Source organism: Aphis gossypii, chromosome 1 (genome assembly GCF_020184175.1).
Source record: "Aphis gossypii isolate Hap1 chromosome 1, ASM2018417v2, whole genome shotgun sequence".
Taxonomy (NCBI): domain Eukaryota; kingdom Metazoa; phylum Arthropoda; class Insecta; order Hemiptera; family Aphididae; genus Aphis; species Aphis gossypii.
In genome coordinates, this window is record NC_065530.1 from 62,385,241 (window position 1) to 62,955,502 (window position 570,262).

Here is a 570,262-nt window from a genome sequence, read left to right on the forward strand (position 1 = left end):
CAAGGAAATGGTGTTTAGGTTTTAGGGAATCATTAAATAGAAGAACATAATTTTCGTTATGTTCTTTAATTAAACTTTGAAGTGAAACAATGGCATTTTCAGTGAATGTACATGATAATAAAATGTCAATGATTTTTAAAAAAGTAGTAAAAAACTTCCAAACTTCGTCATCGTAAGGTATGAAATCTCCCAACATCAACGAAAAAAAATGTACAAATGTCCACATTTCTTTTGCAGACATTTTCAAACGAAAATGTTGGACGTGAGAATCTAAAATCGGTGGTGAACAGTTGCCTACTTCTAAAGACCCATAGTTAAATGTAGTCTTTCTATTGTTAAGGGTTTCTAAAGAAAATAATTTTACTGTTTCTGTATAATATTTAATTATGTGACACATATTATAATGGCAAACTCCCTCAAACAAATCGTGCATGATATCAACACAATAATTATTGGTCACATGAAAACTTTTTATCCTATTAAGAATAGACTCTTTATATATCCCAGTTTCTTTGAAGTTATTTGTTGAAACATCTACTGAATAATTGTCAATTGTTCGAATTAAATTTCTATCTTCTACAGACATGTGTTTTGTTATTGACTTATGAGCCTTGCAAAAACGACAGAAGTAGTTAGCAGAAAATGACTTACTGAATTCTAAAAGAGTGTTTACTCCTAAATTGTCACCCAACACTAATCCTAAGACAAAATATATTTTTAAATCACCATGTGGAGTTTTTACTATTATACCTTCAGTTTCAAGAAAATTGATTTCATTTATTAGATTTATCAAACATAAGTTATTTCCAAATTCTTTGAAATCTACTGATTTAACTAAAGAAGCAACAAATATATTATATAAAGCAGAATTATTTTCATTTAAAGGAAAGTTGTAATAGATAGCAGTTATTGACTGATAATTTGCATGAGAACCCAAAGGGTTATTAATTTCAATATCATCTGCATAAAGAAAAAATGGAAACACAATTTTATCTTGAAAAGAGTTTACTTTTTGTTTCCAAACATCACATTGAATAAAATTACATATTGTGTTATCATTATTTTGATTGTATTTTATTAAGTTATCGTACATATTTTTAAAATTATCACCAAACTCTAGAAACTTTCGAAATTGAAACCTAAGGGGTAACAAAACTCCTTTAGTTACTGATTCGTCGTACCTAGCATATCCATCATGTTGGACAATATCAATTTGATTATTTATAGTAAATTGTTTAACGTTTTCAATATAATCATTTTGTTTCAACCATTTGATTAAACTATATTCACTACTACAATGTTTAAATGGGTCTGACAAGACAGAAGAAAATTGATTAAATTTACCCTTAACTAAAACATCTTTAATTTCACACTCAACTATTTTTTTATGAATTACAGCCAGTGGTTTTAATAGCTTATCTCTAAGGCCAGTTTGAATTATTAATATGTCTTTAAATGTAAAATTATTATTGCTATGTAAGTTCATAATAAATTCAATAGCTGATTTATAAAGATGATTAATAGATTTATTTAAATCAAAATTAATATCTACCGGGGTATCCACTACATTGATATTTTTTAAATGAGTATCATCAGTATAATTATCATTTTTTGTATAATTAATCGATTTATTAAATGTACATGTACTTGTGGAGGGTATAGCGGTTTGATCGGGACATAAAATTTGGGAATTTTCTCCATGTTTATTAGTAATATGTCTTTTAAACTTTGCTAGTGAAGAAAAGGTTTGAGAGCACGTGTTTTCGCAACATACATAAGTACTAAAAGATGTCAACGAGTGAAAAATCTTAAAATGAACAGTTAGAGATGTAAAATTTTCAAAATATTCATGACAAATAAAACAAATCATTTTCTTAAGCGACTGTTACTATTTTATACATCAGAAATATGAGTTAATACAATTCAAACGCTATCAAAATATAATATTATATAGGTAGATAAATAATATAAACTATACTTACCAATATTATAGCTGATTGAATTATTCTTTTTTTTTTAAATAATATAAATAATCATAAATCTTATGATTTTAAAAACAACACCATAAATACAATATGATTAAATAAATTAACGAGGAAATGAAGCACTATGTAAAACTGTTAAACACTGAAAACATTGTAAAGACTAAGGAGCATAAAATTAATATTATACGTCAGTTCATAGTTTCATACACAATACTATGGTTGTGCGGATGGCGGTGATGGAAGACGCCATAGACCAGACGCGCCGATATTATCATTTCTGGAAAATCCATGCGAGCGTGTGTATAAATAAACCATAGTCTATCATAATTTTATTACGATAATACAAAATTGTTTAAATTGATAAATTCTTTGTAGACCCTATATGCAAATCCACTTACTCAATATTTTAATACTTTAATAATAATAACTTTTTTATAAACTCTATTATATAATTTGTTAAGTATTTATAAAAACAATTCTTATGAAAATACTATACACCATTATTAAAACAACATTATAATTTATCAAAATAACTATGTAGTTCATTAATATGAAAATATTTTTTTACATGCAATAATATATTTTATTAAATTTTATAATTATACTTTATCATTTCAATAAATCATTTTTATAATATTTATAAAACCCCATAAAATAAAAATAAATGGAATTATTAATTTCATAAATTTTCAATCGATATAATATTTGTTTCATCATGTAAATAACATCTTTTATCATGTGAATAGAATATATTTATTAACGTTTGATAAAATATATTTATTAAAATTGATCGTTATTTTTGGTTCAGTGTATATTTTAAAATAACTCGTCTTGTTATTATTTGTTTAGGTTTTTGATACTGTAATTTATAAATGTACACCTTCAACATATTAATATATATTAGTGTTTCCCTAGTTTAGGTCATATGTTTTTACTTCAAAACATATTACAATTATTAAGTAGAAATATACTTATAAAATTTACGTAGGTATAATGCACCTTCATTATTTCTCCATATCCATGTGTTACCATTTACCATGACTATTGACTATATTATAGACTACTATGTTAGTACATTTTTTAAAAATATTTAATTGTTTTAAGGTAGGAATTAGGTAATTGTAAATCAATTGACATTGTAATATCAATATTTTCATGGAAATTTAGTGATTTTAGAGCTAAGAAAAAAATATAGTAACTTCTATTTAAAAATCATCAATAAACAGATCGTATCTACCAAATACCTAATGTTTAGTACCTATCCTAAACATTTTTTTATTGTTAAGCTGCATAGGTTTGCTTAAAATCCAAGGACTTTACTTAATTAATTAACAAATTAATAAATATAACGATTCCTTAAACAAATTAAAAATTTTAATATAATAAATAAAATTTATTATGTTTTAGTAATTTTATAATACAAATAAAATCTAATTTACGTAAATATTGTATTTAAAATTAATAATAATAACGTCAACGAATAGACACGATAAATACTTTTATGTATATTATTATATTTTAGTGTTATTGTTTATTATAATCTATAAACGTGTGACGTTGAGTGTTCGTATTAATACGACATACACACAAGATAAATAACTAGGTAGATAACTCGAGATTACCTTTATAAGCAATAGGTAACTATATAGCTAAATAATTTAACCTATAGGTAAGTTCGTATAACACGCCTACACGATGCGTAATACAATACTCAATAATGATTTGTCATGTATTTTTTTTTAGTTTAAATATTATGTATTGACTACTTTCATCACTGCTATTGCTTGGCTGAAATATACTTATTTTATACCACCGTAGTAAGTATTGATGATTTTTTTTTTTTTTTAATTAAAATTTGTGCTATTACAATCATGACAGTTTAACTGTCATGTCCAATAAAATATATAGCAGAAACATTAACAAAAATTATTTTTGTTTTGAGAATGTATATTGTTTGTATTAATAATTTATTTTCGATTAGGTATAAGGATTGAATTGTACATAATGTCAATTTTTAAACGCATACATTATTAATATTTAATTCTGTAATCAGTACATGAATAATAATAATAATATTGCATGAATATTAATTATTTGTAGCATTGCATACATAATATGACACTTATATGTCAATACTGAATACAAATACATAAAATATAAGTTTTATACATTTTTATGTTGGTAATGTCATTATGGTAACGGTGTAGGGAATTTATGTTTTAGTGTTGGTATACATGATCTGAACAAGTTTTTCTTTTTTTTCTCAGCTCTTATCAGTTTTAAGAGAACGGCTACACACTCAAACCCCGATGATGATATTAAATTAAATTGTAACTGGCTCCAGCTGTTAACGCAATGATGTAAAAAGTTGTATATTTTTGTAAAATTGATGTTTTAACTGTCTTACAGTCGCCTTTATAAGTAAATTTTATGAAATAATGAATGAATTTAAGGAAACACTAAATCTTTTTATAAATGTATCTAAAATAGTTGGATTAATTAATTATTGTTGTGTAATGGAATCTGGATTATTGTACCGGAATTTTAAATTAACGTATCTGTTATTTCTTGAATTGATTCGAATGTTTGTGTACTTAATTATTAGTTATCATGTAATTTTCAACGTGGGATTAAGATACCTAATATGTCATTTTAATATTATTAAATATTGGGCTATTGTCATTGCAGCAAGAATATCGGAGAAATGGATGATAAAGTATGAGTTACTAAGATGTATATGTTTATAATATTTTAATTTACAAGTAATATTAATTATGTAATAATGTAATGGATATATATATAACCAGTATAGAGGCACTATATATTTTTTACTAAGAGGGAGAATGAGATACTTGGCGAAACTTTTTTCTAGTGAGACAATTATGTATGGGCTTATGGCTGCTCAATCACCCATTAATTTGATTATACCATATTTTCAGGAAAATATTGCTTAAAATATTTTGGATATAAAATGCTATATTTTTAAATAAATAATCAAAAAATATACCTACTGTATTATTATCATACTTTACTACAGTTAAACTTCAAATTTCGTCTGTTTTCTTTTATTTGTGAACTATAATACATAACTTTATTTTTTAATGTTTATAACATATTCAATTTGAATATCACAGTGAAAGTTAATATTTTATTAATTAATTTAAAAACTCTTTGGAGTAATTAATATTATTATACATGTAAAATATAAGTATTTACAATTTCTTTATTTATTTACATATTTAAAATTATGGAATCCAAAGTAGGTATTTATAAATTATAACCCAAGGTACATATATTATATAACTAATGAATGTGTTATACATTATAATATGCTCATTGCTCATTCATATTTATATTCTTTGCAATTAAATAAATAAAAAAGGGATTATTAGACTTATTAGTTATTGTCAATATAAATAATAATTTCTAACTAGTAGGATAGTATTATAAATAATATTATGATCATTATGATACACGTTTCACATGATCGCCGCTGTAATAAAGTATAACATTTAGATTGAATTTGAATTGAAAAATTATTTTGTACTTAGACAGTTTATCATTATATATTTAAATATTTTAAAGGATATCTTATGTATTTTTATTGATTTAACATTTTAACTACATATATTAAAAATTAATTAGTAATACAGTAGATTGAGCTAATTTTTCATACTAAAAAGTAAACGGAGTATGTTGTGGAATTATACAGTAGTTATTATAATATTATTATAACATTTGTCATATAATATAATGGAGAACGATGTAAATGTATTGGAAGTATAAATATCTTCTATGAAATAACTTGTAAAATTGCACTATATGAATATATTATATAGTAAAAAATACAATGTTATAAAATTGTTTAAATTCTTTAAAAATTAACTTTTGTTATAAGTATAATAGAATAATAAATAGTAATTTAATAAAAATTTGATAAACATTGTATAATTAATGTATTTTAAAATTTTGTAAAAAGTCTCATTAAATATAAAATTAGGTTTTCATTAAATATGGTGTATTAGTTGTTTAATTTTTAAAAATTTTAAATTTTTAGCAACTAAATAGTTTGTAAATTATTTTAATTTGATGAATGTTGTAAAAAAATTAAGTTCAACACTTATAAAGCAAATTTTGATTAAGTATTTTTAATATTTTTTATTTCTAAAAAAACAACTTATTAGAAACTTAAAAAAGTTGTATCACATATTCACATTTTTAAGGTTGTTACTTACAGAAAGTAAAACATATACTTAAATATATTACAATACTTCTAAATCTCAAGAGCAATTATATTCAATTGTACCTATCTACTGTTTTTAATGTCCAACCTAGTAAAACATTAAATAGAACTAAATATTTTGTATTTTCGTAACAATTATAATATAACTTTGAGGAAATTTCTAAAATTTCGATCATAATAAGTATTATAGGCGATAGAAACCATAAGTTATTGTAACTATTTACTTCTTTATGTCTAACAATTAATTATGTATTATACTCTTATAAGGATAATCAGAAATACAAAACAATGAAAGTTACCATGCTATTCATTTAATGGAATTATTTTATAAAATACCTGTAGAATTGATTATAGTTTTGAACTAAAAACAAATTTAATCTTATAATATTTTGTTGGTGATAGTATATAATGAAACTATAGAGATTTTACAAATTTTTTTGTATGTCTGTCATCAGTTGCAATTCTATATATAGTTGTACATATACTACGATTTTCAACATTGAAGATAGTGTCTGGTTGAAAATTATAATTATAGTTAAAGTAAAAGGTTTGAGTAAAGACATTTTACGCAAACCTATTATCGAAAAAAATTATTTTGTAGTTTTGTTATAACTAAAAATTAAAAAACAATGTAGTAAGATTAAATAAAAACTTACTATGTATTAGCTGTAAAAATTCCAATTAATTGTATATAATATAAATTAATGTTATTATATTTTTAATTTCAGGTTTATTAACGGTATTATCGAATTCGACCGCAAACTGTTTTTATTAAATTCATATTATCATGTTAAAGTGTACTCGAAAAGTAAAAAATTTTGGAATATTTGTTGTGCTTCTTTTATCTTGTTTTTTATGTATTGTCAAATTTTTATTTTTAACCTACGTGGCAATGGAAATAAAGACTTTTCTCTGTATACAAAATTCTTGTTTCATTCGCCAGATGTTATTACCTTCGTAGTTATGATTACATCGCTTTATTATCTTAGTAACCTAGGCCACCGGTTTTGTGAATTGAATAGATTATGGAAATGCTTACCTTTCAGGCTAATCGAATTGCCAGGGGTACGGACAACTTCAGAGATGACAATGTTAGTAGAACGTATTCGATTGTTGCATGCTGAACTTTCTGAATTGCTTAGATTGTTTAGTTTGGGTTACGGACCGGTGTTATTAATGCATTTTACATTTACTTTTACCCACGCTTTAATCGATACATTTTTTATTACAATATATTGGGAATTTTTGGGAAATGATTATTTTCCATTTATATTCTACCCAATACATATTTTTGACATGATTTCAATCATCTACGTCACATCGTGGGTCATTCAAGAGGTTTGTATTATTATTAAAATATTTCTCTTTTCAGATTCTGAACGAAGTGATAAATGTATTGATATTACAATGAAGTACTTTTTTTTGCCGAATTAATGCTTCAATTTAAAACTCCAGGGGTGTTTTCCGATAATAAAAAGCAATAATTTTCCAACAGGTATCAAAAAAAAAAAAATGGGAAAAAAGTTTTTTTTGTGTTATTGTAACTCAAAAACTTATCTCAGTAATTACTTGAAATTTTCACCAAATGTTTATATTAGCGTTATCTATACACGGATAAATTAAAAATATTCTACCTATTTTTTTTTAGCTATTTATAGACAATCAAAAAACTTTTGGATCCCAAAAAAACTTAAATATTTAATACATGTTTTCTTATAAGTCGTTATTATAAAATCGTTTATCACAATTTTTTTTTACATACGTTTAAATTTAAACTTTTTATACTAAATATTTCAAAATCATGATAGTTTTCAAGTTACTTTTGTAATTTATAAAAAATGTTGTATAAGTAGCTGAGAGTTGAAAATATTAAATATTTTGTAAAAGATTCATGCGTAAAATAACAATTCAGTATCAAATAATTTTAGATTTTTGTGATTGTTAAAAATTACTAGTCGTAGAAACTTGAAACATATACATCAATTGTTTAAATTAGCATTTTCTGCACAAGATTTAATTTTGGGGTATTTAGGTCATAAAACACAAGCTACCTTTTTCACAACCTGATTTAAAATATAATATATTTTATACATTATATATATATCCTAGGCTGACAAATCATCTTCGTTCAGAATCGTTTTTCGTATACAATGATACCTATCATTGAATTCAAATTGAACATTCCTGTATATAATAACAGTGATCCACGCGGCACCTAATGTATAGCAGAGCGGTACACTAGACATCGTGTTTTTAAATAACTAAACGATTATAATTACTATTTATTGCTAATTTTTTTTTCGAATTGCATCGTGTTACTTTATTTTTTTTAAATACTAAATAAATTTATTTAAATACCTAAAGTAGGTAATACAAAAAAATAATATAATTTATGTTTGGTTTTTTTTATACTATTATATGAAGATTTTAATTTCAAACAAACACGATTTTAAAAATATTATTCAGTATGAATTATTCAACATATTATTATTTTTTCGATTATTAAACATCGCAATAATATGTTTTATTTCATTTTTTTCAGAAAAGAAGAATTATTTCATATTTGCGATTGAATCGGATTTCTGAAACGACTGTTGATATTAAATTACAAGTGAATACTAAAATAAATCTTGCATAAAATTCATAATATTTATTTAAGCTAAAGTTAAATATTTATACTTTTTGGATTAACTAATTTGTTATCACTGTTTGTTTTTTGGCCTCTTTAAACAACCATCGTTAATCAAATAGATTAAAACATTCATGCATCAGATAATAGTTTATGAACCAAACGAATTAACAGCATTTGGATTTTTCAATTTCGATTTAAAATTAACGATGTCGGTAAGTATATAACTGTACTATTAAGAATATATAATTATCGAAATTTTAAACTAAATTTAAACAAATATTATATGCGTTAAGTTTTTTATAGAGATGCCTAATAAATACTCTTGTGTGAACAATATAATATTATAAACGTCTTTTGTTCCATTAAACTAAAAACTTGATTTTGTTTTTTAAAATAGCACGCGTTTTATTTACACGATTATTTCAGGAAATAAAGAAAACTGAATAATAACAGAAAATATTAATAGGTATATCATTTGATTACATTATGCTATTACAGATTATAGTATTACTGATCACTGCCATCTCTACTATGATACAAATGAAAGACCACCCTTGGATATTGTACTTAAAGAATGGAATATTTAAAATTATTAATAGTCGCTGGAAAAATCTTGATATCAAAACACACTACAGAAACTGAGATTGGCAGTAGGTATCATATATAATTTCGTTTCTTAAATACATAAACATTATAGTATATAACTTAAGTATCTATTTTGCCTATTCCTTAAAATTAGTAAACATTATAAAAAATAATTTGATTAGTTATCATACATGTAAATGTGTAATAGCATAATATAGATAAATTAATTTAGTCTTAATGATAATCAATAAGAAAAATTATAAAATAATGATGTACAAAAAATATATTATTTTTCAAGATAATTACTAATTAGTCTATTGTTATTATTAGTTTAGCTTTTTCTTACATTTATATACTATCTGTATGTGTGTGTGTATTTGTCTAGTTTATGTTACCTATTCATTTTATTTCAAAACATATTACATTTAATTAGTAGATACCTAAGTACCTACAAAAATATGTTAAAATCTAAGTGATTAATGATTATGCATTACCTACCATTTACCCTGAATACTAAATTACAATAAATTGTTTTAAATTAGCTTTGCATTTCAAAGAATGTGTAGATGTAGTGATTATATATAGTTCATAATATATACATATACTTGTTGTAATAATTAAATATTTATTTGAAAAAGAAAAAACTAAACTACTTTTATTTTTACTAGAATTACAAAAATTATGTTTTGTTCCGCTAATATTCAAATTGTTTTAAGATAGGAATTAGGTATTTTAGTATTTATAACATAATTGATAGTGCAGTTTTAATGTATTCACGGAAATGTAGTTTAGTGTTAGAAAATAAATTAAACTAACTATAATAGGTACACTACTGATTATCAAATATTGCAGTTAAAAAAAATTGCAGAACATCATTGTACCCACTAAAGAGCTATCTTTAGGTAATATAACAGACTTTTCAAATTTAAAGGCAAGGTGGATGAAGTATTAAAATAAAAATTTATTATTTATACTTTGATTGATGATAATTTAAAATAAAATTTAGTTGCGGTACGCCGGTACTCCTTATGATTTATAAAGTGATTAAATACTAAAAATAATTACTAGTTGAGAACTAATGGCAAATATTAAACAATTTATAAGTAAAACCTACAAGTCAGCGTATCTGCAAAAGTGCAAACACAATTCCTTAACGCAAAGCAACGGTGTTAAAAAATCATTTATAGAATAGGTACGTTATATGATAAAGGTCGTGTCTGAAAATATAACACGGGAAGAAATTTCGGTAAACCATTATTTTTTTTTTTAATTATACCTTTCATCAAATGTATCCATCATTGGGATTCGGGTTCACTATACGCTGGTATAAATATTATGATATGCAAGGTAAAGACGAAAATATTTTAACATCTACGGATAAACTATTAATACTTCAAAAAAAATCACCTTTTAGGTATATTATTCACTTCAACACCTTCGACACTTACATGCCTGTAAGGCTGTAACTCTGGCGGGCTTAATCATTTCGTATCTTCTCATCAGTGCACGCGCACTAGCCATATCAACCACACCGGATTCTGCTAGCGACAACTGGGCGTTTTCTTTTCAATGAAATATATCAGTATTGTATTCATTTGGATTCGAGTATTTTAAGCATTTTACCTAACCCATATTGGCTGTATTGCCTTATTAAAACCATGGCAAAAAACAAATATAGCTGCGAGTAAAGTACCTAAGGTGTATGAGACTAATCTATATTATTTTTTCATAATTTATTCACCAATATTCTATTACTGATCTTTAATGGTGTACTTGATCATATTCTCGATTATAACCTCGAGAGTCCTCTAACGATCAGGAGGAAGGTAATAGCGCAAATGTAATATTATATCTAATAGGTAAGTGATTATATTTTTTATATATTTTTGTTTACAAATCTACATCTCCTTAGAAGTTCATATTCATTTATAACTTTATAAGTAATGATTTCTTATAATTTTTAAAATAAAACAAATTAGACATGGCATTTTTAATGGGTAAACAAAGTGCACCGGGGATAACTAGTTTACTAGTATATTATAATAATATAGCAGTAATCGTTTATATTTTAATTCATTACCTAGAGAATAAACAAAATAATATTTAAATATCTATAAAATTAGCAAATCACTATTAGCAATGCAATGGGTCGGTCGAAAGATGTATTGACTAAATAAGATCTCCAAAATCTAAACCCTATAAAGCCTACCACAGTATGAGGGGCAATTACCGCTGGAGAGTCAGATTAGTAGAAATACATCTTTTTTCACAACATATTTCTTCAGTACGTTTTTTAGAAAAATAATGATTATTTAATATATTTTTTGTCAATTTAATCGGTTTTGATCAATAAGTAATTAAACGTCCGGTTCAATTCCAAGATGATGACAAACATATAATATATATTAATAAATATGATAATATTATTTTTATAAACTTTTAACTTTTCATGTCATTATCGACTATCAAACTTGGAAATATATGAATAATTTAATTTAATATTATTAAAGGTATTTTAAACATTGATAAATATATACAAAATAATAAATTATGAACATTTTTGTTCCGTTAGGTATTTTAAAAAATCGATGGTGTCTTGTATAGCACACAGGCACACCGTTTAAGTGCCTACCCTATATCTTTGATAAGGTAGTTTAAAAAATTTTAAAAACCAAATAACAATATACCACCTGGTCACATTATGCTATTACACATTTTGGTATTATTGATTACTGGGATGTCTACTATGCTACAAATGAAAGACCACCCATGAATGTTGTACTTGAAGAACGCATTATTAAAAAGTCGTAATTATATTAGAGATAATTATTAATACTTAAATACAATAGAGACACTGGGATAGGCAATAGGAACTTACCTATCATAAAAAGGTGCTTGTCTTGAATACTAAATTTCCAAGTATATAACACTATATCATATATTTATATAGTAGGTACCTATTTATCTTGCATATTCCTAAAAATATGTGAGCTTTATAAAAAATAATTTCATAAATTTAAATTTCCCCTAGCATAATATAGATAAATTCATTTAAGCTTAATTAAAACTTATAAAATATCGATAAAATGAATCTGTATAATAAATATACACCTTTAAAGTATTAATATATATTATATAATATGTGTGTTTCCCTAGTTTAGGTTATATTATGTTTTTTACTTCAAAACATATTACAATTATTTAGTAGAAAGGTACCTATACAATTTAGGTTTAATACACCTTTATTATTTTTTCTAATCTAAGTGTTATCATTTCCATGGTTACTATGCTAGTAGTTAGGTACCTACATTTTTAAAAAAAATATTTAATTGTTATAAAGATAGGAATTAGGTAACTATAAATCAATTAACATTGCATTATCAGTATTTCCATGGAAATGTAATGATTTTTAAGTTAAAAAATAAGTATACCCATATAATATTTTATAAGCATCAATCAATAGTAGGTAGGTGGTACCTACCAAATAACTAATATATAACACCTTTTCTAAGCATTTTTAAAACAATTTAAGCTGCATAAGTTTGCATGAAATTCAAGGATATTACTTAATTAATGAAAAACTAAATAAATAAAACAATATCATAAACAAATTTTAAATTTAAATATAATCAAATGTAAAGGTACATATTTTTATTAAAAATTAATTTTAATAGAAATAGGTGTCTAAGGTACATTGTATTTTGTGAACTTTTTTTTAATACCTACAGTAGTGCTAAGTTTTTAAGCTCACACCTAGGTAAGCGAATCGAATATCCATATATCTATATCACATCATGTATGTACAAACAAATGAATGTTTAAAAAATGTTACAATGGAAGTTTTGTATAATTAACATTAATAGTATTATTCAAATCATTAATATAACATTATAAATAGGTAAAAGAGGTGAGGCTAGCCTCCTCACCATATTTATAAGAACTATTTAATGTTAAAAACAAAATTACAAAAAAAAAGAAACATGGATCATTGATTAGGTAATATAGATATGTACATGTACGTATACCAGTCCCAGATATCTATTCTATAATACTATTTATCTATGAAGTATAAATAAGCTACAAGTAATAATATAAAATGGTGTGATACTTAGCCTCTCCTACCGCTAATCAAGTTTTTGGAGTTATCTTTGATTCAATGATACACAGTGTCAGTTAAGTAAATTATAATGAGTTATGTAAATTGTAAATAAATAATAAAACAAAACAAATAGGAATTTTCAATTTATTAAATTATCACACTTTTGCTTATGTGTAAACCATTTTCAATCTTTTTAATTTAACTATGTGTGCTTAATGCTTATAGATAAAAACAATAACATGTTTATTACATTTTATTCATTCTTGTTAATATAAAAACTATTAATCTATTCTTCAGTTAGTGTTCTCTTTGATTTAAATAATTTTGCAATGTAAATGCCTTTATGTTAAAATATGATATGTGCATATAATAGTGAAAACCTGAGAAACATCATACTTAAAAAACCTAAAGTTCATATAAGTAATTTGAGTATTAATTCATGGAAATGTATACATCTAACGTCAACAACAAACTATTACATAATTATTAATAATTTCTACAACAATCATTAAATTAACAATTAACCTAAAATTGGGCTCATTACTGATCACATAATGTAGAAATCAAAATGTTTTAATCCGTCATGTATAAACATCATTCCTGATAAAACAAATCTTTAGTGTTTTTGATTAATTAGAAGGTAATACATATTTTTAGATATTATATAAAAATAATATTTTTCAGGAATAACTTTTTAAGCATACCATTTATTATAAATTTATAAACAATATACTATTTAATGATCAAGCCCAATGGTTTAAGTGTTTAACAGAATACAGCAGAACACAACTTTTTTAGTTTCCTTTATAAACAATTTTAATATAGGCAATAAAGCAAACATCAAAAGTTCATAAAAGATTACACTGTCACATAAACAAAATACAATAATAAAAACAAATATATTTGTTTTGATAACATAAATAATAGTTGTTATACTAAAAACAAGACTATGTTTTACACGCACATAAGATACAGCATTTCTTACTTGACTACTACATCTCCAAACAGTAATATTTATGTTTACTTTTAGTAGACTCTGCACCCATTACATTGGAACCTTTATTTTTGAGTATTACATACAATATACTATCATAAAGTGCGAAAAAAATCTTACAAATCGCACAATTCAAATTATAATTATTTTGGTTTAGTATAATATCATACTACTCAAAATATTGTAGAAATACAATATACAATATTAAAAGTATATATTTTAAGATCACCTTTGATTAACTCGCTTGTAGATGTAGAGAAACTAGTTCTATAAATATTAACTAAGTATAATAATAATGACTTTAATTTTAATAGAATTAACGCCAATAAATAATAATAATAATGGTTAAATTGTCTAACAGACAGCTTATAAATTATAAACTAAAAAAACAAATGCTTAACAAATAAATTATAATTAAATTGTAAATATAAGTATATAAAAAAAGAAAATTAATAGGAAGGCAAATATAAGAGGGACGTGATGAGAAAATAGGCTTATGAAAGAGAAAAAATTGTTGGAATACAATAAATATATCATGTAATAAATAAATGTGGCTCATGCTCTTCAATGACTTATGTGCGCAGAGATTGTTCAATAGTAAATGGAGCAAATTTTCGGTAGTAGGCGACTATGTCAACATAACTAAAATTGCGATACGTTGAGATCTTCAACCTGAAAAAATAAATAAACGGCATATAAAAATATTATATCACATGCGGCCAACTAATAAATTACGTTTGGCCGATCGGTTGACTTTATACAAAAACAATTTTATCAAATGTTTGACGTGCAACGGACGTCATTCAATCGTACCTACCTATTAATAGATTTGCATTCAAGACATTTAAAATTGTTTTGTTACTTCTTATTATATTACCGGATCAATCAAAGGTTATCAAAATGTCGTATTAGAAAATGAATAATTTATATATTGATATAATATTATCAATGTGATAAAGTTATCTAATAATACCTACATATTAAATGATTCCTAATCGATATATTTGTTTCGTTTAATAAATTCTGATATTAAACATATAACTATCAAGTATTGTTTTCCTTTGGAAAGGTTATTGTATGTCATATTTCTCGATTATTATGTATGAATTTTGATATCTATATATAATATTTCACGGATAAAATGTCCTTGTAAAGACATTGTGAGAATGTGAACAAACTAAACGGCAAGGCAGATATTGATTAAAAATACTTAACTATGAAGCAGAAATTTGTTTTAAACACTATGCAGTTTACACATTATCTTATTTATTAAATTTAATATTACATAATTTTGTATACGTATTATTACTGTATATTACAGCAAATTATATAAGTATTTATTAACCGTCTAACAAATAAAATTGAATGGAATAGTGTATTCTGCAAATTAGATAGTTAAATTTTTATAAAAATACTTTTTTCTGTGCAATCAAATACTTTTGATTTTATAAAAACTAAATAGTATTTATTCATAACAAACGAATTATATATTAATAACAATGACTTTAAAAACAGGTTACACAATTTCTTTTAAATAATTTTAGTCGGATTTCGTGTTATAAGCTAAAATTGTTTGTAATAAATAATGTGTATTTTTTGTTTATTGTGTTAAATTTTTATTTTTAATGTTTTATTCTGCTCCATTAAAAAAACAAGGGTAGCACCTGTAAATTTAATAAATTAAAACTCACCATATAATTAACAATGGCAATATATATTATCACTCGTATCGATCATCGGTGTCCTCATAGAACACAGCTTCGTTAGGACTATAATACGTGGTCATCACATAAACAGCAGCCTCATATGTTGCCATCATAATGGCCGTGTTAGGTATTTGTCTGACCAGCTGTGTGGTCAAACCGCGGTATAGCCCCCTTGGGCCCTCCTCGCCGTAAACCGTTAACAAGGTCTGGAAGAAGCTTCGATACTTGGTACCTTCTTCCCGGAGCCTGGTCCTAGCGACCTCTATATAAACACATGAAAAACAAAACTATTAATTATTTAGTACGTTAACAAAGATTATGTAGGTTATAAATTATTTGATTATACTATATTTAATATTTATAGATAAGCAATATTAAGCATTAATCAAATAATTTTCTTGTAATAAAAAAATTGAATAGAATTTATGATTATAATGTATTTTGTACAAAGAAAACAACCATTTAAATATTTATACGTCGTGTATATGTAAATTTTATAAATGATCTAAAATCATTAAACTATGAGTATTTTCTGTTAGTAATAAAATAAAATATATTTAACTTATTTTGGTTCATTTGGTGAACGAAAGTTTACACTAAATTATTTATCTAAACCAGAAGCGACAATTGATTTTTTGTATTATAATAAATTGTATTATTTACATATATTTATTAAGTAAAAACTTGCAAATATCATGAATATTTTTCTTGCATTCCTTTAATAATTTCTTATTATTTTCTTTTCTTTTTTCAAATTCACTTTTATATTTTTTTCACTCATAATTACTAGTTAATATTAATATGAATGTCAATAACTATTCACTATTTACTATCAAGTATTAATCAATAAATATTATTAAAAAAAATACAATAAGACATTAAACGGTCTTTAATGATGCCGGTACATAATGTTGTAAGTTTGTGACTTGATAAGGGATATATCAAAATCAATGCAATCCATGATACAATCAATCACATCAGTTACAGTTTTTCCTTATAAATACAATATTTATAATTTGATAGTGTTTAATTTAAATTTATATTATTTATAATACTAGCTGTAAAAACATTATACCAATGTCCTATGTCCAATTGTACAATATATTATTATCATTTATCATGGAATATCAATTATAGTAACTACCTACTCATTGTCAAATTTAGAAATTGCAGTTCAGGGTTTTAGATGTATAATACCAGAATACCTACTGTAGTCTAATAATAATGGCCTCTTGGGGTTTATTGATGAAGGGCCCCATAACACGATGGCCTGCTGTCCTACAGGACAGTAGGCCAGTGGCGGTCAGTCCACCCCTGCCTATAAGTTAATTAATAGTTGAGAAAATGTGTATTAGTATACTTGGGGTGTTTGTTTTAAAGATAATCATTTTATAGGCGTTTCAAAAGAGATAGGCGCTTCTGAATTGTAAACTATACTATGGTATAGATATAGTTAATACATACCATGAGGATAGGCGATAGACGAAGCAACAGTCTTAGAAATGGCACCAGCCATCATAAATTCGAGGAAATCTTTGGAGGTTTTGGTATTTTCTTCAGACTCATTGAGTCCAACACGGGCGGCTATCAGTCTCGCTTTGATTGCTTCGTAGATGACAAAGTGCACAACAGTTTCGGATATTCCAAAGTACGAAGCTGTAATACCTTTATAGAAACCTTTTATGCCCTGTGCACATACATAATAACAATTTATTTTAATTAATATTAATAATAATAAAAATATTTATTATATTAAAAGAAAGTCATGGGTGACTCACGTCCTCATTTGGTGTCTTAATTTTACTAACATACGGTATTCAATTTGAGCGCAATAGTTTCAATATTTTATAATAACTATATAATCTAATAATAGAAATAAATAATCTATTATCAAACTAGTAGGTAAGAACATTATTTACGTTAACACTTGGGTTTAATACATTAAGTATTTCAATTTTTAATCAAGTTGTAACTATTTTTAAATTGCATAATATTTTACATACGTATTCATAACTTGTTCAAAAATTAACACATCGTAAGAAAAACCCAAGTGAATTAAAATAACAAACTAAAGCACAGATTATGTTCTTACTAAGTATAAGTCATTTATTTCTATAATTCAAGATAACAGAAAATTGAAATTGTTGAACACAAATTTGGTATATTATATGTTAGTAAGATGGAGACAACAGATGCTGGTGTGGAGTCTTTTTAACAGCAAGGGTGGTTTGCGGAATGCTAATATTTACCCCTGTCCTATATATCCTTCTGATACATTGACCGGCGGTGAGTCTTTTCCCATTCTTGTTCAAGTCTAACTGAAGTCTAGTTTTGACCAGCCAAATAGGATTAGTTGCTGAACATGAAGCAAAACCTAAAAATTAGAACCATTTTAAAACCTTAAACTATATTTAATAATTATAATATAGTATTAAAAAAATTAACGTGACTACTTTAACTAATTCTATAAACGACTAACTATATACTCATACTCTATCCAGCGATAGAACAAACCGGAGATAGAAAAAAATCTTTCTTTTATGTATCTCTCCACGCGATATTATCTAGCATATGGAATCGGTCCTGATAGTACTTGAGAGGGAATGCTTATTAGTTATAACTGGCCTCTTATCTTGTTAGACAGAGTATAATATAATATTTTTTAATGTGTATAAATTGAAATAATAAATAATAAATATTAAAATATTATGAAATATAAGGATCTTATTCTTAATGGAATAACAGATACTTGAATACATTTGACATCAAATGATTAACCTCGAATGTCCACACAAAAACGGGATTTTGCATAGTAGCCAAGGAAATGCAATTTCTCAATAACACTTATTTATCTATGGTCATGAGCCAGACAAACGTATAATAAAACAATATTTACTCTCAAGCTTCTATTTTGAAGTATATAAGTATATTTTTATCGTTATACTCAATATTATATGATTAATCGATTACGTAGATAGCTATATTTATTGAAAGCTGAACTTTAAGAATCACAATAACAAAAATAATTCTGTATTAAAGATATCTTCAATACGGTAGCAATACTATAACAGTTTTAATAAAACAATAGGTTTGTGTCTAAATTTTATCTTTATTTTTGGAGGTTAAAACATTATATATTCAAAAGCAATAAAACAAGGCTACGTATTAAATTATAGTGTACCTATATGTAGATTTAGTTTTAAAATATAAACTATTGAATTTTTCAAATATTTAAAAAAAACTATGCAAACGCATGCAACAATCACACATACTATATTTTGATGGGACGTTAAATCGACCAGAACAGGTCAAAGCACTAGTGTCGTCATTAAATCTATTCTGTATTAGTATGACATCAACAATATTAAAAATTATGTAATTTGTTTTTAATGCGTTTTACCTGGATGCACCAAAATGCATAAGTAAGACATAGCTCTAATCTAAAACCGTTTATTTAATTCAAATAAAATGTAATCTTGCAAGTGAAAATAATTAAAAGGAGCTGCGTTTTATATAATAATTCCTATATAAATATTTTTTAAAGACTTGATATTGAATTACTTAATTTAAACCAAAACTAAGATTTGATCATAAACCGTGTTTCCGTCATGTATCGTACTCCACGATTTTTACTTTATCAGCTATATGAGGCGTATCCATTAACGAATTTCGTTGCCTATATAATATATACAATTATATATTATAATTGGCGTTTTTCATCACTACTATATAGTAGTATGGACATCCATTCTGTAGGGACAGATTACGCTACGGAATACGCACGACATTGCGAAACGCATCCGAAAACACCATGTATAGTCCCGGTTATAACCCGTGTTTTCAGTTTGATCCAATAGTCATTATGCCGAAGTAATAAAAACGATAACTCTTAATTACACATTTTTTTAAACTGAGATTGACTATAACAGTGACAAAAAATTTCGCGTTTGTACCTCAATTGCATATATAATTAATTATGCTACGAAATACACAGACGGATACCTACGCTTCGTACAACTAATACAGTAAAAAACGCTGTGTACATAATGCAATAAATAGCCCAGCCTCGGGATCAAAAAATTATAACTTAATAATGGGATACAATTATGTTAAGTTTAATCACTTAACAATGTCTTCAGGATAATTTTGTTATAATTTGAAAAAACCCTTTTTAAAGTTATCTATACAAAATTATTATCACGATAGTCTAAATATTTTAACGATATTTATTGAGTATAATAAAAAAATGTTTAACAGTAATAGAAGATAGTAATTATTTCTGAAGTATTTAGACCATTAAAATCTAATATTCATTAATGACTGTAAAAAAATTATTATTAACCAACTCGTGAAAAAATAAAAATAGTTTCCCCTCTTACAACATTTAAAATTCATATTTGATGTACAAAAAGTATATTTGAATATACATTAATTTATTACAATTTACAATAAACATTATAGAACGTTATAATACTGGCATATATTAACTCCATCTTGGTATAATGCATAACATGCCTAATTTTATGTCAAGAAAAATCTGTTTTACTTCATTAAATAATAAATAGAAGTAAACAGCTTATCATATAATTTAAAGGCAAGACAGAGGTATGATTATTATCTAGCACACCTCGAAAAGTCAGTTTTGATATTTATTTTTGAAGCAAATTATAAGCATTTTAAATTTGTAGTTTGTTTGTAAATTTTAAAAAGTCCATAACACGTTTAAATACTTAGTTATAAGATAATTTTTATTATTGTTTACAACGCTTAAACTGTCTTCAACTTAAAATTATGCAATTGACATCTATCATTATAGAAATTTGTGCCCAACTTAATTTATTATATAATGTATAATATTTTAAGTATTGAGCATTAAATATTGGTTTTATTTTCTGCGCAGTAATATAATATCACATTTCATCATAGTCATGCTTTTATTTAATTTGTTTACTAATAATTTCGTTCTATAAAAGAACATATTTTAACGTGTTACATTAATGATGATGAATAATATATTTTTCAATATTTCAACTATTTAAAGAAAGATAATATGATAATTTTATCATAAAATTTCTCTACATGAAGGTAAATGCCAATAATAAAATCATGATTTCATTTATTATTATTTATTACCTAGAGTAATTAATAAAAATCGCAATACAGTTATCAACAAAACACGAAAGTAAATACAAGTGAACTGTGATACATATTAGATAATACATTATCTTAATTCCTTGACTTATTTAAAAATTTTGATATGAAACTAAAAAATGACTGCTAAGAAGAAAAATAAAAACATTTGACAACAATTTTATTCAATTTTAATAAATACCTAGTTAATTTCAAAAAACACCGATGAAAGTACGGTATATAGTATAAACTATAATATACTATAACAAACATATATTTTTATGTAAGTTTATACTTTTTGTAAGTTTAAAAATTTTAAGGTTATAATTCATTATAATAAATCAGACAATTATAATAACTGGCCAGGAATTATATAAATTAAATTCATTTCGAATTATGTATAAATTGTAAAAAAAAATAAATTAAAAAAAAAAAAACAAAATTTAAATATAAGCACGATGTTTCGAATGTATCTTTTAACAAAAACTATTATAGTAGTCTAAACAAATTATGTCATACGTAAAAGTGTATAACAACCCATTCACATCCATAATTTGACAAAATCCGTAGTTTTTTTATAATAAAAATGAACAGTCATACCAACACAATTCCACAGCGACAAAAGAACATGACTACAATAAATTATTAATACTTATTGTTAGAGTATCGAATTTATTATTATTCATCTTTTATCATTCTCGGTATTATAATTTATAATTAGGTTTTTGACAGGTTGGTAACAACTGCAGTAATCGTTATATTCTTAAAATAATTCAAACAAAAATAATAGATATTTTAATAGTTTATATGAAGCCGTTTTAGCCGCAACACGCTTACAAGTGCTCATTATAATAATTTCATATTATTATATTAATATTATTGTACAAACTATTATATAACTTACGAAAATCTATCTTTTTGTTCAGATTGTATATCACATTTTTTTTACCAATAATAAACGTATTTATGTAATCTAATATTGGAGGAAAATGTCCAGTATTGTGTAGTTATATTAAAATGCACGTATTATAATAAACATTTTTACTACAGGCAGAAAATTACGTAACGATTGAAAACCGATCCAAACCGTATGCAGCATTATAGGACCACAATACACGTTGTAACATGTAAATTAGGCACATTGTACCTAATATTATATTATAATATGCTACCAAAACGGGTTTTAACTGTTTTTAAAATATTTTTTTCAAATAGGCACACGGCTGTTGGAAATCGTACTCTCGCGATGATTCACCGAGTACACTAACATCATTGTAAACGCAGTGATTTTGTTGGCAGTCTGTCAGCCGTACAGACGTATAAATGCAACAAAACGGTGACTAGTGGTCTGCACAAGCAAACGATTTTAAACATCCGACGAGCCGTGCGAAACAAAATAGACACCTTCTATATAATCGTAAATAATTCGCACAACAACCAATATTATTATCATCCACACGCCGTTGTGCAGCGCGCGCAATATAAAGCCGAAAACACGATCGGCACGTGCCCACGAGCTACGTCCCGCGGAACACGTTAAAAATACGTCCATAAAAAATATTGAATAATAGTTAGTAAATAAATAAATAAATAAATAAATGCGTTTATAGTAAAGGAAATCTCGCGAGGCGTTCGACTCGTCCCGCCCGCCGACCGACTGCATCGCCGTCGGTGACCGTCGCGGGCGGCGCGGTGGGGCGGAAATTTCATACCGAAACACCGACAACACGGAGTACGCGACGTGATGCAGTAACTCGCGCGCGGCCTACGTGATAAAAGTAACGTGTACGTTTTTATTTACGCGGAAAAAATTTATTATAAAAATACGATACTCTCTCACCGGTCCGCGGCGCGGGTTCGAGGACGAGGCGGGTAAACGACTTTGCGGCGGCGAGGCGGGACGCGGGGATGACGACCACCGCCGCGGCCGCCCGAAACTACCATACGATAAACGATGCGCGCGCACGCACCGTAACGCGCCGCACGACAATAACAACATTACCACAACAACAACAACACACGGACGGAGGAAACGAGGCCAAACGCCACCGTCGTCGCGTTTGAAAAAAATAAACAAAACATAGAACATATGATTTTTTATTATTTTTTTTTTTTTTTTAATTATTTCGATAGCAGCTCACGCCGCCATCGATCCGTTCGCGTACGGTAAAAACGGATGACGCGCGCGAGACCTGCGACAATATTCGAAAAACCGATCGACCGTCCCGACGGGGGGGCTCTGTTTCGTATAGCGCGCGATTTTTCGTTACGCAACCGTCGCGTCCGTCGATATCATCAAATCGCGACAATAGAAAATAATCGTTTTCGCCGTCGGTAAACGAAAACGCCGCCCGTGGCCAAAAATCTATAGATCTACGCGATCGTGTCGTCGTGATCATCGGACCGCGAAGAGCTCACAAAACAATTACAGACAACGGTTTTTCAACAAATCTACCGAAATCAATCGTGTACCTACGTCGTATGATATCATATACCTACGCCACGAGAGCGACGTGGTCCGTACAATAAAAAAAGCAAACCGACTGGATTAACTTGTTTCACCGGCGATTCTTAACGCGCATATCCACACGGTATTTTTGTCTATTCGGTTGTTGACAAATTGTAATAATAATTATATGGTTCAACGTTCATAACAATTTATAATAATATATCAAATATGTAAACAAGTGTACTTTTATTTGTTCCAAAATGTCTACTAAAAAACAAATCGAATTGTTATTAATTTAATTATAAATATAATCTACAACGCAAATTAAAAAAAACAATATAAATTAATCATCAAAGAAAAGCAGGAATACATTAATGACACGTAAATATTTGATAAATGATTATAGTACCCAATGAACATACATTTAATTTTTTTCTTTATCAGTATTAAACTAAGTTTTCAATTTTTTTTAATTAATTTAATTTAGTTTAAAATGTTCATAGACAATAGAACTCAGCAGTTAAAATAAATAAAAACTATTGATTTTAAAAGATAAAAATATTACCTATATAATGTTATGAATATTTTATAATGTATACGTATTGAAAATTATATATTTTCATATCAATTTATATAATTTTTAATAAAGTATGTTTTTAAACATAAATATTTTGTTAAAATAATCATACAATTATATTATAATAACAAACATTAAAAGTACTACTTTATTTTACTTATTAAAAGTAGAACTAAATATACTATTATTAGTTGTTTTGAAAAAATAAGACACAAAAAAATCTTGCCAATATTTGTATAGAGAATGCATGTTCGCATAAGGAATGTAGACAAGTAGTCACATAGAGTAATGAAAGATTGTATTCCATTTTCAGGTAGATACAAAAATGTATGATATAGCCAATATAGGTATGACAAACAGTGAGTAAACAATAAGCTAGGCTGGGTAGTGGGTTGGGATCATTTTATAAGGTGGTTCCATAATTGTATAATATACTTAATAAAAAAAACAGTAAAAACTGAATAATTTAAATTTATTACTGCGTAAAATATAAAATAATTTATTCCCACATAGTCAAAAGTATAGTTCAGTTATTTTTGTTTAATCCGACAACTGGTTTAAATTGTTATTTATATTTTTTTCCGAACATATTTTTAATACATCACAAACAAAAAAGATTATTACCTGCAAAAGACGCCGATAATACATGTACCATCGGTGTGTCCGGGTTAAGTACGGTGTTGAAAAACTTTTTGGATTGTGCATAGGCCCCGAAATATATGGCTCTGGACGGAGCGACGCCCACGATGTTGGGCACCAGTCCTTTGAACAGAGCCTTGGGGCCTTCGGTTTTTACTATGTGCCTAAAAAAGATAGAAAAATGCCAACTGGATAAATAACGAAGTAAAAACGAATGTATTTTAATGGCGAATAATTAATTGTTGTTTACCATTGGGCACTAAGCAAGTAACTCCGAAACTTGTAAACAAGTCAATAAAAAATATAGGAAAATTTTATTTTTACTATGTACATAGTGCATAGTAGGTACACTTGGGAACAACACCAACAACTAAACACTTAGAACTCTGCTACATGCGCATTTAATTTATTCTTTAATATTTTAATATAATGTATATTATAGTACTTAGAAGTTAATATATAGTATATAGTTAATACTATTATATATTATAATAACTGAAAGATAAGTTTGGATGAAAAATCTAGCACTTCACAGTAGCAAAATTACAGTTAAATTATCGACATTTTGTTTAACTAATGAATTATGCAAACATGCTTATAGAGTTGAGATTAGATATTTAATTAGGCAAACGTGAACTACAAAATTGTATTTTTTTTTATATCTATTAATCATCTAACTATAATATTAAATAATTTGAATCTAAATGTAAAATAAATTATCACTATTTTTGATATGTTTATTTATAGGTGTATATATAAATATATTACACAAACATAATACAAAGATAAAAACATATTATAATTTTAATTTAATTGAATGTATTAGTGCATAGATAATCTGAACTATTATGAAGTTGATTTATTTATTTATCTTGATTATCAATAATAAATTAATTATATGAGAATAAATACATTTTTCACTAACATGTTAATACGCAAATAACAATTTAATTAATTTAAATAAATATACTTTGTTATTCATTTAACACATATTAATAATTGATAATATTTAAAATTTTCAAATAATAATTTAACACATGTATTTTATTATAACTTGAATCTGTGAATTAAGTTACGATGTAGGTATCTATTATCAACATTATTTAGAGTAATAAAACGTGAATTATAATTATGCGTGTTAATACTTAATACTAGTTGTGGATACTTCAATACCATTACATATAATTATGATAATAAAATGTTTAATGATTTAATATTTATTAGTAACTAATAACCAGTGGCTTAGAGCTTTATTTAATTATACAATCTTCCTGCAGAAACAAAATAAGTAGTACGCTACTTAATAATATAATATAATCATAATTAGGAAGGTACATTAAAATGAATTATTTTTTTTTACTTTACTAAATAAATGTTTAATAGACGGAAAATATACTTCGTATATGGAGATAGAACATTAATTACATAAAAGGGATACCTATTTCCAATGAGATATTATGTGTAGAAAATAGAAAAATAAAAATCATTAAGCCATAGGCAATAAAATCGTAGTCTGTAGGTCAGTTAACATTACTGATCACGCAAATAATAATATACTGTAGAGTATAGACTGTAGACGAGTTCTAAATAAAAATATCACACACACGGTGATGTCAATAAACCTTACAAATTCGTTGTGAATCGTGATTTACTACCGGTCAACCAGCCAAATTACAATATTATGTTATTAATTATTATATAAGTCCTTGTATATCAAGAACTTATAGCAGCAGTGGGGCTTTCTCCATTGCAATTTTGGCTTACGTGCTATTCATCGCGTACTAACTTTTGTTTTTGTTTATATTGTTGTGCAGAAACCGAAATCCCATTTACAGGTACAATAATAGGCGGCCAGTCGAAGATAAAAGAAAAAATATATTATCTGCCTATCTAATAAAGGTCACGGCTGATATCCGAAGGACAACCGGTTGTTACTCCGTTGGTATAAATTTATAAAAAATAATAATATATACTATATTATAGTGTTATATAGCAGACATAGGATAGCGTCGTCGTACTACGCAATAAACACATGCTGTAGTGCTGTACGATATTATTTATTATTCCCTCACGTCTGCCGTTTGCACTGGCCACGGAGACTGAGGAACCCGACTACAGGGGCTATCTGACGACTGGCGTACGTGCGAGAAGAGTTTAACCGCTGAAAGTATAATTTAGTATTTACATCGATATTATTTTGTGGGTATATTGTGTTTCTCAATCGTGGTACAAATAAATTAATTTTTGTTGGTGTTAAATTCAACGTTTAGCATAAGAAAAAGTCACGTGTTATTTCGTAAAATAACCAACGTTTACATACAGTTCAACTATGGATTCAACATATTAATTTTCTATTTAATTATTACCTATTATTAATTCAATTATAATCAAACATAACAATGTTATTCTATCAAAATGTACGTCATTCAAAAACAAGAACGTTGAATGTACATTGTTCTAAGAAAAACATATAACTTATAAGATTCAAGTAATCGCCAAAAATTAAAAAAAAAAAGTTTACTCGGAAAAAGTATTAAAATATGTCATTAGTTTTTATTAGAAAAGTATATAATTGTAACTGATACATAACCATTGGTCAAGGCTAATAATTATATAGATTAATAACTACAAGTTTTTTTTTTTTATATTATATTATACTTATATTTTTTATATTGGTCTTTTGAGCTGAAATTTTATATAAATAATATTATTAATTAATTAAATAACCCTAGTTTCAAATCTGTTGATTGTACTTATCCATTTACCTATTTACCTATTAATCAATGAAAGTAAAATCATGTCTGAATGTACTTCGATAAAAATATAAGTTCTGATTTTAAACATTGATAAATACTTTTCATGATTATAAAACTATTATTTTTATTAAATACATCATTACACTAATACACATAGGAACATATTAATTATAATAATATATTATAAGGATTATATACTGATTAGTAGTTTTATCATTGACTAAACCAATAATAATCACACTCGGATAGTATGAATAAGTAACTAAATAATAAGTGTTATCTCTAATATTGGTAAGTATTAAAAGTAATGTCAACCAAGAATGCATGTTGTTTTTTTTTAGATTTGATGAGTTTGGCACTCATAATATGAAATCTATTGGCTCACAGAAGGTAAAGCCATGTTAATTGGACTTGGTCCACAGATAAACGTCAAACAATATTGGAACTTTTTTCAAAATTTGAATGAACAACGACAACTTTTTAAATATGCTCTTCTGTGCAGTATGCAAGTTAAAATTTCTTGTTAGTTCTTGACTTGGAAATGTCACCAACATTTTGTTAAAATAGCATCTAGTATTATAAAATAGTTGATTAATTAAAAACATAATGTTATCATGTTTTGTTAATGTTAACGATATGAATTATGGACAATAATAATTATAATTGAATATCAGATTGAATATAATTGATATATCAAATTATTTTCTTTTTAGACTTATTATTTTGAAACTAAATTTCAAAATGTTTATTAGGAAATATTATGGGTAATAATAATATGTGCATTAGCAATTGCTTATCAGCTTTTATAAAACTTAAAAATTATATTCAGATTGTAAATTTAATTACATACCTACCTACTTATCAGTTACCAATTGTATTTTATTTTAAATAATATTTATTTTCTAAAATGAATAATAAACTAAGTTTACAACTATAGATTGAAATAATATTCATTGTTCAATGTTAATATAAAATAAGACTAAGGAAAAACAAGTTTTGATGACATATGTTAGGAATAGGTATGAAAATCATCCATACTACCTATTACTGTCACTTATGGTCAGTGTTTCTTATTTTTTTTTTTTTTTTAAACACAATTGTAATAAAAAAAGTATTTATTTAGAACTATATTTTATTATATAGTAACATATTATAGTAATATATACTATATTTTTATTTTTATATCACTAGGATTATTTAAAAATTATCAATACTAATAATACTCAATAGTATAGACAAAGTTATAGAGAACTATAGTTTTCATCAAATGTACAAGAATTTGTAGACTTAAGAATTTAAGTTCATAGTTGACATAAATTTAAAATTATTTTAGCCTTCAATGTGTTACGAGTTAAAAAAAAGAAATTTAATTTATTGCATTTTAAAGATTGTAAACAAAACAATTTAAGTTCTTTGTACTCCAATTGTTGAAATTGTATATGAAATTAGTTTTGTAGAATACAAAAATTATGTAGAGCTAACTACCAAGTATAATATAGGTAAAATACTATAGCTAAGTACTTCTAATATATTAATTAAAAAATATATACTGTAGCGAATAGGTACTTTAATTGAGAATAGTTCATTTATCAATACTCCCTATGTTGAAGTTTAAAAAAATGTTATAAACACATATGTACATTGTTTATCATTTGTTCTTATCAGAAAAATAAACAGTAAACTACTAACTACCTACATTATATTATAGGTGCTCAATTTCAAAATTAAATTTATACCTACATGTGGAATTAATTATTCCTTCATTGAGTGAAAGACTACAATGATAAATATGGCTTAAGATTAGGTAATTGAAAAATGATAGCATTGAACAAATAGATTCAAAATTCTTACCTGAGACATTGCAAGAGCCCCATTGATTTAGTTGTCTGGCTGCCTACACCACATTGAGAAAATGTTAGTATTTGTGTGCTGGAGTGTCGGCCACCAGCACTGCTTAAGGTGTTATATCGTCGTCGCTGCAACGACGAGATTGTCTTACATGTCATGCGACTACCGCCACTGTCTTCAGATGCAATTCTAGGCACATAATCATAACGTGTAGCGCCAAAGCTGGAAGATGATTGCAATCGAGTCTTGACCACTTCTAATGGGCATGTAACCACAGCACCAGTCGTACCAGCCAAACTGGAATAATAAATATCGAAATAATAAAAATCACATCACAGTCATTGCATGAATAATGACGACTTGGAAAAGTGGTTTAAAAAGATTTTAATTATTACCCTCCAGATACGAGGTGTATGACCGTGTCACGAGAGTACTGCGTCTGTGACATACTGACTTCACTTAAACCGACATTAAATTTAAACGCATCGGTCACTGACGTTAAAGTAAATCAAAAAGGAGTTAAATTGCATTTAAAATCTACCTAGTCGTTTATTTAGTTGTTTTTACACACGCGGATTTAAATGAAAATAAATCAATGGACGCCGACAATACGATTAACTGAGTACTGCTTCAATAAGCATAGGATCGGCGCACGTTCAGCAGAGCAGATGAGAGACGACTAAAAGCGGAGAAACGACTAACATACTATGTAGACTGTACAGTGTACAGGCGTACAGCATGTCAGCGTGTAATATCCAAGTTTTTAATAATAATAATGTGCGCGGTGCGGCGCTACAGATGCGAGATGCCCTATCAAGTGTCCGTACAGCAAAGACGGACGTTGTCAGCACTCAGCTGTTACGTATGACCAGTATGACCATAAAGAAAAATTTAAAATCTCCTCAATTTCCCATTTTATATCTATTTATTTCCTGTTCGAAATTTGAAAAAATGAATTAATTCATTCTGAAAGATTTTTGGAATCATTTCCTAAAAGTCATAGTACATTATGGTGCGAAATTATTTTGTTTTAAATTTAATCATTATCAGGTCAACGTACTTATCACATTACGGAAAAAACAAAAACAATTGATAATGTAATCTAAGGTTAAAACCACGGTTAAAGATATATAGTGAAGTTATTAAGTTCAAAATGATGCTTTGTCAATTTTGGACACACTTTCAAAAGTGAAGTAGCTTCATTCAAGTACAAATTATAGTAATCACTCCATTTAATGTATTGTTTTGAAGAATTAATCTGTACAAAAAAATAAGGTACTTATAACTTAATATTTATTTTTTAGGAAGTTTATAATATTTTCATTCAGTTAGAACACTTACCCTTAACTGTTTATTTGAATGTAAACGGTTTCTTATAGTTTTCATCAAATGAGGTACATCAGAAAAGACAAAAACTTTACGATCGTTGTCATAAGGATTTTCAAAATAATTTTTAAATCCTTCAATTTCCGGACATACCCCTAATTCTTTCCACATTGATCGGTTTGTACTGGCTCCATCACTTGTCAGTCCAACTACATGGCCACCTGCATCCTCAAGTAACAATATAGCCTTTATGACTAACTTTGCTAAATCAATTCCTATAATAGAATGTTTTTTATGGAATATGATGCATATAGATATAATAGATTTATATAATATTTGGATTAAGAAATGTATTTCACCTTTGACTGGTCCTTTTGATGCAAAAGCTGCTATTGGTTGTGTAAAATTTTCTGCTAAGCTTTGCCACATCAGGACTAGTCCATGATCAGCTTTATCTGTTCCTTTGGTTTTTATGTCTATGTTATCTCCAAAGTCTTCTAAACCAGCATAAGTTAAAGTTCTACTATTAACAGCTATACTCGTTCTTAAGAAAATTTCATCTAAAATTATAATTCCTTTTTTCTGGTACTCTGTTTTCCCAGAAAACTTCTTTTTAAATAGCTTGAAAAAATTTATATCAAAACCACAACCAATTTTCATAGCTAGTAAATGTTTTCTTATTGTATTGATACAAGGAAATGGTAATATGTTTTGATCCTTTAAAAACTTGTATCCACTTGGTGATCTACATTAATAAAATTAATGATAGGGAAAAATGAAAGATCATGAATATTTAACAAATAACTAAAATATGGTAGGTAAATAAAGAAAATTTATTTACCTAATTTGGAATAATAGACACAACATCATCCAGTTTTCACTATATCTTCGCCCTTTTGGATTTTTCACTTTAGCTGCTGCAAATATTTCTTTTATTAAATTGGATTGGTTGGTATTTATACCAGCAGATTCCAATGATTGTTGAATAGTTGTATCTGAACAATTTTTCATTTGATTCTGTACTTCACTTAAAGTATTCTTCAATCGTTTAATTTCTAATTTAACTCTTAAAGTTTTTTTTTTCATATTTTTTTTAATGGATTGCAAATGTTGAATGCGTTTTTGTTTTTTGGGAGAATAAAAACTATTGACACATTTTTCATTTTTTATTCTCAAAAGTTTGGCTTTTATGCTACTATACAGCTTCTTACACCAATTGCATATTTCACTATAGTAGGAATGAATTTGATAAATTTTAATAAAAAAAATAACTATAAATTAAGTATACTTAAAAATTAAAATTTGAAAGATAATATAATAATAGATAGGTACCCAGGTTTTTCTTCAGAAATAATTTTAGCACAATTTGCATGTTGAATGCGTCCAAAAGATTCTACGAATTTATTTGGTCCAAATGTAGTTTTAATCAAATCATATCCATTGTTATTAGGCAGACCTTGACACACTTTTAATTTATCAAATGTATTCAAAATATAATTAATATCATCAACATATTTTGGCACTATTGTGTTCAAAATTTTAGACATATCAAATATCTCTCCATACAAATGATAAACCAAATCAGAATCTGTAATGCAATATTTTGACAGCTATAAATTGGACTTTTATATACTCAATAGTACAAACATTTAAATTTGTAAATTTAAAGTTGTTTTAAGATATAATTGTGCTTTTATACTTTTATGTAGGTATATTATACAACTATATATTTTTTACCTTCAGTAATAACTAATTGTTTTTCAATTGAACGGCTGTAGGTTATTCCATAGGGACAAAGTTTATAAAATGAAAGTATTTGTTTTTTTCCATGTACAGTTATATCAGAACACCAATTATGTGGAATAGTTATTGCTGATAGATTTTCAATAACTTCTTTAAACAATGTCAAAACATTACTGACTTCAACTTCCATCTACATAAATATTATGTTTAATTAATAGGTACCTATCTAGCTTTTATTCCATGTTTAATAATATTTAGTTACCTGAGTCACCTCATGTTCGAATTTAAAATATTCTAGATCAGAAATATCCCGAATGCCTTGATCATCTTCACCTTCATAATTAGTAATGTCAGTCTGTAAAAAGAAAAAACTATTAAAATCATATTTTCTATCTTTAAAAATATACAAATATCTTAAGCATAAATATGAATAAAAAGTCAATAATAAACCTTTTTTGTTTTAACTATATGTGTGTTCTTAGTAATATCATTTTCGTCTGGAGCGTCAGTTAATGTTAATTTAAAATAATTATGATCATGCTTTAGATTATTGTTGTCTAATACTAATTTATCATCAAATGGTGTGCTGAAAGACTTTGTTTGTACAGGTATTGTTCCGGTTTTAAGTTTAGGTCTTTTTAAACAAATCTAAAATATAATTAACATAAAAAAAAATAATTTAAATAAATAAAATTAATTTTTAATTTTAACTAGGTAATTTTTACTTTTACTTTTAAAAAAATATCTGTAAGGTAGATTCTATAAAAAGCTAAAACTTATGACTATTAAACTTTCACTGTTTTTCTAAGTTCATAAATGTAGGTACTTACAGAATATTTACTCAAACCCGTCCCTGATTCCCATGTTGAAATAATATCCTGCGGGTTAAAATGTTTCCTACATACTTTAGATTTTTCTTTTAATTCCATATTTAGGGCTTTTTCCCATTCTCTTTTTAAGTACTTGGGAACACTAAATAAAGACTCATTATATTTTGTATCACATAAATATACACAGCACTTAGGCATTGTCAATTTATTAAGTATCAAAATATTCAAAATACAAAGCTATTTAAGTATTTAAATGCTAGTATAAGGCAAGTACTATACTTTATAAGTTATAAACAAAAAACAAATTTTGCATTACAACTTACAAAGTTACAAATGACAAATGTTTTTAATAATTCCTTTTTTTAGTTTTATACATTTATATTTTATACATATATAATATATTCTATTTATACTCTTATAGTTTTATTATCTATAATCGTAAAATAGTCAATATACAATAATTGATAGTTATTGTAATTCTCCGCTAGAAGCGCTAAACATTATTTCTACATGCATTTAGGAGCCTATACTGAACACAACGGAAGGGGCCACAAATTCGTATTATTTTACATATCAGTTGTGTAACCAGTTTATCTTTAATCGTGGTTAAAACCAGTATAGTCTTTAATGGTTAAAACATGAAGACTAGAGATAAGGAAAAACTCGGTGTTAAAACAAGTTGAAAAATACGCATAAATAAAATTGGCCAATATGTAATATTTTTAAATACGACTTAATATAAAGTGTTTAGGTTTTTTTAGTTGCGCATTTATATTGTGTATTACATTACATATTATATATGTGTGTAGTGTGTACTGAATACTGATTAATAATAATTATTATTTATTATTTAGTTAAAACATGTTTTATATAATTAATGTTATGATTTTATGAACTTATGAATAATACGTCATATAACATATTAAATAACTACTTAATAGTTAATAATATGTATAATTGATAGTAATAAGTGATAACAAAGTAAATCATATACATATTATTATAATGACAACATTAGATGTTTATTTTATTATTTATTGAACAACCAACTACTATTCATAGGTTAGTTAAATAAAATAAATTGGTAATTAATTTATAATTGTTCTCAAATAATAAATATCGTCGGATCCCTAACGGCTACCGTCTATTGTTTGCTTATTTCTAAACAACTCCCGTCAAAAAAGGTCTAAAAATACAAATACGGTAGGTACAAATACGTAAACAGCTCCCGTAGAAAAAAAAAATTAAATTAAAGCTCTGTCATGTCAGTACACTTAAATTTTTAAAAGAACTAAAGTTCATTAGGAGACAAATTTTCATCTAGTAAAATAACACGTATGGATTATATAAAAAAAAATTATTCCTAATGTAGGTATGATTTTTTTTATATTTCTACTTTTACATAAATTTTTTTTTAGCATTAAATTTTTTTTTTTTAACATTTATTTGAATACATACAATCTGTAAACGTAATTACAATAAGCATATTATGAGCTGAAAGGTACAGTTGACAGTGAAAAATCGTGAGGGGAGTAGCTACCCAGCAGTAACACTCGCATTAAAATTTAATATTATTTTAATAAAAGATTCACAATATATGATTTTTCTGTTAAAGGTTTATAATTGACTTAGTTTTCACCAACAATAGTTTAACCACACCTCTTTTGAGACAGTTTTAAGTCTGCTTACAGAAATGAAAATGAACTTGTGATCTAAAACCCAAAGCCGTTTGGAAATTTATCTGTTCGTTAAACCTTTTTGACGGGAGCCGTTTGGAAATTGATCTTTTTGTAAAACGGGAGCCGAATGGGCTACGACCATAAATATAATATGCATGTCTATAAATACATTTATAAATATATTTTATGATAGGTCATATTATGTAAGAAATATTGCAAAAAACCAATAAAACAGTATTATATATAATAGCTTATGGACATTTATTCCAACAATATTTTTTGATACATTTTGTTGTTTACGGATTTTGGTTTCTTAATCTCTAATTTTTATTAAAAAATTAATATAAGATAAATTCTCAATAAAATCTTACATTTTAATCCAATGCTATCAATTGTGATAAAAAGTCATGAAAATAATGATAATATTATTAGGTAGTTATTATTGTAAAATCAGTAAATTCATTGCTCCGTTAAAAACCTAATATTCAATACAATTATGATTATTTTTGTTGTCCATGATTGTCACATTCATGTGAAAAAATAGAATAAATATTGTAAAAAAAGATAACAGTTATAAACGGTAGTAACTAATATGTATTGCAATAGGTAGGTACTAGGTAGGTTCATATTACTTTTACTTTTACGGGAATGTAATTAAGTGAAATAATTATCAATTATAGGTACTTAATTTTACAAATGACCACTCATTATAATTTTAAGCTGATAGCACAATTAACTGTTTGTATAAGTGTGCTCTGGAAGCACGCCAACAATTCAAAAAATACAATTTAACATTCATATTTTTATTTTGTATACCTATTATGTTAAGATCAATTGTATTCAAAATGTTTAATACTATAGCGCATTAGCGCTCCTAAATGATATAAAATATGCTGAATGAATACTATGATACTATTGTTGTATACATTAAAATAATATACTGATTTTTTGTGCGATACATTTTGCACCCGAAATGCGTTGAAATGCAACTAAACATACACATTGCCATAAAAAATTGTAAAAAATAATATTTATTACTTAAATCATTGATTATAAAATATACTATGTAATATGTATGAATGATAGGTGTGTATGAAATACTCTAAAAAACATTTAATTAATTAAAAAACTACTAAACTAGTAGTAGTAATTTGGGGCGTCTGGCTCCATTTTTCAGCGGAGACGAAAAAAGTTTGAGAGGGTATCCCCTTGCAGTGTAAGAAATTCCCGCTGTAAAATGGAGCCAGACGCCCCACGTTGTTTCAGGGAAACCATTATATATGTATAATTTGGTTATGTTTTTGGTAAAAATCAAATGAACCTACAGTAATGCTAATAATAAAAATATCATGAAATGTACTATTGTGATATAAGCTACCAATCTGTCTCTGTACCGAATCGTTTTTCATATATCATGGTACCATATCAATGAATTCAAATTCATTCATAAGGTATGCATGCAGTGAGTTACTGACTCCTACTTGACACATACTGTTCAGCAGAGCTCTACCCACTTGCCTGTTTTTTCGCATTTATATATACTATATTTTTTTTTCATTTTATTACTAGAAAGTATCTGCAACTTATTGAGTCATCAAGATGAACAACATTAACGATCATATCATAAAAATATAATAATTAATAGGTATTTATTATGATAACTGGTAAATAAGGCGTACTTGAGTTAGTTCACAATGGACTTTTTTTCAAAAAGATAATTGGACTACTATATTTTAATAAAGCGCAGGAACATCAAAAATCAAGAAAAGCCCAGATTTTAATTAGTGAAATTTATATCCAATATTAAAAAAAATAATAATAAATATTTGATTAATTGTATATACCTAGTTTTAAATTGTTTATTTATAAACAAACAAAAAAAAATAATATGGGTTCAAAAATTAATACATTTTATATATAAGGTAGCTTATATTTTTGTGCTTTACATTTGTAGCCCAATTTCTAGGTAATAAAATAGTAACAAATATTGTATTCGTATCAGATAAATAAAATATGGTCTAATTACCGACATCCCGTGAAATATTATATCCACCGATTAAACAATAACTTACTTTTTTTGGGGTATAAAAAATAACAATATAAGTATATCGTTTGAAAATATTTGACAGTAATAATTATCATTAATCAATTCAGTCTTCATCATTACATAAATATTTTTTTAATTAATTCTTATTAATTAGTAAATACAATATACCGTTATTATTGATAATTAATGTAATTTTACGGTAGGTATGTTTAGCATATTACACGCGTACAGTTGGTTTGGTAGGTAGCATACCTGCATACAACGCATAAGTACCAAAATATATTATATGTTATTGAATCGTTGTTGTAGATAACATAAAAACGGAGTCGGTACATTGCGTCCCTCAGTAAATATCATAGTAATATTTAATATGTGAATTGTGACTCGTATACTTGTGTATAAATTGCGTCAAGGGTATATTTGAAATATACGTAATTTGCGGCCTGAGGTATTCTGTTTTCCGATCGACTATACAATTTGAAGATAAGTATGAATATTATATTATTATCTTTAATATTTATAGATGCAATGTGTTGCTCAGTTATTATATAAAATGTAAAGTATTTTTTTGAAATTAAATGATAATAATATGTGTATAGATAGCCGATAGGTATATATAGGGCATATAGATATAGCCAATAAATATAGGTACAAAAATATACCTAGGCTGTAAAATATAAAAATTTGAAATGGGACGCAATTTACAGCGACCCCATTAATAACTCACTATTAATACGATCTTAACCAATTTTTTATTTACTACTTTACGCTTGTAAAACAACACTCCCGTATTATGTGTTACAAGATTTAATGAAATTCATTATGATAGAAAAAATATACAATTGATAAATAATTTCTACGCACTAGGAAACGCGTATTTTTGTATAGTATTCCCCAGACCCCAAGTATAACGTCATTGATACTGTAGTATTAATATTATTATTATTAAACCATTCTACAGTTTAAATAATATTTAAAACCATAAATTATAAATAATGAATTTTAACGAAAAAAAAAACAATACTTATTAATAATAAATATTTATGTGTAAAAATTAAGAATTATGGCTTAAATCAATTATGGAAGTGCTTATGTCTCTCACACTTCCCTATTTTTTTTTTTGTAGTTGTGTCTATGAATGCCATTATGTCACTTATAAATAATTATAATTTATAATATATTATGTGACTGTAGGTCACTGTGAACCGTAGTTCCTACTATTTTATTTTTATTCCTTTCTTTGAATATTGTTAAAGATACTTAGCAATGTAGGTACTTAAACATCGTTTTGGAATTAAAAACCTGCATCTTAGCATGTTTTTCTTCACTAATATATTTTGATGGTATAACCCGTTCAGTTCGTCTTGGCAATTGGCAACCGTTACAATTAAAAAAAAAAAAAACAGTGGTCTAAAAACTTTATTATATTCAAACAATTATCATAATCTCACTATCTATCGGACTACGGGATTATGATATTTTGTTCAATTTGTATAGTTTTCTGACCACTGTTTTTTTTAAAAATTGTAACGGTTGCCGAGTGTCAAGATAAACTGGACGGGTTGTACTAGTGTCCGTTATTCGCAATTTTGTAGGTATAACACCAAAATAATTTAACTGAAAATTCCACATTTTGGCATATCGTTTACAACACTAGCTGGCACCCATAATATACATTCAGATATTATTACATAAATATAATGATTACAGATTAGTTATAGCAATATAACGATCGACGAGAACAGAAGACAACAAAGAAACTAAAAAACAGTATTTATTTTACAAGTAAAACATCTTGAAAATTGAATATAAGTTAAAACTTAATTATAATAAATGCTAAAGTAGCTAAAGTTAATGATCGTTACTATAGAAGAAAAATTCTAACACTATATCGTTAAGTTTATTAGAGCGAGATCGAGATGTATAGTATATAGGTACTATATATTCTATATTAACTACATTGTCTATTTGTGCTTATGAGTCAAGGAAGTTTTATTGTATTATATTTTATATTATATTATATTATATATTACTTTTCATGCATTAGATTTGACAATAAAACAAACTAGAAAGTACATTTTATGTATTTATTTCAATTGCCGTGTATTGTACACTATTGTTAAATATTGTCAAAAACTCATATTATATGTGTGTCAGTATATTATTGTTATGCAACTTGAAAACAAAACTTCAATTGTTTAGCTAATTTAATGATATTTTTAAATTAATTAAATTGTACACTTTATGCATACTAAAATATATGAGTCCTTACATACCATTACACAGGTACCTACTGAGATATAAAATGTATAATTAAATGTACGAGTATAATTCACGATTTTTTAGATTATTTAATACTATTTGTAAAAACAAAAACTTCAATATTTTAAACTCATAGGTGTGTAAGTATTATATTAGGCATTAACACAAAATACTAAAGTTTAAAATTTAAAAATTAATATTTTAATAAGTAAGTACTAGTAAAGTAGTAACTATGAATAGTTATTCATCATCTTCTTGTAATATTTTATTTTTTTATTTTTTTCTTGTAATATTTTTTTATTTTACTTAATCATAACAATATATATTAATATATAATATATTTATACAACTACAAATTAATTTATAATATTAACAAAATATAAGTCCGACTTCAGCTGGTGTCTTTCTATATTATAGAAATACATATATAGGTATAATAGGTACCTATTCGCATTTTGTATAAATAATTTATATTATAAACTCGTACAATAATATTGTATTATATAGTTATTAAAGACGTTTATTTTACTTATGGTAGGTTGATATATTTTTTTTTTTGGGGGGGGGGATAATGTAGTATTTTATTATTATAATAATATACCTATACCTTATAATAAAAATGTATAAAACTCGAAATTTAATTTTATCTTTCTGTAAATCCGTGATACAACAAAAATAGATTCATAATATAAAAATATATTATCTTAATTCTTAAGAAACATCTAAGATGTTATTACGTATAGTTAAATTCATAACAATATACAGTACATACAAGTTTAAGTTTCCACTGAACACTTATAAAATTGTTCAAAGTAAATTATTACAAATTACAATAGAAAACATCGTTATTTATCGTGTAAATAAGTAATTTTATCCCAATTTGAACAAAATGTCAACAGAAAATAATTATTGACTTAATATATTTTTTAAATTTTATGTTTTTAGTATGAATTACTTATGAGGAATATTGTACTTATTGAATATTTAAACTTAAATATAAAAAGAAAAGTTTTTATGAATTTCAATAAAATTCTTATATCAAATACATATAATATTTAAAAAAAGGGTCTATATAATTTTATAATTTTTAAACAGATATAAGAATAACTTATGTGAAACTTTATATTACGCTTTCAAGAATTTTGACCCATTAAATAACTTTTTATCGCATTATATAGCAAAAATTTGCCTCTTCTTTAATAGCTCAAAAATAGTTAAAATATTTTGAACATTTTACGATTACTTATCCATAGTCACATAGGTTATGATTAATTAAGTGTTTAGTGAAAATGTCAAGTTTTCTCGGTTATTTGTTTTTAAATTATAACAAAACTAAGAAATCGATTTTGTTGTAAACCAGTTAAGCGCAAAAATTCCTGTTTTTCTTTATTCTTTTATTGTTATTCTCGATTATGATTTTTTTTTTACTTTTGAACTTCTACAAGTGCTAGAAGCAATTTTAGCGCACTTACCTACTGTTCTAAAAGGTAATGACAGACAGAAAAGAAAAATGTATATATTGTAAAATCAATACATTCATCGCTCCGCTCATTACCTAAAACAATATTTTGATAACAAAACGTTACTAGAGAACTGAAATGCCAAAATAATAATAATAACAATTCAAACGCGCAACCGACGGACCGGTCTCAGACGGGCCACCAAACGGGGCGGCGCTACAGCTCGGCGATCGCAGCGAGTCATGTGCGGAGAGACTGCTGGCTGTCGACAGTCGTCCGCCGCGGGTCCACGCGTGTTCGTCTTCCGTGCCGTCGTCGGTCGTTTGTGTTGTTTACTGTTTTCGTGAAGGCACGTGCGCATTCCGTTTCCGAGGACCGTTCGCGATCGCGATTACACGACATCGGGTATTAACGGTCGTGCATGCGAGACCGCGTTCGTTTGTGCGGTTTTTACGTTAATTTCCCGCGCCGACGGGAGCGAGCGCCTCCGGTGCAACAGCCATGGAGGACTCGTGTCCCGTGAGCAATGCCGCGCAACAGGCTGAGGCGCAGCGGTTCCGGAAACAATCGAAGAAAATCGGCCGGAAATTGTCCCGCCGATTGTCGCTTATTACCAAAGTGCCAAACTTATTTAACGTAAAGTTCACCGGCTCTGAAAGTCCGTCGACGCCGCACAAAATCGTCCATGGCGTCTCCGCGGCTGCTACCGACGACGACGTCATGCAGGCGCACGAGATCACTGTTATCGCGCCCGACAAGACTCAACGATTGGTGAGTACTTGTCAACAGTATTACATATTATTATCCTCTCGTTTCTTTCTTCAGCAAATTATTTAGGCGTGCGCAGATTTTAACATATGTATTACAAACAATTAATAGTAATGTGCAAAACCACTCTTATGTTTTGCTTTAGGTTTCATGATGAAATACAATTCATATATTATTATGTGTACCTTACTGCCCCAAGTTATCATGACAACAACCTAATGCCCCTATTAAAAATTGTATAGCATCCTTTTTACTAGGTGTTTAAAATATTTTATGTATTCAATAAAAAAAAATATTAAGTGCATTATACGGTATACGTCAAAATCCAGCGTTTGGTTTGTTTGGTTACAATAACCAAAACCGTGGTCGAATTTGTTTATACTTTCGCCGCCCAAATCTATAATCTATTACCTATACTATCGCGGAAGATTTATAGTATAACCAGAAATGTATAAAAATACCATGGTTAGCTAATATACCAAATATACCTCACCTATATCGTTTACGAATTTCTTTCCAAGAAACGTTCAAAATGTTGACGTTCGTATTCTAAAATGTTTATCACTACCTATCGTATTTCTTTAAAGTTTTAATAACTAATTTATATTATACAATAAAATATTTTACATGTAATTTTGTGTAAATGAATATATTATCAACGCTTCATGATGTGTGTGGAAATGTGTCTATGGAGCTATGATTTATATCGGTGTCTTTAATAATTAGTCAATCGCCCCTGAAAAAATGTTCAGGTTCAGAATTTGAAATACTAACTCTGCATGTGCGCACTATATTGAATTATTATTTCAATATAAGTAATAACCGGATAATTCTTTTAAATATTTCCTTGATAAAGTTGTAGACAATATTCGCAAAAGCTTCATACGTTTAAATAATTATTTATTAAAAAAGTGTTAAACTATACGCAATTGGATTGTTCAAATTATTTTCGTTTGCCAAATTATTGTGTATGGGTATCTGAAAATATGTTGTTAAATTACTGATTTATTCAAACTTTTTTTGTAATATCGATAACTGTATTAATAGATAGTGTTATCGAATCTGTTTTCTGCTCCTAAAAACGAATTAATAACCAATGTAGGTATAATCGCGGTAAATGTTTATAGTTTAGATAGTTTGTTTCAGAATATATCACGTCAAAATGCAGTTAGTTTAATAAAAAGTTTTTTTCACGACTTAGTACAATAGTACGTACCTAAAACGTTTTGAATTAAAAGTTTAAAATTAACATTTTTGGAAATTCATACTAATATTTCTTTTTTTACATCAATATAAGTTTATATATTTACAACCTACAATGTACTTATCTACTAAAAGACTATTTTTGGAGTCTTTGGAGTGATCTAGTAATCACATATTATATACCTAATACTACATTAAAATTAATTTACGTATATCATAAACAATAATAAAATATACTATAAATTAAAATATTAAACTGGTGTATTTATTTATATATCTAGCTATATATTTATTACATATAATATTTTATAATTCTAAAATGTATTGATAACGCAATAAAAAACCTTCATCCTGCTTTTATTTAAAAATATGGCGATGATCTCTTTATTTAATTCACGCAATAATTCCTATTATCACCAAATACGGATTTGTCCCGGTTTTATACAGCTTAATAACACTATAGGCGTGGAGCAATGATTACGCGACATGTGAAGTTTTTTTTTTCAACAGTGAACGGTCCACAATACCATAGTCGTTTATTATAATCATTTTTTTGTATTCAATCAATGTTAAAATATGTATAACAAACAATTATTTAGGAACAATATAATAATATTTTAATAATATTTTATGTATATTATACATATACTTGTATATGTATAAATAATATTACAATAGTGTTTGTATTTATTAGTTTATTGAAAAAAAAATTAATTCTAACGTAGGTACGGTATATACTATATACGATACGTTTTTTTTTTTTAAATGATTAAATAGTTAGAAGAATATAAAAAGTATGGTTATAGATATCTATGTGTATAATAGTTTTATTCTATAAAAACGTACATAATTTAATATAATATTATATATTCCAAACATATTAAATTACATACTTTAATTTTCTTTGGTTCGTATTTTTCGTGGGCGTTCTAAAAAAACAATACAAACTGTATTTAAAATTACTTAGTAATATTAGGCTAGAAATAAATTAATATTAATTTATAAGATTTAATAATATAGTACAGTATAAAACAATATTACAATTAGTCAAACTAATGAAAAAAATTTAAATTTAAGACTATATCCTATAATATGTTATATGCTTTACATTTTATGTACATGACAATCTTTATATTTGGTACTTAAACTACTTAAAAATATGATTAATGGGCATTATAATATAACAAGAAATTTTTTTGTTTAAAAAATACTAGAATAAAAATGTTAACATTTATAATATTTATTAATATTCTAACAGATGAAGTTTATTATGAAACATAAATTATTAAAAAAATGCCAATAATATCTAATATGGTTTAGGAGTATAGGCCGGTACCTCGGCCGGTACACTTTAGAATTATGTGTACGATATGCGTATCTTATGTTATGTAAAATATACATGGAGTTAACGAACACATATAAGTAAACGTACCTACCTATATTTTAAATGTATTCATTACTATGCATGATTTGGGTTAGCTTTCTCCAAAAAAAAAGCAGATGTAACATTGACATCAGTTAAAGACCAGGGGTCTTTAAAATACCATTAGATACAAGGCGAAAGTTTTTGATAGACTATTTATTATCATTAGTTGATACTTTTAACAAATCTTAAACAATTATAAGAAAAATAGAACATTTAAACTTGATACATTAATAAATTAAGTAGGTACCCTCTTTATACATAATAAAATGTAAAACCGAAAAACATGTAATTAATTATTTTGATAGAAAATTTTTATTAAATCTCTTATTTTCGATACAGTATTTCATATATTTTATTCAAATATTTTACTTTTCAGATTTGAATTTGATTTTTTATTTTTTCTTCAAATCAAATTTATACAAATATACTTGGGATATACTTAATTGTTAATTATATTATGTAAATAATATAGTTGTCAATGTAAACGCGAGGTATAGTTGTATAGAAACTATGTGAGATTAAGTTACATAATATAAATTTAAAATGTTTAAATAATTATTTACAATATTTTCCATCTATGTTTGTACATATTATTTAGTAAACACTTTTCTGTATTCAAGTTCGTAACAGTTTTTAAAAATATTTTATCATATAAAATATAATTCTAAAATAAATTTTATTAGGATTTCAGTTCAAGGCGGTTTGATTAAAAAAAAAATTATATCTTATTATCTTTCTTTCTTTTGTTCTGTCATGACTCATCTCATCAGGTGTCTGTGACAAGCTTCTTTTTTATTGCTTACCAACGCTAAATTACTGTGTTAGAATAACTTTTTATTTGTGTTTTCATTCAAATTTTCTTCAAAACAGATCGCCCACCATTCATGTCCTTATCTGAAATAAAATAGATAGAAAAAAAACTAAACATTACATCGTGAGTTTCGTCTAAACTTAAAGTAGCAAGTGTAGGAGTTAGCCGTTATATTTTGGGTTGGCGGATTTTCAATGATCATTGACTATTGCGCGTGGGTTTTAACTATGTCATTTCTCCGAACAATGACCGTTTTTATTTTCATGGCCAATAATATTATTATATTATCTGAAAGAAAAATTAAATACATTGAACTTATTGTACTTTTTTTTTAATTTGTGAAGCATTAAAATATTCACTCAATTTTCTTTTTAATAAAAATAAAAATGTTTAAAATTTAAATATTAAATTATTAAAGAATATTTTATTTTTGATAGATTAACATGTTCATTGTGTAAATAATTTTTTTAGCAAAAATTGAATTTTAGTTCTTTATTTAAAATTAAGATTCTTATTGTTGATTTTTCTTACATTTTTTAGGTTCAATTGATGAAATAAAAAAATAATTAAAATGCCTACCAACTATAGTATATAATATATAAAACACATAATAAATTTAGCTATAACATCTTATATTAATCATACAATAAATACCATTGGAACTTTTGTTATAAGTATGAAAAGTCACGTGTAGTCCCTTATTTATTATTGAATGTTTAAATTTTCATATAAAATAATTTAATTTTAATTGTTTTTAAAAGATTGTCTATCATGGATTTTTTTTAATGTTTTTTATTTTAAATTCTTAACACTGTTTAACTACTCTGATAAATATATGAATTTGACTTTTATTTTTTGGTAAAAATTTTAAAATGAATAACTAAAGCCCTGGTTATAGGAAACCAGGGCTTAACTGTAGATATCTAAAATTGTCATGAAATATTATTTATAAAACGTTTTCTATACACGATTTAATTTCCAAAATATTTCCAGTTTTTATAGCTAGATATATAGAAAATATCAATTTTTTTTTTGTGTTTTTTTTCTTCTATAAATGTAGATAATAACATTGTTTGCTAGTCAAAAAATTTTAAAACTTCTTACGCATTTAATTGCAAAGTCTACGAAATTATAATTTTTTGTTTCTAGATTATTGGATTTATTTATATTGATAAAATGTTTAATTTAATGTAGTTTAAAATTCAGTAAAAATGATCGTATATGATGGGTGTAACACGTATTCTGAAACAACCGCGATTTAATAGATATTGTTGAATATCTTTATTCATACCGATACCTAGCCTGTGGCTATATATACAATATTACACACTCCTCTACATATAAAATGTAAAGTGCAGTGCACATAAACATAAAAGGTATAACAACCATACATAAAACGACGCATGTATTTAAAAGTGAATTTTGTTAAGCTATATTGTTCTTGTTCTATAATATGTCTTCACCGTTAACTTAGAAATTGATTTTAAAAATAATTTAAAGCTACTAGAGAATCTATTGTTATATCTACTAAGTATTTTAGGTTAATATAATATATAGCTAACAATGATGTGTTGATTTTTATTCGTTCTTTATGGAATTGCTAGCCTGAAGACCAGGTTATAGTTTTAACAATATGGTTTTCTAGGCCATGTCTGTGTTTATAAGAGGAGTTGATAGGTAAACTGGTCGGATCAATTGTATACCTATATTAAAAACTAGTGTGCCACGACATAAAAAAGTAGCTTGGAGAAGAGATACTTTCGTCTTTACTGTATGTGTAATACACTATTATTGAACGGAAGCTTAAATATAACCAAACAGCGTATGACTTGAAATCTTAAACGCCACATAGCGTATAGAATATAATATATACCTATACGTATTTGGTATATATGATACTTAAACACTATACTTAAAGTAATCTCATTACTGAGATTTTTTTTCCGAATGCATATCGATTGGTGAATTATTGTTTTCAAATACATAGTAACAGAATATTGGTATAGCCTCTTTTTTTCCATAATATATCGAAATTCATAGCTTTGATGATTTTTGAAGAAGTGGTAGTACCTACGTATTAATAACGTTTTCTCATCACATATTATAGGATAATACAGTGAAATATATTAAAATGAGTAATAGTGGATAAGTAACCAAATATGAATATGTTTTCGACTCAGTCATTGCATGTATAATACGCGCTTAATATTATATTGTGGTAGTGTCATATAAACTGTAAAAACGTTCATTGTGGTTCACATTTTTTATTGATATTTTTTGTAAATAAAACTCTTCGACGACTATATGTTGAATGTGATAGCATTCTTGACATTTTTAAAAACCATGTATGTATTTACTATCTTGAATAATTTTAAATTTATAATGAATAACATGGGGTGTAATATTTAATTTAAATATTTTAAATCTGTCTAGGTATATTATGATATATTAATAATTTTTAATACTAATATGGTTTTTTTTTTTTCTGTTTGAACCGACGACCGGGAGGGAACCGCTTTCTCATTACTTCCTCCAGAAATACTAATATGGTTATAAACTTATAACCTAACCTAACTAATAATCTACATAGGTGATGGAATAGTTAGGTGTAAACTTTTTGAATATTGAATTTAATCTAGAATGATCAGGCACAGTAATACAATAATGATGAATGACGTATAATGTTTACTATACAATCTTTAAATTTTTCAGTAGGCATGTATAAATTCGTATTATTTTGTATTGTAATAACTAATAATATTATATCGGTCATTTGACATTTCATATAACTTTTTGTCTCTTTCTAAAATCAAACTTTACATATTAATTATGCTTAGAGCTACAAAAGAAAATAATGGACTATATTTATTTATCTACAAAATTACAATAGCTTGTTTTCATTGTATGAAAGCTATTGTTTAATCAACTTTAAGTTATTTGGATGTCAATGAGCACGTTTCGGAATAGTATGAATGAATTGTTAAGTGTTAAAGGAAACCGGTGTTTGGATGTGATGGTTTTTTTGTTTTGTATTTATTTTTCCGAAGAAAGTAAACTATAGTATATTAAGTCAAGTAAAATATTATACTAAAGTTATTATGTTAAAAAATGATAAATTTATTACAAAAGTTTATTAACGATCATATAATGTAAATACTATATATACAATATATCATATTATAAATAAATAAAAGATGTAGGTAAATAGGTAATACATCTAAAAAAAACTTAAATTTTTTTTATAATTGAATTAATTTTTTTACTTTTAAATTGAATTCTTAAGTTATAATCAACTTATTTATAATAATTAGGTAATTATACGCTTTTTATGTTGTATATAATATGTTTTATTTTATTTCATAAACATTTGTATTTGAACAAATTAAGTTAACACATATGTTAAATTAACTATTAACTGTTCTTATACTTTAGCCACATACGTTATAGTAATGAATTATATGTTACGCTTTCTGCAACTATAGTTTCAGTGTTTCACTAACAACTAGTAGATGTTTGTAGCTTTATGTAAATATAAGTTTAGTTTGGACAATAGTGCGAAATTTTAACTGTAAATTAATTATTAACTAAAAGTAAAATAATTGCTGATTCATCCGAATCCATTCTTAGGTTCATAGATAAGTTATTACTTCATTAGGACCTATACGCTCTTAAAATTGTTAAAGTTATCCAAATTAAAGAACAAGGTTAGGCACTGTTGAGTGTTGAGTATTAAAAATGAGTTTATCTTTTTCAAATTCGGGTAGAGATATCTACAAATGTACACGTTTTAATTAAATATTTTAAAATTAAATCAATAATATCTATTTCTTTTATTATATTCGTAATTATCTAAATTATGTATTTAATAGTACTCTTTAATAATTCATACATTATACAATACCACAAAGCAGGTAAACATATTAAGCTACTTCTACATTAGTAGAATGTATTATTGTACATTAAATTGATATAAATATAAAATCATATATAAATCGAATTTATAGGTATATCGTTAACTTAAGTTCTTAAAAGTCAAAGAATAATTAAAGTTTAAAATGTATGAATGTGTAGGTAATAAAAATATCTTTTAATGTTTTCTGTAAGTACCTATTTATATTTATATTCATGCATTGTAATACATAAAGAATTATGAATAATTGTTTTTGAAAACTTTTGAGTTTATGATTAGTTTGTAACACAGAATGTCCAAACACTTAATCAGTAAGTTGCTCGTTGATGCTTTAGTTAAACGAATAAAACTAGGTAGTTACAAAATAATAAGTGTATTATTTACTACGAGAAATGCTTGAGGTCTATTGCTCATCTTGTATTATTGTTATATTGATTATTATATGTAATGTAGAATTCAGATTTAATGACTTTTTTTATTTCAAATTATTCTTTTAACATCCACTTCCGACTTTAAAAAAAATATCACTAAAACCGTATTATGTACTCAGCTTATATTCTTATATCTGATAAATAATTTAAATTGTTGTCTTATTTCTAAGTAACACAATCGATTTCTTGAACCAATGACGTCATTGATATTTAATTTGGCAACTTATAAGAAAAATTTAATTGTCTATTCATCTCTTTGGATTGGTCTAATTTACATCCGGCAATGACCTCCAAACCGGACTAAGATTACTTCCATTACGGCATATTATTTAGTACGCTCCATGTGCACATTGTTTAATAGGTAGTGAAATCGGACCCGTTGCAATGAGAACGGATAAAGAATGGGTAAAAGAAAGAATATTTCTCTATCTACTATGCGGATAGCTTTAAGTTCCATAGAACGATAGAAATGCCGATTATAGACATTTCTCATTACGCACGTGGTCAGCATTTATTTTACTGCAATGTTTAAAAATCGTTAAATATCCTCGTGTAAAGTTAGTTATTCATAAAATCTTAATGTATAATATCTTTAATAACCTAACAATAATGAATTAATTTATACTAATTTAAAAAATCGTTTTATTGATGTGTGAAATAAGAAAACAAAAACAAAATTATTTTTGTATAATACATTTTTGGTTAAATCACTAAAATAGTAAAATGTCATAAATTATGATAGTTAATTTATGTTAAAATATAAAAAAAAACAAATATAAACACACACTATCTAAGATAGTCTTAAGATAGTCTATCTTAACTCTGTCCTTAATACTTTATTGCTTTATTTATAATTAATTAATTTCACGTGTTTTAAATTGCAATAAGTATAGATATGTACAATTAATACAACGCATAATATACGTATAGCATTGACTGTGATGAGAAAATTCTGAAATAAATGAAATAAATCGATATGAAAACATGAGTAAACTAAAATTTTTTTTATGTATACAATTTTTCTTACTTAGTTGGAATTTAATTATGTGGTTTTTGAGTTAATTATGTGGTATAAATAATTAAACGTGTGCAATTTTAAACAATAAAATTATAAAAGTGCGTGCTTTCCATGAAACTAAAATTAATGAAGTGTAAAGAATTAAAAGACGCGTTTTAGAGAAAAGAGTAGGTACGTCATTAATTCATAAGTGGGTATACTAGGTAGGTACAAGATAATAATTTAAGAGGGTATCAACGCACCATTTGTAATTCTCTCTATCTCATTTGTATCATAATAACCAATTTGTATTTAGCAGAATCAATCTTTTATTTTTACCTAATATAAAAGCGAATTCAAGTATTATGAAACTAAAAAATATGAACATTGTAATTTTTGGTATTGTGGCTTTTTTTTTTACAATTTTTCATTTGTTGTACAAGATGAGCATTTTTACATACTCTATTTTACTACTTCAGTTTAGAGGACGTTATACCACTCTTTTTCTGAATTAATAATATAACCATGTAAAAATCTTATACATTGCGGTATTTATTTTATTTGTTACCATTAACCATTTATTTCAATATTATATACTATACCAAATAAAAAGATGAATATACACTAAATAATAAATATAGTAATATCATAAAATATAACAAATGTAGACTTTAATATGATATATTATAATTTAGGAAATAATATTTAACCTAATCAAATCTAACTTTTTAGTCTATACCGCCTTACCATGTTTTGAAATTTCATTGTTTATACAAAATATAATACTATAACCAAAAGTTTCAAATTTCAACTAATGATATTTTAAAATCACAATAAAATAAATTCATTATTCTACGTTAAAATATCGAATTTCGTTTAAAATTTTCTTAAAATATCTACAAAAAAAATTATGTTTATATATTTTTAGGCTTTTTTTTATTCATTATATGAATTACTTATGAAGAACTTTGTATTAAATCTTCAAGCATTAATTATAAAACTTAAACATTTTCTAAACTTTCAACAAGGAAATTCCTGTCTTTTTTGGGAGTTTTTCCTAATTTTTAAGAAAAGTTATGGAAGTACTCTTTTAAAGAAATACAAGATTTAGTAAATTGAAGCATTTTTTATTCTAAGACCTTAAAAATATCCCCACAAAAAGTCATTGTAAAATTAATACATTAATCGTTCTATTTGATAAGACAGTATTTTTTGATAATAACTTTAAAAATAACCAAAATACTAAATCGTATAATATAAATACATAAATAAATACTTTATTTTTAAAATTATCTATGTCGATAATAATTATTTATACATTGATCATTACTTCCTTGTATAGGTATATTTTGTAAACAATTATATTAAAATATATGATGATAGGTACTTAAATAATTATTATACATTTACTTTAATGTATTATTATAGTGATTTCATAGTTAACGACTTAGGTACACATTTAAGTTACGATTTAGTGCATTTTTTTTATCAAACTAGGTATTCAATAAAAATATGTATGGTAATCTTAACTTATATAATTTGTCATTTCATTCATATGTAAATAACTACAGTGTACATTATTCTTAACCTGAAGCTATGTAATTATTACAGTACCTTATCAAATTTTGAATGACATGCAATTTTTTTTTTTTAATTAAAAGAAAAATGGGTGACTTATCGTATTTTAGGTGATTGACCTTAATGTAGAAGAAATCAATAATAAAATGATTTAAGGAGTGTCTTAACACATAATACTCGTCATAAAAATAAACACATTATCTACATGGGTTTCACATTTTTTGAATGATTTAATTCACTAATATTTTGTGTTTTATATTGATAATTATAATTTTAATATTTTAGTTTCAGAGGGAAGCGACGAATGTATTGATTTAATAATGATACATAGAATTTTGGATAGTAAATTGAATCTAGTTTGTACTCTAGACATGTCTAATTTAAAAATTCCCAGTATATTTTTTATATAATCAGCAAAAATAAACAAAAATTAAGGAAAAACGGAAATTTTTACGCTAAACTAAATTTTACTAAATTTATTTTTTTATTTTGTTATAATTTAAAAACTAATAACCGAAAAAACTGGACATTTTCACCAAGTATTAATAAACGCATTTTCTGTATATGGTAAAATTTTCAGTTTTTATTTTTTATAAAATTTAAATAAAAAAATAAAAATTATAAAAATTATGAATAAGTAAACATACTTAAATACTTAAATATCAAAATATTTTGAAGATTTGAGGTTATGATATTTTTTTATAAGCATTTGAATGTAAAATTTTGATAAAATTTTCAGAAAATATAAGTTTATTTGTAGTTAGAAATTCATAAAAAAATTATTTATACTTAAGATTTAAAAACGGATTACAAGATTCTTTATAAGTTTTTCAACATATATTAAAATAATTGAATTTTCTTTTCAAGTTGGAGCTATTTTTTCCGATGTAATTTATACTAAAACTTAAACTTAAATAAAATTAAGTTATTTTAATTCAAATAGAAATATTTATTATAAAAAGAAGTTATTTAGTTTTTATTCGAATGGATTTAGGTGTTTGTTTTTTTCCCCACAACATCCAGTTGACATTGACTTGGAGAGTTTTCACTTTGATCACTCTCCGCTGCCAAACCCGTTTGGGCTATATGTACGACCGTCGACCACATGTTTTATACCTACTATATTGAACACCGACGTGACAAAACGTTCATATAGGTTAACGATTTAATAATCTTAATTTATTTATCTAGTTTTATCATAAGAAAAAAATGTTTGTAAATTGTATAGAATACAGATACATACTTACAATAAGTCGATCGTAGTTGTAGATGTACCATGTACATTACAAATTATGAATGAAAATAATTATATTATAATAGTATATATAAGTGTGTAATGTGTAAATAGTAAATACTTTTCTGAACTCTTGAATTTGGAAATTTTATTACACTTTATTTTGTGAATCGTTTTTTTATGACGCATAATATGTAAATATTATATATTAATAAACTAATAATATACAATAATATATTATATAGTGGAAGCGGGGGGCACCCCGATCGTTGACTCCTATGGGGGCATGCAAATTGCTCTTAATATACGTACACACGAGTATTGTAATATATATTATATATATGTGTGTATGTTTATGTGCATATTATATTGTATGCAGTTTATATGTATGTATTTATATATTATATTGAACAGGCGTCATTGTGCTATGAAAATTGGGCAAAGCGTATTGTTTGACCAGTAGCGACAAAAGAGCCGGCGTGCACAATGTCCGTGAAGGCCGAATAAAACGCGGACGTGCAACGTACTGGTTTGTACGTTGGCAAGTGGGGGATCGTGGGGAAACGATAGGAGAAACTACCGACTGACGATATTAAAAAATAAATATATATATATATAAACGAACATGCGTTATCACGTCTACCTATATATGATAATATTTGTATTATTAATACCTCCATTATCTGCATTTGATTTTTGAAAATTATTTTTGTGTCCAAAACTCAGATTTTTATACTGCGAAAGGTGAAACATTAATAATTATAATTTATTGGGTCATTTTGAAAATCTCAATACGTTTATAGTCAGCAACTATATACTATAATACACTTAATATATATTTTTTTTTTTGTATTTTGATATTACATATTTTCCAATAACTATTTGTTATTTTCTACTAAACTAATACACGGTTCAGTGTTTCAGTCTTCAGATAATTGAAATCATGCATAAAATTAAATATTTTTAGTATCTGATTTGTATATTTTGAGATTTAAGGTTTACTTAAAAGAACTTTTTTCAATATTAGTTGTATAATTGTCTATTGGTTGAAAATTAAGTGTTTTTCTTAATTTTTAGTCCGTTGATCGTTTATTATATTTAAATCTAATAATTCACCACGATTAACTGGTAATGTAATAAACAATATTTCAATAATTATTATAATATTTAAGTAGATGCTACACTACTTCTTATATCCATGATCTCAATACCTATTTTTATTTTTTCATATTATACTAATTACATTTAATTTCGAGATAAATTCATTAATTTCTGTTACGTATATATGATGAATTAATAGCGTGTCATAATAATAATTATATTTGGCCTTATCATGATTGTGCAAGTATTTTTTTTTGTTCGTACCTTTATGGATATATTAATATTATTATTATTTATTACAACTGAACAAATTTAATAATTAATGTGTATAATAAAATAATGTTAGAAATATATGGTAGGTATATATATAGAAGTACGTTACAGCTTTTCACACATTTTGGAAATGTTTTAATTTGTAGGTATTATATTACCTTTATGTGTATGTGCTGATAAATATATACAAAAATGTTTGAAAAGAAAACATAAAGTAAAAAAAAAGAGATCTACGATAAACATATTTTTATGTTTAAATTAAAGTTAATGTTATGCTGTAATGCTGTATATTACATATTATGCTCTAACAATATTTTATTCAATAACTCAGTTCAAATGCATTGTTTATAGAACCCTTGCATGAAATGGCTGATGATTGCCGTTCACTTGTATACTATTTTAAGTTCACAAAACTCGTAAGAAATAAAATAAAAATGTTTTGTATGTATGATATAATGTTATAATATGATGACTGATATGCTACAGTTGTAACGAGTATAGTATGATGAATAGTAGGTAGTCGCATACGTAATTTTTCAAATGATATTTTCAGTTGTATTTGTTACACACTAATATTTTTTACTTAGGTACTATAAGTATCTACCTATATTGAGTTGGTATTAGTATTATAGTTAGAATAAATATATATACATAGCCTAGAAGTTTCAACTGTTCTTATCGTCTACTTTTTTTTTCATAGAATATTTGATTAAATGTTAATTATTTAGGTGACCTCAATAATTTAGTGTATATTGTAGATAGGTACATATGTATAATAGCAATTATTTTATCCCCTTATAATAAAGTTTTTCAAAAGACATTATTAATTAATTATGTATCAACAATCTAGAAAATGACCCAGTTTTTTTATAATTTTAAATTTTCATACAATATTGTTAATTATAAAAATGATAAATAAAATAAATGTATAATTATTAATATTATAATACAGTAGACTCTTGTTATGTCGAATCTTAAGGGGACAGAAAAAAGTTCGAGGTATCTAGTTTTATTAAGAAAAATTTTAAAAATTTAAAAATAATAATACGAATAATACGAATGTCAAGGGTTAAAATAGGGGTTAAAATACATTATACTTAAAATATTTAAACAATTGAAATGACTGAATAAATAATTTATTTTCAAAAAATCAGTCATTAATGTTCGCTTAATAGTACTTTTGTCTGACACGATTTCTTCCAAATTAGATAATGCAGAAAAAGCCTTATGTTCAAAAATCTATAGTAATCTCAAATAGATTTTTTAATGTTTTTAAAGCATATTGAACTTGTTGAATTGTAACTTCAAAAATGACTTCCTCAGTTCCTCCTCATTTTGTGTCTCAACATCATTTTCGCTAGAATTAATGATGGTAAAAATATTATTTGTGTACTCGAGATAACGAAAAACAGTTGATTTTATATCGAGTTATCGAGAGCAAAACGTTATTAAATGTAATGGTAGTTTTAAGGGGATTTCATTGCAGTTCGAAATAACGAAAAATTCGAGATAGCGACGTTTGATTTAATACGAATTTACAGTATTAATTATTTAGTTTTATTCTATTAACATAAGTTGTGTAAACATTCAAAATAATGGTTTCAATTTTTATAAATCACATTTTAAAAATATATCTAATAGGTTTTTTTTTATAACGCAATAATTATCTTAAGTTATAAATTTATATAGCATTAAAAATATGTTGACAAAACTAAAAATAAATGTTTATATGAACTCAAGTTATTAAATATGTTCGTTTTAATTTTTTTAGTTTTGAGGTGCTATTAACAGATAACTTTTCTCTGAAGTAAAATACATATGTTGTAATAATGTCCCAATGTGTCATATTTTTTTTTATTGATATTAATTTTTGATTATTAGGCATTTATTTTAAGATATAGCATCAATATATATTTCGAAATTATAAAAATATAATAATAATATATTATAATCATATTGATATACCTTAGGCTATATTTTAATCATAAATAAATAATATATGTATGATTTCATGTATTATCTGATTATCATCAAACATAAATTATATATATTTTAATATAATGAAACATTGTTCTTTGAGCATATATTTTCAATTAGATTTTTATAGACAATAATATTATAGTTTTAAAAATATATATGGCAGATACATTAAAATATCCTAAAATCAAATTATTATTTAATTAACATATTATTGAATTCAATACAATTGTAGTTTATTCTTAGACATTAAAAAAAAGTAGTGCTTCATTTAACTACTGGTTAAAATAATTAATTATTATTTAGATTACATTATTTTATATTGGCAAATAAAAAAAAAATGTTTGAACTAATACTAATCACATTTTACTAAAAATTATGAATAAGTTATATATAGCTATAATTTAGCGTTTAGATTTTTTTTATGTACCAAAAACGGAGTGCGCATATAATTGTGTTGCATATTATTTGTTTGCAATCGTGTAAGTATAATTGGTGGTTCCGGGGACACGAACCGTCCTTGTGCTACAACTATAACGTCTCATAATAATCAAATACCGTATAATATGATACATTATTCTCATGTTTGACCCCCTCACCAAGTGTGTATGACCTCCAGTCATTGCATGGTAGTGGGACATCGTGGTTTATTGGATGTGCAAAATCGAAGATTCTGAGATCAAAGTTCACCGAGTGTTGATTATGTTGCTTAACGTATATACGTTTTTAACTTGAAAGCATCAATGCAACAAAAAAACTTACTATTTCTATAAAATTACTATTATAGACTGATACACGTGCGCATATATAGGTAGCACACACGTGTTTTTACCTGCTATTACGAAATAATTTTTTCTTCTTATTTTTATGTAACAAGTAAATTACGGTATCACCGACATATCCTTCAATTATAAGCTCTAACCCAACGAGTACACGCCCAATAACAGCTTACTTCTCTCGTACTACACACACACGTACAACTATATACAAATATAATACAAGTAAGCCGGTCTCGTTTCTGCAGAAACTGTCAAGACTCGCGGGTTGTTGTTTTATTTCTATTGTTCTCACACTACCGGGTAACACAATATAAAAGGATGTGTCAATACGGTTCGGAAGAGGATCGGCTCTATTGTGGCGGGTTATATTATAATGTAGATAAAAATGCATTTTTAAAAAAAAATTTAAGCCTAGTAATAATAATTGGTTGACCTCAGATAACCCATTTATGTTCATTAAACCCATCCCGTTTGTTCAAGTCTCTTGTTTGGATTGTATATAATTTTATTTATATATTATATATATGTATATATAGATACTTATACTACCTACCTATAACGTTTGCGGTAGGTACTGCGGCCAGGTCACGCATGCCGAAAACTATATATGTTTTATAAAGTCGTATACACATGTATTTTACTCAAATATTATATGAATTATTATATTATATTAGAGTTTAAAAGTAAAAAAAAAAATACTGTGTAGGTATACTATTCTTGTGAATTTAATCACACATCACATTACCGATTTAAATTACCATTTAATATACCAATTATTATATCGTTAATTCCAAGCAGATAGACATTATAAATTATAATGCTTTTATTGTTTTAAATTTGAGTAAAATGGATAATATAGAACTAATTTGATTTTTAATTTATATTTTTGGTAAAAAATTAATTGTGTTTATAAGCCCTTAAACAGATGTCCGTCAAATACTTATACGAGCAATCCGTACAATTCAAAATGTTTAATTACACGTTTACTAAGTACTAATTTAGTTCATATTCGATTAGAAATATTGTATTAGGTAGGTATACAAAATTCGAAATTCATTAGTAATTTATATGAAAAATGCTTTAATATATCATCTAACTATCGGAAATTTCAAACTAATGCTTCTGAATTGTACAGAGCTAAAAAATTTAATTCGTTGGTGTAAATATTATAGATACATTTTTTTTACAATAGTTATGTGTTATAACTTATAGTTACAATTGTTCGTATATTTCGAATATTATATTCACAAAAACTACTTGATATTTTGTTGACAAACTAGTTAGATATAACTACTAAATATAATTTACTAATATGTGATGTTATTTATGGTCACATATTAATATATATATATATTATACATATTATTGATACATCGGATAAAAATATAAAATAAAAGCGCCCTTTCCCCCCATAAAAGCTTTTACAGTTCCAAATCCAAAATTATAATAATACATATAGAAATAACTACTCATTAAAACGTTTAAACGTAAAAATGATGACTGATCTTTACAATATTTGAATTTAAATATTTACCTATATGGCATTATGGCTGTATGTTGATTTAACAATTAATATTAAAACATTAAAATTATTCTATTCCATCATTAGTTTATAGGGATAACAATTCTTAAAAAATGAATGGTTTACAGTTTAAATGGTAAATGCTTTAGAATGCATTAGTGAAAACACATTAATTTCAAATAATTAATAATAAAAATATATATGTTTTAATCCTATAAGTGTAAGATATTTGAAACTATAAAACTACAGTTACTCAAGTTATCACAAAAAATATATAACAATTGTTGATATGTCGGTGATTAGGTTTACTAAAGTTATCGAAAGTAGTATTTCTTTGATCTTATATTTGTATAAAATACAATACTTATACAACGGAAGTATTGAAATGCTTATAAAATGCTATGAAAAATAGGAATTTATAAAATATTTTCTGACTAACTAAAAAAATTATAGAGGTCATAAATTAAGATGTGTGCGTGAAAATATCCAATATTTATTTTCTATATTCATAGAGTATGCGTGACAAGACTAAAACATTTGGTTTCTGAATTGTATTTAGGTTTAGGATGTCACAGCATGTACTTAATGGATGGTTTCCAATTCACAACAATCGTACATAATAAAAACTATAATTATTAAATTATTATAGTTGTAGGATCATAATTCATAATGTATATTATCATATTGAAATGTAATGGATATATTTTCTAGGAAAACAAAACTAAACAAAACTTCTCTGTTTGTATTTAATTTTGTAGTTAATATATTAATTAATTTTCCTTATTTTAATAAGTTTAAAATACATTTTTTTTGTCCGCTAAAAAATCATTATCTAACTGTTTTCTAATAATACTACGTCTACGCATAATTTACAATTACATTTGTTTAGATTCTGTCAGTATTTAACTTTACTATTTTAAGCTTTAATATGAACTAAAAAAAGTTACCACATTACATTTTTCAGTTTTCTTGTTTTAAACCATGAGCTTTTTACACTGAGAATTGGCTACTTCATATATATTATGTATTTTCTAATTTTCTAGGAAGATTTACTTTCTATTTGTCGTAAGTTTTGATGTTACTTTTCAGACTTCAAGGCTATGAATCTTATTGTGTTAGGTATTATCCAGAGTATTATCTACCTGTTAACCGTTTGCCATATTACAATATTATTGTAACAAAAATATGATTTCATCATGATTACAAGGACATCTGAACTCTGTATAAAATCTTTGTCGTTTTTTGGTGCTGTAGGTATATTGTATAAATTGTTTGTTTTTTTACGTGTTTCATACTAGATTTTTCCGTTAAATTCGCGTATTATAGAAATTATAGTTATTAAATTTAGATTCGGAATTTATCAATGAATTTATATTGGTTTAATAAATATAATAATAAATATAATGTACTTTGATGACTATAGATACACTAATCGTAGTGTATAATTGTATGTTATAATGTATCGTGACATAGTTTTTATTTATTTGGCGAAGAGCATTACGTATACGAATAAAGTTTCAAATTCTAGATAGAAAATATTTATAATAATAAATAAACGATACTAATTTAAGGACATACTTTTCATAAATTTTACATAATCAATTGAAGTGAACCAACAAATTAAGCTCATGAACAATTGGTATTTAACTAACAATTTTTATATAATATTATATTTTTTAATAATGTAGCAGAGTATAATATCAAAAACGTGGCTATTGATTATTTACCTTAACATTTTCTGGCATTATATGTAATATAATTGTATTATAAATTGAATTTTGAATATATAAACGTATATCAGATGTTTTATTTATTTTTGAAAAATAAAATGTATTTAAATAAAGATTATTTAAATCGTTTTCTATTAGTATAAACTTATGTTATCATATTTTAAATTTTAATAACAAGTAACAATGATTGTAGTATGTAATACGATTATGTTATTTTAATAGATATATTTTTATTTAATATTTGTAGCTTGAACTATTAAGAGTTTTTATTTTAATACACAGTTGTTGTACATGTGTCACAATATATTTTTTTATTATTATTTTAAAAATGTTAATTTACAAAATATTTTTAATCGGTAATTATTTTTTAACCGTGACTCAAAATTTTTAAATGGGTTTCTAAAAACGGAGAGATGTGATATAAATCAAGAAAAGATTAGAATCGTTTTTTTCAAATGCAATTATTTGTCATTGCATTCAAAAGTGAATCAAAACAGTAATAATGAGAACTTCTTACTATATATATTGTATATATGTATATATTTAGTATCCTAGCAAAGATAAGGACTGGTGAGGGATGTTTGGTATGGACAAATGGCCGTTATCTGTATCTCATTCGATTTTCGTTAGAGCTTTTGTCTGATATTGTTTGGTCTACTGGTATAAAAAGTATTATCGTAAAAATTTTGTAATGTCAGCATTTTTAAAGAACTGTACAAACTCTAGGGAGTCCACCTTGCCATACTGTGTTGATATGTAAATATACAAACAGCATGTGTTGTACACTGCATGTAGATACAGCGTCTTAAACTAACAATAATAATAGGTACTATAACAAAATTGTATTATGAATATGTACGTATTATCCTTAATAAATGCTATTATTTAGCTTATGTAGATGTTTAATTTATAATTATAATATCATTCATTTATAAATTAATCGTTATAAAATTTAATTTACTTAAATACTTTAAAATGTGTATATTTTTAATTGTATAAATAAAAAAATAAAAAAATAAATAGAAAAAGTTATTTGTAACATCTCTTAATAAATAAAATACTGTTTTTGATAAATGTTAATTTATTTATTTAATTCAAATAACCAAGAAAATGAAAATTATAAGTATTTCCCTGTATAATACATTTAGAATAGAAAATGTTAAAAACGGGTATGCAGTGTTTTATATAAAATAAACATGTTCATTAATGTCCATGACTTTATCTATTCATAATAATATAAGTAATGAATGATGAAAAGTATGATATTATTTCTGTTTATAGCTATTAAACTAAGAATTATCTATTACTGTTATTAATACATTACCTAAATTAACTATCAATTTTAGTGTCTGTACAATTTTAATACTGAATATTATTTATGATTTATAAAGAACTGGCTAATAAATATGACAAGTACTTGCTAACTATTTAAATGTTTGAAATCGAAGTGTCCAATGTCGATAAACATTATTCAATGATTAGGTTTTCCAAAATAAAGAATTCTGCAGTCTTTTTTTAGTACTTAAATTTTTATATATTTTTTATTACAATATATATCGTTTGTGATATAACCGAGGTCCATGCTTGGTTTACAAGAGGGATTTTGATGATAATATAATATTATTGCCCTGGAAATCCGTTGAACTATAGTATAGTGAACTTCCCACTAATGATTGTAATTTTGACGTGGATATAGGAAACGATCATCATTACACCAAAACTGGATGACTGTATCGTGGAACGAAATAAATAGGCGAACGATCTAATTACGAGTGTGGTTAGAATATTTTGCATTAGGTAGTTTTTCATTGCGTTTGTGTGACCTACACCGCTCGTAGTAACATCAGAGTACGTCGCGATCATTTTTTCCACTACTTATTATAATATATGCTATTTCACTAGTACTATAATTATTGTTACGTACCTATATGTATTGTATCGTACTATGGTTTACCAGTCATCGTCTGTTCGTGTGCGAGAGAATAACGCGTGCGAGTTCGTCTGCTGCATTAATTCGTAGTTTTCATTTCCAAATGGTAATACGTGCCCAACGTGCTAAATGTGATCCGTGAAATTGATTTTCTCTATAATGTAAACTGACATTAGACAGAATGCACGCGTGTATGTGTAATGAGATCGTTCATTATCCTTTGATTAGATATTTAACAGACGTACAATTGTGCATGTTATTGTGCATTGTTCAATACGAATAAAATTCATTTATTCATTACCAATGGTTGTCATTTTTCAAACTATATTTTATAATACAGCACTGATAACATTTTTATTCATTAGGTGATAGAAGAGAAATTTAACTATTATACATGATATTCCAAACCAGAGGTTCCTAATTTTTTTCATCCTGTAGGCTGTAGACCGCTTACCATTTTTTTTGTTTTTCTCAACCACCAACAAAATATTTGATTTTTACTTATTCATCAACCTGTTTTTGATAGCTAACTTAGAGTTCAGATTTTGAAATTAATTTAGTTAAGGCAGAAATTCCCGGCCAGGGTACCACAAACTTTATTTAGGGTTCCACGAAATTATTTAAAATCTATACTTTCAAGAAAAAACGAATTTATCAAAAATATATCACTATGAGTAATAAAACTGATTATAATATAAAATCTATTGTGTTTCATATAATTTGTAGAAATATTGCGATATTCAATCTATTTTAATGTTCATACCGGTTTGATTGCTATTGATATCTACTTATGCACTGCTAAATAAAACCGAAGTAGTCTATAGGGTGCCTCCGGATTTTTAGAAAATGACTAAGGGTGTCGTAAGCCAATAAAGGTTGGAAGCCTCTGAGTTAAGTAAATGAAATAAACGTATTTTATACTGTTATACCTAGTTAAATTAAACATGTGCATAATGCTAAGTACTAACATAATATTCAGTGTTCATTCATGAAATAATTGATGACACATACTTTAGTAATTCATGTTAACAATTCATTGTACAATTTTATTGATACAAATTATAATATCTACCCACTCGATGATTTTATATGAAACAATTGCATACCATTACCTACACTTTATTACTTGTCAGATTTGCTTGACATCAGAGTTGTTAAAATTGATCGCAAATATTAATTATTAATTTAAGACTCATGCAAATATGTTGATATTTATTGCATAATGAACAAATTTTACTATTTTCTTATATACCATATACATAAACCTCAATATTTTCTCTCATAAAACAAAATATTAAATGGCTAATTTATATATACTATTTATAAATGGTTTAATTATATAGAACTGTTTTATACTTATACAAAATTGATTGTTATAAACAAATTATAAAAAAAAATTATTTAATTATTTTATAATATTACAATAATAGTATCACTTAATCATATTATTTTTGTAACGTATATTTAACATGTTAAATAAAAATCTTGAAAAACAAAATATATTAAATAGTTATTAAAATGAGATTTAAATTGCAGTAAGTATACATAATACATATATAGTGTATACCTACAACTCATTATAGATAGGTAGTAAGTTGTTTATTCAAAAATACATTATATATATGTTATATGGCTATTACCTTTAATATTTTCTATTAATTTTAAGTTAAAATTAATTGATCTTATAATGTTAATAAGTTTTAAATATTAGTACTTAAAATAATCAATCTCACTAATTCGAGAAAATTTTATGCATTCACATTGTGCGCATGAACAACAATAGAAACTTATATTCCATAATTACAATTGGCGAATAATTTAAATTAAAAAAATACAAAAGCATGAAGATTGTATGAATGGTAGTAATTTTTTATGCTCTGTCGATAATAGGCTTTCGTTTATTTTTATAAATATCTCCTTAGTTAACTTGAGAAATTAAAAGTGTGAGCTTTGTAATATATTTATATATATATAATTTACAATTAAAACTTTTTTATCATTAGACTAACCATCAGTCATGACTTCCTAACATCAAACAGTAATTAACATTTTTTCAGTGACTATTAATCAATAGGTCATATTTTAAGGTAATACACCGGGTAATACCAAAGCTTTTTTTACATTTGTTTTATAGACAGTCTACAGTAATTTTTAAAAAATGGCACTTTTGATCTTAAAAGTACCCCTAACTAAACGTATGTGTATAGATACATTGAATGAATGAATGAATGTTTATTTTAGCAGTTTTTAGATAATATGTACATACTTTACTTAATATTTATTATTACACTGCAACGTCTATCACTAAGGATATTTCCTTGTATCGATAGACGTGAGCCTCTAAAAGAATATAATGTAAATGATAAAATAGATAAATAATAAATTAATTAAAATAACTGAATAAATAATAATATTAATTAGGTACCTTGCTGTTACTTATATATATACAAATAACAATCGCGAGTTTTTTACATAGATTTTGAATATAACATAAATGAATAAGACGAGCAAAATAAAGCTAAAAATAAAAGTAATATTATGTGATATGTGTATTGACCTAAGGGTTTACTTCATTTGTCAATAACCATTTCTTAATTAGTAATTTAAAGGTATCAAAGTTAGGATAGTTTTTTATAGAAATGGGTATTTTTTCATAGAGTTTCAACCCAGTTAACAAATAGCTATTATAGTATTTAGTTGTGTTTATTTTGGGGTAAATTAACTTTTCAGTTCTTGTGTTATAAGTATGAACGACCGGTTGTATTAAATTTTTTTTTGACATGTAATAAATAATTTTTTTATAATATAATTGTTTTACTGTTAATATTTTGGCGGCTTCGAAGTATAAATTTATGGATGAGTAAAGCCTGGGTTTGTGATAGATTATTTTTAAGGAGGTGTTTTGAGCTATCTGTAAACAATTTATATGGGTTTGTGCTGCATTGCCCCAAACTACTATACCATATTCTATCAGGGATTGTGTTAAATTATAGTAAGTATTTTTTAGCCAGTGAATATTTAAAAAGTGTTTAGAAATATTGAAAAATGTGTATAATTTGTGCAGTTTCATATTAAGCTCCGATATATGAAAGTTCCATCTACACACATTATGTGTAATGATTACATAATATATATGTACCTATATTAGAGGGTTCTTATATTACACAATAGAAGAAGAAATTTTTTTTTCAATTTTCTTAAGTCAGGATCCCTCCAATATATTTGATGTTATAAAAAATAATATACGTTAATTTGTTAAAGATAACTCATCCCTTCACGTGTCTCAATAGGGTTGAAAATGTATTAAGAAGGGTTTTTTATATTTTATTTTAAAACAGTAGCAAATACAATAAAAAATTAAAAACACAAGAAGCTTTATTCGAGAACATACAATTTCTTATAAATAACTTTTAAATATAATTGCTTCTAAATCCATTATTGTCTATTGAAATATTAAAAAACTAAATGTTTTTATTAATAGAGAAAAATTTTAGTTTTGTGGTTTTTTCAAGCTGCATATTTTACTATTGGTTAACAATAAAACGTTATACATGCAATATAATATATACATTGTATATATTATTATATTATGGCATAAGATTAAATACATAGTAATAAATTAATAATAGTATTTTTATTTTATTACTTTTTTTTCACCTTATAGGGTAAATAGTTTATAGGTACTGTATTAAAGGACCCGCTGCCATAAATTGCTTTCTTTCTTTGTTGGTGTATAAATCACCCGAGTAAATTAACAGAAAAACAAAGTGAAAGCCTTGTGAGACTTGCCATCCGTACTCACATATGCACACAACATTATAGTAACTTCCCCTCCTCTTTGCATAATATAAAGTATCTCAATAACTGGTACTTATGGGCATCAGATATAGCTGTTTAAATGCACACATCTATGTATATATATACTTAATACTTTTAGTTATATATCGTCATATAGTATACAGTATGTACACTATTCTACTAAGTGTAGTGTTGTTATCATGTATATTTACTATCATTATTCATTATATTTAGTCATATATTTAGTACACGAAACAGTGGTGAATACAATTTTTTCTTATAGATTTGTAAAAGCACTAATATTATTTAATAAGTATTCGGTCATATCAATATATCTACATGTAAAAACGATTTATGTAAAAATGCAGTGATGTACTTTTATATATCTGCGGATAAGATGGCTTAGCATCCGCAGATAAGATAGCTTGGAATCTACAGATAAGCGAATTCCGCGGATAATCTGTAAATCATATAATGCTACAAACATTTTTTAAATTTTATAATTGTTGTATACATACCTATATATGAATAAACTGGAAGATTATGGATAATCGAAAGTTGGTACACTGTATGTTGTAATAATTAATTATTATTATTATTATCATATTATTATTTAATTGATAATTATTTAAATTTTGTTTTAATTCCCAAGTACGATTGTTGATCTAAGTGTTTGTTTAAAATATAAACAATACCTATTGCAAAGCATATTTTTCTAACCTCCAATTATTATTGTATTTATTATAAACTATTAGTAATGTATAGTTTAATTGTATTAATAATTATAACAAAGTTGTCACCATAGTGTATTGAAGCAAAATCCAATGAAAAATTATGAGTGTTTCAGTTAGTAAAATAGACACCATTATAAAATCAACGGTATACGAATTTTGTAATTTAAAATACATATTATAATTAACTGGGCATGCAAAATACTTATCCATTTCACAGAATAAACTTGGCAGTCATACAGCGACCAAGTATTAACTACAAAGTAACACAATACTATATGACGTTATGTTGACATTTGCACCAGTCGAAAGAAGTTTTCGTTAATGAAAGTGCTCGGAATGTAGACGTGCCCTACAACCGTTTATGGACTATACCGCACATGAGATAATAATATTATAATGAAATACATGACACTGTGCGTGTACATTTTCTATTAAACGCTTCATACCCCTCTATATTATTATAGACAGTTTCAAAATAAAAATCATTTTACGTACGTGGTCGCGTGCGCCGTTTTAAATACTAAATATTATGATATGGCACAAGCCGTGTGGTCGTATTATACGAGTTGCGCATTATATTATCTATGACTTCAATATGACATAAGAATATGCGTGTATGATATATTATATTCTTACAAGAATTGCATACGAAAAGTTACAGCATAACTCGTGTGTTCTACTAGTTTTTTCCCACACATATGTATATAACTGCGAACTTACGTAGATAACTCAGACGTAACTACTATACAATGGTGCTATTAACTAATCAGAGTGATAATTATAACATTATCTAAAAAAGTATTTACTTTTTTATGGGCAAGTAAAAGATTTCCATGTTTAAAAAAATCCACATTAAGAAAATCTTTTAAAGAATGAATTATTTTTAAGGTAATGAATGTTTATATCTTTTAAAAGAATGGCCTGCAGGCTGCATGACACCTGCGTATAGCGTTCGCCTAATAAAGCCCATATCACTATAAGTGTATGATATCTGTATCGTCGGTATAAGGAGATAATGTTAATTTTTATAGATCCAAATGATTGTCATCAAGTATGACAGGGAGGTGATGTGTTGTTGTTACCTAAAGTATTGTTTAACTTAAAAAGAGGCGATTAGGTAATTGTATAACTGTCAGGCGTAAAAACGAATACTTAGAGTGCATATTATAGAATATATCCAAAATAGCCATTACAATATAGGGGTGGGATTGATATAGCAGCTGTTCGCGCCATTTTGTATATAATATAGTGTTCTTATCTATAGTTCCAATTTTTTATTATTTACTGGATAATAATAATTCATATGGAAAAAAGTGGAATTATAACATAAACATAAACAAGTATAATATAACTAATAACATGTGAGGGTATATCACTATATACTTATAATACCCTTTTTCTCGTGATTATTTTATAGTGATTTAATTTACAACAGAGTAATATAATATTTTTATATTTATTAATATATTTTGGTTATAATATAATACAAATATAGACGGCTTATGCAACTACAGCAGCGGCCTGGCGCCACCGCGTCTTCGTTTTAAACGTTGCACATATAATAAGTATTAATTGTACATATATATAAACCTTCTATATACGCCACACACGAATCCACTCTGGCGAGGCAGTTCGTTATTGTAACGCAAACGACTAGCAGTTGTAATAATAACAATAACAATATAACATTTCATATTATAACGTATACCGAAATTGTTTGTAACAAAACGGTGGGACGCGATCGTCATCGCCGCGGGTAAAATGTGGGGAGTTTGTTATAAACTTATAACTTATAATTAATAATTATAATATGATGTTATATAGCTGAAACAACATCTGAAATAACTCGTCTTAAAATCAATCTTAAAACACAATGCTATAGGTATAAATTCGTTGATAAGTTGTATACCTAGGTACTTATATGAAAAAGCAGCTTCGATTTTTCAGTGAACTAATATTACACGAAAAAAAAATACATGTAACTATTTTTGAAGTTTCAAAAGTTAAAAATTCTTGTAATCCAACTAACACAAAGTTAAAACATAATATTTTCACATAATATTTCAGTAAATATAATTTCAAAATCAATATATTTTAGTATTCTGCATTATTCAGGGAGTCCGATTCGAGTTGATACAAAGAAAAACGTTCCATGTATAGATATTAAAATGAAACAAATATTTTTAATTTTAGAAATACATAGGTATTTTATAACCGTTGACTATCTAATATAGTTATACTGCTATGTAGTTAATCACATTAAAACAACAAGCCAAAAAAAAATTATTAAAATAATATCCACCAGAGTATATTAAGAAATTTTTTGAATTATAATTATTTATTTATAGTATTTTCTTCTATCATTTATGGTTAAAAGTTAGTTTCAAAAATTGTTTTTTTTTTTAAAAAAACAAATAAGAATATTTTTCATTGGCATATCAACGTTCTTGATTAGTTGAAATTTAATCATTTTTGTTAATCTTTTTTTTTTAAAAAATAACTACGTTCAAAATATACTATATTATATTTATACTTCATTGAATATTTAATTAGATAATCATAAATTTTAATTCAAAAGGTGCGTTTAACTTTTAATTGACTTAGTAACTTTTCTAATATAGAATTAACTATTAAATCTATAACTATAATACCCTAAAGGTTATTATTATTTGATTTTATGCGTTTTTTTGTATTATGATAGTTAAGTGTATCTTTTAATAAAAAACAAATTATCGTTATGATCATATTATCATGTTGCATTTACATTATAAAATGCCTTTATTTTTATCTTACTTTGTTGTTATACCATAACTTTCGCAGACGTAAAATACTTATGTAGGTACGCAAACTCATTATATTTATATATATATATATTATATATATATACTATAGTTACTAGTAGATAACCATAGACACTATCTATCTCTATCAGGATTTACTATGATCTACATTACTATGACGTTTCAATGTTAACATTTCAGAGACTATATTAAAGATATATCACAGATTAAACTATTTTTAATTATATAGTCATATAGACAACTGTGATGGATATTACTTGAGGAACGCCTTGCGAATTACGCCCATAAATAAATCATTGATTATGATTTATTTCAATATAAATTTTAAAAATACCATTATCATACATTTCAAACTTTTAATTACTTACATTCAATTGATTCTCAAAGTGCAAAATAAAGATGTGTAAACAATGTAACATTTTAGTATTTTATGTAGAATAAAAATAATTACCCGAAGCAATATGTGGAGAGAGCCGTTTGGAATTATAAAAGTCAGTATAGGTAGTTTCCAGTTTTACTGTATAATGTTATACATTTCGCTGGCATTAGAAATATAGCAGAAACTTATGCACTATAATAAGCTATATAGTTGACTGCAATTTCTCTATAGGCACTTAAATTATTACATCCATTACATTTTAAAGACTTTATACCTTTGCTTTAAACATAGTTAATTTTAATCTCGTTCCAATACGATAATATTGTTAAATATTAAATTGTACACACATTGTCACGTACCTACTTAACTTGCGTGCTTAAATAATATTGTTTAAAAAAATCAATTAAAATTAAAAAGAAAAATTATAAAAACTTAATTGTGAGAAAAAAATTTATATAAAAATAATTATTCACATTAAACTAATATTATTATGTTTATAGAGACATTCTAATTGACTTCACAGGATTACTATACATACCTAAATATAGTGGATAATATAGTAGATTTTTTTTATCGCATAATATATACGTATAAATACTATCATGATAATATATTATGTAATAGAAATTCTGAAATTATATCTTTGGTTTTTTAAATCATTTATTTCAATCACGAAATATGAAATAAAACATTCATTATATAGAATATTATTTATTTAAATGTTGATATTAAATAAATATTTAATATGTTCCTAAATATTATATATATTTTTTTAATTAATAAAACCGTATTATAATCCATTCTTTGTTGAGTATAGCCACATTTCATATGCCATAAATACGTATATTATTATTATACTAGTTTTTATTCATAGCCGAGAAACAATCAATGGTATTATTAAAATAAATTATGAACTGTTCAAACTTCAAATATGTAACACTTATTTAAGCTTCTAAGGAATACAGAATATATAGTAGGATAGTTGGATATTTATTTTTTTAACCAGTTATTAAAGTGTATATAAAATAAATGTATATTATATCACAGAATAATTCATCAGGCATGATAATTTATTTTGATATTTTGAGTAAAGCAATGATGTAGGTAGCAGGTACAATGTTTTTTAATTGTTAACACACTATTTCACAAATATTAAAAATGTATACATACCTATATAAGCAAAACTTTTTGTATTGATTTAAATAATAAAAAAATCAACTTGACACTTCTTGCCATCACGTACTCATATATTATTATTTTCTATAAACAGTGAAAAGTTCAAAGTTATCAGAATAATCTTAAGATGTGTTTATACCATGAACCAATTGTATTCTTCTCTAATGGTACGCAGTATTGACTTATAAATTATTAACAATAATACATTATGATAGTAATTAATGGTATATAATATGCTTTATTTTTTGGACATATCATACTTAATTAAATGAAAAATAAATAACTAATTTTATTATAAATTATAATTATAAAATATTCATAGAGGTTAGGTTAGGCACGTCCTTTTTCAGTTAAGGATAATGGCCCATAGTATTAATTTTAAAGATTTTGAGCTGGCTATGCCAATTTTAAAATTATAGCTATAGATATTAATATTATATATTAGTATTGTTGATATTATCTGAGTATAAGTAGTTTACGATTAATATAATAGATTTTATGTTATATATATTTTATATTTTAAGTTAAACCATTATTTAGAAGTATTATTTCCTGATGTAACGTTTAGCAACTTACTCTATTTTGATTTAGATGTTGACAATTTTCAATTAACGATTTACATTAAAAAAAACGTCCTGATTTGAAAAATAGTACTTTGTATTATTATAAAACACTGCTTAAATGGCTTAAATAAGAATAAAAGGAAATGATTAGCCTTGGTGATCTTTTTGTATATGAGTTGAAAAAAATAGAAGCAATAGCATTTGAATTTGTTAAGGTGCTGCTCTCACTGCTACATGTCGTATAAAGTACACGAGATCTATCCATTCATGTAGAATTTATCCGGTAGCGCACCAATAGTTATTATGTTTGTTATAAAATACTCTGTTTACGTGTTTTGAATATTCGAACAGTTAGTCGACAGATTTGTTTTGGTAGACTGTTGTTATTAGAAAAATTTATCAAAAAGCCGCTGACGCTCCTACTTCCATAATAATGGATTCCATAATGTAACACAAGGTGGTCTCATTAAAATCAGCCACACAATATATCCCCACTTGGATTGTTAACGGAATAATATGTATAGGTACTGTTTTAAAACTTATTCGATTCAGTTGAATACAATACATATAGCTTTATAAATCAAAGCTTTATACCTACGTAAAAAATAAATAATATATTATAATAATTGTTATACCTACTTGAACTTGTGATATCGTTATCGATCGGCGTTTATCTGATTACTTTAATGCGTAAAAATGAAAAACTTAAAAAACAATAAATTATGTAATATAAAATATGAAACGATTAAAATTTAACTCGAACATCATCAACATATTATAATGTGAGTAACTCAAAACGAACGCCATCGTAATATTATATAACATAATTTACTGTGATATCGCCTGTAGGCTGCAGAAGTATAAAAAAACAATTTAATAGAATCGTTTTCGAACCAGTCCATCGTAACAAAACTCGTACACCCTATATATTTAAGTATTAACATTGATAAAATACCACGATAAATATATAGATACTATATATATATCGTCTGGTCTATAAGTATACATTTTTTTTTGTTAAGTACGATTTGATGTTCGCACGACACCCGAAAAACACAACCACATATTTTATTTAGTTGCACGTAATATTTTAATAGGCGCCGGTGCCGCGGCCGTCTAGTCCGTTGTAATCACTTCGCACGCCGACTGTTGCCGCCGTCGCCGTCTCCTCCTCCTCAATCACGCCGTATAGTATGCGCGTATTATATATACACACACGCGTACCTATATAGGCTATAATACGTGATTGTAATATTATTATCCCGGCCGAGTATGTCGGCGTTTATAGCTGCTTTTAATATTATTTTTACTTCGACCTCGGATCGATGATTTGTTTTCCACGCAAGCATAGCATACGCACGTAATGCCGCGACCGGGGCGCACATCGACACAAAGGGGCGGACACGGCGACCGTTCAAACTCGCACATCATTATACACGCCCAAAACTGTCACAGACGCGCGTTATATTATTGTAATATACATATATTTTGTATTATTATTACGACCGAAAGAATAATCACGAAAATACGCGGCACAATACCTGTGCTTGACGGTTTTATATATACATTTTGATGATGCCCCGTGCGGCACGTACACCCCGAAAAATTAATTTATATTATTCCCATCTCGGTCGTGTTATAGGTACGTCTATGTACAATAGACAGATACTCTGTTAAAAAAAAAAATGGGTTTTATTATAATATTATATAGGCCGTCCAAGTAATTCTTTTATATTGCATAATAGCTGACGATACGGCGTTTGATCATTGATTTAGCACTATATTATTATATACGTTAGGCTCGTGTTATTAGGTAACGCAGTAACATAATATTATGTGTGCATTATAATATGTTAATTAGTCTCTTATACATTTTTATCGAATATTCGTTGTGTTTAATATAAAACTCCAAAATTTAGATCAACACCGTTTAAATGTTCCGTTGGTAAAAACGATGTAATATGTATTTTACGATACGCGGTTTGTTTATTTCACCAACCGGTCAGTTACTTGGCAGGTTCAGAACACCCAACACGCAATTAAGATCAACGTGTTTAATGGAAAGTTACATCGTATGCATACGAACCGACAGCACTTATTTTATCTGTCTCTTATATACCTAGTTATACTTCAAACGTGTGATAAATGTCCGATCACCAAATTTCACCATATATTTTCATGTGTATGTCAGCTAGAAGTTAATTTAAGTTTAGTTTTCAAAGTATAAATTCATTTTTTCCTTTATTATTATTATTATTTGTTGACATTTTTATTTGTTTAGTTTTATCACTTTTGTGCATTTCACGCTTTCTAAAATAAATGTTGTGTTTTTACTATAATTATTACAATATATTATCATATTATAATATCTCTTTGTAGAAGTAAACAATATAAAAATATTAAGTACACTCGTACTATGTATAGGCTGTAAATTTTATTATTCATATATTATTCCTATAGTTTATCATACATACATTTAGTGAAATTTATAACTATTCTAGTTAAAGTTAGATACTTAAACTAGGTACTAAGTTATGTACTAAAACAAATTTATAATTTTTACTCAAACAAGCATTATATTTCTGATAGGCGTAAAGAATTGACACGAGTACGGCCCAACCCAGTGAGTGATTTTAACATTGAAAATAAAGATATAGACGCCAAACACATCAGAGGCGCCTCGTCCAAAATGTATTCGTGAATCGTGCCATACCCAACCTTTTAACAAAACCTTTTCGCTGTAATTTAGATGGACCCCAAAATAAAATATAGGTGGAACCTAATCGGAATTTACCAAATGAAAGACCGTTAAGTCTAACACTGAACCACCCTGAATGTAAGTCACTTAGAATGTGAAAATACGACTGCTTATAGGATTTCAATCTACGAATGTATTATACTGTCAAATACTGACATGTTAATCATTATGACTTATAAGCTACCGTTAGGTGATATAAATTAATCATCAAAAATTTGATTTACTCTTGTCTTAATTACCCTATAGTTGTGTACTCGCAGGCCCGTACTGGCCCACCGGGACACCGGGAATTTTCCCGGTGCACCCCATGATCAATTAAGAAATTAGCGCCTCTCTCCCCCCTTTTTTTTATTTCGTTCAAATATATATTTACTATATATTAGAGTGTACCTATTTTATATCTGTGTAGTGTATATTACACTATATTTTGTAATTATTTTACATAGTTATTGACTGTTTATTATACTATTTATGTAAATAATCATTTTGCTATCATTTATGATATTATTAACTATAGAACCATATAATATGTGAGTATGTGACTTGTGAAATCCGAACACGTTATCGCCGTTATCGGTGTAAAATATGTGTATACAAGACAAGTGAACATGATCATTATTTTTATTTCGGTTTTCCACTAGACACCCGTCTAATAAGATATTTATATAATTATATAAATAGAACTATGAAGTACGTTGTAATTTTGTTTTGATAATATTATTTTATTATTTTCATTATTTTAATTTTATCATAATGAAAAATAATACTGTATTACTGTCTCATTTATTCGTGAACTATCGTCTTGTGACAACCACAGTCCATAATCCACGACTGCATACGATATTGCTGATACGATTCACTGCCAGTCAGGTGTAATACGTAAGGTAAGAGTATATTTTAAACAGTTAAAACTATCATTATTATTATTTATAATCATTAGGTCGTCCCAAGTGCATTACACACTAGGAGACTTGAACTCGGATGTCAACGTATTTAAAAAGCTAATTGCTCAGATTTAAACATACGTACATACTAGTATATACTACATAATATGGATGTATATTCACATAGACAAAATGCGAGGACGTTCTGTCGCGTTAAATCGCACTAGTTTAATTTTGGCGAACGCTCTAAAATTAAATCATGTTATTATGCAATGTTATTATTCACACTGGGCGTTTAACGTCGCATTTATTAATTTTTTTCATAAATTTTTAATAGTTTTAACTTTTAAGATTAAATTGTTTTTAAATGTCGAATCTCCTAGTGAGTCGTGTGTAATGCACTCTAATAAAATTTGTTATTTTTGTCGTGTATTAATGCGAAATATATGAAAAAATGAAGAATAAAAAACTGTTTGTATATTATATTATTATATTATTTATATTATTAAAATATTATTAGTTATTATTAACCTAATAATACTGTGGCGGACACCAGCGGCGTGCGGTAGTAACTAGTATTCGAATCTGGGTAAGAGCAAAAAAAAAAACCGTTACCTACTTATAAAGGTAAATTGTTAATTATTTAACTAAATAAAAAAACAGTTTTTTTATAATGTATAGTATTTATTTACTTATTGGCTATTATATATATTTATAAACAAATCCATTCGTGTAACTTGTTTTGTAAATTTGTTGATAACTTTATCGTAAAAATCTAAATCTTTTTTTTCGTTTTTATTAATAAAATGTTATAAAACAATATTAGGATTATTTTATTGTGATTAACAAAAAAACCCAATTATCAAAAGTTTGATATTAAAAAAAGTATTTAAAAGCGCCCGATGTCAGCAGGGGTCTTCAACCTTTTTTTTAGCGGGCCGCATTCGTAGTAAAAACATGTATTTTATATAAAAATGCAGTTTAAGTTAACCAATTGTATCGAAATAGAAAATATACATGCTAAATTTCAAATGTGATCGCGGGCCGCGGGTTGAAGACTCCTGATGTAGAGCTTCCAACTGCTGCGTAAAATTGTGGTTACCTACCATATACCTACTATTTAATATTTATATTATATACCTATATGATCTTAATTTATTAATTTTCTTACCAATTTCTATAAAATTATAATATAGATAATGAAGTATAATAACTGATAAGTATACCTATTATATTTAAAATAAAAAAACTTATATTGCTCACTGATATAATGAATTAAATAAATTTATTTATTTTTCTTCTTTTTTGAGCGGGGCTAAGGCGCTTACCTAGCTTGTCCTGACCACACGCCCCTGGTGGACACGCATATGCACTATGCATTTCATACTCGTATTATAGCTCAATATAAATTTTAGTATTTAAATATATTTAGTTTCTATGGATTCCAAAAAGAAAAAGAAGAGTGGTTACAAATTTCGGGTGGCTAAGAAACTGAAAGAATTACAAAAGTCCGCTAATTCTTCCAAAAAAATAACTCATTTTTATACAAATAACATTGTTGAAGAATCATGTGAAACGTTCTCAGAAAACCCAGAACTAGATGATCGAGATGAAATCAATGAAATTCAGACTGAAAAATTAGAGATCGCAGGACAGGAAAAAGGATATGAAATAACAACAAATGAAATTAAAGTAAAAGAATCAAATGAAGAGTTTCTTAAGTATAGAAATCAAGAAGCGACATTCAATGAAAATTTAAAAAATGTGATGGTTGAAACAATAGAAGTAAGACAAGAACATCAACAAGATATAACAGGAAAAATTGTGCAAAAATTATACGCTAATGAAAAAATCGATGAAGTTCTAAACTATTTTTGTAAGCCAAAAAGTATTGATATAGTCAACTTTTTCATTTTTCATCCAATTCAACCAACTAGTTCTTCGATAATTTCTTTACCATTTAATGAAAAGATATTTTATAATGACCAAGGAGATTGTAAATTTAATCGTAAATGGTTGACATATGATGAAAACAATCAGATGCTCTTTTGTAGTGTATGCTTAGCTTATAGTAATGGAAGTTCTACATTTTGTTCCGGATTCAATGACTGGAAACATACAAATCAACGTATTAAAGAACACGAAATTTCAAAACATCACAATTTATCGGTCAAAGCATACATCAGAGAAAAAAGGGAAAAGACGGTTCAACATTTATTGTGTGGTGAACAATTGAAAAAAAGAAAAATTGAAGTAAACGAAAGACGATGTGTGGTATTGCAAATTATTGAAGTCATAAAACTAATTGGTAAGCAGGGACTACCATTTAGAGGTAACAAAAGTGAAGCAGCTTATAAATTAGACGATTCCTCGATAAACCATGGCAATTTCTTGGAAATAATCTTATTATTGTCGAAATCTGATAATATATTGAAGTCTCACATAGAAAAATCGATAAAATTAAGTAAAGAGCATCATGATAGGGCACAAAATATAATATGAAATTATTGAAGACTACTACTAAAATTGGAAGAGGAAATTTAGTTACATTTCTTAGTGCAACTACAATAACTACAATAATACAATTGATTGGTAATGAAATTAAAAATATAATCTCAAGAGAAGTTAAAAAAGCCAAAATATTTTCTGTTATGATGGACACGACAATGGATTTATCATCATATGATCAATGCTCGATTGTCCTTAGATATGTACCACATAATGAAGTATACGAACGGTTAATAGGGCTAAAACACGTAACTTCGACGTCTGGGAATTCGCTTTTTGAAACTTTAAAGGACACATTGGCCGAACTTGATTTACCACTGAATAATTGTGTGGCGAACGCTTTTGATGGTGCGGCCAACATGAGTGGTCAGTACAACGGTGTGACTGCTAAATTGTCTGAAGTAATCGCCAACCATGTTCATACATGGTGCTACGCCCATGTCTTAAATTTAGTTCTTTCTGATACAACTCAATGTTTGACTCCTTGTATGTCATTTTTTAATCTTATTCAAGAGTCATACGTATTTTTCAAGGAATCCTATAAAAGGTTGGCTGTGTATAATAAAGAAAATCCTTCGCTGAAACTAGCTGCTAGTGTAGCAACTAGGTGGAGAAGCAGAAATGATGCAATTGTTAAAATATTTGGTAGGATTGATTTTTGGATTAAAGGTGATTTAAGTTCAGAAAATGAGTCAAAATTTGTTTACATTCAACTATTAGTAGCTCTATACGAAATATCAATTTCTAACCAATTTAATTCAAAAATAAGAAACGATAGTTTAAGTTTAATGAAAAAGTTTTGCTCTTATGAAACCGTTTTAGTTACAATGATGTTTCTACAGATATTTAAAATAACAACACCATTGTCCGATTACCTTCAAACAAAAAATCTAGATTACATTCAAGCCTGGCGTCATGTTTCTAGTGCCCATAAAAGTTTACAATCGGTTAGAAACCGTTTTTGTGATATAATAAAAGCTGCTAAGACATTTGTTGACTTTGCAATTAAAAAAATTGATGAAAAGGAGCTTCATGATATTGAAATAGAAGAAAAACTTTCGAAGAAACACAAACGCACTGTTAAGCGTATGGACGGTGAATTAACTCGAGATGAAGAAGTTTATCCAGAAGAAATTGATCAATTTCGTATAAAAATATTTAATTATACAATGGACACTATTATAAATAGTTTAGAGGTACGATTTTTAGATCATCAGATTTTATATAGAGATTTAGAATGTTTTGATCCTCAAAGGTTCGATGATATAAGAAAAAATGGTTTATCATCTAGTGCTTTAATTAAAATATGTGAATTATTACCCTCTATTGATCAGCCAAAGCTCAAAGAAGAACTTATTTCTTTTGCTACATCTTGGCCTTTAATTTGTAAAGTTGGTTTACAGAGTACGTATGAAGATTCAGGTCAAATCGATACCGTTGATGATGACGAATTGGATAGTTGGTCTGATTTAAAGTGTAGTGAAGTAAAAGAATGTAATGTCTGTCTATCGTGCGCTTTGCGTGTAATCACTGATTATAACATGTATTCCTTACAATACACGGAATTTTACTAAGCATATAAATATTTACTGACTCTTCCTCTGACACAAGTGACCTGTGAAAGGTCATTTTCAAAACTAAAATTATTAAAAACGCGATTAAGGTCCACTATTGTGCAAGACAATTTAGAATCATTATTCTTAATGCAGTGTGAACGAGACATAGTAAATCAAGTTGATGGAGATAAAATCATAAATGCTCTGTGTTTGAACAGCAAAGAAATGCAACGTCTACTCACATAATACGATATAAGTCAAGTCTCAAGTTTGCTTATTATTATTTTTTTTTTTAGTGTTTGAAAAAGCTGTTACGGTTTATGTTTTTATGTGAAATATAAATTAAATTAAATTTTAAAAATAAGTGTACAGTTTATTTTCCAAGTCATTTTACTATGAAACATATTATTATTTCGATTGATATTTTGTTAAAAATTGCAGAATAAATCATGATCTGTGTTTAACATTTTCAGGTGTCAGTTACAAGTTTGTAAATAAAACTTGGGTAAACACTAGACACCCATTTTTTCTTTTTGAAGTGTATGTATAAAACTATAGTTGGCGCCCTATAAACATATTTTTTCCCGCGCCTCTCAGAGGTAGCCAGTACGGGCCTGTGTACTCGTTTTATGCACATATTTTAATCATAGTATTTTACTCATTATAATATATCTGATTCGTTATACTCCATTCAAAAATTGTTTTTCCCCTGATGCAACGCAACAAATTCGTAAATGCACTCTACATATATAATTATTATAATAAATTATTATTCACGAAAAATATTTGAAATGTTTTGTAACCTTGTAGGGCTGTTTTAAAAAATATATATAACGAGTACACCAATACAACAACCACGCGTATTCCGGGTTCACGATCTTCATTTATTGTATCCAAGTTGAGTTTTTATGTTTTATGTGAATGATATGAATGCCGTTGGTTATATCACGTGATTGTAGATGAATACAGAATAGACCCCCCGAACCGAAATCAAATATTCCGGATAACCTAACGTTGGATATATGCTCTGTAATACGTTCCCTTTCCCTACACTATCCGTGCATTCCGTACATTTCGATTTCTTGTATTGGTATGTTCGTTTTGAAATTTTTATATATTGAAATTAATTAAATATCAATTCCTATTGTTTATGTATAGGATAACATAGAACAAAATTTTACATTCGTCTTTGATTTTTGTAGAATCAAAATATACAGAGCGATTCGTCAAATAAGCTTACCCCACATTTCCCTTATTAATGAATTTATTCAAATTTTGATTATTTAAATCTTAGATTTTGAGCGATTCGTGTATACTTATGATTTTACAAAGATTTTTTTTTATCTATGGTCGCCTTACGGAGCAATAAAATGCTTCAAATTTAAACTTTGAGGGTAGTAGCAAAATGTATTCTGGTAGTAAATTATACATAGTTGGTACTTGGAGGGGGGAAGCAAAATAAAAATTTCCCAGTACTTTTCAAAATACAAATAAGTGTAATGTAGTGTAGTTTTCTATAGTCCCTTGAAATTCAAATTCGGACAAAATTAGATTTTATAACAAAAAATAATGATTTTAGTTATTTTTTTGTAATTCAAAAATACTATTTTTTAAAAAAGTTCAGTGTATATTATATATTATTATATACTATTAAGTTTTATACACACAATGACATTTTTAAATATAATTTACTAATGTTTGTTTTTAGTAAAAATTAATTATGTATTTTACTTTATACTTTTTATAACTTTAATATAACAATATTATATTGCATGCCTATTTAATATTTATAATAAATATATCATAGAATATACTTAGTTATATAATATGCTACAAATAAATAAATGTACAACCCTTGTTCAGAACTATTTTTCTTATGCAATAATTTATCATTGAATTCAATAACTGATAGGTTACTAAACACATTATACAATTGGTTACTCAATTACGAGATACACTCGACACCTACACTTTGTAGTAGAGCTATTACCTACTTTCCTCTCTTTTAAGTATTATATGCATGGGCCTATTATCAACAGGACACAAAGTTAAATAATTCAAAAATTAATCGTTTGAATTTCGATATAGATACACAAACATTTTCTAAAAAGTCTTCTGATTTATAATTTACTTAAAAAACAGAGAAAATGGACGTAATGATGATCCTTTGGAAAAAAGAAGTAATAATCCTATCAACAGCATCTTATACTCCGTAAATGGTTTATACAAATTTGAATAATTGAAAATATGATCCTTAAGTATACCTATTCAAAAATCAAAATTTAAATCCATTTATTATGAAAGGAAAAATGGGGGTATGTATGTTCGGCGAATCACCCTGTATACTCAGATAAATCAATACCATTTCATTATATTATTATGAGATTTGCATTATTTATGTCTATGCATATACGTATGTGATGTATTATGAAGTTTGGTGAATGTAATTATATTAATTATTGTTTGCATTTACGTAGAGTATTTTGTTCGTATACTATATTACTATAATAGTCGATTTTTTTCATATTAAATTATTAATTTGTATACAATGCAGTAGTATTATTTTCACAGAAATTAACTATCGATAAACAATGACATTTATTTCAATTCATAATAAAAATATTGTTATGTTATTCAATACCGTTTAAAATTGTATATTATATACTTCGATAAATTTGCATGTTAATATGCATGAATAATTTGATGAGTAATAAAAAAAAAAATTCATAGTCAAAGCATACTTGATGTGTGAAGAAGTCGCTGGATCCTTTTTTTTATTATCAGTATTTCCTTTTATTTGTCAGATTTTCTTTTTTTCATTTTTGAGTCAGAATAGTACTTTTAATTAATTTTAAATTTAATTGTTTCAAAAGTGCGATATACTAAATAAATAAGAAAAACACGAAGAATAAGTTCATGATGATATTATTATCATGTAGGCAATGATAAACAATTGCATTATAAAATTGTTTATAAAATTAATCTCGCAGGTGTGCAATAATCATGTGGATATTTATATTAGGTATTGTTGAATGTGTAATGTACCAAACCTACCTATAGTCAACTATTTATTATAATATGATCATAGTGCATTGTACGCGTAACAGTTTATTTATACCTTCATAGTGTGAATCGTAAGGTAATTGATTTTTAAAAATATATTGTGTACCTAACACAATATAATATTTTTTGCAGTACGGGAGGTCGAAGTTAACTCACCAAGTTTCATGATGTAAATGATTTTGAAAATAATTCCCGTTATCTTCGATTCTATAATTTTTTAATACGTTTACTTAGATATCTTCTGTATCTATAGCTGCTGATAAAATGAGTAACTACGGATTATAGAGTTGATTAAATTCCGTGTCTATTCGAAATCGTTTATTATTATCTACACAGAATTGCGGTATTCCGGAAGTACAGGTATTATATATTCTTTCACAGAAATAATTGCATGTTTCGTTGAATTATAAATGTGTAATGTGTATGTAGCCATGTAGGAAGGTATATATTAATTGGAAAGAAAGTTAAAAGATAGGCAATAGCTATGTTATCAAAAACTTTTTTTTATTTTTTATTTTTAAACGATTGTTTTATATTTTTATTTTAAGAATTCTCATTTCAAAAGATCATTTCAAAGAAAAATATTTAACAGAAAATTTATTTTATTTAATAAAAGTATAAATGTATTTGAATTCATCAGATTTAACCTATATACAAAACACTCGTCAATAACAATAGACGTAACTGTAAATATATCCTTTTATCTACAACAATTTAAAAATGTTATCTTAAAAAATATGCTCGTTCTAAGAAGTATTGATATAGAATACTGCACAACCTGGAACATAGAATTCTATGCGTAAATCCATAATATTATTGTTTCGTAATTAATTATCAAGATATTTCAGACCAAATGTTATTATTTTTTTTATTGCTTTTGGATATAATACTTGCTAAAATGCAAGTAGGCACTAATGAAAACCAATTTTTTCTTGTATGATTTTAATTATGAAGCCAATAAAATTGTAGATATTTTTTATTATACCATTTTGAATTTTATAATTTTTAGATTTTTTTAGTAAATATAATATAATTTGTATATAAATATAAAAAAAATAATTTTTACCTTCAAATATTGTAAGAATGAAACAATGATATATTGTCTTGAACATTTGTTAAATTTATTTATCAAAAATTGGTGTCTCGTCGATGTATTATATATAACGGTTACGATATTTATAATGAATCATTTTAGTTGCTACTTTCGATTAGTGTGTTATTTTCCATATCAGTGATAGAATATTACGATAATAACACCCAACAAGTTAATGACACACATTTGTCCAAGTTGGAGGTATGGTGTAAGTCGTTTTATTGTGCAATCACAGCAATTGTTAAATAATTTCAAATCGTAATCCTGAATATATATTGTTTACCGCAACTAAAAGATTGAATATGATATGCAGAATTGATTGTATAAATAATCATGACATAACAAACTCAAAGTGTTTGAGTTCCCATTCGTCTAATGTCAAACTAGCAAATATCCATAAATTGGTATCACTTATTAATATTCAACAGTGGACGTATTAATAAAACTTGTTAATAAAATTATTGGTATCTTTACCGTTTTAACTCGATTATTGATTTTTACTAACAGTATTTTGTAGTAATATACTAATTTCCCGAATAATATTCCTATTGGTTAACAGTTATTCGATGTAATGCGCTGTTCGAAAAATAACTATATAGGTATTATAAAATATCATAAATTGTTGCCATCATAATATGTATATATATATTTTAAATCTTTACGAGCGGGTTTCTATGATGTTTGTTTTATCGATCCAGTTTAAAATTTCACATTGATGAACATCTCGGAGAAACTGTATTTTGTATTCGTATTCTATACATAAATCAATTTACGTAGGTATACATTCGCGAAAAAAACACGACATAGACAACTGCAACGAATTATGTTATGCAATATGTCAATAGGGTTTTTATTACTTTTAATTGGAATATTTATTGACTAAATAAGATTATAATTTATAAGGTATCTATACAGATGTATTATATTATATACGCCTTACTTCGGTTACAAAACGTGAAATACACATATTATTATACTATACCTACCACTCAATGTATACTATTTATTTAGGTACAGTCAGGTATTGCAGTCAGTGTTATCACTGGTTACTAATTGATATCGTACGTTTACGGATCGCGAGGAAACTTTTCAGGAAAACCGCTCCGTAAAGAAAATGTTTTTACTCGCCCGACTGCAACCCAACGTAAATATTATAGGTACTTATTATATCGTACTTCGCGTCTGTTGTGCACTGCGCATTTTCGTACAATAACATGCGCCAAGTTATCTATTCCCGGTTTGTGCGAAACGGGTTTACAGAGTATATATATATAATATATATATTATGTATAATAAATATAAAAATAAACGTCTCCACGTAACGGTTTACGGTCGACGATCTGCTCCTGCCGGTGCCGGTACAGTCGTCATCGTCGTCGTCGTCGTCTGCGATGGTCATAGCACGGGTTTGCGTTGCGCCCGGAGGCTGCGATTATACTTACCGTACTCGCGATCTCTAGTTTACGACGACCTTAAATGCAGTAATACGAATTTTATTATCGACCGCGTGTGTGAAAATTTCACCCACGGCCTTACGCAAGGTCACAAACAACCGTTACACGGCGGGTGTAATTTTTTTTCGATTCCACGCGAACCGTTTATACATTACATATTATTATTATATAGGTGTACGCGTGTGTATACTGCACCGGTGGTTTATATACATATTACATGGGTATACGTAAACGGGAAACATCATTATATGATAATTCGATTAATGGCATACGATCGTTTGCGTTCCGCTGTTAGTGTTTAATAATATATTATGAGTTATTATGACGCCATCAAGTGTGGCACACGCATTATGTTATACGTGTGCGAGCATCAGACGACTAAAATGGCGTATAACTGAAATAGGTATACCTCCTATACAACCAAAATCCGAAACCGTGTAAATGTTCGGTAAACTTAATTGTCAAATTAGTTACACGACAATATCCTAGGAAGTTGAAATCATAAACAACACAAAATGCATTTTACGTTTGCCCGTGGCTTATCCAATTGCACGGTCGCGTACGTTTGTAGACTTTCCAACCTCCGTTACATAATATAGGTATTTAAGGGTGCATCATTTTTTATTATTTGCCATAAGACATCTGAAAATTAATAATCCGTTGACCATAATACACGTGCTGGTGTAATATCTTTTTGCACCTAAACTATGCATGCCTAATTAGTAATTTTATTATATAATATAATATTTACTATGCGTAATTGGTACTTACGTATTTTATATGTGCGTATCGTGTCACTCGTTTCGTAAATGTCCCAAATTCGAATTTTAATTCTAAAAAACTGTTGTTTATATCATATCCCTTTGACTTGAATTTAATTTCCATAAAAATAATACCACTGTGATAATTTTATTTCGTTACTATATCGCGAGACTTGTATATTTAAAATTAAATATTAAAATAATGTTTTGGCACTACATAGACATTACCCAGCTGCCAACTGTCGTCTGTCAAATTTATTTTGACAAACAAAACAATCACCGTACCTATGACATAACGAGTGTAGAACTATGATTATTTTCACAGTTAACGAGCATGCAATTACTAAAATTAATAGAAAACTGTATAATTTGACACTTTCATTTTCATAAAGATCGGTTAAAGAGTTAAATAACACGTAACAGATTGTTTTGATAGTAGGTACTTAAAAAGTTAAAAATAAAAACTTAATATTTTAAACACCAATATAGAGGCAAATTATATATTTCTATAAAAACCGTTCCGCGTAAATATACCTATAACATTTTAAAGACACAGAATGGCAGATAATGATTACCTATCGTACACTATCGTTTAGTAAAATATAAAAATCTGTTAATTGATAATGTGATAAAAATCAAGTAGAATTACTTACATATATTTTAACTATATACCTAGATAATAATAATAATAATAATAATAAAGTTTAAAAACTATTTTACATTATTTAGTTACACTATGCAGTTTGTAACTATATACAGTTATCTAACTTTGTTTTCTTCTAAAAATCTGAGTAATTTTACAATAATTCATGTATTTATTCCTAAAAATTTAAAAATTTAAATTTAAAACCTACTTATACCCAAATAATTTTAAATATCTTTTTGGTTTTAAGTTACATAACATATTAAATTGTATATTATGAATAGGTATGCATCGTATTTAACAAATAAAACTAATAAACTTTTTTAAAAAAAAATGTATTTTAATATTAATATATTTATATTATATTATTGTTATGATAAAAATAAATTCTACTTATGATAACAAAAAACACTTATCTTGAAAAATAACCTTTATACTCGGTTAATAAAATTGGTCATCACATAGGTATTATGCTTTTAAAACGAACTAGCTTCAGTTCGATTTCTCACTTACCTAATATTATCATAACTTAATGTATAAATACCATTGTTTTATATGTTTATCACTAGATACTATTGTATTATAATATAGTATACAGTTGGTTAATAAAGTAATAATAAAAACGATATAATACCGGTAAGGCGGTGACTCACCTTTGTTAATTTTGACACTTTTAATGCATTTTAATTGTGTATGGAAGTATTGGCTTAGCGAATAGCTTGTCTCATATATTTTGTATTTATTGAACGTATTGTTACATCCATAGCGTTGACCTTGTTATTGGATGTTAATATTAGAATTGACGCACAATTTATTTAACGGTTAGATCAGTCGCCATGACGTATTGTTTGCCATTTGTCTCCAATACCTATTATTAATTAACTATTCAACAGGAGACGTAAATAAAACGTACAAAACACTAAACAGTTTACCTTTTGTTTGTGTTTCAGATGACGGGATCTAGTGATCAGACGATTAAGCAATTGCTGGCCGGTTTGGTTTTCGAATTCAGTTTGGAGCAGCCCGGCTATTATCTGGGCGGGTCACTAGCTGAAATTGACGAAAACTGCACTATTGATTTCTTAGTAGGAGACATTGTAATCGTGCAAGAAGACCAATTTCGTTCGGATCAAAAGCACGGTAAATAATACATACAATATTAATATCGTCATCGTGTATGTGCGCTCGCCCGTCTGGGTTTGTACCGTCCTACTTGTTTGACGGACGTGCTGTACTAGTTGCCTACGTCAGCCGCCTGTCGTTTTGTCGCGCGAAAAAAATATTTTTTAAGATTTTGTAAGAATCATTCGTTAACCTAACTTAACCTATCTATAATTTAATATCTATACATTTTATTAAATAAACATTCATTATCTATAATCTGATTCTGTAAAACACAATAATAATTTTAAATAGATGTAGTACATTTTATAACTTATAAAAAATAATGCTATACACAATAATGAAAATGATTGCGGATTTTAAATTCCGAGTGGGACGAAAATTAATGTATTGGTTCAACAACATTATATGATCTGTTTTATTTTTCATCTGGAAAAATTGTTATTAGTAAAAAAAAAAACTCCTATTATTGACTTCGAGGAAAGATTTTGATTACGAATTGCATTTAGCTGTTTTGAAAGATCGTAAGTTAAAAATTCTCAATACTATATTTTGTTAAATCTTAATGTCTTAGTATTGACAAATTAAATTAATCAACACAGTCTATATATTTATAGATTATACTATTTATTTCTTAAACTCATTAATCATTATTATTATTATTATTTTATTACAATCAATTGGTTTCATTTTACTGTTATATCGTTTATAAATGTCAGCAAAGTACAATGTCTACGTAATCCTAAGACACGAATAATATTCATACTGATGTATCGAGAAATTGAGAAAATTGACGTGGAATTAATTAATGAGTAAATTTTTTGCTATAAAAATATTATACAAAAACCGGATGAAAATATAAAAGAATTAGAGCAGATGAAACAATCTGTAAAAATCTATGAAGAACAATATTTTGTTTATACATTATTAGCTATTTTAGAATATTATTTCAAGTATTTTTAAATACTTATGTTTTTATAGCATTACCTTAATAAATAATAGGTCAAATATTAATATCTTGAATACACAAATGTGTTGTAATTAATTGTGTATTAATAACTACATTATAAATGCGTTGAATTACATACTATTGATTAATATAGTATATATATAAAGTTTAATTGTAAACTGTAATTGAATAAATTGAAAATTGAATGTACTGTATAATTTTTTTTTTTTTTAGAAAACGATGGAAGATATTGTCTTACCGAGAAATTTATTTACGACGAGATTGCATATATTACATGCCTAAAATCCGCCAAAGAACTATACGGAGAGCCGTTGCGTAGAATGGATATCTTGTCTGTCGAAGAATATGATTTAATATTTGATAAATTATTGAAAATAGCTGAGAAATGTAGTGAAGTCGTTAAAGAAGTAAGTCAATTTTCGTATAGAATTAAAATAATCGTAGTTAACAAAAATTTAATTAAAATAATATTTCTCTCGATAGTATCAGTCTCCGTATGTATTGTATTCATATTTGATATTTTACTGAATAGTTTTTAATATTTATTTTAAATGTTGATTAACTACCAAAGTATTAGTTTTGATTGGGGTCGCTTTTCAAATATTATAATGACGGCATGAATGATGATTAATCATTGCTTTCCCATTAATTATAATAAACCACTATAATATTGTATCATGTCTATGTTATGTTTAGAGATGAATGAAGTGTGACGAGTGCCGGACACACAACAAGTAACTGTGTCTCGTAATAATAATTTTTAACTATTGCTAGCAATTACTTTTTTTCTTATTTAGACTTGTTGGAATTCTTTTTAAATAATTTATACTTATACATATAACAACCTACACTCATTCACTTATTGTAGTATAATTATGTTTACCGCATACCTACATTCATTTAGTATTTAGTTTTAAACTACAATGAATTAAGGTTCATTATAAAATATTAGATTCCATAATGGATAGTCAGCATATTTTTTTATGATCTCATTCATTAATAAATAAATACAAATAAACAAGTATAAAAAAAATTGATCCTTCAAAAAATTAAAATAAAAAATATATTTACAATAATATTATACTTTAATTCGTTTTTATTCAAAATAAAACATGTGCGACACAAATTAATGAACATAATTATATATTTTGTACGCATTATTTTAAAGATTATAGTGTTGATCCGTTCAAAATATATATATATTTTTTCTTTAACTCACATTTGTATATATTATAAAATATGACTTGTATCTTTTTGACTGAACCACGTCGACAACTTGTAAAGAGTGATTAATATTATTTCGTGTTCAAATATCAACGTGTATGTTTAGTAGTCTACACAATGCCCCTAGTACTGTATATTTTGCTAACGCTGTTAATAGAATAATTATTTTGATAGTTGCGAGAAGCCAATTTTTGAAATACCTAATACATTTTAGAATTAATAAAAGTTAAAAAATTTATAATAATAATAAAAATATTTATGTATAATTTCTCTTTATAAATAAAACATATTATTGTATAGTACCTAATAGAATTTTTTTATGGGAAAAAAATGAATTCAATAAAATATTTGAATTTAGTATTTGGTTGGTATTTAAATTGTTTTTAGTTAATTAATAATATTTTTGAATTTATTAAACATTTAAGTAACTTAAAGTTAGTATTGGTGAGAAACAAAATAGTAAAAATACAAGCACATCCTATGTATTTCCGTTCTGTAGTTATGTTTTCGTGAATGAAAAATAGACTTCGTATACCTTTAAGTAATAGGTGAAAGTATGCCGGTGTTGGATCACACAAGTACATGTGTGTAATATTATTACAAGGAATACACCCCCTAGCCGTATACAGCGTGATGTTCAGGTTCTATGGTCATCCAAAAATAAAAACTTATGTCCTAAGGCGACTTGTGACAGACCAGTTTTTAATTATAAAAATATAATTCTTGTTTTTTTATGTGTATGTTATAATGAAACATAATTATTGTGTCTACTAATTCTTATAGTTTTTTGAGAATTGAGCTTACAAATATCTTGAAGATGACTATAATATAAATTCATTGTTCATTTCTCTGAATCGTATAAATTGTAATTTAGGCAATACAATCCATATAGGTAGATGTAATTGTTATTATTATAAATTTTCGAATAATTAAAATTTCTATTATGGGTTTATCATAATGTTGAATATCATGTTAATATGTACCTATATTTTATTATAAAACTGATGGAAATGTTTATTTTTTTTATTTTTTAGTTACAATCTAATATGGAAAATTGGGACCCAGTATTTGTACAAATAGGTAAGTGTAATATTATGAAATAATTATATTATATACTCACAAGTCACAACATAGCTTAAAGTTGATTTTATTTATATTAAATTATGTTTAATTATTGGAGTTTTGAGATAAGGATTAATTGGCTGTAAAGTGAGAAATTAATCATTTTCATAGCCAGATGAAAATTTAAAACAGAAAATGTAATCATTACATAGATTTAATAATATATTTTAAGTTTAAAAGAAAGTATTTAGAAACAATTTTATGACCTCCTGCAGTGGAGAGTTATATTTTAGTATAGAAAAAACTAATTTAAATAACACATAACCATCACAAAAAACATAAATTCAAATATTCTATTTAAATATTAAAAACTATAAAATACGTTGAGTTTTTTTTTGTTGTTGTTTAAAGAAATAAAAACTGAAATGAAAAATAAGTCAAGGTTAATCGTCTAGTAGAGAAACTTTAAATAGTTATAGCTTATATGCATAATTAATAATTATATAAAAATAATATAGGAACCTAATTATCTAAAAACCTTAATTGTTTTTTACAAATTGAGTTGTTCAAAATCGATTGTGTAAATTATTAAATTGTGTAATCTATAATTTAGGTATTCTCCAATTAGGAAAACATAAATGAAAATACGATAACTATTAAAATTAAACATATATTTTACAGTTGAATTCTAACATATGAATGCATCATAATACATTTTATTTTATTATAAGTTATCGTGAATGATTGGAATAAAAATAACTGCATCATACATAATATAATATATATTACTTCTTATAATTTTCAAATGTCACTGTATAAACTTTGAAATAATTTTATAAATTTCATCAATTTATACTTAAATAATTATTATAATTGTTAAGAATATCATAAAAGCCAAATATATGATATCCAAAGTCAGAACATTAATGTTATAATCTTTAAAGACGTGCCAAAATCTAAGCTGTACCTAATCTCTTATTATAATATAATGAGTTTTATATTATAATAATCAATGATTAGTATTACTCATGAAGTTTTAAAGTGATAAGTCATAACATTTAATGCTGTATAACTTTCGCCAATATTCCAATTCGGTTAAACGGAACTAAGACTCAACCGTGTAACTTTTTTTGAAAGGGCCGGGCGTGCGGGTGATTATATTAAAATTTAAGTCATTGCAATGGAATTTTTTCTTGGTATCCGATGTGTATGCGATTTAATTAGTGTTAGTAGATGAAGTGTCTTGCGGCGTGGTGAGTCACACGTGTATGAAATAGATCACTAATCGTGTGCCTTTATTGTATTTGCACAGTTACGTACTAAACCTTTGATTATCGGCATTTTTGTATTTCTCGCTATAAACATGTCCTTATGTCTACGCCAACAATAATAATATTATCGGTCGTTTTACAGGCACTTCTGCAAACACGTGGTAATTAACACAATGATAATTATTATATTACATAAAATTTATAATAGACAATATATTATATAGGTAGTTAATTGTTTATCCTTATGTTTTATGACCACGATGCCATACGGTTAAATGTGTCAATAACACTGCAGGCATCTCTAAGGGTTATACTTAACAATAATAAAAGGTAGATGGTATAAATGATTATTATGTTTCCATCGGATTACCGTAACGTACTTAAAATCGCGGGCCCGTCGTAGTGCGCGTATACGAGAATGATTATGCAATAATTGTGTGCTTGCAGTCCACACGACCCTTTAGAAAGGCAAACCATATAGCTACGGGCCACATTCGCACGCCGAGTCACAAGTTTATTTCCAGTTATTCTGCTTCGATATTTTATTGATATTTATTACTCTTTTTTTTCCCGATTTTTATTATTCGTTATCAGTATTTTACGATTCGTATATAATAGCATTCATAACCGCGGCATATATACACATATACATAATATCTAATATTATTACTATACATCTGTAATGCAATCGCACGGGTAATACGTATACGTGCGTATATTATATGCACATTGTAAACGATAAGGAACTTTCGCCGCCTTCCTCATTACCAGAAACAATGGCTTTCGGGAGCCCCAGGGCTGTGCGGCGGATGGAAAGTGAAATCATCGCGGTTGCGCGAGCGCGGGATTGGGCCAATATATAATATATAATAATATATCGTGAACGGTAAAACCGGTTGTGCACTTTGGATATCGTATGCTTTTTTTTATTTTTATTTTGTATAACGGGATGATGGAAACATCATCTGCCGCCCAAGTCCTGCACGTCATTATAATATAATATATTGTGTAGGTAGGTAGAGATAAATCTGTACTATATGTATAATGTTATTATTGTCGACTATAACACGATTGTAAATTGATACGACTTAATGATATGGTGATACGCTATTTCCGAAAAAAAAAATTATTCGTATCGACTACCGACCATTGTTTGTAAGACGGTCGCGAGTGAAAGCTTCGATATCTAAAATATATATAACGTATATACCTGTAGTCACCGGGGGAGGAAGTATAATATACTGATTTGAAATTATTATTGTATTATTTATTATCGTTATAATATTATACGAGTATATCCGATTAACGTCGTGTATAACACTCGCCTATTATTTAATTTTCCAAACGTTTTTTTACGTCTTTGGATTTATGAGCGCCGTAAACGTCACGCGGCCGTCGAGCCTCCGCAAAATTACGTATTGCCGTGTATATTATACGCGTATGCGCACAAGCGCCGCGGTACAGCTGCAGACCCCGAGGACACGAAAACGCGTTTACCTGTAATTTTTTGGAACGCATTCGCTTTCTTTATTTCTTTAAGGTGTCGCCGCTGCCCATATAACTCCTAGCCTTACGACTTTACGTTTCGACCGCTGTATAATAATAATTATTGGCCACCGGCCGCGGCTTCATTATGATTATATTATTATATTATTATTATTATTATTATTATACATGTCCGTACAGTCATGTGCAGCGCGCCTATGGTCCGGGCGAACGTGCGGAGAAAAGTGCTTTCCAACGAGAGTGTAAAAATTATTATACCAATGGCCAATGCATCTACGTTTTAATGTAATTTCGCATAACGCACCTATACCTATACAGGTGTATACACGTGTAATAATATCATAGAAAACGACGTTCGTGACGGGTTTGGATTATTAATGCCCAGACAGTGATATTATAGAATTTTGCACGAATACTGGACATATATAATAATAATTTCGCGTACATTATTAAAGTTAAACAGTATACATTAATTCTGCGCGTGAATATATGTATATATAATACTCTATAAAATTATATACTATATTATATGCAGCGCATACACGTATATATTATTATATTATACGTATGATACCGTTATTATTGATATTATGTATTATATCGGACGATCGTTATAACATGGTGCTTATTAATAATATAATATGATTGCAATTTATGCGTTATCGAGAGTCCACTGGTCCACCGGCACAGCGTGGTGTTTAAGCTTTAAATAATCAGTCGAGATTCAGGAAATGGACGAATTCACTTTTACTATACTCATTCCATATTTTCGAACGATGTTTTAATCTTTTTTTTTAAATTTGCGCGAAATCTCTATGAGTTCATTAGACCAATGTTATATACACTCAGGGTTGGGCAGTATCTTCGATACAAGTATCTTAGATACCTATCTTAGATACAATTGTATCTTGTATCTAGTATCTCGATACTGCTTTTTTAGTATCTTGTCCTTGGAAATTATTTTTCAGTACCGATAAATCATAAAATATAGTTATATATGTGATAACTGATATATATATATATCTGTAACACACGCACATTGAATTGGATTTTACGTCTGTATCTTATTAGATATCCATAATTTTACATATATAGACATATAGTCTATTATATTATACCTTTCGCGATAAAGTAGGTATTAAACACGATAAAATTAGTAGATTAGATGAAGAAGAAAGTACGGATCAGGCTACATTTGAAAGTATCGAAGTAGATGACATTATGACACAAGGAACTACAATTGTTTTGCCTCGTCATTTACGCTGTGCAAGTCACACATTGAGTCTTATTGCCACTACAGATTTTAACTACATTTTAAAAGGGACTCCAGCATCTAGAATCAACCATTCTGTTATGGGTAAATGTACAACACTCTGGAATTTGTCACGAAGACCAAAATCTTCAGAAATTATTCATAATATATTAAATTGTTCGCTAAAATATCCATGTCCAACTCGGTGGAATTCTCTTTATGACAGTATTACACAGCTTTTGAAATACAAAGACAAATTAAATTTAGTATTAAAAGAATTAAATGTTAAATATACTTTAAAAGAAATAGATTTGGAATATTTAGAGGAATTAGCTGCGTTGTTAAAGCCTATTGCTGGTGCCTTAGACTTTTTGCAGAGTGAAAATCAATGTTACTACGGTCAACTTTTACCCACATTATTTTCACTTAAAACTAGATTAGAAATGTTAAAAGAAAAACATTTTCGTCATTTAGCTAATATGATAACACCGTTGGTTAATTCTTTAGTAAAACGATTTAACGATTTTTTTGAATTATCTCCCAGTATAAATGAAGCTATTTTAGCAACTTGTTTCCATCCATGTTTTAAGTTAAGATGGATCTCAAATGAATATGACCACGAAAAAAATAGAATTCAAAACCTATGTATAAATGCTGCAGAAAATATTTTTAATAATGATGTTGCTAATAACTCAAATTATAGCGATGAAGATGACGAAAATTTTATTATTTTTTCATCGCAACCAGTAGCTAAAACTGTTAAAAAAGCTGACTTGGAAGTAGTTACTTTTTTTAATGATAAAAGTAAATCGTTAAATATCCTTAACAATTATCCTATTGTAAAAAAACTTTTTATTAGATTTAATACTAGCTTGTGCTCTTCGGCACCCGTAGAACGAATGTTTTCCATGGCAGGATTTATTAATAATCCTACCAGAAACAAATTATCCGATTCAACTTTTGAAAAACTTGTATTTTTAAAAGGAAACAAAGATAAATTATCTTTATAATTTATCTTTGTTTCTTAATTATTAAAAAATTAATGACGTTATGACGTACAATGTAGGTACTATTTAAATTTAAATTCAGACTGGCTTATACTGTTATTTATTATAATAAATTAGAATTTAGGACATTATGTTATTACTAAAATTATTTTTATTATGTATTTATGTAATTTTAATTTAGAATTATTATTGATGTAATTATTATTATTTAATTGTTCTGTAATTGTATTGTGGCTATTGCATCGTTGACGACAACAAGATTACGTAATGTCGTAATTGATTTATTTTATTATTACTGAATAAGTGTCAATTTTTATTATTTTATTTGCCATATTTAACGAAGTGGTCATCCTCATAATAATAAACATATTTTTTTTTATAAAACCAGTGACTAATTTTATTAAAATGTATCGAGTATTTTGTATCGAATATATAGTATCGCGATACTCCAAAGCCAAGTATCGAGTATCTAGTATCGCGATACTCTAAAGCCAAGTATCTAGTATCTTGTATCGCGATACTCCAAAGCAAAGTATCTTGTATCTAGTATCTCGATACTGCTTTTTTAGTATCTTGCCCAACCCTGTATACACTTATATATTTTATACACACTTCCATACGTACGATGTTGTTATTATTCACTTATTATTCAGTATTCAATGATATAGTTTACAAAGTTTTGGTTCTTAATCGTTTTGCTTTATGTATACACTTTTCGAATATTTTTTTTTACTTTACTCTATAAAAACTAAAAATCGTCGAATCTTCATCAAATTTGAATTAATTTTTTTCAGTGATGTAAAAAATGAATTTTAAAAATATAAAAATACTGTTTGAGCCTGCGGTGTTATTATAAATGATTAGTTCATATAATTTTCTTACAAAATATTACTTTTTATGGTTGAGTTAGTATATATTATATTTTATAAAGATTTCATCATTTTATTTATATTTATATATTATTCAAAATATTTTATTTTATATTATTTGTAAACTATTTGTTACGTAAATGTTTCCAATAAAATAATGCTATGGCTTGTTGTGCCGAAAGTAATATTTAAAACGCTAAATTATCACCGGGAGCTAGCGAAAATATTTCCCAAGATGTACTATTTACCGTTAGGATAGTAAACGTCAATCAAGCGTTAACTATTAAGTTAAAGTAGGTATAACCAATAACCAAATACAATAAAATATTTTGTCGACTCGATCTATGCGTTTAGTATTGGTATAATAGTAATAATAATAATATATAAAATATTAAATAATAACGTGAAGATTGAGGGAATTATTATATTATTATATTGATAATTTTAGTTTATTGCGGGTCTCAAAAATATTGCGTTCAAACACGTTGTACGAAGTTTTAACATATGCGTGTAAAATACTAAAATCTAATGGAATGGTTCAATAATGTTGTATTAATTGTGGTACAAGGAATATTGTCTTAGGCGATCGTCAGTGCCATGCATTCATTGTACTCTTGTATTCTCGTCGTAGATATTATAGTTATTACGAACAATATACTCGATTATTTATCGCATTGAACTGCATTCGAGTATAAGTTTAAGATTTCATCGTGATCGTTAAAAAAAAAAAAAGTAAGAGTAAGAAAATAAGAACTCACCAACGATCATTTTTGGAATCAAAAGGAATTACGACTTTTGAATATAATATATATTATAAATCATAAGAAAAAAATAATCGCGTCGCGATGTCTCGTCGTGTGATCTATCGTTATTCGTGATCCTACAGGCTACAATATATCTACTCGCGTAATCACATCACCTTCATATAATAATTTATATTGATACTGTGTAACAGCGTCTGTACTTACGATAAAAGCGACAGTATATATTATAATAATAATATCGTGTTTAAAAATATTGGCTTCAATTATTGGGATCGGAATAATTGTCTAGACATTCTAATAGAAATATAATACATAATATTATGTAGATTGTAGGGCTTTCGGTCGCTGTTTATCGACACCGCCGCGCCGATGACACACGTTCGTACATATTATAACTTATAAGTATTATTATAATACACGCACGACCAATACGCGAGTATCATCGCATACTAACACACACAATATGTGTATATATGAGTATTGCTTCTTTCACTTTTCTCTCGTGCCTAGTCATGCGTCTCGGCTCCGAGTCCGAATGTGTGCGAACGGCAACCTCCACTGTCGCCGTGTAAATCGTCGTCTGCTAGTACACATTTTCATAATATTATACACGTGAGATATTTAAAATTATAGCTCATGGGTCTGACCAAAAATATAATATGATTTCTTCAGACGCGTTGGTTGTCCACACCCGTCCGATTTTAGCCGATATATTACATTTTTTTATTATATACTCTAAACATTATTCCGGCCCATATAGCACCCGATGCAGTGTGATAAAAGCTCGCTGCGAAATAGCCATATTAATTCGTCGGTTAATAGGCCAACTGATGTAACCCTCACTTTTTACAAAATCGATGTTTTGATTGAATTCGATTATATATATTATGTATATTATGTAACTCTCAATAACTGCAGTGATGGTTGGTGGAAGGGTGGTGTTTGTAAATTGGATTTAAAAAGTTTAAACGTCATAAGTGACTCAAAGTCTAAGGTTTTAAATCGAACGAGTCATAGTGTTGATTCGACTCAACAACCGCGGTGCAAATAAATCTCAAAACCAATTTTCTAATCGAATTTCTCTAGAGTTTAATGAATAATTGTTTTAAATTGAGTGACGTTGACGGTGCGTTGACAAATTTCAAATTTATCACCCGGAAGTCGTATCGCGTACCATTAGCATATACCATAAATAATCGCGGTGCGCGAAAAGATTTAACTCGGTTCAATTGAATACAAGAACATACTTTTATCTATTTACCGCATTAAACGCATTCATTGACTTGCCAAGACTCGCAAATAATATTTAACCGACGTGGTAATAATAGAGAGCGTAGTTTCCGGTCTGCAGACCGTACTGTGTTAACTTTATACGTACAATTATACGCACGGTTACGACTGCAATTAGGGTTTGTTCACTAAATGTCTAAATATAATATACTCGTATTATGTATCATTCACATATATTAAATACATATTTTTCAAACTATTAACACAAATTACATTACCGTCTATTGGCAAACCTATGCTGGCTCTTATCATAATATTGTCATATAATACGCACTTCCCCTCTCTCGGACTCCGCGCAAGGTTAATGTCGCCGTCATATAATAATATTATAATATGTATATAAAATGAATGGCTTTCACTGGGTGCGGTCGTTCAACTCGAAGTATTAATTTTTTTATCTTTAAAACGCACATTACAGTATAATGGTCTATACATACCGTGTATGTATTTTACGCGGGTCACATTAATTACGCTAACCGTGTGCTGCAGTTCTGCGCCAGTGTGTAATATTGTGTCAACGAGTTGGCCGTTTCGTAATACTTGTAGCAGCCACCTCGCACGCCGGCCGAAGTTTGATCGCGCATCATAAACATAGTATAATCGCATATTTAATTAGCATAATAATAATATTATATTGTGTAGCTGCAGTACGAGTGTGTAAGTTGCGAAGGCTATAGTTGCAAGGCGGTTTTGTATTTTTCTTCGTCTTTCGCTCTCGCCAGTCACCTGCCAAAACACATTCGCGTTTTTTTGATGACACGTGAGATGTCTGCAGTGTCGTCATTTCGTCATACTCATCACACCCACTACCAATTCAACAGTATGTCGTATGGTGGGTAGAAAGTGTACGAATCAGGGGGTGATAATGAACACCGACGATATTAACAAAACGACTTGCATATTATAGTTTTTATTATTTTACGGGTTGTATGAACCGTCTGAAATTATGAGCCTTGTAAAAGTATAAGTTATATTAGTTACCACTTGAGGAAAATGAGCAGAATAAGTAAACCATAATATCTTAAAATCACATCGTAGCTGTTATATAGAGTGATGTATATCTAATGCATATTATATACATATAGGGCCCTTTTGTAATAATAATTTTCATTGTATACCATAAAAAAAAAAGTAAATATCATCGAATTACCAAGACAGCCCACACACTACGCCGTGGTGTGAATATTGTTTTTATAATAATTTTTAATTACTATGAAAAGATAAAAAATTATGGGAAATACTCGTAAATACGATTATGGGCTCCAATTAATTTTACACCATGCCCGCTATTGTTCAATTTTTAGTTATGTTTTTTTGATATCAGTTGTATGGTTGTATAATATTACAATCATAAGAAATAAATTGTGTATAATATTATTTTTGAATAATGAATTAACATTATTTGAAAATATGTTGAGTAACACACGCTTTGAACCGAGTGTTAAAATAAGCCTTATTTATAAAAACTCGTTTAAATGGTAAATTCTCATAGGTATTAAATAGCTAAGACGATTTGAAATGTTGTTTTTTACGATTCATAATATAGCAAAAATAATATTATACATTATAGAACTACACACAATTTTTTTTTTTTGAATTTCATCAGCATTATAACTAAAAACAATAAATAGCGATAAGAAATTTAATGATCGATTACTGTCTTATTGAATAAAAAGCATTTAAGTATAGCATATAAGTATATAGTTAGAAATAATCCTTCTTATGCATTTTAAAATCACATGTACAAGTGTTGATAAAATGATTTCACATAATATTATGGTTGGTTGTTTGAATATTGTATGAAAATAGAAAAGACTGTTTTATCCCTTTGATCACGTGCGATGAACTTTACTTCCGTTACAATAGATTTACAGATTCAAATGGTCACTTTCCGCCCACCATTATGCCTATACGATTTATCTATTTTTTTTTTTTTTTGAGTACACGACAAATGCATTATTACTGTTATCATAATATTATTGTTCACAATAATAAAATATAGTATGTACTTTCACTCGATAGGAGACACTTACGAAAAAAAAAGGGTAGGTATATTTAATTCAATCATCGATCATTATCGAGATATTTGTGTGACTATCTATATCTATATATATCTATGTATGCATTGTGTTGCATTGACTGCACCGACCTTTCCTCCACACTACCATCGGGCGAGGGGGTATGCGTATATATATATTATATGTAATGCGTGTTTGTGTGGTGTCTCTCTTTCTCCACGAGCCGCATAAAAACGTTGGTATAGGGCGGCTCGCGACCTCAAGGTAGTCACCGTGGTTCATGCTTTATTTATGATTAGAAATCACTTTTTATCGTGTAATACGGGATGCCAATCTCCATGCGTATCTGTGTTTGTGTGTGCGTGTGATTATGCGTAAACATATATTTATTATATATATATTTGTGTGTGTGGCAGGCCGCCCTAAACACGTTACGAAACACACTTGATAGATCGGTTCATTGATATTCGTTATCGGCCCCTTATAATGTTTGTAGAAGGAAATCAAGTATGTATTGCTTTCTCGTTATATCAATCCATTACGGTAATGTACGATTTTTTTGGATTGTAAAATTGTTTATTTGTCATGTAGTTCGTGTTGGCGTCCTCCAACAAATTATCAGCAAACGATAATGATATTTGTAATTTTTTACGATTGATTTAGTAATAAAATAAATCAAATATATATAATGTATTTAATTACATTAATGTGAATAAGTTATAGTACAATTATACGTACCTAGTTACTCATAAATTCGGTCGATTGACTATCAAACAGCGTATAGACATGATATATTGCATCGTTTTAATTTCATTACAACATTTTTACTGTTTAAGTTCTGTTATATGTTCTAGAAGACTTAATGTTATATACATTTTCTTTCATTCTGTAATAGTTATAAAAAATTGAAACTGTAGGATATTCTATGACTATTGATGTATACTTATAGTTTTATTTTTATCAATGATGTTATGATTGTGAAACTATGAATTGCGAGCATGTGACATTGCATGGGGTAGTTTAACATTGCAGAACTACAGTTGCGTCCTAGCAAAAAATAAATTGTAGGAAGTGATAAGTATTATTTTATCCCCAAATTCTGCAGAAAATATTTCCAATACTATTTTTATTAAATACATTAAATATCTATTTAGTTATGAATAATATAAGTTATAAAAATTAAAAAATTAAATGTTTGATAAATATTAAATAATAGATAGTTTTGACTCGCCTTAGAGAACATCCTATAACAATAAAAGTTTTAATGGAGTAAGGGGCATGATCACTCAGGGGCTTATAATAAAATATGTTAAATATATGATCCACTTAAATTTCTGTCAATTGCAACCTATACCTAACCTATATCTATATGTGCAATACCTATACCTAAATCTATATGTGCCGGGTGGCAGTAGGCGCAATAGTAGGTGGACGCTTAATTTTAATGTTTAATTCACATACATTTTTTCTTTGATTTTTTTTTGTCTTTGGTAGAATCAAATTTATATTTGAATATTTGATTTATTTTTAGAAGGCATAAAATAATTTTAGTCTAGATGTCAATATTTTTTTGAAATCACTTAAACTCTATAAGAAACTTATTGCCAATCCCGACTCTATATGACGAGCATTACTTAATATTTTAAATACTATTATGAACACAGTTGGATTTTAATTATAAAGTTTTCAAATAGTATGTATGTAGATAATATCATTTTGAGAATATCTTTATGTACCTATAATAAAATTAATGTTAAACAATAGCAATGAAATGAAGTAGTTTTTTTCTTGTTACTTCTAACCGTTCATAAATAAATCTAATAAAAACTAATGCAATAATAACAATAGGCAATTATGTGATAATCGTATCGTGTCATTATCATTAAAATGATAGGTAACTACACCCGCCTTATACAAATGGGATTGTCATACGAAAAATTATCGTTATATTATATACAAACGAACACTGTAGTCTGTATAAGACTGTATACCTAGTTGATGATACGATAAAATTATACTGCACACACGCATTAATATATTACATACTATATACAGGAGTAGTTAGTAGTGGGGTTGCAAAAGTCTGCAAAAGTAAAATAATATTATTATAATAATCCTCTATCTCTATGCAATTATTGTTATGCAAATATATGTACATAACCTATGATCGTGTCCAATCGTCAACCCTGACACACAGAAAGAGTGTTTAATCGTTGAAAAAAAATATTAATGTATAGGTAAAATAGTAAAAAAATGTAAATTCATAATTTGAAATTCCAATAACTTGCTTTAAAATTAAAATAATAAAAAAATGTACGTGGTGCCCTATATAAGATAATATTCTGAACCTTAAATTTGAAAACAATTTACTCTAATATTAAAAAGACAACAGAGTAAATGGATCGTTATAAAAGTGAAATTTACTATATCATACGTTATGTAAGACGAAGACAATATTTTTGAATATACATAAAATACGTCTTGAACGAACAAATAATCAAAATTATAATACCTTTCTAGGTCCCTTAGCAAATATTATCAGCCATCAGTGTGGAAATATAAACATTTAACCATTATAATTTGAATAAGTATAATACTTACTTAACTGCGAGTAATTTAACAAAATATTATTTGAAATGCGCTATAATATGTAGGTACCACATGAATATTGGAATTTATTACTATAACGTATTTTGTTAACCTTTCGCCTACATAGAACATGACGTTTATAAGTGTAATTACTAATCTTTAGATGATAAAGTATATAATATGTAATACTCGTGTGTGTCGTGTCCGCGCGCGGAGACCAAATAAAAAAAACTAATTAACGAGTGTTGGACCCTCTCCCTTGAAAAATTCATGGGCGAGCCACTGACGTAATCCTTTATTGGGTCGATCGGATAATCACACGTAAATCCGGGCGATGTCGTTATATATTTTACGGTTATGAACGCTGTCGGGAGTCGTGTGTACACAATTATACATCCGTATGATACGACTGTAAGGTCTACGACACCGGCGGCAATAACAATAATAATAAAAAATAACAACAATAATAATAATAATCGTAGTATAACGACAACAAATAAGTAATAACTATACAAAGATAATAGCATAATACTATCCGCGTTATTGCACGAGCCGATATCATGCAGTAGTACTCGTACAATAATATTGTAACGCGCGCGCGTGTGAGAATCGACCGAGTTGGGGACCTATCCCAACCGGTGGCACTCATCCGTCGAGAGTGAGAGCGCAAGAATTTTGAGGCGATTTCAATACGGGATAGGATCGGACGGACTGACCGACGACGGACAGGCGCGCGCGAGCTACGCGGCGACCGCACATTTCGAATTTATTATTTTTTTTTTTTAGACACGTTTCGTTCGCCGGTGCACGTGGTCGTGTCTATTATTATTGTGTACACGAGACGCCGCTTCAATACCGCCGTCGCGGTCGCTTGTTAGCGTTCTGTCGTATCAAGTTCGAAACACCGTTGTTGATAATATAGTAAAATATTACGCTTCATATAGAAACGTGCGTGTTCTGCGCTTACCGACGTTGTTACCGCCGCCGTAAGATGTCCGAAACAATATTATAACACATTAACACAATAATTTAATGTATTATATTGCAAAGTTATAACCAATATATGTGTAGTCAGAATTTTTTTAATATTTATGAACTATAGTCGTGTATTATCGTAGTGTTGTGCGTCTTCGCGTCTATATAATATACGAGTGAACATGTCCGGTGATTGATAAAAAATTAAAATTTCGGTGTGTCTGTGTGTGGGTGTGTGTATTGTTCTTATTTCTTACCTCATAAACGTTTCGAGTGCATCAATAATTATTACACTGTCGTTGGCACTTTATTTGCGGATTATGGATTGCATGCCGTTGGGATTTAAACAGAAATCGTTTCTAAAATGTTAGTATACCTATACCATTATCACTTTGTCGCATGATATTTTACCATTATATTTTATTCGGTTTTTGGAATAATTATTACGAGTAAACGCGTACTTTTAAATTATTATACGTATTATAGAGCGATTTAACTGTATTATTATGATTCCACTACAAATTTAAGTGTATGTATAGGCATCTGATATACTGTATAACTATACAAATTATTAACTTAGTGTCTGTAAATAATGCGTTGTGTAGTAATAATTAGTAACCACGAACGTAAACTACAGTGAGATTAACCGTATTTAGTGGACCTATTTTCTAGGTTCAATACTCCTCTAAGTTTTTAATATTATCCATAGGTATATCTATTACTCTATTAGTTGACCATAAAACATTATCTTTATGTTATTCCCTCTCTAACTCTATCGCTTCTAAAATTATGATGATTACTGAGCCATTACAACGGATACATCAATAAATGGGAATCGAAAACGTCGAGCTATACATTTATTTTACTAATTTAATCAAATTTTTAGATTTTTTTAAAAGACTATATTGTATTAATATATAACAAATACCAACATATTAAATACAAACATAACATACAAACTATTATTTTAATTGTGTGCGAATACGTATTGATATTATATACAATGAACTGTATTTTGTTTTATTGTAATATTTTAACAAACCATCTTTTTTTCTTTCTATTAATTATTACATTTTAGTGAATATTATAATATTGAAGTATGATTTTTGTCTAAAAAAGGTATTTTACATACAACTAAATTATTTGCATTATTTTATTTTGAAAGTTAATAAAATATATTAAAATAACACATAATAAAGGTTTTAGTTGCGTACAGAGATACTATGGATAATGAATATTTGTTAAAATATCTACACAAAAAGTGAAATTTTGTAATTTGTTTATACGCATTAGCTACTTTTTACTAGGTACTTAAACATAATTTTCCTGCAGCAGTGGACAATATATGCCTACCTTTAGCTACAGATTGTATGTATTTACAAAACAACAATATTAAATAAATTAAATAACCAATTAAAAACAATTATTTTTGTATTGAGAAATTCTAATGACATATTATTGAATTTGAATTATAGTTTATACTCATAAAACTACGTTGTGGTTAAAGTTTTCAGTTAATTAATGCAGTTGTATTTCATTTAAAATAGAAAGCTTTCATAAACAATCAAATATGATTTACCGTTATCCTAATAGATCGATATTGGCAAATTTCTATTAAATAATGTATTATACTTGGAAAGTCAATTTTGTCTCGTCAGAGTTCAAATCGTGTCAGCTGGAAAGGTAACAGGACCGCCGTCGATTCGAATATGCCCAGTGAACAGCAGGATAAGGATAATGTTACCGATATAGTAGAAAGTGTGTGGACGGTGTGTTATAAGTTAATATATAATGAAGCGAATAGGGTATTAGGGTGCATATAAAATTATTTTACGCTCTTCTTCCATAATCGTTGATAGTATTATTAATACATATTCATGCATATAATATATATATCGGCAGTAGTTATAATTATGTAAATAAGGCTTATATATTGTCCTAGACAATATTTATACGAATTGTCCTTGACCTTATGTTGAAACCTTCCTTATTGTTATAATTGATGTTCGTACGTATAGGATCTAAACTATTTAATTTCATGGAATAACATCCGTTATGTTTTGTCGTAGTACACAATAACCGATACAGATGAGTCACGTATCATAATTTCCAACACGATTAGTATAACCTGCCTACACGACTACTCCTACTAGTGAGATCCACAATACTATATGACCCATTCGCGTGTAATCGTAATCAAAAACACTACTCGTATAACGTGCACAGAGCCCGCGTGTATAATCATCGACGAACTAAAAAATTTCAATACTCGATGCCCAAAGGTTCATTAGTCTCTCTCCGTGTCCCAGTTGAGAATATAAAATGACCGAATTAGGCTTACGAGGGTTATCGAATGTTATCCCTACATCGTCTCGTGACTCGTATTTCGTGTACAAGTTTTAATACGTCTCGCTCTCAACTTTAATGTTTATTTCTTGACTAACTATTGTTTTTAGGTCCTATTTATTAATGAACTTCACAAAGATGTTTGTTCCATAATATTATTTAATATTATAATATATCATATTTATAAATTATAGTATGAAATACGACCATTAAAAAAAAAAAGCAAATTTATAAAAATATTATAATTTTTGAACTTAACTAAGTAAAAACGTTTAAGAAAGTAGAACGTTTTAGTAGTAAAAACACGAAATTTCCAAAAATTAGTCACAAATATCAATATAAATATAATAATATAATGTTGTGACTTATTAATGTGTGTATATATTAGGAATGAGTAGGAGGTGAACAGGTTACACTTTATAACCGACTCTATTAAAAGTTATGTTTCTAAAATGTTTATAAGAAAGTTATCAAAAAAAAAAAGGTTTATTAAACCATTCGGATCGTTGGACTTTATAAACTTCAGTAAGTTTGAGTTGCTCATCCCTAAAATATTTTATTGACTTCTTCACACGTTTAGGTAATATATATATATATTGTAAAATACACTTTTCTAATATATACACCTAGACTATGTCATGTGAGTATGTATCCGTCAGTGGTTATATATTATCGGGCTCATAAGCTTATATTTACGTATTATAAGTAATATACCCTTATATATTTTTACACGTAGGTTCGTTTTCATGATATGTTCATGATTAGTTAGTCGTCATAGTAAGTCGTAGTCATGACGCAGTAGTGGGACTGCATGAGAGCATCATAGACGTATCTCGAGACGTATATATTTTTCGGGTCGCCCGCAAGAAAGAGAAAGCGCAAACCACCGCTGCCGCCGGTGAACGAGAAATAATATTTATTATTACAACGCAAATACACGTTTCGTAGTGGAAGGGGTGATGTACAGTATGATAATAATAATAAAATGTATAACATGATATCACAATATTTGGAAATTCGTGGGTCTTCGCCATGCGGATTTCGGGCAACAACGATGCCGTTAAATCGCGATAGAGGACGTCTCTTGGCTGGAACGGCTGACGCACGCGTGTGTTTAGCAGACAAATAGGCGTCACAGCGACTGCGCTCGATCACGCGGAACGCGCCCTCGCCATCATCTCCCTGACAACCACCACCCAATAGTAGCTAATCTTCTGTGATTATCGAGGGTGGCGTTTATTATTTTAGCGCCAATCGAAATGTGGAAATGGGTGGCAGAAAAAGGCTCTACAAAGCTTTAAACGCTTATTGATACGTTTGTTAAATTGATGACAGTAATTGGTTTAATACAAAAGATTATACTATATTTGTGTAAAAAAATTTAAAAAATCAATATTTTTCAGATTATGAAATATTCAAAAAACCTAAAAATAATAATTTTATATATATATAATGTATATACTATATATATCTTATACTTTTCGAAAACTGAATGTTAAATTTTTACTGTTAAAAAAAGCATCATGCATCTATATAAATAAAAAAAATTGCTGTTCGTTGAGAATTGCATCATTTGAGAACGGCTGCGCCGAAATGGCTAATTTTTTCAAAAAATGTTTGGAATCTCCGAATAAGATTTTATAATCTTTAAACCTTAATTTAGGTTATTTAAATTTCAAGCTATTGAAATTGTAATAACATTATTTTCTTTTTGTAAAATGCTTAAGAACATGAATATTAAATAACTTTTATCGTTAATGACAGTAATGACACTATAATATATAATGTACAGTGAATAATATAAAATATATAACTGCTAATTTTGTGTGTACGGTTAGGTGCCATAAATCGTAAATACTACAGTATAGATCATATTATATTTATTTCTGTGTTTGTAAGAGGTTAATTTATAACCAAAAGATACACGATATGACTATTATATATTTACATATAACAACTATAAGGTACTTTCGTTTTCAATTAATAAGCTTAATGTGATCAGTATCAATATGAATATATATTGTAATTTAATTTTTCGATTCATTAATAGTTTTAGTAGATTAGTTATAAGATACAATTAGATTTCTTAACAGTTTAAGTTCATATAAAAAAAAAACTTATGATTAAGTTGAGAAAGTAAGCTATATTTATTGAATATATGCAACAACGAAGTACCAGCTATATTCATATAATATATGATTAGTTATGCAAGACATTTTGGACCGGAAATTGTACGTATAGGTAGACCGTTTATGATCAATGAAATATTGCTGCAGGCTTGCAAATAGTATTAGGTATACTGGGTGGTTCTTTTACGATAACATAAATTTTTAATTTGATATTCTGAAGCGGAACAGTAAACCCACATTTTGCAGTTTATCTCAGTACTATTTTATTCCGCTTACCGTACTTTGAATACATAAAAAATATATTAGCTTTAAGTATAAAAATAGCGTACAGCTCGACAATTAAAGTACTTAATATAACGTAAATATAGAAATATTTAATACAATTATACAAAATATTCATATTAAAATGAACTGCAGGTGTCGTGATATTAGTAATTATTAAACAAGACGTAATGATAATTAAGTTACCAGATAATGAGGTAGATAATTTGAACTATAGAATATGATGTTTGTGCAGTACGGGAAGAAATTGAAGGGATTCATTTATGTTAAAAGTTTTAAAATAAATTTGAAAAACTGTTTTCTCGTTAATGGAGATATTATAAAAATTGTTATTTTATTTCGATTAAAAATTATGTAAAAAAAAATATTTTTTAGAACTTTAATAGATTTTGAAATAGTTTGTGTCCAGTAAAATGGTTACCCTAGCTATATATTCATGACATGCTGACATGTAAGACTCGACAATTACATTGTTTAATTATTATATCTAAAAATAAAAGCTCATCAATTACTAAAATGTACATTCATTACATGTATTAATATACTTATAATATTTATTAATAATATATATTAAAAAAAAAAAAATAGTATATATTCTTTATATATATATATAAAAGAACAGGCCTTTTTTATGTACACATTTTGTGATGACGCTATTTAACTTTTTTTCCACAAAATTGTTTCAAATACAAATAAATGTAGAGCCTGAACAATGATAGATCGAGGCTTGCAATTTACACGGTATATTCGTGCCACTAATTTAGTGTCCAATAAGAAAGCATTAGATATTCGCATTTTAAAGCTGTGCTTACACATTTTTTTGAGAAAACGGTCAATGAAATGTCTAAGTTTTGAACACCGTTAAACTAAATATTAAATAGCAAAGTAATCAAAGTAATCATATTATAGAATTGGCATTTTTAACTGGAAACGAAGTGCACGGGGTCAGCTAATTATTAATAAATTAAAATATATTTTGTACGTTTATAATACTAAAATTAATGAACATAAAGTTAAACACATTTTTTTTCACTAAGCTGAATATGTAGTAAATATGGACTGTATAGAATATCTATAAAACCATAATCTTTCTAATGATTTTTAACATTTTCTTGTGATTTGTCGCTAAAATTAAATATTGACCGTTTTGATTTCAGGTAGCTTATTTAGTAACAATTTCTGGGATCATTATAATGATTATCAAGACGTCCACCGACATGCTAAAGAGTAAGTACACACAACAGTTTTTATTATAAATAAGTACAAAATAGTATACATAAGTATGTTAAGAGTTAGGTAAAAATCTAATTTCACGATCGAAAAATAAGTTTTGTAAGTAAAGGATGGACTCGTAAAATCTCATAAATCTTGACGCATCATTTGTTATAAATTTTGATACTCTAATCTGGAATTACAATGTATACTATCCACGTAGTGAAGTTAACTAAATATATTTTATAAGTTAAATAATTTATTTGATAATACATATTTAATATTTATGCATGATGTAAATAATAATAAAAATAAATATAGGCTTGTTGTATAATTTCTATTGTATTAAATTTTAAAAATCATTAATTTATTTACAGGTTGCTGCGCGAAAAGTCTGTGTTGGATGAGGATTTCGTAGCGTTTTGCGTGCAACGAAAAGGAGCGGCCAAAAACTCTTTGCGGCACATAATCGATTTTCCGGTAAGTGCTCTTTTATATAAAAAAAATAAAGTTAAAGTTAACAAATAATTTAAGTGTCTACAAAAAATTGTATCATTATAATATATAATAGGTAATGATAATCGAAATATCAAATCAGCGTTACAAATAAATGTATCTGTGTATAATATTATAGCGTAATAACAATGGATTTACCTATATTATATCATGTATTAATAGTATCATATAACATTTATATGCTATTGTTATTATAAATCTAAAGTATAAAAATGTTTTAATGTGAATACCTACTTTAAAAAAGAATATTATTATTATTACCTATTTCATATTTGTTTCAATTTAATAATGGGTAACTAACTGAATGAGTATAAAATTAATTTTATTTTATATTAAAACTGTTTCCCCTATGTTAACACAAAATAAAATCAGTAAAATCGTTAATCTAATTTGCGTTTTCGGTTGTGTAAAAATCGAATAATTTCAATTTCATATAGTTTTGTTATAATGTATAGTATACTACTAAATTATGATAATTATAAAACAGTGACAATATGTATATTTATTTAGTGTGCGTGCGTAGGTATATAATATTAAAATATTAAAGGCATTAGCAATATTATAAGTTATATCACTGTCATTCCGAGCATAATATTTTTGTGGATGACTACGATGGCAACTGCGATCGTCGGATGAATACTATATAGTATAATATAACTAATGGCTATGGCACTATGGCAGTATAGCGTTTAATATTATTAATTATTATTACGCAAACGGTTCTTTGCCTCAACGAGCGTGAAGTTTCCCCTCCCTTCCGCCACGCTAAAACATCTACGTAAAACTTTTGCGTGTAAAACATCCGAGGACTCCAGGACAAACGAGTCCGGCGGCACCTCCTTGCGAGTTGCGACACGTCTAAAATAGGGTCACACCGCTGCAGCTCTCATGGGTTGTTCGCCGATTACATATCATCATACTTATTAATAATAATAACATTTTATTACACACCCGTAATAATTGACTGACGATGTATAATTATAAAGTATATACGTTTAATAGTATTTTATTAAGAAACAGAACAGACATTTTTGTATATTATTTTTATTTAAAACCACGAAGAGTACAGTAATAATGTAGGTAATAATTACAATTTAAAGTATTGTATTTGTATTTTTACAATTGTACCTACTGAGTATAGAACGTGTTCGAATACGTAGATACGTAGTACGTAGATGTAAATTTACAGCAGCAAGTAATCGTCTCTATGATTTAACAGCCACCAACAATGAACTTCAAATAAAAACCGAGGAACTCTCTCATTATTACGTAATAATTATTACTAGGTTTAAAGTGTATCTTGTCTTTGACACTCGATGTGTTAAATTTGAATTTAATAGTAAAATCATTGACCATTGTATACGAAATACAATTCTGAGCGATGCCTGGATGAATCAACATCCAGGATCAACTTGTATTTTATTCATACTATTAATAGTGTTTTCTTCATTGGGCAGGTTGAAGAATTATACTTTTATAACGTACATATAGATAGATAGCAAATTATGTCATGTTCAGCGACTAGATTATTACTTCTATAGACGGCAGAGAGATGGGGTTGTATTAATAAATGTTTTTTTTTGTGTATCTAACTGCGGCGGATTATTATTAATTTTTGGTATTATCATACAGGTGTGTGATTTACCTGTCTACTATAATGAATTACCGATATTATACGTAATATGATACCTCTAACTGCTTTACCGGTTACCAGATGACCAAAATGATTCCTTTTTCCTCGGAGATAAAATGTATGTTATTCAAACAACCATCTAAAAGTTTTATTTTTTGTTTATTTACGTATTACTTTATATGTTCAAAAGAAAAAACTAATATATTATATTAAATATAATCATTTATTATGTTTCTATAAAATAGAAAAATTAGTTAAAAATGAGGTAAAATAATAAAAATAATAATAAATAAATAAATTTTAGGAAAGGGCTTATTTGATCAAATCAATTAAATATGGCCGGGTTAAACAAATTATATTTGTTTGTGACAGGTCAATAGTCCTTTCATAAGATACGTCGTGTCACACGTGTTAACTATATAATTATCAGTTACTCATAATTTTTACGTAATAAACAAAATTGGAAGTCATGATTAATAATATTAGGTATAAAAAGGTGAAGCACATCAATATATAAATATGGAAAATTGACTAATAGGTAATATACACTAATTTAATTTCAAAAATAAGTAAAATTTAGATTAAATGAGATAAATTTAGCAAATTTATAATTGCAAATTTTATCATATAATTATAGATTTTATATATTAAAAAGTAACAAAATCAGTTAAAATAATGTAATTGTTTCTGTTCGCGCACTTAACAACACAATCTAAAAATCCTACAATAACCTCAATAAATACCTAATCATCATACTGTTGATTCATATACATGTATAAATCCCAGAAAACCTCATCCATATCTTCATCATCGTAAGCTAATGATCCGTGTTCTACTTTAGCTATAGAATCAGCATAGGTTGTTGATTGAGGCATATCTGTAATTTTTGTAGTGGTAACAGGTATAGTTGTGATGTCTGAAGATGGTGTAGTAGATGATCTAATTATAGTTGTTGACTGAGGCACATCTGTAATGTTTGTTGTGGTAACAGGTATAGTAGAGATGTTTGTAGATGGCGTAGTAGAAGATCCAATTATAGTTGTTGATTGAGGCACATCTGTAATGTTTTTTGTGGTAACAGGTATAGTAGAGATGTTTGTAGATTGTGTAGTTTTAGAACCAGCAACGGTTGTTGATTGAGGCACATCTGTAATGTTTGTAGTGGTAACTGGTATAGTAGTGATGTCTGCAGATGGCGTAGTAGAAGATCCAACTATAGTTGTTGATTGAGGCACTTCTGTAATGTTTGTTGTGGTAACTGGTATAGTAGAGATGTTTGTAGATGGTGTAGTAGAAGATCCAATTATAGTTGTTGATTGAGGCACTTCTGTAATGTTTGTTGTGGTAACAGGTATAGTAGAGATGTTTGTAGATTGTGTAGTTGTAGAACCAGCAACGGTTGTTGATTGAGGCACATCTGTAATGTTTGTAGTGGTAACTGGTATAGTAGTGATGTCTGCAGATGGCGTAGTAGAAGATCCAACTATAGTTGTTGATTGAGGCACTTCTGTAATGTTTGTTGTGGTAACAGGTATAGTAGAGATGTTTGTAGATGGTGTAGTAGAAGATCCAATTATAATTGTTGATTGAGGCATATCTGTAATGTTTGTTGTGGTAACAGGTATAGTAGAAATTTTTGTAGATTGTGTAGTTGTAGAACCAGCAACGGTTGTTGATTGAGGCACATCTGTAATGTTTGTAGTGGTAACTGGTATAGTAGAGATGTTTGTAAATTGTGTAGTTGTAGAACCAGCAACGGTTGTTGATTGAGGCACATCTGTAACTATAGTTGTGGTCGTGGACGTAGTAGAAATTTCTGCAGATTGTGTAGTTGTAGGACTAGCTACAGTTGTTTTATGTGGCGTACAAGTGCAGTGACAAAAATATTTAGAGAATAAAAAACATATATATTTACTGGCTGCATAATATATTGAGGAAGCTTTTGTAAAAAACACATATTCAACGATGGGTATTACATTCGATAATTTATCAAATATTTGTTTACCCTCTCTAGAATCGTTTATGTATGCTGATAGCGTAGTGTTTGGTACATCATTTGTTACTGACATGAACTCATTGTTTTTTGAACGTTTAATGACATATCCTGATGTCAACGTTATGATAATTAATATGAATGTGAATAAACGGATAATATACATTTCTGTAAAACAACAAAAAAACAAAATAAATATGAAAATTATTTTTTTATTTATTTATTTTTTTTTGCTAAGAAATACATGCAATTCTAAAATAGTTTTTGTGGAAAACTGGAAGATATTAATTTAATATATCATGATAATTGGTAGCTGATAGTTTTTTTTTATTTATCAATAAATATAAAAACTCAATGTTTATTTAAAATAATATCGTCAGAGCAGGTTTGATAATTAATTATTTTTACTTAAATTAAATAAAACACAATGATTAATTATTCACGAGCCGACCAATATTAAACAAATTATGTATTTTATAAAAATTTAACTTACTTGTGAACAAAATATGGATGTTAAAAAAATATTTAGTAAAAGTGTTTGTTGACTTAAATTTCTCCAATTAGTTCACGAACAGAAAGAGCACTAGTTAGAATATTGTATTGTACATTTCTTAAATAGGTACCTATGGTTTATTATTACCTTATCAATCAATATATAATAAAATATTTTCTTAGTTCAAGTAAATTTATTTTTCTTGGTATATGATTTTTTTATAATTGTATGTGTACAAAATAATAGCTATAAATATTTTAAACAATAAATACTTTTACTATACTAATTTAATTTGACCTGTAGCTATAAAACTATAAACCTTATCGTAGATCATGAATTTCATATAATTTATGCAACTCCGTAAAGTACTTATACCATATTTGTGAATGTATTTGTATACGTTTTAATAACTGAACAGTAGTCAATAATGCATACTTTAACATTGCTATTAGAACTTGTCACAACTATACGAACGATTTGAATAAAAATGCTCTACGCACTTTCAAATTATATTTATATATATATTTAATGTCGTATATAGCAATCGAGTTCTTATTTTACTAATGGCTCTAGTCTCTTATATAAACTATACATTGTGTTTGTTAACATAATTATTGTCTCGTACCGAAATGAGAGGTTGTTAAATACTAAATGGTATCTAACGGATGAAATGACGGTGACGTTGAATATTATAATATTATTTATAAAATGGTATCTCCTATCATCTATGTAGTTAACTTGTAACTTCTCATCATATATGAATCTAAAATAATTTAAACTAATGAATATAAATAACAAAACTAAACTCATTTACTATATGTATATATCTATTATTTTTTTATACAAATTACAGATATACAGTAGATAAAATATTATTTTACTACATAAAATCATACACACTGAAGAAAAAAAAATATTATTTAAAAATATTAACACGCATATTATTCTTATATTATTTTAGTTTACCTTTATAATAATATTATGTTACACGGCCACATTTACTCGTAAACCTAATATTATTAAAATAACATTTTTATGCGTATAAAAAAAATTGAAATAAAGAGTTACAATCTCGTGAACGTTAAAAAATATATTGGTAAAATTTACCTTACCTGGTAAAAATTACAGGGTAAATTCACTGAGCTCACATTTCTAGCCTATAAGTAATAATATAAAATAGTTACAAATCTTAAAACTTCAAAGCTACATATACAAGATCCATATATATACCCATATATAACATTCATATGGTAATATTTAAATTCATTGAATTTACTATCGTTAAGACTAATACATAATTGTTATAAGTTATAGCTATCCATTATAAAACCATGTTTCGTAGATTTTTACGTCATCAAATTATCAGAAGTCAGAGCTAATTACAAGACGTGCCACAGTATTTTATTACAGTATTGTAATATTATGTATTTTTCCTATGTATAAATGTGTGTCATTGCAATGGATATAGTAAATTTGGACTTATTGATCAATACTTATACAGTTATACTATATAAATATATAATTATAACTTACGAGTATTATAGTAATCTTTTAATTTTTTTAGTTTTTCTTTGTTTCTCATCAGTGATTTGATAGGTTTCAGTAACGTCATTTTAAATGGTTATTATTCATCTGAACATCCAATTTTTTTCAAAATTAACATACAAAAAATGACAGTATAAAATATAAGCTACAAGTAGTGAACTTGACGTCATTGAACCGTAAATAAATATATTTAGTTGGTAGATATGCATTGTAATTAAATACTGCTCTCCGTCTAAAATCAGCTGTATAATTAAAACGAAAATCAAAAAAGTATTCTATAACATAAAATCTTAAAAATCTTTAGTGTATTATTTAGTGTATAATTTGATATAGGTACATAACTTTGTAGGTATTCACTATATTATACCTGTTATCGGATAAATAATATTATTAAATACCGTGACAGCAGTGGTACGTTTGAATTTTATAATTTATTTGAACCTATATAAACTAAATAATAATAATAATAATAATATGTTCGAGTACGTATTACTATACTATATATAATATGTATATAGGTATAATATATTGAATTCTTCAAGGTCCTTTAGTCGTATTCTCAAAAGTCATTTACCCGTTATCGGTATCGGCGCCATAAATAATGCGTATAATATATATACGGATAAATGCGATTGATATTGGTGAGGCCAATACCAAAGAAATTCGAGAACGCGTAACCGACACTTGGAAATAAATAACAAAACTCGGAACGATGTAAAACATAATAACGTAGTGAAGAAAATAAAATGAAAGAGTGAGGGCTCACAATAAGGCACACACAAACACAATTCGTATTTAATGAGAGTCGACCTGTCCGGTGGGCTAATATAATGTATACATATTATATAATATATATATATTATGCATAGTACCTAATACCTATACACACGGACGCATGTGCCCTATAATTTTCTGATCGTAAAATACGTTGCCGACCGCACGACGAGGATGAAACGCTAGAAACACTGCGTGAAGGAGACGGCGGTGACGACGAATAAGTCTGTTGAAAATGATCCCATCCTCTCGTTTAAGCTGTCCGAATATTTGTGTTATTTCTCTCTCTCGGACCATATTATAACCGTCTCGTAAATCTCGTAAATACGTGATACGCGATAGATTTATCCGACGGCGATGCGCTCTCCCGACATACGATATTCTTGATCGCGTGGACTTTACATGAAATCATTATATGACGGCTTTTTTGACTATTTTTTTTTTTTAACTATCTGGATTTCCCACGTCAATACATCATAGATTCCCCCCCATACTTGCAGTCTATAGAACCGATATTATTATGATACATACACCATCAGATACTTAAAACATTTAATCTCGAACTCTAATCTCAAATGTGTGTAGTATAATTGTAATATATAGGCAACGATGCTATACGCGACGTATACACGATAATATGATGTTAATCGGCTCAAGATAAAAATACTTTTGATTTTTAGAAATATAATTTGAATCTGAAAGTTTAGCAATACTCTGCAGCTAAATCATATTTATATTTAAAATATTTAGGTAGAAATTTAATAATAAATAATTATATACATATAAATCATTATACAAGAGAATTTAAAAAAACAATAATTATAATATGTTGGAATAATTTATAAAAAAGTTATAAATCTACCTCCGCAAACATTTACCCAGTTATGCCCACGGATCGTTGTCCCAAAAGACGAATATGTAAACTATCAGATGAGTGAGGGGTCTACCTCGCTCTATACGGCGTACGTACGCAAGCGAAGTCTAATAAATAATATTGTTATGTCCTCTATATTCATTGTCGTACGTTTGGTTGCGTTTCGTAAGTTCAGAGGCACCGTGCTGTTATATGCTGTATGAATATAATTTTAAATAATAATTAAAATCGCCGAGATTGAATCTCAAACAACTGTATTTTTCTTTAATAAATTGTACTATGCTTACTATAATAATAAATAACCCGCTGCTACGTTCTGTATAAATTTACACTCGTTTCATAAACCGTCCTGCAAATATTGTGTACTAAAGCTGGAACATTTTAATTGTTTTTAGGACTAACAACACGCCAAGTCTCGACCGTCGGTATTATTATTATTATTATATTATTATTATAGCCTCGCTAGAACAACAAATATTTGGACAACGTCGTTTGCAAGGTCGTCCGCTACGACGAAAGACAAATCGGTTTATAACGCCTATTTTATAATTTGTATTTAATATACACTTAATATTAATATACTCGTATTTTATACACGCACAAAAATATGATTTAAGCTCGCGAGAAAACGTATGAAAATAAAAAATAGTATATTATATCTTTAAGAATCTAATTTTCTCTCCCCTTCGCGGTGGAGATGCATTTCAACGCGCGTGTATCTATCGTGTGTGCGGTTAAGTAAAAATGCTCAATAACGCCGTATGCTATACATAAACGTTCACTTCTTAAAACCATAATAATACAAATGTGGGCAAATAAATATATACCTATGTATAGGTAATTGGCCATGTCCAGATATTACAATATATACATAAATAACAGTATTATATATAATATTATAACGCATGTCCTTCACCAAGTCGATGGCAGTGTAATATTATAATATTATATGGATAACATTCTACAAATCTGTAAAATGCTCGATGTCTATTGACTATATCTATCACGCACAGTAACGTCGCATATGCCAAAACGCGTGAAATAAAATGTCTGCGATATAATAAATATAGAGATTTTTAGCCGCGGACAGCGAAAACTGCGTTATCGAATGTAAAATAATAATTAGTCAAATATACAATCGAGACTCCGTCTTCGCCGGCGGTGTCGGGTTTATCTACGTAAATTTGTCCGCGCACCTCGTGTCCCCACACCGGTGTACTTTACTAAAACATAATATTATATTCGCTCGTCGAAAACGGCAAACGGCAGCATAATATATTATATTACATATTATAATATACGCCGTGTACGATGTGTTGTATTATATGGGTTCTGTTTGGAATAGTACGTTATTATTGTTTCAGTGCGTATACATTAGTATATTATATAAATATAATAATAAAATATGCGACGGACAACCGGCGAGTGATATATATATAAATAGTAATAATATGATCGTCAACGGCGAAAATCACGTGTACCTACAATATAGTACGCATATTCGAGAGATACTTATCGTAAGTACACAATAACGCGTAAATGCTGCACGTCCTATATAATTTATATATGTATATATATATAGGTACGCGATATTCATATGATATATTAATGTAGAACGTTAAAAAGATGTGACCCCGCGACGGGCGTGTACCATAACTATATGTTTTTGATTATTATTTAGGGCACGATTTACATTTTTTCCGCAAGTCTGCAACTGCGATAAGAAAATAACCCATCATGAAGTAAACCGAACGCATAATTTTTCAATAAAACACACACACACACACATGTATATGTGCCAGATACTATATATAGGTTTAGTGGTTGGCGACCGCACGTGGGCGTCCTAGAGTTTTGAATCGTTTCGGGGATGCATTGTTGCGGCAACCGTGTCCACCGTAAAACAATCGCATTACGTTCTACATATTTACATATTATCGTGTATTTGTGTGTATACGCTTCGGCGTAATGTAACACGAGTATTGTAAACATAATATTATTATATATATATATGTATAGGTATCGTATCGAGTGTACCAATAATAATTCAATGGCCAAAATATATAACCGTCTCGTCGGGTATGCTATATTATAATAACGTATATACATTATATATACCGCACTTGTTTATGGGTAAATTTGATAACTTTTCGTTTAAAACAATAATTTTCAAAATAAAAAAAAATACCTATTGTCATAATATTACGCTTACGACATGGCGGCAGTGGAGAGTAGAAAAGAAAGAAAACGCACTGTGTGCGCGTGCAGTCACCAACATATTGTTATTTGAGGGTGAAAAAACTGTTAATAGAGCATAAAAACATTTTCTTAGTTTTAAACTTCTATCATTTTTTTTATTTTTTTTTTGGATACATTATAGTATTGTACAAGCGTATAAAACGATACTATAATAATAGGTACGTCTTATTATGCATATTACAACAACAACATGATAATAATTTTAAATTTATGGATTTACGGGATTGTAAATATTTGTTTGCGTCAATAATAACGAAATCAAATTCGTGGTGACCAAACGGGCCATCGTCCAACGGAGCGAATAAAATATTATTGGACGTTTACCGTTATGATAATACCTACGCGCGGCTACAACGCCGTCGCCGCATGTCCACCTACACGCGACCTATCGGGGGCAAAACGGGATGTACCTGATGACGAGTTCGCCTCTCGGAAATCGCGTGACATCGCGGTTCGAGTCGAAATAGATATCATATATTATATTATATATGTATAGGTGTTATAGGTATGTGTAGTTGTGGTGTATATTATATTTTTTTAGTTTTCTCACTTCTAGACCGCAGCGAGACTATATTCTTCAGTTTCATTTACACCGTTATACTTGTTTAATTTCGAATTATTTTACTTCATTTTTTTTTTTTTTTTTACTCACATTTTTCCCCTCTATAATTATTATATTACCATCGTTATTATATGGTCGTGGTCGTCACGTGGTCGTTGCCGTGTTTTGTTTGCAGTCCAGCCGAGAGACAGACGAAATCTCAAATATTTCTCCATTCTTATAAGCTGTTTAATATATTTCATGGGCACCGTGTAATTCGGAAAACGTTATGTGTGTGTATATATAGTAAAAAATAAAAATGTACATTCATATACGTGTTGTGTGTGTGTGTGTGTGTGTTGATATAATTGAAAAGACGTGTGCCGTCCTCCGTATAAAACCGACTGTGACTAAAAAAATGTAAAAATATAATATAAAATACAAACTATCTGCTTTGAAAAATACCGTTGAAACGTTATTATTTTGACACCCAGTCGTCGTCGCCACTCGTCGCGGTCTCCGGAGATTTTTTTTTCTTGTACTTTCGTCTGCCACATATTATTATTGATGTAATAAAAACTGTACATATTATTATATTTTGTAAAACGGTTCGGTTTTTGTAATATATACAATATATTATACTACTATATGTTGTGGTAGTAATATTATACAACATATATAAATAATATGTATCTAAATGACGTCCGGCAGTTGTTTTTTTTATTGAACTACACAATTTTACTTAGCCAAGTATTGAAATGTAACGTAAAAAAAATTATTATACTTTCGGAGCACTACATGAACTTTAATTACCTATACATATGTTCATTTACCTACTGCAGCTTACAATACTCGTAAATACTGCAGGATTACAGTATCCTTTGGATAAAAAAAATACAATCATTTTGAGTTAATGATGCCAAATTAGAATATATCACATTTTACAATAGGTAATAATATTTTTTATTAAGTTATGTAGGTATCTACCCGCGCAAAGATTATGAAAACAATCACAATTAATTTTAATAACAGAAAACATGTGTTTTACTATTATAACCACCGACTGTATGTAGCTATTTATTATTTACCTTCCCGGTTATTTTATTATTAGGCATTATTAATGAAATAATTAAAATATATCTATAAAAAAAATGTTTAAATATAGGTACCATAATAATTCTTTATTATACTTCAGATAATAGCAATTTACTATGGTTCAACTTGATTTAAAGTTTTTACAACAACTGTCAACTAGGTACGCATTACTGTAAATTGTACAACACATTTCCAAAATATTAATACAATGTATATAATTATTAGCGATTGCTTGTATTTGTATTTAAAAATAATGTGCGCAATTACTGTAATAGATAAATGAATACGAGTTTTCGCGTAAATCGAACCGCTAAATCTTACTACACGCGGCACTCGAGTCGCTGACCGACTTTTGACACTTTTTTTCTTCTTTCGCCAGCGCATTATCTAATATATTATATAGCAAGGAAAAAACTGTCAGTGAAACCGAAACGGCACTGCATTATAATACATTATATATGTATGTGTGTTTGTGTGTGCGCGTTTGTGCAACACTCGCCGAGTTTTATTATAATAATAATATTAGTCGAGAGTGAAACATAGACGTATTATGTATAATAGGCATATATATTATAATATAGGTATATAGCAATGACAAAAACGACGAAAACTACGATAATCGCATTATACACGGGTACATACATACATACATACATACATCAAGATTTTAACATATATAATTCTTTATAGATTTTTTTATAAACACATAATAATAGTATTACGAGCACAATGCACTCATATTAGGTTATACCACTTGTCCACCAACTTACAACCAGTACCTACTACCATACCGGATCTAACGAAAATAACCGCAGGACAGTGTTTTGTATATATTTTGGGATTATTTTTTGTATTTGCGATGTACCTTAATACACGACACGCTGTGACCGATGACAGGGTGGTCAAAGTTTGTTGATCGGCGACCGCCGTTTGATCAGACGCGAATCGATTTGCATAACACACACGCATATTAGGTATACTGCTTATATGTTACACCGCATCGCTACACACGCATTCACTAGGCGCTTATTGATCGTGTATATATTACTGTATATTATCGGAGCATTGGTTTTATAATTATAACGGATATGCTTCAACGGTACAGGAGTTATTTTGTAATTAAAATCATGTAAAATATCGCTGTGATTTTATCACGTTTTACCTATTTATAATATTTATGTATTAACATAAAACATACGCGTCGTATAAGTAATGCATTTGAAGGGTTTTTTTCGAATAAATAATAAATAAAAACGATTATCAATAAACAATCCAAATTATTTTGTTAATTTGTTCGGTACATTATTATTCTCGCGTGAACACTATACGTTATGGACTGATAGCTTTATAATAGGGTGCTTGTACTTTGAAGTACCGTCTCCGTATGTTTTATGTATAAGTGTATAACATAAGCTTAGTTTATTAGGCGAACTTCAGTATTAACTAATATTTCATAAAATAATATATATATATATATTGTATTGTCGCAATAAATATTATCTATCCATCTATAAATATATTTCTAACACAAATGTTCAACACATATCGAAGTGATTATTATGATATTACAACTAAATTTGAATTATTATTATTATTATATTATAATATAGGTTTCGTAATTTTGGAAAACGGATATTTTTGAAGTTTCAAGTATAAATAACGCACATGTGTGTAACGCCTGATGGTGTTCCGTACTTAAAATAATTTCATATATTACACTATTTTAGGGTTTGCCAATCAAACTACTTCATAAGTTATGTTTTTTCTCTATTTAAACACCTCGACGCCAAAAAGTGCGGAGGAAGAAAGAACGACACTCAAAGCCACCGCTCGTTCAAAAATGTATCTATTTACATTTTTTTCACATTAAGTAGGAATAATACTATAATATATTCGAATACGATTATTATAATAAACACATTTTATGCACACTATTAAGAAGAATACACGAGTTTGTATACACTAATCGTTTAACCTAGGACAAGCAAGATTATTTTATCAAAATGAAAATGCATGTACCTAATAATAATATATGTATAATATTGTTCGTATGGCAAATGGAATAATATGATTTTAAAAGTAGAACGTTATGATAAGGATAATTTATTCATACCCGTGAACCTTATACGGCTTAACTTAATAGGTAAAGGTAGATTTACTGTTTTTTCTTCTTCTTGTTTTTTACACATTATAATTGAATTATTGAATATACATCATCGGGTTTACACGAAAGCAACATTAACCGCAGGTATATAAACTGAGAGTTTTCGAAAATCTGTTTAAAAATTATTTACTAATCTGTGATAGAAGGTATTGGTTAATATATATAAATTTCGTTTTTTCTTATTTATTTCTCCTAACCTCCATTGCACATAATATGTGTGTAAGCAGTATGACGTGTGTCAATATTCGTAAAATTGAACTGCAAATTGTAATTTATAAACTACAAGTATTAAACTAGGTAGCTACCTAGTATTATATTATATTATAATAGTAAGTTGTTGTAGTTATTATCAGTTCATATAGTTGTATATGTAAATTAAAATATTTAAAAAAATTTCAATTACGAGTATATATTATTACAAAATAAAATTACCAATTTTAAAAATATATTTAAATAGTATCTTCTAAATTTATTACTGTACGGCGCATGTTTATATGAGTACTTGGTACAATATATTATTATCTCGGTTTACAGTAATAATTTATTATATATTTTGTAATATTGTTTTTAGTATTTTGCACAACATACGCATAAGTATTCGTATGTAGACATTAAAATCTGTATAAAATATGAATTGAATATGATTTCACTTTATAAGATATCGTGGTACTGATAAAATAATATAACATATATCTATAAAAGTAATTTGTTTTACGATTGTTTAAAAAAAAAAAACTATAAAATAATTATTCACAATAATGTATTTATAATATTATTTAACTATATACAACCTCAATAATTCTCTACAACGTCTGAGATTTTATAATATAGGTCTACCGTATAATATTATTCACCATACGTACCTCCTAATATAATATTATATAAATTTTAACTCTCAAGTTAAATCATCTCACACACCTTCATACTATTGACACACTTAACATTTCTATAATAAATAAATATTATACAGTATACACAGTTAAGCTTGTAGCCATTATGCCAAATCGGAAACACAAATCGTAAAAACTGTTCACTTTAAACACTAAAGCGCAATAACAAAAATATTATTACTATTATTATCTATTATGATTATTATATGACGGATAAACACTTTCTCTGTAAATACGTATGTGAATAAATTTAAACATAACCCTTTGTTAAGTACCTTCGTTTCAAAATCCATTACTATCGATGATTGATTATCTATTATTCACTTTTAAAAATGTATTTGCTTATGGTATTTTCACTTTTGTTGTACAAACTTCAGTGTAGAACTGTTGAATCATTTTTCCTTAGTTATTTTATTATCCTTAAATATTTTAACAACAAATATACTTAGAAATTGCCTCGCGTCGGATAAAAATTCTAATGTGCAAAATATATTTTTATTTCTTCGTGTAAAAATATAGGATATATTATCATAAAATTTTTTTAATGCTATTCTACTGTCTTTGTATAAATCGTTACTATATTTACGATGTATATGGACACGTGGTAGGATGATAAACAATTTCCGCAAAGAACATTATTATGAGAGAATTCGTATAATTGAAAATTATTACTGTATGATTATATGTTATTATCATTATTTCTTTATGACTCGTTAAAAAATATTAAATGTTTTCTATAATGTCACAAAAGTATATAATATAGTGTCGCTTAATTACACGCTAACAAGTAACAAGTAACAGAAAGTAAAAGACAAATAAGATTTTTTTGTACAATAATCATTATCTTGACATTAAATTTCCATCCTTCTTTTTTCTAAGCCACAGTATCTACTTATAGTTATTTTTACTATTACATATATTTTTTTCAACCAGTATAATAATACGGTTCTTTCGAGAATTACATTTTTTATGTTATAAAAACATTGTTTTAGACAGTTTAAAACGAAATAGAGTGAATAAAAAACGTAGGCAATAATAATTGAGGTCTATATTAATGAACGACTACCGTCGCACACGACTGTACTAATATTGGAACGTTTGCGGTGATGGCGTCATTGCAGACGACAACGCACGTTCGTTATAGGCAATGCCGCAACGGAAACGAAAACTCTCGAAAAACCCGCGAACCCCAAACGCTAATCTAATTATTGTTTGTCAACGTACGTTATGTGGTATTATATACGTATTATAAATAAATGAAATAATACTTGCGTCAGTAAATTTACACGGAGGGGTGAGAAGAAAAACGCGCGTGTCGGACTCGCGTATGACGAATAATAATATATTATCGAGTATAGGTTAAGAAGTACCCGCAGTAGTAAAATATTATATTATATAGTTGCGCAAATAGAAAAAAAATTATGAATATTATATGGAAATATTTTTATGTATATTCAAAATAATAATTATCATAGTTACACGTATATAGTAAAATATAATATATATTATTTTATGACACGATAATGTACAATACGCGAGCGTGTAAACAAAAGCATATTATCTATGGATCATGTATAATAATATTATTGTATTACATTTTCGTGGCGCGTGCAGCAATGGGCACAAATCGCGACTCTGTTTTCTCGGGAAATATTTCCACAACATCACGCGACTGCCGGCCGCCGTCGCACGTACACATACGTATATACGGATAATATATCGTATATTATATATATACCTACCTATATGCGACCATTCGATAGCACGTGCAGAAGTCCACTTTTCCGTGGCTCGCGCGTTCATTGTTGTCGGAAATAGCCCGTCACCTTTATGAATTAGCAATATAGCATACGTACTACATATATAATAAATATAGGAACACACACGTGTGTGTGTTATATTATTTAGGTACATGCAAGTATATGTAGTCGTAAAGAACATATATTCGGACTAACAAATCGCCCGTGTGAACCAAAATATGACGATTAATGTGTATTGTACGTACAGGTACCTACTGTGTATAAGTATCATATTACATGTGAAATTAAAGTTCCGTATTTATACATTATACCGATATAATATGCTGAGTGCTGACATGATGTACATTGAGAAGTGTTACCCGCGTGTGACCAAAGAAGATATCGCTATACGACCTATATATTATAATAATATAATATTTATACTCGGTTTTAAAATTTATCAGAGTAGTTGCCGTTGACCAGACAGAGAAAGAAAGATTATATAATTGGATGAAAAAAAACGCGTGAAGAACGCTAGGGAATGTTGGAAATTATCGTATTTCCAGCAAACACGTGCCTACCTATACCTACAATACCTGCCCACTCTAAATCTAAACTTGTTTGGAAAATATTTTCATTTACAAGATTTTGAAATAACTCCATGTACTTAATATGTTTTCTAAAAAAAAAAAGAAAAAATCAACAACCCAACTACCTACTTATAACTACATACCTAAATACCTCGATGTATAATAGTCTATGCGTTAAAAAGTTAATAATTGTTTCGATTATATGGTGTAAAACATTTACCGTCGTCACCTATCTATCTCAATTACTTATTACACTTTCGATGCATAGCAGTATAATAGTATACTATAATATAATATTATGTGAAAAATGAATAAGAGAATTTTTTTCACCAGCATATCTAATAATTATATTATTATGATGTGTTATATTTATATCTATACGTCACATAATATACATATATAATTAGAATGATCATCTTCTGCCACAATATTATATTATTGTCTATTTAATATAATATAATATTGTGACTAGGTGAAATCAAAATACGTTTCTAATAACATAGCTGATAATAATCAAATGGATTGTATATACCTATATTGAAGATTTAATCGAATCGAAAGTCGAATGGCCGCTGCAGTTCGAAATAAACTAAGAAATCACGATCAATTCGTTTATGTTATCTTTGTATGGAAAACTGGTGGGTTAAATTCATAAAAAAATATAGTTGCAATATTATAAACGCATATAAATACGTAATGTACCAATTAATTAACAATACCTAACGCATTATGCATATAATATCGACGAAGAAGGTTTTTTAACACACGTGCATATTATGTATATTTTATAATTTATGTACCGTCGTGATTCTTGTCGTGGCTAACCTTTTTACAACATTATATACATTTTTTTAGTTCAATGCGAATTAGTTACATATCTAAGTATTCATTATAATACATTCCTATAAAATATGTAGTCGGTGCGAAATCGTCGTTACGAAGAAAAGTTACAAATAAAACTGGTGCAACCATAATATAGAAGAGATTGTTACAGGGTGCGGACTTTCCATTGCCCTTATTGAATGGCTTAATTAAATAGTTTAATATAAACAGTTATGATTTTATGAACAACATAACATTATTATTACCATAAACTCATGATATAATATAAATTTAACTAGAGTCAGATCTCCCTCATCCATTGAATTTGTATAGTTGCTATAGTTGCATTTGTGTTTTACACATATTTTACATACTATGTATGGGTAAACTAAAAATAAAAATTGAATACCATGAATTATTGGAATAAAATGTAGCGTTCAAATATATCGTTTTATCTGCATAATTGTGTACTGCGCACTATATATAGTACATAATAATATGATATACATTGTACTTATATCTATATAAGTAGGTATCTACCTACATATTGTTTATAAAAAAAAATTGGTTTTATACGACTCGGTAACAAAATGAAATTTTAATGATAACAATAATAATAATCATTCACTGCCGATTTTTCTCGGGCCGAAATTTTTCTACACATAGTCACACAATAAGATGAGTATACATATAAATAATTGGCGCGGCGGCGTTGGCGACGATTTTCCGCGGGCACGCGCGCGCCGCCCATCACCACAGACAGTACGTGCGGCCGCGTCATCGACGAAGTATCCGATTTTCGTGTTCTATTGTGTGCGTCGCATACTACCTATATAATATAAATATAAATTAATAATAATAAAGAAAAATTTTCTCCTACGCGGAGTTGAAAAAGAAAAAAAAACCGACAAGATGGACTCTTCTTATATATATTGTCGACGCGAACACTCGTAACTGTAAGATTAATGTATAATTATATACATTGTTGTTATTGTTGTTGCCGTTATTAATACACATTATTATTGTTGTTATATACTCACGTATAACACGCGTTATATGCATATAATGAACAAAATCAAATTATCGCCAATCAAAAATTTTGGATACTCTGTGCAGCATATATTATTATGACCGCGGGCAATGTTCAACACATAATACTATACAAAGGAAAAAACACACTGGTAAGCGACTGTGCTACTATTCATAATATTGTAATATAGTATACAATGAAAACTTTTAGTCGAAACCAGACATAATCGTTAATTTGATGGAAAGGATTGGTCATATAAAGTATTGGCAACCGCGAATATTACGCTTCATATAATACAATATTATATGTATATACCTAGATATTTTAAACCAGAGCAGGATATCAAGTTGTTGTTATGAAAGATATAATTACAATATTATACATACACATTATGTGTTTCTTTTACCTGCATGTGTATATCTATATATAAGTGTAATAACTTTTTTAATATTTATTACAAAAACTTATATCCACGTTACGCAATATTTCTGTATAAACGAATTTCCACATAAAAATCGTACGCCCAGGTAAATAGAGTACTACACAATATTATTATGATAATATGAACACATGTTGCATCCAGTAAATATGCATTGATAAATTGCAATTATATAGGTGATCTGCGTATTTATAACTTGCAGCAGTATACAATTATAGGCTATTACAATGTTCTATAGTACGCCATGAATCCTAAAGAAGCGGCAATATCGAATACCGCAGTCGTTCTATAAGCCGTGCCCGTTTTAGGTTAGGTTTAGGTTTTCTACTAAGTATAGGAGGTCAAAGCAGATTTTGTTCTTGTTAAATATTTTAGTATGGAATATAATGCAGAAAAGAAACAAAACTGCATGGTTCGTATTGGCGGCCATATAAATATATAGGTATAGGAGTCGTAAAAGTGTAAAACCGACGAATCGAAGCCCTACAACTTGTAATGTGACGTGTATTTCGCATTCCGTATTGACGTTTTCAGCATATTCGACGTCAGACACGTTCGTATCCACAAAACTTGTCAAAGGTATTCTATATAGGCATGCTATATAATATATATTGGTGCAGTCTTGGTCGCAACTCGTGGAGGCACATTACCAACCATAATACGTATAAACATATGTAGGTAGAAACGTAGGGTAATAAGTCTATGATAAATACCTATGGTAATACACGAGTACTAAATCGTGTGGCTTTTCTCACGTTTATTATTTATTTTTATACCTTTTTATGGACAATTTCACTCGGAGTTCTGTTGTGTACGGCGAAGTTATATAATAGCATAATATTTATTATTGTGAAACCATTATTCCATACTCTTGATGACATCTCCTTAGCGTAAAAAAATAAGTTATTGTGCCGACGTAGAGTATAGTGGAGGATAGAAACGTGATACCTATATTTGTTTTTTTTATTTTCATTATGCTCATTACACGTTACGCATATTTGACAATTAACGTATTGTGTTAATTTATTTGCTGAACGTTTACTATAGTATAGCCAACGCGCGCGTGTGACTGATTAAGGACACTGCAATACTGTGCACTGCACTGGGGTTGGTCTGTACAGATACGAAGAAATCGTTAAATATTATTCGTTAGCATTTTCAAAAGTTTCGTTAGAACTGTCCATAGATATAGGTATTTATTTTTGTTCAAACCGTTTATTCGTCCACTTCTCCACCACGAAATGTCGCGATCTGCCGAACTATCATCGGCATCACGATATCAATAAAAATAAAATCGTATTGCCCGCTGCCGCCATGTTATTGGTGTGATGGTGTTGACTGATTTTCTTCGTTTCATATTTATATATTTGGTTTCCTTTCCACACCCCTTTTTAACTTGAGTCGAACGTCGTATTGTAAATTTGTAACATAATACACTACATCATACAGACACAAAACACATATTATAATAATATATACAGTTTATTAGCATACATAGCTCTATACCTGCAGTGTGCCAGTACCTATATACATGCATAGCACACGTCGAACACGATGTTCAATGCCAAATCGATTTTAATACATCCAGTCACGGTGTGTGGTTATATACATGGAGAGCTCGCGTTATACTTACGCATACACACACTCGCGCGCTCGCGTTCGGTTATATCTCATAACCATCATAGGTATATACACAACGACGATCGACGAATAGGCATTTTACAACCTGCACGTCCATCGTGGTTTACGTAACCGCATTCGCGATATTACGATTAATATTATAATTTTACGAAAAGAATAAAATAATGTAACGCTATAATATTATAAATGTATGCCTATAAGCATATATTAAATGTAATAATAATATAAAATAATATTAGCACTTATAAAATAATTGCATCTGCAAGTATTATGTTTTTTTAATAATTAGGTACCTATACGTATTCGTGCCAAATTCCTAACATTTTAAACATGATATTCTTTATAGTTTTGTTGTATATTCCTGCAGTCATGCTTAATTATAGGTATAGTACCTATCTTACAATTCTTACACAAAATGATTAATTGATTGCACGTATAATTAGGTATAGTAGGTATGGATACTTTTTTTAATATCTTTATTCTTTTTATTGTATTGATGTATATATATATATGTGTATATTAATATAATATTATGAATAAGTAAATAATAAGCAATGAATTTATTAGGCCATCGGATCTAATTATTTTACCAAAAAACATTGGTTATTAGTGTTATTACTTATATTTGTTGTTGTTATTATGAGATCCTTAGTTTGATTACTTTAATAAATTTTAAAGCATGTAAAAATAATATATTATTTCATCTTGTACTGTGACATTTTTAAGTTTTAATTTATATGATGATGTGAGTCCCTAAAAAACGCGTAGTTTAGGACATAGTATGTACACGCCCGTTCGAGTAATATTTTAAACTGCGTGGGTCGTTGTTTTGTGTCTACGTGAAAATCATTTTTTGGAAATAGTTGATTACATGTATATGTTTTGGCATGACCTTAACACACTATACTCGTACACATATTATTTAGAACCAAAATGTGCAGTGTGTATGTGCAGCTGCAGTAAAGAATTGAATGAAAATACTTATGTATAGGTACGTACCTTTATAATACAATAATCGTGTGCACTGTGCACTATCATTAAGTCATCATCTTGTCCGAACAGCTTAGCAATGTACAATTTTAAATATATGGTAATAATATAATAGTACCTACATATATTATACGTGCACGTAATATTATTCTTGGTCTGATTTTAAACAGAACTCGTTTTCTTTGATAAAGAACATAATAACACTAAAACATTTATGTTATTTTGATTTTGATTTTACATCGTAAACATACTACATATAGGTAAATATTACATATTATTATGTTTTATGCAATTTTTTAATATCCATTTTTAAACATGTGGAAATCGTCCTTAGACCGGAAATGCTATAAAAAAATCTAAATATTTGAAAAGAAGGTTTCTAAGTATATAGGTATTTACAAATTCCAAAAATCAGGATTTGAATGTATTCATTATCAAAGGAAAAATAGGAATGGTTAATCGTTGGTGAATCACCCTGTAAATTACATTATTACACGTTTGGTCGACTCGAAAATCGAAACCTAACCAAACCTATCGGCCGTTTAAACGTTATTAACGTTGTTATTATCGTGAGCAAATTTCAGTAGACGATTTCATTTCGTAGAGCACGCTATTTCACTGATTATATTATTACGATAAATAATAACACTATATTCGGTGGCCGCTGTGGAAGCCTTACTCGACTCAGATTATTATAGATATTAAATATATTATTATATCGACGGCGTAATAATAATCGGCCCCCCCAGGTGCATTATGCATCACACACATACCAACTATTGCATGTATAATTATTTATCATATTATATTATAATGTTACGCTTGACTTTTGGAATAGTATGACGAACGGATGGGGCGATGATAGCCGACTATCTCGCGCTCTGAGGGTCTTGCGTCTCGAACCACCACACCACAACGCAACCTGTAATGTCGCGCTAATAGTGTTTATAACAATAATAATAATAAAGTTGTAGGTATAACAAAGGCGAAACGTAAAACCAGTAACTAATAATAATAATAATAATAATATTTGTAGCGTCCCTAATAATTTATCACTCTGTCGGACTCATGAACAGGAGAGCTGCAGTGTACGCGGGCGGGTAAAGCCAATACACACAATACACACAATCACAACAGTTTGGCCCCATTTATATACATCAGTTATTCGACTACACCGATATGCTTTATTCAGTTTATTCGTATATAATACATATGCTACTCCGGGCCGATGTTATGACTTATGAGATATTTTCGTTATTCCCGAGCGATTGAGCAGTAGGTACTAGGTACCTATATAACACATAATTATAATATTTATTAGGTTTATGTCTAAAATATAGGTATTATACGAACTGCACAAGCTCAATTATATTATTATTATAAATTAATATATGCCGAGGACAGCAACAGGCGCTTTTAAACATTTCTTAGCACACCCCCTCCCACGCTGTCAATATATGTATATTATATGGATTTATAGTATTACGAGTGTTATAAAACGACACGATATACATATGGCGTTATACACGCAGTAAATACACAACAAATATTATCACAATATTATGAGCCCTCGCTATAATTTACGTCTTTATAATAATACAGTATATGTATTATTATATTATACGTTTTTGGTTATACACGACGAGCATAGTTATTTCAAAATATTTACTTTCGTTCAATGTTATTCTAGTGTCCCATGGCGTAGCCCCCTATATGCGCAATATATTTTTATACCTATAAATAATATAATGTACGAGGCTTATACTATGAGTAGAATATCATCATAATATTATATAGTATACCTAGGTATTGGTAGTACTTACTCGTATGGCTATGTTCGGCCATCAATTGCCGAATCAACGGCACTACACGTATATAAAAGTACAGCCCGATGTATAAACTAATAATATAATAAAGTTTTTATCTTTTATAAATATTGTAGTAAATCGGTCCATTTTCCCGACAAAAACTACTTCAATTCAGTAGTGCTCAAACGCTGTGTATAATACGCACGTAATTCGTGATGCCGGGCCATATAGGTGTTATGGGGAAAAAATCCTTCGAATAAAATCTCATATTATAAAACTCGACTGCCCGTTGTTGGACAACGTTACACAAATTAGCATAATTAATCGAATATGTCATAAAAATCATACGACCCGCTGGCGGTCACTGCACACCGGTGTTTAATATTATTACTTTCGCGTATCGAATTCGTTATCATATTATTTATATTTTTTTCTAAACTCATTTTTATAGAACTGGAAACTACTAGTCTTAACTCTTAAGTCAAGGTCAGGTTTTTTTCAAAACTAGAATTTTATATACATATACTCGTATATAATATCTTACATATATTATATTCGAAACGATGCACCACAGGCTGACGTTTTAACTAACATACACGCACGTCATGCTGAACGTGGAAACAAACAACAGTTTTTGTATAAGTTATAAGCACAATAATTATTAACCGATTGAAGTGTTACAAATATAATATAAGTTTAATTGGTAGCGAATATATTTCTTGTATTTTTCTTCTAGTTATATCATATTAACTTGAATTTTCTGCTGCGACTACTATACATAGTCATCCGCCATTGATAAAAATCATATTACCAAACAATTTAAAAAGTTTGCATACGTTATAACTTATACTGCATTTATAATAGATGTATACTTCCTATATATAAATATATACTTAATATGCGTAATGTTTATTATAGAGTCTGTTAGTCAAGAGTCTTGACCAACAGATTCAAGAGAACTTAAGATAGCCATGATCATGTCGTGTATAATACGTATACACTATACACTATACACTACTACTGCAGCAAGTATGAGAACATAATATTCTGTTTACAGATTACATTCAATCATAATATTATATTATACATACATATAATACAAAAATTAAACCACATAGTATTATAAAGGAGATAATAATTATTGTAATAAATAGAATCCTGGCTCTCTTAAGACACGTTGTCTAGACAGAGTGACTGGAACAGCCGCATGGCAAAATAAATATAATTTGTCCACTATCTCCAATGTACACGACGCAACATTTGTTTATTGGATTCATGCATAACTTCAAAAATCAACATGAATTCTAAAAACTCATCAGTAGAATGTGAAAATCGTACAGAAACGCAAAAAAAATATTGGATGATTATCAGTAGAATTATAAGAAAATGTTTACATTTTTAAATATTCGTCTCAACTATAATATGCATTTTTAATAATATTAAGTTCAGATTTTGTTATACATATTGAAAATTTGAAACAATGATTAAAAAAGTGATACGTTTACGACAGTTAATTAAGTGAACTAAACTGCATTTAAGTACCTACTTATTTTCAAAAGTCACATTTTCATGTATAGTTATTTAAAAACAAGTTGAATTATTGAGAAGAAAACTTCTAAGAGACACCCTGTATATACAAATATAAAATAATAAACGTACCAGAATTTTTATGTATATATATATTACCGGAGCGAAAACGAGGCTCATTATTACCAGAAAGGTAATAGGAAAAAAACGAAAATAATAATATATAACAACATGGCCTGTGCTGCAGTGGGTGGATGTGAGCCTACTAAATTACGGGTTACCATCGAGTAGGAATGTCTCGCGTGTTCCTCCTCGACGTGTACATACACATATACACGTATATATATATAATAGGCATACAGTACTATATACACGCGCGCGCGCGCGTAAACCAGCAGGAAGATATAATAAAGTATACTTATAATATACGTTATGTCGCTGTTGTTAAAGTCGCCGTCGTTGTGGTTGTAGTCGTACAAGTACGTATTATGCAGGGACATATTTTCGAAAATTCGTGTATTTCGGTGCTGTATACGTTTAATGTTTATGAGAAGTATCGTGGTAATACACAACGTATATAATATGTATGTTATATTTTTATACTTGTGGTAATAATAGCCGCGTGTTGAGCAGACACTGCAGCATCCGCACTGCAGCAGCCAGACAGTGTCTTATTATACGACGAGTCACTTTTTTAGTAGTATAATCGTGTCAGACGCATTATAATAATGAAAAAAATATAATAATATAGTTATATACTCATTGAATAACATATTATACACTTAATATTATGGTCACCGATGACCGATGTTCGATAACGACACGTGAGGCCGCGGGCTGTGCGGCTTGATATCTATGAAAATGTATTTCGTTTTTTAACATTTTTGTTTACGATGTACAACGCTCCTACGGTTTCTAACAAAATATAACTATATTATATTTTTTTAGACATCGACTAATAATTTTATTTGTGCATGAACTTCTTGTTAGAAAAAAAAAATATATTCGACCGACGATTTAAGAGAAAACGAAAGTTATAAACGTACCTACATAATAATATTATAATATTTCGTAAACACTAAGAATTCTTCAACTCTAAAAACTAACGGGAAACGGATATTAAAGAGTAATGATGAATGATGACGCACTGATGCGGCTTACAATATTTTAATAATCCATTACCAGTGTCTGCAGTTTAAATAGAATCCGATCTATTACCGCTGTTGCAGGTGTATTCTATCATTGTGAGCATTGTGCGTATTGAAGGAAAGCAAGTAAATCAATTTAAAACAAAGTAATTATACGTTCATAACGAAAACTGTAATTTATTGCTTGGTCGCTTATTCGTCCAAATTATAAAATACACCAAGTAATAAAAAAAAAAACCCATATTGCCATATTGTTTTAATTTATTTTACTTTGTTATTCTATATACAGGAATAGAATTTATTAGTGATTTAAATCGATTTAGGTACCTGTTATATAGTTTTCAAGTATATTTTTCTACCGAGTGAATACTTTCAATATTATTAAATTGAGGCTCTATAAAATCTTGTTTTTAAATAATTGTAAAATATCTTAATTATTCTGACAAATTGACAGATTGCTAATAATTATTGTAAATAAGTAACAACGCATATTCAATGAACGTTTCCGCAGTCTTATCGTCGTTATATCGAAGCACAAGAATTGGACAAGTTGTTTACGTATATAATTGTATATTGTCCCATACAATGTATAATATATATTTGCAAAAAGGACGCGAATAATTTCGTAACACTCAACCGGTTTCGGCCAATGGTTTGGGCGGATGGACGGGGCAAAGGGAAGAGAATTAAAAAAAATAAATAAAAGAAGAACAAACCGCATTCCAACCGGTCACTTTGGATACTTTGGATCGTTAGTCAAACATTTTTTTTTCATTTTTTTTCAAGAGAGGGATGTATATTATGATGATGTATGTTAAATGAATTATTAAGTCCCGGATAGGAGTTATAATATTTATATATATATATACTTATTTATATATACTCAATAAAACATAATATTGTATATTATATAAGTATAGAATATAATGGTTGGTCACTATTAAGAAGTTATTAAAAACTACCACAAAAATTTTCAAATTAATACGGCAGGTAATTGTAATTATTATATATCTATATATATTTCAATATTCCCTGTTGTTATAATATTATAATATTAAATATTTTAAGTCAGGTAATAGAAACACCATATGACTACATAAGGGAGAGATTGGCAAGTGGAAAACACTAAGTAGGTGTAATGTAGAAAAGTTATAGATGTAATAATAATAATAATAATAATAATAATAATAATATAATATACACCATACACGTTATACTTGCCGCCTCGGTTCTCAGGTTTAATATTTTTCCACAATTATGATATTAAGAATAATTTTTTTCTGTTTTCGAAAAATATCATTAAATACCATAAATGCATGCAGAAATATTTTGTACGATTCCTGAAATAAAATGTGATAAGATATATAATATAATATTTGACCGATTACTATTAATTATAATAAATGCAATTTATAAATTTGCAATGTAGTATGTACATCACAAATCCAATATACTACTATACTTGTCACTATATGAGTAAAATAATTATATTTTATTATATTATAATATGATAGCATCCTATTCTGTAGGTAAATGCGCGCAGGTCACCAGGGTAACGGAACGCTGTGCATTGGCATAAGCGATTTTTAATTGTCCACCACCGCCGCCCACTACAGTCATATGTAGAAATAATCATAATATATATACATTATACACCTATACCTCGCCCATATGAGCAGACCCATTGGAATGTCCCACAACGAGTGTTGAGTGTGAGTAGTTTAAGTAGTATATATTATTATGGTGTATACAGACGGTCGCCACTGCAGCGGCCGCTCAGTGGTGAGTCATAACATAAGATATGTCGGCGGCAACATCGGTGCATATACACGATTGAGTCGATTCGATAGGAAAGATGATAAAGTTATGTAGACAGGGAGGAGAGTATAATAATATTATAGTCCACATTCAAAAAACCCAATCGATGGTTTCTAAAGACTCGTATTATATGTAAGCGCATATATTCATTTTGACGAGTTATAAAATTATGCAATTTGCATCGAAGGTTCTTAAATGTAAAACATGGTTTTTTAAAAGCTTAGTCAGAAAAAGAATTCCAGCAGAGTCTACACTAAGGAATAATGAATAATTATAAAGCAATGAACATCATGAAAAGACTTTGTTTGATTTAAAATTAAAAATAATTCCAATACTTTAATCGCTTTTAGGCAAATTTACTCTATATGAACGGAGAAAAGAATATACAACTAGAAGGTTACATCAAGGTCACGTATATTATCTACTTTAGAAAAATACCTATCACTGATAAAGTAATCAAACGAAATTTTATTTTTATTCCTGTGAAATGATTTATTTAATCATTTTGAGACATTTTAATTAAAAATCGTAATACAGAACATTATTTACGTTAAATAATGTATAATAGAGTTTAAGATCACCAAAAAAAGTTTAAACTTATAAAATTTAAAAAACTGAAGCTATCAATTCAAAAATATAAGAATAACTATGGAGTTAGATAGTCTTGAGACACATGGAAGTTATACAGGAATTTAAAAATCTGTATTCAATATATTTTAATACTCGTAGACAGTCGTTTGTCAAATACAATCTGAACCAGTTGATGATATAACTAGAGAGACTAATACTTTACAAATATCAATACAAAAATGCTCAGTGCGCTCATGTATTTCGGTTGAGCGTCGGTTCAATTCATTGGAAAGTCAGTGTCGCTTTGTGGACAAAATCCGTTTGGGTATCGTTATAAATCTTTCTAAATTAAAATCTTCCAAAACGATTTTCTTTAATTAAAATTCTAGTATACACAAAACAAATTACTTCGAAAATTCATAATAATTTGTCGAGTCATTTGTTTTTAATAGGTAGTTTGTGGTATTTATATCTATTTCACAGATCATATTTTTTAATTTATTATTTAGTAGAATTTAGGGAAAGTAGATTTGACATTATTAATTTCTAGAATACTTACATTTATTTATGGTTTTATCAGTTTTATGAACTAATTCATACAACATTTATCATCATCAGACATCAGTGGAAATGTTAGGTTATTGATCTAAAAGGATAAAGTTCCACTTAAATAAGCACAAACCGCAAATAATAGTTCCGAGATCGTATAACATAATAATTTCCGCTTTTTAAAGTAGTTATTTAAGAACTAAATGAAAACAATTCATAACATTTAAATTTTTAATGCGATTCGCTGTAGAAAGGACAGTATTGTCACAATATCGTTGTCATATCTAAAAAAAAAGATCCTAGACGTGCATACCCGATCTGCACAAAATTCACTCACCGATTCTGTTAAAAAACAAAAACAAAACAAAGAAAAACTGCAGTAGTAATAATATAGCTGTATAATTGCAGCGTACGTCGTTTCCATTGGGAAACGTGTGTCGGTCGACCGTCGACCGAGAGAGAGTCATTAATAATAGAGCGCTAAACGTGTAATTCCGGTGCTGTGTTTTATACATGTACACATAATATGGTATACGTCTTAATTAAATGTCAACGATGGAAATAGGTTTGATCAGGCCCCTTTTTAATCGGTTTCCTCGACACGTTGTCCGTGTCGAGATATAATATTATTTCATCTCCATGATGTTGTCCGGTATATTTATTACAACTGAATATAACGCAGAATATTTTTAGAAACGAGGCTCTATTCGACCCTCGACAATGAATATCCCACGGGACTACCAGTGTTTACCTAACGACGTGAATACTCGTAAATCCAGTGCGCAATGTAGTTAATATATATATATATTAATATATAAGCGTACAGCAGCGTTTTTATAACTCGTATAATATTGTACGTGCCGCAGCATCACTCTGGGCGACGGATACAATTAAAATCATCAAAAAACCGTTTCACTCCCCACGCCACCGTCTGGGCTAACCTATGGCCTATTACACGTAGGTATAGTACGACAGGTAGATACAGCTAGTAGAGGTAGGTTGGTATTCGGTAGTAAATACGATTTTCGTTTGGCTTTATTATTATTATTATTTTTTTTTTAATTTACTCCTGAGAAACCGGTTGTTTACGCGGGCTGTACGCGTACACGCTATACCTACGTATATCCGACGGGGTTGTACCGCGATGATGATGACGACGACAACGACGGCGATAATAAAATATTAGAATTATTATTAAACCCTCCTCGTCGGGCGGCCTCGCCGTCCAACCACCTGCAGCGGAGGAGATGCGACGCTCGGTCCGAGACAGGTGCTGCGTAGTAAATAGGTACATAATAATATTATTATGTATTATACGTGTATACAGAGAGAAATAGTTCTTCTACCACCAAACACGTGCCGCCGTCCCCTTCACCTTCTCAACACCGCACAACAAACCCGCCCGTCTATACATACGATCCGTCGATCCCTCACTGCGGCACAGTTTCGTTTTACTGTACCGTATTAATTTATCCGTACGTCTTGAGATGCGCGCAAAGGAGGTGAACAGAAAAATAATATCAAAAAAAAAAAAAAAGATATATTATAGTATACATTATGAATTATTATCGTGTAATATATTACAGCCCTTATTACAGCCATCAGCGGAGAGTATATTTGGAATATTTTATACTGCGCAGACAACGAAACGCGTACAGGTATATAATAATATCTGTTACAATCAATAACTCTACATCTGATATCGATACACTGCAGCATGCTCGTTATAATATTTTTTAATATGTTATTTTATTGGGTGTAATAATTAGACGAATATAGTAATTATAACGATTATTATTATACGATAATCGATCGAATAGCGACGCCGTTGAGGGCGGCCATATTGCGGTGTAAACAGAAAAATTACGCGCTTAGACGTGAAGAGAGAATAGTGCATCGTCGTGTATATAGGTACTACAGGTGCCCATCCAACATTATTATTACGTTGTATAGTACAGTGTGAACCATCGTGTTCGTCTCGTTTACTTGTGACGGCTTTATCGGAAAACACAGTATAGATTTCCCTATATATAGGTAGTAGTAGTACAGCGTGAAACTCGCCATATTAATATTGTAATCGCGTATCCGCGCGTGTAGATATAAAGATTAGTCACCCAACAAAAAACTGTTGGTAAATCGCCAAAGAATCCGCGAAACTCAAAATGATTACGAATTGGCAATGTGATCAGATGTTTATTATACGACGGTTATTGTACGCGGAACGGCTTAATTTGCATGAAGTGTTATAAAAAAAAAATGAATTTATAGGTATACTCACTACTCTATAATGATGCGTGTAATTTATGACAACATACAATAATAATAATAATAATAATAATAATGTAATACAATTTGTAATAATATTATATCATGACGCGACTGATTACTCCGTTGCTGTTGGTGCAGTGAATTTGTCTATAACAGATATAACTGAAATGGACGCGCACGAGATAAACAATCAAAAACATAAAAATTTAATGATTAATATATCTTGAATAATAAATATATATTATACTTTATACCTCGGTCAATTAAAAATATACATTATCGCGCGGTGTATGAAATACGAACAAGTATTATTATAAATACGTATAAGAAATATGTTTTTTACGGAATATGTATAGGTAATAACTAATAAGTACATACATATTATATACTATATTTTATAATCGCGTGTAACTGTAATTTTAGAGAAAAATGTTAAAATTATTAGCTTTTTACACAACACGGGCAGGAGCATATTTATTATATTTTATTTTCGTAATCAAGTAAAAATCTTAGTCATGTTCATATGTACACAGTTATTATAGATAAATAAAAATACATTTCTTAATGTAATAATAGGTACCTATATCTATTACAATTGTGCTTCTACGTCCATTATTGTTTATCAAGTTGATAATATCACAAAAATGGTACAAAAAAAAAAAACTCTGTACGCTGCAAACTCCTTGTTAATTATTATATTATGTACCTACTTATTAATTATTTTATCCAACTTTAGTTATAGGTATACTATTGTTATTAACAGTCAGTATATTATAAGAAATATGTACGTGTAATAATTCTAAATAAATATCTAATCAACATAATCACTCACTGTGATGTTATTATTGCTCATATACGGTATTATATGATGTTAAACTGATTAATGCTATTGATGTAAGTTCCTAATAATACAATACAAATTATAAATACGTATAAGGTTAATCAATTTTATCCAAAACGTATTTGTATTCAAAATAGAAATGTTTATGAATTGTAAAATGTTATTAAATTACAAGTTGCAGCTTACTAGGCATAAAATGGGATTAAGAATCGGTATCGTTATAACATACTACACACACACTACAGTACTACGCCATCGCATCCAACTACGTACAACGTTGTTGCTTTGTGTTTGATAATAAAACTTATGAGTTAGATTCGTGCATTAAAAACGAACGAATTAAATAATAATAAATATCAGGATAACTGTACAGTATATATGTATTATACATATGTATACATTGTACACATTGTACACATTATACAATAAACATAGATTTCAAAAGAAGGATTGTCAAAAAATAAAATAAATAAAGGATAAAAAAGAACATTTACTCGAGAGTATATACTTTAGAAAAGAAAAAAAAGACGTTACCTATATATTCATACGCACAGCTTAACATTGAACTATTTCGTTCGTATTAAAAACGAATTCGATGTGAACACTTCAAGGACCTGCAGGAAGTGTTACGACGACGACCGTGACCAAATAAAGCCGACCTTTTAGACTTGGTTGGTGGTAATAATCCTCCTTTTGTTGGCACTGAGGTACCGTGCGGTCGTTAGGTTTGCATACCGTTAACTCGCGTTGTGTGTACCTATATGTTTCCCCGACCACTATGTATGCGTACTCGCGAGTCCCCTTTTTAGCGATTATTTTATTATATTATATGTATACATATTTATGCCACCACTGCAGAACATTACGCCACATTAAATATTCGCCTGTTATGAACTGCAGCCTCGGGGCCTGTAATGATCTCCTCTTCTTCCACATATACGATAGCGGCGAGACGACGACGTTCGTAAAGAATTAATACGAGCGAGAGAGAAAAATCGACTAGCACATGTATATATATATATATATATCATGTACAATGTCTTGGGGAAAGTCGTGCTGGCGCGTCAGCGTGTTTAAATAGGTGTATAATATACATGTATACATATATACTCATAGCTGGAAGCCGAACCGCCGCTGCAGTTGTCAATACGTATTTTATGTGTACATATGTATATGTCCTATAGTATATCTCTATGATTTCACCGTGCGAATCGAAAATGAAAACGGGCTTTTATAAATTGCACGTGACCTCGACCGGTGCGCTAATTACCGTCCTGCCCTCCTCCCGCGGTATTATATAGATATACCTATATAACCTATATATTGTATTATATAAACATAACTGCACTATACCTATATACTGCAACGGTCGTAGATTCGCCTACCCCGCAGAGCGGCGTGGTGTCAAATTTTCACAAGACGACAAAACCCTTTTGGACCAAGGTTGCTTTCTTATTTTACTTTTCGCCCTCGACGGTTGACGGCTGCAGGTGTACACCGGCACGTCATCTACGTATATCCATCGTCAGTATTCGCAGTACACCGCGATATGTAGCATCTGTCGCGCATGTGTCCGTGGCTGACAGCAGCCGCCCGGGGTATATTGTTCAAGTTTTTTTTTACTTTTATACCCGTAATTGTATCCGACGGAATGGCATCGTGCTGCCACGACATAATATTGTAATACAATGTTATCGTGTAACGTATACTACCTATATATAATACTGTATATATAGTACCTCTTGTAATAGTGCTGTTACGCACAGCATATTACGTATGAGTACCTTCCTATATTATATCTACAAATGCGTTTGTTTTGGGATTCTAGTATACTGAATGTCTGCATCATTCACTTAAAAACATTGTGAGTTTTTTCTTTAGCATGATATTCGAATGCGAACCTCGAAATGACTCTGCAGAGGAACTTTAAACTATCAAAATTCAGTATTGAATCTATGTAAACATGTTGTCGGTAATAAAGGAATACATTATACACAGTAATACAGTGTAATATTCAAATCTGTGACAAATGGTGGAGGTGGCGGGTTAATGTGCAGTTGGCAGTTGCATCGTAGCTTTGTAGCTATATCATTGCTGTGTTAAGGGATTCTTGTGTTTACTATGTCACTGAGTAAAGCACTAAAGCTTGCAGCGTATTAATATATTATAATATTGTATGCAGTGTAAATAATGCACTTCCGATGGAAAGTCAACCAATTCACTCTTGCGGAACACAACCACCTTGGGCGTGTCGCGTGCGTTCTTGTAAATTTCTTCTCGTTCCAACACATATTATGATATCAAAACGAATTAATTAGGAAACATTATCCACACGACAAGGATTATGCAATTTTTCGCGAAAACAATCAACACGACCGTACACAATATATTACATGGTAAATTAATATACATGTCGGAGTCAATAAATAAAGATCATTTACGGACGATGTAGTAGATACCTATATAAGATTATATATAGATTATAGGATATAAGTACTATAGGTATTTGATTATTTATTATTTTATATTATTATTATTACATTGACAGCGGATCAATATGATAATTTGACAGCTTGTTGATTTATTATGGTGACTGATTAATATGTATATTGTACACATATTTATAAAGATACGTACATTAATAAAGTAGCGTATGTCCACATTGCTCTCGACGAACAACAGATTAATTATTCATTTTAAAAAATTAAAAATCCTCAAGGTTTCTTATTATACATTCAATATCTGATTCAAAACTTATAAGACATCATGAATATAATATATCAAATTTAATACTTTAAATAAATTTTAAGTACATAAATAAATAATATAATAATAATATATAATATTATACATAATATTTATTTAAATACATTCATACTTAAGAAAATAACAATAACAAAAATGCATTATACTTATTAATAATCAACATTGCTACATTGGTTTTACAAATATATTTGTAAATATAATCCGTTTATATGAAACGATATATAATATGTGTGGAAGTGCATTGTTATAGGATTGTTTTTATGCATTTTAAATAAATTTTAATAAAATATTATATCCTCCATACAAAAATCATTATGTTACTAACAACAATATTTAATACATAACGCATAATATGGATAATCTGGATAATGAACTTCCGTCAAATTGGTTCTTTGAAGCTAGTGAAAAAATTGAAGCATTAATTTCCACTAGTAACTAAGTATCAACAATATAGTAACTAGGCAATACTGAATACTGAATAAGTGATTTTCAACAGTTCGATTTTTAAAATTGATGTTATATTTCTCTATACAGGATAGCGAATTTTTCAATTTAGTAATACTTGGTGAGCTTAAACCTGTTGTGTGTAATTAGCGTAGATATATGTACCTAAGGAAATGGGCTTAAACCCGTTTGGCTTTGTATTCGTAAAATATTGATTCTAAAAGTCGTACAGTTAAAAATCAATTACGCTGCACTATTATAGTATACATATTATTACACATATTATTAGGTATTGATACATAGTTATATTATATAGTGGAAATCAAAGTACTCGAAATTTCTCCGATAATTTCGCGGACCTAATTGTATCGCAGTAATGCATATAACATGTATGAAATGTAGGTCTTATTAAAACAACGCCCTTGTGGCCTCGTTAATAATTTGTCATCATGATCATGCCGATTACGGTTCATTTAAATAAAATTATTCTTTATCGGCACATAGTGTATCGCGTCAGGAAGGTTGTATCTCATGCAGTCATGCTTATGCTCATACAAGTTGTACATATTTTCCACGTGGTCGTTTTGCACTGTCATCACAATAATCTTGTAGTATACTTACTACTTACCACACTTCCACCTATATACTAGCGTACAATATTATTATATGTATTATGTACAAAACTACAAGTGGTTCGTTTAACGACCGCAATCGAGATAATAATATTATAGTCTATTAAAATGGTTGCAAACCATCGTAATGGGCTTTTAGTTTGTAGTAGGTTTTAATTGAATCGCGGTTGGTTAATGAACCTATTACAATGCGTATTGAAATATAGTTATAGGTAACTGCGCGCAGCTTGTTCACGGAAGATAATAGACACCGCATAACAATAAATGTGTTAATAAATGCAATAATGTTGTTCCGGCCACAGATCACAATTATTGGTCGTTTAATTACAAAATAAATTGAAGGAATGAAGTGTGATTGAATTGATCGGAATAATTATTGCAGTTCCGTGTTTTGGAATTCGGCAATTCGATCAATTTCGCCAGGTATTACAAACTTATACGTCATAATAATACACTTATACAATTAATATATAGTCTCATATATTCAGACATATTCTAGAGCTATAATACCTACTCGGCTTTACGCACGACGAAAGAGCTCGTGGCTGTTGCGTTTGCGCGTGATGATAATGAGTGTCTGGGTTTACCCGAATCGATAAATTTTTACTTCTCAGAAATCTGATCGAACCGCAGTATTACCGTGGTCGAAGAAATTATTTTTTTTTTAAAGAATGTCATTGACCCGCCGTCGTCAACGTGCGTATATATATCGTATGTTATATTATTATAGTATTGTGTGCGATGTGTGCGTACAATACACGCGGAGAAAGAATAGTATATTTAGGTATAGATATCAAATATACTGCAAACTGCTGCATCGAAAACGTGCGCGAATTTTAATCCGGGCTTAAAAAAATAAATAAATAATATGTTCATCATCCGACGGCGACAAGTGCTCGCGAACTCGAGCACGCGATACAATATAATATAATATAATATCACAATTTATAAAAACGTGTTTATTATTCCGTTGCCGGTGTGGCTTTCGCCTCGGGGCATACAAATTTATTATAATTATTATGTATACGATACGTACGCACATACTGTATATAGATTTAATATAGAAGTGTATAAAACATAATAATAATAATAATATAAAACAAATCATATATTATATATACCAACAATACTCAAGCACAGTATTATATCTTCCGAGTCCGTTTGTAGAGTTCGTGGAGGGGAGGTCAAGCGTTACCTGGGGCGACCTTGGGGAGGTGCGCGGTCCAGGGCCAAAGGGGTTGATCGGCGGCTGCTGCGGCGACGGAGAGCTCATCGGAAATTCCCGGGCGCCGGTGAACCGTGTGCGTGCCTCCTATATAATATATTATAACGACGGTCGGCGTGGTGGCGGTCGGAGAGGGGAGGCCGCCGCCGCCGTCAATCGACGGGGCGGGCCGGAGCGGGTGAGAGGCACGCACAACACGCAAACACACACACACACACACACACACACACACACACATACGAACGCAGCCGACGGCTCAGCGGCGGCGACGAGCAGCTACGCGGCTTCGGGATTTTTAATGGTTTGTCTGGGCAGCCGGATCAGTGTGTTGCCGCGAACTGGTTGCGTGAGGACGTTCGTTGTCGCCGGTCGTTCCGATGTTTTATTATTGTTTTCGTCGAGTTTTCGCCGCCACCGTATTACAATAATAATCGTATTATTATTATAATTCTTTCTCGCCCGTTGTGAGTGTGTGTTCGCGTGCGCGCGTCTACCGTCTCTTCGGCAGCCCGTTTTTCTAGCGTGTGTGATGTATTAAACAGAAATCTATAATTAATTTTTTATTCTTCGATACCGCCACCGTCGTACGCGTCCAGTGTCGATTTTTTATCTCCAGTGTCGTGGTGCCATTTGTAATACGTGTTAGTGCGTTAAACACAGACCACGCGAATAACTTACATTTTCTAGAGGTACATACGATAACCGACTCTGAGGTGTGCGATGCTCGCGTGCGTGCGATAGACGTTCGTACTCGCGTTAAGACTGTGATAATACAGTCGTTGCTTTTTCCGGACCGGGTTTGATGTGCCGTGCCTCCAGCGATGTTCGGCTCCATCATCAATCGCTTTCAGACGTTCTCGCCGACCACGTCGCCGGTGACCTCGCCGAAGATGTCTCGGCGCAAGTACAAGAGTCCAGCGCACAGGCGCAGTCTCAAGGACGAGTACAGGGACGTGCAGTCCGAGCCCGAAGACGCCTGTTGCTCAGGAACGTCATCGGCTACCGTCGGCTATCACCGCGGTCTGACGCTGCAACACCAGTTGCAGCAGCAGAACGTCGGAAGTCCTTCGCCGTCTTCGGCGAAAAAGAACCGCAGCAGGAAACACCTGCTGTTGATCAAATCAAAGTCCACGGCCCGGTTGGACATATCCGCCCCGGTGGCTGCTCCCGTGATCAGCAACTATCACCAAGGGTCCAAATCCATGGGAAGGCTGGACGGTCTAAGACAGGTTCGTTTAGTAGCTTATTACGTTCGAGATAGATTACTATTCGATATATTATTTTTACGAAATTCACTTGTAATTTACTATATATGATATCAACAGTGTAACTATCGCCGTGTTGCCGTTGATCTTTCTCGTTCGTTGCGACAGAGTGTCCTAAGTTTTAACCGAAAACAACCCTCGATTGCGCATATCGCCAGCCTTTATTTCCGGCATATACGCGTGTAATAATTATGTATAATACGTATTATAATAGAACATTGTAGGTACAGACAATGAGATAGTCAATTTCGATTCATCTATTTATCACGCGCGGTACATTACGTAAGACGGGCACATTATCAATTTTTAACGTTGTCGTCACCGTTCCACGTGCGGTTTTCAATAATTGCGTCTTATACACCTTATAGCCTATAGGTAGGTAGGAGAACCCGCGGTGCGTTGTTTACAGACTGCCTCCACTGTACCACTATAACTACTATTCTATACGTAACATAAATGCCTACTGGGCACTGGTAAACGAAACGAAAGCTATAATTGACTAAAATGCGTGCGCTAGAGATTCAGCGATACAGATATTATTATGCGGATAATATATTTTTTTTTACATTTCGTCCCAACCACCGCTGTGATGGCGTATACGTATTTTGAAAGTGTAACGAATATACCCGTTTTCGTGGAATATGTGCGTGTTTATAGCGCGGATCCGAACGACATAAACACTGACTTTTAGCACGAAAATCAGATGACAACCATGGTGTTAGCATGTAACGCAATACGACGATCTATCGTTTGACTGCATCAATCGTAGAAATCATCTAGTTTTTGTATGGGTAATATACTAATATTATGTATCTAATACAAAAATCTACCACCAATCAGCTATGGATTTTTATACTGCAGTCTGCAATGTCCACTATCCTACAGCAGTTATAATATATATCATAATATTGTTATTTTTTTATATCTATATTGATGATAGGTAGTATGTAATAATATGTATAATATAGAACAATAGGAATAAAGTTGTGATGACGTAACATTATTATGTGCATTGTGCACGTTGTTGCTTTTGTGAACATTTTCCTGTGTCGTATGCGAAGAGACCCTTCGTCAGTAACGGCCATGGTATCATATATAGATAATGTAGCACTTCATCACTCGTTAGGATATCGTTTGTTTTCCAGTTACTAGTAATAAGTACACATATTATTATGTACGTGCGATCGGTGGGAATGGATTTTTTTTTTGTTATTACTCGTATTATTATTATCGTTTTACGCGCGGGAAACAAAGGTACCCCGAACGACCGCGACGGACTAGGGAAACATAATATTGTATATGAGCTCGCGCGTCAGGTAGAGAGAAGTTGATTTTTTATTTATTTTTTTTTTTTTACGTGAAGCAGTAAGAAAAAACACACGCATACGCACACACGTACGACTTGTATTTTATATAGACGAAGACGTAATTTGTCTGCCGCGCGTTGTTTCTGTATAGTCAATCGCGTAGTCGTCGTTGCTGCTGCTGCTGTATCTTTGGTCGTCGTATTGCTTTATGCAGCGTACAGTATACAGTTTACACTCACACACACTCACTGTAACTATAAGAGTGTGTTTCGAAACGGTGGAAAAAAAATAATATGACATTCCATCTACCCGATACCGCGCCCGAGGTAATTGGTCGGGTGTTAAAAATATTATTGTACCAATAATATATATAATATATATATATATATATATATATACATACCTATATGCCAGATTGTCGTGTGTATCATTGACGATAAAAAAAATATTAATAAAAAAAGAGCAAAATACCGTATAATGATAACACGCGCGTCTCAAACTTACGTATTTCGCGTGTTATCTCCTGAGAAAGGTCGTCGAACGCCATATAAAATAAATATATGTATATACTACTATATAGTTGCCGCTGCAGCAGTTTGTTGGCAACGACTACATGTTTGTCGCTGCACTATTGCCGCCCAAAGACGTATTCGCAGTGTACAATGTACATGCACAAACGACCCACGTCGTCGTACCCTTAAATCAGCGGTGATATCGAATTTTATTACTGCCACGCCGTCGTAAATATGTTATATTGCTTAATAAGGTACCTCCCTCCTTCATAAGCTGATTGTTTATAGTACTGAGGCTACGTTTAAAACAATAATAAACCTATAAGTGCCCTTAATAATGTTTGAACAGTGCCACTCTCGAAATTGAATGTAGGTACTTTAGGTACGTAAAACGTAAAAATAATAAATGTAAAGATAAACGACCAGACATAACTTGAATGTAAACGGATGACCGAAAATTAAGAATAACGTATCGACTAGATTAGCTGAATATCATGAGCATATTTTAATTACTATGATATATTATACTGTAGATAAATACTTATATGACTAGTGAATATAGGAAAATCGAAGTTTATTACATATGTGTAATAAATTTATAAATGTAAACTTCAAGTGGACACATCATGAGGACATACGAGTTGTTATTATCTCTTTCTCTTACTCTTATTTTATGTAGAATATAGCAAAAACAAGTTCACAGATATAAGTCGTAAATGATTGGAAAGTGATTTTATAGAGCTAAAACTCATTATGTTATAAAAACGAATGAAAATTGTATTTTTTAGGGTAATTTTTATTACTTTAAATTTCTATAGTTAGTAGCACTTATTTGAAAAGTTATCTTAGTTTAAATCTGTAAGAACAAAATTTATTTTAATATTTATAAATACAATTTGTAAATAACTATTAACTAATATATTTTTATGGTGGTTTCTACTTCTATAAAATCATTTTTCAATAACTTGCAACATTCATGCAATTTATTGTTTGTTCCGTACAAGTGAGAGACGGAAATAATAGACCTTGGACTTTGGAGCAACAGAGTGACTTCTTATGAAATATATACACATCGTATAATTTTATGGTTTACAGAAAATATTTTTCAACGATTCGCATAAAATAAGACCATTGCAAGGTCATTTGTTTTAATTACTCGCAGACTGCTTAACCGTACAGCGAAAAGTATAAAATAAATTATTATTTCGTATTTATTACAATTTGTTCACTTTAAGTCGTATAACTTTTATCTTATAAGTTTTATTGTTTAAGATTATGATTTTACATACGCATCGCCTTTACTTTCGTGGTGGTCATGGTACTTACTATGAAAAAAAGCGAAAACGTTTATAAGGGAGTTTTAATAACACATTTTAGGATCAACGATGACGATACAACCGCAATGGCCGGCGGAGAAAAAATCGGAATTTCCGGTTTTCGAAACTTCTCGCGGCTGCACGGCACGTCCTGGTTTTGTAACTCCACTGCGAATGTGCACGTGTTTAATTAAGAGTATTCGGTTGGTTTTTTTCTTTTTTGGCCAGACTATAATATTATTATACTATGCCAGCCACTATAAAATATCCCTCATATAATGATATTATTATTATTATATATAATATTATGTCGCGTTTTCAATATTTTCATATTTTGGCAAAAAAAAAAGTGAAACCTTAATAAAAAAAAATATATAAAACAATAGCATATCGCCGCCTTCACATTCTTTGCTCGATGATAAACGCGTATTTTTTTATAAAAACAAAAGATAACTTTCTGATCATACGTAACACGTTAAACCTATAGTAGTATATAATATAAAATAACTAATAAGTAAATCCCTATTGCATGTAGGTATATAATATTTTATAGTACCTACATTTGATACTGCGTTTTGTTTTCACGGTTAGCTTATTTTTCTTCTTCCGTCTACGTATAAATGAGCGAGCGGGCATATAACTTGAAATTTTGGTTTTTAAACACGTTTAGCTTTAGTTTGTGAGTGTATTGTAACAATTGAATGTATAAGTATAGTAAAGCGATTCGTGAAAGTATGATAATAATACCATACGCTCTTCTTCAAACTAAACTGCACATTCAATCAAGTATTTCTTAGATACTTGGAAGTTTAAAACGATTCGCAAAATATTAACATTGATACTTCGATACTGTATCGTCGATTATTAGAATTGGAATAAAATAATTTTTTTTCGGAATCAGATGAACCGACGATAATAATATTATCTAATTAATTTATTCATCTGCTCAAAGTCGATTTTAAAGAAATGTTGATGTTTATCCAAACCACTAACGCATGTGTTTGAAATTATTATTTTTTTTTTATATAAAAACAATAATACATGTGAGTAGGTACATTTTATAGGTAATCACACTGTTTATATATTATGTAGCGTGCCGACATGTTTTTACGTGGATAAAAGATGAAAATTAAAAAAAAAACCCGAACGATATCATCTTATCTGTACACATCGGCAGCGGCATGTGTTATTTTATGTTCACGACGCGCCTCCGCCGTCGTCGGAATTCGCCTATCTGCAGATGAATTTATACATATGGATATAGTGTGGCCATGACGTGTGTGCTGTATATACGTCGTACGACATTATAAAAACTGTAACGATTCGACTATGCGACTTTTGCGATTTAACCCGTTCCGGACGCCCACACGCGTTAAATTCTGGTCCACAAACGGGTCAATCGGACACGACGAACTACACAATTTGCTATTCGCCGGTGTATACACATAATACGCGAGGATCGAACCGTCGTCGCGTCTCCCTGCAGGTCCTAAAATGTACACTCCGCATATTGTATACGTGTTTTAAGTCGTCGTAATAATAACGCTCGGCAGTGCGTGCATATTATAATGTACTACATACGAATATAATATATTATATTATATAGTAATACTAATATAACGGCGAAAAAGCCACTCCGCGCACGCGGACTAGGTGTGGCCCGACAAAAACGCGTACAATATATAATGTATAAATATCGTTTCCGTCGCGCATTATTTTAAGGACCGGGCCAGGACGACGGCCATCCCGTCATTGTGTTTCACGTGTGTCATCGTCGTCGTTTACACAATATTAATATTATGTACGCGTACATAACACACATACATAGGTGTGTGTGCTCTTATACTTGCAAATACCGCAGTTTTATAGGACTTGCCGCGGCTGTAAACATCACTGTAGTGCGTATATGCGTGCTACATATCATAATAGTATAATACCCATATTATGCATTGTACTTTTGTGTAAGTATATATGTACAGGGTGATTCAACTATCATGCTCAGCCTCTTTTTCCTTCAATAATTCCAAACCTTTTGAAAATCAAATTTTTAAATAATATACTTTTAAGTTATATTTTCTAATTCTTGAGATTTTTTGTTCCACTTACGAAGTGTTCTGTACTTGATTTGTATCCACAAACACAAACTTCTGTTTTTTTTTTTTATTCAATTACCTACTAAATGATTGACAATAAAAAATTAGGGTTATAATTCGAAAAACAGAAGTTTGTATGGTCACAGGACGTTCATTAAAAAATACGAAAAATCTCAAGAATTTGAAAATATTGTCTTTGAATGTATTTAAAAATTCCAAATATCAGAAAGCTTATTATTAAATAAAAAATACGGGGTGAGCATGCTTAGTGAATCACCCAATCACCCTGTATGTACCTACATTGCTGTACACTATAACACTGTTATTAGGACGTGTCCGAGAAATGCGCGTGCTTTGGGCGCCGCTGCGTGTTTCTAGAAGAATATTGCTCACACGTGACCTGTGAACAGTGAACACTACCGAAACGCGCGTATTCTGATGATAATATTAATATGTAGGTTAACACCGTAGTCGACGAATTTTGAAATGAACGTTAATATATTATATGGGCGTACAGTGTCACCCGCTCCTGTGTGCGTTTAACAAAAAGTACTTAAAATAATATTATTTATTACCCTATATATAGATAAATGTATAACTATATAATGCCTGAAGTTAATATTCCGCGTACCACGCGTCCGCGATATCGTTGAAATGCTTATTTTTTACGTGCGACTAATCGAATATTGCGTGTTTAACCGTGGTGGCGGCGATTGTTTCCGACTTCGTGTCCGTTTCATCAGAGTCGTGGTCGATCAGTAGCGATTTTACAACTATACTCCGTGTGCCTGGGGCGTTATCACCGCTGGTCTCGCTACAGCGTCACGCTGGTATATCAGACCGGCTGGCGGTTGTGTTCGGCAACACGCCGCACGCCAGCAGGAAATAGGAATGTGATAACGAATTCGCTTATGCACTATACTCTTCACCGGCGTTCCGATTCGCCCGGATGATCGTGAAGGTGCTATCAAAATCCCACAGAAACTCCTACACGTCCGAATCCCTCGCAAAAAATCTTGTTGATGTGCAACGACTAATGAGTCATCAATTACATTTATAGACACGTACATGTTATGCGAATTGTATCTCCAAATATAACCCATATGTATATATATAAATGTACAGATAGTATACTGCTCACTTTGTACGACTAAATAGTCTAAATGTTGTCTATTACTCCAACAAATCTTCAAAACTTACATTCGTTTACACGAAGTATACTATGATGAGAATTGAGAATTCAACATCACAGTGATGTAGACTATAAATCGTAAACCATATGAAATGATTTGTTATTAATTATCGATTAAAAAGATCATCTGTAAATTAAATTGTTAACATCATTCTTGCATTGTAGAGTATATCATATTTTTCGTAAAACTTACTCGGGTAAACTAATTAAAGGTGGATAGACTTTGTAACCAATTCGATAGATTACACTTTACGCAACGAAAGTTGGTATAGGCTGTAAATAGGCTTCAGGTAACATCGGTGCCCATCTCGTGTTGCTGCGTATCCGCCCGTTCGTGATGGTCGCAAAACGAATGTACAATACTCGCACATTGTCGTGTATGAATACAGTTTCGTAATTCGGTATTTCGTCATTATCATTGTATTAAAAAATACAATATATCATGTACTATTATGTGTGTCGTTTACTTTATGCATATACATATATAATATACGATCTGTATAGAAATCGCTTTTTAATATGCACACACTGTGTATTGTGTACATAAAAACACTTGGCCGACACGAGCAAGGATTATTATCGTCAGTCTAAACCTAAATTCGTCTACGGAATACTCGTCTTATAGAATATATAATATATAATAGGCGATCGTTTGAAGCGCGACCATTTAAATATGTACGAGTATGCGCGGCGTTCTAATCGGCGTGAGAACCGCGAGCGAATAATATACTATAATATAGTACATACATAATATTATATTATACCTCGGCACAGATCATGGGAAAACATTAATTATTTTCGTTGTATGTATTATGCAAAAGTGCACAATTGTTATTATTACCATAGGATCCGGCGCGTCAGAGTTTTGGCTGCATCGGTGATCGATGGGATATGATTGCACAGAAAAACAAATTATGACAAATATATTATTTCGACGTTCTCGTGTGATTTTTCTGTCATATGTGCGCTTGGACAGATTTTCGATAGGTACACCAGCTGGGCACACAATAAAATATAATAACATTAAAGTCTTTTGTGTACAATTTCTTTTTGTATATTATATGCTTATCTTTCGATTACTGGCGAGGTTTTTTTTTACTTGGTTTTGCGTTATAAGTACGTCCTCTTTACCCTTCTCGACCGGCAGACCCGCGATGTAACGCAATACTTGCACTATAATAATATTACATGTAAAACGTAGAAAAACGAGTTTCGTGCGCTTCTCCTCCGTAAGGGATGTTCAAGAGTTCAAGATTTGTATTATTCTATGTATATGTATTATGGTATATAATTCATATATATATATATATATGAACGTATGGGCATGAACAAGGTGTGGCGATGATGATGATGCGTATAATTATTGTGTGCACATGAAATACGCTCCGAAAATATCCGCCTAGGTCGTCGTAATATTATATGCTGTGGTATTCCTCGTACACGAGCTCACTGTTGAGCTGCAGTAGGCCGTATATGTATAATATATTAATACTGTCTACCTACTACTAGTTGTACATTTATATAATATTATTTTACATACATGCGCGCTCGTAGGAATCAGTGCCCCCGGGCGCGGGTGTATAATATATTATATAATTCTATTGAAATAATTACTATACGTCGATTTGGATTGATATCGCGTTCAGAAAGTGTGAGGACGAGATGAAATACATCTAGCCTTAAGGGTGAGGGAGAAACAGTAAACACTGAAAACAAACTAAACCCTTATACTCCGAGAATACAAAACACGATCAATATTATATTATTATAATATACGTCGTCGCTGATTTATGGGTGGAATTTCAAAATTGATTAACGTAGCGTTGGTTTACCCATGTATGTATATATATATATATATATTATTATATAGTATTACATCATAAACAATATAATATCGTACCTAAATGTATACGATATTCCTTTACGAAATATAATTCAAAACGTCACTGCATAAAAATTTAATACGCAGTTGAGTGAGTCAAGTTTTTTTAAAATTTTTTCTTGACAAAATGAATCGTGGGAAACACCGTATCGTCCATCTATATCATCGTATAGCTGCTGTTTTTAATAACAAATTTATGTGTAATACAACGTAGGTTCGTGTATTTATATTTTATTATATGCTGCTAACCGACGTATTGCGCTCGGTTGCTATATAATATATATATTATATACATTGCAAATGACGGCCACAGTTTCCAATTAAACGATTATCGTATACGAGAAAAAAATAAACTTAAGTATTACTTGGGAACCGATTTTCATGTATATATTTAATTTGGTCGTCGATTACAAGTGCAGCGCGCACAACAGGTTTTTCGAAACCGATGTCGCCGGCCGCGTTGGAAGTGTGACGTGTTCGGCGGCTGTTTCTTCAATATAATAATAATCGTCTGTCCGAGTGGTTTTTATTTCACCGAACCGGAAACGAAAGGAAACGCTCTCAGAGTATATAAGTGTGAGTGTGTGTGTGGTACATAATATGTATATTTACTATGCTGTCTGGAAATCTTAGTGCTAGTACCTATAAAAAAAACCGCTCTAGTCCAGCTGTGTCTCTGCGAGCTGCAGTGTTATCGAAACACACATTGTACAGACGGTGGTTAAATCTTTTAATACCGTCCTTTAGCACGTTCTTTTTTTTTTTGTGTTAATGGGGATCGTCCGTTTAGACTGTTTAGAGGACATGGCATATTTAGTGTACCTTTTAAAGTGTGCAGAACAATGCTCGTAAACTGTTTTGGTAATAAAGACAATAAAGATTATGTAGAAAAAATATCTCGTTATAATAATATATGACATTGTATATTTATATATTATATACCTACTATATAATCTTACGCACTTATATTCACATATTAAAATAATGATTTTAATGCATCAAAGTTCTAATCGGTTATCGTAAATTGATATATTATAATATGTATATACAGTGTATATTATCATGTTCTAAACGGACAGACTACCCACCATGACCGGAACACGTGTATTTAAATACTATTGCACATGCGTATATCGTTGTCGTATATAAACATCAATTAGTGTATATGTATAATATAGCATACTGTAATATTATGTGCGTTTTACTTTCGATTTCCAGCAAACATCTGGTAGGTATGCTGATGCCACAGTCGCTGCAGTCATTGGGCTTGTATAAAACACAATTATAGTTTCGACCCGAGTCCCCTTCCCTTTTCCAGTCACAACCAATATAAGTATGTGTATATGTGTATATATATTTTACTTGGACGACGTATCTTGTCCGACAATTGAAATTTGCCCTTGAATGAGGTCTGAGCTCGGTCCGATCAAAGCTATAGCTTATAACACGTAATTTATTTAGATATATACAGAGTGATTCATCTAATTTGCTCACCCCCATTTTTCCCTTTAATTATGAATCTATTCTAATTTTAATTGTTTGATATTTTAAATATTCTTTAAGCCCATATTTTCAAACTATTGAGATTTTTTGTACTACTTAAGGAGTGTCCTGTACTCCTGTGGTGATACAAACTTTTAATTTTTTTAAATGAGAACTTTTTTTTTACTGTAAATTATTTAGTAAATTTAAATAAGGCACATTACATTTTGTAGTTATTAATTTTTATTTAGAAAAGGGTAGTTATCATTAAAAAAAAACAAAAAAAAAGCAGTTTGTACCCCCATAAGACATTCTTTTAGTGGTATGTACAAAAAATCTCAAGAATTTGAAAATATAGTTTTTAAGTTTATTTAAATATAAATAATATAACAGTAGCATTATTAGAAAAAAAAGTGGGTGAATATTCTTGATGAATCTCTCTGTATAATTATATACGAGTGCGTGCAGTTATGCTTGCTGCAAATATATTGGTGTGTTTTCTTGGAGTTGACAAATAATTTTATCTCAAACCTGAATAATTCATAATATTATAAAGCAATCATTTACTGGGTTAACAATAACTTGCACTACATCTTCAAAACAAATGGATACAGTAGATATATATATAAACAACGTCGTTTACATGTATAATTATTATCATAGTAATTGGCGTTACGTATTTTAAATTCGAGAGAAGCACGTCACACAGACTATATTATATCCTTCGTTATATTGCAACGTTATATACACATAAACTCCCTGTCTATAGCTGTAACAGTTAAAAATGTACCTACTTAACAAAATAATTCTTTATCCCTTTTCGGAATTGCCGTGTGTACTGTAATATTGTAACACTGTGTACTGCACTACTGTATACCTATGTATAATATATTGCACTCACTTGTCGTGATGGTCTTGGGCGCTTGTAAGACGAGAAGAGCAGAACGACATTGTGTTTATCGAATTTCATTATCTGCACGCCAATATTGATAACGGAAATGGTTTTACATAATACAACTCTTTGGAAATCGTGTGTGCTGCACATGTAGTACGAGTATAATGCACTGTATCGGAAGAAGAGAAAAAAACCGTTTATCGGTCGGACAAATCACGCGCGGTAGAGAGCGATCGATAGCTATGCGAAATTTTAAGGCCTTTTTTTTTTTAATAAACATCTCTCTCTCTCTCTCTTTCACTCGCACACACGCGTTCTCCGTGTCTCATTTTCACGTTTGGCCGGCGGCCCGGGAAGAGCGCGCGTAGACGGTCTGTTCAGTGAAAGTGTAGATGCTGCGCACACGTGTATGGACGCGTCGGTCGCGTCGTCGCCTTTTCGGTACCCATCGTCTATCCGAGTGCTGCAGGCGAGAAAACTCAATAATAAAGCTTTTAGTCGTCCACCCAAAACACAATAATATTATGTTGTATACTTATATATGTATGTAGGTATATATAAAAAGAAATCAATTAAAAACAGCAGTGGAACGTGTATTTTTGTGATCGATATTATATAGTTAATAATAACGTTATTATTTATAACTTATTAATTTACCTGTCGACGACAATGAACACGCTTACGCGCGAGCTCAAGGTCAGTAGCAATATATTCTTTCAGTATTGTTGCACACACATCACACGTCATATAATACGCGATATCTTCGTGGCTACGTGATATTTTCCTATGATTGACGGGTATATAAATTTATTTTTCGTTGGTTTTTTTCCTTAATATTTTCCTCTGTCTCGAAATAGTCGCTCTTTGGTAGTTCGGTGATCGGAGATGTCGTGAGAGGTGACCTATGTGTACAACAATGACTATAATAACCAGAAATCTAATTAACCGCTATGTATAGTTGGTATATACCTACTACTATATTATATTATATACTATCAAAATATACGACCATATTATAATATATTATATTCCTTATTATATAACACGCGCCAAAAAACTATTGACTTCATAATCATAAAAAAAATACACGTTGCACCTGCCATCCACTGTATTAATATTTTTTTCACTTTGTCGTCTCTGCCAAACAGAACCAATCGCATTTTTCACGATATTTCACTATAAAATAACAGTTATATTACTATTACACTCATCGATATATTTTTCGGCAATAATTTAACATGTTGCTATATTTTACGGGCTCTCCTCTCGTTGCGTTTGCTGTAAAACGTATTAAACAGGACTAGTTTACCAAGCGTGCTCAATTTCCCCTCACTATTATTTTTTCGGCCGTAAACACCCCGGCGTATTTATCTTATAATTAATTGCGAGAACTGGATGTTGAAAACCGTGGTCGTATTTAAGTACCTATAAAATTAGTAAGTATATTATTTATAGAGTTGTAATTCGTGGAATAAAATTGTACAATGCTACAAACATTCAGAAATATATATTTCCTAGAATTTTTTCTATTATATTTTTATTTCTGATAATTCGAAATTCAATTACTGTATACTCCGAGAAATCATAATGTATTTTTTTTAAACTCGTAATAAAATATAATAAAACTATGATCAAGAGAAATTCGATAACATGTATTTGAAGAATACTTAAAACGCCCTCGTCGATAGCGGATTTCATATAGATAGTTTGGATTTTTTCCTATACATATAGTTTTCCTATATAATTATATATTATATACACATGATGCGGTCGTCTGCTGCACGTTATAATATTATGATGGTTGTGGTGATCTGTGTATAGCCTGTAATTTAAACGTGTGTGTGTGTGTGTGTGTATACTTGTCATTCGAGTCATCGTCATAAACCGCTTCAGACGACATGTGCAATAAAGGAAAACGCGGGCGAGTCGTCTGAAAGTCTACTGATCTCTACTGTAGTAGTTGCCACTGTACACGGCCTGCGCGCATTTCTCGAAATTTCGAAAAAGGACTTACCTGTGGTTTTACACTATACCTATACACACGCACACACTCACATGTGTATTTATCTATAATTATCGCGTTAAATGTCACTTTCTCTCCGCGGCAGCCTGTTCGTGTCAAAAGAGTTTTATCTGTTGTTTATAGTAGGCACATATTGCATATAATATACCTGCGATGCATCGCTGCAACACTGACCACTTATGATATTTTAGACGTATCACGTGTTTTATACATCTATAGTAATAATATCTGAATATAATGCATACGCGTATATATATATTACACACATCTCGCGTAAATGCTTCCGCTCTTCCACAATTAACAATAAATGCATGCTTGCATGAGAGATTCGGGTCACTATACTCACTATAATCTCGTTCAGACCTATATTAACACTCACTTCAACTCGCCACCTGTCTAACTGATTTGGGCTACCCCAACTACAGCGAGTATCGTCCACTTTAATCGTTCCGCGCAAATACTTTATGTTTACCTATATACAGATATAACGCGCAGCTTATAATGTACGCGTTGTGTGCGTGGTTCGGTTAATTAAGTAATTTGTACAGAAAAAAACTGTCGGCGGTAACTCGCGCGTGAAAGTCCTCGTTGCGCGATATTCCAAAACGCCACCACTGGAGTGAGAGTATATTTTATATTATATTATGGTAGCAACGCTCGTATTATATTTTGCTCGGTATCTATAATATATTGGCGTGTATTATGGCGGTTTCAAATACGCGTGTGCGTGTGTGTTGGACTTGTAAAAAATATATATATATATATTAAAACACACGTACGCATATGAGTTTATAACATATCCGATAAAACTTGTTTTCGTCGCCGCCGTCTCTTTTCTGTACACATGTATATAGTGACAGTGATAGTGGTGTCGCGTTTTTAATAAGCGGTAGTGGTGACGGCGGGAGTTGAGGATCATTGATATTATACTATATTATATGAATATTTAGTTCTATACGTAATACGCGCCGGTACGATTACGCACGCTTTGTATAAAACTCATGAAAATGCTTTACTAACACGAATAAATAATATATTGTGATTAAATTTAATAAAATAGGTTAATATCTAACCTAACTAGGATTGGAAAATTTTAGTAATTATTAATTAATAGTATAAGCTTATTAGTATTTTTAATTTGAATAAATGCATTATTAATACAGAAATAATGGAGATTAACGTGCTCGGAGAATCACTTTGTATAATGTATTTACCAAAGATCTGTCCTGGACGATCGCATTCGTTTAAATAAAACGATTAATCGACCCTTTCCTTCCTACAAAAGTTACGATATAGTTATTCACCCATTCAAGCTCGCTACTTTAAACTAAAATAACATCTCAGAGTATAATCATACGCAGAATAAAATTTAAATCATCGATAATCGTGTCAAGTTTAACGACAATTCACTGGTATAAGCTTAATGACTAACAATATTGTACATGTCAAAATCTCCTATGCGACTGGCGTAAGAGGTCGCTGTGGTTTCTTTTATTTGTGTCTCGTGCATGTACAGTATACACGTAATACATATCATCATAAACAAGTCTTACACAAATCAATCATACATTTTTGGGGAGGGATTTTCGTTTGATCTAACGAAACAGGACAATATTTCCTAAGGTATCTTGTCAATGAATAATGTATTACATAATTTATTAAATGTAACTAAAATGTACATAGCATTCGTATTTCTTATATAATATATTATACACCTATTATTAAATTCATATGTTTTGTCGTTTTAGTTAAGCCGACGTCAATACCAAATCATTTTAAAAAATTTTACTTACCAGACGACCACCTTTGTAAAATATTATGTTTGAATATAATATTCGGAACAGGTGTTTTTAACTCTAATTAAGATTTTCACCCCCCCCCCCATCTCTCTACAACTTGTTGCTGATGATCACTGACCCTTTAAGTATCATCATCGAAACTTCGTTGGCGACATGATTGTTACGATAATTATATTTTTATAATATAGTTTAATGTAACGCGCGACGATTAAACCTCCGAGGCGGTTGTCTATCACCGCGACGTGACTTATCGTACGCTACAGTCTCGTCGTCGAGTGTACGGAGAATGTGCTCAGTATACATCGGTTACATACCTACCTACATAGTAAATTCTGTATACACTATACACAGTATATTTATGTATACATATATATACGACTTATATTATAATATTATTATTGTTACCCATTATCATATCTCCAGCTATCCATCTGCATAGTGTATGTACATATATTTATGTATAATAACATGCCGCCGTGGCCGCGCATGTCATTTATTACGATTGTTGTAGGTTATTAATGAATGGCTACGATCGTAGACAATTATATTGTCCGCGCAAGCACCCCCACCCCACCCCTATGTCCCTACCTTGATCTGCGGAGGAGTGGAGCGGAGACGACGGATTAGACTTAAAAAAAAAAAATCGTGCTCGCCGCACTTTACCACACCAGAGTCCTTATAGAATACTATATAGTACCTATAGTATTATATGCGCGTAAACGATCCGATACAAATACCTCACCCACACGATTTATTGTCAATGGCGATACAGAGGTACGCGTGCGTATTCTCGTATAATATAATAATCATAATATATATAAGTATATGTATAGTATGTATACGTACACGTACACACAATAATAATATTATAATATCATGTGGATTGTACTTACCCGTGTATATGTTAACTGCAGTAAGTACTAAGTATATAATAGGATAGGATAAACGGCCGATGACCGCTAACAATATCGATCGTTGTGTATCGTTATTGTTGATAAATATATTATACATTATAATAACAATTATTACGATTATATTATATTATTGTGATAATTTATCATAAATCCGTATAGGTATTGCCGAAGCCCGTTTATTATTACTATTATAATATTATTCATCTATACTCTGCGTGTACGTTATACCTTCTATTATCATTGTATGAAGTCTAAAATACAGGACGATTTTCCAACCATGTTTGCCTTCATTTTTTTCTCCATTATATAGTTATTCAAAATCTGATTTTTTGAATTTTCGATTATCCTTAAAGACCGTATATTATTAAGTTCTCGAGATCTTTTGTAGACTTACAATATGTCCTTCTAGAACTTTTGAAAATTTCAAAAATAGGGATACACACGCGCGTGGAATCACTATATATATCGATATTGACACATCGTCGACGTGTGGTGTATTTAGTTATTATCATACGTACCGCGTTGTTTATAATAGTCGTGTGCGTTTTTATTTGGCTTCTGTGCGCGCCAACGTGGATAATAACGATTGTACAGTAATATACATTATATACAGTGCTCGGAAAACTTTATAAAATTTTTTAAATATATTATCCTTGGCATGGATATACTATCCGCAGTCGACCTCGACATTTAAATGCAATAATAAATACTGTATTATAAAGTTGCAGCAGTGTTCTCGGAATATTATCGTTTATCCAATTATAATATAATTGTTATTATTTCATTTTTTCCAATTATTATATCGTGCGCTGTTCTCCACCCGCTGCTTTAGTGTTGTGTCGCCTTGCGTTCTACATATAGTATGCCTACACTCTATATAAACTACACTCGATTAAATAACTGCGCCGTACGATAGACGGTCTTAATATTTTTCTTTTTATTATCATTTTTCTTTTTTTTTTTTTATCAAATTGGCGAAAAGATAATTTGAATGTTTGGCATTGGGTCCGCCGCAAGACAATGCCGCAAAATAATATAAAACGTTAAATGTAATACGTTCGTAAACCGGTTTTTAATTCATAGATTCATATTAAATTATAAGAAAGTGCTCGTATGTGTGTGTGTGTGTAATTTTTTTTTAAGGACAACATATTTTACAACCTTATTAACGAGTATTAAAAAAATAATAGCTAATTTGTAAGTAATTTATCCTTGTCTGGGGCGTATTGTTTGAAAAAAAAATCGTTTGCAAGCCGCGACCGCGAATTCGAATCATTTGAACACTATTATATGGTATGGTACCTAGCTATTATATGTTATATATTATTATTGTTCCGCTTACGCGAGAGTGAAGACACTTGTAGGTGCCTACTAATAAAATATAATAATATAGTGTGTATATATGTTAACGTTGAGCAGATGTAAATATATATTTTCGTATACGATTTTCAATGAAATTAAAGATAATATAAATATTGTTAATAATATACCACACTAAATCAGTACCACGCCCCGTTCACAATTCCACAAACTTGAAACAACATAGGCGTACTCAGCACTCACGAAGCTAAAATTTCGATTTCACTTATTGGAAGTTGAAAGTTCACTGTAGTGTTACGTCTTCTTAATGCGATGTGAACGAACTTGCTTTTACACCGACCATCATCGTCATTCGTCAGAGTTTCGGGGGCGACGACGGTTATACGGCGTCGATTGCGGGTGTACAATAATAATAATACGAATATTGGCGTCTCATACATTATTCAAATATAGGATTGGTCAATACATTTATTACATTACGCCCATGGACTAGGATCTTAAGAATGAGTTTTCATAAGTTGTCTAGTTATTTTTTTTCATCGAGAATTTATTACTAAAATCGCAATAGGAATTAATATTTCAACGCATAATACATTACAATAATATTTTACTGTAAATTATCCCTAGTACCTACACAAAGTTCAGTCGTTCAAATTTTGATTTTAATATGTAAAATGTTCTTAAAACTTGTCTGCTAAAATAATTTACAGAAGAAAAGAGAAAAAGCTCTATTTACAAGTGACTTAAAAGTGATTTCAAAATTTCAAAATATAGTCTTTTAGTAGGTACCTATATATACTTGTAAATTTAAAAATCAAATTTTAAATAAGTGGGCAATATTGGGGGAAAAGTGGGTGAGCATAATATTATGCTTATTAACCGTGCTATATATCATTGATTTACTCCTCGAAACATATACTGACGCAATTATACTATTATTTTATACACATAGTATTATATTGTGATATTATAAATATATACGTGCGACACGCAGCGATTGGAGGTGTATGTGTGTGCAAGACAGCGGCGGCCGACCGGTTTCGCTAGTTCGGGACAAACATTTTTTAACATAACCTACATACCGGGTGCAAGGAGGCTGGGGCGGCGAACCCGCGCTAAGCGGCCTTGTGCGTTTTTCTTTCCTCGTTGTCGTCGTTGTCGTCATCGTGCGTATATTTAGCATAATCGCGATCGGCCCCGAAACCGCGGGGTTATCCTGCGCGGCCCCGGCGATCCGCCTCCTCCCCGAATGCACTCTTACCGGATTATCGTATATAATACTATAATGTTTCAATACGACATAAGAGTAATATATACATATAGGCGTGCGCACGTCGATTTTTTGCTATTTATATACTTGCCATTTAAAATACGATCACCTCGGCGACATTTGACCTGAACGCTGCTGCGGCGGCCCAGATTTTCGTGTGTACATAATATATTAGTGTTATATTTTTTTTTTCGTTACTCTTAATATGATATTATAACTACGTCGGTAGGTACGCTTTAGAATTCGGTCGCTTATAATATAAACCTATACGTACTGCACGCGCGCACAACAAAATTTGACCTAGAAAATTCAGTATTGTAGTGTGTGTGTATACAATGTGGTTTTTTTATTATTTTAATTAACGCGCTCTTCTTCGCGGTACGACTTCTTATACGTTATCGTAATTAATAACAATAATAATATCTACCCGCTGAGCGGCGGCAGTTTTCACTTTATGCATTATACACACATACACCGCCTCAGAGCACATTATTATAATAATATTATACGAGCGCGCTCGCGAATGCGCGATCCGGCGTCAACGAGCAATTACCCCGCCGCGGTCTCGCGCACCATCGCATCGTTTTCATTATAAATTGTAATAGTTATAATAATGACAACAATATTATATTATATTATATTGCCGTGAAGACGCGATTTGCAGCTATGTAGCGTATATATGATGGTCCGATGTCGGCTGCTTGCAACACACTCGTTTATATTGTCTATTAATATGCAAATTTTGTCTTATCTATATCTGTAGAGGTCGAAGTGGCTAAAAATTGATGTAGAAGAAAATTCGTACCATTATATTTTATGTATAAATATTATAATATTCGAGTACTAACAACTTGCAGGTCTCAATTACAATACATAACTTTATAAAATACACTTCGATAGAAATCGAGTAAAATAAGACATTCACTTGAAAGAAATAATAAGTTCTATTTTTCTGAATTCTGAAATATAAAAATCAGTAGAATGAGTATGATTAGAATTTACATTTGATAGCAGGAAGAGATAGTGTTGTTTTAGGAATATTATTAGGGAGATTAAACTAGACTAGGAAGTATGGCATCATTTATTCTCCGTCTAAGTACCACTGCTACATGCTGCAGTACAGCAATATTAATACCTACTTAATAGTTAATAGTATAACGATAGTAATAATTAATACCTTTAAAACATAGTACCTACATTGCTCGAGTTTTAATAATTGATAGTTAACCTACTATTATTAATTAATAAATATAGCAAAACCAACACTAGAAAGTACAAAAGAAAAAATTATATACTACTTATTAATATAATACACCGCTGCGAAAATGACGTTCCATTTCTAGCCGTTTAAAATTATATGTACTTAGTATACTATTACACATGTTTTATGAATATTTTATAAATTTTTAGACAAAAATTTTTATTATTATTAATGCTATACGTGACATACAATGCCAATTAATTTTTTTTTCTGCTAGTCGTGTAATTGTTATATTATATTGTTCGCGATAAACGTAATCGTAATTCTTGTACGTATTAAATATATTATATATCATAACAACGGTCGCATGTATATGCATTCCGCGACACATTATTATTATTATTATATTGTTTGAACAATAATCCTTGTGTATACTCACTCGGTTATTATATTGTTAATTATTATCAACGCGTAGGTACCATTGTAGTACGTACAAATAAAAATTAAGATTCTCGATAACATACATAATACCATCTATAATACGGATAGTTTATTGAATTATTCGCTCGTCTCTATACGATATTATAATATGTATGTATTTTCGTGTATACAGAATGTAACAGAAGGAACTTTTACATGTAACTCACTATGTGTAATAGTACTAATAACTAATAACTTTTATAATATTCATTAATCAACATTTTAACTTATTTTTTCTGCTTAAGCATATAATTAATAATGGGTATATTAAAAATCTAAATTTTGAATTTTAAAATCGTTTACATTACTTTTAACACAGTTAATTTTGTTCATTAATTACTGTCTGTTTCACCCTGTATACAACTATAGAGATATGTATGATAGCAATCGCAAAATAATATTTATCGTATTGCATATTATAATAATATTATGTATGATGTTGGCGTGTGTGTGGTTTGAATAAAACGTACGTTGCGAACAACGACGTTGCACGACTATGGTGGTGGTGGCGGCGGCGGCGGCAACAGCGACTGCTTTAATGGAATATGACTATTTTGCACATTTCGACAAACCCGTTTGCGTTTTAATTTAAAAAAAAATAAAATAAATTATCTTAATGTAATCAATTTTAAAGTATCATAATTAGTATGCGCAAGTCGGTGTGTGTATACACACACACATATATATGTAGGTGTATATGTGTGTATATTTATTAAAATGGATTCTCCCATTCTTTGCACTCTGCAATGTATACCCATACAGCGAAGTCGTGTACTATAATATCACTATATAATACATTATACTGCAGATATACCTATGGGTGTAATACATTAAAAACGATTTTTTTTATGTAAATTGCTTTGGGAATTGGACAACGATGATGTTTTCGCACAGTCAACGACTAAGTCGACGGCCGTCGTTCGGGGGAACAATGTGATGAGGGAGCGCAATGTAAATTATTTAATTTATTAAATTTCTGGGAAATCAAAAGTACATTAAATTATATTTATATGTACATAAACATGGTTTGAAACATGAATAAATTAGTCTCATTTAAAATAATTGTAGATGGAATGAAACGGTGTAATCTATTGACTTATCAAACTGCAGTTATCACTTATGTTGTTTATGCATCATGTATTATGTATTTGTGTATGGTATTATAAAACTACTTATGATATTAATAGTAAATAATAATATTTACAAATTATACAATACAGCACTTTCTATAATTGAATGAAGACCGCGCAACGTATTTATTATCAGCTGATATCTTCGACCACGGTCGGATGGAGCAGCCATCAAAAGTTTATGACTTTTTATTTCGTTTTTATTTTTCATTACTATATCTGCTTGAAAAATTATAAACAAACTTTAATAAATAATAATAAACCGATATAAACGAAAGGAAACATTAAACAATAATACATGTAACTTTTTGAGTGTTAAATACATAATCATATCGCGAGCAATAACTGTGCGTCAATATGATATATTATCTTATCTACATATTTTGTATGTTCTTAAATTGTAAAAAAATGTTTAACTATGTTTGTGGAACACTGCAAATTTTACATGTATCGCTGCTATTCACTATTTAGTAATTACTATAACTACTTCTACTAATACTCGTCGGATCGCGTTCGCTTCTCAAATATATTATTATTTTAGGGGCCACGTGATGATCATTCGACCTCGATTTTGATATGCGTATTATAATTTCTACCTTATAATTGACTGGTGCAAAAATATGGTAGCGTAAAAAATCGAGTTTTACAACCACTGCGCCGCCTCATACGCGCGAATATTATAATTGCGGCGCCATTGCAGCGCACGAATTGGGTCTGCCGAACATACATATAGGTATTACAGACACGTAATAACGTAATATATTATCTTAGTGTGCTCATCTAGGCATCTATAGCTCTAATGTGTGAGCGACGAAGTTAAGAACTCTAAAAACTCGACTACAAATTAAATGAATTAAGTTACGAATATTTTGGAAAATATGCGATGTAGTAGGGGTTAGGCGTTAGGCTACCTCTACACGTGGTATATACTAAATGTATATATAACGTATTAATTGTACAGTTTAGACCCAAATCGATCGTCACCTTCGTCGTCGTTGTCTCTATATAAAATAATATCGTTCAGTATACATAATAATAATAATATAATATATGTAGCAGTATATTTATAATATATATCCTAGGTCGCGCCCACCGGCTATACCGGATATCCGTTTCAGTGGTACTATACGCTAGCTGTTCCTATATATATATTATACTGTACAGCGCATCAGAGCTCAAATCCTGCGCCCTTCGTCATCTCCGGTTCCGCGCAATACACTACTGCAGCGACGGCGATTCGGAAATTATTATTTTTTTTTGTAACCTTATTATTAATTTCATGTATTAGTACGTTATACCTATCGCAAAAACACCAATACATCCGCTGTACGCAGTTAATATATTATTATTATTATATTATAATTCACGCGCACGTATTATATAATTATTATTATTATTGTTACTGCGCGGGGTACGACGTTTGGAATGCAGGGTAGGTGCACCTAATATTTTTGTTGTCTGCAATTTCGCTGATGTTCGCCAATTCACCGTTGCCTTCGTCGTATACACGTATGTGACAATATTGTATTTGACCCGTTATATAGGTTAGATATTATGTTCGGTTAAGGTGATGGGGAAGAATTTGTGAGGGTGGAAAGACGATCGTGTACCGAGTCAAATTTTTCGTGTAATGACGGTGCAGTAAAGCACGTCTGAAGTTTCCAAAGCTCGTGTTATATCTATAATACACCTACTGTACAGATGTGATAATATGAGTAACCACTAACCACTAACCTACCTATATATATACATATAATATTATATCTTACGATATTGTCAAAATTAATATTTATGTTATATTTAAATTTATAAGTAGTTACGTATGACGTTGATAGTCTCTCACGAGCAGCTGTTATTATGTACTTCACCTTAATAAATATAATATATGCGCTTGACGCCCGTTAATACTTATATATTATACTTATAAACAGCGTATATATTATAATATATTATTATAGTTTATATACTTTGTAACGCCGAGTATGAAGTAAAGAAAAGGAAAGTTCTTAGTAATTATTATTTTTTAATATTTTATGACGCCATAATTTTCAAGAAGATCAAGTGAAAATATCATTTAAAAAGCATAAAATTACGAAAAGTTCAAAGTTTTAAACATGTCTCAATGAGTTTACGCGATGAGAGGGAAAGTCGGAAAGATTTGATTATACGATTACATATTATTAAAAATGAACATTATAAATAATATAACTAACTATTTTTGAATTTTGGAGTGCATAAACCTCATTGTTAATACATAACATCGCAGACCGCAGTTATTATATAAGAGCGTCTTGAGGGGTCGATGTGGTGGTGGTGTCCTTGCAATCTTTATGCTGTACAATAAAATGCAGTTCATATGTAGAATGTAGATACCTACCTAAATGTAACATATTATATAGGGACATATTTTATACACGATATAATATGATACGTATTATTAATTAATATTATTAAAATATTGCAATTTATCATTTTGATAAATTATAATTTTGCTATAGATTAACTTTTTTATACATTTACGTAAATTTATTAAATGCTACTAAATATAATACGTACAATAAAACTTGGGTAATTTACTTATGTATTATACGTAGGTACCTACATTATAGTGTATGCGTGACTGCGGACGTGCGATTGCGACCAGCCGTAAAATTACATAAGAAAATTATACGATTGCCGAAAATATTATATCGTTTCTCGGTTGGTGTACCGAAACGCGCAATGTATACCTACATTACAATATAGTAAACCGACCGGGTATTATAGTAAGGTGTTTTGATATTATACACCTTGCCGTCCATGCAGTTTAACCCATTAAACGGTCCATTAGATTCAATAAATAAATGTTAAGAAATTACGCCGGATTACAAACCATAAGTACCTATCAATTATTAATCGTATGTATAGATACTCATAAGTATACAGTATATAGATTACTATTAACTATACGCTTCTACCGATATTATATACATCAATATTAATGGATAAAATTAGTATAATTTTAATTTTTACGTATTATATATTATTATAGTTTGGTCTATAGCGAGTAAAGTATTGTAATGGGCTACCAAATTACTATCAATTCTAAGAACTATAAATCAGGAAGTACAATATGTTAATGTAGATACCTATAAGAATCCTCAAACTGTAGGCGAACAATAATTGTGAGTAGCGTGTATATTTACTGCAATGTATATCTATGGCCCTGCGTATATAATTATTGATGACTCAAAAAATACTGTATTCGCCAACACATAATAATAGGTACACTGTATATTACAATATTATATAACAAACAACAGATCCGTGTTGTATGTATATTATGTGGTAACCTGAATTATTGTTTTTGATCTGACGAATATGAATGCCAAACACGCGAACACAATATCATCGTTGAAATGCAATTTTTAACGACTACGACTTAATTAATATTGCCTCGATTTGTTTTTCGTCGGTCCACAAAAAGTAATTTTTGAAGTAAAGTGTTCAACAAGTGAATCGCTGTTATTATTATCCGAGTTCTAACAAACATATAGTTACCAATTATATACAATACGCTGAAACACAAATTTATATAATTCATAAATCGAATGCAGTCAACAATGGCGTATATTCGAAAAGAAAACGACTAAATCGTCGTGCACGTGTTCTGGAAAAGTTAAAAGAGAAACGAGTATCTTCTGGAAGCGTGTAATTGGATGAAAAAAAAATAATATATATACGTGTACATATATTGTATATGTGACCGAAACGCGGAGACTCGCGGTCGACTGTTGCAGCATCGTGCGCGTATATATCTCATCAATTATTCCGTTTTATCGGCAATAAAATACGTACAGTATACATACGCATTATTGCAGTCGTAGGTATAATACGGTCTAGCATGCCGGTCGAAGTTAATAAGTTGTATACGTAATAAGCGAGTACTGTAAATCTGCAGCTTGAATCGAAACGACACATAAAAACAACAAAACGAAACAAAATAAGACTGTTATTCACTCACCATGCTTGGCCATCACGTGTCAATGCGCCGTGTGCCGCGGAAATCCTGTGTATTTTGCGGTGGCAATGGACGAAGACAACGACAATAATATACATGTTATTATTATTTACACTTTGATACAGCGGTAATACGGTATAAATCAATTTTCCTATTTATACGTACGATTAAAATATTACGATGATAAATTGATAATTATCAACTATTATAGTGTAAAATGTTATGTATATAAGGCAAGCGCATAACCAGGAACATCTGTCATTGTCGGATCCGCGATACATCGAACGACAATATATTATAATAATGTAACTCCAGGGTGCTGACTGCAGTCTTGTCTGCAATGTAAACGCATAGGCAGATTTACGATTTTTAGGGACCGGTACATAAACTTAAAGGGAAATCCTATTAAACATAAGAGCTAGTTATTTATAATTTACAGGCTTTATAGATAGGTACAATAGATACATGCTAAGTCACAAACTGAATAACTACCTACTAGAAAAGAAATGTATACTTCGCGTACCATCAATCCATGGATAATTGCATCAATTGCGTTTTTTCTCAGTAGATGGTCAAAATAAACTAGACAAGTTATACCTATCACATACTAATTAGTAATTGTTACTACTACTAGCTGTACTAATACTAATCTGATCGCAGTCGTCATTTTAATACATCATAATTATTAAATAAGTCAATATTCAAAATTTGAACGCCGAAAAAAAGAATTCTCAACTATACAGCTAAAAGTCTGTAGTTGATTTTATATTTGAAAGAGTTAGTCAAAAAACTAAAATATCATAAATTATATTCGTACACTTTAGACTGTTAAATTAACATCAGTGCGTGCGTAAAATGAAACACACGATGCTTAACATTCATTTTTGACTAAAATTAGCGTTAGGTAAAGGAGTTATATGAATTCTGAATAGATGTTAAATAGTTAAATATTACATTATCTACTTGTTACTTATAATTAAAATAACATCAGTAACTTGTTGATTTATAAATATATAATTACTATATTATTGGATTCCTGCGGTGTATTATGCTGTGCAGTGTACATAATATTAATGATTTCAGTTCTTGTAATTACTTATGTAAATTAAATAAATTATTGTGTATAACTATATTTCCGTATACGATGTATGGAATTATCGCGATGTTAGTATTTTGTTGTTGTACTGCAACTTAAAGAAAAACAAAATCGTCAATTGATTGCGAAAATCTTGTAGTTTTTAAGTAATAACAAGATTAATTTAAAACACACATACGGACGTATTATACTAGATACCTGTATATTGTATACAATGTAAACACTTTATCTTTAATTGTTTTTATGTACACAATATGTAGACGAATCCGCTAGCTATATCGAGAACTAAGAAGAAACAGTAGCAGCAGTAAGAACATCGGTGGTGACGGACAACGGTGGTCTAAGTGGTCTAATCTATATAAAAACGAACATAACAAATTCACGCTCGCGAATTTATACGATTTCTGTTTCAATACTCGCTGGTTTACGTCACAATAGTCATATTAATTTCTATTGATTTTATTCAAATCCAATAAAATAACGCTCAGCGACTAGCGGTTTGTTTGCTACTCCGATTGTGCTGCGGTTATAGGTTAACAACTAACCGCGCGTCTCGCGGTATACCAAATATAATTTGGATATTTTATGTCATAATTATTATGTTCACCGGCTAGCATATTTTGATGCTAGTTGTTGAATAAACGATAAGCATCTCGGGCGCTGTTACCATCGAACCGTTTTTCCACGTTTTCCAGACAATTGACGCATTATTTAAATTATACATGTACTCTGCATCTATAAAATATATTATATTCATAAATATCACAATATTCCATTTCCATTCCCGAGTATCATAGACCTCACGTATTTACATCGACGAATTATTTCAACCCGTCGACGACGGTGCTCGAGACTACAAATACATAATATTATAATAATCACAACAATAATATTACACTTATGCGGTTTATTATATAATATAGGGATACGCGTGCACATCATATTATTCAAATGACATTATAATAATATTATTACACACACATATTGCATAGGGTATACACGATGAGCATATATATTATTATAATATGTGTATATTATGTGTATACCTACTACGCGTATATAATATTATTATATTCGCCACGTTAGAGAGAAAAGAAAAAACGGGGTAATTTGAAACCATTGTTGGTATACGAATGTTCAAACAATGAACTTTTTCGTGGTGCATATTATACATGTATACTCGTACGAAGGCGGAGGCGCATACTGCGACAACACACACATAATACTACATACGTATTATAATGGGACGAACGTCGGTTATTAGATATCCCAGTGGCGTGCCATCATTATTGTGCTCACACACATACACACACGACGATCACGTAATCCTCAGGGTGTATTGTTGTTCGATTCCGTAAACCAGTACATAAATATTGTACGTATAGTGCTCATAATATAGCTAGGTACCTATCGTGGACGGGTAAACCCTACGCGTATAATATCCGTCTTCCCGCCGGCCACAGACGCAAATGATTTTGCGGTTTTGACGAGACGACCTTATGAGACGACGCGCATTTCATTCGGTTCGGTTGTGAAAATATATACGGAAAACAAAAGAACAAACAATCGACTTTTCACTGTATCGTAGGTAGGCTATACTCTTACGGCGTATATTATTATATAACCTATAATATGTATATTGAATATTGTATCGCTATATACCAGCGGGAAGATTGTTATTTCTTTTTTTTTTTTTACAACAGCGCTACTGCCTGTTGTTGCAATCGTCGTAAGATGCAACTGATTTTAACACGTTTCTATTATAATAACGCGAGGCGTGCTTAGGCGTGTACGCGTGATTTAATGTTAAATTATCGTCGACAAATGTAATCAAATGGCACGGATACACAATAACGGATCATCGTAATATTACCCATCTGCAGCTGTACCGCGCGACTCTAAAACTATAAACATCATCTTGCGTGCGTGATAAATAACACGTTATCACTAGAACGTCAGTCATTAGATTTATATACATTAGACAAATCCCAAGTCTAACTGCAGTAGATAATACATATACATAAATATTACGTGGTATATAAAGTTATATGATGTGTACTTGTATGTATAAGCATAACAAACCGTATATTTTCTGTCGTTTGCTGGTGTGAACATATATACAGAAATCATCATCAGAGACAAACCATCTCTTCTACTCCTCCTTTTCCTATACTGGCGGTACAGCGTCGGATACTTTTTCTTTCACGATTTCAATATGCCCGGCGGTGGTCTTCAGAAGCTTGAATTCATCAAAAAATTAACAGGACACGTAACATAGCAGACTGCAACAGTGACTATATTGTATATAAATATATAGTATGTATAGGTGGAACACGGAACGATTTTTTGTGTCTCTCTTTCTTTCACTGTTTCTGTCTTACGTTGTAACGGTTATCGGAACTATCTAGTCGTCTTCTTTTTGTATACATAATAATATAGGCGCTGTATAGAAGTGTACGTGTATAACTCTGGCGTTGATAAATGTATATAGGTATACCAAGATACGCATTATGTATGTATATTGTAGTGATTATCCAACGCGACATCGCCACGCAATTTTGTTGTTTATCATTGCTCGGTTTTTTCTTTCGTGCAATTTATTTTCTCTCCTTGCCTTTGCGGTTCAAACGGGAAGAAAAAAAAATCATGTTTACTTTAATTTCTTTTCGTTTTAAACGCGCGCTTTGTCGGCCGCCCAACGGGACGTATGCAGGCAGTGTGCATGCAGCGGCCGCCTTCGACCGGAACGGCCGAACGAAATCGCGACGCAGCGGTCAAGGGAAAAAGAGATAGAGGAGAACGGAAAATGAAAAAAAAAAATAACTCGATGGTTAGTCGTGGCTAAACGACGGCGGCGGAGGCGGCGCTGAAACTGCACACTGTCTTTCCGGTCTAGTTGGCAATGGTAGAGATGTGGGTTACTTGGGCGCGCGGAAAGCGAGTGCCGCCACCACCATCGCACAATATAATAATATGTTATCATAATGTACGCGCTCACGTGCGATTCAAATGCCTAGAAAAATTCTTTTTCAAACAAAAAACGTTTCCATTCGATATATTCAATATCTCTCATACATATTATTATGCACTAAACGTGCGGAATCCGTCAAAAGAAATCGAACATTTGACCAAATCGTATTTACGTATGTAATACCTACGTATATTGACGAGCGTATGTGTGTGTGTCACGTGACGTGTGTGTCGCACTTGTTGTCTGTTGTCTGCAAATGTTACGTGATGACATCGATATGCGTACAACAATCGTTGTATAATGTATTGACTATTGATAAAAAAAAAACCACTGGACATTTCGACGACGGTATAATGTGTATATTATATAGACAGCGAGAGAATAATAGCTTCGCAGGGTATTGGATTGACTTCTATCTAGTTCTGTAAGACATTAGATTTAAAAAAAAGTTCTATCTGTACAAAATAATATCATGATACGATATTATGCAATAAAAACCATGTATTTAAGCCTAACCTATATATTATTATTATAATTTTAAAATATTTTTATAAACTATGAATGGATTTTATACACTATTACACATTATTATGAAAAACAAAAACAAACTTACTTCCCTAACCTGAAAAATTGTATGCTTGTTCTAAGATAAGTAATACATTTTAATTTTTTTTTTTTTATTTTAACATTTCTTTAATATTTTAAAATGGACATTTCATTGAATCAGCTCGTCATTGTAAACGTGATGTACTTGTCATTTACTGAATACAATCATTAAAGAATTTACAAACGAAAGTCAGACAGAAATTACTTTAATCACTATTATTATTATACGATTTGGAAACGGTCAGAAAAAAATCCAAATTAATTTTTGTTTAGATCATTTGAAAGAATTTTAAAGAGGAATATAGCGTCTAATTTATGATGTTTATATAATACATTTAGGTACCTAACTAATAACAACGATGTATGTATACAAATAATTGAATACATTTTTTTACAATAGTATTCAATTGTATGTTTTAATTTAGTTATAATTATAATTTAACAATTATATTTTTTATAATTTAATAAAATAACTACGTTTTTTTATAAAGCTTGATAAAAATATAATTCGGCCTTAATTTAAAAAGAGTGTCATCATTCTATGTGGTGGTAATTTTTTCAAAACAATATTTTTTATTATAGATATATTATTTAATTAACATTCGAGATTCCGGTTTTTTAAATTCTTATCGTATACTATCTTATGTTACTTAATATGCTGTTGTCAGTTACTATATAAAATAATAATGTTTTTTGTAAATATCCACTGCGGCTTGAATTCATTTGGTGACTTTCATCAATATCGCTCTTATTTCGCATTCCATTCGTCTCTATCAGCGGCGGATATTGTGCACGTGCATGCGTTTCCAACTCACGAAGATTTACCATGCGCGCGTACGGACAATATAACATATTATAATTCAATACGCAACAAAATAAGATGTAAAATAAATCTACTCGTCGGATGTGTAGTAATATATTATAGAGAATCAAAAATCTACATTATGGAGTGGCAACGAGTGCAGTGATGTATACAATAATAATTTTTATGCAGATATAATACGATATAATATTAGCACGGTAACGGTAACGTTTGTGTAAAAACCGTTTTATCGTCTCGCCGGTGGTGGTTTGTATTTACAACAAACAACAGCAACAACAATGCACATGATAATGTAATATAACTACTACACATGGCAATAAAACATAATATATATTATATATATAATAAATAATAATTTTAAAAGGTTCTTCAGAAATCAATATATTATATATTATATACAATAAATACTATTATTGACATCGGCTGTATTTGCCCGGTTTTCTCTTTGTTTAGGGGTCAACAATTTTTTTAAAAACTCTGCAGGTAGGCTGGTCAGGTACCTATACACACGCACACCTGTGACGAGGGTCATGACAGGAGTTTTTCGTTTGATTTTTTTCTTATGATAATACATACTATTTTTCTTAAAGATTAATTGGATTTTTTCTCCTTTTATTTTTTTTGCTTCTGTCGAATTAGATTTGCGAGGTTTCCATCGTATAAGTCGCACAACACGTCGTCGTATAGGTAGTTTATGCAGTCATTACAATGATATATAACAATAATTGTGTTTATCGTGTCGTAATGTCGTTGAATTGTGATTCGCTCGCACGCAACACTTCGGACGAGGTGATAAATGGTGCGATGTGTATTATGTATCAATGTTGTATATTATAATTTTTATAATGTATGTCCGTATAGTCTATAGACCTACACTAATTGACATCAGACCTCGATGTGCTCAGAGAGATGACCACACTCCCGATAAACCAGTTTCGTGTAATTTACCGACTTTTGAGATTTCTTTCGTAAGACTACAATATATAATATACATATAGGTATAAACGAATTGACGAGAGCTGCTGCAGCTCTACCACGAAATGGAAGGGCCGCATTCCTAAGTTGTTAGACGGCGAAAAACTATAAACACAAAAATACCCCACATATACGATATATATATGTATGTATATATATTTCGTATACCGTCTGTGTGCGTATTGATCGCCGCCTTGTTTACATAAATTATATATCTATATACCGGTCGATGCGGAATGTTAATCTCGGAAAAAATAGCTGAGAACGTGTCTATGACTTTAAAACTATGACGATATGTAAAAAAAAAACAAAATTTAAAAAAAACAGACTGCTACTGTTTTCTATAATATATATATATATAAATGTGTGCACCACCGTAACGGTAAAAAGAGATGTACAACAGGCCACTAACACGATTCAGGAATATAGCTATATAAACGAGTACGATATTATATTATATACTGCTGAGGGACATTCGACGGCGACGTTCGAAAAACACAAAAATCCTATCGTTTGGAGTGTTCGGAAAAAATGGTCACTATATGTAGGTACACGTAATAATGTACAATAATATTGTTAACATTCTAGCACGACTACGTTATATTTGTTTTATTCCGGTATACATAGTATTATGTGTATATTGTCTTCTGTTTGTTTTAAGTTGCCGTTACGCGTGGAGGCTGTGTCGCAAGTCACGACGCCATATACGCAAATATTTATAGTGTACTTACCTAAGTATACGTATATAAATGTACTATATAACTACTAACTGATATGTCAACAACCGCATTCGCGTCCATTATGGACACCGCTGTGGTCGTCTATTTCTGTCCGGTCGAGTACGACTCGTGCGTTCGAATTCGGAAATTTAATACGCGCAGCTAGCGACCGCGTGATGTTTTAATAATTCTATTCTCTGCCGGGTAGTACAGTGCGGGAGGCACTTAATAATATCACGTATATTTATCTGGTATATTTTTCGGCGTGTTTACTTTTCATTCGAAGACTGATTGACGCCGGAAATAGATGAGACGATAAGTCGAGAACGATCGACGATGATACAATATGAATCTTGATTTTCTTCTCTCCATTTCTTTTTTTTAACTCTTGGAGTCTCAGCCAGCTGCAACGGTTTCGAACACGTGTGAGACATTATGTCGAGGAGCGTTTTTTTTTTTTGTGTGCTTCGCTCCAACATTCTCAATAATATATTATATGCATCACAAAGACATCATAAACATATAATCCCATATACGCATTATAATATATTATTTTATTTATACGACGGCCGAGTTGAGTTCTATCGTCCACACATTTGTAGATTTCACGGTCATCAGCTGTTTCGACTTACGACTAGTTTAGTAATACAATATATATAGTATATACATATTATGAACGTCTGTTATTCACGCGATGGTTGGATTTGACAACATGCAAGTGTAAGTTTTAGATTTTTGTTTATTTAAACTGCCAATTGAAAATTCGATGATGCTTCGTTTATATTTAAATTGTAAACAATGTGTTATTTGAATAGCTGCGGTATATTATATTTTATTATAATAATATATACAATGACCGTTGTATATAGATGTCCCACGACGACACGCCTACAACAGGATCATCAATGAAAACAATTGAATAACCGACAATTAAAATGCGTGTAGGAAGTATGGTAGGTATACAGAATATTAACCAAGTGTCCCACATCGAGTCCGATTTGTTATACCCAAGTAGGAAACATGCACTAGAAATGTGTATATCGAATTCATAGGTTAAAAGTCCAAACCATTGTCACTTGTTTCAGTGACGTATACATAAACCTATAATATATATTATAGCTTATAGCTATAATAGACAATATTCATATACGTGTTGGAGTACCCATCCTATTATTATGCGCATCTATGCATTAACCGGTCGTTTTTTAGGAGTGTCGTTTTTTCACTGTATTATATGTGATGCGGATAAGCACAAATTCGAAAAATGCTTTGAAATGATGGTCTACTAAAAAGAACTCGGTGACCTGTTTTTTTTTTAAATCCATGACAATAAACTATATTATATACATGTAGTCCGATATAGGTAATACATGCACCTAATCAAATATTTACAAATAATTAAAAGAAGAGGGAAACATTTTTTTTTTTTTTTGAAATGGCATGCATACACAGTACACACGTATAGTAGATATATATACATATATATTATACATCATATTATAGTAATATAGCGCTATTATATCGTTATAATACTGAAATCGTCGGTATATACTGAGAGTTACTCAGTAATTGCTATTTTATATCCAGATTCAGGATTTTGCATATTAATTTGTATACACACCGTTTGTCCGTGGAAACAGTGTACCTATACTTTATCATTCATTACGTAATACAACAATACATAAATAGTGAATAATTTGTTACTTTAATAATAAATGCATAATATATCCACACATGGTGTTTTGAACAAAAAAATACGTATAATTAAAAAAAATTAATTTAATATATAATACATTTTATTTTAAAATATATTAGCTCTTATTTAGATATTTTTGGGTTTAGTGTAGATCAAGTTAATAGATAAACATTTCTAAAAAATGCACATATTATATCAAATACATCATAAGCGTAAATAGTTAGTATTATAAAATAAAATAAAAAAACAAAACAAAACAATAACGGCATCTTAGACGTCATCTGCGGATTATTTTTTCTGAGTAACTAATGTGACGTTCCCCCTGCAAACTCGCGGAGTGGTCTACGTTATTGTTATTAAACCTGCATCCATTTAGTAGATACGTATTTATAAAATATAATATAGGTAAAACCTACGCGTAACTGGACCGAATGGAAAGTGTATTAAGTGCGAATATGTAAAAATAAATCGGCGTTGGCACCGGTGCTGATAATTTTTTATTAAATTTCGAGCAGATGACCCGGAAGGACCTCGCGAAATCGGGTTACCGCGTACGGTAGCGGCAGGCGGCATGGCGCGGAGGGCGTGAACGATTGACGCTGGCGCGCTAGCAGTTATATAGCGGTCGAGTCGGCGCAGCGGCGAAACAGGGGCGGGTGCTGCCGGGTGCCTACGCGATTTTGACACAAGCCGGACCGGACTACCGGTGACCTTGAATTTTACACTAGTCCGCATCGCTATTACAATAATTATAATATTATTATCATCAGCATCATCCCTTCCTCCCTCATCACGGAATGTCCATATTATTTCGTATTATATTAACTATTTTAATATAATAACATTATAATTTATTAAAGTAGTGACTTTAATGCAAATTAGATATTTTTCAAAATGTCCCAAAACATTCCGGATACAAAATGTCTTTCAGCCATCAAAAACAGAATAAAACTTTTATTTTGCATTTTTTTTTTTAAATAGGTATATTATATTAACATATAAGAATTGATAAACATTTATTAAGAATTTCACTAAAAATAAAATGGTTATTAATTATTTAGCAAGTCATCTATTATTTTTATTACCTGCGTATGTTTTAGGTGTTTTTACTCAGTATTGATAATATTGTAAATTTGTTTATGAATCCTTTAAATTTTATTTTTATGTACATGTCTTTTAGTGTTTAAATGCGTAGATGAATGTTTAACGGTCTGACAAACAAAATTTTCGTCACGTGTATGCAGATAATATTTATTCGAGTTTTATAAACAAATGGATAAGTCGTTTTATATACTAACTGTATAATTATAATTCTAAATTTCCTAAATTTAAATAATACAAACAGATTTTGTTCGATCATTTGTATCTAATAGTAAGTAAAAAAAATTGTTAAAGTTATAATATATTATTAATGAATTAAATTTTATTTTTTAAAGACATTTTTCTTGTTTTTTAAGACATTAAAATCCATTCGAAACAATAAAATAATATGTTTATTTCAGTGTGCTCATAACTACACGGTTAGGTATATCGGTATGGAACAGGTTTAGATATAACAATAAATTTCTTTTTTTCAAAAGTAGGTGTCCATCGTTTTTTCGTGTTTTGCTATAATTATTATAAGCATAAAGGTACGAAAGAAAAAGCGTCTCTAATGTCATACGATCGGCCGTAGACATATTAAAAAAAACTTAATAATGTATAATATTAATTGAGTCTATACACAAAATACATTTTAAAATATATAATATCGTTGGTTATAAATACTTTTATAGTATTTTAACATATAAAAAACACGAATGTTTTTTTTTTTTTTATAGCGTTTTAGCATTTCAGAGTTTGCCTCGATACAGCATGAAGCCAACAGTGTACTACACGCGTTTGCTGTAATATATATTATTATTATTATTATTATCATGATACATAATAATATTATAATCTCGATGGTCGTCGTCGTTTAGTGTGGTATATATTATGATAATCTAATGTTGTCTTGTGTAGACGTATAGTAGTATATAATACGTGTGACATGTCTTCTTTTCTATACGGTTCTGTATGACTGTATATACATACATTCTGTATATTGTATATTATATACAAATAGGTATAGCTGAGAAAAAAACAAGCTTGGAATGTCCAGATAAAGACGATGGTTATCGTGCGTTTGACACGGAATTATTATTATTTTGGAATTGTCTATGTAGAATTATGGTAAAAGTAGGTACTTGAATTTCGGTGTAAACCGTGTGTGTATTGTACTACTCCATAAGTAAACGAACGTAATAATATATAAGTATTTATAGTGACCCTATTCTAATGGTGGGGAGGTATAAGAATATGGTAAAATATAATAATACATATTATTATATTTATACTTTATTGGCAAAAAAAAAAAAAAAAATGATTTAAAGGTATTTTTATTAAATTGAATAGTGCTTCTCATGCAATATGCCAATTGCCAATTGTCAATAATGTATATGTACTTATAGGTACACATATAAAAAAACAGGCATGCAAATTGATCGTGTACTCGTGCATCATATTCTACATAATATAAATATTAAATATAATAATAACATATATGTGTGCAGTGTATATTAATATTGAGGTTAACCTGCATAATGATGCTAATAATATCATGATTCATTCGAATTTACGGTAAAACGTTACACATGATCAAAATGTGATTCTAGTCTGTATTATTACTTAGCGCAATTTAATGGGCCATCTATTTTTTCTACCGATATTTATTATTTGCATTCGTCAATCGTCAAGCATTACTCGATAAAATATGTATCATCATATAGACCTATCTATCGATATTCGATATGTGCATTGTGCATACCGTATGCGTATTTTTATTGTATGAACAGAACTCTATAAAATTGTATTCTATATACAGGGTGATTGATCAAACATACCCAACCCCATTTTATAATGAAATTATAAATTTATTCAAATTCTGATTTTTAGAATCTTTAAGATAAAATTGTTAAGATTGTTTTTTGTTTAACACGTCTTATAATATAATATATAGGTACGTATTAATAAAGAGTAATAATAATAATTACGCAGATATTATATACACTATCCAATCTAACCTACTCTTCTGTCACGAATCAAACGAAATAATTTAGCATTTTAGCGAAAAGATAGGTATGCGAATTGCGATGAACGCGCGATCAAATACGTGGGAAAACCTCGAGCGCGCATCGCTCTGGAAAATTCAGGCCAACGAAGCGCGTTCCAAACGGCTTTACACTGGCGTATGGTAGTATGTATGTGGGTTTCGTCAAAGTCCGGTGATCTGAATCATTATACACAATAAAATAGATTATATTGTATGTTCTACGATGGTCTGCGGTGTGTATATTATTGTTATTATATCGCATATGTCTTATAGGGTTTTATTATAGACGCGCACGCGTAGTTTACATTCGAGCGCTTTTATATTATATCTATAAACATTATAATATATACCTTCGATCGTGTGAATAAAAACGAAACATCCGTGACGAATGGCTGCAGTATGCGTGCATGCGTGTGTCCATTCCGCCGAGGTGACAAATAATATGTACGCTCGTTGTACGCACGAAATTTGCGAGGATTTCAGGCAACGACCTATAGCAATCTTCCGACTCTACCGTCATCGATATAACACTACAATACACGATGAATGATGATATATATAATGTTATCGTTGTCGTCGTCTTATATTATATGTTCCGTGGCGACACGTGCCCACAGTGTATTATAATAGTCGTACATTGCAATTTTCAGCCGTTATAACTTATTATATAATAATATATCGTAAATACATATCACGGTCATTAAAGTCATTACACTCGTTGGTCCACGGTTCTATGTTACTATAAATGCGTCTTTTTGTTTCGTTATTATTTGTTAATGTTATTATGTATGAGTTTATATAATGTAATGGTTATTCAAGCGTCTCTTTAGGCAGAAAATAAACTGTTCACGCTGCTAATAGTTTTTAGAAAAACAATCCTCGACAACAATTTTTAGTTGTATTTTTGTATATTAGTACCTATATTTGGTATGTACATAAAATAATATAACCATTCACGACGAATCATGACGGCTGGTTATAACCAGTATACACCGCGTACAACTCACGAGCAATCGAGTAACATGCACTCACACACCTACCCATATACACTGCAAACTTTAGATGATGTAACCGAGTCCTTTGCGAGTGAATAATTATTAGATTTTTTTTCATAAATAGGTACTATTCATATATTTATAAATTATTCAAACAGTAAACACACGATCTCACACAACTGTCTAACGGTTTATTCGTATTGGTATAGGCGCTTATTTCAAGTTATAACTTCAAGTGTTATTACTTACATATACTTTTGATGGTACACATGTAGCTACGGCTTAGTACTAGTGCACTTTGGGATGTAAGCAACTGCCGAGTAATACCGGATTTCCGTTTTGTTTCAAATCGATATATCTATTTATACTGTATTCCATCGAAAACTAATTTCGTAACGCCTATTTTATGTTGGTACTTCACTTTGTTCATTTATAATTGGTACATATTATTACCTTGCAGTGTGTATACTGTATATATTATACCTATCTATTGTATTATGTAAATCGTGTTAAAATAGTTGTAGACTTGAGTGTTTCTTTGAAATTCGAGCAAATTTTTGTATTACCCATACGGATGCCATCAATAAGCATTCGAAATATTCATCCAAAGTATTCATCTAGGTATACAAATGGAATTTATGTTTCTCACGTGTTTATACGATATACCTAAATAGTTAGTATCAGTAGCGAAGTGAGCAAAATTCTTACCATGGCCCATGGGTACAAAGCAACATTTATAATTTATATACATTACCTGTGTATTATAATCGTAAACTAAACGTTATTGTACCATTTGTTCCTATATTATAATTTATAACTATAGTTTATATATTATTTTAGGGAAGTATATAAATAATATTTCACGGACATTTCACCAATTAACCAATCACCGATTTGTTTTTAAAACTTCTGTCCGTGCATACTCGTATGTTGAAAAAACATAACACAACAAAAAATCAATTTCCCTATCACCATCACAGATTGGTCAACCTAAATTGTTTTTATTTTATTGTCTATGCATGCAGCCATTGCAGTCGTTTTGATATCATATAGTTTTACATTTTTGTCATGGTAGTTTTAGGTATTTTTCACGATGCGCCAATGTAATTTTGGCGCGGAAGTTGTTCGTGTGTATAATATGTTGATTATAGGCGCTGATTTCATTTTTTTTTCTTACACGTCGGTAATTCCTCCAACCATGTGTAAAAAGTAGAACCGAATCACGCTGTCCGCGGGAAAAAAGACGCTCATTTTTACCGGGTCTTATAATAACATTCGGTTCGCTCCGAAAAAACTGGGTCGTTGGCTACATGCGTCTTTAACGCAACGCGCGAGCACTAGGCCAATTATTATCACTTAATACATATTATTATCGTTTCGCTAGTTCCGAATAATAAAAACAGACAAGACTCTAGTGTATTATCATAATAATAGCCGACACTCGCAGCAGCAGCAACAAATTTTCAACCGCAGATCCTCGAACGCGAAATGCCATCCCCTGGCAACTGGTGCGTGATTGACCGCAGGGTTGTTAAATAATGTAAATTGAGCGCGTGTTCAAGGTCGTGGAATGAAAATGTGGTTTACAGTTATTCAGTTATTGGCATTATACATGAATATCATAATTCTTGTGCACTGTATATAATAATAATATGTGTGCTGTGCTAGTACACGATTTTATAGTATAAAGTAAAATATTGAGTTTTTGCAGTAAGAACGCGCGACAACAGCCGTACAACGTGTATAATATGACGCACTACAGGTCGGCGCCACCTCGGGTTTGGAATTCGATTATTATAATTTTGCGACTGGCCTATCGGGTTTCGTGGACACTGACACTGTTTACTGTTATTATTATTGTTATTATAATATTATACTTGAGCGCGTTGACAGCTGCCGAGCGAGGAAAAGGATGACGACGACGCACTCTCCGTTTCCGCGTTTGCATTTTCGGAGTGTTTTCATAAATGTATTTTGTTATCATAATGCTTGTACGCGATATGGATGTACCCCGGTCGGTCGGTATATCTCATATAATATACCACGGACGTATATTATTTTAATATTGATCGTGTGAATATAATATTATACCGCGTGCGTGCGTGCGCCAAATGTGTCGACGTAAACGTGTTTGGTTTTTTTTCACACGAGTTAAAAAAAAAAAACCAGACTTGCGGATTCCAAAGGCAATCGAATCGATTATTGTGATTCCGTGCTATGATGTGTACAGGGTGGCCCGCCGCGGCGATTTACCGTTGTACCGAGCTGGTTTAATGAAAAGACCGACGGGCCTGCACTCATCGTATATAATAATATGACGTACCTATATACGCACGTTGCACGGTTATGTGCCGACGTAATATTTTATCGTCTCGCGACTTGTCCGATGTCGTTGCAGCAACCTAAACCGAAATCGCTTCGCTTACGTCAGAATAATGTAATTACACAATCTCGCAATATTTTAGAGACTCTGTCGTTATAAATCGTTCGTTATTTGCCTATATACATTCGTGTGCGTAGGTACTGTATAATACTGCAGCGCATACCTATTTATGTATAAATATCGTCTTTGCACATAAAATACACTCAAGTCTTAACGTTTAAACGACTGTTATACGCGATCGTTGCGTTGTCCACATTATTACTGTAATATTATTACTATAACGGATCGCCGATTCGCTGAATGATAAAAAAAAAAATAATAAATAATCCTAATGTAAATTGTGTTATCACGTCAAAAAACCATGTAACTATCTGATTACCAGTGTCGTTTTAGAGCTACGTAAAATATTACTTACTTGTTAAGAAGTCCGCGTGTTTTACTTTCGGTATATATGTGTATATACCCATGATAATGCTCGACTTACATCTCGCCATCATCGTTACTTGTGTATTGTATACATACATAATATGATAGTGAATACTATACTCGAATGATCTTTAAAGTTATAAAATATTGTATATTATACTATGTACCTATGTTTGATATTAATTATTATTCTCGTATCAGTGTATCACACGTTTAACCGTCGTTTTTCTTGTTTGTTTCAGGTGAGTTATTTGAAAGCTACTACATGTCCAGTACATGAGCTGCTAATGCGGCAATAATATTATTATACATAGCTGTAAGAAAAACAAAGAGTCGAACCCGGTACAGTATTATGATACCATATATGATATGTTTTATTTAAGCTGGATGTGCACCTTACACCTTCGATTGCGTGCTAGAACTGATATGTATATATATAATATAGGTACAATGATTACTTGAAGTATGCTCCCAGGTGTTTACACACACTCGTATATTATGTGTTTAGGGATGTTGATGACAATCATGCGAGATTTCGAAAATCGGGATAACCCCAACTATCCCACACCGGCAGGCGGGGGAGGGTTGAAAGTGTAATCTTCTCATAATATTCATGAGTGTGCACGTAGTATGTGATATATGTATAATATATAAATATATATGCAGCCTGTCGCAACCCCAATATTTATAATGTTTTTAAACAATCGGATTCTACAAAGTTTACAGTAATAGTTATACACTACAGCGGTTGGTATGAATATTTTAATAGCATAATAACACATAATCCCATTAATAACGACCGTCGGTCATCGTTAAAAGCCAAGGTCGTTAACCGACAACAATATTACGCAACGAACCCCACGGTGGCTTTTTTCGAAAATGAGAATGAAATAACAAAAAAAAAAAAAAATATTCCGAGCCTACATTATTGTATATAGAATGATATAGGTATTACTTTACTATTATTGTGACAGGAATTTGACACGCACGCGTAAATTAAAACGCGTTTACGGTGAAATTTCCGACACGGCAGATGATGCGGGGGTTTCGTTGTGACAATCGGATTTCCGTATGAATTAGCCAGGCTGAGAGAAAGCGCATAGTTACAACGTATATTGTTCTACCTATATCTATATTGTATTATACGCTGGACTTAACGGTCGAAGGTCGCAAGGTGATACTGGTACATATATTATATTGTATATAATTATATAGGTACTCGGTGTAGCACTTAAAAACGGCAATAAGAAAAAAATACATATTATTGCCTGTTGAATATAAATATAATAAAATATTGAACAGCGCGTGGACTGATACAGTGAACTATCGCTGCAATACAAAATATATATATATATAACTATTTTCAGTTTTTTAATGTATCTCCACTATTTTACTGATACATTTATCTATAAATTACTATGTAGCGGTTGTAGCTGTGAAATTGATTTAAATAGTTCCAAAACAATGTAAAAAGATCCCCTTTGAAGATCCTTAGGAAATATATATGTTTACCTGTAATACCTATAATGCTTTATATTAATCTATTTTTTAAACTTTAAAAATATTTAATCAAATCGACTATTACATAGTTAGATTGTGGAGCACAACCAACATAAATGTCATGGACATATTCTGTGCATGTGTTCTATATATAGTAATTGATGATTTCTGGGGGAGGGGTTATTGGTATATGTGTAGAATTTGTCTTCATAAAATCGTGAACAATTTCTTAGTAAACGCCACTACTCTGCAATCCACATCACCACAGATCTCTATTATAATGTTATTAAACTTATTATACTGTACTCGCAGTCTCGCTTACAAGTTACAATCATTTTTCATCACATAAAGCACAGATCATGCGATTAATGCCACGATGAGTTACCGGTTTGACGCGACCACCATTTCAACCGTGTGTACGGTATATAATGTATATACATATATTTACACGTTTATAATATTATATTATCCTCATCGTGCACATTTATGATAATAATAAAAATAATAAATATACGTGCGGTCATGTAAATTATTGCAGATAGTGTTTCACGTGCAATATGTATAGTGCGGTATAGAGGTACTCGAGACTGTATAATGTTATTCATAAACGGTCTCGGTCATTTGATTACTGTCAGGATTTGATACGGCTTTTATAAACTAGCCGAAGCTAATAATTATTATATATGCACTGCTAAAGGTCGAAACCACACGGCTGTCAGCAGCAGCAGCAGCAGCAGCATGGTAGTGGGTGTATATGTGTGCATGTACCTACGTATGTATCCTTCACTCGCGATGACCGACTATTATATACATGAGCAAGTACTCATTATGTTTTATGTAAACGATCCGCAAATTAGTTTTCACCGCTATAATAAGGCCGTGATCTCGCCAAACGTTACGGAAAATGATTTTCACGAATGTCGCCCCGGATTAGCCGTGAACGATCTATCCAGTGTATTCCATAAAAAAGTGAAATCCGAAATAATAGGCAGACGATCGATTTGTCTATAATACAGTTATATAGAACGTTTTCCATTAAATTCCATCTAAACAGTTAAGATTCTGCTATTATATTGATTTAAAAAGATTTTAAAAAAAAATTTACGGATTAAATTTTATACGAGTACATTATTATACTGGTATGTATTACACATGTTGATTTTATACAATTACGATTTTTTTTTGCCAATCATTATTTTTCAACAAAATTCTTGCACACAATAATATGTGTGTATTTTTAAGAAATTTTATTCAGAGAAACAATAGATAAGAATAGACGAGAAACAGAAAAAATGTTCATCGGAAAATAAAAAAGAAATGCGTCAATTTCTGAATTCAATCACTGCGCAGTACTACAATTTTTCGGCTTAGTCAGAGGCTACCTATATATATGTTCGCGCGGTTGCAGTGTTAATCGGCTGAAAGTCTAATTATATTGTTGCAGGCAGCTTACTTTTCGCGTGACTTCTCTAACAATAATTATACACTGGTGATTTTACACGATCGTTGTTACTATATACATATATATATACAACCGTGTCGATGTAATACTTAACGGATTGCTAGTTGGATACATAGTACTTACCCCACTGTCATATAAAATGTGCGTTTTTTTTTTTAAAGGTATAATCGTGATCTGTTTTGACTGGGCTGCGGTTTTGGTAAAATCATCGTATAATATACCTACTACTGCAGGTGTCCCGAACAATTATATATTATTATTCACAACGATTGTGGTGGCAAGCCGGTGAGTGGGCGCGTGTATAAATTATAGGCTATGATATTGTGTATTATTATGTCGTAAAATGTGTTTTTACAGCAATTTTTGTTGCAATATTGTCTTTTATTGAAATTAAACTTCCATTACAATGGGTATTATCATTTAAAAATACGCCAAAAATTGCACATGCAATAGTACAGTGTAATGAGAAGATTTTATTTTATTGTATACCGAATTAAAATACGTATAATAATGAAGATTGGGGGGGGGGGGGAGCAGAAATGCATACAGAATCTAGAATCGTATATATATCCTAATATTATACAATATACATTATATATTATGACCGTTTTACACAAAACTCGTTCTACGTAGAATTACCCAGTCCCTATTAAAACTCGACAGCAATGGATCATCCGAATCGAAGATTTGAATACGACGTGGAGCAAAGAAATATCTACTCGAGTTGTCTGAACGATGAAAAGCTGCAGATATACTATTGCACTTTTGTGCAACTCTCAAGTGGTGGAATATAATTATAAAACCCTTTGCCCATGACGAATATCATCATCTTATAAAATAAATTATATTAGAATTTAGTAGGTATATACGTATGTACATAAAAACACATCACTCGATTTTATGAATAAATAATAATAACAGACCGCCGGACGAGTGACAGAATCCTTCGGCCGGACGAGCACCTGCAGAGTGCCAGACAGTTCACCCGCGGCGACCGCCGACCGTTTGAAATTTTTTCCTTACCTTTCAATATACACATAAGAGCGCAATTTTTTCGCCAGTCATTTACATGACGTTATGTTATACGGTTTTCGCGTGACTTCACCTGCTGCACAAGCGCCCGCAAAGACGATCCCGCCCGGTCGGGATTATTTTGCCTTCTATATACTCCGATGGATAATATATAATATACGTACCTATCGACTATCGATCGACCCCGACAAAAAAAAAAAAATCATGCGTTTATCGCCAATATATGAAGGCCGAACGTGACGATGCGTTTCTTGATCGATTTCGACCCAATGCGAAATCGCAACTACATTGGCCGGCCCCGCGGTAGCGCGACATTCCCGCTCGGGATCTCCGAGGTCTCTATTCAGATTTGAGGGGGAGGAGAGAAGAATGTGGCGGACGAGAGCAGATTTATTACACTGATATCGCGTAACTATATATACATTATTGTTACTATTATCACATCTTATTCGGGACGATGTGTCGGTGTGTGTATAATTATTATGTACTCGTATAAACAATGATGATAATATCGTTTGTTAGTCGTCGTCGTCGTGTATTTCAGACCGCCTTGACCGGCTGCGAACGTCGTGGCCATGCGAACCGGTGTAAAAACGTATAAACAATGTTATACGCACAATATTATTGTAGTATATTATTATTACGCGTCACACACGATACAATGACGCAACTTTAGAGGGGTGGATTTTAGACGCTCTATCACTGCTGCTCTTACCGTGCCGTTCGTGTTTGATATTTCGTCGATCGATTTGGAATATATGAAATTCAACACAAACCGTTGTCGGTGGTCGATAACACGAATTGACCATATCCGGGGACATATCGTTTGACTGCACTGCTACGCGAATAAATACCCGACTTTCGCACATTCTCAATAATTATTATTGTAGCATATAGTTTTCTTGCACATTCTATCGACGCCGATCGTGCCAATAACTCAGCGTTATGTGTACGCACAGTATTTATTTTTTTCACGTTTACTAATATCGTTGCGTGTGGTGTTCGTATCGCACATAATGCAAAATATTGTGTCGGATTGAAAGTCCGCCGCGGCCTTAACACATAATATAATATATTATTCCGTCGTGTACGTTATCGTTGGGCGGTATGACAGCGGCGTTTGTTCACATCTCCGCGCCAAAGGACAAGTTCCAGCACGAACGTAAATACATACAATATCATAATATTCATATTACCTATATATAAAATATATTATAATACGTGTTGGATTGGCATCAAACGAAATAATAATATGAAAGATTTGTGTGGTGCGAGTGTGCGTTGCACAACTTCAAAGACACAATGCACATACGACATTGACGTGTATGTGTGTTGTGCACGAAAAACACAAGAAACGTGTCTGGTTTGGACGGCGCGAGGCTGCGATCACGAGAAACACGGATTTCCGTCAGGGAATGGAACTCCGCCGGTTGTGGTATCGTGACCGCAACGACGTGTGTCGAAGCGCGTGTTTGGTTGCGTCCGGCGTCCGTCGGCCAGGGGCATCGCCGAAAACTAATATTCGTCGTTATTATTATTATTGGCGTTTATCGTCTCCGGCTCGAACTGTTTTACACTCAATCGAACATCTCGACTCAAAAATATGATTATGTTATACATTTGTGAGTTTTGGCTTAATGTTTTTCATCGATACGTACATTATACCGTCTAGTGTGATGTTACTATTTATATTTAATATTATATAGTCAATATTGAGACGGTTCGAAATAATATCAGTTTTACTGTTCAAATTTTAAAAATATATTATTGAAAAATAAGTGGTAATCGGTGAAAACGTCTTTTGACGTTTCTAAATGAATATTTTATTTATTTTTGTGATTGTATCTTTTTTTTCGAAATTTCGTTCCCGACTTTTTAAACTAATCATTTACATAGGAGCGTTTCAAAAAATTCCACAATTCACATGGTAATAAATACTACTGTGGCTTTTTTTGGGGGGGGAACACGATTTACATCTACCCGGCCAACGACCGACGGGTCATTCGCTTGCGAATTCGACATTTTCGTGTCCGTCGCAACGTCCGAGTGCTGACAACACCGGAATTTTGGCGCCGCTAAATATTTCACGACATACCGTGATACAGTGTTTTATTATTTCCACGCTGTCGATTGTTTTTTTTTTTCATTTTTATTTGGCGATTAAACGCTTTCTAGGCGTCGATAATGGCGTAGCGGTGGTTGCATCACAACCACTGTCGTTATTGTTTTTCTTTATTTCGGCCAATTAATTATCATTATAATATTTGAGTCTGGAACGGAAACCATAATAATAATAAATAAAAACGACCCGTGACAACAACGCAATGCCATTGTCGTTTATACACGGCGTACTCGACGGCCCGAACTGCCGCTGCTGCGTTAAGAACGCGCGCAATCGATCAACACGCGCCGATTATTATTGTTAATATTTTAACGATTCGACGGAAATTGTGACGGCCGGACGTACCCGACACCCACGTCTACATAGCATCACATCGACTTGTTGTTATTATTATGATTATTACGGATATTATAACCATGTTGCACTACCACAATATTATATTATTGTAATGTTTACAACAGAACATGAATGAAATTAATTCATTTATTATTCCGAGAAATTTATACACATACTGCAGAGAGAGAGAGAGAGGGAGACGTGACAAGTCGATGGGCCGAGGAGAACGTTTTTTGGACGGTACAATCAATTTTTTTTTAAATCATATAAATATAAATAATACATTTTTTCATAACGCTTATACGTTTGTCGTTAATATTAATGGATAATCATTTTTAAGATATAATGTATTATGGTACCTATATGGGCGAGAGAGGGTGTACGAAAAGTCAGTGTCTGTAAGGAAATCGTCCGATAACATATTTTACCAGTCACATGGGCGTGTAACATGACAATATGACAATAATGTACACCTACATCGACAATTTAAGTAAAACTCACTGTCTGTTCATCTCTCATCTACACGAGTTTGGATATCGCACGTACATTACAAATCGCCTAACACCCAGACGCTGCGCAGTACAGATAATTTTTTTTAAATAAACGATTTCGCCGTCTTAACGTTTAGTCATGCAACGACGTTATGTTTACTCAGTAAAGTGATTTTCTCTGACAATAATTAACTTAATCGGTCGTTAGTCCGTTTAGTCAATACCTTAATATACCCATCAAGTATCGTGTACTCGTATGCTCGTACTGCAATCTTATGTCGACATCTACTTAGCTATTCGGTATTTACATTTTAAATACATTTGGTGGACTTAAAACCGTGTATAGTTGTTATATTGTATACCGTAGGTACATAATAATAATAATAATAATAATAATATAACGCGTATGTTAATTTAATTAAGGTGCGCACATGCCATCTGTAGTAATAACGTTATTATTATAAATTATTTACGTCATAGCAATACTTAGAGTAAAAAAATCAAATCAATTTTTATTTTTTAAACGTACCGTAGTATTGAGAATTTGATTGTTATTCGGTCGTCGGCGTAGTGTCGTATATTTTTTTATAACACACCCGATGCATTATTTTTCGAATAACATTTTACATCTAATTGTATACAATTATAAATACTTGTAGCATAAACTGTCGAAGCAGTCGTTGTTAGAACGTGTAACGTATACATAATTTATGTCCGTTCACAGTTAAGGTATTAAATTCTTTGATAATTTTATATGTTGGAATCGACGTTGAAAAAGGTTTTCTCGAGGAAAAAAAAGTAATAATAAGTGTTATTATTATTATTATATATATTTTTATGCGTTTTGTGACTAGAAATGCGTGCGTACTTAAAAGTTAAAACGCATTGGAGTACTTGAGTTCGGGATTACAATTTACAAGAGGCTCCGTTCGTTTAACGACTTAAATCCACTGGCTTACACACGCACGTGCAGTAATAATAATATTCTATATGCTGCAATGTTACACACACACACACACGTAAACGTATATATCGAAACGAAACAATAGCCACGTAACACGTTATAATATTATAAATGTGTGCGTGTGTTTATAATATACTATAATATATATATATACATTACACTGTATATGTATGCGGACAATACTGCGGGTTGTCTCAGCGTGTGTAATGTAGTAGACAATAATATTCTCTAGAAAACGAATACAAAAAGATCGCGGAACACGGAAACGCGACAACAATAATAGTAAAAATCGATGGCATTATACAAAATAATACGAGTCCGAAATAATCACACCGAGGCCGCACTACCGGGTACCCGGGAGAAAAGACTAACCGTTCGTCTCAGAATTCGCGAAAGAAAAAATATGCGTCGTGGTAGTCGTCATCCTGCAACTCACGATGTTATATTGTGCTTATAAGTAGGTATATATTATACATATGACTCGGGGCACCTCGCTTGATATTCGCGCGTACTTGTACGTACCTATTATATCGCTGTTGTTGATGTTGTTGTTGTAGTCTACGATAGGTTTTTGATTGCATACCTGACCTTGGCATTGATAAATTAACAATACTGCACATGGCATTATTTACCATGTGCGACGTGCGTGCGTATGCTAACTGCAGATATTCGCCAATCACTGTAACATTAGTGTAAACGGTCGATTGCGGATAGACTCACGACAGTATTGACTTTGTTGACTGAATGTCATTAATAATAATCGTTAAAAATATTGCATTTTGCAACGACTAAATAAAACACTGTATTACACTCACAGCGCATAATATTCATTTCACGGTGTATATAGTTACTGCGGAGTATAGGTACAGATAATATACGTATGTGTACATATTAGCGTTGAAAATACGTCCAATATCTTCGAATCTACTCTTCAGCACAAATATTCTAAATTATCATTGTCTAAAATAGGAATAGAATGATTCGTTTTCAAAAGCAGTCGGCTTGCATATGACTTGACCATCAGTCAAAGCGCATATAAAAAACCTGTAAATGCATCGGATGTTGCAGGATGAGACACGTTATAGGCTATAATTATTTTGTCGACGAAATACAAATTAGATATGGAAATGACTCACAAGATCCGTCTATACATGTATAAATCGTAAAATGTTTTGGGTAATGTTATATAGTCTGTTACAAGGCGCACTCAAAGTCTTACCAAACTACGGCGCCCTACTCCTGCGTGTACTGTGGTCCGAGGCTCTGAGACAATTACATATTATTGTTCCTATATGCATATACTTACATATATTAAAGCGTAGTGATGTATATTATATAAACACTATATATACATTATGATGCGCGACGACCATTATAAATTATAATACAATCAAACCTGAAACCACGAAGTAATAAGCGCGCGTGTGTCGACGACAATGACGCAGCGCGCACTGTACCGAGATCATAACATTATATTGTTACAATATATTGAATACAAGTATCTACGAATTATTATAATAACAATATACCTCCTAATAATATAATAATATTATAATATACACAGCGACTGTGCCGTACGTGTGCGACGGTTAGTCCGCCGACGAAAAGGAAATAGAACGTGGTCAACGAGGTTGTTTTTTTTTTACCCTTATCTGGACGGCATATGACCGAACACGTTTTCCGCCGTACTAACCCTCCTCGGTGGGACGTCCGGACAATCATTTAATATAGATGACGTTTTCAAAAAGGTCTCTATAGCAACACAACAGTGCAATTCATATATTATACTGCACGTCCTGTTCAAATCTCATACGGAGGTGGCGGCGGCGACGACACCTTATATACGCAGTACGCACTAGGAGTATATATATTATACATAAACTACGTATAATAAAATAAGTATATATACTGCGTGCAGCTGCTATAGGATGTAGGTCGATATAATAATGTCAAGTCGGTGAATAGAGAAATCGATGGAACCACCCTAACCTTTCAGTCTTATGCTCGCGTTTTGGTCGACGGGCCTTTGCCCGGCGCCGGGAATATAATATATCGTAGGATGCGTATAAAAAAGAAACTCACCAATCTGCAGGCAATAATGCACTATCACGGTATTTCAAAACTATTTCAAAATTATCTACTTTTGTACTATACTAAAAACATGTGATGACGATTTCCAAAAACATATAATGGGCTTTGCATCCGGGCCATAAAAATCATATGCAGTGTATGCGTGACTTATAAATTATACACTTGCCGCACTGACGCGCAGCTGCAGAGAACTGACAAAAAACACCTTAAACGTCTTAAAAGGCACATATTTATAACATAACGTAGGTTATACGCATCGCTGTGTATAGCGGTGCTGTTTGTACGACGACGGTTGTAAAAACAAAGGACGCGTCCTGAGCATCATAATTCACCGATTACCATCGACCGGTGAGTGACTGAGTGAGCAGGCGGCCGGGCGAGTGCGCGTGTGTTGTCTTGTCGAAAAGATAACAATCGTTATTCAAACCGATTAATTCGATATATCGGAATTTGACCCAGACCTTGACAGGAGTCAACAGCTTCGGACGTGGGTGGTTCGACGGCGCGTTTTATAAATGATCCGACGGCGGCGGCGGCTGCGGCTGTGGCGTCGGCGGGACGCAATCGCGGCGTACACAATATTATTATTTGTCTTCCCGCTGCGCAAGCGCACCAAATACCACTTCGCCCGGATGCTGCGGCTCGCACCTCGGAAGGATATTATATTGTCGTGTAAAATATAATATACATTATTATATGATATACTGGTGGATAATGTACACCGCACAGCGTGTATAATATTTATAAAATACATAATAATATACAACATATAATATATATATATATACTTCCCGGCTCCCGACTGCAGAGAAGGTAATGGATAATATATATATACCTGTGTACGTATAATGGTTCAACGCTGTCCATTTTATTGTATTATTGTCGTTTGTCCACGCGGTCAACGTTGTTGGTTTAAGCCGGCCCGAAATTTGTCACACGACCCAAACCGTGAAAAATTCGAAGACAATATTGTATATATATATTCTGCACCCGCCGTGCGGTGTGCGGTGGTAACCGAACAAATCGCGGCCATAACGAATCGACAAACGAAATTTAACGACGTAATCGATTACTTTTCTGTGTAATAAAAATAATAATGTTATATTATATTTTGTATGTGCAGTAATATAATAATATGGCCAACAACACTGTGCGCTAAGGGTCACCCGGCCGGCCGTAGGTATGCACTTTTCTGCAGCGGAACATTCCACGCACGCGGTGTCTGAATAAGTGTGATACTATGATATTATTATAATGTATAAACGAACGCGCGCAGCGCACAAGACGGTAAAAAAATTGCCGAGACCGACTGCTATAATAATATCAACGAACAGCATAAATTACTCGCTTATCTAATGCGGAGATTTGAAAAATACATTATATGAAAAATGTGTAAAATAAAAAAATTATATACCTACGTATTATTATGTATAAAGCTCGTTGTTTGTACGAAAACGCGTGCAGGCGATAACGAACAATATATTATATTCTATAATGTATATAATATATATACCTACACAGTGCTGTACATTTTTCAGGACTAATGCGCGATTGCAGCCGCGCGATCTCCCGAAATGAATAATATCCGAGAACAAAACGACGATGCTGCGTTTCGATGACGCGTGCGTAGAGAAAGGCCGAGTCGTGTTCGTCGACGTTGTTTGGTTTTTTTTTTCTTCTTTATCAATGAATCAACAGAGACTTTATCGTCGTTTAATTATCGCGAAACGGTTGAGCCGTATTTTTCTTCTGTATTCGTCTCCTTTATTCGATCGTTTGATCTCCGGCGCAACCGCGTACAATGCTGCTGCAACATACTAATACACACACCATCGTCCGACAGTCATCACGTCCACGTTTCCTCGGCCGCCCACCGTATCCCATCGACGTTGCACTACGACGTCGGCGAGTAAAACATCATGACAAGTTAACGGGGGTGGTTCACCAGACGCCTGCACGCTGCAGTGGACCGCGTGGTTACGAATCCCACTCGCTGCAGACTATGTGCAGCGTAGCATATTATTCTTTTACCTTTTTTGTGGTTTTTGGTGCAGGTACGCTTATCATGCTGCCCAAATCACTAGGTAAACGAACAAACTCGCACGTTATACCTATAGCTGGTACAATAATAATATTGTTATTTTTATTACTACCTATGTAAAGAATGTTATATTATACGCACTGCACATCGATGCCGACTAAATTAAAACGAAATCCGATATTTATTTACCTATACCTACCACCGGGCCTATAATATGCGGACAGGAAAAAGGATAATAATAATAAAATGAAATATGAAGATATTACCGACCTGTACGCAGGCAATAAACAACGTCGGTGTAAAATATATAATGTAAGGTGCGTACGTGCAGCGATATCGCGTCTATTATATAGAAATAAATTCGTCAACATGAATCGCGATAAACGTATCATGGCTAATGGGTATAGGCTTTATGGGTAACATTCATTTTAACACATGTCTGTCATATTATTAGAGTGCGTTCGCGTTGGAATGGTTTTAATGGCCGGCCGGCAACTAGTTGGCATATGAATTTACGCGTGTATAATAATGCAAGAGCGGCGTTGCGTTGTAAAAATCGTCCGTAAATAATTTTCCGGTTGCGTAATAAATAATAATATTTTAATATCATCGCAACATAGATAATGATATTAAACTGTATCGATGATAATATCGTGTTTCTACGCCCTAGAGCAGCACTTTAATAATAGTCGCCAGTCGGCGATACGAAAAAAATATTCCATTTGACAGGATGTCGGAGATTATGCGAGGGACGAGAAGAAATGAAGATAAAAACGTACATAATATAAATAATTAACAGTGGGTTGGGTACGCACTACCTTTAAGTTTGGTGATCCTGTCAGTTAGCCGCAGTCCCGAGATTTGGATTTCCGGGTGATCGAATATCATAATAAGATAGCTGCAGCAGCTAGTTGCCACGGTAAAATGTTGTTCTATCAAAAACATTATTACGGCAACTAATACGGATTTGTGTGTGTTTTGGAATATAAAAATGTATAATATAATTATTATCAAACAGAACGAATAAAATATTATACCCCAAGAAGAAAAATATATATTCAAATGCTTATTTACAGATATGATTAATAATCGATTATTATAATGATAATATAATACATATATTAAAATATAATGATTTGAATTACCTTCTAACCGTTTGTTAATAATTGCAATAATTAACCGATTATAGTAATTTCCATCTGACTCTCGATTGTATATCCTATATGATATTTGTACCAAATGGGTAACGAATCTAATATTTATGTCAAACACCTCACGTTTACCAATTTTGTGCGACAATTTACATTTGGACATATATATTGCTGACTTCTTGCTGCTGGGTTTATTTTTATAATGTACATACATACACGTGCATATTGCACAAATGAAACACCGATGCAATTTATTATTCATAATTTATACCGGCATTATTATTACATAGTAATATTATTATTTATATACGCGTGCAACACACACTAACGCGACGCGTGGTCGTGTCTCCTCGGATTTATACATAAACGTATAATATAATAATAATGAAATAAAAAATAAATAATAATATAATAAATCGGCATCATAGGTATATATTATATGTGTATTACACTCGCGTATATATATCGTATCCAGGTGAAAGACCGCCTTTATGCTTACTTTTTTTTCTCTTCCGATTTTCCCGTTGCAGCCGATAATTTATTCGTGTTTTACGTGCCGAGGTACAAACACTACAAACTAATATAATATATAACTTAAGCGAGAGGTGGACGGACAGACGGACGCTTTCGTAATAAGACCGGCCGATCGGCCGTAGGCCCAATCACAGTTATAACCTATAGGACGGCGACCGCATACCGACTTTGCGGTACCGCGTGATTTATTGCACGAAAAGCTGCCAAACTGTCTGATACACTGTAGCTGCGACCGTATTATGTATAATAATAATATCCTACGACACTTATCCGCAATTATAATACCGACGAGCCCATGTCCGACATCCAAATCTTAACATTTTACATGATTTTTACTTACTTTACCCGGACTACCCCTCGTCAACTGTTTTATAACTGAATAACTCAAAGTACTTAAAACGTATCAGTAACGCGATTTTCGTTTTCTTTCTTGCATACACCTTAAAGTCTCCCATAAGCTTATACTATAATAATTTTATGAATAGGTTATAATAATATAAACCTATATTTTAGTATTAAACGATTCATCTTTGCCTGACAAAATATGTTAAATACATTTTACATAATATATATTCCGATATTCGATTTATTATACGTGTAACTGAGTGACTAAATTTTAAATCTTCTATTTACGAACACGAATGATTCACAAAACATTTCGAGAACACCTTTATATATTTACAATATACCTATAGGCTATAATATATTACAGCTCAAACGTTTGTTTGTGGTATAGGAAATCGAAAACACTTTCAAATAATTTGACATTTTTATACTTTCAATTTCTTTTGGGGATTCAAACCCTAAAACGGATTACAGATAATGGACTGCATTACGTGAATGGGTTTTAGTAGGTAGGTATGTACGACTACAAAGGATGGACTGGACGTAACACTTATCGGTCATCTCAGTATACTTATAATACCCGCCAATATAAACGTTTTATGATAATAATATTTAGAAAAAGGTTTACAAACAACCGTTGTTCTGACTTTACGTCTACAGTTCCACACACATCGGTTAGGTGTATAATTTTTGTGAATTACACCGTTAATCACGTGGTACACCGTACACGCTACAATAATATAAGTGTATCCGCCGCGTATATATATATACCTGCAGTATAATTATAGTATAATTATAATAGGAATTAGGTATATATAATTCGTTTTATTTATGACGTGCTATGGCGATTATCGCCGCGTACTTATAGGTAGTTGCGTACCTACCGCGGCGGCTCTGGTCAGAGTAAATATTGATAATAATAACGTGTGGCGGTAGCGAAAGTCGTCACCACGAGAGTGCATATAATACGTATAATATACACATTTATATGTACGTATATATATACCGTATACCTGGTACAGTCGTCAGTCGGTCATTATTACAACCACAGTGTAAACCGACGTTTGTTGTTTATTTTTTTAATACGTTTTTTAAACGTTTCCCGTTGTCAAAAATTCCGCGCGACCTTCGGATGAGAACCGTATTATTTAGACACGAAACTGTGAAAGTCGCCCGCGCCGATGGCCCGCATAGTGATTTTTTAGTACTATATTTTTTTTATTATACGGGATACCTGTAATAACCCGCCGTCTAACCTAACACCCTACAACAACCTATAACGCATATAGCCCACTCGCGTCTACGCTTTTCCAAGTATCATAATATTATTATGTGCGTGTATTCACGGGTAATTAATAATTATGTACATATATACATTACACGTACGCATATAGGGGTTTTTTTTACGTTAAAAGCGAACAAAATCCTTAAAATCAATCATTGTGCCGAGCGACGGCCGTGATGGTGCTACGGTGCGGTTTGAGTCGTACCGACCGCGTCGCGGTGCATAATAATATAATACATTATACGTTACGAGAAATAATTGGAAATGCCACATGTTACATGTACACATATACGATATACCTCATATTACACAATATATAATATAATATAGGCGTCGAGACGGAATGTTTTGTTTTATTAACACGCAGCATATATATATATTGTAAACAACAAATATACGAGTACAACGTTTAATTTTATTCAGACAAGTGTAGAAATCGTCATTGAGTCAAAATTAATAATCATAAATTGGGCGTCCAAAAAAGTTGGCTCCGGTATATACGCGTATGTTATAATATGCTTAGGACTTTCAAACCAATGTCAAAATGTTGATAGGAAGTTACCAAAACTGATTTTGCTAGTATAGTGTCGAGTGTTAATTAAAATATGAAGAGGTATTAAAAAATTGTTAAAACATCCTATTATCGTGTCTCACAGTATGTTGCAGCAGAGCTCGTCCAATTATTCATATAGGGAAGACACGATATTATAACACTCGTGTTCTGGGAATCAAAACAAAACGAAACGATAGAAACCCATCACCCATGGTTCTATTATTGTACCTGAATATAAAATTGTATTATACTGTTTATATGCTGTTTATAAACGCTGACGCAAAATCGTTTTTTGAGCCGGAGTAGTCGAATAACACGGGACAGACGTGAGACGCAACACTGACATTATTATTTTATTCCACCCGGAACGCGTCGACGTTTGAATCGTCAGTCAAAACAAATAAATCATACCACTTATTTATGAGCGCACGCAGATATTAGAAATATTAGAACGGCTTAGGTATTAATAATTATTGTTTAATATATTTTGTCCCGCGCATTCGTGTCAGAGTTCGATTTAGAGGCGGCGATCGCGCAACAGATTCATCGTGTAAGGTGCGAGCTTAAGACAAAACGCCGCGTTTAATTACGATTTTCGACCTTAACGACCGCCGCATCGTGATAATATACTTTGTATTCACATATTATAATTTATAATATTACGCTGTGTACATAATGTAGTTGGTGGCTATTAAAGAAAAATATGATTAGTTTTAAATGGTAAAAAATAGCGACATTGTGTAATACTTAATAAAAGTGGCCTGTATGGTATAGCTTTATCATCACGCACGCATTACAACTATTATAATTAGTGATAATATATAATAATATGTATATATTATATATATTATATACAGGGTCAATCGCCAAAAACGATCATTATCTGTATATTTTCTAAAATAACGTATTTATTCAAGTTCTGACTCTTGGAATTTTAAATTAAGAACCATATTTTGAATCATTTATATTTTTTATATCATTTAAGAAGTGTCTTGGGGTGATATAAACTTCTTAAAAACAAAAATAATAATAATAAGCAATCTTTTTTATTGTAAACTATTTAGTATAAATGATTTTTATTTTGAAAATTTGAATGTACATAAATAAAAAATCTAATGAATAATGTCTGAGTTATTAGTACGTAATTATTTAGAATAATGATCCTTAAAAAAAGGTTTTATAAAACTTTTAAATATATGTTATTTATTGGATCTAGTAGACCCCGATATTTTTACAAATTATTAAATGTAGATTGATTTGTATCAATTACTCAAGTTTTCAAACGATTATTATGGATGTCATATCTTCGAAACCAATTATCATAAATGACCTGTGGTACCTATATACATAAAGTTAAATAGCTCAAAAACTCCTTGTTCAAATTTAATTTAAATATATCATACTAAATTGATTTGATTAACAATTTATAGGAAAAAATTATGATTTAAAAAAAAAGTTTGTAACGCTACAAGGTGCTATTTAAATGGTATAAAACATTTAAATATTTAAAACTATAACGCTTTGTTTTATTTTTAAGTTTGTATTGGTATGCTTGGTGAATCACTCTGTATATAATATTATAATAGGTACATGTTAATTAAATACCAAAAATAAAATGTACTATTATATTATTATTATTATCTAAACGGTCAATGCACTAGAACTAGTAAAAATTTATAAAATTGTATGGACAATATTGTAATTGGTATTAGACATTATAATAGTACACTCTATAGAATATAGATATGTCATCACCATTTGATAGGTATAGTTTGATTAGATATTTGAGTAAAAGTGTTGTTCAAATATTTTCCAATATTCAAAAACTTTAGAAAAAAATTATTATTTATTATTATATCTTTATGTATTTTACATGTTTTATTTTAATTATTTTTAATACGTAATTCTAAAAAATAAACAAACTATTTTTTTTGTTTCTCAAAAGTTATCTGTGGAAATTTGAAATAAAAATCCTACAGGTTTCATTTATAATTTACAATAGCCATTTTTTTTTATATTCTAATAACTGTTGCAGATATTTATTATTGTTTTTTTTTTAATAAAATGGAAAAATGTATAAATAAAAGACTAAAATAAATACTTTTATTTAAAATATTTATATCTATATAATATTATATTTGAAAACTTTTTAAAGTATTAGGCGAGTGTTACTAGTATTAGGTATGTTATTAGGTACATGCGCGAAATACAATATGCTATTATTTTATATGCGGTTTTGTTTAACGGTTGCGATTTTTAAAACATGTCGATGGGTGTGTATATTATACGTTTAGCTATTTGACGTCTTGTTGACGCAATGTAATAATACTAATGATATTGTAATATTGTATTCGACTGGCGTTACAACTTACAATAATAATATGTTAGAATTTACGCACCATGCGCATCCTGTGCTAATTCAAGAATTATTAATACCTACATCAGTACATCATATTACACTTATATTTAATTTATGTAAGATGTATACGATCGCTACAAAAAAAAAAAAACCACGAATAAAACGTAATAATAGTAATCATTAATATTAGATGGATACTGCTGTTGGTATATAATAGAAGTTGATAATGGAAATTATCATGCAATATAATATATAAGCGAATGATTAATATGTCAATTGTTTGATCAAAAAAATGTTGTATTAAGTACCATTATAGAAACATAATTATAAATAAAGAAAATATAGTTACCGCTCGACTCTCGTCGTGTACTGCAAGCGTTTAATAATTTAAATTCATAGGTATATATTATTATTATTATTATTATTATTATATAGAATCAGTATAGTAATAATCGTTTATATTGATTTGAAACACGGGCATAAAAAATCAGTTACAAAGACCATTTTTTTAGGGATGTAGAAAAACTAAATTTACAAACCCATTCGTTGATCACAAAACCACGAGTTTCTTATGTGTTCCATCGTCATGTTTAATCGGTTAAAGAAAATTCACGGATGATATCACTCTAATACCTATATAACATAATATGTACAATATCTCTACGGTTTATTTTTTTTTTTTTTATTCTAAACCTTTTTTTTCTTATGCTCCAAAAGGCGTTACGCGTTTAATATACTTGATGATTTTATTAAGATCGGCGAACAAACTGTTTTATATTATTATTATTTTTTTTTTCGCACATTTATAACAAAAACTATGTGCAACACGCAATATATGTAGGTGTGTGTGTAATCTTACGTGAGGGTATTATTGAAGGCACAAAAACGTTTTGATCTCAAATTCCAACCTTTTTTTGAAATTTATTATTATTTATCACTATATACGGATATCCGTCTGCTTTGTATTGATTTACCGAAATTCAGGTAAACATTGTGTTGTACGAAAACGCATTATTCTAACGTTTTCGTTTATTACAATATGTTATTGTATATTCGTGTTTGATAAATTATAGGGATTTCTAAAATCTGCAAGAAGAAAAAAAATTCAAAAATAGAGATTTGGACCACTGTGGATCAGCTATAAATCCGTGTATCCGTAACCATCGAACAATGTAATTTGGTCTTACTATTTAATAAATCAATTGTGGAAAGTTGTCGTTTTTCATTGGTGTATAGATTATTGAGTCATATACTCGTATATTATAAAAGACAAGATTGTGTAATTTTTTTTGTACGTCCGTACAAGTTTTTATAAAGGGACATGCTTTATGTATGGGTTTTACATAGATTAAAGAAAAAATAACATTATATTTGAAAATCGGTATTTATTCCTTTTCTTAACAGAATTTATTGAATCACAATCAAATTCGGCGTTAATTCGTAGAGTGTGTAAAGCATCTTAACTGTGTGTGAGGTCTATTCTCTAATATACAACACCCACAACAACTATACCTATAGACTCTCAAAATAATGAAGAAGATATCGACAAAATAAGCCGCCTTTTCGAATTTCACCAATAAATTAACTGTATTTTGATGATTTAAAAATATAACGGAACAAGCCCCATTACCCCAATGATTTAAAGTACCTATTATTTTACTCGTATATATGTATAGGGACGTCACATACTGTTTATATTTGGGTGAAAGCTAATAAAAATAATAAATAAAATCTGAATACTGGCACGTTTATGCGGATACATAAAATATTTCTGAATACCGCACATAATATTATGTCTACAAAGAAAAAATTTAATAATGTCATACGATTATTATTATTTTGTATTTTGTCTAGACCAGCGGTTCCCAACCCATGGGCCGCGGCCCACAAGTGGGCCGCGAGCAGCACGGTACTAGGCCGTGAACAATATAATATTATTATATATTTTTGTTTCATACTTATAATATTTCTGGTTATAATAATATTCGATCAATATTAATTACAGTGTAAAATAAGTGTACGGTATCGTCGGTATCGAACGTTTGAGGTTTGAATATAGTTTTATCTCATATAATATATACTATATTTTATAATTATAATACGTATATAGGTGTGGTATTATAGTGGGCCTCAAAGATATTTTTACAAAATTGGTGGTCCGCACAACTAGAAAGGTTGGGAACCGCTGGTCTAGACGATTACATAAATTAAAATTTGAATGTTATTTCTTATTTCAACTTATTGAGTTTTTTTTAAATCTTTATATTTTTATAAGAATGCTAAACATCAGGTATAATATTAAAAATTATTAATATATATCATATTGTTTGACCATTATCTATTGCTTGACCTCATCTGGAATTTATTTAAAATAATTTTTGATAATAAAATTATGTATTTATTAGAATATAATATGCTAATCTTTGGTGAAATTATTTTAATTAACCAATCGTGTTATGACCCGACGACATCGTATTATTACAGTCAACCATCTTATCAATACAATTACACACTTTAACTATACGATATAGTTATAACTTATAATAAATGAAGTTGAAATATTAGTTTTGAAGTCAATAAAAAAAAAAAACAACAGATATTATTATGGAACGTCGTGCTATAATGTCAGAAGAAAAAATACAATCGTTGACAACTTTACTATATGCGTACACAAGAGAACTAGACGCGTTTGTATACATGAGTATGAATGGTCCTCGTGGTGATGAAACATATCGATTGCGTTGAAGTTCGTTATGAATACATTATAATAGTTCTCGAAAGACAAAAAACTAAAAACAACAAAATTAAACCGGACGTCAACATTTTTGACACTTGCCGTTATGATAATAGTTTATTTGTTTAACTAACCACTTGAACATTTCATTCAAGTTATTATATTATAGATTAGTGATTATCAATCGTAAGGAGTTCCTGTACATGATTATCCCGTTTGTATACGTATGCCTATATGCGTTTCATTACGGGTGTATATATATATATTTATAAATTTTGTTGCGTCGTATTTATTTATGCAGACACACAGTTTAATATTATTCAAGACTAGTTATAGCCATCACGACGTATAAAAAAACGAACGAAGGGGTGCGTATATGATTTATCGAATTTCTTATAGATCCCCGCCCGCCACTTTACCGCGTCGCCATCGCACACTTGCACGTATTTCCTGCGTCATATTATTATTAATCGAGCCATGAGTCCGTATATTATATTAATCACGTTCATATCGGATTATGTTTACTAGAAAAAATACGAGAAAAACTACAGTGGCAACATATATTATATCTATACCTAGCAGTATAATAATATATTGCAGCGTTTGACAACGATTGGGAAAAAAGAAAACCGTTTAGGACCTACGTATGTCTTATACTGATTTTGTTTTAGATTGCGGCATGACCTCCGCTCACGATTTAATGAATTTGCAAATTTATATTACGTACAGTATTAAATTGATTAAAATATTTGAATAAATCGCAGCAATAACGTATATCACGTACATCTGAGTGTTCTGACGATTTGATAAATAATGTCACCGGCCGTGACCCCGCTGCGCTGTTTAGAGTTTAGGTACTACGTCTTTTAAGTAAGTATAATACCCATCCTATACACAGTTACTCGAAAAACAGAGTAAAATAATCGATTTGTTTTCAAATGGGCTTTTGAAGAATGTATATAGGTACATGAAATCTTTTTATTTTATTATTATTATGTTTTAGTTTATACTCGTATAATACATAAATCTTATGTTTATATAATAGATACCTACTACCAATATCCAAATGTATATATTGTAATTTGTAGCCTTGTAGGTATACAACACGTTCAGAGAGAGTGTCTTATATCAAGTGAGTCATAAACGGTTTTATAGGGGAGAAAAAAAACAATTAAGCGGTCTCGGGTGACAGACATCGTTCTTGTTTTTTATACTCAATAAAAACCTCTTCAGACACAACGACTTATAACGGTCTTTGGACCATTACTATATTAAATAGTACATATAGTAGTACGTTATGTACAATAAGGTTTACTAGATCATTATCGAGATTTCAACATTTACGGGTTTTAACTTCATGAGACAGTTTTCTATAATACCTTGTTCATTAAATGTTTAAGAACATTATAATAAGCATACCTATTAATTATAATAATTAAAATGCATGACATTATTTCGCTCTAGATATCACATAATTGGTACAGTATACCTATATGGCTATAGCTATATTATATATATTGTTATACACCTAGCCTAAATTTTCAAACCGACTTATTAGTTGTTATGTGAAATGATTGTAGCTGGTATATTATAGTTATACGCAGTACATTCAGTAGAATAACGTAATTATTTGTAAAATATAATTTTTTTTTTTACCTAAATGATTAACTTATTTTAATAATATACATCGCGTTTATTATTAATGCGTAAATAACATATGATGTTTTATAGAATTAAAGTGTTGTAAATCATAATAATATATCATACCACAGTCCGTAGCACGTCTTATATTATAATATTGTTATTTATCCTTATTGGTTTAAACAAAATCGTAAAATTGTGGAACGTTCTCTTAGGTGCGCTAAATCATCGTCGTTACGATCGCCCGCCGGACCACAGCAGCAATTGCAGTTTAAAGCGAAAAAGCAAAAGCGATTTTCTATGCTCGCTCACGCACCCATATATTAGCTATATAATGTATATGCGTGCGTGTGTGTGGTAATAATTATACACGCGTATATTAACGATATTATATATAACGCTTACACAAACAATCACACACACACACACACACACACACACACACACACACACACACACACACTCCGAAATGCACACGTATTACACGCACGCTGAAATATAGCATATACATAACAATAATAATAAAACGCTGGGCATACGACGGTCTATATAACTTAACGTATTATAAAGTATCGTGAAACAAGCAAAGGATCGTGGAGTGCAACCCAGGACGACGGCGACACGGGGTTCGACAAGGAGCGGCCGGTCGATCGTCAATCATCTGCCGCTGCCGCCGTAAAAGCACCTATATATATATAAATTATACACCTAATACCGACTCGCGTGCCGCTTATACCGCACCCATTAGTTGTGTATAAATATAATTTAAGTTTTTTTGCAACTCGTTTTTTACCACATTTATTCGTCTCCGTCCGATTTTGTTTCCACGTCGTCGTCGTCGTCTTTTCATCGTTTATTATTATTATTATTGTACACGCAAAACATAGACTTGATGCGTAATAAATTCGCTGGCAAATTCGAAATATCTTTTAAAGACAACGGTCGATGAGCGGTTATTTGTGATTGCCGCCACCATTCATCGCGGTGCAGCGGGACTACTATACATCTATAAACGGTTTGTTTGTTTCACGCGCACAATCAGACGCGTATTTGCGTGCGGTGTACGTATATTATAATACTGCTGCAAGTATAGGTGCTGCAGATGCACACGCTCGAAGCCGAGTCGGACGTCTCTGCCGATCGCAATCGTTGCATTTCCCGCGCCGGTGGCCGCTTATTCGCATTCATGAATAATATGATAATATTAATTAACGGCAGCCGCGTGCCAGTAAAATAAAACTGCAAGAAAAATCGTCGACGGCGTGTGTGTCTGTCGCCGCCTGGACACACATAATATATTTATATGCGCATTGCACACACGCACACACAAATGCATAATATCATATAGATAGTACCTAATGCCACTAATATAATAATATATAATTCATAAAACCCGTTGCCTGTGACGTCCCGGAGGAAAAAGATAATATTTTTCAAAGTTCAATAGTCGTCGTCGTCGTCATCGCCGCTACCTCTCACCTATAGTCGTATACTCGTATACCATTATTATGTATTATACCATTTATACTTATTATAAAAATGTAAGCCATAGAGATAATAGCTCAGATCCTCTAAAGTATACTCGCAAGTTATTATGTAGGAAATGTGTTTAAAAAGTTACTTAAGAATAAAGTTGCAGGGACAGTGAAAAAAACATGGATTTGACAAAAAAAACTAACCATTCTACTATCCTAGACAGTCCAACTTAAACAGTAACGTTAGTCATTAGTCCCTCAGACGATGTCTACATGATTATGTAGGTATATACTCACATAGTCTACACTTTATGTATAGTGTATAATGTATATAATATAATGTATGATATTTCGTAAAACATAACATAATATATTATAATTACACAACGCTTTAATTAGACAGAATTAAAATTCTATCCATATTTTTATTTTCTATATACTTGTCACAATATTAGTTATTCGACGTATTAAAAACGCCTTTGCACGTGAATGTGACCACCGTTTTATGTACATATATATATAATGTGTTTGACGTTATGCTTGCGTAATATTATATTTCACTATATGAATTCAGGTTGAGGGACTGCAGCTGCCATATCATAATATACACATATAAGTACCTGCCTGTACCATTATATATTCTTATCAAAGTTTCTTTATTAATGGTCGCATTGACTCTACAGTCTGCTAAGGCTGCGAAAACTGGTTATTGGTTATATACCCGCCATATTAAGTAATTATTACAAGCGTAATGAGATTAATAGCTATGAACAGATAAATGTCGTATTGAGTAGTTTGAGCACACTTTGAAGTCCGAATGTGTAGATAGTTGTAGTGATTATATCTAAATTCTATATAAACCGAAACGTCGAAAGAGTATATTCTAATTTATCGGCTGTCAAAAATTGAATATGTATAAAACGGTATAAATATAATATTAAATATATGCAAATGTTAAAAACATAGTCATAAGCTTTTTATAACCAATTTGTATTTAATACGATAAAAATTACTGTGCAGCTATAATTTATTTATAATATTGCTGTAGTAAGTATATTTTTTCCATACTTAAAAATGTTGAACATTAAAACATATTGAGTTTATTGTGATAATTTAGGCCAAGATCGGTAAAAAAAAAAAATAATTTTTATTGACGACAACAACGAACGCAATATTGTATCTATTTCGTAACATTGTACCTATCTGTATAATCTACGCATACCTATAGTTTTGAATTTTCAAAGTGAAATCATAGTTTACGTGCAATGCTTGATGAATGATTATGATTCAGATAGTAGTTGTTTTTTAATCATTTTAAATTATTGTTTTTGTACTGCTGGTTTTAGAAAGATATGACTAATACAATAATTTACATATTTTTAAATACTAAACCGTAAACACCTATATAAGGATACGTGGAGACACGAAGTAAATATTTACCACATATTTATTTACTGAGAATTTTTAAAAGTATGTGATTTTGATGATTGACGAAAAAACAATTTAAAAAAAATAAATCAATGCAACATTCGTCAGCAGTACCAAATGGTGTTGTCCGTATATTTTATAATATAATATATTCATCATCGTGCAGTCATCCGCTTATCGCCATCAGATTTTATTGCGCTTATAACAAACAACAACCCCATGCGAATAAAAACTGCAAACTTGATTGCAATAATAATAATAATTGTTTACTTCAAAAAAAAAAAAACCATTCGTAAACATATTATATTATGAGTGGCACCGGCACGCCTTTTACCGAATACCTATAGACATCTTAGGATTGTTGGTTCGCACGAAACGACCTTAACGACCTTCGCGTATCGGTACCTTTACATCATACATACATATTATTATGTGTACGTATATACAAACATATATGATTATATAAATACGACGTACGGCAATAAGTAATAATCAAACGATTGACACGAAAAAAAAAATATGCCAAAATCTCGTATTTGTCCGTCTCCTGTTCCTCAAAAAACCGTTCATGGCACCATACGCCCTACCGTATCTGTATATCTTTAATAGCAGTCGTTTGCATATTATTATTATATATGTATATATATATATATATATAGGCTATTGTAAATATTATATTATATACTTGTAATGCGCGGTGGCGGCGGTTGCCCCGGTCGGAATTTAACCCTGAGCTTCCTCCTCGTCGTGCGTGCGCAGTCCGATGGTCCGACGTATACCTATCAGCTGTACATAATGCTGTACCTATATAATAATAATAATAATGACGGACAACGTGAGCGTAATGGACTTTATACATACACACACATATATTATATACATATACGTTTGTGCGTATACATCAGTCGTATATGTGATGTGTATACGTATAATTTTTGTCGAGGCCCCTTGTTATTAATATTACTTCTTGGACCAGTTTTCGCCCGCGTTTGGATCTGGTTTACACGCGCCTACCCGTTACACACGCACACACACACACTACAATGCTGTCGGAGCAGCACCGGGAGAAAAACCAGTGAAGTACGACAGTACAACTCAGACATATACGCGTATAATGCGTGTTATTTGTTTGCGGCGTAATTCCAGTCGGTATTTCATATGTTTTCAATGCGCTGCAGGTTTAGTCGTATACCTATATAGTATGTATGTATAATATACGTATAGTCTGTCCGGAGGATTACATGGTTGTCGCCGTCGAAGGGGAAAAAAAACATAAAAATAAAATAATTACGTTTCTCGAGGGTAGGTATAATGTATAATGTATAATGCAGGATAACATAACAATATTTGATGGTTTACCGAAAAAAGGATTTCGAGACAGACAGAGAGAGGGTTAAACAGTCATAAATATTATATACCACATATAATATATGTATATAGGAGGTACACCATTATAGACTTAAAGTACACCGTATTGTAGTAACATGAGTATTTTTGATTATCGCCCAAGAGACTTTAAATGCGTTGGAGTCGTCTTCGTCGTTGTCCTTCTCCTCCTCCTCCTCTTCTCCTGTATAATATATCTAGACATATAATATAATATTATTATACAAATCGACTGGTAGGTAGGTTGTAGGTATATAATAATAATAGTGGTCGGCGACCAATGTCCAGACGTCTGAATATCTCGAGGCACCACCAGACTAGACCCCGTGTACATAATATATTTCTTTTCATACGATGGATATGTGCCCCATCCCTCCAGCCATCGTCGCAGTAATATTCATTTTTATCCGTTTTGGGCATCGTCGCGGTTTCTGATATATATTCGCCGGTATGACACACCTTTGGCGTCAGTGCTGGGCACAGTCCGTCGTGGACGTCGCCACAAAACGCTTCGCTTCATCGAGAGACCTTGTAGGTTTTATGACAAAAACGTGTTCTTATTGAATAGTAGAAATCACCACCGTTTACGGATCATTTGGTAACACTTTTTTTCTTTTTCTAAAAGCGAAATTGGTTTTACATGTAAAAAGGATCTTGTAACAATGTAAATATTATCGCACGCGTCTTCAATAGTTGATATATTTTTATATAAATGTATCTTCTATCAATATACGTACATCGACTTCTAACGCAATAATCTTGTGTCCTTGTATTAGTTGTAATGTATATCCTTTGAATTGAATTATTTCTTTAAGATTTCTTCAATTTAAAAATAAAGACATAAATAACTTAATCGATTTCGAAATAAATATAAAATACCTACACGTCGTACACATTCAAAAATTTCATCTTTATTCTTCATATTATATTATAATCGTCATTAATTCTATGAGCAAATAATATTGAATAACGTTATGTTATGTTTTATTATATTGCTTCGGGGATAAGTTATTGAATCAATGAAATTTTTAAAAATATAGCAAAAATTACCTTGAACTAAATCCAAGTATAATTAAGTAAATACTACGATCAAAATATTATTTTAAAATAGTAATTATATATTTAAAACCATTATAGGTAATATATTAAAATATTAATATAAGTACCGATCTACCTCAGTTACGAAAAAAATAATTATTAGCTAATTACCTATATATACTTACGACTTGACGAGCCAAAGTGGTATATCTAATTATTAAATTAAATCGTTGTTTTTCTATTAGTTTTATTTATCTACGCATCAATGCGTTGATTTAGGCACACGATAGTCGATCGCCTATGGTGTAAAATTAATTAAATTATTTTTTCCCCTTACGAAATTCTATAACCAACTATATTAATAAGGATCGAGCAAACGATAAATATTGATATTTTAAAATGTTTAATTCTATAGTTGGTTTTCGTCATTATTATCGTTGTCAATCGGTTCGACGGCTATATTATTCTGTGGTTACGAATGCGTCTGGAATGCAAATTATGCATTTGGACGAGATCCGCATCATCAAAATAATAAAATAATGTGTATAACCCTCCTCTACTCTTATAGTACCAACGACTATTATACTCGTAATATTGTGTGGCACATGGATCGATGTGTTGGTTTCAATAATGTATGCTCTCGGAATATTGATAATCCTCGCCATATAATATCGAACATAATATACATTTGTGTATAAATAAGAAGCTCTGACGTATGGTACCGTCAATGGTAATCATATTCGCTGAAAGTGAATATTAGAAACAACTGATTGCGGTGAATTGAAAATAATATACATTTTAATAATATATAAAACGTATAATAATTGCATACCGCAGTCATATTATGCATCAGGCACGGTCCGAGTTATGTAGATACTCATTCGATAATCGTACTCATCGTCTTGTCAGTGAATTGCTTATGTACTAATGTGCATACAAAATACTACACGAATATCGATATTTACGATTAGTGTATACATTGTACACGTTCTTATATCGTCTAATATGTGTAATTTCGTTAAACTATTCGGACAAAGACGTTTAAACAAAATGGTTTCTGAGAGATTTGGAAACCAATTTAAACAAACAAACCATTTAGACCACGAAAGAACTAGGACTATTAAAAACGTATCACGGCCAAATGAAGAGCCTAAGAGGTGAACTCCCCTACTCGATGGGGGTACCTATATAGACCGCCAGACGGTCATTAAAAAGTTATATACCGGTGACCAATTACACTGTCATTAGATTTCAACCAATGCGGCGTACAAATAGTGATAAAAAAAAAAAAAATGAAAAAACGTAGATGTCATGTTCACAAGTGACCGTGAACTCGAGAGCTATCAAAGGGCACGAGATTATATTATTATTATAGTGTTTCACGACCGCCGGTATCATTGTCGTCGCGGTACCTCTCCCTAAAGTCTATAAGCTTAGTGGAGACGGTAAAAAAAAAGTTTTGAGTCCGCGCCAGTCTTAAAATTGATATTTATTTCAATTCACACAAATATACTTAAATCTAATCTAGTTAAGTAAATAGTTAACACGCACACGCATTTTCTAATTCGGTTCGATGCCGTCGGATCGGCTAGCCACGCGTGTAATATTCTTATGTCGAGTTTTATTCTCCAAGTATCGCCAAACCGGTTCGGCTGCTGCGCGCGATGATAATATTTTACGTACTGTTTTGTGTATAATATGTATAATTATATTATATTATATACTCGCGATCTAGGTTTGGCCAAAACACATTTTTTGCTTTTACCCACACTCGTCGTTTCGGGACAGACAAAAATTCAAACACACGAACGTGAGTGAGGTTAATTATGTGTATATTATTATAAATTGAGTTTTACAGATAGGTATAATCTCAATTTCAGAAACATTTAAATGTGTATAAATTCCGTACGCAGAGCCCGGCTTACAAATTCTAAGTTTAGAGAATTTATTAATACGAGTGTAAAAAGTCTCATCAATTATTTGAAATAAACTCTTACAAAAAAAAACCGAAATGTTGCAAAACTTGAAGATTTCAAATTTGGACACCTGCAGCTAGGTAACTAATCACTTAAATATTCACCTAGCCAATTTAAATTTCTGACCATACGTAATTCTGTTTTGAGTCACGGTCATCGTTACGACGTTTTACCTCTGGGATTACAGAAAGCGGTTTAGGTCGACGAATGTAATGAATAGAACCATAAAAACAATTAAAATGCCGCGAATACTCGCTTCAGAGTCGTTCTGAAACTATTTTGCATATTAAACGCAAATACATACGTATACAAATAGTCGCATTTATTATTGGAAAATATCTCTAATGATATTTACATAAAATCGTTTTATTTTCCATTTAGATTAGAACTGGACAGAGGTTATTGAGCTAGTTATTGGTTTTGCTTATTTTTCTTTTTGTTAATACAAATCAGTTGCCCTCCATGACATCGCCATCAGCACATAACTTGCACGCCAAGCATTGCCGTATAAACGCACTACTAATAGGAATATGACCATCGTTGACCTATTGTGTTCCTATATGGTGCTATGACGCTAAGTAATGCAAAATATAATTTTAATGAATTTGAAAATATGTTTTCCATCGATTGAGAAAATTGTTTTCGTAAACGACCTCGAGTATTATATTCTCAAGCCAGTATTTATATTTTAATCTTGCGATGTTTATATACTTTATTTCCTGTGTGCGGTTTGTTGGCAATAAATTTATAATATTTCAAAAATTAGTTATGCGTGATTAATGTAGAAGGGCCCGGGAGTTGTGCAACGGCAATTACATTACAGTTATAGTATAAATAACATAATACTATATTACTATAATATATAGGTTTACACATACACCACACACACACCTGTTGGTGATCACTTGTATATATAGTATGACGAAAGACGATATAGGTATATACTCGTATATATATTATTAACATTCAAGGGCGTATTACCAGTGAAAAAAAACCGAATTCACCTAGTCGTAAATATCTATTAACTGTTTGAGACAGTACGAAATGTGGACCAAATCAAACGGTGTAAATCGATCGTCCACGCACACCGTGTGGTATATATTTGTACATATATTATAACCATTACCGGTGTATGGGTACATGTACAGTTTTTCTAAAAATTATAATTGAATACTTCATTACGGACGCCTACGCTGCAGCAACCACTACCATCGAAGCAGCAGCAGCAGATAGGACGTATATTTATATATTATATTATACAGTAAACGCAACATCAGTCCACATTCCGCGCGCGCAGAGCCGATAGGTATATAATAATATAATAATATTATTATTATATAGCAAGTAGCAGCCATAGTTCCCTCCGCGAGAGGTGTGCCTCGCCTCGCGTAGTTATATACGATGGCCCCCGAGCTACGACGAGCAGTATATGCTATACTTGTCTTCTCCAGAATAATTAAAAATTCGACCTGCCAGCTATCAAGGACGCGTATTTTAGCGATTAAATCCATAATATATGTGTGTGTGCGTACGAAATGACCGTCTATACATAATGTACATCTGTATACTGTGTGTGTGTATATATATATATATAGGTAATAATGCTGTGGGCACGAGACGCGGATAAGTTATTAACCCACTGTCAGATTCGCTGCAAAGCGTCAATATGACGTGCTCTGTTATAGGTTTGATTTTTATTCGCAACGTGCGTGCAATTCGTAAAATCTATTTGATTCGCTAATATTGTTCGACAAATCGCTGCTGGCCGGACAAGCTGCACACGATCTCTGCCTAATAGATTTCCATCGACCGACATCGTGTCTTCCGGGCCCACGTTGACGATAATACAGACCGTATAAATGCGTATCCCACTCGCTCAATAATAACGAGATCGTTTGCCAGCAGTATTATAATATATACTGCAATGTTATACGTTTTGCGATTAGCCCAAAACCTTCGTAACGCCGTATGATAATAATAATAATAATAATCGCATAATATTTTTATATGACGTATACCGCAGCCGTCGTTCGATATATCTACGCGTATAGATGTTATAACATTACATTGTTGACCGATAAATCGCAGCCAGATATGTTTTTGCCCCAAGGGATGTTTGCACAAGATTTTCGACCGGTATCTGCAGCGTGTACGTCTCCTACAGCATATTGAGTAATATATATCTATTTACTCATATGCGTATACATACGGTCGGAATAAATGCACATTTCTTTATTTTTTACGATAGTAATCTATCGTATCGATACAGCTATTAAATATATGTATATATATATATACTATATAGTGTTTAATGTGTGTGGCGACTTCCACTCGTTTATTATATTACGTTTTGATTTTACCCGTCGTCGTCGCCGCCGCTGTCGCATATATTTGCATTGCAGGAACCAGTAATCTTTGGAAACCCGTAATTATCGGCTAGCTATGTAATATATAATATACGAGAGACTCGTCACATGTATATGTATAAAAAAAAAATGCGCACGTATAAGACGTTAACTGTGTACAGTACGTCGTACGTGTGTGAGCGTGCGCGCGGCAAGTCGTCGGGGAAAAAAATAAAATAAAATTCTCGCGGCCCACGGGGTAAACAATTTATAATATGATGTACGGAGCGACGCGCTAATAGATTAGGCTAATACGTTTCAAAAACCGTGAGATTATAATATTATACGTTATTATATTATACCTACCTTCTGGATCGGCTGGATCCGCAGTGGGAGGGTTTGGGGGGGGGGGGGGGGCTCGCCGTGGCTGGCGTTGTTGTCGACTGTTGTGTTCATAGTCTTTGGCGTTGCGTAGTCGTTGAATAATTTCGTGCGTAAGAAGAATACAGCTGCGGCGATACTCCTCGTAATATTCGGGCCAAGTTCATTGAAAACGTACTCACATCACACGATTATTCCGTCCACAAATCACGTACCTATACGTTTTATGGCCGTACAAAAAATAATATTATAATTTATTTTGTGTTTTTTGTAAACAAAACGCCTTCAGTATACATATTATAATATTATACAGGTTTATTCGTTTTATTCGAGGGACTCCTCGGCAATGATTATAGTCCATTGTCATATAAACATCTTCCACGCACCGTCGTGTGATATTTCTGATTATTGCGGCAGAGACAGTCCGTATATTATTACACTTTTTTATTCATTGCGTACCATATAGGTATGCTCAATATTTTTATCGACTTAATGTTTGACACTCATATTATTGTTTACATGCAATACGATTATTATTAGTAAGCCAGGTGTGTACTTTTTTCTTATGAATTATTACTTATTATTACACTATTTTTTATACCGGTCTACTAACTTGTGGTGATTTTTTTTCAAACAATCATATAGTATATAATGTAACTAGAAATATTATTGAAGGATCAATATTTGAAAAAATAATTATATAATATTTTTCTGTTGAGATAAAACGGTTAACAAACAACATAATAATTATAAAATAAATTTATTACCTACCAGCGAGTATCTAATAACAGTAAACACTATTACACATTAAATGTTATAGCTTATTGTGTATACTTACATCCGTCAGACAGTATATTTTACGACTAGATGATTTTGCTGGCAAACCTATGGTGTACATGTATTTTGGTTCTCGGCTTATCTAACTCTATATACATAAAAAAAAAGTGAAAAAATAAATATAGGCGGCACCGGTTTGCAAACAACTGATGATTATCTAAGTTGACGGCAGTTTGATAATCAATTGACTATATGAAATAAATGTCTCTAACTAAATCACTGTAGAGTGCCTTCTCCCCTCCCGGGCTCCCCCGTATAATATAAGTAGGTATGTATTATTTTAGGTATAAAAAATTATTTTTTTTATTATATTCATTCAAGAAAGTAAAAAACAGTCGCACTTTTGTATATTTTTACACCAAACTATTGTAATATACGAATAATATGTAATATAAATACTATCCAGAATTCAGTCCGTGCGCAGCAGGATGAAACGCGCGTGATTTTGGTCGTGTAAAATTAAAACAGTAAGCGAATACTAGATAAGTTATATGATACTTACTTTAGAAAAAAAATTTAATTAAACGAAAAATCGTGTACGACGTAATTCAATCTGCGTCGCCGATATTAAAATATATTATAACGCATTAACACTCTCGTTACAGTACACAATTCAAACACAACCTACGAACACAACATATTATAAAGTATACTGTCGTGATGCGTGTGCGAATATGAGTCATTTGGCGTGAATTGTCATGTAACGTGTTTTTTCTTCATACTGTATAGTGTATACCTACTGTCCTGCAGCAATCGAGACGGCCTTATTCCGCAGCAGAAGAAGAAACGATAGAAATACGTGTCCTGAGCAGTCGAGCGCGGTGTGCAAAAACTGCATCACAACGACAACAACTATAATAATAATATTATAATGGTATAATACCTACGTTGTATGTAATTTGTATCCGTGAGTTTTACCCGCAAATAGCGTAATTTTCCGTAATTTTTTCGGCACTCTATTATATATAGCGCGTGACCTGGCGCTCGTTTATCGTGGGCGTTATTTTTTCAAAAATATCTTTATACCTACCTAACTGTATAGTATATTACTTACTAACGTACCAACATTATCTAACGTACTTTGCTGAAAAACACACAATTATCACCTGTAACTTTGAATTTGATAACTTTACAAGTTTCTTCATATTATGTTCAGGTAGAATTCGAAAAAAAATAAATATTTAGTTTTATAAATATTCAATCCCTTCATTGTAGTTAACTTTTATCATATCTTTGAAACAACGAATTTAAAGATTTCAAAAATCAACTTAAAATTACATTCGATTCGAAATCTACAGTTAACAATTTACGATTTACTCTGTATAATCAAGAAAAGTGTTCAATGGAGGAGGCTAACTTCTGTACAATTTTCACACTTACATCATCGTTTCATCGTCGGAGCAGTCTGGGCCGGTTAGGTTACACATTTTAGTATTTTACATATAGGTGCGCTTTTATATACACTACAAATTATTACACACTTTGGCCGCTTTATAACTGTAAACTATTATTAGGTATAATCAACGTTGCTGTTGTTAATCGTTGTTATTATAACTTATAAACAACTACCTATATATTGATTGTTTCGCATTCAACCGCGTAGTGGCGTGTCCCGAGAATTGTGTGGAAGAAAGGCGAATATTTAAAAAAGAAATACCAACCCGGCACCAACTTGTTTCCTCTACCTTGCAAAAAAAAAAACTAGATTACTTCGCCGCCGCCCGAGGGCTTCCCGAAGATATATTCCTCATATGATAATAATATTATACAGTCTCCTTGATAATCGGTCAATTTTACGAGTTGCATAATAATAGATGACGGCGATGACGATGTTTTTATTATTACCTATCATTATTATTATAGTGTTATTACTATTATTATTATTATTACGCACTTACGAGGCGGTGCGGAAAACGGACGATTTTCGCACATTCGTCTTGGTCGTATTATGTGCGTGTGTGTGTGTGTGTGTTGAATATTCGTGTGAAGTACACGCTCGTAATAACATTATACAATACGTCTATATTTTGATGTGTTGTAAAAATGTTTCGAAAATACGAGATGTGCGTTTGCCCGACCTGGCCGGTAGATAGCGCCAGTGCCGAGGACACTGCGCGGTACAACGAGGAAGCGGCTGGAGTGTGCTGGACTGAGCGGCCGGCCAGTTCAAGTTCGAGTGCCATCCGTCTCGTATCGTTCGTCTGTCGCGCCGTATGTACGTCGCGATTTTTGCGTAGTATACCTATATTGTGTGTGTGAATTATTTTGATTTTCATCCCGTGTGCGCATTATTTTTCTTAATTTAATTGTTATCGAAACGATGTAATTGCTTATCGGTTGTACTTATTACTGCAGTGTTACGGTGATATTAAACGTTGACAATATTTGGGATCCATTCAACGAAAATGCATTTCGAATGGTTCTCGTAACGAATTCGGTATGTTTTTATATTTGCGTAGACTAATCTCTGATAAGTTATCTCACTTTCTCTATCTTTACATATTATATTATGTGTGTGTATGTGTGTTTTGTTTGCTTTATCTTTGACTAATCGTTTATAAATCTCATTAAATCGTTAAATTGTTGAGACTCGTACAATTACGATTATTAAATTATTATAAAACCGTGAGAATTGAATACTAGAATTTTGTTTTCGTCAATTATACTGTATTACTATATCGTAAATGTTTTCTAAATAACAGCGCCCCAAGTCATCTATTCCTTGAATATATCTGCCGAGGAGGGATTGCAATTAGCAAATTTTCAAAACATATTATCGGTATTTTGAATTTAAACGGCGCACAATCAGCAATTATAGTGACGACTTAAATTATGTTTATCGATCATTACCACCGATAATCGCCATTCGTTGAATACCACATCTTAATGTGTAATTTATGGCCGTTTTATGATTGGGCCTAATTGAGCATTTAGGCAATCATCACTGCATATGATTTTTTTATAAACTTGAACTAAAATATGACTACAAAGAATTTATTGATTATGAGTTTCAACAAATTATTATAGTACACATTGTGGAATAAACTACGTTGTATGATTTGTAGTACCTAATGAAATACTAACATCACCTGCATTACACTTTTATTTATTTATATGCCTATTAGATATAACTATGTAAGTACCAAACTTATTAAGTTTGGTAAGTCACTCGAGAGAGAGTGTTATTCACCAACAATCACTCATTTACCGTCTCGTCTGTAAAGCATAATATAGATTCTTTGTCGTCAATAGTTAGTTGGAAATGGTTAGGGTATTTCCTCTGTAGTAGGTCCCATTTGTTTCATTTGTTTTTTTCATTTTTAGGACAAAACGTATGCGTAAACGAGGGTTAAAATAGGTACTTCACAAGAACCTTTATTTTATGAATTCACCAATAAAGTCAAAATACATAATAGTTTTTTTAGTGGAAGATTTTGTTAAACATCTGAATAACGGTTAGACATAATACTCAATAAATACGTGCATCCAAACCGCTATATTATTTGGTAATCCGAAGTTGAAAAGACATTTCAAGGATATCACAAAATTAATTAGTATGTTCAATAATAAGTAATTATATGCTTACATAAGACTAAATTTGAAACCCAATCACATGTCAAATAATTTTAAAATTAAATAATAATGAGTAATGAGTAATTTAATATATTTAATTATTTTAAAATAATTCTATGCTTTTTACAAATCCGCTTATATTTGTGATAAGTACACTAAAAGAATAGACCCAAATCACACAGTCACACGATCTGACAGTCATATATTTCAAATAAAAACTTCCTGTTCATGTATGCTGTATGTGATAACTGATAATAATGTATATTATACCTATAATGTATGTGTTAAGATGCGTAGCTGCCGGCATAAAAACCGGTACATGACAAAGTATTTTGGCGATTAAACAAAATTTTGTTACATCATTTCCGACTTATAACTACGTTTGGCAATCGGTCGATTCTACTTTCCATCAGAGACCATTCAGAAAAGCCTGGAGCTACATTAAAATAGCATATTATTTATAATTCTGTTGAAATGAATGAAATTCGAAAATTCAACAGTTATAGATATATATTATCAATAATCTACCATCGTCTTCATGAACCTTGACCTCGTCCGAGCATCTGAATTTAAAACTAAATGTAAATGATTTACTATTCATCCAGTGATAATCAGTTCAACGAAAACAATACGTATACTTTTTAATGAAACAACCGGAAAGTGATCAACGAACATGTTACTAAATCTCATAATACAAACAATCAACACGTGTTTTTGTGCGGAAGCACAATAAAATATTTACACCTTATATAGGTAATGAATTAAATGACCTTGAAATTTCTGTTTGACAATTGATTACACATTTATGTGTTATACAATAATACATAGGCATACTATAACCACTAACCACCGATCTGTGAAAAAAAATAAGTCCTAGATAAATCTAGTAGGTATTTAACTAATATTTTAAGTATATGAACGTTTTCAAAAAAAAAAAATATTAGCGAACTTAAAATAAGAGGTCAAATATTATCGTAGTGTATTATACTTGACGATAAAATGTTATTATTTTCGATGAATATTTTAATGTATAGCCCGCGGTAACTTTTACATAACAGGTCGCAAGAAAATTCACTTCCGAAATTATTTTATTCACCGTACGCCCATCATAACGCGATTAAATTATTTTGATATGTATTGATTTTTTTTGGAAAACAAGTTATTAAAAAATTATTGGATGAAGATGTTCAAACGCAAATTAAAAAAAACCCACTTACCTACGTTTTTTACCACATTATATATGCGTGTATAATTTGTACGATATCGTATGTGTCATCTATTCGAAGAAAAATTCTTGTGCAAATTTAGTGATGTTAGTAATAACGACTGTTGAAGTCTCTACAGACCAGTTTCCACAATCATATTCCGAGTCTATATTGGAACAACGAGCAGTTGAAACTATAACATAACAATAAACTTGCAACACTTTAAAAGCAACTAGAACTTATTTGAAATAAAAAAATTACGAAAATTGGTAAATATATTTTATAATATTATGTGTAAGTTTACCAACATCAAAAAAGTATTATACATGAATATATTTAAAAATTAATTGTTGATAAAAAACATTTACCTACATATTACTATGCAGGGATACACCTTAGTAATGATTTAATACAAAAATAAAATTTTGATTTAACGTTATAAGTATATCTATAATCCTCCATAGATAGATTTTATGAATAATATATTTATATATTTAAGTAGGTATTTAACAATAAACTATAATAATATAATAATACAATAAAGTACCTAAATAACATGGCCAAAGGGGAAAAAAGTCAACTCATTCACATGACTGATTCGCAAATAATAAAAATTCTTGAGAAATAAAAATCTGCTTGTATACCTATCACGAGCTATTTACGTGCCGGAACAATGAATACATTGGAATTTTCTTTATTGTCAATGACAGCTCACCTGCGACCCGCAACAATTATTTAGTATAACAATTCGTTGATATATAACAAAATCGTGCAGATACAGAGTACATAAAACGATATCTTCAAAATAAGTTTTAAACTATAGAAATAATGACAAAACCCAATAGCCAATTTATCCTTCTATATATTGAATCTTAAAATTTTAACTAGACTCTGAAGTTTCAACTTTTTTTTATCATCACTTCGGTAAAGAAAATAGATTCATTATTTGCATAATAATGTTACTGAATAAATAGTTTATTTAGAAAATGCAACTGATATTACATATTGCGGTTGACCACGCATTTTTGTATATGCGTTTGATAATAATATATGAAATGTACCTACCTACTTTGTTTCCTTTTTATCTTGAAATTAAAGTAATTTAAACCGAAAATTCGATTTAAACCGCACTGCAAGTGTGTAGTGTAATTGATTTTAACTAGACCTCAAGTAAGGATACGCAGACGAATAGACCACAACACTAATGTGGTTGGTACTTGATATACCTATTTATATGCTTAATGCGAAAATGTACTCGGTTACAGTTGTTTATAATTAAACAAACTACAAACAGCCCGATCAACGTCTGTTTTTATTACGTTGTCATGTTTCCCGCAGCGGCATATAGTAACTTATCTGCCTCCTTGCTTGCCTATAAATATTTGTATTTTGTTTGTAAAAATATTTACAGATGGGTTGGTCTGAAGTAAACTATAATATTATTATCATCATCTTCATTTTGACGTGATGAGCCCTCTTTCGTCGCGCGCTTCGTTACTTTTCGTCCGTGCATGAGTTCCGGACGACCGGCGACAACGTCGTCCGGATACCTGTAGCGTACAATACATATTACATGTATTGGGTACCTGTACGAAGAACCGGACACGCCCAGACAAATTTTACGCTCCATTAACAGCGGCAAACGATGATGATCGTTGTCGTAATAATAATATATTGTTATAATATCGCGCGGGTGTGAGTGTGCGTTTGTGCGAGAAAACGTCATAATATCAACGACCTCGTTGGCTATGTAATATTATTATAGATGAGAGATGTGTGAACTGAAATCGAAAACCTATTGCGTAATATAGACGCACATATACTCTATACAGGAATAATTAACGTCGAAAACGGCTTCGGGGTAAAAACGAACGAATCCATTGTTCCGGTGTAAAGCGGGGGAGTTTTTTCTCCAAAGGGTATTGCGTAAATCCCTCTTCGTGCTCACTGCCATCGCCCCATCGGTGTATACTGCACATAGTATACAATATATATCTAAGTATAATAATGCGCGTATGTGTGTGTGTGTGTGTGGTGTGTGTGTGTGTGTGTGTGTGTGTGTGTGTGTGTGTGTAATACGTGGGACATATAAAAAACGACAAAGAACCGACAACTGGCACTAAATCATAATTCATAATATATAATATATATAAAAATATTTATGATGAATAGAATATAGTTGTAGTGAATTAAAAAAAAATGCATAAAAATAATGTATACGTCGTACATTAATATACGATTTTCTTGTACAGCATTAATATGACGATAATTTTTATTAACCATTTATTCTTAACAGTATTGTACATTTTGATCTTATTGTATGTATATCGGTTCGTTTACGTAATAAAAAAATATATTGAAACCGCTGATAACATTTTTTTTCACATAAAAAGCATGTCACATAATTATTCATAATACACTTGTTTGTATCCTTATGTATGCAGTGTAAACATAATAGATCGGTCAAAGAAATACCGCCACGGAACCCGAGTCTGTAGTATATACATGATAATATTCGGACATCATACATACATAGCAATGTGCGAGATAAAAGTTGTTTGATAAATCGCGCTCTCCTACGAAATTACAAAGTAAATATTTTATTGTGCTTAGGGCAAATTAAATTTTAATTCAAACTCAATTATTATATAATGTGCGTAGGTTCATACAAATGAATATTAATGTATTAAACATCAATAAGAAACGTTGTTATATAATAAATCGGTCGTATACTCGTATATTCATACTCAAAAGTCATCTTTGAAACGATATAAGTTATTTAATATATAACCGAATATAGTATTATGTATCCCTTTTGTCAAGGCCCGGATCGCTGGGGCTGTATAATATTATTGGAGGTCTGATATTATTTTATCTTCATGATGTGGACGTAATACGATTTATTATCTTAACGATTATAAGATTTTATATGCCTATCAAAAAAAAAAAAAATAATAATAATAATAATAAAAATTGTACGACTAAGATACAATTTAATACATATACTCGTATACCCAATACATTTTTATTGTATACTGTATGATGGTGTTGTACTGTTGTTGTAACGTGATGAGAGATCGCATGGAAGAACAGACTTTCCGGCGACAGGAAGTTTATAACCCCGCACGCGCAGGATTTATACACGCGAGGAACTGCGAAAACGAAAACTCGACCGCAGCATCCATATATCCAGCATAGACGCGACGACGTTGCACGTTCCTTGTGTGTATTTTATAGGACTACATCCGTTTTGCAAACATGGAAACGACTGGTTCCTTTTATGCCGGTGCAGCAATCTTACCCCGCACACTCATACAAACACGATACAGCACACTGACATTATATATATATACAATATACACACACAAACACACTGTCCGGCCTGCCGTGTTCATGTCCTTTTTACGAGCAGCGTCGCGTTGTAATTAACAGGAAACGCGGGCGAATCGCAAAAAAAAGAAAAGAAAAGAAAATAGGAATAGAAATAGAAATATACGCGTATAACAATATAAACGTGCCAGTTTGGTATACTACCAATAATATTTATATATATATAATATATATAGGTACACAATGTTGACCTTGGAGGGTAAATCACGTACCGAAATATATCTATATATTCGAGTACTTATGTACTGCAATACGTATATTCTTTATATGTATATATAATTATTCGGGCGTACAGCCAGCAGGTGCCTATATAATAATAACGATGATGATAATAATAATAATAACAATAATCGACGCCGATACATGTACGTCTGTATATTATAATCCTTTCGTGCGATGCGTGCACGCCCGCCGAATAACAAAAATATATATAATATATATATATAAACACTATTTCACAGTTCTTCCCGACGCCGTCTGAATATTATTAGGTACCCAGACGTTTGAAGTTTTTATTCGTTTAACAGTCGATTTATGGCCATTTATGAATACGTAAAATTACTATTATGTACGCGCGCGGTGTGATGTCTGTTTAGCGAACATAACTTGTTTCAAAACATTTTGAATTCTTTATTTTAAAGACACGTCTCAAACGTACATTTTATTTTTAGCTAGCATTCAAAATCTTCCAATCTTTAATACAATTGTTATCACTACCTATTACATTAATATTATTACTATGGCTCAGATTTTATAGAACTTGCAAATATTATACTATTTTTATATACTTAGATAAAAAATAGTATAGTAAGCATAATACCTATTTTATAACATATGATATAAAATTATGTTGTATATTTTTACAATTTTGAGTTTTTAATATTAGTTTTTCAGCTGCGGTGCTATTTTTGTTATTTTTGAAAAGTTTTGCAATTAAAATTTAAATCAATAACATTTTTTTTTTGATAATAAATTCTATAAATTCTATTCAAAGTTTGATAAATAATAAATAATATTTTATTTAAGTAAAAACTCAACAATTGTAATTTACATTTTCTATGTCATTAAGGCAATATTACGTCGAAATGTTCAAAATTTATAAGGTATATAATACATGAATTTGATATAGTGATATCAAGTCCGAGATCTTATTATTAAAATACTGTAGCTATTGCGTTCTGCGACAATTAGGTACTTCCGTTAACGAATGCATTTAAAAAATGAAAATATTGTTTAATACTTAAAATTATTTTTTAATAATAATACTTTGTTTATTGCCTAGTTATGTATTTCAGTAATTTAATTTAATATTTAATTTCATGGAAATAATCGTAAAATTGAATATGTACTTCTAATATCATATACGATATTGCATTAAACGCGGTTGGTTGTCATAATAAAGAGGTATATAGGTACTGCGCATTTCAAATCGGTTTATTTTAAATCTCGAATTATTAGTAGGCGCGAAGTTTAATAACCATACGCAGCTATATTATAATAATTATTATACCATTAGTATATTATGTATGTGTGTGGTATAATAAATACTGTCGAATTGAAAAACGCCGACTGGATTTTAATGCGATAATGTTTATACACGGCCGGTCAGGTTTGAATCGTTCTATCCGCATATTTTTCACTCGTATCATAACATACGATTTATTTGTCGTGTCGTGGTTCACGGTGGATATAATATAGCAATGGGAGTTTTTCGATTAAAAGGACCGCCATTGGCGAGCGAACTGCGTGCATATAACAATTTGAAAACAGTAATACAATATTTTAGATACCTACCTAGTACCTATAGCTGCACTTTGGCAAAACATAAACCGCCGCCGCTGCAGCTGCAGAACCTATATCGGGGGCCTCTGTGTCTCTGCGACAACCGAATCGCCACGTCCGCACGACGCCCGTGATGATGATCATTATTATTATGATAACATCATATCATTATTATTATTATAATAAAATATATGGGTACAGTTACCGGGTTACGGTTTTCGAATTAGTCGTCTATTCATATCATCACATTATATATATATAATACGTATAATTTATATAAAGTATACACAGTCTGCGCGTACCTATAATATAATATTATATTATATTCTGCACCCGGGCGACCAGGATCCGTAACACGCTCACACGCACGAGCGCGAGCTCCGTCGCACAATAACAGCAACATCGCTCGTTCATTAATTTACATGACGTAGGAATCCGCGCGCGTTTTTGACACACCAGTGACCCCGTTTATTATACGTCGCGGCGCCGCTGATAGCCTCGTTTTCGCGCCGTCTCGATTTCGGGGAACTCGCGCGCGTAACGGTGCGGTGGTCACCCCGTGCGCGCGAAGACGGTGGCGACGAGTCACGTCTAAAATTATGGAGAATAATACAGGCGTACGCCTATGATATATTATATTGAAAAGACTCGAACCCTGCTGTTAAAAAAAAACAAACAAACAAATTTATTTATTTATTAACCGCAATTATAAATTATCTTGTACGATTTTAAAATAAATCTTCAGCCTTCTAAATGTATTCATACGACGTGCGATAAAATAATTATTACATAGCTTTAATATTATCATAATATTATATCCAGTCATCTGCTCGTGGTATTAAAATTATGTTATTTTTAATATGTCGTTTATGACGTTTTGATATCCGCAACGTCCGGTCCTTAGTCCTTACCATATCACGGCGACGGTACCCCAGTGCAATTCACCGTTTGCGCCGGCAGTTTATCCGGCACTAGTTACTTATACAAGCAACTATATGTATACATAAACTTAACGGCCCCTGCTCGAATTAAAACGGTTCGGTCGCTCCATTTATCTGTGTGTACAGATGACGATGATTATAATGATAATAATAAACGTATATGCCGTGTATACATACATTCCGCGAGTGCATCCCGTTGCAGAACGCCACTGAAATAAGCGTTGCGCGAACGGAAAAATCTCGGCACAAACTGGTTCGCGACCCACAGGTGTTTCGCGGCTGGTGCGTGCGTATATATACATAGACATTGATATATAATACTGGAAACCGTTATATACCTCTGCATATTATATGTATTTACAATATGCAAATATATGCTATACCTTCCAATTTCCATTTTCCAACGTCATTCATCCCCCGGCCGATCAAGGCGTCGCGATGGCGGGCGAATTTAGTTTGTATAAAATGTCTTCAAGAGACAATGACGTTTTTGATTAAAGAGACGGGGATGAAGAGCTTATTATTATTCGCTGACCCCACTTCCTTTAATCAACGATTCTTTTGTTTTGTATTCGACGATACATTGGGTTCCGGTTTACCGGTTCATATTATATAATATATTATACCGTCTATGAGGAAACGCCTCCGTGGTTAATTACACAGCCAAGATGACGCGATAATATCCGATGTAACGATTATTCATACATACTCTATACTTCATCGCCGAGCAGGATATTATCACTCGATACACGTGACACACGTCGTTAACTTACTGTATAATATATATATAATATAGATGCAGACTGCAGTGGCGCATACGCATACTATTGTCGATACATCTATATTAGGCTACGGCCCACCCCGAAATGTCTTTTCGAATGAAGTCGTTAACAACAATATCTAATAAAACAAATTGGAATAATGGTACTAATGGTAGGCATAATACATTTTTGTATTGTTAGTCCGGGCGGGAATCAATGATTTTAATCATAACCAAAACTGTTATATAGGTTCGCTTTGAACGGCTTTAGTTTTTGTTTTAACCGGTGTCCATCCCTCAGTACGCCTCCCGGCCTTCATTCCATATTTTAGCTTTAATCATCTACTACAAATCGAAAGGATCAGTTTTTTAGAGAAGCTAACAATTTTTTTTCTAACATTATTAGATAATCAGATAACTCGTATACATATTTTGATATATTATTAAGTATATGGATACGAATACAAATCGATGGTAGGTATATCAATGGTACAAATTGCGTATGCTGTACACAGGTATCTACTTTTCAGTATGTTTAAATTATTGAATGTACCTATATCTACCTACTACCTTCCTTATTCGTTTTCTTCATAACTGATATAAAACTTGGATAACTCTCAAAATAATATTTAATTTACGGGTGTGTAGGTACAGAATATAAATTGTTTTATTTAAATGAGTTGTTTAAATGTTTATTTTAAGTAGGTAATCGTTTTATTGCCTATATAGGTACGTGTATCACAATTCACACTACACAATGTATGGATGTAATAAAACTATTAAAACATAAAAGTAAAATTTAAAATTATAATTTACTTTTAGTATTACAAAAATATTTATGTGTACTACTTGTACTAGAATGTGACGTATTTGTCGGTGTAATATTACAATTAAATCAACACATTCTTTTTAATTTAATCATGTTAACAAATTTTAATGATGCATGATTATCAATAATTAATTTAACAAACAACTTATGTAGGTACAAGAATATTATGGTTTATGACAAAATAATATAAATACCTTTACGGTCGTTCAATTAAAAATTATAACTTATAACCTTTAAAACCATAAACATTTAAGTATACCTATTATATACAGTACAGTCGTACACGTAACAACAATACGCATATATAAGTGTTGAGCATCACTATATTATAAATGTCATTAAATTTACTGTGTTTAAAATTTAATTTACTATTTAGCATAAAAATAATTTTGGGGGAAGTTTGGCATGAAGAAACCCGAAAGGTATTAATATTCACGATCAAAACCTTGTCATTACATGTATATAACCATGTCGTTTATAAGCAAACTAACAAAATTTTGAAGGTTATTAAAAATATATATCACCATAAATTGTATTGTTCATGGGCGTTCATTTCGCGATATATCTCAATGTGCTAACTGATATCTGTTATCGTGTATTATAAAACGATAAAGCTTAAAAATATATAGATCGGTATAACGAGATCAAGTCTATAGTTACTAATCGCCTGAAAACAAAACGGTGCTTTAAATGGATATAATTTTTTTATTTAATAGTCGTCGGTATGATGAAAGAGGACGAACAAAAATAACAAAGGTGATATTTTTTCAACCCAATCGCTATATTTTCCTCTGAAATACGTTAATTACGATAATTACATGTAGTTTTTCCCGGTGTGTGCTAGGAGGAGGATCGAGGAGGATCACCTTGAAAAATTACTAGAAATTTTGCGGTGTCGATTACGCAAGAAAATATGTTTTAAAAAAATTATATGTTCGTCATACGGGTACAGCTCAAGGGCAAAAATGTATACTCCAAAGGTATACTCTGTGGATTTTGTCATAAATCGTAAATACGAGAAGAAATATAAAGTTCGTCGGCGTTCAGACTGGGTACGGTAAAACGATACCCTCAATGAAGTCGCAATGATGGATAAAAACGATAAAACTTAACCCTTGGGCGAATTTTCATGTTATAATCATTAACTGTTAGGTATAGAACTGTAGACTGTGTTCAATGTGTATATAGGTACGTATATTGTATACGTATAATGATATTATATAGACCCAAATAATGCCCTACCACATTGAAAACGAAAATACCCACGTGTGCGAATATAACAATAATATATTATACATATAGGTAACCTATATATAATGTAATAATAGCGATAAGGCCGTAAATGATTCTATACGTTTAGTTTGTATTAATAATGTAAGTGGTGTGTCGGACGACGGCGATACGCGAAGGTTGGCCCAGGAGGTTAAATGATAATCTTTCGACAGGATGTACCTACACAAAAACTCAGGGACCGTTTGAGTGTCACGTTTCTCGACGCGCCCGCCGTGTCCCAGCAGGAAGCTTGTCGGATGTATCGTGTTACTATATATGTATTTATAAAATATATGTAGGTACACCAAGTATAGTGTTCATTTGTATATTATTCGTACTCTACAGAGGTTAGGTATCTCGCAGATTTCCGAGAACGCTCGTGCGAGAATTCTACAGGTTTTTCGGGTACATAATATTATGTGTGATAGTATCACATGTAGACGATGAGTTCCCGGTGGTGGTGTTTACATACAACGTGCATGCAATATATTATGCCACTAACTCGCAGCAAACCGTTTAAAATCAGTTGAATTTTTATTTTCAATATTTATATGATATCCTATGTATTCGTAAAAACTATCAGTTCTAAATGAATAAACGCGCGCATACAACGAAACTCTTATTATGTTGGAATAGGGTAAATAATGTTAACACAATTCTTTTTAATCACAACCCCGTGGCAGTTAGTTTCTATAATTCTTACTTCAGCATATATGTCGAAAGAAACGGGGTTTTTTATTATCTTAAAAACGTAAAGTTTTAAACTTCTAAGTACTGTTCAGTACATAATTAAAGATTTATTTATTCTAATTTTTCTTTTCAGTACATCACATAACTTCACATTTGCAGAGACCAAATTATAATATTAGTATCTTCATATTGTTTGGGTGATTTGTTTAACGTTAACTTATATTTCCATTACAAATATGTATAGTCTATATATTATAATATGTGTAGTTATACTTACACCGCATAGACTGTATACTTTTATATAGAAGCGTTTGTAATCTTATTATTTATACCGCATGTAGATGTACTTATACATTACCAAAGTACCGACCACGACGTAAATACGTAACTGAATACGGTCTTCTTCAATAATCGAACGATAGTCGTTAACCTGCCAGTACTATACCTATCTACTATAGTGGCAGCATATATTATTTGCGTTACAATACTTATATGGAGGTTGCTATAAAGATTCAAAGTAGACAAACATCGTCCGTTTAATCGAATGAATTGCTTTTTATCGCATTATGTTAAAATTACTCGCGTCCGTTTGTGAATTATACTACTTTATAGGGTGCCTATTCCGATAGATTTATTATGTGTACAAGTGAGAATGGCACACACTCTACAAACACTGCGAACATACTATGATAATATGTGGCTGTATCTACGGAGGATGTATAACAACAGTTCAACGTAAAAATAATAAATTATGAATTGTGATTTATCTACGTCAAAAGAAAAAAATATATTAATAATAGCATTACAATAATAAATAACGTGGACGATATTTAACCTTCGTGAGTAATTACGATAGTTCTTATTTTGCAATATGCAAATGCCCGCACAGTTTATTATATATTAATCTTTCTCCCCACGTGTTTCACCGTTTTCTTTTGCGCCGTTTGACACGTTTCCTATTATCATATAATTTAACATCATCAATGAACAATATACGTATCTATATTATGCTCTACGCACAACAGTGCGATGTGTATATAATAATAATAACAACAATGTTACGGTTCGACGTAGTTCATGGTCGAAATATCATATAGTTGAGATCTCTATGATCACCTAGTTATGTAACTACATAATATAATATATATTAATATAAAATGGTACGAAGGTCACTGTCACTAAATACATTTACGTTTTTGTTCAATGCAGGTACAGAGACTGACTCAATACGAAACGTATTTCCAAAGTTTGTTGGACGAGACCAGACCGGAACATGGAAGAGGCGCCGAATACCACGATCTGTGCATGGCGAACAGCGCCGTCAAACAAGTGAGTTATTATTATTATTATTTTGAGTATTTTTTTTTCCTCTCGTTCTTTTCATTCAACCGCCCTCGTCCGTAGGCGTAATTCCGACTACGTTTTCGTCGAATGTCGTACAACCACCGCCGCCAATGACTCCGCCGCGCTGATAAACAAACTGCATCGGTTATTGTCCACGTCGCACATATAATCCGTATAATATTGTACTCTTATACGTACGGGGGAGACCCACTTTCTTCGGTCCGTTCAGCATGACACAAAGAACCATATCACTTTTCTCTCGCCTACTATATTATAAATAACAATAATAATAATAAAAAAAAAATATGTATATATACATTTTTCGACCGTGTACATAATTGCCGCTCATTGTGCGGACCTTTGAACCGATATAATATACGTGCTCGTTTCTTTGATAAAAACGACCCACTTGTACCTATTTCATTTTTTCGATATCCACCACAATGGGTCTGGCTGTCTTAGCGGTCGAAACGGATCTGCAGCGCACCGCGTATAAAATATAATATATCGTTTATTTCTTAAAATCTCCATTGATGAATAGAAGTGGTGTTCGCTGTAGTATAATGGTACCTACTTTATATAAGTACACGCGTGTATTTATATATTATATATACAGAGCATGTATGTATAACATATATGGTTTCGCCATCGCTCCAATTTAAACAATATAATATAATTAATTATCATTAAAACACCGCCGCGTGCTCGCCAAACTATCGTAGTTGTATACGACTTTATATAGGTGTGAATGACACCGATCGCCGCGGCCAAAACCACACCCAAAACCGATACGATAAATCGCACTAGACTGGCTGCATTTATAATACACTTATGCACACACACACAGATACTACTACTAATAATAATATATAATACGTGTAGTTCCTACGACCTACCTATGTAACGGCTTTGTACGGGGGCTAAATGTGCCAAGGAGAGACACACCGGTGCGCGTACCGGTCCAGTGAAATGGTAGAATGACCATATTGGTCTTGTGCCCCCGCGCATGTTTCACCACTTTGCAATTCATATCTGCGAAGAGGCGTTGAGATTAGATTGCAGCGCGATTATGCTTATAATTTTAATGAATTAGCGATTTTTTAAAAAATTACACTTTTCAAACACTTTTTTGCTCGATTAAAAAACGATTTGTAATCCTATTTTGTGTTTGCCGATACGAGATAGCATGCTTGCGGGTTTATATATTATACTACTTAAACGTTTATTGTATTATGATAATATTATTATATTGTTCACTTTAATATGTGTATATTATTATCTACATAAATGCCGTATAAGGTATTATACTTTTAAAAGTTATACAATACGTTAAACTTGCGCTGACAACTACATTTTTCGTCGACATAAACGCTATCGTTAGTGTAGTAGTTTTATATATAAATACCTACGAAATATTATAATATTTTTTTAATTGAAATATGTTATTCATGTTCCTCCCGATTTATTTTTATCAACACTACGAAATCATCAGGAAAACCGTAAAATATTTTCAATATTATATTACTTGTGTAGTTGTGTTCAACTACGTACAGACTATAAGTCATAATATATACAGCATTACACATAATATAACATAACAAACTCGCGTGCTATTATAATCTTCGTTTATAATATTTATCTTCTTATGTGAAATATCTATGACAAACGGTGTTAGTATCTCACGTATGTGTTTGTTTTACTTATTATTATTTGCATACAATGAATTGCATGCATAAAAAACGTAAAATATCAAATGCGTGTGTTGTTGTAGTAATAAAACTCGAACGTAATTGTGGGCTTGTCGCGACGTGCTCCAATTTCTATTTCTACTTTAAACGAAAATTGTATAAATGTATAATAGCAATATAAATAGGTACCTATGTTTGTTTTAAATGCAACGCGTACGCGGTATGAATGAAAACTTATCAACACAGGTTATTGTAGTTGATATCCTTTTCGGCAATATGCCTGTCGGCTTTTATAGTTAACTTAAAAAATCGTCAAGCGGGCACCCGTACTGTATAATATTATTATTTATTACAGTCTATTAATCGTATCATTTACACTTTTGAATCGCTTTAACAACATTTATGCATCTACATATGAAAGTTTGCTCCTGGCAATATATTATGTACCTATCCATATAGATATACTGCACTATTTAACGCAATCATAACAATTGCGATTGAGCTGCGTTCATTTTAATTTCACTGCTAATTAAATTCGTATTGAATAAAAAAAACCGATGTCATTGTTTACATTATAAATCCAATATCCTGTTTGGAACAAAAATGCAATACAATATATACTGCAAATACATGTAGTTATTTTATTATTTATATTTATATATTTAATTTACAGACTGTAAAACGTATTCACGAACAAAGCGATTTAGAACGAATTCAAGATGTTTTCCCAAACGATTTTCTCAGATTGTACGACAAAGAAGCCCTCACTATGGTAAGTTTAACAATTTATGCAATACCGACGATCTAAACAAGATATTATATTATATATACTTCTTAAAACAATGACACTTTTGTCAACAACTTTCTATTTGCTGTTTAATATTTAAACTAATGACGTTATCAATTTTATAATTGTGTAATGTTTGTATTTGATAAGACATTTTTACTACTGTCATGGATGTATGCATTATTTTACTTAATATTTTTATTTGAATTTTTTTTTTTAGTCTACTTAGATAGATAGTTATAATGTTTTTTTCTGTTGTTTAGAAGATGAAAGGATTAATTCGGAAGAGAGGAGGAACCGGTACAGCAGCTCTACGGAGAGCTCTATCGTCGAAATCTCTGCGATCAGAGTCGCCTCCTTCGACTCCCAACAAAATCCAAAACGATAGCCCGAGGAAGTTCATAATGGAAACTCCCGTCCAATTCGTCAATGTAAATAATAGCAATTATTAAAATATCAAACATAATGATATGTACTATATATTATATTATTTATATACTTATAATATTATAATATATATACACACACACACACACACATGATGTAATACTAAATAATTTTCTTTTAATGTGAATTGGTATAGGGTGTGCACTGTCAGGAACGTCATTTATTTTTATTCAACGACCTCTTGTTGGTGGCCAAAGCGAAATCCGGTAGTAACTTTAAACTTAAGGACAAGGTCAGGATATCGGAGATTTGGCTTAACGAATCACCGGCGGTAATCGATGAAGTTGCTGAAATTCCAAAGTCTTCGGACACGTCTTTCGTCATCGGATGGCCGACCACCAACTATGTGGCAGTGTTTAGGTTAGTACCTATTTTTGTATGCATCATATTATAGCTGATCTCTTCGTCGGGTGTCCACAATTCTTTTACTGTTGTGTTTACTTGGGATGTGGTCCCTCAGCGGGGGACGTACTCAGCTCTTTATCATTAGTGCTAGAGGGTCTTTGAACCGACAACATGGAACAACAGCGGTCCAAAATATATGTAATCTGTTCTCTTTTATAAGCACATCGACATATAATAGTCATAATAATAATAATAATATATGCTCATCACTAGAACTCACTGGGACAAACGGTATTGTATATCGGAAAAGGAGGTTCGCTAACGGTATACATACATAATATACTAAAGTGTATACACTGGTATAGGTTGCCGACATAAACGCAGCTCTTAATTAGACAAAAAAACGGCCTATTGTTATACCCACGGGTATGTATTATTGTATGCCTATAGCTATACGATCATTATACGATGAACAATAATTTTTATTATTAAATTGTGTATGGGTCACGGATGACGTCATAATAAAATATCAAGTACAACTATACATCCATAGTATTACACTATTAGTATATATACTATAGTACATACACGTAAATTATACTTAATACGATGTACATGCGATAGTAAATTCAATAATATGTTACGGTATATAAATTCCATATTAACTATCAATTTAAATATCGTTTTTAACAATATAAAACAGTTGATTGCTGTGTATAGGTATCAGGTATGAGGTCTTAGTTAAAGTTCTATCTCTACACTTCCATCGAACATCATTGGTTATCGTTGGATAGGGATGGAAAGATTTCTATACAATAATTGTTTTACAATAATATACCTCATTGCTATTATAGGTATACCTAATGTAACTACTGTTATAAATATCTGGTTGTTTATCAAGAATAACCTATCCGGCTATCTAACCAAATCAAGAGTTAAAGCAGTTTCGTGTTATTTTCAAATTAAATCGTAAAAAATTAAGTCGTAATTAAGATCTGATTACAAAACAAAATCTAATTTTATTCTTAAAAATTAATTTCCAACAGCGTACCTTAACTCGGCAGAATCAACAACAACAAAATATTAACACATAATAATATTGTATTATCGCTCGTGTCGTTTGCATTTCTTGCGTGTTTTACTTGTTAAGGTCGCGTCCTTGAATATTTGGTCACAATATATAACAATAATGATATATAATTATGTGAAATTTTCACAGGGAACAAGAGTAACTATAGGTATAAGGTATAACTTTGACGAAGGTGTAAGTACATCACTATTACATGTTTTTTTTTTAATTATTCAAAATAATATTAACAGGAAACAAATAAAAATAATTGTTGTAATTATTTTATTGTTTAGAAACTTTCATCGCGTTAATAAACTTTAACATTTTCCAACCGCGCATACTTAAAATATATTTACAAGCATAATTATTTACTATTTATATTATGTGTGTATGAGGTAGATGTAATATTTGTTTTCATAGTTGGGCCGCCGATACATTGATAAGCTTACAGTGTATATTATAGGTACCTATTATATATTCTTATCTCATGCAGTATCATATATTAAAAAAAAAAAAATAATAATAATTTTCTACGACCGTGGGAAATCAATATCGTGTTATGGACGTTGTCGTCGATACGGAACTAAAATTACTGTTTGCTCGAACGAGTTAAAAGCGGTCATTTGTCACTTTAACTCGCCCGAGCTTAACGCGCGTTACGCCGGCCCCCCCACTTCTAAAAATAATTAATATTTTACTATATATAATTAGTACGTAATTTGTATGAATTTGTACGACCATTTTTGAAATTTGTACGCAAATCGTTCTACGAGAAAAATCCATTTTTGAGTTGGGGGGCTGGGGTAACGTTATTCCAGCCCCCCGCAACCGCTTAAACACTGTTTATAGCAACTTTAAGTATACCAATAATTAGTACGTAATTTGTATGAATTTGTACGACCATTTTTGAAATTTGTACGCAAATCGTTCTACGAGAAAAATCCATTTTTGAGTTGGGGGGCTGGGGTAACGTTATTCCAGCCCCCCGCAACCGCTTAAACACTGTTTATAGCAACTTTAAGTATACCAATAATTAGTACGTAATTTGTATGAATTTGTACGACCATTTTTGAAATTTGTACGCAAATCGTTCTACGAGAGAAAAATCCATTTTTGAGTTGGGGGGCTGGGGTAACGTTATTCCAGCCCCCCGCAACCGTTTAAACACTGTTTATAGCAACTTTAAGTATACCAATAATTAGTACGTAATTTGTATGAATTTGTACGACCATTTTTGAAATTTGTACGCAAATCGTTCTACGAGAAAAATCCATTTTTGAGTCGGGGGGCTGGGGTAACGTTATTCCAAAAACAGAATATAAAAAATTTAAATATGCAAATAATTATAAATGTATTCACTTATCAATATGTTTGTAAAATAATTTATAAAATTAATATAATATTATTATAATAATTATAATAATATAATAATATTATAAATAATATAAAAAATTTAAATATGCAAATAATTATAAATGTATTCACTTATCAATATGTTTGTAAAATAATTATAAATTAATATAATATTATTATAATAATATAATAATATTATTAATAATATAAAAAATTTAAATATGCAAATAATTATAAATGTATTCACTTATCAATATGTTTGTAAAATAATTTATAAATTTAGCATCTTGCTAAATAGTAAAAAGACAGTTGTATATAGTTTGATAATATTTTGTCACATCATGTTACCTAGGTATTCACTATTTTTAATTTTTGTATCACTTGTTTTTTTAGATATTTATAACTATGAAACTATGAATTAATTATTGTTGTAATTATTTGTTTTTATTGTCACTATTTTTATGTTTGTTTTTAAATTCTTATTATTTCTCAAAACATGGTTCTTCTGAAAATCATCATTTAACACATTATTTACATTATTTTATATTCAATACTATATATTATTTAGTAATAATGTGCAATTAGATATGAAGGTACTAATATACTATACTTCTTTGATATTACAGTATGAAAGGGAAATTAATATTTCAAAGAAAACACCAAATTTTTAATATGGAAAGGACAGTAGTATGAAAATAATAACTATGTAACAAATATATTTATTATTTACTCTCTTTATTGTAATTATAGACATACTTGATAATATTTATAGTAGGTAGTCAATTTTTTAATATTATTATTTTGGATTAAATAGTGTATAACAATAATTCACACGATACTTTTGTCGTTTCTTTTACCGGTATTGGCTTTTTTTTAAGGTCATCAAATAACTCCCAATTTTTGCCGCATCTTTTTATGTAAGCTGTGTAATGTCCTACTGTATTCCGAAGTAAACTTCTCCCTCTACGAAAATGTATCACTCCTCGTAGTTCATATGATATGGAGTTCATATTTAAAACTTGAGGAATATCACACAGCTTTATATCCATTGTACACCTGCATCATTGCTGTGTTCAATATTTTCACCTAAATAAGTAACAGAAAAATTGTATTAATATGTATCCAAATATTTTAAATGATAATCATACCTTTCCAAAAGATTATTTCAATGAGAATGTGCACTGGCGATATTGTAGGCTCTATAGTTTGCAATCCATTACAGCGTGTTGATTCAGGGCTTTTAGATTGTACACATACCAATTTTTCCGTACGGATGCGATCAATTAGAAATTCTTGTAGTTCCTGTAATTGACCATCTTTTGTTTGGTATGTTATATAACTTACTGATCGTTGATATGGATGGTGTTTTTCACATTCCTTATTTGAACAATTGATTGTCTCAATAACTGAAGGAAACTCAACCAACATTGCTTTTATAACTTCCGCGGCTGTTGTATCACAGATAAGAAGTAAAACATCATTTGTAGGATCTCTAATTTTGGGTTTAATCGATCAGCTATCAATTCAGCTCTTTGTGTATAAGTGTTTGATGAAATTCCATTTTTCAACATTTTTGATATAAATTCTATAAATACTGTATTTTTCTGTAGTAATTCATTAGAAAAAATTGTGCTATCGCAAAATGCCACCATAATCAATGATACTACAGCATCGAATGCACACGTATTGCTTAAAATAATTGCGCCATCAATATTTGTAATTTTAAGGCTTTTTAATTCATCCGCACGAGATCCATTTTTGAGTAAAGGGAGCGTTTTTATATGTTTTCTAGCATTCATATCAAGATGGCGTAAATGTGGGTTAGGAAGAAGATAAGAATTACTCTTAAGCTTTTTTTTTGTTTTCTTATTCCATGTTTCCGTTGCATTATTTTCATTTAGATCGACATTCCTAACTTCTGAACAATTTTTACATATCCGTAAAGTTTCATCTCCTTCGATATGTAAAGAACAACTTGGAATAGCATGAACTGGTGTTTTACACATTGTGCATTTATGAGCACCATTAATTGATGGCAAAGATCCAGCGGAACACAAAGGACACTTGTAAACGTCTTCTTCTATGTCATTGTTATCTGGAATGATATTATCCTGCTCATTTATGAATAGATTATCTGAGTTTTCACTAATGGATCTACATTTTTGTCCAGCTTTTAAAAGTGATGATCCACGAAGTGATTTTATGTGATGTTCAAGAAAGGAATCTATACTCATTGGCAAATCTATGTGATTCATGGTAACATTTTTGAGTTTCTGGAAACTCGATTCAACTGCTGCAGAGCTTGAAGTTTCTTCGCCAAAACCGAATATGGGAACCATAATTGCTGACCACAGTGGCAGTAATTTTGTACATTTTATTATATATGGTATTAAAGAAGGTAAATACATAGGGTTGATTCCTAATCCTTCTTGAACCAGGGACTTACTTTTTTCATATATTTTTTCTGTCCAGGATTTAAATGGATTTTCTTTATTTAAACCTTCAATTTGACGCTCATATTCTTCTTCCAACACTTTGCGAGCATCATTTTCAGACTCAATAAAAGCCATGATTTCATCAAATTTATCTTTAAATGTTACAAATCCAGTTGTCGTAGCTGATATTAGGACATTATAATGTTTTTCACAAGAGGTTTCAAGCCCAGTTTCTTTGTCAATACCATTGGTTTCGTTTATTAAAACAACAAAAAGTGACAATAGGAGAGTGTGTACGTCCTCTAATGTTTGGCTCTTCACTATGAGTCCAATTGTTCGCAATATTAGCTCTCTTATTCTAGGAGGTGCTAATTTTAGTGGTGGCCATTTACTTGCTAATCTGATAAAATGGGCTACGTCAATCCTAATGAAACATTTAGGTACCCAGTGGGAGTTATTAGGGATTTGATCTGTTAATAAATCTCCACATACTTGAATATAGTTTTGCAATGACGAATATTGCGTAAAACATTGAGTAATAGCCGAAAGTAATGCCAAAGACTGATCGCATACTGTCTGTCGAGGTTGTGGGATATTACAACTTAACCATTTCGCTAACCAATTGAAGATGGATACAGTGGTATGCCTTTCAGTTAACATATTGTTAACGTCGTACTTTGCTCGTTACTTCATCATATATATAGCTTCATATAAGAAAATTGATCGGGTCTTTTCTAAATTGAATTTATAAAAGTTTTTTATAATAGAACCTGTAGCATCTACTATTAGTTTTGGATAGGGATTACTACTACAATATTTTCTATACATGTGAATTTGTTCTCCGCTATGATAATGAATAAAAAACGGATGACTCCCCATGTCATGTAAGATGTTTTTATAATCATTTTCCGATTTCATTATAACCAAAGATGTAATTGTATCATTATGTCGTTTTGTAGAAGCAATTTTTCTTGATTTTAATGCTCGTAATGTATTTCCAGAAGGTATAATTGGTGGATCTGGATCTCCTAACGATAACAAAAATATATATAGACGGTATTGAAATACTCGTTGTACAAAAACCAGAATATCAATAGTAGTATGAAACATTAACAATGTACGTTTTTATTTTACATTCCGAGCGGATAGCTACAAAAGTACATAGTATATAGTACAAAAGTTATTTTTTTTGAAATATGAATAAAAACAATTTGGCTCTCCAAAAAATCTTGAAAATTTAATACAAGGTTACTTATGAGTTGTTCTTAGTGTAGTTGAAAAAAATCAAAAATCGTTAGTCACAATTTTTTTTTTATAAGCGTTAATAATTCAAATTATTACGAAATATGCAAAAATCGCGAAAATATGCAAGTTAAAAATTCATAAAATATTTTCTTTTCATACCTATTGTTAAAAAAAAATTCGCTGGGACAAAATACTTGAAAATTTAATAGATGATTCCACATGAGTTGTTCTTACTGTCATTCAAAAATTATAAAAAAACATAGGTACAATTTTTTTTTATTAATGTTTGAAGTGCATTTTTTCGATTAAATCGACAATTGAATAACCGATAAAATCGACAATTCATTAACCGATTAAATCGACCGATTAATTATCATTCGATTAATCGATTTTTTTTAAATAAGTAAAAATTAATCGATTAATTAAAATAATTGAGCAGCCCTAAAGTTTACTATTCAAAAAAATATTAATTCTATTAACTAATTAAACTCAATTCAATTCTATAACATATAAAAACAAATGTAGATTTTGAAAAAAAATAATTTGGGTGTATTATTACTATGTTTATAAATTATCATCATTTATCAGAGAATTTACCTTAGGTACATCAACAATATCAAAACATTCAATTTTAGTTTTGAATGAAAACGGTAAATGTTTTTATCAATAGTGTTTATCAGTTAATAAATATGATAACAAGGAATTAATCCACGTGATAACAACAGTTGTATTTATTATTTTTATTTTTTTACGGCAGAATAATAAGATATACTTTACCCGCTATTACCACTTTGTACACATTTCCCCTATTTATGATTCATAGATTTTCCTTATAATGGAAAATTATTGAGTAGCATCTTATGGTTTTTTTTCTTATAGATTTAAATTAAAAATCAGAAAAATTGGTTATTTTTCGAAAATTTTAAATTAATTAATTCTAAAAAATTCTTAATTCTTAATTCTAAATTTAAAATTATTTAATAAAAAATAATATAATATACATGAAGCACGAGCGTCTACATTCTACAAATTATATATATTATTAAAAAATATTGATTATAACAAAATATATTTCATATTTCAGATCTTTTTGTTATACTCTACAATAATATATCTATATATAATATTATTTACAAATATTTGTGATGCAATTATAAAGCTATGTTATATCAGTCGATTTTTTAATTTACATTTTTCTTATTAATTTTTTTTTTTTTATTATTCAATTGATATTTATATCATAAAAAAAAATATTGAGCAGTTGTACTTATTTTAAGAGAATAAAAGAAAGGTACAGTACTTCAAAAATAATTTTTTAAATAAAATGTGAAGATACAAAAAATGAAATGACAATAATTACCTATATTCATCAGGCGCACTGCTTCATTCTCTCTGTATGTTTCACAGGAAATTTTATCGTCAACTATTGACATCAATGCTTTATCTATAGCAGGGCCTATTAATCGACGTTTTTTTAACTTCCTGTGTTCTAGTTCAAAGTTTCCAGAAAACGTACATTGCATAATAACCCTTGATATGATGAAAATGTATTTAATGAAATAAGTAATTGTTCAATAGAAATATTTAAAATAAAAAACTACCTTGAATTTTCAGATGGTTTGTCTGAAACAATTCCTTTAAAAATTGATCTACATACGGAACATCTACCATCTACAGTTATATAATAATTTCCAAATTCATATACTTTTGCTCTTTTGAACGCTATACAACAAGGTAATTTCGTATGTTCCCAAAAAAATTCTGCTAGTAAAGATGTCCATGATCCTTTCGGAAGAATATAGTAGGATCGAGTACTATTTTTTTTATTCATACGATCATTCATCTTGTAAACTACTTCCTGGGGCTGTATCTGTTTCCATTCGTCGGTTGAAAAAGTAAATGTAAAACATTTAGTTGGTAATTTATTTAGTGTATCATCACTGCTATAATCACTAGATTCATCTGCAATAATATTAATTTTAAAATAAGTGATGTAATTTAAATTTAAAACGCCTACCTATTAAGTTTGAATCATCCCGTTCATTGAAGCTTTCCATATTGACATTTTTCGAAATACTGTGAAAGTCAAATGTTTGCTCTTTTTGAAAACCTAAAGCTGCTTTCACGTTATGACGATCGCGATGCACGAACACATGTATAGCATTCTTACTAACGACGCCATTTAGATAAACACTTATATCGTGCCAAATTTCATTTGATGCCACAACAATTTCTAATGAAACAAAAAAAGCAATATAGATCCAGTTATAAAAAAGCGGGCAAGTGAGTGCCGCTCTGCTGTACATTAGGTGCCGTATGGATCATTAATATATTATAGGAGTGTTAAATTTGAATCCAATGATAGTTATCATTGTATACGAAAAACGATTCTGAACGAAGATGATTTGTCAGCCTAGGATATAATTTCTAGTGGTTGGTGAAAAAGGTGGTTTATGTTTTAATGGCCTGAATACAACAAAATTTAAGTTCTTTTATAATAATTGTAAGCTAAACTTATGAAAAACCTTGTATTAAATTTTCAACTCTTAGCTACTTATACAATAATTTTTATGAAATAAACCTACAAAATAATTTGCAAGTATTCATAGTTTTGACGAATTTTTGTCAATATTTGAACTTAAAATGCTAATAAAAAAAAAAAATTGTTCCTATGTATTCTTATAATTTTTAATCACTATAAGAATAACATATGAGGAACTTTGTATTAAATTTTCAAGTATTTTGATAGGGCCAAAAAAATTTTATCGACACTTCAAAAATATTTTTTCAGAAAAATTGAAAATTTCAGTTGTCTATAAATAACTCAAAAAAAGTCAAAATTTTTTGAAAATTTAACTTTATACAGATACCACTGACATTAACATTTGGTGAAAATTTCAAGTATTTTCAGTGATTAGTTTTTGAATTACAACCATAAAAAAAAATCGATTTGGTCGAAAACTGGTTTTGCGTAAAAATTGCCGTTTTTCCGTCATTTTTTTTTTGTTTTTCTCGATTTTTTTGAAAACTGTTGGAAAATGTTAACTTTTTACCTCTATAATGCACCAAGGATATTCACTTTTACATCGGAAACCACCCCCATAGTTTGAAATTGGAGCATTATTTCGACTAGTTATGCTGTACACAGACACAAAAAAAAAAAAAAAAAAAAAAAAAAAAAAAAAAAAACATACAAAGTCAAAAATCAAAGCACTATTACTATTCCAAAACGTGATGAGACACAAAAATAAAGAATAAAAATAAAAAAAACACACATCATTGTAAAATTAATACATTCATCACTCCGTTCAGAATCTAATAAATATTTATAAAATAATAATAATGGCTCATTCAAAAATATTCATAATCAAAAAATAATGAGTAAAACAAATGTTTTTAATATTTCATAAAAAAATAATAATATTTAAAAAGTTAATAGAAATTATAAGTAGAAATAATTACAATTTTTTATTAATATTATGAATATGCATCAATTTTATGATTTTTTAGATTCGAAACGGAGTGAAGAATAATGTATTAATTTTACAATGATGTATGTTTTTTATTTTGGGTGTGTCATCATGTTGTGGAGTAAAAGTAATAATTTAATTTTTGACTTCAGCACTTCTTTAAATAGGAAAATTCTAGTTAATACTTGTCACAGATATCACACTAAACTCAGAATTAAAAATAAAAAACAATTTTAATTTAATTATTATGGTATAAGAATATTTTTCTAATGCATAAATTCTAAATTAAATTATTTCATAATTTTCTGAATTATATAAGCTTACTAGTATTTCAATTACCTACCTATAGTATACCAGTTAGGTATGTTATTTGTACGAAAGGTATTTAAAAATATTTTGTGCTACAAAATACAAACCTTTCCAATTTAAATACCTATTATTATAATGAATAATTTATAGATTTAAAAGTCTATTTGTATATTATTTTATATTGGATATTTTACAATAGTTTCAGCAAATGCTAACAATTTAAATAGTAAAATACAAACAGGTACACAATTTATGTTAACATACATTTATGATCAGGGCCAGCCGTGAGTGGATTTTGGAAATATTTACCAATTTACCAAAAAAGCAATTAATTATAAAATTACAATGAAAATATTATACTTATATAAAATTTACCTATACCTAAAATAAATTTATTCATGGAATTTTGGGTATTCACAAATTAATAATTTGTCTAATTGATCAAATTTGTAAAGGTTTATTTCTAGCGTTTTCATTAAAAAGTGGATAGTTGGATAGTATAGATACGTAGTTACAGTATCTGCAGATACCTACAGTAAACTTTTTTATTGCGAACGTAAATGTTTCGATTTTATTTATGTATATTAGACAAATTCAAATCAGCTTGAAACTATTCTACTTGACTGTTTTCCAAAGATCTACTACTTATATTATACATCTATACTTGAAAAATAAAAGTAGGTATAAGGTAGGTACTTACCTTTTTTTCCAACGGCATTAGTAGATATTATTTTATCTTTAAATTTTAAAACAGCATCAATAATGACTGATGCTGGAAGAGCTGGTTTTCGACCAGCCATTTGGAGTTAATACAAGCACTCAAAAATAAAAAAAATAATTACAAGTTCGTCAGGTATTCGTTTAAATAAGCACTGGTAATAGTTAAATATTCAATAACAGATTCACTCATAACATGTGACACGGGTTGTTGTACACGTGGTTCTCCCGAATAAAATGGTAAAATCGTTAACAATAATGTACCTAGACGAAATAACATATTATAATTTATATAAATAGCAAATGTATACAGAACTATTACATCTACACATTATTATACCTAATAACCACAATTGAAAAACGCATGCCTGTCAGCTAAATATCGTAATAAACGTTTAAAATTAGAACAAAAATTCAAAACAAATTAAAATCCAGGACTCTTGCCCTGCAACACATAGTCAATTATACAAGTATACCTATGCGTATAAAATAAAATATATTAAATCATCATGAGTATAATATTAATAATACAATAATTTATGCAAGATGTACGGTTCCATTTTAAAATAAAAATATGAATATTACAAATTATCAAATATACAATAAAAACAAATGTTAAAAAAAAATCATATTATAACTAGTTATCATAAATATCTAAAAAACAAAAATACTGAATATCTAGATATCATATATTCTATAGATGTACCGTGTACGGCTCAGCCCAGTCCTACAATTTTTTTAAAGCCCGGTTCAACACGCTGTAATGGATTGCAAACTATAGAGCCTACAATACTAACAGTGAATACATTTATAATTATTTGCATATTTAAATTTTTTATATTATTAATAATATTATTATATTATTATAATTATTAATAATATTATATTAATTTTATAAATTATTTTACAAACATATTGATAAGTGAATACATTTATAATTATTTGCATATTTAAATTTTTTATATTCTGTTTTTGGAATAACGTTACCCCAGCCCCCCGACTCAAAAATGGATTTTTCTCGTAGAACGATTTGCGTACAAATTTCAAAAATGGTCGTACAAATTCATACAAATTACGTACTAATTATTGGTATACTTAAAGTTGCTATAAACAGTGTTTAAACGGTTGCGGGGGGCTGGAATAACGTTACCCCAGCCCCCCAACTCAAAAATGGATTTTTCTCGTAGAACGATTTGCGTACAAATTTCAAAAATGGTCGTACAAATTCATACAAATTACGTACTAATTATTGGTATACTTAAAGTTGCTATAAACAGTGTTTAAGCGGTTGCGGGGGGCTGGAATAACGTTACCCCAGCCCCCCAACTCAAAAATGGATTTTTCTCGTAGAACGATTTGCGTACAAATTTCAAAAATGGTCGTACAAATTCATACAAATTACGTACTAATTATATATAGTAAAATATTAATTATTTTTAGAAGTGGGGGGGCCGGCGTAACGAACGTCCGAGCTTATCGATGGCAATCTACGTTTGCGCAGGAATATTAATAACGGTGTACCTAGTACCCACACATTCACGGCTAGACCGGTTGTCACTAATATTTGGCGATACAAAATTAGGCGGCCGCGTATCATAGTAATACTATATGTTACTGTATGTTAAATTCGTTATAACTTACCTATAGGCTATAACTTATAACTTATAAGTTGTAAGTTTATATAAGAATACGACAAATTAATTTTTCAGACGCATAAAGCGTAAAGTACTGCAACGCAGAGGTCAATAAATGAAATGATCTCGACATATTTTCATACTTCATATTATAAATCATCCATGTATTATATTATATCATATCATATTATAATAGCCCATTACTCAATCTTAATCTGCAGTAATTTAATCAATTTTTCGATTTTATATTATAAATGCGTTAACGTGTTTCTATTAATAATACATTAACATAAGTAGAACGCTTATTAGTTATTACCGTAGTATTTACCTACATAATTAATATATAATTTAATTACTAAATATACCTATATTATATTTTATTAAAATGTTTTTTATAAATTATCGAAACATGATAGCCCCCTCTTATATCGTTATCTATTATTTTCGTTCCGTATATTCACATAATTTTGTTTGCTTAAACAATATTTTATATCAGTATTTATCAAGTTTGAACGCTTAGTGTTCAGAATACGTTCAAAGAAGTTCGACGTGTTTCAATGCATCATTACAATTTTACGGAAAAATATGATAATTAAATCACTTCATCAAACTAATGTATTATACAGGCACAGGATAAAAATTATGTTTAGGTTTATTAAAAAGTGTTTTACTTTATTAAATTTAAATTTAGAGTACAATGAAAAACTTCAAGTTAAACTTTTATTACCTGGTTTGGAAAGTGGTTGGGATAGTAATGGTAGTTTTAAGTATAAAAATCGTTGTGAAGAAAATAATTCGTAAGTACATTTTTGTTTTTTCATTTTTTTTTTCAAAAAAAAAAAAAATAATAATAATATTCAAACAAATAATATAAAGTTGGTACCACCTATTAAATTAATGTCTGCATTTTTCACCACTATAAATAAATTACCTATTACCGATAATATAATAAATGTTATGATTTATGTCGAAAGAATGTACAACTTTTTTTAAAAAAGTAGAATATTTTGATAAAAATATGCATACGCATTAATTTCTATTAAATTTAATTGGTAGTTGAAATAATTTGATACCTACATATTATAATTTATAATCAATTTATTTATTCTTCAGGTAATTAACAAAGTTGTTTTTAAAACATGTTGAATTTTAAAAATCTGATTTTGTATAAATTATTAATTAATAATTTATGTGAAGATTTAAAATGATAAGCTTTTATTTTTTAAACAAAAAAAAAAATAATAATGTTAGATTAAAATAAGCGTGCTACGTGAGTAATTTGGAATGTTTAATTATTTATATTGTCTGCATATTATGAATCTAATCTCTATGCATTTTTATGCTTATATTGAATATTTAAATATAAATAACTGCCATGCCCATAATATGCGGGTTTTTAAAAGAAAATTATATGAGCAATAAAAACATATTTTTAGCGCCAGGCGCCTATGTATAAAATTTCCGGAATGCACGTCGGTATTGCTTATCGAGTTGGGATAAAAAAATAATAAGTATTTCACAGATTATAGGTATACTTTATTATGTGTGTAATTAGAGAATCTTTTCATCAATAGAGTCGGCTTATGAAACCATCAGCTTATAAAGGTACAGAATAAAGTATTATATATGAGTGATACTGTGTATCTATTGGATCGTTGTTGTGTACATGAGTAATATAATTAGCTACCACTTACACGTGTTGTAGAAAGTATATATAGTATAGCGTATTATTCTCGTTGTCTTTAGTACCTAATATAACATGATGATAATTTTGTATTGTTTTATGTATGTTAATTAGCACCCAAGCAACTAGAAACTTATGGTGGTCGAAACTAGCAGAAGAATCGCAAGAAGAAATACGCAAAGATCCTCCGACTACCAACGTCCAAGTGTTTTACCAAGATCTCAACACTGGAATAGAATACGTGAGTGCCTACTTTATATATATATATTATGTATATATACATATAAACACATAAAATAATGTCACATACCCGAGTTTTCGTCCGTGCATATTATGTACATTATTTTACAATAATCGCGGGTCCACATTTTACCTTGTCGTGTTTACAGTAAATATATTTTCAACTTGTACGTAACATGTTATCAATATTATTTAATAGCTATTTAATATATAATAATAATATGCTGTATTGAGTATGAAGAACACGATCCGGCACGGTGTAGTTCACACCCGGACCCGGCTGGTGGTACGTCGTCCAAACGGACGTAACAACATCTTAGTAATCGGTGGTGATTAAATGATTTTGTTATTGGATAAGGGATGTACCTAACTGATTTCTTAACATTGGATTATAGATAGATTAATTAATTAAAAACAATAGGTTAGGTCTAATTATTGTGTTTTTTGTCAATTCATTTCATAAAATACTTCACTTGCGATTATATTTACAACCCACGATGAAATATTGTTAAGGAAACTAAAATAAAATAAAATTTACAAAATATATAAATATCTATATTAACATTTATAACATATTTTTAATTTAACTATTATAAAAATGACGAAATCCTAAAAGTTAGAAGTTTGAACTGTTAATTTAATAATTATTTTATTTGTATAGATGTTTTCTTTTAGCATAAAGCTCGTTGTTTACCTAAGTACAATATTTATCTTTACCAGAGCTTATTGTTTTAACAACTAGAAAAAAGAATTTTTTATCAATATTTGCGAATAAATATTTGTATAGAAAAAATTCCATGTAAATTATATTCTCGCTCCTCCCACATTTGACTGCTCTGCGTGGAATTTTAATATGTATATATATTATATGGGTGTGTGTATATGTGTGTACAGTGCAAGACGTTTGCCATCGGACCTGATGAAAGTGCCAAAGACTGCGTAAAAATTGCATTGGATCACTTGGAGATGAGAGACGTGGACCCCAGTCAGTATCAGCTGTGGGCCAAGACGCCACGTGAAGAGCCGCCGTATCCATTGTTTGGTCACGAGAAACCGTATTCCGTTAAGTTGAGCTGTCTGCGGGACGGACTTAGCGCTGAGGAAGGGTTTGACTTGGACCACTGCAACAACGTGCACGACCCGTTGGCCAGGTGTCATTTCATTTTGAGGTACGATATCACTGATCGAATACTATATAATTATATTAGTTATTATTGTATTACTGCACTACCTGGTACATCTGCTCGACCGCGGCTCATAAAGCCCATCTCCATCATACCATTATCTGTATTTTATTTTAACCTAGACTTATTATTATTTTATTATCGTCGCTGTAAATTAAATAACATGAGGAATCCCTCGATTTTAAAAATAATCAATATACACCGGCTTCACTTATCACTTATTATTTTATAATGTTGCCGACTGCGACAGCACAATGGTTAAGTTGTGGAACAAAGTTCGCTCTCATATGTACGCGCGTGCAGAGTACCTCATACACACGTGTGTGAAATGTGTACAAAATAGTTATTAAAAATTAAAACACAAGTGCATTGTTTTTTTTTCTTTTCGAACAACATAAGTTTTTTCGTATTACATACGGTTTTTATTTATTTATTTTATTTTAATCTCGGTTTAAGTGACAATATTTTTCGCCGTAACTGATGATAAAACATGTTAACGATCTGTACCCATCGCAGGTGAACATATTTGTTTTTTTTTTTCTAATGACTGTGTATTAAGTATACATACCAAAGGCCGATATTGATAAGATGACATTTGTTTACTAACGTTTATTTACCGAATTAATGTCTACCTTATAAAAAATTAAATGCACTACATATCTATAATGATCATATTTGCTGTAATATGTGAAAATAAATAATTGTCGTATTTTTTTGTTCTTCTGACGAACTGAAATACAAAATTATGGTTAAATCAAATTTGTTTTATAATTGTTATGTTTTTTTATTTTTCAGGAGTGTAAAAGCTCAAGAAAACGAAACAAACAAAAAGACGCCGAAAAAGTCTTCTAGTCGTATGAAAATTGGTCAGGTGTTTAAGAAAACTCCAACGAAAGATAATGGAGGCAATTTGTTCGGTGTACCTCTGAATAGAATTTGTGACGGAGAAAACCTTCCTAAGCCAGTAATGGTTAGTAAATATTTACAAACTTACAGTGTTGTGTATATTTTAAACATTAATTGTTCTGAGAATAATAAAGTTCAAATTGATTGTTGCTTCATTGGATTGTTGATGAAACGTTAAAAATACAATAAGAAAAATTGAACACATATAATAGTACATCTTAATATACAATATTAATTGTTACATTCTAGTAATTTTTATTTAAAATATGTTTAATTTTATCATAAAATCGAATAAAATTATTATTATACTTATATATTATGTTTCGTGGCTGGAAATTGTATAAAATTATATTTTTCTTGATTTATTTAAACAATTACGTTAAAAGATTATTTTTGATTTTTGAGTATCATACTCGTAAGGTAGTTACTTTCACTGCGTAAATATTTTAATTTTTAACTATCAAATCTTAATTGTTTTATTTTTTCATTTGATATTTAATAATACAATGCAATATAATATAATTATTTTACTAAATTAATAGTATCAGTAAATAAAGATAAACAATAAAACTATTTTTATCAAATGTTGAAATGTAATAAACAGATTAATTTAAATTTTAAACTGGTTGTAAGAGCCGTAAAATAATATTATATTTTAAGCTGATGAATTATTATTATTATTATTAGTTCGAGATAAATATCAATTTAATTCCTTCAATGTATTATACAACCGTCACCGTGTGTATATTAGTATATTTTAAATATTAAAATATTTCTAAAGTACAAGTGTTTAATAATTATCAAGTAACGTTATATTACACCTAAATTATAAATTATAACCAATCGGTATAATATAATTAATTTTTTTTTTTTTAATTCACAGGGCATGTTACACCAAATATTCTCCAAAGGACCATTTACTCAGGGTATTTTTAGAAAGTCTGCAAACGCCCGTTTAGTTCGCGAGCTCCGCGAGAAAATGGACGTTTGTGAGGACGTTTGTCTAGAGAACGTTCCTGTGCTGGTTACCGCGGCCCTGTTCAAAGACATGTTGCGCTCGTTGCCCGACCCTTTATTGTGCACCAACCTGTTCCCGAAATGGCGATCAGCTCTGGACTGTTCCAACCTGCCCACGAAACTTTTTAGAATCAAAACGTGAGTGTATTACATTGATTTAACGGCACTTTATGTGATGGCGATGCCGGCCGTCGCCTTGTAATAATATCGACTGGATCGGAATAATTTATAATGTTTTAATTTTTCTCTCCCCTACAGGATTATCGATCAGTTGCCCAAACCCAATTATCATCTGCTGTGCCACTTCCTGTGCGTACTCTACCACATATCTCGGCGATCCACGCACAACCTCATGTCGGCCGCCAACCTGGGCGTGTGCGTTGGGCCGTCCCTGTTGTGGTCCGATTCGCCGGCCATGTGTCCGACCGAAGACTTGCGTACCGTACCCGCACTGGTCGAGATACTCATCACCCACTGCGAGTTGCTGTGCGGTCCACACGTGCCGAACCTCTTAGGTGACCCACGGGATTCCGGCACCGAAGAATCTGACTGTAAGTGTGCCGCATATATGTCTATAACTAATGAACTCGGGAGTCACTTTAGGGGCGTGTATTTGACCCATTTATTTAAATAATTTATGCTCTCTTACACGTCTACATATTATTCTTTCTAATTGTACCCTATTTAAATATAATCTTGACATCGTATTTTTTTTTTGAGCTTCTAAAAGCCAAAATCGAAATATAAACTAAATATTTTTAAGACCATTATGATTGTTTATCAGTTGTTATTATTGAAAAAAAAAATTTTAAAAAATCAAGTATTTTATTATATTATATTATATATTATAATTAAAATAATAATTATATTATATTATTATAATTATATTATTTATATTTTAATATAAGTTTGTATTGTGTTTTGTTTTACAGCCATGAGACGGGATGACAGTTCTATTGATAGTCTGGAAGTGAGCCCGCCGCCCAGGAAGGATCAGATATCGTTGAGCCGGGATTCCGGACTGACGATGTCTGACTCGCAGCTGTACACGCCCGACGAGGAGGAGAGCGGTTCGACCAGCTCGAGCGGATACGACCCGGCGTTTGACCAGGCGCATTCGGCCAAAACAGCCGTGTCCGCCACCGCCGTGCCGTCGATGCCGGGCGAGTACGTGCGCGTCTACCCGGGTTGGGAGGAGCGGAAAAACGCCAACTTCCAGCGGCAAGCCTGGTTCCGGCAGCGATCCAAGCGTCTGACGGCCGCGGCCAGCAAGGAGGCGGTCCGTCGAAGCGCTTCCGAAGAGTCCGTGTTGGACGGAAACGTACCTCCGCCCACGCCGCCACGTCGCAGCAAACCCGTCGTCCAAACGTCCGGCAGCAACAACGTCAACAACAATAATAACAACCGGATATCCCTGCCGCCGCAACAGGACCAATACCGAAAAATGACTGCGGCCGACTACTACGACGTGGTGGTCAAGTCGGAAGTGGTGGTCGATTCGCTGCACCCGAACAACTACAACACGGAACTGACCATCAAACCCGTACTGCAGCAGCCGGCGGCGGCGTACCGCAACAACAAGGACGAGTCGCCGCAGTCGGCCTCGCCCGTGGTCGTCGCCCGTAGGTCGGCCGAGCTGGTGGACCGCAGGCGATATCTTCAGCAACAGCAGCAACCGCACCCGCAGCAACAGCAACAGTTGACGGCGGCGACCTCGGTCACCGCCACCGCTACCACCACCGTCTCTTCGGCCAACGCCTCGGCCACGTCCGCGGCCACCGCTACTCCGGCGGACAACTGTTGCGACGAAAACGAAGAGGACTCGAGCACGCTGTCCGACGAAGACTGTACGCCGCACGTGTCCCGGAGCAACAGCCGAGGCAACGAGGTGGCCACCGACTCGCTCAAGCTCAGGCAACACCAGCCGCTCCAGGCGCCGGCTGCGCACGCCGACGGCACCGTCAGGCTCCGCGGCCGGTTGAAGCGCAAGGAGGAGAAGGCCGCCGTGGCCGCGGCCAGGTCCAGGTCGTTGCCGCCGCCTCCGCCGTACCGTCCGCCGCCGCCGGCCAACCGCCGGGCGCCCATCACCTCGTATTACCTGGGCGAATGCAGTCAAGCGCAACAGCAGCGATTCGTCGTCACCCGAACGTACGCGGACGAGGAGTCTTACGTCTGATGAGACGTATGTACGCGTGTTCTCGGCCCTCCCCCCCCTTTTTTTTTTAAAATTGATATTCGATTGATATATGTATATTATAATATTTTATGTACGTCTCGAGTGCAGACGTCTCCGCCACCCCTCTCCAGTGTTGCAGTATTTGTTGGCCAATGCGATTTGTATATATTATTATTATTATTATTATTAATTATTATTTTTATTTTTATTATTATTATATATACACTTGACAATATAAAAGTATAGAACTACTTAAGTTACCTGTCAACTTGAAAACAAAGATGGGCGCATGGATGCTATTGCTGTTTTTTTTTTTTTTACAATAAAATGTTCCTGATCGATATACATTATTATTATTATTATATTTTAAGTCCATACGAGCTTGAGTATTTTTTTTTTCATTGTCCAGTACTGAAAGTACATTATTTTTAATTTCTTTTTTTTATAATATATATTATACATTATACATATGATAACTGAAATGTTTTCAAAATGCTCATTGAAATGATCAAATAATCTAATGTTAAGAATTTCACAAGTACAAATATCATCGTATCCAGACACCAAATACCAGTGTCGACAAACTATGATAACATATTATGTTAATGCCTTCAAAATGTCAACATTAAACATTCTATACTTATTACTATGTTTAAGTAGATTATAATAACATTCTGAAGCACTGTGATTTAAGTTATGTACAGTACCGTATTATTATATAAAGTTATAATTTATATTTCGATTTAATAATTTATCTTATCTCATAAGACTAAAAAAAAAATGTATTCATGCACACTATACCGAAGTAACAATTAGTTTTTTTTTATGAAAACCTATTATACAATGTATTTAAAAAAAATTAGTATATAAAATTACTGAATTTGTGCATCCATAAAAACACAAATATTTTATTTTTTACCCTGCGTAATTATATATTATATATATAATTATGACAAATTTTATAAACTATATTTTATGATGTAACATTTAAATGTTAAATCGTTAAGTTTTGTAAGTGTTTATTTATTTTTGTTTGTACATTTTCATTGGTTTTTATTAAACATTATGTATGTTTACTTGAAATGATTGATAATCTATTATTATATTATTATTGTGTAAAAAACACTTTATTTTTCAATGTTCATTTAAAATGAAAATAATAAATTACATGTAATTTTGTTTAATCATTGTTTATTGGTAAAATTTGAAAATTTTTCAGAATAAAATCAAAAATATAATATTAAATATTTGAATTAAGTTATTACCTATAACATGTTATGTTTCTCAAAATGTATATTTATACCTAATTGTAATAAAATTAAACTTACATGTTGCGAAAGAAAATAAATTTATTGAAAATGGTATTATTTCAATTTTTAATTTATGGATAATGGATGCAATCGGCTAATTTATTAGTAATCAGTGTTTTATACATTATTCATGTTTATTTGACTTCTGTGTATATGAATTCTGATTGATTTGGTAAAGATAATAATCAATTTCTGATCAATTGAAACTGTTAAATAATACCTTACAATAAGAAAAAAAATATAAAAGTAAAAGATTGTATACTTTGTAAATGTATATTTATATATTCTATACTTCTGTAGTACAGGAAAACTAAGGTACAAGTGTTCAACTAAACCTAACCTATCTTATAGAATTATATATTATTGTGTTATTTCAAAATTCAGTGTGAAACTTTCAACAACTCCGCTCTCTCATCTAGCAAGTATTCGAGAAATTTAAGTATAGTTCATTCCCTTTATGAAACTTTTTAAAAACATGATAATTACATGTTTTATTAAATATATAATTATAAGAAGATCAAATAGTTAAGTAGTAGACAGTAGAAAATAAAGTAAGTAGCACATATTTATATTAAATATACAAAAACTGTCGCTTCATCGATTTTAGAATCAGTAATGAAAAATATCTAATTTAAAATTTAAAAACCTGATACCTGGATAATTGCCTGATATCCTGATCCAACACCACATCCACATTCGCCACCACCACCGCTGAAGACCATAACGCCCTCTTTGGCTCTATCATATATTATTATCAGTTATCAGTGTTATCATATTTTAGCGGGACTCACAAAATATTTGATCGGCCGGAGTCCGTGAGGACACTTAAACGTCGATGGTGTGCCGTTGTCGGGACCGGGTAGAAGCGGACGAAGTTAAAAATATAATTTTCTATCAATTCATTTAATTTTTACCCATTTTATTCTTTTTAGCCCTCGTAGAAATTGAATTTTAAAAGATCCTTTCTTAGAGGTTTTTCACACCATAAAATGAAACTACTGACTAAATTTCATACTCATTGCTTCAGCAGTTCCTGCTATAGGCAAGACGAATAACTCAAGACAACGACAGACTAAAAAAAAAAAATAATAATAATAATAATATTCTAGCCTTCTGGCCAAACAGTTAAAATTGTATTTGACAATTTTGTTGATCCGCGGCTAAATAAACGGTTAAGCAACAGCTACCCTACCTACTTATTTATGAATTCTACACTTATGTGTCAGTATTGTTATTTTTTCTACAGCGGACGAACCCCCGCTGCAAATATTGAGATCGCGTACGAAACTGTGCTTAAAAGAAATATTCTTTGTCTTCGGTAAACACTGATACGTCATAACTAATGCATACCAATATGAATCGAAATTATCCGAAAGTAAAAAACTCTCTGAAATGGAGTTCCCAACCGTTCATCAACAATCAGACAAATTTCATGAAGAAGCCGAATTATTCATCTCGCGCTGGAAAAATGGTCGAAGTGTTGTATGGACGCGGCTATTGCAGCTCCAGAAATAATAATGTTACTCTGCAGTTGTGCACATACTTCGTGACTAATGAAAGGTACGTAATATTCATAATAGGATTTATAAAACTATTTTCGGGAAAACGTGAGATGGGTCCTGAGATATTTGATCACTTAAGTTAAATAAGAGTTTGATTTGCGGTATTATACCTATTATAGATAATACTCTAATTGGGTCCACAGTAATATTTTATCTTAATGATGTAACCAGAAAGTTATTGACTTTTTAAGCTATTTTAAGTTAAAATTAAGCTAATTAAATAAAAATTGTAATAATATTATAGATTGAAATATGCGTAAAAAAAAAACCTAAAAACTAATAATTGGAGTATTATTTTTAATATTTTACATTAGGCCTAACGTTTACTCAGAAAAATAAACAAAATGTCTGGGAAACTTTCTAGCCCTAGAATGCTGCTGTATACAAATTAATATAAAATTGAGATATGTGACAAACTAATTTGCGTCGCGATTATATGATATACATATATATATTATATATTATATACCTTTGATATCTCAATCAATAATCGATATGACTCTATGAGTACTTATGAAATAAATGTCGATTCCATTTAGATCAGAGTAGAACCAGAGTAACCTATCATTAGAAATATAGTATATATATTTAATTTTTCTATTGACAGTCCTAAGTTTGTATTAAATGAGAGAGAAAATAAAATGTTTACATTTTATTTAAAAACATTCTTGCGTTTCTGTTGGTAAAAGTATTATAACTATTAATGTTGTTATTTTATTAATATGACTATATAGACCAAGGATGGCAAACCTTTTGAACACTATGTGCCAAAAATTATCTTTTTTTCCAGCGTGTCATTTTGGAAAATATTATATATATTATATACAATAAGTCATATGTTCAAAATATTTTTAGCTATTATATTATATTAATACTTAAATTTTTCGCGTGCCATGGATGTGCCATCCCTGATATAGACTAAGATTATTGTTTACTCTATATGTTATTAATTACTTATTATAAATACATATGCTAATAATCAAAAATGAATAAATTCACATTGAATATTAATATTAATATTTTTTTTATATAATTATGCATAATATACTATTACGAAAGAAAAATCAAAAATTAAATTTGAAATTTTGAACAACATTCTTAAATAAATTTATTTATACAGGTTATTTTTTTTTTGTTACTGACAATCATATTATGACAAAAACTTGAAAAACTCAAATAAAATTAATACTATTCTTGAGGGTCTATGTTTTGTGTGTAATGATGATAAAATATATTATACAGATTGTGCATCAAAAATACACTGTTATAATGTTAATAAACAATATAATACCGGATATGGTACAAAAACTTATACTTCACCAAAGTCAAAAGTAAATATATTTTTACTTATTTAATAAAATATTTAAGTGACTAGAAAGACCATAATTTTAGTAACATCGCAATTTTTTGTACATTTCATTGGCTATTTTATTTTCTACTGTAATAAAAATGTATACTGTTTATTTGGATTAATTACTTATCTTATTATGTTAAGGTCATCGCTATTTAGCTAAATTATTAATCTAAGGTTTTATTTTAGTTATTATTTTTATTTAAACAGATTTATTTGTCTATTAAAATGTAAATAGTAAAAACTAGATAATTGCATGTATCAAGTAATTATTTAGTAATATTTTGTTTAAAATAATTTTCAAACATATATTAGAATAAAATTTTGAACTGAAGATGGAAGCTTGGTATTGATAGGAAATTATTGATCCTAATAAAATAAGAATGGCATGTCATAATGATGAGATATATGGTGTTGCGGATAAAATTGAATTTATAGTTGGGGATATTTTTTTAATTTACTCAAAGTTAAAAGCAGATTTATGTTACCGTCACAACTCACAGGGAGATTCAAGATATTTACTTAGTAAATGCTATGATATTGAGACTATGTGCAATGATCATGTTTGGAAAGGTTTGAGTATTTTTGATATTAATTGTTAAGATTATTGCGCTATTAAAATAGTATTTCATATGCTAAAAAATACAAACATATTAGAAGTAAAACACATGATATATGGTGTTTAAGTATGAACTTAACTTTAAATTATAATTTTTCAGTGTGTGTTATTGGTTAAAGATTTTGGAAAAGTGGAAATTCAGCAGAATTTTATTGATGGAAAGCTGAATTCTCTCACAGCATTCTTTGGAAACTTCCACTGGAATAGTAACTGACAGTTGTCAGCGACTATTGAAAACACTGTTGAGTGTTTACAATTATAATTATTATTTGATTATTAAGATTGCTATTATTATTATTTTCATTTTTATTTTTTATTTTAATGTGTATTTTATTGAGAAAAATTAATATTATTTAAACATAGAATCATTTTATTTTGTAATTTAACTGTCACAAATAATTAAAAAAAAAAATAATGATGAGTAGTTCATAAATTTATGTCACTACTTCAATTATTTTGTTGCGTTTAATAAATAGAAAAACAGAAAAACACAAGAAGTAATGAATTGGAGAGAAGCTTAATTTAAATTTTAAAAAATATAAAATTTCTACTATTCTGTACATTTTTTCAAGTCATTACATAGAACACAGTTAATTCTGTAAGATGTGCATTTTTCATTAAAAAATCTAATCACCAACATCATTAAATTAAAAAAAAATAATACAAAATACCTATCTAAAAATTATGTTTGCGCCGGAATGGTTCTTGCCAGCATGGCATTTAACCAATCCGACTTGCACCTAAAATTTCGGGAAATGTATAAATTTTAATGAAATATAACAAAAATATAGTTATAGTGCGGTATATTGGCGATAGTATTGCCAATTTAAATCAGTTGAATATCAACTATGGAGGCGTTATAGCAATCATAATAACAGTTACCGTACATATATATATAAATATATATATATTGATTGTATATAACACGCATCATATATTTTAACATTTATATAGTATTCAAATTAATTCAGGAAAAAATAAAAAATGCATATTAATGTTCAATAACAAATTTTATATAATAGATATAAATATATTTTTTTTATACCTCAATATCAATTTACAATATTGAAGTGTAGTAAATAATACTTCAAAAATAAATATATAATCTGTGGAGGTAACTATTATAATAATCACGGTCTTAGAAGATCCATTGAACTATATGATAACATATAGTTCAATGAGAAGATCTTAGATCTTCTATAATATAGAAGATCTAAGATTATTATTATAATTATTATTATTATTATTATTATTATTATTCTGTCTTCAAGACCGTGATAATAATTGTTGATAACACTGATAACAGTGATCAATTTGAGGTTATGTGTCGTATTTTACAGAATCTGCATGTTTTTGTTATTAAAATTTTAAAATTATTGCATCTATAAGTTGTTTTAAATTTTTTTATTATACGATTAATAAATTGTTATTCTTAATTATTTTAATCAAAACATTTAGTTTAATGAAAGATAATATGTCTGTTGAAAAGTTTACGGACACAGAAAAGTGTCTTATATATGGTGATACATATTCAAATTTATATAACGAAATAATTGTTTCAGGTATAAATTATTATGGTCTATATTATTTTGTATCAAATAAAAAGCTTAAATTAATTTTCATTAACTTTTGCTTTTAGATGATATTATATCAAATGAAATGAAAAATGTTCTGAAAGGCAACTATGTTGAAGTTTTGGAGGATGATTTGTTTTTAAGACTATACGATGAGTTTGAAAATTTAAGCAAATTAAATTTCAGTTCAAATATTGTAAAACATTTAAGCGATTTCTTACATTTGAATCCATTAAAGTAAGTACATAACATTTAATAATTTAATGATAAATCTTATTAAATAATTATTTATCTAGCATGTTCTTATATTTATAATAGGTACCTATATCCTATTTTCTGTAGTGGCACCAAAATGTATATGAATCATTGGGGTAAAGTCTAATTTGTATATTCACTATTAAAAATGAATTACTATTTTAAAATAATTATTATCCAGATAATAAATTGTACAGCCTTCTACCAAAAGTCACTGAGGATAAACCCGGGTATTTTCTGTTAAACTCTATAGTTTTGTTTAACACTATTGTTAGTTACTGATAATCTAGATTGAATTTGAGTCTAGACATATGAATAATATTTGAAAATTTTAACAAACACTAATAATTGTAAACAATTTTTTTTTCAAAAAGGATAAAAAGCAATAATAATATAGAAACACATAATATAATATGTTATTATCATTATTGATATACCTATATATATTATATATATTTTACGTCTAGCACATTATATGTTAATCAGTACCAAATAATAAATGATCTATTTATTCATCTAGTTTTTAATGTTATAAAGTAAAACATAAATTACAGGCATTCAGTAATCAAGTACATAATCTCATTTAATATTTTGATAAATATTATAAAAATATATGACTTAAATGAACACCGCCTAAAAATTAGAACTATACAATTGATAATATATAGTTTTTTTTCATTTATAGTATACTACTATTTATTAAATAACATTTTTGTTTCAGAAAGAATATTATTTTCACATTTGGCGTTGCTTGTTATCAACTATTTATACAAGCAAATTGGACTGGACCTTTGATATCAAAATTGTAAGATTTATTAGAAATCAGCTTTAAGTTTTTAATTGACTCTATTCTCTATATATGTTCAAGATAAAATATGATTACCTTTTCTTTAGGAAAATTGTTCTGTAGGCGAAAACAATTTGTATAACTTTTACAGACCTAAATAGTTTTGAAATGAAAATGAGAATAGAAATTAAAATAAAATCTCACAGAATAAAAATTCCTTAGCTTTCCTAAACTTTTTCCCAGGTAATCACAATAACCTTTTTTTTTTAATTTTTTTAGTAATATACTAATATATTAAATTAATTTTTTAATTTTATCTTTTATTATGACTTATTTCTTAAGTTTTTAAAATATTCAGAAAAATGTTATTAGTGCCAGTGTTCTCTAACATTAATGAGTCAATAAGAAATTCACTTAAAAATTAAATCCATGTTCCAGTTTATAAATATCTAAATTACACATTTTGATAATTTATTTATGTTTTTAGAGATTTGAAAAGTTGGGGTTCAAGTACTGCAGTTGTAGAAAGCTTAGTTAACGATTTAGATTGTGTATCTAGAAAAGTATTGTATCCTGAGCTCTTGGTATTTTCTTATGCGGTTTTTAGCAATAATCAGATCAATATTTTTGTAAGAACAGCAAGCAGTTTTATAAGTTATAACTATTAAAATAATATCTATAAATTATTTTTTCATTTGATTTAGACACGATCTTGGTGGCAAATACGGATGCTCTCAACTCTACAATCTTTATTAAATGAATTATCAAATGATTTAAAGAACATGATTGAACTGGCTTTTGAACAAATGGAAAAAACTGTTTGGGAAACTGATGAAGAAGAAGCTATATTTAGGATAGAGCAATGTAAAATTTATCTTTCTCATTATGGAAATATTACAAAAGCCACTAACTGTTTGAACACAGCAATGGACTTATTGGGTTTAGAGCATTCACTTGTTGGTTAGTTGAAATATTATCATCAATTAATTATATTTTAAGAACTAAACTATTTTAGGTGCAATGGGGAAAAGAACTAAATTTCAAGTAAAAGAGCTGGCCCAGTTAACCTTAACTGTCAATTCACATACGAGAGAAAATAATACCAATCTATTGACTTCACATGAATGTTGTGATTTGCCTAAAGTAAGTTATTTATAATCTGGTACAAGAATATCTATAGTTACAAAATTAATTAAAACATTTTTGTTTTGTATAGGATTGTGTGCTTGATGATGAAAATCGTTTACCAGATATCAAGTTTTCTAATGAAAGTGCTGGTAAATTTCCTAAATTGAGCAGTCTTCAACAAGCAGCCATCTTAAATACACTGTAAATACTAAATTTAATCTTTTATAATATTATTGCCTACATTATTATTTTTAATTTAAGATCATTTTATTTTGCTTAAAGTATATTGGAACAAAAGTGTAAACCTAAAGATGATCTACAATTTGAAGAACTTCAGCCATATATAAGAGTAATATTTTTATAATTTATTTCTTAAAACATTGTTAAATATTGATTTAATACTATAGTGTTTGGTGTCACAACAATCTGTGTGGAGTGTTCATGTTTCAACTTTGCTCCAACGATCTCTTCTAGAAAGGGATAGTAGAAAATCAGTGGAACGAGCAATGCGGCAGATTGAGGTAAATGTATTTAAAACTGTAGTTAACATTTTTAATTAAAATTGGGTTTTTACATTTTTTTTTAGAGCTTAGTGAGCAGTTTGGAGGTATCTAGTCCACTTAATGTTGAGAGATTATATCTGTTTCATTGTTCTTTTGTTTCACCTTCTTGGCAACTTAAAGCATATTTGGGGAATATAATGCTTTCAATTGGTGCCATCCAAAGTGCATTAGATTGGTTTTTAGCTCTTGATTTATGGGAAGAATGTGTTGCTTGTTATAATACCCAAGGCCATAGACATAAGGTAAGATCAATGGTAAAAATTTAAAATTTTTTAAATGAAATTGATCAATATAATTTATAATAGGCTGCACAAATTCTTGAAAATGAGTTAAAATCGTCAAACCTTACTGTAGCTAAACATATTTTAATATTATGTTTGCTTGGAGATGCTACTGATGATAAATCTCGTTACGAAGAAGCGTGGAAAATTTCAGATTATCGAAGTAGCCGTGCACAAAAACACTGGGCATTATATTATTATTCAAGAAAAGAAGTAATTTTTATTTTAAATTTGAAAAAAATAATTACTCATTTAAAGATATTTTTATTTGTTTTTATACATTTATAGTATAAAGAAAGTATAGATCACTTCAAAAATTCTCTCAAGATAAATTCGTTACAAGAAAACTTATGGTTTAGACTTGGGTTCGCATGTATGATTGAAGAAAGATGGTCAGAAGCTGCAGAAGCATATAGGAGATACTGTGACATCGAGAGTGAGGTGAGTAATGAAATACTTTAAAATTTTTATTTTTTTTAAAAAAAACCAAAATAATATTTTATATATTATTTAAATATCTAGTTTATTATTAATATTAATATAAACACAAATTTTACCACAATGGTTTAGGAAAATAATTAAAGTTGAATATTTTTCTATGCTTGTATGTGGTTATATTATATTTTACTGCATTTGGGGAAACCAGCAATTACAGTTTTTTTTGCTAAGGTTTTTGGTTGTTGTAATACACAAAATATTAAAATGTTTTATACATTTCAATCCAAAATTAATTGCAAATTGAATGATTTATACTTTTTGTTTTAAATTCAGTGTTTTGAAGCTTGGAACAATTTAGCAAAATGTTACATTAAAAATGGTCAGAAATCGAGAGCTTATTATGCATTAAAAGAAGCTGTGAAATGTAATTATGAAAGTTGGATGGTTTGGGATAATTTGATGGTAGTCAGTGTTGATTGTGGTTGTTTTGAAGAGGTATGTATTATAATTATGTTTAAATGTCTTATTACTTAAATAATTATTACTGTTATTCAAATTGTAACTAGAATCATTTTTTTTATCAAAGGCAATCAAATGCTACCATAGGTTATTAGATTTAAAAAGTAAGCACATAGATTTGGAGGTTTTGAGGATTCTAGTACAAGCCATACAAAATAATGTTAAAGATGAAAATGATAGGCCAGCCTCTGAGCATAGGAAATGTTTATTACAACTTTTTGGAAGACTTACGTCACAAGTATGTTATATAAGTATACTTATATTTTAATTATTCATTAATCTGTATTTTTATTAATTATGGTGATATTTATTATTTAGGTACAAAATGATGGAGAAATTTGGACATTGTATGCAAATCTTGAAGAAGCTGTACCGATACCAAATAAGGAAACAGCTGATAAAGTTTTACATCATTTACAATGTGCTCATCGTTTCACCACACAAGGCAACAAGTGGGCATTAGAAAAAAATTCTTGTTTGATTGTCTCTAAATTATCATTAAAACTAGCTGAAGGTATATTTCTAAATAAATATTTGTTTTAAATAATGTGTATTCAATAATGTATTTAAATTTTTTCGACTTTGCAGCATATATTAGCTCTAGTAACCAAGCAGAAAATAGTGACAAAAGAAAACGATTTCTGTCATCTGCAAAACTAATGCTAGTGTCAGTGGTCTCACAAATTGAAGTTAGTGTTTTAAATTTTTTTTTTGTTACATTTTAATCATTTTTAATGTTTTATGTTTTATAGAAAGAAAAAGACCTAATGGAAAATGCAGATGTAAAAGAAGAATTTGAAAAAGTAAAAAATATTTTAAACGAAATCAAACTTCAACTTTCAAAAGTGTAGTTATCTTTTATAATATTATAATTATATAAACATTTGTTTTCATTATTTTTAGAATTCCTGTTATTATAATGTATTAAATGTGTAACAGTAATACAAATTAATGAAATTTATAATACTAAGTATTCTGAAAAAGATTTCATGATTCCATAAGTCTTGTATAAGTAGATCCTCACTCAATAAAAGTATTAAAAATTATACTTAAAAAATCTGAACTAAAAGAATCAAACCTTTTAATTATTATAATATAAAATATAACATATTATGTAAAATATTAAGCCTTATATGATGAAAAATATAATACAATTATTATATTAATATGGTTGTACATTATTTGTACTGTAGTCCAACTTTTACAGAGTTATTATAGTATCTCTTACACTATTTGGCTATTGTTATTGCAGAAAAAAAAACTATAGTAACAGAATAACAAAATAACAAAATGTACAGATCAACTATAATAATGTAACCATTTTGATTACTTATATATATATATATATATTTTTAAGATGAACTCTATTCGTATAACAACTTGAATTTTACTCATTTGGGGATTAAATGTTTGAACCAATCTGAGTCTAGAACATACTTTTTACCATTCCACAAAAAGTGTGTAGGCACATAGTTATCTGTATCGCTGTATAAAAACATTTTACTGAATTCAATAGCTGTTTTAGATGATACTAGTCCTATTGAACCATGTTGCTCATTGGCTGGATGGTACACTCTACCGTTTTCAACATCCATCCAAAGTTTATCAGGTTGAAATGGAACTGTCAACTTTGGACCTGCATGGTTATGACAAAATAAGAGATTGCCATCATCACCTTTGATTACTTGGTTGAACACAATTGGATAGTCGTCACATCTAACAAAATTCCGTTCTCTACCACATAATGATATCCATGGAAAGTGTTCTCTATATCGATCAGTTGTGTTTAATTTTAACCGTTTGAAAAAAAAAACCAAAAAATCTATTTCTGAAAAAAAAAATATATTTTAAAACAAATTTTGGAATTATTATGACATTTGTTTAAATTATAAACATAATAACAAAATGTTTACCTTTATAAGCTGACGTAAAATTTTTCATTTTGCTATCATCCAGAAAAAGCTAAAAATCACAAATATTTTAACATTTGTTTATTATCTTGATTTTAAATCAAAAATTTTGTAAAATAAAAGTTAAATGTTTAATAAGACATTATAAAAATTGTTAATATTATAAAAAAAAAAAAAATAAATGCATTTTTTTTTCTAATGGTTATAATATGAAAATAATCATACAAATCATAAGTTTTAGATTCTAATGTATATAGCAAGAAAAATACTAGGTATAATAGTATAAATTAAACAATATTTTGTATCTAACATTGACTAAATAATAAACTTTTATCTACAAACCATTCCTTGATGATCAATATAATAGAAATACTCTCTTATTTTACTCTCTGGCGATTGTCCTTGTATGTAGGATACCGTTGAGTATGTTTTATTTTCTGTAATAATCTGAACTTTACTTTTAAAGCTTGCAAAATTCTTCAAAAAACTATTAGACTTTATACAAACTGAAAACATTTTTTGTGTTTTATACATAGGTAGGTACTTGCTATGTGTTAAGACTGCTGTAGCACCGTGAATAAACAATCTTTAAAAACAAAAATAAAGTATTCTATTTTAATATGATTTTCCGTTACAAACATAATAATATTAAGAATATACTATACTTATATAAATTTATTATTAAAAATTATAAAATCTTATGTAATTATTTTACACAATACTAGGTCAGTGATACCTATTGAATTTTTTTTTTTTAACTCTTAATGTATACAAACTTAAAACTTGATTAGAATTTTTTACTTGAGAGTAGGTACCAGTACACACCAAAACCTATGCCTCAAACCTTGGATAACAAATTTCCAAATGAGTTATTCACCTAAATAGATTAATTTGTATTCATAACCGTAATTACTATGCATACCTATATTGGTTAAATTAGATGTTTAACATTTCAATTTTCGTTATGTCTTGTCCATATAAAAAATTGTAGATCTAGTATCTACTAACTTTGTGCCCCAGCACGAACTAATATTATGACGTTATACAATAATTATACAAATAAGGCATATTATAGGTACAGTCCAAACTCCAAATGCACGACTATTTTTTTTTATAAATAACTGAATAGGTAAGTAATAAATATTAAATTCTCAATAGACAATAATTGAAAATTTCATATTCTTATCTATATTCTTTGTTATCAGTATTCAGCGTGTTCTAAGATAATATTATCTAAATATGATGATAATATTTTTTGAGCCCGGTTTGGGAGATACGACGTTGGCGCATGTTTTTATGAATTTTTAATAACTTAAGAATATTGAATATCACAATTAAAAATATTAGAATATAAGATCTTTAATTTATTTGTTCGCGTTTTATTTATATTCATATTGAGTTTGATTCGAGTCTAATCGCAGACCGCAGTTATGAGTTTAGTTGGAGCTGCTAAATCTTTACTGCTTTTGGGACGGTGTGCTCCGTCTGTCAAACAAAATGCATCAAAAATTATTGTTAAGAAATTAGAATTAGATCAAAACCTTTTAATGGTGAGTTGCATAGTAAATTGTTATTTATTGTACATACATAATAATATTTTCTCTCTTTTTTTTTACAGTATTTTCCTAAGAATGAAGTGTACTATGCTCATGATCCAGAAAATCAGTGTAAGACTGGTGATGTTGTGCTTATCCAGGAATTATCTGAAAAACTAACAACTCACATTACTCATCAAGTGCTCAAAGTGGTGTATCCTTTAGGTGATGTTACAGACCCTATAACTAATAAAAAAGTCGCTGCACTTGGAAATGGATCAGTTACTTACAGGTTAGTCAGATCTATGGTTATGTACTTATTATATACTTTTAATTTCCGTACCTATATTCTTATAGATTTATTTATATTAACAATACGTATTGTTAGATATTTATTTCTGTTTCGATTGTTATGTATTTAGATGTTATTTGACTATGTCAAGTGTACCTAACTGTTAATTTTGTTGTGTTATTAGCAGACAGTTATAGAGTTATATTTTTTTACATATTTAATTAACATACATAACATTACAGTTTTAAAATTATTTCAAATTTTAAATAGCTATAAGCATACCAATCGGTACTAGTTACAAATTGAAATTACTTATATCATTACTAGTAGTAAAAAAAATATAATGTATTACAGTTTCTTTATACATTTGGTTATAAATAATTATTAATCCTTGCATACAATGTAGATTTGTGGATAATGGATAATAAAACTCTTGTTTATTTGTTACTTTTCCAAAATATAGAATATGAATAAAAAAAATGTTATATCTGAATTGTGTACCTACATTATAAAAAATCATCAACATTTATAATTTTAAATGTACTAAAAAGTAATAGAATTATGGAGTATTTATTTTTAACATTTTTAAATTATTATAAAAATTACATTTAATAAACTATACCTATTACGTTTAAAAGCTTTATGTTTAGGAACATATTTTTTTTATCATTTATATACAAAAAACTAAAAAAAATTAATTAATGTATAAATTCTAATATTTCAAGTAATAGTGGATGAAAAATAATTAAACAATTTTTAATTAATATTTTTATGGATGGCAATATAATTACAACAATTATTTATGGAGAAATCATTATGTTTTGTTTGAATAACCAATTTAAGCCTTTTAACTACAAATTATTTATATTTTTTTGTTTTGAACAAATTTTGTGCTTATTAAATACAATTTACCTATGTATTTTCAAAATTCTATAATTGTTGTAATTAAATACAATTTGTGAGAAACCTTATTTTAGATTTCCAATATTTTTAACTTGATAAAAAAATTGTATCAACATAAATTGAAAAAAAAATACAACTTTCAAATGTCTATACAAAATTCAAAAAGATTAAAATTATTTTGAAAACAATATCATGTCTAAAATATGATAAAATAATTGTTATTTGGTAAAATCAGAATAGATACCTATATTTTCAAGTAACTGCAGTAATTTATTTTTAAATTAAACAAAATCAAAATCAATCTTATCAAAAATTGTCATTGTAAATTATCTCATTTTTCCATAATTTGTCTTGCTTTTCTGATTATTTTGAATAGTACTGGGATTTTTTTACTTTGGATCTTAATGTACTTAAACTTTAAAGTATTGACTAGAACAAATTTTCTACCTAAAACCACCTTCAAAGTTGATGATTGAAGCATTTGTCTTGTTCCAATAGGTGACAATTACATTAAACTAAAAATATACACCATTTTAAAATCAATATATCCCTTGCTTTTCTGAGTAAAGTAAAGTTTATCTACTCTATTGTATTTATTTAACAATTTTTTTTTTTTTTAGGGGTGATTTAGAAGAAATTGATAACCTTTATGGTTTAACCGAGAAACGATTCAATTATGATAATGCACCTAAAAGAGGTTGGCAAGAGGACAAAAAAGATTTTAGTCACAAAAAAAGCTACATCAAATACCACGAATCTGGTGAAGAACAGCCTTATTCAGTTCCAAGATAAATATTTAATATGTATAAGATTGTTATTTATACGTAGAAAACATAGTTTATTAAAAATACTAAATAATGAATTAATTTTATAACATTTTTTGTTATGTATTTTATTTGACTTAATAAAATGATAAAAACAATTTTTTTGAGAAGATTGTATTAAATTTACGTAAGTATAAAATAAAGATTCAAATACAGAAATTATGTATACTATACGCTTATTACTTACATAATTTTTTTTATTTTGGTGCGAAATGTAGTAAAATAGTTAGATGCAGAAAATAATTCTAATGCAGTATTATAATGCGATTAACATGTTCGTGCTAATAATAAACCATAAAATTTTTTAAAATTATTGTTCAACAAATAACTTTGATGCTGAGTGCTTGCATAAGGCTACAACGTGAAGGTGCGTACAGTTTCTTCTGATTATTTTGAAAAATACTGGGAATTTTCGATGTGAAACATAATATTTTAAAGCACGGTACGGTAGTGATTACCGTGGCGACGTACCGCTCGTGGCTCATGGTCTCCGCCTCAGCAGTCGGCGGACGGCGCGCGATTTCTTCTCTTACCCGCTCACTGTTTTACAAGCGTAAAAATTATAATATACTGTGTTCTTTTGAACGAAGCGTTGACATTTGACATACAAATTGCGAGTTTCTTTCTATTCCATTAAAATATGAATGGCAGTAAAAATAAAATGAATATATTAGAACGAGACAGTGCACGCAGCCGCCCGAGAAAAAAATTAAATTGCAAAACAACGAAGATGCCGGTCGGAGTGCAATGTCTCGTGTCATTTGCTGTAGATGTACGTCCTTATGCACAATTTGCTGATTCTAGGCAAAGATTAGTATTCCATATTAGAAAATATCGTATTATATTATACACTGTCACCCACGTGCTCTGCCCGCGTGGATAGTTGTTTGCAAATTGTGTTTCTTTGTCTTGTATAGTTATTTCGATTATAAAATGCTATAAAGTGTACATATACCTACGAAAAAAATTATAAATTCTCATAAATATACTTATAGATACCTGATAAAAACTATTTTTCCTAACATTAATATCATTATTCTCACATCCAAGAAATATATTATTTAATAATACTATAACGTTGTTAAACGAATAACAATAATAGGTAATGATTAGGTATTAAACAATAACATTGTGGGCATGCCATTCTGTAGGTTTTCGCACCATACAGCCAATCAACGCGCTGTACCTAACCCAACACGGAATCGTAGACAAAAAAAGAAAAATTATCGTCGAGACCAAAATAATAGCTAATTTAAACCGTAATAGTACTATATTGGTGTATGTAAGATTATTATTTCTACGAGTCGATACACACGACCGACATTTTATCGTATGATATATAGATAAAAGGAATATTTTAAAAAGTCGAAATTTAATGCATTTTAAAAATGATTTCAATTTACAATTTTAACTATTAATTTTGTTTTTTTAATAAACTTCTATGGATAATATTATAATTTTAAGCATGGGATATGAATTCTATATTTTCTTTGCTCTTTTAATAATAAAACAGACAATAAGGCTGCTCTTTATTTTATAAAAAAAAAAAAAAAAAAAAAAAAAAAAAAATAGGACGTTAAAAAGAATACATAATGAGGAAAGCATCGAGAAGAATTCGAACAACGTGAAGCAGAAAGAAAGAAGGAAACGTCAAATGGTACAAATTTCTACACCAAGATAAAACACAATATTTGGGAATAATACAGAATATTATTGTTAATGATACGACTGACTGAACGGTATAAATAATTTTTTGTTAAAATAATATTTGATTTTATTTTCAACGTTTTCATGTGTAATATTTCTTATTATATTATGTACATAGCCACATAGGTATGAAAGATATCAAACAAACAGTGAGCAAGCTCAATCCTCTCGTAGCTATAGTAACTTTGGAATGCATCATAATTAATTTCACGATAATTTCAAAAATAAGTTTGGCATCACCTGTTCAATTTGCGATGGATTTTGGTTCGAAAAAGATTTGAAAAAACCATTACCTGCTCACCAACTTATCTATTTCAGTATACATATACCATAATTAATTAATAGGGTATTGTGAAATATTATTACAAGTATTTATATATAACCAAATTATTTCGTTTTATTCGATTTGTCTTTATTCGTAAATGGTAAATTATGTATTTTAACATTATACATACCGTTTATTTGTTTATTTATTTATTGGTTTCGTTATAAAGTGATATACTGATGTGTTTTTTACAAATCCGAGTTTTCGAAGTGCGTAGAGAAAAGTTACAATGTAACATTTTTACACAATTACAATTTACAACATAATTCTAGAAACGGTGCTTTGTATAGGCAAATGTGATACATAAATGTGTAGATGTGTAATTTTTACGTAAATACTTTGACTAGTTAATTAAAATAGGTATACACTATACAATACACTGTATAGGCTTCGCTAATCTTTCTAAGTATAAAACAAATCGTTCGATTAGTATTTTATTCAAGTGGGTTTTATTATATTTTTCAATATAATATTCTGAAGTCGAGTATTCAAAATTTAATGTCATGATTGATTGCTACCTTGTTCACTTCTCAGTTTTAGTTTTATTTATAATTCATTTGTTGCGACCATAGATATTAAATTATCTATGATCGCGACATAATAATATGTCAATTCATAATTTTACTCAAATATTCCTAGTTATAATGTCTAATTAGTATATTTTTCGGCCAAAACAGGTAAAATACCTATTTCTTTAAAAGTGACTGTTCTTTAGCTGTTTAGCAGGAGGAACATTTCGATGTAACTAATATTAAAATGATATTGAATATTTTTCAATTACTATACAGGTACAACTTACTAAAATCTTGATCAAAATTTCGAAAACTTAATTATTTGTGTAGGCGTCAAATATCTAAATTAAAAATCTAAAAAAGGAAATTTATTTTTATTTTTTACACATCATTTAAATAATTTATAAATGACTAATAATCTTTACATTTCGATAGTTATTAAGTAATTTAATGATTCTAAAAATATGGTTTGTATTTTTTATACTCATGGCAGTTACTAATAGAGAGACGACACCTACACACCTACATCGTTACGGAGTATGAGAAATCACATTTCAGCTAGTTATTAATATTTTGGTTTTGAACTACGCTTTTAATATGACCAAATTTTACGAGAAATAAAAAGGATGAACAATACGTATGTTTGATAGACATATTTGTTTTATTTTTATAGTTTGTTTCATGTTATTTTTATGACTTTATTCATGCGCAGGTTTTTTAAAATAAAAATATAAAAGTACCGATAACTGGTACAATAACTTTATTGCTAAAAATACAAATTTACTATGCTATTAATAATACATTGCTTTATGTGTTATCATTGAATTTAGTTTATAACTCAAAACAAACCAAAATTAAAATTTTTTTTCATAAATAATAAATACATTATACATACATTTTTTATGATTTTTTACTAATGTATGTAGTTATTTTTATAAAATGTATTATAACTTTAATTTTTTTATCAGAGTTTTTAAATTTATTCAATAATAAGTATGTAATATGTAATATGTACTATGATGATAATTAATTTTTTGGTCTACACTCTACATTAACAATTTAAAATATTACTGCAAATTCTAAAACTCCTGTTGATACACGACTGGTATTATAGCAGTTATAATTTTAACAGTTTCTGATGAAAGAGCACAGAGTATTTCCTGTATAAAACACGTTGCGCGATTACATAGGTACTGTGAATTTTAAAGGATATGCTATTGAATTCCCATCGTATTTATTTTTAAATTTTTATCATCCTATTATAATAATTTTCTATTAAAATAGTAACAATAATGTTTAACAGTTGATCTCAGATGGTTGAACTATATATTAAAATAATAATAACAATAATAAAAAAAAAGCGGGTAAGTGGTTACCGCTCTGCTGTACATTAGGTGCCGTGTGGATCATTATTATATATTATAGGAGTGTTAAATTTGAATCCAATAATAGTTATCATTGTATACGAAATCGATTCTGAACGAAGATGATTTGTCAGCTTAGGATATAATTTCCAGTGGTTGGTGAAAAAGGTGGTTTATGTTTTAATGGTCTGAATACACCAAAATTTAAGTTCTTTTATAATTACTGTAAGTTAAACTTATGAAAAATCTTGTATTAAATTTTCAACTCTTAGCTACTTATGCAAATTTTTTTATGAATTATACCTAGGTACAAAATAATTTGCAAATATTCATGATTTTGACGAATTTTTGTCAACATTTGAACTTCAAATGCTATAATAAAAAAAAATTGTGCTTATGTATTCTTAGTTTTCAAATCACTATAAGAGTAACTTATGAGAAACTTTGTATTAAATTTTCCAAGTATTTTTATTGGGCCAAAAAAATGTTATCGACACTTCAAAAAAAATTTTTTAGAAAATTTGAAAATTTCGGTTGTCTATAAATGACTAAAAAAAAAATCAAAATTTTTTAAAAATGTATGTGTATATACTATATAGATAACACTAACATTAAAATTTGGTTATATGGTTATTTGGTTGATTCGTTTTTGAATTATAACCATAAAAAAAAATCGATTTAATCGAAAATTGGTTTTACGTAAAAATTCCCGTTCTTCCGTCACTTTATTTATTTTTTCTCGATTTTTTTGATAACTGTTGGAAAATGTTTACTATTGACCTCTATAACGCACCAAGGATATTCACTTTTCCATCGGAAATCACCCCCTAAATTTGAAATTGAAGTATTATTTCGACTAGTTATGCTGTACACATACACAAAAAAAAAAACACACATCATTATAAAATCAATACATTTATCATTTCGTTCAGAATCTAAAATTTTAAGTTAAACTATATGTGTTTATACTCTATTGACATTACTATTATATATAGTGTATTAAAGTGGCAGTTTAAGGTATATATGAGTATATAATTCATGATAAGTAATTTTTTTTTATAAATCCACACAGACGTGTTAAATCATCACTTACAATATTCTATCAAATATTTTTTTATAAAATTTAATATAACACCAACAGATTTTAGTAGTTTAAATAAAAAAAAACCATTTGATTTTTTATTTGTGCATAAATAATGTGTTTATTATAACTATTATTAGATTAATAATTATACGAGTAATGAGTATATTAGTAATATATAGAATATTTATTTTAATTATTTATAATTACATAATAATTATGTATTAAGATTGACTACGAAAGAAAAATTATTCAGCGTTTTCCGTGAAAAGTATTAATAATAAATTCATTGACAATTATAATAACATATGTTTTAAAAAAAATATTTTATTTCTAAAGGATTTTAAGATGGTATAGTTACTTTAATTTAATTGATTTATAAATAATCTTTATTGTTTTAAAGTTCATCCTGTACTATTATTATTTTTTTTATAATATTTTGCAAAGTATTCCACAACTAAATCCTCTGTAAACAAAAAAAAGTGCTTTTAAAAATTATTATTAGCGTGTTATGGATTAATATGTATTTGAACAGTAAATTCATACACTCAAAATAAATAATGTAAACAACTTGTATTGATTCTTATTAATTGTAAATTAATTGCATACATGATATTATTATTATTATTATTATTATTATTATTATTAACAACTATGACTATTATCTACATTTTCAGTAGATACATTTAGGCCTATTGTACTGTGCCTGTTGTATACTGGATATAATATTTTATTCTTTCTTTCAGTTTTAAGTTTTAAAAAAAGTGATATTCAGAGAATTATTGAAGATAATTTAGAAATTGTAATGGATGTAAATAATATAAATAATTTCTGTATACTAATATTATTTCTTAATCATTGGTATATTGATAAAAAAATTTAGTTTATATAACTCAATATCTATAAGCAATAAATTTAAAACTGTGTAGGTATTCTAATCAAAATAATTGAAATTTATCAAGAATTTATATCATTACTGAAATAAAAAAATTTACTCTTTCTATTAATATAAATGAAACTATTACCAAGTTCTGAAAATTTTTTTTCATTTTTGCCTAAAATAATAACAAAAAACATAGGTATACGCTATATTATTTATACATACTGTTTAATAATTTTAAAATTATTTTATTTCATAATATTTGTTATGTATTAAAGATTGTGACGATAATTAATCCCGCAGTATTAAAACTGTCTACTCATACCAAATGTTAAATGAATCAAAAATAAATTAAAATTCTCATCTTTGGAAGTTTTTTTATTGAAAAATACAAAAACAACTTAACCACAATATTGATTCTATGTTAACACATTACAAAAGTATTTACGAATATTCTATAGGTAGGTAGTATATTTGGTATGTATGTATTTGACTACTTTATAATCAGATAAACTATAGTCAACTTATAAAAATGTAAAACTAGGGCTGGAATTTAAATGTAAACAACTCAACTTTAAATAAATTATACGATAATATTTCGTTCTTTATTTTACATGTTCCAAATTTTTTTCATTTTTCACATGTTTTAGATCATATTGTTACCTATATTATACCTTATTATACTATTTATTATTTGTAAAACCATAACATTTTATCGGCTGGAATATCAGAATCCTATGTAAGTATTATTAATTTTGGGTGATTTATATTATTGTATATAATGAAGAGTCAACACTTTTTATGGAATGCGTGTTTTTTGGTTATCTATATTTTTAGCTAATACAGTATCTAAATTATAAATTAGTATTAGGTATATTTAATTTACACAACTGTATAACTTTTAATTATTTTTAATTATCTAAGAGCGATAAAGCAAAAAAATAATAAAACACGTCATAAAACAAGTCATTCAGATAAAGTTTTAATAGATACTTATTAAGTTTCTTCTTTGAAAATAATGAATAAGCAAATGTGGCATTTTTAGATTTTAGCCAATAATATCGGAAGAGAGATCGTGTGAAAACAAATCAACGATTCTAATGAATAAGTGATACTATTTAATCAATAATTTGAATAAGTGACCCACAGCTGTAGTCGAGATATTTAATTTAATATATTTTTTTTTGTAATATTAGGTATAAATTATTATACCTATTTTTATCACATATTTGTATGCAATAAATACATACATTGGTTGTATAAGTACATTTTATTCCAAGCCTTACTATTGTAACTTATTAAGTACGATAGGTATACAATAATTGTTTTTTTGATAAAAATTCTTACACCAATTTTTTGATCCTTTAAAATGATCGGTCACTGGAACAGATTGAAATTTTTAATATTTAACAAAAATTAAATTTATGTACGTATAAAGAACAATTATTTAATTGTACAATAAATTTCATAATATTCTAAGTTAGGTAAATGTATTTGTGTTTTATATATTCTTTTTTTGTGTATTTAATCACTAGTAGGTACTTGTAACTTTATTCGAATTATTACAGTATAACTACATGAATAGTCCATTAATATTCTTCTTCTGACACTTAATAATCTATATTATGTTTATAAGGATATTCTCTCCTATAATATTTTTCTCCATTTTTGTTCTTCCATTCTCTCAAAGGACTAATATATCCGTTATTATTATACAAATATATCTAGCATAGTATAGCGATAATCTATGTTCCTACATACGTTATAAGTTATAAACAATTAAAAAACTTTATCGTGCGTACATAATTCTCTCAGCAACTATACTGAACAAATTTAATTTCGGTTTTCACTAACGATAGTAAATAACGAAGATTTTTTAATGTATAAATCATTGAACAGTGGTATAAATGTATAATCTGTGGGAAATACCATTTGTTATCTTAATCACCGTGAAAGGTTTTACCGGCCACCGGTCACGTAGGTAATTGATGTAGTCTTATTGATATTAATTTATAATACTAAATATTTTTGATGCATTTGCCAAGTTTTTTATGTATTATTTTTTTTTCAATTTTACGTATATAATATTATATGAATTTACTGTTATCTCTAAAAATTGTTGTCTCTGTGTCATCATTTTATTAATGGCGCTTAAAAAATTATAAAACATCACAATACTTATCTTAGAATATTGATATTGCTGAATACATGTTTATGTATTATAGTTTATTAAAAATATTGATTTTAGATATGCGAAACGATTCAAATCTACCAAACGTATTATTTTTCATTCAATATTTAAAATTATGGCTCAAACATTGTTTGTTATATTGTATAAATGCTAACCAAACTGAGACATAATATTTTGCACTTAAGAAGCGTAGGCTATATTAATGTGAATTATTTATAAATTAGTGATTTTCATCCGTTATAATGATTTAAAAGTTAAAAAGATAGGTATTTAAACATGGTCTATTATTTTAGAGAACGTCAGAACGTTAAGTACCTAATATTATTAATATATTATTATTTTTGATCTCTAATTTTATTTTAATATCAAAATTACTTACATTTTCTAGCTTCTGTTTCAAGATATTCATTATATGGTGTTAAAAAATCTGAAATAATAGTTACATAGAATTATTGTGTATATATATCGTTCCCATTACAAAATAATTCAAAAAATTCTTAGAAAATATTTATTGATAAGTTAACATATTATGTAAGTGTATAAAACAAATTATTTGTAGGGGACTTATGTTTTATCATGATACAGGTGTATGATATACCTACTTAAAAACAATATAAATGATATATGTCAATATGACAATATCATTGCATAGTAATTTAAAGATGATAAATAAATAACGGTCAGGTTTTCAAGCGCAGATGACGGTTACTTTCTGTACAAATCTTTCATTACCTACTTGACTAATAAAAGAGACGTTTCGCTTTGTAAGGTTACAAGGGAATTGATATGTATTTGTGACAATAGAGCTCAAGACTTGTGAATTTCTCGTGTGCCACCAGAGACAGGAGACGACAAAATAGGAGTGTCTAACGCCGAAGAAAAAGTTAGTATCTTGGATAGGTTAGGTTAGGTTAGGTTAGGATATAAAAGGATATAAAAGGTGGCCATACACTTTTCAAGATTTCAATTTACAAAAATGTTCGACTAATTAAAAACGAGTATAATATAATAATTAATAAGTTATTATACTTTATACAAAGGAAATAACGAAGTCAGCATTTGTTTTAAAGTTTTAGGATGGCTTACCACTTAATTCTGAATAATCATACAGATGGAGATGTGATAAATTAAATTTAAAATAAATGATTCCTTTATGTTCATTTTGTGTTCTTACATACTTTTATACTAACAAAATAATAGGTAAAAGTATATAGGAAAATGAACAAATTTAAATAGAACTTAAAAAATTATAAGCTAATTTGCATTGGATTTAACAAATAATAACAGACAAGAATACAAGATATGTTTTTACTTTTTAGCATAACTAATAATTGTTGGACTAAACAAAAATTGGACATTATACCTAACATTTAATATTTTTGTTATAATCTGAAGTATGAATTCAATAACTTTAAATATGTTTTTCATACTTACGTGTTTCAATTTCGATAAAAGCATAACTTTCTTCGGCATTTTTTTCTATAAAAATCGTATTTAATGTTTTACAACCAATACTATAATTTAATGTCCCTTTATAATTTATTTAACTATTTGATTACTGTACATTATTATTATTTAGAATAATTGATATTCTACATTATTAATTATCTAATATGAGATGATCATAATATTCATACGATACTTACGAATGAATCCGTCAGCCTTTAATACACCTATCAAGACAAATTAAATATATTTTAGTACTTAAAGAGTAAGTATGTATAATTAATTGAAACAAAAAATTAACTAATAGTAATTATATACTATATATGTTTGGTGGTGTATAAGATGTTTGATAAAATTAGTTATTTGTCAAAAACAGATATCTTTAATCATAGTCTGTATACATATATATTTTTCTTAAACTGTAAATTATCATATGAAATATCTTACCAACACACGCTAAAGAATCAAAAAAATTTTATAAAATTTTATTTTTTAAAAAAATATTTTAGCATATTAACAATCTAAATTTATTCAGGTATTAAATTAAATTTTAACTTTTAGGTGTTTTTTTTTTTTTTTATTTTATCTTATTGTAATATCTGGTAATAACGAAAATTAATTTGATAAGTAAGTAATCCGAATTAGTGTTTTAAAAACCAAGCTTATAATTTAACGAATAGTTTCGAAAAATAGCTATTGCTTTAGAGCTATTACAATGTATTCATAATTTATTATTCTTTAAAATATGTTTATTTATATGTATATTGAAATTGCATTCAGGATATTATGAACTACACCAATGATAACAATTTTTAGATGAGTTCGTATCAAAATAAAGTAAAATTTTAAAAATGTACAAAAGTACTATTTTTTAATTATTATAATATAAGGTTTATAAATGTTTTTATGTTTTATAATGATGTTTATTCTTATTGAAATACATCGTAATATTATATTATTAATAATAAAAAAAATTAAATTAAATAAAGCAATACATTTATATAAAAATCTTGTATGTACCTATGTATTATATTGGGGCAGGGTAAAAAAAATGTGCAAGGACGGAAATATTATGTTAAATGCAAGGAGCGCTGATAAACCTTGGTATGGCTCTATGAGTAAAACTATAATGTATCCTCCATTAAAACATACATAAAACATGAATTTAAGATAGTACGTTGATGATGAGGTACTCTTATAAAAAAATAATTGAAAATGTTTTAATTTTCTAGAACTAGTACAAATTAGTGACGTACCCATTTTTGTTTGTGTGTGGGGGGGGGGTTATAATCCCCCGAAATGTTTTCGAAAAAAAAATACTAATAGATTGAAAAAAGAACAAAGTGTTGTAAGATAAAATAATATAACTATATAATGAATCAAAATTAAAACAATAGTACTTAATATATAATATATAGGTATTACGCTTACATATATATAATGTCCGACGGAGATCATCATCTCGATTTTTAAAAACACCTAAAAATTTTATTACCAAATTGTTATAAAAATATGTGATTATGTATGCAGAATTTTTAACTCGACATTTTAATAAAAAAATTATTTTAAACATCATGCCGTTGCTATTATAAATATAATAATATGTAAAACGAATACATTTTCAAAAGTTAATAATAGTTTGCAATACATTTTATTTATGATAAATAATTACTTTCAAATCTTTTTTTTTGTTCATCCGAATATCCTATCATACTACCTAGATAAAATATAGTAATTACTTTTGTGATCATATATTATATAAATATCATTATGATAGTTCATTTATTAATTAGCAATTACAAAAGTTTTACGAGATATTTTCTTGATAATTAAAATTTCATATGTATATAATTGTACGGTTATATAACTAATTATATTAATACATTTTGCATTAATCGTGTTACTATGATACCAAATACCAATGGAAGATAAGTTATCTTTTACTTTTTTATAATTAATTTAAGAGAGGTAATAATAAATTATTATCATCTTTAAAGCATAATTATTCTAATGAATGATGCTAATGAACTTCAAATTATAATGTTTTTTTATCATAACATTGGATCATTTAAATAAAGAAAGAAAAAAAAGGGATATTAGACCTGGCTGAAAAATTTATGTTTAAGTGTATCTCAAACCTCGGTTTAGATAAAGCATAATTTGAATCTGTTCAAGTGCTTTTTTTAAAAAAAAAAAACAATATAATAGGTATACATACAACCATGGGAGCCTATAAGTAAAATTTTAGGGGGGGGGGGGTGAAAATAAACAATTCTCAAATGTAAAAATAATAATTATATTATGGTACTATTTATTGAGTTAGGTACAAGTTTTTAATTTTTTTTTTTCCAGGTGGGGGGGGCAAGTGCGCTATCTTGCCCCTTCCAATGGGCGCCCATGCATACAACGCACTAGCTTTTAAAGTTATTTCACATTATAAAGAATATTAGATTTTAAACTTCTATAAATAAAATTAATGCAAAAAAACGTATTTAATTAAAAAGACATACTTGCGTGCTTAATACACCATCTATTTAAATATAGCTTTTTGACTAAAAAAATATTATTATAATTATAATATTAACTAAAATTTGTGGTTTTGACAATTTCGTAAAGTTTAATTCAAATGTAAGTTGGGTTCATTTTTCTTTGATTTTGATGAAATATTATTTTTAGTTAATACACCGTAAATATTTAACTGCACAAGGGGTTCTAGTTTTAGTATGTTTGTCACACTATTGACATAACAACTTGACTCATTTTTATTCCCTATTGCATGACCCATTATTCATAGCATGAGCTTATCTAATTTAGTCTTTAATTTAAGTTTAAAAATATTATTTTGTTCTCTTACTATTATGCTATTAATATTATATTATTATGTATAATATTCAATTCATAAAATTATCTTATAAACGTATACTAGGTTAGAGCGTATTTTTCTTTAATAAATAAAAAATAATATTTTGTCTAGAAAAAGTTCTAAATTAAAATATCTAACTGTATTAATGGTTAAAATTATGGAGTTTTTGTCAATACATTTATGATTTATGAGCAGTAATATTGATTTGGTGCGAATAAATATGGTATGATTTAGTGTATAAGTTAACTCTTCGTTTACTTTACCAGTCTCTAAGTATGAGGGATCTGTTGATGTGCCTTCATCAATAGAAATACTTTGTTGTTCATCAATAGAAATACTTTCTTTTTCATCAGTTGAAATGTTTTGTTTATCATCAGTATTATCGGCTTCTAATTCTATAGTATTAGATATTAATCATTATAGTTAGTAAATAAAGTGTTCCCATATATTTCATCTTGCTTTTACTTTATAATTATAGTACATACTATTTTTACTTTCTTTACGAAGATAATCAATATAAGCTTTTAATAATGCTGAAAAATTTTTATTTTGTAATTTTAATATTATATAAAACCAACTTATAATCACAAAATCTAGAATCTTTATATCATAATGCAAATAACCTATTAATAAGAAATATGTACAGTAATATATTTGATAAAGCGATTCATACACAATATTTGTTTTAACTAATCATCATTGATAGGTAACAATGATAAACAATAAGTTTTCAAAAGTGTATATATGAATATATGAGGTTAAAAGTGAAATAGTACATTCATTACGATGATATATCATAATTTTAAGCATTAGACAGAGAAGATTTATCTTATTGACTAATTCACTTTCCCCTCTCACCAGTCACCATCCTACAATAAAATACCACAGAGTAAAGTAGTCTATATGCATTACTTTATGTTTTAATATCGGTAATAATTTGCTAGTGTGTTAATATACTGTTAAGTGCATTAGTGTAGAATAAAGAGATAATTTGCAACCAAATAAATGTGGATCAGAAAATAAAAAATATACAACTCTGATGACCGTAGTCATCGTAAATTTTTAGTTTCTTAAAGACAAACAATTTTTTTACCTAAATAAAAAGTATAGTTTTTTTACTATTAGCTGAATGTATTTATTTAAGTGATCTGACAAATGAAAATTAGTAATGTTATGTAGAAATTATAAAATAGGTAGGTAATATTTTATTAAATTTAATGATACTAATAAATAATATAATTAACCATTTAAAGTAATTGAATGTGTAATCTTTTAATTTACATAATATTGTATAATACTTAATAATATTTAATAAATTACATTGATTTCTAGTATTAAATGAAAACGTATCCGTAAAAAGTAATTTTTTCTTTAAATTATAATATACTCACATGGTTCTTTCATAAAAAAAGCGTAATTATATATACCCTTCTTATCTAAAATATAATTATAGGTACAATATAAATATCGTATCATATACTCACAAATTATTAGACCAATTTATTAATTAAAAAAAAAAATCAATAGAAACTAAAACATTTTTAAACGGTTCTATTTAAATTACATATTTTGGACACTATTTAATATTTAAATACATACATTTTAATTTTAATTTGTATTAACTACTTACAAACATATCCTCTCTCTGTTAGTTCAGCTATAAAAACAATATTTTTTATATTATATAATATTTAAAAGAGAAATTTCTATACGAAATAAGGGTTGACTAGTATGTTTTTGAAAAACAGATAAAAAAAATAATTTAAAACTAAATTCATCAAAGATGTTCGCCAAACATTGGTATTCAGCATTTTCGAAATTAATGTAATTGAATCATATAATATACTTATTTTATATTTTACTGTTAATTTGCTAATTCATCTTTAGTATACAATAACCATTGACAGTAAACATTTAGATAAAACATTTCTATCTTTACTTTGTACAAGATAAAATACCATGACATACTAACTGAATTTATTTAATTAATTTTTCATGTAATATAATATTTTTATAAGCAATAATTATATACCTATATAGACAGATTAGTTATTATTATTATTAAATATATTACAGTTATATTTATATAATAACAACTTACCAATACACACTATAAAGTTAAACAGGTAAAAGATATGGTTAGGGTTGTTATTATTTAATTGATTTTAAAACAGAAGATGAAAATAAATATGCTTTAGGTCCACAATATTTATATTTTTAGGAAAGATTTGTTTTATACTAAAACCATATCATATTACTATCTATAAAAAGATAGGAAATCAACAGGAAACCATAATAATTTAATTAATCTTTATAATAAAATATTGAATCACCTAATTAATATCTATGATACTCTATCAACTAATAAAATTACCAAATTCATTATTTATATCTTTTAATATATGCAGGAAAATGTTATATAAACATTTTTGTCTTTATTATTTATAATAATTAAGAAAAACTTATAAAAATACTAAAAAGTAATGAAGAAATGTAAGTAAGCCTCAGTGTTCTAAGTTATATACTAATAGAGATATAGAGTATTTTTGAATTAGCGTTTTAAATTTTAATAACAAAATTCTACAACCGTTTTCAATTAAAAATATTAAGAACAAATCGTCAAATTTAAATATTTATATTATTTTATTATTATATTTTAATAAATAATTTATATATTTTAAACTTACTGTATTTTATGTTTTTATCAGATAATTCATTGCCTGAAGTTAAGACTATTTCAGCTACAAATAGAATATAGTATCGATGATAATTTATATGTATATATAATAAAAACTTCAGTTTAAAATAAAACTTAGTATGCATTAGGCTATTAAATCGTATTATATATACTTATAAGTATTTTAGAATTTGTGATTGATGTTTTTAGTAATATTATTTTACAATTCAATTGTTTTTCAATTAAAAATATTACAAACAAAACATCAAATTAAATTATATATATTATTATAAAATAATGTTTTAATAAATTATTTATTTATTTTAGACTTACGATTATCAGTTGTTTCGGTTGGTTTTTTATCTTCTTTTCTTTTAAATATATCAACTAGGTACATATAAAATATAATATCGATGTTAATTTATATTTATATTTAATTATATTTATGTGTGTGTGTGACGTGTGTTACGGGAAAAGTAGACTATCAGGCCTTGTAAACATTTATGCGTATTGCACACTATATGTTCGTTTGTCCAGTGTTTTTGATCAATACATTAAAAATATTGAAATATGAAAATATTGGTCGGAAGGGTTATACTTTGGCAATTATAAATATCAAATAAATGATACAAAATGTTATACCTACTCGTAAATATTCTATAAAGTATACTTATTTAAAAGTGTTATTCGAATTATAAATGAAAATGAAGTATAATTTATACTTATAGCCTTTTTTTCTATTATTGTTTATACTTTAATTAAGTTCAATGGGAAAACTTTTGTAATATAAAAAAAATATATAATTAAATACGTATTCTAAATACATTTGAAAAGAACTCCTGATAAGATTGTCTTTGGAAATAATATGTAGCGAACTCAGCACAGCTTGACAACTATCCAAAACCAGATGAAAGTAGGTGATTATCATAATAATTGCAACTAAATTATAAAATAAATATGAGTAATCACTGATCACTAAACATTACGAAGTTGCCAAGGGACTTGTATAGGGTGGAATAAATAACCACGGAAACCCCAGAAAATACTATTCACGACATTATTACATATTATTGTACAAATTAAGTTTTGAAGTCTGGAGAAAGTCAATAATTGTGGTAGAGATAATGTGAAAGAAAGAGGAGGACCATATGATTATATAGTGATTAGGAAGTGAAAATAATTGTTATTTAAAAACATATTATTATTATATTAAGTACCTGCATTACACGAACACCAATCAATTGCGTTTTGTATTTCAGCTAAATTGATAAAGGTATGATTAATATTTAGTATTCGGTTAAGTCAATGTGTATTATTGTATCAATGTCAAATAAAATTATAAAATTCCATATTTATAAACTAATTTAAGAATTAAATATAAAGTTTTATTAGAAAAATGTGTGAAATTCATCAAATAAAATGTTATATAAATACCTTTTGAAAGAAAGGTATTATAAGAAACACCTTTGGTTTAGTATATAACACAGCGTTAGGACTTAGGAATATTTGAAAGAAGAAAAAATGTCGACCTATATAAAGTATATGGAAAACTAATAAACTAACATACATAAAAATTAAGAGAATGGAATGGTTTTGGCACGTATGGAGAGCTGATAATGATATCACAAAAAAATACTAACGGAGACCGTACACAAGAAAAAACCAATAGGCAGACCACAAACGAGATGGAAAGATGCAGTAGAGGAAGGCATGAAAATGTTGGAAGGAATGTATCAGTAGGTATGGTACTGAACAGAGAAAGATGGAGAGGATTACTTGTGGCAGCTCAGGTCCTACAAGGACCGTTAGGCTAAGAAAGAAGAAGAAGAATAATTATAAGAATAAAATAATAATAATATCATCAATGCCTCAATATTGTTTGCTATTTATTATGTTATATTACAGTTTAGATTAGATATGCTATTTAGATGGTAAGATTTGTATATCTTACTGAGTGTCAACTGCAAACACTATTATAATATAGAGCTTTTTTATGACATTAGTATAATATGTCTTATACTATATTATTAATATAATATATTTATTTGTTTTTAAATAAAATACATACTTTTCTCTATTTTCAAAAATAAATAAATTCCGTAATACTGATCAATAAAATCTAAAAGATATATTTTTAATTGGTAGATATTAATATTATATTTAATTGTTTTAAATTTTTAAAGAAGTGTTGATTTTATTTTTACTATCATCACCATTTAGAGTTGTAAAGCTACTTCAATTTTAAACTTAAAGAGAGATTTTTATAGCAAACTAATGTATCCAGTTGATATTTTAAGGGTCCAGGAATAAAACAGATTGTCGAAGCTTGCTTCACTGTATAATAAGTTTGGATGTCCATTTTTATTGAATAAATTACCTACTAACAATGCGAATATCAAAATTAATATAAATTATGATCATAGGACAGTGATGCCCAATTTTTTTCTTCTACGGGCCACTTTGGTAAATAATCATTATAAAACTCTTTATATTTTTGAAATCTGACAATTAAAAGTATGTATTTAAATTTCTTCCAGTCCCGTAGAACTTTTTGATGAAAAATTGATGGAGTTTTCAGGGACCTTAAAATACAACGACAAATAAAATGTATACTTATTCGTCTAATGCAGAGGTTCCCAATCCAAATTATTTCTTAAATTCAATGTCTCATAATATTTTTTGTAAGACGTAACACCATGATCGGCAAATGTAAACTGGGCCCGCGATTATCTTTTTTATTGTAAACTTGGCTCCAAAAATTTTAGGTAATTAATTAGTTGGAATGTAAACTCGGCTCGAAAATTTCAGGTAAAAAAAATGTCCATTGTAATCTCAGCTTGATAATATTTAGCGATGAAATATAATAAGCACGACATATTTTTATTTTAAAAAAAATTACTCTTACAAACAACACTAACAAAATATAAAAATAAGAAAATATCAGTGAGTGAATACGTATAACACATGGATTTTTACTTTAAAAAATAGTTTTATACATTATTACATAACGATTTTTCACTTATAATTTTACACTTTATACTATGAATAATATGAAAATGAAAATAATTTTTTGGAGAATAATGAGAATCATCTCTTCGTGGTTTCCTCTGAGTAATGCTAAATGGTTCTCAAAAATATTATAAGAAAATTATATACATATATATTTTTATCCGGGCCGAGCTTACATCTAATATATTTTTACCTGAAAAAACATGGGTCGAGTTTACAATAGACCTTTTCAACATTTTTTTTCCTCGGGCCGAGTTTACAATCGTCCACCATGATATTATATTCACACATAAAATTATAAAACTTACTAAGGTCACTTATATCTGAAAAATTAATCAAATTAATTATTTTTTTATACAAATAATATAAATAATTAATTAATCTACAGATTTGAAAATTAATTTATAACATAATATATGCATATATATATATATATATATATTTGTAATAAAGAATGTATAGTTAAAACTATTTCAAATATCATTAAATTTAATTCAATCATAATAAATTATAAAAAATATTTTAATACATTTTGGGAGATTTGAAAGTCATAAGATGGTATATAAGTTTATCGGTTTTACTTTCCTCTCTTGGTTAGATAAATTGATATCATTGACTCGAAATATCGTGCACTGCTAATTATGAAATACCTACTTTATTGGCTCGAGGTAAATCTAAACCAGTGCTAATCAATACAATTTAAAATGTATGCTCTTTATATATTATACTTTACAGTCTATAGCTACTATATGTAACAACGAATTCTTTAAGTGGTTTTTTTAAATTTATATATGATAATATATACCTACTTACAGCAAATAAAATTTATATATATCAATTTATCTAACATAATGTTATGTACATGCCTATTTCAATGTTTCATAATCGTTTTTGTGATACCATAATAGTCACATTATCTACTTACCAGCGTCCAACCAATCTACAAAAATAAAAAATAAATTATAAATAATTATATTTTAGTAAAATAATATACTTATACAATAGGTATTAATCTTCTGATTGGCTTATAAATTTAACTGTGGAATCCAAACAGATCAAACAACTCCCATTAATTGTTTGTTGGTTCCCAAAAAGCTCTCGTCGAAAAGGTTTTACGAATACTACAATTTCTAAATAACTCCGATATTCTACAACGAAAATTTCAAATCTAGAATAAATAAGGCAAGATATTAGTGCTGGGGAAAATTATATTTTCTTGTAGACATGCCAATACTAAAAAAAAGGGTAGTCAAATGCAGCCAGACAAGTGGGTAAAGGTCTACTGTACAGTTGGTATCGAGTGAACCTCATCGGATATTGAATAGGCTACTATAATAAACGTATTATATTTTAATGCATTGGTAGGTATCATTGCATACGAAAAACGATTCTGAACGGAGATGATAATAATATGTAAGTCTAGGATATATTTTCCACTAGGTGGTGAGAAAAGTGGTATATGTTTTAATGACCTGATTATCCCAAAATTAAATCATGTCCAGAAAATGGCAATTTAAACAACTGGTGTATGTTTCAAGTTTCTACGACTACCTAGTAATTTTTAATTATAACAAAAATCTAAAATTATTTCAAATCATTATTTTACGCTTTGATTTTGTAAAAATTTAACCTTCGATAAAATTTTTTTATTTGGCCAACGCTCAACTTATCTTATAATTATTGTAAATCAAACTTATTGAAAATCTTGTATTCAATTTTCAATTCATAGATACTTACACTAATTTTTAGTAAATTTTTAACTACAACATAAATTTCAAATATTTGTATTTTTGACGTATTTTGTCAATATTTAAACTTCAAACGTTAATAAAAAAACGTTGCGGCTATGTATTTTTATAATTTTAGAATTACTATACGACTAACTAATAAAGAACTTTGTATTCAATTTCAAGTATTTTGACTTAGCTAAAAATTTTATCTGCATTTATAAAAAAAAAAATGAATATGTATTTCAATTTTTAAATGCTTATAAAGTTATAAATCTTCTGAATTCTTAAAATGAGCAAAATATTTTGAAAATTAAATTAATTTAATAAAATATCAATTTAAATATTAATCTTGTGCTTTTTGAATAATAATAATTATTTAATCGTTTCATGATAAATCGTTATCGTTATGCAATTTCATAAAAATATTAAATTTTAAAATTGAATTTTGACACTCTTTGAAAATTGTTTATAAATTAATAACTTAACTTAATTAAAATTTTTAAACGCCATAATTGTTTTTAAAAACTTGTTATAAAATAGCTATCTTGGATTATAAAAAAAAATGATAATGAAATTTTATTTTTTTCGTGGTAAAATATAACGTAGTTATAAAAATTATAGAATAGAGCTCTAGACAAGGGCGTCTCTGGCCCTATTTTCAAGGGGGGGGGGCGACTTATTGATACAATTTTAAAAAAAAAACCCTAAAATACAATAATAAAATGTTAACCTATTTAAACAACTAAGAGCGCTATTCTAAAATGTTTAATTATTTTACTTTATTCGGTGTACACTTTTTGTATCATAATTATATATAATTACGAAAATATTAAAGTAGGTACTATTAAATAGAAATAAAAACAGAGGCTCTGGGGAGGGCGATCGCCCCATCGCCCCCCCCCAGAAATACGCCCTTGGCTCTAGAAATCATAAAAAAAACTTATTAGGTAAATATTTATTGCATTTGTTAGATCTCCGTGAGATAGAGCCTCTGTATATAATTACGATAATTATGTAAATTTTTAATAAAAATGTCATCGTACTAACCCAGCATCTTTTTTTCAATTTCAGGTTTAACTAAACCACTGGAATAGACTGAAACACATACGACATACATGAAAATTAAGAACAATAAAATTATGATTAATAAAATTATGTTTTTATAAAAATAAAAAATCATACCTATTTTAAGCTAATTTAATTTTAAGTAATTTAACACTAACTATATTTAAATTTAAAAGAAATATAGTTTTTGCTAATAATGTTTTAAGCAGGTATTTAACTTTTTCATATAGACACCAAAATAAAATGTATTTAAAATACAGAAAACTAATGTAGTTTAACCAGTAGAACCACATAATTATACGTTCACAGACTCACTAACCGGGCGATTGTAAACTCGACCCATGTTTTTTTCAGGTAAAAATATATTAGATGTAAACTCGGCCCAGATAAAAATATACAGATATAATTTTCTTATAATATTTTTGAAAACCATTTAGCATTACTAAGAGGCTCTTAGTAATGAGTAAGAGAACACCACGAGGAGGCGATTCTCATTATTCTCCAAAAATTATTTTCATTTTCATATTATTCATAGTATGAAATTCGTTATTATATAAATGCAAGTGTGTATTTGTAAATGTAAAAAATGTAAAAATGTAAGTAAAACTGTTGTGTAAAATTATAAATGAAAAATTGTAATGTAATAATGTATAAATCTATTATTTTTAAATAAAAATCCATGTGTTAAACGTATTCACCCACTGATATTTTCTTGTTTTTATATTTTGTTAGTGTTGTTTCTAAGAGTTATTTTTTTTTTAAAATAAAATTATGTCATACTTATTATATTTAATCGGTAAATATAATCAGGCTGAGATTACAACGGACATTTTTATTACCTCAAATTTTCGAGCCGAGTTTACATTCCAACTAATTTATTACCTAAAGTTTTTGGAGCTTACAATAAAAAAGGTGATCGCGAGCCCGATTTACATTAGCCCCACTAACCATTTTAATAATAAATAATTAAATAATCTTAAAATTCATATACATAAGAAACTATTTATATCTAGCTCAGAAATCAAAATAGGTATGAATGTCTATTTAAAAATATCAAAAATCTTCAGTATTACATTTTTTATTTAAAATCACAATTTAATAAAAAAAATCTATTATTTTCAACACCTTAACCAATTTACAACTATAAAATATCAAGAAGGAATTTTCCACTATTCTTCAAGGTTATGTATCTTACTTTGATGCTCATAATTTAAAGGTTATCGAGTTTTTAACACTTACCATAATTATTAAACAAATTAACAACATTTTTCACACCGTCGTCGTTGGCTATAAACCCAATAAATCATTGAAAATTAAATTAAAAATTTCACTATTTAAAAGTTAAATTTATTTTTGACCGTGTAACTTAATAACTTTTATTATATTATTATTTGTTACAATATTATATTTAATTTCTTTTTGTTTTGCAAAAAGTGAGTATTAACAATAACTCACGTACAGAGCTCAACTTAGGAATTTTGGGGCCCGGGTCAAATTTTCTAATGCGGCCCCAAAATTAATTATTATCTAAATTCTAAATTATCAACATAAATTATAATAATAACGGGGCCCGGGGCTGCAGCCCCCTTAGCCCCCCTTCCCTAAGTTGGGCTCTGCTCACGTAACAGTCGTTACAGTCGTTGTATATACGATAAAGTGCCATTAATCTATTCATAAGCAATGAAAAAACAACTAAAGATGTCATTAAGCTATAGATACAGTAAATTTCGATTGTACCTTGTAGTCATTGTAATGAATATGTTAACTAACATCAGATAGTTTGAAAGTCAAAAAATTGAATTTTTTTCCTTAGGGACTGCACTATAAAGAAACTAATACTAAATTCGTATGTACTTGTATTAAGAAAATGAACTTCAAACTACTTACAAAAGTAACCAGCATCAAATAATTTAGCTGTAAATAAATGTTAAAAATAAAATCCATGCGGGGTGTAAGCTATGGTGGTTTTAATTTCGGGGTTAGTATCAGTTTTAACCAGTCCATAATATACAAAAATATTTGTAATATTTCATATTTAATTTAAATATTGTATATAATTATGAAAATTTACTTGAACAATCTGAAATAAAACAATTAATTAATGAGATTTGTTAATAATTATCAAGTTAATTTATTCATGCAATTAATATAAATCGATAATAAAAAATAAAAATTTTAAGAAAAATGCATTGCTTAGTATTTATAGTAATGCTTCCACAATTTCTCTATACGAAACTAGTTTTGTGAAAAATACATGGCTAATATTATTTTGATTATCTTGCAGTAAATATAAATTTTAAAATTACCAGCATTATCATCACCAGCATAAGGATCGTATAAAAGCATATAAGCATCGCCAAAAATCAAAATAAATGTAATAATTTGTATTATTAATTTAACTTTTAATGATTTCATATCGATAATTATTATAACATAGGTAGAAAAAGAATTCCAAACAACAATTAACAGAAAATTATGTTTTACTGGTCTTAATACTTTAAATTCGTTTTATAATATCATGTAAAATGTTATATCAAATAATAGCAGTTGTTCTTTTTTAAAGGTCTAACATTTTGTTGTTGCTCAAACGCGTATTGTAGTTTAGAAAATATTTTTTACCTCCTGAGTAAATATGTACCAAGAATTCAGTGGCAGCTCGTGAGGTTATTTTTTTAAATTTTGTTATAAGTAAATACCAAAATAATGTATTTACTCCGTACTAGCGATTAGTGGTAACTGTATTTACCACTAGGCATAGGCGTGAGCACGGGTGTTGCAGGGTATGTTATAGCAACACCTGCGGGCTGCAAACACTCACAATTTTTATTTTTTCTAACAAAAAATAGTTAGTAACGTAGTAGTTAAAATTTACAAAATAAGAAACATTACAAAAGACGTCTAGCATTGTAATAATAATAATAATAATAGTAATGACGTATTGTATAAAATAAATGACATTTTTCTATTAATCAAATAAATAATATGTATTGACTTATTATATATAATTTTCAGCAACACCTACCACTAAGTCCTGCGCACGCCTATGCCACTATTTTTTTTTCAATAAATGAGCGATATAGCACTCATTAATAATGTTAGGTGTCTTATTATGGTGTTTATGTATTCTTAGAAAGCTTATCATTAAGAAACTATATATTCAATTAATTGCTAAGACATCATTGATCAGTAGATATAACCAAAAAAAAAAAGCGGTAAGTATATTTACCACTGATCACATGCTGGTCCCGCGAAATTGTTCTTAACAATTATTGAAATATTTAATTTTTGTCAAAATTAATTTAACTCAATATGAAATTATTCATTATTTTTTGCTCTTTTCCGAAAAGATAATATTTCGATTTAAATATGATAGACCCAAACAACCTCTCAGAACTACCCCGATTGGGAGAAGTTATGAAAAACATAATTTTTGACATCCTAACAAATATAGAAATTGGAAAATATAACTTTTTTTTATCTGAAGTAAGCATAGAATTATGCTCTTTAAAGGGTTAAATTAAAATTAACTACGCGTTATCGCGTCACAATAAAAATAAGTTCGGTGCACACATTAAAATATGTGCTCCAAACTACCATAATATATTAGGTGCTAACCGACGTGTCGGGACATGTGCTAATTCTTACACGCTCGGAGCACAATCAATTTGTGCTCAGCGAATTATTTCATCGTTTATGAACACACTTCTCACCATAAAAGCTGAGAAAACTTTTTTCTTATTAATATATATATTTTTAGTACAGGTCATATGCATAATAATCAATTATATGTAGTCTAATAAGAGAAATCTAATAATTTTTTTATATATTTTTTTTGGGGGGGGAGGGGTTGTTTACGTGCTCCTGCTCTTGTGCAGTATACTACGATCCACCACTAACCAATAGATGTATTGGCAAATCTCTCTTTTAGGTCATAATGATAATGTTATTTTTCGGTTAGGTATAATCAATTAAATAAATTACTTCGCAGCCACATGAGTTTACTAGGATTTACCCACTGCAACGCATTGAGAGAGTAAAGATATGCTACAATATAATTCCAAAATAACTTTTACTAGGATACACATACACGGGTATATATTATATACATACGTATAACTTAACCTATACGGTATATATCTACTCTAATATGTATATAAAATTTTCGTGTCACAGTGTTAATTATCGAACTCCTCCGAAACGACTTGACCGATTTTCATGAAATTTTCTGTTTATATTTGGTAGGTCCGAGAATACGTTTAAGACTAATTTAAGAAGGGGATTGACGACCCCCGGTTGGTGCTCAAACAGGAATTTCGAGATTTACGATAGAAATTTTTGTTTATAAATGGTTGCTATGGGGGTTATAAGATTTGAGAATAATATTTATTTATTAGTGATTGCCATTGATAATATGTAAAATTAATATAATGAATTACCCGACGTTGCAAGGTAACTAGAAATAAACAAAAAAAAAAAAAAACATAAATAAGTACTCTAAATATTTTCTATTTGTTTGTGTCTTTAAAAATGCCAAGAAGACACGCCAGAATGCCAATTTTGGTCGTAGAACAAATGCAGCTACAGACATGAGAAATATGAGAAATATAAGAGCGCAAAGAACAGACGAACAATGCCAATCCGATAGTGTGAATATTCGTGTGAGTATGGCGGAATTGCGTGAATCTCAATCACAAGAGGCACGTGCAGAACGGAATGAAAAACAACAATTTGAGCAAAGACAAGCGCGTCGATTAGTAGTTGACTCACGCACAGCAAATGACCAACAACGCCAACAGGTACATCGAGCATTTATATCTGATTCATTCCTGCGTCTAGCATTCCAGTACATGCCCGATATTGAATATTATGCTCATTCAAAAGTAGTAATTGGTGCATGGACAAGGAATTCCCGCACTGCCATCATGCTCTCAAATTCAAAAATGAGGCAGTCGGGATGTGTTGCGCGTCAGGGAAAGTGCAACTACCTGAAATTGAAATACCACCTGAACCATTGAACGGTTTATTTATCGGCACAGATCCAGATTCTAATGTATTCCTGAAGTCAATTAGAACATTCAATTTATGTTTTCAAATGACATCGTTCGGGGCAACAGAAATAGTTCGAATTACTAATGCAAATGGTCAAGAATACAATTCTACATTCAAAATCAGAGGACAAGTTTATCACAAAATGGGCTCATTGCTGCCAATTTCAAACCAACCACATACATTTTTACAAATCTATTTTATGAGCGGCGAGGATTATGGAAGCGCACTAATACATCTATAATGTATACTTTATACGCACCTTGGTATAACTTTAATACTTTTTTAGAGTTAAATCATACACTTACGTACAAACAGCACTAGGTCAGCGATCTACCGCAGGTAGATTGCCTACCTGATAATATATTGCTGCGAATCAGAATTTTTATTCCGGGCAACAGAAAACTTAAGATAAAGCTAGAACATTATCCACCGAATATTAAATAACGAATTGAACAAAGTTTGAGTTAGTATATTTAACGAGCAACGAAGTGCACGGGATCAGCTAGTATATATAATATATATGCATTATTTAATAAAAAACAAACTATACATAGATAATACGAGTAATGAGTATACCTACATTTTAGATCTGTAATATATATAATATAATCAGTCAATCAGTGCAAATATGAAACAATAATAGGTACATTAACTTCTTAATTATTCTATTAGCATATTTTTATAAAAATCGTAAATTTTTAATTAACCTTCTTTTTTAATTTTTAAATCTAAATTATAATTTAAAAACAATCAACCGTACAAATTTACCAACTATTTATAATATAATTTTTTATGTATGGTATGATTTTTAAAATATTTTTCCTCTTTTGATTCTCCTCATCCAAATACATACAAATTTTTAGAAGTCTTAAAAAATATGCAAATCGATACTATAATAATATTGATAAGAAGTGCCTAGTTAAGAAAAACTACGAAAACCAATAAGACGTACAATATTATTTATAGAAAATAAAATAAATCAAATAAACAATAATGAAATCACAATATTTTTTTTTTTTTTTTTTTTAAATATATGAGTTTATTTATAAGTATTACAATCTATACATGTTTGTACAATAAGCAATAATAATGGACGGGTGGAGAAGCTGGGAATGATAGTAACATGATAGGAAGTCTCTCATTAGAGACACCTGGTGGCTTTAAATTTACATATAGAATTTACATATAGAAATTTACATATAGAATTTACAGTTATTACAATATATATAGTTAACACAGTTTTTGCAATTTACTTAATTTAATTTTTTTTTTTTTTTTTTTTGTTTTGTCTATTGATTTTTCAAGTCACGACACCAGTTCCGTTTTAGACGTCTGGTTGGATTTCCAGGTAGAGTTGGTATGGCTAAGTCCTTGATAAGCTGGTTGGGATTGGATTGAAGTTTTGAATTGAAGCGTTTGTAGTAGAGAGTGGCAGTTTCGTTAACTGAACTAATTTTGAGGTCGGAGTTGATTGAATTATTAGTGACGTACCAGGGAGCTCCAGTTATTATGCGGCAGCAGATATTCTGGAATGCTTGAATGGTTCTCTTATTAGATTTTTTGGCAGAACCCCATATTACAATTCCATATGCCCATAAAGGTTGTAAGAGAGTTTTATATAATATAATTTTAAGTGGCAGTGATAAATTTGATCGCAGAAGTGGTCTTAATAGGTGAAGTCTTGAGTTTAATTTTTTTCTTTTGTCTTTGAGATGGGATGACCAAGTTAGGCGTTTGTCAAACATCAATCCTAGATATTTTACTTCATTTGAGTGAGGAATAATGGTGTTGTTCATTGTTACATTAATCACAATATTAAAGATTATATTAACACATTAGCCAATAAAATTTAAATACAGAAAAAAATTAATAATTTTTTTTTATAAATATGTGAATATGACTCATGATTTATAAATTATGATATTATTTTATTTTTTACAATTAAATTTCAATTTTTTTAATAACCTGGCACATCATTACTATGATGATTGGTGGCAATATTACTTTAGGAACTACTTATACCTAACGATATTAACTTACTGTAGATGAAAAGGTAACACGAATTGCGTCAAGGACGTTATTCGTTCAAAAAGATTAATTTTTACAATATAGATACCTAAATGTGGCTAAATAGGTGGGGCCATGTGGCCATGTTACTCGGTTATATTTACTCAGTTGATAACATTAAACTAATTTATTTGTAGTTATTGAATTAAATTTCAATAAAAAAAAATTTAAAAACCACCTGTTCAGAACTATTATTGAAGTTTAGATATCTACCATTTTGAACGCGTTGTTGTTTTTTGCCACTCGACTCTTAACTTGGGCCCATATAAGTTCAATTGCGTAGTATTGGCAATGATATGGAGTTAACCGTATTACTTCATGTCCTTTTTCTTATGCAATTCGGTCAAGTGAATATTGCTTTTCGCGCGGAATTAAGGCTTTAATGTTTTGATGAAGTTCTGGTAACGTTTCAAACGGATGAAATTCAATATTTTTTTCAGTTAACCATTTTTGTACGTCAGCTTTTCTCTAATTCCTTTTTGGGTAGTTTTCTACCAATGTGGAATGATATAACGTATTGTCCATTCACCATTACTATGACAGATGGCTCTTCAAGATTGTTTAATAGTTGAATAAACCATTTTTGGAGTATTTCGGAGTTTATATTTGACTATGGTAGTCGGCAGTATTGCCTGTATTACTACGGAATACTAGTTTGGATCCTTCAATAAACCCGTAACGAGCACATTCAGCGTGACATACGATAAGCCGAACTTCTTTTCCCGTAGGAATTTTTAAGCCTTCAGTGCCACATACATTTGCTGTATCATTGGCCTCGAATGGTTTTGATTGACCCATGTTTCGTCAATATAAACGATAGGGAGATCATCTTTTACCTTGCGCAACGTACAAATTTCTCGAAGAAATTTACATCAAAGTGCAACGATGTCATTTCTCTCCATTAAACATGTTCGGCCATCATTACACTTTTTGTAAGAAAATTTCAAATTCTTCAACAGATTTTGCATCGAACGTAAGCAACCAGAATAATTGATTTTCTGTTTTAAAGCATTTAATATTAAATTCGCAGTTGGGTACTCACCTCGGTCGTAGAACTCGTGCACCGTTCTCCTAACGACATCTGAATCAAAATTGTCGAGCACTGATACAATTTTCGCACGTTTCAACGTTTGTAGCCTTTGCGTGGATATTTCAATGTTACAACGGACTTTGATTCAACGGGTTTATATTCTGAATGTATACTATGAAGGGCGGGTCACGGGGGTTTTCGGAATAATTTTTGATTATCATATTTCGATTCCTTATCATTTTTCGGACAAGTGCTTATCACTCAATCGTTTCTCGGGTCCTTATCAATTTTCAGACTATTGGTTACATAAAATTTTTATATAAGGCAATAAGGCATGTTTAACACGTGGATTACTGAATAGTCTCTGAATAGTGAGTACTGGATTTTAAGTGTTGGTTTTTTTTTTTTTTTTACAAATTGAGTTATTAATTTCTTTAGTATTTTATAGTCACTAGCCGCAGTTTAATAATAAAGTGTAAAAAAATTAATTGTATAGTGTATATTTTGTATAAGTATTAAATTGCATAACTAGTAAGATAATTGGTAAAAGTGAGGTAGTAAATATATTCTGTACATTTTCCAAATAATTTATTATATTCAGACTTCAGTGGTCCATTATACTGTTTGTACAAGTAATGAATCCAAAATATACTATAAATGTAAAATAACATTGTAACATTGTTAAATGTTATACTTGTAAAAGTTAATTAGGTATGTATTACCTATCATGTGGCTTAATATTTTTCAAGTCTTATTATTTAATTTTATGTTATAAAGGTAAATATTATTAATTATAAATTATTAAAATCACTAATGATTATCATCTAAGTTATCAATGAATAAGTAATGAATTATTTTATAGTATTCGTCAATACCGATGAGGTGATTTAATATTTTTAAAGCATTTTATTGTTTAATTTTATGTTATAAAGGTAAATATTATTAATTATAAATTATTAAAATCACTAATGATTATCATCTAAGTTATCAATGAATAAGTAATGAATTATTTTATAGTATTCGTCACTACCGATGAGGTGATTTAAAATTTTTAAAGCATTTTATTATTTAACTTATTGTTATAAAATCCGATGTTATTAAAAATATCATTAATCCTATATTATTAAAATCACTAATGATTATCATCTAAGTTATCAATGAATAAGTAATGAATTATTTTATAGTATTCGTCACTACCGATGAGGTGATTTAAAATTTTTAAAGCATTTTATTATTTAACTTATTGTTATAAAATCCGATGTTATTAAAAATATCATTAATCCTATATTATTAAAATCACTAATGATTATCATCTAAGTTATCAATGAATAAGTAATGAATTATTTTATAGTATTCGTCACTACCGATGAGGTGATTTAATATTTTTAAAGCATTTTATTATTTAATGTCTATACTATTATATAAAATTGTAAGGGGTGGGTTATCTACAACTACACTAACCAAGAAAACTACTGAACCAATTTGGCTGAAATGTTTTACTGTTATACCCAACACTGCTAAAGGTTTTAGTACCACTTGTCAATAAGCCCTAACCCTGGGAGGTGCTTAAACAGATATTTTGAGATTTACGATTGGTTATTTTGGTTGCTATTAGTAATAATAACAATAATTTTTGTTGCTATTAGTTACAATAATAATTAGCTCAAAAGAAATTACCTATTATACTTGGATTTGTTATTATTTGTTTCTGTGGTGATCAATGAATCAACACAATGCATCACATTGCCAATAAATTTCTGTAAAATAACAGCAGACTAATGAGTTAATTGACAAAGTTTTCCCAAATCTACCACTAAATTACAGAAATGGTACGGAACCCTTTGTGTGGTGCGAGTCCGACTCATCCTTGTCCGGTTATTTATGTTCCTATTTTGTGACAAAACTATTTATCTTTTTTCCATTTTTTTTTACAGTTTTGTACTAATTACTCTCTTAAATGTCATCATCACATCATCAGATTTTTAATTATTTTTTGACTGAAGAGGGTTGGGAGAGGGACAGAGGGTGTATTGTAGTCAAAAGTTCCAATATTCTGATGATGCTATTGAACTTTGTTATAATTTTTTCAGAGTAGTACTAAAAAACTAAACTTTCTTGAATTTCAATACTTCGTCCGATATTTGATTTATAGTCGGAGAGGGTGGGGGATTGTATTTTTATGTTCCCATTTTTAATAAAAATATATTTATTATTAATACAGATAGAAACATTTCAATATGTTTCATTAACCGTTTTTTACATTTACTTACCGATCACATTAAAAAATAAAATTTGAATAAAAAATTCTACTGAAAAATTTGCCTGAAAGTAAAATAAACAACCAATTATAAACAAAGCTGTGACGGGTCGGCTAGTAATGTTATAAAGGCAAGTATTATTAAAATCACTAATGATTATCATCTAAGTTATCAATGAATAAGTAATGAATTATTTTATAGTATTCGTCACTACCGATGAGGTGATTTAATATTTTTAAAGCATTTTATTATTTGACTTAATGTTATAAATGCAAATATTGTTAATATCATTAATTTTCTATTATTAAAGTCACTAATGATTATCATCTAAGTTATCAATGAATAAGTAATGAATAATGTTATAGTATTCGTCACTACCGATGAGGTGATTTAATATTTTTCAAGCATTTTATTATTTAACTTAATGTTATTAATGCTAATATTATTGTAAATATCATTAATTATCTATTATTAAAATCACTTATGATTATCATCTAAGTTATCAATGAATAAGTAATGAATAATTTTATAGTATTCGTCACTACCGATGAGGTGATTTAATATTTTATTTTATTAACTTAATGTTATATAGGCAGAAGTAATTAAAAGGCTGCCACTTAAATATTACTAAAATTACTAATAGTAGTTATTTTTTTTTTTTTATGAATAGGTAATGAAAATATAAATATGAAATAATATTCTTTAACTTATTGTTGAAAAATTAGGTAATATTTAAAATCAATTAAATAAATATTATCAAATTACTTATGTTGTTTAATAGGTATGAAATGGTATGAATTTATATTACAACAAAAAAATTAAAAATAATTATAATAATATTCATAGATAGAAATAAGTGGTTTGTATGTTTATATGCTAAGAAGGGTACATTTTATATATACTTACATTTTCGAATATGTTAATATTTTTATTTCTATAGCATAACAATAAAATATAAATATGTATAGGCTTTAAGAAATTACATATAATACTCATATAGGTAGGTTGGTCTACAAATAATACTAATTTACATACTAAAGAATTTACTTAGGATCAGATTAACTGTCACATAACTTATGAAAAGGTTTTTCTAAAGCAAATTTAAATCAGATTATATAAATAGGTGGAAGATTTTTTATACATAATTGTATTCATAATACTATACAATAATGTGTTTGTTATGGAAATTACATGATTAAGAAGGTCTGTTAAATATTATAAAGGATAATATATTATGAATGATTAAATATGAGGATTTAACCAAGACTGAACCAAGTATAAAATGGAATACTTTATGAGAGAATATTTAGTTTGTTGAAATGCATTGCCCAGAGCAGTATGTTAAAGAAAATGGTCTGCAACGGAAGGATGCCAAAGACATCTCAAGTACATATATAAGAAAAATGGTTTGGAAATCTAATGAAATAGTTTTAGACGTAGGATGTGGACCAGGCGATGTAACCTCAGATATTCTTTATCCTTTATTAAAGAATAAAATCAATCAGTTGGTTAGTTTAATTTGCTTTAAATATTTTTTATAAATTATTTGTATTTATATTAATATTGTTTTTTTTCTTTTTTTTTAGGTTGGTGTTGATAAATCTATAGAAATGGTAGAATATGCTAAAAAAACATATGGATGTTCTAAGATAGATTTCAAAGTTCTGGATATTGAAAATGCCAATGACTGTTCTTTTTATTCACACAGATTTAACAAAATATTTTCATTTTTCTGTTTTCATTGGGTACATAATAAAGTCGATTCCTTGCGTAGTATGCATTTAATGTTAAAAAATGGTGGAGAAATTTTATTTAACTTTTTGTTAATCAATCCATTAATTGAATTGTATAAATCTATGGATGCAGAATGGCAAAAATATATTAAAGTGAGTATTTATGTTGTACATTTTTTTTTTTTTATTATTTTAATAACTCATCATTGCATTTATAATTTTTTATTAAAATATTGATATCTTGTTCAATATTAAATCTCTTGGCCCTTTGTTTTATTAAAATAAATATATTTTTATAAAAAGTTAAGAGAATGTTATACCTGGGTGTGTTATTTCTGTCTTACAAACGAAAAATATCACAAATTTGTGTTCAGCTAAATACATTTTATGCTGTTAATTTTATAATATTATCTAGGGCATCTCATAGGTTTTGATATATATATATATATATATATATATATATATATATCTTAATTTAAAATGAGTTATAAGCATTTTAAAGTTTTAATATTTTACATAACTATACCTAATTCACTTAAAAATTGAAGTATCGAAAAAAAACCTATGAGATAAGTTAGATAATATTATTACCTTTAAGTTTGATAATATTATGTGAATTGATCCCAATAGTCTAATCTAACGCAAATTTGCCATGTCTTACGTTTTTAAGAGAGAAAAAATACAATATACAGGTATGATGACTTCTTAAAACAAATTTTTATTAGTTTGTTTTTATCTTTTTGAGTATATTTTGAAGCCCAGATAGAATTAATAAATTAATGAGTATAACTTGGTTGGTCTGCCTATAATTTTATAGATCAGTAATAAACTTAATTGTTCTGATCAAAATGAGTTTTGTGCTAGTAATAGAATTCTATAACTTACTGAATCGGTACTTACCATATAATCAGTATATGTTGATTAAAATAATACATATACAAATTTAATTTAATAATAATTTTTATAATAAACAACAAATTATTAACAGGATTTAAAACAAATATCACATGACTTGTATTCACAAGATGAAATGAGAGAAATTTTTATCAAGGCTGGATTTAGAATTATTAATTTGGAAACAAATGTCAAAAAATATACATTTCCAGACTTCTCATCGCTTTTGAGTAATTATGATCACTTATATATTTTTTTTATCTTTAGCTTAACAATAATGATTTTTGACAATTTATATTTACTCTTCATACCTTATTATTAAGTATTTAAATTAAATCTAAAAATATAATTTCATACACTATAAATCACTTAAATATGCAATTATTCTCCTCAAAATTTTTAAACATTAAAAAATCTTTAGTTATTATCACAAACTTAAAAATATGAATAAAACACAAAAATCATGCCAATTTATCAAGAAAACTTGATCTTTGTATTTTTTTATTTCAAATCATGTAAAAAATAATAAAAAATAAAACAATAATAATAATAATATATAATATATTTTATTATAATAATAAAATCATAAATACATTTTTTGTTCATGTGGACCTAAATAAAACAAAAAACTATACAAAATTGTTCTGTTGTCCCAGCATGTTCCTATAGTTTTATATAGAAATTGAACCTCTATAAAATAAAACTTTCTTAATGCGGAAATGGAACGATTTTGTAGATCCCATGTAAGTAAAAACTATATAAATTGAAAATATGACACACATCACTTTAATATGTTGATATGAGTATGTAGGTACACCGTAAAACGATTATTTAGATATAACTGCACTACATATATCAGTTACTAAGGTCATTTGTATTTTCATTTATCATTTAGCATTATAAACTTTTCCCATATCTGTATAAAGCTGTGAAACAATTATGCACTAACAGTCTTATAAAAGTAAAATAATAGCTGCAACAGTGATAAAACAAAAAACTCTTCATGATTTTTAGAAAATGTTATTAACTAATAACATTAAAATTAAAAAATATGAAAAATTGATAATCCGAATTTTTTCTGTTGTGTAATATATTCAAATTCAATAAAGAGGAAAACTGTGGAATTTTTGGTTAGTACCGTGCTAACATTTGACAGTTTTCACTGTATTTTTGGCTGATGAATAATATAGCATATTAATAATTATTATTGACCTTTATTGACAAACTTTAATAACTTTTATAGTAAGAATGAGTTTTGTATATGTAATTACAAAACTATATTGTTATTACTTATTAGTAATGACTATGACTCAATATACTTGTAACTTTTCATATTCTGATCTATTTGTTAAATGTCACTTTTGTAACTAATTCACCTGTTCAGACTAATGTTTAAATAATTTATTAATCTATGATTAATACAATATTCCACTTTTCTATTAGTATATTACTTATAATATTTCTTATGTAACTTTATAATCTAACCTAATCTTTGTTTATTGATTTATTTTGTCCATTGTAATATGATATTCTTTTGTTCGTAAAACTACCTCATTTAAAATTCTTTAATACAATTTCCATTTTTTTATTTCATTTCTACCTAATAATTATTATTAAGCAGAATTTAAATTAACATTAATTGATATTTATTAAATTAGTTTTCTTTGAAAATGTTATATTATTAACTTGTATACTTGACCATGTATGATCTATACCAGTGGTTCTTAACCTTTTGTAGATTTTTTACCCCTGATGAAAAATGTTTAGATACCGCAGACCCCCTCACCAATTTTTTTTTCGAATACCTTTTTTTTACATATCATATTAACATAACTAAAATTATAATAAATATTTTATATTATTATTACATAAATAGAAATAACAAAACATACACATTTATAATTATATCTTGCCACGACGTATTTAGGCTTCCACGGACCCCGTACATGAGTATCGAGGATCCCCAGGGGGCTGCAGACTACAGGTTAAAAACCGCTGATCTTTACCTAACCCACTGTTTAATCTATAATAAACTAATGATACCCAATATTTTATTTTGGGCTGTCTTCGATCTAACAATATTTAAAAAGTATATTAGTTATGAATTTATGAATTTTTACTAAATTTAAAATACATATAGAATAACCTTTCTATTCCTCTATAAACAATTTCGGCTTATTAATGCCTAATCATATTTTAAATTTGGCTTACTATATAAAAAAAAACTTATTCTGTTGCATTCTCTATCAATAGCTTAGAATCATAATAATATATAAAAAGGACCTTTTCTGTTACTACAGTATTAAACTATTAAATTAACTAGATAATTAAAGTTTTAAAATTTTTTTGTAGCAACTTAAGAGTAATTTTTCTTTTTTTATTGTTTTTTGATTATTAATCTTGTTTATTATTTGTGCTTAATAGATGCCGTGAAAGCAGTAGACACTATGTACAACATTTTGCCACAACATTTACATGACAGATACTCCATACATGTTAAAGATAAAATATGTGAAACACAAGGGGTTGAAATATGTCCAATTACAGGAATAACAATCAAGCCATATTTTACAATTACTGTGCATGCTATCAAAGATTAAAATTTAAAACAGGAATATTAAATATCATAATACTTTTTAGGTTACTTAATAACTAGGTTTAAAAAAAAAAAAATAGGATAATAAAGTAAAGTTCCTTTATTTACACTATAAGATTACCTTTTAACGATACTTTTTTACAAAAGTCAGTGAAAGTGGGTGGTCTACATTCTTATCATCATGCATAAAAATCATGTTCGATCATTGGTCAGAAAACATTTTACAGATTAAAAAGAAAATCAGTTATTTCCAAGAAATATTTTTAATATTCATTTGACTATATTATATTATTATATGAAAAATATACAATTTTGATATAGTCATTTCCCTAATTTTATTAAAACATTTATAAAACTAAGCTATATCATAAAGTCTAAAGAAATGTTTATTTTTCATTATTTTTAAGTTTGGAAATATTAGAATTCAATTTGTAATTAATTACATGATATCAATTCCATATTATTTACACAAATAATGTATTTCCCATACAGATTTGGTTAATATTTTAGTTCAATACTCAAATATTTAACACAATGCCATTTTTTTTTTACTATAAATATTTTAGTCATACAAGAATGTATACTTTCAGCATTTAGCTTAGTTGATTTTAATATTAGAATATATGAATTAATCTATTATCAACCTTAAAAGTAATAGAACTGTCAATGATTTTTTGGATGTTTTATTTTGTTATTTTAATTTTGAAGCAAGTTTTAAAAGTATAAAATATGAATTAAAATCTAAAAATGTTTAATAATTCCAACAAATTACCCACAATTTGATTTCTTAAGTTCAATAAATTTGCAATAACATTAAAAATGACTGTTAAACATACATTTGTTATGTGTTATACTTTATGAGTGATAAACTATAGCTAATGCACTTATGTAAGGTGGGGACAATAAATTCAAGTCAGACATTCTCTTTAATAAATGTATTAGTTTACTTAGAAATATTGAATTAATTAATTGTAATTAACCTAAAACTTAAGTTCCATTAGGCTAACTATTTTAGATATAATTGAATTTATTCATTTTATTTTTAATAGAATATTTATTATGAGCTTTATACTTATTCATATATTAGAAAATACATTACTATTTATGCAAAAAAAACAACTAAATATATTAGTTTTACAAATTAATTAAAAGCATAAATTTGTCAATTTATTATTTTCATCATAATTCTTAATATAATTTGTACTGTCAAACTTAAACATGAAATAAATAACTTATTTACATTTTAAATATGAACAGTATTCTAGTTCTTAAAAAATATATATTTTAAATATTAAATTTATTTATAATTTATAAAAAAAATTAAATAAAGAATTTAAAAATAAAAATAACAAAATTGTTTTTATTGCATTTGAATTTATTTTAAGAAAAAAATTTGTTTTGTTTAAATGTTAACAAACCTTTATCTTTGCTGTATATTATTACTTTTTTAACCCTAAATGCTCAATATGATATAATACAATTTTGAAACCCTCATTTTTATTATAGCACAATTTTGATTTATTATATGAATCAAAAATATATTATTTATAAAATAATATATTTATGGTTAATATCTTAACTAACTTTTATGTTTGATTTACAATCCTTATTTGTTTATCTCCTTACAATCACGAACAATAAAAATTCCACTTGCGGCATATTTTTAATATTTAATTATCTATTAACATTCTATTTTTTCATCTAGTCATGATTTTATCACATCTATAATTTCCTATAAGCTTACAAAGAAATTCTAAATTCCTTATTCCGAAATTATTTTTTTTTTAACTAACTAAAGACTCATTTTTCTTCATTTATAATAATTTTCTATAATTATAATTTCCAAACCTAGTAAACCCTCTAATTATTCTATTGATATTATTATCCAGTAGTATTACTATACTTCCATGCTTTCTCTAGTATTTTGATTTTTTTTGCTGAAATATTTTAAACATTTTACAATCCACTGAAGAAATCTTATCCTATATGGTTTGATAATCAAACATTCCATTATAGTATTATACTTACCAACAATTCTACAGATTTATCAATAGTCCCTCTAAAAAAAAAAAAAAAAAAAATGTTTACTCATATTATCTGGATGCTGCTAAGGCATTTTACTGTGTCTGGCATCCAGAACAATAAATGGTATGAAAAACAAAAATAATTTAAAATTTTATTTTTGTTGTATAAAACATTTTTGATTGGTGAGAATTTTTTTGTTTCCTGTTGAAAATGCGATGAAACAAATAATATAGGTAGCCAAATAGCGTATTTTACCGCATATAAATTATGCATCTAGATGTGTTATTTAGCTGTGTATTTTACTTGGTTTGCTTAATAAATAAATACTGAAATTACATATGAATAATGTGAATCATGATATTTATTTGTCGTTATCATCTATAGTTAGAGTAATGAGATTGGGGTAAATTTATATATAGCCACAAAAAAACCATGCAATTCAAATACAAAGTTCGTAATGAAACATAGAATAATCTATATCTGTGTGTGTGTATAAGTTTTACCTAAAATTCACTTGGAATTTGGATCTACATTATTTTTAATACAACAAATAAATAAACTAAAATATACCTACCATAGTGTCTAGAGCATGAACAGTCACTACTCACTACACATTTCAGTGGCGACTATGACGTATCTAAAACGGTGCTCAACTGCTCAAGCATCCCTTTCATAAATAATTAAATGTATTCACACATATTTAGACTTGGTACATACGAGTACCTATAGTGTGTGTGAAGTTAATACATTTTAAAATTCAAGTTTTTATATAGTAAATTCTTAAAAAACCAAAAACCACATTAAAATAAACTTTAAATATTATTTATAGGGGTACTGTCCGTCTGTACTAGGTTTTTTTAAGTGAGCACCTGTACAAATGTTCGAAATAACTGCTATACTGTCCAACACGGTCGTCGCGCGCTTGCGACCCAATATTTTTTACAACACTGCACTCCACCCGAACCGGCTGCATCAAACGTGAATATAAATAACCATGTGACCATATAATAGTTCAATTCTCACGAATGCCATCGGTTCTCTTCCCCCCTCCCCATTTTTTATCCGTGTATCCCGTGACAGTTATTTTTAAGTGTTACTTAAATATTATTTATTATTATTATTATTATTATTATAATTATAATTGTGTTGTTTAATTATCTTTTGTCGATCCACATTATAATCCTCATTCAATAATTATCGATGACAGATGATTCGCAGGACTGCTAAATTTCCACACCACCCTAGGTGTATTAGCATAAGCGCTTTTTTTTTTACAGTGGTATCACCAGGAGCCAAATTCCACAGTCTTATACTTACCTTGTCTGCGGCGCTGGGTACTTGTCGCTGATCTGATCGTCGTATAATAACTGTTCTAAAGTGAACCGATTTCGCGTATGATGAGTAATGCCAATGTTGACCCTTCGTGTCTACTTACTTTATAGCTGTTTTGTTTAACTATATACTACTTATCATAAGTTACATAATTGTATTAATGTCTATGAATGTAATGTGTAATTGTGTTAAAGGGTTATATCCCGTATATTTAATAATAAAATAAAATAAAAAATAAAATAAAGTCGTTTTCACTGCAGAGATGTCGGACGTATCGTGGATGCCCGTTTCACAGCGATTGCGGCACCGTTTGACGGCACGTCGAAGGTGTTCGTCGGACCACGGACCGTCTGGCCAGGATCGATACCGATAGTCGGAATAGTAACCCTGAGAAGTGCTCGCCGGCCGTATGCCGTCAGTTCGACTTCGGTGTTTGGAGTTCGTTCTGCTGGTCGGTTTCTTCACTGCGGTCTGCGATCCTTCTTGGCTGTTTTTTTTCTTCTAGATGTTGAAGGCTTGAGTTGTCGAAGGAGACTGATCATTTTCGGTAAACGGACCGACACTTATACCCAATATACAGTGTTAATAAATTCTGTTCATTGACATATTTAATAAATCAATAATGCACTAATAATGGTCCTTTAAACAAAGTTTAGTGGCCTTAGATTGATCCATTAAATTAATGAATTTTCATGCAACCCGAATTAAGTAAATTATTCAAAGAAACTATATAATACAGGCTATACAAGGTGCTTTTTATATCAACACTCATTACTTAAAAACTATGATACTATCAGTGGTATATGTGGAAATATGAACAAATAAAACATAAATACTTGCTGTTTTTAAGTCCTTACAATTTACATAGAATATATAACGCCAAGAATCTTAGCCGATAGGAACAACGTTAGATGGCGGCTACTTGCAGCAGTACAACGCCGTTTCCGTGGTGCATAATGTGTAGCTAGGGAATAAGTAGCGAAACGTACTAATTTTCATTTATCGGAGCTTAGAAAGTTTTCCAATTTATGTGTAATATAGTTGCAGGAAATTCTTTTAACTTAAAACACTAACTATTAACATTTTTGACGATAATTTTTAGTCTGTATTAATTGGTCATTTATTAATACCTATAGATAGTTTAGTTCATCATTTATTTATTGATCATTGGGTAATAATAATATTCGCATATTGTGTTACGTTTATACTCCGAGTGATCTGGTTAACGTAATTTAATATCATAAGAAGAGCACGCAAGAATATTTAATAACGTTTCTAAATTGCTAAACAGACGTCATCATATCGTGTTCTTTTTCTTTACGTTACATCTTTTAAAAAGTACGTCAATGCACATTAATATAAAATAAATAATAAGATTATTCTCTAAATGTTATGCATTTACAATCAATATGTTTCCAACATCATTACATTTAAGACACTTTTATTTCAGAAAACTAAAATGCAGTTTTAATTTCATATTCCTGAGCAGAATATATAATACTTATAAATTGATCACTTCTAAGTATTTAAATTACCTATAATAGATGTGCGGAGGATTTTTTATGAGGAGGTACCTTTCCGGTTTCCACTCTTCTCATTTTAAATTTTAGATATTTATCTCATAAATACAAAATTCGATTTTTATATAGCTAATGAAGTACTATACGCAAAGTAATCTGCTTTGAAAAGGGAATTAAAAATTAATAAGAAATATAATTAATATAATTTGTTCAAAAATGTTGTTTTATAATCAATTAAAATTATTAATTTGTAAGTACAAAAAAATATTTTCAAAAACATGAATATTTTTTTTTAATAAACTTATGCATTTGTATAGTTAAATCATTAAATTCTTCAGAGTGACATGATACTTTTTATAATATTAAGTCATTCGTCGATAATAGTATTTTGTATCGTCTGAAGCCTCTTAGTGTCTATTATTATATATTAATAATAATTATTATTATTTATGTTTTTTGAATTTTTTGTGTACATTTTGGTTTTCTTACTGTATGTTTGTATGTGACATTGAACTATAACTTTCTATATATATAAATATACATAATATATACCCTCCCTAAAATATTGTAATACCAAATATAACCCTATAACCAAAGGCCCCAAATTACCATGCCCCCCTCCCGGCAACTTGGGGTCTGCGGGGCCTCAGTTACGCCACTAACGTGGGGTCGTGGCCTTAGTTCTCGACGTTCTTGTACATCGTTCATATGCAATAATAAGTACGTAATATAGTGTACAAAATATTTTAAAATTTAAAATTAAATTATTCACACACTATATTGTCTATATTGCAATAATAATCAAAGAATTCAAACTCCTATTTGATTACTATACTAATCATAACATATTTTTAGGTTTTTTATTACACTAATAAGTACATAATATAATTATATTAATTAAAATTTGTTTATATACCTATTGTGTTTGTATTGGTCTAATGATTTTAATACAATCCGATGACAAAAATTGTCCAATCTTAAACCAACAATATTATACTGTTTTTATTAAGATAAAACCGAAGTATAAGAATTTCGAAGTAATATAAATAATATACGTAAATTATGATAATTAATCATTCGGGTTTTTAGACATCAACATAAAATTATAAATAATGACGAACGTGGGATCTTTAATATTAGTTGTTATTTTAGTATAACATATTTTATGGTCTAGTGAATTTCATCATTTATAGGATTTTTTTTTTAATTACCGTTGTGTACATACTGTACATAGAAATAATAAAATACAAAATACAATAGATTTATGAATTCATACGAGTTTTCCCATTTATTTTATTGTTAATGAAAATTATATTGGATGATGGTTAGCAAGAGGTTGATACTGTTAGGTACTGTCGAAACATTTCAACCTATCAAGAACAAAACAAAATAATATATTACAGTACAAAAATTAACTCAGTTAGCTAGGTATGTACACACAAGCTGTGATCGTCACGACCAATTCGTAACAAATAAACCATTGATGTAGCGTGTGTCCGAGTGCGGCCATCATGTCAGTATGGTCAGTGTAGCCATTACATACATTTGAGGGTACTAACACTTCGATATTGTTTTCGACGCAATAACGTACCTATATTGCCTATTTGTTACGCCGTGCAATACGGGTGAGTTTATCACGGGACATTAATAAGTTATTTCTACTTTCTAGGGTCGTGATTTAAGATTTTATTTGACAATGTTTAGTCATAGAGCGCTAGTCATTGGATCAGTGGATTAGTATGACATAAATCCGGACAATCCAAAAATCCGAAAAATCCTGATATCGGAACGTTAAGCTGCTAAATCCGGTTTTCGGATTATGAGAATCGATTTACAGATTTCAAAATCCAAATTTTGGGTTTAACATGGTGAATTTCAGTTTTTTAATTACTAAAAATAGTTTTTTTTTTTGTATAAAATCTAAAGTAATCAACCTTACAATTTTTTTTCTATTTTAAATTATAATTAATTATAATTAAATTCTTAATATATTATAATTAATTTCTATATTATAGAAAATACTAATTCAATATTTTAAAATCTAAATAGCGGACTTGGAGCAATAAAATCTAGATTTCGGATTTCGAATTTCAAGAATCTGGTTTTCATACTTTGATAAATCTAAATTTTTCTCACAATTATGACTCACTATTTTTTCGCTGGACTGCTGGACAATAGGTTTGAATAAAATTGTGCTATTTGGATATTAAACAGAATATAGATGTAATATAGTTATTTTTCTGATAATATTTTAATCTGAACACAGGTAATAAAATATAAATACTTTTTATAATAATATTAAACAAAAGCTTAGATCCTAACAGGCTTGTTAACAGAGGTAACAGACTATATACCTCATTTTAGTACATTTCGACGTGGCGACTTTGATGTAGCTGGTGCAGGGTCATTTTAGTGTTTTTTAATAATTATAAATTAATAATATAATATAATATAATATAATATAATATAATACTCCTGTCTCTTAGCTCTACTAACTTAATTAAAATACAAATAAAGTAACTATAAAAATGGAGAATGATATTAAAGATGTATTATTTAATTCACCATATACTTAAATTACATGCAATTTTTCTTTAAAAAAAAATCCTAATATTATCTGGTCAGTATTGATCACCGACTGTTCATAAAATACGTTTGTAGATAAGGATACACACATATATATAATATACATGTGTATGTTTTTATTTTAATAGAATTTGCCTGCTGAGTGCTGGCTACTTGTAATTGATAAAGAAAGTCGCATCGTTCAATTTATATTCTTTTTAAATATATTATAAATGTCCTATATTTTAATAAAATTAAAATAAATAAATAACAAAAACAATTGTCCTCAAATTATTAGCAATTTTCTTAACATTATTTTGATTGCAGTATATTATTTTTAAAACTTTAATAGCAATGAATTAAAATACGTAAGTCTTAAATAATAAACCAAAGATTAGCTAAGATATTTAAATACATACTTCACATGTTTAAAAATGTTATACAATTATATTATAGGTATTCAATTTTGATCTTTTTTTTTTTCATAAAATGTCTTACTATTTAACCTTTCATAAAACATTTAAATACAAACATAATAGTAATATTTTAGCACCTAAATATTTCACTTAAAATAAATTCCTATAATTTTGTCTTGTTAATCCTTCTAAAGAACATTAATTCGAAAAAAATTCGAACTTGATTGTATTTATATTCGATTCAATTAAAACGTATTTAACATTTTTTGATTTTTCACCTAATCTTTCCCCTCTAATAATCAAGACTCGAGACCTATGGCACTTCAAATCATTAAAATAAGCATTTAAAAAACTTAAATTTAAGCAAAAATATTTAATTAAAAAAAATAAAATAAAAAATACCTAAAACAAGAAAAAATTAGCAAAAGTCTCTAAATGTTTTTTTTTTACATTGATAAAGTACTAGACAGTAGACATATTTTATTACTGTGCTGAATATTATATACCTAATTAAAGATTACAAAAAATATTCAAACAAAATTATGTAGTAATTTTCGGTTATCGTACATTCGTATACCAACGGCCAGCGGCGATGGTCGGGAAATACCGATTCCGTTATTGTACTCTATTATATTTATCTCGATATTGTCACATTTAATCACGAACTGTCAGTTCCCAACGGATGGTACACTTTTTTTTTGACTCCTTGGCCTACCCAAGATTATACACAACAAGTCGATGGATATTTTCGATTTCTTTTGTCGTAGCGCAGTACCGATGATGATAATATAAAATATTAAAAAATAAAAAATGTAATCCGTATTATATTTCTATAATAAAAAAATCTATATTATAAAAAAAAAACTAACTGGCTTTCGAGATATTTTCCGAGGGATTTTCTGAAAAATAAAATGTAAACGGGAATCGACTACTAAAATCTGAAATCAAAATATTATTTGTATTTAACTTGCCTATACAAACTACGACGGCCATATAATATTGTTCATGGAGAAATCAGTGATAAGCTGATAAAAATGAACTCAATTATATTAATTTGTTTCTCCTAAATCCAGTTCTATTTTGAGCTTACCACAGATAGCGATGGACAACACGACAAATTAAATAAGATAACAAAAACAAACTAATACAAGTAGGTAAAATAATAGAATCATTTTAAAATTAAGTTTTGAGAAGTAAACCATTGGAAAAAATCTGGGTTAGGTCAGTAGCTTACGTCATCATTCATAATTATGCAAAAAAGCAATAAATAAGCATTTTTTTTAAAAAAATCGTTGAAAAAAGTACTTTAAAATTTCATTATTGAACGTGTAACATGATATATACGATATACCTACACTAAACTTTCATAACACTGCTACATTTTATGTTAAGCCATAAAAATAGACAAATACTGTAAGTCTCGAGCCCTGCTGATAACCTATATTGATAAACTCTTAAAATTTACAAGTATTTGGTTGACAGTTTTTCTCATCAGTGTAGCAGTAACCATGAGTTAAATTATACATTTTTATAGTATCACTCTACCATAACCTGCTTTTGTTTTATCTTCACAACTAGGTATATGTAATTTTTACAACTTCTGAGTTATTGACTTCTTTTTGTTGTACTTAATCAAATGAAATATTATTTTTTTAATTTAAAATTATTTATATTAACACTACTATTTATTTATTATTTAATTATATTTACTATTTAATCAAATTCGAAACTTCTCGCTACAAAAAAGACATTTTGCACCATCTCATATTAATTAAAAAAAAAAATAAAAAAAATTGGCGTATACCTAAAGAAATATATGAAACAATAACAATAACCACATCGGTCATAATATTAGTGGTGTCACCAATCAATACCTTTCACGCCTAAAATACTTCTAACATTTTCTACCACTAAGTGTATAAAGAATCTGTTGAACTGCAGGTATAATATGGTCTGATGTCGGGGTGACTTCTGTATAGGAACAGTCTAGAATTTTAGTTATAAAGGAATTGTGTCGGGCAGTCGAGGTGTCGATTAACATGGGATAGTTAGTGAGTTAGAAAACAAATCTCCAATACTTTGACAAGATAACGTTTGATGTTAATTATTTTGTCACCGAAACGTTATCTACCGAGTATCGGATCATTTGTCGCCGGATATTATTTATCGGGTTAAATGACGCACCACAGAATAATTCCTATCGTTACCTACAAAATATTTCTCTAAAAATGGTTTACTACATTCAACATTGTAAAACATAATCAATTTTTCGAATAGCTTCCAACTATCTGCTGCAGTCAACACAACTTTACTTTTTAGTACCAACAGATCAGTAAAAAGCAAATGCGCTGTAGCTGATTAACTATCAAACGTATTTAAACCTCACTTAATTTTACCATTACCTCAACACCTTAGTACGGTTGCAGAATTTATTCACTCTTTATGCCCCTGCCAACCTAACTTCTCAAGCTAAACAGCGATATTTAAGAAAATTACAATGAAATATTTAAATTGATTTTAAGATATTACCTATTTTCATACCATGAAATTCACTCTTTTGATAGTATTAGCTCAAAAGTTAATAGCAATAATATATTAATGGGACGGATATATAGGTAATTATTATAATATAATATTATAATCAAGTATACTAATAATATAATAAGTGTAATATTTTCCGAAAAAATAAATCAACCTACCGTAATACTTATATTAAAACAAATTCTTTTATGACTTTTATAAAAATATATACCATAAAATTGAAGTATACTTTTAATGATATTATACAGCCTGAGTAGTGAGTTCCCGTCAGTGATTAGAATCGTTTTCGTATATAATGAAATATTATTGAATTAAATTTTAACACATCCACTACAGCGATCTCCAAGTCAACACCTACTGTACACCGGAAATTCTATTTAGTGATTTCACCGCCTCACGAGAATGGCGCCTTACCAACTGCTTAAGTCACTTCACCCTCGCGCAGGCCCAATTATATAATTAATAAGAATAATAAACCATTGTCTAGTATTTAGTGATACACTGGTATATTATGTGATATTATGGTATATCACTAAATAAACCCTACTAAAAAAATTTTCTTTAAAATTGTTGGCAAGTTATATTCTAATATAATTAACTAAATTTAAGATGTTTTTACTTACAAATCGTTTTCAGGTTTCAAAAACCAATTGTTTTTAACTCCATATATTATATATAAAGTTGGTGTTTCCATTGGTGCGAGCCAATTTATTTATTTTAGGATTCACTAAATTATAGTACTTCAATTAATTGTAAAAATGATTTTTGGTTTTAATTATCATCGTACTCTTTGCTCATGCAAAGCGTAATACATATTGCGTACAATTATTAGTTATTACTACAGGTAGTAAATTGAGTTTTGAGTAAATTAATTTACGAGCTTGGCGAATCTTGGACGTTTGGTAATAATTGGTATTTGGTAGCACTTCGTTGAATGTTGAGTGTTGACGGTGCTGTCCGCGGACCGTGTTCAAAAACGTAAATATCAGTCAGCTGTTCGATGTTTTGTTAATTGACATCGACCGCGACAACCAGTGGACCGGTAACCATGGTAACAACAGTGCGCCGGGGAAACCGGTTGGCCCAGACAACTACTACAGCACCAGCACAACTAGCAGCTGCTGCCTTCTACAATCGCCGTCGTAAACTCAGGAGGGCTCAACATTTCGGAGTTTTGGATCGACCCGGTCTGCCGCACAATCGTCGCAGCGGCGAGTAGACCGGTGGCCGAACTGGTTACGTTTTGCGAACCCATGGAAATGAAATAGGTAACCTTTAAAATTATAAACAAAACGGTTTTTTTTTTTTTACTATTATTATTATTATTTTATTTTATTTTTTTTGCGGCATTTCCTTTGTTCGAGTACACACACACTACACACTACGTACATAAGCATAGGTAGATAGGTACACGAAACGCCAGGTGTTTCTCACGGACAACGGACAACGGATACGTAACTTAAGCAGCCGTCTTTCTTAGTCCTTATACACATACATGCACACTCACCCCTGCGGCCGTACGCACCACCACCAATCACCGATCGCCGACCACTGTCGGTTTTCAGCTGCTGCTGCTGTTTGACGAAGCTTACAGTGCGGCATCCGGTTAACCGAGTACAGTATATTCTCAGCCCGATCGTTTTACGTATGCATGTGCGTGCCCAAGAATCCACCGGAAGTGCGTCTTCGTCTTCTCCTCATACGTCGTCATCGTCTTCGCCAGCGTCGTACGAGTCCACGTCCATCCGGTTTTTCTCGTTGCCACCTTATAGCCAAGCCCTTTGCCACGGGCCGACGCTGTCCACAGGTGGTTGCGACTCGTCCAACGCAATCCGTGTCAAGGACACTGTGTTGTGAAACCATCCTCTCACCCCGTGTGCGTTGTTTATTGTGTGTGTGATCTAGACGTCATTTATTCGGTCATCTCGTCCCAGTTTTGTTGAAACACGTACCGTAACTGTTAACGATTAAATCTACTATCACCACCATGGTGTCCCCTCTGTCCCGGTTACAGTCCAAAACATTCCCTGCCATGTCGTCCATCATGCAGGAAAAGGAAAACTATGAAGAGCTCAATCAGATAGGAAATGGTGAGGACAACTTGGAACAGTACTTTATTAAAGTATATTCTGAACAATTAATCTAAATAATTTTTTATATAGGAGCATATGGTACTGTGTACAAGGGCCGAGATCTTGTCAACAAGGGGAAATTTGTGGCCATGAAAAAGATCAAAATCCCTTTGGCCCAGGATGGTGTGCCCATGACTACTCTGCGTGAAATTGCTCTACTCAAGCAACTTGATCAACAACAACATCCGAATATTGTCAAGTATGTAATATTAAACAAACCCTATGTAAATATTATTACTCTATTTTACCTAATTTTACTACTTAGACTTTTGGATGTGGTACATGGCCCTAGACTATATAACGAAAAATGCATGACACTTTATTTGGTGTTTGAACACATTGAACAAGATTTAGCCACCTACATGGCACGATGTCCAAAACCAGGAATGTCTTCTGAAATCATTAAGGTACTGTCAATGTATATTTATATTATAACTAATTTAGTTCATTTTATAATTTATTATTAAATACCTACCTACATCTTAAATATTTATCCAATATAAATTTTCAGTTGTAATTTAGGTACTATAATATTATTTAAATTTTGAATTTTGGTAAGTAAAGGTCTGTATTTAAACCATTTAGTGCATTCTATTGAAATACCTACTTAAAATTATGGAAAGCTTTATGCTTCTAATAATAAAAAAAATTGTTTTCTTTTACCTTAGACCTATTAAGACCTAAATCAAGGTTTTGTAAATATAGTATAATAAAACTACTAATTTGTGACATAATTATGCTAATGTTCTAAATCATGTTATAATAGTTTTTTAATACCTGTCTCTTAAGTCAAATTAGAAAATTTTTGTTTGTGGTAGGTAATGAACAACATCAAGACTTTTGTTAATAATTAATCATATTTTAAAATGCCAATTTACATCATTTTTAACTAATTTAAGTTAATTATTATTGAACATATAGAAATAGAGTTCACTTTTTGTTATTAATACATTTAAATAATTAAATTAAATTAAAAAAAAATCTAAGTTTCTTAATTTGATTTATTATTTTTCAGAACATAATTTAGAAAGTTAGTACCTAATTTTTATTATAATAATTGATAATATCAGTGACATAATGGTCTGTTTCTATAACAGATACTTATAATATAAAATATTTTATTTTACATTATGCAATTAGTTTTTTAGAAATGTTACTTGTAATAATATAATATTGATATTATGTCAATAGAATGTTTTAATGCGTTGACTTTAAAATTGTATTAATATTTTGTATCTACTTACAAATGTATTAATGTAAATAACGACCCAATTAAATTAAAAATAATTTATAATTAAATCTGATCAGTAACATAGTGCCACTCCTATTAGCTTGATGGTTTTTTAAAAACATTCAAACTATCAAAATTAAGGTATACATTTGTTTATTATACTACTTTAATTATGAGTGAAATTAAAAATTTTTAAGTTAAAATTATGTATGATTTATAATTGTTATCTTTATTATTTGATTATTTGAGGTATTTTTAATATATTATGTATCTAATAAATAATATCATTTTTCATTTTTACTTTTTATATTTAAAATCTTAGACATTTAATGTGTAGGTAGTAATGGTATCAAGTTGAAACTTTTTATCAAATTATAAGCTAAAAAAAATTTAGATATATAATACGTTTACAAAATCTATTTTGTTTTAACTGACATTGAGTTAATCATTAAAAAGGCTAATTTATACTTAATTGAGTTTTAATAAACACTTTAATATGCATTAAAAATTCTTTAATTTTACAATAAAAACTAATAAATCTCCATTAAAAAAAATAGAATCTAATTTTATCCGAATATTTTTGATTTCAATTTTAAATGAATTAATATATATATTTTATTATTTTTTTACCTATTTTTTTATTTATTATTGTTTTTATTGAACTTTTGAATCAACTAAGTTTGAACCATAAGGTCTAATCTAAGTATTGATTATATTTTTTAATGTTATTTATGTATATATTGACAGTGTTTTTAAAGTTTTCAAACAAAATTTGGTTTTGTGAAGTATTTAAAAAATGAATAACTATGATTAATTAATTAGATTTTAACAATAACTTAAAAGAAATTTAGTCCAAAATTTAGTATGTTCTTTAAATAAGAAACAAAGATATCATACCAACTTATGCCAAATATTGAAAAACCCTAAAATATAAAATTGTGTATACTTAAACACATGACTTTAAGAAAATGTCTATGTGTCTAGTATTTAATATGATTTGTTAAGATTAAAACATTGGTGTATTAAATTTAGAACTCTGATATTTTATAATGTGGTTATATGATTTTACTGAATAAAATAGCATGTGTATATCATATACATACTGATATCAATTTCTTAAATTTAAAAATGTTAAAAATATAACTATTTTAGTGGTTAAATGCTGTTGACCGATTGGAAATATCTTCCTTATTTTTATAGATTATATATATAATTTTTAAATTTTACTAACAATTATTACATTATATTTTAAACAATCAAAAACTTAAACATATATTTAATGGAAAATATAAAATATTGTTTGTTTTTAAATACAGACATCATGTAAAAAACTAAAATATTAAATTCAATTTTATACCAATAGCATTTGTTCTTTAAATATTTTTATATTTCTTTATTTATATGTATATTAATCAAATTAATCATTTATTAGTCCTATGACTAGTATAATAGTTTGGGGGACAACAATATATCTATTTTAAAATAACATTACTATCTTGGCTGTTTAATATATGTATAAAAAATGTCTACAAGACAAGCTTCAAAATATTTATATATTTAAACTGTAGATTGATGCAGTACACAAACTAAACCATCTACTATTTAATACTCATACCACCACACTTAATGTAACTATATTATAATATATATATATGTTTTTATATTTATAATAAACTGATTGAAAAATACAAAATAAATGATCTCATCTAAAAATAATAATAATAGTACCTATAATCTATATATTTTATTTGTTGTATTTCACTTATCTTTTTGGGACTTTTTTGCTAGAAATGATAACTCACACATGTTTTGTATATATTTACCTATGATATTTATATAAGTACAGTGTACACATTAAAAATATACTGTTTAAGATCATTGATCATTATAATAAAAAAAAAATCATTATTTTCTATGGCATGAAATACTGAAATATTTATTTAAAATCTAAAGACATTATATGTGTGTATGTGTACTTTTTAGAATTTTATTTTATCCAATTGATAAATAAAGTATTAACTACTGACAACTAAAAAATTATTTTAAGTAATCTATATTTGACTTATTATGACTTAATACACAATAAGTAACGATATTAATGATATTATAAATTATTCTAAAATTTTTAAGTTAAAATACATATTAAGTTTAATTGAATGTTCTTTAATGAGAATGTTTATTTTTATTACTAAGATAATGTCTCATACCTGCATGTGTTGTCTTTGTCATACCAACTTACTATGTATAAAATTTGTGTTCAGCAAAATCTATTTTATGCTCTTAATATATTATAATCAATTTACCAACCATAAAACTTAGTAGTAAAAATATTATCTGTGCTATCACATGAGATATTGACAATATTTTAATTTTGAAGTAAATTATATACAATTTTGAAAATAAAAATATAGCAAAAAACTTACAAGAAAGCACTGATAATTTTCTTACCTTTATGTTTGATAATAAGTCAATTTTTAGTCAAATTTTCTCCATTATTAAAAGTTTTTACTTAAAATTGGAATTGCTGAATACAATTTTGCAATGTTTTATGTTTGTAACAATTTGTTAAACAGAGACAATACATAGAGGTATGACATTATCTTGAACAACAACATTTTATGAAAATTTGAAATTAAATAATGTTATTTATTTTATTTTTCTAGAGTGTTATGCGACAAATATTATCAGGAGTTGACTTTCTTCACTGTAATCGTGTTGTACATCGTGATCTCAAACCACAAAATGTTTTAGTATCCAGTGACCTAAGAATTAAAATTGCTGATTTTGGTCTAGCCAAAATATATGATTTTGATATGAAGTTGACCTCAGTTGTAAGTAAACATTTAATTTAATTTGAGTGCAAACTATAACTTATATATTGTAGGGCTTGAAAGTTACAGGAGTTAAAGTAAGCAAAATATGCACAAAAAAATTGTTAAATTATGAAAATATTAAGTATGCTTAACATATGTTTGAGAATCAATGAAATATACATTTTAAATTTTTGATTTTTTAACTTATATAATTTGGATTCTTCAGTTTAATCTGCTATAAAGCAAGATCGTGTTGAGCAATATGTAACTTCTACAATTTTCAAGCCCAAATCTAAAGCTGATAAATAAATTTTATATGTTGTGCTTAAAATGTATTATTATTATTTAGGTTGTAACATTATGGTATCGAGCACCTGAAGTTTTATTAGGTTTACCTTATGCTACTGCTGTTGATGTGTGGGCTTGTGGCTGTATTATGGGAGAGATGTACAAATTATCTCCTTTATTTGATGGTGAATCTGAAGCTGAACAGTTAGATAGGATATTTAGGTAATTAGTTAAAATCAGTGAAGTAAAGATATCAATAATAATATTTAAATTGAAAATAATTCTAGGGTGATTGGTCTACCGTCTGCATTAAATTGGCCAAAGAATGTTTCTTTATTGAGAAGTTCTTTTGAGTCTTATCCACAGACTTGTTTGAAGACTGTAATCCCTGATCTATGTTCTAAAGGAGAAGATTTGTTAACGGTAAGGTTACTTTTGTTAATACTGATTAAAATAAATATGAAAATACTAATTTGTTGTAACATTGTATTACTGTTAAAACTGCATTAATTCCATAAAACAAATAGCTTAAATAAATGTGTGTTTTCAGAAAATGTTGATATTTGACAGTACTGAACGAGTGTCGGCTCGCGAGGCTTTGAAACATCCATATTTTAATGAAACATAAATTTGATTTTATCTTCCTTAGAGACTATTAATGTAAGTAATGGAAAAAATAAACTTTAAATTATTATTATTAAAATAAATGTATGGTACACTTTTATGGGTATTGTATAAATACTGTCAATACTTAAATATACTTAAGTATCAATATTTTATTTAAAGCTCTTGTGTATTATATTATGCATGTTAATATGTATTCTATTTTTATTACAAAATCCAAAATCAACTGCAATACTTATAAAATAAATAGTTTATGTTTTTAATTTACAATATTATTGTATATAAGACTTATGTATGAGCTGTATTGAATCTATTTAAGACTGAATTCATACTTTAATATACAATAAATAGTTATTTACGGTTAAACATTTTAATTTTTTTTTAAATTGCCTATTTTTACCCCTTAAACAACAGTGGGTATGTTGTATCATTTTAGTATTAAGTTAAATTTTTTTGGAATTTCATACTTTTAACTTATTAGATAATCTATTTAATCTATTTTTTATTTTTTTTTTTTCAGAAGTTTATTTTAAAGCATGCAGATACTTAGTTTGTATGAGTCTAAGGCAATGTATAAGTTATTATACTAAACAGTATTGCAAGTCTCGAAGAAAATAATAATATTCCTAATTAGAAGTTACAATTTGAGTTCCAATGTGGTTAACCATTTGCGTAGAACAGTTACCAAAATATTATAACCAGTACATATTTGTTTACCAACTAATTAATTTTAAGATCTCTCACTGTTTATATCCAACTTTGGATCTCGAAGTTTTGTAATTGACCATACATTTTGAAGATTATTTTTATTTTGCTCAATGACCATACTTTTTAATCGGTAAATCAAAAGACTTGCCATTTTTCTGTCTGCTGACTTACTTTTCCGTGTTAACTTCCTTTTTGTCTGTACTTGTATAATTTAAGATTTTTTTCTAGTATTTTTCATTTTGTGCACTGATTGGATTTAAGTGCAAAAAATACATTTTTACTTCTATATGATATTTTGTACATATTTTATTTTATGAATTTAATGAATAGCATGGGTTTTGATTATTAAAATTGGGTCTGTACCTCATTTTTTTTAAATTTAAAAATATTTTTTTTATCTTCCTGCTTTTTTTTTAAATTTTAGTTGTTTCAGTCTTAAAATATACTTCTATGTTTAGATATGAAATAAAAGGACTGTTTATTTTTAAATTTTTGTATTTTTATTCTGTATTAAATTATTTGTATTTTATGTATAACAATATTAGGAATGTATTTTGCTATAGTTTTTAAAATCTAAATAATACCTTGATATAATAATAATAATAAAGTAATCCTTATTTGCTGTTCTAAGAGACATATATTCACAGAGATTTACTCAAACATGGCAATATTTTGTTTTGATTAAAAATCATCAGTTATGACTTGGTATTAATTATTTATTCTAATACATAATACACAGTTATTTATACACTATTATTTTACTATAGATATATTAGTATTTAACTGTAGTAATACAAATTTCCAAATAAATATTATAGTCCGAGGATATGATATTCAAAAATATTAATTTTGCTAACTCATAATTTTTTTTTTAAATAAACTAACATAATATACTATTTATTATACTATTAGGTAACAATATTTGTATGATATGAATTATCTTTATGAACTTATGAACTTAATATTATTATATCACATACATTATTATTATTTTTTTAATTGCAGTGCAAATATAGTTTGAATTTAAAAAATAGATATACCTAAAATTAACTTTTTTATTAATTATTGAAATAAAAGATAATATCTCTAGAGTACCTACCCAACTAGGTTTATACTAGTAAGTAGTATCTAACATTTTTAATATGTATACAAGAGTAAAAAACAAGTTAATTTGTAGGTGATTTTTTTTTTAAAGTTTTTGTTAAGTCTTTCTTTCTGACTATTGCATTTGTTTTGAATGTATATGTAGTTTTAATCAACTATAAGATTAAACATTTTCTTATAATAAATTAAAAATAATATAAATTACCTATTATTTCTTATAAAATAAATAATTTAATAATTTAAAATTAAGTAGATCATAACAATTTTTTAAATTAAAAATGTTAAAATAAAATAAAACAACATATTAATATGTTTTAATTTTTTAAATTCTTGCTGAACTTAGAAAAATAACACTGTTTTAGATTTGTTTAGCTATCATAATACTTTAATAGTCACATCTGCTTAAAGTAAATGATCAAAATTATTAAGTTTATTTATTTTTATTAAATATAAATAAATAGTATTAAGTATTATACTATTATAATAATATAATTATATGTATTTGCCAAAATTAATGACATTAGTGCATATTGTATTATTAATGCCTTTTTTCTTTTTATTCTAATCATGTGGAGAACGGTTTTGTTTAGGCATTGTCGTTGAAAGTTTTTCTATGATGGACTTGTTTTTTGAAGTTGACAGGTTACTGTTATTGCTGTTGCTGATGTTGTGCAAAGGTAGTTTGTAGTTATCCTGAAATATGAAGTTGGCTATTAGAAGATTTTGTAACCATATTATTGCAATTTTTTATGATAAATCTGTCCAAACAATGTACTATGTGGATCATCATTCATCGTAGGTATAATATAAATTGATGATGGAGTGATGTCATATTTAATAAATAAAATTATAGATACCAAAAGTTTATAACTTATTAAAATATGATGTTAAGACACAATTTGAGCCAAGTGATATAAATAAAAGAAAAAATTAGTGAAGCCATTAAACCCATTTTTAGACAAAAAATTAGGTAAATAAAAATTTATTAAAACTGTAACTACAGTGCCAATGCCCTACATGATACATAAATGCAACTTTATAATAGTTGAATGCCATACATAATAATGAATGTTTAAACTCATGCATGAGTAATGAGTATCTCATTATCTCAATAATGATTGGAATTGTAAAATGCAATTATTTATAGGTACCTATCTACCTACCTGGCTACCTGTCCCACCTACGAGATTGTATTATGTTATAGTGTTATACCATATTACCATATAAACATTTTCGTTAATTTGCAAAAACAATAAATTGTTTACATTTATTACAGAGAATAGCGATCTTATAATTGAGGTACCTAATGCCATTGTTACAAATTCTGGAACATACCACAGATTTTTTTTTATTATGTACGGTTGAAAATGTTAAGAAATAAAAATATGTCTAATAAGTTTTTTTTTCGAAAACTAAGTTACGGGTCTCCTGTGTAGCCATACAAGAGGCATAGTGTTATATTATTATAATCGTATATAACGATAATATATTATCATGAAGCTTACCGTCGTTGTAACAGTGACATTGCTGAGTCCACCACCGTTGTTAACGGTCATCAGAGCCTTGGAAATGTTCGTTAAGTCCTGGTGTAATTTTAACACTTGGTTGGTAGAGTAAGCTACCGTTCTAGTCACCTGATCAGACTGTGTCTTGATGAGTTCCGACAGTTCCGCGAACATTTTCTCTTCCAGACCGCTTTGGGTTTTCAACGTTTTCGGTATTTGTTCCAAGGTTATTTCGTCGGATTTACTTCTAAAAATAAACAAGTGTAATTTCAAATTATATCGTTGCGAATTGCGAAGAAAGCAGTCTGAAAACCCGTAGGATTGTGACGAGGTATTTTTATTCTATAATTTTTTTTTACTTGAATTTTAATATATTATATCCCACAATATTATTTTAGACACACTCGCCATAAAAATGTTGTAATCAAAATTTGATAAGTCAACAGAACGAGTACCTATCTATACATATGCTGTTAATGCATAATACATTAAATACCACTTTATACCGGAGAAGATGCCAAATGTAAGTGTTGAAAATACAAGCATTTTATACAACTATATACTTAAACTATAATAGGTTATATTTAAAAATACATTTTACTAAGAGATTATTATTTTATCATTGTCGTTATTATACTCTAGTAAGTACCTAGTAGATACTCGATAGAACGAATGATTATTAATAGTTGCGTAGAATAGATTAGAATAGATAGTTGTACCTAATAAACAAACTACAATTTTGAGACATACGTGTTTATGGGTTATTGGGCTCAGTAAGAACTTGATGTATCTGCAATATCTAATTAGTACCTATGGTCTATACCACGGCTTTAGATAGGATCCTATCTAAAGCCGTGGTTTATACTATTATTTTTTGATAATAAATCGTTAATAATATTGCTCCAAGTAAAACATTTAGTACAATGTTTGTAATGTTATTTTATCTTGCATGCCGCATTGCCTTAAAAATAGTAGGTATCTACATAGTAGAATTATATTAACTGTAACAATTGTAAGCCAAATACTACGATATAATATCACAGATTAAACGAAAATGTTATACATATGACTACGTTTATGAGTATATAATATAGTAGTTTCTGGGTAGGTTTATTATTATTTTGGTCGACATGTTTTCTGATATTCATAAAACATTATTGTTATTATTTTAAAACAAGACAATCTGTAGGTACCTACAATAATATGGGAAATGTGCCAATAATATTAAGCTTGAATAGTTTGATAAATTTTTAGATACGAGTAATAACATGAAAATAAACATGAACAACATGATAAAGAAATCGTAACAACTCTTAACAAAATTAATGGGTCTTTACACCACTTGCAGTTTAGTGTTCTTGGCGGATTTGCTGGTAGTGCGATGGTAGTGTGTATATACATGGAAGTGTGTTTCTTTTATTTTGGTTAAAACGTTTATAAATGATTTGTGTTAGTCTTAGTAAGATAGTTGTTTTTACTTTTCAAGTCGTTGTGGTTAAGTAATTTTATTTTATTTTTCAATAAATTACCTATATTACTAGGTAATAAAAATAATGAATTAAGTTATTGAACTTTTAAAAACGCTTTATAGCAAACTAGCTGATTTTGCTTAGCGTTGTCCATGAAAAATTAAATAGGTAATGCTCTAGATTTACTTTTAAATCTCTGATAAGTGTAAACTGTACACATTTTTGATACCGTTATTTTGGTTGTTTTGACTAAGTTTAACGATATCCAATTAAAATAACAATTTTATTTTTTTATCCAATGAATTTATTAGATAGGTATTAATAGGTGTCTAATATTTATGTTTTGTATAAAAAAGCGCTTGAGAAAAAATTCAATTGCTTTTACTTGTTATCAATCCGGTCTAATATCCTTTCCAATATGTCGACCATGTCATTCTCGATTTGTCGTTCGTTTGATTGCAACCGGTGACAATTGTCCATGAACAAGTTTTGTCCATCTATGAGTAGTTGCAAGTGCTCTTTGAATTTAACTTCAAGTTCATTTTCTGAATTTTTCTGGATTGTTGTTATTTTGTCGATGGCTGCTTCCAAAAAACCTATATAACATTTTTTACAAGTGTACAAATATTAATATTTGCAGGTGGCCGACAACTTGATCAATTGCCAGGGGTGTTATTTTTTTCAAAATTTACTATCTTAGTATCATGTGTTACTACTTATTTTATTTTAATAATATAAACAGGCTTGACTCTTTGAAAATATATGACGCATGTACTGTACTTATTGTACAAATATTAATTGCTTATTTATTTATTCTTTCATTCTTACTGTCCAAAAATTCGTTAATCACGCCTCGTCTATCAGAGTCCAATCTCCTCCGATACTTGTCAGTGTTTTCAACCAACTCCTTGAGTGAGATGCTTATGTGATCTGAACGTTCTTTGAGCCCATTGTACATATTATTTATCTACAAAACATCATAAATAATTTTAGTACGTTCTCACTTCTCAGGAACATGAGGTACTTGTCATTATTTAATATTTATTTCAAAATTATAAAATGTCTATCCTAAGTAGATAATCGCAGGACAGTTAAAAACGGATATTTCATTGGTTCATAACAGTTTTATAATTATTAATTATTACTTTATAATAATTTGTTATAGTATAACGTTAGCTACCGTTGTCGTTAGTTTATTATTGTTGGTTATTGTGTCTGGAATTTGACTGGAATCGCTGTCTTGATTACACGAACAAATACTCAACGATCGATCTGTGATTTTCGATTGTTGAGATAAATTTGCAATAGTATCCTGTAAAAAAATAAAGAAACACTATAAACGCAATCAACATGAGCATATACCAATTTTAGAATTTGAACGGAGTAATGAAAATATAATATATTCATATTGGTTTTACAATGGTGTGAGTTTTTTTTATATCTGTCATTTCTTTTTAGAGCAATAAAAATGATTCAATTATTCATTTTTAGGATAGTTTCCAACCATGAAAATTGAATCTAATTGGTATCAAAAGAGGTAAAAGTCAATAGAAAAAAAATAGGTTTCAAAATAATAGAGATAATTGATTTTTGTTTTACTTACTTTAAAAACAATTAACTGTTGCTATTTTATATGTTTAACAAATTTTATATAAAAAAAAAGCAATTTTTAGATATAATATATAATTTAAAAATTATTTTTTTTATTTTTGAACTATTTATAAACATTCTTAATTTTAATTTTGGATCCTAAGCATAGCAATGCATGTATTGATTTTACGATAATGAATGTTTTTAAAAAATAATTTTGTGTACGAAGACAGTATTTTTTAATAGAAAAAATGCTCTGGTTATCAAGTTTGATAAAGGTTTATTGTTGTAGATTAATCTAATTTATGGTTAAAATTGAAAATTCTCAGTACTTTTTAAAAATAATCGAGATAAAAACAAAAACATTTGTTGAACTTATAATAATTAAAATAATTGTTTGATAACCAAAAAGTTAGACTGTTTTCACTCAGGTTTTTTTTTTTTTGAAGATAATGTGATGTATCATTGAATTTTAATTTAATTCAACTATTAGAGTGTTTAATCAATGATGAGGTACACTATTAGAAATACTGTACAGCAAAGCGGTTACCTAATTTCTAATTTTTTTATTATTTATTTAGGTACTTAGGTTAAAAAAATTCTGAATTTTTAAATTTTTCTTAAGTTTAAAAGCTTATTGATTATAAAGTTTTCCATAAGCTGTTCTTATATAGCAATTGAAAAAGATAAATTACAGTTATACTTTTTTAATGAGCGTTAAAAATTCAAATGTAGATAAAATCTCGAAATTGTTTAATTATTTTGTGGTTAAAATTTATAAAATTTTTAATCACAATACTAATTTTGAAGTTCAATTTTAGATTTCTTATAAGTTTTTCTTAATAAAATAATAAAAAAAAAAATAAGTTTAGCGTAAAATTACAATATTTTTTTTTTTGTTAAGTATAGTTTTAAGTTTTAATTTTAATTTAGTTTGTTGTAATTAAAAAAATATATATACTAACTGTAGAAACTTGAAACATTCCACTATTAGGGAAGCGATATCAAAAAAGATATAATAATGATAAAGTATTATGATTAATTTTCAGAGGTTGATTTATTCATTTTCTGATTAAAATTCAAAATTTGGCAAATATAATTCGAAACGAAAACGCAAGTTACACTTGTATGATCTTTATTATTATGGTACTTATGATTTATGAAAAATCATACAATTAATTTATAGACATTATGTGTATAGCAATCTGAAGTTTGTAATGTGTATTTATGATGTAGGTACCTATAAATTATGTTGTTTAATTAGTTAGAAATTATAAGTAAAACAATGAATAATATTGTAAAGTATTTGTAAAATAACTGTGCAAAAATATTATTTTTTTTCTTGATAATAAATTTCAAAATTGCTAGTGATCTTTTGTTTTTGTCTAATATGTAAGTGGGTAGTTCTATTTTCTATACTGGAAAATAATTTGATGTATACGATAAAAGCAATACATTTCTAAAAAATATGATCTAGTAATTGTATGTGTATGTATCATGTATACTATTTGACCAAGTATGTTATTAGTTATTGAGTATAGGATCATCACTGTTGTACCTATGCATTCCAATAGATTTTTTTTATAAATATCTTGGAATAGAAATAACGATATTTTTTATAACTTTTTATAATTATAATGTTTTTAAAAATGTATCTGGTAAATAAGTAAATTGTTTCAACGTTCAAGTATAAATTTACATATTTTTTTTTACTTGTAACTGTTTCCTGTAGGTAATCTGATTAGAATTGTGTTTTTCAAACTCAGAGTTCATATCTTTTCGCATAGTTTGAATGTCAGTGGATAGTTCTGTCTGTTTGTCAACCACTTTTTTGAGTTCTTTCTCCAGTTCTTTCTGTAACACAGTCCAAATGGACAAGACGGTTTGTTAAATAACGCATCGTTTTCTTTTCATCTTTGGCTGATTGCCTGTTAAGACTAGCCGACAGCCAGTAGACTCCACTGATTAAAAACGCATGTTTCCAGCGAGTTATTTATTCTCTTTCCTCTCGATCCTATCAACACTACCCACTTAAAATGCATCATCATCTATAAATAAACAATGTGTTTATTTCGATGTAACATACAATATCATGTAGTAATTTATTATTTATCATGTTTTGTCGATAATTGTTTAGTAGTATTATTCTACTATTAAAATAATTTATTACAATACCTAGTTTTTAGAATCAATTATTATATCTACTTTATTCTTTCGATATTATAATAATACATCACTCGTTCGCTCAACAAAGACGAAAATTACGAATTAAGTCATTATTGAAATTATTGTTTGTTTAATAAATTTTAATGTTAATATAAATACTAATAATAATATATAATGCTTAGTACTTCTGTATAAATATTATATTTATATACTATGTACGCAAGTGTTATATAACAATTAATTTATCTATAATATATAATATCATGATTGAGAAATAAAATACTCTCTGGTTGAAGTTGAATATATATTTTGTTATTAATTTTATGTATCCGCGTGTTATTCATATTGACCTGATGATTTTGCACAGTCTGTAGTGTGGTCTCCATATGTTCTAATGTAATCTCTAGTTGTTGTTGAGCCTTGTCGAGACGTCTGGTCATGTGGTTCGGACCACATTCCTCCATCACCGACTGAAATGCCAAATGGTCCATATAATTACATAAGTAGGTAAAATAATAATATTTACATTATAATTTTTGGTTTAAAAATCCAATATTTTCTAAATCTAACGTAGTCATGAATGTAGTTTGTGATTTAAACAATGAAAAAAAAAATATTTTGTATTGAGGTTCAATTGAGGAACATAAATATATTATAGATTAATCTGTACGTTATATACTGTAATATTATTATGGATGTAAGTAGTCATCGTTATACAAGTGTTTCATATTGAAGCTAAATTATGATACCTACTTAAATTAAATTAAAATAATATACAGCTAGACATTAATAGTAAAAATATATTAGCTTTTATTAAAATTCAAAATTTTATTTTATATACCTGTTGAAATTTATCGAACCACATTTCGTTGGACACTTCTAAATGACTGAGCTTGTTGAATATTATGTCCATCCTGGAATTGATTCTTTCCGTTTGTTGGTCGCGTCTTAATGTATTTGACAAATCTCTAAGTCTGAATTCGATATTAGATATTAAAGTATATACCTGAAACAATAAAGCAATTTAATTTATTGCACGAGACGCGAGTGTTAATATATAATATTTAGATGGTGTAAAATACAATTACTATTTTAAGAATGATTTAAATATCTCAGCTTCACCATTTATAAAAAAAATATATTTTTATAATTAAATTTGTTTAGTAGATTATTTTATATTTATGAATAATAAATAATTAAACGATGTTTTATAAGTTTCTTAATGAAAGATATTAAAATATAATAAGTATTTAATATTTTATGGTATTTAAACTAATATTTGATTAAACATTTTTTAAATACAATGGTTTAAACATATTAAATTAGTTGAAAATATTTTTTAAATTAATATTTATTTAATACGACTAAAAATATCAATATAAATATCAATGTCAGAATAGATTAGGTTTTTAAACCAAAAGGCTTATTCCTGAATAACACATTGTTTTATTTTAATTCATTACACATTTTTTATACAAAAATTTTATAAGATCATGTTAAAACAATATTTCTAATGCAAAATATTAAATATAAAAATAATATAGGTAATAGGTATAATTTTAATATTTATTTTATATGTGTAGACATTTTTAAGAGAGAGAGAGAGAAATAGAGAAATAATAGTATAATATATGGTAATAACTAATAAATAATAATGTAATATACTATTATAGATAATCATAATACATATTTTTTGTACATTGGTACTCATAATATTATAGACTCAATCTCAATATTTACAATTTAAATAATTTATTTAATAATTACATTACTGGATCTTAATACATGATTAATAAGTTTATTGTTTTTAATTTTTTCTAATTTGATATAATTACGAAGCTATTTTGAAATATAATACATTGACATTTTGACTTTTGAGAATATAGAAAATTAAGAACATTCAAATTAATTAAATTAAGTGTTAGGTGATAGGTACATAATAGTTAGCCTAATAATGTATTAGTTTTGCTTATTATTATGAATTTGATAATTTTTGTGACTGATTTGAGTGATTTTATAGGTATTATCTATACTAAACTTTACATTAGACTAGCGCGTCTAGGGATAGATCCAAATGTGTCACAAAGCATTTTAAATGACACAAAATGTACCTATGTACAAACATTTTTGATATGGTTAATAAAAATGATTAGGTATTTGATATCATTTTTATGAAAATTAAAAATAAGTTATTTGTTGTTGGTTGTTGATAATTATCATTGTTTTTATGTTACATAGTTTTTTCTTTGTTATTCTAAAGTTTATATTTCCAATTAAAAATTAAAATTAATTATTAAATATTATTAATTCTCCTTATTTTTTTTTATTGTATGTTGTAAAGTATGAAGTATTTTAATAGTGTGTTGCAATAATACAAAGCTTGAAAATACTACACCACACTGTAATATGCGTATAAAATGAAAAAAGTAGTTTTTACTGTTTTGATACAATTGATATTTTGTAAACTTGGTATACGTTCGATTTATAAAACTCAAAATATATAGATTATGCTTTACACTATAAAGTAATTTTGTTGTTTAATAGATGGATTAGAAAATAAAAATAAATCCAAGTATATTAATATTTATTTTATAATTAAAAATCATAAATTATTGAAAAATTGTAGTTTACCGTAAATTAACTCATATAGGTATTAATTTACCGGTACGTAGTTAATAATATTATTTATTAGTTTTGATTAAAATCATTCAAAAATATTAGTCATGATGAGACTTAATTCATTTAACGTTATTAACACAATAACTGCACAACACATATAGATTATTATATACATAAATTGAAATAAATCTATCTAGTATAAATTAGTATTTATACTAATCATATTAAGTCATTGGGTTAGTACTTTAGTAGTTGACTAATATGCCGTACTGCCCATATTGTCGTAGACAATAAAACTGATTTATTATTTTTCTAACCAGAAATGGTTTTTAATAAGAAGAAATTTACAATATTTTTTTTAATATCCACAAGCTTCTGAAATAGCATTTGTTAATTCATAGGATGCTTTAAAAGTTAAATTTATAAGTAGGTAGATACTAATAATTAGTCCATAGTCCTTGATTTTTGAAATAATACCATCCATGAATACAATTTGTATTCCTTTATCGCCATTCACAACTTCTATAAGTTATTGATTTAAATCCTGAACACACTGCTATCCGTCCAAACAGACGAGCCAGTAGGAATTAGCGCACATCATTTATTTTATTTTCCAGACTCACTCGCAACATAGATAAAACGCATTCGCATATTAATTTAAAATTTCTTTTATGATTTCTTAGTAGGTAATCCTAAAACATTAACATTTTTAAAGAGTTGACATATTGGTTTTTTGTTTTATTATCATTTGAATTTATATTCGAATTAAAAAAAAAAAATAAATAATTCGTAATTTTAAATGGTTATTAAATTGTTTTGAGATAATATTTTGACAAATCGACAAGTTACACTCTTACAAATATTATTATTTTGTAACAGGTGACTAAATTAGGTATTAAAAAGTTTCTAGTATATTATTATTGTAGCCTTAAGTTTAAGTAGAAATTATATGCTTTGTTCCTAGTTTCTGCATAATATTCAAATTATGTCATGTGGATTTGTCTCATAACAATCATTAGAATTACAAATTTACATTACAAACTCAATGAAATAATTTCTACTTTTACATAACTTTGTCAAATATTATAGTTTTTATTAAATGTTTTTCATCTTCGAAAATTTATTGAAACTTAAAAAACGTTCACGATGGATAAGAGCCAAGTGAACTTTTTTTATTTTTTTGGCAGTTGATGAGTATATGAAATAAATCATCATTAAACATATACGTTATAAACTTATTTAAAGCGACAATAGTAGCTAAAATAAAATGTTTATCTATTCATAGAAATAAAATTAACTGCCTTATGATGTTAGATTAAGTTAATAAGTATTGAGTTAAAACCGTTTCTATGAATTTTAACAAAGTAGTTGATTATTATAATATTATATGCTTTATATTTTAATGTAATATAGTTTTCTTGTTATCCTATATTTTAATGAACCAAACTACGTGTAATATATAGTAAATTATTAATAAAGAGTCATAACAATAAAACTATTAAACATAATTGAAATAACAGGAGTAAAAAATATAGTGTTTTAGCAGCATTCATAGAAATGACCATTGTGGTGAAGTGGAGAGACTATATTTCTACATTAATATATAATATAGAAGTTAGATACATTATATTTATAATTTCATACAAATATTTTAGGTGGTGAATGTATAAGAAAATTCGACTAGGAAATATTTTCGAATACTTTAAGACAATCGGTACGATTTTGTTGTTTTTAATAGTAGCTTACAATTATACATTAATCGTTTTATCAAATTATGGCTTTTTTGGTTAAAATATTATTTGGTTTTAGAAAAATATGTGGATATGTAGGTATTTAAAAAATAATAATTTATATACATTGACAGAATATGTCAGGTACCATATTTTGTGATACTATTACTGTCATCTACGTACAGATTTCACTTTTTCACTTATAATTAAATTAAATTAATTTAATTTTCGTACAGATTACCGGCGGGATAATGGAACATTCAGATGGTTCGAGTTTCGAGCTAAAGCGTCAACGAAACCACGTACGATAAAAAACGCGCCACACCGTAAAACTGTGAAAAGAAAAAAAAAACTGCAGAGAATTACCCTCATCAGGAAATGTAATATTAGATCATAAATCGCAAGGGGATGATTACAATGATGTAGTATTTTTACGTGCTCGTCGTTATAACGTACCAAATGCACTGTGTGGGAGCGAATAATGCGTCACCAGAGAAACTATAATTGAAACGACAAGTGCTGCGAGAATAAAGGCGCGAGTATTGCAAACGACGTATAAGACGGACATCCGCCCCGCGGAGTGACAAAGGTACGATAAATCATATTATATTGTGTTATATTATAATACACGCGTTATACGCGTAAATCGTCGATTTACTCTGTACGCAAAGTCGGCCCTCGACGACTACCGACCTGATTGACCGTGAAAGAGTTCGGCGTCCCGGTGCCGGCTAGGTCGCCGTGTATGGACATGGTGATGTCCGGTGCCGCGAGTCCATCGCGGGCGGCGGCGGTCAGCAGCAACAGCACCAGCAGTGCAGCCGGCTGCGGCGGCGATGACGGCATCGCGGCGGAGCAGCCACCACCACCGCGGCCGCGATTCGCCCGTACGTTGGCCGCCGTGATACGCGCGGAGGCTGCGCCGGTGCCCGACTAATCGCGGTGGTGTCGACGATCTGGTCGGCGGCGGCTGCGTAGCGTTACGGCGCGTTACCGTGTCGTGCACGTCTTCGTCGGACGCATATACGGCGGACAGTAATGAGACGAGACGCGACGGGTGACCGGACGGACGGTCGATCGGCTGCGGCGGCGGCGGCGGCAGCGACGTCGACGTCGGCGATCTGCGTGTATCATATTATTATATAATATATTCTCTCCTCGCCCCACCAACGTGTCAGTCGTACATAATATTATATAACATTTATTATTATTATACAACAAAAATATGATTATTGTCTTTATCCGTCTCACAGTCATTTGCTCCCTCTCTCTCGCTCAGTCTATCTCTCCTCTTTGTCTTTTTCTCATCACTCACTCGTGCGCCGTTCACACACCCACACGCACGCACGCACAGTCACGCAGACGAGCCCCTCGTGCGGTACATGTGTTTTACCTCCTCCTCCGACGCCGCATACCTATAATACCGCACCACCCGATTTAGTTAAAAACCCCTAACCAGACTCGAAATAATAACGCGCACATTATAGCACTGGCCGATGCCGCCGGTCAAAACGTGTCTCGTATTCTGTAATAAGGTTTTCTTGATTCGTTTTGTGTTCTACTCTTGTCCGGGAACAGATGATACTTATCACTCGATGAGTGGGAAACACTGATGAATTAAATGGTGGCGGGCAAAAGGGGAAAATGTTTAGGGGCGGCAATAGACATTAAATATAATAATTTTGATTACCTGTTAAAATACAATACTTTGACGGTTACGTAGGAAAAGTCGTGTCGAAAATAAAACATTTTCTTACTATTTATCAAATAAAGTAATCAATAATATGTTGCTCGTGTAGTGCTTATCCATAGATACATAGGTATATAATATAGATGGCAAAGGAAAACAACCTGAAGAAAGTAAATAAATCACAAATATTGATTGATATATCATGTTTGTAAAATCTAAAACTTATCCTGTGAAATTTGTAAATTTCAATAATATAATATGTGCGAATTCGCAATGATAAAAGTTTAGGGTTCCCGTATTTGATATTTTTTAAATTACAATATGTAATCACTAAAATTGTAATTTTTCGTTCAAACGTCAATGCCTATAAAAAAAATATATGTCGATGTATTCTTTATATTTTTAGAATACCTACTGTAAGAATTTACAAAGAACTTGTCTTACATTTTTCAGCCTTGACTATTCAAATTTAATATTTTTACCAGATGCATTTTTAACTATAAAACTAATTTTTACAATATTTTGATGAATTTTGTAAAAATTTGAACTTCAAACTCTTATTTTATAAAATTATAATTATATAGCCATATATGACTGAGTATATTTCTTTACAGTACATAGAAATTATTTTATCATATCTGGTATATAGTATTAAACTATTTATAGAATTTAAATTTTAAATATGTTTTATATTAATGATTCAGCTTTTTAAAAAAAAATCCATAAATCGTTTATAAAACTGATTCTATTCTGGGAATCTGTAGGTACCCACTTATGTCATGTGACAAAATTTGGTTTGTTCATCAGCTTGAGTTCACTCAACTTATCTAATAATGTCTATTATAAGATTAACCATTCACTTTAATTGCAGTTGCTTATATTAACGCAGTTTTTATTTTATCTTATTAGTTCGATTTCGCTCAAAAATGGTAATAAACTTTTTGTTTATCGACTATAATCGATTCACTGACGTGTATGCCCAATAACATAAAATATAAAATGTATTTTTTACAATAGATAATAATTTATATTATTTAATATGTACTCGTATGTGTTAAATATATTGATTTCGTTAAATTATTTTATCAAAATATTAATGAACACTTATTCATTAACAATATTGTTGTATTATTAACTTTTATAAGTGTAGCTCATAGTATAAACACTATGTAAATATTATAATTAATTCTGAAGTTTATTCGAAAATCACGACTAACAAATCGTAAAAACTAAGAAAAAAGTATGTGGTTAATCGTTTTATCACATTATGATAATAAGATAGTGATGACATATCATACTTATTCAAACTTGTGTACAATATTAGACACCGGTATAGACATTATAATTATAGACGTATTATAGAAAGAGTTTAATGTCTCACTATGGTCTATAGTTAGCATAATGTAAATATAATAAAATATGATTTATGAATTCATATTTACGATAGACGCATGTGAAATTCAAAGATAAGTTTAACCTATTCATCTGTATAACATAGGCAATATAGTGTATGCTGTATATGACCTGATGTATGTGTTCAGTTTGAAGTTATTAAATATTATTTTGTAGAAATGATCAATTTATAATAGTTTTCAATAAAAAATTAGATTTCTAATAACCTTGGTTAAATTAACGACGTAGTATAGTCAATGTAAAGAGAACGAGGGATCTTTAAATTAGTGATCTCATGATTCTGGAATGTAATTCTAGCTTTGAATTTTAATTTTAATCATGTACGTTATATTATCTATATAATGTTAACAACAATTGCTTTTAATAACAATCCTATAACGTTAATTTTATTTCTAAAAATACATAATGGTGATTCTTATAATATTTAATATTAAACTAAATAAACTTTTTTTATACACACATATTTGTGTAAAAACTAAAATATTGTATTTTAAAATATTTTTTTTATTGTTTATTTGATCATGCTCAATTTGTGTTTAATTGTATTTGATTTTAAATGGTTTCGCATTATTTACTAATACCAACAAAATATAAATGTATTTTTTTAATTAAATAAAAATAATGAATTAATAATTATATTAGCCAACATGTATGAGTATATCTTTAAATAGGTAACTTATTTTGACATGGTCAATATTCAATACTTATATATTGATAAAAGATAAATAAAAGATTAAACAAGTTAAGTTGAGCCATTTTATTACAATTGCAGAATATACAAATTGTCAATTGATAGAATATAACAAATAGATTGTTTACAATTCAAGTTTAATTCATAAACTGATTTAAAATCTTCAGTTTTGGAGTTGTTAAACATTATTTGAGTAACTACCTAATCTGAAGAGTACGCCCCTTTTTGTAGTTTGCGACTTACAAACATACAATATGGAAAATTGTACGTTCATTTTACTATGTGTAAAATAAATAAAAATATAATATAATATAATAATATAATAATAATACTATATAATACTATTATTTTTAAAACTAGTGTGAATTGATCCGTTATACAATTTTTGATTAAGAATTTAAGATAATTATTACTATTATTATTATCATCTTGAAGACTTTTATTGATATTTTAATTTTAAAGCAAGATATGACTATTTTAAATTTTAAATATTTTAGTACATTTTAAAATGATCATAGGACATAGGTAATTATGGCTTTAAAATTAAAATAATATTAATAATAAAAGCTTCTGATTTTCTCTAGATAATGATCTTACCTTTCAATCATATAATTATTCAATTCGCTTTAATTTTAAAAATAACAAAATCCAATGGAATATTATGAACGTTAGTTTATCATGTTGTATATTTATAATATGACGGAGACAATACATTCGGTGGTTAAAGTTAAGGTATATTCATAGTTAATGATATAATTATTTTTAAATAACTATTTAACGTGGCATTGTCAAGATTTATTTGGGTAGTTGTACCTAAAATAATTTAATGAAATCACATTTTAATCACTGATAAAATGAATTATGCCTTTTAGTTTCTGTAAGTTGAGAAGTTAGAAACGTAAAAAGTTAATGCCTTCTGAAATATGAATAGGAATAAAAAATGTACTAAGTTAAGTTTGTGATTCGACCTCCTAAACATTAACTAATTGCAAGTTAGTCTAGATCACAAAAACTTTACTTATCAATTTAGATTTATATAATTATACCTATTAGAAATGGTAATAATATTATGTTGTGTATACATAAAACAGTCGGTTTATTGTATAGCATACGAATAGTTGACCAAACAAACAGATCTATTCAATATATTACCTATACAATTAACTTAAGGCGTTAGATTAGAACATTTTAAGGTACTAGTGTGGTATACTATGTGATATTATTATACGTTTATAATAATATTATTACAAATAACAATATAATTACCTATTAAAGACACGGTTTTAGATTAATTGTTTTATTCTTGTAGTTTTATTTTATAAATTTTTTATTTCTCAAATAAAATTATTTTAAAATAAATATACATTATTTGGGTGTTTTTTTATGCATTGAATAACATTATAAGCTAAATACAATAAAGGGAAAAATATTTTTAATTGTAGCAAAAAAATAAGAAACTTTATTTTTATAATCAAAATTTAAAATATTAGATAAAAAATGCGCGATACTTAAATAACTTAATCGGGTTTTTTGTTGGTATAGTTGAAAATGTTACTTGAAAATGTTTTTTTTTTTATTAGACGTTAATTTATATAAATTATTATTTTAAAGTAATTAAAAAGAGAGAGATGTTTACATAAAATATTAATTTTGATCCTAAATATCATAATTTATTATAATGTTACATTTTTACCAAATATTAAACGGTATATCACTATTAACTATATTAGTACTAGTTAGAATTAGCTTCTTCTTTGATTATTTCTAAGTAAACATTTTCTTTTAATAAAAAGTTCCAGATATTATAAACATCGTGTTAAACCTACGGGTAAAGTAGATAAATAGATAAAGTAAATATAAGTAGCCTATGGTACGTTCTGCGACGTACACCATATACTATTATATTAAGATTATCTTATGAAATGGGCTCTCAAAGTATTTACTGCTATAATACCTAATGGAATAATTTTGCTATGTCATATTAACCAACAGATTTTCAGAATTCAAAGTAGTACGGTTATACTTTCGTGTACTTATGCTATATATTATTTACTGTAGGTACTGTAGGTAATATTCTGACACACTCATGTTGGATCTATCAACAGGATGTCAGAATGTATAAGAAAATCGCACGGTATGTATGTACTTCAAAGTAGTCTTAATGGAAACTACGAAAGAAATAATAATGAACATAGAATGAGGGATCTTATTAGATTATCACTACCAAAAATAACTATTATTATTTATGAATACGAATAGATATGTATTTTCGTGTCATTATAATGTAGTTTTTCACACATAATTATACGATGAATTACGGAATAACCAAATTATCAGATCCCCAATACATCACATTTATTCATTATCGATAATTTATTCTTTTTAAGTATATTTCATTGAAACAGTATGGATATTTTTTATTATATAATTTAAAACAATTAATAATAAAAAGTTATGAGCCAGCCAGTATTTACGGTAAATTATTTTTATGTGTAAAAATTTAAACACTTTACGAGTTAAATAGATTATATAAAAAAGGAAGGCATGTGTATAATACTGCTCTACTGTACAAAAAATGTCGATTGGGTTATTGTTTGAATGTATTACATTTGAATTCAATGATAATAATTATAAATGAATAATGATTCTTAACGAAAAGAGTCTGTCATCCTATATCACTTAATTTATTTTATGATATTATTGTTAAAGTAATATATTTTACTATTGATATTATGGTAGGTTGATTTAGTTTATTTCAAAAACATTACATTCATTATATAATCAATATTTAATATTTTAATGATTATAATTATTTATTATATATAATTATACGCTATTATATATTATTATTATTAACTTTTGAGTCGATACCACATTACCTTAACGTAAACAGTGTGAATAGGTTTATGGTATAGGCAAATAGGTAATATCTTAAAATCAATCTACTTATGTTGAAAATGTCATTGCATATAGTAAAATGCATAATACCTATATGTAAACTTTTAAGTTTCCACGAATAATGTTATAATTTATAAAAAAATAATTAGTCTAATTATTCATCATTAAAGTATTTAATTTCGTCCAAATTTTAACTTAAATAAAAAAAAGTTGTGATGTAAATGTTGCAAGTTGTTTTATTCTCTTGTTTGTTAAAGTCTCCACTCAGTATAAATAAAAGAAAAAATATTTCTTTAATACTATTAAGTATATAATAAAAAAAAATAATGATAAGTTGAATGTGAGGGTTTGGTAAAATATGTAGGTACAACTAATAAAAATATTCTGTGTCTACTCTATTGGTATATCAAAACTATCAAGACAAGTCATTCTTAAAGTTAAAAATTGAAACATTTTTATTGTCCCAAAGGTGATGGTAGACCAGTGATGCCCAACCTTTTTTCTTCTGTGGGCCGCTTTGGTAAACAATTATCTTCAAGCGGGTCACCATTTCACCAAATATGTAAGTACGAATAATCTCTATCTTAATCTAATAATATAATTTTGTAGGTACATATTGCACTTGTTTTCATATATTTTATTGTCTAATGAAAAAATGTCAGATTGAGGTACATATTAGATATGGTTTGATCTGTACATTCTTTTAAGTGCTCGAGTGATATCGATATTAAATCGAAAAATTTATAATTGAAAATATTCGACAGAAAAAAATCGATAATATAATAAGATAAAAAATCTTTTATCTTTTGTTTTTTTGTTTTTTTTTTAATGTTTCTTTTATTTTAAAAATTTGTAACGGTCCACTTTTATACCTTCGCGGGCCGCGTATTAGACTCCACTGTGGTAGACACAAATAAAATAAATATACAATATACATAATATATAATTATGTAAAATCAATATATTCATCACTCCTTTTAGAATTTAAACATAGTTTTATTAATTAAATATTTTGAAGTAAATATTAATTTACCATCGTCTAAAATAATGTAGTAATATAATATACTAATATGTATAATATGAATCATATTGATTTTATCTTAAATTAGGTAGCCTTACTTTTTAATATATCTAATCAGATTGTTTAAAAGGTTGTAATAGATTTCGATTTCTATACGCATAAATGAGTCTTCGTTTAATATATCTCATCTTATTTATATTCCAAGGTTTATGCATAAAGAGGCCATGGTATACGGTGAAATGATTTTGAAGACGTAGATTCGTAAATCAAGCAAATCGTAAAATAAAAATAATGATTTCTAGTCGATAAAAATATACTACCTAATACCAATGTTGTAAGGAATTTCTCATTAAATGTATTTATTTATTTAAATACTATCAATTATCGAATACTATCTTGGCTAATATATTTATTAAAGTAATACTACTATAAATAATAATATTCAAGTACTGTTTAGATGTGTTTGAATTACTTTTCAAAAACCACAAAAAAAAAAATTGTTAACCCTTCTTCTAGAAGTATTGAGTGTATCTCGTCATTAACTATAATGTAAGTTACTGTATCGGAAGTATCAAATGTATTTGAATATATTATAATGTATGCGAAAAATAATTCATTTAAGTCTAGGTATCATCAGACTGTATATTTTATTATAGATATTAATTTTACTACTGGGAATACAGTAGATTGAATTAAATATTACATTAGTTATTATATTATTACTTATAAATTATTATAATAATATGTATTTATACTATACATATTTTTAAATTGTGTCAAGTAAAATATAATACATGTCACAGTTTAAGAGAGATTTTGTACTCAGCTTTGAAGTATTAATTATACAAATTGAAAATGTTATAAATATTCTTAAATAAAAAATAATTTCCAAATTGTTTAAGTTTGAATTTTTAGCACTTATAAAAAAATAATCATATTTCAACTATTTTCAAGCATTTTGACTTAGTCTAAAAATTTTATCATCATTTAAAAAAACTAAAAAAATACAAACAATTAAAACGCTTATAAACAGCATAATATAGAAAAGAATAGTTTAAGTTATTGTAGATTGGTTGAAGTTTTAACGATCTATGTTTTTTTTTATTAATAATTCAATAGCTAAGATCAGTTGAGTATAAATCGTTATTATATGTTTTTAATTTTGAAATATCATAACAATTTGAAATTGAATAATTCATAAAAAACGTTGTGACTACTTTATATATATATTTTTTAATTTCTTGTAAATAATTTTTAAATTTTGTATACATAATAATTGTCATCACCTCAAAGTATCAACTAGATTTAATTTGATATCAAAAACAATAAAATTATCAAAGTTAAAAATCAAAGCATTTTTTTCATCTAAAAATCGTTTACTCATATACATAAAGAAAACACAAACGTCATTGTAAAATTAATACATTCATCGCTCGACGCTCACGAAACTGAAAGTAATATTATTTTTTTGTTGTATATTATATTATTGTTTGGTTCTAATATCATTATTTGGTAAAAATGTAGTAGTAATAATAAATTTTAACAAAACAAGGTATTTGATTTTACCTTATTATAATGTAGACATATTTGTCTAAAACTCAGTGTATTTTATATAATATATTGTATTATATAATTAAAAATCCTAAGATCAGTTTTAATAGAAAAAATACAACTGTAGTTTATTAATTTTTTGTTTAGTTTTTAAATCATCACTATTTAGTTTTACAGTTATATGAATAAACAATATAAAATATTATGTATTATTCAATTTGATGAAAATGTAATAAGTATAATAGCCAATCGACGTAATGAAGTCTAATCAAACATTTACACGTCATTAGATCCTCGAAAACATTAGTTAAACTAAGCAAAGGATAAGTTTCTCAACACTATAATAATATTGTAAAGTTATGTAATTATTTTTTATGTATACATTTATATAGATGTTCAATTAAAATTTGAATGGAACTGTACATTTTTTTAATATAATATATTTTTTAATTAAGAATTAAGAAATAAAATAAAATATACTACCCAAAAATAAAACATTTAATAAAAATTAGTTTTTAATATCAATCATATAAGTATTTGATATCAATTTAAGATTTAATTCCACCTATGCATAACATATATTTGATACAAAATCATTGAGATTAGTAATATTTTATTTTGACCAAATTGTTATAAAACAGTATATTAAAGAAATTGTTTTTGGTAATAGTTAAATATGGGCCGAAATAGATTCCTAACTAGGCTATCCTACTAAATTCTACACACATATTGTTTTAAATAATTTTTAAAGATTGTCAAACAGCATTTTATTACATATTTTCACCGGGAAAATAATTTATTAAAGTAGCGTAAAATAAAAAAATATTATATAATTAAACATTTTTATAATAGCACTATTAATATTATATTTAATGTTTAAAAAAATTTAACAATATGAATTCAAACTAAATGGTATACTATTTAGTAGGTACTTTAATTAGTTTTATGTATAGAATTTAAACACACATGTAGACACGAACACAAAAATTAAAATATAAAATATTTATTTATTTAAACTATATTAAAAAAATTACGATGATAAAATAACGTAAAAAATAGAAAATAGTTCAACACTATAATTAGGTATATATGTAGTATATTTTATTCAAGAACAGATGTATCAAGTTACTACCTTCATTTTTATAATGTATAACAATATAGTCAATATAACATAATATTATATTATTATGGTTACGAACAAGGGTTTTCGATGGCTTCATCCACAACGATTGTGTTACTTGGATATTCTTCATAAGAATATTGTTCAGTATGGTATAAGCAGTTCACGAAAAAGGTAGAAAATATATTTTTATTTCGAAATTTTGATTAGAAAACAAATAAGAAAAAAAAAATTCAAAATGATTGTGGACACTAGTGGTTTGACGGTGCCTTTCGCAATTTTGTGTATTGTTGATTTGTTTGGTATATTCCCAATAGTCGTGTTACCAGGACCTGTAATAAAATGTGGTAAGTATAATATGGACCGATATATTATTATTTATTATGTAATAATGGATATTGAGTAATAATTAGGGGCACACAGGATGGTTGGGAATACCATTGGCTATCAGTGTATTTACAATTCAAGTATACACTGCAATTTTGTTGGGGAAATGTTGGATCATAGCTGAAGAAATACAACCAAATATTGTAAAAAAAAGCAGGTAATATCATTATGGTATATAAATTATTAAATTATAGAATAGGTGTTTTTCATTAAAAGTTCTAAGTCTTTCATATTTTTAATGCATTTTAGGTATCCGTATGCTGCTTTAGCTGAGCTTATTTTTGGTGATAAAGTAAAAAACATTGTCACAGTTATGTTGGATGTCGCCGTATTTGGTGCGTGCATTCCAAACCTCCTAATTGGTAAGAGTTTTTACGTTATTTTTATCGATCATATTCTTTAATTAGTAAACATGTTTTTAAATTTAAGCTTCTTACAATCTTCACATTCTTGGAATAAAACTCTCGAAAGATAGTTTTGACGTGTCACCGTGTATTTGGTTGATTGTTATTGGAATAATATTGTGTCCACCTCTCTGGCTTGGAAGTCCAAAAGATATGAAGTACGTAAAATGTGTTTTTTATTTTGAATAATTTTGTTTTTGACAGAAACGTCTAAATTAGACATGTTTTAATTCAAATTATTTACTGAGCCAATGAAATTTAATGGAAATTTATATTTTATAAAAATTTAAAAAAATACGCTTATTTATTATATAAAGTATTAATTATTAAATTATATTTTTATACACCTCGACTTATCTTATATACTAATACTAGTTATTTATAATCTAAAATGTAAATAGTCATAATAATCTATTAATACATAGAATACATTTTTTGGGTGTACTGACTTCCAACAAACAATAATAGAACTTATTATATATCCATGCATACATACATCACACACATATACATACTAAATATTTTACATTTATGTTTACAATACAGGTATCATAAAATAATATAATTTACGACGTTATTTTCATTGACAAAATATGATACGTATAAAAGATATAATATTATATATAAAAGTTAAAATTTGTATTAGGAAAATCGTTTGTGGAGCATAGTCGTTGTTTATAGAGAATCTTAATGGAAAGTCCGATTAATGATTACCAATATACCATAGCCCATAGGACATAAGTTATTGATCTGAGAGATATTTGTTGGAGATATTGCGTAATTTTTGAATTCTTCTTAAAACTGGATTTCATAAAAATTTAAAAGAAGAACGATCGTAGTTTGTTGTTAGTATATTAATATTTAATAAGCCCATGATTCGTATCATAAAAGTTTAAAATTTTAATCCAATATTGCTTATAAATGTTTTGATTTATACTTAGCACATTTAATAAAAAAAACTCTAATAAGTTATTTATTACTCGTAGTATTTAAAATACCTATTTGTACACAAAATTATGTTGTTACGTGTTACGTACATTTTTTATACAATAATAATATATCTATACTTATACACACAGATATAATATATATACTAGTGTTTGTAAATATTAATTTATACTTTTTACTACAGTTTCGTATAGAATAGAATAATTGTATTTTATATTTAAAAACTAACATACATTTTATAAAAGCTTATTTTCACAATTGTAGTAAATATTAGTTTTATTTCATCACTGTCCATTGAATGTTGTATTATTTTCCATTTTATTCATATTTGTGGGGAATTTTTGGCTGGTTGATATATTTGAAATCGTTAGCTTATTTTTTATGTCTGGTTAAAATTATGACTAGACTTAGAACTTTATTATTAATTTAACATTAGATATAATAAATAAAGCACTGATACTTGATTATAATATAGACGTTACGTAATGGTTGAATGGCATATTATGTGTTTGAGTCACTCAACTCCACGGACAATCAATAACTGTGGTGATTTTGAACAGTATGATATGGTTTTTAGTAGAATGCTCTTATTGTATTATTTTAGACTCGTTGAATTTTTCTTTTGTTTGATGATGAACGATAGACAATTATGAGCTCAGATCAATATACTTAGTTAGTTTTCAATAAGATTTCGTAAAAATAGTTAAATAAGTAATAAGAATATTTACCTTTAACATAATGGACTATAAAGATACCACATTAAAATTTATAATATTATGTATATATTACAATATTACATACTTTAATGTTTATACATTAACTTTATATGTTTATAATAGGTATTTTGAAAAGATTTAAATTTATTAAAAGTCTAATGGTAGGTATGAATCAATATTATTATGTAACATATTATACGAATACGTAATAAATATGCTATTAATGTTGTATGTATTTGCGTAATGATATAATATTTTGATTTAGATGGATTGCATCAAGTTCTGTATTTTTTGTGGGTTCAGTGAGCGTTTTAACATGGATATCAATGTACGATACACAACGAGAAATATATGAGCCAATACCTGAACCTTCGTGGAATAGTGTTGCTCTCGCTTATGGACTATTAGCTTTTCAGGTTTGGGTTTTATTCAATTATTCAATGAAAATCTAAATTGATAAACGCATATAGGTGCACCTAGAATATATATTGAAAATACAGGAAATGTAATTCACACGAATATTGTAGTTTGATGTCCATCCTCTCGTTCTCACCATACAGATGGATATGGTTAACAAACGAAAATTGCCCCTGGCGATCATCTGTGCGTTTTTAAGTAAGGTGAAATCATTTATTGAGATTTGTTATACTTTTTTTTCAACTGTATTAAATTTATATTAATATATTACAGTAACGTGTAGCTTATTTTTAATAACTACTACCATCGGATATGTACGTTTTGGATCGCTCTTGAGCTCTAATCTATTGGACCAACTGTCTAATAGTTATATATTGAACGTCAATATAACTTTAGTGACAGTTCAAATATGTTTGTCTACAGCTGTTAGCACCACGGCACTGTTTCAGCACATAGAACATTTTCTTAAAATACCTAAAGGTATAATAGAACCTAAAAACACATAGACTGTTCAACTTTCTTTAATTCTATGTATTATAATTGTTATATGTTTTAGAATTCAATCGGAGAAGGTGTGTATTAAGATCGTGTATAGTGATGTTGGCGGTGACGTTAGGAGAGGCTGTACCAAGATTTGACCTATTGATGGGCTTAGTCGGCGCACTGTTGACTGGTCCATTAATGTTCCTTTTGCCGCCATTGTTTTACATTAAAATACGATCACTCCGTCGATTAAAAATCAAAAAGTCCGAAGGGGTGTGTTATCGCACGTTTCCAAATGCGAAACCAACTCCGATAGTTGGTTTCAAGCGTTTAATACTGTTAGTTTTTATTATATTTGCTGGAACGTTGGCGACCATTTTGTCTACGGTATCCGGGATTAGAGACACGATTATATATGCCAAGTTCACGCCTTCGTGCATAATGAAATTATTCGAATGACATAATTTGAAAACAGTATGTTTGTTTTTCGCATTGTTAATTAGAGTAAACTCTGAAAAACGGTATGTGACTGTAATTGTTGAATAAAAGTATTTGGTAACGGTCAGTTTTTCTTAATCACTTTTAACTTGATTTATACAACACAAAAATGACCTATTTACAATATATACCCATTAAATATTTAATGCCGCCCTGGGCGTGAGCCTATGTCGCCTACCCCTTGAGCCGGGCCTGTATATACCTATACATATTGGTTTATTAAAGTATATTTTACTAGTATTATAAACTTAAATAAAATTCTTGGTAAATGGTACACACACACACATACTGATTACTTGGTTTATATTCCGATGAGAAATAAAATGTTTCCGGAACAAATAACAATGCATATATGTAAGTAAGTCGTTCGCCACTGATAGCTTAATAATTTTTAATTTATTTTAATGTTCTCATAAAGTTATGAATGTGTACCTAGGTTAAAAAGAAGGAACATTTGTATTTGTTATGGGAAAATGTAAACATTGGTTTTAACAAGGTGATGAATATGAGTCAAGGGCAACAATAATACTGTCGTTCCCAGAGCATTGGCCTCTATTCACATGCTATTAGCATAACAGATGCGTGGTCGCATGCATATACAATAGCCCACTTTTAATCGATTCATTGTTGTCCGTTTTTACAATTTCGCGAACGTTTCGGGAGTTTTCATTTTTCACGTATCTCACGTATATCCGGTAAATATATATATGTACATACAGATTATAGAAACAATATAAGAGGGGTTATGATCGATTGAAATCACAATTGTTTATGGAATAAATATCATACCTATTTATTTTAAGCCAAGATATATGCGCTCGTTCGAGCATTGGATTTGAATGTATCGAGATAGTCACACAAATAAAAAAATTTAATCAAATTAAGACATTTTAAGAAAATAAAAAACAATCGTATACGATTTACATATTGTTAAGATCTGAGGCGGCGCCTTGCAGACATAACTGACCTTAAACTTGAATGACCAACTTATTCGTCCTCCGTGAACGCGCGCATGTGCCCCACCAAAGACCGGTTCGACATTCCATCTCACAGTATCTCCGAACAGAAGAGACAGTGACTTATCTGTACTCTAGTAGCTCCCTATCGTTTCGTATGTTATCGTTAGATATTTAAATTGGTATTGTTTTATTGTTTGTATTATGACAGTTACGTGTTTTTAACACGGAAATGACTACCACTCCAGTACTATTTTAAGATGCATAACGTTTGGATATTGTGGTTGTTTGCGGCAGCGGTAAGTAAATAGTACAATATTAGAATTTATGTATTTAATTAAACGTCACAAAGTTCTTAATTTTTTAATTAAATTAAATTTTTTTATAAAATGTTTAATAAATATTAATTACATTAATATGTACTTATATTTATTATAGATAAAACAATTGTTTTGATTATCTATTATAAAGTATTACGTCTGTCAAAAAGACATATTTCCTATTTCTCACTGAATCAGATATGAGATAATTGTAATAATATGTAGGTAGGTATCTAAATACTAACTACTTACATTAATTTATCCTGTATAAAAACATTATGTATTTAAAATGTATTTAAATGATATACCTAGTAATATCAATAGATAACAGCAATATAAAGTATAAAATCTATGTAGAATTAAAATTTATTTATTACTATTTTTCATCAATGTCAAAACAACAAAAAAAAACACGTGTTTTTGTATAAAACAAACTATTTGTTTTCAATAGAACTACATAGTACATAATACCTACGGCGAAGAAAATGTTAGATGACTGTAAACCAAATTCTGTTGTTGTGATGATTAAATCCTTAAAGCTTAAATTATATCATAATGTTTTCTGTCGTGACAAGCGATTAATTAATAAAAAGATTAAAGAAATAAAATTATTTTTTATAAAAAGTGTGTTTAAATTTTCAAATAGTATAATAAGTTTGTTTACAGAATAAACCATTGATATAATATTTAAAATTTAAATTGATTAAACAAAATTAATATTTATTTGTATTCACAAGTTTGTTTTATTCTTCGGTCTATTGGTCATGCATCCTGTGAAAGTGAACTACCTACTGTACATTTTTTCTGATATCCAGTCTCAGATACAATATATACTATACACAATAGATGAATAAAATGAAAAAAGAAAATATCGACTGCTTTAAAAGATAGTGAAAACTAAAGATGACATTCAGTTGAGACTGATGTATTGACACATGTCCCGATGCTCGATTTTATTAGTTTTCATATTTTATTGAAAATATCACAGCGGTCACGAAAACATACATTATGACGTGATAACGTAGATATGCTATTTTAATAAAATTCAGTTGAATAATAAATTAAAATCTATAATTACATATAATACTTATATTTTTTTTACATTGTTCGGCTATAACCAATAATAAATTGTTATAACTTTTGGAAAGAACTATTTATCAGGTATTTTGTATTTTTAATTTATATTTTTAGATTCAGTTATTAATTGATAATATTTTATGCAGTACGCCAGTACTTCCTCATATATATATATAATATAATATATATATATATATATATATTTAATACTAGGCCATTTAAAATGCTGTGCAAGATTGGTACAAATTAATTAAAACAGGAACAATGATAAAATATAAAAGTTAAGGATAAAAAAAATGTTATATAACAATTGTTTGCCTCGTCCATCCTATGGTAGGAAACATAAATTAACAGCTATATCTCGGAAGCTGAATTTTCTCGAAATAAATGTATAAATTATACAGGGTCATACGTATAAATCGAAAAAGCCAACCCAAATAATGAACTAAGCCTAAACCCTATGTCTGTCATTTATATTATAATGTTTTTTTTATTGTATCAAAAAATGTAAATATTAAACAAAATTCTGACGGTTTTTATATTATGACCATGTTTAATTTAAAATGTAATAAATGTATGGATAAATATTTTTAATTCAATATTTAAAATAGTTAACTGAAAATAATTAAATTTTGTTAAATTTTTATTCGTTTATATATGTCACAATAACGACAAATTCTTAGAACCGATATTTTTATGAAAGCTGAGTTCAGAATATTTTATTTTATAACATATATTTTTTAATCACTGATTATTTTATTTAATAAATAAAATGAACGCGGAATCATTTACATAAGGTTGCTCACTTTTTGCGTTGTATGCGTTGTAAATAAACGATTCTTAAGATTCTAAAAAATACAAAATATACTTGGTTATTCAATCACATAATTTTTTTCAGTAATTTCTCTACTTTGAAAAAAAATATAAGAATATTTTTGGATTTTTAGTGAATAATCATAATATGATGTTATTATATTGCACATATATTGGGTGCGCCGTGCACGATTTTTTCATACAAGTAGACGGTATAAGTTATAATTTATTTATCATAATACAACATATTAGATATTATCTAATACATACAAAATATAGTGATGCGAAGTTTAATTTATAAATTTATCAATTTTTAGTATTTAAATTATAAAAATGAAGTACGGTTATCAGTTACTTACTATTACTATAACCTTTTTTAACGCAAAATTCAAAAACATCTATATTATTTATTAGGTAGGTATTGAGATTTGCTTTGGTCCGTTGATAAAATTTTTGTAGATACGACAAAACATTTTTTTTTATCCAGTATTATCTTGTAAGTAAATGACGGAAAATGTGTATATATAGTTACGTGGGACGATAAATTAAATTAATAGTGCAGCGGCCAGCACTATTGTTGGCACTTGTGAATATTGTGGTCGTTAAAATGAATAACTGCATGTTCTAAAATGTGACAGCTGTTTCTAAAATACCACTTTAAACATTATGTTCATGTATATTAACATGTTACAGGCATTTGTGGCTGTTGCCTGTGACGACCTAGACGACTTTCCTTTGGACATTGGCGGTAACGACGATGTGACAGACAATGACGAGCCTCCTGATACTACAACAGTAGAAGGTGAAATGTCCAATCTCGATATGGACGAAGTACCGTCGGATGAGTCTGCGTGAGTATATAATATGTCAAAAGTCATATTTTTACCAGGAAACTGTATTTAAAAATGCATCATGTCGTATTAGTCAGATAGATCGTTAAAAATCCTCTACTACTAATGAATAGTCATCTATCTTATGGCCACCAGCTTTCTCTGTAGTAGTTTTTATTACTCTACACCCACATTCATGTCCTATTTTATCCATAAAAAATTTAACTTTACATCTTGAGTATAATAAATTGTTGTTTCTTGTAAAACTTGAAGTTTCATATAAATAAACATACTATAACTAAAATAGTTATAATTCTCTTAAAGTAAACGGTTACTTCTGTTAATTGATCCATTACATAAAACTTGTGTATCATTTTTAAAATACGTACCTAATTCTCTTTTTGTCTATAAGCTAAAATTAAGTGTAATGTCTTATTGTAAGTTTTCGAATAGAATCTATGTTTCATTCTAACTATAAAAATCGAATTTAATGATGCATGTATTATAGTTTTCATATTATTTAAATAGATATGCTAATTTCATCCCGTAGTATATTTTTATTTTTTACGATACTTTTAGAACGTGAGATTTAATTATACTAAAAAAAAAAAAAATTCTTTATTAATATCTGAAATTTATGTCTCAATATAACGTCGATAAATGAATTTGACAATATTTTATTATTTAGAAATAAAGATAAAATTATTTTGGTTGTCGTTTTAAATAAAATTTTGTTTCATTATTTGCCAGTATGCAGAAAAATAAAAATTAATAATTTGTACTAAAAATGAATAGTACAAGTAAGTATATTGAAAAAATAAAAATTATAACTGTTTAAAAATTTTAATTTCCTGCCTCGATGAATTTTAAAACATTATTAAGAATATGGAAAGAGTATTCAAAAATAATAATGCAAAGCATGTATAAAAATTAGTAAGATAACTAAATTTATTAAATTATTTATAGTATATTAAAAGTTTAAACCAGGATATACTTAGGTGTATCTAGAATTCTAAGTAAATAATTTAAATAATTAATAAAGACTATTGTAAAATCATTTTTACATCAAGAAAAATTAAAAAACTGTTTTGAAAATTTAAACTACAGCTTTGGTAGGACTGAAGAAAACAATTTAATGATAAATTAAAAGAAAATTGATAATACTTGTGAAAATCCAGCGAAACCATATTCAATAAGAACTTTCTAAATTATGGTATTAAAATTTAATGCTATTATTGATTGAAGTTCCTTATTAATTCATTATTTATTATTATTATTTATCAAATATATTTATGTAAGATTAAATTATGAAAATGTACTAATATTTTAGTTAACCTTCTTTTTGTTGGGATCTATATAACTTTTTTAACCGGGACCGGAACCGACATAAAAAAAAGGTTCCTAGAAAGGAACTCGAATGCAGTCGAGGTTTCAAGTAGAAAATGTATGATGACAAGCACACCCAATTATAAAAGTTAGGTTTATAATTTATAATAATAAAATATATGGTCGCGTGACTTTCTTTATAAACTAAAAAATCGTTTTTGGACATCGTTTCCATAGAGTATAAGACAATGGTTTAGTCTGACAGTCTGTATCACGTTGTGCATTGTCTTGATCAATAAAATCATGTTATTGATATTATTAATTGTATTTTAATCTTCTACAGGTGTTGTTATCATCGTATGGTTTTATTTATGCCTATTTGACATACTACTTCTAATATTATTTTTTTTTGTTATCTTATAACCGTATATCACTCAGACATAGTAACCGATAATTATTACTGGTTGACTTGCCTTATTCAATAATTGCATACATAAATTAATTTAAGTATACTTGTCGTTTATAATATACGATTTTTGTTAAATGTTGTTGTATAATATGAATTAACCAAAGAAAAACGATATCGTGTTAACGTGCGAATGTTATCTGTACAACAGAAATATGGCAGATCGAAAATCCGACAGTATGCAAAAACTAGTACAGTCGGCGATGCGGAAACCGGGTATGAAGGAACGACTGGCTCAAGTCGTGCCGATCATCAAGGCCATGACCCCGGCTCAACGGCTCGCACTCGCCGGCATGGTGATGGGTAAGGGCCAATCGCAGAACCTCAACAACAAGGTGCTGAACGCGCAACTACTGTTGCCCATCAGCCAAGACATAGCGGCTATGCTCAGGAACGGTCAGGATGCTTCGGGCGGCAGCGGTTCGTCGGCCAGGGCGTCATCCGGTTATGGGGTCAGATATACATACTTACTATAATAATATCATATGATTGCCTATTATAATATTATACATAGTTATCGTGCGGTCGATTTAAAAAATCAAAATTACATATGATCATTATTATTTTTGATCATTACATTTATACCGTACGAGTAGCTCTCGCAGGTATCTAATATTACTGTGGCTCAGAGTTTCATGTTTTTTATTTTATTTTATTTTATTTTGTTCGTTTCAAACAGTCTTACCATATGTCCGTTCCTCCTAATCGCCTCCGAATGCCGAATACGTTGATCCGCCGGTTTCCGCAGCGGATTGTTGAACGACCGGGTAACTGGTTTTATTTATAACTTATACAAATATAGCTGGTCTCAAGGCCGTTGACCCAAATAACACGTTTGCATTACGCCGAAACAGGTATGAAGAGACCCTACTCGCCACCTGCAACTGTATTCAGACAACCCAGCAAGGTACCGGAATCGCCGCCCACCTCTGAAAGCCCACTGGACGACTGCGACTTGTTTGGTGATAACATTTGTCTAAACGTTCAAGCATACCCCGAGTTAGTAAACGCTTAACGAGCTCAATATTTTTAAAATAAACTAATTTAAATGTGAGGGGGGAGTGGTAGAGTAATCAGATGTACGTAAAACATTTCTAAAGCGGACCTAGGTCAGTTATCGTTAATTAGAGGATATCTTATCAACGATCCAGTTATTCGATCCAGTAATGGAGTAACTGGACTTAAAAATATTATATATTATTTGTGACTAGCTTGTATTTAAGTTATTACCGATTATGTTTTGAAACTGTTTATTATAATATTTATTACTCATTTTAGGGTTTTGTTGTACTATGAAACTAAAATAATAATTAAACAATCTAAAAATATTAAAATATAACTTATTATTGAAAAAAAAAACAATTTTAAGACTTTCCTATACATTTTTTTTTTGTTCTTAAAATGTATGTACGTACCTATAGTTTTTTAAGTAAAAATTTGTAGAAAATGATTAATTATGTGTAATATTTTTACATATCTAATTAAAGTACTAGAAAAAATAAAAAAACAAACGTTGCGAGATAAAACCGATTGAGCCACTTTAATAAACATCATAATATTATATAAAAATATTTATTGACCTTTTAAATGCCTAGGGGTTAATTTAAAATTCATTTTGTAAAGATAAGCAAATCTAAAAGAATAAAAAAAAAAACCATAATAAAAATATCTATAAAAGCAAAATAAAATGTCGTATATTTTATTCTATAGTAGTATAAATCAAATGTATACTTTATAGTTGAGCTATTTGGTTTCAGAATAATTATAAAAAAACAAATACATTAAATATAGTAACTCGGATTTTAACGATTCGTGTACAAGTTATTTTTTAATTTCACTACATTTAGACCATATTTAATAGTTAATAATTTCTATAATTACAAAAAGGAAAAGTATGAATAGGACAACAAAACATAGTGACATTAACTTACGTTATGTAGGTACCTATTATGGAAAAAGTTAGTATTTTTTCACTAGAAACTCGGTTTACATCTTGTATTATACATATAATATTATCGTTATTCAATGAAGTTCACTCATAATATATTATTACATGTAAAAATTAATCTTCTAGTATACGAATATAAATTTTAACTGCTATATTCAAATATAAAATACCATGTTTGTCTAATCTATAATGTAATTACATTAGTGTTGTATTCTATACGTTATTAAAACACGTTTTTTTTAATATATTTAAGTACTTTATAACAGTTATGCGGGATAAGGATTTGTTGATTTTAAATGTTTACATTAAAATACTGCCTTAGTATTATAACCGTTAATATCTAAACTCGAAACCATTAAATACACATTTTTAGGATGTTAATATTAAATTACTATTATACATTCAATTAAAAACCAAACTGAGTAGTTTTTATGAATAATCTATAGCCACCATACGACTAGATTAATGACTAGAGTTAGTGTAGACTTCCATATATTCTACCAGGAATATGTTAATAAAATATTATTTTGGTTTAAATAATTACAGTCAGGAAATTATCGAAAGCATTGAAGATACAGCCAATAGCAGAGCTGCTTTTCAAGCATTAATTAAGGACCCCAAGTATAATATTTCGGATTCTTTTGATGCAAATATACCCGAAAGGTATTTCATTAGTTTGATAAAAAATAAATGAGTCTAAACAAATATTATTTATGCTATAGGAGAATTGATGGTAATTCCGAGGTTGCAGCAATTTGTCAAAGTAAAGTAGCTATGGCTAGACCAAAAAAAGCTCGATCTACAAACGGCCAATGGAAATATGTTGTGAACACCGATGAGTATGTTCAAACTCTACGACTTGAAAAATGCTCGTAAGTCCTCATTTTATTTATACACATAATTTGGTTTGTATGACTATATTTTTAATTATTATTACTTATTATTTAATTAGGAAACCTGAAACTAGATGTTCTCATGTCTCGACAAAATTCAAATCTACTTGCCATCAGGTGTATAACTATCATAGGTTGCTTACTTGGGACCAATTTTCTGGATTGACGATGGATATATTTAAGGTATTAATTATCGTTATTATTGTATTAAAACTATTGATTTATACTTAATTAGATATGAGTATGATACCATAATAGTATTTCTATAACTACAGTCTACAGCTTATTAGTCTTGTTTAGTTATATATATATATATATAATGCATACACATAGATCTAAATTGAACAATATTTTATTTCATATATTTCAGGTGCCCACATGTTGTGCCTGTCACATCCAAGAACTGAATCCACTAGCTCCAGATAACTTCGAGTCACATAACTCCGTTGCAGAAGATCAACATACACTCCCCTCAAATACTAATCTAAAAAAGTTAGCTCCTCATAAACGAGTACAACAAACTACTAGCCCTTCCCAATATACGGTGCATGAAACACTCCCTGCTAAATACCCGCCAGTAACTAGGAGACCATACAAGAAAAACCAAAATAAGTAATTATTATTTTATACAAACAAATATTTTACTTGAACGAATTTAAATCAACTCTTGAATGTAACGCACACATAAAATATTAAACAACTTTTATCAACCTATCTTTATCTCGATTTGACTATTTTTATACTATAATAATAATAATAATAATGATTAGTAAAACATTACACATTTACACTTGTTAACATAAAACATTAAATTATCTAAATTCAATTACGATGTATTTAATATATTTTGGTAATATTAGCTTTCGTTCTTATAAAATTCTAGTCTTTTAGATAAACATATAAAAAAAAAATTGATGAATTCAAAATATTTTATCTTTATTACTAAGTAACCTAAGAAACTTTTATGTAGTTTTTTGTTTTGTTTTGTTTTATGTTTTTTTATGTTTTTTTTGTTATATTATTTTGACAAAATAATATTTATTATTTATTAATATTTTATATTACTTGTACAATACAATTTCAAAATAATAATTATTATTAATTATACATATACAATATACATAGTAGTATATTACTCAAGTTGGTAAAATTAATATTTTTAATAGTCGGAATTGAAATAAAGATAGGTAGCTAAATCTGTGTGCCACACACCTACACATACAATACACAATAGTATAATATACATTATCATTACACGTACTACTTTAAAACATCTACATCAGGACAAAATATATAGAAACATATTTACATGTTATATTAAACGTTAGTCATTTTGAAATTAAATTTAACTCTCCATATTAGAGTATAAATTACCAATTACAAATTAATTCTCCTTTTTATCATTGATTGTAACATTATTACCACTAGCTATTCAATTACTAAACTTAATACTTTAAAGTAACATTCGTAACGATTCCTTTCATAATGAACAACGTGCCTTTTATTGCAGTGAACATATTTAATTTTTGTTATCTATTGGCTATTATATTTTATAAATAATTGTTTTACTAAGTACCTATTTTTGTTTTTATTTTTAAATTATATAGAATAAATCAAATCAAATCAAATAAATATTAAAATTAACGATAGAAAGTAATATGGGCGAATACGTTTTATATTATCAGTACTTCTCAGAATAGTTTAAATGTAAATTAATTTCTTGTAGATGTGAATTTTTATTTATACTCATCTTTTAATATAAACAGTTAAATTGAATATTTGTAAAAAAATATTTTGAATTAATTTTTATCTGTGCATACTATTTATAATATACATTTTTAAACGAAATAAAATAATTTTCAATATTTCAGATACATTAAGAGTACGTTACACAATTATGATATGTTAATATCGATAAATGAAAGTTTCACTTTGAATTTTTATATGATTTTTTTTTGGCATGGACGACTTATAATTAATACGAATTGTTAAACATACAGTTCACTATTAATTATTAATATTTATTTTCTATAAATAAGCACATGTATGGCTGTGCAATTTAACTATAAAAAAGTATATTAAAAGTAGGTACATCAAAGTAAATTAGACGGTAGCCTCAACTAAAATGCACAATAAAAACAAATAAACGATAATAGGTTTTCGGACATTTTTCATTTATACTATCAATAGTGTTTTAATAAAATTTCAGCATTATTAAAGTATTATAATAAATTATAAATTTTCATCAATATTATGTTATTACTTATAAAATGGACAGATTATAATAATCTTACCAACACTATATTAATAACTATCATCGTTATTTAATATTATATTATGCATCTTTAATTTTTGCTTTATATCATAACTTTTATATCATTGGATTTTGGTATACTATATAAAATAATATAAAAATAATACTATAAAATCATAAATATAAAACATTTTTATTATTTTAATATTTCTGTCATAATGTTTTCTGGGGAAATTAAAACCAAATAAAAATTAATTTGATTCTTGAATGTTATATTATGTAGTTATTGTATAAATTAGATAAGTTTATTAGAATATAAATTATTTTATAGGTAAATTTACTGTCAAAACGAACAATACCTTAACATAACTTTGTATTATTTTAATGTCTTTAATTTTTAGAACAGCATTATTTTCACAACATTTTCCAAACTTTACTTCCGACGGACCGATACAAATAGAAACAATGCTGGCGGACCCCATAACTAAAATAAACAATACTAATGCTTTATTTTTTATAATACATATTTTACAGCATGTTATAAATTAAAATTAAAATTTGTATTTTTTTTTTTTTTGTATTATAATTTTGAAATCATATTACTCGAAACATTTTATCCAGTTAGTTATTTAAAATTATTATTTTATTTTCAATATAAATAAGACAACAATTAATTAGTTAAATTTCTAGGATATATTTGCAGACCCCAGTTTTAAAAACACTGGTTTACTGTGTACGAAACTTAAAATTACTCAAGCACATTAAAAATATATTATTTTTACAGATTGACGACTCAAAACACTCCGACCGAATCACCAGATCCGTATCAAACTACTAGAACCAATTACAACTATCACCCCATCATGGAATATTTTGTTTCTCCACAACCGTCATCACCACCTGAAGTTCGGAAGCATGATATTATACAACGCAAAGCTGATTTAATGATTCAAAATACTGAATTCCAAACGCCTAACAACGGCTGGACTCCCATGGCAGAAGAGTTTGGCCCGAGACACTTAAAATGATTTCTATACTATATTAATAACTTATTTGTTTATTTATTTGTATATTTTAATATTAAAGTTTGATATTCAATGTAATACCTTTCACTTGTGTTGTTCCGGAAGTACCAACATGGAAACACTTGACCGAAATCAATTCATACATTATAGGCATTAGAATAACAAACACTTAACTAATTGTTCCGGTTCAGTCACGTGCCGAGATCGCTTTCTTCCCTCGCTACAACCGTCATTGCTGTGGTCTTGGTGTTTTTTTTTTCAAGAAGTCCTCTCACTGTTATTTGTTTTGTTTCTATTCGTATAACTGTACAGTTGAAAAGTAGTCTCCTATTAAATATCTATCAACAAGTTAACTATAATTCACCACACACATGACTTACGACACCAACAGTTTAGACATACGATTTATGGCGTTCAAACGTCCCATAATATCGAATCGTTTATTATACGCCGGGTTCAAAATGATTCGACACGTCTGCAGTAGGTAAGCTTGGCGCTGATCCGTTTAAACGGTAATATTGTTCCGGTATCCTTCTAACCGCAGTTTCGAGTTGCTCGTCGATTATTATTTCTGTTTGGATAGTAGTCCATATATTATCAAATTGAGACCAAAGTATTCGGTATTTGCTGGTCACGGCCGTAAATTACGACCGGAAAACAAAATATGGCGTTTCGAAATGGTTTTGCGCAAACCATTGACTAGACAGTGTCACCGCTTTGTTCGATAACCGTGTGACATTTTGTGATAAACATTTTAATTTTGAAACGCACGTGCGACGATTAGTATCTTATTCTGGTATTCAATAAAATTAATTAATAAATATATGTATAGACGATATTGATTGTTATTTTTACTACAAACATAAAAAAAAAAAAAAAATGATTTAGCTACACATTTTGGTATTTACAAGAGCGCAATAAGGAACATAAAAATAATTCGACGACCGACTAAAACGATAACAGTACGTTCGAATTGAAATTGATTATATTATTATGTCACTATAATGTGTATATTATTGTATATATTATAATGTCTCATGTTGTGTAACTCAAATATACGAGTATGATATTATATAAATAGATTAATAAATTCAGTTGTTGTAATTATTATGTAAATTGTAAATACAGATTTTAAAATGGTTACATTATAAGAATTTCTTTAAGACAATCGTGGTCGCATATTGTTTGTTTTATGTATTATTTGTAGTGTATATTTACATAATAAGTAGATTTTAAATAGTTTTATTTCAGCGTCCACTTTATTAATTCTCTCCAATATATTCGCACTACAGTGCCATTATAACAATAAGTCACATATTATGTACGGTGAAATAAAATCAATATTAATTATAAGGCTTGAGCCATTGTAATGATTACGATGATTTACTTAGGTATATGAAGTATAATATTATTGTGATGTAAAATTAAACATAAAGACAATATATACTCAATATTATTTGTGTACCTATATAATATGTAAAATTAACTCTGTCACGTTTTCACAGTTAAAAAGCTGAACGGATCTTGATGAATTTTAGTGCATGTAGATAACTTAAAAATTTGAAAGCTAGAAAAAAAATAGAACCATAAGGGGTAAAACTAAATAACCACTCTAATTTGAGTTGACTACTGCATGAATAGAAATTTGAAACTTGTACAGGTGGTTGGTTTTATATAGTAGACATCGGTTAAGAAGAGTTTTTTTGTTAAATAGTAAGTATTATGTTATTTTTTATTTCATATTTAATTAAGCTTAACAAATTAAACAATTATTTATCATCTTATTGTGTTTATTTTTTTTTAGTGATCGTTTTGACTATGAATAGTTGTTACTGTTTTTTTTTTTTATTATTATTATTATAAATAAGCATACCTAGGTAAAGTTAAGAAAGTTCTTTTAAATTAAGTAGTTGTTAGTCATATAACTTATGTAATTGTTTCATTGTTTCTATATAACATCCTTTTCACCTTTTCACCTTTTTTTTTTTTTTATTAAAGACGGGTAGTTGTTTTATCTGTTTGAATACTATTAATATTGTTTATTTTTTGATATGACTAGCAAAAGTGAGTCTGATCTAAAGTGAGAGATCTAAATGTGGATCGTCATATTTGTTTTACTCGTCAGTCGTCATCATAATAAAACAATTATTGATATGCGAGCAAAGCAGTGGGAATAGCGGGTGAAGATATATAGATATATATTATATGTACAATAAATAGAAGATTTAATAGTTTTCAATTTAAAAGTATTAAAATAGTACCTAGTTATTTAACTGATTAAAACATAAAAAAAGTTGTTTTTACATATTTTATTTTTATTTTTATAATTATTGTACCTATGAAAATAGTATTGCGTTATACAATTATATCATTCTTGGCTTATGTTTTTATTATGTAAATAGATAAATATACTTATGTGGAACAATTTTTATTAATTTATGTGATTAACACATTTTAGTGATTTTAATACATATAGGTACCTATTATTTCTGTAGATGATCAATGTATAATACTCGTTTAATTGATTTGATTTTAAATTATTAAATGTGTAATTTTAATTTTGTATATTTTCAGAATATTTTTCCGTATTACTATATACCTATTTGGCTTTATAGTTAAATAAAAAATAGAGTGGGCGGCTCAACCTTTATTGATCATAATATAACATACTACATACAGAAATATGAAATTAAAATAATATTATCAGTTCATTTAACATCTTATTAATATATATACTTCGATTGCCATAGTACCACGTTAAAATATTTTAAACAATAAGTAATAATAAAGTAACTGATAAAATTAAAATGTTGGTATAACTCCGATACAAAATCATTAAAATCCTTTGTTTAGCTCTGGTTAAAATGTTTAACATTGATTGTAATAGTAATATTAAAATAAGAGGATGAAAAGATTGTTTTGTATAAAAAATCAGTCAATATAGCCCGATGCACTACGATTATGCATGTATCTTTTTTGTAACACTATTAAGCATAAAATATCCAAAATACAAGGTTGCCACATCCGATATCCGCCACCAACACGATTGAGCATATGAAGTCATGGTGGTGGCTCTCGAAGTCCGTTTTACTGGTCAATCTCCCCCGTCAATTGCGCCTTGGTAACCGTACATTGTTGTTAATTCTCATTCACAATTATTTAATATCGACGGACTTATAATAATAGTTATCGAACAAAATAAAAATACTTATTAATTAAAAAATATTTAACTAGAACAATATCGACGATTAACACAAAATATTTATGTATTTATTACATTTTAATAAATATGGCGTTCCATTAAAATGAATAATAAGTGGTAGCTAAAGTTGCGTAGACTGGCGTGCTGGACCTTTATGCAACCTAACCTTAATGAAATTAACCGATTGGTTACTTTTGCACCTTTAGTATAGGGTTTGTAGTAAATTGGGTCTTACTGCGTAGTCTGCTGCTGTGTTTAGGCGTATGGCAACATCGCAGTATATTTTTTCCTCGATTCTTTCACCTTTGGGATTTGATATTTCGACAAATTTGCTCAATCATGTTGAAAAATTGTTGTTTTATTAAACTAAATCAAATCGCATCCCAATGTAGTCAATATGCTTAAAAAATGTTTTTCTGGTATACAATGAACCTAGTTTGGTGCCACCATATACCTACGGTCGCGGTGAAACTCACTATCTGTCACGTATTACTAATTTTATTATAATAAATTTTTTATAAGATCGGAATTTACTCGGTTCTCCAATATTTAAAAACTATTTTTAATGGACTATTGTCTACTTTAATATATTTTAACACTTATTCACCTATAATAATGGTTTAGCGTTTCTTTTCTACTTAAATCTATTTAATATGTCGTGGTTTCAATGTTCAGGTTTGTAGTATAAAACCGCAGATTGGATTTTTATTAGAAAGGTTTATTACTAACCGATATCTAAACATGTCCAGCTTAACAATGATGAGAAAGTACAAAAGGATTTGAGACAATATAATATAGGCAATGTTACTGTTATCTATATGAAAATAAAAGCCATAAAAAGGTTGAATAATAAATTAGGATATTATTCAATATTATAAATATTTAAACGATTTAAAAAACATGATTCACGTGATAACAATTATATTAAGGTTAAAAATGATCATACTTTATACAATTAATAATTTTCGAAACATTATTGAATAATTCTACAATAACAGTGAATAACTTACTGTGAATTGACTGCAATTAAGTAGATAATATATGATGATATGCACTATACTTATTATTAAAACATATATTTATTTACCATAATACACAATTATTATGTGTATTGTGAACTATAAACAAAACATATAGAAATAATATAAATGACTTAATGCAATTACTAACTAATAAGTAATAACAATAGATTATCAATATCGTATAAGACTATAAACGAATGTAATCATTAATCAATGTACAAAAAACCGTTCGAACTGCGCAGTAAGCATATTATGGTTTTAATTTAAGTGTCTAGGTTAACCTATCTAGTTGTTAGTATTTACCTAGTTACTCTAAATTCAATTAATAACTCAAAAGCCTTATAAAAAAAGATGCTAAATACTTACCTAATATACTATGTATAACAAATAATATATACTTTATGCTATTCAATTTATTTTCTAAGTTATTATGCGCAGTTTTATGTTGGCTTATCTCGAGTTGGAACTTTTAGAAAACCAATCAATTTTGCTACCAGACATTAGCATAACATCAAACATGGTATACAGAGAATTCTTAGTCAATTAAAATATTTGCCCACTAAATACTAGCAGCCAACAAGAAATTAAATAAATATACGATAAATCCTTAGTACTACCGAACTACTAAGAACCACACAAGATGATTTCATCACAAGTAAAAATGTTTGACGCCCAGTAAAATAGGCACGGGTCATCTAGTGGTATATAATATTATATTATTATAAATACATTAAGTTATTAGTGCGAAACTGATTATTATTTTGACATTTTGAACTATTATATATATATATATATATATATGTTCCATTGTTGATCAATATTTGACGTTCACATGTGGTAATGGTTTTTTTATTTTTATTTTTTTGGGGCATTCACATTTGAAAAGTATTCTACTATTAATTATAATTGAGAAAAATTGAGAAACCGTTTACCTGACACGAAATTTCATCATCTGTAGCGGTACCAAAATTGTGTGGTTTTAACCATTTTAATTGAACAATTACCTATTGGTTAGTAAATATCGGGTTTTAATAATTTATACCTACCTATTTAATTTAAATTAATCATATTATATTATGAATAACGATTGTTAAGAATACTTCATTACTTCAAAGTTATTTTTCATATTTAATTTCACTTATTAATTTATTGTAGAATACTATAAGTACCTATAGTATACAATATTACGTATATTGAGGGCCGCATAAATACAACTTTGCCATTCCGAAAACAAAATATATATTATCGTAAGGGCCGAGTAACACTAGAGTGATTTTGGCTCGCGGTAAGCATACCACGGTGGCACTCGGTTACGCGGGCGATACACGCGCGTTTTCACAGCTCATCATCAAAATCGCTCTAGTGTACAACGGAATAACGATATATAACGAATAAAACTGTCGTTATTATATTTTTATATGTTTTATAATAACAAATGTTTTAAATTGTATACCTATAATTAATAGCTGATAATTTTTATAACTTTTTTTTTTTTTAACTATTTTGATAACTTTAATATTTTTATGTCTGAGACGAATTATAGCAAACCTAATATATTATATACCCCATATCATTTTAACAACTATAATATTTTTATGTGTTTTATAATAAAAAACGTTATAAATTTCTGATCACTTTTTTGTGAATTTTATAACTAGGTATTACCTGTTTAATATAATTCAATACAATATTGAATATATATTATATATGGCATCATAATATCATACCATTAAACTTTATATTGAGCAATTGATTAAGTAGTCGGTAGATGAAAGTACTTGCACGTTTTACAAATACCTACCAAGAAAAAATTAATATATGTATAGTACTGTACTATACATATTATGTTATGAATAGTTATGATCAAAACAAGTATTAGGTAAAAGAAATAGAAATAAATTTTTTATTTTTATATTTTTGTTCGCTATGACGTCTAACAATTTTTAGTGTTACTTAAAATGCATAATTTATTGTGTTGTTATGCTACAAGTCCCGAACACTGAATATAAATAATAAATACAATTCGCGATGATAAGTGTTCGCAATATTCGCCATTTCTATAGGAATTTTATCACCGTTTATTCTGACGATTCTGCGTTATCGACAGAAAACATTAATTTTTTTTTGTATTTTAAGTACAATACGTAATTTATTCAAAAAATTAATTGACAGTCGTCACTATTGCCACAAAAATCGCAGTAAATGACGGTTTAACAGTTTTTAATCGTTTCATTGGTAAGCGTTAAGGGCGCCCGGGAATTGGGCCACAATTCACCTTTTTTTCCAAAGGTATACGGTAATTGGGCCACTAAAAATTTATATTTATAATGGGCAGATCCGGGAATTGGGCCACAATTCACCTTTTTTTCCAAAGGTATACGGTAATTGGGCCACTAAAATTTTATATTTATTACAGACAGGCCCGGTAATTGGGCCACTAAAATTTTATATTTATAATAGGCAGACCCGGTGATTGGGCCACTATTATATTTTAAATTGTAATAAAATAATATATCTTTTTATATAAATTGATACAATTCCTAATACTGCAGCGCACACGAAACTTTACTCGAAGCGACTGCGTGGCCCAATCTCCGGGTAGAAAAATGTTAACAAATATTTTATACAAAACAGGTAGTTAAATTCCCGGGCGCCCAGCGCCTAACCTAACCTTCGGACGAGAGATATCGCTGTCGTACGGCTGCTAGTCGTTTGCGATCCGAGACTACCGACTTGGATAATGTCAAGCAAACGAGACGACAAAACGTGACGATAATTTATCGTATGATATTGAAAATATCATCGACAACGACTAAATAATGGGTTAGGTTAGGTTAACACGCGATAGCAGTACATTATTCGATTATTGCGATACTTTACGAAGTAATAACAACGCGCAACGACGCCGCGCTATTCCTGCGATTCTGATAGCCGGCGCTACGTCGCACGGTGGACAGACACGCGTTATGCCGGTCCGGGACTCGAAAACTGGCGGCTGACTCGCCGCGCTCCGAGCGGAACGTATCGTTACCATTTCGTCTCGTACAACAGCAGCTGCGGAATACGATTTATCGCGCGTTTTTTCAAGACAATATTAATATTGCGCGTACGTCACGATGTCGGCCGCGTTAACGGCAAAATCATCGACAAAACGCATCCGCAAAGAGCAAACCGTGTCGTCGCCGACGCCGAACGCGCGAGTGCCGACTAGAAGACGCAAAAAACCGTCTTCGCCGTCGGGTCGATGGTATCCTAGTCGGGCGCGCACGGTGAAACGGATCCGAAAACGGCGTCGTGGAAAAACGCGGCGCCGGTCGGCCCTGCGGGTCGCGACGTCGGCCGGCGGCGTTTAACCCGGCGGAATCTGTGGGTTAAACCGACCGTGTTGGTACCAGGGGCCCATGTGCGTGTGACGACGGTGTTGTGACTGCGATCGGTTCGCCGTCGCGTACGCGCGTCTCGGAGTGTTGCGTACCCTCGTGCAGTGCTGTATAGTGTATATTATGTGGAACCGAGCTAAATATTGTTGTGGTTCGGAATTTCGGAGACCTTACAGACATAAATACGTCTTATACTTACAAATTTAGAGTACAAATTAATCCCCTGTCGGTGATCGATCTGATTGTGAAACAAAGTACATATAGCAATAGTATATAATATATTATGATAAACCTGCAGGTTTTATGTTATCGTTTAAAATATATTCGTTTTTATGACTTATAACGGTAGGGTGAAAATTCTGCTGTACATTCAATAGTCATCTCATCAGATCATAATTGTAAAAATGTTGAATGTAAAAACTTATTCCTTTACCAAGTATTGTACATAATGTGATTTTTAAAAAAAAAACGGTTTTTCGTGATTTTTCACATTAAACTTGGAGATATTCGATATAATTATTGTTCTAAACGATATTGCGGTGCACATTTAAGGTGTTCAGTGTGTTTTTATATTAATAGAACTTATTTTACATTGTGAAAAATACGTAAAACGAGTTTTTTTTTTAAAAAATAGACAACAAGTGGCTATATGTGGTCTATTAGAGTATAATTATAATTTTGATAGTTTTACTTTTTTGTGCATGTAAATTCAATAGTCATATCATTAGATCATAAATGTAAAAATTTTGAATTTGAAAACTTACTACGTCACCGAGTAGTGTACATAATGTGATTTTTTCAAAAAAACGGTTTTTCATGGTTTTTCACTTTAAATTTGGAGATATTCGATATTATTATTGTTCTAAATGATACTGCGACACTCATTTAAGGTGTTCAATGTGTTTTTATATTAATGAAACTTATTTTACACTGTGAAAAATACGTATAAGTAGTTTTTTTAGAAAAAAACTGACAACAAGTGGCTGTGTGCTTAATAAGAAATAAAAATTTTATTTTTTTCACGTTTTTATGATTATACATTCAATGGTCGTCGTACTAGATCATATATGTGAAATTTTGAATGTGAAAGCTTATTCCTTCGCCAAGTATTATACATATTTTGATTTTTTCAAAAAAACAGTTTTTCACCAATTTTCACTTTAAATTTGGAGATATTTCATAAAATTATCATTCTAAATGATACTGCGACGCTCATTTAAGCTGTTCAATGTGTTTTTATATTAATGAAACTTATTTTACACTGTGAAAAATACGAATAAGTAGTTTTTTTAGAAAAAACTGACAACAAGTGGCTGTGTGCTTAATAAGAAATAAAAATTTTAATTTTTTTACGTTTTTATGCTTATACATTCAATGGTCGTCGTATTAGATCACATATGTGAAATTTTGAATGTGAAAACTTATTCCTTTGCCAAGTATTATACATATTTTGATTTTTAAAAAAAAACGTTTTTACGTTATTTTTCACTTTAAATTTGGAAATATCCCATATTATTATTGTTCTAAATGATACTGCGACGCTTCTTTAAGGTGTTCAGAGAGTTTGAATAATGTTGGCATTTATTTTATACAGTGAAAAATACAAAAAACTTGTTTTTTTAGAAAAAATAGACAACAAGTGGCTGTGGACTCAATAAGAAATATAAATTTGACATTATTTCCTTAATAGATAATAAGTATTATAATAAATATATTATTCTATTTTTAACTTGATTTTTAATGTTATCATCAAATATCAATGTCTTCTTTTATTAGGAATTTTTGTCATCAATATGACTAATTATTGACGTTAATTCCTTACTAAATCAGGCAATATCGTTATTGACTACTCATTGTCAACATTAACTAAATGTCATTTTTTCCGGTAACATATATTATATATTATGACAAACAATAATATAATTATATTGTCGTTTGTAATAATAATTTATATTCTCAATAACATTAAAAATCTATTAAATTCATAATTATGTACATAATTATCTACTTTGTGTTTTTGACGTTTTTGTATTACAAACCATTTTATTGAATATTTTTAAAAGTACTTAACATTCACAACATTTTTTGTAAAAACCGGACTTCATTTAAAAACATTAAAATTATTCGATATATAAATAATATGTATACTAACAATTAACAACAAATAGATGTAGTATGTGAATCTTTTAATGAATGTTTACTGCTTTAAAAAAGTGTTCGAACGTGACACTATCATGGACACAGTTCAAATAAATAACGCCATGATGTTTAATCGTGTGGTGTATGTCTGTAATCTGTATGAAGTAATTAATATTACCTATTATAATGTTCAAATACTACCAAAAATATGTATTATACATGTAAAATAAAAGAAAAATTAGGTATTTCTTTTGTCCGAGAATCTATCTACTGTTTATTGTTATCTATGTTATACGTTTAAAGTGTAAAAATTTTAAGTCAATATTAACTAGTATATATAATAAGTTAGATAGTTAGTATTGTTATGTTATAGAAAACTGTTAAAAATGACTACACGTGGTAACTAAGCAATTAAAATTAGTGTTTGATGGCTGTATAAAATGTATAATAGAGCATATAATATTATATTATGTTGTCGACACAATAAATATAGGTAATGTATTACTATAAGTTGGAGACTGCAGTAGACTGTAGAGTAAGGCTTTCAATATATTTTATTTCATTTTCAAAAATCTCAAACCCTATATTCATGTTATTTACAAAAAATAACTTTCCTATGATTTAATGATTAATAAAGATAAATACATGTAAAATACCTATTGGCATACTACAGTTGCTTGATTTAGTGGTGAATTTGTTGAAGATTATTAATAAATAATAAGTAGGAGGTATCTGTTTAAGTCAAATACCTATCTCATATTCTCATTTATTACTAATTTAATCATCTATCTAAGCAAATAATTTGTTTTATCTATACAAAATGACTATATTTCTAGTGTTTTTATTTCAATAGAATTTGTTAAATATTTATATTTTTAAATGTCGATGTTTAAGTAAATTTTCGTGAGTTTAATGTTTTGATAAAGTTTTTTAGTGCATTTAATTTACAACCCAAGTTCCTAAAAAATCTAAATTTTAAAATATCTATTTATTGGATATGTCTTATGTACTTATGTTTACAAATACTATTATCATAATTTAGTCAAATTATTTCTATATAGATTCCTATACGTATTACGAATGCACTATAAATTTTGGAAATCGTTTAATAGAAACTATTGTTATTCAAAACTTTTATCACTCCATTTTTTTAAGGTGTAAAGAATTGTACATTATATTAATTGTACAACAGCGTTTATAAAAATATTCATAAATTCAAGGTTACTTAGATAGTTAGATAATATGGATTGAAATTACTATACCCATTTTAGAAATCGATAAACACCGAGTGTAATTTATTATTTTTACTAACAAATTTACAAACGCCGTTGGTGGTTTTATTTTATTTTCATTTGATCTACTCCACTTCGATGGTAGGAAAATCATAATTAATACTGCTATAGTAGTTGTAGATGGACGTACAACATCGTCTTTAACTTTAATTTTGTTTGTGTTGGACCGTAGATGATGCATAATATATTATTAATTATTAGATATTAACGAAAATGTTTCATTAGCCATTACTTGATTATAATATTGTATTGAGTATATTATAATACTACGATGCATTTCAGATATTAATTAAATATTTATTATTGATTTACAGTTCTATAAACAATATTTAATTTAACTAAATAATAATTATTAATTTATACCAATACACAATGATTAATTTTAATCATTTATACTAGCAAAATAGTTTATATTTTATAAACATTTATTTAAGTTATTGCATTCATGTTTTGAAATTTAAATATATTTAACATAAAACGTAAAATATTATATACAATTATAACCATCATTATTATATACCTTATTATTATTTTGTACACAGGTTAGTATTGAATTTTTTCTATTGGTCTGATTTCAATCATTTGCATTTTGCAATACATATAGATTATAGTTATATAATAAAAATTGCCAGTTAATAATATTTTAAATGTATATACTTTAAAAAGAAAATTTCGTATTGTTCGATCGTGCGCTTGGAATATTTATTAAGTCAGTTAAATTGGAATTGCATTTGAAAATAATCATTGGTTACAGCTAGACTTCGGGAACTACAATCGGCTTGGGTATAAACTAGAACGCTTAAAATGTGTTTACATTATTATTATATGTTAATTTACCTTAACGTATTAATTATACAACGCACGTCCAGAAAGTTAGGTATCCACATTCTTAAAAATTAAACTTTGTTAATTTCCCCCCCCACCCAAAAAAAAAAAAAATACAGGGTATTTACATATTACATATATATTTAACTAAATTCGATGTAGTCGTCGTTGTGATCAATATATTTTTCGTACCGAGACACCAGTTCGTTTTATGAAATATTAATAAAGATTTACACAAGACCATCTCAACAAACACGATCACTAATCAGTTATGATTTTAATATTATAAATCGTATATTTTTATGTTGATTCAGCAAACAACGCATTTTAATAGAAACATTTTATTTATTTTTATAAAAGGGTTAATAACGATGCCTGTAGAGGAAAAATGTAAATTATTCCGAAGAACTGTATAACGAGTAGAAGTAAAGAACATAATATGTTAATATTATTAATATAGTAAAAACGGAAATTCACATAAAGATAAAATTCTGAATATTTTTACCTATCAGATTCATAGTTGTTAGCTTCTCTATAGAGTACTGTAAAGAGAAGTTCGTTGACAGATCAATAAAATATAATCAAATATTAAAAATTATTTATTTGCATTTTACATGTCTAACATCTCGTGTAAGAAAATAAAAATGTAAGATATTTTTCCTACGGTTCACTGATTAAAATATAATATTAATAAATAATATATAGTTAATACACCACTCAAACGATTAAACATTTTCATAAAATCTCACGAGCGCATGCAAACCTGCTTTACGATGGTCAAATTATTATCGTAACCATATAAAAGTTTTTTTTCTTTTTGCTAGCTACCAACTAGTTACCATTATTCACGACGTCCAAAACGAATCTATTATTTGACCCGATTTAGATCCGGTAACACGAAGACGGCTTCCGGGTTTCGAGATCGCGTCCGGCAGCAAGGCAATGGCTGGGCGAGTCACGGCGGGTCCGCCGCGGTGTCGGTGAACGGCGGCGTGCCATGCCGCCAACGGGCCCGACGTATGGCCGTCCGGTCGGCCGCCACTGCGGTCGTCGTCACCGGAAACGGGATGCCATCGCGTTCGGTACGCGCCGCGGTTGTACCAGGAGCTCATGAGGTCTGGGCCGGCGTCGGCGGCGCGCCGTCAAAGCAACACGATCGCCGCCGCCGCGTTACGGAACGGCGACGACGACAATGGCCCGTGGAAACGTGTCCGTAACGCACACGACGGATTTAAAATTTTTGTAGGGCCGGAAATGTCACCGCGCAACGAATTCATGCGATATTTCGCGTCCGCGTACCAGGGCGACATGCAGTCGGATCGCCGGCGGACGGCGGACCGGCCACGAGCGGTCGGCCGTCTGTCGGAATTTCCACAAAACGAGTCCACCGGGTATCAGGATCCCAGGACGTTGGCCGCGTCGTTCGTCGCGGCCGACCGTAGACGATGTTATTATTGTAATACGATTATAATGGATATGCTCGCGTAGACGTAGCGAAGGAATCGACATAATAATGTCATATACGATTGAGTACTAGAAAAAAAAACAAAACAAGTTAGTTTTGACTGTTTGGAGAACAATAAATATTACTATGTGTTTTCTTTTTTAAGACCACGACCTTATAAACCATAAAGTGTTGATATTATGGACCATCATTTTGAACTGAAAAAATGTCGTCTATAGTTGTTGTTATTTACAAAAAATATCGGTTATATTATTTTTAGATTAGAAAAAATAACAATGCTTTGTGTTTATAACGGGATAGTCGAATTGCACTTATTACCTAAAAAGAAATGGTCGAATTGCACTTAGGTTGAAAAAAGGTAATAGTTGAACTGCACTCGGTTAAAAATTAGGTAGTAATCGAATTGCACTCATTCAAAAAAAGAGTTAAAATGGAAAAACCGTGGAAACCCGTTAAAAATATTGTGAATCTTATGTTTACGAATGCTACAGTAAAAATGTATAATATAATATAATATAATGTATAATAATATAATATATAAGAATAATTATAATGTATAAATATATAATTAACATAATGTAATGTATAAAACAATCATTTTTAACCACGCCAATGATTAAAATCATTGTCAGTTCTAAGCCTGTAAGTGGGAAGGAAAATGAATGTTTACTAAATGTTTAACTCCTTCAAATGTATGATAATTTGGTTGAAATACTTTTTTTGAGCCCAAGTGCAATTCGACTACTACCTGCTTTTTACCCGAGTGCAGTTCGACCATTACCTTTTTTAAACCCAAGTGTAATTCGACTAAGATGAGTGCAATTCGACCATACCCGTTTATAAGTATACACTCTGTATACCTGTACGTAGGTATTTCAGTATTTGCTCTACTCGTATTTTTTACGTTTTTTTATTCGTTTTTAATTATTACTATATGGTATTATACTATTAATATTTGTAATTTATAACGTTAGACACGGTTAAGTTTTAAGTCCAGTATAACGGTGTGAATAATATGCACGATGAATAAATCGAATTAAAATTAATCTAAAATGTTTGGAAAATTTCATTGTACATAGAAAATATTGATATGTGAAATGGTTGAAATTAAAGTTTCCAATACCTATGGTTTTTATTCTAAATTAATATACGTACTAATTAAAATCGTTATTTTTTATTTAAATTTATTAAAATTAAAACTTTTGGATATTGTTAGAATGTTGTGAAACACCAATTATGAAGAACGTTTTTAAAATTAAAAATTGTAGTAATCAGTTAGTTATAAAATAATTTGCAAATTATTACGATCTTGTTGAATTTTTTATTCAAAAATTGAACGTCCAATGTCCCTAAAAATGAAGGGTTTATTATTTTTATTCCATTAAGAAAACAAAAAGGGATCTTATTGTATTAATTTATCAAGTTTTAGGTATTAAATACGTTAACTTTCAATCGTGTATTATAAAAAAAAGATTTCAAATAGTCCAAATATTTTGTTTAAAAAATTCTAATATAATAATACCTACATAGTAATAGTATGGCTACATAGTAAAAATTTCAAATTTTCTTTTATAGTTCTAGTATGAAAAAAAGTAAGTATTGCAAATCATAATAAAATAGATTTTTTTTTTGTAACTTGCAGTCTTCTAAATTATTAATCGGATCTAATTTTCTAACACACATAAACACATTACCATTGAAGTTTAATATTAATAATTTTGTTAACTTTAAATATTAATTTAATTTTTATTTAATTTTTTTTTTTAATTTTTTTATGATTCTAAAAGGTGATGATTAAGTAAACAAAAATAATTAGGATAAATTGTACTTGAGTCATTGTAAAATTAATAGGTAGGTACTTAATTTATTTCTCTGCTCAAAATCTAAAATGATAAAAATAAGTAATACTGTTTTTATTAGAATACTGATAAAGTATTATGTCTTAGTTATATATACTTAATTATATAAGATAAAATTAATTTTTTTGGTATTAAAAAGTGTATTCTTCATTCAATAATTTGTGTATCATATTGATACAGTTTTTTCTATAATAGAACACTTTTTTAAAACTTATACTACCTATTTTATCTATTTTATTAATAATATAAAAAAATTATTTACGGTATTGTTATTAAATGCCTTGAATTTATAAAACAGCGTTAATACATTGCAGGTACACAGTTATTTTATAAGCAACATGTCGTCTAGTTATGAGGTGCCTATACGATCACACCATGAAAGCGGTGCATGGACAATAATAATATTACACCTATACAACATAAAAATAATGAAATACTATATGAATAGAGTTAAATAAAAGAGAAATGGTTTTTTTTGTCCAAATACCTATCTATCTGCTGTTTATTGTCAAAATAATTTATGTTGTGAGAATAATATAAGTTAAATAAAAATATCTATTAAATTAAAATATTATATTTTTTTGTTATACACTTAAAGATAATCATTGTAGATTAATAAAAAAAACACTTGAGAAAGATTTAATAGCAATAATAATAAAATTATGTTTAAAAAATAAAAAATTAAGAAACAAAAGATACTTAGGAAGTTTTATTTTTCATCATGATAATTAATATTGATAGTACGATATTGTTGATCTATTTATGCGTCATAGACATCTATATTCTATAATGACCATCCCACATCGATAAAAATAAGATAATATTAAAAAATGTTTTCCAATTGTGTATAGGTGATAGTAATTTTTATAAAGGATTATGTGTACGTTTTAAGGTGAACTACACGCGTGATACGCTTAAACCGATTAAAATCAGCGTTCGGTGGCTACTTAATTTATAACAATAAATATTGCAGTACGCGATACTAAATAATATAATCTCATATTATGAGTTTAGCCGTGGAGGATGTAGAAAGACCAAGGACTCACAAAACCATAACTTCGTTTTTAAATTAAATTTTGTTTATATTTTTCATGTTTGTAACAAACCGTATAATGCGTATGCACCTGTGACCTGTATAAGAATAGTTGATTATGATCGGTTTGGAAGCATAATAATATACAAATTATATTTCATAATATAAGATAATGAATATTTTTCGTATATTTTATTTTGGGTTATTTAAATGTTAATAATAATGATAGTAATAATAAACAATAGCGTCCAGTTATTCAATTGTCGAATTTTGTAATTTTATTCAAATTTGAACTTAAAATATCTATAAAAAATAATTGTCTTTAAATATCGTTTTAGTATTATGAATTCTAGTATTATGGTACTTATCTTGTATTAAATGTTCAAAATTAATATATTATACAAATTAAAGAAAGATATTAACATTTTTCAAAACAAAGTTTTTTTAGTTTGTAACTTTTTGTGATTTTAATTAATTTTGTAAAAAATGTACCTTCTAATGTATATGAAAAATGTTTTTCTGTGAAATCTTGTATTAAACATCCAAAAGTTTTGATTGAGTGAATACATTTTTATTGAAATTTATAGAACAAAAAATTTTAAAAATCAAAAATTTCTTATGACTATAAAAAGCTTAAAAAAAATCAAAATATTTAGAAAATTATGTATATAGTGGGTACCCGGTACCTATATAGAAAATGATAATATTATCATTATTTTAGTGAAAATCTCAAGTATCTACGATTATTCGTTTTTTTAATTGAAATAAAAAACAAAAATCGTGGGAAGAAATATTATACAGGTTAAGCAGTTATAAAAATTTTAAATTCAAATCATTTAAAAAATAGATTAATTTGACTTTCCAGTAGACATTTTCTTTTAATACAGGTTTTAAATATTAGTAAAAAAATGATAATGTAAATACTTATTGAAAATTTAATATTAATTACATTTACAATTAATAATTTAATTACAAATTAGTTTGTTTTTGGTTTATAATAAAATAATTATAGTTTTTCCTTATTTTATTTATTTATTTTTTTGTTTTTCCTGATCATAAAAAAGTACTGGCTTCAGTTATAATTTTGACCTCTGTAAAGTACAGATTAAATTCTATTTTCCTTTCAAAACCACTCTTAAAGCTTACAATTTTATCAACTACTTATTTGTGTACACATACAAAACAAAAAAAAATTAAGTGCCTACATCATTGTAAAATCGGTGTCACGTCATTTCATCGCGGCTAAATGCATCGTGCATCAATTCATCGTGGTCATTTTATCGCAACGTCAATTTATCGCGTTATAAATAAATCGCGCGACAATTTATCGCGTGTTATCGTTTTTAAGGTTTTTGAACTCTAATGATCTCTGCTAATACTAGCCTCAGTCTTATGACAACTGTCAAATCGTCATTTTACCCGTCGTGTATTTATCGAGTACGCTAATTTATTATTATAATAAAATTATTCTATTATGACTTTTCAAATGCTAAAAACTGAGAAAGGGAAGGATATGCTTTGCTTCGATGGCCACATTTTTTTAAAAGAAAAAGAAAATGACACGAAATCCATATGGAAATGTAATCAGTATTATAAAAATAAATGTCGTGGACGACTTCACCTAAGCGAAGGGAAAATATTAAAAAACACTGACCATAATCACGTTCCAAATTCTTCAGAAATTCAGGTAAAAAAAACACTAAATAACCTAAAAGATATAGCCAGTAATAATAGTGATATGAGTACACAATCGGTAATAGGTTCAGCACTTAATCAAATTCCTATTGAATCGTCTGGGCAGTTACCTAATATAAATATACTTAAACGTACTATTCAACGTGTACGTAAGCAAAAATTACAGTTGCCCAACACCCCGACAGACTTAAATTTTATCATACCCGATGAAATGACAAAAACCATAGATGGAAATCTTTTTTTGCAATATGATAGTGGTATTAATACTGAACGAATTTTAATTTTTTCAACAACACGTTTATTGTATCTTATGACACAATGCGACAATTGGTTTTGTGATGGCACATTTTCCAGTGCACCATCATTATTTTATCAATTATATACAATTCACGCTGTTCAGTATTCTAATGTGTTACCGTCTGTTTACATCTTATTGCCAAATAAAAAAGAAAACACCTATAAACGTATGTTTCAAGCACTAAAAACAATTGAGCCTGATCTAAGTCCTAAGACAATTATGGTCGACTTTGAAAAAGGTGCAATGAATGCAATAACTTCTGAATTTCCTGAAGCAAAACTAAAAGGTTGTTTCTTTCATTTGTCGCAATGTATTTGGCGACAAATTCAAGCCGCAGGCCTCCAAAAAAAATATATAGATGACGTAACTTTTGCGCTACAGATTCGTAAACTACCAAGCTTGAAGGATGGCACAATTGTTTTACATCGATCTTAAATCAATGTCATCCAAGTATATGGAAATTTATATTAGCATTGAAAAAAGAGGAAAACACGAATAAAATAAAAATCGAACAATATATAGCTGGAGAATGTCCACCAGCAAAAAAAAAGTATCAAGATAAAGCTCAACGTCTAAAGCAAATATGCTATGATTTTGAAAATAGATCTATCGACGACTATTTACAAGGAATAGCTCATAACTTTCAATTGCAATTGTAAATTTTGTAAATAATGTATATTATGTAAACGACAAACAATATTTATTGTGATTAATGTTTTTGTGATTATTTAAATAATAAAATATTATAAATTTATAATAAAATTTGGCGATAAATTGACGTGCGATTAATTGCGACCACGATAAATTAACATGCGATGAATTGACCGCGATCATTTGACGCGCGATGAATTTAGTTACGGTAAATTGACGTATATCCGTAAAATCAATACATTCATTGTTTCACTCAGAATTTAAATTAACCTTAGTTAGATATTATCAATTTTCATGTTTTATTTAGGAATGATATTTTATGCACTTTGACTTGGGCACTATGCATTCATAAAAATATTATACGAGAGTGTTTTACTTAATAATAGAATTAAGAACATTTTAACGTAATAAATAATAATAACTAAATCGAAAATGCTTGGAAATTGTATATAAGGTTCCATATAATAATTATTTTATACTAAAATCGTAAGATCTAAAAAATATATACACTTAATTTTTTATTTCCATTTTAATTTAAATTGTTGACAAAATTAGATACCTATTTAAATAATAAATAACAGATTTTAGTTGTTTTATTGAAATTCAGAAATATTATTCGTGGACATTTTTCTGTTAACATATATTATTATATTACATATTTACATATATAACATTTATACACATTCAGACATTTTCAAATGCAATGTTTTCGGAAAAATGTAATTCAATGTATCGTAAAATTAATTAATTAATAGTAATACAAATATGTATTTAGTTTAGTAATCATATTAATAAAATAAATAAATAAAAAAAAAAACAGGACATTTTTTTTGCAATTATATAGTAAAACATTAAACAATATGCAATACTTATAAATATTATAAATACTACGAAAAACGGGAAAATACCCAGTTTAAAGCAATATGTATGGTGATCCTTAGTTATTAAATTAGGTATACTAACAAACCGTTTTTAGTTAGAATTGTTTTTCGTATGCAATGTTGTAATTTCTTTGAATTCAAATTTAACAAATACAATACAGTTACTTATAATCATTGACGAGATATACTCGATAGGTATATATAATATACAGTGAAGTGGTTATTCACTTTCCCCTTTTTATTTTGTATTTAAAATAATGAATATTTGCTATACTATTATGAATATGTATTGGTACATTATTTAGAATTTTATTATATAATTTCTTAGATGTACATTTAAATGTTTTAATATTTATTTCAATGTTTTTAAGTCAGATAGAAAACTTTTAATCATTTAACTCACAATATTTTATAGGTACAAATTGAGTATTCAAGTAAATATCGCCAAGCATTGGATGAACATAAAAACAATTTCCGGATTTCTATTGAATGACGAACACATTAAAAATGATTTGTTTTTCTCTGTAGTATGAAATATATTATTTTCACAATCACCGTTATACTGTATTTTATTGTTCAATAATATATAAATGTAGGTACTCAAACCTATAATATTGATATGTATAGAATTTAGATTATGATTAAAAAATTATTATTTTATTTTTATTCTCAGTTTCATACTATTATATGGTTATTATAGAGAATTATTGTGGAATGTATACAAGTGTAAGGGTTATTACCTACTTATTATTTTCCTCAGTAAAAATATTGACAGAAAACAAATCGAAGATCATTTATAATGATTAGTATTTTTTTCAAACAATGAATTGAAAATTAAAGAAATATTAGAGCTAATGGATGTTGTGGTGATTAATTCAAAATTTAAGATTTTTTTTTTTATATTATAACTACTTTACGGTCAAAATAATTAATTTTAAATGAACCTATGTTTAGAAAATTGTACATTGTATTTCAAAACACAATTCAAACTAATTATTTACAAAATATTTTTTCAGTATAAAATATATGATATACTATTTATACACAGTATTAAGAAACAATGCATAAATTAAAAGTAATAAGTAGCAGATACTATTTTGTAAATAATTATGAAAATACGTATGTAATAAAATTTATTTTTATTAAAAAGTTGTAAAAGATATAATATTATAATATTATTTATTTTTTTGTTAACAACAAAATTTGTTACATTATAATATTATTTATCTTAAAAAGTTTAATTGATTAATAAATATTGTATTTTTAATAAAGTATCAATTATAAACATTATTTTTGAAATTAAAAGTAAACAATTTAGTTATAACCAATAAAAATTATACAATTTTTAAAAAACCTATTTAATTTTAAATTTTAAATTTTAAAATACACGAGGTATTTATCTAATTGTAAATTTAATTTATATTTTGATTTTTGTGCTTATAAGAATGCCAAATTACGAGTACAAACCCTATTATTAATTTTAATTTGTTTTTCAAAAAATTGTTGCACGCACTTTCATATTTATTGACTATAGGAACTGTAAGAAAATTATATTGAAAATTAAACAAATAGCTCTCGATAAAATAATATGAACCTAATTAAAATTGGACACCTATATCTATTACATTGTTATAATATTGCTTAGATATTAATTATTTTTTAAATTTAATAAATTGAATCCAAAAAGAACACAATCCAAACAAATAATTAAAACTGCCAGTATCAATAAATAATTGAATGTTTTGCCCTAATTTCAAACACTGATTATATTAATATTCTATAGTTTATAGGTCATTCTATAGATTTATATAGTTAATTATACTTGATATTTCATCTCAATAAAATATTACTTGTCTTTTTATGCACGTATTGGCCATAAGTAGGTACATCACTGTTTCCTACATTGTCCTAAATTACAAAAATCATACAATCTAGAACAATTATCTAAAAGGAAATTAAAAAAAATATTTATTGTAGGTACATTAAAATATTATTAAATAGATATTTACAATAATTATAGATATGAAGGTATATGCAAAAAAAAAAAATATAATATAATATTATCAATATCATACATAATGGAATATTCGTTCTTGCAAATTCAAGGAAAAAAGATTGCTTAGTTATATGAAATAAATTATCTACATGTGAGTTATTTTCATTTTTTATTTTGTTAATGCTGTCAATTATTATACATGAACTATAACTATGAACCAAATTTCTATTTTTGAATCCAACAACTAGGAAATATTAATTATTTTGAAAATAACGTGTTAAAGGTATTTCAAGTTTTTACATCTATAGGTTTAGTTAATAGAATACAGTAAATGGATAGAAGTATAGATTTTGAATGTGACAACTGACGACATTAGGAAATTAAAATGTATATGTTGGAAACTACAGAAATTAACCAAGTGATGGTTGTAATATGCGAGAATCAGAAGACAGTATAGATGTTTGTATAATATTGTTTATTTATATTTATTGTTTACTATGGGTAGAAATTTAAATGTAGAAAAACAATGTTTGAAAAAAAATAACGTGAACGTTTATCTGTAAATAAATACTGTCAGAATATTTCTACTTATAATAATTAATAACATGTATTTAACTATAGTAAGTTTTTTCTACCAAGACATGAAATAATACTTTTTAATATTTATAACACTTTATGTAATTTTATGCATTTTACTACCTATAAGTCTACGTATTTTTAACATAATATTTTACAGAAAGTAAAATATAATTATTTTAAATTTATTCAAAATAAACGAATGTAATTAAACCCGGAAATTCGACAGAATACGTTTATTATAGTCAATAATATAAGTATAAATATAGTGTTTTATTTAGCGTGTTTATCAATATAGATAGTACCTATATAAATTTTTCTAAGTATTATAATATTTTATAATTCATAATTTTTTTGATAGTTATACGCATTTTATCGATTGTTCTGACATCATTCAATGGAGGTAGACAATAGATATTTTTCTTTCTTTTTTATTTGTCATGGTTTTAATTGTTTTCACTTGCAGCTAACGAACCGGACGATAATCTTATAACCGCATGTCAACCAGTAGTTCCGGAGGCTAGAATTTTCCACATTGGTCAATGTTTATTTATTTTTTTTTTATTACACAGTTTTTTGTTTCCCTTCGTTCGAATCCGGAGAAAGGTTTTTCCAGACGACCACTCCGAGTAAAAGTGATTTAGTATCGTGACGACGCTCCTGACATGCCGACATAACATGCTTCTGATACGTCTTGTGTTGTGCGTAATATGTCCCACCGCTTTATCATCAAACGTGCACTCGGTACTTCCCGAAAGTGATGATAGAAAAATTAACGATGGAGACGAATACGGTGTGCGAAACTATGTATCTGATCACGAGCTTCCAAGGGATGTGCCAACAAGGGTTAAGATCGTTGGGGACTTGGGGACCCCACCTCCTAGTGTTAAATTGGATTTTGTACCTCAACAGACGTACGTTCAGGTCCGTAGATATGATGCTGTTAAGCGACTTCCGCAAGAGGCTGCAATGGAAGAAGCTGCAACATCAGAAGAAATGGCAAACGCACCTAGACTAAGGGAAGTCGTAACTCACAAGAAGACACAAGAGGTCAGTTAAACATAAAATATTTTGTTTTAAAAAACTATGATGTGTTTAGTATAGAGATATATCTTAAAAATATATAAATTTATAGGGTATAGGTAATATAATATATATTTACATTACTTAGTTAAATAAACATCCATTTTATATATTAATATTTCATTCAATTTTATTTAAAATTTAGTTAACTGTCTAAAACTTTGGAATTTTCTAAATATTCTAAATCATTAAATTAAATTAAATTAAATTAAATCATTCTAAATCTATAGAATAAAATATTACTAACCCACAATGTTTTTTTTCTATAATAAAATTAACAAATGAAGGTACACCATACATTATATAGTACATGAAAATTAATTATTTATTATTAATTGTTATGCAGTTATGATTTATCTACTCATTTCATAAATTTAATATTTATTTTATCATCGTGATATATATGTATATATAATGATTTTTATACAATAATATTGTATATGAGATAGACATAGATAATGAGCACTTTTTAACTATCTATTTAATTTTTATGAACTAAACAATTCGTTCTTCTTATTTTTCTGGAAGTAATATACTATGAATAATTTTAGCATTTTCAATTTTCTATTCAGTTATATTTTTAATATAAATATAGTTAAATATTGTATCTAGATATAAATATTTGAATAAAGTTTAATTAGAGTAGACAGAATTTGGTAGTATGTGTTGTAAGTTATAACTCATAAATTTTAATTATTTTCTGATTAGTCATCTATAACTTATTAGTTGTTTATAATTATTTTATTGTCGTAATGATGTATAATTAATAATTACATATGTACGTTAACATTTAACATAGCACGCCAAAAATTATTATTTGTGTGTCCTTAATATTATTTAAATGAATAATATTGTAATATTAAACCAATATTTTTAATTAATCTTGACTATTAGTGTTACCTAAATTTACAGTTTTTTAATTGTTTAAATAGTTCATCTATACATTATATTATTATACTCAGATATTGAAAAAAAAATGATCAAAATTGCAAAAATATAAAAACCTAAATAAAAATATCAAAAATGCTATAATCATTTAATGAAGTTTTCCAAGAAAAAATATTGGGAGTTGGTCTGATAATGACAAGCATTTAAAAGATCGATAAATAAAGCCCGGCCCCAGTTTCTAAAACGGTATACAATTTTTAATTTTTGAGATTCATTAAGGATTACGTTTCAAGCCATTCTCATAATTCATTTTTTTTCAAAATTTTGTTTATTTTTACATTAAATTTACTAAAATACCTTTAAGGAAATGTATAAAACATATCTAAGAAATCACGTTAATTGTATCTAGTATACATTTATAAATATAAATGGTGAAGAATTGATTAATATTGGTTTTAGTATTTTTTATTTTAAGGAACATACGATTTTAGCGTATAAATAATTGTATATTTACTTCATAAAATAATCGGTTCTATTCACTATTTTTCAGTATTAATAGTTTATAGGTAACTGATCAATTATTACTTTTTCAATGTTCATTACATTTTCGTGTACAGCAATCGACGGTATTAAAGTATTTCTTGTAACATTTTTAACATTTTTCTATCTTTTCAATAGTTGACTTAGAATACTTAGATAAACTATTTTACGACTACTACTTCCATGACATAATAGTAGCAAACAGAAATTACTTAAAGGTCTAAATACATATAGTTCACAATTTTAATATAATTTTAAAATAGACAGTAATACTTATAATTTGTTGTTAAAAACTTAAATTAAATTGTTAAAGTATATATTTTTTAAAAAAATTATAGTTTTATATATTAAATACAAAAATTATAAATTATACTTAAAATAAAAAATAATTTTAAAAGTAAAAACCAAATAATTTTTGATATCATATAGTTGAAAATATTAAATTTTGTTGATTAATGAGATACTAATTTTAGAATCATATCTTGTATTTTAATAAAATTATTTTATAACACAAATTAATTAAAGTATTATATTCATGTTTATAGAGCTAAGTTTTTCAAAATTAAAATTTAAAAATACTTAGAAACACTTTTTAAATATATTAATTTGTTTGAAATCTAAATGATATTTCTAAAATTATCGATATAATGGATATAATAGGTATAATTTATACATATTAAAACAAGGTAGATTTCTAATAGATATAGCTTATTTATTAAATGAATTATTAGTAAATAATTATTGCTTTAAACAGAAATATAACAATCAATAAAATTTAAATAAAAATAAAAATAAAATACATTTTATATGTATTAGTAGGTAGTAATATTCAAATTAACAATATCGTTAGCAATAAAAAAAAATAGTAAAAATGACTAATAAATTATTAAATGGAATAAGTACTATTTTTAAACTAATGATATTTCTTGATTTAAAAATTAATTAATTTTATAATAGAGAGTTATTTATTACAAAAAATTCTTTTATAACGTTACACATGTCATAATGCATGTAGGTACTTACTTGTTGTAGTCATATATGACAACGGTTTCGAAAACCACGTAATTATGAAGTTTAAACCACATCATACTCGATTTCACGACTGTTTCATATTGTTTCCTGATAATTGAACTCAAGGCCTCCCGTATTGTGTATCGAAATATAGACTATTTTTCATCGAATTCAATGTAATATCATCCATATAGATCTCTCTTGTAGTTTCTAAAATTCTGAACGATTTATTCATAATATGTAAGAAAAATCTTTTTATTTTTTAAAACAATAAGTGTAGAACACACATTTAGTATTTTATATTAACAATTTGGTCTTCTATTTGTTTTTAGTACTAAACAAAGTACGTATATTTTAGACATACAATTTCGTGTGAAAAAATAGTGGACAATGGCGTATCACATTGATATAAATGAAAACTAAGTTAATATCAGTTGCTTATTATTCACGTGAACAATAGTGGGGAAATCAATAGATTTCATGAATATCACATGTCTTAATCGATGTTTAAATATAATAGAAAGTTAGAGTTATTATAATTAATATTTTTAATTCTTAGGTGTATGAGGAACAAGGTTATGAAGATGCCGGATACGATCATGGCGGTTCAAAAAAATTAAAAATTGAAGAAGAAGTAAAAGATAATCAAAGCGTAGAGGTTTTTGGACCTAAAAATAGTTCATCACAAAATGTAGAAGAAACTAAAGACCATTTAGCAACAGTGGCACCATCAGGTCGGGGAACTTGGAGTCGACATAAAACAACTACAGGCAAAAAAACTAGATATGAAGATGATGGTGATAAAAGAAAAGTAATTATAAATGATAGCAACCCTATAAGTGAAAAATCATCAGGTAATTATTCAAAGTTTGACGGAGGAAAGATAATTGTTGTGCAAAACCTAACACAATCTGAAAAAAAAGATTCTAAAAATGAAGGCGCGGAATCTAGACGTGTACCTAGTTTTAGTAAGACTAAAGATAATGTAGAACCAACAACTTATAGACCAATTATGAGACATGATAGTTCTCGAAATACGGTGAAACAAAATAAAAATGATAATACGAATAGGACCAGAAGTAGGCCAAGAAAACATCAAAAGCAAGAAAGTGACGTACAAAAATCTCAAACAGATGTGATAGGAAGTTATGATAATTCTCCTTGGATTCCAATTTCACCACCAACGGATTATAAAAGAAATAATAATGTAAATAAAAAACCAGTAAAATCGAAAATGAATTCGGAACTACACGAATTAAATGGCCATTCTACAAAGTATGGGTATTCAATAAATCACGATACTGCGCCATACCAATATGTATTTCCAACTGATGTTTTGACACCAGGTTCATCAAATAAGCCGGATAGAAAATCAAGGCCTAAGTTAGAAAACTTAGGCGTAACTGATAGAAAACCACAAGTGTCATCATATTCAAATTATGAATTTATTCCTCAGACGAATTACGATGGTAGTGCCATAAATTCAAAACATAAAAAAATAAAGAAGTCTTCAGGAGAAAATTTTTCTTTTGATACTATAAATTTACCTTCGAATAATTTAAAAACAGGTATTTCACATAATATTAATAAGCAAAACGGAAGTGCTTCAAATCAAAGACAAAAAAATAAAACTGTTCAAAGTGGACCATCAGAAAATTTCAATATAAACTTTAAAATTGAACCTCAACAAGAGAAAAAAAAGAAAAATCACAGAGATATTGAAACAGAATTAGGAAATCGTGGAAATTCAGGATCACGATACACAGGTTCTATTGTTCAAGATGTTAGCCCACCTAAAACGTACGATGCGCCATTTATAACCAGACTTAAAAAAAATAACCATGATTCCCGTGGAGATCCAACTATACGCGTTTATCCAAAATATGAGTTTTATCCAAATTATCAAAATGTGCAGCATCACTTAAACGATGAAATCCATCATGGACAAAGACCATTAAATAATATGAACTCAGGACATGCAAGTATTGAATCAAATCACAGTCCTCCACATAGTATAAAACATGATAGTTCACGTCTTTCTGAATACTCAAAATTTAATAATAGACCAAAAAACATTTATAAGCAATCAGATGAGCCTTCTGGAAGTTGGGAAAACTATCCTAAAATTAGAGGCCAAACATCTCAGCTATCAGAAGATAACTATTCTAAATTTAATAAAGGAGATGGTTATCCGACATATGAATCGAATAAAAGATATGAAGGATCTGGTACTAAATCATCGTCTATTTACAGATTGATACCATATGAGAAGTCAGTGAAAATGAACAACCCATATTCATATGTATATCACGATGATCATTATCCTTCGGGAAGTCGATACAGTGGAGTAAAAGTTGAAATAACAACACAAAGCCCTAAATTAAGCGACAGAAATGTATATTGGAATAGCCGACATCCTCATTTACCAAAGGACTCAATAAAAAATACCGAAGAACTAAGAGGTCGAGATAAATCCGAATATGAAAATACCCGCCACGTTGAAAATTTAACTTTGGCGCATTTTTCAGGACATCATAAATCTGGTTCTTATCGTCCACTTCCTATACAATACAATGAACGGGTGAACAATTTGGCTAAACTTCTTAACGATAACTATCCAAAAAGAACACGTAGAGATTTAGAAGTAATAAACATTGCTTCAAGTGGTACTACTACTGAAATTCCAGTCGATACTGTTGTATATCCTCATTATAAAAAAGCTCCGAAACAATCGGCATTAAGGTATGCTACGAATCCAATATTGACACCACGTAAAACTGCAGGAGGTATGGAGTTTTACGCTTCTACAGATAATGTTCGGTGTACTGATATGTCAGCACCAACTGACATTGTACCTAAAAGAACTGAAGATGGCGAATGGAAGGGCGAACCATCTAATAATAATCCTAGAGTAGATGCTCTTGGTGATAAGATAGGGTGCTTCAAAACAAAATATTTTGGTAGCGATCCTTTAGACAATCCTATCTTTAAAGAAAAAGATGTTGGATTTCCGGATGTATTATTCACTGTGAAAAAATCTCCAGAAAAGGAAAAAGACGATACTCAACCAGGCAAGCCACACGCGAACTGGAATTTTGCTGACGAACTAATTTCTGACCATTGGTTCCCTAGTAAGGATGTACGAAGCCGAAGGTAAATTATAAATCATAAAGCAATAATTTTTAATTCAACACTCAAATTTATTTTTTCACAGATCACATAATAATACTTTACCCATTAATCATAAAATTGAAGGTATGGACTCAATTATACCAGAACCAGTTATTTTAACCTTTCCAACTAAAATATCAACTGTTATCTATAACAATGATACGAAAATAGAATCAGAAGATAGTGATTCTGATGTTTCTTCAAATGATGAACATATTTTACAATATTCAATTCAACATCCTACTCAAAAACCAGAATCTGTAGTAAAAAATAACCATTTAATAGACAATAAAATTGAAGGCCTTCTTCCACCACCACAAATAATAAAAAAGCCAAAAAAATTACAAAAGATTAAGAAACCAAAAATAAAAAAAGTATTGAAAAAGGTAAAAGTGGACGACGAAACAAACGATACTGATTTGCTTGATGTTCTTAGCCCTATTACTTCTTTTTTTACTGACGAAGATGACGTTATGGTTCCACCAGTTGTCCACAATTTCTTTAATATTAAAATGACACCATCTGCGAAACTTAAAACCACAACAATGGTAGACAAAAACATCGGCGAAACAGTAAACAGATTTCAAATTCAAAATTTTAGAAGAACCAAAAGAAATATGAAAGGTGTAGATTTAGAAAAACCAAAACAAAGAAAATTAAATATTTATAATAATACTAATGTGAGTTTATCCTCACCAACTGCTAGTGTAAGAATATATTCTCCAAAAAATGGTTCTTGGTTGCGAGATAAGAGAGACCATGTTTCTGTCAATGTAGATGTAAGAAGAAAAGAACCGCGGTATTACTATCATACTGAACGGCCACGAGTCCGAGTAAAAAGGGTAGTGCATAATCCTCCATCTTATAACAGAAAAGATCAAGTGTTTAGCAGTAAATATTTGGTGTCAGATCAGGATAATTCTGAAACTTTACCAGAGGAAATAAATGTGGCGTTTTCTACTGTACCTAGCTATGAGTCAACGACGGCAAAGTTCATACCAGCAATAGCATTTGGTGACAGCAAAACTAAAATAATTAATTACAACGACAGTGTAGCTAATAGTACAAACGGTATTGAAAGTACACAATTCGATAAAAAGGGTTCATTGATATATGTTAATAATCCAGACACTGGAGTTGGAAAATGGATGCAAGTGGTTAAAGTGAAAAACGAAGAAGACACAAAATCTGTTTTACCAAATGGTCCTGTTTATATAGAAAAAAAAATTAAGGATGGTATTGCTGAGGAATCTATTGGAAAATTTGGATTTAAAGGGTCTACTAAAGATTTATTCAGAAACGTATTAGGCCCTACAATAGATCATAGATTTAAATTTAGAATTCCAAATAAAGAATCTGTAAAGGAAAATGTCAAGGAAACACCAAAAAAGGCAGATTGTCCAAAAATTATACGACCGAAAAAAAAACAGGTTTGTCTAATAGGAAATGCTTTTTTTATTTAAAATATTAATGTTTATATTATGAATTTTAGATAAGAAGACGAACTACAACGACAACAACAACTACAGAAATACCTGTGGAAGAAGAAGTTGATGAGAGGCCTGAACAACATAGTGGAGAAGATGATAATACTGGACCTGTCCAAGAAGAAGATGAAGAAGAAGGAGGAGAAAAAGAAGGTGGCGAGAGAGAAGGAGGAGAAAGAGAAGGAGGGGAAAGAGAAGGAGGAGAAAGGGAAGGAGAAGGAGAAGGAGAAGGAGGAGGAAGAGAAGACGATGAAAATGAAGAAGAACCACATATTGAACGTCCTCAATATCAACAAGAAAGTGAAGAAAACTCTGATACTGAACAAGGTCAAGATCAAGATCAAGATATTCACGAGTCTAAAAGAAAAAAACCATATGCTAAGATTAAGAAACCAGAATATGGTATGTTTTTTTTTGGCTGAAGAGATAAAATTAATTTAATAATGTAATTTTTCAACTTTTTAAATAATTACATATTTTATTTTTATAATTTATTTTGTGAATACCTATGTTATGTTACATTTAGAATTTTTTATTGTAATATTTATGTTTTCATAACAATTGTAAATAAAATGACTTTTAAATCCAACTAAATATTAAAAAATATGTTGGTTATTATAGCTTAGCCTTTTTTCATAATAGATACCTATAACATCAATATACTATGCATAAAGAATATATTATAATATTTGACATAATGACATTATATATTTTGTTAACTCTTTTTCTATATTATTCATGGGTTATTGAAGTATATAAATTTGTTTGAAATGTTGTTGTTTAATTTAGAAAATAATAACAAACATACATGTCTAGTTATTGCTGCTTTACTACCATCGTCGTACAACATATGTTGTGTAATTATTTAACAAATCTAAAATGTTTTAAAATAAAATTGTTTATTATACGTCAATAGTTCGATATCCAAAGTAAAAATAATTGTTATAATTGTTATACGTTTGAGAGCAAAGATCATCGTAATGTATAAAATAGGTAGGTAAAGTGAGTACCACTCAGCTGTACATTAGATGTTGAGTGGGTCACTAATGCAAGTGTGTTCAATTTGAATTCAATGATGAATAAAAAACGATTGTAGGTAACCGGAAAAGGTCTAAAACTTTGTTATATTACCAAATAATTTCGTCCATACTGAAAATTAAAATATCTATTACAATTAATTGTCCTTACACATTATTTTAGATTTTATGGTTTCACTATGAACTACTTATTAAGAATCTTGCTAACAATTTTCAAAACTTAGATACAAAAAAGAAAGTTTTATTAGTTTTTAACTAGAAACTACAAAATGGTTTGCAATTTTTTGCGTTTTTTACATGGTGAAAATTTCAAGTATCTATTATTTTTTTTTCAAAATATAATTATCAAAAATTGTGTGAGAAGAAATAATAATTACGTTAAAATATATCGAATTTCATAAACTTTGAACTTGAAACTATCATAAACATTTATTTGGCTTCCCAGTAGAATTTTTGTTAAGTTGAAAAACTAATAAAGAACCTTATATTACATTTTTTATTGAATACATTTTATAAAAACAAAAATTTTTATTAATTTTTAATTACAAAATAATTTACTAATTATCTAAACTTTTATAAATTTTATCAATATTTTAACTTAAATCCATCCCTATTTTTAAAACAGAAGTTGTTTATCGAGTTATTATTGTGTTTTATAATATACTAATCCAAAAAAAAAAAAAAAAATACATCATGATAAAATCAATACTTACATTCATCACTTCGCTCAGGATCTAAAATGTTTTAATAATGTTTTTCATTTAAAAATTTAGTCATAACTAATAAGAAAACTATAGATAAAAAGTTGATATACTTATCAATTAAAGTTTTAAGTCCATTTGATACATAATCTAGAATATTTTAATTCTGTACGTTATATTTCTAATGTCGATTTTAACCATATTATTACCATATTTGAATCATCATTGAATATTAAATCAAATAAATTTAATAATATATAGGTATGGTAGGTACTAGGTTACATTAATTATAATTTATTATAATTTGTAGATACCTAATTATTTGTAATGTTTTCAAATCGAATAGTATAGGACATCTTTATAAAATGTTTAGAAAATGAATGTTGATTATTCAGTAAATAGGTATTATAATGTATTTTCAAATACATTATAATAATATTAATTATTATATTATTAAAATAGTACAATATAACTAATAGCCATAACATTAATTTTATGCTGTACGAATCGACTCATGGCTATTATAATTTATTATTACTAATAAATATAATTATATCGTAGAATCTCAAATTATGAAACAATATAGCTGAGGGTTAAATGTGATATAAAAATCATCAACAATTAATTTTTTTAAATGTAAAATATTGTATTAAGCATCATAATAGTATTTATTAATTGAGTGATTAGCCTTATCAGATGGTACTATGGAATAATCCAAAAACATCATTCGGTTAATCTATTATTTATCTATCTGGATTGTGTTTATTTTCAATAGTTGTAGTCCTTAACACGTTCAAAGAATATATTATCATTGAGGTACCTATCATTAAACTCGACGTAGGTATATATTTTATATTTATTGTGAATATAAAAACGAAGAATGTAATTAAATATTATTTTAGATCGCATCAAACGACTTAACTGTTTTACACCAGCTTTTTATAATATACCTAATGATTAATGAATTTCTATATTGAATCTAATTATTATTTGTATAACTGAATTTAATTTTAATCATATGTGTTGAACGTCCATTTACCAACATAATATTATTTTATTATTTACCTACTTGTATACTTATTTTACGAAAAAATTACTGCACAAGGTAAACATTATTGTTAATGAAATAGGTCAGAAGTTTTCGTATTTGTTAAATAAAAATAATTTTAAAGATAGTATTAGTAAATGAAACATGTCGGATAACAAACAAGCTAGTAATAAAGCACTAACTTATGGGATTTATTAAAATAAATTTATTCTCCTTTAATGATATTATTTATAGTAAATAAATAACTAAATAATTCAATTTATTTACTGTCAATATAATATGTATATCATTTTATTTTAAGTTAAATGATCTAATATAGTAATATTTACAATTATACGCATGTTAATAATAAAATAAATGATAATTATAATATAATATGAGTCCTACCTTATTTATTATAAGATACATTATTGTTTAATTAATTATTTTTAACGTTATGAAAATGAATCATATTTGATTGTCATTTAAAAACAAACAAATTTGTCAATGTTTTGTTTTATTTTTATTTTTTAAACTAATGTTTATCTTTAATAAGTAGGTATTTATCAATTTATTATATTACTGATCATATTATATAATCACGTATATCACCTATTATTTTTAACATATTATTTTTTATAGATATTTTATATTTTAAGTATTGAGTATATCATGATTTCATTTAATAATAGGTAAGTTAAATTAATTTTAATTATATCTGTTTAAATTTTTAAAATGACTGTTGTGAAATATTATTAATAGCAACAAAAACAATTTCATGTTAATAGTTTTTCCATTCGTAGCAATTAAAACTATGAAGCATTGTAGCTACACGGTAGAACCTACCTATTTCCTATACTGCAGTAAACAATATTTAAAACTCATAATATAAAAATTATAATATTCTTAAAAGGTTTTTTTTAAGAATAATTGATACGATACTACTTCAGTACCATCTACTGACAATTATCATTTAAAATATTTACGGTAATAATATTTAAATGTAGGAGAATTTTCAAAGTTACGAGTATTATAAAAGCTTATAAGCTTTCATCAACAACTTATTAATTTTTGATGTGAAGCATATTATAATGATTAATACTCATGCTCAATATATAATATAATATTATTCATTATTCAACAATAACATAAATTTACTATTTATTTCTAATAAATGTCAAGATTGATTTTTAAATTTTTAGCGGAGTGATGAATTTTTCAAAATATGTAGATTAACATTAAGTTATTACTTATTTATGCCATGAATTTATCTATACGGTTTAGTGGTAAGGTGGTATGAATATATTATAGTATTATAATAATTAAATAATAAAAACAAAATAATGCTTTTGAAAAAAAATTAAATCAACTTAACATAGTACTAATGGTAAAATAAATTACTTAATAAAAATTTCCAAAAAATAATAACATAAAATGTACTTATAGTGATGTAGGCTGACAGATCGTCTTCGCTGAGAATGGTTTTTCGGATACAATGATATATTATTGAATTCAAATTTATTACATCCATTACATCACCCACTCAAACCTATAGTGCAGGAGAATGGTATCCACATGTTTTTTAGATGTTTTATTGAAATGAGGATCACGTTGGTAAAATATACGTGCACTTATATACTTATCTTTTAGATAAGAAAAAACCTTAAAGAGTAGGGTTTTTCCCCATTTTGAATTTCTTAATACCAATTTTTTAAGAAATTTTCTATGTAATATTTTTGAGACCAATATGTTAATTTATTATTCATAGGTAAATAATCAACAAAGTAAAAACCCTGTTAAGAATTGCTTATTAGTTATTGGATAGAATAATTCATTATTGTCAAGAAATTTTAACAGCATTCGCTTCATTAATTATTACCAACCAACAAACAGAGATTTTCAATTATCGTTTTAATTAAATTCCATAATTTAATGTTTTCATTTTAACACATAATAATTACAAAGAGTCTTAAATTTATAAGGTTTTATTTTTAATTTAATTATATAATTAATAAAGTACCTACTATTAAATAACTATTTGTTAAAAATTACAATAAAATATACAATAAAATTATTCGTAATAACTGGGAATCGGATTTTAAAGCATATGCTTCTTTTTTATGTATGAGATAGAAATCTAATTTTTAGTCATGTTTTTTTTACTTTTTTAAAAATAAATATACTTCTTTTTTGCTTTTTAAAGCAAATGAGTGCTTTTTTAGTTGCTTATTATGCTTGAAAATCCGAGTCTTAGTAGTAAGTAATAACTATATTATAAAATAAGAGTACCAACGACTTCAGTATTTTATAACATTATATTTTAGTCAGATTATTGTGAATAAATTACATTATGTTATACATATTACATAGTATATGTTTCTTAAATATAAAATAAAAATACTATAAATAGATTATCATTCCAATGACGAATATTCCATTAGACGACCGTTTGTTCAGCCACAGGGAAGAAAATAAATACTTTCAGTTATCCTTGTTCAATTATAAATTGCGTATTTATTTTACATTGATCATTAGTGACTAACAGTTTAATGTATGAAAAAAAACATTATTGGTAGAAAATTAGAATATAAGGACGAGTAGAGCCAAATGAAAATTAGTTCACTTGTGTTGAGTTAACAGATAAGTTCTATACTATTTCTATTTCTTAACAAAAATCAAGAAAAATGGCTGCTAAATTCAGTATGGTAAGTTAAACTTTCTATTAAATATTCAATCTTATATTTTATTAATACATAAGGTCTATATGAATTGTGTTTTTTAAATTTTTAAATATCAAATAATTTAAAATATAATACATTTTACGTATTATGGTAGTAGTACCTAACAGTATAATAAATTTATATAAAACATTTCTTTTCAATAAATATTAAAAAAAGTATTTTATAAATAAAAATAAGTTAGTTGTAAAAATAGTTCAATAAGTATAATTTATATTATGATTAGTATAGTACGATATAAATTATACTTATCCCTAAATCATTATCAAAAATAGAACATAATAACCTAACTAACTGCAGTTAAAAATTTAGTAACTAGCGAGTAGCTTGATTTTTCTTTATTATGTTCATGATAATTAATATTTTGGGATTATACAGTAATAAATTGATCATTTTTAGTTTTTGTAGCATATATGATTATTCCAAAGGAACTTACAGTTTGTAAATGACGTACATTTTTAAAAAAAAATAATTTTTGATTAATAGTATAGGGCATAGGCCCTTAAACCATAAATATACAAGAACATATTTTGATTCTCAATTAATAAAATACATTTTACGTCGTACCGATTACAATGTGTTGTCTACGTCTTACTAAATCAGTAAATAGTCTTTACTATTTCACGTTGGTCGAATCCATTTCTCATCATACCCACTAATATAATTTTTACTATTATTATTTACAAATGTATCTACAATACTCTTGAAAATATTTTTAACTTTAAATGTCTAATATATCACTATATATTCACTCTATTAATAAAAATAACATATTAAAATGAATTCTTCTAAACGTAAAATTTTCTAAGTTATGCTTTTGTGTAAAAGATAGAGTCAATACTTGTTGGTGTGACGTTTTATTAAATGCTGATGATATTTTGTTCTTTAACTATGAAATTTTATAATTTAAATAATATATATTTAAAAAACAGTTATGATTTCTATAATATATTAATATTATTTAAATAAACAAATATTGGATTAAATTCAATTAATTCAATTCAATTGCAACATATTAGTAATTGTAAAAGTTAAAAAAATATTTTTGATAACGTACTGAACAATTTGTTGTCAGTTATAATAATTATAACAAGTAATTACTATTTTAATATTTTATAGTTCTCTCTATTTAAAGTTTTAAGAATCGATTTATTTAAATGAGTAGTAATCATTATAGAATCACAAACCGGGTACCTATATGGTGTTCATTCTATCTTCTAGATCATGATGTGCTTGGCAGTGTTAAATGTTGCATTGGCAATGCCCACCGCACAACCTGCTGGAGTGGAGTATGAAAATATGAAACCTGCAGAAACATCGCATGTCCACTTGCCATTTTCGTTTGGTTTTGGTGCATATCCTGCACGATACGCGCCATATGGATTCAGAAGTGGTTTAGGTATTAAGTTATTTCAAATAGTTACTACTTTTTTAAAAATTTAAGGAGAATGTATATAATAAATATGAATATTTTATTTTGTTTTTGATAATAATAGTACTATTTGATTTGCAGGTATTTCTGTTGGCTACCCCAGTGTCTACGCTCACGGATACGGTTATTCGTACGACTACCCCTACCTATTAAAATAGGTCAATTTTAAGATACAATGATCAAATTCTTATACAATATCAAAAAAAATTTAAAATTTAAACTTATTTTTTAGTTTCTCATTTTACGTAATGGCTAAAATAAATACAAAAAATATCAGGTTCAGATATAAATTCTTCTTTTTTTTTATCCTATGAGTTTGTTGAAAAAATACAAATATATATTTTAAGTTTGATAAGGATACAATTTAGTTTAATCACAGACTTAAAGGTTATGTCTATAAAATTACGAATCAATTGAATTTGAAATAATCATAATGTTTTATGATTATTGCTTAATTAATTTAAAAACATGTAGTTAATTATCGATTTACATTTATTTGCTGATTACAAATCACTAGCATAAGTCGTTAGAAAGTTGATCTTTAAAAGTTGAAATAGTTAAAACAAGAAAAAACAATTATATTTACTATTTAGTTTTAGTATGACATTTAAATAAATTTATCTTTGGTCTAGTCATAAGATAACAATGATGTTTTCATTGATTTTATATACAATTATTAAATTTTTAAGCGTATCATAGTGATCTGGTGCTTAATCTATATTAGGTATATTGATTTTTACAGTAATATCGTGGTAGAATCTAAAAATAAGCAATTTTTTGTTTTATCAAAAGACTACCCAACTTTATCTTATCGAAGCAAAACAACACAACAATTTATAAAAAATTATTAAAAAATTATATGAAGTGTTTCTCAAAAATAATAATTTAACGGAGGCCGATGCAACATAAATGTTTAATTAAAATTACCGTATATTATAAGGTGTATAATAGTCATTAAAGTATATTGGTTATTTATATTTAGAAGTTTTCGTGATTTCTTTCGGTTTTTTTTACTTAGTGTTGTCACAGTAAAACTGATAGAGATTAGAGATATATAGTCACTCACATTAACTATAAAGACACTTGAAAATACATAATATTATACATAATGTTTAATGGTGATGACTGATAAGTATATTTTTAAACAGTGTGTGGCTGACATATTTAAAAAAAATGTTAATATTGTTTTGTATTTTTGAGTATTTTATTTCATTTCATATAATTAATTACAGCAGTTGCTAAATGCGAATACAATATGAGTGCGCACAATTTAAACTAGAATGTACGTATCATATGTCTATGACATAACATTGCTGTAATAACAAAAGAGTTATTTTTGATCGTTTTATTTAATAACATAACAAATTTCAAAAATTTAATAATTGTAAATCTTATTACGCTAGTTTTTAAGGTTATCGTAATTCAGAGAATACTCGAAGGTTTAGATTTTAGATGAAGAATAATTATTTTGGTTGTCTAAACACGAGCGTAAATAAACAAAAAAGGTACTTACCATTTAAGAATAAACGATGTCCAATAAATTATTAATGCTATTAATATCAAATGCGATCATAACGTTTGTAATGTACTTTAATTATAGTGCGCAATTAGAGCTAATATATAGAAGGAGATAATTTATTTTATCACATAAATTTATTAAGTTTTCTTTTACTTTTTTTTTTCAAACAATTTAGTAAAACAGAAATTGGGATGCAAAATAAAGCCACACCTTATCTTTTTATGCAAAACTGTGCGCTTTATAAATTTATAATGTTTATTGGTTATTGTAAACTTGAATAAATATCACATTATTCTATCGAAGAACACACATTATTTAAAAATCTATAAACGTTTAAAAAAAATATATTTATATTTTTAAATAATTTTTAATACTTTTATCGTTGGATTTTTTTTAAGTTGTTACTCTTTTTTTAAATGACAATATATGTTTTTCTTTTTTTGAAGCAGAATATTTTTTGGAGTATTTTGGTGCATATGCATACAAATTGAAATTCAGATGAGTAGTCTATGAGTAATAAGTGTTTTTTTTTAAAAAAAAAAAAATGTTTTATTTCGACTGGAAATAATGTAAAAAAAAATATTGTAAAATTACTTTTATGGGTTCTGAAATAATTAGTGTTGTCCGATAAAATTCTTTCCCTGTATATGTACATAATATACACGCTGTAGAGATTACTAGCTGTTTCAGTGAATGGGTGAATTTTAATATCATAATATTATGTAAATTAGATTAAATAATTGGCTTAAATTTATTACGTTGTTGAAATTTAGGAGTTCTAGTTTCCATTTAAAAGGATGAGAATTATTGAACGAATAGAATTTTGGTTATCAATACACATTTTATATGCTTACAACTCACTACAACCACATAGGCATTATTAATAGTTTGTACTTTTTAGAATGTTTGTAAAATATTTTTTTTCTGTGGACATTACTAAATTTACTGTTTTTACAGGGATGAGGTATTTTATAAAACTTGTTTAATAATATTAATTTGGTTTGAATGAGTTGAGTCAAAGTTAGACCTTCGTCAAGTATATTGAACAATAGAAGGTGTTATGAAATACTGGTGGCCTAAGTTCTTACCATAATATAAAGAGTGAAAGTAAAATGTAATGGTTTTTCTTTAATAGTTAAGTTTAAATTAAATAATTATTAAATAAATAATATTTTATTTTTCATTTGGAAAACAATTGGTATGAAAATTCACAAATTCATCAAGTTAAAATTTATAATTTTTTGGATAAAATTGTCATTTACCAATTTATATGTATTTTTATTAATTTTTTTTTTTTAAGCAGAGATTGTTTTTTTCTTAAACGTTATAAAAATTGTATTTACATATTTTAGAAATTTATACAAGAATGTGGTTACAAGTTATGCATATTATTTTCTAACATTTATAGTGTTTCACGTTCGTAAAATTTAACTAAATTATGAAACAGGATAAGTTATAATTTATAAAATTATAACATTGTTAAATATTTATAGTGGTAATTAAGTTTTTATTTTTATGTTATATTCGTTGCAATCATATTTATAAATACATTACTATAGTTATTTTTGTATTATATTTAAGCCTGGTAGTACTATTTTAGCACATAATTAAACTTCTATATAATTAAAAAAAATATAACCAATCTTTACGTATTATAACATATTATCCATGTGTCATGTGTGTATTGAATACACAATATTATAGGTTATAGTACCATACATAACTATATGTATAACATATTACATGTGTCATGTAGCTATGTAGGTAGGTACTCAAAAACATTATAGAATTTTGTTAATAATGAATAGTTTCTTTCATTTTCATATATAATAAATAAGAATGTAGAAAAAACAAGGAAAGAAAACCTTAGACAATTAAGATATGACTTGTCTACGTCTTCCAAACTCATAGTATAGCAAATTGTATTTTTCCTCTGTTATTTTAATATTAGAGTGAATTCTCCAATTATACAATTTAAATGTAAAAATATTATTCAGGGGTAAATATTACCCTCATGTAAGGGTTTCAATTTTTTTAATTTACAAATGTGGAAATTTTAAAATACTAATTACTTCCTCCTAAATGAAGATACTTTTACAGTTTAATATAGACTATACCAGTGGTTCTCAATCTTTTTAGTACAACCATCCAAATTTCCCCCAAAAGTCTTTCGCGACCTACATTGTTTCACTTTTTAAAAAGTAGTAAAAAAAATAAATTGTATTATATAAATATCTGTACATTTTTATTAGGTATTTAGTATGAATTATTATTTATTACCTACGTAATTTTTGGTACTTAATTGCTATAATAATATAAGCATATTTAATATTAATTTAACATAAATTTCTTGGAATCTATATTATTCAAAACAATTTTCGTGACCCACACTTTGAGAAACGCTGAACTATATAGTAATGAAAATCGCATGTATCATGACATAGGTTAAAATTTAAACGTAAATTATATTTTGAATATTTGTCATTAGTAAACATAGGTTATAGGGTAGGTAGTAGTACATTTTAGTATTGAATATTTTATTTTAAATTGTTTGAGCACTGTACATATTTTTCATTGGATTATTCTTATTCAAAAAATGAAAAATTTAACTTAAAATGTAATAGATATTTTAAATATACATAATACGTTAGAAAAGATAGTAGGTAATGGTATAAATTATAATTCCTCCGGATCGATTTTTGTTGAAGCTAAATTTTAATTTTACAATGATTAATCGAGTGTAATTTTTAATTATAAATATAATTCATTACATTTTAACAGAATTAAATATTAATGTAAAATACAAATATACAACAAGTTTTATTCATATTTTAATTTTAAAGTTTTCATTTTGTCACAAACAATAATTATTATTATTCATGTATACAATAAACTATGTCGAATGTAGTTATAGAACATTTTTTATTGAGATTACGTATTTAAACACTTTTTTACCTTTAGTAGGTAGGTATATTTAAACATCCAAGTTATATATAAATTATTCTAGATTACAATGAAAGGATGATTTACACAAAATTCACTTGAATAAATTATAAAATAATAGAAAAATATTTTTTTAATCACTTATGCATAATTTATAAAAGTTATTAGCATTTTGGTTATTTTTCTCGAAATTAAAATAATAAAATGTATTAAAAATAATTTAAATAGATATCAAAGTAAAAAAGTTATCTATATAATATACCTACCTACCTATATTATAATGGTGATTTTGTTTATTTATTTATATTAGTAATAATACTTATTATTAATACTACTTGGTTAAATATTGTATGTTAAGTCCATATCAGATAGGTTTTACCTACAATTTATAGTATTTTAAAGTATTTAAATATTTTTACAGCTTTTAAGCATATCTTGTACTCTCCGTTAGGAGGTTGGATTAGTTATATTGGCTTCTAAAATAGAAAAGCTAGGAGTATTACAAAGGCCACTGAAACGATAGGTTATATTAACGTAACTTAACCGAAACGATATAACAAAATTAACGAATAGAACATTAATTTATTGTAAAGTTTATACAGTTAAATTATAAAATCAGTCATTTGAGTTTTAATTACATTATAGTATCTATAAAACACACGTGATTTGTAATATTTTTCTTTTATGTGATTTTTAGTAATACTCTATTTTACGCAAGATTGAACGATTTCAATGGTTTTTCGAATTTGTTGTCCCAAAAGTAAATCGGAAATCAATGTATACAATATAAGTATACTATAATATTTAGTAGTTTTATCTTATCAAAATATGTGTTTCCCAAACAATTTTGTATTCCCATAAAATAATGATTACTTAAAATAATTGAAATTGTTTTTAAACATTAAACATCTATTTTGGTTTATAAAAACTATATTCATAAACTTAATTTAGTTATAATTTTTATAAAGTATAATTAATATTTGTATTAATTAATTATAACTTAAATTTAATATGGTTCAAGTCTTGAGTAATTATTGTGTTTTTGATATACTTGCTATATTTTTTGATTCCGATGAATATTCATATTCAAATAGTTTTTCAGTTTTGTCATTTTCTTCTTTATCTAAATTAATGTTAAATATTTAGAGAAAAATTGTATTAGGTATTTCATAATACAATAAAAAATATAATTTAAAACATTGTACGATATTATTACCTTGTAATGGTTTATATGTTGTCAAATGAATAATTGGTTCATGATCATTTTGTTCTTCGTATTTCACATTTTTGGAACTAAATAGAAAATAATAGAATTAGAATTTAATTTTAGGTTTTTAAATCGAATAATATTATACTATAATAATCGTAATTATTTCTGTTAATAAACTAGGAAAAAAAGTGAAAACATTTTTAAAATTAGTTCAGAAGCATTCCTTTGATAAGTATTTTTAAATAATTTTTTTTATAAAAATCGCATAAAAAAATATGTTTTGGGGAGGATGTGCATCTTTTGCAAATTCCAATAGTAAAGAAAAATAATATAATAAATACTCAATGTCTTTACTACTAATTAAATTGAAGTATATAAGATACTTAAAATTATCATTTATTCATAACTAACAGCTTTTGAACTTTTTTTTTACAATTGGTATTATTATTATTTGTATATTGTAATACTTACATTCTACGGCCACCTTCGCTGAATTTTGGAAATAGATTCAAATGAAACAATAATTTATCTGCATCTGAGTGCTGAAGATTGTTTTTTAACGAAGTAATTATCTCGGAACTATGTTCTTCTTCATCTTCTTCAGCTAAATAAATTTAATATAATATATTATTGTACTTAAAATCATTATCAATAAATGTTTTAAGGATATTTTAGTATTAAAACAATACAAGTAACTTTTTTTTCATCAATTTTAAAATTATTAATTTATCACAATTAAAACATTATACACCTATTATATATTATACATTTAATGACATCTACATTCGAGACAAAATGGTTGAAAGTAGAGTGTTTTAGAAGCTATAAGATTTATGTTTAATGTAAATGTTTTAGAATATCTTATAAGAATGTATAGTGAAATCTATGACTATTGAATTGTAATTATTATTATTTAAAAAGTATTATTATTTTTCATAGTTGTAATTCAACTAATTTATTATAGAAACATAATAAATTTAAAGTTGTAAAGTTTTACTCAACTATATTTTAAATTATGTTATCATTAATACTAAAAAAAAAAAAAAAAATTAGCAAATCAATAGTAATAAAGATTTTTTAATCAGGTTCTCATTAAAGAAATGCTTTGAATTTAGTTATTTTATTAATTGTTTGAAATTTATCAATATTTATATAATATATGATCATTAAGAATTTAAGTAAAAGTTATATATATGTAACCTAACCTATTCATACCAAAAGGATATACAATTAATATATTATTGATTGATATTTCTGATTGACATTATAGCAAGTGTTTACGATAACAATTTTGAATATTTTAATAAGTATTTGCTCACCATAATGTTATACTTATTTTGTATTATTATATAATACTAACAAATAATATTATAATTTTTATTATTTTGTTTTGTATAATAAATTACCAACCTTGTACATTTTCGTGTTCGCTGTCCGATAATGGATAAATGTCTAACATTACACTTATTGGTTTTTTGTTTCTTTTATTTTTAACTTTTTTTGGTTTTGGTGTATCTGGTACAGGATAACCATTATTAAAAGACGGTGGACGGAATATTACATCAGTATGTGATGGTATACTTGCTGAACCTTCTTGTAGCGTAAGGTCTAAAGGAACGCTATTCTCAAAGTCCATCGAATAACCGGCATTGGGGTTAGGTGGCTTCATAAAGTCATCCGGTAATGAACTAATAGGTGGTGTCAAGTATACCGGTGGACCAAATTTGTTTCGGAATCTCCTCGAATTGGTACTTGGCATATTTACATCCGGGAGAAATCTGTTGACTTCTTCTACCGGTCTGATAGGATAGTACTGAGGGCTAGATTCTTGTGCTATCATGTACTCCGGAACATTTGCCTTAAGAGGGGGTCCGGTCACGTACTTCATCACGTCCAAGATGCTCTTTGGCGGGAATGGCGCTCGATAGGCTGCCAATTGTGGAAAGTCCGATCTCCGATTGAACCCGTATATACCTTCGGCATATTCGAGCTTATTGTTTTTATTTGAATTAGTTCTCCAATAATTTGAGTCGTATGATAAATACGTCGGCCGTTTCGGTGTCAGCTGTGGATAAAATCGCATTTGCCTACCGGTCTCTAATTTACCATCATCGATTCTCTTGGCAATAACTACATCGTCCGCCGGAGCATGTGTTGTATAGTTCTCGGCATTTTGTATACCCAGAACTGCAGCCAGAAGCCCGTCTGTTGAACGGTTAGCTGTTTGTGTAGTCATCGTATTTTTTTCTTTTACATATTTTGCGTAACTCACTATTGGTCCAGTAGATGCACTTTGAGTTGTGTGAATTGTATAATCATAGAACGAGAAGTACAGCTAAAAGAAACATTTATCATGTAAATTAATATATTTAATTAATTTAAAAATGAAATAGTGCAATTACATTAAAATTCAATTATAATTCAATAAAATATTATTTATAAAACTTAATATTTAGTTATTTGTTTTCTTATAAGCATTGATCATAAATGGAATATATGTTTGAGTATCTAACATCTATATTTGATATATATATTACATCCATTATATCGCCCTTTCAAATCTACAGAGCAGGAGAATGATATCCACATTTTTTTTTAGATTTTACATTGAAATGAGGATCACATTGGTAAAATATATGTGTACTTATATACTTATCTTTTAGAAAAGAAAAAATCCAAAAGAATAGGGTTTTTTCTCATTTTTAATTTCTTAATACCAATTTTTTAAGAAATTTTCAATATAATATTTTTGAGACAAATATTAATTATTCATAGATAAACAATCAACAAAATAAAAATCCTGTTAAGAACTGTTTATTATAGTTATTCTATAGAATAATTCATTATTGTCATTAAATTTAACAGTACTCGTTTCATTAATCATTGCCAACCAACAAACAGAGATTTATTAATTATCATTTTAATTAAATTGCATAATTTAATCTTTTCATTTTAACACATAATAATTACAATAAGTCTTAAATTTATGTTTTTTTTTTTTATTTAATTATATAATTAACGGAGTACCTACTATTTCACTACTTAAATTTAAAATTTAGTATTGTAATTTTAAATCTCTTGTATGAACTATGCACCGTTTAATTCAGTGGACATAGAGAGTCATTTTTTATGTATAAAAATATTTCGCAGGACAGTATAGTCAGTTTCATTAGGTTCTGCGAATCTAAAGAAATTCAATATGGTAATTAATTCTTTTTTAAATTGAATTAATTTTTCAATTTTTTTTATTCATTTTTATAACCAGTTCGTGTTAATTTTTAGTCATTTTTTTTACTTTTTTAAAATATAAACATACTTATTTTTGCTTTAAAATCCGAGCCTTAGTAGTTAGTAATAATTATATTTTAAAATAAAAGTATCCACAATAGATTTCAGTATTTTATAACATTATATTTTTAATCAGATTATTTTGAATAAATAACATTGTGTTATATATATTACATAATATATGTTTCTTAAATATAAAATAAAAATACTATAAATAGATTATCATTCTAATGACGAATATTCCATTAGACGACCGTTTGTTCAGCCACAGGGAAGAAAATAAACACTTTCAGTTATCCTTGTTCAAGTATCAATTGCGTTTATTTTACATTGATCATTAGTGACTAACAGTCTAATGACTAATGTATGGAAAAACCATTATTGGTAGAAAATTAGAATATAAGGATTAGTAGAGCCAAATGAAAATTAGTTCACTTGTGTTGAGTTAATAGATAAGTTCTATAATATTTCTATTTCTTAACAATAATCAAGAAAAATGGCTGCTAAATTCAGTATGGTAAGTTAAATTTTCTTGTAAATATTCAATCTTTTATTTTATTTTTTCAATCGTATTTTATATTATACATAAGATCTATATGAATTGTGTTTCTTAAATTTTTAAATATCAAATAATTTAAAATATAATACATTTTACATATTATGGTAGTAGTAACTAACAGTATAATAAATTTATATAAAACCTTTCTTTTCAATAAATATTAAAAACAGTATTTCATAACCAAAAATAAGTTATTTGTAAAATACATTATACGTCGTACCGATCACAATGTATTGTCTCCGTCTTACTAAATCAGTAAATAGTCTTAACTATTTTATATTAGACGAATCCATTTTTTCATCATCCTAATATAATTTGTATTATTGTTATTTAAAAATTTATCAACAATACTCTTGATAATATTTTTAACATTAAATGTCTAATATATCACTATATATTCACTCTATTAATAAAAATAACATAGTAAATTGGATTCTTCTAAACGTAAAATTCTCTTAGTTTATATTTTTGATAACGTACTGAACAATTTATGATCAGTCATAATAATTATAATAAGTAATTACTATTTTAATATTTTATAGTTCTCTCTATTTAAAGTTTTAATAATCGATTTATTCAAATGAGTAGTAATCATTATAGATTCACAAAACCGGGTACCTATATGGTTTTCATTCTATCTTTTAGATCATGATGTGCTTGGCAGTGTTGAATGCTGCATTGGCAATGCCAGCCGCACAACCAGCTGGAGTGGAGAATGAAAATATGAAACCTGCAGAAACATCGCATGTCCACTTGCCATTTTCGTTTGGTTTTGGTGCATATCCTGCACAATACGCGCCATACGGATTCAGAAGTGGTTTAGGTATTAAATTATTTCAAATAGTTTCTACTTTTTTAAAAAATTTAAGGAGAATGTACATAATAAATATGAATATTTTATTTTGTTTTTGATGATAATAGTACTATTTCATTTGCAGGTATTTCTGTTGGCTACCCCAATGTCTACACTCACGGATACGGTTATTCGGACGACTACCCCTTTCTATTAAAATAGGTTAATTTTAAGATACAACGATCACATTCTTATACAATATCAAAAAAAAATTTAAAATTCAAACTTATTTTTTAAATTCTCATTTTATGTAATGGCTTAAAATAAATACAAAAAATATCAGGTTCAGATTTAATTTTTTTTTTGTCCTATGAGTTTGTTGTTGAAAAAATACAAATATATATTTTAAGTTTGATAAAAACAATTTAGTTTAATCACAGACTCAAAGGTTATGTCTATAAAATGTTGTATTAATTGAATTTGAAATTATTATGTTTTTATTATTGCTTAATTCATTTAAAAACATATCGTTAATATTACCGCTTTACATTTAATATCTCATTATAAATCACTAGCATAAGTCGTTAGAAAGTTCATCTTTGAAAGTTTAAATAGTTTATACAATAAATAATAATTATTTTTACTATTTAGTATGACATAAATTGATCTTTGGTCTATTATAAACATAATAATATTAGTGTTATGGTATAATACTATTATTGTATATTAGGATTATAATTAGTATTATAGTCTTATAAACATAGATCATAAATGGAATATATGTGTGGGTATCTCATACAAATTTGATATCGGGTTCAATTAGTAGAGTTATGGAATTATCGTATTTTTGAAGAAGATATTTTCAGAACGTATTTACTCTGAACAAGTTAGTATTACAAGAGGAGTAAGATGATGCAGTAGCTTTAAAATAAAAATAAAAAGTCTATTATTTTCCGATTTTATTATAAATAGGATAACCAATAAATTAGCAAATAAATTAGCACCTTTTGTTTTTAGAAAATTATTATTCGTCATAATTTATTATTATTACAAATACTATTTTTAAAAAGTTCTTGGAATAGTCATATTTTTAAAATCAATATATTATTTAGAAGTGATGTTGATGAGATTTATTATTTTTAGTTACAGTTATTTTGTCAATCTTTGACCATCCAAATGTTTTAAAAAACTACAATAACTACCACAAAAATGAAATGGAATATAAATTTGAAACTGTATATTTCAATACTATTCACTTAGTCTTAAATAAATTTGTTAATATTTGATAATATTCCTGAAAAAAAAAACCGGTCAATTACTAGTACTAATAATTTTAAACAATTTAATTCGTATAATATTGCAATTATATTATGTTATACACATTTAAAAATTAATCCCGGCTTTTGAAATGTATTCCTTGATTCTATGTCCAGATAAAATGTCTTCTCATTTTTCATATTATAGCAAGTATATAACTTAGTAATATGTACAGAAATTTACTTTCGTTTTCGCTAAATTATGTATTTTACCTTATGCGATACAATAACTCGTTGATTTGTGGTGTAATTAACACGATAACATCCAAATTAATATAATATTATGGTTCCCGTCTACAAAGCGGAAAATAAATTCGGTGTTGCGTACACTAATGTATATTGATGTATATATTAGAGATAACGAACTAGTAATTATTATATTCTTAAATTAAAGTTTTGATTTCGGTTTTCTAAAATTGATGAAAATAAACCATACGCTTTCGCGGTGAAAACGAGAGTGCGTGTCCGACAAACTACTCAGACAAACTGCAAAAACTAAAAATGTTATGAACTCTAAACGTGGTTTGACATAATTACCACCGAAAGTATACCTATCTGATTATAATTATCATAACCACGCGGTTTCGGTGACCATAATGTTCACGGCTCGATTAGTACGCATTATTCGTGTAATTATTTGTAAACGTATCAAAAACATAATGTAAAATTATAACTGTTTATTGATGAACAAGGCATATAGCCATACAGGCACGGATCTGAGGGGGGGACTAAGGGGCTTTAGCCCCCCCCCCCTCGGCCGTATTTTAAGTTATATAAAATGAAATAACTTTAAAACATTTTTATAACAAATTCTTTATTTATCATTTTTTGATAATATAAGCCCCCCCATTTGTGATTTCTAGATCCGCGACTGAAGGCATAAGACATACAAAAAGGATCCATATGTTTTTCGAAACTATCATCATATTGGAGGAGCTTTTTTTAAATGTTTTTAATTTAAAATCATTCTTACTTCTTGATAACATTAGTGATGTAAAATGTCGTTGTACGTAATAACTGTACAACGACATTTTTCAATACAATTAATCTAAAGAAAAAAATGTTCTAAAATTTATTGTATTCTATTTTTTTAGTTGAAATGGATAGAAAAATAAAATGAAATAGTATGCTTATTGCTAAGTTTATATAAAGTTTTGAGTTTTTAAACATATTATTCTTATAAAAGTATAAAACTGTAAAATGATAAAATGTGTTGTTGGTATTTTTAATTCGAGATTTACTGTAATGCCTTAACTAATGTAAATTTGTGATGTATAATCTATTTAATCAAGATGATGGTATTCAATACTCATATACAAAGAGACATAATTAATTACCTTACTTATATTATAGTGTAGGTATAATATAAGGAACACGGTTTTAGTATATTTAATTGCACACTTTGTATGAGTTTAATTACATTAGACCAATAATCAATAGATGAGTGCTTTGGATGTTGGTTAATGTAACTCGCACTTGGTATTTAAGTATTTATCATCTGAAGATTCATATTCTTAAGCGTAAAATATATTATTGATGGTGTGTTTGTATTTGAAAAAGACACGTATAATTCTGTAAAACGGTAGCGGATACAACCGAAATTCTCTAAAACCCCACAACAGAATACGAACGAGAAACTATGAATACATAATGCAGTTTCAAACGGTCGTCGATCACGCGTGTGATGCGTACGTGATTCAAAATGATGGCTAAAATCGAAAGGGCGAAGAGAAATCGCTGCCGGGATGATAACTAAACCGAAATCACCAAAAGTTTCGAAACAATCGTTATGCACTTAAGACGTCAGGTAAGAAGGGATCCCACTCGTGGTGAAAAGGGTTTGAATCCACGAGAAGTATGGTTAATCGGGTAAACTTTCGTAAAATGTAATAAATCGTGTATTGTCTGTCTGCAGTTAAGGATACGGTATGGTGTGAGAAAATGCATATCATATTGTGCCCATTGTGCTGACACAATAACTAAGCGGTGTTCTCGTATTGTATATTGTTCAGTACGTTCTCATATCATAGGATTTTTAAAACCTAAAATTTAAAAACTACTAACATTTACTTGTTTGTTCGTTTACAACAGGTATACCTTTCCCATAAATCTGTTTCATTGGTTTAGTTTCGAAAAGAAAGATTACACAAACTTCTTGAATTTATCAACGAAAACTAACAGTACTTATTACATACGTACCTGTATACATATTATTGTGTATTATATTTCGTGTTAAAGCTTAGTGGTAGGCATAATAGTTTAAAGTTTTAAACCGCGACTCAGGTGTGCTTAATATTATCATATCGTTGTGTCCCGTGCGTCTTATATCATACTTATATTATTTATACTATGTAATAATTATATGTACAGGATTTTATAGTAATAATTATTGCTTACCACTACCGCGGCAGCGGCGATCAGGGATAGTACCAGGAGACATCCGGTGGCCCTGTCAGTGCCGCGCAGACGTTTCCCGTCGGACTGCTCCTTGTAGATACCAAACTCGGACGCTTCGATCGTAGTTCTCCTGTCGGGTGGCCATTTGGCCTCCAGTTTGGCTGCGTCCATCCGATCAAAAGGGCCCGTGTACACGGTGCAGATTACGGTGTTGTCGCAACGACATGTGCACTCCGTACAGCCCACGCCGATGGATTGCGGCGACGGGAAAATCGCTTCTTATCCGACGAAATTCACTGAGTAACACGAGCACATAGCCCGAGCCGCTCTGTTAATTTTCCCCTCCGCACTGCAGAGATCACCTGCATACACATACACTTGCCTAGTGTACCACGTCGTCTTCGTTTTACCGCTCCCTTTCACCTCCCACCACTGCACCGTGACGTTATAATGTGATACTTAAAGTAACGACCTCGTCGTCACATCGGTAAGTATGTGGGTATACAGTGCCCCGGTGGAGTGTTTAAATACTTGGGGTAAAAGATTTCTAGAAATTATCTGCAGCGGCTGTCAATCCCTTATACAGATATTTTAAATCCGTCATTCATAAATCACTATCGTACTTATTGCATTTTATAACCATATACTTTTTAAAAATTGTTTACCCACTCATGCTTTAAATTTATGATTGTTTCACCTCATTTTATGAGGTCCTTATGTAATTATAGAAATAATTATATAGAAGTAATTACTCGGACGCTAACCACAGTACTATTTATACATTTAATACTACGCTATAACGTTCTATGGCTTCACACAGTCGGGTGGGCTGATACTCACCTGATAAAAAATCTGGTTGACGTTACCAAACACGTGGTACGCTACATACGTAGTTGGTGGCAGGTCATATAACATAACTGAGAGATAAGTCAGAGATAAGAGTACTTGCACGTTAGGTACCGAAAAACCTCTGCCATACCAAACCGGACTTGGGTCATAGGATCGTGATGTAAAAAGCGATTTGTTTGGTGAAAATGGTATAAATTTGTTTGATTTTATATTTGAAAAAAAATTCTAAACACTTGGCTTTATATTTGGTTCTTATCGCTTTGTTTTCAAATTAGTTATGAGTTTATTCGATATTATAATATTGCGCCAGTTAGGTTGGGATACAATAACAGTCTTAGCGCAGTCTCATACTCTCATATAGTGAATAATTACTACATAAATTACGACTTACAGCTGGTAAATCTATGTTAACATGTTATGATGGATGATACACAAGTAATTTGTGTCAAAAAATTATTCAACTCGAAATTACTATAGAGTATATAGACTAATTACTTGGAAATGACAATCATACCAGAACTCACCGATGTCATAGAATATAATATGTAGGTGCGCCACGACCGTAACGAGCTAGATGTCAGTTGATATGATACATAGAATCATAAACCTATACCTATACAATGATAGTTTTTAATATACTTAATATTCGAAATTAGGTTGACTCTTATAATATAATAAGTGTCCAAAAATCGTTTCAATTTTTTTTCTAAGATTTTATGAATTACAGAATACAAATTTTTATATGTTAAGACTGTTATCTATTTAACAAAGATAAAATATTATACAGTCAATATATGTAATCTTGTCGTCGTCGTCTGGAACTTTTGAGTAAGTCATTACTCGTAAATCATTAGTGTGAGATAGGTTATACTTGAGTTGTGAGTAAAGGTGTGAACATGACAATGGCACCAAAAAAAAAAGAAAAACGAAACGTATTCAAATAAGCTTTACAGAAAAATCTCTCAAAACTAGAAGAATGATCTGATTACAACTTTTTTTTTGTCGGAATGAGCTAGGAAGAATTTATAAAGAGCTCATTGAACTTTAATTTTTGATTAAGTCTTTTTTGAAGATACCTATAATAATAAAAAACACATTTTTTTTTGAAAATTAAACACATTCAAAGTTTTATAAGTGAATCAAAGACATAGAATTTTTTTATTAAAATTCAATGTTAGAATTTTTCTTCTTAAAAAAAAAAAAAAATCGAAATTAGATCGTTTTACGAAATCTGAGTTTTTTTTACTAATTTTTAGATTATTAAAAAGCAAATGAAAACTAAAAACTGTATTAGATTATTGAAAAATTGAAAAATATTTGTATGTGAATATTTTGATTATTTTTAAATACTTTTACACTATTATGTGGTTTATTATATTTTAGTATTGATGAAAAATAATTTATAAATTCAAATATAAAACATACACTTTTAGTTTTTTTTTTGTTGTAGATTAATTAAGTAGATAAGGTAAATTTTTAGATTGAATTATGTAACTACGAAAAATTAATCAATTATTAATTTAAAGTATAAAGTGTAAATTATTTTTCAAAATTACATTTTACATACACATTTAAAAACAATCTTATCATAAATTTTGTTTATTATGTGTACCTATCATTGGCTAATGTATAATGGAAATCAAGTATTAAACATGTTCGTAAATGATAGTGTTACAAATTTTATTATATTGTAAATATAATGCTCGAGTCATTGTATATATATATATTATAGAATGTGTTAAGTATTCACTCAGAAGGTTAATGGAATTTAAATAACATCAATCGTTTAAAAAAAATTGTTAAAAGCAATTACAGGCTAGGTTAGCTAGAACTGTATGGACGTATCGTTTCTCCGTCAGAAGAGGTGTACCAATGGGTTTGTCAGTATAGGTATTAGGTAGGTAATGTTAAAATTAATTTGTTTGATGGCTCCAATAATATAATATAAAATATCATACACCAAAGGAATTTCACTTGCAGTAGTTACGAGCAAAATTATCAGCGTTGCGTAACTAATAGAGGTAAATAGATAGGAACATATTTTGTTCAATCAAACACTCCTTAATTATTCGCAAATACAAATAATAATAACCAGTAATGTAGTGATTGCATTTCATACATCTAGGTATGTATTTATTATTACTCGTTACATTAATTAGTTTCAACCCCTTAATATGTGTATGTTGTTATATAACAAAATGTATCAATGCGAAGGTTAGAAAAAAAGTATAATATATTATGATCATAATATAATATTATAAATTATAATACACACACACATACACACACATATATATATGTGAATTCAGCATTTTATTTTTTTTCGTTTAAGTAAGTACATTTACGAATTTAAACGATAATATGATTTACGCTATAATAATAAATATATATCTATACCTATTACGGTTATACGGTATCCTATGTATTATCGTTACGTCTTGAGTAATGACATTTGAACGTCTCTATTATATCTATACGTGCTTACCTATTTCTTTTACTTACATTTTTTGTACCAAAATTATATGTCTACAAAATAAATTAAAATAATGTCCATTTTACAAGCGGAGAAAAACTTTTTAATTATTATTTGCATTTAAAACGAAAAATATAAATAGAATATTATTTAAATTATATGCCCTTTGGTCTTGTTTTGATTAGTTTAACATTTTAATTAATGAAGAGTAAAATCGAAATTATTTTACTTAATGAGTACACTGGCTGTAGAGCGCACGACTTTTCAAAACAAGATCGTATAATTGTATGTTTGAAAAAATTAATTATATAAAAATAAATAAACTTATCATTTATCATAACCACATCCTTAGCATTACCAAAAAATGAATAATAAAACACAGTTAGTATTATGTTTTTACGTATAAAATTTGATACATAGTATACTACCGTGAAAACTTACTAACAATAATTATACATTTTAGAAGAAATAGGTTACGAATAGTTACGATAAGTTATATTGCAGTTGTGGTTTGTTGTTTTGGAATTTGAACGTTAAAATGTTAATTTAATAACAATAATAACATAAGTAAACTAAAATTACACTCGAAAATGAATAATCATTTGTACTTACCTAGTTATTTTATATCATGTTCATAACTTAATATAAGAACATACAAATAAATGGTGAATTCATTAAATAAATTGTATAACTTTTTATTTTTACTTGATAAATACATTTTGTCATATCAAGTCTTAACCGCCTTATCTACCACGGTTAAAATATTATATTACATTTTTAATGCCATCTTAGCATTATATTTTGGTTAATGTAGGTGGAATTAAAATAATATTTATTGTATTAATATTTTATAGTTTTGTATAAAATGTAGGTAGATATTATATGAAAATATAAGTATTTGAATGTTATACAACATAATAAATTATATCAGGCGTTGAATAAGAATATGAGTTAGGTACATCTAGAGAAACCTGAATATATATGTAATTATATTAGGTAAACTCCGTGTTACGATGTTTCTATTATTTTTATTATTCCTTCAAACATTCGTTTTCAACACGATTCGAGTGAAAAGTTTAAGTTAAAACAGATGTATTTTTATATATCTTATATTGTAAAAGACATTCAATTTTGTATATACGACATTTTGTCATCGCTAAACTTTTAATTAAATATTAAAATTCGTATCGGGTACTGTAAGTCGTAACTTAATCAATTTATCGATATTTTTAAATGTATGGTTCGTAACTTTCAATCTTTGATTACTAACCAAGCAATTATTAGTATAAATGATTTGGAATTACATTTGTAAATAAATCGTTACATAGAATTTTATTTTATATTTTTGTATTATATATGTTATTTTCTTAGTACTATGTAAGTTATTACGTATTTACGTTATTTTAGGCTATAATATTTTTCAACAATTTTACAGGCAACAGCTGTTGTACTGTGCAATATATCGAAGCAATAACACATATCTATCATTCATTGTTTCACATACATCATAGGTTACTATATATATATATACTATTCGCAAAATTACCTTCTTCTCTTATAGTATAAAATCTGATTATTAAATTCTGATCATAAATTTTTTCTCTTGAATAATGCTTCAGAGAAAATTAGGTGCATACCACAATGAAAATAATTATAATATTATAGTACGCAAATGTTACTATTCATATTTCATAATACATAAACCGGCTGTGTGCACTCATCTCGTAGAGTATGAAATATAGTGATAATAATAAAATAAAAGTTATGTCCAAACATTAAAATAATACTTGGTAGCGATACATTATAATATAATATAAAAGGAGTTTTGTATAGGCAATTTTTATTTTAATTAGATAACCATATTATAATTTTATTAAAGTACTGTGTTCACGATTTCTTTAATTTTTTTCTTATATTTTAAATTTCTTAGCTAATTTAACACTACCAGATTTAACTATTATTATTTAGGTTAATATTTTTGACTATAAATCATTAATGTGTAATTATTTATTAGTATATAAACCATATGATAGAATTATTTGAAAAATACAATTTTTTTGTAAAATAAATGCTTAACTTAACTTTATTTTTACTCGTTTTTATCTATCTTAATTATACTTATAGTTGTATTTACATACCACTTTAAAACTATAAACGTATCTTAATTATTGTTAGTTATTTTTATTTCATCATACGTTTCTTGTTTTAATACCTATAAGTATATTATAGCATTTTAATGTAATGATTACTGACTACTGACAAATTTTACTATTGAAAAGTAAATAGTTGTATAATATTTTACTCGATTTTCACAATAAATTCAAACAAGTTTCTTTTATGATGTATTTTACATAACGTTATAATATTTTACTTGTCTTCTTTTAAGATTACAGCTTATAAGTGGTTTTCACATGTCCTCGTCTCTTTTCATCGTGTTGTGTACGATATATTTAGAAATAGACAAAGTTACAAATACTAAATTTGATGAAATAATTTTATTTATTGTGTAAAAGATTGAATTTTTGTTACTCTACGAACATTTAAATCTATTTCAAACATTGTTTATTAAATAAATATACAATTTATCTTCGTATTGTAAAAAATGTCTAAAATATTATATACGCGCTTTTGTATTTTAGTTTTATGTTAAAAATGTTGAGTTTGTTAAATTGTTAAGAAAAATATTATATCGAAAATATAAATATATTTCTAAGTTTTAGTTAATAATAGCTTCAACGCATTTAAAAATTATTAGATTTCTTGATTTAACTCAACTGTTGTAATCCTTTTTATGTTTGTAAAAGTTATGTTTTTAAAAATATTTATTATATTTTAATTAGTGAATGAGTGTTTATTTTTTTAAATTATGTGTACTGTTTTATTTCACTTTTAGAAGTTGAATAGACAAATGATTATATTTTTAATATTTTAGAAGCTTTCGGAGAAAATTTCAAAGCAAACTATAAAACACATGAAAATATCTAAGTAACCTATTTTTTTCAATAAAATCTTGATAGGTTTAGATAAATCTAGTTCCATGTATTATCGATTTTTGTGCGTGATGATTTTACATTGCTTTCCAACATAAACATATACGGTCTAAACTATACTCATACGGTCATATACTTGTATACGATATCTTTTCCTTTTTTTAACAACGTCAATTACTTCAAAATTTTTAAAACATATAGTATTATATTTAAGGTATATGATATATCATTAGTCATAATTGTCAAAAATACTAAGGAATGCAGATGCATACTTATAGGTATAAGCTCTTAGTTTTTGTGTAAGATCAAACTGTTTCGTACTAAATATTGAATAGAAAGGTAATATAATTATATTAGAATTATGACATTGTAGATACAAGTTATATTTTATAATTGTAAATATTAATTGTAATTTTTTAGATTAATAGGGTAAACGAATTTAGAAATAGTTAATTATGTATTTGCAGAATACTTTTCTGTTAATTTATTTTTAAATAGAGTTATACTATTGTGTAAACTATGATTAAGATAGTTGTATTTTAGTTAGACAAGTATTATTATTAAGTTGATTCTTTGAACAGAAATATTTATTATTTAAATTTATTTCTGAATAATAAGAGAATAGTATTATAATATTATTATTTTTTTTATCCATTTTGCACGCTATAAGCTTTACATATTTTCTTTTTTATAATATAAATGGATGTATTCATTGAACAAAATATTCATAATAAATTAACAGTCTCGACGGGCCTTGGAATATCCTAAAAGGACCTTATGTGTTTTGGTCAGAGGGAACCGTAAATATCAATAATGCATTTATGTTACCACTCACTAGTTGGAAAATTACATCACACATAGTTGACAATATATCGCATCGAAGAAAAATAACAATTAAAGTATGAATATGTCACAAACAATTTATTTATCGTTTGAAAAATATAATAGCATTCACCATTTGGTACGTCGTTGTAATATTTTAGACAATAATATGTCCTCACCCATCTATACGTAGGTGTATTAATAACATAAATGAGGACACATATTTATTTTAAAATAGTTTATTTTAAGTTTTGATATACGTAAAATGTAAATAGGTAACGTTGAATATTTGAGCGCCATATTAAATTATATAATAGGTATATATTATTTACGTATAATATTACTTATTAGTTGACCCATATTTTTTTAATATAATTGATCAATAAGTCTACAATGCTAAATGTTTAAGTAAGACGTAGGTAAGTATATTATATTATTTAAGTTAGAATTTAATTGGCTCAATATTTTTAATAGGTACAATAATTAAATTGTATATTATTATAATATTTAAAAGCTGTTTTCGTTTTACAATAATGTTTTATATTTTTATTTGGAAACACTTTTGTTTAAACTAATACAATAAATAAACATATTGAACAATTATTATGATCGTTATAGATTACATAGAATATTACATCATTAATATTTAATACCTGCATACTGTACTGTTTCGTGAATTTATTTTTACCGTTTGGCGCTATTATTTATTTGCAACCGAAAAAACTAACAAATCTCAAATTAATGAAACTGTTGTAATTATATTATAATTATTTAAAAAAAGTAGTAATAAAAAATTGAACTGTTATACAGCTCGCACAGTATACACTTAATGGATACTTCTGGTGTTGAGTTCTTGACATCAAATAATTAATAGCTCCGACTATATGTCTATAAAAACTATAAGATTGTCATCGGACCGGATTATCGTGTAGAACGGTGACATTTCGAACGAAAGTTTATTGCCGTGTGGTAATAAAACGGTGCTTCTGCTTACAAATCCACGTTTTTACTGTGTTTTATTAAATGTGTATAGTATAAATTTATTTAGTAAACTCTGAAAAAAATAAAAAATAGAAGAAGAAAAACTTCTGATTCACGTGCGTTTAAAAGAAGAAATTTGATAATATGATCGTTTTACGATATTGATTTACGTAAATATTACGATGGTAATATTAATGGCTTTCCGAGTATATATACTCATATAGGTAGGTATAACCTATACCCTACAGTAACATCGTTTCCTATACTTACGAGGTTATTCGCGAGCGTTTGGTAGACGGTACGGGCGCAGGACTAAATAATTTAATATGCGATATGTACCTACAACCTAGTAAGCAGTGTTTGGCAGTCAAACAGCTTTACGGCGTAGGAGCCGCAGCCCGCGATAACGATATTATTATGAACAAACACCGAAACGCGCACGTACATATTGATCACTGTCAAAGTCGTCGTCGTCGTCGTGTAATCGCTGCGATAACTCGTTTCGGCGTGGTTTTTTCTAAACATTTTAAGTCCGTCGGCCGCACGTCGTATAGTCGACCTGGCGAAAAGCACCGCTTGTCGACGGATTTCAAAACTATTCGCCGGGACGATACAACTATTATTATTAGTTATTAGTTATTACATACTAAGACTGCTCATAATGTCGTACCCACACGCGCGTTTAATACACGTATTTTGTATGTTTTATGTGTAGGTACGCGACAATATATTATTATAACCACCCAACCGGCGGCGGCGGCGGCGACGACGACACCTCTTACAGACGAGCAGCAGGTTTTGTGCACGATAACAAATAACACGTGACCCTGTTTTCGTTATTTTTTTCTGTATATTATACAATATCACAACATAATATATAATACGATATGTAGGTATATAGAGACACATATTATAATGTAATATATGGCACACAGCCTCTGCTGTAGACGACGCGAGGGCGACGCCACACCGGAATTCCGCTGCGTCTTCGTTTTAAAAAATGCGTTTGTGTTATAATATTATGAAAACATTATGATTACGGAAAAAAATTATGTCCGATTTTTCCATTGGAAAAGTTACGCTTTATTGTTCTGCATACGCCGAACGAAGCGTTTGTATATACATAGGTACTTGTTGTGCTTATCACAAAACATACACCCAAATATAATATTACTCGTTTATCAAATAAAACGAATAAGTATAGTATACTATTCAAAATATAAATAATTTTAACTAACAATTATTGATATTTATTAATTATAAGTTATTTATTTATTATTATTTGTTTTTTTTTTATTTTATCTAAAGACCCAAAGAAAAAATATTATAATTTTGCAAAGGAAGTTAAGACAGAAATTGTCATTACAAGCAATTATTGGTATATGTTAAAAAATAATTACTATATTATTCATAAAATAAACCTGTTATAAAATAGTCTTACATATTATAATAATACTTATCTTTGTATTCGAGAATTAATACTGTTTCTGATCAATCCTTTTAAATACTAATAAATAAATAATAATAATAATAATTACAGAATTTATAGTAGGTGTAAAATAAAACAATAGAATAAAATATAACAAGAATAATAATATAATTTAAGTTAAAACAATAAAAAAACGAAAATAGAAAATTTTAACATAATATCAAAGTTGTTTCGATGAGTTAATCGTCAATATTAAAATAGTATAAATTATCTATATTATATTAAGAACATTGAAGATGAATAAAATATTATAATATGTTTTCTAAAAATATTGCATTTTATACTTCATGTGAATCCGTGCACATTTACCTCACACGCATCCGTGTGGTTTTTACGCTCATTCAGTGTGACGCAGGAGTGACGATCACCAGTGCGAAACAAATTAGGATGCATACTTTAATATTAGCATTACAATAACCACCAACGAATTTTAGTGCACATTTCTTTGTGACCTTTTTTTTTGTACACTGCATTTTGTTTTATAGTCGTCTGAACTAGTAAAATGACTACAACGATGATAATATTTGTCAATATTTCGGTCTGGTTATTAATGCATAACTATAATAATAATATACGACCGGAGAAACAGTTCCCTAACAAAAGTGGTATTAAAACCTCTAGCAAACTGTCAGGTATATTGTATAACAGCAAACAATTTGGTGACAATACGTTGAATGACGAGGATTTGTATGCGTGACAAAAAATCGAGACTTGCTTTTACAGTATAGATTATTATTTGATAATGGACCTATATTACTTCGTATAGATTGTCCAGGATATTGAATGTTTTTAACTTAGGTTGGTGTGAGTGTTAGAGTTCTTTGTTTTAAGAATTAAGTAGTTCATTTGTATTTTTCATAAGGTGAGAACTGAGAATTAAGTTTGACTAATTCTTAGTCAGTTGAAAACTACGTCTTATTTTTGATTTAAATTTATGTATTTTGGCCAGGGTTCAATGAAGTGATTTATTTCTCTTAATTTGTTCCGTTTGTGTAATTTATTTATATTTCTTTGCACGTCCACAAGTGATGAAAAGGAAAGTATTTCACTTTAGAGTTGGTTATTGTATTTCTGGATAGTATATCTGCTATTTCGTTTCCCTTTGTGTTGCAATATCCTCTAAAGTCCATATAAATCGTATATATTTATTGAATTTAGAAATAAAGTTGTTAATGTTTTAAGTCAAAATTGTTATTAATATTTGTGATTATAAAATTGAATTGATCACTAAGTAAGTCAAGGCATATTATGTTTATTTTTTTTTTTTTATCAACCTAAGAGATATTTGGGGTCCATTAAGAAGAGCTAGCTTACAGATATATATACAAAGATGAGTGGTTAAATTTTCCTGAATGGGATGGAATACAGAAGATGTAGGTAAGGTAATGATAAATTAACAAATTAATTTTACAAAAGTAGAGAAATGGTAGTCTTCACATTAAAGATGGTAAGACCGAAGTGAATATTAGGCTTCTTTCGGTATTTGTAATTACAAATTTCAGTTTTGCACTGTGTACTATGTCTAGCATTTTTTAATTTTTTTAGTAAGTTTCCATAGCAGATTAAACCATAGTCGAGTTACGATATATATATTATATTCAATGAAATGTTGCTTTTATCACCACATTCGAAATGAGTGTTTTAATTACATTAAGGCTTTTGTACACAATATAATATATTGACGTCTCATCATGATCTGTGATTTTAAAAAAAAAAGCTTTTCATCAAAAGTAAAACTAAATACTGTAATATTTTTTACAAATTATGCTAAACACGTAGTGTTGAGAAAAAGTTTACGTTTTGATAATTTTCTTTTATTTGAAATGATAATTAAAATGTTTATTTTTGTTGTTAATTTATTTCGTTCATTCATAATAATTGGTGTCCCGTATTTCAGTGTTGTAGGCTGTACTTTTTCTATCTATGCTAGTATATAGTATAATATACTATACAAAATATACATTATAGGGATTAATATACAATTTAAATGTATGTTATAATTTTATTGAAGATTATATAACGTGTCAATATTTGGTTCATTTATAAAACAGGTACATTAATTAATTGTGTAATTCGTTAATAAGATTTCATGATTTATGCTACAAATTATTGTGATAGGGTTTTAGGTGCAAAATGTTTTAGTAATACAATTGCTGTACGTAGTTTTTTTTTTTAAATATTTACCTTTAAATTTAGAAATATGTTAATTGAAAGTAGAAACATAATATAAATATTTCGTTTTAAAATGTAATTTACGAGTGTTCGAATATTTTCTAATTTAACTGACAGGTAGAAATGGTAATTGATGGTACATATTATTTGCGTGAGTGTGTATGTGTGTATACTGTATAGTTTACTGTGTATTCGTGAGTTTTAGATCAATTGCGATAGCGTAAAGAACAATTTAACAAAGAAATAATGATTAGGACCAAAATTGTTTTTTATATACCCCCTAACCTAATCTTTGAAACTAGCAGTAAACCTATTATCTATAGCGTGAGATGACGGGCGTCATATATCGGGTAAATAACTAACAATTTTAAATTAACAGAGACAAAAGATATGGTTACCTTATTTATTATATTTTTTTACAAAGATAAGTCTTGCATCTGGGTACAAGTTCTTACTTATGCATTTTAATGTTATTTTTTATTTAATGATAAAAATCTTGGCTTTAAATAAATGGTAGTATTTATTTTTATATATGGCATTAGTATAGTACAATAAGTTACGTATTTGTATTAATTTTTTTATACAATCTCTAGTACTTATAATTTGTTGATTGTCCGATCTTGTACTAGTGACTGATGAAAAAACGTTGGATTTTTTTGTTTTCTTTTAATTTCATAATGAATAATGCATTTCAAAAATATTCAACAGTTTCCATTTGTCAGCTTTTAGCGAGAAATAACCAGACGATGGGTCTCATTCAACTTGTTGCTCACTTAGTCTTAACTTGAGGTTCACAGTATAGTATGGATTTTTTTTTTTATCATATAATACATATTTTTGTTATGGATGCAGCCTATGAGATTTTTAAAATATTAAATTAGTCTGCAGGCTACATATACATCTGAATTCCACCCTAAATATAAAAATTGAATTTAATGATATACTAGTTCCATCCCGAGATTTTTAAATGGATATTCTAATTCCACCCCGTGTTATTTATTTTGTTATACTTGTTCCGACCTTTTTATATTTTTAGTAATTTTATTTATTTATGTTATCTTCATAAGTTAAACCTTTATAAAATAATCTTTTGAAAAAAATATAATTTTATATCAAATAAGTACTAAATTGTTTAAATTATCAAACAGATAAAAACAGAATTATAAAATATATTCTATTAAAACTATATGTTTCATTAAATTATATGTATATAATATACAGTCACACCATAATTATTTAAATTATAGTTCATTACATTACTACTGTATTATATGTTTATATCCATAAATATTATATATAGTACGCTAGTACGTAGTGATACTTATATTATTATCACGAACAACTATATAGTACTATTGTACACATAATATAGTAATGAACAAAATATGAACTAGTCTGTTCCTTGCACTCCTACAGATTTCCAGTGATCAGATATACAAAAAGAAAAAAGAATAGCGCTATTTGGCAGTTATATAAATATTATTTATGTAAGAATAAAATTAAAATTACTAAATTTTTTTAAAGGTAACTGAATTATATTTATAAGCACGTGTAAAACATATTATAGGTATGAACAATGTAAAGCAATAAAATATTTAAATATTTACCATCACAAAATTATTTATTTAGTTTTTATAGTCTAAATACAATTTTTATTAAACGACGAATAAAAATATAAAATAGTTTTATTGAAATTTAATAAAAACAATGTTAAAATTTAAAATAAAATTCTAAAATAAAATGAGTATTCAAATATGCAGTGGTAGTTTAAATTTTTAAAAATTTTAATTTCAAGATTTAACATTTATATTAAAAATAAATTGAGATTTCAATCGTAGCATTATAGTTGCTAAATATTATGATTAATGTTTTAGACTATGAGTGGCGTAATCTATGTAAATATTAGTTTAACAATAAAGTATGTTTTAAAAAAAATTGTTTGTAACCTTAGAAACAGAAAAAACTTCAATCTTCAGTTCTGAGAAATTTAAATTTTCGACGCAAATTTGTTTTTATTATTGATTTTGATAGAGAGTATCAAATTTTGATTAGATTGGACTTTTTAAGACAATCAAATCAAAAACAATACGATAGAACGGCAATATTTACATAATTTCAGTTTTCAATAAAATTGATTTTGTTTTTTTTTTTGATTGTAATTTAAAACTGATTTATTTTATTGTGGACATTTACTTTTTAACAATTACAGATGTCTACTTTTGTGCTATTCATAGTCATTTTAAATGTTTAACTTTTTTAGTTTTATTTATATTTATATGTTTATAACATTAATTTTTTCACTAATGATCTTATAGTTATATAATTTGAAATTCAAAAAATATTATTCACAAAGTTCTATAACACGTTGATGTTGACTTATGCATTAAGTTAATACTACATAATATAATTATCATTATAATATAATATACGCAATATCTTGTAATCATTAGTTTAATTTACAGTATTACTAAATGTATAGGTAGGTACAAGTAAAAACAAATTATCTATAAAACATATTTAAAGATATTCTTAAGAATTTCTATTTTCTTATACCAATTTATAAAATCTTTTTTTGTACACAATAATTTATCATTGACTTTAAGCTAAACAAATTTGCTACCTACTCAACAACGAAATAGGTACTTTCTACTGACTTCCAGGCTATTTTCAATATAATATATTATATTATTTTAGAAGCAAATTTTAGTGTCAGATCATTATATAAATTATATATTATATTTTATGTTTATATTATATTTTATTTCTTTTGTGGTATAATTATGAATTATTTTGAGCATAGACATTGACATAATATTATTTCGTTAAATTTTATATTTTAATCGACAACAATTTTTAAACTGGATCTGATTTATTATGGTCCATGGACAATGAACATGTACTATGAACAAATGGTTTATTAATAATTATTAGTATTTATATCATAATTAAGATACATTCTTAGACAATTTGCATACTTTTTAAGATTAATTTGAATATACAGTACGTTATACTAGAATTAAAATGTTACATAATATTATATTACTAATATTGTTATAAATTTTACGGTCACGTCCAACCATGTAAAAAGGCTATAACTTTTACTGAAATATTTACAAGGTTAGTTTTTATTGTATTCGCAAAACTTCACTTTTTTTAGCAGTTGACATTTTCCATTACTGGTTGTCATCGTATAGAATTCATAAATATTTTAATATCAAAAAATATAATATAATTCAAAGAAATTGTTGAAAATTTCAATAGTATTTAATCTATTTTAATAGTATGCTTGTAGAATTTTTTAACTTAAAATTAAACTAAAATAATAGTATCTTTAATATTAATAAAATATGTCATATACAATAAATGTTTAATGTAGGTGTATATTGATTAATATATATAAGTAAAAAAAATGTATTTTGCAAATTAAGTTGTTAATTGTAATATCGTTGTACTGTTTATATAACTAAATAGTTTTTTTATTCATGAAATTCAATAAAAAATAAAATTTCAGATAAGTTATTTATTTTTTAAAAGTATAATTATAAAAATATGTTTTTATTTATTGAGAGTGATATCCTTTAATGATAAATACCTATAAAAGTATCTTCTTATATACCTATAATACCTATATATATATATATATAACAGTAACTATATTACAGTCGCTTTATTGTTTCCAATTTTAATTCTAAAGAAAAATGTTATTCTGTTAAAGAATTTAATTAACTAAATTGTACGTTATAATATATTATGTATAATTTTAACTCATTAACTATCTAATGATCCTACAATGATTGCATTGTCTTACACTACCTACACATAATATACATGTATTAGAGATATATCCTGAACTATTTATCCAAAATGAAAAAAGCACTCTACGAGGAGAATACTAGCCAATGTACATCCTTCATTGACATGCATTTTATTTTAATGATCATCATAATGTATGGATAAATAATATAATATGTGAATAATTAAATATTATTTATATTGTACAGGAAAAAAATTTCTCCAGTAAAGCCTTTTTTTATCTTCGTAATAAATAAAAAAAACTTATTGAATAATTAGAGTTTTCAGTAAAAAATACTTAAAAAATAAATTGAATTAAATAGGTTCTAATACAGGTACAGCAGATCACACGAGTTGCTGTGTGTTAGTGTCATTAACATTTGTTTTCGATGTACAACTGTGTAAGTGTAATTTAATTATACATATAAATTTATAAATTTAAATACGATGGTCATCATAGTATTGATCATTTATGTTTGCCTTGTTGTATTTATTTATACGGTGTTAAATAATAATATTTATTGACACAACACGTTTCTGTCGTTTCAAGAATAAAATATAATTTATCATTCTACAGTAGTTTTAAAACATGGTTTATCGTAATGTTAAATGGATATAATTAATGATATAAATACATTGAAAATGTGTTGATATAAATTATATATTATATTATGATGTAGCTTATAATTATAATAAAAAGAAGGGAATTAATGGTTTTTTAATGAATTGCAAATATTAACCTAAATTATATAAGTTAATATTTATTTATTTAATATGACATTTCAAGAAGAATCTAGAATACATAAAAATGATAAGTTTAAAAAGTATATTATAAGAAAATTAATACTTGTTTTGTTTGATTTGAAACTAAATTTGAACACATTATAACATGACTATTGACTATTTTGTAATTAAGAAACTGCGTGGTTCTAAACACTGGACGAAGAAGGTCGGTTTTGCGATGTTAGTATGAAATTTAATTTATTAACACATTTTTTAAAAATAATTTAATTTAGCAATAATAAATTCTTTTAAAATATTATTTATAATTTACCTATTGTACAGTGTGTAATGTATATCAATTAAAAATATTTGAAAATGTTCTCATATAAATTAAATTTAAATATATCGTCATTATAATATTTTCAATTAGTTAGAAAATTGATTGAGTTGAGCATTTATTATGCAAATCGAGACAAAAGTAGTATTGAATTCAGTCAAGTGAAAAATAATTATGATATTTACTTGATCACCCTGAACGAGGGTTAGACGGTCTGGATATTAGTGTATTTCTAAGAAGATTATTTGAAAATATTTCGCCTTTGATCAGCAAGATAATTAATATTTAATATATTTTGGTAAACAGACAGAAGAAACTTTTATGTACACTAATTAGTAATTATTATCATCAATGTAAACAAATTATTCATATAGAATTATAATTAATTTTCATAATAATTTATAATAGTCTACAATAGGTAATGTAAAATATCGATGTTTGTTGGTATAAATTATCTAATTACTATAATTGATTTAAATTTTTTTGATATTATATTACATGTTAAATATTATTTGACATCTATAAACTAGTTTTTAATATCTATGTTATAAAATAAAACTTACTCAGAGAAACATATTATACTTGTTGCGAGTTTTAATAACCTGTCTGTAGTTATTAAGAATATTTTTTACATTATGATGTGTTACTTTTACACTAAAACTTGTAATAAATAGGTCTTCTTTGCATGCTTCACGATCGTTTTTCATTTCACGTCAACATATGCATATTATAATAAACGTGAGTATCTTCATTTCAAGTATGATTATATAATTTTTAATGGTATTATGATAATATTCAGAAGCATATTGAATTTATTTTTGAAATGTACCTAAGTGCTTATTATAAAATTTATAGAAATATAATCATTAATTTTCGAGTTAATGTATTTTAATTATTGTTAAATAAATTGGAACATTTTGCGTTGTATTATTAATTTTACATAGTATAGTAATTTTACCAATTTCCAAGTATTTAAAATCATATTTTAATATAATACAAACGAATTGAAACGTATATGTAAAAGAAAAAAAATGAAAATTTAATTATAATATTGGTATTTGAAAACGATAATTTAATTAAATAATAAATCGTAAACATTTTTTAAATGTATCGAATTATTTTAAAATGTTTAAACACTGGAGTTTGTTATTTATGAAGTTCAATACTATTTTCAGTCATGTTCGAAATTTTTGTTTGAAATTTGATTTTATAAAGTAAAAATATGGCATATTTGTTTGCAATAGATAAATGGTAAAAGAAGTATCTATTTTTCATACATTGTTAGATATCAGGATTGTAGTTCCAATAAGTACACAATCATTATGAAAATAAATCATTGTGGTAAAACACTACGATAAATATTAAATGAGAAAACATTTTAAATTTATAACATTTATAATTTAAGCTATATACCTAACACTTATTTATTGCATACATATGAATGTATCTTTACATACTCATGTTTTATTTTATTTATGTATAAAACTTGTAGTGTATTATAATGACGTTTATATTTTTATCATGTAATTTTTGAACTCCGTAATTTTTTTTTTTTTTTGTACAAGTTAGTTTAGTGCTTTATGCATATATAGACTGGTAAATTGTCCATAAATCGTCGACAAGGCAAAGCAAGTATCTCGATATTTACATTATACGAATCCGTAGACTATAGGTCTCGCAACGATATCTGAAAAATAGCCGCCGGATATGGGTGTGTGTTTTGATATTATTCGTGGTTTTAATATTTCAATAATAATAACGGTCAATTTTAATTTTGTTTTCTCTGAGAATTATAGTCGTCTGGAATAAAACAATAAATTCTATCTATATCTAGTATTATATTTCAAATTCGTTTTCATTTAATTAAAAAGCATATTATTTACTCTTCCACAATCGTGCAGTCATGCGTAATATTATTAACTAAACTGTGCTCGTGTAATAATAACGATAATAATAATAATATACACACGTCCAAATACAGTAGCAAGTTTTATTGGTGATTTTCGTGACGAGCGCGACGAAATATAATTACTATACGCACAGTTCAGGCGTCGATTTTCACATTGTCAACTTGTTTGTAATTACAATAAGTGTAAACAAAAATCAAAACATGACATGGGTCAAGGGAAGTACGGAACTGGGAACCCTCCTTGACCCCGGGTTACGCCATTTGTGTTAATGCGTCTAACGTCGAACTTGATGACGTATTGATTCTCTAAGACGTACCTATGTATCAAATTAAAGACGTTTCATTACATAAATGGTAAATAATTATAAAACTATGCATACCAATTCGATTATACACCGAGTCTGATTTCAGCAAAAACAAGTAGAGAAAAGCACACTCTACTGCGTACACGAGAAAGATGCTTTCTACTTCCTTGTTTACATACATAATTATATACCTAATTATTTATGAATCTAATAAAATAAATAGTCGATAATATTATTGACGTTAAATTGCCTAATCGAATTCAACTCAATGATATGAAGAAACATTAAAGTAACAATACAATAATGGTTTAATATTCAACTACAAGAGAATTTATTTTAATGCTCGTACACTGTTCCTATGACGGTAGAAAATTTAGTTGTTTGAACTACAACAAAACCATACGTATAATATTATATACGAGTATGTACACACAAATATATTATATTAATAAAGAAATGTTGTGACAAACTTAATTGCACATAAAAGTCAGTCCATTATAGAAATATATACAAGATATTATGTTTTATTTGAAATACATGAAAATTATTCAACTAGTTATTTTGGTAAAGTTATTCAAGGATATAAGATGTGTGTCTTATGTAATATACTCGTAGACTTTGTTTTAAATTATTAAACGGATAGATAGACAAACTTATTAGTTACACATTTAATTCCATAAGTCTAAACTAATTTTCATCTATATTTTAAGTAAAAATTGATCATAATATTATATTGATAAAATATTTAATTATCTAACTCATTAGTTATAATATATTTTGTGCTCAACTGTTTTTATGTATTTATATCACATAAATAAATAATTTGGTTTTCAGAATTACTTTCTCACATTTTATCAATGTTTTTTTAATATTATAGTATTTTTTGATGGACTCCGAAGTATTAATATTATATTTATTATGTAGATTCTAATTAAAAATTACAAATACTATACTGAAATTATTAATTTATTTTTTAATATTGTGGGTTTTTTTTATTCATTAAAATAATTAATTATGGTTATCTCAAAGCTTCGAGGCTCGCAGTTTCTTTTTGATCGAAAGTTATAATTATACCTTTCATACAAGTTTACATATATTATGTTCATGAAAAATTGATTAAAATTAAAGTATAAATATAGTTTTAAATATCATAAAAGTATAAAACTATTCAGGTCATTTCTTTATAATTTTTTTAAGTTGTACATTTTTTAAAATTTTATTATTGATATTTAAAAAATAGTTTATATGACCAATAGTTGCTATATAGGTACCTTGTGTATTATCAAAATATTTGTTGAACTACTTATCATACACTCGAATAAATAAACCTTGTAATATCTGCAAACAAAGTAATAAACTCACGCCAATGTGAATTTAATAGTAATATTATTATTTTTCCATCTTGAAAACCGTATGTTTCTAAACATCACGAAATAACAAACGCATTACCAGACTACCTACTCAAAGGTTAGCTGATTGATGAGTAGGCCAAAAGTGAAAATAACTGTCATATGGACATAATATTGTGTAACAACCATCGGGTGTACATGAGACAGTGCGCGCAAACAGTGTATGTGTCACGGTTTCGAAAAAACAGTCGAGAATAAATATTTTAATTTATCGAGAAAACCATGAACTTTAAATACACGCACCAGCCTGTGATGTCATTTAGCTATTTGCGAGCAATTTATAACCGGAAAATCATTTTTATAGCGTGTCAGAATAAAACAAACACGGGGATTATAATCTCTCAAGTATAATATAGTATATAATAGGGTGCAATAAATTATTCATTTTGGTAGTTAAAAAAAATACTCAACTTGCCGTTCAAATTGAAAACTACTGTAAATAAATATTCAAAGCAAAGAATTTACATTAATTGAGTGATCAGATTTTTGTTTTCATACAATCATACAATAAAGTATTAAAGTACCAATATGTTTTATTGCTGTATATTTAACAGTTTTATATAAATTTATCGGTTTTATATAATAACTTTATCGCTGCTATTAAACTGATATGTCACGTTCATTTCAAAATGTACTCCTTTGCCATCCGAGAAAAGTAATTATGATGCTTTTGAATTTTCACTTTTTATTTTCCAAGGGAGATAAACTAAATTAACGCATCTATATAATATAGAAGTATAAAATAATATAATTTGAACTAAAATTAATATTTTATTTAAGATAAAAAAAAAATTATTTATACTGTTGATATTGAAAAACATTGCCACATGATTGGAAATATAACTAAAGTGATACTTTGTAGAGTTAGAATTAATTTAAAATGAACAATATTTATAATCTATTGGTAGAGTTGATTCAAATTTAGGTTAAGTACAAAAAAAAAACCATTGTGATGAATTTGTTATAATAAATTATGAAGATACACGTATAATATAATAAAGAGAACAATTTTATTTTATTAAATTTTTTTCAGGAAATTATAACTTAAATAATTATAAATAATGTGATATTTTTTTTTTTATCGTGATATCTAATTGTAAACCTACGTTGTATAATATTTATTTTTGTTCTACGTATTTACAGATTGATTGTATTGTTTTGTGTGTTAGTTATTCAAATCATAATATTGAATTACATTATTGAATTGATAAATATGGTATTATTATTTGAACGTAAACAATACTTTTAATAACTACTTAACTAAATTGCATCGAATAGATAGGTACATAGTATTGTGTATCTACTGTTGTAATTTTAATTTAAATAGTAATTTTGTATGCACACATTTAATATTATGTTAAGTGTTCATATCGTAATGTGCGTCGTCGTTAAAATACATTTATTATGTAATTTTTATGAATTTATAATAATTATTATTTTTTGGAATGCACAATATAGAAATGTATAGAGATTTTAAGATAGCCATCACAATTGTAGAGTCAGGTCGATTCGGCATATTAGTCGAATGGAAAACACTATCGTCGAATCATTCAAATCTATCACATATTGACAATAATAACAGAATATTATAAATTATAACAGTTATCTAATAATATTATCTATCTATAAATTACCTATATAAATTAATTTATGTTTGTGTGTATTATATAGAGAATAATCCAAATGTATATACCTATTTGAAAACTACTTAACCAATTAGTACTAAATTTTGCAAACATGTAGGTACTTTGTTTTGGCTCACGATAATAAAATATATTTTTGTTTATATATAAGATTGTCATTGATTACAAATAATAATAATAATAATAATAATGCGTTATGGATTTTAAATAAAAGAAAATTATAACTTATTTATGTGTTTATAATTTAAATGTACACCAAAAAATACGTATGCTTGTATCTTAAAAAAACTCAAACGATTTTGTGAACATTTTCAGTGATTACTATTTGATTGGTTTTGACAAAAATATAAGAAATTTTTATTAGAGATATCAAAATAAAATTATTTGAACTATGCGAAGTACTATAGTTTGGTTGCCCATCTTGATCAAATTAGTTTTGAAAGCGAGGGAATTGAGCACCAATACCGATCTACTTATGACTCGGGTGTATAATGCCGGATTTCATGTTTGATAATTTTAATCTCTGGTAAAGTTTGGTTATACAGATTTTAGTGAATAAACAATTTAAATATTACAATTATCACTAGTTGAGATATATAGATAAATGCAATAAATACTGCATTGTCTACATCGATTTATGTAACTTTGTTTGAATGATACGATGTTACAAAAAAAAAAAAAAAAAATTAAAGGAATTAAAGTAACTCTAAAGCATAAACGTTTTAAGTTTAAACCATAACAAAGAATAGTGTTACTAAGCATGTACAGAATATTGGTCGTAGAAAGATCACAAATTACACAAGGATACCTGAAGGGAAAGATGGAACATCCAAAGTTCCAACATGCCTAATATGGAATACAAAAATACACTTTGAAACACATGAAAATTGAATTGAATACTGTCTAAATTTCACCGAGTCCATTAATAAATCCCAGACATTTTTTATACATTATGAAGGAACCCGATCATTTTTAGATGTGAAAAGAATAATTTTCTACATTAGAAAAATATTGAAATGTATAACCTTGATTATTGTATAACCACATGTAGTCAAATCATGCGGTGACCGAAAACGATTAATTTCTAGCTTTTTTTTTTGTAGTTTTCAGCGGATTAGAAAAATTCAACGATCGCGTATACACTTTAGAATAAAACGAAAGAACGATACGCTTTACGTAGCATGGGTAATATAGGTATGATATTATTATAAGCTCCGTGTAAATGACCGGCGGGGGGGATCAAATGAAAATGTATAGATCGCACCATATATAGTACTATATATATAAAACCGTAACGACGTTATCGTTCTAACGGCCCAGGTATATATCATTATTATTACTATATAAGATGACATGCTGCTCTGAGTCAAAAAGCACGTTCGGTGAGGGGGCACACCCACGACCGCTGCCGTTAAATACCTATACATTATGCAAATTACGGCGAAACGGTAGCCACCGGCCGGACGACGAGGATGACACATTATTATAATATATTATGTTATAAAAATACGCACCGGTCGTTTCGAGTTACAAAACCCAGCAACAATAATTACTATGTAGAAATATTGTTATAGAGCACGTGGACTGTACAGCCGACTTAATTCCGTTTATTTGGTGCCTACCTAAGTGCATATTTCACGCCGAGGAAAAAAAATAAATTATATTAAAATATAATATTTATTTACACCTCTATGCTTATAATATTAACGTGTTTACTTACCGATTACTGTAGTTTTATTTGCGTTCTACGCGTGTGTTCGCATGCATTGCCGAAAATTCAATATTATAATTGTTTAACTATAACACACAATATTTATTAAGTATATAAAATGCATTACTATGTTCATACTATGTATTTTGGAGAATAGGATGTAATTATTGAAGAGGCTTACGTTTTAAAATGCTTAAATATGAAAGAAAAAAAATGTCTCGCTTGATATAAACCTTTATATAGTTATATGACTGATAATACGAGCAGGTACATTAAAGGAGATATCTATTCTGTATATTTGTTGTTCATTTTAAATCTGCTATTGTCAAATAGTTTTTGGCTGTTGTCATTTGATGTTTTGTTGACATATTACAAGTAAGTTCTTAAATAATATAAACTACACAGCACAGATGTGACATTTAGGTTGAACTAATAAATTGACAAACATAAATAATACTCAAGTTGAAATACTATAATAAAAAAAATAATACAATTCTACTTATTTCTACCTCATGAGTTTATCTACATAAACAGATGAGTTCTACTACTTATTATAAAGAGCATAAGTACTAAGAATAAAGTATTTTTTATTTCTTGTTAGTAAAACCAATTATATTATGCTATAGTTTTTCTTATATATATATTATAAAATAATATTGATTCTTTTTAATAATCTCTAACTGTTATAACACTAACTTAACTAATTTAAATTACGAGCTTGTTGTTTTATTCAATATAAAACATCTGCAAGGTTGATGGTAGAAAGTACTTGGCGTTTAACAAATACATGTATAATACAATAGGTAATAAGTATTCCTAAATAAGTAATATGAATATAAGTAGTGGCAGCGTGAAATTTTTGAGTCTTTGAAGCATATTGTAAATATTTTTTATATAATATTTATATGCATAATTATATTTCTATTGGTACATGTAACATGTTTTTTTCGTGTATATATTAAAATAAAATATATGCGTTTTGAAATCGTAAAATTAGACATCTACCCGTATCCAGCCACCCACCCAATCATTCAGACATGAATCAATTACTATAAATAAACCTATACCTCACCATCAGTGGATATACGGTTTTTAGATGAGATAAAAAATATCTAATTCGGACAAATATTTGTAGCTTTGTATCAGTATCATTTATCATTTGACTTTTAAAACATTCATAATTATAGCAAGCAGCTTATGAAAAATGGGTGTTTAAAAATAAAAAAATATTTAATTTCCCCGCTGAAACTCGTATGATTGCAGTGACAAATGATGGGAACGTGTCGGCGACAGCTTCTGTTTGACATGATGCAGCAATCAACGGTATGACACGAGACTTGAGATTGTTCGAAAATGGAAAAACGTATTTTAATATTATTTTGTAGGTATTCGATCATATATTATAGTCGTTTCGAGTAAAACGACTCAACTGCGTACGAAACAAATCTCGCATTGATATATAATACTTATAATATGGTGAAAAAAATCGCCACCGCCGTGTATACAAATATTGTTGTGTAATAAAAACTAATAACGCCGTGATGTAACAGGTGGCGCATACCTGAGACGCCGACGATGGTTTAATAATAAAAATAAAAATAACTTGTAACAACGACGCATCGTCGTCGTAATAGCGGTCAACCAGCAAAGGTCATCCGCATAGATGCGACGGAGACGGTTGTGCGTATATCTTATCATTCGATTCCTGTTCCAATATATTATTATTGAAGTTGTCACTGGTAGCTGGTGGTAAAGATTTTAAATATCCAGAAAAAAATAACGTAGGAATGCAAATATTTATCCGGAGGTTAATATATTATCATAATAGGTATATTGCGAAGAACGTTCGAAAATAAATTTATCCGACAAATAAAACGTACATGAAAGTAATACAATTTTAGGTATGCATCATAATATGCTTGCGCAGACCACGATACAGGTGGTAATGCAGCATACAAAATAAAACGATCCATTTTTTTCATTAAAAAAACCAGTTAAATACATTTTAAACAGCCACACTTCACAGATAGGTTATGCTATTTTTACAGAAATGACCATATTTCTCTAATAAAACAAAAAAGGTTTTGAATATTTTATCTTCAACTTGATAAAATTGTCATGATAACCAAAAAATAATAATTATTAATTAATAGTTAAAACTTTCCATTACTTATATGTATATAGTTTTATATCATACGCGCATTTTATTTAAACATTTTAAATTACAGATATTTAATTTCAAGATGCAAAGAGGGGTTCTTTAGGTTATGGAAGCGAAGCCTCTGGGTAATTCAGTAAAGGTCGATGGGTATGAGATTGATCCTTAACTATGATATTAGTTAAGAAAGTAATTAATACCATCAACGGTTGCAAAATGTGTAACATTTACTCTAAATGAGTAATTTATAATGCAGATTAATGATTATACTATAGTAATACGTACTTTAATTATCATTTATAATTTTTATGGGTTCATAAAAATTTTCGGTATGTATTATAAAGAAACAAAAGCTATGATGCGAAATAATTTCCAATTTTGTTTCTTAGGCGTTTTTTTATTTTTTTCATATTTAACAAATATGTTCATTAATTTTCTTCTAGGATCTTAAAATAACGTTATTTTTATATATTTATCATGCCAGATCAATTCTGTGAGTATAGAAACTCGTTGTTAAGCATATACATATATATGTATTAGTTTGCTTATTTATTACTTTTACGAGATCACAATAATTTCTAAAGTTGTATGAAACTAAATTGTCTTCATTTTTGTTATTCAATATTTTTATCAGTCTCCCGTTGTCACTACTCCATTATTACTCATTAATCATTATTGTTTTTCTGCATGATTGCTGTCAGTGACATGCCAAAAGCACCATAGAAAAGCACCAGTAATCTCATCAAATTATGATGTAAGTTTGAATACAACAACGCAGTGTACTTTTAATCATATTATATTTATCAACTTATAAAACATTTTGGTGTTCTTTGTTCTTTTGTTCCAAAATGCAGGTAGGGTTAAGTTGTAAGTAATTTTTTTATCAATATCTTCTTTAAATATTTAAAATAGGTACAAATTAAATATTTTTAAAAATATGAGTACAAATTTAAGAAACTGGTTTTAATAAAACTAAATCGCAATGCAACAATGGTATTAACGTCCAATCTTGAATTATTAATTTTTTTTTTCACCTCATATTTTAAGATATAAAAGTAGTTAAATTATTGTTCCACTTTAAGAAGGAGAAGTTGTATCTTCATATATAATCGTAAAACCCCTAAATGCTACCAATGACGGTGTCCACAAATAAGTGTAATTTGGGTTTAAGATTTTTTTTTTTAGAAAGGTGCTATTATATTTTACACGTGTGTCTATGTCTATTTCTAATGATTAAATATTTTAAATAATATACTATTTAATCCCTCAAATTATGCTTTTGTGGCTACATCATATTATCGTACGTATTGAGTATTGTATTTTATTATTCTTTTACTTTTTATGCTGCAGAGCAAATAAACTATTGTACCTACTTATTATGGAGTGGGATTTTCATTTGTTTATTAATACTATAACTATATGTAATCTCGGTTCTGAGTGCATTGATTTCTGCAATACTTTTATACTACTCTCAAATTTTATATATTATAAATTATAATAATTAACATATCATATTTGTTATAATATACTATCCACTATATTTATTAGCGTGTTCTCAAATTACTTATAGGTAGTTATATTAGTTATGATATTTTATTATATTCATTAAGTTTTTATTGTTTAATTTAATGACTGAGTTAAAACATTTAAATATTTTTTAAGCGTTTATTTTCGTTAGAAAACATTTGTACCTTCATAAATAACGTATCTAATAAAAGCTGGATGCTTTTGATTATAGGCATTATTTACCACTCCGCCAGTTTCCCACCTACTAGTTCCTTTTTTAATTTTTATATTTTATTATTTTATTATACATCTTGAGGTCATAAAACAATATAAAGCAAATATCTAGTAAGATTTATTGTTGTGGAAAATTAAATGATTTCGTATGATTAGTTAAATCGTCATAAAAAAAGGTCTCACGAGACACGGACACGATTGATTGCGTATTAAATAGAGAAAAAAATGAAAATAATACTCGAAGGTGAGGTCGCGTATTACGCTACATATTCCAATTGGAATTGGCGAAAAACTAGTTAAACAAAATTATAATACAATTAAACCTTGTATACCAGAACTGCAAGTTTAATAATATATCACAATTATAATTAGAATAATGAAAAATACAGTTAAAGGTCTTATGTGTATATGGTCAAAATAAAAAAAAATGGCCGTGATAAATTCACATGTTAATTTATATTAAATAACAAACAATTTCCTATATAACAAACGACTTTCATGACATTTGGACAAACGCATTTTACCTTAATCCTGAAAATGTTGGGTAATAAATCGATCTTATCGAAAACTGTAAAATAATTTGTTTTTGACGTGAAACCGGTCCCGAGAGGTCACTTATTATTGTTGTTGATGACAACTAACATAATAAATCTTAAATTCAATCTAATTCAACTTCAATAACAAAAAGAAAAATAATAAACAGAATACCTACAAACTTACGCTCTTTGTAAAAAGCTGGAAGAATACAGAAACCGACTGAAATTTTGTGTCAGTGCAAGATAGTTGTGTACACGTACATACTGATGAATTGTTTATTGAATTAATGATTCTCAGTAGGCTTTTGGACTAAAAGCAAATTTAACTGATGTATTATTCTACATATAAGATTGATTCATATTTGAAAATTTTGTTATAACTACTGTAATAATAATAATAATCATAATAATCACAAAAAAAAAATAATTATAATAATTAAAACATTGACTTCCTATTTTGCATAAAAATAAAACCTTAAAATTAATTAAATCTTTTACAAACAAATATAAAATTGACATCATTGAAATGTCTTTGATAAAATAAAATATTTTGTATCTAATTATTCAAAATATCATTGAGAGTATGATAATAAGTAATAACCTATATTGGTTGATAATACGATAGCTTAATACAATTAGTTCTATCAAATAATATGTAATACAAAGATTTTTTCATTAAAAACATGTTTGTTTTTATTTTATTTAAAATTCATTTTAATCGACAAAAAAGTGTTGCTATATAACAACACACACATGTATATTATAGGAGTACTTCAAGGCCCAAAAATCTTACCTCTACTCTTTTATTTATATTTATCAGCTTTTTCAAACTTTAGTGATGTCAATATTAAAACTAAAAATATACAAACTCATCTGAAGAAAATACATAGTTGGGCGTCAAAAATGAGAAATTATTTTAAGTCCAACAAAAGGGACTACAGCGTATTCACACTTTAAATATATTAAAACCTAATTGTGATAGATTATTTTGATCTATAAACATAAAATATCTTGAAGTTATTCACTCAAAGAACTTCAAAATTAACATATAATCCTCACATTTCTTCAAAATTACAACAAAGTTATCAGCAACTTAAAATTAATTATATCTATCTCTCGATTAATCGGGAAATCTCTCTGAGCTGAAACTACTCTCTACTCCTTAATAAACTAATTGTGTGTCCTGTATTACTGTTATAACTATATACGTATAAAACTTTCGGGGTAATTTTTCCAATAAAACATGTATTAAATTCAATAGTTCAATTTAAAATTATGAACAATTTTATATGCTTTTTGGTTCGTACGAAACAGTGTACTATAATGTATACAGACTTTAAGCTATCTCCAAAAATCGACAAACTTAGTACAAAAATTCATTCAACTTGACCAAATAAAACATGATAGCAGTGCATAATACTACCATTCAAACAACATGTCAACCTTTCATCGCTAAAACCGCAGACGACAGACGCCCACATAATGTTTTCATACAATAAAAATAAAATTATTAATGTCAATTGCTATTTGTATTACAATTTAATGCTTCTATTCTTATTGTTTACTATTTAACTACCATCAGTGTTATGATTTATTATTATTATTATTATCGTTGTATTATAATTTTTTATCTTATATTTCATTCAGGGAAAAAAGACTTAGGAGTTAGTAGTGTCGTCAGCGGGTGGCTTCTCTTCTTGTGTTTTTATTTTTTATTTGATTTTAGATTCTAAAGAAATAAAAAAAAAACTATAAGTAAGTAAAATGAATATTGAAATGTTCTTTTTTCTAGAGAAGTATTAAAACCTAGATGTTATTTAATAATGATAAACGATAAATTGTGAGCTAGAAATTATGTTTGATGCCAGTAAAACGACATTTATGTCCCAATAAAAACAAAATAAACAATATGATTTTGTTATTTTTACGCAGTAGGATTAATATTACGTTCATAAATGCGTTTTCAGTAATTATGATATCGGTACTGGCGATAACCGGTTATCTAAGTATAAATAATAGAGTATAATAAGTCAAAGACATATATTTTTTATTAAGTTTTGGTAAGTATCTGCTATAGTGGCTATTTCTACTGTATATTTTAAAATGCGTATGTTTCGATATCATTTATATTTAAAGTACTCAAATACTTTTTCAATCCGATTTATACTATCGGAAATTATTTTATTTCATTTAAGTATACAAACCTTGTACTTTAAAGTTCATAAAAATACATTACCATTATTTTACGTAAACAGAAAAATTTCGCATTATTTATCTCACAAATAATGGAACTATATTTGGATGAGACTTATAAAAAAAAAAAAAAAATAATAATATATTTTACGGTCAAGGCTGATTATGTGGAAATAAACACTCCGCGGTAGCAAATTTGAATTACAAACTACAAATTAAACAAGAAAATCAAGTTGATTTATCAAATACTACTTTATAATTGATTTTGTGAAATATGCATCATTTAAATGAATCAGATTGTATGAAGAATAATGAGTAAGGCATAATCAATTAGGATCTTATACTTTTTCTATATTTTAGCGTTTATGTCTTTATTTTATAAATTTTAAGTTTGTGTTATCGGTGATAGCAGATTTACACATATTTTTTACATTCACATACTTTTGACGGTTGAATGATAATTTATGATGTTCGTCGGGAAATATGTTTTTATACAGCTAATCGTTTAAAACTGTATAATAATATTGTACATTTATTTATTGATTGTCTTCAATTTTCATGATATACAATTGTATGAATCAGATTTAACATTAGATTTTTTTCATGATACAATCAATGCGTTTTATTTAAATATATTATTTATATAAGTAAATTATTATTTAATTTTTTATTTAAATTCAGAATACTATAATCATAGTAGATTCCAACATAAAATTACACAGTTTAAATTGTTTTAAATAGTTAATATTTTGTTTTTCATATTTAATATTAACCTCAAGTTGTATTATCATAATAGAAATTTACATTCTTGTTATGCTTATTACATAAACCTATCGTTGGGCTTGAGAGGATGATGGTATTCTGACTTTGTTCGATATTTTTAGCACAACATCACCTAAATGCATAAGAATGACTGGACACAATCCAAAACACGTTTATTTTTTGCACTTCTCTTTTCTTTTAAACAAATTACGAAGGAAATTACACGCGCGACCGGTTCCCAAGTATGGGTATTCCCCGCAACGACTGCAAGGCCGAATACTACTTACACAGTAATATTTTTGCTCGTCTGCCCACCCCCGATTGTTCGACCTACATGCTTTACATTTTTAAACCTATGTGTATTATTATAATCTGTTATGATTGGGAAGATGGGTCATAACATTTAGATAACCTACATATTATAGCTGGAATTTATGAGTAAAAATCCAAGAAAAATTATTGTTGTCATCTTTATGTTTAAACACTCACGCTAATACTCATAATTAACTTGATATATTTTATGTAATATGAATTACATTTTTTTAAATTATTGTTACCTAGTTGAAAAATATTTGAAAAGTGTTTATATAGAAAACCAAGTGCCCAACTTAATTGTTTAATAGGTACCTAGTAAATCTAATTTATCTTTTAGATTTTAAATTATACTATTAAAAAAAATAAAAATAAATTATATTATATAAATTAGTATATGCTGTGAAAGTTTATTGTTCAGCCATCTTTATTAACAAAGCATAGTATATTATTATTTTTTATAAAATAACTATTATTTTTTTTTTTAATTTAGAATTTGTATAATTTGTATATATTTTTTACAATAAGCGCAAATTATATTTATAAAGTTAATATAAAACAAGATAAAAAAGCAGCGATATTTAAAAAAAACCGAGGAGTTGAGTAAAAGTGTAATGAATGAACTTTGTAACATGGAATGGATAGGTTAGTCAATCAGTGGGTTATGGCGCAAAGTTCAGTTTAGGGAATAACTAATTTAAAATTTAAAGTATAGGTAATTAGATCTATGACCAACCTCAGATAAATTACTTAAGACTCTGCTTTGTAACAAATTGTAGTAAAGTACTAAAAGAAAAAAATGTACTTAGAAATATAAGATTTTGAGCGTAGCAATTAATGTATTTTCATTACAGTAAAAATATTTTTTTGTGCTTATGTAAAAATTGTTTATTATAAATAATGTTTTGATCTTCTATTTACTAATGAAAATTGGATATAGTTAACAATTTTGGTAGGTTAAAAGTAAACATTTCTAGTACTTATAAGAATATCACAGAGAAAATAACTATGGAAAAATGGGTGTTTTTATACAAAACTATTTTTTTTACAAAACATTTATAATATTATAATCATTTCCTAGTTAAATATAATTTTCAAAATATTTTAGCTGTTTTTGTACTATTTAGTATTTAAACATTTTAAACCTCGATCTTTTCATGACTTCATGACTTGTATTGTTCAACGATAAGAAGGTATTGATTTAAAAGTTAATAATAATAATATAACATAATATAATTATAATTTTTGGAATAAAGATAATCTTTATAAATTAATTATTATTAAAATTAACACGAGAAACATTAAAAAAATAAGCTCCGAACATAGTTGCACTTATAGTACATTAATTATATCTTAAAAATAAAATAGAGATAACATGGTCATTAAAATAATCATTTGATGGTAGTTTCATATTTAAATATTTCTATTTTTTTTTCTGAATGTCATTTTATTACAAATTTATTGAAAAATACATTGCAAAAAGTATATTTACGTACTTAAGAGACATTCATGTTTATAAAATTCCTTAGAAAAGAAATTTAAATTTAATTGATAAATTATTATTCTATTTTATATGAAACAACAATAAATGTATGGATCATCTTGTTCAAAAGTAATTTTTGTTTTTAAATCCCGTTTTTAACAAGTCATTTGTTATTAAATTCACAAATGATCATATATTTGAAAAATGTTAATATTACATAATGTTATTATGCGATCAACTTTCTGATTGTCACAATTTATGCGCGTAGATATAAAATATAAAAACACTGAATATTTAAATTACGATGATAGCCAGAAACGGCAGAAACTCTTTGTCGTATAAATATTTAAATAAAATATTTTGCAAATCAATTTCATCTTGGACCTACTTATCAAAATATTAAAAATAATGGGAAATTTATACTTATATACATACTTTTTTAGCACAGTATTGGAATATAAATTAATCTGGACTTATACAAGTTTATATTTAGCTTACTTACTATTTTTAAATTATTGTTAATTTTTCTTTTTAAATTTACTAATATATCGAAATATTATTGCATAATAAAAAAGTACTAAAAATTAACCTTTCAATATGCTTGGCCAAAAAAACAATAATCAAGGATTTAGAAAAAATATTCACTCATAGATTTATTTTAAATTACACTCTTTTTGACCCGTGTGTTAAATAGTTAAATAGTTACAAAATTATTTTATTGATTGGCTTTTTAAATTTATAAATAACGTTAGTATTTATTTATAATAATAACAAAAGGTATAAAATTGAATGTCATGGGTATTTGGCATTTTATTGCTTTGTTAACGCAATAAATAATCGTTTCAATGATTCATTTCGAAAAATGTTAACTAGCAAACATAAATCATAAGTTTGAAATCTTATATCGTTGCATTTAATCTGACATCTGCAACAATTTTCTTTTGAATCATCTACACATATTTAACTAAGAACAAATGGCTTACCTAACCAACATAATTTTATTTTATTTTTTTAGAATGTAGATTTATTCGATTTTCTATCTGAGATTTATGCTGTTTAGAACCCAACCTATATAATTATATCTTTTATAAAATTGATGTTATTGTGCAGAGCAGTGATTTACTAGGATTGTTGAGATGTGTGGCCTGTGGCACTTAAGAGATTACCTTGTTGTGTTGTCTAGTGAACGATATTGGGGTTAAGTTTATAAGTCAAAAAGATAATAAGATAATCATACTTTTTTAATGACCTTCGTAAATAGGAGTTAACTTTTTTAGGGTCTAGAAAATATTACATACAATTATACAAATATAAAATATCATTAATAACGAAGAATAAGAAATGTAAATATTGAACTCATAAATATTTTCTTTGAATTGAAAACAATTTTTATCCTTATCATATTTATCCATTATATATAATTATAATAAATAATACTAGATATTATACAATTGGTGATTTATATTGTTACTTATATTGAAGTGACTACATAAACATTTTATTTTTTACATAAATTGACTTTTTTTTTCTGAAGACTTTCACTATAGAATAGTAGATACACTATAATTTGCTCTGGAAACACAATTTTGTTTTAAAAAAATATAAAAATATATCGGAATATTCCGCTTTAAACATTAAAACAATTTTAGACTCTGAGCGGAGCGAGGAATGTATTGGTTTTACAATGATGTTTATTTCTTTTTTATTCTGTAAACACTTTTTCTCCCCCTAAACTTGCTCAAAAGTACAAGTGTGGCATATTTTCTGAAAGGTAATGTTCTTGAGATAGTACTTTAAAGAGGTTATTTTTGGATTTTCGAAACGGTACTCGAAATAAAAGCAGTTAAATGGAGAAAAAATTTACGATATCACGATTTTGTAATATTAAATAATTACGGACGACTAATTACGCCTTTGTTTTCCCATAGAAACGAATAAAATTAAATAAATAAGATCCTCTCGTCCGCCCAGAATCGTTTTTTATCGAATGCAATGATTGCATTCAAATCGAATAACTACAGTAAAATTACACTATCCTGTTTGAAGATCGAAGGGACGATGGACAAACATCCACCACCAAAATGCGCTGACCTACTTTTTTGAAATGATAACATAATATCAAAAATATCAAAATATCAAATAAGAGTTATATTAAACTAAAAATGTAAAAAAAAAAAATATAGGATTCTATTGTACTACAAACATTTTTACTGTTCATAGCAGTATTAAGTAAGTATATTTCCTGAAAAATATGAAACTCTGATAATGAACTATATAGTTACTTAAATTTATCAACATTTTTGTAACTATGTAAAATATTAATAAGCATATGATACTTAGATACTCCTAAGTAATATTTAGGTTAAATGAAAATTAAATAAACCTTTCCACAGTGTAGACATGGATTTTCTATGAAAATCCTGAGATTTATCATGTAAAGTCGGGATGATAATACAAAAGAGTCCTTTTTTGTTTAAGAAATTTGAAAAAATATCCACTGTACTATTTTTAGCTATAGTTTATTGTGTAATTATATTAAAACTATATTTTATCTTCTCACTATATAGTATATACATATTCAATTTTAATAAATATCTACACCAATGTACCTACATGAACTTTATTACCAAAAACTGTTTCTTAATGCCTCAGTAAAAACACAGTGATATTATCCAGTTTTTAGTTAAAATTATGTCAAGATAGATGGTGTAATATGTTGACATATTGGCGGTATGGAAAAATAAATAACAGTAGATCATAAAATACAAAAAAAATACAGGCAATTTTTAATTTTTATAGTTAAATTTTTAATTTCTAATGATCAAAGCTAATATCTGTTATAGTAGCTATAAACTAAATAATATTTAGCCTTTCACAACAAGTTATACATTCGATAAAATGTGCTTAGACTTTTCGTCTGATATAAAAACAAATATGTATATAATTTGGTCTATCTCAGTGTTATATAATAATATTATATTCACTTTTTCTTTACACCGTATAATGGAATGTGGATACCGATACAAATACATACAAGAATCTGTGTAGAAATTATTAATAATTTTAAGGTATTCACACATAAGCTATGTTGACAATCGACCTGCTGTGGCGCCGATACGGTGGCCGAGAGTTTTGTGTCCCCGACCTTTCGAAAACTATGTAAAATCATTTTCGATTCTTCCCGAGAATGAATCACACATACAACACTCACACACATACACGCGCATATAAACTTCGATGACTAGGTCATGTTATCATAATGTAACCAAGGCCGCTGGTTCTCAAAAATAAAAAAAAAATAAAATAAAATAAATAAATAATAAAAACTATTGGTAAAAAATTGTTTAAAAACGCATAGGAATTTATATAACATAATACCTACATATTGCGATCGAGCAGTGGTAGGAAATTTATAACCGATCATCACACCGCGACTCCCCCCATACATGTCATTGACCACTTTTACACCTACGTAGCTTACTCCTCTTAATGCCTGTATAAATACCTGGGTCTGCGGCCACCAACCGATTCAACACATGAGTTTTTGTCACAAGACTGAGTGAAAATACCTCTATATATACGCTCTTCATTCCATACAAACCGTATACCGTGTTCGACTTCGGCATCGTCATTGTTTTGGACGTTGACAGGGCATTGATTTTGTCGGTTTTTGCAGAAAACCGTTTTTGTCATAGGACAGTATATCCGTACATTTGGTCTATACCAGAATAACCACAAGTAAGTACCATTATATATAGTTATTAAACATACTTAATATGTTGTAACATAGAATTTAAGTACTATTTGCGTATTGGTAAATACTAAATATTATAACGAATACACTATGCGATAAGACGTTTCAACAACTTTTGAGTTGGGAAAAAATATTATATACGTATATGTGTATACTTTCATAATACTAAACATTTAAAACAAAATTATATCAATAAAATACATCTGTTTTGTATTAATTAATAATTTTAATTATTTGAATCATTTTATATTTTAAAAATCGTTTCATAATTTTTTCTATCGTATCAATTTATTAAATGAATTTAAATATAATTAAATAAAAAATAGTTCATTAGAATCATCTGAGTTTACTATTAACTTTATTTAAAATATACCTATTTAAAAAGTTTAATGAAATGTATTTCATATTATGCTTTAATACAAGTGTATAATTTGAAATTTTTAAACTTAGTTTCTAAACTAAAAAATTAAAAGTATCCTATCTTAAATCACTGTAATAGTGTCATACTACTTTAGAAATTATTATTGTAGAAATTCATATCACTATTTTATCTCATTCATGACCTCAAACTATTTGAAATTAAACAATAAGTCAACTCTTATTCTAAATAACTGTATTCCACTATAGAATATTTTGAATTTGTTGTGGTTACCTATAAGAAAACTATTATGTTATTGTATTCAAAAAGTATTTTGATCTTTATACCTAATTTTTTTTAAAAAGTTTAAAGTTTCGAAAACATATTTACATAGTTCGTATTTTTATTTATCTGCTATTTTTTTAGTCGATATATGTTAGACATTTCTCATTTTTGGTTGAATTTCTAACAATTTATATACATACGAAATGGAAAAATTGGTTGCGACACTGAGCTATGAGAAAATTAGTTTAAAAAAACTTTTAATCTCACGAGACTATGGTAGAAAAGCACAGCAGTACTTCCATTGGTCCGTGTCTGTGTGACAATTCTCTAGAAACATTTGTATAAAAAACTAAAATCTGATTTCCTATTTATTTATACGTCAATAAATGTATATATTCAATTACTCCAGGTACAACAAATGGTTTTATGCTGTTCTCGGGCAGTTTTTTATTTTATTTATTATTATTAATGTTTAAGTATATTTATTATTCCAATAACAACCTACTTGTGTCGTGTCATCAAAAACATTAAAGGACCACAGCGTGCTCCACGTTTTTATTTGATTTTTATTACCATCGTGTAACTGTCAAAAAAAAAAAAAATACATTTAATATAGTTGCAGGTAGCGAATTATATTAAACCGTTGTTAACGTTTATATCGTTGTTACAGCCCGTGACGTTGTTTTAATATTATACCCCACACAGTATATGGAGAACTGTACAATTTTTGTTCGTATAAAAATTGTTTTTAAAATTGATGGTTTCTCCGAAAAAAATATAACCTTTTTATTTATTAACGACAGGTAGAAAACTTATCCTTCTAAAACAAGTTTCTATCCATTTTTTTTTTCGAAAAAGTTTATTTAACTATTTTTTGTACATAAAATAAATTAAAAATGGGCTGTATGTTAGTAGTCTAATAAAAAGGTAATATTATTTTAAAAAGGTTAATGATTTAAATTGAATATGAAATACAATAATATACATTTTTTCTTAGTGATCATTGTAAGTTATTGAATAAGTATTGAACATGTCTTTATCCTATTTTATTACTAGAATAATCTTATTTAATATTTAAAGCCGTGTCAAATGTTGTGTTTATCAGATTTGATTGACTATGTCTGCCGAATAATTCAATTTTAGTACAACATACGTCGTATTATATTATATATTTATATCTTTATTTTAACTTCACATATAACTTATAAGTGACTATTAGAAAACTCATTTTTTATAATTTTTTTTCTACAAATAAATAATATTAATACATAACGGTTGTTGTAAAATGTCTAGACTTCTAGAGATCCATAATAAAAAATGCTTTGATGATTTCAAGGAAATACTACATCGATTTATATATCTATTCAATTCCTATATGTGTAATGTGTATGTAGTATATACTATATACTCCTTGGAAGTATGAGTAGTTTGAATGTGTGATTTACCTAAAATCATTAGCATAAATATATACTTTTATTTATTTAACGTTTGAGAGTTGTCTAGACATTTTCTTCTAAATACCAATTCATTTACCAGAGCATTAACTTTTGATTATTTTTGATTTTCAAATGTAGAATAATTTTTTAATAATTTTTTTATGCATTCCAACAATCTAAAGATAATATGTTTGTTGTGAAGTTTCTACATATTTGGATTGAAATAGTAGAAAAGGATCAAAATAAAATAATTTGTATTATTTTTAAGCAATTGGTTTAAATTTACTAGTCTGGTGTTTTAATAAAAATAAGATACTACATTATATATATTAAATTGATTTTATTTTTAGAAATATATGTAGTTCATCCGAAACACCGGAAATAATATTCAAACCACAATATTCAAAGTTGACTATGCTTTGAAATATTAACTTGTAAAGAATACGAATAATTTAGTTAACTTTAGTATAATCATAAAAGTCAGTATCACTCGAAGGCGCGTATCAATAAAGGTCTATGAAGTTATATATTACATTTTTTTTTTTTTTTACTATTGCCGGTTGTTAAATTATTTAAAAATATTTCACCATAGTTTACACAATATCGCAATATTTTTATATCTTTTTTTTTTTTTTGTTAAAATCATTTATGATCTAATACATTTTAGACCTTCTTAACGTATACGAATCGAATACACATCAGCATTGTCAATTTTTATCATTTTGTGTTTTTTCCTCTCAGTGCATTATCATTTAAGTAGGCTTTCTTCTATGTTCTACACTATAAAATAAAGAGTCTTATATAATATTATAACTTAACGATAGGGTATCCCATTTTTTATTTTTATTTTCTATATGTAGATACATTTTCGGAAATTACATCATAAAGTACAACCTGTGTTAAAGTCTTAACCGTTTAAGAATCTATGCAAAACTTTAAAAAATTTTTTTACACGAATAAAAACGAAAAACCACAGCAGTTTTACTGTTAATAAAATTATATAAATGTATTATTATAAAATCATTTTTTCGGATATAAAATATCAAAATAGTTTAATCCTTCACTCTACACTTACTCCATACTATCCTTAACATATTACTGTATGCTAGAATTGTCCTTAAAATGTATATTGTATTTATTATTCTCTTGTTCGTTGTATTATTTAAACATTTATCTGAATTAATTAAACTTACCAAATTTGTTTTCTTAGTATACGTTTCATATTTCATTAATAACTAGTAATAAAATATGCTTGTAATACAAATAAGTAATAACATAACTTGCCCTGAAATATGTAAAGTGGCAACCATGAAAAAGAATTGTATTATTTTATTTAACTAATGTATTAAACGAATTGTAAACTAAGTATAGTGTAGTCATTTATTCTTTAAATTTACATATTATGTGATGATTTAATTTACAAATGATTTTAAAGTAGTAGGTATTTTAATTTTGTTTAATAATATTTTATATTTAATTTAAATTATTTTATTTTAAACGAAAAAATAATCAATAAATAATTATTTTAATTTATCAAACTTTTAAATTAAGTTTAATCTGTAGCATAAACATAATATACCTAATTAAAGATTTAATCTGGAGTAGTGGAGTTAATAAATACATAATATTCTCACTAAATTATTAGATATATTCAGCATTTTTTATCTGGTATTCACGTTAAATGTTTTCTCTATTTTTAATAACATTTTATTTTTATACTTATACTCATTCGCACAACATATCACATCACATATTTGATATTATTTACTAGTAAGTAATTGGATATTTTTATAAATTGGGTTTTGAAACAAATGTCATACCAATGGACATTACGTAAATAAATAAACGTTGAAATTGCCCCAAATAGGTACTATACATTAAATTAGTTAGTAAAATAATACTTATTTATTTAATTCGACTAAATAATATTTTTTGTGAGTACCTCCCTCTTAATGACCTATAACAGTAATTAATTTTGAAGTTTTTTTTTAATTTTTTCATTTGACGAATAGTGCATTATACATTTCTTCGTCCAAAATATTACAGTGGAAAAAATACTCATTAAAATCTTTTCTTTGCGTCATCACTATTATGGTGTTAAATATATATTTTTTTTTTTTGATCGGCACTCACTTATCGTTTGATTGATTACACCTGTAATCGTTATTTTTAAACTACACATTTTTTAAATCCTTTTTAATTAGATAATATTCTCTTACTGAAACCCTTAAATATGCTTAATAAGATTTTTTTTTCAATTTTGTACTTATTAATTTAACATTATCATAAAGATTTTAAAATATATATTTTTTAGGGCACCATGTTATTTTTAAATCACTGAATTTGAATAATATATTCAAAAATAATGTATCGAAAGCTTACGCCCACTCACGATAAGTAAACACAAATTCCTATGAACTATAAATTATTAAGAATAGAATAGTTTTATAATAGTTTCAAAATAACAATCAGTGCTTATCAAGCTTACATGCATTCCATACATTTTTTATTTGTGTTTTACTGTATTTATCACTGTATGAATTAGTTTTTTGCTATCATATTTACCGATATAAGTTAAATTAAATACCTGTTATCATATTTAATTAAACAATAAATAAAATTTGAGGATGGGCTCCTTGTTGGAATTTTTAGAATTACATTGAATAATTCCACTTATTACTAGTAAAGTAGTAAATACCCCTGTTTTGTAAAAATCAATTATGTGAAACAATTATATTTAATTAACTAGGTAGGTACCTACTAGATAATTAGTCGCTAGAGATAAGTGATACATAGACAATTTAAAAATGTCATGATTTTCAATGGCTTGGAAATAAGATTTACCTAGTTGAAATATAGACGATAATAAATAAACATTTGTATATAAATATATTATCATCTACCAGTATAACAGTATAAATCGAGTATTATCTGTACTACATTTAATACAAAATCATTATGTTGCTAATAATGCAATCAAGGTGATTCGAATAAAATAAAATCAATAATCAATATTAAATAACAAAAATATAATTGGTCCTTCACCAATTTGGGAACGGTCTACAGTATACACTATACATAATAATTATTGCGCTACAGCTTTATTGGTAAGACTACTATCGTGAAGAGTTGATTTTTTTTTTATTTATGATCGTAAATATAAACTTGTACGCTGGTAAACGATCGAACAGATGGACATGATCAGTGTCAGTATAGATTTGCCTATAACATCATAGCGCAACAATAAGGTAATATATGTTTCTCAACTAGCATATTTATGACTTTGACATCATTCAAAAATAAAACTTCAACTTTCATAATAATTTCTCTGTCTGGTTTGTAGATTTTAATTTTTATGGAAATGAATAAACTGTGGACAAATTTGGTAAGCATTAAAGAAATAACGCTATAGTTTCGAAATTCATTATATATTTCAGTCACTGCTGGTATCGTCATGAAAACTTTTGTAGTTGTTTGATGTTTAGAGACATGTCACTGTGAAGGATTATTTTTAAATACTTAAAGAGTTTTCTCAAAATTGGCTTTTGTAATGAATGTGTAAACTAAATCTTGTAAAAGTTTACGAGTTGGTATTTTTGTTTTTGAATATAGAAAATATATCATAATATATTATATACATGTATAATGCATAATAATATGGTACATAGTATTACGTGTTATGGACTCAAAACTTTTAAATGTAAAAACCAATTGAAACAGTACAGGACTATAGGTACTACAGGTACCAATAATAGTTTTTACCAGCATTCGCCAGTTATTGTACCTGCTCGCATTTATAGCGTCTGTGCAGTTTTTTGTTCGTATAAATTCACAATCGATCGTTTTTCTACTGTCAAATTATCGGAAATTTATTGTATAACAATACTGCGAATTCGAAGGTGTCTGTCGCAGCACGGATAACGACATTGTCCCAACACAGAGGATTGTTCTTTTGAAAGTCCGCGAGTCGGAATATCGCATAATATTATATAATGCGAACCACGCGCGAGTAAACAGCGTACCTACGTATTGTAACGTCGTCGTTCGATCTAGCCGAAAGGATGGGATTTTGAGTACGACTGTCGTCCTTTGTCGCGCCTTTCGAAAATCGACCGGAGTCGCTAAACGTTCAGACGAGTAAATATACTTAATATTATAAAATTACGATAAAAATACGTAAATTATTCGATCTGAAGATTAACGTAACGGCCGGAGTGACGGTCAGGCGACGTTAACGCGTTGTTATGATAATAATAAATATTTATCGTACAATAATAATAGTACGCATGCGAACGGATGTCGTAACACGCGTGCACGATGGGCGTATTACTTATTAACAGTAAAGCGCGTAACGTTATTAACTTCTTATATTGGTCGTCGTCATTATTGCGCACGCTTAATGGTGTTTTGGCCACCGAGTAGAACGACGGCGTGTTACGTCACGGGAGCGGCGTCTGGTCGAAAGGCGATTTTGTTATATTGGGCGTATTAATAATAATATAACACGTAGCGATGTCGAAAAATAAAAACATTCGGCACGCAATAATTATTATGATCATCTTTTTTTTTTTTTTTTTTTTTTAATATTAATCGACTCGACGACTTCCGCGTGACTTCTCATTTATATTATATACAAACCCGTAAGCAAGCACTTGTTGTCATCGTCACCGTCGCGGTCGTCGATTACAGTACGAGACGCGTCTGGCAACGATTAATGATCGATTGCCGATCCGCCCCAACCCGCCATCGGCAATAACATGACCGCGTGATTAAATAATTTTTATTTTTTCTCTTCGGCTAAGTCGAAACACGACAACTTACTATAGTACAGTCCGCGTGTTGTATAATGCTCGTCACGCGCCTGTTCGCATCTCCAAAGATCGCCCGACGAATGAACCTCACGTCGTCTTCTGGACGTAAACATTAAATTAGCCGTAGCTATAATGCGTCGTAGTGTGTGTCGTGTCACGTCCAAAAGTTGAGATAATATGCTCGAAGTTTCGGAAATTTATCTGGAAATTTATCGACAGACTGTGGTCAGTGACTGATACTACAGTAGTATAATATTATGATTTCGACGACTAAGCATATTACGGTTGAAGGCACACGACGGCTATAATTGACCCGGCCTAACCGTTCCGTTTTCACGCCGGCGGTGTATTTATGCGCATTTTTTATTTCTATATTTTATATTTAATCGTTTTTTGTTTACCCGTATAGCGTTAAATATTATCGAAGCGACTTCCGTTTTGAAAACTCGCACTGGCAGTTCCAACCGGATGAGTCGCGACGATATATAATGATATATTATTATATTTTAACATCGTTACGTTTTTATTCGCTGTAAAAACGTTGAACGTGTGATACAATTATTTTCAATAGAATGCTCACGAATCGATAAGGCCAGTCATACCAAAGTTTCGTTTATCAAACACACCCTTCTGAATTCACATTCAACTATAACTAAATCGGATTTCTCAATTTGAAACTAAAAAAAATATAGATCCATTTGCGCATATGACCAAAAACCGACGGTATAAAAAACTGTAATAAGTATTACATTTTGTTAAAAGTATGTACTTTGAAAATATCAGCTCGTGATTGGATGTAATCTTTAAAACAACGTATCTTTATAAGTTTTGTAAGAGCTAATGGTATCATAATATTTGTCGTTATTTACCATCAAATATGCATGGAGTTATTATTGAGTTAGCTCCATTATCAATAATGTATTATTTAAATTTGTATATCGATGTACCTAGTATAGAACATTAATCAGAATTTGTGTAGGTAATAGCGTTCTTCACGAAGAAGTATTTTTTCACATACTCACATCTCGATTTTAAATTTAAATACCAAATAAAATCAATATAAAATTGAGAAATTACAGTTAAATTTAAATATGTATCGATTTACATTCACTTTAATGTTCAAGCTAACAAAGTAATAACAAAAATTTGGAACTGCTAAACTCATAATATTTGTTATGCCACGGCCGTACCCTTAATTAGTTATCGTATTAAAAATTAAAATAAGTAAAATCTTAATTATAATTTGTAATGTTTTCAAATTAATTTTTAATATACCTACCATATTATATTGACGGTTTTGGGTCAAATTCTGATTGTTAGTTTAGAACAGTATTGAAAAACAAATTAACATATTATTTCAATATTCGTTTTAAAATCGTAATAATTGGGAAGATCGTTGTGTTCTACAAAACTAGTTTCAACTATAAAACGTAATGACATAAATATTCAGTGAAATCATCACTGGGCCAAGGTCCGACGAAGTCAATACTTCTGGTACTTCTTAAATCGAATTGCAGACAAATGTTGTTCTTGAATTGCACGCCGTGAACAAAATCACCACATCGAAGGAAGGATGTGACAAATTCCAAGTGAATTACACAACATCGTTGCGTAAAGTCGAAAAATAGGCAGAGTGGTTGGAATGTGAAAAACAAAAAAAAAATCAATAGTTTAGTAAAAAAATGAATAATCTTCCCTCCGATTTGATGCAACTGGTTTCCACATTTTTTGATCAAACGATCGTATGCAATATTATTCTCCCCGATATTATGCCAAAAATAAAACCCGAATAACTCGTTTCAAAATCCGGGACGATAAAAAAAGTCACCGCCATCAGAGATGACCGGGTTTACTTTTTACTTGTCAGGTAATAAAATTATCTAAGACTATACCGAAAATCGTTACATAGCTCTACGGTCAATCATATTCTTCGCTGTTCTATAAATCCAACACCCAGTAATCCGATACTGTAATAGACGCATGCGCAATATGACACGCTCACTAAAGTGTTTGAATTCTCGAAAGCAGTATCAGATACAATCAATAGTGGTTTCGATAACTGCACATCGTTGAAAACAACAAAAAAAAAAACGTTCGTTTATTACACAACCGTATGTCTCGAGTTAGATGTAATATATGTTCAATCAAAGTAGGTAGCTAGTTGGCGTAAGCATATGCCACAATGAGTTATCGGTTTTGATTATGAATTTACATACGGGATTTATCGTCGACGCAAACACTCGTAGTAGAAACCCAACTGAACACAAGTACTGTAATATAATGAGAAGAAGAACTGTGAACGCCATTTGGCATAATATTTATATAACACGATATTATATCCGTTAACTGGACGTGGTCCAAAAGTCCGACTGTTTTCGCGTCACGATACGACGCCTCACTGACCGCGATACAGGTAATAATAATAAGACTTCGACAATAAAACACGGTATTGGCGTACACGGCTTGTCGTCCAGTATATTACGATGCACTTGCAATCGTCGGTACTCGTCGTGTCGGTCGGACATCGGTGATGAATTATTATAGATGTACTACAGTCATTATTCATACATTATACACATATGACATTCACCCCGGGGAGTTGGCACGCAGAGTTTAAAACGGTTTCACTGTCACTAGTTTTAACAAAGGTTTTGTTTTTTTTTTCAATAATATAATAATGTACTAACATGCTCGGACCACTTTTACTCGATATACTTTTATGACGGCTTCACATATTATATGCGCGTTGCACTAAGAAAATATTACGACTCATTGCCGCCGATTTAACACGAATATAACGATTTTGGTATTTATCTAGTCTACCCGAGCGGATACAGGTCAATTTATAACCGACACGACAACACGGGGTTGAATGTCGAAATAAGTACATATTCTACTCATATCGCTATACTAAAATAATTAAAGCAGACAATGGATTTTTACATTTTTAAGTATGATCATATTTTAAACGATTCTACACGAGATTAGTCGGACCTCGTGTTTACACTGTTAAACCGTAATCCTTCGCTATTCGACACGGGCTATAATATAATGGCGTCTCATCTATTATACGACCATTTAGTTTTAGTATACGACGGTTTTGAAATTTTCATTTATATTCTCTCAAATTCTCGATTGCGTATATTTAATTCTATACATCTACATTATAGTATCGATTATAGCGTCTACACCGTAACACACTAACAAGCGATTTGCCGTCGTTTTCCAGGTGAAACGTCATCATGAGCAGATTCGGCCGAATGTCGTTGTTGCTGTTGGCGGTGGCGTCGTGCCACGTTTACGGTCAAGTGCCGTCCAGCACCCCATGTTCGCTGTCGTTCTACCGGTACCTGTTCAACTTGCCCGGTGAGCAGATCCGACCCAACGTACCGGAAGGCACGTACATGTTCGGCAAGCGGGTGGGTCCGCCCACACCGGAAGGCCAAGCGTCGGACGTCAAGCCGTCCGTGCTCCGCGCTCCTCTGTACCTACCGCCGTCGCCGACCACCACGACCACCACGACCACCACTACCACCACGCCGAGACCGTCCACGTCCGCACCGATATACATACCTCCGCAAAACAACTACTACCCGTCCGAGTCCATCAACACTGTGTCGGTGTTGAAGCCCGCCAAACCGACGTGCGACCATCCGGAACACCAGCACGCCGCCGTGGACACCGGTCTGCTGCCGCCGTACCCGACTGCCAAATTCCAACCGCAACCCACTTTCCTGCCACAGCCCACGTTCCAGCCTCAGCCCACGTTCTTCGTGCCGCGTTTCGTAGCCCCGGCCCAACCCCAGGTGCCCGTGGCCATCAGCGACAACGAGATATTCGCTGAACAACGGAAACCCGTGGTGTCCGTACAAAGATTCGCCGTGCCCACTCCACCACCGCAGTTCCTCCGACCATACATCGCACCAGCACCGTCCGCTGCACCTGCCGAGAACTGCGACAAGCACGTGCACGTGACCAGCACCACCACCACCACCACCACGACGCCCGAACCCACCACCGAGGCTTTGGTGGAGACTCGCCAGAACGAGATATCCATCATTCCGGACGCCAAGCACCCGGCCGACTGCGACCACAAGCAACACAACGTGGTCATCGAATCCGTGGGCGTACCGTCCACCGACTACGGCGTAGTCTCCGCTCCCGCCCCGGCCCCGTCCGCTGGATATTCGTACGACCGACCCAGCGAGCCCTTGGCGTATCCGTCCAACGGTTACAATTACCCAAAGGCTAGCCCGTCCTTCGAGTACCCGGGAGCGTTTTCGGCCCAGGGCACCGCTCTGTTCGAGTCCGAATCGCCCAAGTCGTCTGGTACCGAAGACGGTGACCTAGTCGTCCTCAAGGTCTAAAAAGTCCTAACCTCCCGTGTGTATAACACCAAAAAATCAAAAAAAAAAAAAAATCATAAAAAATAATATATTGACACACTAATCATACTTGTATGTATGTATGTATGTATGTATGTATGTATGTATGTATGTGTATTTGTGTTTGCCTACACGACGCCTCCTTAGTGTTAGTCAACTGCAAATATTGGCCATTTAACGCCACCGTCATCACATTAGAATAATATTATAAATCATGCATCGTAATTATATTATTATTAGAATTAGAATCATTAAGATATATATATATATATATACACATATAAATACATATTGTCGCGTAGGATCTATTCGTCCATCCGCAATATAGACAATATTGTGAATTTATTATGTTATATTGTTACCATTAGATTTATGATAAAAAATATGTAGAACAATACTATTTGATATTTTATTGTATTGTTCAATTTTTTTAAAAAAAAATATTGTATACTTTTATTACCATTTCAATGTATTAATCTCGTAAATTGAATGTATCATTTTTTTTTGTTCATTATTTTAATTTCGTTTTATAAAATATATTTTAGTCAAGTTTTTTAAGATTCGTTTATTTTTTCTACATAGCTAATGGCTATACGTTATATATTATAACTATGTGTTTTATTTGTATAACGTGTTAGCTTTAATAAACTCTTCCAAGTCTGTAATCACTTCGTGTGTACATAATAATTTAATTTTTATAATAATATTATGAAATATACAAATTTAAAAAAAAAGTCAAGTAATATAGTTAGTATATACCTAGATGTATCAAAAGTATAAATCAATTAATGTAGCTGTGAGCTAAAATTATAGTCAAGCTACTAATAAAATAAAAAATCTTTAGTTAAATTGAATTTAAATTTAATTTATAATGATAATCACAGTCTCAGTGTAATCAATTCACAATGAAGTAATTCGATTTAAAACAACCCAACGAATTTACATATTTCTTTCAGGTAAATATATTGACCTGAGAGAGTTTACTAGTTTTAAAAATTGGGTGAATTTACCACCGCCCTTAAAAATAACATATAAAAAATATATATTGAAAAAATTAGATGCGTTTGAGTTGAGGACATTTTTGGAAAAAAGTGTTAATATGTATAAGTCGATTCTATAATCCATAGTTTTAAACATGGCATAGGTAAATAAAGTCATGTAAATAATATTAAAATTTTATTTTACATTATGAAAAAAATAAATACTGTATTATTAGAATACATTTTTTTAATCATGAATATATCATTTTATTCAATAATAGATAATATGGTAGTGATAGGTGTACGTGAAATTTTATTTCGTAAAGAATAATTGAAAATATTCTTTGAAAAAATTATTGATCCAAATTTAACTTGATTATTTTTTTTTCTGAAAACTGCAGTATGTATATAAAATAATATAAAATATACGGTATTAATTTTTAAATACATTTATGTAAAAATATAAATAAAAATGTGCATTTATTTTAAGCGTATGCGTTGGGTACAAATGCTAACATTAGAAGTAAATGTTTGTATAAATTATAGAAAGATTTATGTAGAAAAGTTGGGGAATTACTACCTATTTCAGAGATGTCCTGGGGCAACGCGCCTTATTTTAACTTTAAATGTGTAGTCATACCGATTTGTGTATGAAACAGCGTACAGTTGTTTGTGACGTAAAAATGTTTGTTGTTTAGAATTATGATATAATGGATTTCATTTGTTTGTATTATTAAATCTATATATTAGTTTAGGTACTATAATATTATAAAGTGTTATATTAGTATGTTCATAAGACTATTCATCATACATCACGAGTATTATTGTAACATATTTTGCACTGTCTATATAACCAAACAACATATTATAATTCTTATGCAGTTATATAGTTATAATTATGATATATTATAATGCTGAAGTTTTTTTATTTTGTAACATTCAAACATAGAGAAAATTTTACGCTAGTACTTATCCTTCGATTTTACAATAATATACGTATATACGTATACGTTTTATCAAAAAAAAAAAATATCAAGACAGTATAATAACTTTTCATAAAATACAAATTTATGTGATATTTTATTATATAATATAATGAATTATATCAGATAAAAAGACAATAACGGACTAACCCACAAATTTAAAATAATTGAGTGATGTAAAAATAATTGGCTATGATTTACAAAATAGTGAATTCAGCAATCATAAAAACTCTTTTAATCAAAATAAATATGCAAAAAACAAAAATTATTTAAAAAATTATCGATAAAAATAGCAGTTTTTGTTTTTGCCTATAACTCAATATGATTAATTCTGGGTTAGTCCGTTATTGCGCTGAAGGCCTCATTTATCATCAAATTTCAGTTTAATTTGGTTACTTTTTTACGTTACACATTATAGTTATATAATTATAAAAGTTAATATACTCATGAAAAACAAAACAAATAAAGTATTATAATAATAATATGATAAACTGTAATGTATACCATGTAATTCCATTCTATTTTTTATATTATTCAACAATAGACTAATATTTGTTTTTGAAATGCATGTAATTTCATAAAATTGTTTAGTCAGTTAAGTGCTTGCAGAAATACCGAATATACTGTATACTTAATTATTAGATCTGTAAATAGTATTTTTCACGCTGTTATTTATTTTTATTTTTTTGTTGTTTATGGCATATATTTTTTTAAACGTCCATACTGTGTTATACTGTTCTTGCAAATCAAAATATCTAAAACACAATGAATTGGTTTTATATTCACGGAAATATTCACATAATATTGCCACTTAATTAAAAATAAAATGGCCATTACTATGTTTACATGGAAATTATAATAAATAGACAAACATTATACCTTACTTATAATACAGTGTTTCAATCTAAGTGAAGAAGATTACACTTTGACGCTACAAAATAGTAAGTAAGAAGGATTATCATAGCTTACTGTTCCGAGTAAGCATTTGGATGATACTTATATGTTTAACTGAGAAGTATACATCATAACGGTCTTGTATTTATAAACGTGGAATTTTTGTTATACCTACTTAGTATCTCACTTAAAATTTCCTCAAATAAGCGAATTGGCGAATTGTGTAATTGTCACTAAATTATTATAAACACTTAATCATTATTGAGCTATCCATTTTAATTTAAGTAAGCTACAGAAGTAAAAAAAAATATCTTTATAGAATATAGCATAAATTTATTCTGGAAATTTATTTTACAAAACCAAAGGTACAGAAATAATCATGTTTCTAAATATAATAATTAATAACTATACTGTCAGAAGTTCATTGACTAAATTACTAGTAATTTATATACTGATGTTTTGGATTTAAAGCATGAATGCTAACAATTTACTTTTTGGAATTTCACATTCTTTACAATATACCAGAATACCGAATATAAATATTAGGTAGCTCAGTAGCTGGCATTGGTATATATGTAAATTAATGTCTTACAAAAGACTATGAATTATGTTTATTTGTAACTGAGTTGTAACATCAACCACAAAGTTATTTATTTGATATGGACTAGTAGTGAAATTTTAAAGTATTTAATAGAAAATAGATATTAGGTATTATATAGAGTTTATATAATAAAATAATAAAGTCTATATAATATATAATATTATAGACTATAGGTATAGTATATGTATATTATAATACATTTAACCTCACCGTAATTATTTTAAATGCTATTGAAATTACTAATATTATGTTATTGGATTTATCTTTGAGAAAATTATAATCGAAACTAATTTAATAAATCATCATTAATCGACTAATTTAAAGTTAACAATTTTCAATTGCAGTATTTCGGATTTTACTTTTAGTATAACTTGTATATTTATTTTATAGACTGAAATGAAAAACTGTTTTTCTATGTAACCATCAATTGCATTTCAATACATTGATTTAATTTTCTCTTAAGTTAATAGAATTTAGTACATTTGTCCATCCTTTGATAAGGGCATTTTTTAAAATACGTTATAAAATAAAATACAAGTTCAGATACCATATTGAAATCAACTGGTATTTGATAAAACCATAATCATAATCCAATTTATAAAGGGAATATGGCCAGTCATTCAAACAAAATTTCAATGAATACTATTAATTCAAAGTAATTACATAAAAAAAAAATTATCGGCTGTAAATGTTGAAAGTTGTAAACAAATTTAATTACGGAATTCCAGTTAAAAACTTTTATGTAACTTTAAAAGTATCGTAAATTACGTTTAATATTTAATTTAGCTTAATTCTAATACTTAATTAGGTCTATCATAATATCATACTATTGTTTCAACAAGTTATATCTTAGATTGTTTCTAAGAGTTTCTTGAATAGTTTAGTAATACTTAGGTAAGTAGGTAAGTAAATAAGTCTGTATGATATAAGTAATATTTTTTTAATTTTGAGAATAATTTGCTAGTTTTTATAGTGGAAGAAATATTGTACCGAAATGTATGGTATTGCATTCAGTTTTAGTTATAAAAATTAAAAATTTATGAATTCTACTTACAAAGTATATATCCTAACTTACATATTTATATTTTTGTAAATTCAACGAAACTTATAAATATTGAACTTAAAATGCTTAAAAAAAAAATAAAAAAATGCATAGGTATATAGTATATACTATACACGTATATATTTGGTACTTTTAAACTGGTATAAGTTCAATGTAAGAAGAATATTGTTTTAAATTTCCAAGATTCTTGACTAGCATAACATTTTTCTAATACTTAGAAAAATAAATAAAATGTTTATTGTTTCAAAAGGTGAGGATAGACTCAAAACACACACACACACACACACACACACAGAAATCATTGTTTAGCCAATACATTTAACGCTTTGCATAGAATCTATAAATATTTCTCGTATTCGTATTCAATTGCTTCCTGTATTGATTTTAGAATGAACGAACTCATATTTTGTTATTTATACTTTAGTATTTATTTTTGTTTTATCATTTATTTCATTAATTTTGTATTATTATGGAGTTTCAACATAGACACAACTATTTTTGATTACTTATTAATACAATTTATTACAATAATTATTCGGTCCATTACGTATTATGTTGTGAGACAAATGAATCTTTTTTCATCGCTAGCGTCAAATATATTGGTACCAGGTCATCGGAAAAGTAAAATATATTACACTAACACTTTATTTAAATGCATGTAAAATTGTACTCAATATTGATATTAAACCAAAATTTACAATATACACGTAAAGAAAATAACATAGTTATACAAACATAAAAAACCATAAAATTAAACAGACACTGTTAAATCAGTACTAGATCTACTAAATTATAAACCAAGTTCTATTATTAAACCGTAAAAATTACAATATTTTTAATCAATTTATCAATACATAGCATAAAGCAATATTTTTACGATAAATGATCTCTTTGATGTATTTTATTTTATTTTTTATTTTTTATATTTTATTACATACTTTCATAAAAACTAATACTTTAAAAATAACAATGTATAAATAGATTAATCCAGGTTAATCATTCATCTATTGTTTTTTTTCTCATTTATTTTATTAAATGTAAAATAAGTATATTCTAAAAATTCTTAAATTTTTCTAAATTGAATCATAAATAAACTTATGAAATAATTAACATAATATACACTGTAGTATAACAATTATAAATTATATTTTATTTAATTAATTTGAATTTAGAAAATTCTAATTTTATATTAAAAAAAAAAAGAGGTATTAGCTCAGTTATTAATTAGGCTGATCAAACTTATACTTGAATTTTATTTTTAGTTAGTAATGTTCCTATTAATATTTTACAAATTATGAAATTATGATGTAACTATAAATGTTCTTAAACATTTGTTTATTTTGGCCAATAAATTTATTTATCTTATCTATATAACAATATTATACAATATAATAACATCTAATATTATTAACATAAAATTCTTCTCATATTCCCCCAGTTTAAAATGAATTTGTCACTAATACATCATATCAAAGATAGACAATATTTTAATAGTTACCTACCACTTAACACTACGATGAATAAAGCATGTTATAAATTAATCAATATAAGGTACCTAGTGTGAACACATTTTCCTTTTTTTTTTAAATTCAAAAATCGATAACTTATAGTCTAATAATTTAAACATCAATAATCATTCAGTATGATTAATATTAAAGAATTATTATTTATTTAAATGTAACGTGAATAAAATATCTGTTAGTAAACTTATAGATATATTTACAGAAGAAAATAATGTAATGCATTTCGCATTACAAGGTAAGCAGCAGACATTTTCCCTTGACCAAAGATGCAAATTAGGTAATCAAGAACTCTTTTTATGCAGTGTAATCTTATGGTAAAATTATATTAGAATATTTTTTAAATATTAAACAATAATTTATTTAAACTTTTTTATAATAGTTAATAGATAGTATATTTTTTGACCAAATGTAATTTTTTAATTGTACATTGTATTATAATAAGCATAATACAATTATGAGTAAGTCATTATTTATAAATCGTTTCAAAATTAACAATATAAGAATTGTTGAAAAAAATGTTCATTAAAACAATACATTAAATAATTAATTATATCATAACGTTTTAATTAAAAATCATATTATTTATACCTTACTTCTAAACTATAAAATATATTTTATTTTATTTTAATTTTCATAGAACAATTTAGTTAGCATGATTTAATACAATTAGGATTATAATATTAAGCCGTACAAAATAGCACTGGGTTGTAAATATAGGCAATCGTAATAATTTTCAAATTTAGCCTAAAACTTTTTAAAATATACGAGTATTTAAGGGTTCTATGATTCAACCACTGTTTTTAATTTATTATTTATCTTAAATACATACGTGCCCTGGAAAGTGTAAAAATTATAATATTCATTTTCTTCGAAATGTTCTTAATAAATCTAATTGCACATTTTTTGTAATTTTACGTATAATCGGATTATATATTTAATAAATGGACTATATTTGTATAAATGAAACACTGTAGTTATTGTTGTTTATTTATAATAAAATGGACTAAATAAATATGAATAAATACAAAACATAAAAATTTCCAACTAGTGATTTTTAATTTTTATTATTGCAATATATTCTGAATCAACAGATTCTGAACATTTTTCATTGAATTTCTTTTAGCACAATAAGTAATTATAATATGTTGTAAAAAGTTTTTGTCAAACGTTCAACATACTTATCGATAAGTGATATTAGACATTTTTGTCCATTTAAACTTCAACAAACCTACTTTAAAATTTAAAATATATATAATATTCTCTTGAAAATTAAAGTGATTTATACATCACTATTAATATTTAAAACCGTTATAATTATTCATTATAGTGGTTAATCATAGATGCTTAGATATAGTCATTTTTGGTGAATTCAAATTACAACATATTTTTATCAATGTATCTTCTGTATACTTTAACTACTGTGAAATAATTGTGTAATACATTGATTACCTTAACGGATTTAACGTAAATAAAATATATTTTTTTTCAATAATATATAATTTAGTATAAGAAATATTTATCATCAACTTTATAACAGTAATAATAAATAAATATAACATATCCAACTAAAAAATATTGTACTTAAAATGTATTATAAATAATTCTTGACTGTTGTTACTTTGCAAGTTTTGCAATGTTAAAAGATATTCTCAGAATAAAATATTGAACATTTTGTTATAATTATAAATCTGTTTGTATGTGATTTTAAAATTTTTTTTACCTTAACAATAGTAGTAATATAATATATCATATTTCAAGTAGGCTTCCTTAGACCTTACCTAACCTAACCCGCAAAATAAAGGAATAGAAATTTAAAAAAAAAAAATATTTTAGTCAATGTTTTATTAAGACTGTAAAGATAAAATAGGTAGGTAAACTAAAATAAATAAAAGGACTTTAACGTACTTAATTTCAACCATCGCTGTTATCATCTAGAGTCTAGACGTACTTTTGTGTTTTAAACTTCATATATTATATTTGTTTGTCGTTGTGTAACATTATTGTTTTATATTATCAAGTTATACTTCAATATGTATTATTTAATTTTTACATTTAAAAAATATACATAATTGGATTATTTTAAATTATTAATTGTAAATTAATATAATATAGGTACAATACATATCATAAAATAAAACATCATCGTTCCGCTTATTTTATAGTAATGGTTTTACAACTGTCATAAATTATATTGAACACAGTACAAAATATAATTTATTCTTGTCCTTTTAATTCTGTTGACGGTCCATTTACACATTAAATTATATACTTATTCAGAATTTATGTGTCATAAAAAATAATAAACGGCCTCTCAAACACGGGATACTGGAATTTACCAATTGAGTAAATAACAAAATATTAAATCTAAAATGTATTTGATAATTAAAGATAATATCACTGAATAAAAACGTTTTTGAAATCATAACCTATTTTATTGTTCCATTGGATACTTTGATAAGTGTTCATTTTTCCGAAACTTGGAACAATTTTATTTAATTGTTTACACGTAATAGACATTGTCGATATAATATGATGTACTTCGTTTTTTTCATAACAGTTATGTTATGAGTATAATGTGTGGCGTATGTCGTATTTTTACGGGGCACACTTACCATTTATTGCTAGTTCCTACTAAAAAAATAAAAACATAATTTTTTAAAGTATCTGTAAATGTGGAAATAATTTATAATTGCATTGCCATTTTATACCAAAATAATAAGGTATGTTGTTATTGAAAACCTATTTTTACCAAATTTACCTTTGAATAATGTATATACAATATACATACAGTAATAATGGTTGAATAATATTAACAAATTTGTAAAAGTATTACGTTTACGTCATACTACATATTTTAAAATAAAAATGTATTTAACTAAAAATAATTAATATAAAAGTTAAAATAATAAATTATTTAATTTTATATTTATTGGTTAGTTATAATAATATACATTTTTTTTTATATAATAGTTAATAACAATTAACAACTTTTTATTTTAAACAAGTCAATCGTTTAATAGTTTTCAAATTACAATTAACTTAACTGTAAAAATTATAATCGTATAGTTTTTATAATATTATAATTTTTAATTTTTAAATAACTAATTTAATGAACAATATCTATTTTTATAATAATGTTTCTACTTTAACGAATATTTTTGCTCTATAAATTTCATAAAACCTCATTATCAATCATATATTTGGATAAATACATCAATAGGTAATGCGGCATATGACCATATAGTCGATTATGTTAAATATTATTTTAAATGATAACGACGATTGGGCATGTAAGTATAGCATTTAAAATCACATTTTTAGTATCACTAAAAAGATCTAAATACAAAACAGCTGGTGCTATAATTATAATTAAAATCAATTTTAAGTTTTAAGTAGATCAAATAGGTACTTCATGTAAAAAAAATATACACACAATATTGTAGATTTTTAAAACAATGATGAACTTTATTAAACATAATTGTAAAAGCTTGAGTTCAGTGAGATTGCCTTGCTTATAGTTTAAGAATTGTTTTAAGTTAAAATAAAAAATTCAAATTGGTCGATCGTTTTCTTTTTAAATAAGAATTTTGAATAGAAATAGAAAGAACTAGTTTTTAAGTGGAGAAAAGGGGGCTATGGAGAGGTGAAGAATTAAAATGTTTTTCCATACTTCTAACAATTTATTAAGATCAATCTGTTTTATAACATATCACAATATAATACAACACTAGTCTTTATTTCTCGCGAAATGGCGTACGAATACAATTTATATTCAGCTTTGTACGAGTGCACTACATTTACTAATGTCGACTAATAATACCAATTAATATTGTAATTCGATTCGTAATCTATTTGTGATTACAGTAGTAAAATATGTAGGTATTAGCACGTTAATCCCTATTGACCTACGTAATTATAGTCATTGTTAGTATTGCTTTCACGATGACCACACATATGATAATAGGTATTTGAGTCGGTATTTGAGTATACTCGTCTTCACAAATTAAACTAATTAAAGTCAGACATATTTTGAAATTGGTAGCACGTCAGCAGAATACAAGTAAAATATGTATTCAAATATTATTAAAATAATATTTAACATAACCTGGTTTTTAGAGAGAATTATTTAGTACCAAAATTTAAATTGGAGACAATTAATTAATATACTCATATTAGCACTCCACCGCTTATGTTTTTGCCTAAAAATTAATGACAGTGATTTTTATACATTTACTACAATTTTTTTACTTTTTTGAGAACTGAGTTTCAATTAAAAATAAAAAAAATGAATAAGTAATGTTTATCATTCGTGTGCGGCCGCGGTAGTTGAAATTGTATACTGTGTTGAAGGATTTGTTCGTCGTACCTGAGTAAATAATATTCATTGTTACAGACAGTTTAACTTAATAACGTCGTATCCATTACAACTTGCTTGTTTATTATTTGGTACTATACTTAAAAAAAAAAGTTTTGAAAAAGGAAGTTCCTGTTTCTTATAATTTTTTTAATTTGATGTAATACTATGAGTAAACATACTCGTATTTCCCTGTTGTGCCGTACAGTATTTCAACTAAACCATATTGTTTGTGTTTATTAAGTTTCATGAATCCGATTAATGCGGGGTTATTAACGTTTTATAATATTTTATATTATTTAACAAATTTTTTTTTATTAAATAATACTAGTATTAGGCAGCAGGTAATAAATTTAATTTTATCAAAATAAATTGGTTATACGAAAATACTTTACCATTTTAAAATAATTATGACCTAAAAAGCTAAACGTTATTAAGCTTTATTGAGAATATTCAAAACACTTAGGATTAAAGTCATTGCATTAACATTTTACATAAAGATTAATTTGGATGGTCAGGAAACTAAATGTGATTTGATAATTAAATATTAATTGATTTCGTATTGCTAAGATTTTTAATTTAAAAAATGTTCAGTTTACTAGAATTAAATATTTGTATATTTTACTGAGTAATAAGATATTATTAATTTATAATATAATTATAATATAATACCAAAAAAAAATTATATATTTATTGCTTACTAATATAATCTAGCATCTACAAGCATGTGGCATTTCTATTATTTTAAAATACGTCGAATAACAATGTATAAAATTAATATTATAATAAAAAGACAGTGGTAATTGTTTATCGTGAACATTTTTTTTTAAAAATAAAAACATATTAAAAACATATCTATAAATTAATCAATAATAATAGAAAATTTTAATAGGAAGTGTCTTAAGTGGAATTTAAATTAACTTAAATATCTCAGAAAAAAAATATTGGTTAAAGAAGAATAGAATTATAAAACTCAAAAGAATTATTATTGTCCTTTTAATGGTATTTTTTTTTTTTTTTTTTGTACCTTTATGTTTCAGTTTTAGATACTTTCAGTTGCGTTATTCTGCTTATTTTTATTTCGTGACTTTAAGTTACTCTCAGTAAGTTTAGATTGTATCTGGTAAAAAAATTTAAAAATGCATACTACATTACCAGGCTTTTTTAGATTACACCCATTTCAGATCCTACGATGATCATAAAATATAACTTCTTGTTTACTAGTATCTCTTTAATTAAATTGCCTTATTTTGAATAAATGTTAATTTTTATAACAATAATTTATTGTGTGACACGTTTGTTTACAAAATAGAAAGTATTTATAAAATTAATATAATATGATATTATAACATTATAATAATATTCTGTTCAACATTTTTATGGTTTAATAAATAAATATTTAACTTACTTGAATATGTGTTAAGAGTTGTATAAAAAGTTTCTCAAAACTGATTTAACATTATGTTTTCTACAATCAAATATATGTTATTGTAGTATTATATAAAATGTATGATAGTATAACATTACATTTTCTCATTCTGTAATATTTTAGGTACATTTTAAATTCTGAGGTCAGCGATAAATATATTGGTTTTACAATGATGTGTGTTGTTTAAAATAATTTTTTTTTTTAAAATCGAGCTTCAAATGCTTATAAAAAGCGTATGGCTGTATATCATTATTAGTTTTTTTTTTTTTTTAATATTAATAATAACATACTACGAGAAACTATTTTAATAAATTATTGAGTTTTTTGGACAAACGATTTTTTTTTTTTTTTTGATAGTCATTAAAAAAATTGAAAATCCGTTATGAACATGTATAACTTAAAATGAGTCAAAATATTTCGAAAACTTTATAGTAAATAAAAATTTCTAATATAAAATTTTTTTCGCAATTTAAAATACCTACTGTTATTTGTGTATAAATTACAATAAATCATAAAAATTGATTTTTTCAAGCATTGGATTTGCGTAAATATTTATTTTTCTTAATTATTAAGAAAAGTACTAGGAATTTATTTTTGACGGCCAAGGGAGTACCATCTAAATTGGCTTTCCTAAGAAAAAAAATATGCCGTCGTTAAATTAAAACAGTTTATTTTAGTATAAAAAAAGGCTCCGTGCACACAATATTACACGTCAAACATATCATTTTAAAAACAATTTATTCTTCCTCTCCCCACCCAAAATGTAATACAAATATTCGATACAATTTTAATATTATTAAAATATACCATTAGGGTTAATGACTTAAGTTACCAAAAAGTTAGACCATCTTCGTTCAGAATCGTTTTTTATCGTATGAATAATTGTACAATGATTTATAATCAAATTCAAATTTAACACATCCATTACTGTAGTCTCTATATTCAATAAGTAATGACTAGATAGTAGGTATAAAAACACCTACAACTGCGTACATCACAGCAGTTACTAGACTGCTCTTAATTTTTGATTTATGTTGATAACATTTTCAGAAGTTATGAGCCTTGAATATGTAATTCAAGGTTTCTTATACATTAAATTCATCTCATGTGAATTATGGAATATAGAAAATATACAGCATATTTTTGTTACTAAATTCGTCATTTAATACAATGTTTTTCATAAATTATTCCTAATACATTCTAAAAATATCACTAGTTTTTTTTTTTAGACATAAGAAGTTTTAATTTTGATAAAATTTAATATCAAAGCTGAAACATTGTCTGACTAATAATAATAGTGTATACTACTATATATTATGTAATATCACTAACTGTTAATAATTGAAAAATGTAAAGAAATGTACTGATGTCAATAATATTATTATAAGTGATTATAGACACTATGCAAATAAACGCCAAGGGTGAAGGGTTCATGAATGATACTAATATTACTATTTGACGTATAAGATATTTTGATATAGGTAAGCTAATTTATATATATATACAAGTAGAGGTTTATAAAATATTAAATACAAAACTTCAAAACTTAATACTTATTATTTGGTGAGGTCGGAGTAGTGCCTGCATCGTCATAAAATAATACATTCGTTTAGGACATTTTCTTTTTAGCTATAATTGGAAATTTGTAAAATGTGAAAAATATATTTGGTTAAAAACACTGTAGTGCGGTGATAAAATGTGAATTGCATTAGTTATGTGGGTATGTTTTGCTCGACACACGTCACACAGGTAGTCTTTGTGATAGGTAAGTCTCTTTTCGATGGCGAACGTGACCGTGACTATAGTTGTACACTCGTACCCAGATCAAGTCCGTTTTATTATGCTTACAGCTTATTAACTTTAGATAAATTACCAACCGGAAGGTATATTTTATATAATATTATGTTATACAGCGGTGACGTTTTGGGTGGTTGAGAATAGTTGGATATGATACTATTATAATGATGTGAACACTGAACATACAACTGATATGGTTTTGTATTTTAAATTATCAATTTACCACGTTATATAATAATTTACCTTACCCTATAGGACTGTGATGTATCGTGACGATTAGCTATTAATATAATTAAAAAATTTAAATTATCAGTAATTTATTATAGGCAGAGACAAAAAATAATTTTTATAAATACAATACGTAAAAGGTAAATATTATTATATTCTCGTATCGAGTTTTAATTTATCTAAAATACAACAAACTGTTACAGAAAAAAAAAAATATTGTATCTCGTATTTGTTTAGAGTATAGCATATAATATTATATACGATATAAAGGCATACGTTATGCAAGTACTATAATTCTGAATGTCACATAAATATGTTTGGTATTGTAAGAATTTAGTATTTAAAATTCATATAATCTAAACGGTAATATTATATGTTACCTAATGCTTATTTAGAAATAAGTATATACTATATAATGTTATTAATGTGTTTCAGCTACTTTGTTTAATTGCGAATAAATTGTGTTATTTTTTAATAAAGATAAATATTTAACATTATGCTTTTTTGGTGAAAATAATCAACATTATCATTATGCATCTTTACATTATAGTTGCTCATATTTTTATTTTAACTTCGTTGAATCCGTCAGTTTATTTATTTAAATTAATTTTAACGTTTGACCTTAAAAACTTTTGATTCAAATACACAATTTTCAAAATTTGCGTCTAGCTTTATTTTTAAGTAAGTAGTGTTTTTTACAGAGAGTTGAAAACTAAATACGGAGATCATTTTAATATTATATTATCATTACTTATTATCTAGTTACGAATAGAATATTTAATAAATATTGTCTTTTTTTGGTTTAAAATGATTGTGAAAAAGTTTAATGTAGCCCATAAAGTCAATGTAAATCAAGTTTAGCTATAGTAGTTTGAGGAAGTAATTTTTCAATTTTATCTGTGTAGTTTTTCTAAGTGTATATAAAACTACACTGTCGAAAAAATTCCTATAAAATGTTATGGTGGGCGTTGCTCTAATGTCTAAACATTTTCTATTTTTCGTATACAATGATATACCATGTAATTTAATTTTTGAATGCGGTACTATAACTTACAATATGTAACTATTTATAACTGATCGAACCATGATGAGTTCCAACACTATAACATCAAATAATTTGTATCATGTACATAGTTTTCATTATTTTACAATATTCTTGTTTTCTCTGTATTACTATCACTAGACTTTATCACTACTTTATTCCGTTGCTTTATACAAATTCGAATAAATTAAATGTATAAAATTAAAATTAATTAAGACTGTTTCGGTAGACAAATAATTTAAAATAACATAACCACTATTTTAAATAATATTATATATCTCAGACCAAAATTTAATAGAACACTTTATTAATACAATAAACGTGCAAAAGATCTCTGGTAAGTTTTGTTGGGTTAAGACGGTTAAGTTAATAGTTAAATAATTATATCAGCTTAAGCCAAAGATATAACATAATCATATTATTATCCATATGATATATTATCTAAACTTGTTGGTTGTTTCAGCCAAGTCACTGTTGTAATAATATATTTTTTTTAATAACATGTTGTACGTCTTAACAATTTTTTATTGCATTTCAGTCATTAAAATTGTTGTTACTTTAAATGAAAATCTGAACGTCCAATATGAAACTGTATATATTATTTTGACATTAAAAAAAAATTATTACATAATATTATCGAATACTATAAATGTATTTAATTATTAAGAAACAACAAAGGTATATTATAACAACAGTAGTTTATACATCAAAGCTGTTGTCATTACATAACTATACGTCTATACCATGAGCTAAACTGCTACAGATGTTAAGTAGTATTAGTAGTAACCCTTGAAATTGGAATGTACAAAATTCGTTGTTGAATTGGAATAAAGATGAGTAGAAGAACATGAATAGTAATATAACAAAAGTGCGCTTCTAAATTTATAGTAATTATTGAATAAAAACATTTAAAAAAAATCTTTAATCTTTTAATCTTTCGAACATGGTATTTTCATCAATTGAAGTTCCATCATCGAGTAACTTACTATTCTAATACCTATGGCCAATACGTGGTATATATATTTTACAAAAATACTAAAAATAGTCTAACAACATTTTACTAGTAACAAGTTATTTTAATTCAAATAGCACAACTTGTTCTTATAAATATTATACATGTATTATATTATGCATAAAATATGATAATTAGGTGTTCATTATTATTAGGAATATTACTTATTTTAAAACAATTTAGTTTACTATCAAAAATGTTATTTATTTATCGTTTGTTAAAAAGTTTGTAACTATCTTCGATAAACAAATAGACGGAAACGACTGCAGGGAGCAACGCACGTGGCTTATTAGACCGTAAGAATTTGGAGTATTTTACAGATGTCTCGTAATAAATTTAAATAATTCTAATCGTTACTGAATATAAAACGGTCATCTGTGATTTTCTATAAATTCTTGTACAACTTATTCTGCCACAATTATATATTTAATATATACACTTACTGTGGAAGAAAGATAAAAATCTATAGGGGAAAAAAAATATATAATATGTTTATGTTTTTTTTATTCCGCAAAATTAATAGCGTATTTTTAAATCGACTAACATAACGTGAAAAAATAATTATTTAAAATAATAAAATTTAATAAAATAAATCTCACGTTGAACAGAAAGAACATGCTCATTTGAATAAATAGCGTTAAAAATATAATTTATTATCGTGTTTATATAATTGTATATGATAATTTATAGAAAGGTTTGTACCTATGTACCGAAATATTTTTAGACTTGATTTTAATGATATATCGTATAGTTATTAAACGTACAATAATGAATAGTAGTTAACATATTTTTATATTTTACATTTACTGTGTTTTAAGATAATTTATGCAAAAGACAGTTGTACAAAACGTCTAAAAATCAATTTAACCACCAATTAATAATGGGCTTCCTTGAGTGCACGGTTCATGACGTGATATGTTTCAAAATGTCATGTCAATCAATGTTAACATTTGCGGTGGTATATTATGTAAATCATTATTCCAGTACAGTAACTCACGTTCCTCCCTTGTCTGTTTCGCACTTGTGTAGGTACTACAGTTAGCGTTAATTACACGGTTGCAATGGTACATCGGCGTAGGTACATCATTTTAATCGTATACAAATAACTGGGTAACTGACCCTGAAACGACTTGTTAGATATTATATTTCATTCGATCTATTCATTTTACATATTAACCATATTTTGTATTGGTTGAAAACTCACATAATTTGTATTAAATACTGTTTTTAGCACATCAAAATATTACTGCCTAATATCGCGTGATATTAAATTATTATTATTTTTCTACAAATTGTTTTAAACCATAAAATAATAAATATATAATAGAACAATACTATAATAATTTATATTTTAAAATATAGCCACAAATTTAAAACTTTTTTATATGGTTCAGTTACTATGTTCCAATAATAAAATTTTATTATACATAATTAATATTATATTATATTAGTACAAATACATCTGGTTTATCATACTAGCAATACCTAATATATTACACTTAAATCCATGTGTTTATAATTTAAAGTGCTTATTAAAAAAATAATAGCTAATTGCTTAATTTCCTAAAGGCTTTGGTGGTACTATTGTTGTTTTAGAGACCTTCAAGTTTCTGACGAATGATATATTTATTTAAAAGATTATTTTTTCTTTACCAACCAAGAATTAAACATAGCACCAAGTATTCCGAATACAACTTTGAATATTTCTTTTAATTATTGTGTTCTTATAGTAAATTCAATGTATTTTTAGAATAATTAATTCTCCTAATGTTTTATTAGGAATTATTACAATACTATACATTTTAAATCAGAAATTTAATTTTATGTTTAATATACCTACTTTATAAAACAAATAAGTTTAATTTTAATCAACTATATTCTTGTATTCTTTTACTACGTAGAAATATTTTAAATTATTATAATTTTAACTTACAACTAAATAACCATGAAAACAAAAAAAGAATATTTGATACGTTGAGCTAATATTTTTGTTTATACTGTTTTTTTTTTTGTTGAATAGATAAAAATAATAAATAGTTATTTATTATTTAGTAAGGAAACTAGGTTTTAAAAATGTTATATACTCAGTATCTTATGTTACAATATAATTATGATTGATGAAGCCGTGCAGGTAGGTAAACAAAATAAATTTAATCACCAAATATTTTTATTTTTTAATAATATACATGTCTTTGTTATTTTGATATACACATTGGTTAGTTGTTAATGTGTGAATATTTGAATCTATAGTAAGACAAGTTGTTATTTATTTTTTCTTTCTGACTCGCGCAACATGGTAAATTTCTGTTTAGTGGAATCAATCTTGTTGCTTGTGAATCAGTGAGAAAAAATAAATCATGCGCTTATATCATCATCTTAATGGATAAAATAAAAAAAAAACATTAATTATGACAAAAATAATATTAAATTGTATACAATAATGTACAGAAATAAAATAATATTTTAAGTATCTATATGTAATTTTATAATTATTACAGTAAGTTACTATAATTATATGCATTCAAAATATTAAGATAATAATATTATAGTATTTGAAATACTTATTGAATTTATTTTGAAAAGAGTATTATACTTAAAATTCTTTTTTTTATGAATTTAAATATTTTTTCAAAATCATTATGAACCAATTACTTTAAAATTGTTGCAAGAACTTCACTGAACAATATTTGTTTACGAGTAGGTTAGGTTATATAATATACATTTATAATAATAATATGGCTTAAGTTAAAAAAATATATTATCGGTTGTAAATTATGTTAAGTGTCTCTATGGAACTAAAACGTTTTTTTACAATATTACTAATAAAAGTAATAGTCTTACACTATTACGACATATGAAAGTAAAAGAGTTCGACACACGGAGACTACTACTCAGCTAATATGGATTTGGTTAGAAATATATAGTATCTACCACTACACCTAATAACCGTAATGTCGTAGCATACAATCAACAAGTTAATAATTTACGTAAACACATTAGATATATATGTTTTGTTTGTGGAACGTGTATAATCATCAGACTTTTAATGATAGATCGAATATTATCTACCAGACTCATATAATTATAAGTACTGTTACTGCTGAAAGAATGGTCGGATATTATTGTCTTTTCAATGGAAATATTTTCATAAAAAGTTTGACCGATAACTTACCATTTTGACTGAATTTAATTTAGTTAGATAAAGTTAGATACCAATATATGAATATTATACTAGATATATATAAATAAATAATAGTATTATGTACACATTTCATTAATATTTTGCTATTTAGATTTGTACAGTCAATGAATGGATTGGCCGGTAATATTGTTTTATGAAATAATAACAGATAGGATATAATGTATTATATGATTTATAATATGATTTCTCGAAGAATAACTTATCGTCATTCTTGCATAATTTTATTCCTGAAATGTATCGTTCCACTTATATTTTTAAAATTAAAATCATGTTTCATTCAGTAATATGATGAAATAGGTATATTATAAATTAAATGTAGCTACGACACATTTCGAAGAAAACAAAATATAACGATAATCATAAATCACTAAAAAACGAAATAATATTATTGTAATTATTATAGTATAATGATAATATGATACGTCGTATTAAACTTTTAAAGTTAATATTTATTTTCATAATTCTCTTTGTTTATTTTCACAACTTCCGCTGAGACTGGTATATTATATTATTAAGTATTATAATATTATATTATATATTCTATTGTACACAGCGCAATGCCAGCCGTATCCAAATAATAAATGGAGCTTGTACACAAATATACAACTTATAAGAAACACTGTACCAGTATTAAATAAACAATTGTATAGTATTAGTGATATAGTATATATATAAATAAAAAATGAACGATTTTTAACTTTATAAGTCAAAAGTGTATTTTTAGAGTCTTTAAACAGTACAAATTGACTTACTATTAATTTACGTAAACTAAAAATTATAAATTATAATATATTATATTTATTTTCAAATTCTATTAATGTTTTTGATTTTTTTTTTTTTTTGCATAAATTCCAATCAAAATATTGATAAATATTTTTTAAATTTAATTTTATTGTAATTTTTTAATTCTTATTCTTTTTTGAATGATAATATACATTTTTATTTCATATTCTGGAATAGAATATTTTTTGGAGTATTCCGTTACTTACAAATCTATAAAGGACTTAAAGACGAGTACTTTATGAGTTATAAGTAAGTATTCAAAGTGTTTGTGAACGAGATATAGAGGTACAGGGGTACTCAACAAAATGTTAGTCTACTATTATGTTACCATAATCTATACTGACAAAGATGCAGACCGTCGTTAAGTTCACAGTTTTTATTTCTAACACAATCTCGAAGGTTTGGTACAGCTTGTAAAACTACATTTTTAATTTTAAGTGGGTATTAATTTGTTTAAATAGTAGTTACGATGAGTTTTATTATATATAAAAGAGATTGCATAAGTGTAGAAAAATATACAAAATTATTGTACCTATTTCAACAAAATATATTATTTCTTTCAATGATATCAAAAAATAAAGCAAAAGTAAAATTGTATTTATGTTAAACATAAAAATAACAATAGATATAAGTTATAAATTTAATTTATAAATACTAATAAATAATAATATATCTATAGCAAATACAACTATAATAGAATGTGTCATTCTGATACCCATAAACCCAAATTTTGACCTTACAAATCCAATTTTTTCGACTTACTGATTAATAAAAATGTTTGATCTTTCAATTTTGTATGAACTTTTTTTTTTTTTTAATAAAATTGCTGTAGTGGCATCATCGACTGATACCAACAAACTTAAAAATCTCGTTGTTTTTATACCTTATACTTGAATTTACAATTTTAATTCTTAGGGTTAAGTAAAATATTTTGAAATTATAATTGTCGATGGTTATAAATTGCAAGTTACAAAAAAATTTAATTAATCTGCAACAAAAATTTTAATTTACGAATAACAGGACCACTCACTTATTAAAAAGGTATGTAATTTTCTTTAGAAAGTTAAGAAATATCAGGATAGTCAATTTGATAACTTGAAATTGAATGAATTTAATTTAATTCTCAATGACTTTTAACATAGTTAAGTTACATAAATGGGTATTTAAGTTTTAAAAATTTTAACAATCTAGTTAGTTTAACTTAAAATAATAACTAATATTAAAGATATTATAAATAAATTATAAATGTGTTATTCTTGAAAATGTAAAAATGATGTTTGGAAGTAAAGTAATAGCAATTAAGTAAAATACATTTTTATCCAATAAACTATATCAGTTCTCAAATAAAATATAGATGTTTTCTTAATCGAATTTGAAAATGATATTTATGGTCATAATTTATAATGAATATTAGTAAATATTTATTATTGTTTTGGATATTAACGTATAAATAAACTTTTAACTAATATACACAAATTAAGATATTTTATTTATATTTAACTTTATTACTGTAACTCTGACTTTCGTTGATAATTATATTCCGTGTAATGTTTAACGAATATATTTATGAATATATTCTCTGTTAATTTTATCACATAGATAATATAGATAAATGAATTAGTGAAAAATACTTACAAATATTAATAAAAGAAAAAAACATGTAAAATATAATGTTCGAACTTTAAAATCATAAACATTTTATACTCTTACAGTATGTATAATATATATTGTATACGATTCGAAATTTTACTTTTGTGGTTTACCTAGTTCTGATAACTTCATAATTTATAACTAATATAATTCAATTTATATTAATGAAGAAAAATACCACAAAACATTTAATTGGCGTTTGTCATAATAATTTAGTTAAATTATTCAATGAAATACTACTCTCTAATAAAATTATTACAATATTATTTAAATCTATAAGAAATACAAACAGACAGTAGCAGCGTATACCCATACAAATATAATAGGTATGAACATTTATGATGATGTATGTCGAGTATTTACCATTGACAAAATATTGCACTCTCGATAGTATATGGTAGTCTACCTGCCACAAATTTTTTATATTTATAAAATATAATTGTGATCAAACAATCAAAGAATGAAAAATAAATATTGTTTTTCAAAATCGTATATTGATCTATAATACTGCAGTATTTTATATACAATGCAAAATGTGAAAATATTTTTTCAAATGCGCATTGGGGTACATTTATAAAAAAATGTTCAAGCAATTAAATTGTTGAATTAGCAAATCAAACATATGGAAATTAAAAGATTGATTTTATTCAATTTAAACACCTTAGTCTTTTGAATAAATTTAAATATTTTATAATTATTCAAAATCATATTTATTATAAAATAATTGTGGACAATGTGCATAATAATATGTTTTACATATACATTGGATTAATAATAAAATTAAAAACTTTTTTAACATCGTAAAACATTATAAAACTAGAACAATAAGATATTCGTGTAGTTGAATTGTTTCTAATTTTATTTTAAGTATATAAAGTGAACGTTATTATTGAGATAAAATAAGTCAAAGCTATCCAACAATTTATTTTATAGGTAATAAAAATTAATCAACAAAACAATAAACATCTAAATAAATAATTCGAATTGCATCAAAAAATATTCTAAAAACTATAAATAATTAATAGCTATAAAACTACAACAATTTAAATAATATATTTTACAGATTTATATTAAATAACAAAATTTAATATAGTCTTCTAAGTTAGATTAAGAAAATCATTTTAGAAATTTTAGAAATCTACTTCAAGAATTTATTTAAATGTATAATATTTCAATATAAATTTGCTAACATAATTATTATGTTTATAATAAAAATTCTACTGAATGCAACTTTATAAAATACAAAAATAATGTTGTTTTCCGTTGTTGAGTTATTTATTTTAAAAATAATTATTCTAATATAGTTAAATATGAACATTTGAACATTTTGTATCATAAATTGTTGAATTTTCATTTGTTTTTGCATAAAGTAACAATATTTATGTAAAATAATATGTTAAAATCAATTGATTATAATTACTACTATTATAGAAGTGCAAGTACGAGGAAAGGATATAAGGTTGGACAGCCTTAAATAAAGTTAAAAAGCGTAATATTTAGTGTAATGCACTCAATGATGTCATGTAATTTAATAGTATTAAATATTAACTTATAATTTATTTATGTTTGGTATATATACTATACCAGGTTTTATACCTATATAATATTATTTTATAGAGCACGAAATGTTATTACAATTTATATAAAATGTATTTTGAGTAGTGAATAATCTTATTAGACTTGCTGATACTACTATCAGAAACATTTATTGTACTTTAAAATATGTTTGTCAGGTGCCCGTCCCTAGATAATCAAAAAACTGATGTTACGTCACTAATTATTATAGTGATTATCCTTAAGTATTGATCATTATTAACTGAAGGCTCTTGTTGTATTTGACTTTTAAATAGGTTTGTAGAAAGTAACTATTTATCTTACTCAATCCATCTGACGACAATAATTATGATTAGGTATATTTTTTAGAGAATAATACACTATGACTATGTGTAGTTACAGTTAATTCACAAAATTATATAGATGCATATGATTTTTATAATTAATAGGTGTCAAAAGATGCCATGATATTTATCTTTGAATTATTTATTAATATTGTAATAATATCATACTTATATAGTAATATATAAACTAATAAAATTTCCCATCTTTATTTGACAAATAAAAATATTATTTATCTCAATATCTCATAATTTTAACTAACATATTATAATTATATAATGAAATTACAATTAATTTAAAATATACATTGTAAAATTAACTATCTGATTAGTTACAGACTTACAGTAAATTATATTTATATAATATTACTATAATAGCATTTACATTAAATACATTTTGAACACATATTTTGTTAGATTGTATATAAACAATGTCAATAAATATTTTGATTGGGATTTTAAGTAGGTAAAACATAATAGGTACTTATTGTTGATGATATTAACTATGTTTTTTCAATTAATACTTAATAATTGTATCTGCCAATTGATTTAACTTCAGAAAAAAATTATACACGTATTTAAAGCATGCATACTATACGAGTAAGTAATTGTTTTACATATAATTCCAATTTATTTAATATTTAATTACATTTTGAACAAAACTGCACGTTTCATATTTTATTCGTAAATATAAGTTAGTATTATTACTTATTGCTCTCTTTGTACAAGTCATATTCATTAATGTTAAATAACTGCTGTCAATTTTTACTAAATGCAATATACGAAGAAGATCATACGAATAGCCCCGAGGGCCGAGAGCCAAAAACCTTGAAAATATCCAGGACTGGTAATATGGTAATATTACTTAGACCTGTATATAAATTATCCATAATAATCATTATAATACATGAGCAGTTCCCTACTTCATTTAAAATCACCTATACAGCTATTATCACTACACTATATATAAAAGACCGAAAGTTACACTAAAGTTAGTAGTTACAATTTACAATCAGCCTAGACACCAACACCACTGTACGAGAAAATCTTCATCATGAAGTCTTCATATTACGTGAGTGTCATTTTTGACGAAAGATTCCTTTAAACCGTTTATAACATTCTTATATTATTAAAATACGGTTTTTTTTTTTTTTTTTTGTTTAGTTAGCATTGGTATTATTTGTGACTGTAGTGACAGCCACCGATGACTCCAGGAGTAAAAAAGAAGCTATTTACAATCCTTATGGACAAATCACAGGTAAGCGTATTATCTTTCAATATGCCTAATGGCTAAAATTTGTTTACTGTGGAATGTAGCCATGTAGGATTATACTATTAAAGGTATAGGATTAATCCGATTGTATCTTACCGTATAGCAAATACCAAATTTATGAAATTAGGAAAAGAATAAAAACCAATATATATTTAAATACTAAGTTTTCTAAACATATATTTTGATAAATTACAATTTTAAAGCTATAGTTTATGCATCGTGACTAATGATATTAAGATACTATACCTAAGTATATTATATACTGTTTCACTGTATATTTATATTTCTGTCAGTAACTTTTTTTTATTTATATTTTTTATACATTTTTGAGAATTATTACAGTATCAGAAAGTCACAATTATTATAATAATATTTATAGTAGATTAATAGAGGCTTAATTTAACTTAAAAAATAAATAATATTTGAATTTCATAATCATCTGAGACGAAAACGATCAATCTTTAGAACTATAGATTTGTAATCTGTTAGATATGTGAATATTTTTTAAGTTGAATTTATAATTGCCATTTAGTATTCAAATACAGTTACGTATGCTTGGAAAAAACGGGTAGTAAAGTATTAGTATATTATACTTGGATGGGCGTATATAAAGAATAATGATGAGATGAAACACAGAAATCATAGTAGGTAAGAGTAAAAATTAAAATTAAATACATTTCATTTTATTTTTAAAAAAAAACAACATAACTTTTGATAAATGTATAAAACTATAGAATATTAGAGATTTATTATAAAATAAATATTCTATATAAGTACTTGATAAATGATCTAATAATATTATTATTTATATTTTAATATGCTTATTGTGGTAATGACGACGTTATAAAATTGTGAATATTTAACAGGTTATAAAAGAATTATTTCCAATAATTATACCAAAAATATTATACGTTATATTTTTAATCATAAAAAAAAAAAAATCTTATTTGCCTAAATATTATGAACTTAAGCATTAAACACTTACCTTAATAGTGTGAATAAACTTATTTTACAGTTGTATGTGATGTATAATAGTACATTAGTACCTACCTATACATGCTAGTGATATACGTTTATTGTTTACATACTATTTATACAATTCATATAAATAAATAATTACCTATATAAAATCGTTAAATCATATGAAACTAGATTTATTTATGTTTCATTTTCCGGTCATTCGTTATAAATTAACTCATCGTATTTAGACATTTTTTTAAAAAAATAATAAAAAATAATTAATAGTTAGGCATGTATGTAATAACCACATGATTTTACTAAAGACCATTCAAACATTTAAATTTTAAATGGATGTAAAATCATGAGAACAAATATTATTACAATTTTTTTTAAATATTATAATTACCTAAGTTAATTTAATTATATTAAATTTCTTTTGCCATGTATTATTATTATTTGCACTTACTAACTATCTAGTAAAAAAATATAATAAAATCTATAAGCCTACCGTTAGGTTAGGTTAATATCTTAACCCTACTTGATAGAATAGTGCATATCAATCCAGTGAAATGATAACTCCAAAAAATTGGTTTCGTTATAGTTTTTAAAAATGTGAATGATCAAAAAAATAATTTGAGAAAAATTTAGCGAACAAATCGTTTCCGATGATAAATTTAATAAACTTTAATGGACAGTAAATATTATATAGTATCAATGATGTATAGACAAATGTGTATATTTATGTTATAAGATTTGGCAGTGGTGGTTTTTAGAAGGGCAATGTTCCCATAAAATTTGTATATTATCATCAATTCCTTTAATACGTAAATAGATAGGTAATAAATATTAAAAAATAAGGACATTACAAACAGACAATAGACAACAGTCAATAGGTATTCAAAAAATGTAAAAAAAAACTGGAATAAGACGCTTAGACAATTTTTGTCAGTAAGCCGAAAGTATTTTTTTATCGCGTTTTACTAAAGTACTGAATTATGACGAATCCCTTCTCCCTTCACACCAGCTGAAGAGCTATATGACATAAGCACCAAAACCGCAAAAATGACATAATATTTGCGCCTAAATTAATATTTTATATATTTTATATAAGAAGCTATTTAAAAATATTTTAAATTGTCAAAAATCGTTAAAAAATCATATACATATATATTATATATATATAAAAATAATTATAATTTTAACAAATAGATTGATTTGTTAATCCAACTTTTTTCACGTATTATTTACGACTATTTCACCGTCCTGATATTTCTGACATTTAACAATTATTTTTTCGTGAAATACCCGAAAGTTTTTCAATGATACAGTTCTAAATTTAATATCTGTTATTTAATATATTATTATTATAGTAACCATGGCGCAAAAAGGTACTTAGAATTTTGGCGCTTTCGTACAATACTACTTTTTTTCTTATCTCATTTTGCAGGTACTTATGTCTGTCCTGAGGTTTGGTGACTTCTTATATTATACTGATTTTATTAAAACTCGTTGGCTTTGGTTCGATCGGGGCAAGTCGTATTTTCGTCGTTTCGTTTCCCCTACGGGTTCTAACCCCGTAGAACCGTTACCGTTTACCGGCAATACAGAATCGCACGTGCTGGACCGTATTGAATCCAATAATATACTTCTATCTCGATTTTTATAATACGATAAAATAACGTTGCGGAAATTCGTTTTATCGTCTATACTATACGTGTTAACGATCGCGCCGATGCAGAGCGGCGTACGCAGTTTAATAATATAATAATAATATAACGTCGTCGTTCGAGCCTGTAAATATAACGTAACGCGCGTGGTGAGATGTGTTACGGGCGCTCAAGTTTCGATAAAAAAAAAAAAAATAAACATAAAAACCGCGATCGGACCATGACTGTTCGACGATAATTAATATTACGACTTGGCCAGGTAATGTAGAAATCGATTATGACGGCATATGATTCGAGGGATCGGAGACCGATGTGGTTAAATAATAATAATGTCGCGCGTATAAATCGCGCTAAAACGTCAAACGTAAAAAAAAAAACCTAACCGTTTTACCGGAGATTAATTTTATACGGCTACGCGAAATCGAGAGAACATCGTTGAATATCGTTGATTTGAATTCACTCTGAAACACGCCGTCTTTATATAGGTATATACCTCTGCACGTCTTGTTGGTTTTCTCGACCAAATGCGTTTGTGTCGCGCAATCGAATTAAAAAAAAAACGCTAAAGCCTATACACGACTACCACGTTTATTGCCTGTTTATATATTAAAATATTTAAATTGCTATTTGTCAAAAAGTTTTGACTTTTGCCGCGTAGAGATTAAACGCGCACTGTTCGGAATTTCGAATGATTATATTATGGTAAACGCCGTACGTCTGAACGAACGACGTGCCAGATGTCCTTTTGAAAAATCGCAGCAGTCGCGCGCGATTTAACGACTTTTTCGACGTCGTACAAACGGCGGAACTGCTATCGAAGCCTGTCGTTGTACGATATTATAATGTACTGTTTTTTTTTTTGGCTTCACAGACGCGAACAAGTACTTAGGCGCTGCCGTCCCGGCCAACATTTACAACAACAACTATCATCAACAACAACTGCCGTACAACGGCTATCAACCGGCGGCTTATCCGGCGTACAACCAGCTGCAGTACTACCAACAACAACCGTACCAGCGTGTCGGAGCGTATCCTTACAACGGCGGCACAGGTTACAACCAGTACAACAACTACTATCCTTACAGCGGCGGTTTCCAGCAGTACCCGTACAACTTTAACCAACAGTACCCGTACAACGTCGTCAACCAACAGTACCCGCAGCAGTACGGCGCTTACCAGCAACAGTACGGCGCCTACCAGCAACAGTACCCGTACAACTACGGTTACCAGAACGCGTACGGCCGTCTGCAGAACCCGTTCTTCGGCTACAACAACAACAACTACAACGGGTACAACGTCAATCAGGTGATCCGCCAGGCGCCCGCTTACCCGAGCGCCGGTGCTCAGCCCGTCAACCCGCCGGTGCCGCATCCGTTCTATCACGTTCCAGGGACGTACTATCCGACCACGATCGAAGCGAACAAACCGACAGTGGCACCCGTCGCCGCGCCGGTAGAACCGCCGAAAAAACCGTAAAATCGACGACCGAAAACCTCACGAATATCATTTTATAATCACTAAACGTCACATTAATTATTACTAAGCGTACGCGAGTAACGAAATAATTATTATGATAATAGTGCTAGGAAACGGAAGCGAAATAAACGTATAAAGCAAATTATAATATTATATTATTATTATTGTAATATTATGTAAAACAATGCCGCGAAATTATTATTATTGTATTATGCACTTACGAAAATAAATACATCACTCACAGAGCAAAACAGTATATTGTGCTACTGCAGTGATCGTTTTAAATCAGACGTTTTTTCTTCTTCTTTTTTTTTTTTTTTACCAAACCCCTAACATTGTAATATTATGAAAAAGTGTAATAACGATATTGCTGTCGAGATCAGCCTCGTTAATCACTCCCCGGCGGTGTTACCAGACAAACGATTTGAACCACTTTAAATAATAAATAATGCGTAACTACCCGACAATCGTATAGCTATAATCGCCGACCTGGTAAACTTAGGATATGAAACTATGGATATAATAGTATATAGGTGTATAGATAAATATCACTTTTAGAGTTATCGGTAAACGAGCTTTATATTTTGGGTAATTTTTTTTTTTAACGAATACAGCTAACAAGTATTTAAGTATGTACAAACCACAAAAACTATACATAAAAAAAAAAATTCAATTTAATTCTATCTATAAAATATAAAAGAAAAAATGTTCAAATCCTTTTAAGATCCATTAAGAAATTACACTGAATATACAATTATTGTGTCTATATAATATGACGTATTCTGTGAACGTTTTACCGATGGTTAAATAAGATTTGTGTCTACTAGAATATCATAGATAGTATATATAAATATATAAATATATATATATATATATATATATACTTCAATAACTCTGATTTAAACTTTGATTGCAAATTTGATTAATTCTTTTCATATATAAAAAGTTATAACATTTTTCACTTTCTAAATTTTCTCGAATGATTTTATTTTAGTTTCATCGGGGCCCTCTTCATCGAAAGGTTCACTCATTTCTGCTAACCTATGCTCTTCTACGTCGTCTTCGACTTCTTGATGAAACGGTTTTTCGGTCTCAATTTCTACATCTTCATTCTCTAGACTTTCTGCCACCTCATAATTATTATTAGGAGTAATCAACGGCATTTGTGGTCCGTAATAATAGTTCATAGAATTAGTAGGAATCGGGGCATAATACAATAGTCGTTTATGATGAGGCTTCTTCGGATTAGGGTGGTGACAGTGTTCCTTTTTATGTTTTTTTTTTGGTTTTTTTGGCTTGTGTTTCTTATGAACTTTAGGATCACATGGCTTACATGGTTTGTGTTTTGGCATCGAAGGTTGGTGAGGGTTATGTGGATACAGCGGCTTGTGTGGATGTAGTGGATGATGTGGATGCGATGGCTTGTGTGGATGTGGTGGCTTATGTGGAAGCAGTGGTTTATGTGGATATGGGGGTTTATGTGGATGTTTTCGAGGTATCCAATGAACAGGTACTTGACGGGCTATTACAATAGGATGGTGCCGATTTCTGACAATTATACTCAAATCTCTCATAGGTCGTATTATTCTCATAGGAGGGCGACCTTGCTGGTCGCTTATTGGGTCTAGGGATTTATTGCGTTCTTTTGGTTTCAACGAGATTATCGACACCTCCTTTACTTTTTTAACTTGCTCGAAATCTTCATTATCATCTTTAGCGTCTTTATTTTTTTCGGGTTCGTTAAGTCTTTCGAATGAATCCATCTCTTCCGGTTCATTTAGTTGTTCTGGATTTTCTGGTTCTCCGTAATCAACAATATCAGGATCTTGAAGTTGTTTAGACTTTGATTTTGATGAATCTGTAGGCATCCATGTGTCAGATACCTCAGTTATGAATTCATCTGGGGAATCTTGTTCTGACTCTTTAAGTCCATAACTTCGAGAGCTTAGATCGTCAGGACTTTCAATTGATGTTGTAGGCAAATTCCGGTTTGTGCTGTTTTGTTTGTTGTACTCGTCGTTTAATCTTCGGCCGCACGCTAGTGCTGATAACCAGAATAAAGCCAACTGTAAAACATGTCAATATGATATTTATGATAGATATTATATCTAATAGGTAAGTAAACACTAAAGAGTAATACATATAATCACACAACGATTACAACAGAATAAGTGTTATTCCGTGTTGTTGAAAAACAAATTGTATTTTTTTTTTTACAAATATTGAAGGATTAAAAATATAATAGTTGCATAAAATACTCGATTTAAAAATTAACTGTAAAGTATTTAATATATACAATTTTATTGCTTTTTATAAAGAACAATTTTTAACTAAGTATATAAAATTATAAACAAATAACAATCAACTAAGGAAATAAGTATAAAATGTTTAATGGATTACTTTTTTTTACTACATAATGCTATATAATTGGGTAAATTATTAAATTATAATGATAAAAGTCGAAAATATTTTCATGTCGATTTTATAAAAAAAAATAATAAAACAACATTTATCTTTACTTAAATAATTTCTAGTATTATTATGCAACGTTTATAAGTATTTCTAATAGAATTAGGCAACCAATTATAAAAACACGTGTAAGCGTATGGAAAACCTAGTTCAAATAAAAGCCATAGAAGCTGTGTAGATTGGTATTCACAATCAGTAATAATAATAATAATAATAATAATAATAATATTATATTGTAGTGATACGTTTTTTTAAAAATTAAATAAATATTTATGTAGGTATATTATGTTACTTTATCGTCGTTTTATCAAATTATTTTAAGTAACTATTTAAGAAATGTATTTTTTAAATGATTAACTGATCATTATCTTAATGACATTATAATTCTTAGTTTCATACAAAAATCTAAAATATTATTCTTATATTTTTTACTTACCAATCGTTTTGTATCCATCGCAATACGCAGTATTCATGACGACAATTCGATTCCAATTAGGATGCACATGATGCTTTTGACACAAACACCGTTTGTAAACTGTCATTTTGATCAACGAATAAATCCTCAACATATGCCCGCTGTATTCCACCTCCGCTGAATGAAATGAACCGTGTCACACTAATTATACAAAGTTTTGGTTTTTGGTTTTGGTTTGTTTTTACACACGGATTTCTCAATATTATGTCACGTTATTGGTCGCTCGCTATCGTGACTATGACGTTTTGGTTGCATTTATTCTTGTACCGGAAAAAAAAAATCAATAACAAGTGATATAACTCAGTAGCACTGGTAATCGGAACGAAATGGCGATCGTTTTAATTACAGGAAATTGTGAAATCGTTCACTGGACGATGATATGAAAATAAGGGCACGTTGTCGGTGAAGAATCATTTACCGAGTATAGTGGATACCTATTTTCAGGTCACGGTCAATAGTGGATATTCACTTGGGTTATATGCCCGGTTAACTGTGAAAACGAGAGTCTTTAAAGAAAACTGAAATCGATACAAGACAGTCATTAGTTATTAGAGAATACCAATTAATAGTGTGTACAAATGGATGTTTTAATGGAAACAAAAATGTTGAGTTTTAACTACATTATTTTATAGTGACGTCAAAAGTAACATGAATGTCGAGCAAACACACTTTGTGTGTTGGTATACGTATGGTTTTTTTTTCATATCGAAACCATTTACGCAATGAATACTACTACTCTTTCTTAAAATATACTTATGAATATAGAGTACTCAATACAATTGTAAAATATATACATTAAAAGTGAATAAAAACTCGAAAACTTTAAACTTCTAAAACGTTTTTTTTACCACAAATGCATATGGCTTGAACCAAACTAAAAATAAACATTTTTTATACCATCGAAAGTTATTACAAAAAAACTTTTATAATTTAAATTTAACTTATTTTAATACATGATACGAGATTACAACCTCACAAAAAAAAAAAAAAAAATGTAAAAACTTTTTGGTGTAACAATAATATAATAATTATATTTTTATGAAACATATTTTGTATATATTCCTAAATATTACATATAATATTAAATAAAATGTATAATTTATTTATGTGTATCGATAAGCATTAGTTTTCTTTTAATTTTATAACTACAAAATAGTAAATTCATTGATTCATACGTTCTACATTTCAATGTTTATAATATTTGTATACATCATGCAGAGTTCTATGATTTATTATTAATTACTATAATATTTGTAATAGTATTTTAATGAATGTAGTCTTTATTGATGCCAATATTTTATGATGTAAAATTGTATTGAACATTATAAATTATACGTTTTAATTTTTACTTTAATAGTATCTTTTAGTTTAAATAAACACTATACTATCATATCAGTAGTGTATCAATAACCGACATAAATTAAGCCATTTTTTATTTTAGATAACTGATCCTGGTCGCTGTCCATAGGTACACTTAAAATAATGCATATTTTCTTATGAATTCGACGAAGTATTAAATTAAGTTAAAGATGTTTCGTCATTGTCTTAGTTAATTTTGTAAACGCATGTTTAGATACTTACAGCGACATTTGCAATTAAATATTATAATATAATACATATGTATATGCATAATATAACATAGTGTACACATAAAAAATTTGTCTTATATTATTTATTATCTATAATGAGTATTATACATACTATAACTATATAAAAAACGAAATAATTAATAATGCCCAATAACATGTGAAAACGATTTGTTTTATTAGTATTTATATTTTATATACACGAATATAATCTACCTATTTTCCATGTTGACGCTTTATTGAGAATATAATAAATAATTATTCATGGATTCTAAGTCCTTTCAATATAGATTTTATTTCATAATAACTATAGGATTGGGCGAAAGACTTTTTCAATTCTTTACAACATCAATATCATTAACATTTGTGGTGATTTATTATTATTAGCTAACCCGAAGAAATTTGTGGTTTAACAGAATTGTATGTAGGTTTAGAATAGGGTTACTGTGGTATTCACGTCCATGTGATCGGAATGTCTTACACGCATCATTTATTTGGATTCCGGTATGAAAAAAAATCAATACATAATATTCTGATGATATTTAATCAATATTATCGTACTTTTCTACGAAACATTAATGCAGGTATTTTGTAAATACTAAAAAAAATTATTATATCAAAATTATTATTTAGCTATTAAATTGTTAAGCTCAGTGTGCATGAGCTTTAATTATTTATTGATTATTCAGAATGTAAAAAATGTATATGATATTATGTATAATAATAATTATATAATGTATATTATTAATTAACTTACAAAATACAATATATTAAATTTCATAATTGTATTATAATATACAATAAAAAAATATTTTATGTAATATTAATGTTTTTATGCTATTTGAAGAGGTTTAAAATTAGATTTTTTAACGGTTAAACCTTAAACTATATAATACCTTAGATTTTCCAGTAGGTATTGATTAAATTTTTGTTAAAAAACTAATAATTAAAAAATTAAAAGGTGTATGAATTTTATTTAACTAATTATTATATAGATTATAGGTACAATTAAATATAATTTTATAAGTTCCTATTTTTTTATTATGGTTAAATGTTTGTGTTCTTAATAAAGACATTAGCTCCAGTTGCAAACTATAAATATAAAATAGTCATTGTTAATCATATACCAATGTTAATATTATAAGATACATAATATTAAGATGTACTTATATTATCATAATATTATGACACTTTAAATAATAATTTTGAAAAATTCGTGTAGTTGCTCCGGTATATACAGTTTACATGTCAAGTGTATCTTTTCTTAGAGTAGGCCACTATATAATGGATGATGTTAAATTTTAATTCAATGATATACATCATTATATACCTACGACGAAAAAGATTCTGTATAGAGACTGTCCGTCAGTGCATTTTTAACGATATTTTATTAAATATTTATGTAACAAATAGTTATTGATTTTTAGTTATACGGTACCTAAGCTCTATATATTATGTATTTGAAAATGTAATATCGTCTACATTTTAATTTACTTAACATTCATAAAACATGAATGCGTATATAATAACTTTTTATTATTATTCCAGTAAGGATAACTAATGGGAGATCGTGTGTAACATTTATAAATCTGTTAATCTTATACAATTCTAAATATTCTTAATTCAAAATTTGTATTATAGTAACTAGGTACATTTAAAGCTGCAGCTTTGAAGCACTTTTTATATGCTAAAATGTGTGTACAGAATTGAGTTATAAAAAAAAAGTTTCTTACCTATTTGTTTTATTAAAAGCAATAAAAATTGTAAAAGAAAAATAAAGATCAATTAAAAAATAAAACACATTGTAAAAATATAATTCATTAATTTTAATGCTTATAAGTTAATATTTTAAGTAGGTACTGATTTAATTTTTTTCAGAAATATTTTTTTCTGAAAACTTCTTTCAAATAATACATTTATCAAACTTTATGTTAATATATGCTATATACACATTGAAAACATTTTTAAGCTACTCTAACATGGTCTTTTAATCACCACAAATTGAGCCAAGTGTTTTTGGATTTGAATATTTAGATTTAGTTTTATAGTGTGCATTATAAATAATGTTATTGCATCAGCTTATATAACCATTTTAGGGTTTAAAAACTATTTGCATAAACAAAACTTTTTTAAGTTTTTTTAAATAAAAACTACTTTTATAATTGTGAATTAATCAAATTTGTCATATCTATTAATTGAATTAAATTACCATCATTTATATTATTTATAAACGTTATGGTAACTTGGAATATTGTATGAGATGTAAACACAAACAATAAATTATAATATAAATATAACCTATTCCCGATACCGCTATATGCTATACGCTATTTATATTTTTTAAATGTAAATTAAATTATAATTGATAAGAAAAAAGAAAAAAAAGTGAAATACCTATAGATAATTAATATTCGCGAGCTTCAACTGTATATACTGTACATTTTTTTATGAAATTGTAATTCTTATTGTTATAAACTTATAAATATAAATTCCATTTTGTGTGCAGTACGTAGATATACGAAAGCAAAACAATGGATGAGTCTACAATTTACTAACTTTCGGTTATGGTATTCAATATTTAATTGATATTATTATAAATTATTTTAATATTATATTATATACTGTGATTTTCTTAGACAACAAATTTTTACATTATTGATAAATAAAGAAAAGGAAGAAAAAAAAAGGTATTTAGTTTACAATTAACTTTAATTGTGTTTTTAGACATACATCTATGTTATGTGTATTATACTTAAATATTAACCACTTACCTCTAAATAATATAATGTTGTACTTACACGTTTAATATTTGTATTTACATAAACTTGAATCGAGATTATGCGGCTATGGTATTGTTTGAGAATCATCTGGTTGACACCACTACCGGAGCATAAATAAGTAACAAAGACGAATTAAACGGCATTCTCGTGAAGCAAAAATAATCCGGAAAACGTGTTCCGGTGTTTACGTGGAAATCGCGACGGTGCAGCGATAACGACAACGACGATGAAAACGTTCTATTATCGTACATCTGTGTGAGTCTTTAAAACCTTACTCGGATGAACGCAAACGATCAATCGAATTGGCCAACGAACCGTTTCGGACGCATCGAACGGCATTGGGATGTTCGTACCAATTCGTACGGCATCAATAACAAATACACGCAGGTACGCTAAGTCACGACCTTGGGCGAATTTTCACCGAGTCCGTGTCGAGGGCACTTCCGGTCTGGGCGTCGGATAAATATCTGTTGATCCGGAGGATTTCAATCAAGTCACTCTCAAGTCTCAAGTCACCACAATGATGTTCCAACGGATCGCAGCTCTCCTGATCGTCGGATGTGGCGCGTCGACCGCGTTCGTCCATTCCTCCAACCAGCAGTCTAGCCATAAATCGGAATCTAGTTACAGCAGCAGTTCTTCACGTAAGTTTTATGTATTTCTAAGTCATTTTTTTTTCTTTTTTTTTTTTTTTTTTATCAGTTAATTTTATTATTTACACGTAAGTTTACCCGAGTTTTCTTTGAACAAAGTATCGTTGACAAACGCGTTCCACCCGTCAGCTGTTGTAGAGCGGTGTAATTTAAATTAATGCTCCACCCCCTTACTAAAGAATTAATATTATTCTCGTGTGACTAATTATAATCCACTTAAATTTGGCCCGACGAATATTTATTAAATTTACATAAACGCTCTAAATGTTCGGTAAAACCTCTTAATATCATACAACGAAAAAAAAATATTCTCATACTCTACTACTTATGTTTTTATAAAATAATAATAATTTGCATATACTATGACTTAATTATTGATCCATTAATTTTACCATTAAAAACATAAAAAAATGAATCCAGATAAACTCTGGATAATTGTGAGTATAAAGTTTGTTGAACTTTGAAAAAGTACTTAAATGCTTATAGTACTAATTGCTAATTATATGACGTGTATCTATATAATATTTTAATTTCTAACATCTGGACGAAATTATTTTGAATTTAACTCAATAGTTTTATGAAGTAATATTATTTGTTAACCTTGTTAGTTATAATTGTATTAAGTTCTTAGTTGTTAATTGAACTTTGAATAATATAATAAATTCTAATAACTTATGTTTTAATTGTAGATCATGGTGGACATTCATACAGTTACGTCAGCCAATCAGCTCAAGGCCCAGGTTATAGTTATAGTTACAGTCACTCGGGTGGCGGATCACCATTATTCTTACCTGAATACGCTTCTGGATATCATTTATACACCCCTCTATTCATTCCATCAATCGACTTTGATATAGATTTTGATTTGGATGATGATCTAGACACCGATTTAGATTTCTATATTGATACAGACTTGGACTTAGACATAGATTTAGATTTCCCAGGAATTGAATACGGACTCGGTTACATTGGAAAATATGGTCACTGGTATAGAAAACCGAAATACGGATTTTCCAAGTTATACAACAGTATCGATTTAGATTTTTGGAATTATGGAGGAAATTACGGATACGATCATTTAGGACCTAGTCTTTATGGGTCACTTAATTTTTTCAAATAATTAAAAATTGTAAATTAGTTATAGTCAAAATAGTAAATTCTACTATTTATTTATTTTTAATACATATTTATTATTTATAATTTAACTATTATGTTAATATGCCATTAGGTATATTACTTGACCCTTTTATAGTTTACATAATAGACATCATGACGATTTGAAATAACTTTATTTGTAAACAAAACTTAAAATAAAGTTGTATTGTTCTATAATACTTTACCATATATTATATCAGTATTAATCATATATTTATGGAACTAATACTATTTGTATTATTATCCTACTAATAATTGTACATCATGCAATAAATATAATATATTATTATGTTTGAAAATAAATATTGTTGTAATTAATTCCATTACAAAATGAATAGGAACATTAACAATTGAAATGCGGTCACGGGAGATACCTAAATCATCTTGCATATTGAAATTTTCGATTGTGTACTGTATTAATATATATTAATGTATAAATATGGAAAATAGTACAATGACTATTACATATGTGTTAAATTTTGAAAATACGAGTGATATTACTACATAAATAGTTTATGTATATTATATATTATTATTTGCAATAATTTGTTTCATTGCGTATTACAGAGGTAATACTACATAATATGTGCAACTTTTTAACTAAGAACACCATTTTATTATCATTGTAAATATTATTGATGGGTCTGTGAGATAATATAAGAAATTGTACCTATACAAATATTATGTTATTTTAATTAACTCGATTGCAAATGTATGCCTTGAATCTAAAGATCATTAATCACAAAATTAATTCTTGTTTTCATTTACTATTATGTCTTCAATTCGCAGAAATTGAAAGTTATCTGAATTTTTTTTTACTTTACATAACCACGATTTTGCAAAATACATCATTTAGAGTATTTCAAAAACGAAATACAAAATACATTTAATGTGGGTACTGAAATTCAAAGTACAAAAAAGTTTTGTTCTGTATAAGTATTTGAAATAAATGATATAATTTAGAAAAATTACATCATTATGTGCACAAAAATGAAAAATCATTAATATGTAGGTATACTTTATAGGTATCGAAAATACTATTCTCTTTTAAAAATATAAATTTTTGATAAAGAATATTACTCTTAATCGTATAAACTGTAAATATAACCGATAGACTAGACACCTGATGGTCGATGGCTTAGTTTGGCGACGGCACGTGTAAGATAAAAGGTACTTAATAGATAAGAACACTTTATGCATATTTTTGTCATTTATAGGAAGCAGAAATGTATTGAGAAAAAATATTGTTAAGATTGTTATTATTTTGTTAAGTACTTAATGAAATGCAGAAAGTGTGCAATTTATCATCGGTTTTAAGTTATTCTTTGTTTTGTATTTTTTAAATATACTAATTACAATAGACAATAGTACAAAATATATTAAATTAAAATATTATCAATCCTGTTTATATTATGATATAGATATATAGTCATATTAATATATAGATAAATAAAAACAAAATCATAATATTACTCATTACATTTAATTATACAAACCATGATAAAATACTAAATCGTATCATAACATCATCTATTCTATTATAAAAAATAATTTGTTAAGTTTTAATTGATGCTATATATGATTCTTAACTCTGAGTTGATCAATTGTACTTAGTTATGTCATATTATTTGAATAAACTAACGAAAAAAAATTACATTCAAATGTTGACAAAATTAAGTACTTAAATGTAAAATTACGATTTCTAAATAAAAATTTCAAAAAGTTTAAATTACTAGGCATATCTTAAAGGATTATTTAAATAGAGTCGATACACGCATTATTTTTTTTTTATATACTTCCAAATACTCACTAAACTTGCGTACATGACAAAATATGAATTTATCCGGCAGTCGATGTAGAAAGGATAACTCCACACATGCATTAGCATAGTATATAATCATACAAAGCGGCCACTTATTGAAATGAATCGTTTTATACGTATTATTATTCAATTAAAAGAAATTGCATTAATACCTATTATAATATTCACCAAGCACAATAGTTACTTTTAATTCCTAGAGCGATGTTTGACAAAAATCATGCCTAAAAAGAGCTGTAATTATTAGTAAATACTTTAGGCTATCTCTAAATAATCATAAATGGATTAACGTGTAATATCGACTGATCGTGTACACGCATAATGTACATATTATAAACGAAATGGTATTATAATATGGCTTATTAGTAATTACACAACAAATAAAATTTCATGGTCAAAACTGTACATTTTCTAAACCATAAGTGATGTTAGGTACTTGAATTTAAAATATTACAATATATTATTAGTTAAATAATTTATTTGTTAAAATATATCAATATGTCATAATTCATTATTTATTTTATCACTTATATGTTGTATTAAAAAGCTATTGATTGCTTATTGAACCAAAATCATTCAAAAATACTGTAAATTGTTTTTAAGCATTAAGCAATAATTTTAATAATTTATTTATTTGTAATAAATATATACACTGAAAATCAAACCCAAATTAAAATTAAAAATAAATAAATAAATGTAACCATACAAAAATTTAAAAACACATGTCGATAACATTTTGATGAAAAATATAATAAACATCAAGTTTGAAACATTCCTATGGTTGCGATTAGTCATAACTCCTGTATTCGGAATATAAACCAATATAGCTTTTAATATAGATACCTACATTTATTTTATGTTTAATATGTACAATAATTATGAAATTTTATATTTTGAAAATAGCCACAAAAAATAATATTTGAACTTCAAAAGTTTTTAAATTAAATAAACAAAAATAATTAGACATCTTTGAAGATAAAAATATTTAAGATCCTATTAGGTAATCAAACTTCTCAAATTATAACTATTTTTTACTTAAACATTTTTTTCTTTCTAAGCAAAAGCAGTTATTAAAAAAAATGAATTTTTACAAAAATCAATAGATTTTACTCTTCTTCGTTTTGTTTACAATTTTCCTGAAATAAATAGAAAATTTTATTCTACAATTTTTAACATACCTAGTTAATTGAATTTTCATATATTTCTATTTCTATTATAATCTAAGAATAAAGGGGTTCTAATTAGATACAAAATAAGTTTTGAACAATTCCAGATCGATTTAACGTACAGTCAGATTATGTTCTAGGCGGATCGTAAAGGTGGGATAGGTTAGTTATGATGTAAGTACATCAACTGCAGTCACCTATATTATTCGCAGGTTTCTTATGAACGAATTCCTTAAATTTAATACGCCTTGACAGCGCGTACTTAAAATAAATTGTACTTAAGCATTATCATTGATTATAAATAATAGCGTTTATTTACACTGAATGACATAATATATATTATGTGTGAGTACCTATGTATTGTACAATGTACATATAGGTTTTTAAAATCTTAGTAAAACTTCTGTAAAATAGTCGCGTACCTACCATACAAATATTATTGTACATTACCTTCGCTTTGTATTATTCATATTATGTTATATACGTTTAATAAATCACGTGCCTATTATATAAAATCTGCAGCGTTGTTATATTATTATCTTAGACAATTAGATAGGGTGCGAATTCGGTAGGTTGAAAGATAAAGCATACCGAATATAAAGGACTTTTTGTCTTTAGATAACTACGGTGTACGATAAATTGTGATAATTCAGCGTTTAGAATTTTATGGCAGTTAAACACTGAGTAACACATATAACACATTAACACGCAATATACATTGAATAACTAGGGTTATCATCAATAAAACAATAATTAAGGTACTAACTAATAATTGAACACTATAAATTAAAAGTTCTGTAAATTTGATGATTTACCTGTACATTGAGTGAAAATGGATTGCAATGTTTTTACACAACTTTTCACGACATCTCATTATGCAAATTATTTTAAAAAGCACACAAACTTTTTTTTAAAAGCAATGTGTGCTTATTGTGTTTCATATACAATATCCGAGATGTACGCAACCAGTTGACAAATGGGACACTTAATGAGATGACAATTAAAGATTAACTATAACTAAATATTATTATTGTTCTGCAATGTATTGTATAAAATTAAATATAGCATAATATAATAATGTAATGTTATAATATAATATATATGTATCTATAATTTACTACAATGTTAGCTGGATGCAAATACCGAAATACATTATTGTATCAAATCATTGTAATATAAAAAAAAAATTTTCGAGTAATTAAACTTACATTAAAAATCATACACACCTAATACAATACAATATATTATAATATAAATATAAAATATAAAATAAATAAATATAAAATTTAGTTTCACCTCAACTTTGTTGAGTCATTTAAATTTGGATTGGATTCCCAAATAATTGTCAATATTGATTCAAGCACGCTTACATAAAACATTCATTTATTTGTAATACAATTTGATTCAAAATGTAGTGTGTATAAGTATTATAAGTTATATGGCAAATATGAAATATGTAGTATTTGAAAAAAAATATTTAAATAATATATATATTATTTAAATAATCATAACACATAATCCGACTTAAAACACATGATATTATGTATTACTATTGACCTGATGTGTATATGATGATATATATATATATATTAATTAATAATTAATAAACAATTATATGGTTCATATATATATATTAGTTGATATACATTATATAGTGACAGCAGAATAAATTAAAAAGCTACTATTTAATATTTATTTCTTTTGTGATACGGTGTCATGGTGAACCATTTTGAAAAAAAAATTAATTTTGTTTGCGCTTTTTAGCGTACCTAATGGACACAGTAGTTCAAAACACATAAAATAGTATGATAATAAATTAAAACTTTTAAGAAAATAATAAAAATGGTTTAAATAACTTACTAAACTTAGAAATCTAGTTTGTGATGAATTAAAATTTATTTTTCATTGTTTATTTAAATAAATAAATACCTACTTAATAACTTTAAATAATAAACCACTAACGAATATATGACGTTAATAGATATTTTTTTAAATTAATATAATATCATTTACTTGGTAGTGAAATATTAAATTTTATACTGTGATCCATTTAACGTAAGTTATTTATTATTTTTAGAAGCTATTTAACTTATTTTTTTCGAAACGGTGAAATTTAATGATAACTACAAGTGTTTAATATTATTAAAAATTAAAAACAATTTTTTCTACGATAAACATATATCAACTTGGTTTTTTATATAGCAATTCCAATATTTAATACCATAAAGTTATAAAAATATTTTTGTTTAGAACTTGGGGTTAAAATGTCCGATTACTATTTAATGATTTTTGAGATATAACTAAGTAAAACACAATTTTTTTCAGAAGATTTTTGTGTGTATATAAGCTTAAAACTTGCCCTTATTATCTCATGGTTAATCATTTAAATTGTTGAATCAGAATAATCATACCGCTATAAGCTTACTATATTACACAAAAAAGTGGTAGCGGATGAATGTGGTCCCGTCACACTAAAACATTTTACAGTGTTACCTTTTTTAGAGGTATAAGATTATTACTAATTTATTTTTAGACTCGTCTTAAAATATGACGTTTTGTGTATTCTATTACAAATTGACAATCTTTGCGATGATATTTTGTTTGAAGTAGTGATGAGTGCTAATCTTCATAATCTTCATGTTATAACATTTTGATATATCAAAAACGAAAAAAAAAAAAAAAAAAATGAAACTATTTACTCTTTTTAAAATAAAGAGTGTGTTACATTAAATGGCTCATTCTGTATAAAAATATCGTCATTTACGAGATGACTAGAGCTAGAGAATTTTGAACCACTTTTCATTGTTTTCTAAAGTCAGCTATGCTATGCCTATTTCATAACATATAATATGCGTTTTGTACAGAATGAGCCATTTAACGTAAGACACTCTTTATTTTAATAATAACCTATTTTTGAATCAGAATAAAAAGTTTTTACATTGCATTTTTTGACAATTTACATTTTTAAGATATTTAAATATATTTTAATTCAACAATTGTTTAAAATTAAAATAAGAGCTTTTTATTAGTGAATTATTTTGAATTTTTAGAGTATAAAAATAGTTATTATTAAGTGTATTTTACATTCCCGGAATCAGTAACAACATTTGTTATAAAAAAAATTAAGGAAACTTGGAAATATATTGGAAGAGCTATCTAAGTGACGGCATTTCAGCGTGAATTTATGTGGTTATGCTGTTTAAATTAAATTAGGTTTCGAAGCAATTGTCGTTGAAGCTTTCTAGGAAGGATCCCGAGAATAAAGTTTATCAAGAGGTATATGAATGAGGGGATTGCTGTGGTTTTGACGGTAGTTTCTAAATTTGAAATAAAGTGTTTTAGTTGTTCCTGGTATTAGTAATGTGATAAGTCTGACTGTATGAGATGTATGGGTAATCGATTATTAATCTTTACTTTTAAATATTTTATTTTATTTTAATTTTTAATATAACTTCACATTTGTATAATAAATACAGTATACATCCATATGAGTTTAAGTAGTAGGTTTTAAATATTAAGTATTTTAGTTTGAAGTTGAATTTAATATTTATCTGGGATAAGCTGGAGTTGATACTTGATAAAATCGATTATACATAATATTCTTTATTATATTGTATCAAAATAATATGAAAATCTAGTTTCTTATAGTCACGTAACTTAAGTTTATCCACAAAACATAAAACAATTAAACTTAAATAAAAACACATTAAATTAAATCAATATAAGTTACAGTGTTTTTAATTATATTTTGATTACGAGACATTAAAATAAAACAAATTGAATCGTGTAATTGTTGAACATAATTAACATAATTTATATTGAATTATTTACCTAAATGTATTAAAGTTGTTAAGCCCATATAAAAATAAACATCTAAACAAATAAACTTACTAAAATTTAATTGGTATTGAAATGCTTAAAGTAGAGAATTCGTAATGTCAAATTAAGAACAAAATTAATTGTTAAAAAATGTGTTATATTACTCTTTTTACTTATAATATTATTTGTATCCGAAGTAATAAAATACGTTTGATATTATTTGATTTATATGCTTCGACAATAATCCGCATAAGCCAAAGTAGGTATACAATTTTTATTGAAGTGTTTACCTTAATATCATAATATTATTAGGTTATTAACATATTATATATTTTTTTTGTTGAAATTTTGAGTGATTTATTTAGATAATTTAATGATTTCACAATGTTATTTCAATAATAATAATAATACAAAAAAAAAAAAAAAATCACAACACTATTATTAAATTTGTTTACAATATATTATTTATTTTATCCATTTTTGTAAATACGTGCAAACTGTAATATTTCACAGTAAATATTCCTAAATTTAACAAAATATGTTTTAATTATCATAATGCTATAAAATTATAATTCAAAATGTAATCAAAATATTTTGATGAGTTATTATACGTTTTAATAATATTTGTCCCAGCCACTTGAATCTACACCATTTTGATTATTATTTCCAGATTGTCTGTTTCCTTCTGAAATAAACGTGTATGGTCAATATTAGTTTTGATAATACAAAAATGAAAAAAGTGAATTATTGTATTATCGGCTATAAATTATAAATTATAATATAATCATGGAATCAGATGCCAGTGTATTAGTAAATAGTAGTTTAACTATATTGTGTAAACTAAACAAAAAAATTACATACTATTAGATATACAACAGGCATGTTGAAGATGATATTAATAAACACAACAAATTCAAAATATTAATTGATTATAAATCATAACAGTTACTACTATTATTTTACTTAAATATTTTTTTGAACTGATACCTTTATTCGATCACATGTGTTAAAAATCTAATCTCGTAAAAACATGTATAAAAGGGGATATAGTTTTAAAATTAAGTTCCAAGTGTTTATTAATGACACATTAATATATTATACTATATGGGTTTAAATTATAAACGTGGATTTAATCTAAAAAAGATGAAAAATAAAAATATAAAAATAATATGGCACGTGCAAAGGTTAACTGTATTTATAATGGTCGCATATTATAATAATTTTGTTTTGAAGGTGTATATATTATTAATGTCATATTTTAATGTAAAACATTTTTTTTTTTTTTTTTTTAATTTGACTTTATTAAAATGGTGACTGGTGAATATAAAACATAATACTTATATGCCATATAAAGACTTGCTATTTCTGAACTTAAAATTTTAATGTAATACAATATGTGAGCAGTAGGTAGTTTATATTTATCAAAAATGATTTTAAAATGAATAAATCTTTTACGTTTGAAAAACAAAATTTTATAGCAAGTACCTACTTGTATTGTGTACTAATAATGTAATATAATTCGTATTCTGATAATTTTATTGGAACCAAATTAAATCATTTTAGAATAAACGCCATGTTTAATGATTTATCTATATACTTGATCATATAAGATAATTTTATTTATTATTTTCGATATGAAGATAAATAACATAATAATTTATTGTTTATTAATTAATATTAATATTTTTACTTTTTAAAATACTAATTTTTTTTAAAAAAGTAATGTAGGCATATTAAGTTTTGGTCCTTTAAAAGATATATTTTAAATGTTTCGGCAACTGTAGATTAAGCCGAGTTTCTAAAATATTATATTAGATCGAAACTTAGATATTAGGTAGGTAGTGTATGACCATTGACCATAATAGTATGTTCTTACATTATACATTTGTTGAAACTTTTTAATTAATTTAAATTTTAGGATTAGACTCAGAATGATCACGAGACTATCAACAAATTATTTTATTAATCAAATATTTTTATTAGTTGTATTTATGATTAAAATAATAATTAATAAGCAATATTATCTACATGATTATTTACAGATGAATCTATACCGAAGGATATGTCGAATAAGCAAATTATCTACTGTTAAATGTAGGAAAAAAATGTAATTTCATACATAACATTTAGTATTTGTACTACAAGTAAACACATTTACTTTAAGTTTGAAATATTTCACTTATGCTCGCGAAACGTTCGAATGCTAAAACTAACATACTTTATACAAATGAAGACAGTCTTGACTGCATTCATGACTGCTTCCGTATATACAAATGAACGCTTTCACGAAAGAGTCCTTTTCCGAACACCTTAATTCCACACAGTTCTATTATTAAGATATTATTTACTCCACAGACAACGCCAAGTGATACACAATGAGTTTCTCAGGCGCACCATCTTTTGTACGAGGAGAGCTTATTCCACCCTCCACCCGACTATCCAGCCAGTGTCTCACAAAACCTTATGCATTCCAAAATATACGAAAACGTATTTATTACGTAACCATAACACGCGTCACCTGAAACTGACGGTGTTCCTCAACCTTGCCACGACCCTTCCGCGTTGAATTCTCAATATTTATTTTAATTATTTCAATCACATTTGAACCATACCTATGTATGCTTTTTAATTAATTATATTTTACAATATTTTATTAAAAAACTAATGTCAAAATTAAGTTAGATCTTTAATTTCAATATGTTAATACAAATACTTACAATTATTAACTAAAACTAAATAATGAAAAAAAATAAAAGGTCAACAATATTTTTTATGCTCTATAAGTATTTTCATTCGAAATTTTACATCTTATAAAACGAAATATTGTTATAGATTATAGTCGAACCAATAATCGCACACGTTTCACAGTTGCCATAATTTTAATCAAAACCGATTATCGTGCAGTCATATCCAATGATAGCTCATAATAATATCTCAATTATTTCTCTTTCTATAATATAAAATCATACTATACAATTATGTCATTTTAAATACTCTGATCTAATTTACAAGTCAAACCATAATCTTTACTCAGATTTGGAAATGAAAACTATGGAAACAATGGCCAAATCCTGTACAAACGAATTCACTTCCATCTATCAAGCCATCTAGAAAAGGTATAATCTAAATAGCCGCTTTTTATTCAAACACTACTCAAAGCCATCCTTTCCGTCAACTTACAAGAAAGTAATGCGCAAGTTTTTGTTTTTTTTTTGTTTTGTTTTTTTTTGCAATTGTCATGCTAATAAAAAAAAAAAGATAAATATACAACAAAATAAATAAAATATAAAATAAAATCTAGATTATTAAATTATATATTATAAAGTGTTACCATTTGGTGGTTGATTTTCTCTTATTTGTTGTCATATCATATAACATTAGTTATATTATGCACTTATGCATCAAAATAAATATATACATTCCTATTATTTATTACAATAAATAAATAAAATAAATAGCCTTACCTCGGTATCATTATGTACTATATTTTTTAAGTTATAATAGGTTTTTCGATGGCCTAAGAAGTTTCTTTGGGCTATTTACTCAACGGAAAGAAGGTGCACACACTCACTTTTTTTAAACATCAAGAAGTGTACGGTGGCTCCGGGAATCGTGTAATCATAACCATATCGGTCTGGTTCGTTGAAGATATTCGTCTGGTAGGCCTCGGCTCCTTGCTGCTGACCGCCGTAACCAGCCGACTGCCACCGTTGTTGTCCACCAAACGACGAAGGTCGACCAAAATCACTGCCCCCATAACCGCGCTGTTGGCCCGCATTGTCGCCAAATCCTGGCTGCTGGCGATAGTTTGTCATCCCGCCGGCCCCTGGATTAGACCACTGCATGTTTTCGCCGTTGTAAGGATACGCCAGGACGTGACCGCATACGGCAATCGTGCACAGCAACGCCAACTATAAGACATTAGATAATATTATTATTACTGAGAGATTGATAGGATGAGAAAAATATTACACTCAATGCGCTTTACATATTATAGATATAAAATAATTATGGTTACAAGACAGGTGTATTATAAGTATAATATTTTACTAATTTCGAGATGACTGTAACATAATAGTCTAACGTTTATAATAAGTGATTGCGTGATTGATTTAAAATTAACTTTTTGGATGTTTGTTAAACGTATTATACTTATTCTTGAATATTTTTACTCGGATAATTTGCACCTCACCAATAAGTGCACACATACAACTTTTTGAAAAAGTATAAGAGTAATAAATTAGTTCTAATGAATTGGTTTTTTAATCAAACTAATTGTGCAAGTAATTCGGGGTCGGGTTCATAGGAAAAACAATGATATTATTAAAAACCGATTTCTTTCTTAATATTATTATTTGAAAAAAAAAATCTATCTGCGATAACTTAATGTTAGGCGCAGAAGTATACAAGAAATAATTTCAATTTTCAACAGTAAAAATACAATGTTACCAATAAAAAAACATTTTTTTGTATCATCAATTTTTATATATTTTCGTTATTTTTATTTTCAATCGTTAAAAATAATAGATAACTTAAATGGTATAATAAGAAAGTACAATTAAAATAAATCAATATATTCTTAACGTTCTATTTTTATTTTTTACAATTGTTTTCACAATATATACTTATAAAAAGACGCAATCAATAGTGAACTAAATAAAAATAAAATGTACGATTTGGTTAAATCGTTAACCCAAAAATTTATGATTATGAAACGCGTACCTATACCACGTTTATAACAATCACCCTGTGAAATATCCTTTTTTTGATTAGAAATTTAAACTCATAATGTTAACTTGATTACCCATGTGTTTGTTTACAGTTCGTTAACGATGAAAAATATAATGCAAATATAAACTTTGTAATTTATAATAATAAAATTAATAAGCGAGTCGAAAATTTAACAAATGATAAAATCTACTATATAGAGTTTGTATACGTGCACCTATAAATTATTAAAACAAAAAAATGAAAAAACAAATGTTAAAAGTTTAAAACTTACCGAACGGTGTACAGCGGTGATCATTTTGTCTTCTTCGGTTGATGGACTGAAAAAATCGACTACTGTGTATAGCAAACGATTACGAACTTAAGACTCGTTGAAGATTATGAGCGTTTATATACACAGATAGAAGCGATAATATTTCCGAAAAACGTCGACCTTGGCCATCAACCAAGTCGTGCACGTCAAGTCGTACGTTATTGTACCTATCTCTCGTCTCCTCGTACGTCGGATGAACGGACAATAAAAAATACGTCTAATATCGTTGTCGGTATTTAATTATTATTATTATTGTTATGATTGTTATTATTAGACGCGATGTACCGCACAATTATATTTGTCAAAAACGTATACACCGCCGTCACCTTGGTCCGCCACCTTCGATATCCGTCGTCGTGACTCGTCAGACCACCGTTTGCGAATCAGGAGCCTTTTATGACGTTTTATAATAATGTGTTTACTGACATTAAACGAAAACGAAAAAAAACCCACAGCTTCTAGTTGGTTTTTACCGGGTTTAGGAACAGCGTTCTGAGATCATATTATAATAGCTGGTATAGGTATACCCTATCGAAATTAACTTATAAAACAAATAAATAATGACAAGTTACGCGTAGGGATGGCCCGGGGGCGGGTTTAGTTAAATTCAAAATCAATGATAAATCGTTGAATTCCGTAAATTACCCAGTAGAAACCTGTGCGGAGTTCGGTGCTCCCAAAATCAGTACTTAGAGATAATTTGTGGTTATTGCTCTTGAGCTCTAACTATTATTACATCAATTATTGTGCACCGCACGCTCACGTATTCCGAATTCTGAAGTATTTCATGGTTTTCTCCGAGACTGCTATAAAACTATCTAAATGTCATCGACAAAGTGCGAGCTTTTTTTGATATTTTATTAGGTGTTGTGTGTAGACTTTTCAATTATTTTCTTAACACTCGAAAATACGTTTTACGAGAAAAATTGAACCACACTGAGACTTAATCGCAATAGCCGTCTTTTATCGCAACGTTGACAATAGATCAACTGAAATCAAAATGACCATATTCTCGACGAGAACTTTCCACCAAAATCGCCCGCACAATAATACCGTGTCGTTGGCAAGTCTGCCAGCGCGGCGTCTCGTGCTTACGCCGCCAAACGTCGAACGCGCCGCAACGGCAGGCACGAGCACGTTCAGTATACCCGGAAAAGCGTGCTGTGCGGTCCCTTTCGAAAAATTACGGTGTCAATCTCGGTCGGACCGTTTTTCGAGACACGGTATATTATTTATGTTTTCGTACTATTTCACATCCGATGAAATTTGTTCGTAAATGATTTTAGGATTTTTATGTCATCAAAATTGTTTCTATAATAAAAGTATATTATTTAAAAAAAAAAACACATATTTTGTAAGTATATATAAATACGAATTTATGTTCTGTTTTTCCCCTCTTCAAACGGTGTGTAAGTTATTCGGTTATTTTTCGCGTGTCTGCTATATAGATATATGTATATATGCGTAGATGCGTAGATATATATATCTAATGTTATTATCATAACAGATCTGTTAAGCTAATAAAATCGAAACTATTTTTAAGTTGTATGTTTTTGTTCTTAATTTTTCAAATTCCGAAACAAAGTCGTAACCCTAATGATGAATAAAAATTAACTACCAAGTTATATTTCATCGCTATAATATTATTATCTTTATTCAACTATTAAATTTCTTATTAGAAAATGAACAAATAACAATAATTAGTCTTGGACACTTCCCAGTGCATAAAAGTCAACATTTTATCATAATCGTTTATTCATTATATTCTTTTAAATAGCTCGTAAAAATGTAATTTAGTTTAACATAGTAAAAAGTACTTTCACTTTATTTGATATTATTTTATAATGATCTGTTTTTAATATAAACAAAAGAAAAGGAAATAAAATATGCTCAAGACTATTGACTTATTATTAATTTGATAGATTTGAAAGATGAACATTTAAATAATATGATGTTATTTATTCACTTAATTCTATTTTTAAGTACGTGAATGTCATTAATGTTAAACAAAATATTAAATTAAATTTATATTATTAATAATACAAATATTAGGTATTTAACTAATAGCACCTTCACATTTGATAAAAAAAAAAAAAAAGCTATTAGTAGATATAATTAATAATGTATAGGTAAATACATTACTTAAAAATGTACCTATATAATATGAACATATTAGAGTTATTATTCTAAATAATATTATAAATTTTAAATAATTTTATTATTTCATTTGTAGCAATGTGTTTTTTAACCAAAATTTAGACTTTGGAGATAATTCTATCAACTTAAATGTTTGATGATTTTTGGAATCATTATTCTTTGTGAAATATTTTTAAATTATACAATTCAAAACTTACAACCTACAATTTATATACTTAATTTTCAAATAGTATATATTTACGTAGTTAGGATAAACAAGGTTTGTATTATGTCATATGCCATAATTATTCTTAATTCATAAACATAACATTATACATCATAACATGAAGGTATACACTATTTATTTTTATTTTTTATTTAAAAATAAATAATCAAAATCTATACTATATAATAATACTATAAGCAATTTAAAAGATATTATTAGGTATCACGAATTGAAAAGTGCTCAAAAGTGTTATCAGAAAAATTAAATATACTTACGATTTAAGTATAAATATTACAAAAAAGTGCAAGTATCTATAAAATATCTATAAGCCTCCTAATACTTTTAAATATCCAAATTTCTCGCTTTTACTGATTGTATTTAATAAATACTCAATGACATTATACAATATAATTCGGTTTAATACCAAATTATTATTGTAGTTCTACGGCTTTTACAAATGACGCATGTCGTATCTTAGAACAAAAATACTAACTATAGAGAAAGTTTAAAAACATAAAAAATCATTATTTTTTTTTTCTGTATTTATTATTAAACTATCAATGTCAATGTTTTTAATTATAAACAAAAAATAAAAATCATATGAAATAAGTAATAATACAGTATTATTAAAACAAAGAATAAACTATTTTATAAGTGCATGCTCATTAAAGGTAGATATCATGAGTTGTATGACATTTTTCATTCGATGTTTACATCGATTTGTATTGTTTGTACTATTTTTTTAAAGAGTCACGACTTACTTACCCTTGCCCACCTGTCAGAAAAAGTTAGGATACCTTTTGTAGAATATCATTTTCGGTTTCTTATATTATTTCCAAATTTAAAAAAATTGTGAATGAAAATTTGAATGTCAGTTCTTTTATAGCTAGATGAAAAAAATCACCATTTCCATTATACTTATACACACCACAACAAGACGAAGTTTTATTGTGGTAAGATTTCAAAATAAATTTTGTGAAACTATATAAAATTAAATGTTTTTCAATTTTGACTATATAATATTATGTTGATCACAATATATTATTTATCACACGACATGCTAGTATAATACACAATTTTATTCGAACACTGTACCTTATAACAATTTGTTAAGTATATTTTTAATATAATTTGACATGGCCTCATACATATTAAATCTATAAAATATATATTATTAGATATCAAATAATATTTAAATATCAAAGAACTTTATTACATTTTTAATATACCTATGTGGCTATGTACCAAGACTTTTTTTTTATATTATACACACTTTATCGGTATACACTATATATAATAATACAACGTGTCTGTGTTTTGCTACATATATTTTTACTCAACAGTACAAAGTATCTCTATTTTAAATTTTAGAAACTGTACAAAGTGACCGTTTATCATTGGTATTTGACGAAAACAGGAATATAATTATCTCAAATTAATTTACTCATGATACTTGTTTGAGAATATTAGTAATATTATTGTTTTAGTTTTAACTCTGCATAAAATGTATTAAACATGATACAAACAATATTTATGTAAATATTTCTTATTCGTTTTTAGAAAAAATATTAAAATACTTTTTTACTTAAATTAGTTAAACTTGTAAATCATAATTCATTTAACATCTCTATACGTATATGTATATATATATAATTTATTATACTCGTAAATCAAAAATACAAATTAATTTTCGTAGTTTATTAATGTTTATTTACAATTTTTACAATATATATATTTTTTTTTAATTATAACTATTTATATAATAGTAAAATATCTTAGTGGTTTTTGATTCAGTACCACGGTACCATCCAAAGAGCTAGTGTAGTCTAGTTTCCTCCTTTGTATATTTATGATATTAAGTCATAATATTATAAGTTTGATAGTTAGGGTTACTTCACGGGTTTAAAATATTGATTATCATACAAATTAACGAAAAACACAAATTGTATCTTATCTAATTTTCTGACTACGACACACAAAATGCGGGTTTGAATATTTAAAAGTTTTCAAATATTATTACGTTAAAACAATGTTGAAAATAATGAAAATAAATATAACAATTTTACTAATAAATATGATAATATTTCAATTTTCTTGATACAGATGTGTCCACGGAGTCCTAGACTCTGCGGAGCACAGTTTTCGAATTTCTACGTTGTATACAACTGTGTGTTATTTTAATGTGTCTGATCTTTTATTCTATTTGTTATTGTTTGTTTTTTCAATTTGAAATTTCGCAATTCATGTATTGTGTTTTTGATTTCTCTTACCCATTTTAGATTATTTATTTATTTATTTTTTTTTTGACTGCGCGTTCGCCATATCTAAGTTAAACGCATATTATAAAATATACTTATGTTAAAGTGTTATATAAAATAAAATAATTTTCATAAAATGTGGCATGAAATAATTATGTAGATTGTAGAAATATAAAAGAATTCAAATATTCAAATATCTTAGATTAACATTGAATAATCTTCAAATTGTTTATTTTAATAATTTAGTATGTTTTTATTATAAAATAAGAATTAAATTATACCTAATAAACTTTTTTTTATTATTAATTTATAGTTTATATGCCACTGATTATAATTTTAGAATTGAGTACACATAATAAGAAGAATGGTAATCTTTATTTTAGTACCCTAGATAGACAACATTTTTAGATACATATAAATAACATTTAATTTATGTATACGGATAATACCTATTTATCCCTGATAAAATACTTTTTATTTCTATAATAAAATTTAATACTTAATGTAAAATATTATCTATAAGTAAACAATGGTATTTGAATATTAATTTCAAAAAAAAAAAAATAACATATTTTTTATAACTGTAAATTAGATTATTAGACATAGATATAGTTTTTTAATCGTGATAATGGAGAGCTACAAAACGTTTATGAAAAAAACTTTGCAGATCACTAAATAACAATAATAATAATAATAATACATTTGTCTTAGACAATATTATAACATATTTTATCATTATCTGTCAATAGGTTAGATATGATACGGTCGTCGAACGTCTAATATATTTATTACCAGTCTGCTGTCGCCACCGTCGTCGTCGCAGTGTCGAGTGTTTTGAAGATTACTACGGTTGTGCCGTGTGTGTACATATATTATAATTTATGTGCGAATAATAATAATATATCTAATCGATACTGTAACCGATCGTCCTTTTAACAGCGTATACTTGCTATTTATTCGTTCTCTGACAACTTAACGTCCGTTATTCGCGAACGCGTCAAATCACAAATAAATTGTTTAAAAAACAAAAAATTTGTGAGGTTCCTTCCGGTCGTTGTCAACGGAGAGTTTTGATCTACTTCCACCGCCGTACTCGCATTTCCACGGAAAGCAGTCGAGTCCGCGGGGCGCCATGACAGGACGGCAACGTCGCAAAGCCCGCAACCAATAGCGGGCACCAGAACTGTTGACATTTCGATGTTGCCACATTTCAACCGAAGCCGCCGTCGCCAAGTGCAATGGCCGCCGCAGAAATCGCAACCAAGATCGCGGTAAATTTCACAGAAAATTTCACGGCCAATATCACAGCAAATGTCACTTCAAATGTCACAGTCAACGACACGTTACTACACGACCAAACGACCTCCGATCTTTACAAGGTGCCGGCCCTATTGGTCGTCGTCCTATCCGTGCTTTACGGTTCGATATCAGTGATAGCTGTGGCCGGAAACGGATTGGTCATATGGGCCATCGTCACCAGCAAGCGGATGCGGTCGGTCACCAATCACTACTTGGCAAACTTGGCGTTCGCTGACATACTCATTGCACTCTTCGCCATACCATTCGAGGTAAGTCCTCTATAAACACTATAATGGTATCTATAAGACGACTACCTATATCTAATCCCCGTACATTAATATGTTTGTTTGTTGGCACACCTTGTATGAATAATAATCGGTTCAGACACTTTACAACTATTATTTAACTTCAAACAACCGTACAAGTCGAAAATGTATTTAAGCAGTTCAATCTGTGTGCGTATATTATCACGAAATCGTTAAATTTATATCATGATTATTATTCAGAAAACAATGTTTATTAAATATTCCATCTACTTAATTTGTTAATACAGACAAGCCATTAGTCAATAGCAATCCAAATCAAACATTAAATAAAAAAATACTTTAAAGATACTCTTAAAATTCATAACTGTGCAATAATATTGGATTTAATTCAAAATTAATTTAAATTAAATGTATTCACAACGACTTATAATGTGTTTTCAAAGTTATTGGTTTGTATTGTATTATGTTTAATCCCAAAGAAGGTCATTTCCATTATTTTATAAATTTATCAAATATACTGCAAACGATTATCAGTTCTGAAAGTTGTTGTGTAAGAAGCATACACGATACACCCACTTCAACGATAACATAACTTTTATATGTAGATGCAAATTAACTACAAAATATGTAATAAACTTGAATTTTTATAATTGAAGGATGAATTTAATTTTAATTTTAAGAAGTTTCATTAGAAAATAATATAATATGGCATAGAATTATAAAATCTCACGTTTTTGTAATCTCATTGATCTTTTTAATATCTTATTATAAAGTGGGTAGGTACCTATGTAAGTATGTGATTTAAAATTTGTTTTAATCGTATTTTTAAAATTACTATTATATTTATTTGATAATTTACTTAATAAATATCAAACCATATTTTTTATTTCTTTTTCTTAATTTTTATTATTTCCTACACATTTTATTATACTTGCACATAGTTAATGTTAAACTAATACTTTCATGTTATAACCTAGTATTAATATTTTTATAAAAAAAAGTATTATTATTATGAATACATAGTTAATAAAAAAAAATTGTGTATAATATTATGAAACATAATATAATCATGAAATCTAACATCTTCATTATTTTTACTTTTCTTAACTAAACTCAAAATTTATTTACACATTTGTATAACAAAATTATGCTGTTTCTTTATGAAGCACAAAAATTGGAAATATATCTTGTATAAGAAGAATTGTAATTCTTTTAAATATAGATAAAATAAGTAGGTATTACCAAAATTAGATAAATAAATTCATTCCAATAATGATAATAATAATAATAATAAATAAAAAAATGTAATTTTATTCATATAATACTTTCAAATAAAAATGTTGAATGTAATTTAAGCTGTATTAAAATAATATGCTTAACTGTGGCTTTATAAATTAATAATTCAAAATATTTTATAATACCTATTTGCATCATAAAAACAGTTTTTGTCATGCCTTTTAACGTTTTTTTTTATTTATAATAACTTAAAGGAATCGACAAATTTAATAGTCGTTTATATTCGTACAACATACAAAGTACTACAACGTATTCGATAGCATGAGATATTATTGTAATATGGTAAAAATAGACTTGCTTAGTAAAACGCATAAAAATTCAATATAGATAGTGTAATAATAACTTTTAATTTTAATTTTAATAAAATTAACAATATTAAAATTAACTAGTTTAGATTACTACAATAATAAAATTTCATTACAATATTTAACTTTCGTAATTTTGGATTTTAATCGTTTCCATTAAAACAAAAAAGAAGAGAAGAAATTCATAAGAACAGGGCTAATATCTAAAAGGAAAGCAATTATAAATTTTTTTTTTTAAATTTATAAGAAAAAATTAATTTACCAAGAAAATATCACCAATGTTCCTTTAAAAATCGACAATAATTAAAAAATTACCAATATAGCTAAGGTAATTCATTAATTTTATTACCTGTTTTACTTTTTTTGTAAGTATTAGGTAGGCGCTATAATTAAAAGAAAAATATTGGTACATTGCAGAGCTCTTCTAACTCGCTTAAGTTTATATTTATTATAAACCACTAGGCTCGAATGTTAGGTATATATATCATAAAAACAAAAGCTGAACTTTGTATTCATACGTTTGGTGGTATTGATAGTATGACAATAAAGGTTTTGGGTTTTTTGACCCATATGTTATTATTTTGACAAAAATTGATCGTTTAATTTATTTCATGGAGTTTGAAAAAGTAAAATTCATCATTTTGCATTTTTTATTATAAGCAATATTTTTCAGAATAAATTTGCTCAATGATAGATTCTATGCAAAGTTTCAAATTTCATGTTATAGTTTTAACCATCGTAGTTTTATCTGTAAATTCATCAAATTTAAAACGAAACAAAATAATTCTATTTTCCCAAAGCTACTAACTTTTAATGTTAGAAGTCGAGCATTTATTATTATTATTTTTTTTTTTGATCAAATGCAAAATATTTGCGTAAACGAGGATCATTTTTTTAAATTTTAGTCGTAAAGGTTAACCTCAAAAATTTTAATTATTTTGACTTTAATACATTAATATCATTAATATATATATATATAAAAATGTAAGATTACCGTATAATCTAGTCGAAACAAACTTGATATTAAAACGGAAATCCGTGTTGTACGAACTTTTTGCAGGAAACACCGTATATTATGAAGATTACAATAAACTATATTTTTCCCATAGAATTTAAATTAGATTTAAGAAAAAAATACCAAGGATTAAGGAGTAAAAATCGTCTTAAGATATTAAATTTAGACTATGTTTATATTCAGTCATGGCTTCGGATATATCAGCTATATAATTATAACAAACTTATAATATTATTACAGTTGAAATAATATTTTGTAGTGTATTGAACAAGACTTACACAATTTTATGCTATAATTTTAATTAATGAATGTTGATTATCATATTAGTATTATTATTCTCATAATATGATGGTACTCGGTATATTAATGATTATTATGTGTATTGATGATAATTGTCTGTTGCCAATGCAAATATAATATGTATTATTTATATGATAAATTTGCTTAAGTTTCTCTAAAATAATTAATACATGTTAAAAAAATATTGTGAAATATTAAATTATTTCATTGATATCTTATTTAAAATCAAATTAAAATTTTTATAAATTATTAATACGATATTAATAAATTGTGAAAAAAATATATTATGATATAAGCTACAGTACGGCCGATTTATAAAAATACTACAGTTATACAATCCAGATTTATTTGATATTGAAACTTTTGTTTTTTTAAATATTATTTTTAATTTAATATATTTATTTGTTTACAACATTTTCAAACAGCAAAAAATAAATCAAATATTTAATCTTTTAAGATATGACGAACCATCTCGTACAAAAAAAATATAAAATATTGCTCTTAACTAGTATCTTATATTTTACAACCTCACATACATTTGAGTTTATTTTTGCTTAAAAAAAGTAGCTATTTTATATGTATTTGTATTACCTATTTAAAATGCAAAATAACACGTATTTACTAAAATGGAAAGGACTTTACGTTTAACTGATTAACTATAGTATATTCAATAGTAAAGCAATAATTTTTTTTGAACACAATAAGTTATAGTATTATGTTTTAGTTCTTATTAAATTATTTAAAATAAACATATGTATATATTATTGGCATAGTTGGCTGGTATTTAAACGTCTTAAACATAAATACATAATAGGTGCATGACATTAAGTGTATACTTAAACGTTTTTATTTTGTATATTCAAATCTAGTTTCAATATTATTAAATTATGACAATCGTTTTACTAAAACCTGAAATAATAAAAAGTTATGTGTACAACAGCAAAATATGAATAGAAAGTAGTACTGTATGTCTAAATAAAATACGACAAGTATAATGTTCAAAACGTATGAAGTCTTATGTTAAAAAGTCATTGCAACACCGTGGATATCATAATATTATGTAGGTGTATCTGCATAGTATACATATTCTAATATGTACCATAATGTACAAGTATATTATTTAGTACACTAAGTTAGTGTTTCTCTCGTACGTAAAATACCTGAAATAAAAAATAATAATACACGCAAACGTTGTTATATAAACATGGTAGCATCCCGTTAAAATATCATAATATGATAATTTGCGTGAACATATTATTTTAATACAATTCAACAATTTAAATAGTTTCTTTGTTAGCAATTGGTTTCTTACTCTGTATAAAATCTAAAAATTACAGTCCCGAATTAGGATTAGAATAAAATAAAAAAAAAGATATTGGCAGTGTCTCAATTTCAGTAATTGCAGTTGGTTGGTTAGAAGCATACAACACGTAAGACACTAATCAAGATAATGGTTTGTAATAATACACTCTGTTTAAACGTTAAACAGAAACGATATTACAGATGATGTTCGCATAGAAATTATAATTCACAGATAACAAAATAAAGTTATATTGAAAAACGGAGTATTGTTGTAAATACGTGATGTTTGCCAACGTTTAACTTATAAATGATATAGTATTAAATCATATCTATTACGTAAGAAAGTTACCATAACTGTACGAAATGAATTAGTTTCATTCGTGGAGTAGTGGCGTCAAAAAGATCAAACCATAAAAGTAGCAAAATGTTTTCATAATTTTTCAATTTCAACAGCTTTTGATAAATTATCTTGCAGATTGGTATGTAATAAATTGATACACGTGAGAGCTCAAGCACATATTACAAAGGTACATAATATTATATAATATGCATGAATTTCTACTACAGAACCTCTTTTTATAGACCTTACCGTATACATGGTTCTATATAGCTGCTGTTTTGTTTTTCCTCAAAAAAGACAACACGGAGACCATTTTATATGATTTTCAAAAAAAAAAAAAAATAATAATAACAAATATATTTATTATATTATGCGTGTATAATGTGTATATTGTATAATATTATTTTGAAACAAAGCTTTAAAGCTCTCGTAAACCCAATGAAAAATAAAGGATCCCAAAATTACGGGCGAAAGAAAAATGACAATGCAAATTATAATATGATAAAATACGTTTACAATGTCTTAATATAATAGTAAGAATTGTAAGTTATAACTTATTAAAAACTTTGTATGTAAATACGAATTAGTCCATGGAAGTAACTTGATTTTGTTTAAGAAAAAATATATAGGTACAAATAACGTAGCATAAAATTAAAATGCAAAAAATTATATTTATGTTCAGATTTTATTTCAGTTGGAAATTGCGTTATGTGTATGATCAATTTATATAAATATTAAAATAGTAAAAACCAGTATATTATAATATACAGACCATTTATTTTTATTGCTGAAAGTCGAATGTTTATTTTATTATAAACATTTTTTATAGTTATTAAGTAATATATTTAATATTTAAAGATGCATTGTATTTTAATTATACAACCAAATGATTCGATTTTGATAAAAGTTGTGTTTATCTATTTTTGTACTTAAAATAATGTTTATTTATTTTAATCCATTTTATCGTTTTAAAATATGTATCATCTCAAAGAATACTTAGAAAACATTAACTATTAAGATTTATTATTTTATTATCCAAAAGTAGTTTTTTTCGATATTGTTAAGTGTTTTAATAAGCATAACATGAAATAAAGTATACCATAATTTTTAGTTATTATTATAACTAATAATAGATACCGTTTATAAAATCGCTATCGAAAATTTACCTTTAATCTGCTAGGCACTTATTTATCAGTGACTGATAGTTATATTATGCACATTGTGATAAATGTAAAACGTAACTATTTACTTTAAATGTTATTCCTCTGTTGTATTTTGACATTATACAAGATAATTGTTATAAGAGAAACCATCGCTTATCAAAAGAAAAAAATAACATTAAATAATAAACAATATGAAGGTAATTTGGAAAAAAAAAAAGCTAAAATAAAATCGTGTAACGGGAAACAGTCAAACACTATTATCATCAAAAGATTTATACTTAAAAACAAATTTATTTTTTAATTCTAGAAATGTAATACTATTTGTTTATAATTTTTTTTTTTATTATTATTTCCACAGTAGTCATTTAGTTTTCAAACGAACGTAATAATTTAATTTCAAATTGATTTTGTTTTTACCAAGAGATTGAAACAGATTACGTAGGTATGAAATACATATATGACATGTATGACATCATTACATTTTTAAATAATAATATTATCATATGCGATGCTTGAGTGGTATTGGTACCTAGACCACCATCAACTACAGACTTTATTGGTGTCCATATTCTAGTAACCCAAATCAAACTGTCAACCATCTGTATCTAATAAATAGCATCATTGTTCATTAAATAATGTCCATCTTAAAAATTTAAATGAATATTTAAAATATGGATACCATAATTGTCCACTAAGTTTTTATTCTAAATAAATTATAATAGTACAATATGATATTATATCTACTTAACTTTTACTCGTCTTAGCTTACAATATTTCAATTTGTTTATGTCATAATCAATTAGGTACTTTGAGCCCTGAAATATTACATCCAGTTGTTTTATTATAATTACTTACTGCTTGTATTATAGAAACGTGTAATTTCAAACATAGGTATTACACTTTTTTTTAAAAAGAACGTTTATCAGTGATGAGTAACGTATATTTAATTAAACGTAACGTCTACGATCGTACTATATAATTTGGTGAAACACCATATAAGTCCATGGTCGTTATGCTTATTATTTTTATTTTTAATGGTAGGTTAGGCATATTTAAATTAACTTGTCCGGTGCCCACTAGTTAAGTGTTAAATCACTAAACACCAGTTGTATTTAAATATCGGTGTTAATTGTTCATTATAATGGTCCTTATATGTAGTTATGTCTTTATATCTTATTTCATCTATAGTAAAGAAGAATTAATAATAATTATTGTTATTCAAGTTTAACGTATAATTTATAACGCGTAGTAGAAGTGCTTGCTAGAACTCTACTTATTAGTGTAAGTAGTTGTAACTTGTACTAAAATATCAGTATCTATAATGGGTGAGTCGTTTAAGTACGTTTTATAAATACACTCTTATGTTATAGCAAAATATATTATATTGTAAACAATTCATATAATACCCTGATGCGTTATGTGTACCAGAACACTGTTAGTATGTTTATATAATTTATTCGTATAGTATTATATGTGTACCTTATACTACGATAGTAATAATAAACTAAAACCATGTTTCAATGATTTTAATCATTTATATTTTATTATTTTTGATTTTTACTATTACGGATTACTTTTAATAATATTGCATCTCTTTTTATTTCTATTATAATTATTTACCTTACATATCTAATAACCGTAACTGATTATCTATTGTCTGTTGATGTATTAGATGTATAAGGCAATTATATAGGGAATATATAGGCAATTCACGCTAATAATTAAGGTACTTTTTTGCAAATTTGCTTATTATAATAGTTACTTGTACAAATATAAAGTAACAAAAATTACATAAAATATTATTTTACATATATCATCATTCATCATGGTATACAAACATAATATTAAGATAGCTTACCAAACTTGTCTTACTTATAACGTTAATTTTTATATTGAGTTTATTCATAAGTAATATTTTCACTTGAACATCTTAACTTAAGTTCAGTAGAGCACAAATAATATTCAAAAGTATAAAGCGGTTACTTAACTCTCATCATACAGTGGTCGCCGAGAGATTAGACAGTTCTCATTACTCATTTTCGTAGAAAGTTTATAAAAGCGGTCTAAATGTTGTACTTTACGAGTACCTAGTGTTTTATCGTAGGGATGAATTCCAAACTTCAAAGATTTAGTTAGACGCTTATATTTATTGTTGTTATTATTATAAATATTGCTAAGCTAAAGTTTCACTGTATGAGAAAGACATGATACCTATCAGTAAATATTTGCAAGCTATAGTTAAAAGGAATCTTAGAAGATTCTACTGATATCAGCACCAAATACAAATAAACACAGTTCAATAAAAATAGATATCGTGTTTTAGAAATTAAAAAACATTAATATAAGTAGGAACATATTAGTTGATGCAATAAGTTTTTACCAATCCGGTAGAGGGGTTAGTAACTCCTCTATCTTGACACCACTAAATTAATGAGTTAATTATTAATTATTGAACAGTAAAAATATAGTATAAATATCATGTTAACGATATCTGCATTCGATGTTCCAAATCCTACCTATATATTAAATTGAGAATTGCTTTATTTTGACTAGGTGCTTTATTGAAAATAAATTAATGTGATGAAAAGACCTAGACAGAAAGTGAGAATATAACCAAACTAATCATCATGACGATATAATTTTGTTCCCCAGTTAATTCATCAATCACGTTAAAATAATTCACGAGCACAGTATCGTAATTATAAATGCAATATGGGTTGAATATAAAAATAACTTTTTAAAACAAACCAGATGGAATCTTTTCTCTTCAACACCCTTAGTAAATAATTTTAATGACTAATTACGTATTATAGAAATAATAATTTCTATAGGATAATAATTAACATATTATTATTACATAAAATAAAACATTTATCTCTTTTTTCATAAAATATTAAATTATACAATTTATTAATAAAAATGTAATTAATGAAATATATAATAGATTATGTGTGTATACAATATACATACTATTTGTTTAAACTTTAAATACTATAATTATAAATACGTTATTAAGTTAAGTATTTATTTTGGAAAACATCTTATATTACATATTTGTAAATTTTTTTGTATTATAGATTATATTTTTAAAACAATGGTTAATAGGTACTTCAACAAAATTTTAGTTTAGAAAAATAAATTTGTCGGGACAATAAACGGAAAATCGAATAATATTTAACAAAAAACTAAATATAAATATTAAATTTGAAATTTTATTCAAAATAATCATATAACAGCTATATTATATAATAATATTATTACATAAACCTGATTTGTATTTCAATATAATATGTAACTAAGTGATGAATAAAATTTTAGTAATGGGTCTCAGGAACTCTTCTCTAAGCTCACCATTTTTAAAACTACGATAATAAATTGCATTTGAAAAACACAATTTTGAACAAAGATTAGTTTACACCAAAGTTGCTAATCTTCTATAAAAATTATTTTATGATGGTTAGTTATTCATTTTTTTCGCTTAAAAAACGAATGAAACAATAAAAAATAAATTTTCAAAGTACTAAAGTACCATACTGTATAATTTAGATTTGGAAGGTACCTACCTACTACTTGAAGTTGAAACCTAAGTACTTCTGTTAAAAAAGTATTCATAAAAACTGATAAAAATACTATTATAAAACATGGCAAATACTTAATATAAATTATATGGTTCTCAAAATCCAAAATATAATATATTAATAAAAATAAAAAAATCTCACAATTTTTAATGTTTGGTTCATATTAATTGATTATTTTATTTAATGATTTGTTAAATATCTTAACAAATGAGTTTACGATCAAATTTTTAGAAAAAATAAAATGACATTATATATATTATTATTATATACCTACATGTATATTATTATACGTTAAGACTCAGCTTTTTAGTTAAGAAAATAAGTAATGATTAACATATTATGAGAAAAATAATTAATGTTCTTCTTTTTTTTTACTATGTAGATAATTTTATTGTTTTAATTGTTATTTAAGGGTTACATGATAGTACATAATATTATTGCTTATACGTATACGTTAAAATTGTCAATTTAAGATAAAAAAAAATATATAGGTACCTGAGCTGAAAATCAAAAAAGTTTATAAAAATTCGATACATGATTGAAAATAGTTTATAATGAAGAACAACTTTTGATACTAACATTCATTTAAAAATGTACAATTTTATTATCTTATCTGTCACCAAACCACATATGAAATTAGCATACGTGCATTATTGTACCTATATTAATTTAGTACGATAAGTTGTTCAATGTTTACTTAGCTTAATATTCATATAGGTTTTATAATAATAAATAGCACGTGGTTAAAAAGTGTTTTGAAACATCAGTATTAGACAATTTACAAACAGTATAGAATGGTAAAAAAATTATAAAAAAATTCAAAGTAGAGTTTAATTATTACTATCAATAAAATTGCATTACTATAATATTATAATTTATAACGTTAATTGGTATCTGTAATATTCGTTTCTCAATACTATTTAGGATATTAATTTACATTCTACAGTCATATATTTCTAATTTAACTTAATATTTTACCGTTAGTACTTAGTTATATTAACAACTAACACTATTTGTATTAAATTTACATCATGATTAAAATACTCAGACGTCAAAATACAAAAACATAATCACGTTAAATACGTTAATGGCGGAAAACAACATTAGGCCATTTCTGTGAATATTGTTTTCTTGATGTTAAAATCCATTATAAAATAAACGTGAAAATAAGCCAGCGTGAAAAAGTATTTCTGATTTCTGGTGATAAAGTCAAAGAGGTTTATGTAATTAGAATAATTAGATATTCCAATACATTCGAACTATGTTATGAAAATAAAGACTTCAAATATTATGTTTATAAAACATTATAATTTATAATATTGTCAGTAATTCAATTTATTAAATCAACTTTTAAAGAAAGATAACAAAATTTTTTAAATCATATTCATGGAAAATATATAGATACGTTTTCTAAATAAAATTTAGCTTAAGAATAATTCTCAAATAGTTTTAAACCAAAATTCCATGCTTATATTAAATATTTACTAAACAAATACTACCATATCCTGTTCTATTAGTAAAAACTTCTTTGAATTCTTAAAATACATATAAAGTATAAACCAAAAACTCTATACTATGTATTAAATATTATTTAGATAAATGTAAGTATAAATGTATTAAAATAAATCACTTACCTATTATTTTGTAGTCTACAATTTTTAGACAGGTTGGATAAGTAAATAAACCTTTATGTAATAGTTAATTGTATCAACTGTAAAAAGCTCTGTTCAAAAGCACCAAACTTCTAACCATCAAATCTATCTTTTAAAATTTACAATTTATATTATCTAATATTATTATAAAAGGTGCCAATTGCGCCGATACGAGAGAAACACAACTAGTACATAACAGTTAATTTTGTCGAATCAGTTAGATACGTATGGCATAAATTATAAAAAAAAAAGATCAGTGTATTAAAATTATATTTATGTTGTTGTAATATGTATTGTATACATGATTACGTTTATTGTAATTAAGTGCATCTCGCCAGAAACAATAAACTTAAAGAGTTGAACAACGCAACGGTTAATCGTCTGTGAGACGTGTCGAAACGATATTTTTTAAAACAAGCCCATCAAATTGAAAATTTTGCTATTAAAAACCAATACCAGTAAATCACCTATATGCTTATGTTAGTGGGAAACGTTTGGTTTTCATTTAGCTTATTGGTCACAACGTGTTATGGTCAGTAAGGACGTTTATGCGAGGGAAGCGAAAATTAAAAAATAGACAGTTTTCCAGGTATAAAGTTATTAAGTGGAATATTTATGGCATTTTAACGTCTCGTCTACTCTTACTATTATACTATATTATACTATAGACTCTTTCAGATGTATTAGTATTACAACCCAAACCCTTAACCCCATAAAATTCCTTAAAAATCTCAAATCGTTTAACGTTGAACATTACATTTTTGGTTGATTATTTCATAAAATAGAGAAATTATCTCAGTTAATCAATACAAAATTAAAAATACTTAGTTTTTACATGGAAATGTTAAATATTATTAGTGATTAAGTATTAAAGTTGAAAAACTATATCAATACTAAATGCTAACACCAATGCATAATAATAAATATTATTTCGATGAAATTATTACATTTTTTTATTCGATTAAATTACATGTAAATATAATTAAAATTAAAACAATATATTGACGATTGAAATCAATTTTTGGTAATGTACTCACTCAATAATAAACTAAAATTTCAGAATGATAGAGTAATCTGTTTAATAGAAATATAAAATTTAAATAAAATAAAATATTTTCGTATTAACTGTCACACGTTTTAACGTTAAAACGCATTTGTACTTATTATTATAATAGTATATACATAATACCTAGTACTTATGTGAACTTACAATTAAAATTTTTGTTTGTTATATTATTATAGACTATAGTAATAATAATTTAATACATTTTGCGCTTCTGAGAGTTTCTTGATCACTGGTTGTGCGTCAGAAAATGGCTGAAAACACGGCTAAAAGCTGAACAAATGATGGTGACGATAGGCGTATCCCGTTAAACCACCGAAGAACATACTTTTAGAGAAGTGTTATCGGTTGTCGTTTCAAATAAATTCGTGCTATATTTTAGTTAGTATAGTTTAGACACAATTTCCACTCTACTGTAAATGTTTGTGTAATTGATGCGCCACTCGAATCGACCGATGGTAAACGCGATTTGTACACTTATCGTCGGCTGGTTTTTAGTTTTTACCAACTATCTCGGAGTTTAATTATTGTACTTTGAACTTCTGTTTTAACTTTTTCAACGATTTATTGACCTAAACCCTATGATAAACATGCAATATGTAAGGTTCTTAACGTTTGGCTGACTAAAATAATTTGATATTTGTCCTCTTGGATACCGTTGACCTGATTAGCAGATAGATTGTTTTATCAGATCAAATGCACCACTAAATATCCCGGTGGAATACCACTGATTGGTCAGACGGTGTGAAAATTATTCTGAAAACAGATTTGACTTACTTGTTATATCATCAGGAAATTATAAGAAGCTCACTATATTTTATTTTTTGAAATAATTTAAGAAATAAATTGGTAATGTTTCGTAATATTTAAATCAAAATATAAATGTATATGTTGAATTATTAAATTTCAACTTATGTCTAGATTTATAAATATACGAGTAGTACAGCTTACATGCAAGCTGTATTTTATGAAATCACATAATTTTTGAATAAATAGAATACAATAAATTTATAACATGATTAATAATAATTTATCTACCTACATATTATAATATTACGATAAAATTTTACTAATATTTTACTCAATGTCTACTATATTTTAACATAAATATATTTTTGGGCTGGATAAAACTTCGTAATCGTGATGGATACATTTATTATATTACCGATATTTAACTTAACAAAAGATTATATGACCGATTTCATGTCCTCAAAGATTAAGAATATTGTTATTAATCTATGGTGTCATCAGTACAATAACTAGTTTTCCCCTAGCAACAAAATAGCAATCAATTTATACTATCATAATTTTTAAAATATATCTTTATATTATAATTCATTTTTTTATAAATAGTATATTAATAGTAGTATAGGTAATATTACTATTTATAAATACATACAGTGTATGTCATAATTTAATTATATCTATGAAATTAAATTATTTTTAATTATACCTATTAAATATATAACATATCCAATAGTCATGCTAATACATGTTAAACTTTAATTTTCAATTATGTTTGGTAAAATTTTAAATCCTAATAAACATTTTAAATATTTAAATAACACATGGGTAATTCAAAGCAGATTTTAATAATTTGAAATGCGCTTGAATGGTTTAATAATAATACAATTTTTTCTAAATAATATTTCATTATTTTATGATCCGTCGAGACGTAAAGTTATAGTATTCTATTAAAATATGGTTATGGAAAATTAAAATTACACCGGCTACGCCATTGCGTACCTGTAATAGTGAATATCAAAGCAGTATTATAGGGTTTTAAAGATACTTGGGATTCTGACCACCATGCCACAACACAAAGTCTAGGTTTCCGGTATTCTTCATGGCTTAATTACGAAACTCGATAGTTTCACTCAAGCCCGAACAAACGAAAGGATCTCTTTTCAACCGCGTCCACCGTAATGCAAACTTTGTTCACTTTCGTCTCAGAATTTTCATTCCATCCGTATAGTCTGACCTATCTGTTCCGATGGTATTTGCATTTAAAACATGTATAAACAGTGTAGATAGTAAAATATTATCACATTATTATGTGTGACGTGTCGCGCACATCCACTGGCGCAATACTGCGGATAAAATGTTTTTATCATGACGTTATCGTTTTTGGTTTTTGAATTTTTTTTCGTTACGTGAATGACGATTTCGATTAGCCAATTATATGCTGTATAATATAATTATTTGATCTCTACAGTAAATGGGTAACCTATATACGTTCCGTGCGTTGTCCACGCAAAAGAAACGTGCTCGGATTACATTTGGAGAAAATAATGTTATAGGTACATTAGAGTAGGTGTTAAGTGAACCTCGTAATTGAGTAGGCCATTAATGAATGTGTTAAATTTGAATTCGATGAAAAATTAATTAAAGTGCATAGACCATCTACAGTTGATTGACCTAATTTTTTCCAAAAACAAAATGCATATGTTAAAAATAATTATTATATTAGTTATTTCATATGCTATATCTAACTTATATATCTTGAAAGTCGATACCGGAGAACTTTGTCAAAATATAATAGAAATATTTATTAACAAAACAATTAGTAGAATTTTGATTTTTAGTTTCGGTATGAACCACTTATGATGAAACTTATTTAAATCAATTATTATTATTTTTTTAACAAAAAAACATTGTTATCAAAAATATTTCAAATGTCTATAAATAGGAGATTATTACAATAAATATTTTGAAAATTGCATTGTATATAAAAAAATATCATTTATGTTAACGTGGAATGATTCAAGTTTCTAAGACCAATATTTTTTGAATAATAACAAAATAACAAAAATGATAAAAGGATAATTGGTTGTTATACACACATTTTAGAACCTCAATATTTTGTTTTTAATTAATAACGTCAACACTAATACAAATTGTATGTATATTTATCGTTAATTCATTATTTTTTTTTAATTTATAGTTAAATTATTTACCAAGATTCTTCTAGTATTTTTTCAATATTTTTACTCATAAATAAAAATTATATTTTGTGTCATAATAGCTACATTGAACAAAAATATAAAGTGTTTTAAACAATAATATTTTATTTTAAAAATGTTAATATCAATATTAGGTGAAATTTTCAAATCACTTGTGTTATTCATATAAATAAAACAAAATTAGTTTTTTTGAAATATGTAGAGATATCTCAAATGTAATAACTTAATCTTATTTTCTAACAAAAACTACCTTCAAAATTGAATATCGAATCATTTTCACTGATCTAAAAGTCAATGAGAGAAAAAAAAACTAACACTTTTATCCCTCAACTCAGAATATATAATGGTTTTAAGTTTTTATTTGTTATTCATAATAGCTCTTAGTACCTATACTAACTATGATAACTCATATTAAATACCTATTTATATTGTTAAACATTATTTTATTAAAAATTATTAATCGAATAATAAAAATTAAATTAAATAATAAGTTCTTAATATTTGTTTGGTTTCCACCTTTTCGAGATATATTAATAGTAATTATGAAAAAAATTTCAAGTACAGTCGTGTAAGGTGCACACATGAATTTATACTTGGATCAAATTACGCCTTTGAAATAAAAACTTATAAAAATAAATGCCACCTGTTATTGGTTCTTGAATATTTTTCAAGTACCTATAATTATTATTTAAAAATATGAAATATGTTTAAAATTTAAATCATTACATTTTATATTAATGTATTTGCGGCGCGAGAGGGGTTCGTATGTGCGATACTGACTTCATAAAAAGCGGCTGTTATTCTAATATTATGTTTATTTTACTGAAAAATGTGACTTAAACGTTTTCACAATTGAAAGAAACTCCAAAATATTTTACTTCAAAAGCCAAATTATATTAATTATAAATTAATTGTTTATGACATAGTTATAAATTTATAATATAGAAACAGAATATTTTAATATTTAATGTAGGTACAGTAAATTAGTTTGTTGGTTACGCAAAGATTCCTTTCAAATTTATAGTAAAAACTAATTTACACTACTTCATAATTAGATATTCAATAAAATGTAGGTATACATTTTAATTAATACTTTGGAAATGCTGTGTTACAATATACTTGTGTTTTTGTATTTTATGTATTCGTTTCAAAATGTAAGTTAATGAAAAATTTTAATTTCCATTTAATAATTTAAATTTTCTTTGTTGAACCGGCGTCAAAATTTTTACAAGAATAATACTGTAAATCTTTTATTAATTTCAACATTTTAATTGTAATATATAACTTATTTAACTACTTACTCAATTAAGTAGGCCGTGGGCTTTGAAACTAATATATATATTATATATATCATATTAACTTTTTGTATCTATATATTAATTTAAGCTAAAATTGCATTTTTTTTAAACAATATGATACTGCTTAGAAATAACCGTATTATGTTATAAGGTATCTATATATTTTTGCGTTTGAATTGGAAATTCATATAAATATTAAATTGTTATTGGGGTGAAAAGTGTATGTATTGAGTACAAACTACAAATTAATACAATTTTATTTAAATAAAAAAGTAATAAAAATTGATATTGATGAAATTGAAATAATTTAGTCATTGAGTAGTTTTTTAATACTGAAAATCTCGATTAAAATAACAGTTTTGTTAGGTTGAAAAGATTTAAAACTAATTAGTGGAAAAGAGGTTATAGCCTACTTTAAGCTGAGAAAAACATTATTCGTGAGTACCTACAGGTATTGGTTGATGTTTTTATTTCGACAGTTTCTCATGGTTCACTGAATTTTATGGCATTCAAATAATATTTACTTAAACCTTGATACTCTTAGTAATTAATTCGAACAATAAGTTTCTAATATCTGAGAATCTTTAAAAATAAAAACGAAATATATAGACAAGTCAATTTTATTCGTTGAAAAAAATATGTGCTGTTAATTGTTTTACTTGATTAAGTGCAAAACTTAATCACAACAATTTTTAAAAACTTATATGAGTAAATTACAGTGTTTGTCCTCAACCTCTATAGCAGGGGTAGCCAAACCGCGTCTCGCGAGCAGCATGTGGCTCGCCACATACACTTTTGCGGCTCGTATCGTATCATATTGTAACAAAAAATTTTTTCATATAAATTTATGTATATAATAATATGAGCTTTTTTTTTTTACATTTTAGTTCTTCCTTATTTATTAATGCATTTGGTGGCTCGCGAGTCTCTTTTCGCTGAACACCCCTGATATATAGCATAGAGTCTATACTATATAAGATATTTTTAAGTAATGCCGTGTATAATAAACTTAACATTTGATTGAATGTAACATCCACCCCGTTACCCATACCAACTACTTAAAATAATGTTTCCGTAGAAAAAGTGGTCATTACAATGTGCATAATAGGTATGATATTTTGTATTTTGTATTTTTAATATATTTTCATACATTATTCTGCCATATCAAAATAACGTAATGAAGTCTCACTCAGATAAAATTAACTTGTTTTAATGGTAAATTAGCGTTTTATAATATAAGATTATATTATGATCCTCTTTATATTATGTATTTTCGATCATGACATACTTATATTATCAGTGTTACCTTGTCTAATGTATGACCAAGTGATCAACAACTTCCTAATCAAACACTGTTGTCCATTAGATAAATGGATGCTTTTAAAAAAGGACGAAGGCGTTAGTAAGTAACCTGTTATCCCACTCACACTTGACTGAGTATACATGAAAAGCAATTGTAGTAGCACTTAAACATAAAAGCTGTTCTACTAAATTTCAGTGTTGAAGAAATTGTACGTAGGTATAAGTGTATAATTACACATCCAATCAAGAAAAATCCACATACATTTTAATACTATAGTTTCATGTACATGAAACTGTAAACTAGTATAAAAAATAAACAAATTAAGTACCTACCTACCTCTATAATATTATAGGTAATCAATTATTTTAGTTTATTTTTAAATATGTTTGATTTAGTTTTTTTTAAAGTGGCATAATAAATTATATTAAGTGAATATCATAGTAAATCATTAATAATTAAGAGTTGAGTAAATGAAGTAAACTAAATCATTTTTAACTATTATGGGATAAGCTGTTTGTATAATACTTTAGTTTTGTCTTTGTAACTTAGTCACATTAACTGTATAATACAATACCTATATCGTATGAATATAACCTGATATCTACAATTTTCCATCTAGAAGAGTAAGTACACTATTAGCATTTCAAAAGAGTGAAATTCGCTATTAATTTAAACATTGACAGAAATCACGTATTTAAAATTAAATGCTAACAAGTAAGAAATTTAAATACAAAAGAATATCTTACTATACTAGTAAAAACATTGTTACAATTTCAAGATGGTAGATCCTATCATCACAAAAATAATTGAGTTTTTGCATTGTATAAGCCTATGTTGTGATGATCGACCGTAGGTTTCTTAGATTTGTAATTTTGATTTGATTTATTGATAATTTAATAAATAGTTCCTTATAGGTGGTTTTTAGTGTTTACAGTGAGGTAACTAAAAGAATACACTTGAAACCTACGCTATACAACAGAAATTAGTATTTTAGATCTTCATAATTTATTTTTTGAATAATGGTAGACAATTTTCATTTACGCAAACAATTAATAAAAATAAGGAATTTTTATTTTTAGTTAAAAATGTACCACATTCACTTTAATAATATATTTTACTTAGTTTTTTTTCGTATAAGAAATTATTACAATTATTTTTTAATTCGTTTTTTGATGGGGCTTGAGAAAATTCAAAGGTACACCTCAATTTCTTTTATTTCCATCAATCAATTTAATAAAACTCATGTATAAATAATGTATATTCACTATTGTTTATATACCTAATAAGTATACTTACATAGTTGAGTATATTACAATTTAAATTTAATTTACAATTATAAAGTATATTATAAAGTTTGTAGGTACAATGATACTTACAGAATTGTAATACAAATAATCCTATTAATATGATTATAATCTTTATCATTGTATTAAAAATAAAAACCTTTTAAACATACATCATTGGTTTTCAAATATATAATTTTTAAATGAATTCTTATTATATTCTAAGAAAGGATTCAATTACTCCAATTTAAATTAAGTTGTAAAAACTTAACAAACTTACTGTATTACTGTGTGGAGTATATTAACAAGTAATTTCAATAGTTTTTATTTCTTTAGTCAAATTGTATTTTTTTCGAACAATATTTTCTCGATTTTCTAAGATCTCGCTCTTTTAGTTTGTAATATAATTTTAAGAAAGCAGATGATTTCAATATGTGTACAAGATTGAACGAAATATTCTTTTAAATAACATATATTATTTCCGTGTATCACCTATAAATATACGTATTTATTTTATTATTATTATCGATAGCACTTTAAATGATATGCAATGCACAACCAAATTTACAGGAAAAAATGCAAAATTCTGTTCAGGATTGTTTTTAGAATACTTTGATAAATTGCTTTAAGATTTAAAAATATAAAACTTCTCCATCCCTCTGTATAATCTCTTGACCTATTGTGTGATATATTATAATTCCTATCAAATATAATCTCAGAAAATATGAACGTTAAGAATTGAATTAATTCTCATAAATCTGTATGATTGATATCCATAACTTTTGTAAGATATAACCTACCTAATAGGTGAAACATGTTAAAAACAAATAACACTCGTACATTTTTAGAAAACCAAAAAGTTATACATTTATGTGTTCGTACAATATTAAATAAACAGTAAAATATAAACTATAAATGTATCTTAAATAAATTTGATTAATAACTAATAGTATTCATTTATTAAACCGTAAAAAACAAAATATGAAACATAACTATGCAATATAAATTTAATATAACAATGAATTTTAACGTACCTAAATACTAATAATTGATTCAATTAACCATATAATTATTTACAAAAATGAATAATACATTTTTAATAGAGTGAAAAATTGGTTATATAACTCAATATAAATTAAATTATATTTTATTATACAAGTAATTTCTATCATATATAATATAGTCGAAACCTTTCAAACATTTTTTGTAACCTTTTTATCATAAAATTATGTAAATATTAAAAATCAAAAGTTGTAAAGCAACTTTGAAGATTTATGGTTTAATTTATTTTACTTAAATTAGTAATTAACATTTAACTAAAATTATATAATTGTTTTAATGTATACAATTAATTATTAGTAAACACAAAAATTTATATTAACTATATTAAACAAATAAACCTTTCATATTTAAATTTTGCCTAATTAAGAATTCAAAATATCAATAACGATCAACGTAATGATATTTATGGCATCTCCACCCATATTATACCTAATAAAATCGTTTCTTTTGTTTTATAAAAATTAAAAAAAACCTTTGCCTGCACGAATAACAATTAACCATTCCAATACATCTATTTCAGCACTCCATTCTTTAACCGTATTTTCACATTAAAAAACATTTTTTTTCCAGGAACGTTAGAAATTTACTTAATTACTATTACTTCTCAAACAACGGAGTATAAACAATATATAAAATGTATAAGTTGGGAATGATTGCGTTTCTCAGTTATTCTTATAGGATTTAGACTTATGATAAATGTACTCAGCCATAAATGATAATATTATGAAATACAAAATGTCAAATTTATTGGATAATTAATTAGAGTATCAAAAGTTATATTATAATGGCTTTCTTTTAAAACAATAATTGTATTAAATGGTCTACAATACTTATAATAGGCATTCTATCTATTTAAAAATAAATTTTACCGTTTCACGTATACACTTTGCTTCAAAGTGTGCTCATTTTACTTTATTATTTATAAGTATCCAATACAATCATTGACACTGATTGTTTAAATTGAAAAAAAGACAAAACAGTAGATATACTATAGTTCATTAAAATATATGTAAAAAAGTAATCTATCTAAAAATAAATAAATATATATTTTATAATAATTACAACTATACTAAAAGAAAAATATAAAACTTCAGAGTAATCATCTAAATGTTTATTTATTTTGTTAGTCAGATAAAAAGAAAATTAAACTCGACCTTATTTTAAGCTGTTAACAGCCAAAACGTTTCCAAGGTTTTATTCGTTTATTTCTCTTTGGAAATTTTAAAAAAGAACTTTTAATTAAAAAGTATTTTAATTACAGCATTAAATATATGCCTAAATAATAAGGAAACCAACCAGTTACTATATTATTGCTAACTGAATTATTTTTTAATGAATTAACAAAAAAAAATATGAAATTGAAAGTCTAAATAAATCAATTTTTCATAATATTTAAAAAAATTTCAAATTAAAATTACAAAATAACCACAATACATTATTTTAAATTAAATTAAATTAAATTTTTATTGTAATTATTTATTTTAATTTTCATTGAATGTATATTATACATATTATTATCATGCTAATATTATTTTAAAATGAAAATATGCATCTTAGTAATAACTACCACGAAAGAAATAACAAAACACGATTACAAACATTTCACCATTTATTTGGAATGGTTATCGGATGATCAAAGACATTTTTTTAGTTGGAAAATGTACTACTGCAATTTTTAAGTTTTATAAGTTTTTTAAGTAATATTAGTATAGTACAAAATCAATGTTTTAATATGACATAGTATTATGTTATAAAAAGTATTTAAGTGTGTACTCGAATAATTTTCCATTCACAAATATATTTTCAGTTTTCATTTAAAATACAATACTAAGTTTAAAGTATTTAATGAATCCTTATAAAAATACATGTATTTACGTTTTAATTTAATAACTTAAGAATCTCTTCCGATTTGCTTAATTCTAATTATTTCTTATAGTCTAATTTAAATTTAGTCATTTGCTTTACGTAAACAATTTTCATATAAAATTTGGAGTTGAATTTTATTTTATTGTATCTAATATGTGATTACACTCGTTCTAAACTTTAAGTAAATTAAGCATTTTAGCAATCTCTTTAAGTTGATTAACTAGCATAACAAAATATGATGTTTGTTCACAATCATTTAAATTTACTGTCGTTTTGTTGGCTTTATCACTTACAAAACAATATTTGCCTGAATTAACTAATCCTATATATATTTACCTCATTCTGGTGTAACTTTTTTCAATTGAGTTTTCTATAATTTAACACAATTAAAAAAAAAAAAACATAAAAAAAAATGAATGACTACAAAAAAAATATATATTATTCAGATCAATCGTTTAACTTTTTCGCGATTTTAATTTTGAAACGTAGTTGAGTGTTTTTAAATTTAAAATACTCATAATTAAATTATGTTATTATCTAAATTTGGCATCAAATTACTCCAATATTAAAAATTAAATTATATATTTTGAACGTAGAATTGTCTATGTTGATATATTTTAATATATGTTATACGATTTTAAAACAACATATTGTGCGGCTTTGACGTCCTCTTAAAAAGAATAATACAGCATTAAAATGTAATCTTTTGGCATAATATTATAAGTAATTAACATGACGTATATTTTATATATCTTTAAAAAAGCTTCAAGCTATAAAATGAGTGAGAGACTACCCTATTCTCCAATATTATAGTTAACAATAGTATTATAATACGAAATTTGTGGAAAGTGAATTTTGATAGTGGTATATGAGTGAATGGGTGATAGTACTTTGACGTGGTTTATTTTGTTTTGAAATAAACTATAAAGAAGAGAAAAAACAGTGATAATTATAGTAATCGAAAACTTATCAGAGAATAATATAAGTGCTTCAAATTTTTGATCAAAATGGAAGATTGAGGTATACTAGGTGTACAAATATTATTTGACATAAAACTGGAAATTATTAAAAAAAAAAATTATAAAAATATTCTGTTCAATATATTTGTATTTTAAGATACGATTCTGGCGATTCTCAGTAATATTCCAACTTCTTAATTAATATGATATCATGCTTGTGAATAACGTGTTTTTCAAATATAAAATTATTTCATCTCGCACAATTTCATAACAACAAAATTATTTTGAAAAACAATAATAACTCGGTTGACTACAATAATCTCATCTATGTCAAATTCACATTTTTTTGAACACTTTGAAGCACTCCTATTATATGTATACCATTATACAACTAAAATGTATTTGTTTAAATATAATTTCGACTTCTTGAGCAACTGGCATGATTCTCACCATATACTTCCGACATCTTCTGTGTAAACACAATAATGGACGTCCATCATTGTTATTGCTGTGTTGTCTTGGAATTTCAAGTAAATGCGATGTAGTTTATTGTAACGACCAGTGTGTTCGATTTTCAACTAACATATTTTTTTCATTACTACCCTACCAAATCGTCGCAGAAGAGTTGTTTATGTAATAATATCTCAATATTATTAGTATTAGTTATTATCATATTAAAAAATATATGTTATAATAAAAAAGGATCAATGATATTATGTTAAACTGACGCCTTTTAATAAATAAGTATTATGGTTTGTGTTTTTTGTAACAATGTGCATAAAACATAAATAATTTGAAACAATTAATAAACTCGCTCTTGCTAAGTAAATGTTGAGCAGACAGACAGTCTCTATTTCTAAGGATATTTTATAATTTTTATTTATTTCTCTATTATAAATTATTCAGTAAGTAGTTTAACTTATTTTTTTTTTAAGAAAACAGTAGGTATATATGCATTTTGAAGTAATAAAATATTGTTATAGCATATCAACGATATGATATTATAATGATTTAAAAAATTAATTACAAATAATATTAATTTTGTTAAAATATAAAATAATGCATAGATACCTTTGATTTTTTCTTTATATTGTATTATTATTTTTAAATTACAAAACAAATTGACGCATTGATGTTTGCAGTGACGCAGTGTTAGTGATTTATATACTATATAGCGCAAACAAATAAAACTGAAATAGTATATAAAATCTATTACTCTACATCGGAATTCACATTATGTTTAAAAAAAAATAACAATAACATTTATTGGACATTGGGTTCTTATTCTAGGACATTTTTTTGGCCTTTACACATTCAAGTAACTATATATATATATATATATACTGTATAGCCTCAGCTGTCGAGCTAGTGTGGTGTTTTGAGTTATTTCACAGTGAAGTAATATAAAGTAGTTAAAGCATTACAATATTTCATCCGACCATTTCGCGGGTCGTTCCAAGCACCACACGTTAGCGAAAATCATCTTCCAATAATAGTTAATCATTCTGCTATGTTATCGTTGTATACGGAAAACAATATCCGGTCGCGTATGGTCCGCATTCGGCCCCCTATTGTGCGATTACCGCGGTAGGCAGCCGTTTTGGATGACATTTCTTGGACTCGAGCCGAAATCTAACTGCTGCTGGCTTATATACTTTAATTCTCATACGCGCGTACATAATATATATGGTGTAATACGTCCGTGTGCATGCACACTGAAATATGTGTTTGTTCTATTAATTGTAATTAACGGCAATGACTCGGACAAAACCCTAAGCTAATAAATGGATTATTCTTAAATATACAACCAAAAAAATAAAGAGAAAATTCAACCCACACGTTACACATTTTATTAGACATAACCGACGTGTATCAGACCAACGGTAACGTTTTATACAGTTTTTAAGGGATATATTATGCAACCAACTACGCATATTATACCCGCGTGGCACCTATAGTTACCCATTGTTTCAAAACGACAACAGAATTTAAACGATTATTGCACTTTTAATAAATTAAGATAGGTACTAGGTAACCAAAGTGGTTTTTTTTTTAAATAACATTTTCTTGGACATTTAGACAGTTTAGAAAGAGTGATTTATTTGACTTTAAAGCTGTTTCTGTTCAGTCAACCTAACAATTTACGAGTTTTAAAAAAAAAATTATTGCCACATTTTTCAAGTTGTTTAAGAATGCACATTTTATGCAATATAAATTGGAAGTTATTTGATATTATAGTTATGTTATTTTTTACCAACCTAGATGGCTAAACCAAACTATTTGTTTTGAGCGCACATAATGATTTAGTGTTCAAATATTACGGGCAATTTAAAAAAAAAAAAAACAAGGTGACCATAAACTATAATAATAATATTATATCTGCGGTATTTGTATTGCAATATAAACTTATATAATGTTTAATTTTCAACAAATAATAATTATAATATTGCAAACAATGCGATAAAATACAAGGTGTACCTAGTAGCTGGTAAATGTGGATAAAGCCGTTGTGAAACATTCAAGTTTCTTACTACAGTTACCTGGAACACCAATACATGGAGCATACTTAGTTTTAACAATATTGTATACTTACCACGATAACAAGTACAATTATTGATATATAAACGGAGAAAATTTGTATATTTTCGGAATTTCGGATGAGTGTGTATCGCCAAAATGCACACACGCCCGCGTGATTTTATCGTTTACGTGTAGACTTAATACTATATTATTATTATTTATTATACATCGGATCAATTCGTACCGTGCTTTGTATAAAAGCTATTCTCTGCTATTATCAAGGATTCAAATACTTTTTTTGTTTTCCAGATTTATTTTCAATACGTTTAAGAATAATATGAAATTTATACTTATAAGTATTAAAAAACACTGAATAAAAAAAATAAGCTAAAACATACTCTTATTCTAATCTAAAATAGCTTCACTCGATTAAAAATCATAATTCATTAAACAAAAACCCTACGTGTATAAGCAAATATTCCGATCCTGAAAATTTCTCAAAGATATATAAATATTTTAAATATTTTATAAGTATGTTTTGTTAATATAATGATTTTATTGAAAATATATTTAAATACCTACTTTTAATTAATATAATATGTCTATTAAACTTTAACGGCTATACTTAAAAATTATCTATTTTAATTATATTTTTAACAAAACAAATATGTTTAAAAAAATATTGTAACAGCATTTAACACTGACGATTATATTATTATTTTTATAAAAATGTATCGAATATCGATATATTTTAGGCATAGAGATAAAACAAATGAAAAAAATGAGATTCTTTTATATTGAATAATCATTAGTGTAAAATCTAATTAACGATTTTAAAAATATTTTATTTCATGATTTTCAACCAAAATAAAACAACATTAATTTAAAAAAATTATATTTTAAATTTTTTTTTTACTTTTTTAAATGATAACTTCTTATATATGTTTAAATTTATATTTTCAAGCAAAATATTTTGGTACATAAAAATATGTACTAAGATAAATAATTTATAAGACAACTATTTAAAGTTTAGGTTGATGGAGTGGTATGATACTGCCTTATGGATCTACCCTATGGAATGATGGTCTACTATACTCTGCTCGCCTAAAGTTTGAATATGTATTATTCTTGAACTATTTATCCAAATTAAGATTATATGCATCAAGACACTCCAAAAAATATACTGCTTTAAAGTATGAATTTAAAACGTATGTTGTCATTCAAAAAAGTAAAAAAATAAAACGATGAATAATATTTAAATATTTTTTTTTTTTTTTGTTTACATTTTGTTTTATTTCTGCTGGAAATTATGTAAAAAAAAATATATATATTTATATATATATATATATTTTTTTTTTTTAAACGTTAATAAACATTTAAACAATAAGTGTTGTTCGATAGAAGAACCACTCAGTTTAATAATAATATCATATAGCTACGCGTATCATTGTCGACAAACTCGACGTCTTGCGCAGATGAAAAAATCTACGGTATTATATTTCAGGTATATATGGAGTCGTTTTCACGCGATTTATCGTCGTCCTCATCGACAGAACAATAATTTATTCTCACGCCCGTCGCCCACATACTATAATTGTATTTACCCATACCCGTATATCGAGGGCACCGACTTTTCCCGACGGTTGTTATTACCTATATATATATGTATAAGATTGTACTGAGGACACGTTAAACTTCGATAAACAGACCGGAGCCGATGTTTATCGTCGCTAAATTATTGTATGTCCGGTGCGGCAACGGGTCTGTCTCGGACATCCGACACACGTGACCTATCACCGTCACGACAACAATACAGGTGGGTACCCAGAGGACGGAGCAAATATTATTATACGCTATTATTGTTGTTAATGTCATTTTACTTACACGATCCGACCCTATGGAAACTGGAGTAGTAGATATTACGTAGTGTGCTGGCGAAATTACAATTTACAACATAATAATATTTTGATTCCAGTATTTATCTACTAATACTGCAGCAGGAACGGTATTACACAGAGATATTACAATATACCGTGTCGCGTAGAGTTTAATACACTCGACTTATACAGGTAAAGTTTTACCAGAATTATATTACCTACATGTCAAATGTACGAAATACCTACCTACAAAATGTGGTATGGATAGGTATTATAAAAGCGTTTGTCGGATTAAGTAGGGACTAGCTAGGGGTGTTAGTTGTATATTATAATTATTACCAATTAATTAGGTTCGCTGATTGTATTGCTTGTGTATGACTAATACGTTTTCGTAGAAACTTATTTGAATAAATATTAAAATAATGATTTAACCTCAATGGTTCCAATTTTTAATAACCATGATAAACATATTTTTATTAATATGTAATTAACACTAGAAGATTAATGTAATAGTATTTAACTGTATAACGTAGAATATAATAAAAATAACTATTAGTAGTATTTTTACTATTTTCTTTCCCTTTCAAAATATACTGTACATGGTTGAACAATAATTGTTTTAAATTTCATACACCACGTAGGTGTCGACAAAAAGTTAACAGAAAAGAATATTAATCTCAAAAGTTTTTTTTTATATATATATATGTATAAATAGGACGTAGATACTGGTATCTCCACGACAATAATTGGTAGAATTGTACACATTGGATATAATATAATATTATAATATAAGTGTGATGTCTGACCAAACTAAAGAATTTGTAATCATTTTTACGGTTCGTTAGATTAGAGAAAAAGATAAAAAAATAACCATCGTGTTAACTTTTATTACAAGTAATTTAATAATGTTTTAAGACTGATTTGAGATGTTACAGTGCAAAACATGTTATTTTCAATAACAATTTTTTTTTAGGAATAGTGATTTTCTGTTGCAAACAATTCAAATAAATTAGGAATTTAATTTGCTGTAAGAATTTCATTTTTAGAATAGATATGTTATGAAAAAATATATACTACCTATAGACTTTCAAACAAGTGAGATACATTTGAAATTTTAAATCCCTGGTGATTGACATCCAAAAAAAAAAAAAAAGGTCTAAGCTTCAAAGAATAATTAAATTATTCATTGTTTCTTCATAATAATTTATTATGCGATCGACTCATAATGTTAAAATTAATTTTTATAACGATCGACCTGTATTCATAAAAAGATCGACTGGTTCGTTTTGTAAATTTTTCTCCAAATATATTGTTTCAAAAAATATTACAATACGGTTTTATTTTTATATTTTTATCTATATATTGTATCAAGTTATAAAATAAAATTAAACGTATTATATTAAAATAGGTAGATGGAAAGTATTTATTTATATTAACCTCAATAAAATAATAAAATAGACTTTTAAATTTATTAGTATAGGACCATTCATGGGTTTTTCTTAGTTTATAGCTTATACTAAATAAATAATAATATATAACATTATACTAATAACATGAAATATAAAATATATAGGTAAATACAATATCATACCTATCAAATATTGATTGTTAATATTAAAATAACAAAAAAATATAAAAACGTATAAGTACCTCTCTTCATTTTCATCTTCAAAATTATTATTTAATTCTTTAATGATTTGTTTACAAATATTTCATTAAGTTTTTTATATAATTCTTTTTTTGCTCTTTTATACAGTTGAGTTATGAAAGTTTCAAGACATAATTTAAATTTTTTAAATGTGCACCTCATTTTAAAACTTATATTTGTGTTGTGGGGGGAAGTAGCTTCATTATATGAGAATGATATTAATACTAATTTTTTTATAATATTATTATATTTTTTATATTTATAAAACTAAAATTAAATAATTAATAAATTCTATATAATCAAATATAGGTGTATTAATAATACCTAGGTAATCACTAAATTATTTATTGCTTTATCAGTAACTTGGTTTGCTTAGATTATATCTCTTCTAATTTATTATATACAATATAACTATTGAAGTTTTATATTTAAATTAGTATTATTCAAGACAAATATATTTTATCGTGATAATATGGGATTATAAATACTAATATGGTAACATAGCTTTTACTACTATCAAAAAGCAGCTATTAGATAATCAGCTATCATGAACTTTGGTGAAAACAACAATTAAATATATATAGATAAACGTATCATATAATTATTTTATGTTGACTTATAAATTATTATTTTTTTTTATAATCATTGGTTTTGTACCACGTCAAATTTTAATACGAATTAATTGAATAGTTTTAATTTTAAAGGATTTAATGATATTTTCAATAGCACTTTCGTATAAAATTAAGTTAAAATACTATATCATACGCTTTGGAAAATATAAAAAATATGACTAATGATTCAGTACAGGAAATAGCACATTTGAAGAAAAAAATAATAATTAAAGCTTTTAATACGTTTTGATCAAAATTAACAATTTAAATAGAATTTTTGCCATTTTCTTAATCAATGTATAATAACTCGATTTTATTAAAAATGAAAATAACACCTAATTTATGTTTTTTATATAATTTTTGTTTTTTTTTTTTGTTTTTTAGTTTCAAGCTGCTCTGCTGCAACGATGGAACCTACCGTCGTTCATGTGCGCTTTTTGTCCATTCATTCATGTCCTTTCCATCACGGTTAGCGTATTTACACTTACCGCCATAGCTGTGGATCGACGCCAAGCCATTCTCAATCCGTTCGCGTGAGTATATATTAATTAGAACTTGCGAACCTTTGAGAATTGGGTCGCATATTTTATTAAAGGGTGATGCAATATTCAGATAGTTCTACTTTTACGTCTGTTAGGTTATCGATTCATAAGTCTCATAGTTATGAAAAAAGGCATGCGTGCAATTTATCCTCTCTTAATACTATATAGGTACTTATAATTGCTGCTGATATAATATTTAAATAATAAATATATGGGTTTATTTAATTGTATGATTATTGGTTACGTATTTTATGACAAATATATATTTGTAATATTTCAGTTTTTGAAGTGATTTTCTATTTATTTTTATTTTTTTTATATTAATATATATATAGTAAATAATAATTAATCAACCGTAAAAAAAAATTACCATCGAATTACAATGCAAATTAATCACGTTTTATCCAAATTCACAATAAACAATTCACTATTAATTTTATTGTTAGTTAAACTAGTACAAACGCATAAAAAATACAAATTACAGTGGACAAATATATCCGATGCTTAATTACGTAAATACTGATTGAATAAATAAAAATTTAATTTAATGTTTGATTTTTAAAAGGATTTATAAATTAATAATCTGAACTTGTTTCGATTCGCTTTTAATGTTTAGGCACAGGGTATTGAGACAAATAGTGATGCATTTGATATTAGTTTGAAAGGAATATCTAATCGTTATAAATCGAATATAAATCGTCGTATAATTGGAAAAGATTCTAATTAAATATTAGTTAAAGCCGTGTTTTTTAAATTTATGTTATTCTAAGACTGTCCGTAGTTTTTTTACACTTAGATAAAAACTATTGAAAACCCGAAAAACTCATGTTTAAAGTTCCAAACAGAGTAAACTTTTGATCTGCAAATATATAAACATGCTATAAAAAACTTAGCAAACAATTCTTGAAAAAGTATTTAAAGAAAAAAAGTAGTAAAAAACAACACTGTAAAAATGTAAAACTAATACATTGTTCTGTACGCATCCGTTCTAATATTGCTGTATTTTAATATTGTTAAATATTAAATTCCGATATTTTTGAATGATGAAAAGCGCGAAGTGTATATGTGTGAGAACTTTGAAAATTTGATACTTTACAACAAAAATATAAGATATACAATTATTCTTTAAGTTAGAACTACTTGAAATGTTGATTTAGAACACCGGTAAAATAACAATTGTATAATAATATAAATGTATACGTTTATGTGCAGAAATATTTTGTAAAATAAACAATGAAAATCCATAAGAAAATAATTTTTTTTTAAAAACATCAGTTTTATTATTACCTTTTAATTATTCATTTAAAGTTTAAATTTTGATCATATTTCCTATTTCATACACTGAACGAAGTATTTACCTTTTCTTCTGTATTCGGCTTTTCACTATTAGGTACCTACCTACTAAGTATAAGTTGTCCATATTACATGTCAACGTAATATGTCTATTATTGTTTACCAATTGGTTTTTAGATACTTAATATTATATTTATGTAATATTGCGCTCTAACCGCACGTAGTCATACATAATTATTTAAAAATTTTTATATTCTGTTACCAATATCTTTATAAATATCAACGTTTATATTCGTAGTTTTATAAAATCACAGATACATGTACAAGTGTCACCATTTTCTCTAAAAAATAAGTATAGATTCTTAGGTACTTTAAATTTAACCTTGCCACTTTGATTATAGCTTACACTAGATCAATTTCCAAAGTATCCTGTATATTTTAACTAGATACGCGATTCTAAGTATAACTTGTAACTAGTTACAACATTTAATAGAGTAACTTATCCATCTGGCCATCTGGTATTCACATCCTCGTATACAATATAATAATAATAATAATATATTGCAGTATAATAACATATTATACATTATAAATAATACGCTTGTTGTGTGTATACTTATAGTCCACAAAATCGCAAATACTAATCCAATGAAATCCCTTGGGTATACATTCCGAATAAGAAATCCTAAGCACGTACGTTCATTATTATTTTACATAAATAATAATAGTGCGTAATATGCATGTGAATAATGGGCTATGGTATTTCATTGCTGCACAGTATCACGAATGATGATAAACAAAATATAATACGACCAATTTGATATGATCAGTAGGGTCAGAAATCGTAACCATAATGTACGTTTTGACGTGTTTTGAAGTGCCTGCAATATAATAGAACACTTAATTAATTCTTTGTTATCTTAAGGGTCCGGCCCGATTTTATTGCCATCAAATATTAAGAGTATCCACGTGCCAAAAGTACAATATTGTCTCCGGCGTCCGACGTTATTGCGTTTATATTTAAGCGAATTAAAATAAATACACGTCGTAGGTACAACAAGACGTAATATTACGTTCACACACGTTCACGGTCCACCTTGCAAAAAGAAGACCTGAAATGAAAGAGTTTTTTATGTTATATTTATTTGTAATATAAATTTTGGGTTAGCTATTCCTCGTCACACTGATTATGACGGTACATATATCGATTGCACGTTCTACTGATTTTTCGAGCAAACCACATGACTACGTGAAACAAGAACGAGTGCATTATTATATAGTTACGTCGTTATTATGTTAATAATAATATGATATCATAGTATCGTAGTATTAGTTTAAGTATACATATAGGTGCTGGCATGCTATGCCATAGAATGCCGCTTGCGAGAAAATTAGTCTTACGAGATGATTGTTTTATTTTCTTTACCGCAAAAAAAGTTATTTCATCAAACCGAACCACTCAAGTGTTATAAAACTAAAATGTCCTGTCAATAATGATTCATGAAAAAAGAGTGTTGAGAAAAGAGTATAGAGCGTTCTGCAGAATATAACAGAAGTTTTATTATGATAATATTATAATAAAATAATTATACATTTTACAATATAAAATATAAAATTCTATTCAGTGAAAATTATTACAAGAATGTTTTATTAACTGATTAACATTACCAAAACTACATAAAAATTAAATAACATAAGATTCAATAATGGTGACTCTGTGAAATATATAATAAGATGGACGATGTTTTATAAGATTTAAATGTATAAATAAACCAATAACAACGTAGAACTCAAAACCATTATACCGGAATCGTGACGGACTGACACAACTATTACACAAAAGAGGCATAATTTAGGTATTCAACTTAATAGTTAGGTGAAAAATTAAAACTGACTATTACAAAAACTGCTCAATAGTTCATTAATAAATAATTATTATTATTAAATAGTAAACATCATGTACGTAGTTTAAAATTCTAATCACGATAATATTTGCTAATTTATATTTTGTATAAATATTATAAGTATTATGGGTTTTCAGTATAATAATAATTTATTATTTTTCAATAATTTAGTAAGTATTATAAAACTATAAGAAATTGCAGGATTCGATCTGATGTATAATAGGATTCTAATGTATACGAGGTCATTTTTGATTACCTTGTTCACTGTATTGGATGTGCTAAATTTGAACTCGATGAAAAATCATTGCGTACAAATAAAGACTCTGAGCAAAAAAAAATGTATGAATGCTTTTTATTAAAATATATCAATGAATTCAAATTTAACTCATCTAAGACAATGACTCTAGGTACTCATTTATAAATTATTTGGTACATTCATAAATAGCAAAACAATTTCTTCGATTTTTTCATAATTATCTTGAAAAATACAAAAAATCTTTGACTCCTTAAACTATCAACCAGATTCAATTTGCTACCAGAAACAATCCTTGAAGACTTAATAATTTGTAAAATTAGAAAATATGAAACTCACACTGAAAAAATATACTTAAAAACTAAAAAGTATTGTACGTCATTGTAAAATCAATAATAATATCACTCCACCTAAAATTTAAACTACTAAAATAATCTAAAAGTAAATTAAAAATCTAAAATTATGAAACTAATACTTTTGTAGTATTTTTATTAAAACTTTAAATTTTGTTCTGAAAACATAAACCAATTAATATTGATATTATTAACAAGTAGGTGACTGTCCCTGTTGAAAAAGCTAAAGAATTCTATCGGGACCAGCCAAACATAAAAAAATGCAAGTACTTTAAAGTTTTGAGACAATCGACGAATGTATTGGTTTTGCAATTATTATGTATTTTTTTTTTAGTTTCGTAGTCTTTAATAGAAGTAAAAATACTTAAATTTTCAATTTTGAAGGTGTTTTCTGATAAAATATTGCAATTAGTTGATACTTCTGCGAATCTAAGTAAAAATTGTTATTTTTGAAATTTAATACAAGGTTCCTTGTAAGATATTCAACCTATGACACAATTATATTAGTAATAGGAAATAAATTATTTATAGTTATATACATAAATTGTAAGATTTCCTTAGAAATAGAGACTGGTAAAGGTACTTTGTCTCCATTGCAATTAATTTTCGTGTGAAATTATTTATCATTAAATTCAAATTTAACACGTAATATTATGTACATTATTATATACAGTGACCTATTGAATGAAGTAGGTACTCTCTAAAAACCAGAACTAACTATTGAACAAATAAATTTCCACAACTGTTTACATTTAATAAAATCACAATTGTCACAAAATAAAAATAAATTTTAACGAATGAAGTTAAATTCATATCATTACTTTCATGTTAAAAGAGAAGTTTTCATTATCTATTAAACTTTGAAACAATCTCCCCCCTGGCTAATTTAAAACAACCTCTTTAGAAGACAAGAAACAATTAAAAACTAGCTTTGAATATGACACACATTTTATAACTAACTCACTGATACTTCATATCAAAGGAGTACTCCACCATATGAAACACCTGTGGCGTACAACTTAATAGCAAAACGCATACTTACTAAATACATCGTAATCTGAGACAAGAATGTAAAGGCTCCAGAGACTTTGTTGAGGAGTGTAAATCATAATATTCCGCTGCTATTATTTACCCACTTTTTAAAATGGCGAGCCGCGAATCCCATTGTAGCGATGATTGTAACAATTAAACTCATCGATATGACCAATGTGGCAGTATTTATCAAAAAATATAAAATAATTTTACATCATTCTACTATTTTAATTTCAAGTATACTTATGTACTTTTCTATTATCTTCTATAATCACCAATGGTAATTGCTGCGACGAATGTATATTAAATTAAAAAAAAAGAAAAAGTTTTCATGACATCATTTACTTAGACACTGAAAAAATAATTGTAAAATACATTATGAAATTAGGTCTCAAACAATAAAAATATTATCTTGAGATTTTAAAACTATAGACTCGATCTAATAAAAGTAGCATGGAGAATTAGTTTTAAGATTTATCCAAAAACTATTTATAACAATATGATATTTTTTTTAATCATGTAAAAAGCTTTTTGTTTACGATATATTTATAAATAGGGAGACAGAGAGACCGACAGAAATAATAATTTTGTAAAATTAATTTAACCATCATTTTTCAATATTATATCCGTAACATTAACTCCTGCAGTCTCCAGATTGCAGTTACTATATTTTTATAATTTAATTTTAATCAATCAACAAATGCATCATCGTATAATAAGAATTATTTTTTTATTTTCTATCATATTCTCCACTAAAATGTTTTAATTAGTGCTGTATTAACTTTTTTGTATACTAACTCTACACATTTTTGAGTTTTGAGTTTTCTAAGTTTCATACATAATATTACTAGCTACTTCATAGTTTAACAATAAACATTTAAAATTAATGTTTTGTTAAATCTTTAAATAAAAATTATAGGTTCCTTGTCGACTTTTTACATTTTGAAAATTGTTTCTCAACTTACCCACACCTTTAGAATCTATACCTATGGTGGAATTTGTAAGATGCCACGTTATACGGCTTATTTAAATTCTATAAAATTAATGGTCTTAACTATATGGTTAAAACTAAAAATAGTTTAAAAATAATAATAATACAGGTTTAATTTAAATTTTAAAGAAACTTTGATTTTTATATTTAATCAACTTTATAGCAAAATGCTTTACTTTCACTTAATGACAGTTAAAAAATCATTATAGTTATTTAACTTTTTAATTTTAAACATAATTTAACTATTTTTTTTACACTTTATATAAATCACACTCGTAGTTTCAACTTTGATTTTTAACCTTACACTTTTTTCTTAAACGAAACGGTTTTAAATCAGTATTATCGTAATCACAATGTACTCGTATTTATACTTTTAAAGATTCCTAAACTATTTCCATAAAACTCCATAAATCCTGGATTTAAAAGGTATATATTAGGCAGTAAAATATTATTTTTCATAATACGATCGTTATGTGTTATAATAAATAAAAAAAAAATGAAAGTAAATGTATTAGGGAGTATTGCATAAAATAGGTTTCTTATTTTTTATTTATAACAATACTTTTTACACGCTTTTCATACTAGTAGCAATAATAATATACACAGACGTTTTAGCTTTTATCTTCTCAACCGTACGACGTGCGCACTCAGCTAGATAGGAATTTGCGTCAAAAAGATAAAACCACAGCAGATCAGCGAGAATTTTGTGAAAGCTTTTGACTTGAATTGTTGTGTATTGGTGTCTTGGAGTCCTTCACATACCGTGTGTAATTTGTATCATTTAACTGTCTGTGCATTTCTTATGATCGATCGGAAGCATGAAAGGTCATGATCGTGTTAAAGGAAATTAATACATTTCCTATAACAATATTCAAAGCTGTACACGATTTAAGTGGAAAAATTTTCAACTACAATTTCTTTCTAACTATCTACCATATTATTATTAAATTTGCATCTCTTAATTTTAAACGATGATACGCTAAATAGGATATTACTTAAACATCATATCCTTTATATCCAAGAGACCTAGACAACTACTGGTAAGGGAAACAAAAATCAAAAACTATGATAAATACATAATAAATATGTATATGATATAATACATATATGATAAATTGTCAAATCATGGTTACAGCAGTATGGTTATCTATAATCTATATGACACTTAGAAAGAGGTTTAGAAAAAAAACCTATATCTAAAGTAGTAGGTACTTACATTGAATTATTTAGTTTTTATACACATATTATAGCTTATAGTTAATACCTATACAATTTCGAATTTTTAAATTGCATATATTATATAAATTGGTTTTACAACTATTTCTCGTTTTTGACAAATATTATTTTTTATTTATAATTATATTGAATATATTTTTAATTAAAAAAAAAAAAAAACATTATTATTTTTACTTGTTAAACATACTATATTTTTTACGTTTGTAATATAAATTAACTTTTTATTTTATATTTAATTTTTACATTATATACACTACCACTTGAGTATATAACTATAAACATTAATACATACTTTATGTATATAATACAGTACAAAGTGTCCTCATTCTTAAACTTAAATAATTACCTGACCGTATACTAAGTTTCCTGGTTATGCAATTTAAACGATGGGCCGTACAAAATGACCGCTTACCGCAATTATATTTTTATTATTTATCATATATCCACGGAAAAATCCCTTTTTATTGAAATCTATCATATTTATAGTTTCATAAGTATAAAAAAAAATCCAATTCGATAGTATGAATAACATAACAGTTGCGATGCGTTTTGTTTTCGCAGTGCAAGGACATCAAAGACCCAATGTCTGTGCGTGATCGCATTGATTTGGATCGCCGGTCTGGTGCTAAGTTCTCCGATGGCGTATGCACAACGAGTGGTTTTCGTGTCCGAGGACTGGCCGTTCTGCCTTAACGTCAATCTGTCTAGCAACGTGATGCTCGTGTATAGGGCGCTACTAGTGGTCGTACAATACGTCATACCGTTGTCAATCATGACGTGGGCCTATTCCGGAATAGGATTCGCATTGTGGGGTTCGTCGGCTCCCGGAAACGCGCAGTCACAGAGAGACTTGAATCTGATGAGAAATAAAAAGCGGGTAAGTCGTATTATGATCAACATTGTTGTGGTTTTTATTATAGCTGATATTATAATAACATCTATTGCGGTGTAGACCGATCATTACGTATAAAACATAATGATAAACACGATAACATGTATATAATGTATACACTATATTTGTACATGGAAGTATTATAATATTATGTACTATTATAGTGTACTACAACTATAACTTCATTATACAATGAAATCAAAGTTTCCAAAAATTATTTTTTTTTTATCGATTCGTATTGTTATAGATGTTATCAAGTTATGATTATAAAATTTAACCACTGTATTTTAATGTGTAATCATAATTTATTGCTGTACTTTTAAGTTGTAAAACGTAAACGACTAAAGCTTTAGGTACTGGTAAGTTCGTTTTTCAAACATTCAAGCCCGGATTAATAAGGATCATATAGGTAGTTTTTTTCCTTTTTTACTCTTCTTAAAACTAACTAAATCATCTAAAACCAAATAATATATGACCACAATCAAAAATAAAATGAATCTTCCAATTACTCTTTACAAAGTTATTTTGTTTAATTGATAAACTAATATTATTATTTTTATATTAAAAAAAAATAATAATTCTATTGTTTAATCTAGAAACATACAGATATTTATAATTGTGTCACATTTTATTTTAAATACACCATTTTATTGACGTGACGACAACATTTAAAGACATTTTGGTTTCACTGTTAAATAATATAAGTATTTGAGATAGACATTTCATTTTTTTTCTCAAATCTGTGGAAAAAAATCTGAAGATTTGAAATTGTTTTTTTTTTTAATTCTGTAAGTATACTTTGTAGATATTTTTAAAATAATTTTAAGTACAGAAATAAGTCTTTAAAATTAAGGATTATCGTATTATCTAAGTATTCTATAACATTGTTCTCGTACACAGTATAAATAATATAGCATTTACAGTTTATAATCGGATTTCACAAATGTATTTTATTTATTTTATTTTTGATAACTATACCTCATAGGTTCACATTTTTAAAAATGTTATTGCTATAACATTATAGTATTTGTCCTGATTGTTTTTCTCTTCAAATTATAGAAAACGTTTACAATTCATTTTAAGTTATAGATAAAATTAAGTTTTCTCTTCCGCACGTTTACATAGACTTTCAAACGGTGATTACAAATATCATCATATGGCTAACTTTATTATCATCAGCATCCCTTTAATTTTCAACTAAAAAACTGCATAATATACCTCTACACATTAACACGCTCAAAATTAATTATAATATATAATGGTTGTATTTTATAATTTTATAACAAGTAGAATACAATGATATTAAACTTGAAACGATTATATTTTCAAGGTCATAAAAATGCTTATCATCGTCGTCGCACTATTCACATTATGCTGGTTACCCCTGCAAACGTACAATATATTACAGCACATATTTCCTCAAATAAACGAGTGAGTTGTATTGTATTGTTATTATAACTTTATAATTTTGTTAATTATAGACTTATTATTTTTTTTCCAAAACTGTGCTTTTGATAAATAATAATATATTTCATTGTCAATTTATTTTCAGGTATCCTTATATCAACATAATTTGGTTCTGTTTCGATTGGTTTGCCATGAGTAATAGCTGTTACAATCCATTTATTTATTCAATATATAACGTGAGTACAGTACACTTAAACTTCCAACTTATAGTATAATATAGTTACTATAATCATAATATTTTATGATTTTATGAAACCAAAAGTGCAAATTTAAACTATGATTATAAATTAAAAATTTGTTGTCGTCATATTATATTTTAACAATATTATAATATTGATACATATATATAACGACTATTTTCTGTGTGAATTCTCATGTAAACTACTTAATTATGTATTATGTAATTATGTATATTATATACAGTATAAATATTACATACTGCAGATTACACGTAACCACTTAACAATAGTCAGCAAATAAAGTTTTATAATAATGGCTTTGGTAAAGTCAATTTCAAAACAAATTTAAGAATATTAATATATAACTATGTATTTTATAATTATTTTATTTTTTATATTTTAATGAAATCTACGGGATCGCCCAAAGACAATACCGAGAATTATTTATTTTTAATAATGGCAATATTTTTCAAAAACATAATGTTGTAATAAAACAAGCAATTTGTGTTTATCTCTATATACTTTTACACTTAACCAAAGTAGTTAATGTTTATTTTAATAAAATATCGAAATTATAATAGTAATATAATAACTATAAAAATACAATGATTCTACAATTAACTATTTACTTTACAAGCAAATTTTTTTTTCTTTATACTGTATATGAAAACATTTCTTATGTAATATTGATGTTTTAGTAACGCCATTGTTGTTAGTATAAATATAATTCTTAACATTAAGAGCTTATAAAAATTATTAAAAAAAAATAAACTTCTTAAGAATTCTGTAAATTTTTGTCTGCAGTTTTTTTTTTCCTTAAATGCCATATATTTTATTATTAATCAGAAATCACTATTATAGCTAAAACTTAAGTTGTTATAATAGTACATCAGTTATACAGGTTGAATTTACCATTATTTAAAAATATACTCAAAATTCAAAATTTAATACACGTATATTTATAATAATTTGTCAGAATTTATACAGATAATAAAATTACTAGTTTTCCACTTTGAAAATTAAGTAGTAGCCCATGTACTAACTATTCAATGTAATAACAATTATAATAGGTTTGTCAAACGTATGCTTCCCTGAAATATAAATAATCGAATAATAGATACAAAAGCATATCCTTGTCCAATGAATTGTATATATATTACACAATTACAATAAATAATTTTGCAACAAAATCACATTTTTACACCATCACAGAAGAGGACTTTTTTGGATATTAAAATACATTTTCATGAATAATTTATTACATAATAACTCGTATTACTACGCACATTTAAATGTAAAATATATTTTTATTGGAGAGCATAAAAGAATTATGTTTTCTCAACAAATATTTTGTCAAACCTACATTAAAGAATTTAAAAACTAACATTTTATTTGAATTTTCATACTATTTTGAAATATGTGTAGTGAATGTTTATTAATTGTAATAGTAAAATTAATTTCCACTGATAAGTTACTTGATTATGTTTCCACGTAAACGGAATGTATTATGTTCAGCAGAAAAAATCACGTACTAAAAAAGGCGAATGAGATGTATGAATAAATAAATAAATAAATAAGCACTTGTGAAGTTTACACTGCGTTTTACTAGGTAAATAAATTAATTACTTTCATTTCAATGAATCAATCAATTCATTTTATTGACATAATTATGTTTTAGGACTCAGTTTCAAACGATAAATATTTTCAAAAATTTGATTTTTTTAATAATTTTTCAGCTTAAATAGAAAATTAATTAGTTGAAACTGAAGGTATCAAAATTCGCATCAATTACGAATTCTTCTGTTTTCGCGCAAATACGACGAAAAATCCGATTATAAATAATAGTATTCTACGTTTTGAAAAATCGAAATCATTATTGTGACATCGTATCATTTGGTCGGATAGACAATAACGTCATAATATTAAACATTATAATACATTTTACCCTGTAAAACCGTCGCTAGGAATAATAAATGGCACAGTGTGGTCTGTCGGTCATGGAACATTGTAACAAAAAAAAAAAAAAGCATAACAAATTACCTGTATCGAAAACAAAATGCTTTGCTTTACGCCGACGATAATTATTATTCGCAGGAAAAGTTCAAACAAGAGTTCAAAATGCGGTTAGACTTCATGGCGGGAAAGAGGCGGCTAACCAGGGATCTGAGCGCGTTTTCCAGCGGCCGTTTCGAGTGGCGCACCAATCACGTGAACACTCACGAACGAAATCTGAAGCATAGCTCGATAGTCACCAACGACACGCCACTGATACTCACGCCTGACGCATAATCGAACGATTGTTGACCGATCGAAGGGCTGCGGCATCGTGAGACGTTATTGATTTAATATTTATTTCGGTGTAATTGTTATTGTTGTGGTATCAATATAAAATATTATATTTTTTTGATTGTCTTCCCAAGCACATAAATATTATAATGAAACGTCATATATCTTGGCTGAAAGCACCGTGACTCCATCGTTGACGAAAACGATCTAGAAAACCAATTTATCGCATGATTTTTTTTATCATCACTTTGTTTTCTTACTCCTACTATCATACGTTTCTTTCTATTTACTAATTGTTTAAACGATTGTTTATATAACATACATAATATTAAAATGTGTAATATACCACTCATCAATTATAACATAATCATTGATTTATAACATCGATACTAAATCGATTCCAATTGATTTTTCAATTGAATATTGTTCATTAAATGTATTTGTATATACTATTTATTATAATATATAGGTATGTCTAATATACCAATTCCAATTATTATTATTTGTTCTCCCTTTAATATTTCATAAAATAATGTGTCGTCCATATTTCCCTTGAACAAACTGTTTTTCTATAACACATGACTAATTAATAAGTAATTATGCAAACCCATAAGGAATCAGTTTACTATACCTATTTTAATACGTTATTTCTTAGTTCTCAACTAGAATTTAGAAAAAAAATGTTCCTTATTTTTTTGGTCTTGTTATGTATGTACAATTTTGTATCAAATCTGTAACTAACAATTAAATACATAATATACATACAATATATATATTTAATGTATATTATATACTATTAATAATGATAATCACGTGTTATACATTTGTATTATGTATTTTATGATTACTTATTACAACATCATGATCAGTATACATAATTTGAGTATCAGAAACTCTAAATAAACAATTATTTTGTACAGCATACACCGTTTACATCATACAAATTATGTTCTAAGTATGAAAAAGTTGATAGGTACCTATACAACAATGAAATACTCAACAAGATGGATATAGTAAGTATTATCTTTGACAGATTCGTACATTTAAATAATGTAATAAATACAATAATAATAAAAATAATAATTTTCTTTTTCATTAATTAATTCAAAAAAGTTTAGTAAGTTGTAGTTTTTCTATAACTTTCAAAAACCTCTAATCAATATTGAAATAAAAATTTTTTACTGAATTTCAAAATTATTTACCATTGCATGCTTTCTTAAATAATTAATACAAATTTAAGTCAATTAAATTATTTCAAATAATGACTGGAGATAATCAGGCTAAAAGTCATGTTTACTTCAGTGATAAATAACTTATTCGATGCATAATAACAACTATACTCGTATACTAAGAGATGAAGTAACTGATAAATGATAAGATATGATAATTTTTTTTTTATAATTCTTTTATAAAATTCACAACTTTTTATTTTTGTAATAAAAATGGTATCTGTTACATTGATAGGCATTATATTAGACAATTATAAGTACCAATTTATTTAACTACCTACCTATAAGAAAATATAAAATAAAAACAATAAATTATTTTGTCGTAACAAATTTGTGAATTGTATTGATTTATTAATAGATAACATTATATTAATAAAAATAATTAGAATGAATAACATAACATCTAATACGCTATTGTGTAAAAATCAAATATACACACACAAAAAAATATTAGTTTAATAATTAAGTTATAATCACAGATATTATGACAAAAAAATTAACGCACTGTTTTTCAAAAACTAATAATATATATTAATTAATTCCCTGTTTGGCTAAATTATAAGATAAATAAATAAAAATTAATAACAATAATTAAAATACTAAAATATGTCAACTTAAAAAAGAACATATACTAATACACTGAGTTAAACGATTAACCATTATATTGTTTTTATAAAAAAAATGGTAAATTGAATCTAAATCAGTATAATTTTAAATTTAATTAAAAAATAACCATTCTAATTTCTTGGATAGTGACGATGATGTGTTACATTAAAGATAAAAATATTATAATATACAACTTATGAAATAGTTTAAAAATAATTTTATGCAAATAGTTACTTATCATAATGTTAATATAGTTTAATAGTAACGAA

At 27.8% G+C, this 570,262-nt stretch overlaps 23 protein-coding genes and 4 long non-coding RNA genes across 40 annotated transcripts; 16 read left to right on the forward strand and 11 right to left on the reverse strand.

Annotated features, from left to right (window-relative positions):
• Nucleotides 1–4,279: 4,279 nt before the first annotated feature.
• Nucleotides 4,280–10,013, forward strand: LOC114129208 (uncharacterized). Of its 3 annotated transcripts, XM_027993861.2 has the most exons (5): nt 4,280–4,701; nt 6,957–7,566; nt 8,771–8,839; nt 8,980–9,072; nt 9,359–10,013. In XM_027993861.2, exons 1-5 carry the CDS (start codon nt 4,424–4,426, stop codon nt 9,500–9,502), a joined length of 1,194 nt encoding a protein of 397 aa, XP_027849662.2. In that variant the 5' UTR covers nt 4,280–4,423; the 3' UTR covers nt 9,503–10,013. The 3 variants fall into 3 exon arrangements, with proteins under 3 accessions (XP_027849662.2, XP_050053380.1, XP_050053379.1); XM_050197423.1 differs by lacking the exon at nt 6,957–7,566; XM_050197422.1 differs by lacking the exon at nt 4,280–4,701 and having other exon boundaries at nt 7,203–7,319.
• Nucleotides 10,014–14,424: 4,411 nt separating this feature from the next.
• Nucleotides 14,425–30,423, reverse strand: LOC114129207 (mitochondrial carrier protein Rim2). The gene is made up of 7 exons (XM_027993860.2): nt 30,039–30,423; nt 29,647–29,940; nt 25,025–25,203; nt 18,494–18,618; nt 17,709–17,931; nt 16,230–16,506; nt 14,425–15,210 (listed from the first exon to the last, which is right to left on the reverse strand). Exons 1-6 carry the CDS (start codon nt 30,089–30,091, stop codon nt 16,259–16,261), a joined length of 1,122 nt encoding a protein of 373 aa, XP_027849661.2. The 5' UTR covers nt 30,092–30,423; the 3' UTR covers nt 14,425–15,210; nt 16,230–16,258.
• A 340-nt stretch (nt 30,424–30,763) lies between these two features.
• On the reverse strand, nt 30,764–32,187 carry LOC126552747 (uncharacterized). The gene is made up of 4 exons (XM_050207654.1): nt 31,811–32,187; nt 31,329–31,714; nt 30,985–31,244; nt 30,764–30,901 (listed from the first exon to the last, which is right to left on the reverse strand). The coding sequence occupies exons 1-4, from the start codon at nt 32,053–32,055 to the stop codon at nt 30,764–30,766; spliced, it is 1,029 nt and encodes a 342-aa protein (XP_050063611.1). The 5' UTR covers nt 32,056–32,187.
• Nucleotides 32,188–32,521: 334 nt separating this feature from the next.
• Nucleotides 32,522–33,069, reverse strand: LOC126549456 (uncharacterized). The gene is made up of 3 exons (XR_007603559.1): nt 32,975–33,069; nt 32,707–32,902; nt 32,522–32,557 (listed from the first exon to the last, which is right to left on the reverse strand). It is a non-coding gene; the product is annotated as an uncharacterized LOC126549456 (long non-coding RNA).
• Nucleotides 33,070–41,266: 8,197 nt separating this feature from the next.
• On the forward strand, nt 41,267–262,844 carry LOC114127484 (rho GTPase-activating protein 20-like). Of its 3 annotated transcripts, XM_050210729.1 has the most exons (16): nt 41,267–41,761; nt 87,782–87,971; nt 89,137–89,330; nt 91,182–91,227; nt 110,665–110,734; nt 111,097–111,199; nt 239,403–239,522; nt 241,899–241,997; nt 242,276–242,443; nt 242,596–242,819; nt 256,835–256,961; nt 257,855–258,129; nt 258,940–259,114; nt 259,934–260,205; nt 260,326–260,618; nt 261,000–262,844. In XM_050210729.1, exons 1-16 carry the CDS (start codon nt 41,492–41,494, stop codon nt 262,241–262,243), a joined length of 3,870 nt encoding a protein of 1,289 aa, XP_050066686.1. In that variant the 5' UTR covers nt 41,267–41,491; the 3' UTR covers nt 262,244–262,844. The 3 variants fall into 3 exon arrangements, with proteins under 3 accessions (XP_050066686.1, XP_050066688.1, XP_050066687.1); XM_050210731.1 differs by lacking the exons at nt 41,267–41,761; nt 87,782–87,971; nt 89,137–89,330; nt 91,182–91,227 and adding an exon at nt 104,974–105,116; XM_050210730.1 differs by lacking the exons at nt 41,267–41,761; nt 87,782–87,971; nt 89,137–89,330; ... (1 more) ...; nt 110,665–110,734; nt 111,097–111,199 and adding an exon at nt 148,654–149,572.
• Nucleotides 111,620–114,803, forward strand: LOC126555837 (uncharacterized). Its single transcript, XR_007606963.1, has 2 exons — nt 111,620–113,859; nt 113,950–114,803. It is a non-coding gene; the product is annotated as an uncharacterized LOC126555837 (long non-coding RNA).
• On the reverse strand, nt 248,392–251,216 carry LOC126555836 (uncharacterized). Of its 2 annotated transcripts, XR_007606962.1 has the most exons (3): nt 250,924–251,216; nt 250,267–250,868; nt 248,392–248,689 (listed from the first exon to the last, which is right to left on the reverse strand). XR_007606962.1 is itself a non-coding variant. In XM_050210734.1 (2 exons), exons 1-2 carry the CDS (start codon nt 251,210–251,212, stop codon nt 250,504–250,506), a joined length of 654 nt encoding a protein of 217 aa, XP_050066691.1. In that variant the 5' UTR covers nt 251,213–251,216; the 3' UTR covers nt 250,072–250,503. The 2 variants fall into 2 exon arrangements, 1 of the variants encoding a protein (XP_050066691.1); XM_050210734.1 differs by lacking the exon at nt 248,392–248,689 and having other exon boundaries at nt 250,072–250,868.
• Nucleotides 262,845–268,436: 5,592 nt separating the features above from the next.
• On the forward strand, nt 268,437–273,922 carry LOC114127475 (tetratricopeptide repeat protein 27). Its single transcript, XM_050210732.1, has 17 exons — nt 268,437–268,647; nt 268,725–268,896; nt 269,636–269,719; nt 270,189–270,330; nt 270,406–270,661; nt 270,717–270,844; nt 270,918–271,030; nt 271,112–271,178; nt 271,237–271,350; nt 271,416–271,634; nt 271,698–271,886; nt 271,962–272,114; nt 272,445–272,606; nt 272,698–272,868; nt 272,949–273,144; nt 273,219–273,319; nt 273,383–273,922. Exons 1-17 carry the CDS (start codon nt 268,548–268,550, stop codon nt 273,479–273,481), a joined length of 2,466 nt encoding a protein of 821 aa, XP_050066689.1. The 5' UTR covers nt 268,437–268,547; the 3' UTR covers nt 273,482–273,922.
• On the reverse strand, nt 273,690–275,686 carry LOC114127482 (UPF0598 protein CG30010). The gene is made up of 4 exons (XM_027991725.2): nt 275,463–275,686; nt 274,883–275,126; nt 274,544–274,592; nt 273,690–274,458 (listed from the first exon to the last, which is right to left on the reverse strand). The coding sequence occupies exons 2-4, from the start codon at nt 275,072–275,074 to the stop codon at nt 274,022–274,024; spliced, it is 678 nt and encodes a 225-aa protein (XP_027847526.2). The 5' UTR covers nt 275,075–275,126; nt 275,463–275,686; the 3' UTR covers nt 273,690–274,021.
• Nucleotides 275,687–275,790: 104 nt separating this feature from the next.
• On the forward strand, nt 275,791–278,192 carry LOC114127479 (28S ribosomal protein S17, mitochondrial). The gene is made up of 3 exons (XM_027991722.2): nt 275,791–276,090; nt 276,159–276,367; nt 277,891–278,192. Exons 1-3 carry the CDS (start codon nt 275,971–275,973, stop codon nt 278,060–278,062), a joined length of 501 nt encoding a protein of 166 aa, XP_027847523.2. The 5' UTR covers nt 275,791–275,970; the 3' UTR covers nt 278,063–278,192.
• Nucleotides 278,193–283,206: 5,014 nt separating this feature from the next.
• On the reverse strand, nt 283,207–287,895 carry LOC126555838 (uncharacterized). Its single transcript, XR_007606964.1, has 6 exons — nt 287,801–287,895; nt 287,589–287,633; nt 286,534–286,581; nt 285,311–285,343; nt 284,109–284,138; nt 283,207–283,549 (listed from the first exon to the last, which is right to left on the reverse strand). It is a non-coding gene; the product is annotated as an uncharacterized LOC126555838 (long non-coding RNA).
• A 2,435-nt stretch (nt 287,896–290,330) lies between these two features.
• LOC114127476 (uncharacterized) lies at nt 290,331–301,290 on the reverse strand. Its single transcript, XM_050207717.1, has 13 exons — nt 301,251–301,290; nt 301,016–301,024; nt 300,832–300,858; nt 300,184–300,231; nt 298,927–298,974; nt 297,075–297,089; nt 296,458–296,472; nt 295,209–295,259; nt 294,358–294,399; nt 293,474–293,527; nt 293,151–293,204; nt 290,722–290,858; nt 290,331–290,369 (listed from the first exon to the last, which is right to left on the reverse strand). The coding sequence occupies exons 1-13, from the start codon at nt 301,288–301,290 to the stop codon at nt 290,331–290,333; spliced, it is 579 nt and encodes a 192-aa protein (XP_050063674.1).
• Nucleotides 301,291–310,075: 8,785 nt separating this feature from the next.
• Nucleotides 310,076–315,737, forward strand: LOC114127483 (juvenile hormone acid O-methyltransferase). Its single transcript, XM_027991726.2, has 4 exons — nt 310,076–310,856; nt 310,935–311,234; nt 312,070–312,205; nt 314,400–315,737. Exons 1-4 carry the CDS (start codon nt 310,668–310,670, stop codon nt 314,573–314,575), a joined length of 801 nt encoding a protein of 266 aa, XP_027847527.2. The 5' UTR covers nt 310,076–310,667; the 3' UTR covers nt 314,576–315,737.
• Nucleotides 315,738–325,754: 10,017 nt separating this feature from the next.
• LOC114127478 (cyclin-dependent kinase 6) lies at nt 325,755–333,255 on the forward strand. The gene is made up of 8 exons (XM_027991721.2): nt 325,755–327,060; nt 327,133–327,301; nt 327,368–327,509; nt 330,997–331,164; nt 331,496–331,656; nt 331,722–331,857; nt 331,985–332,094; nt 332,579–333,255. The coding sequence occupies exons 1-7, from the start codon at nt 326,958–326,960 to the stop codon at nt 332,060–332,062; spliced, it is 957 nt and encodes a 318-aa protein (XP_027847522.2). The 5' UTR covers nt 325,755–326,957; the 3' UTR covers nt 332,063–332,094; nt 332,579–333,255.
• A 1,023-nt stretch (nt 333,256–334,278) lies between these two features.
• LOC114127480 (uncharacterized) lies at nt 334,279–346,018 on the reverse strand. The gene is made up of 9 exons (XM_027991723.2): nt 345,643–346,018; nt 341,442–341,606; nt 340,951–341,070; nt 340,148–340,288; nt 338,025–338,156; nt 337,673–337,811; nt 337,230–337,440; nt 335,376–335,622; nt 334,279–334,563 (listed from the first exon to the last, which is right to left on the reverse strand). The coding sequence occupies exons 1-9, from the start codon at nt 345,793–345,795 to the stop codon at nt 334,432–334,434; spliced, it is 1,440 nt and encodes a 479-aa protein (XP_027847524.2). The 5' UTR covers nt 345,796–346,018; the 3' UTR covers nt 334,279–334,431.
• Nucleotides 346,019–355,299: 9,281 nt separating this feature from the next.
• LOC114122862 (uncharacterized) lies at nt 355,300–359,253 on the forward strand. 5 transcript variants are annotated; one of them, XM_050208189.1, is made up of 8 exons: nt 355,309–355,680; nt 355,757–355,877; nt 355,970–356,082; nt 356,150–356,282; nt 358,054–358,204; nt 358,316–358,403; nt 358,479–358,685; nt 358,762–359,253. In XM_050208189.1, the coding sequence occupies exons 1-8, from the start codon at nt 355,572–355,574 to the stop codon at nt 359,145–359,147; spliced, it is 1,308 nt and encodes a 435-aa protein (XP_050064146.1). In that variant the 5' UTR covers nt 355,309–355,571; the 3' UTR covers nt 359,148–359,253. The 5 variants fall into 5 exon arrangements, 2 of the variants coding, with proteins under 2 accessions (XP_050064150.1, XP_050064146.1); XR_007606428.1 differs by lacking the exon at nt 358,762–359,253 and having other exon boundaries at nt 355,300–355,680; nt 358,259–358,403; nt 358,479–358,541; XR_007606429.1 differs by lacking the exon at nt 358,762–359,253 and having other exon boundaries at nt 355,300–355,680; nt 358,259–358,408; nt 358,479–358,522.
• Nucleotides 359,254–360,243: 990 nt separating this feature from the next.
• LOC114122863 (uncharacterized) lies at nt 360,244–371,172 on the forward strand. 2 transcript variants are annotated; one of them, XM_027985637.2, is made up of 10 exons: nt 360,244–360,441; nt 363,046–363,203; nt 365,126–365,426; nt 365,654–365,741; nt 365,829–365,973; nt 367,469–367,585; nt 367,645–367,794; nt 367,875–367,998; nt 368,186–368,307; nt 370,854–371,172. In XM_027985637.2, the coding sequence occupies exons 1-10, from the start codon at nt 360,403–360,405 to the stop codon at nt 371,095–371,097; spliced, it is 1,488 nt and encodes a 495-aa protein (XP_027841438.2). In that variant the 5' UTR covers nt 360,244–360,402; the 3' UTR covers nt 371,098–371,172. The 2 variants fall into 2 exon arrangements, with proteins under 2 accessions (XP_027841438.2, XP_027841437.2); XM_027985636.2 differs by having other exon boundaries at nt 360,245–360,441; nt 368,186–368,427.
• Nucleotides 371,173–388,785: 17,613 nt separating this feature from the next.
• LOC126552803 (uncharacterized) lies at nt 388,786–389,739 on the forward strand. The gene has a single exon (XM_050207783.1). It carries the CDS (start codon nt 388,786–388,788, stop codon nt 389,737–389,739), a length of 954 nt encoding a protein of 317 aa, XP_050063740.1.
• Nucleotides 389,740–394,028: 4,289 nt separating this feature from the next.
• On the forward strand, nt 394,029–402,238 carry LOC114130154 (uncharacterized). 2 transcript variants are annotated; one of them, XM_050197214.1, is made up of 5 exons: nt 394,029–394,458; nt 397,490–400,083; nt 400,145–401,531; nt 401,594–401,741; nt 401,808–402,238. In XM_050197214.1, exons 1-5 carry the CDS (start codon nt 394,087–394,089, stop codon nt 402,008–402,010), a joined length of 4,704 nt encoding a protein of 1,567 aa, XP_050053171.1. In that variant the 5' UTR covers nt 394,029–394,086; the 3' UTR covers nt 402,011–402,238. The 2 variants fall into 2 exon arrangements, with proteins under 2 accessions (XP_050053171.1, XP_027850861.2); XM_027995060.2 differs by having other exon boundaries at nt 401,594–402,238.
• Nucleotides 402,239–413,093: 10,855 nt separating this feature from the next.
• LOC114130155 (uncharacterized) lies at nt 413,094–423,016 on the reverse strand. The gene is made up of 5 exons (XM_027995062.2): nt 422,549–423,016; nt 415,606–416,530; nt 414,667–414,799; nt 414,202–414,278; nt 413,094–414,108 (listed from the first exon to the last, which is right to left on the reverse strand). Exons 1-5 carry the CDS (start codon nt 422,717–422,719, stop codon nt 414,017–414,019), a joined length of 1,398 nt encoding a protein of 465 aa, XP_027850863.1. The 5' UTR covers nt 422,720–423,016; the 3' UTR covers nt 413,094–414,016.
• Nucleotides 423,017–458,847: 35,831 nt separating this feature from the next.
• LOC126552490 (uncharacterized) lies at nt 458,848–470,924 on the forward strand. The gene is made up of 2 exons (XM_050207198.1): nt 458,848–459,075; nt 469,211–470,924. Exon 2 carries the CDS (start codon nt 469,224–469,226, stop codon nt 470,346–470,348), a length of 1,125 nt encoding a protein of 374 aa, XP_050063155.1. The 5' UTR covers nt 458,848–459,075; nt 469,211–469,223; the 3' UTR covers nt 470,349–470,924.
• Nucleotides 470,925–494,710: 23,786 nt separating this feature from the next.
• Nucleotides 494,711–499,468, forward strand: LOC114130529 (uncharacterized protein PFA0635c-like). Its single transcript, XM_050197418.1, has 3 exons — nt 494,711–494,874; nt 494,967–495,060; nt 498,574–499,468. The coding sequence occupies exons 1-3, from the start codon at nt 494,857–494,859 to the stop codon at nt 499,176–499,178; spliced, it is 717 nt and encodes a 238-aa protein (XP_050053375.1). The 5' UTR covers nt 494,711–494,856; the 3' UTR covers nt 499,179–499,468.
• On the reverse strand, nt 499,226–502,955 carry LOC114130527 (sporozoite surface protein 2-like). The gene is made up of 2 exons (XM_050197417.1): nt 502,084–502,955; nt 499,226–501,244 (listed from the first exon to the last, which is right to left on the reverse strand). The coding sequence occupies exons 1-2, from the start codon at nt 502,099–502,101 to the stop codon at nt 500,144–500,146; spliced, it is 1,119 nt and encodes a 372-aa protein (XP_050053374.1). The 5' UTR covers nt 502,102–502,955; the 3' UTR covers nt 499,226–500,143.
• Nucleotides 502,956–506,437: 3,482 nt separating this feature from the next.
• On the forward strand, nt 506,438–508,960 carry LOC114130528 (uncharacterized). The gene is made up of 2 exons (XM_027995518.2): nt 506,438–507,132; nt 507,831–508,960. Exons 1-2 carry the CDS (start codon nt 507,009–507,011, stop codon nt 508,259–508,261), a joined length of 555 nt encoding a protein of 184 aa, XP_027851319.1. The 5' UTR covers nt 506,438–507,008; the 3' UTR covers nt 508,262–508,960.
• A 6,276-nt stretch (nt 508,961–515,236) lies between these two features.
• LOC114130525 (uncharacterized) lies at nt 515,237–520,240 on the reverse strand. 2 transcript variants are annotated; one of them, XM_050197420.1, is made up of 3 exons: nt 520,103–520,240; nt 518,672–519,011; nt 515,237–515,782 (listed from the first exon to the last, which is right to left on the reverse strand). In XM_050197420.1, exons 1-3 carry the CDS (start codon nt 520,124–520,126, stop codon nt 515,715–515,717), a joined length of 432 nt encoding a protein of 143 aa, XP_050053377.1. In that variant the 5' UTR covers nt 520,127–520,240; the 3' UTR covers nt 515,237–515,714. The 2 variants fall into 2 exon arrangements, with proteins under 2 accessions (XP_050053377.1, XP_050053376.1); XM_050197419.1 differs by having other exon boundaries at nt 515,237–515,785.
• Nucleotides 520,241–521,288: 1,048 nt separating this feature from the next.
• LOC114132034 (tachykinin-like peptides receptor 99D) lies at nt 521,289–568,277 on the forward strand. Of its 2 annotated transcripts, none has more exons than XM_050197415.1 (7): nt 521,289–521,495; nt 525,511–526,329; nt 556,115–556,263; nt 563,896–564,211; nt 565,557–565,657; nt 565,779–565,869; nt 567,967–568,277. In XM_050197415.1, the coding sequence occupies exons 2-7, from the start codon at nt 526,000–526,002 to the stop codon at nt 568,159–568,161; spliced, it is 1,182 nt and encodes a 393-aa protein (XP_050053372.1). In that variant the 5' UTR covers nt 521,289–521,495; nt 525,511–525,999; the 3' UTR covers nt 568,162–568,277. The 2 variants fall into 2 exon arrangements, with proteins under 2 accessions (XP_050053372.1, XP_050053373.1); XM_050197416.1 differs by having other exon boundaries at nt 521,346–521,364.
• On the forward strand, nt 530,079–531,361 carry LOC126549051 (uncharacterized). Its single transcript, XR_007603197.1, has 3 exons — nt 530,079–530,302; nt 530,639–530,960; nt 531,020–531,361. It is a non-coding gene; the product is annotated as an uncharacterized LOC126549051 (long non-coding RNA).
• Nucleotides 568,278–570,262: the final 1,985 nt, after the last annotated feature.

What these genes read in the sequence shown, in the direction of transcription:
- LOC114130155 (XM_027995062.2), bottom strand. Translation starts at nt 422,719, where the DNA reads ATGGACGCAGCCAAACTGGAGGCCAAATGGCCACCCGACAGGAGAACT. An exon ending in AGCGAAGGTGGCCGTAGAAT is followed by an intron (nt 414,279 to 414,666) that starts GTAAGTATTACA and finishes TTTTCTATTTAG; the next exon opens with TTCCAAAAATGTGAAATACG. An exon ending in AACATATAAACCATTACAAG is followed by an intron (nt 414,109 to 414,201) that starts GTAATAATATCG and finishes ACATTAATTTAG; the next exon opens with ATAAAGAAGAAAATGACAAA.
- LOC114127478 (XM_027991721.2), top strand. Translation starts at nt 326,958, where the DNA reads ATGGTGTCCCCTCTGTCCCGGTTACAGTCCAAAACATTCCCTGCCATG. An exon ending in ATATGAAGTTGACCTCAGTT is followed by an intron (nt 331,165 to 331,495) that starts GTAAGTAAACAT and finishes ATTATTATTTAG; the next exon opens with GTTGTAACATTATGGTATCG. An exon ending in CAGTTAGATAGGATATTTAG is followed by an intron (nt 331,657 to 331,721) that starts GTAATTAGTTAA and finishes AAATAATTCTAG; the next exon opens with GGTGATTGGTCTACCGTCTG.
- LOC126552803 (XM_050207783.1), top strand. Translation starts at nt 388,786, where the DNA reads ATGACTTTTCAAATGCTAAAAACTGAGAAAGGGAAGGATATGCTTTGC.
- LOC114130154 (XM_027995060.2), top strand. Translation starts at nt 394,087, where the DNA reads ATGCTTCTGATACGTCTTGTGTTGTGCGTAATATGTCCCACCGCTTTA. An exon ending in CTCACAAGAAGACACAAGAG is followed by an intron (nt 394,459 to 397,489) that starts GTCAGTTAAACA and finishes TTTAATTCTTAG; the next exon opens with GTGTATGAGGAACAAGGTTA. An exon ending in AAGGATGTACGAAGCCGAAG is followed by an intron (nt 400,084 to 400,144) that starts GTAAATTATAAA and finishes ATTTTTTCACAG; the next exon opens with ATCACATAATAATACTTTAC.
- LOC114122863 (XM_027985636.2), top strand. Translation starts at nt 360,403, where the DNA reads ATGCATAACGTTTGGATATTGTGGTTGTTTGCGGCAGCG. An exon ending in GCGGATTGTTGAACGACCGG is followed by an intron (nt 365,742 to 365,828) that starts GTAACTGGTTTT and finishes ACGCCGAAACAG; the next exon opens with GTATGAAGAGACCCTACTCG. An exon ending in AACGTTCAAGCATACCCCGA is followed by an intron (nt 365,974 to 367,468) that starts GTTAGTAAACGC and finishes AAATAATTACAG; the next exon opens with TCAGGAAATTATCGAAAGCA.
- LOC114127482 (XM_027991725.2), bottom strand. Translation starts at nt 275,074, where the DNA reads ATGTATAAAACACAAAAAATGTTTTCAGTTTGTATAAAGTCTAATAGT. An exon ending in ATATTGATCATCAAGGAATG is followed by an intron (nt 274,593 to 274,882) that starts GTTTGTAGATAA and finishes TGTGATTTTTAG; the next exon opens with CTTTTTCTGGATGATAGCAA. An exon ending in TTTTACGTCAGCTTATAAAG is followed by an intron (nt 274,459 to 274,543) that starts GTAAACATTTTG and finishes TTTTTTTTTCAG; the next exon opens with AAATAGATTTTTTGGTTTTT.
- LOC114129207 (XM_027993860.2), bottom strand. Translation starts at nt 30,091, where the DNA reads ATGTCACAGACGCAGTACTCTCGTGACACGGTCATACACCTCGTATCT. An exon ending in ATACACCTCGTATCTGGAGG is followed by an intron (nt 29,941 to 30,038) that starts GTAATAATTAAA and finishes TTATTATTCCAG; the next exon opens with TTTGGCTGGTACGACTGGTG. An exon ending in GAAGGATATATAGGACAGGG is followed by an intron (nt 17,932 to 18,493) that starts GTAAATATTAGC and finishes GTATGTGCACAG; the next exon opens with GGCATAAAAGGTTTCTATAA.
- LOC114129208 (XM_027993861.2), top strand. Translation starts at nt 4,424, where the DNA reads ATGAATGAATTTAAGGAAACACTAAATCTTTTTATAAATGTATCTAAA. An exon ending in TCGGAGAAATGGATGATAAA is followed by an intron (nt 4,702 to 6,956) that starts GTATGAGTTACT and finishes TTTTAATTTCAG; the next exon opens with GTTTATTAACGGTATTATCG. An exon ending in CTGTTGATATTAAATTACAA is followed by an intron (nt 8,840 to 8,979) that starts GTGAATACTAAA and finishes TTAATCAAATAG; the next exon opens with ATTAAAACATTCATGCATCA.
- LOC114127483 (XM_027991726.2), top strand. Translation starts at nt 310,668, where the DNA reads ATGCATTGCCCAGAGCAGTATGTTAAAGAAAATGGTCTGCAACGGAAG. An exon ending in AATGGCAAAAATATATTAAA is followed by an intron (nt 311,235 to 312,069) that starts GTGAGTATTTAT and finishes AATTATTAACAG; the next exon opens with GATTTAAAACAAATATCACA. An exon ending in AGACTTCTCATCGCTTTTGA is followed by an intron (nt 312,206 to 314,399) that starts GTAATTATGATC and finishes TGTGCTTAATAG; the next exon opens with ATGCCGTGAAAGCAGTAGAC.
- LOC126555836 (XM_050210734.1), bottom strand. Translation starts at nt 251,212, where the DNA reads ATGTACAGCAGAGCGGCACTCACTTGCCCGCTTTTTTATAACTGGATC. An exon ending in GGATGATTCAAACTTAATAG is followed by an intron (nt 250,869 to 250,923) that starts GTAGGCGTTTTA and finishes ATATTATTGCAG; the next exon opens with ATGAATCTAGTGATTATAGC.
- LOC114130525 (XM_050197419.1), bottom strand. Translation starts at nt 520,126, where the DNA reads ATGATCACCGCTGTACACCGTTCG. An exon ending in TCACCGCTGTACACCGTTCG is followed by an intron (nt 519,012 to 520,102) that starts GTAAGTTTTAAA and finishes AATGTCTTATAG; the next exon opens with TTGGCGTTGCTGTGCACGAT. An exon ending in CTTCTTGATGTTTAAAAAAA is followed by an intron (nt 515,786 to 518,671) that starts GTGAGTGTGTGC and finishes CGTTTATTTCAG; the next exon opens with AAGGAAACAGACAATCTGGA.
- LOC114127480 (XM_027991723.2), bottom strand. Translation starts at nt 345,795, where the DNA reads ATGCCGTCATCGCCGCCGCAGCCGGCTGCACTGCTGGTGCTGTTGCTG. An exon ending in GGTTCGATAAATTTCAACAG is followed by an intron (nt 341,071 to 341,441) that starts GTATATAAAATA and finishes TTGGCATTTCAG; the next exon opens with TCGGTGATGGAGGAATGTGG. An exon ending in AGACTGTGCAAAATCATCAG is followed by an intron (nt 340,289 to 340,950) that starts GTCAATATGAAT and finishes ACTGTGTTACAG; the next exon opens with AAAGAACTGGAGAAAGAACT.
- LOC126552747 (XM_050207654.1), bottom strand. Translation starts at nt 32,055, where the DNA reads ATGAAAAAAAAAACTTTAAGAGTTAAATTAGAAATTAAACGATTGAAG. An exon ending in TGTCTATTATTCCAAATTAG is followed by an intron (nt 31,715 to 31,810) that starts GTAAATAAATTT and finishes TTATTAATGTAG; the next exon opens with ATCACCAAGTGGATACAAGT. An exon ending in ATCAAAAGGACCAGTCAAAG is followed by an intron (nt 31,245 to 31,328) that starts GTGAAATACATT and finishes ATTCTATTATAG; the next exon opens with GAATTGATTTAGCAAAGTTA.
- LOC114127479 (XM_027991722.2), top strand. Translation starts at nt 275,971, where the DNA reads ATGAGTTTAGTTGGAGCTGCTAAATCTTTACTGCTTTTGGGACGGTGT. An exon ending in TAGATCAAAACCTTTTAATG is followed by an intron (nt 276,091 to 276,158) that starts GTGAGTTGCATA and finishes TTTTTTTTACAG; the next exon opens with TATTTTCCTAAGAATGAAGT. An exon ending in AATGGATCAGTTACTTACAG is followed by an intron (nt 276,368 to 277,890) that starts GTTAGTCAGATC and finishes TTTTTTTTTTAG; the next exon opens with GGGTGATTTAGAAGAAATTG.
- LOC114127475 (XM_050210732.1), top strand. Translation starts at nt 268,548, where the DNA reads ATGAAAGATAATATGTCTGTTGAAAAGTTTACGGACACAGAAAAGTGT. An exon ending in TTTAGAGCATTCACTTGTTG is followed by an intron (nt 270,662 to 270,716) that starts GTTAGTTGAAAT and finishes AAACTATTTTAG; the next exon opens with GTGCAATGGGGAAAAGAACT. An exon ending in GAGCAATGCGGCAGATTGAG is followed by an intron (nt 271,351 to 271,415) that starts GTAAATGTATTT and finishes ATTTTTTTTTAG; the next exon opens with AGCTTAGTGAGCAGTTTGGA.
- LOC114122862 (XM_050208189.1), top strand. Translation starts at nt 355,572, where the DNA reads ATGATTGTGGACACTAGTGGTTTGACGGTGCCTTTCGCAATTTTGTGT. An exon ending in CATTCCAAACCTCCTAATTG is followed by an intron (nt 356,083 to 356,149) that starts GTAAGAGTTTTT and finishes TTTAAATTTAAG; the next exon opens with CTTCTTACAATCTTCACATT. An exon ending in GATCATCTGTGCGTTTTTAA is followed by an intron (nt 358,404 to 358,478) that starts GTAAGGTGAAAT and finishes AATATATTACAG; the next exon opens with TAACGTGTAGCTTATTTTTA.
- LOC114132034 (XM_050197415.1), top strand. Translation starts at nt 526,000, where the DNA reads ATGGCCGCCGCAGAAATCGCAACCAAGATCGCGGTAAATTTCACAGAA. An exon ending in TGATGAGAAATAAAAAGCGG is followed by an intron (nt 564,212 to 565,556) that starts GTAAGTCGTATT and finishes TATATTTTCAAG; the next exon opens with GTCATAAAAATGCTTATCAT. An exon ending in TTATTTATTCAATATATAAC is followed by an intron (nt 565,870 to 567,966) that starts GTGAGTACAGTA and finishes TATTATTCGCAG; the next exon opens with GAAAAGTTCAAACAAGAGTT.
- LOC126552490 (XM_050207198.1), top strand. Translation starts at nt 469,224, where the DNA reads ATGAGCAGATTCGGCCGAATGTCGTTGTTGCTGTTGGCGGTGGCGTCG.
- LOC114127476 (XM_050207717.1), bottom strand. Translation starts at nt 301,290, where the DNA reads ATGCTTTTATACGATCCTTATGCTGGTGATGATAATGCTG. An exon ending in TTGGTGTTCGTGTAATGCAG is followed by an intron (nt 293,528 to 294,357) that starts GTACTTAATATA and finishes ATATGTACCTAG; the next exon opens with TTGATATATTTAAAAGAAAA. An exon ending in AACCGAAACAACTGATAATC is followed by an intron (nt 293,205 to 293,473) that starts GTAAGTCTAAAA and finishes TTCTATTTGTAG; the next exon opens with CTGAAATAGTCTTAACTTCA.
- LOC114130529 (XM_050197418.1), top strand. An exon ending in TCCTTATGGACAAATCACAG is followed by an intron (nt 495,061 to 498,573) that starts GTAAGCGTATTA and finishes TTGGCTTCACAG; the next exon opens with ACGCGAACAAGTACTTAGGC.
- LOC114130528 (XM_027995518.2), top strand. Translation starts at nt 507,009, where the DNA reads ATGATGTTCCAACGGATCGCAGCTCTCCTGATCGTCGGATGTGGCGCG. An exon ending in TTACAGCAGCAGTTCTTCAC is followed by an intron (nt 507,133 to 507,830) that starts GTAAGTTTTATG and finishes TTTTAATTGTAG; the next exon opens with ATCATGGTGGACATTCATAC.
- LOC114127484 (XM_050210729.1), top strand. Translation starts at nt 41,492, where the DNA reads ATGGAGGACTCGTGTCCCGTGAGCAATGCCGCGCAACAGGCTGAGGCG. An exon ending in GTCCACCGACATGCTAAAGA is followed by an intron (nt 110,735 to 111,096) that starts GTAAGTACACAC and finishes ATTTATTTACAG; the next exon opens with GTTGCTGCGCGAAAAGTCTG. An exon ending in AGGTGTCATTTCATTTTGAG is followed by an intron (nt 258,130 to 258,939) that starts GTACGATATCAC and finishes TTTATTTTTCAG; the next exon opens with GAGTGTAAAAGCTCAAGAAA.